The 531,643-nt window shown below is 60.3% G+C and overlaps 6 protein-coding genes across 9 annotated transcripts; 4 read left to right on the top strand and 2 right to left on the bottom strand.

The window, feature by feature from the left end:
• The first annotated feature begins 22,075 nt into the window (after positions 1-22,075).
• Positions 22,076-103,929, top strand: ABLIM2 (actin binding LIM protein family member 2). Its single transcript, XM_090267120.1, has 23 exons — positions 22,076-22,167; positions 31,590-31,733; positions 37,157-37,340; positions 41,523-41,638; positions 42,873-42,999; positions 45,362-45,455; positions 53,604-53,691; positions 56,618-56,676; positions 59,870-59,926; positions 61,194-61,271; positions 62,227-62,373; positions 63,665-63,697; positions 65,074-65,194; positions 67,127-67,225; positions 72,456-72,557; positions 72,969-73,022; positions 78,201-78,253; positions 78,809-78,950; positions 88,903-88,964; positions 93,370-93,424; positions 94,725-94,732; positions 94,933-95,013; positions 103,783-103,929. Exons 1-23 carry the CDS (start codon positions 22,143-22,145, stop codon positions 103,894-103,896), a joined length of 2,043 nt encoding a protein of 680 aa, XP_090123246.1. The 5' UTR covers positions 22,076-22,142; the 3' UTR covers positions 103,897-103,929.
• A 9,148-nt stretch (positions 103,930-113,077) lies between these two features.
• On the top strand, positions 113,078-209,524 carry AFAP1 (actin filament associated protein 1). Of its 4 annotated transcripts, XM_090267119.1 has the most exons (18): positions 113,078-113,293; positions 154,939-155,067; positions 157,644-157,741; positions 160,551-160,662; positions 165,040-165,251; positions 168,674-168,853; positions 175,020-175,115; positions 178,021-178,102; positions 181,279-181,428; positions 187,846-188,057; positions 190,700-190,845; positions 195,108-195,225; positions 198,760-199,005; positions 200,627-200,741; positions 203,808-203,972; positions 205,272-205,462; positions 208,353-208,514; positions 209,372-209,524. In XM_090267119.1, exons 2-18 carry the CDS (start codon positions 154,941-154,943, stop codon positions 209,396-209,398), a joined length of 2,439 nt encoding a protein of 812 aa, XP_090123245.1. In that variant the 5' UTR covers positions 113,078-113,293; positions 154,939-154,940; the 3' UTR covers positions 209,399-209,524. The 4 variants fall into 4 exon arrangements, with proteins under 4 accessions (XP_090123245.1, XP_090123242.1, XP_090123244.1 ...); XM_090267116.1 differs by lacking the exons at positions 198,760-199,005; positions 205,272-205,462; positions 208,353-208,514; positions 209,372-209,524 and having other exon boundaries at positions 200,624-200,741; positions 203,808-204,256; XM_090267117.1 differs by lacking the exons at positions 113,078-113,293; positions 198,760-199,005; positions 205,272-205,462; positions 208,353-208,514; positions 209,372-209,524 and adding an exon at positions 133,025-133,106 and having other exon boundaries at positions 200,624-200,741; positions 203,808-204,256.
• Positions 209,525-220,393: 10,869 nt separating this feature from the next.
• Positions 220,394-473,775, bottom strand: SORCS2 (sortilin related VPS10 domain containing receptor 2). The gene is made up of 27 exons (XM_090267115.1): positions 473,323-473,775; positions 338,555-338,622; positions 297,928-298,027; positions 268,986-269,150; positions 263,027-263,100; positions 259,785-259,849; positions 256,976-257,094; positions 256,064-256,153; positions 254,764-254,943; positions 251,837-251,983; positions 246,088-246,190; positions 244,622-244,698; positions 241,206-241,297; positions 240,183-240,290; positions 239,486-239,606; positions 238,459-238,592; positions 237,675-237,788; positions 235,069-235,240; positions 231,462-231,648; positions 230,070-230,203; positions 228,917-229,040; positions 225,498-225,610; positions 224,682-224,807; positions 224,204-224,303; positions 223,516-223,618; positions 222,825-222,970; positions 220,394-221,146 (listed from the first exon to the last, which is right to left on the bottom strand). The coding sequence occupies exons 1-27, from the start codon at positions 473,773-473,775 to the stop codon at positions 221,082-221,084; spliced, it is 3,480 nt and encodes a 1,159-aa protein (XP_090123241.1). The 3' UTR covers positions 220,394-221,081.
• PSAPL1 (prosaposin like 1) lies at positions 322,812-324,735 on the top strand. The gene has a single exon (XM_090267114.1). The coding sequence runs from the start codon at positions 322,849-322,851 to the stop codon at positions 324,424-324,426; it is 1,578 nt and encodes a 525-aa protein (XP_090123240.1). The 5' UTR covers positions 322,812-322,848; the 3' UTR covers positions 324,427-324,735.
• A 36,567-nt stretch (positions 473,776-510,342) lies between the features above and the next one.
• Positions 510,343-515,371, top strand: GRPEL1 (GrpE like 1, mitochondrial). Its single transcript, XM_090267112.1, has 4 exons — positions 510,343-510,458; positions 511,889-512,051; positions 513,245-513,326; positions 514,722-515,371. Exons 1-4 carry the CDS (start codon positions 510,358-510,360, stop codon positions 515,066-515,068), a joined length of 693 nt encoding a protein of 230 aa, XP_090123238.1. The 5' UTR covers positions 510,343-510,357; the 3' UTR covers positions 515,069-515,371.
• A 3,631-nt stretch (positions 515,372-519,002) lies between these two features.
• On the bottom strand, positions 519,003-531,487 carry TADA2B (transcriptional adaptor 2B). Its single transcript, XM_090267111.1, has 2 exons — positions 531,185-531,487; positions 519,003-520,021 (listed from the first exon to the last, which is right to left on the bottom strand). The coding sequence occupies exons 1-2, from the start codon at positions 531,452-531,454 to the stop codon at positions 519,029-519,031; spliced, it is 1,263 nt and encodes a 420-aa protein (XP_090123237.1). The 5' UTR covers positions 531,455-531,487; the 3' UTR covers positions 519,003-519,028.
• Between the last annotated feature and the right edge of the window lie 156 nt (positions 531,488-531,643).

Raw genomic sequence — 531,643 nt, 5'->3', positions numbered from 1 at the left:
CGTTGGAAGGAGCCTGCTCCGAGAGGCAGGCCAGGCTCCCGAGGGAGGCCTGGGTGGCTGAGCTCTGGGACCGGCCAGGAGCCAGGCCCCTCACGTCTACCCGCTGACTTGCAGGGACGCGGGAGCCCATCCACACCGTGGTGCCTCCCTCAGCAGTGGGTGTCAGTGGTCTCCTGCCGTCATTACCAGCCTGCACAGGGAGCCGTCCACCCCTAGGAGGCTCACGGAAGCCTTCGGAGACACAGAGGGGTGGATGCTTCTGCCAGGGAGGAAACGGGGCTGTCGGGGAGCTGGATGGAAAGCTGCCTAAAGAGGGTGAAAGGTGGCAGAGGTGCACCCACACTCCGCCCTTCCCTCCATGCTTCTCTCCCGTTAGGCAGCAGGTATTTGTGGAGTGACCCCCACGTACCAGGCCCAGTGCAAGGCACTGAGAATAACAATAAGAATAGCATATCTAAGACATTTATTGATCTCAGCTCATGCTGGAGCACAGCACACACGCTCACGTCACCCTCCGAACTAAACGGAGGGGCAGCCATCAGGCCCAGAGCTAGACCCCTCCCACGAGCAGGTGGAGAAGCCAGGCCCCCACGGGCGGCCGGACCCCAGGGTGCTCTGCTCCCACTGGCCTGCGTCTGCCCAGCCAGGACCAGCCACCCAAGTGTGATGCTCTCGGCCAACGGAGGGTCCTTCACGCGGCCACTTCCCAGACGGGGCCCTGAGGCCCAGAGGGGAAGGGACTTGCTGGAAGCTGCTTGCTGAGAGGGGTAGCTGCGTGGGGATCGGTCACTGCAGGGGGCCCGGGGTTGGGGTCGGGGAGGGGGACGCGCCTCCTCCCCTGCTGCAGCGCTCCAGGGACCTGGGGTGCGCGGCCCTAGACCTGGACTTGGGGGCCCTGCTCCGGCCTCGCCAGGGGGAGCGGGCAAACCCTGCCGTGCCCTGCCGCCGCCGGTCTCCCCTCCTGCAAACTGGGGAAGGAGAGGGGTGGCCCAAAAGATGTTCAGGGACCCTTGCAGCTCCACGAATCAGCTAGAGCTTTTCCCTCGGGCGTCCTCCTCGGCACTCCCGGGGTGTCAAGAGCTGGCGCCAGTCAGGCCGCCAGCCAGGGTGCCAGCCAGGCCACGGTGACAGCCCCGCAGAGACCTACGAGCGGCTGCGGGAGGCCTCAGCGGCACCGCCTGGTAGCGCATGCGCGGGGCGTGCGGCCTGCCGGGACTTGTAGTCCTTCCGCGAGGCGACTGGCGCGTGACGGCGGGATCGCGGGAGCGTGGAGCCTACATTTCCCAGAGTGCGCCCCGCCGCAGCGCGGTGGGGGCGAGGCGGGGCGGGGCAGGGCCGGCGGGGCGGGGCCGGCGGAGGCGGGGCCGATGGGCGGGGCTGGCGCACCGAGGGGCTGCGGCGGCTCTGCGGGCAGGCGCGGCTGTGAGCGGAGCCACCGACCTGCCGACCGGGGGACAGCGGCGCGGCCAGGCGCCGCAGCTGCGGGCAGGGGCGTCGGGCTGCAGCAGCGCCGGGAGCGTCCGCCGCTGAGCTGCCGCTGAGATGAGTGCAGGTGAGTGTGGGAACCGGAGGCCGGCGCGCTCTCGAGCTGTGGGAGCTGCACCTGCCGCGCGGAGGGAAATCGCCCCGCGGCTCCGCCCGACTTTCGCTCCGGGGTCTTGCGGTCCCGAGGGTCCGGCGCGCACCCCCTGTCCCTGAGCCCCGGGCTCGTAGCTCTGCCGTGCGGCTGGGCACCCCCTTCCCGCCGCACCGGCCGGGGCGGCTGTGCTCGGCTGTCTGGAGGGCGCCGCTCCTTCGCTCTCCCCGGCGTCCGAGGCCGCCGCAGCTGCAGGAGGCGGCCGGGGTCCGGGGAGCAGGATGCGGGGCGCCGCGGATCCTGCCGCGGAGCTGCGGTGCTGGTGGCACGGGGGCTTTGCGGCAGGGGGCGCCGCCCTCGCGCGGTTCCCACGCGCCTAGGTCCTGGGTCGGGGGCTTCGGGCAGCTCATCGGAACCCTGGGCTCGCCCGCGGAGGTTCTGGGGCACGGAGCCTGCAGGTGTGTGCGGCTCGCCCGTGTCTCTGCTCGGCGTCACCCCTGCGCATCCCCACTGCTGCCTCCCGCGCCGCACCCGCCGGCTCTCGCGGCCTCTGTGCGGCGCTGGAAAATCCCTCATCGCCACAAGCCAGCCGCGCCTAGTGGGCTTGGGGAAACCGAGACCTGGAGCCCGGAGGCCTTGGCGGATGAGCCTGCGGAGCAGCCGGAGAGCCCCGGGTTTGACAGTCTCCCGGCCCTGGGCGGGGGGCTTGTGCATACATTCCCCGGCAGGGAGGGGCCGTCACCCCATTTTTCAGGGTGGGACCGAGGCTCACCGGCTTGAGCCACTTGCTCAGCTCCCTCAGCGGGATGGGGACTCGAACCTGGTGCTTCCTGACTCCTGTGCTCTTTCCTCCGAGCCTGCCTCTCCGCAGACTGCAGCGTGGCCCTTGGCCTAGGTGTAAAACCCATGGGGACAGCTGTTTCTCGGGGGCGGGGGTGTGAATGGGGGAGGGAACGTGCATTCAGTGGGCTCTTACTGTGTGCTCTAGTCCTGGGGGGATTGTGTTTCCAGGAAACACCCCGAGGGAAAACAGTGCCCTCCCCCTTCCAGCCTAGGAAGGAAGGGGGGCACTGGCGTGGGTGCTGGGACAGCGGCTGAGAGCAAACGGCAGGCAGTGGGAGGCAGAATTCTCTGGAAGAGGATTTCTGAAATGACCAACCTGTTATTTGGAGGTGGCTCGGGAGCAGGGCACCCCCAGACTCGGCACGACCTCCAGACACATCTATCTGATGGGAGGCGGGGGTGATGGCAGGATGCACGCGGTGTAATTTGGGGCTTTCTGTGGCCATAATTGATACCTCCTGCGCTCCTGTAATGAGAGGGAGCCCTGCCCCTCCCCCGTCGTTGTTTGATCTGCGAGAAGTATGTGGGCACCTGGGGCCGTGGGGGTCACGGCTGGAAAGAGCGAGGGAACCGGGTTTGAGTCACAGTGTCCACCTGGTGGTCCTGGCCCCTTCCTGAGCATGGTATCCTGACACATAGGAGCAGTATTGCTGGTCACCGGGAGAGGAAAAGGGTCAGGCGAGAAACTCCACACTGGGTTGGCCCTTACTAGCTTGTGATGGACATGGCTAGATGGTCACGCTGGCCTCAGGCTCCTTGAGCTCAGCCAGCCCTTAGGAACCGGCAGGGAGTGTGCTCCCCTGTCCACCTGTGGCTCACGCCCCAGACCTGCCCGCAGCCCACTGTGCACAGCAGTAATTTTCACCGCACTTCCGGGGGCAGGGGAGCAGGGAGGTCCCCGTGCCTGGCCCTAGGCTCTAATGCCTGGCCTCTGCGCATGGCTGACAGGTCAGGGGCTTCCCTCAACAACCAGGGCAGGTCCCCTGATGGCCATCCCCACAGGAGGCTGGCATCGTTCCGGAGCTCGGCACCAGCCAGTGTGGCCACGCACCATGGGGTCTGGTCTCCAGCTGCCCAGATGGGCTGGCGGGCAGGGCCTGAGGCGACCTGCACAGCCCCCCCTTGCCTTCATGCCACTGGGGCTGCAGGAGTGTCCTCCCTCAGTCTGATGGCACAGACACCTTTGTGGCGGCTCCAGTGGCATCGGAGCCCCGTGCAGTCGTCTGCTTGTTGGTTTGTGTGCCAGGGAAGTGGTAGAGATGGCGTTCTGCACCCGTCAGATCCAATGGCAGCACACTAGCTGTGGGCTCCCTTGCCTCAGTTTCCCCATCGTGTGGCGGGAGTGCTCTGAGCTCAGAAGGGGATGACAAGTGTGGCGGTGGCTTCATAGCGTCGCAGCCCACGTGGTCACCAAGGGACAAAGTGGGGCAGAGGAAAGAGCTGAGCTGGGCAGGGCCCCTGTGCCAGCTCTGCCGCCCGTGGGCACCGGGCCCCTGGGCGAGACCCATGCTTTCTCTGAGCCTGCTGTCCTCCTGGGGGGCTGCAGGCCCCGGAGGCAGGATCGCCCAGGCGTCAGAGGCTCGTGGAGGGTTGTCCCAGTCTGCCAGGGCTGAAGGAAGACGGGGGGGCTAACACAATGGAAAGCTGCCTGCTCCCAGCCCCGGAGGCTGAAGTCCACGATCCAGGTGTGGGCAGGGCCATTCCTCCCGAGGCCTCTCTCCTTGGGGTGTAGGCCGTCTCCTCCCTGTGTCCTCACGTGGCTGTCCCTCTGTGAGTCTGTGTCCTCATCTCCTCTTATAAGGGCACCAGGCCTATGGGATGAGGGCCCACTCCGGTGACCTCATTTTAGCTTAATCACCTCTATAAGGTCCCCTCCAAATGCAGTCATATTCTGAGTCCTGCAGAGTTAGGACTTGAATGTGGGGGACCCAGTTCAGCCCAGAATAAGGGCACAGGGCCAGGCGAGAGCCTGGGTGGGTGGCTGGCTCCACCTCCTTCTGTTCCTATGGCAGCTGTGGCAGCATCGTGCAGCTGGAAGGGAGCTGGAGGGTGCCAGCCACCCGCACAGGGGTGACAGAGGCCTGGAGAAGTCAAACAGCGGTCGGGGCCCAGAAGGATGTGTGGCAGAGCCCGCGCCCGAGCCCTGGTCCCCTCCTCCAGCTGGCGCGGGTCCCTGGGACAGAGAGACACAGTTCTTCACCTAACTCAAGGCAGGCAATGACGTAACCCCAGACGTGTCCCCGTCAACATGACAAACAGCAGCAAGAAGTCAGAGCCCACCTGAATGTGGGGGAGCGACGGGCGGCATTGTGCCCGCCCTCCGTCAGTCAGTGCGTGTTCACTGACCGCCCCTGGGCCCCGGCCACGGACAAGAACCAACAAAAATCCCGTCCTCCTGAAACGTGCATTCTGGGGCAGGGGTCATTCTAGAACTGCATGGGGAGAGTCCTCCGTGTTCGAAGGAAATGCTGAAGAAAAGTTCTGTTTAGAAAACAGCTGGGGACACAGATTGCACGTCCTACATGACCTGTGCTCTCCAAAGCAGCGAAGGAGGAAAGACTGGAAGGAAATGCGCCAAGATGGCAGCAGAGGTGCTCCGCTACGGGGGCGGGGGCTGCCCCACCCGCGTCTCTGTCCCTCCTGTCGCCTCCCCACGCTCTCTTCATGGCTCATGGCGGGCGTGTCTCTTTCACAACCAGCGACCAGCGACAGCCAGAAAGCATTGCTTCTGGTCGGGGGCACGTGTGTCCTGGTTCAGAATCCACAACACAGAGAGCAGTCTGATCGATGCTACTCCTCCGGGGCCGCTGTCCTTTGTCCCTGAAAGGAGGGCTCCCAGGTGATGGCATCCTGGAGCGTGCCACAGGCCGCGGCTCTGGCGCCAGTTTCCCTGCGACGCCCTCTGGCTTGGGTGCAGCAGAAGACGCGTCACTCGACCCAGAAATTCGTCAGAAATCGCATTTGAAGAGGACGGCTATTGCCCAGGGGCCGGCTCAGCCTGGGCGTCGCTGGGCTCTGAGCTGGTGTCCCCACGTTCAGGCTCCCTCCCTGATGCCTCTCAGGCCCTCCGTCAGTGAGGTAGTTCGGGGTTGCCAACATGTTCTCTACCATCAAACCCGGAGTTTGAGGAAGTTGTGGGAAGTCTGGTCTCACTGTCCCGGGAAAGCGAGTGTGACCTTCCCTTACGGAGAAGCCACCTGTCTGACACCCTGACCCTCCAGAGCGTCACCTGGGTTGTGGGAGAGCCGTGAGCTGCCACCAGAAATGGGTGGTGACAGGAGGTGAAGGGAAGGGTCTGCCCCGCCGCTGGTCCTCAGGGCCAGGCCGGCCGTTGATGGCGGCAGCTGCCGGGGCTCTGGGCCGCTGGGAGAAGCTGGACCCCGGGCCCCTCCTCTGCACCGACGTGGGCTTCCCTGTGCCCCCCGCCTGCCCTGGGCTCACCAGAGCAACCCGAGTGCGGTGTCTCTGTTTACTCGGGATGTTTCCATTGCCGGGTCGGTCTCTAGGGTGTCAGCCGCAGCCTGCTTCAGTGTCAGGGCGGCCGTAGCCAGGCGCTCCTGAGACCTGATGGCCCTTCTCAGGGCCGCTGGGGTGTCCCCAGTGCAAACGGGGGCCTGAATGCCCGGGAGGGCCTGTGGGAGGGCCTGAGCTGCCTGCTGTCACACCACCCCCTTTGTCACCGAGAGTTGGGTTTGACCGTGGTGTGTGCAGACACGCGTCTCCCCGTCTGGGTGGGCACCGTCTGCCCCTGCCCCCCCTCGCATGCGTCAGCTGCTGCCGTGGCGACTTGCGGGCCTTCACGCTGTGAGGCTGTGTTTGGGATGGAGGAGGCTAGACCCGTCTGAGGCGCCGTAACAGCGCTTCTTAGCAACGGGGGGTTCCACGGCCCACCTTCCTCCCCGGGCCACGCAGCGTGGCCCCAGCCCCCAGGCGCCGCCTGCCTGCGCACAGCCGGGAAGGCAGAGCCTCTGCCTCTGCGCGGGTTCCAGCCGGCGGCCGTGGCACACCCCCGGGATCCACCCCAGACAGCGCGGCCCATGAGGCAGAGGAGCGCCACAGCAAGCCCGCGTACCTCCTTATGACCTCGGCCTTCCGGCCCTGGACTCCCAGCCCCACCCGCCCAGACTTCTGTGCGACCTCAGACGGCTGTCTTTCCCTCGGTGTTTCCGTCTGTAAAAATGGGGCCACTGCCCTTCTCACACGTGTGACCGCTTTCTCCTGACAGTGCTGTCCCCTCCGCTGTCCCCGGAGAGATCACCACTGGCCCAGGGAAACAGGCCGTGTCAGCCACGGGGCCGCCCACTGCCCTCCTCCGCCAGGCACTCCTCTCACGTGATGCGGTCACTTCGCCCTTTCGGCCGAGGGTCCTGGTCTTACGGGGGCTCCGCACAGCCTGGCAGGGAAGTGGAACTGGCCTGAGAGCGAGCTGGCGGAGCATCTGAGTCCTTTCGTGTCTTGGGGGGGCGGGCGGGGAGGGTGGAAGGTGTCCTTCAAACTCTTGTGACACTTTTCCTTGGATTCAGCCCACGGCAAGCCCTATGGGTGCCTCATGCCGTGGGTGGGCTTCTAGGCAGGCGGCAAGCCAGGCGCGTGCTGGCGGGTGCTGGGGACTGACGGTGTGTCCAGCCTCGGCGGGGTTCCAGGCACAAGGGGGCGGGCGCGATGACACGGAAAGTGCGCAGCTTCGGGGTCAGGCACGTCGGAGCTGCTGTCCCAGTAGTCACTCGCTCGTTGTGTTCCTGGAACTGGGTTGCTTGACTGCTCTCTGCCTCGGTCTCCCACCTACAAAGTGGAGACCGTGGCCCCTGCTTTTCGGGATTGCTCGCGGGCTGTGGGTGTTGGGGCCTGGGGCTCAGCGGGCCCGGGAGGCGGGTGGCGTGGTCTGCGTCCCAGCTGCACATACGGCCTCCGCGGCGGGGGGCGAACCTGACCTGGCGCCCTGGTGGGCCCCTGGGGCCTCAGCTCACACGGGGCCGTGGCTTGTCTTCCTTGGCCGCTGCGTCTGCTCCCTGCTCCGCCCGGCCTGCCCCAGTCCTGTTTGCAGGTCCTGCTCATCCCCCAGAGAGGCCCCGGCCCCCTAGGTTATGAGCGGCGGTTTCGTCCTCCCGCGCCTGGGTCCTAAGTCCAGCTCGGAGCGTCGCTACAGCACAGACTCTGGCGGTCCTTCATGCCACCTCCACCCACCCCCGCCACCAGCAGTGCCTACACTCCTCCTGCATGGAGCGCATGTGCTTCCTGAGGTTTTGGTTCCTTCATGTATGGGACAAGGGTCGGGAGAGATGATCTGGCAACATGATGCCAGCCGGCAGGACAGGAAACCGATGCCCGTGTCACTGCAGCGCACAGCCGGGGCCTGTCCCCGGGGCAGGGCTAGGCCTTTGACTTGCCCCCCTTGGTGGTCCACACAGAGGCTGCCCGGAGCAGGTGTCCTATGCACGTCTGTCCGGAGAAGGAGGACGACGCTCAGCCCCCTGGTCTGTTTGCCGTCCTTCTGGGGCACAGGCTCGCAGCCAGGCCTCTCTCGGACCCTCTGCTCCCCCGGGCCTTCGGCGGCCCCGGACCTCACAGGGGAACAGCATCTCCAAGGCCCCAGATGGCACTGCAGCTGGGCATGAAGTTCCAAGAGGGAAGAACTGCGAGGACCATCCCCAGTTTGGCAGCCAAGGCTCACAGGGTTGAAGATGAGCCCCCTCTTCATTCCCTGGCTCTTTCCCTTCAGGTTCCCTAGCAACTGGGGACTTGGGTGCAGGTGGTTTCCCTGGGAGGTGACCCCGGGGAGTGCTGGAGCGTGAGGAGGGCGAGAGGGGGGGCGGCCCCAGGGGGTGCTTCCTGGTGGGCGGCCCCTGCCTGTGAGATGCTCCTTGGTGCCCTCAGTTCCCGACGGACAGCGGCCCCTGCAGACTAGCTTCGTCCCGACCGCTCACCAAGTCAGGGATTCTGAGCCGGAGTGCACACCTCAGACCGGGAAGCGCCTGAACCCCGACGTCTGTGCTGTGTGGATCGTCCACACGCGCAGGGCCTGGAGGCATGCACTCTCTAGCCAGGGCAGCCTGGTCTCCCCGCAGGGTGTGGGCGCCCGGGTCCAGCGCGGTTTGATTTTTCCTGGGGCCGCAGGAGCGCGACGCTCCTCTGCTCAGACCCGGGCTGGCTCGGGGGCCTCGGGGGCCTCTGACGGGACTCTCACGGGCGGCTCTGATCTGGGGCTTCGCCTCCGGCTCTGAAACCGAGCCCCGTCTGCCAGTGCTGGGGGGGCACTGCGGGTGCAGAGTTACAGGCATCGGTTCCCTCCCCACATCCCTGAGCTCAGAAATCAGGAAACGCGATCTGTGTGCGAGGGGCCCGCCTCCAGCCAGGTGCCTCCCTGCCGAATGGGTACAGGAGTGGGGTGCAGTTCAGGGCAGGCGTAGGGTACAGTGTGGGCTTGGGGTACAGTGCATTGCAGGTGTGGGGTACAGTGTGAGCTTGGGGTACAATATAGGTTTAGGGTGCAATGCAGGGCAGGTATGGGGTACAGTGTGGACTTGGGGTACAGTGCAGGGCAGGGTTAGGGTACAGTGTGGGCTGAGGTACAGTGTGAGCTTGGGGTACAGTGCGGGCATGGGGTGAAGTGCAAGGCAGGTGTGGGGTACAGTTGGGCTTGGGGTACAGTGCAGGGTGGGTATGGGGTGCAGTGTGAGCTTAGGGTACAATATAGGCTTGGAGTTCAGCGTGGATTGGGGTACAGTGTGGGCTTGGGGTGCAGCAGGCTCTTGGTGTGCAGTGCAGGGCAGATGTGAGGTAAAGTGAGTTTGGGGCATGTGTGAGCTTGGGGTGTAGTGTGGGCTTGGGGTACAGCGTGAGCTTGAGGTGCAGTGCAGGGCAGGTGTGGGGTGCAGTGTGAGCTTGGGGTGCAGTGCTGGTGGGTGGTGGCTCCGACTGCTGAGGGACCGGGTGGCCTCTGGAATCTGATGAGGAGGACCCCCAGAACTCAGCGTGCCTTGATTGCCGCCCCCTGCCCGCCCTCTCTCCCCACCCGTGAGTTCCTTCTGCGGCCGAGCGGGGTGCCTGCGAGGCCCAGGGCTGGGGGCTGCCGAGGGAGAGCTTTGTCTGCCCCGACACTGCTCTTCCCCTCCTCCCTCGGCCCCCTCCTGCCACCCCACGTCCCTTCCGTGCTGGTGTCCTCATGGCAGCAGCTTGCTAGGGGCACAGCGGGAGGAGCCAGCCCGCAGCCGTTGAAGGAACCAAGAATGACTGTACCCGAGCCCCTCAGTGGATTGGGGCGGGGGGACTGGGGTGCTCTGAGGTGGCACATTGCAGCCTAATGCAAGAAGGTGTTCTCACAGGTGATGCCCTCGGAGGGGGGCGGGGTTGGGAAAGGAGGGGACCCGCCCCAACCCTGGAGGTGCCGCGCTCCTTAGCAGGCGGTTGAAATCAGGGCATCTGCACCACTCCGTTCCCTCCAGAGACTCTGGGGGTCTGGTCTCGGCCTCTCCCAGTTCTAGTGGCAGCCAGCAGTGCTTGGCTCATGGCCGCGTCACTCCTACCTTCAAGGCCAGCACCTCCGAATCTCCGCTCTCTCTCAACGTCACCTGTCCCTCTGTGTGTGTCCAGACTCTGCCTCCGTCCCATAAAGACATTTGTGGTGGCATTTAGGGCCACCTGGATAATCTACAAAGCCCCCACCTCAAGATCCTTAATTTAACCACAGTTGTGAAGTCCGACCCCCCTTTTTTAGAACATGTGAGGTCCCAGTCCCAGGTCCCAGGGACTAGAACGTGGATATTTCCTGGGGCGTTATCCAGGGGAGCGTTCTGTTCCTGGAACTGACAGCGTCCTCTCCCGGTGGGGCCCCTAGACTAGCTGAGGGTTTGAGAGGGTGACTTACCATGAGATAAAGACATGGCTCTCCACTAACTTGAAGATCCCAAACCCGACAGCTGGACTCGGCCACAGACTGCCGACAAGGCTCGTCCGTGTGCCCAAGCTCGAGGGAGCAGCGAGGCAGAGGCGCCGGGCCCTGTGTGCGTCCCTGCCCTCCGGCAGAACGCTGCTTCTGGAAGCATCTAAAGCGCGGGCAGGGATTCACGCCTGAACACCCGCTCGGGGCGGGGGCTGTGCGCTCCACACCGGGAGATGTCCAGAACAGACGTCCTCCAACGGTTAGGGCTGAGACCCCCCCGACTCACGCTGACGGAGGACCCCAAAGAGCTTTGGTTCAAATGGGCTGCGTTCATTGACATTCACAGCATTCGAAGTTAAAATGGAGAACATGCTAAGATGTTTGTGAGCCCATGGGTCAGAAGAATAGCCCTTTGTGTGTCAGCAGGAGAGTGTTTTTGGTGGACAGGCCGGCACTGCTGCGCAGCCTTACTGATGTCACCAGTGTCCGGTGTCACGGAGGGCGGCTGGGACCTCGTGGCTGGTCTGTGTTTGTTTGCTGTGACGCAGCCTCTGGACATGGACACAGGGAAGATAGCATCTTAATCTTCGTCTGAAAATGGTTTGGGCTCAGCCAAGCCCTGATTGGGTCTCGGGGATCTGCAGGGGTCCCTGGACCACCCCTGGAGACCTGCCGGCGGGGGATGGAGTGGCATGTGGCCGTCAGCGTGACCGTGAAGGGTCAGTAAGACGCACGTGTCTGAGCTCGTGGTCAGTGACGATGCGGGAGCCGGGATTTCAGACACAGTTTCTCCTCCAGGGGAATATGCAGGGGAAACGCAGCAGAAGAAGGAGCAGGAGGGCCCGGGTCCCTGTCCCTGGAGCCTGATGCTCTGCTGCTTTTTTTTTCTTGCTGATTTATTTTAAGGCCGGCAAGGGGCGGGGGTTTTCAGGAGGCTTGCTCAGAGCGCAGCTGTGCGACGCCCTGGCAGCGGCCGCGTGTGCTGAGGTCGCGGTGCTCCCTATTTTGGGAGGTGGCCTCACTGTGGAGCTGGCTGTGGGTGGCAGCGACGTCCTCCGCACGGGAATTTAGCCTGTGTGCATGTCCTCGTGTGAGAACTTAGTGTGCGGTCACAAACGCCAGGGCGCTCGGCTCTGGAGCAGATTCCAGGGTCGCCGACGGGGCGCTCGGAGCTGGTCTGGGATTGAGTGTCCTTGGCTGGCAGGCTGGAATGCCAGCACCCGGCAGAGCTCCAGCGGAGAGCTAAATATACCCCGGGGGGGTGCTGGCCACCTCGGAACCCCAGCCCCCAGCAACCGCCGCTGACCAGAGCCCAGGGGAGTGATTGATTTGCCTAATGGAAGCCAAGGTCTGCTGTTTACGGGGCATCTAGTAATGCGGGCATGGTGGCATGGTGGGGAGGCTGTGCAGGCTCCGGCTCCAACGCCCCAAAGCCCTGTGGGGCGGGGGCTGTTTCTTCCCATTTGCAGATGGCTAAGACAGGAGGAGGTGTGACTCGGCCAAGGCCACAGGGCTGGTGAGGGGGGTGGGGCTCGACCTGGCCTGGCCTGCCCTGCCCTGAGCACCCCCAGTGAGGGCTGGGACAATGTCATTGTCCGGGAGCCCCAGCTCCAAGGTGAGCACCCTGCATAGAACGTCTTCCTGGAAACTGATATCTTGAGGGTCATGTTTTCCCTCATGCTAGGGGTACGGGGGCTGCTCCCCCACTGATGCTCGGCCCTGAGCTTTGGTCCCCTGTCTTCCCCTGGCTCTGAGGGGTACCCCTGTGGCTCAGCACGAGACCCCGCAGTGGCCCTGCCCGGCCGTCCCAGTTTCAGAAAAGAGGGTTACTCTAGGAATAGAATCTTCCGTGTCCCACGGCACCGCCTGTCTGGGGGCTGTGGCCATTCAGAGAGCGACAGTACATGTGGCCGGGATCTCTGGCCTCAGGTGGGAATGTCCCTGGGCGTATACCTCCTCCTGGGACTGCTTCTTCAGTCTGTGTCTTGGACGATGGAGCCGCTCCAGCTCGGGCTGCGTGCTCGCGAGGCTGGACAGCCTGGCCCGGGAGTGTGGGCGAAAGGAGGGCCGACGCACAGCGCTGGGTGCACAGAGCACCTTGCTGCGGATTATCCCTTTACGCAAAGTTGCCCTCACAGAGGGGTCCCCTGTGCTCAGACCTACACACGGATCCGCTCCGAATACCCAGGACACCGTCGCCTGCCCTCCCCCAGCGAGGTCGGCAGCAGCCTGATGATTCAGACATCGATGACCCGACTGCAAGCAGACAGACCCGGATCGCATTAACGTTTGGCAAAGGCCGTTCCCTGGGTGAAGGAGATGAATTGCAGGCAAGCTCCGAACGAGGCCCCTGTGGCCCTGGTCTTGCCCGGGAGGAAGAGGGGCTGGCAGGCGGCTGCGGCCTGGCTGGGGCCTGCACGTGCGGGCCTGGCAGGTCTCACTGTCCTCAAGACGACAGCCTGCGTTTGCTCAGGGCCCTTGCTTCTCTGAGCACTCGGGTGTTTGTGACCTCCTTACAGTTTTCCCAGAACCCTCAGAAATACTCTGGGCTCTAGGGGTTGGGGGAGGGGACAGCCAAGGTCACGGCCAGAACGAGGCAAAGCTGCGGTTTGAGGCCAGGGCTGCCTATCCCTGTCCCAGGCCCTTCCCGCCACCCTGAGGTGTCTCAGGAGAAGGGGGATGGATATGCAGATTCTGAGGGGCTGGGACAGGGACCTGGCAAGGGAGCTGGAGAAGGTGACTGTCCTGACCTTGAGGAAGTGTCCCCAGGGAAGCAGGCTCTGACATCGGTTTTAATGAGAAAAAAGGCCTGATCTGCACTGAGTCGCGGTTCCCTGTTCTGTGAAAGCCCCTGCTGGCTGTCCCTGCGGCCACCCCAGCCCCCGCCCCGCCCCGCCCCCCCCCCCCCGGAGTGCCCTCTCCCTCCAACTCTGTCACCAGTTCTCCCCTCCCTTCCACACAGCCTGGTGCCACACTCCAGCCACTAAAGACCTTCCAGAGGGACACAGCCTTGTCTAGGGCCTCACGGTCCCTTGAGGGTTCGGGGTCGATTTTGTGGTTGTCACCATTATCAGCGGCCCTGGGAGCAGCAGCAGTCCTAGCAGCACAGAGGACTCAGCCCCTGCCTGCCGGAAGGAGGGGCAGAGAGGAAGGAGCAGAGTGGAAGGAGCCTGAGCTCCCCAGAGCAGGCCGCGGGCTGGGCCTGGGCCTGGGGCCGGCGCTTCCCCAGTGGCGATGCCCCTCAGCGCGCGTTCTCGGCGGGTCCGTCAGCCCTGTGCGTGGCTCTGCTGAGCAGGGTTTCGATGGTCGATTGGGCCACTTTCTCTTTCCGTCACTAAGTGGGGGGTATTTTTATTTACTTGTTTATTTTTGTTGTGGTTAAACACACAATGTAAAACCATCCTCACGATGAAGAGTCCTGCTTGGAGGCATTAAGTGTATCTGGAGCGTTGTGTGGCCGTCACCACCATCCTCTGCAGGACGTTTCCTCTTTCGAGGGGAGACTCTGTCCCCAGTAAGTAACCCCCCCATCACCCCGCCCCCGCCCCTGGCGCCCGCCGCTCTGCTTTCTGTCTTCATGGGTCCCACTGCTCCAGGGACCCCCTACGACTGCCATCGCGCGGGGTCTGCCTGTGCAGCCGGCTTATGTCCTGAGCGTGGTGTCCTCGGGGCCCGCCTGTGTCAGGCCGTGTTTCTCTTCGCGGCGGAATCCCCTGCCTCTGCCCGGAGGGAGCGCACTGTGTGTGTCCGGCCGGCCCCGGCCCCTGCGTTGCTCTCACCTCTGGCTGTTGTGAACGATGCTACCGTGAACATGGGGGTATAAATACCTGTCTGAGTCCCCGTTTTTGCTTCTTGTGGGTGTGTACCCCGAAATGATGGCCAGGCCAAGTGGTCTGGTTTGTTTCTTGCAGGGCCACCATCCCACCTCCATAGCGGCTGTGCCGTCTGACATTGGGTGGCAGGTGTTTGGAGGGCAGGGTCTGGCCAGGTTGGCCTCTGACCCCACTTCACCCAGCACAGACTCCCTGGCTTGGCCGACACCTGCTCCGTGGTCTGGCTCCCTGTGACCCCTGTCCCCACAGAGCCACGTACTCGTCCCTTGTCCAGGTGTACCTGTGCGCTCTCCATCTGTCTCCCTGCACTGGGGACTCCAGAGGGGACATCGAGTCCCAGGCTCAGAGTCCTCTGAACCGTTGAGCACCTGCTGGACCCTCAGGGTTGGTGGCCCAGGGCCACCGCTCCCAGGACTCTGAGAGCATGTCAGCCTGGGGCTCCGTGAGGCCTGTGCCCACACACGGCCACCCTCGGAAAGACCCAAGGCCACAGCGCAGGCGCTGCCTGGGCAGCAGGGTATAAACTTAGCCTTGCTGATTGGGAAATGGCTGGCACCTTCCTTCCTCCGCTTCCCTTTGCCCTGGGAACCTGAGTTAGAGGGAGGCCATTGTTGTAAGTCCCCCTCAGACCCCCCATTGTTTTGGGCCCAGGGATCCCAGTGGGCGACGGAGCCCTGATCTGGAAAGCAGACGCGGCAGGGTCAGCGGGCGAGGCCGCCCCACTCCCAGCTCCGCCAGACCCCCCTGCTCTGCTGTGGAGTTTTGCTGCCCGGGGCACAGATGGCATCTCTTGGCACCATTTATAAAATTGTGGTAAAATAAACACAACATAAATGTGCCCTCCTAACCGTGGTGAAATGTCCAGTTTGGTGGCATGAGGCACATTCGCGCTGCTGGGTGGCCATCACCACCGTCACCTCCAGGACCTTCCCTCTTCCCACATTGACACTCTGTCCCCATAAGACATGCCCTCCCCTCTCCCCCAGCCCCTGGCGCCCTTTCTGTGTCTGTGAGCCTGACCCCTCCGCCCCAGGGACCTCCCAGCAGTGGGACCACAGTGTCTGCCCTTGTGCGACTGGCCCGTGTCACTCACCACAGAGCCCCAGGCTCACCTGCGCTGCAGCAGGGCCAGGGGTCCCCTCCTTTTTACGGGAACACTACCCCACGGCATGGATGGCGTCACACTTTACTGACCCCTCTGTCCACCTGTGGGCGGGGGGTCGCGCCCGCCCTCGGCCTCGTGAGTGGCGCTGGGTGAGCAGGGTAAGCGGGCCCAAGCTCTGCTTTCAGCGGTCCCCTCGGCAGCTCTGTGGCAGGTGGCCTCACACCGTCCCGTGGTCCTGCCCCCAGCAGGGACCGGGCGTCGGGCCCGGCAGAGCAGCTGACGTGTGGATCTTCATCGACCCCTCGCTGCAGCCCTGGGAAGTGGGCGCTCCTGTGTCCCTGTGTCCAGATGAGGAAACTGAGGCCAGTGAGGAGGCACGACTTGCCCGCGACCCCAGCCTCTGGGCGAGGGCCTGGGCGCTGGGGGGTGGCGGGTGCTGCACACACACACCACGTCGTCACCTCCTGCAGAGCGTTCCGTCACTGGGGTGCCTCCACCCAGCCTCTTGGCTATGCATCACTCATCAAATGCTGAGTGGGTCCCCTGGGCCCCTTGCCCTGGGCTGAATGCGGTGCGCCGGGCTGGGTGCCACCTGCAGGGGCTGGCGGGACTCAAGACTGAGTCACACGGAGGCAGAGGATAGGCAGTCGACTGTCCAGGTCTGCCACAGGTGCCAAAGGGGTGTGTGTGCTCGCATGCACGCACACGTGCTTGTGCATGTGTGTGCATGTACAAGCACATGCATGCATGTATACATGTGTGCGTGCACCAATTCTGGCTACATGTAGGGAAGCAGGTGTAGGGGAGGAGGGGCTTCTCAGGGGCAAAGCCGGGTGTTCGGAGCCCAGGTGTGTCTCTGTCATTGCAGTTCATCTCCTGGGACCTTTAAAGGTGAAGCAGCAGGTCCTGCTCGGTCCTGCCCCAGTGGCATCGTTTCATCAGTTTCTCCCCCAGCGCTTTACTCTGAAAGCTTTTGGGCACGTAGAAACCTTGACAGAGCAGGGCCTGAACACCTTGCGGTCCTTCCGCCCGGGCACATCGAGCGTTGACATTCTGCCATGGGTCGCTTTCTCTCCCTTTTCTGAGCCATCCGAGAGTTTGTTGCATCCTGACACCTTGTCCTCCAGGTGGACGGTGCACATGGGGACCGGAATGCCACCCGCGTAAGCCCGAGTTCCCACGGCCCCTCCCCCCAGGCCTCCTTCCCAGATGCGTGTTTGCCTTTTCTCCTCAGGGATCCAGTCTAGGATCATGCCCTGCAGTTGGGTATTGTCTCCGTGCCTTTAGTGTCCTTCATTCTAGAATGTTCTTTCATGCTGCTGACTTGCAGAGGCCAGGCCTGCTGTGTTGTGAGTCGTCCCCCAAAGTGGGTTGGTCTGTTTCTTGGTGATAGGACTCAGGCTGAGCGCTTTTGGCAGGAGGCTGCCTTGGTGACTGTGTCCCCGTGTGACCAGGTCCCCCGTGCCCTCAGATTTTTGCACGCCCTGCGCACACAAGCAGCGGTGAGAATTCTTGCACGTTCACCTTGGCGCCGTGCGCAGAGAGGCCTGTAACAGCTATTCCGGGAGGTGGGATTGGCAAATCGGCTCCCCAGGGCCGCCCCATTTACAACTTTGGGGGGGCACAAGAGCCCCTCGTCCCTGTCCCTGCCCAGCCAAGCGCAGGACAGTGTCAGTCTTTCCATCCTTGCCAGACCGTTGGGAGAGGGCACCTCCCTGCTTTCCTTTGGGGCTGCTCATCCGTCTGGCTTGACTCAGGAGGCAGATGGGAGTGTCCTGGCCGGAGATGAATCCCTCCTGACCTGAGTGCGGGGAGGCTTTGCCGATGGGGCCTGCGAGGGGGTGGGAGTGCGCAGGTGTGTTGCTGGGCACAGAAGGCACGTGGTGGCAGAGAAGCTCCATCCCCTCCCTCCCTCCATCTTTCTCACAGGCTGCTTTCCCGGCTCACCCTGCTTTGGGGGCTGCCTGAGACCCCGCCAATGAAATAAGACAGAATGCCTTATCTCGGCAAGCGGGGACGCCCCAACCTGCCCCCTGCCCCCAGCCTCTCCACAGCCTCCTCTTGCTCTTAGCTCCTCCAGGCCTGGGGTCTTCATACCTGCCAACCATCTATCTGCTGGAGGGGACTCATTCTGTCCCCACCTTAGCTTTTTCTCAGTCTTCAAATGGCAGCGTCACTGCCACCTCCTCCGGGGGGCCCTCTGCTCACCTCCCACACCCCAGCCCGGCAGCTGCTGAGGCTGCTCCTCCATTTTCTCCCTTATCAAGCTGATGATGGTCCAACCTGCACGCTAACGTGTTTCCCTGGCCCTGTCGCCGCCAGCCTGTGTGCTCCACGTGGGACGAGACCCCAAGCACCTCGCAGCTGGCCTGGTGCTCAGCTCCAACCTGCCCTCAGCATGGGGCAGGATGCCCTGTGTTCATCCGCGCCCCTCCCTCTGTCGTTCCGACAGGACATCCGCCAACGAGCCCAATGCCTGATGGTTGGGGGGTTCCCGCTGCCACCAGCTCCCGGCAGCCCCGTTGGGGGGTCCCTGCTTGTCCTCTACCATGGGGGCCCTGGACTTGCTGCTGCAGCCCTAACCCTGGACCTCAGAATGTGGCCTTATTCAGAAATAGCGTCATTGTGGATGTAGCTGGTTTAGATGAAGTCACACTGGAGCAGAGTGGGCCCCAATCCCATGTGACAGGTGCCCTTCTAAGGAGAGGAGAGGAACAGACGCAGAGACACAGAGGTGGCCACATGATGACAGACACAGAGATGGGGGTGGCGCCGCCACCAGCCAGGCTGCGCCAGGATCTGGGAGCAGCTGAAAGGCCCCTCCTGCGGTTTCTGAGGGGGCACGGCCCTGCTGGCACCCGATGTAGGGCCGTTGGCCTCCAGGGCTGTTGATTAAAAGAGATTTCTGTTGCCCTGGCCTGCGTGGCTCAGCGGGCTGGGTGTCGTTCTGCAAAGTGAAAGGTTGCCAGTTCGATTCCCGGTCAGGGCACATACCTGGGTTGCAGGTTCGGTCCCTGGTCGGGGCGTGTGTGAGAGGCAACCAATTGATGTTTTTCTCTTGCATCGATGTCTCTCTCCCTCTCTTCCCCTCTCTCTAAAATAAATAAATAAAATCTTTTAAAAATGAGAGAGAGAGAGAGAGAGAGAGAGGGAGAGATTTTTGTTGATTAAGCCACCCAGTTTGTGGTCTGTTGTCACAGCAGCCAAGAAAATGAATACAGTCAAAATCTGAGAAGGAAGATGCTGGTTACCAGGTGCCCACCATGCATCGGGTGAGGGGCCAGGCACTTTTCCAAACACCATCTCACTTAGTCTCTCCGCAACCCAGTCAGTAGGCATTCCCATTCTACAGACAAGGAAACAGGCCCAGAGAAGTAAAGCCTCTCGGCCAAGGTCACACAGGTGCTGAGTGATGGCAGGTGGCAAACCCAAGTCTGCCTGAGTTGCAGAAGGGGACCCAGCTCAGGGAGGGTGTAGGTGTGTGACGTGTGGCACCGTTGGGGGTGGGGGTGAGAGAGGACTCAGCAAGCCAGGCATTCTCTTTTCCGAAGGTGCAGTGCCTGGGGGACTTCCTGGTGGAGGTGTCCAGCATGAAGCTGCCTCTGGGAGGCTGAGTACTCAGGAGAGTTCAGGGCTGGACCTTAGTAATCCTTGCCCAGGGACTGGATGTCTCAGATCCCTGCAGAGCTCATTCTGGATGTCCCTGAAAGAGTTTGGTGTCTTCCTGGCTTTAAAGTCACCTTGGAAATCGATCCGTCTGCCCCTACTCAAGCCCTTGCTCGCGTTTGTTTCTCATCTTTTAAGCAGCACTGGTAAAGGAATTGAGCAAGCATCATGACTGCCGCGTTGGAATGTGGAGCGGGGGCCCTGCCGGAAGGAGGGTGAGTCTGGGGTTCTCTGTGAGCTGGTGGGGCTCGCTGAAGCCCCGGAGCCACGAGGCCCCCAGACGCCCTCCCCCCAGCTCCCTTTCCTTTCTGGTCAGAGCCCCTTCCCCAGCCCCCCGTGAGCGCAGGGGGAGGACCGCCCGTGAAGCCAGGCAGCTGAGACGCCCTCCTTGGGCCGGGGGAGTCCCCCCGGGCACCTGCCAGCCCTGCCTCGGTGTGCAGAAAGAGCGCACTTTGGTCTTTTAAAAAATTCATCATGGTTTTGATCCGGGCCCCTGACCTGGCAGGGGTGCATGCAGGCTCAGGGTTAGGAGAGAAAAGTCTACGTTGGAGTTGGCGACCCGTTTATGGGCACGAATCAGGTTAGTGGGTCACACTTGGTACGGAAGGTGAGTTGAATAGAAAACCAGCAGAGCGCACCACCGGGAGCAAGGGTGTTGTCACAGATCTACGTACTGCATAGGCTGGTGCGGAGAAATGGCCCTCCCGAAATACATCTGGCCCTCCTCCAGGTCCCAGCGGCTGGCGCCTCATTGGGACAAAGAGCTGAGGATGCTGAGATGCGGAGATTATCCTGGATTATCCTGACTAGCCCTAAAAGCAGTCACGATTATCCTTAGAAGAGGGTGGGGGAGGGGGGCAGGGGAGGGACAGGGGGGCAGGGTACAGACAGACACACAGGAAAGAAGGTGGCGTGGCCACGGAGGCAGAGAGGGTGAGGCAGCCACATGCTGGCTTCCTCCTGAAGCTGGAAGACAAGGAGGAGGAGCTGCTGCGCAGCACCTGGGTTTAACCCCAGGAGGTCCGTTTTGGGCATCGGACCTCCAGCACTGGGAGAGAGTGAGCTTGTCTTGTTGTAAGGTCCCTGTGTGTGGAGCTCTGCCACAGCGGCCCCCGGGAAGCTGGCTCATGGGGGATCAGCAGTCAGCTGATCTCATTTGAAGCCGGGGTGCTGGCCCCATTCACACCCTCCTCCTGGGACCCGCAGCTGGCTGGAGTGTTCTCCTTGTACAAAGGCAGACACGTGTAGGTCAGGTGGTCACGTCTGAGGCCTAGACCTGGAACTGGCACCCTGTCACCTCCACCTTTGTGCCATTGGCCAAGGCCAGCCACGTGAGCAAACGCAGTCATGGGACGGGAAGCTACCCTGTGCCCCAGATGCTAGCGAGGGGCAGGGTGCAGCGGGAGTCAAACCCAGTCCAGCCCCAGAGGCGCACACCTGTGGGTAGGCCACCTCTGATCTGCATGTCCCTTTCCGTGTGCTGATGCCAGAACCAGGTAGTGCATGTCACCAGTGGCTTTGGTCCTGAAGTTCACGGGTTTCCAGGGCCCCAGCTGTGCTTCTCTGTGCCGCCTCCTGGCGGCTGGGAGGTTCTGGGTAGGGCAGGCTCAGAGCTGCGACCTGTCTTCTCACCCGCACGGGCTCCATCCACCTGTGGCTCCGTCCACCTGTCGCTGCTCAGGTTCCTCACTGGGAGAGCAGGGGTGTGAGCCCTGCCTCGGGCATGAAGCGGCCTACTGGACTGCTGAGTGCTCAGCAGGGGCTGTTGTCATTGTCACGGCTGAGCTGGGCACAGGGCCGCAGGGCATGGATAGCAGAATCAATGAAAGGGAGACTTCTCATTTGTAAGCACAAGGGGATGGAAGTCTCTGCCTTGGGTGCTTAATTTGCATCCACTTGTGGGTCCCCGGGCCGGGCTGATGCTCCAGGAGGCCTCTCCTGCTGGGATCTGCGGTCACCGTCCTGGTTCACTGGGCGTGACTCACAAAGGTCAGATCGGGCACTGGCTGCCCTCATGCACGGGGGATGGTGTCTCCTTCTGGGTGCTGTCGCGGACGCAAATTTCACACCTCCCAGAGCGGCTCTGCGTCCGAGGGGCGAGAAGTGTGACTTGTGAACAGTGGTGGTCTGAGGCCTCTCGGCTGTGGGGTCCTGTCCGGGTGGCCAACGGCCGGGTCTGCACAGGGCACGTGTGCCATTAACCGTGGTGGTGCCGGGGCTCACTGCGGCCACGTGCTGGGGCCACGGCAGTGCCGACCACTTACACTGTTGGCGGGTCAGAAAGTATTTCTACGTCCTGCGCCCTTGATGCTGAAACCAGCAGGGGAGGCCTTGGGGACCGTGGCGGAAGCCAGACTTGTGCAGGGACCCAGCACCGTCTTCCGTGCCCAGGGGCCTCCATCAGTCAGTCACCTGGGCTTCCTAAGCCTCAGTTCCCCTCGGGCCCACGGGGGCCTGTAGAATAAGTGAACAAAAAGTAGGGCTCCCCGAAATTTATGTCCACCCAGAACCTTAGCGTGTGACCTTATGTGGAGTAAGGGCCTTTGTAGATGTGACGAAGGTACGGACGGAGATGAGGTCATCCTGGGTTAGGGTGGGCCTGAATGCAATGGCTGGTGTCCTTACAAGGGACAGAAGAGGACACACAGACACAGGGAGAGGCCATGTAAAGACGGTGGCAGAGATTGGAGCAAGCTGGCCAGGCTGGAGCCACCAGGAGCAGGGAGAGGCAGGAAGGCCCCCCACCACTCAGAGCCTCAGAGGGAGTGCGGCCCTGGGACACCTTGAGGTCAGGCTCCGCCTTCCAGGACTGTGAGGGCAGAAACGCCCTTTGTGGAAGCCCCCACGTGTGGGGCTTGTAGGGCGGCCCCAGGCCACTGGCACGGGCTGGGCCTGTCCCCATGCCGAGTAGCTGGGCGGGCATGGGGTCTCTTGCTGCACTTGGCCCGCGCAGGCAGTCTGTGTTCCTGGCCCTCCCGGCCCCCCGCCCCACCCCCTTGGGTCTTTCCAAAGTTGCTTTCCCGGACGCCTGGGGAACAGGTGCCCCTGTGGAGCGTGGCTGGCGTCTATTTCAGTGTGCCGGGAGGGGCGGCTGCTCTCCTCGGGCAGAGGGTGCGGCTGCCGCGTGACCCTCGGGCGTGTCCATCGGAGCCAAGCCTGCGGCAGACGCTCCCCCGCCAGTCCAGCCGCTGCCTGCAGCCTCCACGGCGCCGGCCCTTCACGAGGAGGAGGCCGCGCTCCATGGGGATGCCCGGGGGAGAGACAGGTACGGCCCCACACTGCCCTCTGCCCGAGACCGCCCGGTTGGGGAGGCAGGTGCGTTTGTTTTTCTAACCGGAAGTCCTGAGCCCCAGGAATAAGCTTAGGGGGCCTGGTGGGAAAAGAGACGCTGTTGGCAAACCGAGTGAGGGCCCGTGCTGATGAGCGCCGACCGTATGTCAGGCTTGGGCACTTTCTCTGTGGACTCGTGATGGCAGCCCTGTGGGGTGGCCCCGTTTCACAGCTGAGTAAGCTGAGACTCAGGAGAGGGGAGGTGGGGGGCATGAGTGCGGGGGCAGGCTCCAGCGCCCTCTGACCCCACTGGGCCCATGGCCTCTCTGTCCCGGCCCCCTCCCTCCTCCTTCTGTCCCTTCTTCTTGTCCTTTAAGGGCCCATTTTGCTCCCCACTTGGCAATGTCTGGAGGCATCTCTGGTTGTCACTGTCAGGGAGGGAGCACTCCAGGCACCTGGGGGTGGAGGCCAGGAATGCTACTCAGCACCCACAGTGCATGGGACAGCCCCCGAGCGGAGATTTGTCCGGCCCAGAATGTCAGCTGAGCTGAGGTGGGGAAGGGGGGCCTGCTTGCTTTAAGGAACATCATAAAAATGCCAGTTCTCCTGGTGTTGACACAAGAAACAGGGATCAGCTGCTTAGATGAAAACAGTAAGTAGCGTCTGGTACCCTCAAGGCGGCCTGCGGGGAGGACTGCTGGAGGAGAAGACTCAGTCTCGGCTTGGGGAGAAGAGAGCGGGAGGAAAGTGGGGGAGGGGTGGGGGCGGGAGCCCGGACCCCAGCGGCATGGTGCACAGGGAGCTCCTCTGTGCCCCCAAGGTGTGCAGGGGCAGGGTCCATCCTAGCCTCCACCCCAAGACACCCCCACCCCGGGTCCTCAGGCCTCAGTCCCGGCACGACATTCAGTGCCCGGTGCGTGCCCCCTCTCCGGGCAGCTGGGACAGACCTTCCCCTCAATGGTGTCCTCCTCTCTGGCCCGTGGGGGCTGCCCAGTGGCAGCGGCCAGGATGCCTGCTCAGTGCCTCTCCTCCAGCGCCTCAAGCTCCAGGCTTTTATGGACGGCAGCGGCTCTCGGCTGCGCTAAGCCCTGACACTGGTCGGGCCTCTTTGTGCCCTGCTCAGGGCTCTTCGCCGCCCGGGCTTCACGGCCCCCACCTGTAAACGCAGTTGACAAGGCTTCCTCCCTCCCAGGGTGCTGTGAGCGAACACAGCAGACACCCCGTGTTTGATTCCCAAGGCCAGTGGCCGGGGCTCCCGCCGTGGGCCTGACTGCCCGTGCTGACATCTCGCTCCCGGCCTTTGAGCGCCGGCTGCCTGGGCTCAGGTAACATCCCCTGGCCTGGTCAGGGAGCTGGATTGTTCCGCAAACACCAGGGGGTTCCAAGGGCTGAGGCATGTGATGATGCCCGGTTCTCACTTGGAATTTCCATGCCGGACGTTGGGCGGGTCCCCGCGCAGCTGAGGACACAGCGTCCTCCACCCTGTGGCGTTGCCCCAGCTGATGGCCAGCGACGCCGACGGCGAAGAGCAGACCACAGGGATGTGAACAATGGCACAAACCCACTGACACAGGCACTCTTGTCCCCAATGCACAGATGAAGAAGTGGACTCTTGTGCCACAAATAGCCTCAAAGGAAACGTGGCTCATTTATGTAAAGTTACAGTGAGTACGGAAGCCGGAAACACTGGGAAGACGGGGACGTCTGTGCTCTTGGGTTGGGCGGTGGCTTGTGGAACAACGGCGAGAGCACGGCCCTGCAGGAAATGTAGATAAATCGGGTTTCATCACCATTCAACGCTGCTGCGCTGCCAGGGACATCATGAAGGAAACGAAAACACGACCCACCCCATGGGAGTCAGCAACTGCCAGTCGTATCTTTGATAAGGGAACTTGCGTCTGGAAAATATAAGCTTATAAGTCTATCGTAAAAAGACAACCAAGTTTAATGGGCAAAGGGTCTGAACAGACGCGTCGCCGAAGAAGGCGGACGGGTGGCCCAACAGGTGCGGGGAAGGTGCTCAGCGTCCTCTGCCGTCGGGCAGGTGCACGTCACACCCGCAGGATGGCTGTTGTCAAACAACAGGCAGCAAGCAGTGCGGACGAGGGTGTGGAGACCCTGCAGCCTCTCGCGCTGCTGCGCGCGGGAACGTCAGAGGGACCCGCAGCTCAGGAAACGGCTACCAGCCGACCGAGCAGGTCATGCCTACGTGTGTTCCCAGGACGGACGGAATCCTGTCCAGTCACGAGCGCTTCACAATAGTCCCAGAGTGGCAGCGAGCCTTTCCCCTGAGGGGTGGCCAGGGGTACAGTCACACAGCGGGACATGATTCAGCCAGACGGAGGAACGGCGCTGCGGCACTCACCGCAGCGTGGCGGAGCCTGGAGGACAGACACCCTGCACAGTGGAGGAAGCAACACCAAAGACCACTGGCTCTGTGGCTCCGTGTGCAGGACCGGCCAGGAGAGGCGAGTCGGTAGAGACAGGAAGTGGGTTAGCTGGTGCCAGGCTGGAGGCAAGGGATGGGGGTGATGGTGAAGGGACGGGGTTTCTTCTCAGGGCGCTGGAAATGTTCCAAAGTTGATCGTGATCTGCACATGGCTCTGAGCACACTGGAGCCCATGGGACTGTGCACCTTACACGGGTGAATGCTATGTCCCAAGAGATGCGCTTGCAGAGCTGGAAAGGGCTCAGGAAGGGTGGGTCCCATTGTGTGGACTGGAAGTGACAGGCATCTGGCATTCTGCAGACAGTGGCTGGTGTCCTCCCGAGAGACACAGGGTGGGAGAAGAGGTCGAGAGGGAGGGCTGTGTGACCTCTCGGACCCTCTGTGGACATCCAGGCTGGATTCAAAGCCAAGGACTTTTCCGGGTTGTTTGGACTTGTGGTATATTACTAAGGAGGGGCAGCGAGGACCCCCAACCAGGCAAGTGGTGCTTGGAGGTCAAGGCTGTAGCCCAGCCTCAAGGGCCTGGGCAGGAAGGGGCGGCTGTGACTTGGAGCTGGCTGGGGCACACGGCGGAGGGGGATGGTGTGGGCAGATCCTGCAGCCTGCTGACCTCCACGCTGGGGGTGCCCCGTGGCAGGTGGCCTGCGGGGTGGCCTGGGAGGGGCCTGGCGTATTAGCTCAGCCTCACAGGCCCTCTCCGTGGGAGCTGATGGTGGGTTTGGCAGCCCGCTGCCTGGGTGCAAACCCTGACAGTGCTCGGCCCGTTTCCAGCCAAGTGTGGTGCCCAGGCACAGGAACTGAAAGGTGGTAACGTCACAGAGGTTACTCGTTATCACCCCACTGGGACCCTGGGCAGGCTTGAGTCACCAAATGCGTTTCCTGTTTCCTATTAGATTTAAGGGACATTTATTGGGCATCTGCTGTGTGCTGAGCTCTGGACGTATGTTGTAGACCCAGATGAGGTCACATGCTGATCCAGGGGGCCACCCTGGCCAATGGCAGGCTGACACAGGGAGCAGTCATGGGCCTGGGAACCCGGAGCCCCCAGTCCTGGTCCTGGCCTGGCCACGGACTCGCCAGGCATTGGCAGTTTCCCTGTGTGGGGGATGGGCCAGATGCCCACTAAGCCCTGACCTTCCGGAATGCCACCCCTGAGAGCCTCAGATGCCTCTCCGGTCAGGAAGGGCTGCTCTTCCGGGGATGAAATGACACACCCTGGGGACGTGGGTGGCGAGGGCCAGCTGCTTGAGGCCTGAGGCTTCCAGAGTCCCGGGAATGGCCAGAAACCCGGCTGAAGTCTGCTGGCAGCCCCGTGCCAGCTGGGGCTTCCCAGGCTGCTCGTGGCCACGTTTCTCCCAGCTTCTGCATCTGGAAGGAGCCCCCCATGCACCCCAAAACACATACACCACATGCCAGCCCTGCCCCATTGCCATCCTCAAAGCAGGGGGACAAGTGCTGAGAAAGGCATCCAGGAGCAGAGGGCACATTGCAAATGGCTGAACCACGTGGATGCGGCTGAGACATGCCGCAGGGAGGGGGCCCAGACGCGTGTCCAAAAAGGCCACATGTCAGGGTGACACGTCCTCCAGCACCCACGAGGCGCCAGGCTCTGAGCCGGCTGCTGCACCCCAGGGGCCACAGGAGCTGCCAGGAGCGGAGCCCACGGCAGAAGGGGTTCAGTGCAGCGAGCAGAGGGGAGCTCGGCCTCCTGGCAGGGCCACCCCCCGGCAGGACGTGGCGGGTCAGAGCCCCAGAGGGGCTGATGGCGCAGGGGCAGGCGGCCAGTTCAGGGGTACAGCTGCTCCCCGGCTCATTGGATGAGGGGCCACCCGCTAATACGCTGTCAGTTGAAAACATCACACGTTGCAAACGCACTTAATCCGCCTGACCTGGCGCCGCCTGGTCGGTGCCTGCTGCACGCGCGTCACTGCTGCGCCGTCGCAAAGGCGGAAACCGTAGGTCGGACCATCGGTGAGCCCAGGACTGTCGGTGTGAGGCCTTCTCATGTACTCAGTTCCGTCTGCACACGCCTGTGCTCACGGCCACGCGCCAGTCTCAGACCCCAGGAGAGAGCAGACTTGATGTGTGACTGTGGGGAGTCGCAGTCTGACCTTGAGGCAGGTCAAGGGCTCAGGGGAGCACTGTCAGCTCTGCGGGAGAGACCACGCTTGGGGGAATGGGTAGAGGCCAGGTCACTGGGGCGGGTCACATCCAGGGCAGCAGGTCCCTTCTGGGTGACAGATCACATCCGGTGTGCAGGCCACGTCTGGGGGAGCATGTCATTTTCAAGGTGGTGAGTCATTCCCGGTGTATCATCAGGCCGCTTCCGGGAGGCAGCATTCTGGGTCACTTCCGGGGTAGCAGGTAGCAGGTCCCTGCAGCTGGATCACGGGATGAGTGAGGCAGGAGTCCGGGTCCTGGGAGCAATGTCCCTGTGCTGGCTTTGAGGCATCCATGTGGGGTCTCTGGGCGTGGGTGTTCCCAGGTCCGTCCCCACCTCCACCTTCCTGTGCCAGCCAGCCTCCCCCTGGGCCCCGCGCTGGCCAGAGCTCGGCAGGAGGGGTACTGAGCGCATCCTTGTGGGGCGGAGGACGTGCTGACGGTCAGACCGGATGGCCCTCCGGCCACTCGCTGGGCCAGGCTGCTGGCGGCCAGGGAGCAGCTCCCATGTTATAATTAGCAGTCGGCCCCCAAGTAGGTTCAGGGGCAAGTGCTCACGTGTGACTGGTGTGATTTCCAACACATGACGCTGGGGAGGGCAGGAGGGACCTGCCCCAGTCCCGAGGCAGACGAGACCTGTGAGGCTGGTTCTGAGGGCAGGGGCAGCCTGGGAGGGCACAGGAGAGTGCGGAGCGCGCCTGCCCTCTGTCCCGTGCCGCTGACTGCATGGCTGAGACCCTGGCCTGAGTAAGGCCCAGGCTCGAGGGTGCGCAAGCCACAGCGGCACTTATGGTCATGGGGTGTGCCATTGGGACAGAACTTGCAGCTGCGGTCTCCCCAGCGCCCTCAGCAGGAGACATGCTTAAGACCTGGCCGCTGGGCCTGGGCTTCAGTCCAGGGGCAGGCAGACAGGCCAGTGAAGACGGGCCACCAGCATGGTCGGTGCTGCGGTAGAGACGAGCACAGTGACATACATGTGCTTGCTGCTGTCCTGGGAGGTGTCTGCCTACTGCATGCCACCTCCTCCTGAGAGCCCTCCAAGACTGCACACGGAGCATCTCCCTGCCGCACCCCCCCCCCCCCACAGCCCTGGGCCTCCCTCCCTCATCATCCTCTGCTCACTGTCCCAGTTAGATGGCAGGGCCTGGGAGAGGGGCAAGAGCTGTATCCCTCCGTCATGAGCAGGAGACTTGGGTGTTGACAGATTCCCAGTGGGGGCTCCCAGTGCTGGGGTCTCGTTACCACGGGATGAGACAGTCGCGGCCCTGTGTGATTGAGCCTCATTACCACCTGAGTTTGTGTTCTGTGTTAGTATCTCAGTTAGGGACTCGGTACATCGAATGCGAGAGCCGGTCTGGAAATTACAGTAGAAGCAGCCTGTCCCCCTGGTGTGCAGGTTACTCACACCCTCAAAAAGTTTAACGGCTTTATTTCTTAGCGTAGTTTTCCGTTTACAGAAAAGGTGGCCAGAAAGCAGAGCGTTCCCAGCACGCCGCACCCCAGCCCCTGTTCCCCACTGTTAGCGTGCGGCGTGGCCGTGGCGCTTTGCTTACAGCTGGTGAGGCCGCCCTGATACATGGTCATGCCCTGAAGTTCACAGTCTCTCCCGCTGGTGTGCGTGCCGTGGGCTTGGACGAGCGTCCTCAGGACAACTGTCCGCCGTCACAGCATCACACGGAGCAGCGTCACTGCCCCGAACACCCGCTGAGCTCTGCCTGCTGGTCCCTCCTCCCCCAGCCCTGCAGCCGATCTTCCCACGGTCTCCATGGCGTCGCCTTCTCCAGCGTGGCGGGGAGCTGGAATCCCGCAGGGCGGGCCTTCTCAGATTGGCCGCTGTCACTTAGCAACATGGGTTTGTGGTCCCTCCACATGTTCTCACGGCTTGACAGCTCGTTTCTTCATAGCTCTCTTCTTTCTGTAACATTCACGCACCAGACAGGACTCGTGGCTGGAGCTGCCCTCTCCCTGCCTTGGAGCTGCTTGGAGAAAACACTGGGCAGGTCCTAATCCTTCTGGCCGTGGCTACAGACTGGCCGGGCCACCTCTCTCAGCAGCGGCAGCGACGGCACTTTCTTTGCCACCTGCCGGGAGGAGCGGTGCCCCTTGTGAAGGCCCCGTGGGCACGGCTGGACCCTCCTTGGCTGGGCAGCGGCAGGAGGAGTGAGTCCATCGTGGGCGGGGAGCCTGTGCCTCAAACCAACATGATTCACAGACATGGTCCCAGGGCCAAGCGGGCACATGGGCAGGGGAAGGCTGGCGAGGGACCACCTACCTGCCCAGGTGGTACCTGCATGAAGACGCGTCTGTTGTCATGGTGCTGTGTCTTCTTCCCACCACTAGAGGGAAGCACCGCGGTTCTCACCTCCACAAGAGGCTCCAGGTGGGTGGAACTGGTCCTCCCACAAAGCCATGTCTTAAAGCAGCTTCCCCCACAAAGCAAATATACCTCCAGTAACCAGGAAACGGGTGACTCAGGCCTTGAGAGCTTGAAAATGACAATAGCTGTTGTGCACTGAGCAGTTAGGGGTTGCTGGCACATTTTTGCCCACGGTCCTAGCATCTCCCGGACAGAGGATGTGAACGGACAGACGGGCGGAGGCCTGGGAACTCCAGGGGCAGCGTGTAGGGGCTGAGGCTCGGGCTGCACCCCAGCGCCTGACCCCGCAGGCTGCAGTGCCCGCAGGGCCCTGACAGTGCCCCCAGTGGGGGTGGCCCACCGGCTCCCTCACGCTGGCTCCAGGTCAGTCTTGGCAGGATAAAAGCGTGCCTGCGTCCTCATGGGGAGATGTCAGCGCGTTGTCCCTGCTGCGCCGGACAGATGAGGAGATGGCAGTGTGGACGATCTCTGCACCCCCGGCCCCGCAATCTCAACCTGACCTCGGACGTGGGGCCCCGACCCGAGCCCTTGGCAGCCCGGGCTGCGCTCCGTGTGAGCTGGGACTCACGGTCTCAGGGGTCAGACCTCGGCTGCAATGGCTCCTTCCGCTCGGCGAGTCTTGCACGCAAGCCCAGGGAAGCCTCGCTGCCTGCCTCCTCTCCTCTGTTTTATCACATGAGCAACGAGGCAGTTTTTGCAGTTATTCTGCAGGAGGAAGGAGCACGGGGCACTTAATGCTGCTGACATTTAACCCGGGGCCGGCAACGCCACCCCAGTTCTCAGACCGCAGGCCGCGTGCGCGGGCCCTCGCCGGCTCTGTGCCGGCCAGGCCGCTGTTCGCTGTGCTGGGTGCTTCGGAAGCTCGGGGCAGGCAGGACGCCGGCCAGGCAGTGCTCACCCCTCCCTGCGCCTGCTTCTCCAGGCACGTGGCTTCTCCTCCCCAGACGGCCGGCACCCCCTAGGCACGGGGTGCTCAGAACCCTCCTCCCGGGGAGGCCTGCTGTCCCCACCCGGGCCCGGCACCTCTGTGCTGCTGGCCAAGGGCGGGGACCGCAGAGATGAACAGGAGCCCTGCTCTGGCCCGATTGGGGCTGTTAGGAGGTGGGGTTCTGGGGGGAGGGGGCACGTTGGAAGTTGAGGGAGGAACGTCTTCCTCTGTCTGGGACCTATCTCCTCAGTTTTTACACCAGGATAAGAGCTTCCAGGCCGCGCTCCGTCGGTGCCAGGCTCACGTGCACACGTGCGTGTCCGCAGTGGTGACCAGCTCAGTACTGGCCTGCCTGGCTCTCGCCTTCCTTGCCGTGCCCCTCACTCCGTCCTACCTCCTGGGGGCCCCAGATACACACTGCACCTCGTCCTCATCTCAGCCTCAGGTCAGGGGACCCAGACTAGGACAGGAGAGTGGCACTGGCTGTGGAACTAAGCAAAGACCCGACATGAGAAGGCAAAAGCTCTTTATTCAGAACCGGCTGGAGCAGGGAGATGGCCGCCCTCATCTGCGTTTGGCTGAGACCCCAAGACAGGTGCAGGGGTCAACGCGCCCCTAGTGGGGGCAGGGGCTCAGGCCTGGGGAGGCTAGCAGGGGGGTATCCCAGGTGACAGATAGGGGGCAGGTGTGGCTTTCTCCAGTTGGTCCCATGTGGGAAGTGGGTGCCACCCGCTTGGGTCCCTGCGGGGGCTGCGCTCTCTGCCTGGCAGCCTCTGTGCCACCTGCAGCCCTGCCCTCTGAGCAGCTCCTCCTCGCGCTGCAAGGGACTCCGCTGTGAGCTGCCCCCGAGCCCGGCTCTGCCACTTGGGCTGTCACTGGGGCGCACCCGAGGGGCAGGCCTGTGGTGCCCCGTCCCGCACGCAGGCCTCTGGAGGTTCTTTTGGGGGGTGTGGGTGAGGAGCACACGGCCCTGCCCAGACCCCAGGACCCCCAACCTTCCACCCTGACCCGCCCCTTCGTGGGTTTCCAGCACCTCCATGCACATCAAGGCTGTGGCTGAGGGGCAGCACCAAAGTTCAGGCCACTGTCCCCGGCACCCAGGGAATCTGAAGGACACTCCCAGGAAGACTGTGGTCAGTCCTTGCCTCGGAAGAACCTGGGTCTCCTGGCTGCAGGGGTGCCGCCCAGGTCACCGGGGCAGCCGGTGCTCTGAGGCCCTGGAGGGCCAGGGTCGTGCGAAGTCCGGGCGGCAGGGGAGCTGCCACCCCTGGGGGGTAGTGACGCACATCACTGCCGGTGTGCACACAGGGATGGGGGGCAGGAGCCCGCCCTGCGGTTGCCCCCGATATCTGATCCCCACTGGCCCCCAGCGAGAGGACATGTCTGTGCCTGGTTCCCTGGGACGGTGCTGGCGGGTGTGGGCCCCCAGTCCCTGCACGCTGCTGGTCTGCTCACCCCGCGCCTGTCCGCCCGCCCGTTAACGTGGCTCCCTGTCCCCAACAGTGTCGGAGCCCCAGTCCACGCACGGCCCCCTGGAGAAGCCGCCCAGCACCGCGATCCTGTGCACCACCTGCGGCAACGTGTGCAGGGGGGAGGTGCTGCGGGTCCAGAACAAGTACTTCCACCTCAAGTGCTTCGTCTGCAAAGGTGAGTGCCGGCCCCGGTCCCTGCGGTCGGGCCACGGACTGCCTGTCGGGCCTGGGCTCCTGGGAACCCCGAGTGCAGAACCTTCACAGGACAGCGCCATCTTTTCAGTGGGGCATGTGCCACTGACGGGCGTGGGGCGGGCCAGAGGGCGGAGTCCAGTCCCAGGAGGGGCTTCACACAGCTGCACCCGCATCGGAGGACTCAGAGCCGGTGGCCATAGCAAAGGGGCCCCGGAGCCAGAGCCACATGGTCGGTGTTGAGGGCATGACATCAGTGTGGGGGCACAGGGCCTATGCCGGGCCACACGCAGGCCCCCACCGGGAGCAGGATGAGAACATTGCTGTTCATTCCAAGTGAAAATGGCCTTTATTTTCTCGGGCTGTACAAAGTAACACAGGTAATATACCAACTTCAGATAAGACCAAGGGGATGAGGCGGCGTCCCGCCATCGGAGCCCGCCTCCGCCGTGAGCTCCCGGCCGCTGCCTCCCTCCTTGTGCTGAAGTTAACATGCTTCCGTTGAGCAGGAGTAAGTCACACGGATTTTCATTTAGTTTCCTAAAAATATCCGAGCATTAGCGTTTGGGGGCAGAGGTGGGCAAATCACACCAACTTGGCACGGTCCGCAGTCTGAAGGGGCTTCCATGAAGGGCGTGAGGCACATCGTCCCCGTCTGCAAGAGCAGGGCTGGCACACCTGCTGTCCCAGGCACTCAGGGCTGCGTGTGACATCGGTCAGAACGGCCAGATGAACCTGGGAGCTGAGGGTTTGCTTCCAGGCGGGGGGTGGGGGTGGGGGTGGGGTGGGGGCAGATGCCACATACAGGTCACAGAGTGACGTGCATTTTATCAACTTTGCGCAGCCCCGTTTGGGCACCTCAGGCTGCATTCACCCCACACAGGGTCTCAGGAGGGCCCCTGGCTCTTGGACGGTGAGGTCGTGGGGGAGGTACACACACCAGCCGAGGGGTGTGGCATGGCTTTAAAGCTCGCTGTCGGTGTAGGACCAGTGCTGCAGGGAGACGTCCCGGTCTGCGGGAGCCAGGCTGGGCCAGGTGCCGTGGGCAGCCGGGGCCTGCGGGGAGGGGAGTCGGGCTTGCGTGCTGGGCGCGCGAAGGGGCGGGAGGGGGACGAGGCCGGGGTCTGGGTTCCTCCCTGGCCAGCAGCCCCATGAGGAGCCCGGGACTTCCACTTGGGTGGGGGAGCAGCTGAGACTAGAGACACAGCAGCTCACCCAGGGCTTGACTCCAGGCCCACGGGTAGCCCCTGAATGAGGGTGTCACGTGATCCACGGCAGCACCTCCTGGGGGGAGCAGGGCAGCAGGTGGGCCCCCCACCCCCAGAGGCCCTCTGCTGGCAGCCACTTGTCACTGTCGCAGGCTCTGGGTGCAGTCCTGCTGCCTCACGGGGGGGCGGGTCCCGAGAAGGCCCTGGTGCTGCCTGGCCCTGGAGGGGGTCCGGGTGTGATGAACAAGGCAGACCCTGGGCCTGTGACTTGGGGGGGACAATAAGGACCACCAGAGCTGCCCAGCCCTGGGGCCCCAACCCTGCCGGCCCCTCACAGGTGCTGCGGCTCCATCTATGGGCCTGGGTGGCTGTCGGGGTCGTCCTTGAGGGTCCCTCGATGCCCTGAATTTCCTGGACCCAGGGGTCCCCTGCACATTGACAGCCTGGCTCATCCCTGGTGAATTCTCCCCGCCGCACCTCCCAGGTACCCTGTTATCCTCTCCCTTCGTGAAGGCTGCTGGAGTCCTAGCATTGAGGTCACAGGCATCCCCGGACAGGGCTTGGGGGCTGTTTGGGGAGATGCAGAGGGGGACATGGCCCGGGCATGCCTGGGAAACCCACCGCCTCGGGCTCCAGAATTGAGGGAGACCGCTCCTTGGAGAAGGGGGCCCCTGCCCTGGATGGGGCCCCACCTTCCTGGAGTGTCCCTTCCCCTCGCCAGAGCCTCCCAGGCCACCGTGTGATCTGTCTGGCTCCACTTCTCTGCTCTCCATAAAGACCCATTTGCTGTGTTACTGAAAAGCAAAATCCATTAGGTTGCTCTTTTTAAAAGCTTATTTTTAAATACCAAGAGGAAGTGCCCGCTGTATTTAAAAGGGTTGTCCGTAAGTGCAGATCTTAGCAGCGCAACAAAAGGCTTAGCCTCCTGGAAGGAGTCCTGGTTTGGGAGGAGGTGGGGACTTACCTGGTGTTCCCCCCCACCCCCCGTGTCACTACGGTGGGTCACGTGGTCCTCCGAGGTGCCCCTCCGTCGGTGGCATCTCTGATGCACCTGCGGGACAGCGGTGCACAGCCGCTGAGGCTGCCGGCAGGCGTTGAAACAGGTGTGTCTGCTCACACGCGAGAACTGCAGGTCTGGGCTGGTCTTCCATCCTGTCTGTCGTGAACGTGCGACGCCAGTGAGTCATGGAGGACGCCTTGGGGTGAACGAGGAAGAGCGCCTGACCCCCAGCGCCCTACACAATGTGGCCGCTTGTCACCTTGATGTGAAGCCTGAGGGTGGCCCCTGACCCCCAGAGTCGGTTAATTTAATGGCTCAATAAGGTCATCAAAGACGCAGGTCCTTTCTCCTCTTCCCCACTCCCCACTGTCCCCCCGCCCCACCCCGCGGAAGTCAGCAGAGCCTCTCCTCGTGGCCCCACTGCGGCTGCTGCCGCTCCAGGCATCCGTCCTCCCAGGCGGCAGTCAGCCGCGGGGAGGTGCGGGGTGGGGGAGTCCCTCTCCCCGCACGGCGCTTTGTGGTCAGGGAGGAGAACCCTTTCGCCGAGGCCCCACAGACTTCCAGCATGAGGCACTGGCCGTAACAGGGTCCCCTGTGCACCCCCATGGGCAAAGCAGAGTGGGAGGGGGTGGCTGGCATCAGTCCCACCCGTCCCTGGAGGGCCCATTGCCAGTTGAGGCAAAGCATGTCTGGGAGCGCAGGGGACGGACGTCTGCTGCCATCTATCTGACTGATCCCAGAGGCCCCTGTGTGCTGGGTCCCTGCCACCTTGGCACTTGTTAGACATATCTCGGTTTACCTGGGAATCTCCATGAAAGAAATGACCTGGTTATCCCGCCCCAAGCTTGGGCCTTGATGCCTGGAGGTCTGGGTTCAAATCCCACCCCTGCTGCCCCCAACTGGGTTTCATTCAGCCACTACTTATCGGGCACCTACTAGGTGCAGGCATGCTCTGGGTGCCTGGGATGCATCCATGGACAAAGCAGACGTCCTTGACCCCATGGACAGTGTGTCCTAGAGCAGCAGACAGGCGGTCACACTGGACAGAATAAAGGAGGAGGTTTCATTGTGTGCTGGAAAGGGCGTGCCGGGGAGAGGAGAAGAGGAGCGGGGCCAAGGTGGGGCTGGGGTGTGGGGGAGCCGCTGTCTCAAAGTGGTGATCAGGGAGGGCTTCACGGAGGAGGGGCCTTTGCACGAGGACTTGAGGGAGGGATGGGAGAGTGCAGCAGCGGGACAGGCCCTCCAAGATACCAGGAGATAGGAGGGAGGGGAGGTTGCCTGTCAGGGAGGAGAGCCCACAGCCCTGACTGTAATTTGGTGACAGCGGGTGGGGTTGTCCACAGGGACACCTCTGTGGTAATACAGTGCCTGCTCACTGGCCCTTTGGGATGTTCCCGGGGCCTTTATGGGAGACCCACTGAGAACTTCCAGACAGAAGTGTGTCATCCCTGGCCCGGGGCACAGATCACTGTGCACAGCATGACCCATGGGGGGCGTGCCAGGAACCCGGGATCACATGGCTGAGCTGTGGGAAGTCGTGGCAGGAGGGACTCTCCAAGGTCACGGCCTGCTATTCCATGTGGAGAGTCCCAGGCAGAGGTCAGAGTAGTCCTAAGTCACCACAGCCCTGCCAGCCCTGCCCCCCAGTCCTCTGTGATGCCTTGGGTGGTAAAATCCCCACCTGCACAGCAGCAGCAGGGAGGGTGGAGCCACATGTCACCTGACCTCCGGGGACCCGCCCTGGTGGTGTCCTGGCTCACAGCCTGGCAGGCTGGCCTTGGTTCCAGACTTTTAATTGTGAAGTTCTGCTGTGTACACGTGTGGAGCCTGGATTACGTTGAGGCCCGAGGAACCCTGACTCCATCAGATAAGCCTGTCACCAACTGTTTCAGCACCTGCCTAAGGCCTCTAGACTCGGGGCCCACCTGGGCTTGGCTCTTTCTCCGCCGTCAGACATTTCCGCAGGTACCAGCTCAGCACTGGCTCATCAGTCCCCAAACCTCAGCTCTTTGATGGGCGTGGTTAACCCCATTTTACAGATGAGGACTCAGGTTCAGAGAGGTTAAGTGACTTGTCCAACGTCACACAGCTGGGGAGAGCAGGAGTGAGGACTCAGACCCGGCTGCCTGTCCCCGAGGCCCAGCGATCGGTGACCACAGGATCTATTTGTGACTCTGTGCCTGAAACCAGGACTAACCGTCTGCGGGTGTCCTGGTCATTTCCTCTGGAGAGAGTCCCAGGAGCGCGCTCGCCGGGTCAGCGGGTAGGAGAGCTTTTCACGCTCTTTAGAGTTGGTGCCAAATGGTGTTCCAGAAAGTGCCTTCCCACCACTGCCCGCCCCTCCTGAGCACTTCTCATAAATGACCACAGTGAGTTCCGAGGGCCGACACGGGGTCACCCACAGCTGCTCCATGACCCCTGTGAGTCTTGGCTGATCCAAGAGGCAAAAGAGAATGTAGTAACAATAGAGTGTCTTGATTAGGAGTTTTAAAATCATTAAGGAACTTGGACTGGCGTCTGTAGAGGCAGGGGTCTGGGTTCGTGCGTCTGGGCCTGGCCTCACTGAGCGCGGGCAGCAGCGTCCCCGGAGGAAGTGGCAGCAGCCTGGGCTGGCTCACAGGGCAGGTGTCGTGTGCTCAGTGATGGGACTCCCGTTTCAGGGGGACACATCTGTCCTCCAGGAAACAGACAGTGCCTTCCTACCCTTACCAGGGGACCAAACAGTTCACAGCCCAGTGTCCCCGCCTTGTCCCCCCCCGCAGGGCATCTGGACTTGTCCACATGGTAGGAGCAGTGGGGGAGGGTTAGGAAGCCTCCCCAGGGTCTGTGGTCAGCACACAGGATCTCCCCGCCCTGAACAGAGCCTAGCACATAGTAAGTGCCTCTGGGAGCCACTCTATTCCACCATGGGGACAGGATCCTGGAGCAGCGGGGGACTGGGGACGTCATTGTTTCTCCGTGGTGGGGTCCCGGAGGTCACTGCCCCTTTCTGGAAGCTTCCACAAGGAAGTCCACTCAACTCCAGGCTGCGGGGCCAGCGCTGGAGCCTGTGTCTGGCCCTGGCCCCCCAAGGTTCTTCAGCGAGCCCCCCGAGCCTGCAGCAGGTGGGGGGCTGTATGTGGTGAGTCCACGCGGGGCCCGTTGGGACCTGGGAGACCGTCCCCAAACCTGCTGACACTGGCCTCCCGTGTCCCCCAGCATGCGGCTGCGACCTGGCCGAGGGCGGCTTCTTCGTGCGCCAGGGCGAGTACATCTGCACGCTGGACTACCAGCGGCTGTACGGGACCCGCTGCTTCAGCTGCGACCAGTTCATCGAGGGCGAGGTGGTGTCCGCGCTGGGCAAGACCTACCACCCGGACTGCTTCGTGTGCGCCGTGTGCCGGTGAGCGGGGCCGCCAGCTCCCTGTGCCGGGCGGGGGCTGGGCCGGCTGTCCTCCCTCCCCCTGGGTCACAGCCGCAGAGGGCAGGTGGGCCTGGGCTGCCGCACACCCTCGCCCACAGCGCGGGACTGAGGCTTCCCTCCCGGGGAGCACGGAGACTGCGGGCCCGGGGCCTCCTTCGGCGTCTGGAAAGGTCTCTCTCTCCGTCCCCTCGTCGGCCCCTCAGCCAGCCCCACACCTTCTCTCTCCTGTTCACGCCTGGGGGCTCCATGCTTCAGCCCCTCCTTGCCCACCCGCGGCCGCTCCTCAGCTGTACTGGCACGTCCCGCCGGCATCTTCCCCAGTCCCTCCCTTTCCAGAATCCGCCCAGCCGCTGTCCTCACGCAGGCCTCAAAACCTGTCTGCCGGGCCCCCCACCCTGCCCGTCGCTGTCCACACTGCCCGTGGCCCCCAAGCTCCTTAGCCTGGCCGAGAGGAGCTTCACAGTCAGTTCCAGTTCATTTGCTCATTCATTCATTCAACCAGACTTTTCTAAGTCGGCCCCTGGCCCCTGGACACGCAACAGCGGAGAGCCCACGGGGCTCGGACCTGGAGACATGGCAGTGCGGCAGGAGGCACCCCCTCCCCCCAGAGCCTTTCCCTCTGGGAGCAGGCCCCCTTGCATCCCGTACTGCCGCTCACCTGCGCCCCAGCTTCCTGAGCAGCAGGCCCCTGGAGCGGCCTACGAGAGCCCCGTGCGGCCGGGGCTGGTCTGCTCCCTCTCTGGTCCGGCTGCCTGGCACAGGGCAGGAGCGCGGTGACTGAGGCTGGAGGAGAAACAAGGTCCCAAGCCTCGGCAGCGGGGCCACCAGGCTTCCCTCTCCGCCCTGCACCTGTGGGCGGTGGCAGCGAGACTGGCAGGGGCCTTCCACAGGGGCCCCTCCCTCCACTACAGGTGCACTGGTCCCAGGGGGATGCCCTGTTTCTGGAAAACAGAGACCGAAACCCCCAGAATGTATTTTGCTCCGTTCCCCCTGCCGCACCACACCCAGTTTGACAGGGACTCTGTGTTGTTCCCAGAGCTGCTGTCTGTGGGGACGGCCCGTGCACTGGACAGCAGCGGAAGCTCTGTCAGGGGCTGTCAAGAGAGCGGGAACGAGGGCACGGGACGTTTCTAACGCCAGTGCCACTGCGTGACGCCGCAGCATGGGTGGTCAGAGTCCCCCAGGGACTGTGTTGGGGCCGGACTTCAGAGCATGTTGCTTAGCGATGAGGGTGGACATCATCACGGTGGCTGTGAAAGGTCACCTCTGGGTACCCTGCTATTTTTAAAATGACAGCAGACAGCTCAGCCACGCTGGGACCGGACCTACCCACCCACTATAAACAGCTGGAAACTGGACGAAGACGCAGAGCAACTGTGTTCAGAGGCCGGGGCCCACACAGCTCAGGACTGGGAGAGGAGGACAGCGTCGTGGGGCCCTGTGACGGCCCGGCCGGCCGCCTGGCCCGTGGAGGGGACCCACTGGGGAACGGCACTCTCGCTCAGTCAGGAGTCAGAGCAGCATCCAGAGCTCCAGAGAGCTGCGCACGGGGGCCGCCGAGTCTTTGACTAATGCAGAGCTGGGCCAACGGGAGGAAATTGCGCAGGGCGAGGGGAAGAAGGACAAGATTGCTGTAAGCTAGCAGGTTCCAGGGCCGGGAGACATTGACTTCTGGCCAGGCGGACAGTCCTGGCTGAGTCCCCAGGCATGCAGTAGGGACACCACAAGGGCCATGCCTTATCAGTGGGACCAAAGGCAATGGCTACTGTAGAGCTGTGCTGACCAAGTGCAAGGAGAAAACCTCAGAAGATCAGGCTGATCTGTAAACGAGCTGACCGCCTGCCAAAGCAAAGTCCAACGCTCTATAGGAAAAAGGAAACCCAGCACTCAACAAGGTAAAACTGACAGCGTTTGACATTCCGTCAAACACTGCTGTTCGTGGAAGGAAACCCAACGCGGGGCGGGGCTGGAAGAAGAGTCAGCCATGACACTGGGCCCAGAAGCGAGGGCATCGTGCGCCCCTGACGGCGGCTTTGGAACGACTCCTGTCGACGTGTTCACGTGCTTAAAGGAAAACACGGATGTGAGGAGAAGTGTCACAGGAGACACTAAAAGCAACCAAATGGAATTTCTAGAAATGAAAATGGCAATTTCTGAAGTGAAAAGTTCCCAGGAAGGAATGAGCAGTAGATTAGGTTTTGCAGAGGAAAAGGTTGGTGACCTGGAAGACGTAACTATAGAAACTATGCATCTAAAGCAAAGATAAAAAAAAAAAAAAAAAAGACTGAAAACATAAAGGGAGACTCCGTGATCTGTGGCTATAGATCCATCTGTCTGTCCCTCTAGGTTGGGGGAGGAGGAGGAAACCCAGGAGATGGGAGAAGACTGAAAAAAATTTGAAGAAATAAAGGCTGAAAAACGCCCAAATTTGATGAAAGCTATAAACTCATGATTCCAAGAGTCTCCGTGAACCACAACAGAATAAACACAGCAAAAACCTGCCAAGTCCATCACCATCAAATTTCTGAGAAACACTGATAAGAAGAAAATCTTAAAAACAGCAAGAGGAAAAAAGCACATGATGTGCAATGGAGCAAAAGAAGGACTGTCCACTCCACTTCTGAGACTATGGGACCAGGAGACAATAGAATAACACCTTTAAAGGCTGAAAGAAAAAAAAAATCGAACAATTCTATATCAACCCTCCCCCCAAAAAAACCTTTCAAAAATGAAGGCAAGACTGGCAAAGGGTGTAGCGTTCTTTCAGGGGTGATAAAAATGTCCTCTGATGGGCTGTGGGGGTGGCTGCACAGCGCTGAGCCCAGGAACAGCCTCTGACAGGCATGTGAACGGTAGCGCGTATGTGAATGGAAGTGTCACTAGAGCCGTCGCGCACGAAGGGAAGGCCAAGCGAAGACCTCCGCCGACACAGGAGGGCCAGAAGACCGCGTTGCCAGCAGTCCTGAACCTACAACAGCATCAGGGGAACTTCTCAAGCTGAAGAAAAATGCCGGAAGATGTCAAGAAGATGCCAGAGCGGCCCATCAGCGGTCAATGATATGTTATCAGATGAAGGACTGGTACCCAACATGTATAAAGAGCTGCAAGTCACCACTAAGAAGACAAAAAGAGAAAACCCTCTTAAAAATAGGTGAAGGGTTTACCAGACGCCCCACAGAAGAATGCCGATGAAGGAGCAAGAAGCACGTGAAACAAGCTGAGCATCACTGGTCATCAGGGACACGCATCGGGCCCCTGTCACCAAAGGGGACGTCCTTGGCACTGCAGGGGGTGGGCCGGCTCCCTGCTGCCCTCAGCCAGCCTCGCCCAGGCAGCCCAGAGCTGGCCCCTCGCCTTGAACCAGACTGGGAGTGCATGCCGTGAGCAAGGCACTCACTTCGGAAGCGGAATTTAAGGGGATGCCAGTAATGAAGGTCAAATATACTTCAATGTGATAATGAAATTAATGCAAAAAATCCAAGCCGAGTGAAATGCCAAACTTTCCAAAAAAGACGGACCCACAGGACAGTGGCTTGGCGTGCACAGGCATGTTTTTGCTGCAGCGCCTTCTTAGAGGACCAGGTAGGCCACTGTGGAGCTTAGGAGCCAGACGGGTCTTGGTCTGATGCTGGTTCTGACGTGCATCGGCTGTGTGTCCTTGGAAGACTGAAGGACGCTCTCTGAACTTCAGTCTTGTCACCTATAGAGAAAAAATGAAGTGATCCCCAACTTGGACAGTGGTCCTAAAGTTACGAAATGAGGCCCACACGGAAGATGTCTACTGTTATTCAGCGGATACGGACAGAGCACCCTGGGGGGCAGGGGGGGCAGGACGAAGCCGGGAGGCCCGAGGTTAAGGCTGCCTGGGGCAGTGTCATGGGCCCGGCCCTGGGCTGGCCCTCGCTGCTCTACCTGTGGCACTGTCCGTCCGCCTGCTGGTGTGCGTGAGGAAACTGAGGTCCTGGGGTCAGCAACTAGCCTGAGATCAGACAGCGGGGACATGACAGCCCCCAGACAGAGAGACCCTGAGTCCTCAGCCTGTGGCGCCCGCCCATGAGGTCCCAGGGGAAGGTGCTCGTGTGTATCTTGGGTGAGGCTCCCCTCTTCCCCCAGAGAAGAGCAGCAGGTGGTCCTGGCTTGTAATTCACTGTCTTGTTTCAGGTTGCCTTTTCCTCCTGGGGACCGTGTGACCTTCAACGGGAAGGAATGCATGTGCCAGAAGTGCTCCCTGCCTCAGTCCGTGGGCGGCAGCACGCACCTGTCCCAGGGCCTCTGGAGTAAGTGGGCGCTGAGTGGCATGGGGGAGCTGGTGCTGAGCGGCGGTCGGGGGAACATGAGGAAGAGAACCAGGAGGGAAATCTCTGGTGCACTCATGCCACTGAGCCTTTGCACAGGCTGTGCCTGCTGCCCTGTATGGCACTCCTGCTTTTACATCCAACTCCCATTCTGCTTTTGGCCCAGCTCTGGTCTACCTCTTCCAGGAAGCCCTCCTGGCTTACTTCTCCTCCTTTCACTCTAGCTCACTGAGCTCCCCACAGTTAATTCTAGACCATCTAGGAGCCCTTTGGGAGAGCATTTAAAGAGCCTTGAACTCTGGGCTCCTGTGGTCAGAGGTTCCACATCCCAGGAGCCTGGCCAGGGTGTGTATGCAGTAGGTGCTCTCAGTACATGCTTCTTGCACGAAGACACAGGAGATGGTTCCTGAAAGCAGGAACACCAGCTGGAGTGTCACTGGCCTGTGGCTGTAAGGCAGAGTGAGGGCGAGGCGGGGGCAGGCGGGCACTGGCCTTTATCCAGCGTGGGTAGCTCTCCTGGGGCCAAGATGGATGTGGGGACTGGGCAGGGGCCCCTGTGCTCCAGGACATGCTGCTGCCAGGCTCCCCCTGCAGAAGTGGAGTTTTCAGAGCACCCCACCCTCACCCCCGCGTGTGAGGTCGCCATGGTGTCTCAGGGCCAGGGCCAGCCCCTCCCCCATGGTCGGTTCCTTCTCTGGCGTGGGCTCCTTCTCTGCCCCCTGGCTCCCACTTAGTGACGCACCACACACTCATTCTCCGTGCTGGGCTCTGCCGGCCTATGTGGACCCCGAGTCTTGGAGTCGGAGTCTTCTTCAGCCACTTTCCGCAGTAGCATGTACATTTGAACGGTGTGATCATTTGGGGAAGCCAGAGCTGGGCCAGCAGTTGTGGGCACAGTTCTGGCTCTTGCTGGAAGACGCACCTGCTGCCCGGGACGAGATGTGGAGCGTCTGGTGGCCGGGGCCTCTGGCTCCTGGCTCTGGCCCAGGCTCCACGCAGGCAGCGCTCAGCCACGCGGGAATGAACTGTGTGGTTTGTTTTCTGCACACTTGCACGGGCTGTGTAACAGGGTCCCACAAGCACACCCGTCGGACTGTCCTCTCTCCTCTCCCTGCGGCCCTCTGACTGCTTTAGGGGTATCTGAAGACCCAGTGGCGAGGCCCCCCACTCCTCTTGGCCCACGGCAATGTGGTCTGTGTCCTCATTTTCCCTCCAGGTTGCGGGGGCTGCGGCGCAGAAATAAAAAACGGCCAGTCCCTGGTGGCTTTGGACAAACACTGGCATTTGGGCTGTTTCAAGTGCAAGAGCTGCGGGAAGGAGCTGAACGCGGAATACATCAGCAAGTGAGTGGGGGCAGGGCGCCGGAGCCGCGGGGTCTGGGGCCTCCTCCTGTGTCCCCCAGTGCTGCCACCTCTGTGTTTCCCCCGTCCTCTTAGACAAGGAACCCTGGCAGGGACTGATGGGTTTGTCTCCATGGCCAGGCGCCCTCTCCCTCCAGCCTGGCCTCCCTCACATAGTTTGCAGACCCAGCTCCGTGTCGTTGATTGAAACAGATGTCATGCTCCCATCTTTGACACTGTGACTCACCTCCCTGGGCCCAACCCTGTGGGTCACCCTCCTGCGTAGTTCGCCCCCTTGCTGGCTCCACGCTCTCCTGCACATTGCAAAGGAAATGTCAGCTGGTGGCAGCAACAGAGTGAGGCTGACCAGTCTCAGTTGTCACAGATGTGACATCTCAGCCCAGCGCTCAGACTTCTCCAGTGCAGGCTCTCAGGCAGCGCCCACTGGCCCACACAGTTGGCCCCAGCGTGCAGTCAGGATGTGGCAGTGGCGGGCGTGGGGGAGGGAGCCTTCTGGGAGCACGTGGCCCTGCACCGGGGCAGCTGGTTTGCTGAGGGTGTGCATTTTAATCCCTGAGCTCAGGGAAGAGAGACGGGGGAGCCCCAGAGGCACAGAGAGGGATGAGTGAAGGGAGTGAAGGGCGCATGAGCTATCTCTCGGGGTCAGAGGGAGCTCCACTTAGGGGGTCTCTGGGCGACTGTCACGGATGCTGTGCTCACTCTGACGGGGAGAGAAAAGCTGTCACAGGAACTGATTGGGTTAGAAATAAAGTCCCGTGGCAAAGCTGCAGGGATGAAACACACACGCACGCAGTCACGCCGGCACCCCTGCACACACAGGCGTATGCTGGCACACGCACGCATGCACACATGCACACGTGTCAGCACACTCATGCACACACATGCACATGCACGGGAGTGCATGCCGCACTGGGGGACCCGACTCAGAGTGCTGGGTGGGCCCGCGTCACGTCCCTGGTCACCTTGTGCTCTAATTCTGCGAGGTCATACTGGCTCCCTGCGCTCTTCCTTTCTACTGCGTGTGGCGCTACACTGGCCTCAGCAGTGGGCCCTCCGTGCGGGCTGGATCGGGCTGGGCGGTCTCTGTCAGGCCTCACTGCTGGGAGCTGCTTGGCTGCTGCCCCAGGGAGGGGAGGGCCGGCTCGGAAGGCAGCCTGGTGGCCAGAGCGCCTGAGAAGCAAGGGAATGGCCCAGCCCCCAGGGCCCGCAGCAGCTCAGCTGAGCTGTTACCTAGCAGCCTCCAGCCTGCCCCAGAACTGACAGGAGGGCGTCCGTGTTGCCATGGAGACACTGCCTCTGAACCTCCTGGGTTTGCTGCGCGCACACGCATTGTGGGGGATGACAGGGGCCCTGAGGTCAGCGGCATGTGAAAGTGGCTCCTGGGGCCCTGTTTGCATCTCCCTGTCCTGTGAGGTGCTGTGTCCCCCCATGGCAGGCCCCCCCCCTCCTGCAGGCCCCCCTGCCTAGAGGGCCTTGGTCTGACAGTACTGGAGTGGCGTTTAAACGCGCTCCACGCGCGGCAATGCAGCGCCCGGCACTGCGCTGGCATGATGTTTCCGCCATGACGCTGCTCACTGGCTATTTTCCTTACGGCCCCCTCGGTGGGGGCTCGGCGTGTAAGCAACTTGCTGAGGCCGCCCAGATACCCAGGAGCAGCCCCCAAAATGACGCCTGGTCCATCTCTAACCTCCCAGTGCCCCCACCAGTGCCTGGCATGGTGTATATGGGTGTGGGGTGGGCGGACCGTCACCGTGTGGGCCTCTGCTGCCCCACCCGGCACAATGAGGCTTCCTCCCAGCTCACCACGTCTGCCACCAGCATTGTGACACCCCTCAGCCCGGTCCCCAACGCGGGCACCTTGGTCACATGCCCTTTCGGGCTCCCGTGTGTCCAGGGCGGCCAGAGCCCTTCAGGAAGGAGGAGCCAGGCTGTTTCCCACCCTGGATGGGGAACATGGGGCAGGGTGAACTGAAAGGAAGAGCCGCGTCTGTGGAACCGTCACGTATTTAGTTCCCAGACGCGGCTTTTATTCCCTCGGCTCGGCCTCGGGAGGCACCAGCAGCCCCTCACCCTGCCGCTGGGCTTCTGGCCCCAGCACTGTGCACCTCGGCTTCTCCACCCATGAACTGGGACCATCTGTGTGGTTTCTCATGGGGCTGGGGCGATGGCAGAGCGGCCATGCTCACGCCTGTGAGCCCCCAAGCAATGAGGGTGGTCCTGGGACCTGGAGGAGGAGGAGGGGGACTTGTCCCCCTTGGACAGGGCCCCTCTTCTGGGTGAGGGTTGTCAGGTCCTGCGGGTGTTGGGGTGACCCCGCCCGCCCTGACCTCCTGACTCGTTGCAGGGACGGGCTGCCCTACTGCGAGGCTGACTACCACGCCAAGTTCGGCATCCGCTGTGACGGCTGCGAGAAGTATATCACGGGGCATGTGCTGGAGGTAAGTCCGCTCCAGGTGTGCGCTGGGTTCCACCTGCCCTGTGAGGGTCAAAAGGGGCCTCGAGGTGACTGGCAGTCCTGTGTGTTGGTACAAGAAACTGTACCCCGAGCCTTTGCCACCTGGTCCTCCCAGCTCTGCCAGAGGACATCTGGGAGTGGGTGCCACCTCCTCCAGGAAGCCTTCCCAGTGACATGTTCTCTCCTGTGCCCTTTACAAGTTGATTAGAGCTGGAGAGGTGGGAAGGGCCTGAGATCCTGGGTGCAGCCCTTGGGGTCTAGATGGGGAGTCTGAAGCCCGAAGGGCTTAAAGTGAGTCCAGGAGGTGGGACTATGTCCCTGTGCGGGAGGAGCAGAGTGGTTATCCGGCAGGCCGGGTCACGGAGCACTTCCGGGGTGCGTTCTCCTGGGTGCTGCCTGTGTGCTTCTTGATCTGAGTATTAGTGACGTGGGCATCTCCCCTTGTGAAAATAGACTGTGTCATACACTTTTCTACGTTTGTGCAGTAAGCTAAGTCCCCTGGGATGACAGGGACCGAGCCCTGCCCACCCTATTCTCCCCCTTTTGCAACCCCTCCCCGGCTCCATGCTGGGGAAGTCTGGGGTCTGCCGTGGTCCCTGGGGGAGGGCACAGGTGACGGGAGGACCTCAGGGAAGGGCAAGGGGTTGAGCCCTGAGAGGGGAGGGGGCCCCGACCTGGCCCAGGTCCCAGGTGCAGCCCATGGGGGTGGGGACGGGTGGGGGCCACCTCGGATTTGCTTTGCCCTCCGGTCTGCTCCTACGATCAGTAACTCGGAGATGGGCATCTTGTTTTATTGCCTTTCCCGTTTTCCTTAAGATCAATTCACAGAACTACAGACACCGCGAGCTTTTGTAGGGCTCTGATGCTCGCAGGTGGCTCTCCAGAGTGAGGATTTACACTGTCAGCAGGGTACGAGAGTCCCCGTCTCCCACCAGGGGGTGGTCTTTATGAAATCTAGAGCCAGCTCCACAGGTGACAGCGGGCCTCACTTTAATTTACCTTCCTCCGTCCCTGGCGAGGCTCGGTCTTTCTGTCGTTCTTAACCAATCCCAGTCCCAGTACTTCAGTTATATTTCGTACGCTCTGCTTGTCTCTGCTCTGCGGTCTCCACGCTTCTCTGTCTGACTTGGGCGAGCGGGTCTCAAGACAAGATGGCTGGCACTTTGTCTTGTGGTTTCCTGGGTCATGTTTGCACTTAACTCTTATGCCCATGGCCTCTGAACGTGGGGGACCGCTGTGTCCTCCCCTGGCGCCCGCTGTGGCCGCTCCCCTGGCCCCTGCTCTCTCCAGGTGCCTCGCTCACCTCCCTCCTCGCCCAGCCCTGGCCAGGCCCAGCTCTGTGGGAGGCCACCCCCTGAGACAGCAGCCGTCACCCTGGAGGAGCCCCGCAGGGCCCCGCCTGCCCCACTGCCCTGCGGGGCGGCCCATTTCTCTCTGTTCCCCAGAGCACCATTCCAGACTTTGCACCCCCTCCCGGCTTCCACCCCACAACAGTGACCTCATCCTCCACTTGAGAGGAAGAAGAGGCCAGATGTCACTCATCATTGTCCTCCTGGGCTCACAGTCTGTGAGCTCCCTGTTACTACCCTACCCTCTCTGCCCTTTCTGCCGAAGGTGCCATCCCTCCTTCCCTCAGCCCCCACGTGTGCTCAGGTCTCTGCCCCTCCCCCAGCAGCCCCCCCACCTCCTCAGGAACCTGACCCTGCCATCTCTGTCCCTCCCTTGGGCACAGGCCTTCCCTCTCAAAGGCTTTGAAAGTAGCTCATCACCCCCATTCAAAAAAACAAAACTGCGGAACCTCACAAGGAGTCTGTCACCTCCCTTCAGAGCCAAGGGCCCCACACAGTGGCTGTCCTCTGGCTCCCATGCCTCTTGGCCAGCAGCCCCTCTCCTCAGCGCCCTGGGGCCGCTCTTCAGGGCAACACCTGCTCAAGAAAGACCCACCCCCTTTCCCAGGCACACACCTGTCTGCGGCCCTCCCCCGCCCCACCCCTCTCAGAGTGAGCAGTGCCGCCGGGTGCCCCACGCCTGGCACCTGGCAGCTGGCTGGACTCTGCCCACTGGGAGGCCATGTGCTGGGCCATCAGCCATGCCCAAGCAGGGGGCTGCCCAGGCCTTGGGGTCCACCCTCCGCCCGCAGCACGGCCTCTCCCAGGACAGGGATGGTGTTCGCATTTGGGTCCTAGCACAGCACCTCACTGTGACATGGGTCGGCCCCAAGTGGGGCGCCTCTCAGGCCTGGCCTGGCCCCACTTCCTGACAGCCGTGGGCAATGGCCCCTGCACCATGGGGTGGGGGCAGACCTGACCAAACCCTGCCACCTGCCCTGCCCCTTGGGGCCCTGAGCAGGTCCTGTGCTTGTAGCATCCTCAAAGACTCAAGGGGTGCCACCTGTGGGCTGTCCCCAGCCCAGCGCTGGCCTCGGGGTCTCTGATGGGGCGGGGGCAATCTGCGGGCCCCCCTTTGATGGATCAGGAAGCAAGGGATCAGGTGACCTGTCTGCAGAGTTAGCCTCCCTGATGTTTAATGCTGGGCCAAACTCAGCGCTGGGGGGCTCGGGGCCGTCCGGATCACGCGGGAAGCAGGTCTGGGGTTTTCCTCCTGGTCCGCAGTGGAGGGTGAGGGCCTCCGGGAAGATTGATGCTTTTGTTTTCGCCTCTGCAGGGAGCTGGGGCGCGGAGTCGCAGGCTCTGCAAAGCTCTGAGATCCTCCTCGGCAGCAGAACCGAGGCAGCCGCGGGTGGGCAGAGGCGCGCGGGCTCCGCAGAAGGGAGGGTGCAGCCGCCAGGGCGGCTCCCCCAGAGCCCGGCCCAGAGAGTGTGCCGGCGCCTGGCTGGGCGGCAGGGGCTCTTGGGGGCAGCGGGCAGGAGGTGGCAGGATCTGAAGGAGGAGGCGGAGGATCTGGACTGCTCACGGGCACACTGCCCGTCCAGCCGGCCTGTCCCGGGAGTGGGCCCTGGAGAGGGGCCGTGGGCCCGGCCAGTGGGACGGAGCTCTTGTGCCGCAGCCCCGCGCAGGTAGGGAGCCTGGCCGGTCACTTCTGAGGCCTGGCGGGGAGGCCTGGCGGGCTGGCAGGGAGCGGGCACAGACCAGCCAGGCATGGGAACCCCGGGCCCCTGTCACTCCCCCAACCGCCGATTCTGCCCCTCAGCTGCTTGCTGTTGCCCAGAGCTTTTCTCTCTGCGGAGCCGGAGTGGGACAGCAGCCTCCAATCTGTGTGTGGCAGGCGGGGTGCCATCTCAGCGCCGGGACCCCAGCCGTGCCACCCGCCTGCCACCCACCCATGAAGTGTGCGTGGGGGGGGGGGGCTTCCTCCTCCTTTCCAGTCTCTGAAACATGTGGCCTCCGGCACTGCGTGGGGCCTGGGTCCTGCCTGTCTTGGCTGCCCATCTTGATGAACCTGCTCCAAGCCGCGCGCAGGTGGAGGAGGGGCCTTCTGGGTCCCCTGGGTGCCCGGGAGGGCTCACAGCTGTGCCCGGGAGCAGAGGTGGAGGCCTGGGGCAGCCCCGCGACAGACAGGGCTGCTGGCTCCTGGGGTGGCGTCGCCCCCACGGAGAGAGCAGGAGTGGCTGGTGAGTCGTCAGGGACGGCAGGACAGCCAGACCTGTGTCGGGGGGGGAGCGTTGCTGAGAGGAGGGGACCCGGGCTCAGACCTCGCCCACCCAGCACCTGACCGGGCCGGGTGCCTGCGCCCTCAGGTCTGCTCTCCAGGGTGTGAGCCACAGGTGGCGGGGGTGGCTGCTCCTTGCTCAGCCTCACCCTCCGTTCAGGAGGGGCTGCTGCTGACTGAGCCCCACCCACCTCCTGCAGCCTGCCTGTCCCCATGGCAATGAGAAGGCCAGGTCCCTCGGGGACCACTAAACCCTCCCTCCCTCCCTCCTTCCCTCCGCCCTTCCTCTCTCCCTGCCTCAGCCGCCACTCACCCAGCAGATCCTTCCCGAACACTCACTGGGGCTCAGGGCTGCCTCCATGGAGATGGTAAGAGAGCCGCCTGCTTGCCCTGAGCGGACCTGGGGAAGAGGGGGCTGCCCAGCCCGCCCCCGCCCTGGGTCAGGCATCCGCGAAACGTTGCTTTATGTCTGATAAACCATCTCCTGCGACGCTGGGTCATTGGTCCATCAGCTTCCTTCCTTTGGCACCTCCCGCTCACAGCACAGGCTTTCCAGACAGATAAAAAGGACAGAGGCAAAGTCAACGTCCCCAGGCCTCAACTTCTTTCTTTTTTTAAAAAAATTAATGTGTTTATTTAAAGACCACACTCAGGAGAAATACTTGTTTATCATAGAATAAACCCCAAAAGCATCCATAATGGATGTGGTTCCCCACACTAACTGATGTCAGCCTTTAGCAGTCACCCTTTAGATTCTGCACAGGGACACACAGAGACACGCACAGAGACACGCACACGCACAGACACAGACACACACAGAGACACACATGCACAGAGACACACACAGGCACACACAGACACACACGCACAGAGACACGCACATGCACAGACATACACAGAGACACACACAGAGACACACGTACAGAGACACGCACACACACAGAGACACGCACATGCACAGAGATGTGCACACACACAGAGACACGCACACACACAGACACACACACGCACAGAGACGCACGCACACACACAGAGACACACACAGACACATGCACAGAGACGTGCACACACACAGAGACACACACAGACACACAGATGCACAGAGACGCACACACGCACAGAGACACACAGAGACGCACACACACAGAGACACGCACAGAGACACGCACAGACACACACGCACAGAGACGCGCAACACAAACATACAGACACACACGACACGGGGAGGGCTCAGAAAGGAGGCGCAGCCAGGTCAGCGGGGTCTAGGGAGGAAAGGGGGATGCTGTCACAGGCATGCGAGGTGCATAGCGACCAAGGGGTGACCCTCTGTGCTCTCTGCGGCCACAGCGGAAGGAGCGGCCGTCCTCTCTGCAGGGAGGACTGGGGCTTCCGGGACCCCGGGCACCGGGGCCGCCCTCTGCCCCCGACCTGTGAGGAACAGCACTCATTTGCGCTCCTGGAGGGTACGTTCCTGCCGTCCCTGCTCTGTCTCATACAGGATGACAGTCACTTGTCAGAAGGCACAAGACAGCTTTTTAAAGCCACACACTATACGACCACATGGGCATTTAACGTACTTTCAAATGGGAGCCATCTGGAGCTCCAGCTGGGCACGGGGCCGGGCAGCTGCCCTGGTGACACCCCCGGCGCTGATGTTCGAGGCCCTTTGTGGACAGTAACTGGGAGGAACAGGCCCTGAAAGACCTGGCATGCACAGTGTTCTGTGACGTGGGACACCCCGGTCACTGTGGCCAATGTGAGATGGCATGGGGCCATGGGGATTGACAGACGGAGCGACAGTACTTTCATTTTTGACTCTGTGAACCCGTCTTAGCTGGCTTTGTCTGCTGTGACAAACACTGTGGCCGTGTGGTGTAAACCACAGACTGTTACTTCTCCCGTCTCTGGAGGCCGGCAGCCCACAGTCACGGGCCCGGCCCACTCGGTTCCTGCCGTGTCCCCACATGGCAGAGATGAGCGTGGTGTCTCCTTGTGAGGACAGTAGTGTCCTTCTGAGACATCGAGGGGCCCCGCGGGCCAGGATTTCCTTCCTTTTCACGGCTGAGTAATATTCCATTGCGTGGACGGACCACATTTCTGTCTGCTTCCCCACTGACGGCCGCGTGGGTTGATTCCACTTTGTGGCGACCGAGAATAATGCTGCAGTGAGCCTCTGTGCACAGGTTTGTGTGCGCCTCCGTCCCCGTCCCTCTTGTCCTGCTCTCTTCATGTTCCCTGTGGAGTGGGACTGCTGGGTCACATGGGGACCTTATACTTTTTGAGGCTCTGACACACTTTTCCATGGCGCTGCCCCATGGTCCCTCCTCCCAGCGTGCGAGGCTCCCCGTCCCTCCACGTTCTCGCCAGCACATGCTATTTCCTGATTTTCTCATTGTGTTTTCTCCTCACCCAAGTGGGTGGGAAGCGGCACCTCTGGGGTTTGGATTGACACCTTAGTTCCGCTGACGTTGAAGGTATTCGATGTGCTTCTTGGCAGTTAGATGTCTTCTTTGGAAATGTCTGTTGAAGTCCTTTGCCCATTTCCCCCCCATATTTTTATTGTTCTATTACAGTTGTACCATTTTCCCCTATCGCTCTCCCCTGCTCTGCCCACCCCACCCCTTTCCCACAGTCAAGCCCCAGCCTGTGGTCCATGGCCATGGGTCATTCATACATGTTCCTTGACTGGACCCTTCCCCTTCTTCCCCCCCCCCCTCCCCCTCTCGTCACTGTTACTCTGTCCCTTGTTTCCATGCCTCTGGTTCTATTTTGCTCGTTTGTTTGTTTTCTTCATTCGGTGAGATCACATGGTATTAGTCTTCCGCTGCCTGGCTTATTTCACTTAGCATAATACTGTCCAGTTCCATCTGTGCTGTCGCAAAAGGCAGGAGTTCCTTCTTTCTTTCTGCTGCATAGTATTCCATTGTGTAGATGTACCACAGTTTTTTGATCCGCTCATCTACTGATGGGCACTTAGGCTGTTTCCAGCACTTGGCTATTGTAAACAGTGCTGCTATGGACATAAGGGTGCATAGGTTCTTTTGAATTGGGGTTTCAGGATTCTTTGGGTATAATCCTAGCAATGGAGTTGCTGGATCAAAAGGCAGTTCCCTCTTTAGTTTTTTGAGGAAATTCCATACCGTTTTCCACAGGGGCTGCACCAGTCGCCCGTTTTTTTTTTTTTTTCAGTTGGACTGCGTCTTTGTTCTTGGGCTGTAAGAACCCTTTACATATTCTCAATACTAAGCCCTTGGCAGGTCGGCGATTTGCAGCTATTTTTCCCCTGTTCTTTCCACTTTCTTGAGAATATCCTTTGTTGCACAAAAGTTCTTCGTTTAGAAAGTTCAATTTACCTGCTCTGTTCTTGCTGCCCGCGCTCCCGTGTCTGACCCGAGCGTCCACGGCCAAGCATGGGGTGCGAAGACACCGCTGAGCGTCCTCCTGAGGGCTTTGCACTTCTAGCGCGTACGTTAGGTCGCCGATCCGTGTTGTGGGGACAGAGGACTGCGCGAATCCCACAGGGGCAGCTTGACACATTTTCACAAGCTGGATGCCCACGTAACCAGCACTCAGATCAAGAAAGAACGTACCCAGCGTCCCAGATGCCCTGGGGGCCCCCAGGGGCGGCCACCACCCTGACTCTAACAACTTACCAGGTTTTGGGCTTTGTAAAGATGGAATCTGCTCTTTAGTGTCTGGCTTCTGTTCCAAACCTGGTCTGGATTCTTCTCCCCAACACATAGGGTCCCCTTTGGCCTGGTTTCCCCTGAAGGTGCCGTGGGTAAGGGAAAGAAAAGTGAGGCCCTTGTGAGGTGTTTTTACCCCATTGGTTACTTATTCTGGAAAGCGATCATTACTCACTCAGGTTTGGGGAGCGGCCACTGGCCCCTTCCCCTTTTAGGCAAGTGTGGGCGGGGGATCAGCGTCCAACATCAGAAACAAGCCGCAGCTCCCCTGCCCCGCCTCACCATGGGGTTAAGACATAGTCTCTCTAAAGTAATGCTGAATACAGTGTTATGGGGGTGATTTGGGGTTCTTTCGGCATCATGTGGCGCTAAGCCAAACCAGCAAATGTAATTTGTTTAGGTTATTCCAGTATTAATATTTTAATCTAATTTAATGGGTTTTAAGAATTGTAAGTAATAACTGCTAATTGAGAAAAAACAGTACAAATATACATATGAATATTGCTAATCCTTTCTCATTTTCCGCCTCACCTGTCCAGTCCCTCCACCTGGGAAATGATTTAGCTTTGCCCCTACCTCCCCCCATTTCAACCCCGGGACCGAGGTGAATGGGACCGGGCCCCTCTGCCTCCGGGGGAGGCCGGCCCACCGACCACTGAGCCAGGTCTCCGCTCCGAGCCAGCGCCCCCAGCGGGCAGAGCCGGCTCTCCCCCCCAGCACCCCAGGGCGCCCGCCGGGCCTGGGCTCTGGGGGCTCCCTGCTGCATAGCACCCACGCAGCGTCCTCTGAGCCCCCCGCGGCGCCTCCCCCGAAACGCCCGCGCTCTGTCCCCACAGGCGGGGGAGAAGCACTACCACCCCTTGTGTGCGCTCTGCGTCCGGTGTGGCCGGATGTTTGCCGAGGGCGAGGAGATGTACCTGCAAGGTAAGCCGGCGGCTGCTCAGCCCCCCAGAAAAGACCGGGCAACTCTTGGGCCCAGTGCCCGAGCGGGGTGGGGACGAGTGGGTCACGCGTGTCCTCTGGCTGCTTAGGAAGCCCCACACGAAGCAGGGGGTGGGGCCGGGCCTGAGCAGGCATGGGGGGGCAGCAGGCGGTGGGGGGACAGGGGTGATGGTGGGAGGCGGCGCCCGGGGCCTGGTGACGGCCCGGGTTGGGGGAGAGCGACCAGATGCTGCTCAGACCCTCCCAAGAGGCCCTGGGACGGTGGTTGATATAAGGACCCATCTCTTTGGCCACAGTTTCTTTTCAATGATTTCTCTGTCTCCGGTGACCAGGAGCAGGCCAGGAAGGTGGGAGGGGCCCCATGTTGTTTAATGACACCCTGTAGTGTTGTCTTGCGGCTGTGTGCCAGACAGGCCTCCCTTTCTGAGGCCGAACCTCATGGGGTGATGTCAGCCAGATGGCCCCGTCCCCAGTGTCCCCTTTTGTTCCTTGAGTCTTCGCTGCAGAACCCGTGAGAGGAGGTCATGGTGCCCCTTCCAGCAGAGCTGGGATGTTCGGCGGGGCGGGGGGCCGCGGCCTGAGGCACCCGGCCCCACTGTGAATAGTGCTGCCAGGCCCCCCTGACGCCGAGCACAGTGGTGCGGGGACGGCCGCGTGGGGACCTGTGCTCGCCATCACGGGGGATCCGGTTTCAGGGAACAAAGACATTCTTCATGGAGGTCTCGCCGTGACTTTCTGTGGGACGTTGCAGCCGGTCCCGCTTGCCCTCCCAGCCTCGGACTTCCTAAGAGTTAGACGAGGGGTCTGGCCAGGTCGGGGTGTTTGAGCTCTGAGCCACGGACCACAAGGGCCCCAGCCAGGGGTCTCTCTGGGCGCTCTGTCCCCTCCCTGCCTGGACACCCCTATTCCCTCTGCCTGGGCTGCCTGATGTTGGGGCCCCCTTCTGGTGTTATTTGCAGGTGACTCTTGTGTAGTAAAGCTCTGAAGAGCCGGGGTCCCCGTGAGTCCCACGGCCTCCGAGAATGAGGAGACAGGCGCCTCCACCCCACCCTGACCACGGGGTGACCTTCCCACCTGTAGACTCTCTCCAACAATCATCAGATTACAATGAAGAGCAGGTGCTATTTCCCCCGCTGGGGTGGTTTAAAGGAAAGGCAGGTCCGAATGTCACGAGCACTGGAGGAATGGGGCTCTGACCTGGCTGGTGGGGGCGAGAACTGGGGAATTGGTAATACGCATCACGAGCCTTAAAAATGCCCGGGGCCCAGGAAGTCCTCGGGGACCTGAGCTGCCAGCATGTGGCCAGTGGAGCCCCCCGCGTTCCTTAGACTCGGAGCGTGGGAGCCGCAGGGGAGAGCAGACAGGCCAGTTCCTGTCTGCGCGCGGCCCGTAATGTTACATTTTGGATACTCGGTTGCGTTGGGGAGTGTTCAGGGCACTTGAAAGCCAGAATCCCAGGCACGGCTGTGTGTGCAACCCGACCCCACTCTGTGAAGTGTTGGCACGCAGCCCAGGGCGCGGCCCAAACGGAGCGGGGAGGAGCTGGGAGGTGATCTTAATTTCCTCATTTATGCTTTGTTAGGTTTCTTCAATGTTTAATAAGGAACATGTATTGCCATTGTAGTCATAAGCCACTTTTTAAATAAATGCTTTACCCACACCTCTTCCTCCCCCCTCAATCGTGGCCTCTCTGGGAGCTCCGGTTTGGTGCAGGGATGTGCCGGGGGAGTCAGTAATGAGTTCGTTAACTCGCGTGGCCTGGGAGGCTTTGCAAGCCCACACGCTTCTGAGCCCTTGCTGTGTGCCAGGCCCTGTGTGGTTTGTTTGGGGATCTGAGAATGGGATGGACACAGCCCGCACCTTCACCGCGGGCACAGCACTGACGGGGCGTGAACCCAGCCACGGCCACAGGCAGGGGGACATGCGCAGAGTAGGGCTCAGTGGGGAGGGGTCAGGCAGAGGTTCAGGAGGCCCAGAGTGGGGACATAAGTGCTCTGGGCCTGAAGGAGGTGGGGGCAGGGGACTGACATGTCGTGATGATAAAACGTGTGCATGCAACGGCTCACAAGCCTCCTTCTGGCCCTACTTAATTTGATGAGACTCTCCTGCTGGCTGGGGGAGGTTGGCCCGTTACTGGGCCCCGTTAGCAGGTGGAGAAACCGGGTCCTCAGGGCGGTTAGCCTTGAATTAGAGACGAGCAGAGCTGCAGACACACACACGGCATTTGGTGACTTCAGTGGAGGCTGTTGGTGTGGGTGCCCGCGCGGAGCTGGCAGGTGAAGAAACTGAGGCAGGGAAGGCTCAGAGACCAAGTGAATTAGTGATGGGGTCAAGCCCAGCGTTGGGGCCTCATGCCTGGCCCCCAGTTCTCAGCCCCGGTCCTCACCCCAACCCCGAGGCTCCCCCTTCCCCGCCTCCGAGCCACGAGCCCAAAGCTCTGTCCCTGAGGCCGCTCCCCACCGCAGCTCCAGCCCAGCTGTGCCGTCGCGGGGCCTGGTGAGGAGCAGGGGAAGGTCCCGCTGGCAGCCTCGTCTCTCTCTCCTGCCTCTGAACTTGAAGCCCCGCCGCTGCCCCTGCTCTGAGCCACCTTGTCTGGCTGTCCCCTGGGCGGGCGAGGTGGCCTCCCAGCTTCTGAGGTGCCCTGTGCAGCCCCTGGGGGAGCTGAGCTCGTGGTGCCGTGATTCCCCATTAACGTCCTGTCCTCCAGTTGGGCTGTGAGTCCCCGGGGGCAGGGCCTGTACCCCGCTTGTCCCAGCCCAGCACTGAGTCCACACAGAGGGTGCCCAGGGCTCCTCGGAGGGGGGAGCGTGGACGTCCACCTGGGAGCCCCCGGCCCCTCCTCCGGACCCCAAGGCCCCTGCGTCCTGGTATGGCGCTAACCTCTTCCGCCTTGGGAATCTGTCCCCAGGTTCCTCCATCTGGCACCCGGCCTGTCGACAAGCAGCCAGAACTGAGGACAAAAACAAGGTCAGTGCAATCCACTGTTACTCGGCTGCGTTCTGCGCCGCTCGTGTGCGCCTGTCACACAGTGAAGGGGGCACCGGCCGGCTTCTGCAGGCTGTGGGACAGGTGGCACGGGGGCTGGGGCTTCAGGTATAACCAGGCAGCTCTGAGGGACGGGCCAGGTGGGCAGGGGTGTCCTGGGGCTCTGTCCTGGCCTCTGACCGCTTCGGCTGTGCAGTGGGTCCTGAAGGCTGTGTCATCTGGAGACAACTTCGAAGTTAGCGGGTCCCCAGGTGATCACCGCCGTTTTGGCGCAATTCCCAGAACTGTCACTAGAATCACAGACGCTGGGATTTGGGACAAGAGCAGCCCGCCCGCCTCCCCCGTCCACCTGCTGCCGCCTCTCCTAGGCCGGGCCCCGCCCCCACCGCCAGGGGCCCTCGAAACTGGGCGTTGCAGTCCCGGAGCCCAGGGCCTGGGACAAGGGGGAAGGCGAGAAAAGGGGGCAGAGCCACGTGACCACTGTCCTCGCGGCTCCAGGCCTGTGGGAAGAAGCTGGGGACGTACCCCCTTCCTGTGGCACTGTAACAAGTTACCCGCAGACGCGGGGCTTGGGAACCACAAGTGATTCCCTTGCAGAGCTGGGGCCAGAAGTTTAACCCGCCGGCAGGGCTGCGACCACCCGAGGCTCCCGGGAGGATCCATCCCTGGCCTTCCGGTCTCCAGACTGCTGTCCCCCCGGTTACATGGGGCCGCCTGAGAATCCAGGACAGCCTCCCCTCAGGCTCCTCCACCCCGTCTGCACAGCCCCTTTGGCCACACAGGGCCACAGTTGCAGGTTTGGGAGTTAGGACGTGGGCACGGTTGGGGACGCCGTGCCTCCCGCAGGTACAGCACCGACGGCCACAGTCTGTCACACACACGGCCGGCCTCACAGTGACTGGCTGCACCCCGTGACTGTCTTCCATCCTCTCCCGCGGCTAATTCACTCTACAAGCTACCCGTGCGTTGCCCAGGCCTCGGAGACGGGCCAGGGCCACAGTCCCTGACGCAGTGACCAGCGGGGCCTGGCTCTGGGGTGAGGACCCCCATCCCGACATGAGGCCAAGGCCTGCCGAGGGGAGAGGCCTCCAGACCCCAGGCATGTGTGGGCGTGTGCACGGGTCAGACTGGCCAGGTCCGCTCGGGGGTGGGCCAGGGGGGTCGGCACTGGCTCCTGGGTTCTGGACCTGGCTGGGACCTGGCCCCGGGCCTGCAGAGAGCCTGGCTCCAGTGGCCTCTGCTCCCAGACTAGGGGCCAGCCCGTGGTGACAAGGGCCGCTGGCCTCGCAGAAGGGGGGCTGTCTGAACACTGGAGGGTCAGCGAAGGAGGAAGGGGTCATGGCCCAGGGCTGCGCAGCCATGTGGCTTCCTGGGCTGTTCCTGAAGATGCTTTGGGAACATTTGGGGCAGAAGCCAGCGGCCTGAGCACAGCTGCCCCTCCATGCCCTGCTTGTCCCTAATTTCACCTTCCCGAGGTCCCAGCCGCACCCCAGCCCCTCAGAGCCTCTCCTGTCCTCCCCGGGAAATGAGAATAATCTCCAGGGTCTGGGCCAGCCAGGGTGGCGGGAGCAGGCCCGCGTGGTTCTTCCTGGCCACTCGGGTCCCTTGGAGACAGTTCCTCAGCTGGCTGGCCACAGTGGCCTGGGTGGCAGGAAGACAGCCCATTAATGACCATGAACCAGCCAGTACTGGTCAGCTCCGGTCAGCTCGGCGGGGGCTGGTACGAGTGCCAGAGGGCCATCAGCCCCTGAGACACACAGCAGAGGTGCCGCGGGCCCCATTCATTCTCTGAAGCCGGCTCCAGGCCAAGGGGGTGGCCTGTCACCTGGTGACTCGTGTGAGAACTAACTCGCCCCTCCTGGGGGTGTGCCTCTCTGTGTCAGGCCCTGGGGGAGTCTGGACCCTGGGGGCAAACTCCTTTCCTGCCGTTGGAGTCCAGCTGTGCCTCTGCCCAGCTGTGTGACCTTGGGCCACTCACTAGCCCTCTCTGAGCCTCCACCCCGCAGCTGTGATGTGGAGAGAAGTGGGTGGTGATAAGACTTGGATGTGACCACATGAGAATTGGGCGTCCCAGTCCCTATTCCAGATGGGGCTTCCTGGGGGCAAGGCTGAGCGGTGGGGCTGGGGTGAGGGGAGCTTCCCAGCCCCTCTTTCACGCTATGGGTGTGCACAAGGCCCGAGAACCCGGTCAGCATGGGGTTTAATGGTGAGGCTCCCCTCAGCGAACCGGAGTCGGGACTGAGAAAGTGAGAGAAGACCCAGCCTCCCGCTCCACAGGAGTGACCTCCCCTTGACATCTGGGCTCAGACCGGGGGCAGGCTCTGCCCCTGTCCCCTTGCCACAGGGCGGGGGACTGGGCGCTGAGGCTGCCAGCCTGGGTGCCCTAACGTGCTGGAGCAAACAGACCCCAGCTGCTGCCAACATGGCCCGAGCACCCTGGTCGCGGCCGTGCCCACGTAACCTGTGCCGGGGAAGACACCCTGGGGACGCAGGGGACAGCATGGTGCCTCCTCTGCTGCCTCAGCTCAGGGTACTTCCTCTAAACACCCCGTGTGAGCGGAGGGGCATCCTGTCGTGGGCCCCGCTTGGCGGAAACAAACACCGGGACGTCCTCAGAGCCCAGCTGCTCACGGGCTGCGTCTCTGAATCCTCAGGAAGGGCGTCTGCGGCAGGGCAGCGGGACGGGGGTGGGGGGCCTCGCTTACAAAGGGTGTTTTCAAATGTGTCCAATGTATGCGTACATCATCTGTGGCAGGTAAAATGGGCCACATGGCCACAGGGACAGCGAGAAAGACAGACCTGTGTTACCTGCCTTGGAGGGACACCGTCTTCTTTGCAAATAGCACTTGACACTATGTCTTACCTGGGGGTGGCCAGGGACTCGGGACTGCACTGTGTGTGGGTTCGGGCGGAGCTCCGCGGGGAGACCCCCGCCCCTGCCGGCCTTCAGAAGCCTGTGGTCTGAGGGGACAGGCAGACCCGAGACTGCTTTTGGTGCAGCATGCAGAGCCCAGTCAGGGGCCCGGGAAAGCAGAGCAGGCCTCCGGGAGGTGGCGGCCCCGAGCTTCGTCACATGAGAATCGGGCGTCCCAGTCCCAAGCATGGCCGGGGTGGCCCGGCTGCCCAGGCAGAGCTGGGCAGCACGCATCACACCCTCTCCCCTCTCTCCTTCTAGATGCAGAAGCAGGTTTGCCCTCAGGTTTGCCCGGGCACCGCCCCCTGTGCCTTCCAGGTTTGTGTGCCTGACGTCTGGTCCCGGTGCTGTCCCGTCCTCGCTGCCATCGTGCTGAGCGCAGGAGGAGTGGGGTGTCCTCCAGCAGGGAGGGGACGGCTCCAGGGCCTGGGTTAGTGTCCTGGGCCTCTCTAGCTGTACCCTAGACTGGGGCTTAAACAACAGAGACTTTTTCCTCCCAGTCTCGGAGGCTGACGTCCAAGGTCATGGTGCGGGCAGGGCTGGTTTCTCGGGAGGCCTCTCTCCTTGGCGCTGTGACAGCCGTCTTCTCCCTGTGCCCTCACAGGGTTGTCCCTCTGTGTGTGTCTGTGTCCCAGCCTCTTTTTAGAAGGACTCTGGTCAGCCTGGATCAGGGCGACCGGAAACCCCCATTTTAACTTAATTAGGCCTTTAAAGGCCTTGTCTCCAAATACAGTCATGTTTTGGGGCCTTGGGGTTAGGACTTCCACATGTGAGTTTGGGGGACACGTTTCAGCCCATAACGTGGTCCCTCCCAGGCTGCTGGCACCACAGTGGTGTGCGCCACTGACGGGGGCTGGACAGAATTGTGGGGGTGGGGAGGGGCCTGCTTAGGAAATGAGAGGGGAGGTAGCGGGGCGAAGGGGAGAGCGGGTCCCAGTTCTTGGCTGGGAGCCCCTTTGTGGAGACAGGCTCCATTTCTATGGGGTGTGTGGGAAAGCTGGGGGCGGGGCCCAGACAGGGGTGAAGCTCAGCCCGGTGAGTGGAGCTGCCAGGTCATGCCTGGGGTGCAGGCCCAGATGTGGGATCCTTGCCAGTGAAAGGCGTGTGGCAGGTGACAGGGACGTGGAGTCAGGCTGGAGACTGGTCTTTAGGGTCAAGAGACTGTCCCCGAGTCTGACCGCAGAGCCCGGGCTGGGGGACGGCACTGCCACAGATCCTGTGTCCCGGGCGGGAAATAGCGCCTCTGAGCAGCACAGTCCTGGGCCCCAGACAGCCTTTGCCGCTGGTGCTCGGAGTCCTGTGAAAACCCACCGCTTGCCCTCATCCTCTGGAAAACAGGTCACCGCTGCGCCCTGGGAGCTTGGTGACCATCGGTGCTGGGAGCGTCCCTGCTTTGCTTGTGGCCTGCGTCACTGCTCTGTCTGTCTGGTTAGCTTCCCAGTGGTCCGTGCGAGCTGCCTGTGTATTTTAAGAATCCTATGACCTGCCAGCCTTTCTGTTGCCGTGTGACCATCACCGTTGCCTCTGGAAGGGCCTTTGGGTGGATGTGTCGTTTTCAGTCTCTCCCTGTTTCCTCCTTTCCCAGGAGACCCGAACTTCCTCAGAGAGCATCATTTCCGTGCCGGCATCCAGCACCTCAGGGTCTCCCAGCCGCGTGATCTACGTGAGTCGGATTCTTTCTGTGAGCGTGGGGAGGGCGCGGGGCCCTGGCCATCACTGAGCGAGGCCTCCGGGGGCGGGGTGTCCATGCCAGGTGTTGGCACCACCCTCCCTGCTGCGGGGATTGGTGTGGCTCCAGGGATGTGTCAGACGTTTGCCCAGCCGCCCCCCAGGTCTGTGGTGAGGAGAGCACAGGAGGCGCTCACCCCCGCTGTAGCAGCCGGGGCCTGAAACACGCCCTCGGGCGCTGTGGGGCAGGGGGCGGTGTGAGCCCCATGCAGATTTTCCCGTGGGAAGCGTTCCTAGGGAAGCACGCTAAGAATAATATATATTATATATCCTGTTTTTGTTTAAGAGGAAGTGTGTATGTGTGTGAGTGTGTGCATGTGTGTGAGGCTGTGTGTATGGGTGAAGTCATGTGTGGTGTGTATGGACTCGTACATGTATGTGTGCATTCATGTGTATATGCACATGTGTATGGGTTTGCACATGTATCATTACTCATGTGTGTGTCTCTGTGTTCGTGCATGTGCACATGTACGTGTGCATTTGTGTTCATAGTGCTTATATTTGCACATGTGTGCATGTATGTATATGTGTTGCTACGTGCATGTGTGTCCATGCTGCAGCTTCCCTCCTCCATGTGTCTGTGCGCACATGTGTGCGCACATATGTGGTCGTATGTGCGCATGTGTTTGTATGCACACATAGGTGTCTGTAGGTATTTTAGGCCACGGACTGAGTGTCCCTGTCTGCTGGGCCCGTGTCAGGCGTATCACAGGCCTCATGTCTTTGAACCCGGAGCCACCCTGTGGGGCCACCTCTCTTACTTTGTAGGGAGGCCTTGGAGGCCCAGAGCAGGCGCTCCCTCAGGGCCCCGGTGGGGACCAGGCCCCCAGGGTCACGAGGCTCCTCTGCGCGTGGGTCCCTGAGCTGCCCTGCCCCTGCCCTCCCCGTAGGCGAAGCTTGGGGACGAGATCCTCGACTACAGAGACCTGGCCGCCCTCCCGAAAAGCAAGGCCATCTACAACATTGACCGCCCTGACATGATCTCCTACTCGCCCTACGTCAGCCACGCGACAGGGGACCGGCGGAGCGGCAGCGAGGTACGGCCCGCGGGGCAGGTGTCACGCCGCAGCGCGGGTCCCCTACTCGGTCCTCCCTGCTCTGCGTGACTCCAGGCTTTGCTCCCCACCCGAGATGAGCCTTGCGCCCACCTCTGAGGAGCCCCCAGTGTGCTCTGGCCCGGGCCTCCCCGGCAGACGGCACGCGGCACACAGAGCACCAGGCCTGGAAAAGCCCCGGGCGAGGGGTCGAGAGCAGGAAGCATGTTAGGAAAAGCATAGGCATGAAGGGAAAGCCCCTCTGGTGTTGCAGTGTGGGGCGATCTTCATAATGTGTGAAGTGTACAGTTTTCCTTTACCCAGAGCGTTCCGGGCCGTGCTCCGCCCTCACCGGCCATGCCTGTCCCTTGGTCCCCTGACTTCCTCGAGCCGGTTAAAGTCCAGTGGGCAGCGTCCTTTGCTGCTGGCCTCTCAGCCACAGCGGCCCTCCTCCATGTAATGCGGGTCTTGCTGTTGCTTTCCGGATTCCTTTTGATCGTTTTGAGACTTCTGTGTGACCGTGGGGCCTGCCAGCTGTCAACCAGAAAGTATATGCCGTTTGCATGTGTGTGGTGTGGCAGGAGGGCACTGTCCCTCCTCCGGTGTCCCTGGCCCCTCTGGTTTGAGTCTCCAGCAAAGGGCCTCATGGGAAATGAGGCAGGGGCTCCGGGCGCCACACTGAGGGGGTGGCACAGTGAGCTGAGCCTGGCCCTGCTGGTGGCCAGACCCCGGCTGCGGCCACAGTGCCAGGCACAGCTGCGGAGCTCAAGGGCAGGGCAGGGATGGTGAGGAGGGCACGGCTGCCCTTGCTCAGAGGCCAGCAGGTGCCCCTCCTGATGGGTTTCTGCCCCTGGGGACTTACAGGACCCCAGGGATCTGGGAGATCGGCTCCATGCAGTGAGGCCAGTGGGCGGGGTGGGAAGGGAGGGCCCTGACCTGCACCCGCCTGCCCCATGCTGAGCTGGGCACGGGCCTCCTCGTCCAGCGTCTGGCCTGCGCTCTAGTGGGAGGCCCTGGAAGAGGTCGGAGAGGCCAGGTGGCTTGGCCATCGTGCCCTGGAGCAGATGTCTGTGGGGCAGATGGCGCTCACCTGCTCTAGTGGCAGAGCGGGACCTCACCCCAAGCCCGCGGCCCCGGGAGCGCTCTCTTTCTCGGACCGCCATCGACCGTATCTGGAGCTCGTGGTGGGTCCCTTCGTCCTGTGGTGTGGGTGTCAGTGCCCCGTGCCACCTCCCCACACGCACGGCCGCCTGGCGTCCCGGGGCTAACAGGCTGCTCTGTGTTGTGCCCACAGTCACCGCAGGGGCTCCCACCAACACCGACGGAGGTAACCGCCGCCCCAGCCCGCGCGCATGGTGCCGCCCGCCATACAGATACCCCTGCCCCGCCCAGGAGGGCCACGTGGCTCTTGACCATGGGGCGCCCTCCTGGGCGCTGGTCATTTCTACACAATCATGTCTCACCCGCATGCCTCCCCCATGCGTCTGCTGGCCCTGCAAGGGCGGACCCCCGGGACAGGCCCCCACGGTCTGGGTCATGGCTCCCTCAGAGGGACAATCGGGAGCCTGGGGCAGCCGGGCCACCTCCTGCGCCTCCAAGGGGGACGTATGGGAAGTCCTTGCAAATAAACTTTCTGGAAGCATTTCTCTGTCAAATAGCATTTGTGGTTAGCAGCCAGCCAGACTCTAGGCTGCGTGGGCATCGCACCCTGGGCTCCAGGCATCTGACGACCTGGGAGCCCCGTGACAGGCTGGGTGAGGACACAGGCCAGCGGGGCTGTGCAGAGGAGGCCCAGACACAGGGACGAGACAGTGGGACTGTAGCTGCTGGGCACAGTGCCTGTCTCTGCGGCTGGGACAGGCCAGAGGACTCGGCACAGCACCGGTGGGACGGGCAGGTGCCGTACCTGCGCGAGGCCTGGCCTGAGCTGAGTGTGGGGGCGGGGCGCACAGGCCGGCTTTAGGGGCAGTGGCTCGGCCGGTTTGGCGGAAGAGGTGGGCCTAGGAGGTGGCAGGTAACTTGGGAAAGGCGTGGGGGCCGTGAGCACCAGACCCAGACCCCCGCCTTGCGCGTCCCCACGCTGGCCTTGAGGACCTGAGCAGCGGCGTCCCTCCCGCGGCAGGACACTGGGCTGGGCTGGGCGGTGACTCAGGGCACGTGCTGAGCCCCAAGCTGCGCGGGCCCAGCGGCCTGCGCCCCCACCCCGCACCGCGTGCCGCGCCATCTCACGCTGCCCGCCGCCCGCTCTCACCGCGCCCAACGGCTGCTCGTCCTGCTTGAACAGAGTCTGCGTTGTCGGTGCTGGGGTTCTGACTCAACGGGGCTTCGGGCCGGGAGGGGGTCCTTCCTGCCGCCCATGCCTGGGAGCCCCCACCGAGGCGGGCGGCTGCAGAACCTCACTGGCTCTCAAACTGCTCCAGGGAGCCTTGGGGGCTGCGACAGATTGGGCAGCGGCCTCCCCCGCTGGAGCGGGAGCTCAGCCCCACGAGGGGCAGTTGGAGGGGCGGGCGAGCCTGCCCCGCGGGACCTGCGGGAGTTTCAGCACCAAGGCCAGGCCCCATCTGGCTCTCAGCTGTGCCCCGCAGGTGCTGGGGTTAGTCCTGGGGCCGCGTTGAGTCAGGCTCTCAGGGCGGAGGGTGGATGGGTGGGAGGGGGCGGGCCAAGCCTCGGCTCCCACGTTCACGAAGCTGTCTCCCCTCCCAGGGGGACCAGGACGACCGCTCCTACAAGCTGTGCCGGACCTCCAGCCCGAGCTCCACCGGGTCGGTCAGCCTGGGGCGTTACACCCCGACCTCGCGGTCACCCCAGCACTACAGCCAGCCAGGTACTTGGCCCCACGGCTTCCTCTTCCCCCGAGGGAAGCTGGTTTCTTGTTGCTTTTTCTGTTATGAATCTGTCTCTTATGCAACAACTGGGAAAGTGATGGCCAGGGGCGAAGTGGCCAGAGTGTTCCGGGAACCCGTGCATTCAGTGACCGGAAGAAAAGGCCCTCTGTCCGGGTGGGAGGCCGACCACGGGGCGGCTGGTTTACCTGTGGATGGAGGAGCCATTCCGTGGGGCACAGGAGGCAGAACTGAGCACCTGGAGCCTGGCTCGTATAATTAGTGTTCCAGTGGCCGAGGTGTCAGGAGGGAAAAATCACATAAATGGGTGGAGACAAAGATCAGCTAGTTCCGAGTTCACGTGGGTCTGGGAAGGTTGAGGAAGGCAAAACCAGTGGCCAGGAAATGGAGCTGGTCTCTACAGACACTTCACCATAGCTGGGCTGGTGGTCCCAAGGACAGCAGACCCCTGGGAAAACTGGTGTGAGGCCACTGACAGGCTGCACCGAGCAGGGAGAAGCCCTGTGGAGGGTCCCTTTGCCCCATGCCACCCCGTTCCCTGCCTGGTGCCAGCTGTGTACTGCTGTCCCTTAGCTTGCAGAACTCCATGTGGTCCTCAGCGTGTCAAGGCCACAGGGATGCTCCACACACAAAAAGGACACTGCCTTTTTGAGGGATTTTTCCACACTGCTTCCTCCTCTGCCAGCTGTTGCATGACTTCATCTCACACTCACAGACTGCAGCTCTTTTGCAGGCTTTGTGGAAAAATCAAAGCTCATTCATTTGCAAAGTTATTTTTATTGGCTCCCTGCAATGTGCCTGGTACATCCTGCTCAAGGACAGAGGTCTGGAAAGTGGATGTGAGTGAGCAAGTGAGTGAGTGAGTGAATGAGTGAGTGAGTGAATCAATGAGTGAGTAAATGAGAGAGTGAATGAATAAATGAATGAATGAGTGAGTCAAGTGAATGAATGAGTGAATGAACTAGTGAGTGAATGAGAGAGGGAGTGAATGAGTGAGTCAATAAGTGAATGAATGAGTGAATGAGTGAGTGAATGAATGAGTGAGTGAATGAATGAGTGAATGAGAGAGTGAGTGAACGAGTGAGTCAAGTGAATGAATGAGTGAATGAACTAGTGAGTGAATGAGAGTGAATGAGTGAGTGACTTAGTGAAGGAATGAGTGAATGAGTGAATGAATGAGTGAATGAACTAGTGAGTGAATGAGAGAGTGAGTAAATGAGTGAGTGAATGAATGAATGAGTGAGTGAATGAATGAGTGAATGAACTAGTAAGTAAACTAGTGAGTGAATGAGTGAATGAACTAGTGAGTGAATAAGTGAATGAGAGAGTGAATGAACGAGTGAGTCAGTGAGTGAATGAATGAATGAGTGAGTGAGTGAATGAGTGAGTGAATGAGTGACTGAGTGAATGAGTGAATGACTGAATGAGTGAGCAGACAAGTGAGTCAGGGAGTAAAGGGCAACTGGCCTCTCCAAGGGCCCCTCTGCTGGCCCCTGACCACAGCACTTTGGGTCCCCTGGGCTGTGGATTGTTCCCAGCTGGGGGGTTACCCCAGAGAGCCAAGACATGAATATGAGCTGGCGAGGCCGTGTGATTGTCAGGTGACAGTCTGTACACCCCCCTCCCCACCTAGTCCGCTGCTCTCCACCTGGATCCCTGATCCCAAGGAGCCCCCAGTGGGGCGCCGGGCAGGACTCGGGGCCAGCAGCTCCCATCCCTCAGAGAGAACAGCTTCCTCGCTCCGGGCCTGGAGCAGGCTGGTGTATAGCGTACTTGGTGACTGCCCTTCAAAAGGTGTGCTTTCTTGGAAAGGGGACGCAGAAATGTTCCTAGCAGGTGGGGCCTAGGGATAGTTTGCAGCTCTGTGGCCTGCGAGCCAGGATGGACTCTGACTTGCTCTCTGTTGCCCGCAGCTGGTACTGTGAGTGTTGGTACCAGTAGCTGCCTGTCCCTGTCCCAACACCCAAGCCCTACCTCCGTGTTCAGACATCATTACATCCCCTACTTCCGAGGTAAGGCGCGCAGTGCTGCGGGCTGTGGGTGCTGCAGGGCGTCCGCCCCACGTGTGTGTCTCGTGTCTGTGTCGCCGCATGGCTTCCCCGAGCCCCGTGTCTCATGCCTGTGTACCTCGCTCTGTGTCATGAGTCCCGCTGTGTTTCTGTCGTGTGAACGTTTCCGGGAGGAACACATAGGCACCCAGTTGTGTAAAGGAGTGAGTTGAGGAGAGGGGTCGCGAGCTGCAGGACTCATCCGTCGCCTGCCCTTGGCCTGCGTCATATTTCGTTTCCCATGTGGCAACTCCTCAGGGCAAAGGGAGTGCCAGCAGCGGCTATCAGGACCCAAAGCTGAGGCCTGAGGGGGCAGTGACTTGTCCCCAGCCTGAGCCCAGGTGGCCTGGGCAGGATGCATGCCCTGCCTGGCTCCAACTCTCGCCTCTTCCCAGGGTGCAGACCCACTCACTGCCCACGTCCCTGTACGGAGGTGTGTGCACGCATCCCACTAGGAACATGGCCGAGCTCCTGTTTTCCCATGTGCTATGGACCTGATTGGTCCCCCAAAATTTTTATGTGGAAGCCCCAACCCCCAATGTGACTGCATTCAGAAAAGGGTCTTTAGGAGCTTATTAGGGTCACAGGAAGTCATAAAGGTGGGGCCCTAGTCCCATAGGATTGGTGGCCCTGTGGGCAGAGGACGATCTCTCAGTCATTCTGCATGCGCTCAGAGAAAAGGCTGCGTGAAGACAGAGTGGCTGTCTACACGCCAGGGAGGGAGCACCCCCCAGACACCGACCCTGCCAGACTTTCAGCCTCCAGAACTGTGGGAAGCACGTGTCTATTGTCTGAGCCCCTAGCCTGTGGCGTTCGTTACGCAGCCTGGCTGACTGATACACTCTCAGCATGAGCAGAAGCAGCAGTGATGTTCCTGCTGCTTCCCCAAGAGACAAAGTGAAGTACCCATTCCCTACGGTTGCCGAGGATGTCTCAGGAAGAGCCTCTGTCCCAAAGGGGCCAGGAGGCAGGCAGGCTCCGCTGCACGACGACTCCCTCACCTGATGGCTATCAGACAGGCTCCTTGGTCCTCACATATCTGTCATCATCACTTGCTTTTCGTGGTGCCTGGCCTCACTGGGTGTGCTGAGAAGAGAGCCTCCGATCCTGGGGACCTGTCCCCACTCCTCATGGTCTCTGCGGGATGTACTGACTCTTTTGAGAAGCAGCAAAGCCTGGATTGGCACATTTTGTGAATGGGAAGCGGCCCACTCTGCTGAGCATCGGCGTGGCCCAGGAGTCTGGTCTCCCCCAGAGACGCACAAAGGTCTAACCAGAGTGAACTTGACTGAGACGAGCTGTCTTTCACTTGAACACCAAAGGCCCCACACAGCGACCCCCCTCCCCCCGCCCCGCCCCTGACGTGGCCAGCTTTGGGTTGTTGCAGCTGGGGCCGTGGGATGCTCTGGCCTTGATCCCCAGCAGCCCCCATGAGCTGGGCTGCTGGCTCGGGAAGCCTTTTGGCCAAGCCCCGACTTGCTGGGCCCCGAGCCAGGGAGGCCGTGTTCTTCTGCTCCTCTGCCCCTCCCTGAGCTCCAGTCTCAAGTCCTTACCACTCCAGCATGAGGGAGGCCAGGATGGGACCTCAGCTGAGGGCAGGCCCCCTGGGCAGCGGACCAGTCCTGCAGCCCCCCCATCCTCAGCCACTCAGGAGAGGCCCGGGGAAGGAGGCAGAGGGAAAGGCAGTGTGGCAGGGCCCTCCTGCCTCCCCGTGGGAGGGAGACAGTGCAGACAGGTCCTCCCGTCCACAAAGTGCGGCTCAGAAACTGTCTGTGTTGTGACCGTTCAAGGGTGTCCCTAGGGGCAGGGGGCCCAGGGCCCGTGCCATCTGCTGGCGGGGTGCTGCTGCCCCCGATGCTGGTCTCTGCCTGTCCCCCTCCTGGCTGCGTTGGCTGCCCGTCCCCTTTGCTCAGAAATCAGACAGAGCCCCCACTGGCTTCGGTGGTGTAGGAGATGGCAGACCCGGCCCCCGTGGCTCTGTCCCCGCCTGACTTCCAGGGCTACCCCGCCCCTTTCCACAAGGCACCACAGAGGGGTCTCAGGCTCACAGAGACGTTGCTGGCCTGAGGCCCCAGAGCTCGGTGGGCAGAGCCCAGAACCGGGCCCTTGTTCCAGAACCGCGTCCCCTGGGTCCTGGGCCCACCTCTGAGCCCCACACACCCAGGGAGCCTGTGCTCTGCTCCCTGCTGCCTCCTTCAGCCCGTGGGCTCCGGCGCACGCCAGCCATTGGGCCCTCTGCCGGCCACTGCCGCCTCGCAGCCGGTCGGGCCCCGCATCCACCCGCTCTCGGGAAAAGCCTCCTCAGGTGTGAGCAGGTCCGCCCTGAGGGGATGACGTGGAAGGGCAAGGCCACCACCACGACCTCGGGCAGGGGCCGCGTCAGCGTCCCAGCAACAGGTCATGTGACAGCGTGGGGTGAGAAGGGCCCCTCTCTGTGGTCCTCCTCCCAAGAGCCATGAGCTCAGTCCAATCCCAAGCGAACAGCAGGTGAATCCCAACAGGGCCGTTTGACAAACAGCTGACAGGCCCCTCCCACCTGCCAAGGTCACAGAAACAAGGCGAGCCTGAGGCACTGGTGTGCCCAAGGGGGGCCTGAAGGAGGTGACAGATGAACGCAGCGTGGGCCCTGGGGGGTCTGAGGGCAGGAAATTTCATTCCGTGGAAACAGGTGAAATCTGGCAAAGGGCGGCCCTTACGTAACACCGTGGTGGTGCTGCACGTAGCAACGGATGAGGGGCACTGAGGCCCAGGGTGTGGGTACGCGGGGACCCTGTGTGGCCCACAGCTGCTCCAAAATAAGCCCTTTGCTTGAATTAAAAGAAGGTGGCTTCTCAAAGGCTGGGGTCCCCCATCCGCCAGCAGGCCTGCTCCCCAGCCTGCCTGCCTTCTCGCAGAAGGACACCCCTCCCCCGCAGACGGCAGAAGCAGCCTCAGTCCTGAACCTCCCCCGGCAGAAGCCACGAGCCTCATCGGAAGGGACTTCTGTGCCTTTTCAACGTCTGCGCACAGCCAGGCTCCTCTGGTTTTCTTGTATCCGTGGGTTTTTACTGCTAAGGCCCGTGGAGGAGGCTGGTCCCCGGATCAGTGACCAGAGGTTCCTGGGGACACTGGCCTTGGACCCTCCGGCCCTGTCCCTCCTGCAGAAGGCAGCCATGCTGCGTGCCCCATGGGGCTGTCGCGGACATTCTGAGACCCAACATGGCCACAGAGCCGCAGTGACCCCGTGTGCGGCCCGTGTTCACAGTGCATTTTATTGCAGTGAACGGGCAGAGCAGGGGACGGCCAGCGGCGGGCTGTGGCCCCCGGAGGCTTTGCGCCTGGCCCTGACCCAGGAGGGCTCTGGGCGGGTGGGGAGGGTTGCCAAGGGGCCTCTGGGTGGGGCTGGGAGGAAGGTGGAGATCGGGAGGGCAGGATGCAAGCAGGGTGGCATCTGGGGCGGCGGCCGCAAGCATTTGACGGCTGATGTGGAGGCCCCGCGACGGCAGGTGTGAGGCAGGCGTAATGGGCCAGCGGGGCCACCGTGCCGGTGTCACCAGCTGCCCCTGAGGTGTGGGGCCCCTGAGCCCCGGATGGAGGCTGTGGGACCCCCTTAGAGAAATGTGCGCACGCACACAGAATCCTGCTTGGACGTGGCAGGACACTGCGCTTTAGGCTTGGGGACTGGGGACAGGACCCCTGTGACCTGTTGAAGTCTGTGGCCGGGGCAGGATGGTGGGGGAGGGGCCGTGCCTTCTGGGCAGAGAGGAACGAGCCCTGTGAGCCCCTCAGAGTCAGCAGATGGTACCCAGGGCACGCCCAGCTCAGGGCACGCGGGCTGGGGGGTCCTCGCTCCGGGAGCAGGGGAACTTGTTAAAGCCCCTGGGGGTGAAGGAGGCACAGCTGCAGCTGTAGGGTGGGCCGGGGCCTGGAGTTGTGGTCTCCGAGGGGCTCCCACAGCCTGGCCCGGAGGCCCCTGTTCCCCAGGGTGGTGCAGGGGTCTGGGCAGCCAGAAGCTCTGGAAGGCTCCATGCTGTGCTGGAGGACGGCGGCTGAGGGACAGCAAGGTTCACCCCGGGAGGGTGACAGTCATCTACCCGGAGCCCCATCAGCGCCGACAGGTGCAAGGGGTGCCCAGGCGAGAGAGGGTGCTCGCAGCTCGTCAGCAACCCCCTTTGTGGCCTCAGCCTGGGGTGGGCTGCGGTTGTGGCCTGGTGGGCGTGAGTCCCCGCCCTCCCCTGCGAGCACCCCGGGTCCCCACGCACCCCATCGGGGCTTGAGCTCTCCCTGAGCCGGCCCCTTCTTCTTCAGCTGCCACGCGGACGCTGGCCGGGCACCTGCAGCCCCACCCACTGTCGAGGTGCGGCCTCGTCTCCTGGGGGTCCTTCGGCTTTGACCAGCCATGGCCCCAAGGGCGTGTTTGGAGTCACGAGCGACTCTTCCCTTTGCTGAGCTGCCGTGGGAGGCGGCAGGAGGTTTCCCAGGGCTCGGGGGAGAGGAGACGCGCTGTGCCTTAGGAACGCCTTCTGCCGCGAGCCGCACACTCGTCCCCCGGTGTCCGATGCCATGGCGTCTGTCTGTCCCATCAGTCCTTAAACACGGCGGGGCAGGGGCGGTCTACATGTGTGACTTGATAATCCAACCTTGTTCGCAAAGCAGAAATTACAAATCCAGATGGATTAAGAAATCGGAGCCAGAATCGGGATTCTTTCCATTTAATTTGCCAAAGAAAAAGAAAAAAAAAGCTTTATTTAGGAACGTGGTGGCTGATTGATACCAACTTTGTGTTCCTCCGCCGCAGCTAGTAAAATTCCACTCAGTGGCTTCTAAGGACACGTGTTGACGAATTCGAGCACTTGAATCCTACTTGAATGCTAACTAGTGGCTTCTCTGAGAAAACAAAAGCAGCACCTTGTTGTACAAGGGTCCTCAGGAAGGGGGGCCTTTCCCGGATTTCAGCACCAGCCACAGCAGAGCAGCGCACGCCGGGCACCCCAAGCGAGGCCCTGACCGGCTCCTTCACACGGGGCTGCTGGAAGGGGGTGGCTCAAGGTTGGATTAACAGGTCGGGGCCCGTGGTGGAAATGTCGGAGGGGCCGCATCCCCTTCCCCGGGCAGGGGCTTGGGCGCCCCGCAGGCAGGGACGCAGTTTTCACGCTTGAAATGCTGTTCTGCTCCCCCCACCCTCTGTCCGCTGTCTTCGCCCTTCCGCCTGGAGGCAGTGAAAGCGGCCGCAGCACCCCCAGCCTCTCCGTGCTGTCGGACAGCAAGCCTCCCCCCTCCACCTACCAGCAGGCTCCTCGCCATTTCCACATCCCAGGTAGGCACCGGGGCCTCAGCGGCGGTTGGGGGGTCCCAAGCCTCTGCGCTCCCCCCCAAATCCCGAGAGTCTTTGCAAATCAAGCACTTGTGTTCGCACACCCCCAAATGTCCATGGGCTTGTTCTTCCCCAAGCCCCGCAAACCCTGGGGGACCCCGGGACCCCGGGAACAGGCTGCAGAGCATGTCTGCCTGGGCTCTGTCCCTGCCCGCCCCCCCTCGGCCCCTTCACACCGGGGCTGACTTCCGAGCTGGGTGAGGCTTGGTCTGAGGTGTGGGGCCTGGGCGCCAGCCATTTGGGGGGTCCCAGATCCTGAATTGGGGTGGCTAGTGGGTGCTGACAGGAACTCTGGAGGCCGAAATCAGTGTGCTTGCTCACCCCACTCTCTTTCTCTTCTTTCTTCTTCCCCAGACACTGGCGTAAAAGATAACATCTATAGGAAGCCCCCCATCTACAAACAGCATGGTACTGTCGTCTCCTCTGCTGCCGAGTGGTCCCTGCATGCCTGTGGTCCCTGTGCCCCTCGGGCCTTGCTCTGTTGTGCTGACGCGTGGGGGGCGGGGGGGCCGGCCGCAGCCTGAGTGTGGAGTGCGGGCTCCCCTGCAGGGCGGGGAGGGCCCATGCGGAGGGTGGTCTGAGCAAGGACCCCTCTGTGTGCCGTGCGCCTGAGGCCGAGGGTGGCAGCTGGGCCTGGGCTGGGTGTTTATGCCACGAGCTGGCTTCGGTGGCTTGGTTTTGCTGCTTTGAGAGACGTGGCGAGACGAAGTGCAGCCACGGTGGGGAGAGACAGAGGCCTCTCAGACCAGCTGAGCCAGCCCGACCACACCGGAACCAGCCATTTATCCCTGCGTGGGATCTAAGTCCTGCGCTGTGGGAACTTCTGACGAGGAGTGGCCTGACCTCTGGGGAAAGGGATGCCTCGCCTCAGCAGAGGGACTGGAGGTGCTTAATGTTGGGAGTGTCCCTCTTGGAGGTGACCCCGCACTTCCACTCACTTGAGCCTGCTGGGACAGGTGCCCAGGGAGCCGGTGGCTGGACTGTAGAGCAGGAGGCCTAGGGTGTCCTCACGGGGCTTCTGGATGACTTGGGGCACCAGTACTCTGAGGCTCTGTTTCCTCGCCTGCACGATGGGACAGACCCCTCCACTGACCCTCCCCACAGGCTGCTTGTGGGGACGGGGCGTCTAACGGACGTGGAAACATGGGCTAAACACCGGAAGAGCCGTACGTGTGGTGGGGATCACTGTCAACTTGTTAGGGAGGCGGGAAGAGGCATCCCTGCACCTGAAGTTCCTCTTCAGATGCACCCAGAAAACAGCCACAGCCCTCCCTGGCACCCGGGTGCTCTCTGGGGCTCCCTGACAGACCCGTGGTCCCGTTACGCAAACAGCAGCGTTTTAGAGACCTCCCCCACTGCGGCCAGCCCGGTCCTCCATGTGCCTCCCTCCCGCTTCCCGAGAAAGGAGAACAGCGAATGAAAATACCTGGGTTCCCAGAAGGCGATGCCTTTACCGTTGCCTCCCACCCAGGGACGCGTAGAGCCCAGGCCTGCTGGAGGGTCCCAGCGGGGAAACTGAGGCCCAGCCGAAGGAGCCCTGTCCTTCCGTCGTGCACCCGAGGTCACATCCTGCCGGTGGGGCGCACACCTTGGCCTGTGGCAGCCTTAAATGTGTCCTTTGCACACAGTGTGGAGGGTGAGCCCCTCGCTGGGGAGAGGCAATGGGTCAGGTCACAAAGTCGCTCCTGCCTGTGTCCCGGCCAGGCCTAGGACGAAGGCCTGCGGACAGGAGCCCTCCCGGGGTGGGGGCGTGCCGGAAGCGGGTACAACTGCCAGGGGCCCCTCTGGGTCGCCGTGGTTGATCTGGAGAGAAGCACCTCTCCTACCCAAGGCGATGACCGACCCCTGAGCAATGGCTGCAGTCCTCTGAGCGTTCCAGAGTTCGGGCATGTTGATGCTTTCATGAGGTCAGTTTCACGGAGCACCTACCTGAGTGTCACTGGGGTTCAGTGTGTGGTCGGACGGACTCCCCTTATGCACCTTCCTGAGCTGACCCTCAGAAAGGAGCGACACATTGGGATGCGCAGGTTGCCAACACGCTGCAGATGGTTTGGGTTTACGCTGCAGTGTGTCCTGTGTGTGCGTGTGTGTGTGCATGACACCCGTGTGTGCGTGGGTGCCGCGTCCCCAGCTCCAGCCTCGGCAAACCCCAGGCGGTGATGCAGAGTCCCTGGGCCCTTGCATGAGTTTAAGGTGATGTGTTCATGAGCTACAAAATGGCACCTTTTCCCGCACGTGTCCCCTCTCCAGCTGTCCAGGAGCAGCTCCTCTGCGGTTTGTTCTTGTCATTAGCGTCTCTCTTCCCTGATGCCCTATCCTCAGGGCACGAGCCTCCAGCCGCGAGGGTGGCCAGGCCCAATGGGTGGGGAGACGGGGGAGGACGATGGTGTTGAGGACGAGGGGACCCGCATTCACGTGGCTGCCATGCACTGCGCACTCCGCACATGATAGTCCGTGTCCTTTTGACTCTCTGAGGTCAGCTTCATCATAGGGGAGGACACTGGGACTGGGCAATGCCTGATGAGTAAGGGGCCAAGCTGAGGTCCACACCCAGGTCTCCTGACCCCTGACCTCCGACCCCTGGCCCCACAGCACCTTCTTGTACAGTTCAAACTCTCCTTGGTTACGATTTAATGGCTTTTCAAATAAACGAATAAGGAAGAGAAGGACAGAAGCAAAAGGAAATGAACGGGAAATAGAAAGAAAGGGGCAGGACGGGAAGAAACGCCCCCGCCCCACCCCGGTGCCGTCAGGAGCAGATCAGGAGCAGGGCCAGCGGCAGGACAGGCGGGGGGTGCTGGGACGTTTCTGGAGTTTCCCTGAGTGCCGTCACTCGCGGTCACGTTGAGAGGCAGACATGACTCAGGGCACAGCCACCCCCTTCCATCCCATCCCCGTCCCCAAGCACAGCGCACAGCCCCTCACACCCCGGCTCCCTCCAGACAGTGGGGTCCAAAGCCACCGCCCTCGCTTTCCAGCCTGGAGGAGTTTTAAGTGAGGCCGCGCTGAATCTTAGCAGAGCGGGACTTCCGGTCGGCCAGCCCCTCCGCGCGGGGACGCTGGGCCCAGGGTCTGGACGTTGAAAGTGAATTCAGGAGGAACAGGGACGCCTCCCTGGTTTCGCAGGACATTGGCAGGACAGATACTTCCACGCTCTCTTTCCTTCGTCACCGGACATGAGCCGCAGAGGGCTGTGGGGCGGGGGCACCGGCCCGGGAGGTGGACGTGTGCCAATGCCTCCAGCTGCCCACTGGTGGGGGTGGGGTTTCAGAGCCGACCCCAGACCAGGCCGTAAAGGTGACCCCACGCAGCATGCCTCACGGCTGTTTCTTTGGCCCCTGGTTTAAAACGGAATGGCCCACGTACCCAGTGTCTAAGGTTCCTGGGTAGTGGGGCTGAGTCTCGTTTGGTGTTGGGGTCCCCTTAGGGTGGAAAACAAGGGAAGGCAGGCCCTTCATCCAGAAAGAAAATCAGAGACCCTGCTGTCGTCAGGGTGCAGCCACCCCGGGTCCCCAAGGGACACAAGGGTGTCAGCCTTTCCCGAGAGGGCTCCCGTGCGATTGGCCTCCAGGCTCAGAGGGGACGCCTTGTGCAGCAGGACAGACACCTGGGCCGCTCTGTCCCCCGCGTGGCCCTGCCCTTGCCTGGCCCTGAAGCCACGCGCCACAAATTCGCCTCCAAACGATGATTCCTGAGTTTTCAAACCTGAGCCCCCCCGTCCGTCACAACGTCCACGCTGTCCCACGTGGCCCTCACACCATGGAGGCGTGGGCGTCACCTGCCCACTTTACAGATCAGGAAACTGAGGCTCGGAGCTGTTACAGAGCAGGCGGCAGATAGCACCGTGTGCCGGGTGGGGGGTCTCCTGCCTTTCCCTGCCTGGCCCCCAGTTCCTGGGAGACCCTCGTGTGATTCGCAGGCTGGCGGCCCTGGGCTCTGAGGGGGCCTGGGTTTGAGCCCGGCTGAGAGCTGGCGCTGTCTGCAGAGGAAACGTGCGAACACTTGGTGGGACCCCTCTGTCAGACAGCGGGGCTGGGTCTGAGCCCTGTGTCTAGCATGTCTGGCCCAGCCTGCCATCCTCTGCTGTGGGAAGTCCTCAAACCCAGGGCCTGGGGCCTGGCCTCCAAGGGCGGGGGCTGGCATCCCACAGGGCCCCCAGCTGCCTTTGCACCTGCAAGTTACCCCAAGTGTGGTGATCCATTTGGGAGCCTTCGGGGATGTGGCTGTCACCTCTCAGGCTGGACAATAGCTGCCGGCTGGATGGTCCTCAGGGCTTGCTGGGCGGCCACCAAGAGTCTCGGCTGATGTGTGGCCAGGGCTCTTCCCTCGAGGGCCATTGTCTAGGCAACAGGAGAGCCCAGCTGATAGGCAGAGCGTTCATTTGCCTCCGGGAACGGAGGGGGCGGGGCTTTTTATTTTCATGTTGAAAATAACTGTCTCTCCTGGAAGAAGGAGGAACATGTAGCTGTCAGGAGTCACAAGGCATTAGCGCATCCAGAATGGTCTTCAACTGTGGCCTTATCTTGTCAAGGTCCTGTAGCCCAGTCCCCAGTGTCCCAGCTCTCGGGCCTGATGTCAGTCTTGTCCTTGGTGGCACGCGAGGCAGGGTGCTCCAAAAGTCTAGAAGGTCCAAGGTCTCTGCAGGCTGCAGGTAAGGAGCCCACCTGGCATGTCCTTGCGACGGCCGCGGTCTCTGGCGGGTGGGAAGGACCCGGTGGCTTTCCTCTCATTGCCCCGGGCACAGGTCCGTGTTTCCGTGTGGGACGCACGGGGTGGGTCGTCACAGACTGAACTGGGTGGTCACTTACTTGCTCAGACTTGTAGGCGAGCGTGTCCATTCAGCTGGGTGACACCCCCTCAAAAAGGCCAGTGGAGAACACAGACAATCTTGGGAAGTGACGTGCTGGCTCTGTCCTGCCGCGGGCGCCTCTGGGTGTACGTTGTACCTCGTCCCGGCCTTCGTGGACTGTTTCCAGTGGCATCACTCACTCACCAGTCTGTGATGTGTGGGCGGCTGGCAGAGGTGGGTGGGGAAGGAAGGACCCACCTGGGTCCGAGGTCAGCTCCTGCCAGCCGCTGACCCAGGACCTTGAACTTGGGGAAGGCACGGCAGCGCTCTGCGCCTCAGGCTTCTGATCTGTTTCGTGGGCTGTGTGAGGCCAGGCAGCCAAGTACACGAAGCACCAGCCCGGTCTGACAGGACAGGCTGGCCGGCTGAGACCTTTGCTTACTTTGAAGTTGAACTTGGGAGGTACAAAGTGTGTTCTTCAAAAAGCCAAGTGGCCGCAGCTACTAACAGGACCTGATCGGTGTGTGTGTTGGGGGTGGGGGGGTGTTGGCTGGAACCCTAACCAGGCACCACCTCACCCACCTGCTCTCGGCTTTAAGGACTGTCTTGTGCCAGGGCAGCGTCCCCGCGGGAGCTTCTCCCGTGTGCCTGGCTCCTCGGCCCTTAAAAGGTGCTCGTCCTGGCAGCCTTCGCTTCTGCTGTTTTCCATTTTCGAGCATGACCGTACGGTGGGAGCTGTGACGTGACGCCCAGACTAAATGGCGTGTCGCCTTGACAAACGGGGTTTTCTCTTCCAGCCTTGAGGCGCCTGGATGGGGAGGATGGAGGTTTCGACCAGGATACCAGGAAGGTAACGCGGGACCAGGGCCGCTTAGGAACAAGCTCGTGCAGAAAGAAGCGAGGTCCTGTGGGTGCTTGTCCAACCTGAAACCTCAGGCGCCTCCTCTCGGGCCCCGCTCCCTAGAAGCCCCCCAAGGCCACATGGAACAGGGGCCGCACTCGGGAGCTGGGGTGGGGTCCTTATCTGCAGCCCCCCTCCTACCTGTGGGACCAGCCCAGCCACGACCCAGATCCTCACGACACGCCCAGGCGGCGGCGAGGTCACGGTTCTGTAACCGAGAAGGTGTCCAAAACGAAAGGGAAAGTAAACCACAGCCAGGGGCCCCTGAGGCCGTTGCTCTAGAACAGGCTTAGCAGGCGCATACAGGAAAGGGCCGGAGTAAATGTCTCGGGCTTGGCCTTCCTGCCCCGGGAGCTACAACCCCCTCCAGCTGGCTCACCGGGCTCTCCCCGCGTGAAGCCATTTGGGCCCGGACTCCCCAAGCCTCAGTTTCCTCATCTGTAAAGTGGGTCAGGGCCATGTGCCAAGGACCTCGAAGCTCACGTGCCTTCTGATTTTTCTCAGCAGAAGACCAGCTGGCTGATCCTCAGGGGCAACACAGACACAAGGACGAACTCTCCAGACCTGGACAGCCGGTCTCTGTCCCACAGCAGTGGGGCCGACAGAGACGCTCTGCAAGCGGCTCCAGCAGACAACCTGTACTCACGTGAGTGGTTCTTTTGATCATGGCGCTGCTGATGTGGCACGAGACACCTCGCAGCCGAGGGGCCCCGCAACGTCACGCTGGTCCCCCAGACCTGAGCCTTGCTTGTTAAACAACGTAGGAGCACACAGACAGACCTCAGGGCGAGCCGGGCAGGGGGCAGGCCCTTTGTGCATGCCCGCTCCCCCGACAGACACGCGCCAGCTAGTGCTTGGCTCGTGGGCTCAGCCAGCCAGTCCCTGGGACCTTCCAGAGCCGGCAAGAGGGCAGAGGGCCAACTCCGGAGAAGGGCCTTGGGCTGCCAGGCCGGACGTGGGAGCTCCTTTCCCTCCAGAGCAGACACAAGCATGGTCCAGGCGGCGAGTCCAGACTCGGAGTCGATGACGGCCTTGTCCTGAGCAAGGGACCGGAGTTGGGACTTTAATCCTCAGGGCGTACAGGAGACAAAGATGATGTCGTGAACCCTGAGTTAGTTACGAGCCACCTTCAGAGGTAGGACGAACCCCAGGGAACGGTCCTTACTTCTAGAGGCTCTAGTCCCAGAGCAGCCGCAGGCCAGGTGCGCACAGGAGACCCCGGCACCATCTTCAGGGCCCAGCGGGCCGAGCGTGGTTTTCTGGGGCAAATGGAGGCGCAGCTTGGAAGCAGAGGCCTAGCGAGGACAGGTGTGGGCACGAGGACAGAGGAAAGATGCCGGCTTTGCCCGAGACCTGCCCAAGTTCAAATCCCTGCTCAGCACGACCACGTGGGACCGTGGCATCAGCCTGGCCAGTGGTTAGAGCCCCACAGCGGGTGACTCGGGTCCACAGCCGTGCTCTGCCTGGCCCGCAGCAGATGCTCCGCAAACAGACCGCTGGTCCTTCCTGTTCACCCTCCCCCTCGTGCTGCGGGGGACGTGCTCCGACGGGAGAGGAAGAGAGGCCGGGTCATGCTGGTGGGAAAGAAGAACTCAGACAAAGGGAAGCGTGGTGTTTGTGTGTGAGCTTTGTGAGCAGGGACCTGTGGCCTCCCTGTGGCCCCCCAGGCCTCCGTCCCTCCTGGGGTGCATCTCTCCAAGTGTTGGGCTCAGAGTCAGTGCACAGGGCTGGTGTCCCCATGGGCAGTTCACAGCAAAAACGTCCCCTGAGGGACTTGTCCAGGACGGAGGGTGCTTCTCCCGGAGCAGGTCTGAATGGGACAGGTCTGTCCTACCAGCAGGCAGGTCAAGGGGTGCAGGGCTGGTCACAGGAGAACCAGTGGGCAGACTCTGGGCCAGGCGGCGGCGGCAGCGGGTCCTGCAGCCCCTCTGCTCCCAGCGCCCAGGGCCCCAGGCCCCCAGGCCCCACTTTCTGCTTTGGGCTCCTTTTCCCTGACATGGCGCTTGGAAGGTGGGAGCACCCACGGCCCCAGCCCAGCTGCTTCGAGGAGACTCTCCCACTCCGGGGGCACTGAGATGTCAGCCCCCAGGGCCGAGCTCTCGAGAAGTTATCTGGGGACCCCAGGGTGCTCTTCTCCGCTTTCAGTCCATGCCTCCCAGGGTGGTGGGTGGTCTTCCTCTGCAAGGCTGGTGGCATGTCCCTCAGCCCCCCGACTCTCTACGGGGAGGCCAGCGGCTGCCCCAGTGGTTCCACTTGTGGGGGTGGCCCGCCTGGGGCTCGGCTGAGGGAGGAGGGGCACCTGCCGGAGCCGCTCCTCTGCACCGCGACCTGTGCGCATCGCCCGCACCGCCCTGCCTCCTCCCCCGCAAATGCCCCGGGTGCCCCGGGACTGTCCACGGTGTCCCACAGGGGGTAGACCCTTGAGGCCCCGAGGCCGTGCCAGCTGTTTCAGTTGGCCTGTCGCACACCTGCAAGGGCTTGTCGTTCCATTCCGCCCCTTGCCGCCTCGTCACCCCTGCACGTGCGAGCTCAGGTGCGAACGCGGCTGCTCCCCCTGCAGCGCGCGCCTGGCCTGCAGGGCTCACCTGCCTGCGCTCAGCCCGCGGTCTGCCTGGGCGGTTCCCGCAAAGAACGAGCGGGGTGTGTGTGTGTGTGTGTGTGTGTGTGTGTGTGTGTGTGGCGTGTCCTGTGTGTGTGGTGTGTCCCGTGTGTGCGTGCACGGTGTGTGTGTCTGTGTGCGTGCGTTGTGTGTCCCGTGTGTGTGGCATGTCCAGTGTGTGGTGTGTCCCATGCATGTGTGTGTGGTGTGTCCTGCGTGTGTGGCGTGTCCCATGTGTGACATGCCCATGTGTGTGGCATGTCCCGTGTGTGGCATGTCCCATGCATGTGTGGGTGATGTGTCCTGTGGGTGTGGTGTGTCCTGTGTGGGTGTGGAGTGTCCTGTGTGTGTATGGCATGTCCCATGTGTGGTGTGTCCCGTGCATGTGTGGGTGATGTGTTCTGTGTGTATGCGCGCGTGCTGTGTGTGTCTGTGGTATGTCCTGTGTGTGTGTGTGGTGTCTGTGGTGTGTTTGTGTCTGTGTGTGTTCATGTGTGTGGGTGTGTCTGTGTGTGTCCTGCACTAATGCTTGCTTACAATGACGGTGATCCTGATTCTGTGATACTCTCTCCTCCACCTGGTGTCCTGCATCGGGTCCTCTGAGAGATCAGGAGCCCCCTGTGTCCAGCCATTGCTGCTGTGACTTGGCTTCTGTCCTGGTGACTGGGCCTTGCTCCCTGGCGTGCATGAAGGCAGCGGCAAGGACGCAGCTGTTGGCTGCCTCGCTCAGGCATGCCCTGCTCTCTGCCAGCCTCTGGGGACATCTGGGCGGCAGGGGCAGCATTCATAGAGGGCTATCCACCTCTTTTTGGGGTTCCTCTGAGCCCCCAAATGTGAGTTCATCCACACCAGTTTCATCTGCTAACAACTGTTACTAAACAGAGCACTTGCCCGCAGCAAGGCCCACGCGCCTGCATCCCGGGGACATCTTCCTCAGTGTGCCTGAGAGAGGTGGGCTTGTGACGTTCAACACAGCGGGCGCTCAATAAATGTTTGTTGAATTGAGATGCATTAAATTCAACGGGTATTTATTGAGCACCCACTCTGTGCCAGACGCTGTGTGGGGCGCCCAGGGGAGACTGAGAAGACAAGGCAGCCCCTGTCCCAGAGAAGCGTGCCAGGAGCTGGGAGAGGCAGGGACACTGATGGGGGCCCACACACGTGCGCCCCCCGCTGCCTGCTGGGGCCTTCCGTGGGCTCCTGGGGACCGGTCACCACCTCATCCCACTTATGACCCCATCAGCACGTCTCACCGGGATTGAATCATCGTTCAGTCATTCCTCCATCTGTGCACCATACACTTACTGAGCACCTACTGTGTGCTGGGTGCGGTGCTGGGTATCGCAGAGGCGGTGGGGACGCGGCCCCGTCCCCAGCAGGGAAGCAGTCGCTTGAGCAGCGGTGACCGACCGGTGTGACATCCCGCTCCTCGGGGGCGGTGGTTCTCAGCCAGCGCTGCCGCCCCCTGCGGCGAGGGCCTCCTGTGGACTGTGGATGACCGGCTGCTGCTTGCTCTCCGTCACACCACTCGTGGGGCGCTCCCAGGCCCTCCTGGTCCCCGGCGGCATCACTGAGGAAGCTGGGCTCTGCACTGGAGGGGATGGAGCTGGTGTTTGGTTGCAAGAAGAGGGACTTGAGGCTTATGGGGTGAGACGCAGTGTCCCCAGTGGAATGTGAGGTGATGAGGCCCTGCCCCTGGCCTGCTGCTGCTCTGGCTCCTACCTTCCTGACCTTTCAGGTCTTGGCCTCTCTCTTAAGGTTCCCACGTTTCCCCCACTTGGGTGGTCAGAAGTGTGTCTGTGTTAGACAACACCCCCGGTCAGCTGGAGACCCTGCCCAGGGGATTCACTGATCCCTAGAGAGGGTGCCTGGCCTTTCCTCAAATCCCAGCACACGAGAGCGGGGTGGGGATCGGGGTGGCCCAGTGTGGGCGGCTGTGCCCCAGCCCTGCCTGTGGCTTTGGCATTGGGTCACCCTCTGTCTGCCCTCCCCCGCCATGGAGTCCCACATGTGATGGGACACGCTTGTGTCTGCTGCCCTGTTAGCAGGCAAGGATGAAGCATGCTTGAGGCTTGGTCAGAATGGCCTTTCTGCGGCTCCCCGTTATTCCTCTGGGGTTTCAGGGTGCGAAGAAGTTGTTCTCATGCTTCCTGGTGTGCAGTCGAGAGAGGGGGACACCTTGATTTGCTGCCCAGCTCATGCGAATATTGGGCGGGGCAGGCAATGTGCCTGGTCTGCGCATCGTGACCTGAGGCCCCAGGGCTGGAAGGACATCAGGGTCCTTTCCCCCTCGTACGACAGGCCAGTGCAGGGCCAGTGTGGGCAGGACCTGCCTGAGCTCCATGTACCACTCTGGGAGCGCCTCTGGATGTCACACCGTGTAGGTACCGGGGTGGAGCGGAGGCCAAAGCAAGTGTCCTGCCCCGAGGAGCAGACACTCCAGGGGGTGGGACAGACGCGTCCTAAAGCCGGGTGTCTCTGTGCCGTGCAGTTCGGGGGTAGGAGGCTCTGGGGAAGAAAGGCGACATCTGAGTCAGACCCAGGTGTGCAGGCTCAACCTGGGCAGACACCTGGCGAGGCGTTCCTCACAAGGTGGAAGCGGTGGAAGCACAGCTTGGTGTGTAGGGGGCGGGGGCGACACCTGGAGTGTGTGTGCGGGGCCACGGGGGGCTTTGCTGGCCCCAGGAGGACTCTAGCCTGGCCTCCTTGGAGTGAGGACAGTCCTAGCAGGTCCTAGCAGGCCCTCAGCGGAGCGCTGACCTCAGGACGCAGGTTGCAGCAGGACCGAGTAAGGGCAGAAGAGGCCGTCATCCAGGTTTCACTGACAAACTCCTACTGTGTTTGGCCCCCAGAGTGGTGGGTGCCCCAAACGTCAGGGAGAGGAGAAGCCCTTGGCCTAGGAGAAGCCGCTCTGGGCCCCTCTGCGGCAGAGGCCGTGCGCAGCCTGGGGGCGAGAGTGCAGCAGCCAAGCGGGGCTCGCTGTCCTTCGCGGGGGCTGGGCTGGCTCTTTAACTTTAGCAGAAGCCCCCGCTGTGCCCAGCGTGCTCGCCCACCAGCCCAGGGGCTGACGGTGTTTGGCCTCTGGTTCCGCGGGCAGGGACACAGCCATACGTGGGGTGTGAGTCCCTCGAGTGTTCACGGTAAGGAGCCAGCGTCCCCAGTCACACCTCTCGGGGTCTCCTCTGCCCTCTTCTACTCTGCATGGGGTCTGAGACACCCCACCCCGCTGGAATCTCTGTCCCCTCCCCCCGTCGGCTCCCGGGAAGCAGGGTCCAATGGGACCCTGCGCCGCCCCATCCTGCACGTTGCGGCTTCTCTGTGAGTGCTCGCCGGGCGGCGGACGGCCACCTTCTCTCCTTCGTGGGACTCGGCGCTGCCCCGGGGGCAGGTGGGGGGCTGCAGCTGACACAGGCGGTGACAGGGTCCACAAGATCACATGGGGGTCGCAGAAGCCACTCGAGCTGGGTGTTGCTCCTCTGGGGATGGAGCCCCAGCTCATCGCTTGCTGCATGCCCTTGGGCGTGACAGCAAACTTCTCTGCGTTTGAAATCACCTCATCTGTAAGAGTGGGGGTGATTTGGTCCTCCTGGACAGAAGCAGCTGAGCTTTGGGGTGCTGTGTGGGCACCCCAGCATCCTGCGGCCCGGCCCTGTGGGATGTCATTGGCAGAGCAGGTCCAGTCCACAGGCCTGGTTGCAGCGAGTCCTCAGTAGCCCCTTCACTTGCTGCTGAAGCCTGAAGCTTGGACCATCCAAGGGGCCTCCTGTTCAGGGTCAGGGGTGAAGGGGGTTCCAGTTCCTTCCTTTGTTAGATGGGGACACTGAGGCTCAGAGATGGGGCCCAAGCCTGCACAGGACCACCCAGCCGAGGGCCATGTCGATGAATCAGAGGACAGAAAACCGCTCATGGGTCTGGTGAAGCTGACGAAGACCTGCCCAGAGAGTGGCTCACTGATCAGTGGCCCACGAGTCCCCGGATGCGGTGGCGATGAGCCACACGTCCCAGCTGCCTCTGGGGCAGCCGCCCACCCGCACATCCTGACCTCGCCTGGCACAGCAGCAGGTCCCGCGACCTCTCCAAGCCAGCCCAGAAGAGGTGCAGCCCCAAGGAGACTGTGCGCAGGGTCCCAAGAGCAGTCCTGGCAGAAAGCCGAGGACGAGGTTGCCATAAGGAGGCTTCTGGGAGGAGGTGTCAGGGAAGCCTGGTCAGGCTGAGTTGGCCGTGGGGAGTGGGTGGGGTCCAGCACTTACAGGGGCTGATGTTACCCGGCTGCCACCTTGTCCAGACTCAGCACACGTGCTGCCTCCCGTGTGCCTCCTCTGTCTCCGGTGCGTGCACACTGGCGGGCAGGTCCCCAGCGGAGCCCTGCTCCTGCAAACCCACACGAGGGCAGAGCTGCCAGGAGAGAACAGGTTGCTTGCTGGCCCCGGAAGCCAGAAGCCGGAGCTGTAGTCTCATCCTCTTTGTGAGCGACCATCCGAGCGTGTACGGGTCACTTGATCTCATCAGGCCTCAGCGTCCTCACCGGTATAAGGGGCTCACGTGTAAGGCATGGGCTTGTGAGGGTCAAGTGAAATCTCTGAATGCATTGAAAGACTTAAAATCAATGGCTCTCCACCCTTGCTGTGTGTGGGCTCACTGGGACCTCTGAGATCTACTGATGGCTGGTCGCACCCGAAGAGCTGCTCATTTTAAAGGGTTTGAATAGCAACCCAGGGGATGAGGTGGTGGAGACTCCTTTCTCCTTGCTCTCCCCCACTGAGTACAATGGAAAAATCCAGAAACAATACAGCAGACAACCACAGAACTCTGGAGGGGGATGGAGGAAGGTGGGCTGGCTTGGGGACTTGAAAAATACAGGGCTCTGTGTCACCCACCTGCCATGCAGTGGCGCCAGGTGGCCAGTAGACACGTTCCTCCTCTGGCCACATGAGCAGCTGAGCGGGAGGCCTGCTTGCACCCGGCATCCTGGGGCACGGGCCCGGAGAGACACTCTCCACCTGCGGCCACTGTCACTGCCCCCCCCCCACCTTGGGGCACAGAGTGACCCAGGAAGTACCTCTCACCCCCGGGGGTGAGCACCAGCAACACCAGGGGGGCTCCGCAGACCAGAAGAGCACTTTGACACGCACGCTGAAGACTGAATGGGCATCAGAACCACAGCCCATAATAAGCCAGGCCCTACACGTTAGAGCTAAACCGGTGGCAGCCTGCCAAGTAGGAGACTGAGCCAGGCCCGGAGCGTCCCGAACAGCAGAGTTAGGCTTCACCCGAGGGCCACGAAGGTAACTATTTGAAGAGAAAAGACACCAGACACGTCACGGAGGAGAACCAGATGGTCCTTCCCTGACGAGGACCTTTAAGGCAACCATCCCCAAAATGCCTCAACAGTGACAGATCCTCTTGAAACAACTTAAAAGAAAAAAAGAAAATCTCACCAAAGAAATAGGATTATGTATTAGAAAGAACCAAATGGAAAGTATAGAACCAAAACATTAAAAGGACCAAATTAAAATTTTTTCTGCATGGGTTCAAGAACAGAATAGAGAATATGAGAGAGGAGAGACTCGGGACCTGAACAACAGGGAGAAAAGACCTCAGGGCCCGCGGGACCACGTTTGCGTCACGGGCGTCCCAGCAGAGGAGAGGAGAGTGGGGCTGAGGACGTCCTCGGAGAAGCAAGGCCTCCAAACTTACCAAAGCTGACAAAGGTGTAAACCTGCAGCTTCAAGACAAAGTGAACCGCAGATAGGATAAATCCAAAGGAATCCACTCCAAAAACACTCATAATTAAACTTCGAAACCCTAAAGACAGAAACAATTCCTGCCAAAGACGGCTTTCCTGCGGGGGCGCACCCATCCGCACGGCCGTGGATTTCTCGTCGGAAACCACGGAGGCCTGCGGGAAGTGGGAGCACAAAAAACTGCTGTGGATGAGCACTAACGGGGTGAAAACGGCCTTCCGGGATGGCCGGGAAACAAAGGCGTCCTCAGACAAAGGCGCGGTACGAGAACTTTTTTGCTCTCAGTCACGTTTGGCCAAAGGAAGTTCTCCAAACAGAAGGAGAGTACACAGTAACAGAAGAAGGCTCGGGACTTCAAAAGGGAAGGCTATCAGGTAAAAACGGGGGTGAATATTGCAGACGAACCTCCTTTTTTACCAGTTTCTTAAATCGCATGTGATGGCAGAAGCGGACGTTCCGGGGACGGGTGACGTGAGGGCCCAGGGTTGGGAGAAGGAACGCTTGCAGCTAAGAAGTCGGGAGCATGAAGGGGCCTGCATGCAAGGGGGGGCTCCGCACTTCGTGGGAGGGGGTGGCTCTGGGGGGACTTGAAAGCCGCCAGGTGGCTGCACCGCGAGCAGGTGAAGAGCCACAGGCTCGGAGCCGTGACGGGCAGAGCGGAGGGCATCGCTGTTCTCAAGACCGCGGGGCAATGGGTCCCCGCCTCCGTGGGCGTCAGAATGCCCGGGGGGCGGGGCTCGCGGAGACCCCGAGCCCTGGCCCAGCCCCAGGATTCGGGTGCAGGAGGTCTTGGTGGGGCTGAGGCTGCTGCTCCCGGGCACCCGCTCTGGGAGCCACCGCCCCAGCAGCTTTGGCGGCTGAGTTGCTCCTGCGTCTCGGGGAAGCAGCCCTCAGGTCCCGAGCCCGCCGGCCTCCATCCCCAGTGTGTGCGGCTCTGTGTGCACCTTCAGAAGCCGGGGTGTCCTGGAGGGGCCCCGACACCACGGCAGCCTGTGGGCGGAGTGACCTTGCACAGGCCCCTCTCAGTCTGGGCCCCATTGCCCTCGTGAGGTGGGCGGCGTCGGCCGGGTCACCTCCCTGGAGTGGCCTTGGGAGAGGCCGGGAGGTGCAGGGCGGCCTAGCAGGCCTGCCGCGGACCAGGTGCCCCTCTGCCTTCCGGCCCCACTTTCATCTGTCGTGGGTGTCAGAGTTCACGGGAGATTCCGTGTGACGAGAGGGTCTCTCTGCTAAAAGGAGGTTGAGAGCTCTGACCTTGATGTTGCAAAAGGCCCTTCCTGAGCCACTTCCAGAACCTTCCCACGGGCCACTGAGAGCAAACAAGTCCCCAGCAGATCCCCCGCTGAGCATTTCCTCCTCACGTGGCCGCACAGAGTTTTCTCTCTGTCCTCGCTGAGTTCGAGAGGAGCCCTCAGAACGAAAGGCACCGATCAGTCTCCTTTGCTCAGAGTGGGTGGGTGGGCCCTGTGTACAGCACCCACCTGGGGAGCACCGAGGGGACGTGGTCTGCCGGCGGCCCCCAGGCGCGGCGCTGGCCTCTGGCTCAGTGCGTCCTCGCCTGAGCAGCGGATCACCAGCAGGGCTGGGACCCTGCTCCTTACGGGCCCACGGGCTGTGGGAAGACAGGCCGCCTGGGACGTCTCCTGCAGGTGCTTCCTGGGAGGGGGGAGCCCTGCCTCACTCACGCCTGCGTGGAGGGTGGGCACTGCAGACAGCCCCCGCCCCGCGATGGGGGGTAGGGGTCCCAGACACAGCAGCATGGAGGGGCTGATGTCCCAGGCCCCGGCGGATGGGCAGCCAGGGGGTGCGCCCCGGCTGGAGCAGGGGTGGGCTTCCCACAGGGATCAGGGCCCTGCGCCTCAGACTTGGAGACAAGCTGGGAATTAGAGTTTTCATGTGAAATCTCTCCATTGCAAACAGCTCAGGATTTTTTAAAGAGTGACATGGTCTCCAGGCCCTTTGGTTAGTGGTGGGTGGGCCTCTGTTTGCTGCCCACCCCCCGCTGTCACAGGCCGCAGGTGTCCACCGGGGCGGGGGGGTCAGGCTCCACGGGGCTCCTGGTGTCCTGGGGGGGCTCAGGACATCCCCGCCCCCTGGCTTCTTCCTCAGCCGCTGGGAGCAGAGGTCATGACGGAGGCAGGCGTGGTCTTCAGGGGCCCTCCCGTGTCACCTGCCAGCCCTCCGCCCTGGCCTTCCTCCCTCGCTGGGCCGAGCCCGCCGCCTGCCTGCGTGACAGAGCTGTGCTGTGTCTGTTTCAGGGTTCCCCTATTCCAAATCTGACCCTCTCCCAGGACTCGGAAAGAATGGCTTGGACCACCGGGTAGGTACCTCCCTCGCTGGCACGCGGTGCGTTCGCGCCACTGTGAGTGTGAGCGGTTCCCTCAGCTTCTTCACCACACAGCCTGTGGAGACCCCAGGACCCCACCCGCCCGCCCACCTGTGTCTGCTGCTCCGCCAGGGCCCCCTACCCCCCATCGCTCCCCCGGCCAGGCGGACAGCCGGCAGCACCTCCCCTGCCCCCAGGGAGACCGTGTGTGAGAGCAGGGAGATGGGGCCACCATGTCCTTCTTCTGTGACCTAGAACCTAATAAGGACCTTAAACTGTGAGCCAAGGTCGGCCCCCACTGTCACCGCCATCACCTTGATCCCCGCAGCAGGTGGCATGGCACCTGCATTCACCGCGCAGAGTTGTGGTTACTGTGGCCACTCCCAGCGGAAGGCGGGTTGGACTCCCTCCCCTGGGCGTCCCCAATCTTGGGACATGCAGAGGACAGCCCAGATCTTGTGGTGCCTGACCTGCCTCCATGGTGGGGGGCAGGGGGGGCAGGGCAAGACCCTGATGAAGAGTTGCCCATTTCTGTCCCTCTCCCCAACGGTTCCCTGGGTCTCCAGTGAGGACCCCTCAGGCGGGGTGGGCATGATGATGCCAGAGCCCCCCACCCCCGGCCTCTCCCCATTGAGGTCCTTTGTTCATCAACCGAGGCAACTGCCTCAGCCATAGGTGTCACACAGGGCCTGCTCCTCCAGCCTCCCCCAGAAGGGTCTCAAAGCCAGGGGCCAGCCCCTGGGACGTGGCTAAGAACTGGGACTTGTCCCCAGAGCCGCAGGGGTCCTCTCGGCTTCTCCGCCCACCCCAGGCCCTGTGGGAGGAGCTGCTGCGTCTGTCCTGGGCCCAGGCGCCTCTGCGTGGTGGGACCCTCTGACCGCTTGTCCCAGAGTGAGCAGAGCTGGCCGTGAGTGTCACCAGCCTCTTCCAGTTTGCCTCTGTGGGATTGTCCACCCTCATGGCCACGTGGGGAGTGGGGATGAGGAAGCAGGACTGGTGTGTCCACTGGGTGCCCACGGCCACAGGAAGCGCAAGGTTAGGGTCCCAAGAGCTTGGGAGCAGCGGGTCCAGGTGCTGGGCAGGGACACTGTCCTCGTCCCCGCTCCAGAACAGAAGGCGGAAGCCGACCTTACAGAACTCAGAGCTCCCCCTCGGGGAGCGTCCTGTCAGCCTGAGGGTGGGAGCGGCGTGAGAGGAGGCCCAGGGGTCCTCCTGCGTGTGGGGGGGGGGGGGGCGGTCCAGAGGTGTCTCCTGTTTTGCTCTTTCTAAGAGTCTTACCTAATTCCCTGCCTGTTTCTCAGTGGGCGGGCCCGATCATCATCTTCCGATGAGGAGCCCTTCACCTGCTGGCCCCCGGGAGCGTGTCCACCTGCAGAGCTCCCAGCTGTTTCCTGGTTTGTTTTTACTTCCAGAAAGGGTTCTCGGTGGCCTAAAGTAAAAGCCCCGATGCAATGTGACCAAAAAGCCATTAACACAAAGTCACCAGGGAGGAGAGGAGGAAGCCGTAGCAGAAAATTGTATCAAAAACAAAGAACATTGTATCAGGAAGCAGAACCCGAGCTGGGAGCTTTCCAGGACCCCGTGTAGTTCGCCGGGCAGATGTGGGTGCTCCCCGTTCTTGCTTTGAGAGGGATTTGTTACAAGGGGCCCTCCTCGTTTGTCCCCAGCCCCTGGGAATGTCCCGCTCAGCAGCCTGCCACAGAGCCTGCCCCCAGCGCGTGTCACAGCTCTGTGGAGTGAGCAGAGAAGGAACCGCCCACTGTGGGCCCTTCCGGGCTCAGGGGCCGCCTGGCCCGCTTTTCAGAGAAGGGCCACTGGCCCCCGACAGATCCTAGGGGTCTCCCCTGGAAGGAGTCCCGTTTTGAAAGACCCTGATGCTAAATATGAACAGAGTGAATGCTCCTGCTAGAATGCAGAGTGTCAGATTAGAATGGCTGGTATAAAGCGGGGCACAATTTATGATATGAAGCAGCCAGAGCCCCCATAACTTCGCAGGCACCGAGCCTGATAAGAGGCAAGCGCGGTGGTTGCTGTCGCAGCAGGTGTGGTAGGTGATCTGAATACGATGCTTTTGAAACCAGACATGCGGCTGTGCTGAAAACGAATAAAGAGCAGGCACGGAGCCAGGGCCTAACGGGGCAGCAGATGTTGTCGGGCAGGTGTGTGGGAAGCACGTCTTCGGAATCCGGCTGTCCCTGTCCCCAAGCATGTATAAAGCTGTTCGTGCGCGTGGCACTGGAAAGAGCACCTGCATTCGCACCCGAAGGCCTTGAGTTCGAATCCCAGCCCTGCTGCTGATGGGATGGGGGGCAAGTTGCCCACATTTTCTGACTATTTTCTAGTCTTGATGACATTGTCCTTCCCTCTCAAGGTGATTGTGAGGACGGACGGCATCATGGCCGTGAAATCTCGTGAGCTCTACGGCGTGGTTCCCACTTGAGTAGTTATTGTAAAAGCAAGTTCCTGCCGCTTCTTCCGTCCAGATCAGGGCTTGCTGGGCGGCGTGAACTTCAGGGAGAAAGGCACGCGGCTGAGGGAAGGGCCACAACGCCGCTCCCACTGCTAGCAAGTCTAGCATAACGTTTGAAAAGACACACGAGGGAGATGTTTTTACAGTACCCTGTATCTGCTGTGTGACCGTGGGCAAGTTGCTTAACCTCTCTGAGCCTTGTTCATAAAACGGTGGTAATGATACCCACCTCCTAGGGTTGCAGCAGACATTAGTGAATGTGGCTGCAGAGCAGCTGGCACGTAACACAGTGTTCCTTCACGTACCACGAGCATTACGTTCTGGAGCCCCCCGGGAAGTAGGAACCTGACATTTATTCTACACTCTTAAACCTACGTAACTTCAACAACATATGTATACAGTGCCGCAAAATCCCACGATACAGCAAAAAACCCGCGATAAATAATTAAACATAATATTTTTAAAAATCCCGCGGTACAGTGAGTCCGCAATAAGTGAACCACGATATAGAGAGGGACGGCTGTCCCACCAAACAGATAGGAGAGGTAAGTCACGCATGGCTTTTACTTTCTGCTGAGAGCCTCAGGCGTCAGCCAGGGCGTCACCTGTTGTGCGGCCTCTGTGAGGTCCTGCCACCCACACGGACAGCGGCAGCCCAAGGCTGTCCTGCACCAGGGAGGTCTGGAAGGCCGCAGCCCCACTTGGCACCTAGAAGACAGGAGACCGCTCTGTCCCTGCCCTGGGCTGATCCTCCGCTTCCCCTCTCCATCTGGACCACGGCGCATCCTCCCTCCTGTGAGGCTCTGTCCTGTGCATCCTGTCTCAGAGCCTGGCGGAGCAGAAGACGCCCGTTTTGCCCCTAGGAAGTGGGTTTCCGGCTGCCCAGGATGGCCCGGCGGCCGGTTCGGACGGCCTGTGGTGGAGGACAGTGGTCACTAGGGGGCGGCATTTCCCTTCCGCATCAGACAGGTGGGCGGAGGCCGGTGGCAGGCAGGTTCTGGGTGCTCGTCAGTGACCTGAGAACATGTCTCAGAAAGAGGTTCTTGCCACTAGGGAGAATCATTTGGGCCCAGACGGCTGACTAGGGGCTCCAGGGCTGGGCCTAGGTCAGGCCGGGGAGGCACTTCCCAAGACTCAGGACTCAAGTTAAATAATGTTTTAATGCAATACATTTAAAAATCCAAACTAATGCAAACATATCCACAATGAACAAAGTATCAAACATTTAAGTAAAGACTGGCTCCAGCTCTGCACTTAATGTGCCAACCCCACACAGAGCCTCAGTTTCGCCAGCCCAGGGTGAAGGCCTTTGGCCCCACTGCTCTCTGCGGCCCTTCCGGCCCCACACGCCTGGGGGCCACGCTCCTCGCCCCCGCCCCTGCCGTGAGTTGCAGCTGAAAGCGCTGGTTCCTGTAACATGAGTGGAGGTGAGGCAGATCACTTCCCGTCACCTGCCGCGCTCTCTCCCTTGAAACTGAACCCCCGCACCCCGTGTGGGAAGTGCCGGCCGGGACCCCTGACCCCGTGTAGACCTTATCGGGTGCAGGATTTGGACAGCGGAGGGTGGATGGACCCTGGCAGGCTGTAGAGACACCAGCCGCGGAGCACCTGGGGACGGCAGGGTCCAGAGGGGAGCAGAGGCCCCCATGGGACAGCCGCCGTGCTGAGCCACCCACCGGGTTCATGCCAGCCACAGAGCCCAGGTACCTGGTACCAGGAGTATCTTTAAAGGTGATTCGGTAGGAGTTGCTGGGACCGGCAGGGTCAGCGTAGGCCAGGACGGAGCAGGAGGTGTGTGAGCAAACCTGCCAGGTGAAGGCGTCTGCCGGCGCTGTGGTCCGATCCCTCCTCACCCAGGCCACGAGGACCCCCCACCCGCCTGCCTGCCCCTGCGGCCTGCCTCCTGCCCCCCTTCTCTTTCTCTTCCAGAACGCCAATTTGGCCCCTGGCGGAGCAGACCCGGATGCCAGCTGGGGCACGCGAGGTACAAGGAGCGGGACCCCTGAGGTCTCTGGCTGGGGCAGGGGTCACTAGCACGCTTCCCCAGGGCCAGCTGGCTGCCAGCATCGGGGAGCGAGGGGAGCCTGGGGGTGCTCGTTTCCGCCTCTTTCCCAAGGATCAGTTCGCCTCCCGCTGACATTACCCAAGGTGCTCCCTCTCTCCCCCTCAGCTCCTGCCCTGACGAGTCTGTCACTTTGGTCACTTGGGGAGTGGGATCTGTGTGGGATTAGCTGTCCTCTGTCAGGGCACAGGCCAGCCCAGCCCCTAGTGACGTTCTGTGACAGTAAGAAAGGCAGAGTCTCGGTGAAAGGCCTCCAGAGTCTGAGCCCAACAAGAAAACTGGGGCAGAGGCACGCTCACTCGCCATGTGGACTTCAACCCGGAGGGCTGCCTGCCCGGAGGGCGGCAGGGACCCTGGTCATGGGGCAGGTGCCTGACAGCTCTGCCAGCTCTGGGCCGGCCGCGGGGGTAGGAGTGCTGCATCACAGGGTCCGGGCAACGCTCCCTCGTCCTGGCTCCCCAAGGGTGATGGGGTGGGGGTGGCTTGCTCTCATGGGCTGGTCTGCATAGCAGGGCAGAGCGTGGGTTGTCAAAGCCTGTCCCTCTAAGAGCCTCTCCAAGTCCCGGGCTCACTGCTGGCATGTCCAGAATCCTGCGTGTCACATTGAAGACTTCAGGGACCGGTCCCCCTTGCCTGGGCATCCTGCCAGGGACTCTCCCCTGAGACAGGCTTGCGGCCCAGGTTCTGGGTTTGTGCTCCTGTGGGTTCTGCGTGCTCACGGTGGCCTCTGTCCACACGAGTTTATTTTTTAGCAAGATGCTTCTAATCCAGAGAAAAAACCTTCACAACACTGTGTGCGGAGTTCAGTGATTTGAAAGGAGGACGAAAGGGCTAGGATCGTAAGAGAGAGGCTGGGGGCGTAGGCCCCAGTGAGGACGTGAGTCCCCACAACCCCCTCAGAGTGTCTGCCCAGACTGCCCACTCCACAGGGGGTAGACAGAGGCAGGCAGCCCGGGGACACCGTGCCAGGGACACTGCTGCGTCCAGCTCCCAGTCTGGCTCCAGCCTTCCGACCACCTCCTGCTCTGGGTTTCCCACCGAGTCCGGCAGAGCCCTCCTCCCCCTGCGGCTCCAGGGCAGCCGCTGGGGGACAGGGGACCAGTGAGGCCCAGCTGGCCGCCGGGGCTGGGGGACGGGGCCCCCAAGGGATTGCTTCCACCTTTCGGACCAGAGCTTGCGCCTTCTCAATGGCCACCTGTGGTCTCTGCTCTTTCTCTTACAGAGTACAAGGTAAGAGGGGCCACCGCCCGCGCTGACCTCTGACCTCTCCCTGCCGCGCCTGCCCAGGTTCAAGGTTCCTTTTGTTGTGCTTTTCCTATGACATGTGTGTCCCATGCAGACGCAAGTATGCACCTCCCCCGGCCCGGCCTGGGCTCTTCCTCCAGCGTGAGCCTGCTTCCGGGGTGAACCTGCCCCTGTCCCCCCCACAGGTCTATCCTTATGATGCCCTCATCGTGACAAACCGAATTCGCGTGAAGCTGCCCAAAGACGTGGACCGGACGAGACTGGAGGTACGGGGGGGCTCCCGGGGGCGGGTGGTCCTTCCGCTGAGCGGCTCTGCAGGCGCCTCGTCCACGGTGCCGACCCTCATGCCCCTGGGTGTCCCCGCTGGGGACGGTGCCGGCGCAGCGAAGTGCCCAGGACCCCCGCGGGGTCGGAGGCGGGAGAACGTGGTTGGGGGCTCGTGTGCCCAGCAGAGGCGGCCGCGCGAAGGGGCCCCAGCTGTTGTGGGTTCGGCAGGAGAGGCTCAGAGAGCACTTAGCCCAGTCACACTCGTCTCTCCCCCAAGTCCCAGCAGCGGAGAGTTGTCCCAGTTCACGCCTTCCCACGACCGAGGACTATACCCTGGTCTGTGGGGAGCAAACACAGTCGCCCTTGAAGAGCGTGGCGTGAGGGGCCCCAACCCCCAGCACAGTCAGAATCCGAGTGTAACTTCTGACTCCCCAAAACATAACGACAGCCATCCCTCGGTGTTCCGGGAGCCCCCCCCCCCCCCCGAGCAGTACATAAGTCCCTTACATACAACACGCAGTCAGCCTGCTGCAGCTGGGGGCACCCCGCGGGGGATCGAAAATAGTTCTGGATCGATCCGCGGTTGGTTGGATTTGAGGATGTGAAACTCGGGGGTACGGAGGGCCGAATGGATATTTAGTGAAAAAGTCCTCAGGGCAGTGGGCCCGCACCATTCCCACGCTTGTGCCCCGGGGTCCGCTGTGTTATGTTCAGAAGGCCCCGTAGGGTGTCAGCACAGAGCAGGGACGGGGACGATGCTGTTGCCTGGAAGAACTGACCTTGCTGAGCCCCTCCTATGAGCCAGGCCCACGTGCTGTGTAATCCTCACAGTCGCCCTACAAAGTGACCGACGTCCAGACAGCGGGGTTCCCCTCCTGAGCCGGGCCAGGAACGTTTTACTGCCTCTTAATGACGATTTCACTGGGCGTGAGGGCTTTGGAGGTCCCTGAAAGCCTGGGGCCATCCTGGCCTCTCTGTGCCCCATCTAGGCTGGGCACACAGTAGGTGCTGGGAGCATAGGAGGCCTACTGTGCACCCAGCCAGTGGCAGCCCCTGCCAGCCTGCCTGCCCAGGAGGTGACTCAGGAGGCTGCCGGGAGAGAAGCAGTGGGGCCGTGGATACAGCCACAGAGAGAGCTAAGGAACAAGCACTGAGCTGGCCCTTAGAGGAGGGACAGGCTTGTCACCAGCAGAGCAGGGGAGCACAGGAGGATCTTCCAGGCCAAGGGACTGGCGGGCGTGGGGCCCCAGCCTGTGCAGCACCTGGGACGGGGGGCACTCAGAGAGCAGCGTGCCCAGGGTGCGCCAGAACCCAGCAGGCCCCTCTCCTCTCGCTTAGGGGCACCCGCCCTGTGTCTTGTGCCCGGTCCCCTGCAGCGTCTGCCTGGGCCTCCCGTGTGACAATCCTGCTTTCTCTGCAGGGACGCACTTGGGCTCCGCTGAGGTTCAGTCCTTGCTCATTGAGCAGTTGTGTCCCCAGTACAAATGTCACCCTTGCGAAGTGGGTGGCTCCTTACTGGGCGGGTGCCTCCGGGGTCAGGAGCCGCCTAGAGGCTGCTATCTGCTGTGTGGCTCTGTCCCCTGATGGGGCCTGCCCTGTGGGCCAGTGCTCTCTCCACACAGGTGCGCTCAGTGAGCTGCCCCCACCCCAGTGCAGCAGTGGCCTTGGGGCCTGGGGTGCACTTTAAAGGACCCCCATCTGACCCCTCCTTCTTTTGCTATAGTACGGAATGAAAGTTGCGAAATACCTCGACGTAGTGAGTACCTGTCAATCTTTCTTTTAAAAACGACTGGGGAAGGGGTTAATCCTCCAGCTCCCCAAGCACGCACCCACAGGCGTGTCTGGCACCCCTCTTCCTCGGCCTCAGCCAGGCCAGGAGGCCTATCCGAGCTGTTACCTCCAGGGGGCCCTCCCCATATTCGTTCTTCAGGGCGTGGAGCTGGGGTGTGAGCCAGGAGGGGCTCAGGAGGGGCCGCGCCCCAGCAGGAGAGGAGGAACCCTGGTATTTTTATTTCCGAGGAGAGAGCTTTATTTTTAACAACTGAAACAGTTCATAGCACCGTAAAGCTCCAGAGGAAGACAAAGGAGAGCATACACTTCCTCAGAAGCCCCGGCCGGGTCGGACTCCGGCAGTTGGGGCCACTTCCTGCAGACACCCAGCAGCGTGGCTGGCTTTTGCGTAGGGATCATGCGGCTGTGCAGCTGGACACCTGCCTGTTTCTTTAAACTCACCGAGACCATGACCGGTTTCCACACCCGGCCGCGTGGAGCCGGCGCCTCTTTAAACAGCTGTGTAGTGGTCCCGTGTCCGTGTTCCCCACATGGGAGGGTCCCTAAGACCAGGCGCTGCTTCCTCTCATTCCCCACCGGCTGAGCTCGGTCCCAGGGCAAAGTCACGTGCAGGGCAGGCTGGGGCGGTGGTGTGTCCAGCGAGAGGAGAGTGAAGTCTGGGGGGACACGGGGGTGCCCACCACACCTCGGCAACATCAGGCCCCGGAAGGGGGGCTCCTCTGCCAAGTGGCTGAGGCCAGCCCTCCACCCTACTGCCAAGTGCTTGGCTGAGTCTGACACCCCTGGGTGTGAGGGACCTGGGGTGGGGGGAGCCCGCCCGCAGGAGCTCCATCCCTGCCGACCTGGTCTGACGCGAGACAAACGTCAATCTGCTGACGGCGCAGAGGAGTGCGCACGACTACACACCACATCAGGGCTCTAGAGGGGAGGAAGGTGGGCCTGGAAGTGGTTAAGAATGGGTGAAAGTCAGCCGGGTACGCAGCTAGTCTGCCTGCACGTGTCAGCGCAAGCTGAGGAACGGTGGTTTGCAAAGAGCTCCAGAACGAGTGACGGCCGTGCGTAGGCCCTGGGGCAGCAGGGAGTGCGGGCTGTTGGAGGAGGGACTGAGGAGGGACTGAGGCGGCTGTCTTTGAACTGGGTGACTCTGTGGCTGGGCCAGCCTCGCAGGGCCCTGGGCCATCTAAGCAGCTTGGTTTGGGCCTAGAAGCAGCGGCTTTAAAGTAGGAGATTCAGTGATTCAGTTTGTAATTTAAACCGACGCCGGGGGCTGCACAGTGAGGCCCGGGTTGGCCGTGTGGCTGCAGGGCACCTGTTCATGGAGGGCCAGGGCGTCTGAGCAAGAACCGGTGGGCGGCGTGCGCAGCGCCGAGGCAGGACGCGGTGGGCGGGCTCCGGGCGGCCTGCCTTGGTGGTGGCGGGCGCGCTGTGGAGAGCTGTGACTCCGGGCCATCGGGATCGGGTGGCAGGGGCAGGGGTCACTGGGTGGAGCCGGATGAGCCAGGACTCTGACGGTGATTGACCTGTGGCCCCGAGGCCCAGCCTGAGGATCCCTGGACACGCAGGCTGGGGGAGGGAAAGACACCTGGAGACACCTGGCAGCACCTAGTGGGTGCTGAGTGAGTGCCGGTGACTTACCGAGGAGGCATGACAGTCCTCTGCCACTCTGGAAGGGTCATCCGTGGGGAGTGGGCAGATGACTCACATGATTCCCACGGGCAGAGTGGGACCAGCAGGCCAGCTTCCAGGGCGCCCACAAGGCCCGGGACCCCGCGCTCTCAGTCCCTGAGGGCCTCGCGCCTGGGAGCACCTCAGACCTCCCTGTCCTGGGCGGTGGCCCTCTGAGAGGCTGCTGTGCCAGGAGCCCCCAGTTTGAGGGGAAGGAGCTGGCCTGTCCTCGGGAGGACTCAGGTGTCCGCTCGTCTGAGGCCACTCCCTGCCCACCTCTGCCTGGCGCTGGCCAGAACACGTCACCAGTGTGGTCATGCGGGGCGGCGTCCTGGTGGAAGGAGAGGTGCTGAGGGCCAGGATGACCGGGTGTGAACCCAGGCTCCATCATGTCTGGCCGTGTGACTGTGGGCAAGTGTCTTAGCCACTCTGAGCCTGACTCCTCCCCGTCCAGCGGCACTGCGCTGGCCACCTGCTGGGCGCTGTGAGCCTTCACTCAGCTGCTGAAACTGTCACTGGGCACCGACCCTGAGCAAGCCCAGGGGAGGGGGCGCCGTGGAGTGTGTGCCCAGTTCTGTTATTTGGTCCTTGTCATCCCCACTTTCCCAACCTGAGAGAGAACCACGCAGGTGACAATGGATTGGAGAAGGCGTTCCACAGGGACGGGGGATGGGATGGCCAAGCGCCACGCTTGCTGAGCACTTAATGAAAAGCCAGTTGGTCACGTTGAGTGGATGCAGTGACAGCCGCAAGGCTTGGCCACCTGGAGGAGGATGGGCTCCCACCTTGATACTCAACACTGGCCGCCAGTGGGACCCTGAGATGCTCTCAGGTCCGGTTTGGTGCACAGACACTTGTCCTGCCCCACAGCGGTGCTCCAGGCTGTTCCAAGCACTTGACACGTTGGCACATGTGGTTTTCACATGATGTCATGGCTACAGACGGGCCTGGGAGGCAGAGGGGCAGAAGACCTTCTTGGGTCCGCAGCTCCGAGAGGCAGAATGAGGACACCAGCTAAGGTGTCACTCAGGGCCACTGCACTGTGCTATCTCCCCAGATTAATGACACTCTGCAAAAGGAATGTCGGACACCCCACAGCACACGCATGCAGACATTCTGTTCCTTATGTGGGAAACTATTCCAGCTGGGGCTTCTGCAGAAATAGGACCAGCAGGAGGTAGGCAGGTGGGCGGGCGGGCAGACGAACAGAGAGATGCAGACAGACAGAGACCCGCACCGAGACCTTATTTAAGAAATTGGCTCATGGAACGGTGGCGGCAGGCTCACCTGAAATCAGGCCGGCCAGGGGCAACCAGGCAGGAGTGGGCGCTTGGAGGCAGAATTTCCCCTCCGGAAGCCTTGGCGGCTGGCCCGATTTACACAAAGTGACCAACCAGACCACAAAGGGTGCCGTGGGAAGGGGGCTTCCTGTCTGGCCTGGGCCAGGAGGCAATGTCCCTGGGAGTCACTCGGGGCCCTTGTTGAGTCAGCAGCCCAGACCTTTCTTTCTGAGCGCAGGGCAGCGCAGGGCTGACTGCAGGAGGTGGGGGACTCCTCACAGGGGCATCCAGGCCCCGAGGCCCAAGCAGCAAGAGCCCAAGTCCGGAATGTGCCCGAGAGGGAAGGGATCTCAGGGACAGGCGAAGCTGCTTTGTTTAAACCCATCCGACCGGTCCGATGAGAACCTGACCCACTCTGCTGATGGCACAGAGTCCCCCTGCATTGCGCTGCTGTGCAGCCATGTCTGAAAGATGGGTTGGCACCGGCACCCGCAGCTCTGAGGGCCCCAGTGGTCAGCAGTGATCAGCACTGAGGGACATGGCATGGCTCTAGGGCCTGAGTGGCTAGAGCAATTCAGGAGGGCCCCCTGGAGGAAGGGGCATTTGAGCTGGGACCTGGGGGATGAGGAGGAGCCATTGTGCATGGGGGAAAGAGCATTGCGGGCCCTGGGTGGCAAAGACCTGGAATGTTCCGGAAGCCGTAGATGACAGGGGGCTGGCGCGGCGCGGTGCATGCCCGTTGTTGGTCGTGGTGTTCCTTTGATGAGCTCTTGCTGGGAGCCTTTGGTGGCGCACTCATGCGCCCTGTTTCCAGGACCCTTTGGCACTTGGTCCAGGTCGCAAGGTGAAGTCGGAGATTCATTTCTCCAGGTCACAGGGCAGCTCCTCTGCAAAGCCTCCTGGGTCACCCCTGGTCCCTCAGCCCTCAGGTGGGCGCACCTGCTCTCTGACCTGCCTCTCCATCAGGTGCGAGAGCTCTGGCGGTGGGGGCCACCCGGTCTGGCTGATGTCAGTGTCCCGAGCCTGGCACCCACGGGCGACTGAAGGGGAGTCGGGAGCAAGAATCGGGCACGGCCCTCCTGTCCCCCCTGCAGGCACCCCCCCCCCCATGCTGCTTGCGTGCCTCTGAGCCCCCGTGCTGGTCCCCGGGCACAGGGCGCTCGGCACTGGTCACCAAGGGCACCGTGGCACAGCGCACAGTTCGGCAGCTGCTGGGGCTGCGGCCGCTGTTCAGTTGCAGGAAGTCTGAGGCTGGTGTTAATCCCAGCCGTGGCAGAAAAACAAATGCTACAAACTCAGGATGGAATCGATTCTATTGAAAGCAAAGGCGTGAGTACTCAAAGCTCGCCCGTCCCCTCTCCTCTCCATTCTTCACTGCTGGCAGCACTTCCAAGGTGACGCCTGCCGTGTCTGTGGTAGGGTGGCCACCTGCATTCAGGGGCTTCACGTTGGCAGCTGGAAGCTGGCCGTGACTTGGAGGGGTCCGGGGGCGCTGGGAGCCTGGGGAGGGTGCGGCAGCAGAAGGTCCCAGGAGCAGCGGGACCCCAGCCCAGGTCTGAGCAGGGAGCAGGAGTTGCCTGGGTGGACGCAGAGGGGCTGGCCCTCAGGCAGAGGAAGAACAGTCACAGCCCCAACCTGCTCCGTGACACAGACCTCCTCGTGGCTCACATGCCTCAGCGCGGTGGCACAGGGAGGGGCCCCGAACGGGATCTTGGGCTGTCCGGTCCCAGGCGGGAGGTCTTGGCAGGACATTGGCCTGGAGGGCCACCCGTGGGCAGACCCCAGGCAAAGGCTGTGACTCCGACCTGGAGCCAGTGTGCCTTGAATGCCAATTTCTCAGCTGCCACAAGCAGGGCCCCTCACCCCCCTCTCACCTAGGGGGCAGGGGGGACTCAGCCAGGTGAGGTGGGGTACCTGGAGCCAGCAGGTCATTCCTCACGGCTCTCCCCAGCTCAGAGTCCTCAGGCAGCCCCGCTCAGTTCTGCACGTCTGTGGACTGGGTGTGGATGCCTCAGCCACCAGGAACCCCATGCACATGGTTCATTTCTGGCGAGCCTCAGGATTCAACTCGCCCCTTGCAAGTTCAAGATCACAGCAGGCAGCTGATGGCCCCTTCCTGGCAGGGACTAGCTTAATGCGGGGAGGGGGAGCGAGGTATGTGTCTTTGGGACTCTGTGTGTGTCTGTGTATGTGTGCCTGTCACTGTGTGTGTATGCATGTGTGTCTCTGTATGAGCATGCGTATGTGTGTCTGTCACTCTGTGTGTCCCTGTGTCTGTGTGTCTGTGTGTCTCTCTGTGACTCTGTGTATGTGTGTGCATGTGTGTACATACGGAGGACTCTGGGCCCAGATTCAGATTCAGTTAGGAGGGTCTTCTGTGACTCAGCACGAGACCCGGAGGGCGGGGTCTCTGCGGTGCCCACCCCTCAGCAGCGGGGCGCAGAGCCCGAGGCCGGCCTCCCAGGTGGGGTGACTTCTGTAGAAGGCGGGAGCTGGTGCGCGAGGCTCGTGCTGCCTGGAGTTCATCACGTCTGCACCTTCTCCCTTCCCCACACCGGCCTTTGGCGCAGCGGTTTTGCTGTGAGCTCCAGGGAAGCACCTTTTTGTGCAAGAATTACTGTTTTAATTGTGAAATTGACACAAGCGAAGAGGCGTCATTTCAACCCCAGTGTAGCCCTCAATGGCAGCTAGCCCGCTCGCAGTGTTGCACAACCACCCCGGAGCTCGTTCCCCAACATTTTCACCTCCCCCAGAGGGGACCTGGCCCCTCTAAGCAGTTACTCCCGCCCCTCCCCCGCCCCTGGCAAGGGCTCGTCCTGTTTTGGTCCCTGTGGATCTACCTGTCCTGGCTGCTTCGTCCAGGCGGCCTGTGGGAAACAGGTGGCCTTTGTGCCTGGCTTCTTTCCCGTCGGCTTGTGTGTCCCGGTGTCCTCCCCCCTGTAGCGGGCGTCGGAACGTCCCTGCTTTCTGTGGCAGGAGGACAGTCCCCTGTGTGCTTCAGGCGCGCTTGGCTTACCCATTTGTCCCCCGCTGGGCCGCTGGGCCGTTCGACCTTTGTGACTCGCGCTGCCGTGAACACAGATGTGCAGGTATCCATCTCAGTCCCTGCCTTCCATTCTTCGGGACCTACTGGGGGGAGGAATTGTCAGCTGGGGCTCCTGCTAAACTGATGGAGGAACTTCTGGACCCTTTCCACACAGCTACACAGAGCCACGCGTTTTAAGCAGGGGCAGAAGGGGGGTTTGAACCAGGTCCTCTGGGGGCCAGAGCCCGACGCCTCCCGCCCCAGACCACCCCCGGCTTCCTTTCTGTCCTCCCGGCCCCTCCCAGGCAGAGCTGAGGGCGCTGGCGGGACGCCTCGCTCTCCCTGGGAAGCTTGACGGGGAGGTGCGCAGGCGCCCACGGGAGCCGCGGGGCGGGAGGACGTGAGGGAGGTTCTCAGAGCCTGTTGGCGAAGACAGGTGTGCGGGGCTGGGGGCAGACAGGGCGCGGCTGGGCCTTGGTGGCGGTGGCGGTGACGGTAGGGGACGCTTGCACAGGCTGCTCTAATGATCTCAGCGCTGACCCCGCTGGCCAGGGTCAGGCCTGAGTGCTCACTGCGTTGACATACTCATCCCCACAACTCCAGGAGGGGCACCGTGGGAACGCAGGCCGGCGCCCTGCCTGGCGCCTTTGCTCACTTCCCGCGCCTCAGCCTCCTTGTCTGTGAAATGGGCTGTAATGCCCATCCGCCCCCTCCTCCCGGGGGCACCATGGAAATTAAGTAGCATGGGCACGTAAGCAAACCCGCGGAGCCGCAGGGGTTTGTAGGCAGGTGGGGTCCTGGGCCCGGGACACCTATGACCAGTTCGCAGTGGGAGGCGCGTGTGTAGGCACCACCGGGGGCCCCCAACCGTGTCTCCCTCCTCCGGGCTCCGCTGGGCAGCCGCAGAGCGGGGCTGATGGGGACGCAGAGGAACCTGCCCCGGTGGCCCAGCCGCCTGTGGCTGAGTCGCTAACGGCTCCCCTCCGGTTTCCCCTTTTTCCCTGAAGAGACACTTGTCACCGGAGGAGTTTCAGGACGTGTTCGGGATGAGCATGGAAGAGTTCGACCGCCTGGCTCTCTGGAAGAGGAACGACCTCAAGAAGAAAGCGCTGTTGTTCTGATGGTGGCCGGGCTACGTGCGCTGGGGCAGGGCCGGGGCGCTGGTGCCGGCGGAACGCGCAGGCCCCTCCCACCGCCCCGGCTCTGGCTTCTCCGTGTCCACAGGGCGGGCAGGGCGCCTGGGGAGGGCGGGGTGGGGCCGGGGCAGGTCCCACCGCATGTGCACCGGCGACACTGCTGCGCGTAGTTTAGGGCCCAGACGCCTCGCTTTGCACCGACCCTCCCCCACTGTGCTTGGCACCAAGGAGACACTGTAGAGTGGCTGTCACAGGAGACGGAGGGACATTTAGACAACCACAGCCACCTTCCTAGGCCCTTGGGGCACAGAGGTGACTGGGACTTGAGATTTGAGGGACGGGCACTGGCACAATCACTGGTGGGGGCACAGGACTCCCTGTGTCCCTGGCCCCGCCCACCCCAACCCCCCAGCACCGGAAGCGCAGTCTCGCCGGCGGCCTGCAGCCCGGGGTGCCCAGGGCTGTGCCAAGCGTGGGGTGCACACGTTTTGCTGCCGTTGGTGACGGAGTCTCTTCTTAGGGACGAATGTCAGCCTGACAGGGTGCCTTCCTCCAGGACCCCGTGTGCGCAGCCTTGTTCTTTCACCTCATCCCCTAGATGCCTAAGTGATCCCTCTAAAGCAACACGAAGTTTTATTTTATTAAAAAGCATAGCCTACTTAGACAGGCGACGTATATGGAGAGTTTAGTTTTCCAGTCCCGCAAGGGAGCGCTTCCAGCCTTATTACCCACCGTTCGGAGCTGTGCGGTCGCGGTCCCGGGCGCACTCCGCGTGCACGGGACTCCTCGTCTGGCATCCGTTTGCTTTTTTTCTTCCATACCTGCCACACAGGGACCCTGAAAGGCAGCCCCTCCCCAGGGATGCAGTTTGTCCGTGTGTGTGGTGTACGGACCCACAGCTGCTTCCTCGCTGTCATTTTCCGGGTCTCAGAGAGGAAGAAGCTCCCTGCCAAAGCACCTGGACACAGGGTTTCCGGGTGCCCAGCCTCACACCCCACGTGGCTTTTGGTGATGTAACCAGTGTGCCCCTCCCCCCAGTAGAACACAAATATGTGGCCCCAGAAGCAGTGCCTTGTGGGTGGTTGGTCCTGAGACAGACACCGACACTTGGGGACAGAGGGTGGGACACTTGTCTGATCTGCCAGGTCCGCAGAGCGGCCCGACTGACGGGCGCCGGGTCTGCCATTAGGTGTGTGTTAGGGTACGGTGCCGTCACTGAGTGTTTGTGCAGTGCGTCTGGGCTCGTGAAAACCAGGAAGGTGTCCCCCACGTCTGTCCCCAGTGTTGTGTGCAGCTGTGTCTTGGTGTGTCCTGGACATCCCCGCCTGTGAGTCAGCGTTACTCAGCCTCCTCCCAGCCCTGTAACACGCCACGTCCTGTTGGGCCTCGGCTTGGCCAGGGAAGGGGAAACCTCACACCTACTGCGCTTCCTCCCACTTAGCAATCTGAGCCTGAGCAACTGGAAACCCCCGTCCCCTCGTTCGTGCGATGTCCTGTCGGGCCCAGGGGTGCCTGGAAATAAAGGACGATGTATTATAACTTGTGGAAGTACAAAGCCGCTTCTTGGAAACGCGCGTCCTTTCTAATGGGCTGGGCCCCCTTCTGCTGACGGTGTGTGGGGAGAGGGTCTGCCCAGAGAGGGGGCACTGGGCATGTGTGTGCACACAGGGGGGCGGTGCTCTTAGGGGCCAGACCTGGAGTTGGCATCAGAATGCCACAGGCCTGGGATCCCTGCTTGCTCGGGAGCATATCTCGGCCTGGCTCCAGGTGCCGATGGCAGAGCCATGTGTGAGAGCTGCCACCCGTCCCAGTCAGGCTGGGGGACTGAGCCGCCAACAATGACAGGACTGAATGATGCCCTGTGGAGGGGCCCGAAGGAGGCCCCCAATGCACCACAGAGCTCAAGGGAGGTTTTCGGAGAGGGAGCTGCCCAAACGAGTTCTGCACCTGCCACCTGCAGGCTGCCTGTGGGCCAGAACTAGTCCCACGGCCCCACCCACCTGCAAAGGAGTCTGGGAAAGACGGGCACCCACGTGTCAGGAGAGAAGGCCATCACTAGTGGTGAGCAGTCTTAATCCTGCAGCCGAGGCTCCGTCTAGTCCCCACGTTCAACTCCCAGAGCCTTCGGTGGCTCTTTGTAGGAATCATTTGGAGGCCCCAACCGCCCTGGTTACCCACCTCTGCAGGTGAGTTGCCCCCTGCACAGTGAGGGGACCAGGGGCAGCCCCTGAGCCCCCTGCAAGCGGACTCCATGAGAAACCCAGGCAATGGCTCTGCCCCCGGAGGGGCTTTGTTCGCGTGGAGGTCTCCACCTGAGCAGACACACATGGCGTCCACGGGGAGATGGGAAGGCCAGGGCAGCCAGCCAGCAGAGGTCCGCGCAGAGGGGGTGGGGAGGAGGGTGAAGCCCAGAGCACTTCAGACAAATTCAACGGCAAAGGAGACCGGTGCACCCTTGGGGACCACCAGAGGCTGCCAGGCTCTGATTGAGCTAGGTTTCCTAGATATATAGGAACTTCCTTTTCTCGACAGCCCAGTGAGAGTAACTGATTAATTCCACAAACAATTACTGAGTCTCTACTACGTGCCAAGCAGTCTTTTGGGATCTCGGGACATGACAGTGGATAAGACAGATGAAAATCTGGAAGTTATCTTCTTTTCGGGGGTGGGAGGAGCGTGTGTCAGGGAAGGGTCAACTCTCAGGAAAAAGCATTCAACAGGACAAGGGAAGAGAGTGACCACAGAGGGCACTGTTTTATACAGGTGCCAACTGAGTCGGTCCTGGGGGACGGGCAGTCCCTTCTTCCACGGTGACAGGAAGGAAGGAGACAAGGAGGCTGGGCGCTGCCCAGTTTGTGGCAGAAATACACTCAGCCTTAAAAGCAAGGTTGGACCGCTCATTTTAACGCTGGACTGTTTCCAGTGAGATAACAAGTATTCCTCAGGCCCGGACTGCGGAGCCAGGTACTGCGTGGGCGCCAGGAGCTGATATGAGCCCCACGTGCCCTGCCTGGAGGAGCTCACGGCGGCTCCGGAGAGACAGACCCGGAAGCCCAGGGGGATAGCACAGGTGTTAAGTATGGCAATACGGGGCAGCTGCTCAGGCCACAGGGACGTCGGGGAGGAAGCAAGGATGCCATCCCGGGAGCTGAGGCAGCTTCACCAAGGAGGTGACGTCTGGGCTGGGTCCTGAAGGATGAGCAGGAGTCTGCCAGCTGGAGTCTTGAGCAGGAAAGAGACATCTGCTCGGTGCCTCGGGCATGCTGGGCAACGGACGTGTGCTAAACGGACTCATTTAATTCTCAGAAACCCCCAGCGTGGTAAAGACGGCGGGCTTTCCTCTCAAACCCAGGCTTCCTCCAAGGCAGCACACAGACCCGTTGACCTGACAGACCAGGGTCTGCCAAGGGCCAAGCAGAGCAGAAGCGCGACGTGGCGGGGCGGGCTGGGAAGTGGCCCTTTCCCTGTCGGTCACAGGCACGGAGCAGACTGAAGACAGAGCCTGAAGTGGTGGGAGGCTTTGGAGGCAATGGACGGACAGTTTTTTTTTTCTTTCAACATTATAAGACTATTATCTCATTGTCTTTCGACTTCTGTTTTCTTCTGTTAAGAATTCATCTGTAATTCTTATTGTTATTTTCCTAGAATAAGATGTTTGTTGCCTATGGCTGCTTCTACATTAAAAAAAAAAAATCATTGGTTTTCAGTAGCGGTGGTGGGCTGGGGTCCCCTCCCCTTGAGTGTGGGTAAGAGTACTGACTTGCTTCTGGCAGAAGGCAGGGACAGGGATGGGATGTCACTTTCAGTACCGGGTTTCAAAAAGCTGCAGCTTCCCTTCCAGGGGCTCAGCACCCCCTTGCTCTGTTGTGAGTTGCCTCACGTAGACTTCACGTAGGGAGCAGCTGGTGGCCCACAGCCAATGCAGAGCTGTGGCCTGCAGACAGCCACACAAGGGAGTCTGGACACTGTGTGTCCCTGTCAAGCCTTCACAGGAGTCCCCAGCCCCCGCTGGCCGGCAGCCTTGAGAGACCTTGAACCAGAAGCACCCAGTTAAGCTGTGAGGCAATAAACATCAGTTGTTTTAAGCTGCTGGGCTTGGGGGTAATTTGTCACACAGCAATAGGTGACATCTGCAGCAGGCCTGTGGGCTGTCATTGCATTGGTGAGCTGGCGTCACATCCAAAACGGGGTCCAGGTCTCCTGTGGTGCCCCGTTTCCATGGATGATCTAAGCTCCCACTGGGCCCCAGAATCTAGGAAGGCTGCGTCAAAGGTGCTGTGGAAAGCAGCTTATAGTTCCTTTTTTCCCTCAGGAGGCATGTTACTGGAAGAATCTGGGAAGGTCTCGGGGTCACTAAGCCACCAACTTCCCCTTCATAGTATCAAACGAGGCCAGGAATTTCCACAAAGAGCATCAGCCCATCTCTTAGATCAATAAACCCTGATTTACTTTCCCATAGAACGAACACTGTGCATCCAAAGGGCTGTGGTGGCCAGGAGGGTCTGGACTTATTTTCTGAGGTTACACGAGGTCCCCAAATCTCACTTTCATAAAGAGAAACCCGTTCTGATCAGAGCTGTGGCACCGGGCCTGGGCTGGCTCCCTGGGTGTCACTCTTGTTAGTAGACGTGAGCCCAGATAGGATGACCGCTGATGAGGAGAACACTGTCAGGCTGCGTTTGCTCATTCACAAATATTTCTTGACTGTCTATGTACTCCAGTTAGGAACTCTGTAAGTCACAGAAAAATCGATGAACAGTGGCTTAAACAAATAAAGGATTTGTTTTTCTACCTCATAGAGAATCTGGTAGTAGCTGATTAGGGGTCCTGATTCAGTGGCTCAGGGGTGCAAGAGTCAGAACCTCCCCGATTCTGACTTTGCTCCTGGTGCTGATATGGCTGCACCAGCCCCGGTCATCACGTGCTGGGCAGAGCAGTATCAGCTGTGTCTACGCCCCTTCCCAGAGAGCAGGCGCTTCCCTGGAAGCCAGTGGCGTGCTGGTCAGTCTCCCATTCCTGGCTTCCTGGGGACGGGACGAGGGGGGCAAGTCCTGATTTGCAGCCGTGCCAATTGCTGTGGTATGAACTCTCCCCTGACGTCTGATTTCAAGCTACCAGCGTGGAGGCGCTGGCCGCGTGCATGGGAAGAGACCCAGTAGCGCACCATCTTCCAGCATTTCTCTCAGCCAGTTACAGCAGATGCAAAATTCTTGAAAGCGCAGGTAACTGTTAACTGTAGTAAAAAATTAGGAAGTAATTTTGAGTATTGTCTTTGTTTTTAATATAGTTTTTCATTGTAAGTTTATGTATCTTAATTGTTAAATAATGACTAACTGTATTTAACAACTGACGTGCCAAATTCCTGAACAATAAACATTTGGCTCTTGTGGTCTGGTCCAAATGGCTCCGCGACACCGCTGCCAGAAACCCTTCAGCCGGCTTCCACTGCGTCCCGCTGGCCAGGACGTCACGTGACCATCCCAGGCTCTATGGGAAGCTGGGAAGCAAGAAACTCCTTGGGTCCCCATAGTGGACAGGCCAGGGGAAGGGGCTGGGAAGGAGAGAGGGCCAGCCAACCAGCTGCCTGGTTGGTCTACCATCAACCAATGGCCCCAGAACAAAACTTTACGGGGGGTGGGGGGATTTGGAGGACAGCGATGAGCAAGACAGACACCATTTCTTTTCTCATGGGCTTTCATGCTAGGGGTGAGAGAGAGATTTAAAAAGATTTTTTTTTCCTTTATTGATTTTAGAGAGAGGGGAAGGGAGGGAGGAAGAGAGGGAGAGAAACCTCAGTTGGTTGCCTCTTGCAGGCTGAGCCACCCCTGCCAGGGCGGAGAGAGATTTTAAACAAGTAATGTGACGAATGCTAGAAAAAATAAAATCCATGGTGCTCTGAACGTGTGTACTGGGGTGGGGACCTAGGTCGTTGTGTTCATTTTTTATTTTTCCATAACAAACAATCACAAAGAGAGCAGCTGATAAAAAGACACACATTTCTTTTCTTTTCTTTTTTAAATCCCCACCAGAGGACATTTGTTCATTGATTTTTTAGAGGGAGGAAGAGAGAGAGAGAGAGAGAGAAACATCGACTGGTTGCTGCCTCCTGTGTGTGCCTTGCTGGGGATGGAATCTGCAACCTCTGGGTGTACAGGATGATGCTCCAAGCCACCAAGCCACCTGGCCAGGGCTGCACACAGAGGCAGATTTAACGGTGGGGGCACCGGGCGCACACCCTGGGCCCCGACTTCTGAAGGGCCCCACAAAACCCCAACCTGACACTGTTTTCTACTGACACCAAGTTTGGTTTCATACGTGCAGTTTTAATTACGTACAAGTTTACAGTCAGCGGTAAAGCCTGATAGTGTGTTTGTATTCGCTTATTTCCATTATTCCACGACCACGCTGCACACTAGACACGCGCTACGCTGCCCGGGCCCCACCTGTCGGAGCGACAGCACCGCATTTGCTCCTTCGCGCGCACCAAGGTTCTCCCGCAGCGCAGACCCACGGTGTCCGCAAACGCAAAGGGATGCAGATTAGTCTGCGGGTGTGTGCTTGTTTCATTGCGGTTTTAAAGACAGTTTTCTGTGCGTATCAATAAATATTCAGGGAAGCTGAAATCATATTAAAATAAAATTAATTCCTATTTTTGAAATTATATTAAGATAAAATTAATCCCTGTTGTTACATCAACGCCTGGATTTCGTAGTTTATGAATAATTTTTGAATTTTAATTAATCATTAATTTATTGGACTATAATGAAAAATCTCTTCTCTGGTATTCTACTCAAACTATTAAATTTTATATATTTCTTTTCATTGGTGGCTAGAAAAATGAAACTTTGTGATAACTATTATGCTATTATTAATTATATTATAAACGCATTATATTCAAATTTTATTGGAAATAAAACATTAATAGTACATAATAATTTTTATTTATTTAAAAATATGGTTAACATGTATTTTTATTTTCCCTGTCTCTCTTTTTTTAAAGGGGCCCAATATTTTCTGCTGCGGCCGGGGCCTCAACCGACCTTAGTCCGCCTACAGCTGCACACATTTCTTGACTCAGTTTCTGGGAGCTGGAGTTTGGCACATTTTAGGGGCGTCCTTGGCTCAGGGCACCCAGGTTCCACTTAACACGTCAGCAGCCTGCGCCCTCACCTGGAGCCTTGACTAGGGTTGAATCTACCTACATGCTCACTCAGGCTGATGCCAGAATTCATTCCCACGGGCCCCCGTGACTGGGGCCCTGCCCTTTGCTGGCTGTGGGCTGGGGGCTGCCCTTGGGTTCTACAGGCAGTCCACCGGGTGGGCTCCTCCCTGCCTGGCAGGCGACGCCTTCAAAGCCTGTAAGAAGAACCTCTCTGTCTAGTAGACGAACTCTTAGTAATGTTTCCTGACTGTGGGAGTGACATCCCATCAGCTCTGCCACCTGGTATTGGCTAGAAGCCATCACAGGTTCTGCCTGCACTCGTTCTGGGGGACCATGCAAGGGTGTGACTCATTGGGGTGGTCACCTTAGGATGTGTCTGCCACAGTTGTACTGGGCACAGGAAGGCCTGGGGACAGTGACATTTAGGGTGAGACTTGAAGGGCCAGTAAGAGTTGGCGGATGTGGAGAGAAAAGCATGTCAGGCAGAGGGTAGCACGTGAAGCCTGGAGCGAGGTCCTCGTAAGTGACGGCTTCACTCCCTGAGCTGTTTCCATGACCTCTGAGCACATCCCCAAACCACATTGGGACCCTGGCTGGAGGTGGGGGAGGGCGCGTCTTATGTTCATGCAGGAGTTTTCTTGGCAAATCCGATTGGAAGCCAGGTTTTCAGTGGTGTGTGTGTCTATGCACATATATGTGCATGTGTGTGTGGGGAGATGGGGATGGGGTCTGCTCCTGTCACTATCAAGACGTTATCCTCCTTCCTTCCTTCCTTCCTTCCTTCCTGTTCTGCACACTGAGAAGGGTCAGAGGAAGACCCCGCCTTGTCCTAGAGCAGTCACACTTCACTGGGAGTGGGGGTCCCTCAGACAGAGAGCTGCCGCCGCTGCTGAGACTGGGTGGCAAGGCATTCTGTGGGTATACAGAGAGAGCAGGGGGGTGGGGGTGAAGGAGAGGGCGCTCAGGATGATTTCAGATTTGAACCTGGCCAGCGGTGTGGAAGGAGGGGCCCCTGGCTGAGAGGGGAGGAATGTGGAGGAGCAGGTTGGGGGCGTTGAATAAAGCATTTGTTTGGGCCCTGGCGGTCTGAGATGCCTCCTGGATGTCCAGCTGGGGCTCCGGGAGGGGTCAGGACTGGGGATGAGGATCTGGCGGCACCACAGAGGGTGGTGTTTAAAGCCTGGGAGGGCATAAGATTTTCGGTAAGAGCGAATAGAGGGACATCTGGCCTGAGCCATGGGTCACCACAACACCCCAACACGCCGAGGTCAGGCAGAGAAGGGGGGATCCTGGAGACTCCGGGGGAGCTGCTGGGAAAGTAGGGAAAACCCAATGTGGGCTCACATGATGCCAAAAGAGCAAATATGACAACGAGGACGGATGTTAAAGATGATGGGTGGGGTTCGGGTGTATGGGGGACAGGCGAGGAAAGGAGGGCGTTCCCGGTGGGAAGAGAGGAACCACAAGGTGCCTGACTCGGGAAAGGGTCACAGCTGGGCTCCTGGCTCCTCCTTCAAGCGTAAAGTGGTCCTGCCTGAAGGAGCTCCTTAAGGGAGGGCGTGTCTGCCTCCACAGCTGAAGTACATCCTACGAGCTGCCGGGACGTTTGTTGAACGAATAAAAGGTGCACAAGGGAATGGGACTCTGTGACTCGGGGCGGCAGATGATCTCGTCTCTTGGGTCTCAGTTTCCCTGTATGTACGGCAGATCGAACCTACAAGCTTGAGTTCTGGGTTTGGGATGAGCATGGCCTCCCGAGCGGATTCCGACTGGACGTTAGGCTCAGCCTCCCGGGACGGGGTGGTGGCCAGGGCCGCTGCTCAGTCCGGCCTCTCCGCGGGACCCGCAGCCCCGCCCCCGCAGCCCCGCCCCACCTCCCTTTGTTTGCCTAGGCCCCGCCCACGCCGCGCACCTCTCTCCCCATTGGTCGGGGGGCGGGCCCTGAGCGCCGAGCGCCGCAGGGGGCGGGGCGGAGGGCGCGGGTGGGGCGAGTGCGCCTGCGCGGCGCCCGAGTCCGGCCGTAGCGTCCCGCCGGCTGCTGCTTAGCTGAGCCCGAGTCCGAGGAGCCTTAGACGGCGACGGGTAGAAGCGACGGTGGAGGCGACCCCGCCCCGGGGGTCCTTTGTTGCGGCGGCAGCGGCTCTGCTGGCTGCTCGGTTCCGCTCCACTCGGGCCGGGCGCCGGCGGCAGGAGCGGGCGCTGCCGAGACGGTGGCCTGAGGTGAGGCGGCGGGCGGCCGCGCGGCCGGAGCAGGGGTCCGGGGACCGGGCGGGGATTCCCGGGCGGGCGGCGGCTCCTGGGAAGGCACGGGTCACGGAGCGGGCGGGAGCGGGCGAGGCGCTCGGCCGGGCAGGGGTCCAGGGACCGAGCGAGGGTACCGGGGCCGGAAGGGGGTCTCGGCCGGGCAGGGGTCCCGGGCCGGGAGGGCGGGGGGCCCAGGTCCCTTGTGGGGCAGGGCTCACGGAGCCGGGCGGAGGTCCCGGGACGCGACGGGGGCCCAGGCGGCAGGGAACCCGGGCGGGGCGGGGGCCCCGGGCCTGGTGTGGCAGATCTGAGCGGGGCGCCGCGGGGTCGCTGCTCGAGGTGGCGGCCGCCGCCCTGCGGGTCAGCGGGGCCGGCCCAGGGACGGGGACCGGCCGGGCCGTCGCGAGCCCAGGCGCCCGTATTGTTTGGGCCCGGGGGGCACCGAGGGGGCTGCGACCCCGCGAGGACCGGCGCGCAGGGGTCCCGGGCGCCCTGACAGTCGGTGCACAGTCTCAGCCCCCGAGCCCCCCCCAAGGTGTGGCCGGTTCCGCGCTGCCCGTGTGTCACCGGGGGCGGCTCAGCGCGGGCCCTCGCGGGGAACCCGGACATCCTGAGGTCGGGAGGCTGCCCCCTCCTCCCCGGCCCCCACCCGCCAGGCCGTGACCGGCTCGCTGGGTCTCATGGAGGGTGACCGCGTGGCCCCTCGATCGCGGGGGCTCTGGCCACTCTGAGGGGGGCTCTTTCCTGTCCCCCTCACCGGTTCGCCGAGTGTGTGTCCCCGAGGGTGGCTTTGCGTGGACCCGCGCGCGGCGCCCCAGCCGTCCTGAGCCGGGGGCGCTGCCCGGCCCCTCCCACGTGACCCGCGGGAGTGTGAACCGGCCCTCCCCCGCCCACCCGTGTGCGCGCGCGCGCGCGCGGCGGGCGCGCTCCCTGTGCCGAGGGTCCTGCCGGGGGTCCCCCGGGGTCCCCGGGCCGTCGGGGGCGCCGTCGGCCGGGGCAAGACCGCCCTCCCGCCCTGGTAGTTTCTGTCTCGTTTGCCAAGTGAGCGGCGCCCGGCGGGCCGCACCTCCCGGGACCGGCCTCTCCGCGCGCCCGGGCGGCGGGGCGCGCTCCAGGCGTGGGTCCGCCGCAGCCCCCGCCGCGAGGCCGGACCGCGCTTCCGGGCGTCTGCCGTTGGGATGGGAGGCCAGCGGGCGAGCCAGGTTCCACCGCGGCGCGGCCCCGGAGGGAGGAAACCTCCCAGAATTTGGCGGGCTGGACGCGCGTCCGAAGGAGGAGGACCCACGCCCACGGAGGGAGGCCGGGCTGCCGGTGGGGGGGTCAGGCTTCCGAGCGGCTCGGCCTGCAGCCTGGGGTCGGGCGGCCGGCCCTGCAGGCCCTGAGCTCAGCCGCTGGAATCCGGCGGAGTCGCGCCTCCACCCCGTCGCCAGACCTGAAACACGCCTCCTCTGGCCCGGGACGGTTCGCGTCCCCGGGGGTGCCAAGTCCAAGACAGGAGCTCCCTTCGCGGAGCCGGAAGTCCGGGCCAGGAGCTCTGCGTCCGAACTGGAATTCTTTGTGAGAGGGATGCTGTGTGAATAACGGGGCCCCGGGGTGGGAACGCCCCGGCCGCAGCTGGAGCTGCTGCGAAGGCCAGTCTGAGCCTGCAGGCCCTTCCGGGGTCCCGGCTGTGCGCTTCTCCCAACCACCGTCCACCGCCCGCCCCCGCCCCTCCAGCCGCTTCTCCGTGGGGGACACCTTCTGTCTGGAGCCTTCCCCGCGCGGGGAGCTGTGGCCTTCGGGGACAGGTGCTGAGCCCTCCTGCAGCCTCGTAGGTGCTCTGACGGAGGCGGGCAGAGCGAAATGACGAGTCCTTTTTCCGTACCGCGCATTCAAGTACGGGGCGGGCCCGAAAGTCCGAGTCGTTTTTCCATAAAATAAAAGACACGTTTTTCATTTTCACCAGTAACTTTATTGATTTGGACATTTTGAGAATGCCAGCTGTCTCCCGCGTGGTGGAACGTTGACTGCTCTCAATCAATGTCTCGGTTTATCGCTGTCAGCTTCAGCTGGTCCACCCAGCTGTGGAGCGGCGTCCAGCGAGCAGTCTCCAGCCCGAGACTCCGCAAGCCACCTCTGACACGTTCCATCAGTCACAGCACCTTCCCCGCACACGGCACAGGCCTTTTTTAAATATTTCAGTTGCATTTTTACCTTTTCTGAAATCAGGGGTGGATTAAGGTCAGTTGAGGCCCCGGGAGCAGAAGAAAATATTGGTCCCTTAAAAAAAAAAGAGACAGGGAAAATAAAAATACACGTTAACCATATTTTTAAATAAATAAAAAATATTATGTTCTATTAATGTGTAATTTCCAATCAAATTTGAATATAATATATAATTTAAAGTAGCAAATGCGGTGCTGTCGCTCCGACGGGCGGGGCCCGGGCAGCGTAGCGCGTGTCTAGTGTGCAGCGTTGTCATGAAATAATGGAAATAAGCGAATACAAACACACTATCAGCCTTCACCGCCGCCTGTAAACTTGAATGTAATTAAAACTGCATGTATGAAACCAAACTTGGTGTCATTAGAAAAAAAGTGTCAAGTTGGGGTTTTGCGGGGCCCTTTAGAAGTCGGGGCCCAGGGTGTGCGCCCGGTGCCCCCACCGTTAAATCTGCCTCTCCTTGAAATAATAAAGCATGATATGCTGGAAATGTTACATATTTTCTTCCATCTTCAATATTAAAATGGTTGCGCAAAAACTCACCAATTTTGATTTTTTAAAAACATGCATGCTGATATGACAGCTGTTACAATACCATCTAACAAAATTGTTTTGAATGAAGTTAAAAGACAACTGAACGCTACTAGAGCCATCAACGTTTTGGCCAACCTAATAGTTTGTGTGATTTGGAATCTGTAGTTCCTCAACTCTCCAAAGGGCTTTTAGATTAATATTTGCCATTACTTCCTAGTGTTTGTTGGACAGTGTACTTGATTGGAATTTATTGGGTCTAATTGTAGCTCTTTAGTTAAGTTGCTCTGTTCCGGCAAAGCCACTGCTCCTGGCTTTCAGTTCCTCACTGTCAAAGGTCTTAAACTAGGTAAGAATCTCTCAGCCCTAAACCTTTAATTTTCCCCACTGAATACAGCAGAGGCAAGTTCTCTTAGTGGCAGTGGTCCGAATAGTGGAGATCTTTGAAAACGTCCATCCAAGGTGGACGTTGCTTTCCTTCTTCTCAAAGGGTCTGTGCCTTCTCTCCGAGTGAGGGACCCGAGTCTGCAGTTGGGGTGGAACTTTATGCAACACTTTTCTTTGTCTTGCATACCCTTCAAAGTTATGATTCGCTGGCAGCATCTGTACTGTGGCTAACAGGTTGGGAGACTTCCTTAATGAAGTTGTGCGGTGCAGAACTCTTCCGTGCCGTGTCTTATGAAGTCTGCCTTCTGTGGCTTCTGTATGTCCCGGTCTCTAACGGGGGCTTTAACATGGGGAGTCTGCAATACATGGAATTCAGGGAGCGCCTTGAGTTAGGGGCACGCCGTTTTGTGTAATGGTTTAAAACATAGTTTAAAATAATTACTTGCAAAAAATGCATCATGTGTTAAATGACTTATAAGAGAGATCCAACCGTAAGGAACGTGGTCATTAATCCTTAAGATATTAGTCTCCCTTCCAATGTATCTGTTTAGTAAGATGAGACTTTTCTTAGACCACGTCTGTGTCTCTGCCCTTCTTGTTTGGGTGATGACAGGGATGACAGATAGAGGATGGCTGTTTGGTCAGGTGGTGATGCCACCGAGTTACAGTTCTCCTTAACTCCATAGGGTTTTTGTTAGGGATCTATTTTAGGAGGGGTCTTTAGGAACAGCCGGATGTTCTTTGTGGTTTCCTTAGATTCTATTACTATAATGTTTTCACTGAAGCTTAATGAGGTAATACTTGTTGTGCGCCGAGAGTATATCTGATGGGTAGCAGGCCTGGTTTTTGTGTGGATTAAACGACAAGGGGTCTTTCATGGAAGGGGGTGCCCGCAGATAGGGCAGGGCGAGGTGAACCCTACATTCCGAGCTGTCCTCTTGTTCTTTACTGAAGGGAGAGAGCACACCCTTCTCTTCCCCAAGTGCCAGACAGAGAGCTGGATTCACCCGCTGTAAAGAACTGATGGTGTCTTTTCTTCTTTCTTTCTTTTATTTTTTTAAAGAATATGGTATTCTATAAATCCCCCTTTCCCTTTAAGTATTATTTGCCTGAGAATTAGAAGTTCAAAGATAACTTTTTCTTAAACTGTAAGTCAAAGTCTTCGTGTTAATCACCCTCCCTCACCTGGCCCACATCACCTACCAAATGGTTTTTTCTTCTCTCTTTTCCACTTTAAAGTCCTTATTATATGTGTGTCTGTTATTCAGCCTATCTCAAAATCTTTTGGGGTGTTGATAGGATGTAAATATACATGGTATAGTAAAGCTAACTTACGTTAGTTCTTTTGGACAGGAGACTTGGATTAGAGGTTGGGAGACTGGGCCCTAGTAAGGCTTTTGTTAAGTCCAAGTTCTGCTCTGAACTTCAGTTCGCTCATCTGTAAAGTAGAATTGTTAATAACATCTGTTCTATCTCGCTCAAGAGATTGTCCTGAGGGTAAAGCGAAATCATAAATATAGCGGAATTTTGTAAGTTCTAAAACACTTGTTGCCAAGGAGTTAAATGCTTCATTAACAATTTAATGAATCTGGGTTTTTCTTTAAAACTCCAGATATTTAATATACAGATCTTTAATTTGAGGTGTGTTAGGCAACTTCATTTATGATTGTTTTCTCTTTTTAATTGTTTGATATTTTAGTATTTTGGGGGAACATAAAATTCAGCTTTCAGTTCCTGTTCACCTTTTGTAAACAAGACAGTTGAATATGCACAGTGTAGCCTTTACCTGTCCCTTCAGTTATGTATAGGCCTGTGAACATTCCTTTAATGAAGTCTATTTGCCTGACATTTCAGTTCCTAAGTGACCTCTTCTGAGCTTGGGAAAGGCAGTAGGCAGTCTGAGGTCAGGGTCAGCGAAGCAGCCCTGGTCCCATTTGAAATTCCCAGCAGGCAGCCAGCATCCCTGTGACCTTGACTTTAGCACCGAGGCCTCCTCGGGCCTCCGCTCTGCTCCTCGCTGGGCCCTGTGATGCGGGGTTGTCTCCCATCCACCAGGCATCTGCTTGCTTTCTCTTCTTCGCCACCAGCTGCCACGGGCCTCTGCGCCGGCTCAGCTGTGGGAGGGACACAGAGGCTGAGGGCACAGGCATTGGCCCTCAAAGGATGTCCATGTTGTAGACAGGCCTTTCCATAGGTCATCTGTGACGTGCCCACATACCGGTGCTGTGGTCCGTGCCCTGGACACAGAGGGGGGACTCAGGTGAGGAGCTGGGGCTCACCGTCTGGTGGGAGAGGCCGACCCAGGTGTGACTTCAGTGCGGTGTCATGAGTGCCGCCACAGGCCCGCAGGGGCGCTCGGGGCCGGGCAGGCGCACCAGTCCAGCCTTCTTCATGCTGCGTAGGGTCTCCCAGGCGGCGTGGGCGTCGGCCGGGGGTAAGCTAAAGAGGGGCAGTGAATTACCTGGAACCTGAATTTTGTATGTAGGTGCTCCGGGTGATTTGGAATTCCCCAGGCCTGCGTGTATCAGGACGACTCTGTTCTGCTTTTTTTGGTGGAACATGGCCACCCTGCCTTCTGACCGAGGACGCCGGTTGCCTCTTGGCGAATGTTGACACTGGGACGGGTACTCCGTGGGGTATTTTCATGCATATATCACTGTATGTATTTCCTGTTGCTACTGTGACAAACTGCCACAAACTAGTGACTCAGAACATCACAGGCCTATCATCTCACAGCTCCGTAGGTAGAAGCCTGACTTGGGGCTCACTGGGCACGGGACAAGGTGCTGGCAGGGCCGACCACCGGAGCCGAACGTGGTCCTGGCAGTTGTAGAGGCCTGTCCCCTCACTGGCTGTCAGCGGGGGCCCCGCAGCTCCCACAGCCTCTCTGTGGTCCTTGCACGTAAGCCCCCAGCCCCAGGCCAAGCGAGGACCCTTGACCCTGCTCCTGCCTGCTCTCTGCCTTCCCCATCCGCCACACCTTCTGCTTGGAGAAAGCTCCCGCTCTTAGCAGCCCTTGTGACTAGACCGGGCCCACCTACACAGCCCAGGATGGTCCCCCTGCATAAGGCCTTCTTGCTATATGATGTGACGTAGTCACAGGGTCCAGGCATCAGGACGTGGACACCCAGGGGGCCATTTTCCTGCCTTTCACAGTCCCCAGTGACAACATCCAGTGGGGCTGTTATGGTTTCCCTCAGGTCACAAATACACCAGGGCACCCACCTTTCTGGCAATTTGGCAGCACCCTTAAGATCCCTATTAAATGGCAAAACTGTTCCTCTGACACACTCTGGAGCTGATGGTGGCAGTTCCAGCAGCGAGACTGGTCGGTCAGAAGCAGAGCTCAGCTTTGTGGTTTGGAGCATTCACGTCGTCTGCTCCGACGAGAGGAGCGTGGCCGAGAGGTCGTTCGCGTCGTTATTAGGACAAACACCGTGTGGGGAGTTCGGGAGCTCGCCTCTCCCAGGTGTGCGTGAAGGGCGCTTCCCGGGGTAAAGAGCACATGATTCCTCCGAGGGCGGGAACAGCTGGGCCAGCCCGCGGGACTCGTTCCTGAGTGCGAGAGGGACCGTTTCAAGGCCGAGGCAAAGCCCGATAAACGAAGTCTCCCCTCCGTCCACAGTGAGGGGCGAGGAGTCAGCTGGTGATGCTCAGCCAGCCTCGAAGACAAAGCGTGACCTCATGGGGCCGTGCAGATGTTTTAAGCTCTGATTTGAAATGAACTTCTTGTAAGAAACCCAAACCTACAACCCTAAGGCTTTTAACCTGGCCTCCGGGAATTCACCAGCCATCTGAACTCCTGTGCAAAGGCTTGTGCCTCTGTGCCCACGTGTGTTTGCCGGGAGAGCACGTGGAGCCCTGCCACCCCCCACCCCCCCTGCACCTTCCGAGTTTGGGCTCCAGGAAGTTGAAGAACACACCCCCTAATAGGATCGTCTTGTCAGTCAGGGATCAGGATTTTGTTTAAGAGTTAAATACACATTTTAACAAAGTTATACAGGTGCATTGTTTTAAGAGTCAGAAGTTCTACAGAGCTTAGAAGTGAAAAATGGCAACCACCTTCCCCTCCCCTCTCCACCCCGACTCCGGAGCCGGCCCTTTCCGGGGAGGTAGCCATTTCTCCCAGGTCTCGGGCTTGGGAGGCACCCGCTGTGGAAGAGGATGGCCAGGGCCTTAGCCCGCCCTCCCCCCACCCCCAGCTCCCCTGCCTCTCGGCAGAGTACAGTTAGGTTTTGGTTAGTCAGCAGCACTTATTATGATATGAAACTATTTTGATTGATTTCCTTTTTTAATACTTTTTCCTTTCTCCTGCTTTGTTTTCCTTGTATCTGTCATTTATTCACCCCCCACCCCCCCAAAAAAACATTAAATTTCTTCTCCATATGTTCACATGCATCCGGGAATCATCCATGTTGGCCTTTCCTTAGGCTCATTCTTTGGGAACCTCTCCTGCCCGCTTCTCTCCTGACCAGGTGCTTTCTGGGCCTGCTCACTCACACCTGTCCTCTCCAAGCTGCCCTGTCGCCCCGAGAATGCCCTTCACCCCTCCCTGGGTAAGAACCTCCTTTTCCAGGGGTCACCAGGACTTCCTAAGAAATCATTTTTTTCGAGATCATGTATAATGTTGGAATATCTTACTCTCACTTTTAGTAGCTACTTTGGCTGAGTATAGAGTTCTGGGTTAGAAATCATTTTCCTGCAGAATTTTGAACATAAAACGGGTCAGAAAGTGGAAGTTTGCATCCCTCCTTTTCTGGGGGTAACCACTGTCACAGTTCAGCACGTATTCCAACAACTTCTGTGCGTTATAAATACAGTGTGTGTACATCTACCTTTAATAATCTCTAAAATCAATTCGCTCATTCAAAACATTTCTGTGAAATGCCCCTCTGTGCCAACTCATGTACGTTGTAGAGCAGCCCTCCTGCTGTGACCGTCGTAGGTGAGGAAGCGGAGGCAGAGTTTGGGGGCCTTGTCCAATGTCACACGGGCAGGGAGTGTTGGGGTCGGGGCAGGGCCTGGGCAGTCTGGCTCGGAGCGCGCTCTGGTGACAGCCCATCGAACACTCATGACTGCCTCCCTCGTGGGGGCCTCGTCTGCCCGGAGCTCACTGCCGTTTGTCAGGGTGGCGGCATGAGCTTTCTTTACCCCTTTAAGCCCGACCCTAACTCTTGGGCTTGGGCCAGGCCCTGGGCAGGGCCTCTGGTGGTCCGAATGGGGCGGCTCTTCAGGCCAGCCTCGCTGCTTGGAAGGTAGATGTGGAATTGAGTCATTTTGCTAGAAAAAAAGACCGAGATGGCTGGCCTTGTTCCTCGGGGGTGGAAGAGGAAGAACGAGCCCTCTGTGCAGGCGGGGGCCCTGGACTGCAGGTGGGGGTCTGGGCCAGCAGTGTGCTGGTGGGCAGCCCGCCCCTGTCCCTCTCCCGGGGCCTGTGGGCTGGAGGCGTGCTCCCCACCGCCCTCCCTCCTGCGCGTTCTCACCCCTGGCCCAGATGGTCCCAGAACAACCTTTTTCTGTTTTTAACAAAAGTTCCATTTGACTCTTAAGCATATCTTATCTTTTCTGCTTCTAACAATGTTCCTTTGGGAAGAGGGTGTGAAGAGTGAGAGAATACACTTTTAACAATGTTGCAGATGGAAGCTGTGTTTTTGACTCAAGAGGACAGAAGAATGAGGCCCTGTGGCCGCCCAGCCAGTAAAACACAAGTGGGGGGCTAGCATGAAAAAGTCACCCCCAGGGACGGTCAGAAGGGCCTCAGAACCCCCTGGGGTTGGCCCCAGAGTCTGTAGATGCCCTGGGCGTGGCCCGTCCTGAGGTTAGAAAAGGGAAAGAGGTCTCAGGGTGTCAGTCTGGGCACCAGGTCACCTCTGAATGAAAGGTGACCAGGCCGGGTCCTCGCCCTTTTACTGCCTGCCCCGTATTTTCCCCTGGGGCCAGGCGGGGCCTGAGGAGGTGTTCACGGCTGTCGCGTGCCCAGTATTTGTCAGCTACTATACATACATAGAGAGGCCCTCTTAATACCATCTTACAGGGAAGTGTTTTTATTAAAGACGAAGGTAGGATCTTAGAGATGATTTTTTAAAAGTTGTTCCAGGTCACAAAATTATAGGGGGGAAATGAAATACTTAAACTAGGAATTTGACTTCAAAGTCCTTGATCTTTCCTGAACACTTGGTCCCTTCCCTGCACGGTGGGGGAGTGGCGAAGAACTCAAGTCAGTGGGTTTTGTGGGAAGAGGGCGTGGGGGGTGCGGGCAGGGAGGGGTGGTCTCTCCAGGCTTGGAATCTGCCTCGTGGAGCTTCTAAATTATGGACTGGCCACCTGGAGGGATGCGCCTGGTTTCAGACTTTTTCTCTGTGGGACTAGACAGACCGGCCACATGAGAAGGGCAAAAGCTGTTTATTCAGAGTTTAAGGTTTGGTGGAGACCCCAAGGCGGGCGGAGGAGTGGCAGAGCTTCCTCGTGGAGGACAGGGGCCCAGGGGCCCCCTGATGGCGCTCCTGGAAGGGGGCGTCCCAGGCGCCTGGCCAGGGGAGCAGGGTTGGCCTTCTTAGGTTGGTACTAAGTTGGAAGTGGGGCAGAGTCAGGGCGGCTGTCGGCTACTGACCCAGTCCTGGCCGACTGTCACAGAAGTGATTGTTCAGCTGCCTGGGTGTCGCTGGGGGCAGCAGGCTGGCTTCTCCCTCACGTCTGACTCGGGGCGGGCGGCTGGCTGCAGGCTGGGGGCCACAGCTCTGTCTTATGGGTGCTCTGGCCGTTGTCTGGCTGCAGACTCTGTCTCTCATCCCCCTGTTGTTGGTAAAAGTAATAAATTGCAAACTAGGTAAGTTGTGAATTATCTAGATGGTGTCTGTCCCCTGGGAGAAGTTTTCCACATTGATGTTAGGGTGTCAACGGCTGGTCCATTGACCCCGGAGATTTAAACCAGGACAGGGTCAGCGGGGTTGCCTGGTGTCGTGACGTTTTCGCCCGTCACGCACATCGGTTTCACGCACTGCCGGCTCTTCGTCACCCTGTCTGTGGTTGACCCGGGCGCCTGCACACCTCACCTTCTGCGCATTTCCCGGAGTGTGAGTCTAGCTGCCCCTGCAGTCAGCGAAGTGTGTTTTTGCCACCGTTGCTGGCGCTAAGGTATTGCCTGTGGGACTTGCACACGGGAAGGTCTCCAGAAGTCTGCTGCTCAGCCACGGGTTTGACAGACGACCGGGGACGCACAGAGGCGCTCTAGCTCTCTCCATGGCAAAGCCAGGAGTGAGGTCGGGGCCCTTTCCGCTGCAGCGTGGTCGAAGGAAAGGCGAAATGTGTGGTCTGAAATAAACTCTTTGATAACTGACTTATTTATCTGTGCTTCTGCCTCTTGCTATCACAGAAATTTAATATTGGCCTGTATCATACATGTGAAAAGTATTGATTTGTTTACATACAGGGTACATTTTTTCCTACTCATTCAGGTGTTGTTTCAACATGGTCAAAAGGTCCTAGTTATGGACTGAATTGTGTCCCCGTCCCCTCATTGTTCACACCCTCGCAGCTGCGGGTTGTCAGGGAGTAGCCTCCTCACCTCTCCTTTTCCTCTCAGTCTGTTTCTCTCTCCAGCTGAAATCCTGCTTTTAGCATTCCACGTCTGTTCAGACTCAGTGGTTTTCCATTGTTAAGATGTAGTGCAGGTTCCTTGGCTTGGCCTTCAAGGCCTTCATGATCAGTCTCCTCGTTTGGGTTTCCTTGTCTTATTGTTGTTAACCTCACATGCCGGCTCCTTCCTCAAGCCCCTCTGGGCCCGGCCTGGGAGCCGACTTAGAATCTGGCACTTCCCCATGAGCCTGTGGGGCTCTCCGTTGGAAATGCCATCACCCTGCCCCCGCCTCCTCAAGTCTAGCCGTCCTTCCAGGCTCGAGGGCGTCCCCTGCAGCCGGGACCCCTCCCCTGACACCCACCTTCCGGCAGTTTTCCTTCCCGTGGGCTTAGCACAGTGGTCCTGTGGGTTAGGTGTTATTAGCCGCCTTACGGCCTTTATAGCTGGGTCAGAATATTTACTTAGTCGTGCACTTTGAATGTAATTAAGCAACGGGGCACCAGTCCGAAGGCCCTAGAGCGGAAGGTCCCGCCCGTCGCTGGCCCTGCCCTGTGATGGCCGGGCCTGTCTCCGTTGAGCCTTTGCAGGGCGTTCTGTGCGTGGTCGCGCGTCCGCGGACACTCGTGTCCTTCTGGTCAGAGTGCGGTCGGCAGAGCGGGCACATTGTTCTCTGCGGGTTTCCTGCGCGGGCCCGCAGGGGTGCGCTGCTGGGGTGCCTGGAGGCGCAGCGGTTGGATCACAGGGAGCGCCCTCAAATCTGGACTGGCAGTGCGGGCTCCCTCCCGTGGGGGCGCTGGGTTCCCTCACTTTGAACGTGGAAGGGGCCTGTCTCCTTTCTGTTTGGTTCCTCGCCCTTGGGCAGGACGTGCTCACTGAGTTAGAGGGGACGGGAGGGAGGGGGAGAGAGGGGGTGTCAGCGTGAGAGAGAAACAGCGGCCGGTTGCCTCTGCTGGGCGCCCCACCCAGGGGCCGTCCTGGGACCCAGGCCTGTGCCGACTGGGAATCGAACCCGTGACCTTTTGGTTTGCGGGGTGACACTCCAACCAGCTGCGCCGCACCAGCCAGGGCGGTGGCCTATTTTCTACACCCGTGCCAGTGTAGTGTGTCCCTAAGTGTGGTGTTCTTCCCCAGCCTTACAGACGGGCTAAAGAATGCTCCTGCTGTAAAGACGAGGGAACTGAAGCTAAGAGAGACGAGGTAGGTTAGTTGCCTGGTCTCACAGTAGACGGTTAAGCTACAACCTGAACTCAGTCTTCTAATTTCAGAATTTGTTTTCTTCGGAGGCAAGCTGGTATAAAATATATATTGTCTCTGACAAGTTAATAATTAGGTACTACTTAGTTCCTCTCCTGGATTATAAGCCTTATTTTGTGTGTGTGGGAAGGAAGTTTGAGATTTAGAGAACTTTTTGCTGAGAGTCATTCTTGAAAAGGCAAGGCAGATATCTCTGCTTTTTAATCTTAAACTTATCTAAGCTCTCTCGACTTTTTAAACCTTTTGATACAGAGATTTAATTAAGGGGGGAGTGCAAGCACTTTGTCTTAGGATTGCAATTTTCTTGGTAAGGAAAGGGAGGGAATTTTGTTAGTAACCTTTTTAATTAGAGAAATTAAAATATAATTATAAGTAACTGTGTTTAGCTAATTATATTTTCTATATGATTTAGAAGATTGGTTGGGGAAGCAAGTATAGTTCAGAAATTAAATTTGCTTCCTTGTTAATTAAAACTATCTCTCCTTCTTTCCTTTACCCATTATAGTGACAGTATAAAAATGTGGATAAAGCCACTGGGTTTAGCTGTCATTTGGAGAAGGATGAGTCCCTAACATGAGATTGCCAAATTTAGTCCAAAAAGACTATGAACAGAAATTTGGATATTGTCAAGCTTCCCAGATCTATGAATTGAATGGTACAATTCATGTGTTAAGTGTGTCTATAAACTTATGACATGGGAATCAAATAGCACTGTAAGAAAACCTTCCCGACCCATTTCTGAGGGCCTTCTCCTTCCGCAGACGGGGACGTCCGGCATTCCCTCTGAAAGTGTGTGTGCACCCCCTGTCGCTCTGTGTTCGGTGACCGAGTCGGGTGCTGTGCCTCTACTTTGAACTTGCTCATCAGTCTTAGCCTTTCCACTCAGGCAGGTTTGGTTTCGTTTGGGACACTGGGCCAGCGATGCCCTGTGTGAGTTCCCCTTCCTCTGTCCACCAGGTTCGCTTCCTGATGGACGATCTTAATGTCTCCCTGGGCCCTGCTGTGTTCCTAACGGCGTGGGTTCCGGCCTCCGGGCGGGCGGCTCCGGGCGCGCTACCCTCAGCCCCTAGCAGTGCATATTTTCAAGGCAAGCAAAACACACCCCAGTTTTATGGGGCTGCATACCAGCATTCTTTGGGGAGTCAGGAGACCTGGCTCTGCCCTGCTTAGAGCAATAACTCGTGGAGCTACCCAGGCAGGCACGTCCGTTCCCCGGTCCAAGTAGAACAGTGGATGGGATGTTTTCTAAGCGGCCGTCCAGCCTGGTCATTCCCGGACCTGTTCTCTGCACGGGGCCAAGTGCGGTGGAGCCGACTAACGAAGGCGCATTCGCGCCCACCAGGGAATCCCAGTCCACACTCAGGCCGGAGGGCGGCTCACAGCCCGGGGCCGGTGTACAGGCCGGAAGAGCTGGTGGTTCCGCCTCCCCGGGGTGGCTGTGATCTGAGCCAGGAGGAGGGAGAAAGGCACGAGGCTGCTTAGAAAACTCCCAGTCGCTGAGCCTCAGGTTCCCACGGAGCGAGGACAGAGGGCTGGTGGTCTGTGTTTGCTGAACAGTGCTGTGGTTCACCTGTGCGCGCCCAGCCCACACTCAACCTTAGTTCATCCTGTTTAGCTTCTGTTTCTACCTTCCTGATGCACCTGCTTGTTTCTGCAGAGAAGCTGCAGGGAGGTCCTTTGAAACACTTGCCAGGGAGAATCGATGCTCACTGGGACCCGTTCCAGCGGTGCTGCAGACAGAAGGCTAAGGTGAGTGCTCCTGTCCTCTCTGCCCGTGCGGGAGCCATGATGAGTCTGGGCGTGTTTGCTTCCAGAGCTTTCCAAGTGCACTTACAAATCCGTATGTGTCCTTTGGGGGTATTTTTAAAAACAAAGTAGTGAGTACTTGACGGTTCCGTGTTCTCCCACCCTCGATGGGGTACCCCGTCACATGTTGCCTCAGGACCGCAGGGTGACGGCAGCTCACGCACATGCTCGTTCTCTGAGTGCATGCCGGGCCCTGGGGCAGAGCTCGGTATGTGAACTGGGTCTTAGGGTTTCCACCAAACCCATGGGCGAATACTGTTATTTTAACGCGTCCCAAATGATAAAACGGTGGTAGACAGAAGCTGAGCTACTTCCTCAAGCTCATGGCATTATTTCCGAAAGAGAAACGCATTAAAGAAAACTTGTTAAATTCAGGTCATTTGCATTCACTCATTTCAGGACATATTTCCTGGATGCACTCTGTGTGTTGGGTGCTGCCCCGGAGCTTTTCCTGAAAGTGTGTGTGGGATGGGGGTGAAGAAGGGATGGTCCACGGCCACTGATCCCCGCCCAACCTGGAGGTCGGACCTGGGGGAGACGGGGCCGGAGAGGGGGTCTCTGCACAGTACGGCCATCCATTTTCACTATAGTCTGGCCCTAGGTCCTGTTCCTGTAAACGCACTTTTCACAGACACTTGGCTTTGATTTTTATGATGGCACACCCGAGACTGACTGTTATGTCACACTGCCCGCGTCGTGGCCTGGAAGGTCAGTGCTGACGCCTGCTGTCACCCCCCACCCTGTGGGCGAGAGTCACCCTGGGACTGGAGCGCCTGGCCCACATGCAGCAAGGGGGCCCCTCATAGTAGGTGGGTTTGCTGCTGGTTGTGGGATGGGTCAGACTTTCCTGCCATTGCCCACTTGGACGAAACATTACCATGCATCTTTGGGTTTTGCTGGGGGATTTTGGGGGTTAGAGCAGGGCCTGGGAGTTTGTCGGTCGAGATGTGTGTTACACACGGACAGTCAGAGAACTTCATGACACGTGGGGAGAAATAGCGCGGAGTGTCGTGCGCCTGGGTGCTGGAGGGGCCCGTCACTGGGTCGTAAACATGGGACCCAGCACAACGCACTGGGTCTCTGCTACGTGCTTTCTCTGCCCTTCGGGCAAGTTTTATCTGGGTGTCTCCTGGACAGAAAGCATGACATCAGCTTTGCCACCAAGTATTTATAGCAGTGGTACTTCCTACGTGGGTCACTTTTGTGCTGTGGTTTCTTAGGAAAATTGTAGCTCTCCTGCCCAGAGCGCTCCACCCACTTCAAGGTGCAGGAGTGTGTGGGCACCTTCAGGGACCTTGAGCTAACGGGGTGGCAGCCGGTGGGAAGGGCGCTCTCTGTCCTGCATCAGATGGCCCTGGGTGCAGGGGGCCCCCCTGAGGGCTGGGCTGGCCTGGCCTGCGGGCTCTGCTGCTCTGCCTCCTCTTCCTCCTCCTCCTCCTCCTCCTCTTCACCCCCCTTTTAGGAACATTTCTTATTGAAAACTGAGCAAATATTTTGGGAACCGCTGCTCGTTAGTGGGGGGCCCCAGTGTGCTGAGGCCACTGGTGGCCCTCTCCGATGACTGATGAGGCCAAGTGGTGTGGGGACCTCCCAAAGTCGCACGGCTGGGCAGTGGCAGTGGCAGAGGAGAGCCCCGCACAGACCGTGGGAGTCGGCCAGACGTCTGGTTCCAGCCGGGCCCCTGACTCCTGAGGCTGCACACCACTCTGGGCTGGAAAGGCCCTCACGTGGCCACCTCTTCACATCTTTGTCTCGACCCTAGACGTTTGTTTGAATGAAACTATCCTGCCCTCCGCACATGTGAAGTCTTTGCACGTTTGAGTTTCAGTCTTGCATTTTATAATCACACGTGAGGCTTGCTTTAGAGAAAAACATTTGTCATCCTGCCCCAGGGACTGACAGCACTGACTTCCCCTACAGGAAGTAAAATCCCAATTAATAGATACACTTGCTAATTCTTTCTCTTATTGTACAGTTTAGTTGTCAGGCTTTGTTGAGAGCTGCATTTTCAGACTTTCTAGCTGGACGTCTATGTTGCCCAGTATGTGACTGGACTGGAAGGTCCCCAGAACAGGCTGGTGAGGCACTAGCACAGGTTTTGTCCCGTTCCCACGTGGAGCTGGGTCCCGGAGACGCTGGATAGCCACCACCCCCGGGCGCCCAGTGAACCGGCCTCACCTCCCACCCTACACACAAATGAGCTCAAGTGGACCGCGGGCCGGAATGCAGGGCTGTGAGGCGCTGAGATTTGGGGCAGACCAAGCATTCTTACTCACATTCAACACCGGAAGTGCGGTCCGTAAGAGGAAAAACTGAGCAATTGGACTTCATCAAAATTAAAAGCATTTGCTTTGCCGAAGACTCTGTTCAGAGGATGAAAAGCCAAGCTACAGACTGGGAGAAAACATTTACAGACCGTCGGCAGCCGTCCATCTCGAGAGACGATGGTGTAGCTTCTTAAGAGTCTATCTGCACCGCCGAGAATGGCTGTGCAGTCCGACTCGGGAGTGACACGGTATCTGTCTCCTCCCATGTTGGATCAACATCTTGCGATGACGCTGGAGTGTCCTCTCCAGTGAAGCTGAAGCTACAGAGCCTGGGCAGGGTGATATGGAGGGTCTGCTGTTGCCCATGCAGTGGACCCCCCCTCTCTTCACAGCTGAAGGATCCAAGGGAAAGACGGAGTCAATACAGCTTGGGTTCAGGTGCGCCGCAGGAGTTGCCGGTGTTGACTACAACGTCAAACCGCCTTAGGGACTCCGGCTCCGGATTTTCTGTCGGGGTTTACTCCCTTAGCCTTTCCCCTGAAGAGGTATGCCGCAAGGCAGCGGAGGTTTTTTGGAATCAGAGTTTTCCTTCTCTGATGTGCCCATATATTTGTGCCCATATATTTGACTGGTTATTTTGATCTCCTCTTTTGTAACTTATCTGATCAAGTTTTTTGCCCATATTTCTATTGGGTTGTTGCCTTTCCTTTTTAAAATTGATTTGTGAGAGTTCTTTGTATGTTTTGGACATGTGTTCAAAACATACAGCTCTCTGTTAACCTGCTCAGGCAGCCTTACTAGTTCAGATATCCTTCCTTTGATTTAATGGCCCTAGGGACTAAATTACTATGTTCTTATTGTAGTACCTCAACAAATATAAAAGGAGTGGAGGTATTATAGCTCTCTATTGTGAGAAGATAGGGAGGTATATGTATTTTATTCATGCATTTATTTATTCATTTTACAAAGCTTTTTGAACACATTTATTAAGCATTTAATTATTTACAGACCACAAATGTGAAAAAGGACTAGGATCTAAAATAAATGAAAAACTCTCAAAATTCAACAGTAAAGCCAACAACTGAGACTGAAAACGGGTGAGAGACTTGGAGAGACACCTCACTGAAGAGGAAGCACGGCGCTCAGCATGGTCGGCCGCTGGGGAAGCGCAAGTTCAACCACATGCCTATCAGGGTGGCTGAGTGGAAGATAGTGATGGCCCCAGTGCTGGCGGGGACACTGGGCCCCTCGTGCGGGGCTGGTGGGAATATTACCTGGAACAGCCACTCTGGAGAAGCTGGCAGTTTCTTAAAAACAACGAAACCTACAGCTCCCATAGGACGCAGGAGTGACCCTCCTGGGCGTCTGTCCCAGAGACACAAAGACCTATGTTCACACAGAAACCTGGGCATGAGCACTCCTAGCAGCTTTATTCCGAAGAGCCAGGCATTGGACACAGCCCAGATGTCCTCCAGGGGTGACTGATGCCACACCAGGGCCTACCCACCCTGGGAGCCCTGCCCCGCCATAGGAAGGGGCAGCCTGCTGGGACACGCCACACCTGGGAGCGCCTCCAGGGACCCGACCGAGGCCAGAGGTGCGGTGCGCAGCGCTGACACCGAGTCTGACTGCGTGCAGGACATTCCGCTTTTTCCTCTGGGCTGCAGGGCTTGTCGACATAGAAGCATGCAAACCCGTAGAGTTCCTGTAAGAGCCTGTCTGAGCCCACGCTGATGGTACAGCCAGGCACACAGGTAACTGCTGTAAAAGTCACCCCGACGCCCCGCTTCAGGTGTGAGCATAAGTGTGAAAGGGCAGCGCTTCCTTCAGCGCACGTTGGGTTGCTCCCCTGTCTGGGGACTGTCCTGGTGGTGATTACCCTCCTGTGACTTCGGGGAGCCCGAGCTCTGAGAAGCTGGGTGACTTGACTGAGGTCAAGGGCTGAACTGGTGGCCAGCACAGACCTGGCTGCTGGGCATGGGGACCCTCCTGACCCCTTGTCTGGAGCCAGCCCTGCCTCCTTTCCTTCCTGGTCCCTTGGAGGAGTGGTTCATTCTCAAAGTGTGAGTCAGGGCCAGCCTTTCGCTGTCGCAGGTTCGCTGTGGCTTTAACTCTGTGTTCAGATGAACCCTCGGGTCGGCTCTGTGGATGCTCTGCAGCCCGAGGCCACGTGCCTTCCCAGTGGTCGTGAGCGGGGACTGGCGCTCACTCGCTCACAGAAAACGCGGGGGCGCTTCAGCCGCCGCTCCCGCCGCTCCTTCCCCACTGATTCCGGCTGTGCTCCCGGGCTGCCCGGCCCGTGTTTAACGCGGCCTCTGGGCTCCGTTCTGAGCTCCGTGTTGCTTAGCGTGGCTCTGAGCGTTCAGCAGAGCTTCTTGCACGTCCAGGTGCTCGGATACTCGACTGGGTAAGGGAGGCAGTGAGCTACCTCGTGGGTGACCACCCGGCGTCTGTCCCAGGCCGGGGCCCCCGGCCGCGTCTGCCGAGTCAGCACTGCCCCCTTCCCCTCCTGTCGTCCACAACTGTCTCCTAAGTGCCTCGGGCCGCCGGAGCACTTCGGGGGCACGGCGCTGCCCCTGCAGCTCTGGGGACGGTCGCGGCCCTGGGGACCACCGGCCCGGTGCTGGTTCTAGGGTCAGAGGCCTGTGCCCCAGCTCCAGTGTTAGCTGGTGTCCTTGCTGAGGCCCCTCTCTGTGAGTTTTGGTCTCGTCCTCTGAGACGTGGGCACAACCAAGTGACTCAGCCCAGCACCGCGGCTGCCAGGAGGTGCCATGGGACAGACGTGTGGGGAAAGCTTCGTAAAGCCTCGCATGCGGGAGGGGTGACGCCGTCACAGGAGCAGCCTTTCTGGGGCTATTGTAGAAAACTCTTAAAACACACCTGCTGACCTGCATTGCCTCACCTGTGAGGGGGCAGGGGAGACCCAGCACGGTGCGGCTCCCAGATCTGTCAGAGTTTGAGATGCCCAGGAACAGCCCCTCCCCCACCCCTGAGCCTAGAAAGCAGGAGGCTCCTTCCTGTCCATATTTGGTGGCGTTGTCCCAGTGCTGTAGGGACGGGACTGCGCGTGAGCGGCGGCGGGGAGCGCAGGCCCCTGCTGACTGGGCAGTCCGTGTCCCACGGGAGGGAGGGTAGCGAGTCATTCCAGGGGAGCTTGCCAACGCCTTTCCTACCCCAGCTGCTCACACAAGTGACCAGCATACCAAGTAACAGATCTGCTAGACAGATGGACTAGATTTGTCCAGGACGTTTATGGCTTTTGTGGCCTCAAAACAGCCTGAGACAGAGCGGCCAGGGCGTCTAGCTTTCTGGGGGGTGCGGGTCAGCCAGGGGCTGGGGCTGGGCACAGGGGGTGTTCCTTCCCTGCTGTAGCCGGGGTCACCTCCCTCTGCGACAGAATGACCTGCAGCACCACGCTTCTCTGAGGAGTAGATGAGACGGTGTCACAGCTGATGTGGCAACTCAGGGGGCTGGGTTACGAACGCTGGAATCAGGGGCGGCGAGGGGCACTGACATCCAGAGGCCACTTCAGATACTTGCGGACGAGTGGGGGCAGGAAGGAAAGGAGGGAGGGAGGCTGGGAGGGAGCGAGTGTACTGTCCTGGCCTCCGCCGGGGCAGGGTGCTGGCGGAGCCCTCCGCTTTCACTTTTGATTCTTCATGGGAAAAGGGTTGAGGGCAGAAATTCCTTTTTCTCACTGTCAGAACCAGGAGCTGGAGGTAACCTGTCTTCCGGACTTGACCCTCTCATTGACCTGTTCGCCAAAGTAAGACCAGAGAGGAGGGCCTGGCCTCGGTGACCTTGCTCATTGGCAGCTCGGGGCAGGACTGGAGTCCCCAGAGCCTCGCCCCGCAGCAGAGCCCTGCTTTCTGGACTGGGCGGCTTTTCTATGTTCGTCCTTGATGCACAGGACACGTCAAAGGCGGCTGTGCACCCTTCAGCGAAGGGGGCTCTCGGGGTGGCAAGTGGGCCAGACCTGGGTGTTTTCCTCATGCAGCCCCATGGCTCAGAGCTAATCCCGGGCCTCTGACGGGGAGGCAAAGGAAGTCGTTTTGTATGTAAACTGCCAGAGTGGTTTTTCACCTGGGGGTGGTTTGGTTTGCACTGGAACGAAGGTCTGACGCTGGATCCTTGGTCCGGAAAGCAGAATGGTAAACACGTCACGGCGGGCAGGGCTGGCTTGTCTCCCTCAGCCTGCATCCCTCGTGCTCAGTTAGCATGTCAGCAAGTGTCTGGTGAGCGGAGCCCGCGTGGGAGCGTCGGGAACGGTGGTCTGGAGCCCTACTGCGCGGGGGGCTTTCCGAAAGCCCACATGCCCGCACCACGCCCCCGGCCCGGCTTCTCTGGGAAGGCAGTCTGGCCGTCAGCAGGGTGGGAAAGCACCCCAGTGACTGTGATGGGCGCGAAGGTGGGCGCGCGTGTCCACGGCGGGCGGGCAGCCCCAGGTGACGCAGTGTCTCCTGCTCTCGGCGCTGGGGCTGGGAGATGAGAGAGTAGGTGCAAAGACATGTGGGGGTGACATTAACGCCACATCCTGCTCACGTCCCCCGAGGGAATTTACGGGTTACTCAGCTAGTCTGCTTTTCCTTCACGGAACGCTGACGTCAGTTCATTAGGTAGGACTGCAGTTCGTCCAGGTTGGTCTGAGGTCTGACGTGCTCTGGACCCGTCCATACGCGGACCTCGTTCAGGGGCCGTGGGGTCGGGCCTGTCCGGGCTTTGCTGACTAGCTCTGTGAGTGTGGGCAAGTTTTAAAACTGGGCAAAGCTGACTCCATGTGTAAAACAGGACAACAGGCGCCATCATGGTCTCGCGATGGTTCTGAGGTTTAGGTGTCAATGCATCTAGAAGTGCTGAGCTTGGTGCCGGTGCCCCGCACATGGTGAGTGCTCCCCAGGGCGCCGTCACTGCGTCATAGTCATGAATTTTCATGGGAATGTGCAGAACTTTGGTACGTTTGCGGAAGAAGCTCCGTCGATAGCCCTTGAACCCGGATTTCTGTGGTTTGAGCCGGCAGGGTTGCTGCACCACTGAATACGGACCTCTTGAGCACCTCGACCTGCAAACGCAGGGAGCCGAGGGGCCCATCTTGTACCTAGAACCCTGCCCCTTAAAGCTGACTGGAGTCTGTGGGAGCGCACAGTCCTGGGGCTTTACTTGTTTCTGACCTTGGACCTTCTACGCGACTTCTGGCACCAGAGGCGCCAGCGTCCCTCGGGGGTGTGCGCTTACTCTGCGGGAGCTCCGAGGTGGCCTTCCCTGCCGGCTTCCCCTGGTTGCCGGGGCTTTTTCTCCTCAGTGCTCATGAGCCTAATGTATGTGTGTGTGTGTTTCCATCTGTTCCTCACGAGCTTCTGTCTGGACAAGGACTTGTTCTTGTCACCGCACTGCGAGGTCCTCTGCGCTTTGCAATATTGGTGCTCGCTCAGCACTCAGCAAATGGTACTCTAGCAGGACACGGGGTACACCCGCAATGAAGGTTTATGCGGCATCGGCCCAGTGTAGTAAGTCAGTTTGTTGGTGCAAGCTTAAAATGTTTTAGTGCTAACTTAGTTCCATGATTCTTTATTGAGTGTCTCATTGGCTAGGCACTGAGGACAGGAAGGTGGTATTCTGTGATCCCTGCCCTGCTGGACATGCAGCCTAGTGGGTGGACAGACATGTGGACACGTAGCCATACGTAACTGCTAAGTATCAAGAATAAAGCGGCACTCAGTACACCTGGAGCCTGGCGCAGGGATTGTGTTCGGTGACCACCGGCGACCACCGGCGACCGTCAGAGCATCACCAGAGTCACTGTTGACATAGCCCCGCTTGTGTGTTTCACAGGACGTGCCGCCTCTGAGCCAGGTGCCGCATTCACTCTGGAGCGCTTTCGTGTGGATCGGAGGGCATTGGCCTGGGCCTCAGTTTTCTCTTCTCCTTCTGGGAGCAGAGGTCGGTGAGGAGGCTTGGTTTTGGCTCTGTCACTAGTCTGGGCATGCGGTCTCTCGGCTGTCAAGGGCGCTGGGCCATCTGTGTGTGGAGGCCTCGCTGAGTGCTGACTTGAGACCCGTCATCTCCTCCCATCTTCCTTGGGGGCGGAGGAGGAACCCCGCTCGTAAGTGGGCCTGGTCTGCCTGCAGTTGCGGGGACGTGGCAGCTTCCTGGGGAAGGGTCATCTCTGGTGAGCCAGGGAGAGGTGTTGGCCGCGTGGTGCTCAGTGTGGGGCGCACACAGCCGTGTCTGCTCTCCTCGAAGGGGCCGGGGAGCTGGTGCACGCCGGCCACTGTGCACTTGTGTTTCGGAAAGTTGCAGTTAACGTGTCATTTAGTGGACGCTTGGTACCATTTGAATACTTCTGGGGGGTAGGGTTTAATGCCTCAGTTACTTGTGAATACCACCGCCATGAAATTTCCTGCGTTTGCTCAGAGGGAGATAGGACTGGTCCATGGAGAACTTTGCAAGCTCCCCACGTGCAGATCAGAGCCTTGTTAACATCGTCTCGTGGTACCTGGAGTTCAAGTCCTCATTTTACAGAAATTACCTCCACTGTTAAAGTCTCCCCTGTGGCCACACATGGGTCTGAGAACGCTATAGATATTAACTCGCTGAGTTCTCACTACAACCCCATGAGCATGCCCCCCTAGTCTCATGGTCCCCATCTGTCCAATAAGGAAACTGAGGCATAGAGAAGTTGGGAGACCCAGCCAAAGTCACAGACCTCGTGAGCGGGAGCTCTGGAGTGCCACCCAGCCTGTGTCCCGGGGCCAGTCCCTCAGCCCCCGCACCGTGTTTGCCGACTTCCTCCGGTGGCGGCGGCCCTCTGAGCCCTGCATGGTGGCATCTGCTGCGGCCTCCGCCGTGTCCCCAGCGCCTGGCATGGTGCCTAGCACGGAGTAAGCATGTGTTGGACGGTTCTGTGAGGATTCTTGAATTTTAATGTCTCATCTCTAAACACAATTCTTACACATCCATGTTCTCATCGGACTGGCAGCTGTGAGGGGTAGTCTGTTCTGTCCCTCTGGAGGTAAGGAAAGGTCACCAAACGAATGATGATGTAGGGCAGATTCATAGATCCAGCTCTGGGCTCTGTATCCCAAGTCCTGATAGTTCTGGTTCTTCTGCAGTTCTGTGCTTCAGTGAGGGGTCAGCAGAAGGGAGCGCAGGTGAGAAGGGTTTGTGACCCTCAGGTCCAGTGGGATTAAAAAAATTAAATTGTGTTGACACCTAGAATTATTAAGCTGTCAACTGGGGGTCCTCAGAGCAGAAATCTGTGTATTGAAACAAAACCTTCCCGCTCGTGACCATCTCAGAGGTCAAGTTTGACCATTTGTAATTGATTTGATAGGGGTTTGTTTTCTTGGGGGGACAGGATTGGGACTCTTAATGACACCAGCGGAGGCTTTGTCCATTCTTTTGCCCTTAGCTTGCCACCCCCACGGCTCCTCCGTCCCGGCAGGCTCTCCTGCTCTGCCCCTCGCGTCAGCTGGTGCCGCTCTCTGGGGCAGGTCTTCTTAAGTCGTCTCTGGACATCAGACAAGTTGCCATTTCCTCTATGTAATCGGAAAATTGATATCATATAGACAAAACAGTAAACAGGGCTTTCAGAAGAGTGTGGCATTTCTCCCTGATTAAAAAGGAAATGCATGTTCAGTTAGCACACTTGGAAATAAAAGAGGACGAAGAAGGAAGTCAGCATCACGCGCAAATACCCACTGTTAGCTTTTGGGCTTGTGCAGTGGGGTGTGGGCACAGCAGCCTGCCTGCCGCGCTCGGATGGCCCGCGGATGGGGCTGCCCTGGGCTGGAGCCTGGGAACTCGGGTGTCGGGAGGGGTCCCCACCTGGACTGACGAGAGCAGCTCACGGGGCCTGTGCTGTCTGTGCAGACAGTGGGGTTTATGCCTAAACACCTGCTTTCCGCCTGGGAGTCTGGAGTTCGGTACCTGCCAGGCAGAGGGAACCCGTGTGCCCGGCCCCCAGTCAGACTCCGGGCCCTGAGTCTCTAGTGGACGTCACTCCGCAAGTGTTGCCACAGCTCAGGGCTGGGGGCAGTAAGTGTGGCCCCCGCGACTTCCTGGGAGAGGACTCTGGAGGCTGGAGCCTGCTGTCCTGTGGCCTTCGCCCCACGTGCCTTTTCCCTTTGCTGATTCTGCTTTGTCCCTTTTCCCTGTAATACGTCATGGCTGTGCGTGGGCGTGGGGCCGGGTCCCGTGAGCCTCCCGGTGAGCTATGGAATCTGGGGGTGGTCTTGGGGCCCCCGACAAGGGCCTATTCCTTCTGTTTTTCTAAACATAAATAAATACATCGATATTCTTCATAAAATGGGTTTTATATCTTTCTGAGATCTCTTTCACTCAACAAATATCAGTATTTGTCCTATCAAATATTCTTTCAAAACATTCTTAAGTTTTTCACATTGTATCTCATGTTTATGAAACGCTGGATGTTTGAGTTGTACAGTTTGTGCTGCCGTTACAGGTGTTTGGAGGCGTGGTTGCACCTCCAATCATTTCTTCGGGTCGGGTGTTCTTGGGGTGAGGGGTGGAGAGGTCTGACCCGATGTGTGACCGCTCTGTCCCTCAGAGAGGGGGCTCCACTGATGCTCCTCAGCAACGCGTGGGCGTAGCCAGCTCACCAAATCCTCGCCAAGGCTAAGTGTGCTCATTTGAAGGAACTGTGTGTCGCGTTGGTAAGTGGTGGGGGTGTCGTTCTGCTTTGCCTTTCTGAGGACTGTGAGGTGGGTGATTTGGCGTGTGTTCCCCGGCCGTTTCTCCTTCCGAATTCGTGTTTTGCCTCCTGCCCCGTGTCTCACCCCTGCTCTGGGCTGGGGGCAGGCTCTGGGGTGTTGTGCTGCCTGCGGTGCCCGCCCAGACCTGACGTGGGCCGCGGCAGGTGCTCCCGCCGTGGGCGTGGGGCCGCGGGGCGGGGCGTCTGGGCGACAGCGTGCGTGTCTCCCTCAGGACGCTGCCGTGTGTTTCCCCTGGAACGGGAGGCCCCACAGCATGAAACCTTAGTGCGTGAATGAGCCTCCGTAACTCCAGAAGCAGCTGGGAGACGGCAGTGCGGACACAGGGGAGAACGGGGCCCCTGCAGGTGGGGCCTGGGGAGGCAGGTGTCGCTGCGCAGGGCAGGGCCGAGGTGGCCGGCGCTGCAGCCGCAGAGTGCCCACCTCCCTGTGTGCCGCTCGGGACACAGACCACCCAGCCAAGTGTCCACTTTCCCCCTTACAGGGGACAGGCGCCATGGGAAGGACAGTACCCCTCCGTCGCTGCCTGGCCTGAAGGAGCTGGCAGCGCAGTCTTGCTGGAAGGGCCACCGGGACACGTGTCTACCACACAGCACTCCCTGCCACTTCAGGTGCTGGCAGGAAGCGTGGCTGGACGCAGGGTCTACACGGGGACGGGCTGGCGAGGACTGCTGGAGCTAGGACCTGGGCTCTGAAGCTGCTCGTGTGACAAGGGACTCTGTGCTTGGACTGTTTATATGAGGTGGCATGGGGGTGTCTCATGGGTGATGGGGCCGTAGCAGCTCAAGTCCCCCAGGTCCCTTGGGTGGTACAGTAGTGACGTGCAGCGTTCATGGGTGTGCATGTGTGTACATGTGCACGTGTGCGCATGTGTGTACAGGTGCACATGTGCATGTGTATGTGGCAGTTATTTCTAATGTCTGGAAGAAGCCTGGGTGGGGAGGGGAGATTAGGCCTGGAGATTATAGTGAATGGAGAATCTCACTGTTTTGTATGAATTTTTATTATTCTTATTTTGTGTCAATTACTTCTAATAACAGTTGTAATTGAAGCAAGATTACTTTTGAAAATTTGAAGAAAACACTAAATAACCCGTGACCATGGACAAATTACTGAACCTTCTGTGGCTCAGTTTCCGCATCTATGAAATGGGAGGATAGGGGACTGATTTTTGAGGGTTGTAAGGAGAGCTAAGTGCATAATAGATGCTGTCATTACTTCACCATTTCATTTGGAAAGGGATTGTGGTTCATGGTATAAATATCGCCGGGCCGCTTGTCATGTTGGAAAGAACTTGAAGCTGATTCCACGTGAGCGTGTTGGAGAAGCGTCACGTGGGGCGTGGTGAGGCTCGGGCTGTGGGTGGGGCTCCTGGCTGCCTCCTGGGTCCCCTGCTCCTCGCCTCTAGTCTGTAGGAGGGGACCCTCACCCTCTCACGTTGCAGGACATGCAACACCCATGAAAACCACTTGAATACAACAGGAAAACATTGGGGAAGCAGTATTTACTGAAGAACCAAGCCCGGTCTGCCCCGTGCGGACAGGCAGCTGGCTCCTCTGTCCCTTGGCGGGCTGCGGGGCACCGAGTCAGGGTGTGGAGTCCACCCAGCCGCCCCATCTGCTCATGTTGTCCTTTGTTGTTATCACAGCAGCGGCAGCAGCTGAAGGGACAGCTTGCCTTGATTTGCATATTTGGGTGTTAATACTATTTATAAATAATTAGAAACGGCATGGAAGCCTGTTTATGGCAAGCTGACAAATTCAGCCAAATACGGACCAGTCTGTGAGCGCACTCTGCATGGGCGCCGGCACAGCGCATTCAGATGAGCACATTTTCCCATTTGTAACAGCCCCTCCTAAAAGAAGGCACTCGGCCGCTGGCCATGTGGTTCATGGACGTTCCCAAAGTGCCTGCGTCTGACCATCGCAGAGGGAAATCTGAAGCCATCCTGAAGCTCCGCGTGGCTTTTGTGCGACCCCTCCCCATTTTTCCATCAGGAGGACAGAGAATGGAGGGGTGTCAGTTACAAAGGCTCTTGATACAGTTAATCTGCCTCGTCCTTCCATAGGTGTCCCGGTCCCCATTCACGCTCCGCGATGGAGCGTTTCCGCACATCGGGAGAGAAAGCCTTCCTGCTCTCTCCCTGCTGCTGTTGCTCCGCAGCGTTTACCACGCGTGACGTATGTTGTGGTGTGTCTGTCTGCACCCACACTGCAGGCGCTCTCTGGAGGCCAAGGTTGTCCCGTCCTGTGTCCCCCTGCTCAGGCGGCAGTGCCTGGGGCACAGGGGAATGCATGCTTATAGTGAGTGGGCCAGAGCTCCTTATTTTGCTCCCCTCGACCGTGGTGTGGGAAGTGCTTTGGAAAGATCGGTGTGAATGGGGGGCGGATTGTAAGTGGTGCGCTTTCCCAGGTCGCTCTGGGTGGCTCTTCGTCCCAAACGCCTGCCCTGGGAAGGGCCCGGTGCTGGAGTGGATGCTACACGGCCGCAGCAGGAGGCGGCTCAGCATCCGGGCTGTGTGCCTCGGGGCGCGGTGCCGCCCGGTGTCTATAGGGCAGGAGCTGCTGTGACCCAGGGTCATCTGTGCACACAGAGTGACGCCTGAGGCCCGAGGTCCCTGAGATAGAGGCGGGGCCAGGATGTCCGTGGGAGCCTCACGCCTTTGTTACTGCTGCATCTGCCCTGACTCCAAATATGCACGGCAAGGGAGACAGTGTGCCCGGTGTCACGGCGTGGAGGGAGGACCCTGCCGCTTCACACACAGTCCACAAGTCTTGTGTCAGAAAGTGCTGACGTCCCCGAGACTGCATTCCACGGTGCCTTCCATTTCCTCACACAGCCTGAGACAAGGAAGACAACCAAGGAGTCTGGGAACAGCAACCTGAGAATAAAGAAAACAAAGCAGAGAATGACAGTTTCTCTTCTCGGTCTGGCGTGTAAGCTCTTAGACGTGCACCTGAGGCCCCGCTCAGACCCAACTGGGAGCCTTTGTGTGGCCGCGTCCCGTGATCTCAGAGCGGCAGATGCAGCACCAGCTCGGCCCCGGGAGCGGCCTCATTAACTTCTCATCTGAATGGCAGGAGAAGCAGATGGCGAGGGGGGTGACTGTTTAGATGTGCGGCCACTGAGCGCTTGCCCCTCGCACGTTACCGGGACGTGAGACCGGCTCGTCCCTCAGAGCGCTGGCTGATCTCTGTCTGTCTGCTCCCCAGCTGCTGGGCGACTCCATCCGGCTCCGAAGGGCGCTCCCGGTACCGTCAGTGAGGCAGACTGCTGACTGCTCGCCCCCACGGGCGTTTGTGTGCCTGCACCCAAATTCTGAAGCCCAGCCGTCAGAAGGTTATCTTCTGTTGCGTTTCAGATCTGGGGGGTGGGTTTAACGTCCCCTAAGCAAGCTAACGTCTTCTTTCATAGTTAATTGCACGTGTTACTGATGTGAATCGAGGTGTGTCCTGGGACTTTGTTCCCACAGGATGTGAGCCTTGACACGTGAGCTGGATTTTCCAGACCAGTATCTGGGAAGGCACTGAGCCCCAGGGAGGAGTGCTATCAGAGACCTGCCCCACTTGGTCGCCTGCGTTTGCGTGTCACGTCAGGGTTTAGGAAAGCTGCGGAGGAGCTGGGCCACCTCGGGAAGATCAGGACGGCCCGCAGGGAGGACATGTTCCTGCATCCTCCGGGCATCACGGGCTCTTCCCTGGCTGCGCACCTGTCCGCCCGTGCCGAGTGAGTGCCGGCCGTCCCCGCGGAGAGCCGCCCCGTGGGCCCAGCAGCCCGGCCCCGGCACCGCACCAGACGTCGGGCGCTGCAGGACCGGTGCCGTCGTGCTCACGGAGGCGCTGTCATCGGGGTGCCCCGAGCACGCGTTGTGCGCGGGAAAGTACGCGACACCCCAGGTTTGAAGTGGAGGCCAGGGCTGCGTGTGGAACGATGACGGGGCGCAGAGGGCGAGGCATCGCAGGTCTGCGTGCTGCACTGAAGGGGCTCTGTCCTCGCTCGTGGCTGGGCTCACACGGGCACATGGCCACGTTTGTCCTTGGAGAGTTTGCCTTGTGGTCAGACAGCGTGGGGTGCCGACGTTCCCCCTCGTGCGGTGGGCCTCCGAGCGCGCTCAGCACAGAACCTGCTCTTGCCGCGGAAGGTGTTTTGCACACACCAGGGGGGAGGCGAGCACTGAGACCCGGCCGGCAGCACGGAGGGCGGAGCGGCGCGCTTGCCCAAGCCCCCGGCTCCGGGGCCCTGTAGGCCAAGTTCTTGACCCGTTTGAACTGTACATCGTGCGTCCTCTGATTTCTGTGTGACTTTATCCCGTCAGTCACTGGTTTCGGTGAATGACCGCGTCGCTGTCGTGGAGCAGGCTGCAGAGTGGACAGGCGGCTGCGTTTGTCCGTCTCTGCGGCTCTCGGTTGTTCTTTTTTCCAAGTTGTGCTTATAGTTTCTTGTTGGTTGCAAGATACCGTTGCAGAAGCACGTTCGCTCTGTGTATTTACGTTTGTTTCCTTTTCAAGACTGGTTGGGTCAGAACTGACTTAGAGTGAGTGAGGCGGCATCAGGGACAGGGACGCGCCCCAGCAGCTGCCTGCTCCGAGGGCAGAAAGGAAGGCCTGTCTCCTGAAAGGTGACCGCCTCGCCATCCCACAGCCCCCACCCGGCCCCTGCCTCTGCGTTGGTTCCCCCGCACCCGTGCATTTCTGCTTTGTCGGGGGCTCCTTGTGCATCTCAGCGACAGGTCCAGGCAGGGGAGCGCGGCCGTTCTGGCACAGGGACGCACTCGCTGGGCAGGCTGCAGGTGAGGCCGAGGGGCGGCGTTTGTACAGCAGGGTGACCGCTTGGTCCCTTCCGGGGCAGGCGGGACGTGCCCCGTGGCCGTGCCCCCGTCCCTCACACTCCTCTCTGCAGCGCTCCAAGGTCAGGACGTCCAGTGGACAAGATGGTCGTCCACAGTGTCCTCCTTGCGGGCCTTAGTGAGTCAGGGTTCATCGTGTGTTAATTTGATAGCAGCAGCTCTGTTCCCGGCCAGACACGGCAGGGGGGTGCTCCTCCCTCGGGGTTGCCGGAGTGTTTGCTGTGGCTCAGACTTACGGGACATCGATGAGCTCGAATCTGTGTTAGCCACGAGTAACTGCGCCCAACTGGGGGCTTTTGGGGACCTCAGTTATTTATCAGCATTACACCTCTCAGGCAGACCTGGGGAGCTCTGAGTCCTACACACACACGCACACGTGACGCACGCGTGCACACACACACACACACACACACTCCTTTTTGCCATCTCTGGTTAAAATAACCCTCTGTCACAGTACCCATCACTTTATTTCGAAATTCTCTGCTTATGTATCTGTCCTTTCCATGAAACTGAGACCTCTCTCTGGACAGGCTGCAGGCTATGTGTCTGATTTTGTGGGTCCTCCCATTGCCAAGCACACTCAGACAAGAGATGGGCGAAGCCTCTTCAGTGTTCTGTGACAGGTCCCAGGTTGGCCACGGGGAAGGCAGGACGGGAGGTGGTACTTTGGGGGGTTTGTGTTTCAACTCTTTCGTCTGAAGGAAGTGAGCCGTAAGGGAAAGTAGTCCGCAGAGTTCCCGTGTGCCCCTCACCCAGATCCCCCGACGGTCCACGGCATCCGCACTCTCTGTGTGTAACTGTTTCCCTGAAATGCTTGAGAATAAAGGACAGGTTGTAGGGGTGGGTGAAGAGGTGGGAGAGGGGAGGGCTGCTGGGAGCCCCCCCCCAGTGGCCCGGGGGGGAGCAGGGTGGCCTGGCCTGGCAGAAGCGGTGAGGAGGGCTGCTGGCGTTGGGGTGCTGGCTATGTGAGGGGAGCCCCGTGAGACCGCTGATGCGCTGGTGACAGGACGGAGAAGGATGGCTTCCGGGCTTGCGGCCCCGGTGACTGAAAGAACAGCATGGCCATTGTTGAGATGGGGGCTCCGGTGGCAGGGGGTGGGGCTGCTTTGGGCAAAAGTGAGGTCCCAGTGCCAAGGCCAAGACACGTTGGGGGGGGGGGGGACCAGAGAGCAAGAACCCAGAGAGCAGGGCAGTTTGTGAAGGTGAGATTAGCTGCTTTCATCCTGAAGTGGCACAGGCGCTGTGCAGGCCTGGCGGCCTCAGCTGTGGGTGCTTCCCGCGGCTGTAGAGCTTGAACCCACGGCCCTTCTGCACGGCTTGCCGTGGGAGCACAGCGCGAGCCCTGCTGGCATCCTGCTGGTCACAGCGCGTCGTCGCTGTCCTCTGACAGTGCTGTCTCAGTTCTCTATCACTGCCTTGTCTTGCTTGCCCCCAAAATGTGTCCAGCATCTGGGAGCCGCCAGGGGGCAGGTAAGGGCAGGGTCCCCACGGAGCAGTCAGAAATAAGGGTTCAGAGTTGAGGGCAGGGGTCTAAACTGAAGGCGGAACCTTGGGGTCAGAGGGGTGGAAGAGGGCGAAGGGGAGAAAGTGGTGACACAGTCTGTTTGGCCGTGGGTCAGCCGTATTCGGGCTGACAAAGGCCGTTTCCTCTGTAGTAGTGGGCCCTCTGGGTTAGCTGCGAAGAGCAGCGCTTTTCCAGAGCACACACCTTATTCTATTTTATTTTTATTTTATGGCAATCTTTTAAGTCTTTTTTTAAAAAAGATTTTACTTATTTATTTTTAGAGAGAGGGGAAGGGAGGGAGAAAGAGAGGGAGAGACAACATCCATGTGTGGTTGCCTGTCATGCACCCCCAACCAGGGACCCAGCCAGCAACCCAGGCCTGTGCCCTGACTGGGAATTGACCCAGCGACCCTTTGGTTCACAGGCCGGTGCTCAGTCCACTGAGCCCCGCCAGCCAGGGCCACACTTCTACACATAAACGGCAAAGTGAGAGTATTGGCTGACCCTTGGCTAGAGCTGCTAATGTGGTTGAGAGGTTGCTGTGGATAATGAGAAGCTGCTGGTCTGTCACATGTGAGCTTTGTGTCCTTGGTAAGTTCCCTAGCCTTGCTGAGCGCCTGAGTTCCCACCTGTGAAACGATACTGGCTGCCCTGCGTGTTATGTTATTTAAAAGATCTTTGGTGACTTGTTTGGAAGCGTTTTCATAAACTACAGTTAGCCCTTGAACAATGCAGGATTTAGGGGCAGCAACCCCTGTGCAGCTGAAAATTCCCAAAACTTAACTACTAATAAACAGCCCACTGTTTACCAGATACCTTACCAGTTCCGTGAGTAGTTGGTTAGCATGTATGTACACAGGGTTGGGAAAAACAGGGTTACAGGTATATGTGAAACACAGGTTTTATTCTTGTAATGCATTATTTTCCATATGAACAACAGTGAAGCTAGTTTTATCCCACCCTGTATGTATTATATACTGTGTTCTTACAATAAAGTAAGCCAGAGAAGAGAAAAGATGATTAAGAAAATCAAAGGAAGAGAAAACACATTTACAATATTTACTGAAAAAAAATCTAAGTGTAAGTGAACTCATGCATTCAAGCCCATGTTTTTCAAGGGTCAGCTGTCATCTTTACAGTGGAGATTGTCCTTTAATTTTCTTTTCCAGATGATGATGATGATGTTGGTAATAGTCAGAATGTATTGAGGACTCCCTTTCTTCACAGACGGCGCCTCTGGAAGGCAGTGGGGTACAGTGTCCCCGCCCCCCACAGCAGACTGTGCACTTGCTATGTCAGACAGTGTGGTCGCCACACCTTATCGGACCCCGAATCTCATCCTCTCGACGAGCGCAGCAGCTCCCAGCCTTGAAAAGCCGTTGTGAGACCAGCCACCCTCTTTAATTGGCTTCCATTAGCACACTGACATATGTCCCCCAGCCTGCGGGGCCCGCCGCCCTCCCCCACACGCCGTGCGGGAGTGGGCTTCGCCTGCCTGCCAGGAGCTGGGCCAGCCAGACAGCCGCCTCTCAGAGGGGACTCGGCGCAGGTGGAGCGTGGTCTGGGCGCCCCAGGAGGACAGATGGTTGGGCCCCCCTTGGCCCGGACGCCCAGCCGCAGCCGTCTCCAGTGGGGGCTGAGCCACTCAGGGGTCTTGGGGGAAAGGGGGGCGGGCCAGGCTCCCATGAAGCCGGTCGGAGGTCGGCGGGCTCCCACAGAGATCTTGTGCACGCTGCCTCCCCACGACGTTGGCTCGCCTCCTCGGCAGGGGAAGCCTGGTATGTACGGAAAAGCTCAGGCCTCTGGTTTCGAGCCGAGGCCCCCACTGCTCCCGCGTTGGCCGGGTGGCTTTAAAGCAGAGTTGCCACCGCCTCTGCGCCACCTGGCCTGATGGCTCCGACGGGGTCGAGCTGTCTCCTGGGTCTGGGACGTCAGTTTCCCTGCACACCCGGGCAGAGGTGAATGAGCGCTGTCCAGGGAGCGCCCCCGCGTGACTCTCAGGGCTCTGGGCCTCTTTGGCAGCTGTTTTCCTCTGCTCTCGTGTCATGGGCGCGGTCGTGGGCAAGACGTGCGTGACCGGCCGTGGCCGTGGCCCAGTGACTTTGATAGACAAAAACGGGCTTTGGGCTGGCTTTGTGGTTTGCCCCCGACTCAGATGGAGGAGGACGTGGGTTAGCTAGTGCACAGAACTGACCCCTAACAGCCACCAGGTCATTTTGGATGGGGCTGAGCATGACCGTTGGGAGCACGTCCTCAGCCCCTCCTCTCCTGGTTGCTCTCTGGGGTGCAGATCCAGCTTCGGTGGGAGACCCTGGTGCTCACGGGGTGGTGGGTGGCAGGTGAGTGTGGACACTGGCATTTCCGGTTCTCCTCTGAGCAGCGGTGCTGCAGGTCCCTTCTGCGTGGGAAGCACACTGTCAGGTTCAGTGTGGCGAGGGCCCGGCTACTCAAAGAGGGACCGTGGGCCAGCCGCCTGGGGTCCCCTGGGAGCTGCCAGGACGTGCAGACTCCCAGGCCCCTCAGACCTGCGGGGGCAGGGTCTCCGCTCTAACCAGACCCCCACTGAGCTGTACCCAACAGAAGTTTGGGAAGCACTGGTTTAGGGCGTGGAGGGCAGAAAGGGGGCATTGCAGGCAGGAAGGGACTGGCAAGCAGTATTCAATGTGATGAAAAGCAACCTGCAACCAGGACTACTCTGTCCAGCAAAGCTCTCATTTAGATGGAAGGGCGGATGAAGTGCTTCCCAGACAAGGTGAAGCTGAAGGAGTTCCGCAGCCTCCCTCGTGCTGGCACCGAGGGATGTGGTACCTGCCACATAGCCTGCGGGGTGGGGTGGGGCTCGGAGCTTCAGTGACTCTCTCCACCAGGGGCAAAGGCAGGCTGTGCGGCTGAGACCACCCCCTGCCGCGGGGCCCGGAGCCTCGCTAGGGCTCCGGCACGGAGCCTGCTGTGCCTCAGAGTTCCGCCTGCCTTGCCTTGCCTTTGGCTTCCTCTCCGGCCTTTGATCGGGAGACGCCGTGCATGGACAGACAGGCGCGGCCTGAAGGCAGGAGGGGACTCAGCGGGCAGCGCTCCCTGGCCTTCTGTGCCTGCGCCGGGGACGCCGCTCCGGCCCCGTGGGAACAGAAGCAGCCCTGCGGAGCCACCGCGGCGCGCGTCTCCTGTTCGCTGCGGCTGTGCGGCCGGTCTTCTCTCCACATTCTGTTTGCCCAGGTCGGGCCTGGGGGCAGCTCCTCAGGACAGCCAGCCGTCGGGCACCGTGGGGAGCAGGAGAGCCCCCACCCGCGTGTCCTCCTCCTGGACCGAGGCGGGCTTTTCCTCTGACCCTCGGTTCTCCACTGCTGCTGGGCTGCCCTCCCGCTGGAGGCCCCGGCCAACCCCCAGGCCCACACAAACCCCAGCAGTGGCTGCCCACAGGACGCCTTTGTCGAGCGTCTGGCTTCTTTCACGTCGCTTTTTGTTTTACTCTCTGAGCTGTGCGTGTGGGTAGTTGTTTGGTGTGATCACTCGGCAGCGTTCCGTTGTACACACGTCACGGTGTGTTCTTCTGGGGGTGTGTTCGTGGTCACTCAGGCTGTGGGCGGCTCCGGGCTATTGGGCGTAGCGCTGCTAACGCCTGTGCGGACCCAGGCAGGGATTCCTCCCGAGTAAACGCTCACGGTGCCATTGCCGGGTCGCACGGGGAGCACCCGTTTAATTTGTGAGACTCTGCAGAACTGTTCTCTCAGGGACCATGCCACGCAGACCCCCAGCGGGGAGGCCGGGTCCCGCCTGCTCTGCCGCCTGCCGAGGCGTGGTGGGGGTGGTCTCCTGGCCGTGGCCAGAGCGCCCTCGGCCACCTGCGCCCGGACGCGTCGGCCTCCTCTCAGGCGCTGGCCGGTCACATGTCTTGTCTGTCGGAGCGTTTGTAGCCCCTTGGCCTGGAGTTTTTTGGTTCTTTGTGTGTGTTCTCAGTAGCCTGTGTTCTGGTGCGAGCGCTTTGCCACACACCGTCACATGTACTTTCTTCTTATCTTTTTAATGATTTCTTCCCACGAGTCCAGGTTAGTCCTTTTTGGTGTCCTAAGAAATCCTGGCCAACTCCAAAGTCATAAGTAACTCCCGTGTTTTCTTCTCGACGGTTTACTGTTCCCAGTTAGCCTGCGGGTCCACCGGAGGGACTTGTCTGGGGGGCGATGCAGTGGCGGAGCGCAGGCCGGCCCGCACCCGCGTCCCCTCGCCGGCACCGTGTGCGCCAGAGCCCGAGCCTCCCGACAGCCTTGGCACCCCGGTCCGAGCTCAGCGGGCCCTTCCCGTGTGGCTTTGTTTCAGACCCTTCTGTTTCACTGCCGTGCCCTGCGCTGGCGCCACGCCGGGCTGCTGTTGTAGCTCTGTAACAGGCCGTGCGCCTGCGTGATCGAGGCCCTCCCGTGCTGGTCTCCTTTCCCCGAGTGCTCAGCTGTTCTAGTTCGTTCGCTTTTTCTCCATTTCAGCATCAGCCCGTCCATTTGTCTCTGCAGACACAGCTGTCGGGATCTTCACTGGGGTCGCGTTGGGGGTGTGTGTTCACTGGGGGGAAGGGCAGCGTCTCGGCAGCATGGAGTCTTCCGGCCTGTGAGTGCCTCCCGGGTCCCCATCCAGTGTCCTCGGCACTGTCGCTGCCAGGGCACAGGCCTTCGTGTGTTTGTCAGACTTTTCCAAAGTGCCGTGTATTTCAATGCTGTCACAAATGGAACGACTTCCTTTTTGTTACTCTTCACTTGTCCCTCACTAGTAAGGAGCTTACTGTTTTATCGAGACATTGACAAGCAAGCACTGCTGAGGGCCTGAAGGGCAGACGGAAGGCACGCATCTCCGCGAGTGAGTGGTCTGGGAAGGCCGTGCAGGGCAGGTGGCCTTTGTGTCCCTAGCGCAGTCTGGGCTGGTGGAGCAGACGGGTGCCGGCGCAGGCATGTTTCAGAGAGCTTGAGCCAGGGGCAGAGGCAGGAGCACCAGGAATGTTCCAGAAGGAATGAGCTGGATCAGGCCACACTGAAACACGAGAGGTGGAGTGTGGGAGGCGGTGGGCGCGTGGGGACCAGGGGCCAGACTGGCAGGGGCCTCACTGCTGGGCAGGGTTGGCCCTGCATTCAGTGGGTGCTGGGGAGCCCTTGTGGGCCCGTGGGGTGCAGAAACGGAGCCACGCGCTGTGCATTGTTTAAGAACTGTAAGGTAACTAACTGTAACACCCGCGTGCCGCCTTCACCACTTCTCAGCGCCCGGGGCGGTGGCGCTATGTGCACGCCCACTGTCGTGCTGCCGGCGCCACCACCGTCTGCAGAGCCCTCTTCATCTCGCAGAACTGACACTCCGTCCCCATTCCACAGCTCCCGCCCCCTCCCCAGCCCCCGGCGCCCACCCCTGCACCTCCTGTGTCTGTGAACTTGACGCCTTGGGCCCTTCGTCTGAGTGGAATCACAGGGTAGCTGTCCCTTGGTGAGTGGACTGCTTCAGTCAGCGTAATGCCTTCAAGGGTCACCCATGGGGCGGTGCGTGTCAGAGTCACCTTCCTTCTGAAGGATGGACAGTGTCTCGTTGTCCAAAGGGACTGCAGTGTGTTCACCCGCCCGTCCTCTGTGGACACGTGGGCGCCCCAACCCTGCGGCTGCTGGGAATACAGAGCTTTCCCTCCTCCCTCCCTCCCTTCCTTTCTTTAAACATCCGTTTGCTGCTCCACTTCTCATGCGTCCACTGGCTGATGCTTGTACGCGCCCTGAGCAGGGATCGCACCCGCAACCGTGGTGTGTCCGGGTGATGCTCCACCCGACGGAGCTACCCGGCCAGGGCCCACAGAGTGTTCGCTAGGTCAGCGGACCTCAGGGATGAAGTGGGGCCTTGGGGCTAAGGGCTTGGACATAAACCTGTGGGCGGCGTGCCTTTCCACGGCACGCCTTCGTCTCCGGCTGCCTGCGTCTCTCACGTGAGGGCGGGAGAGCGGTTTGTTTTACTTGTCGCTGTGCGCCCGGCGCTCCGGTACCCAAACATTTGTGCAGTGAGTTTCTAAAGCCTGTGTTTAAACTCTGACAATAAATGCAGCATAAGTTTGCCTTTGTCGTTCCGTCTTCCTGTTGCTGCCGTGCTTCGTGCTCCCTCGCCCGAGCCTGCCTCCTTCCGCTCTCCCCTCTCCTAGCCCAGCGCGTCCTTAGCGCCGTTCCTGGAATTGTCTTTAAAAATGGAGATTCTTCAGGGCCCCTTGTGCTGAAGGCCTTCTGCGGCTCTCCCTCTCAGGGATGGTGGTCGGTGAGCCCAGATGGTTGTGTCTGCAGATTGTGGGGCCTGCCGTGCCAGGGGTCTGCCTTCAGATCCGAGCACAATGGCTTGAACATGGTTGGTGTTTAACAACTTATTATTGAGTTAAATTGACTGGATGTAGATGGGGTGCAAATACTGTGCTCTCAATATCGTGTTTAAACCGTTGTCAGGACCAGCTTGCTTCTTAGCCGGAGTCCTGTCCTGCCGGCCTGGGGTCAGGCTTCAGAATCCAGGGAGTGGCCCCGGCGGTGCTGTCGGGTTACACGTATCGTTAGCGAAAACGTGCGCGGGTCTGGGGTCCGTCCTTTGCTTTCCACAAAGCAACAGCAGGCTGTTTTCTGTTTGGGCTTGAATCACCCATCCACATAGGAATCTGACTTTTATGAATCATGACATCTTCCCCAAAGAATGTGCTCTGTGGACTTTTACAGCAATTCCGTGGGGACTCCTTGCTGGCTCTCACGATTCCGGAGAGGCAGCCTCAGAGCACACATGCACACAGACCCTTAGCTGCGACAAGTGTGTTAGAAGGGTCAGCTTTCAGTCAGTGCCGGCACTGAGCTTGCTGGCCACAGGTCCTGTCCAGTCGCAGGAGAGGGACAGGTACAGACCTTCCTTTCTCTTTTCACATCCGGATTAAACCGGCGTTGACTGATGATGGTCTCTGAGGTCAGAGGAGGCTCATCTTGCTGGGCACACACCTGTTGTCACCCCGCAGTCTAGACGAGGGCATGGGGACCGGCGCCGGGCAGGGGCGTGTCCTCAGCATCCCCCAGGCAGTCAGAGACAGTCTTCTGGGCTCCTTAGGGATTTTAGACGTGGCCTGGCTGTGGCAACCCTTCCCACCGGACAGCCGCTGAAACTGCGCTCCTTGTCCTGAGCTTCCTCAGGCCAGCCTCCGGGCGCCCACACAGACTGTGTGCGGGGGCCACGGAAGGTTCTGGGAGAGCCTGCTGGGAGAGCCTTCACTGTAGCCCTATAAGGGAAGCTATGCCGGTGCCTCGCTGGAGTGCAGCGGCCTGCTTCTGTGCCGCCGAGCTCTGTGTCCCTACCTAAGCACGCTTCTACGTACTGCGGCCCGGCGGCCGCGGTCCCAGCCAGGATGGGCTGGGCAGGTGGTGTCTGGGACAAGGAGCTTGTCAGTCAGTCTGGCACCACTTTTGGTGTGTACGTTCTAAGACTATCCCAGAGACGTAGCTCCTAGGAGGGGACAGTCCCTGGTATTTCCCTCTGCAACCTTTTCCCCAGACACACCTCCGGAATGTTGTCTGTTACGGACATCTACAGACAAACAGGCGAGTTCAGCAAACACACTGAGTCTGCTGTGTTCGAGCCTCCCTGTCAGGCGCTGTGCCAGGCGCCCCAGGTACAGAGAGAGGTCCCGCACGGTCCCTGACTTCAGGCTGCCTTCTGACGGGTGACAGACACATGCAGCCGTAATGACAGCATACTGCGAGACCCTGTTGCAGGCAGGCCGAGGCGGCGGTACTGGAGCTGAGTGATGAAGGCAGGTGCCTCAGAGGCAGCTGTAAAGAGGTGTGGTCAGACCGTGTGTGAGGGACCAGACGGGATGTGCAGGGTGGGGGCGCACCTGCCGAGAGCCGCACTGAGCACCAAGGTCGACGCCAGAGGCGGCCTGATGTTTGTGGGAGACGCACGCACGAGGCGGGGGAGGAGACCTGGGCCTGGAACAAGCAGCAGCACCGCTACGAACCTGACACAAGGTCAGGAGTCACAGAAGCGGGAGGGAGGGCACACGGCCGTTTTCTGGGAAGCGGGTTGGCCCTGAGGCCAGTTTCACAAACTGTTCCCTTTTTTCAAAAAATATTTTTTAAAAGATTTTATTTACTTATTTTTAGAGAGAAGGGAGAAGGAGGGAGAAGGAGAGGGAGAGAGACAGCAATGTATGAGAGAAAGGTTGCCTTTCACACGTCCCCATCTGGGGGCCTGGCCCACAACCCAGGCCTGTGTCCTGGCCGGGGACCGAACTGTTGGCTTTTTACTTTGCTGACTGGCACTCAGTCCACTGAGCCACACCAGACAGGGCACAAACTGTTTTCTTAATTGGAGCTTTGAGTGTGGCCCAGTGGTCGCCAGTGAGGGACAGGAGATGGGCTTTTATGAAGTGAGTCCCCAGTGCCCCACCACAGCCCGTGGGGACAGCGGGAAGAGAGCGTGGACGGACGGCAGGCAGGGAGGCAGCGGGGGTGCTGCTCCCCAAGGCCACGGGCAGCCCACAGGACGGAGGCCTGAGGCCCACCAGTCAGGCCTCGCTCCCTGGAGCTCCTGCTTTTACTTCTGTCTCGTCTGCTCTGCCTGTCCTTTCTGCATCTGATTCTGAGTCATAGTTGGAAGCCCCTTTCCCATGCCAAGGTTATAAAAGAACTCACCTACTATTTCTTTGAGGACTTGAAGGCTTTCACTTGTTAATATTTTGATTTTCACGTATCTCTATAGTTTTTTTTCTTGGTATCCGATGTAAGGTAAATATTTAGTTTTATGTTGTTGTGTATTTCCCAGTTGCTAAGAGTTGTCCTAACTCTGCTTATGAGGCCTGTGGTTTCCCCATTGACTGAGATGCTTCATTAATCAGGTGCTGTATCTATTGGTCATTGTAAAAGGCATCCTCAGGCAGGGCCTTTAAGTGGGGAGGGTGCTGTAGACTGCAGATCAGTATGTTTGGGAAGAATCCCACGTACCAGCAGTTCTCGAACTTCTGTGTTTGGAACTTTGTGGGCTCCAAAGAGCTTTCGTTTATGTGGGGTATCTGTAGCTATTTATCATACCAGAGTTTAAAACTGGCAGATGTGTGAGCTATTAACACACTTAAGAAGCAACGTAGTTGTGAGAAGTGACTGTACTTAGCATGCGAGAGGCCTCGTGCTGGCGCTCTGTCTGCTGTTTCGCAGGCAGGTTCCTGCAGGACCCGGCTGCACCCCGGCCGCTGGGCTCTCACCTGCTTCTGCGTTCTGGTGGCTACGGGGCCACCTTGTGTTGGTGGAAGTACATGAGAAAAGCCAGCCCCACACAGACATGTGGTTGGAAAACAGCATGGCAGTGCCTTTGCAGGAAAGCGTGACTCTTTTTCTTTGCCATACACCAGAACTAACGAGCGCTGGGTTCCTAAAGGTCAGCTGGACTCTGAGGCTATGTCAGACAGAGCACTTCCTTCTGTCCTGTCAGTGTTTCAGCCCGGATTGCACATTACGTGGCTCTTGCCCACGTGTGACCGTGTGACGTCGCGGCTCACTGAGTTGTGTGCATCCTCCAAATGTGGACACTGTGGGAAAGCAGAAAACGGCGCTTTCCATTGAGACAGCCGTCGGCCTCGGCCTGCAGCAGCGGCTCGCGCACACGTCCCGTTTCGTCCCGCAGTGTGTTAAAGAGGCTCTGATGGAAGCGATCGGACTGCTTCCTCAGCGCCATCGGGCCCTCCTCGGTGAAAGCCGCATTTGGATTTATTTCTGTGCTGCAGGTGTGTGCCGAGGCATATAGTGACCACGGCGTGGGTACGCACCATGCACGGGCACCGCTCGTGCACAGAAAGGCGAATAGTGTCTCAGTATCATGAAACTCGCTGGACCTTGAGGGCTCCCCGAAAGGCTCCCCGAAAGGCTCCCTGGGCCTGGCAGAGGTTAGCGGCACAATGTAGAAGGGCTGGCATCAGCCACGTGGTGCAGTCTTGCGCGCGTCGGGGGAAAGGCGGCTGCAGTCCTAGAAGGAAAGGACGTGGAGGGAGCCAGGGCCTGAGCGTGTAGTTGATGTCCTCCTCGGCCTCCAGTGTCCCTTGTCCCACCAGATACACATGTGCACACACTTCCTAGGGTGGAGCGCGCCCCACCAAAGCAAAGAGCTGGGTGTTGATTTCCCAAACCATGTCCTAGTGGGTATTTGAAAACTGTTCGGCATTTGAAACCACCGTCTTCTTGACACTGACATTTAATGTCGTGCAGCTGACCCCACCTGGTGATGGCGGGCCTCGGGGTCGTGACCCCGTCTGCTGGCGCCCTGGCCTGGGGCATCTCCCCGCTGAGCCCTGTTGCCTCCAAGCGAAAGTGACGGTAGCATGTTTGTGCAGAAGGTGACGCACCCGTCCGTCAGCGGCCTGCTCTCGGCGAGCTTGTTTCTCGTGCTGGAATACTGTATCCAGCCATCAAGCTGTAAATGACACACTTTGAGTAAAAGTTAGCGTTTATATGTTGACATTTGCAAACAGTGGTGTAATAGTCCCTTCCTCCTTCGTTTTCAGCTATGGAAGAGTTAATAGTGGAACTTCGCCTCTTTCTTGAACTTCTGGACCATGAATATCTGACATCCACGGTCCGAGAGAAGAAGGCGGTGATCACGGACATCCTGCTGAGGATCCAGTCGTCCAGAGGTGCGCTCGCTCAGCCCGCCGGTGTCTTCCAGGCTTGTTCTCCCTGAACCCCCTTCCGTCCCCCTACTTTCTAAAACATACACCTTTGTTTATTAACTTGTGAATTGATTTAGTCACAAGTCACCGCCTCACATTTTGCAATGTCCCAGGGACTGTGTCAGCCTCTCAGTATAGGAAGACAGCCTTCAGGAATCTCGTGGGACAGTGGGTGTGTCAGGGGCCCCAAGAGCACCCCAGCATTGGGAGGCTCACTAGAAGGACTCAGCATGTGGTTGTACTTTTTCACGCCCAGGATTTATTATGGGGTGGTGTGGGGACACAGCTGGGTTGTAGGGAGACACAGGTGTGGTCTGGGGGAATCTGTGTGCATCCTCCTCCTGCTGGCTGTCCCCAAGTGTCACATGAGCACATGCCTTCCTCAGCAGCAGGAATGCAGCAGCCTGCGTGCCACCGAAATGCCAGACTCTCAGGAGAGCAGGTTTGTTGGGCTTCTCCAGAGAGACGGAACCAATAGCGGGGAGAAAGAGAGGGAGAGAGCGAGGGTGGGGCAGAGACCGACCTCAGGGGCTGGCTCGTGTGCTTCCGGAGGCTGAGAAGTCCCGCAGTCTCCCTGCCAGAAGAGGAGCAGGAGGGCCGGTGGTGGAGTTCAGTCTCTGTCTGAAGGCCTAAGAGTTGGGGGCGCTGGTGGTGTAGGTCTTGGCCTGAGTCCGGGAGCTTGAGAGCCAGTGTCAGAAGGCAGGAGGCGGTGGGTGTCTCAGCTCCGAAAGAAGGCCACTTTGCTCTTCCTCCGCCTTTTTGTGCTACATGGGCCCTGACCTCATTGAATGAGACCCCCCCACTTTGGGGAGGGCCTCCCCCTTCACCCAGCTGACCAATTCAGAGGCCAGTCTCTTCCAGCAGCAGCTCCCAGACACACCTAGCAACGGTGTCCTCCTGGCTCTCTGCATCCCCCAGCCCGGTCAAGTTCACACAAAACTTAACACCGTGGCAGGTGTAGGGTGTGCACCACGTCATTTGCACAGACAGTCCGGGCACATTAGACTGTCCTTAGCGGTGCTTCTAAAACCCACATTCCCGGAGGCCCGTGGACACGTGTAGGGACAGCAGCCTGCAGGCCCGCTTTTGTGCACAGAGGGCGGGACAGAGACTGGTAGTGATGAGCCTGGTTAGTGTGTGCAGACAGCCCCGCGTGCAAGGAGAGCCCCGAGGAAGGGGCCCAGGTCGGCTCAGTGAGGGAGAGTGGGGAGGGGGCAGGCCTTGGAGGCGCCGATGTTAGATGCGGGAAACTGCAGGAGCTGTCTGGGCGGGGCGTGAGGACTGCTTTCAGCAGCTTTCCTGAGCGATGAGCATGTGCCACACTCCTTCCCATTTGAAGGGTACCGTTCCTGGTCGTCAGGGTGTGAAGCCAGGGTGTGAAACAACTAGGTTTGCATTCTGAACCCCAGGTTGGAGGATCTGGTGGCAGATGGAGGCGAGCCACGTGAGGCCACGGGTGGGTAGGGTGACCGGCCGCTGAGATAGGAGCACAGGGTGAGGACCAGTCCGGAGGCAAGTGTGGCCTGTTCCCTGTTGAAAGGCTGTTGTTGCCTCTGTGCCTGGACTCGTGTGTCAGCTCTGGCCCCACACAGGTACGTGGTTGGCGCCTTTTTGGATAATCGTGAATGTTCATCTGTGATGCTGCACCCCCCAACAAGCGGTGGTTTCTCCAAGGCCAGGGGCGATGCGGACTGACTGGTTTTGGTTCTTGGCTCTGCCTGTCACCGGGGGTGTGACCTTTCACAAGTCACTTAATCTCCTTATGCTTCGGTTTCCTCACCTGTGCCAAGGGCCGATGGGAGCTCCTACCCCAGGGCTGCTGTCAGGGCTGAACGGGATAGAAGACGGTATTTGCAGGCAGGGTCTGGCGCACAGAGACGCTCAGATGCCGTTTCTCTGCCACCTCGTCCCCTCTGCCTCGGCCTCCTCCCAGCCCTTCCAGGGCCTCTTGCCTCAGGAGTTGCTGCCCCCCCGCACCTCCCGCCCCATTTCCCTTTCTCTCATCCTCTGCCCAGTGAGTTCCAGCCCTCTGTTTCCTTATGCTTCGTCCTGATGTGTCTTCTGATATTTCCAATTCACGAATTCTCTCCCCCATTTGTTCTTTTTCTTTCTTTTCTTTTTTTACTGTTTCTTGTCCTCTGCCCATATTCTGTCTGTGTTGCAGCCCCTGGAGGTCAGGGACCTCATCTTTCCCTGTTTTTTCCTAGCCTGTCCCACTGTGCTTGACCCGTTGTAGGTGATCGTTGATACGTGATTGTTTTTCTAGGGTTCCCAGGTGAGCCTCTGACTTACAAATAATGCTGTGTCCCAATGGCGCTGGTTTCTCCCTCTCCCCTGCCTTCCCGCACAGCGCGCGCAGGGCCCTCTGAGAGGCGGCTGTATGTCCCCGTGCCTGAGGCCCCGGAGCTCTGAGCCGGGGTCGGTCCTGCCAGCAGTGAAGTGCGCCTGGGACAGCATCTGGGCTCAGGAGGGTGCTTGCGACAGCCTGCGGCAGCCATCCCCCGCCTCACCCAGCCTGTGGTTCCCGTTGGCGCCCGCAGGTGCAGACGTGAGAGACCGTACCCCAAAGCAGGAGAGCCCCAGCAGCCTGCCGGCCCCTCCCCAGATGCCCCTGCCGGAGATCCCGCAGCCGTGGCTGGTGAGTTAGTCCCTCCGTCGCCCCAAGTCCCTGGGGGCAGGTGGGGAAGGCCCAGCCCTGGCACACGGGAGGCCTCTGACCGGGTGACAGCTGGGTGGGAGGCTGCAAGGGTGGCCTTCTTCTTGGGAGGCTGCTGGTTCTTTTAAAGTCACTGCAGCTACACTATGGAAATCTGTCCTTAGATTAAAAAACAAATCAGAGGACTTAGCAGGCGAGACTGTGACGGCAAAGCCTGGGGCTTCTCTCTCTCTCTGGGTTAACTGAGTTTGAGCCTTAGTCTGGAACTTCTATATTCATTGTTATGCTGCTTCTGGGACTTAAAAAGACACAATTTTTTCCGAAGAAAGTATGTGCATGTTCTAGGAATGTGTATTTACCTGATCTTGTGCCCTGGGGACCGGTGCCGGTGCTCTTGTGCCCCCTTTGCCCTCTGGGTATGCTCCCACGTGCAGTTTCCCACACACGCTCGCCCTGCCGGCCCCGCTGGCGGCCCGCTTGCTTACTCAGCGAAATTGGACGGTCGTTCAAAATGGGAGCAAAGCCGGTTGCCTGGCAGCTCTTTCTGATGTTCACTTTCTCTGTGAATCTTCCAGTTATCTCTCTGCTGGGATAAGAGCCGCAGGAGAGCAGGACCGTGTCTCATTCATGTCTGTCCTGTGTGGGCCCCAGCAGCGCTGACGTCCAGAGGTGCCCCGCAGGGAGCATTTTAGAGGGCGACAGAGGACGCCAGCATTTGCTGGGTTCCTACCCTGTGTCATGCGTCATGCTGTGACTTTTTCACTTAGTTTATTTAATCCTGACAGCTTGACCTCAAGGAACCCCCAAATTAACTGTAAACATGTGAATAGTGTGGATGCTCATTACCCATAAAAGGACTTTGGGGTCCAGTGAAGAGAGGCGATTTGCCCAAGTCCTGGGCTGACTAGGGAAGGCCAGAGTCGTAACCTGCTCTGATCGCACACCCGGCCTGTTGTCAGCGGTTCCGCTTGGCAGGCGTGGCGGCCGTGCTGTCGCACGTCAGCAAACCACTGGGATTGGGACGTCGGACAGGGCGCCATTCTTTGGGCAGGGGTTCCACGTTGGATTCTGTGGGTCTTTTCTGCACAGTCTGCACCCATGGTGCACTGCTCACCCCACCCGGGTTTTGTTTCTTCTGAGCTGAAGGGCAGCCGTCTCCCCGATTCAGCCTCTGCTCTTCAGGGGGGCCGGGAACAGGCCCAGGACGCGCACGTGTAAGGAAACACGGCTGGGAAGAGCTGTGCTCCCCGCCAGATTCTCGTCGCTGCTGCACGCTGAGGGTTGTGTGCGCCACGCGGATTGTGCTCACGCGCAAGTGCGGAGAGCGCTGGACGATGGCCCTTCCCTGGGGCGGGTCCCGTTGGTGTGGACCTGGCTGCTGGGAGCCCTGCCCAGCTCGGAGGCCACCCTGCCCTGACCGGGCCTGATCCGGACAGTCGCTGATGGCGCCCCGTCCCGTCTTCTCCAGACAGGGTGTCCCAGGCCCTCCCGGCCCGGGGCTGCACGCGGTGGGCGGCTCTGGGGGCCGTGCCTTGTATGAGGCCCGGTCTCGGCACGTCCTGGAGTATCTGTACTCAGTGTTTCAACAGCAGGGCTGTGCTGGGCCTCAGTGGGCTAGAGGACAGTAGTGTCGCTCTTCGATGTTTCGTTCAGGGCCAGAGCCCTGCAGCTGTCAGCAGGTAACAATGCAGTTTCCTGTTGTACAGTATTTATAGCACACACTTCACCGTCATAACCATTGTGTGCTGTCCAGTTCCGTGGCCTTAGGCCTATCCACAGTGCTGGGCGGCCACCTCCACCTCCACCTCCAGGACCTCCCATCTCCCCACACTGACACTCTGTCCCCGTGAAACTGCCCACTCTCCCCCTGCCTGCTTTCTGTGTTTAGGAAACATAGAAGTGTTCTGTTTTTATTTTTGAAACACTGAAGTTTTGACACAGCCCTTACCGCCTGGTTTGCCGGCGGCTTCGGCCCTTCCTGCATATTGACACTCTCCCAACAGGCCGGCCGCCTCGGTGTGGCAGGTGGGTCTGCGAGTCCGGCAGGTGCAGGGAGGGCTGGTCGGTGCCCCGCTGCAGAGTCGGGCCAGAGCCCCAGCGTGAAGGCAGCAACACCGTTCGTTTCCCGGGGGACCTGCCGCGACCCTTGTGGTGGGCGTGACCCACCTTGTCCCTTTTTCCTTGTCTTCCGAGACGCTCTGAGTTCAGTCTCCTGTTTAACCCCCATGGCGTCTTTAACTCCGCCCTCGCTCTGTGGCTGCACACCCTGGAGACGCATGCTGCTTCTGTGCCTGTCTGGCGGCTCGGCCTGCCCTAGGGAAGCTGCCGCTGGTAGTGCAGGGAGGGACCACCACACGGCCCAGGCCTTCCATCTTCGCAGCGCAGCAGTGAAGCTAGAGGAAACCCCTCGGTGTGTGCGCGCTTCCCCCGGGGTCGCCCAGAGCGGGGTCACGGGAGGGCAGGCGGGCAGCCTTCGGGAGGGCATGCAAAGGACCCGGGGCTGCTAGTGCGGGACGGGGCTGGGCGGGAGGGCTCCCTGCCCTCGCGTGCAGGAAGGCACCGTGCCGAGGAGCCTAGCAACCCCCTTGCTCCGTCCGGCAAGAGGATGGGGTCGGCCGAGAGCGCGGTGGGTGCGAGTCGCCTTGGAGGGTGGCCTGAGCTGAACTGCAGAGCCTCTTCCTAGGGTGATGCTTTTTTTTGCCAGAGGCCAGAGAAGATTGGCAGCCGGCACCGGCTAGGTGGAAACGGGCGTTTTCTCCTAGTGACGCTCTGCTCTTTCCTTGGCCCACAGCCGCCTGACAGCGGGCCGCCGCCACCGCCGCCCACGTCCTCGCTCCCCGAAGGCTATTACGAGGAAGCTGTGCCGCTGAGCCCTGGGAAGGCCCCAGAGTACGTCACCTCAAGTGAGTGTCGGGACGCCCCCACGGTGGGCCTCGGGGTCGTGGGCCGGGGGAGCTGTTCCTTTTCTGGGCCCCTCAGGGACAGGGCGCCCCAAACACTGTGCAGATGTGGCACAGGGTCAGTTTTGAGCCCAGAGAGGTGAGTAAGGAGAGGGCTCGGAAAGCTGATGTCTTCCAAGTGCCTTTGGGGACTCAGGTGGCTGTGATTCAGCCTTAGTGACTCTCATTGCTGTGGAAGCATGTATCCTGGGGGAACGTGCTCCCCTTGGGCAGAGGGAAGTGACTTTCTGCCGCATGTCCTTATGGGCCTGTCCCCCTGGGCCGCGTTCTCTGGGCCGGGATGAGCATGTCCCCAGGGCCAAGAGTCATTGGGGACAAGGCGGCATCTCAGCAGGCATCTCCTTTTGTCCAGGCAAGTTTCACCAGGGTGTTCTTCCCTGATTTAAGTTCGTTGTCTTGGTAAGACTGCCATCACCGCCAGCGCGGGGTCTCAGAGGTAGCTCCCTCTTTGTTTATGCCCCGCTTTCCCGTGCGGCTCCAGGGTGACCTTTCCAGAACGGCCCCTGGGACGTACGCGTGCAGCACAGGCTCCCGTGCCCCTTTCAGCGGTGTGCGAGCAGCGTGCGGCCGCGTCTCATGAGGTGGGGGGTCTGAGCACGTGTCCCCCGGGGCCGCCAGCTGCAGCTGTGACAGAGGGAAAGGCTGCAGCACAGGGAGCACCCACAGGGGCCACCTGCCTCCCCGCCCTCCTGTGCGACCACTCCTCCAGGCCGGTGCTGTCTTCCAGACCTCTGTCCCGCATCTCTGCTCTTCCGCCCCAGCAGCAGCTCGCAGGCGACCGTGTGAGCCGAGCAGGGTCTCACCTGGTTGTTACGGCCCCCGCCCCCTGAGCCTGTTTTCCAGCCATAAAGAGAGATGTGCTGAATCGGCGCCAGGACCTTCCCTGGCTCCACCAGGCCTGTGTTCTCAGCTCCCGGGAGAGTCTGACCAGGACTCACCCCGCGCTCATGCATGTCTGCTCAGCTCTGGGGGATAACGGGCCATGCGGGGCAGCAGGTCAGGCAGTGTCGGCGCTGAGGTCTGTGAGTCACATCCTTCATCGTTCTGCTGCTGAAGAGCTATGTGGGAAACTGCATTCAAGACAGGACGTCGATTAGAAAACACACAGAACACCGAATGGCTTGAAGCAGTGAAGGCCTGCTGGATTCCTTTCTCTCTAATAGGAGCGAGTAGAGCAGCTTGTTTTGATGAGGGTACTTCCCAGCTTTTGGAACATTCGGTTCTAGCCTTTCTGGATTAGAAATGAACAGTAATTTGGCTGGACTTTTGGGGCTTTTGGTAACTTTCGGCGCGAGCAGCCCCATGCCCCGGTGTGTCCTGTTCCTCAGAGAAGCCGCTCCTTCGCTGCTGACCGTTGGACGCCCTTGTTGAGCTAACTCCAGAAGAAGGCGTGGCAGAGGGACTCACGCTCTGGGACAGTGAGTCAGGTGTGACAGCACCCTGAGGCTTCTCTGATCATTACCTGTGGTTAATGACCTGCCCTCCCTGCCCCCACCCCTCCCCCCAAGACCAGTGGCATCGAGCAGCCCCGCCCACAGGGGAGGCCCGGGCAGTGCTGCCTCTGCTCTGCCCTGCACCATCCTGCTGAACCCTGTGGCAGAGCTCGTGAGTGTCGTGGGTAAGTGTGTCCCTGTGGAGCGAGGCCCTGTGCTGTGCGGCGACCCGAGGAGGACCGTCGCAGGCTGGAGCGTGCCTGCTGGGGCCAGCTGTTGGGAAGGAAGGCTGGATAAGGACTGTGGGAGAGGAGCGACACATTGGAACCCACTGTCGTCTCTCACTCACTCCAAACACAGTGACATGGGTGGCCAGCAATCCCACGGAGCTGCATGCACCTGGCCCAGGACCTGGAAGAGACCCCACAGTGCTGCAGGCCCTGAGACTGCCCATGCCAGCACAGAGGGCCAGCCCTCAGTGGCCAGGATGCGCACCGCACCTGACACCCCATGTTGACCTTCATGACCCGTGGCAGCGGGCCCCTGCTGCCTTCTGCATGGCTGGAAGACATCTCTCACGGCCAGCCCGAGTCCACAGTCGTCTGAGAACGGGGATTCGGGAAACACCGCCCAGCCCCACCGAGCTGATACCGTGGGAGAGCTCCACCACCGTCTTCCACCAGCCTGGCGCTGTGCGCACGTGTCCTGAGCTGCGGCTTTCCCAGGGAAGACAACGGCTTGGTCGTGGTTCCACAGACTGGGACGCAGCTGCTGCTGTGTGACGGAAACTCCCTGTTGTCCCCAGGACACACGCGCCATCCTTCCGCTCTGGCCGAATTTCACTGCCCCCTCGGGAACCCATACCTTAAATACTGCGCCCCACAGTGAGCCGCAGTTAGCACTTGTATGCGAGGCGGCCAGGGCCTGGGCGCGGCGGAGGAAAGAATCCGTTTATCACACACGAATATGTGCCCATCGGAAGGGGCGGACAGACTCACAGCCAGTCCGGTCCTCACTCCTCCGGCCGTCACGGTCAGTGTCACGGCTGGTATTTATGACTTCCTCCTGCTCCCTCTGCAGGGCGGAAGGGCTGACGTGCCGCCGCACCAGGAACAGTCTGGACTGTTCTCGCTCTTTCCCTGTCCACAGTGACCTGGACCACAGTCCCTCTCCCACATTCCCCTTGGTGCCGGCTCGGCATCCTCGGCATCCTCAGCAGCAGTATTGCACGGGCCTCTTAACTGGGCTCCGTCTCTCGGTCACCCCAGCTCAGCCCCTTCTCAGTGCTGTCACCAAAGGCACCTCTCCAGTCACCTGCGTATCTGGCTCAAAATCCTTCACTTTTTCATGATTTAAAATTCCACTTCAACACCCAGTCTTTCCCTTACCCCTCTTAGCCATGGCTCTTTGCGGGGGGCGGAGGGGGTTAAAATGCGAGAGTGACTGCTCAGTACAAATTATAACTCGGTCTCCCGTGAGCGAAAGCGGGAATCCCGTCTGCGTACGGTCTGCTGCCCCCACAGCTTTTGCTCAGCTGCACGGCCCGTTGTCCCCGTGCAGGTTTCTCCTTACCTGCCATTCATCGTCGCTCCGCGCCCGCTCCTCAGGTGGGTGTGAGAGGCGAGTGCCTCCCAGGCGTGTCGCGGGCAGAGGGGCGGAGAGGAGTCAGGCCGGGCCTCCAGGGGCCCCTCGGCCCGCAGGGCGACCCTGCAGAGCAGCGCTGTCCGTCGCTGGTGCTCATTAAGCCCGGCTGTGCCGGCCGCCCTCCAGCTGCACAGGTAAACCCCAAGTGCATCTGACGCACCTGCCCCGTGCCAGGTACTTTGTACCTGCTGGGCGATCCTTTCCAACACGGAGGTCTCCCCTCCCGGGGGGCTCACAGCCTAGTGTGGAAGACAGGCAGACCGACGGCCGTGACAGTGCCGCGGGACAAGGTGCGTGTTGGGTGATGCACAGGCGCCCGAGGGGCGTCCCACCCGGGTCGGCTCGGCAGGCGCAGCGGCACACCGCTGACCGAGTGACTAACCACCGGGCTACCTGCGTGCTCACGGTTCGGAGCGGGAGGCTGAGACCGAGCGCAGCCGGGTCGAGTCTGGGAAGAGCGCTCTTTCTGCTCACGGAGGCCGCCTTCTCCCCATGTCCTCACAGGGCGGGGGGAGCTCGTGACCTCCCTCTCTGCTTTATCAGGGCGCCGAGCCTGTCAGAATAGGACCTACCGCTGTAACCGCATTTAACCTCCGTTACTTCGAAAAGCTCTTTCTCCAGGCAGTCATGTTGGGGCCAGGGCTTCCACACGTGGCTTTAGGTGGTCGTGCGGCCCAGAGCGAGAAGAGCAGGTGTAGGTGTCTCTGCGAGTCCTGCGGGCCGCCTGGAGGAGAGGGCTGGCCTTGGGCTGGGTCTCGAACGGCAGGAAGGGCTCATGCATGTGGCGATGCCGACCAGGAGTGGACATCGCAGCCCAGAAAGCACTTGGATGTGAAGGTGTGGGTGCAGGAGCGCAGGGGACCTCTGTGGGCAGGGTCCCGGCTGGTGGGGCCCACCGCAGAATGGGGGAATGCCTGCCCGGCAAGAATGTGGCAAGGATTCAACAGGGCAGGGTCTGCCAAGTGCCAGCCAGTACTGAACCGTCCAGAAATGGCTTTTCTCAGCCCGGAGCTTGTAGTCCCTGTAGCTAAAAGCTCTCCACTGAGCTTCCGTGGCCCGTGTCCAGGGGCTGTTTTTCCACGTTTGCCTTAATTAACGTTTCCTCAGCGCACTGCGTGCAGACGCTCTTCCACAGGACAGCGCGCCCTGAGCCCAGGTGAGGTTTTTGCAACGAGGTCTTTATTTACCTCTTTCCTTCTTCCTTCCCTCCCTCCCTCCCTCCCGCCTTCCTTCCTTTCGACAGATTATGACTCGGAGGCGATGAGTAGCTCTTATGAGTCGTATGACGAAGAGGAGGAGGATGGCAAGGGGAAGAAAATGAGGCACCAGTGGCCCTCGGAGGAGGCCTCCATGGACCTGGTGAAGGACGCCAAGATCTGTGCCTTCCTGCTGCGCAAGAAGCGCTTCGGACAGTGGACCAAGTTACTGTGCGTCATCAAGGACACCAAGCTGCTGGTAAAGCCTTGCAGACGCTGCGCTGGGTGCGGTGGCTGCGGTTTCCTAGGCAACCGCGCCTGGTGGGCTTTACACCCAGCAGCGCTCACATCGCGGGGGGCGGCGGGAGCACAGACCTCAGCACTTAGGGTGCGCTTGGGTGCCCCGCGCAGGCCCCCACAGGCGGCCTGTCAGCTGGTGCGGGCGGACGCGGCCAGGTCTGTAACTCGGAGGGCTCGCCAGCTCCCTAACGCGAGCAGCCGGCAAAGCCTCCCCTCCCGGCAGCGTCTGCGGTTTGTGTCAGTGGGAAGGCACCGCGCTTAACTTGCCAGACGTTGCAAGATGGATTTTCTCATTCGTGGTGCGTCAGTGGGTTCCTCACGCCAGGTTGGGGGGCGGGGTGCGGGGACTGCTGTTTGGAGGGGGCATGGCCAGGACAGGAAGTTCTGGAAAGCTCAAGTCCTGTTCTCTCCCTTCCTTTCTTATCTCTCTCTCTCTCTCTCACTTTCTCTGTCTCTCCCCTGCACTCCCCCCTTCTCCTTCTGTTTCTCCTTCCTTCCTGCCTTCCTTCCTCCCTTCTTTCCTCCTTCCTTCCTTCCTTCCTCCCTTCTTTCCTCCTTCCTTCCTTCCGAGAGGCCGAATGGGAAGATGGCGTGAGTTACAGAGAAGCAGGGGCCGGAGGCGGAGGCCCTTGGCTGTGGGTCTTGCTCCCCCGGGACTGTCTCCCTCCCTCCTTCCTGCCCAGCCTCAGAAACCCCGGCTCATCGTTAGAGTTATGAGTTTTAGAGTATGTTTTGGCTTTTGTTTTTCCTTCAAATTAACAAGTAAAAAAATCGCTCAGAACTCTATCATTAAAATAGAACACGTGCAGAGTTATGTTTCTATATATCACGCCTCAGTGGGGCAGGTAACTTTTTATAGATTCATCTGTGAACTATGGGAACCTTATTTTGCTAAATTCTCAAGGCATTGTATATTGCTTAATTAATGGTTTTGTTCAATTTTTTAAAAAACAGCAAGAGTACATGTTTTTTCCACATGTGTGGCCTGAAACCTCCCAGATTTAGATTATGCCAAAAATGATGCCACGGGGGAATTTTAAAATAAAGAATGAAAACAAAAAGATGAGGAGGATGAGTATGGTACTTATTAACCGTCTGACACAGCGGCAGAAAGATGTGGCTGGACTGCAGAGCTGTGTTAAGAACACGCAGGCGGCCCACGGAAGGGAGGTTCCGAACACGCGCAGCGCCTGCTGCACGCAGGGGTCGGGGCGCGGAGGTGCCGCGTCCTCGCGCTCATCCCTCTCCTGCTCTGTCTCCCCACCTCCCCTCCTTTTTCTTCACTTCTTCCATCTCCTGCCAGGCCTCCCGTCTTCACAGCCAGGACAGCCACACCCACCATGTAGAGTAGCTGTACCTATTTCAGAAGAAATGAATGGAAAACCACGTGAACGCACTATCTTTAATAAAGTGCAGGGTCAAAGTTAGTTATTTTTACTATGAAGTTTTTTGGTTCAAAATCGTCTGTGACCCAACTTCCCAGATGACCCTGCTGACACTGAAGAAAGGTGGGCAGTGGGAGCAGAACCCGTGCTCCCCGCGGCGAGGCAGTGCAGACACCGTGCATGGGAATACACGCACGCCCTTGCCTTCGGGCCCCTGGGCAACGGGCCCGGCACGCTGTTGCGCTCTCTGTGCTCCGGCGGCTCTGCCGTGGGCACTGCTGCGCCCGGAGCCCCTGTCCCCTTGCTTGCAGGAAGGGGCCTCGGCAGATAGCTCATCCAAGGCCAGGAGCCCCTTCCCAATGGGTCTGTGTTTGATACGAGGCCGGGACGTGAAGGCCGAGCCTCATGGGACAGCCTGGTGGCACATTCCAGTTCCAGAGCCCTGTGGGGTTTGGCCACTGAGGCCTTTCCAGGAATGGCCTTGCAGCTCCGCTCCTTCCTCAGGTGGCTGCTTCCTGTCCCTCTCCTACAGGGACCACCCTTACAGGCAGCCCGAGTAAACTTCCTATGTGCTGCTATCGGCTTCAGAGTCAGCTGCCCCTGGGAGCCCCCTGCATGGACCTCCCGATGGCAGTGGGTCAGGGCACTGATGACTTGGCCTTCATGAGGTGCTAGGCTGCAGGGAAAACCTAAGCTGTCCAGTCCTCGCTCTGCACGGTGAGTTTCCTTCTCCCTCACTCATAGAGTACGGAGCGCCTGGAGCACAGGAAACATCCATAGCAAGCTGAGGTCAGTCGTCTGGGTGTACCTTTATTCTGCCTTTTTAGACAGAGGAACCATCAGTTAAACTTTTTTAAAAAGTAGATCTATTCCATCCGTGTGCCCTTCAAGAGCCATGGTTTTGGAACTGCCGATCCCTATTTCTGGACACAGGTGCATGTGCGTTCATTCCTCCACCTGTGGACGGCGTCGCGTCGGGAGCGCAGGGCTCGCAGGCCTGGGGTGGGCGTCCCGTGTCTCCCGCTGGTTCTGTAGCGTGGCTTTGGCAAGTTTCCAAACCAAGGTTAGGTTGCTTACACAGTTGCTGAACTAGGTTAACTTAATCTGCACAAGAGACACGCGTGAGATCAGGGTGCCTGAGATACCTCGCCTGATGACGACACTCCAAACTTGGGAATAGACGCCATTGTTTCTGATAACGTGATTCAATAAAATAACAGTGCTCATTTTACAAATGAGGAAACAGGCCCAGTAAGCGTAAGAAACTTCCCCGACCCCAGATTAAACTAGCAACAGAGACAGGGCCTAGGCATCTGGCCTCCTTCGCGGGCCCGTGAATTCCCACAGAAAGGTGTGTCTGGTCCCCAGGAGTGCAGTGAGACCACAGGGGCAGGGCGTCTGCACAGATGTGTCCCAGGCCTACGGACCTGGAAAGCTGGGAACTGGGTCTCAGTCTCCCCACAGCAGTGAGGTCTGTGTTGTGGATGCAGGTGTGCCCATGGAGCGGCACGATGGGTCCTCCGCTCACCGGGAAAGCAAGCCTTAGCGGGCATTGTTGTGTATTGGGTGTTGATGTTTATACTCTTACCGACACCATTCCTTGTCTTTCAGAAAGGGGGCTGAGATGAGAGGGGCGGGGACTGGTGGCAGGTTTCAACCAATTAAAAAATTACATTCATGTAACTTACTGAGAAAGCTCCATGAGGACCTAGGTCCAGTGGCCTAGGCCTTTCTGCATCCTGCTGGGTCGTGTCATTGACGGTGGGTAGACGGGGCTGAGTTAATGAGCAGACATGTTTTCACGTGTGCAGAGGGAAGTGTGGGCATGGGGCGGTGGGGACACTGGGGAGTCCATTTTCTGGTCGCCGAGCGTCCCTGCTGTCGGGTCTGACCTCCAGGCGCCACGCGCGCGCTCCCGTCTTCATCATGCCCGGTTTTACCAGTGCTCCCGCCTGCACCCCCGCGTGCCCTGACGTGGCTCTCTCTTCGCACGCAGTGCTATAAGAGTTCCAAGGACCAGCAGCCGCAGATGGAGCTGCCTCTCCCAGGCTGCAGCATCACGTACATCCCGAAAGACAGCAAAAAGAAGAAGCACGAGCTGAAAATCACGCAGCAGGGCACAGACCCTCTTGTTCTTGCGGTCCAGAGCAGGGAGCAGGCTGAGCAGTGGCTCAAGGTAAGCCGTCGGGCTGTTTCCGAGGCCTGTGTGTCCTTCCATCGGTGCTTCCCAAGCATACGCAAACGTATGTTAACCTGAGTCTGGTCTTCGATCATAGGTTACTCTGATTACTTTCCGATGAATAACGTTAACGCTTCTTCAAAAGGCAGTCAGGTCTCCATTTGCAAGTGGCTTCTCTTACTTTGATTTTAGGTTCTTTTTATTTATTCTGCTTGGGATTCCTTAGGTTTCTGAAATCTGGGGCTTGTCATCTTCCTCAATTTCAAAAAAATTTTCAGCCATTTCTCTTAAAACATATCTTCATCTCCTTTCTTCCCTTCCCTCAACCACATTTAAATGTATGTTAGACTTTTTCAATATATTACACTTCTTATCTTCTCTTTGTATTCACTATCCCCCTTTAAAAAGTTGTAGTCTGATTAATTTTTTCCTGTTACTTCCCAGCTCACTGTCTCTCGCTTTCTGTGTTGATTTGCTGTCAGCCTTGTTTGTATTCGGTGTGCTCCTCAGTTCGGCGTGGTGGTGTGGGACTCTGGCGTCCCCAGTTGTTTCTTTCAGGGGTGCGTGCGCGGCGTCTGTCTCCCCCAGGAGCGCACAGCAAGCTCGGCTGCTTGGCCCGTGGTTGGGTGGCGCATCCCGGGCCTCTCCCTCGCCTGTCGCTGAGCTTGCTCTTGCCCGCGTCAGCCTGTTTCCCTGCGTCAGGTTATCTGATGGCCATGCCGGCCGTTCTCTTTGGGAAGAAATTATTTCAATCATGTTTTCTAACAGCTTTATTGAGGTGTCACTTACATACCATACAACTGATCCTGCTAAAGGGCGGCTTGTTAGTTTTTAGCATGTTCACAGTTGTGTAACCGACACAATTGTGTAATCTAATTTCAGGGCAGGTCATCACCCCGGTAGGAAACCTGTCCTCAGTGTGCTGACAGCTCCTGTCCCCACCCCAGCTCCAGGCAGCCACTCACCCGCTTCCTGTCCCGCAGACCTGCCTGTCCGCATGCAACCTGCCCTTGGCGATGGGCTTCTCTCCTTTGCTGCCGCGTCCTCCAGGCCGTGCCGCAGTGCCCCGAGCGTCAGTGTCCGTCCCTTCACACCGCCCCTGTGTCGTCGCTGAGGGCCTGTCGTGTAGCTCAAGGTCCTGAAGCTTTACGCCCAGAGGCGGGTTAAGGTCGGCTGAGGCCCCCGGTGCAGAAGAAAATAATTGGGCCCCTTAAAAAAAGAGAGACAAGGAAATAAAAATACATGTTAACCATATTTTATGCAGCATAGTCAGGAAACCAAACTTGGTGTCATCAGAAAAAAGTGTAATGTTGGGGTTTTGCGGGGCCCCTCAGAAGTCGGGGCTCAGGGCGCGTGCCTGGTGTGCCCGCTGTTAAATCCGCCCCTGTTTGTGCCTATGTTTTCTCCTAATAGCTTTCCATAGTCTCAGCTCTTAAATCCAGTCTGCGGTCCTCTTTTTATGAATGTAGACTGCTGTTACCCCCTATTGTCATAAATCGATCATCCAGGCATTCATATTTGAGATGCGGCTTCAGTGCGCCCATGAGGTGTCTCTGGAGTAAGGCGCACGCGCCCTCATCATGCCTGCACGCAGGGTACTGGTCCGCCCGGCACGGCTGAGTCACGCTTCTTCTCGGGTCGTGTCGGGTTTGTTTCTCTCCTTCTGCCTGCAGCTTCCATCACCAGCAGCCCTGGCCAAAAAGTAACTGACTATGCGTGTGTGCACGCGTGTGCATGTGCGTGCCTGTGTGCGCACGCATGTGCATGTGCATGCCTGTGTGTGCACGCGTGTGCATGTGCGTGCCTGTGTGCACGCGTGTGCACGTGCGTGCCTGTGTGTGTGTGTGTGTGTGCGTGCGCACTCGCACACAGATGCTAAGAACGTGAGCCGTGTTGCAGGGTCAGTCAGAAGACAAGCGCCAGCGTTCCCAGAAATGAAGTGGTCAGGTCTCCTTAAAAAATGTGCAGAGATTGTGTTTCTGGAGAGGAGGGTTCAAATGAAAAGCAAACAGAAATACCACAGGACATATAACAGTTTGTTTTTCAAAGGCTTTGTGATTCTGGATGTGGATTCCACTCTCCCAACTACGGATTGAACTTCTCACAGAACGTCGTTTTTCAGCGGTGCAGCTGGGGAACACGTGCGGGAGACGCGCCCTGCACTGCTCCCTGGGGAGCTCTGCGGCCGTGGCCGCACACAGAGGGCGGAGCTGAGAGGCGTTTGCTGGGAGCCCTTGGGACGCCCCGGCCGCTGGCCGGTGAGCTTCGTGGCAGCCAACCCCAACTTCTGCCGCTTGGTCTTTCCGCAGTGCCGCTCCCCGTACCTGGGGCACGGCTGTCGTTCAGTCTGGGGAAAGGGAGGTCGCCGTGTGATGCCAGAGGCACCCTGAGCGGCCCCTCGCCTGGCCGGGTGGGCCTGGGCCTGCTCTGGTCCCCTGAACACTGAGCGCTGTGGGGTCCACGGGACTGAGCTGTAATGGGGAGTGAAGGAGACCCAAGCTGTATAATTTAAGCAGACAGGCGACAGGGTCGGGCTTACCAGGAAAGGTGGCTTCGTCAGTGAGCTTCGATGGCTGAGGAAGCTCATCTGGTGACTTCAGGGACGGCTCAGGCCCCAAACCTTTGCTGGCCAATGGGACTTGATAGAAAGCAGGTGAGATCCCTGGGGACCATCTCGTGGCCAGGAGCGAGTGTGGTGCCTGCACAGTGACAGCCGGGGTGGGCTGCGTTGGTGCTATGGCCCCTCCCCACCCTTTTAAAAGTGTTCCCTGAGGATTCCAGAAATCTGTGCAGAGGACCGGGGAGGTTTGCCATGAGGGTTTATATCTCTATGTGATGGCCAGTTTTTTCTCCTGCTTTTCCATTCATTCTTTTTTTCCCGTAGAAAATTTCGAGTCTAATTTATTTCTTCATTCCCTTTCTTCCCCTTTAATTAAACTTTTTCAGGTTGTTTTTATGTGCTAGGCATTGGGAATACCCACATAAGAAAGCATGGTCCTTGTATGAAAATGAGCACAGCTTTATGGAAGGAACAGACCCGTAGATACCTGACACGCACGGGACCAGCATCTGATGGGGTCCCGTGGTTGGCTGTGGCCTGTGGAGAGGCAACCATGTCATCACCTGGCGTGGGAGGTCAGGGCAGATTTCCTGCTCATGTGAGACCTAGGCTGAGTCTCAGAGGACAAGTCCTGCTTAGCTAAAAGAACAAGCACATGCCCTCCAAAGCCGCCATTCCCAGGACAACGCCGGTGTCTGGTGGGAGTGATCGGCGTGTGGCCAGAGGGCTGTGTCTGTCCTTCCCCGACAAAGAGGACAGGAGGCAGCCTGGCTGCAGATAACGGGTCTCTGCGGGCTGTGTTTGTGGGTTCAGCCTTTCCGTGCAGAACAAAGAGCTCGTGAACTTCAGGTGGATTGTATAGTTAAACATTATCATTTATGTAATGCTATACTTGTGGGAAAGAGCTCAGGTCCTGGGAGGAGGACTTGGCTGGACACTTGACAGCTGCTCCATCATTGCATGTCGCAGTGACCCCGGGCCCTCTTGTGCATTTTCTGGAAGAGGGAGGTAAGGCTCACAGTGCCATGTATGGAGGAAGCGGTAGGGTTGGGGCTTCAGCCCCCGCTTTGTCTGACACACACCCAGGAGCTCCCGTTGTATTGTATGTATGCTCTTCTCCTGGAGTCTTCAGCTCAAATGAACGTTTGCCTTCTACACTACAGACCAGCCGAGCACATCGGGGAGGTGAGGGCGGGAACGCCTGCTGGGAAACACAGTGAGATCAGCACAAGACAGACAGAGAGACGCCCCTGGTGGGTGTCGCCCCTCTGCCTTGGCAGGGGCAGCAGCACTGTAGGAGCCGGCTGGGTTGCTTCTCTGTCTTTGTTCCTGTTTTGGCCTCAAATGTGGACATCGCTCCATTTTTTCATGAAACAGCTGAGCAGCAAGATGGCTGGAAACTCTCAGCTGGTGAGTCCCTGGCTCCAGTCCCAGCACAGTGCAGCCCGGTGAACTTGGATATGTCATGGAGGGCATGTTGCAAAATTACCGCAAATATCTGGACTTGGAAATTATTTTTTCTGCCCCAGAAGGCACTAGGGTTGACCTCAAATTGCAGCTTAGCTCCAAAAAGAAGAGAAGACATTCTGAAAGGTTTGTCTGCTCACTTCCCTGCTAGAAGAGTGTGAGTTGCACCAGCCCGGGGGCCTGGCTGTCTGATTTGCAGCGTATCCCCGGCCATCGGAGCCGCGCGCGGCTCACTGCCAGTGCTCGGGGACGGAGGCAGGGCAGCGGGTGGCCGCTGGGGTGGCTGGGAGCGCCAGTGGCACCGGTGGCCGACCCCCGTCTGCAGGTCCAGGTCAGGACCGCTGTCTGAGCTCTGCCCCCAGGTTACAGGACGCTCACCTAAGGCTGTGCGGGGACGCTTGTAGCCGGAGGCTGGCTTAGGCTCCTTGCAGATAGGCTCCCGCTGTCTCTTCCTTAAGCCGGAGTCAAGCAGCAAGGGGGTGACGTGGGCCCCCCTTCCTTTGCTCCTGAGGAGGCGGGGCTCAGAGAGGCTACGACCTCCGGCCAATAACCGGCGCTGTCGCCTCCCAGGCCCCCAGAAACCAGAACCGGGCCGGGGGGAGTGCCCCGACTCCCAGCGCCGAAGGCACGAGCCTCGCGGCCTCCCTGCCTCCTCTGGATGCCGTTCTGCCCGCCCTGCTCAGCTAGCTCACTCACTGCTCCCTGGGTGTCCCCTCCAGTGCCCGCCCGTGCCTCCCTCACACAGACACTTCTGGGAGGTCCCCCTGCTGGGCCGTGCCCCCAGCTCTGTCCCTCCTCCTGCCCTCTCCAAGGACGCGTGCTCTCTAGGTCCGCCTCCAGCCGCCTGTCCCTTCCTGCTGTCCCTTCCCGCACAGACTTCCACCAGCTCCGCCCCGCCAGCTGACTGGCTCGGGCCTTTCTCTGGGACCCTGGTCTCCTTGGCCTCACCCGTCCATCCAGGCCCTTTGCCGCCGACTCCCTGGTTTACTTCTAACTCCGACTAGATTTTCCTTCACCTCCAAACGTACGCACTTCACTCCTCTTCCACCCTGCCTGTCCCTCTCTGTCTTCTGCATCTGAGTGAGCCGAGTCCGGGCGCTGTCTCGGACTCGGCCCTTTCCCTCCTGCCCCAGGTCTAACCCACCAGCAGCGCCTGCTGAGTCTTCCTCCAGCACTGGCCCTGGATCCCCCCCCGCCGCCCCGGTCCCCCTGTGGCTCCAGCACTGGCCTCTCTCCCTCACTTTCCTGTACTTGTTCTTCTGACACCTCGTCATTCTTTGTTCCCACGATGAGGAGAGACCTCCTGCCACCTTGTAATACTTGCAAGTTCATTACAATTACACACCATCTCGCACTGTGTTCCGTAAGGGAGGGCTGTGGCGGCTGCACTTCGCAGGCGGGCAGACGGAAGCACGGTGCGGTTCCAGGCCCGCTCCGGGTGGAGGCTGCGTAAGCCCAGGCAGGACGGCTCTGGAGCCCACTCCTGACCCTGTGCGGCTGCTTCCCGGCACGGGGAGTGGCCCTGCTCTCCTGGAGCGCTCCCAGCCCTTCCCCGGCCCTCCCTGGGCCCGGGGGCACGACGTGGCCGGGCTCCTCCGGGCCTCTCCAGCCCCATTGCCTGCCCACGGCCCTGTGGGTTGTCCCTGAACACCATGCAGTGGCCACAGGCCATCACACCTGCTGTTCCTGGGGCCTAGAACCGTCCCCACCAGCTCTTCACAGGCCGGGTCCTGGCCATTCTGCGTGTGCCGGCCGCCCCAGCACGGCCGCTCCCGAGCGCCTTCTCTGACCCAGCACACCCGCTGGTAGGGCCGCCTCGTCCTCGGGGGCACCCCCTACTGTCTCACCCCACGTGTATCTCTGGGACACCCGCTGCTTATGATGGTGCCTCAGTGTCCCTGCAGTGGAGGCCCCGTGGGAGCAGGACCTCGCTCCCACACGTGTCCCCTCATGTCTCAGAGCCCATGTCAGCACTGGGAGCGGACAGGCGTTGGTGAATGGGGGACAGAGTGAGCCCGTGGGCGCCTGGAGTCCCCGGGCTCCCTGCCATGCCGTGCGCCTCTGTCTGCCTCAGGCTCCGGCCCTCGTGTGAGGGTCCGCCACCGGCCTCACTCAGAAATGTCGCCCTCCTTGCAGGTGATCAAGGAAGTCTACAGCGGCTGTGGCGGGCCCGCGGACCCAGAGTGCGCCCTGCCCCCGAGCGCGCCCGTGCACAAGGCCGAGCTGGAGAAGGTAAGGCGCGCTCCTGCAGGGCGGCGGCCTCCCTCGGGGCCCTCACGCCTCCGCGGGGAAGGAGTGCAGTCCTGCTGCCTGCATTCGGGGGCCCACTCCGGGCGAGGCTTGAGCGGCCACTTTCCAGACTGTGTGGTTGGTCTTGCTCTTCCAGCTATAGGCGAACAGATGGATTAAAGGGGTCAAGGGCGTCGTCCGGGGCCCCCTTGCTGTTCCGTGGCAGTGACACCTCTGCCCTGCAGGGCTGCAGCGAGCGCGGCCTGCGTGTGCCTCCCCAAGGGCTGCTCCCCGTAGGCCAGGCGGCGTGCCCTGTCCCTCTCTGCCCTGTGCCCAGTGAGGGCCCAGCAGTGGGGGGCAGGGGCTAGCCCTGCTTGTCAGAAGCGTATGTATCCGTCCCTGTCCCGCCACACGCCCAGCTCTCTCAGACTGTCTGTCCCCACACGGATCTCATTTCTGTGGAGACCCCTGGCTTCCTCCAAGCAGTGTTCATAGGTAGCCGAGTCCCAGGGACCCCCCAAGTCCTGCCTGAATAGCCCCTGCCAGGGACCAGATCCTTCTTGTCTGTTCTTGCTTTGGTCAAGGTTCTCCAAAGAAACGGAACCAACCAGCTGTGTGTATGCATGTGTGTACATGCATGTATGCATGTAAGTGTGTGTGTTTATATATGATTCCTATAGGGAATTTTTTATATAAGGTTTATATTGAGGGATTGGCTTCTGGGATGATGGAGGACGGCAAGTCCAGCTCTGCAGTGCGGTCGGCGGGTGAGGGCTGAGGGTCGTCTGCAGGAGGGCCCTCCCGGCTCAGCACGCTGGCCTTTTTGTTCTAGTCAGGCCTTCGCCTGATCGGGGGGGCACAGTCTGCCGGACTCAGCTCCCGGTTTAAGTGTCAGGCTCGTCCAGAACTCCCTCCCCGGGACCCTCCCCTGGGACTGTGGGCCTGTTTCTATCTTTATTTTTATTTTTGGTGATTACTAAACGAATACCTGCTTACTATAGAAAACCGAGAAAGCTCAGGGAAACACAAGTAGGAGGAACAGAGTCACGCATGAGCCCACCACTCCGAGGATGCAGCTCCTCTCCCACTGTGTGTTCTGAACCAGCTTCTCCTGTCCTGTGATTCTCTTACAATGTGTGTCATCTGGTGCATGAGAAGTTCATGCTGCCTTTTTCCCACTTACCTTTATATTATTGCCAATTTTCCAGGCTTTTGAGAACTCATAACAAGCAACACGTGTTTCTGCATTTTCAGCAGCTGAATAATATGAAATTCATGACTTTACTATCATATTACTCCACTCCCAAATTAAGCTGTTTTTATTTTCTTTTTGGCCATTTGCTTTATTATTTTTCTAATTGATTTGAGAGAGAGAGACAGATTGACAGACATTGATTTGTTGTTCCACTTATTGATGCATCATTGGTTGATTCTTGTATGTGCTCTGCCCAGGGATCGAACCTGCAACCTCAGTGTACTGGGATGATGTTCTGCTCCGCCAGCGCTCTTTTTTGGCCATTTAAAATAACCTGGCATCTTTTTGTAAGTCTTTGCTGCTTCTCTGTGTCCTGAGAGTAGACTCTGAGAAGCTGGGTTACCAGACCAAAGGATAGAATTGGTTTTTAAGATTTTGATTCTTGTTGCCAAGCCAATTGCTCTCTAAAAAGGTTGGTCCGATCTCCCGTTCTGTCCAGTTTCTCTTCACCCACACACGCGGGCCTGGGGGCCGTCCTTCCCTTATCTTGGTTTCTAAGGCTGTCCTGTTTCTGGCCAGACCTGTTGACCTGGTTCCCAGGAGCACTCCCCAGCCTGAGAGTGGGCAGCGCCGGCTCTCAGTCGTCTGTCCCTGGAACTTGGCACACACCAGGTTCCCAGAGAATGCCACTAACTCTTTCACGGCACTGTTCCCAGCACACCACGGGGTCGCCGAAGCCTGTCTGCCGTCCTCGGCCAGCATGACCAACCTCTCACTGCTTGGAGCCCGTGTGCTGCCCTGCACCCCGGTGTTCCTCTGTGGCACCGGGGTCAGTGCGGAGGGTCTGAGGGGATCTCTGGGGCTGTGCCCTGCACCCTGGTGTTTCTCTGTGGCATCGGGGGGCAATGCAGAGGGTCTAAGGGGTGTCTGGGGCCTGTGCCATCCGCTGTGACTCATGGGCGCTCTGCTTAGAGTGGAAGCATTCCAGCTGTCAATGGTGCCGCTTCTTCTTTTTAATTTTTATTGGCTTTATTGGGGTGACATTGGTTAATAAATTGTATAGGTTTCAGGTATACAGTTCTGTAGTACGTTCTCTGTGTGTCGTATTGTGTGTTCACAGCCCCAGAGCCAGGGCTCCGTCCATCACCATTCACCCCCGTTACCCTCTTCCACCTCCCCTGACAGCGCCCGTTCCTCAGACACCAGCCGATCGGGGTGAGCGACTACAGGCCTTCGGGGCCGCCGACGGTTCCGATGGTCGCTCGACTCTGTGTGTGTGTTCTAAGCACTTGCCACAGCAGGTGTGCGACGCTCGCCCGGTTATGCACGGGAGGGCAGTGAATGGGTGGCATGGCATTTACCTCTAGAAGCGCAGCGCGGCGTGGTTTGGTGAAGGGTGTACGCTTTGTAACCCGAATGTTTTTCCAAGTTATTTATGAGAAAAAGTGAACTGAGTGCCATAGGCATGGTGTGCAGCATGTGCTGGTGTGACCCCAGGGGGTTTGTCTTTGTCCTGCTGGTGTTCTTCAAGCTTCTGATAATGAGCCCCCACGAGCCCCTGTCACCAGCAAGCCCCCATGGTCCCTGCGTTGTTGTGACTGTGACCCACACTTCTTTCAGCTTTGAGATAAGCTTTGAGTAATCCATGACACAGGACATCACTTGGCCAGTGTGACTGTTGTGAGAATAACTTCATCCTTTTTATCGTCACAGAAACTGTCCTCAGAGAGACCGAGCTCGGATGGGGAGGGTGTCACAGAAAATGGAGTCGCTGTGTGTAACGGGAAGGAACAAGGTGAGCACTGCCCGTGCCAAAGGCACAGACTAAAGGCAGGAAACCAAAGCCCGGAACTCTGCAGCAGTGGTGTGACCTCCGCTGGCTGAACGCTCTCCTTGGGGACTCGGTGGTACAGAGGCCGAAGTCCTGTGTCACACGGATGGACAGCCGGAAGTCCCCTCTGTTTTCCCTCGGGTGTCCCAAGGGACCATGGCTCTGGTGTTTCCTGTGTCCTGACAGGTGCCCTGTGTGCGTTTAAACTGTGTTTCACAGCAGGTACCTCCTCCCCTGAGTTAGCACTGGGGCGGATTGGTGGTGGGCCCCTGGGCGTGGCGCTGGGACAGCTGGCTCTCACTGGGGACTTAGGGTGACGAGAAGGAGCCGCATGCCCACTCCATTGCTGCCTTGGCTTCTCCCGCTGGGCCCCGTTTTCCCTCTTTGATGTGCCTCAGTCTCCCCGTCTTTGAAACGGGAAGGCCAGACTCACAGATCTCTGAAGTCTTTTTTAAGAAAGATTTTCTGAAGATGTAGTTTACCTTCATTTAGAAAAATTAATTTAAATTGCAGTAAAATACACAACAAAAATTTACCATCTCAACCATGGTGAAGTGTCCAGTTCGGTGACATTAGGCACATTCACATTGCTGGACGGCCATCACCACCGTCACCTCCGTCACCTCCAGGACCTCCCCTCTTCCCACACTTGACACTCCATCCCCATGAGATGCACCTGCCCCCAGTCCCCCGCCCCTGGTGCCCACCACCTGCTTTCTGTGTCTGAACCTGACTCCTCTTGGGACCTCCCAGTGGTGGGACCACAGTGTCTGCCCTTGTGTGACTGGCCCGCGTCACTCACCACAGAGCCTCAGGCTCATCAGCGCTGCAGCAGGGCCAGGGGTTCCTTTCTCAGGCTCAGCAATAGTCACGTGTGGAGGGACCACATTTTATCATCATCCTCTGTGGACGGACACGTGGGCTGTTCCCTCCCTTTGGCTGTTGTGAACAACGCTGCTGTGAACATGGGTGTGCAAATACTGAGTTCTTCTCTGAAGTCGGCTTTCTGGAGGTGTGCATCACACACAGCGGAAGTCATCCTTTCACATGTAGTTCTTGAGGTTTTGGCAAAAACACTTGCTGGCGTGTAAGCATCCCCACAGTCAAGGCCTCGGACATCTCTTTGATGCCGAGCGTTCCCTGTGTCCATGTGTCCCTCTCCCTGCCGCTCCCCTGCCCGGCAGCTGCAGATCTGTTTCCTGCCCTTTGCCAGGATGTCCCATGAGTGGACGTAGCCTTTCCTTCGCTCCCTGCCTTGGTGTCCTGCGTCTGAGCTGCAGCAGCGCGCTCAGGAGTCCACGCAGGCTGTCCACGGGCGCAGCACGGTGGTGTGTCCATTCCCCCAGGGCGGGGCGGCAGCTGCTGGCAGCTCCGAGCCCCTGGGAGGGAGGCTGTGTGGACACCTGCAGGCAGGGTTTTGCCTGAGCACATTTTCAGTTCTCCCGATTGACACCGAGGAACGGGGTTCCTGGGTCATTGGCACCCTCCCCAGCATCAGGTTGTCCTTCTGTGTCGCTTGGCCATCTGAATAGCAATGTGGTGCCGTGTGATCGCGGCTTTGACTTGCATCTGCCCCGTGCCTGACACGGTGACCATGTGTAATGAGCTTGTTTGCCATCCAGGTATCCTTTTTGGTGAAATGTCAGTCACATCTTTACCCGTATTTTTATTGAGTTGTTTGTTCTTATTATTGACTTCTGAGAGTTCTTTATGTCTTCTGAATACAAGTTCTTTGAGAGGTGTAATTTGCATATAATTTCCTTCCCAGTGTGTTGACGAGGCTGAGAGGAGGGTGGGCTCTGTAGGGGGCAGGGAAGCCCCCCAGCAGCCTCTGTGCTTGACCCTGTGACCGTAGCTTCCTAGGTGAGCGTCTGTCCACCCCGCTCACCTGCGCCCTGTCGCGGGGGGCGGGGGAGAGGGTGCGTCCTAGCTCTAACGTGCAGTCACTTTAAACCACAAAGCAGCCCAGGCCGTTAAGAATCCTGGGACCCCAATAATCTGGGCTGTTGTGATAGTGCAAGGTTCATGCCAAAAGGTCATGGTCTCTGCTTTTGACCATGTGATTTTCTACTCACTCGAGTCTGAGTGCAAGTTCAGTCCTCTCCATCGGAAGTGACTCAGTAGGAGGGTATTATCTGCTGTCCGCAGGGCACAGTACTTGTCATCAAAGCCAGAAAAGCTGTCTTCAGGGTTTGCCCTGGAGAAGAAGAACATACACCCTCAGGGTCCCTGTCGGAGGTGGAGGCACAGCCGACACTGCAGGCGGTTAGTCTCTCGTTCGCTGTCTCCTCTCCCAGGGTTCCTGTAATATTAGGGTCTACGGAGTGGAAGGGTGTCTCAGGGTACAGGTGAGTGAGTATATCCAGATCTGAAATCCCCCTGGCTGGTGTTTTAGTTTATTTGTTTGTTTCAAAGAAGAGCAGTCTTCTATACGTTATAAAAGTGACCTTGGTTCGAACAACACTTTCCCCTGGCACGGTGCTTTGTATGTAGTAGACACTTAATAAACAGTTCCTGCAGGAAGTTAGTAGTTAAAGTGCACTCTGGCCTTCTCCCTTACCTTTCATTCTTGTGGCTCACTCTTATAATCTGCAGCTGAGAGATTTCAGGAAACACCCGTTTACCCAGCCATGTCGTGACCCAGACAAATTGCTGGCTATGCAGAGAAAATCCTAAACTCAGACAGCAACTTCTAAATGTTATCTCTGGAATGAACGTGGCAACCACCCAGACCCCACGTGGTCAGAGCCACAGGGCATGACTAAACTGCTGTTGCTGCTTTCGAGGTGAATGACAGACCCCGGTGTATAATAAACCAGGGCAATGGGACCTGGGGTGACATAGTAAATGTCCCACTGATTCTGCCGGTGATATGAGAGAAGGGAAGTGAGGTCTCGGCAGCACGCCACGCGGAGGCTTCGACAGTCCCCAGCGAGCAGGCCCGCGTGTCACAGTCACGGGTGTCCTGGCTGAGGAAATGCTCTGGTGCTGTGACCATGCCCCCAGGGGCTGGCATGGAGGCCACCAGTGCCCAGCAAGGATAGTCAGGTGGGAGAAAGGTGGCCGTGACGGACGCTCTGTCTGAGGGTTTTTCCCACTGAAGCTCTATAATGAAACTTTGTTGTTATTATTCTTGACAGTAAAGAGGAAAAAAAGTTCCAAAGCAGAGGGCAAGGGAACTGTATCTAAAGTCACTGGGAAAAAGATCACCAAGATCATCGGTCTGGGGAAGAAAAAGCCATCCACTGACGAGCAGACCTCGTCCGCCGAGGAGGACGTGCCCACCTGCGGTAAGACGGGCCCGCGCACGTCCGCTTCAGGGCCTTCCGTTGGGCTTTTGTGAGTTAGGCTTGTGATCATCTGAATTGGGGGAAACGCTTTACATTTTCACCGCTTATTAATTAAAAAACAAAACTAACTTAGCAGCGGTTTAAGATGATCTCTGAGGGTCTTTCAAGATGAAAAACAAAGTCTCTCTTTGATCCCATGAAGGGCTCTGGATCCTTCACGTGCTTTAGGCTGGGATGTGTGCGCGGGCGGCCGGCCTGCCAGGGAGGGGATGAAGTATGGCCTGACACCCGGGACTGAGGCTGGGTCCTTCCCTTGGCTGCAGTATGAAACTGAACTTTCTTATGATGCCCCGTGCCCCCAAATTAAGTTTCCAGCCCCGTCTAGCTGATTGACCGTTTCCCGATCAGCTTTCTGTCTGTTGAGTGTTTTCTGAGCGGCGGCTGTTTGTCAGGACTGTGTTAGCACGCACTGTGCAGTAGGGACTGAGCAGCCCTGCCCTCCAGCACCTCCAGTCTGCTGACAAAGGTGGGCCTGGAGCAAGTGCCGGCGGGTGCGAATCCGCGGGAACTAACTGGTCACCAGCCGAGGGGACACAGAGGAGACCATGAGGACATTGTGTATGTAATGTGTCCTCAGCAACCATGTTTAGAAGAACTAGGCCACTCTTTTAAGGGAGAAAATCTTTAGAAGTTGAATGACAGATATTTACCCTTTTTAAAAAATTATAGCTGGGCAGTAATTTTTCTCGTAGATGGCAACCGTCGTCGTCGTCATCGGCAGCCGTCCGTCTCGAGAGACGATGGTGTAGCTTCTTAAGAGTCTATCTGCACCGCCGAGAATGGCTGTGCAGTCAGTCCGACTCGGGAGTGACACGGTATCTGTCTCCTCCCGTGTTGAATCGACATCTTGCGATGACGCTGGAGTGTCCTCTCCAGTGAAGCTGAAGCTACAGAGCCTGGGCAGGGTGATATGGAGGGTCTGCTGTTGCCCATGCAGCAGACCCCCCCTCTCTTCGCAGCTGAAGGGTCCAAGGGAAAGACGGAGTCAATACAGCTTGGCTTCACGTGCGCCGCAGGAGTTGCCGGTGTTGACTACAGCGTCAAACCTCCTTAGGGACTCCGGCTCCGGATTTTCTGTCGGGGTTTACTCCCTTAGCCTTTCCCCTGAAGAGGTATGCCGCAAGGCAGCGGAGGTTTTTTGGAGTCAGAGTTTTCCTTCTCTGATGTGCCCTGACTGGAAGATCGAACCAGCGACACTTAGCTCGCAGGCCGACGCTCAATCCACTGAGCCAAACCAGCCAGGGCTAGTAGATGGCAACCACCTTGATGAAATCAAACCTGAAGGGACAGGGTGTGACCGGGGGCAGAGCGCAAGCCTGGGAGTGGGTCCCAGGGCCGTGTCTCCCAGCCGCTGCCTCGCGGAGCGGTGCAGCGTGGCAGCACAGGCCCTGTGGCTCTGTCCCCTTGCGCACTCGCCCTGCAGAGCAGGCCGCAGTTAGGGATTAAAAACAAAGAGGCAATGACCCACCAACAAGTGACAACATTTTCAGCTTTTGTTTTTTAAACTGCTATAGGTCAGCGGAGGAAATACAGCCCTTTTGGGAAAAACACAACTGAACAGTCACACAGAAGGCAACTTAGAGACTGGGGCCCAGACCCCGGTTTTACGAATGAGCGCACTGAGCTCCGCAAGGCGTGTGGCTGGCTGGAGCCCCACGGCCCGCTGGGGGCAAGGCCAGGCCCGCTGGCCCAAGTCAGTTGGTTTCCTGTGGCCCAGGCCTTCTCCATCTCCCTTACTGTCCTCCTAACTGCTACGAGCAGCCTCGCAGGTGTGGGTGAGCAGCCGCCGCGGTACACGCGGCCGTCGGGCACTCCCTGGACGTGCAGCTGCCCGCTCGGGGCGGGACGGGGTGCCCACAGCTCGCACGTACACTCTGCTGGGTTTCTGCCACATGCCCAGTGGATGTTTTCTGTCTTTACTGAGAGAACATTCTCTATCCTCAAGATTTTAAAATTGTCATTTCATTCTTTGCTGGGGCAAGGGGACAGGGAGGAGTCTGGAGGAATAAAGGGGGAAGTGACTATTTTCAATGACTTCAGTGCAGCTGCAGAGTTTCAGGCAGAAAAAGTAGCTGGATTAAGGCCCAAGACACTGATCCTGCCAAGTGAGGCCCTGCAGCTGCTCTCTGTGTGTGGGAGGGGCAGGGCGTGGGCGTGGGGGCGGAGGGGCAGGCAGCGCAGATCCAGCCCTTCTGTGAGATGTGGCCGGGGCAGCCGGGCCTCTGGGCGCATGATGACAGGGCTCATGGGTGGGGCAGAAGATGGCCCTCTGCAGTGCTCCCACAGGTGGGGGGGCGTGGACTGAGTGCCACTGGGCCGCCAGTCAGCCCAGCCAGCCCCGGTGCCACTGGCTGCTGCCCACGTCTCCTCTGTCCCCAAGGTCTGCAGAGTGACGTGTCCGGCACCAGCGGGTCAGCTCTGAGACTTGTACATGGACTCTTTCTTCCTCTGGGGCGTCCAAGGCCCAGAATCATTGTCACTTTATAACTCGGCCGCCATTATCAGCACGTGCCTTTCATGCTTCCACTTGTTCCCACCCCAGCGCCATCTGCTGTTAGTGCAGCACACAGTAGGGCGAGGCGGGGTGGAGTCAGGGTAACCCGGGCTCGTGTGCGAGACGACTGGGGGTCTCCAGGGCCGCTCTGGCTCTGGCGTGCCGTGGCTTTCTGGAGTCTTCAGCGGCAGGAGTCTAGTGGACGGGCAGGGCAGCTGCACGCCTCTCACTGTCCTACAGCCCACGAAAGGTCAGGAGCCCTGCAGCCTCGACGGAAGCAGCTTGGCATAAGGCGTCATGTCAGGGGTCCTGGCAGGTGTGCCTGTTGGAGGACACATGGAGAGGTGGGACGAGAGGAGCTTTGGGGTCCATAGGAGCAGGATTGGCTGGTGGCAGCATCTGGACACTTGGTCCCCCAGCCCCCTGCAGCCCCGCTGCTGTCACTCTGGGCCCTTCCCCAGGGCCGGTGCTCAGCTGATTCTAAACCAAGGCCTGCTAGGACCAACCCAACAATGGCAATGGGATGAAATCCTCTAAAAAGTGTGACCAAAGCACAGTGGCCTCTAGGCAGATGGCACTGTTTCCTGTCCTTGCGAGAAGAGACCCGCAGGCACTCGGCCCTGCTCCTGCCAGGTGCGGCCTGCCCTCCTGCAGCTGCTTGAGCTGGAGCGCTCCCGCCCTGCCCCAGACCCGAGCGGCCAGATGTCCCAGCAGCTGAGCGCAGGGCCGTGGGTGTCTTCCTCTCCTCCTGCAGTTTGGTCCTTTAGTCTCAGTCCTATAAAGTTAATTCTGTGCTTCTAATGAAAGAGAGCCTCATGTACTCTTGCCACGGTTTTGCAAGAAAACCAAGTTCTTTAGAATTTGGGGCAAAAATAATCTCAAAACATGAAACTGAAATTCCCAAACTGTTAAGAGAAGACTAACGCTGGAATGACCGGCCCGCGACACGAGCCGGCCTGCGTTCCTGCTGGAGGACCCAGCCCTGGGCTAGGCTGTGCGGAGGCTCTGCCTGGTGGTGGGTGCGTGGCGAGACCACCAGCCCCCTTCCACCAGCCCACCTACACACGAGGGATGCAGCAGGGGGACGCACCCTCTGACTCCGATTCCTCGGGTGGGGTCTTCTGCAGTCCCTGTGCGGCCTCCCCCACGCCGCTGCCTAGCACGCAGGGACGGCTGGCCGCCCACATGGGAGGAGCACAGCGGGCAGAGTGCTAAGCAGGGCAGGCCCCTGCCTCACGTGGGCAGTGGCCATGGAGTTGACTGTGAAGAAGCCCCAGGAAGGCATTGAAATGTGCTAATTTCATAGGAAGTCATGTTCCACATAGGTGGGAATCTGTCCAGGCGAAGCATTCCTTTTGTGACTTAAGTGTCAAGAGATTCATAGCATTTGGTAACGTGTGGCCAGATGGGTCAGGGAGGAAGGTACCATGAGAGAGCCCTTCCCAGTTCAGGAGAGCAGGGCCGTCCCCAGAAAATGCTGTGCCCTGAACTGAGGACACCGCGTGGTGAACTCCGGGGCTGTCACCTGGCAGACAGGTCACCTCAGGCCTCCTTTTGGAAGTCGTGCACGTCCCGTCGTAATTCCATCAGCTCTGTATCCATCGCTCTCCATCCAGGCTGTCACCACCATGACAGTCCGAGGTCATCTGTGCCCCAGTGCCTGGGCGTCACAAGGTTGGCTTCTCAGGCTCCCCTCCCCCACAGACGTCCATCCTTCCCCGGCTGACTGGGGGCGTCCCCGCCCCTCAAGGCCCCTGAGCCTGCCAGCCTCTCCGGCCAGGTTGCACGTGGGCTCGCTGCCTGCCTGACGGGAGCCATGCCCTCTGAGTCCACTTCCTCATGGCCTGTGTCCCGAGTGTTGGCCTCGTGCGCCCCGGCAGGCTCAGGTGCCAGCGAGCAGTTAGGTCTTCAGACCTCTTCTGTTAGCATCGCATCTGTCTCCCGGCCACTGTCATTCATGCTCACGGAGTGCTGACGGGGTCTGTGTGTGTGTGTGTGTGTGCAGTTGACGGTCATTTCACAAAACAGTGGGTTTTCAGCATGACCTGCTTCTCAGAGATGGTGCCACAGCCATGGTCATCGGCTAGTCTAATGGCCGTCACTCGATGCTCAGATATTAGAGTTGACTATGGCTTTTTAAGTAGAGCTTTCTTTTCAAGAATAAATGGATCAGAAGTATGTCATGTACAAGCAGTATTTTACAGAATAAAATCACAGTGTAAGGCCCACAGCTGTATTCAGGAGAGCAACTCTCTATCTGCCATCTTTAATGCTCAAGAGGACTCCAGGCCCGGCTCTGCAGGGGCCTGAACGCTAGGACACTCTCATAACAGGGATGACCCTCCTTCATGAAGCGCGCCCCTGCCCCCCGGCTTTAACACTGCCGCTGCAGCCTCTCTGCCCCTCCCTGGGGTCCCTCCTGAAGGTGCGACGTATGAGAACTCCGTCCCAGCGCCTGAGCTGACGCGCTTGCCTCCCGCCTTTCTCTGTATTTCACAGCACACGCCCCCGGAAACGGGACGCAGGCCCTGCGGCTGAGGGCGTACCGGTAGGGCTGACGCCACGAGCGCCCAGGTGAAAGTCTGGCCTTGCTACGTGTCCCCTGGCCGTTCGTTGAGCACAGCCGCATGCGGTGCATGGAGCGTCGTGCCGGGCCCTGGGACAGGCCTGTGTGCTTGGGGCTTCGCTTTGCTGCGGTTTTTTTCTTTGTAGCATTTATCCATTGCTAACAAAGCGGGTGAGACTGAGGACTTAAAAGAAGCAAAAACCATCTTCCAAAATCTTTTTGGGAAAGTGTTTTTTCAAACTCAGGCTTGGAAGGCACTTCATTTGTTTTGCTTTGAGCCCTGGGCGTGTGCACGCGTCTGCATGGGAATCGCAGGAGCAGCTGAGTGACGTGAGGGACCCTTGCTTCCTGCCTTCCTTCCTTCCTGACTGTCTCTGTGCTCCTCAGTTCACTTCCTGGACCGCAAAGGAAGGGGCAGGAAGTTACCACGTGATGGAGTGGTTAGCAGTCACAGCCACCCTGTGACACCTATTTTTCATGCCTGTTACTTCTAGAAAAATGCATTTTGTGTTTGTGACGAGTGAAAAATGATCAGCTTTTTGTATTGTAAGAGATTTTTAAAATTGGGATAATTCTTCCTATGGTTTCATTACTAGTGGAGATGTCTCTGTGTCTCCATCTCTGTAACATACTGAGGTTTTGTGCAGGTCAGAGGCCTGAACAGCACACTTTCCCACGCGTCTCAGCCTGAACCTTACAGACGGCATCTGGGCTGGCGCAGCGGACAGAACAGACCGGCCGCGGCCACGGGAGACGGGCCGCGCAGGACAGCTTGGTCTCTGGGTAGGGACCTCATGCTGAGGCCGTTCCATCATTTGCTGGAATTCTTCCAGTGCTGGAGAACTCGCCACCCCCATGGCCTCCCAGTTCTTGGAAAGCTTTCATTTTACAGACAGTGTTTTTCATGGGAAGCCGCGGTCTGCCCCCCCTCACCTTTGCTCTGCTGTACCGTGGGCGCTACTCAGAAGGAACCTAGACCCCTTTCTCTGGGTCCCTTCAGCTCTTTGAAGACGGCCATCATGTCCTCATTTCCAGACACTGATGGCCGTAGGTCCCGCAGAAGCATGAATCATCTGGGTCTGGCTCTTAGCACATGTCACACACTGTGTCCCATCAGGGCTCCCCCGCAGGGGGCCCGGAGCTGGTCCCCTGGCTGCGACGGCTCCCCTTGTGTGTGCGTTTGCGTCTGCAGCGGAGTGAGGGGTTTGTCTGTGCACAGCACCGTCCTGGCTCTTCCGCAGGACGACCCGCGGGTCCGGTGCATCTCCATCAGTCCCCATCCTCTGTGTCGCTGCAGGCCACCTGAGCGTGCTCTCCAACAGCCGCTGGCGGGAGCGCTGGTGCCGGGTCAAGGACAACAAGCTCATTCTGCACAAAGACAGGACCGACCTGAAGACCCACATTGTCTCCATCCCTCTCCGTGGCTGCGAGGTGATCCCGGGGCTGGACTCCAAGCACCCACTGACCTTCCGGCTGCTTCGCAACGGGCAGGAGGTGGCAGTGTTGGAGGTAGGACGCACCTCCCCCTCCTCTGTCAGAGCCCTGGGCCTGGTGACAGTGCCTGAGGTGGGCTCCTGTCCTCTCCCCTGCATGTGGCCTTCCGGCCGCTCCCCTCCCTCATGGCTGCCGCTGCCCGAGGGCGCTGAAGACCCAGCAGCACACGCCCCTTTCTAACGAGTTTAGTGCAAATCAGGCTTCTCTGCCAGATTACCTCCTGCCCCGCCCCCTACACGTGATGTGTGGCAGTTCAGTGCTGTCCCGCAGTGTGGGGTGCTTGCCGAAAGCAGCCAGAGCAGCCCCAGCGCCCCTGTCCTCCGGGCCGATGGTGGTCCGCCTGGAAACGGTGGTGGCAGGGACTGCGCAGGCAGGACCGCTGCTCTGACAGCGGTGGCCCGTGAGCCACGGCCGGGAACCCGACGACTTGGCCTGCGGGAGCCCTGGCCGTCTGGGTTCCGTTGGTCTGCTGGCTGCCTTCTAGACCGTGTCTGTGAGGCAGAAAAAGGCAGTCAGAGGGAACTTCTCAGCACCCTGGTTTTTCTTTTCATCTCTTGTATTACTTCCCACCCCATATTGACATGCTGCGTACCGGGGAGTTTAAATGCCTTTTAGAAATGATGAGAATTCTCGCCGCCCGTACGCAACGTGTTAATTCCGACCTTCGCTTTTGTCTCTTTCTCCGCTCGGCATTATCCTCACAGAGACACAGGCACACACAGACACGCGTGTCCGTGTCTGCAGTGGCACCAGGTTGCAGACTTCCCGCAGCACCCGCAGGCATGCTGATGCTCCGTCGTCCGTGACCGAGGGTCTGTTAGGGTCGTGGAATGGCCGACGTGTTCTAATTAATCACATCTAGGACCTAATTCTAAGTGACTGTAGTGATGCTGGTCAGTGGAGGTAATTGCCTGGGACCAAGAGGACAGGGACCCAGACAGGCCCCCTCGAAGGTGTTGGCAGGAGACGGGGCTTATTTCAGACACCGTTTTCACAGAACCGTGTTTTCGGTGGGGGCAAAGGAGGCGAGCAGTACAGCCCTTCCTCCCCCAGCACTCAGGGCCGGCAGCTGAGACGGCAGGTCCCGCGGTCTGACTGCAGCGACGGGTCAGCGTGAGGGCCGCGCCTTGGGGCCGGTGGTCTGGGTCCCAGGCCTGGGTCTGTCGCAGACTTTGATCAGAACCAAACCTTTTCTCCCCTCTCAGCGGCTTTATTTGCCTATTAAACATGTGTGGGGCTTGGGTCAGTGCGCTGGGTAAGCACCGGCGCGGGCTGAGCCCTGCAGGGTGGACGGCGGTGGAAGAGAGCCGAGCTCGCCGTGGGGAGCTGTGCTCTTGACGTGAAACCATGGGGGGCCTGGGCAGAGCCTGAGCAGCTGATCTGAGAGCCGCGTGAGGACAGCACAGGGGGGCCAGAACGGCCCACGCCGATGCCCAAGAGCGAGGCGGGCCGATGCCCAGGGAAGAGGGGCAAGAGGGGACGGAGGGGACGGCATGCTGAGGAAGCACCCTGTGCCGCTCCTGCTCTGAGCGCCGCAGGTGCAGGCCCGCGTCCCAGAGACAGTCGCATTCCAGTGCCCTCAGTAGTCCAGGCCCAACCTCAGACAGACAGACGGACGGAAAAGCCACCACAGCGTCCAGCGTCAGCAGAGTTCTGAACCTCTTGTTCTTTATGTTTACTTTTTCTCTGACAGTCGGTTAAGTCACACATGTGCTAGCTCAGTGTCCCCTAAACTTTAACATTATTTACGTATTTGATTAAACTTACGTAGACATTTTGTATACCATTCTAAATGTAATATAATTGATTCTCTAAATCGCAAAACAAGGATGACTTAAAGGTTTAATATATATCAAGACTTGCAAATTAACAAGATCCAATTCAGGGTTGGGAGCGTTTAAAAGACGTTTTTATTTAAAGATTTTATTTATTTTTAGAGAGGGGAAGGGAAGGAGAAAGAGAGGGAGAGAAGCATCAGTGTGTGGTTGCCTCTCGTGTTCCCCCAACTGTGACCTGGCCCATAAACCAGGCGTGTGCCCTGACCCTTTGGTTCGTAGGCCAGCATTTAGTCCACTGAGCTACACCAGCCAGGGCTAAAGGTATTAAAAAATAGCACACACAAGTAGCCCAGTGGCTGTGAAACATTATCACACGTATGTGAGCACAACTGATATGAAAGTAAGTAAATATTTTATGCCTTCTAACCAAGGGAAATAAAATGCTATTTCAGACCCATTTAGGAGGCAGACACCTGGGCTACTGGCCAGGCGAGAGTGAGACCCTCTGAGTGCACACTTGGGGTCCTTTCTGCATCGGGCCAGCACAGGCGCATGGGCTTCTGTTTGGGGACAAATTCTGGTGCCAATTAAGGAGGCTTTCTGACCAACTTTGTTTACTGCAATGCAACCAATCCCGTTAATTCCCCTGTCCTCCACCCTTGGGTCTGGTCATATCGTGACCTCCTGCCGCAAGGCCTGCTGGGAATGCAGCAGGGACGCAGGACTCAGCCAGCCGCTCACCTTCCTTCTCACTTCTACTCCACGCCGGCTTCAGGTGCCACTGCCTGTCCTGGGGTCTCTGTGGCGACACATTGTGAACGTGTTAAGACTCTTGACCATTAATGAAGTAAAAAGCCCTTCCCCTCTTCACCGCAACAGGCATCTTCATCTGAAGACATGGGCAGATGGATCGGGATCTTGCTGGCGGAGACGGGGTCCTCGGCAGACCCCGCGGCTTTGCACTACGACTACATAGACGTGGAGACGTCTGCAAACGTCATTCAGACGGCCAAGCAAACCTTCTGGTGAGACCCCGCTGTGCTTCCCCTGGCTGTTCACTTCTCACTGAGGGTGTGTCCCCAGGAGAGAAACCACTGCAGCCTCTGCCGGGTGTGCGTACTATGTTAACCCAGACGCTGGGGAGAGACTGGTCAGGTTAACCCTGTTTTCTGTTGGAAAGGGGTTGGCAGACTTCTGTTGAAGGCAAGACAGTAAATAGTCCTGGCTTTGTGGGCCCAGTGTTCCCTGTTGTCACCGCTCAGCCTCTGCCCTTGCAGCCACAGACAAGACGAAACGCATGGGCGTGGCCGCCTAGTAAGACTATTTGCGGACACAGGCAGGGCCCGACGCGGCCTCTGGGCTGCTGTTTGCTGCCCTGTGGGAGGGGACAGGGCGAGGAATCAGAAATGACTCTGTGGTGCTGTAGTGAGGGCTGAGCTTTCAAAGTCATTGATTTAAATCGTGATTTTTTTTTTTTAAACGCTGTCCCATACACAAGCGTTCTTTGAACCATGAACTTTTTTAACGGATTGATGGCAGAGATAGTTCTAGCTGCCGTTCTCCAAGTACCGTGCCCAGGCTCCTGGTGGGCACAAGACCCTTGCAGGGAGTCCGAGGGATCAGCAGCATCACCCCCTTTGCTGCGGTGCCATCTGCATTGGGAGGTGGGGGTGCGGATGCAGTGAGGGGCCGTGCAGCGTAATGGAGGGCAGGGCCCTGGTGTGGGGGGGTGCTCGGCCTGGCTGCGCAGGAGAGCCACCACTGTCACGCGGTGTTTGTCACTGCCACACCCTTGCAGTCGGAGAAAACGCTGGGCTCACTGAGACGCCCTCAGTGAAGCACTGGAATGATTAGTTTCTTTGTCAAAGTCGTGTGAACACTTATTTAATGCTCGGCCGGAATTTTCTGGGGCTAAGACACCCTCGGCCCGTGTTAGCAGCGGGGCCGCCTGCCGTGTTTCCCCCGCGGGGTGAGTGGCCTGGACAGAACGGGTCGGTCTGGAACCACTTGTCCGATGCTTCGGACGCTGCTGCTCTGTGCGAGGGCCGGGGGGCCCAGGCAGGGCCTGAGGGTCGGTTTATGTTCCTTGTTTTCCCGTGAGAACGTCCTGTCTTGTCAGCAAAGGGCAGGGCAGTGATGTTTCTCCCAGTCACTCACTCAGAAAAGCACCGTTGAAGTGCCTTTGGAAGAAGTGTGTGTCCGTAAATCGGTTTGGCCAAATCTGCACATCTCATGTGATGTCAAAGAAAAGCCTCAGTGGCTGTTGCCCGGTTGCTCGGAAGTCAGTCCGTTTCCAGATGCCTCTCCCTGCTCCACATGTGACTTCAGCTACAGTCAGGGCACTGATAACCACACCTCAGAGGGGCCCCAAATAACAGTTTCGCCCCTGGACCACACCTGGGCTCCACTTTCTAAATGACAGGGATATTCATCTAAACCAAGTAGGGGACACCTCATTTTTGAGAAAGACATGTAGGCTGCAGTATCGAAAAATTATTTATTAAAAATATGCATGCAGGAGCCTTTTCTACCTTGTTAACATCTATAAATGCCAGCAGTAAACCTTATTTTTATTTTCTAGGTTTATAGCTAAACATTGAGACAAGAGATTTAACAAGGAAACATTGTTCAAAACATAAAATGTGATAGCTTGCCAGTGTAATACAAATTCTAAGGTGAAATTAACTTCTTTTATGCAAATATCTGCCAGTTAGTGCATTTTTTCAGGGTTATCAGGGATGTGTCTGTGCCTGGGCTCTCTGAGGAGGAGGGGCAGTGATATATTTTGGAAAGAGACAGTAAAAGAAAAAATAGTCATTTAAATTCCACTAGGGAAAAAGTGGTGTATTTAGGAATCTTACTTAATATTGCTCAACTGTTGCAACATTTTCCTGAGGGCTGTTTTGAAGTGAGATCTATAGATTATATGACACAAAAGCAGTGTCCTGAAGTTTCCTCCTGAAACTCTTCTGAGCCCTGCTCAGCTGCAGACTCATGAGAGAGCTGGGAGGAGGAGGAGGAGCAGAGGGTCAGCGTGGACGGCGGGGGTGAGGCTGCTGTCTGGAGTCACCCGCTTATCTGAACTGCTGGGTGCCTGTGTGGGAACCTGCTTCCTTACACCATGGACGGGCCTGGGGACATGTGCTGCAGGCTGCTGCCCCCGGGGCTCCCAGAGCAGACAGGTCCTTGGGGACAGCAGGTAGAAGGGGCTGGGGGAGGGGGAGGGGGAGTCTCACGGGGACAGAGCGTCAGTGTGGAAGACAGAAGGCCCTGGAGGTGACGGTGGTGACGGCTGCACAGCAGTGCGAGTGTGCCTCATGCCACCGGACTGGGCCCCTCGCCCTGGTTATGAGAGCAGACTGTGGGTTGTATTTTGCCGCAGTCTGTGTGGCCCCAGCAGTGACTTATGTGTTGGGGTTTAGCAAGAGGCACGTGGTCTCTCATCTCGTTTCTACTTTTACAATGGAAGGAGCCCCGGGAAGAAGACAGACACCCGAGACATAGTCTGGCTCTGTCTCTGTGCTGGGGCCAGGCCCTCTGTCAGGTGAGGGGTGGATGGTGGCGGAGGGCTCTTCCAGCAGGGACAGCCTGTCTTTCGTCCTCGGGTCGGAAGTGCCCTGCCGGGCTCTCTTCCCTGTGGGTTAGCTTCTGCCCGCCCCCGGGTGGTCCTCACTCTCCCTGGTATCCGTGCACCAAGGTGAGTGCTTGGCCTAGTGCTACGGCCCGGAAATGCACACAAGGCCGTGCTGTGGGGGACGCCACCCACCGGGAGGGGCGACCCCAGCGGACCCGTGTGACGATGGAGGGAGTCCCTGTGTGGGGGCCGGGCCCCGGGCGGGACTGGTCAGCGCCCGGGTTTTCCCTCGTCCTGTTACTGCCTCTCATGACAAAGCGTATGCGTGGCACCTGACCCCCAACACCCGCAAGCAGGCGCTGACACTAGAAAGCCTTGAACGTGGGCTTACGAACCAGGCAGAGGTCTCCTGTGGTTGCCGGGCTCTCGGAGGTTTACGGTTTTCTCTTTCCTCCTTGTGATTTTTATTTTCCTACACATACTTCTATGCATCCCAAACGTAGGATAATCGCATACATTTTCCATCAGAAAAAAGCAGGAGTTATTTCCTACACTGGACAGGAGTGCGCTCGGCCCCGCGGGGCGCGCACCACCGCCTTCCGTCAGCAGAGGGCAGCAGCTGCGCACAGACCTAAGGCCGCTCCACCGTCCCGCCCCGCCCCACTTCCCTCACTTTCTCCTTTTTATTCGTCTGCGTACCGTGGAAATGTGAGAGAGAAAATGTGCAAACAGTCATTTTCTGAAACTCCAGACTGTTTCCATTAACCCAGTCGGGAGAAAATGCTCTTGAGGTTGTTTCTCCCCTGGGCGTCGCCTGTTCTCCCAAGGGTGACCTCATGGCAGACCCCCGCCTGCACCTCTCCCAGGGCTTACCTCCTTCTTGGGGGGCAGCAGACAGCGATCGCGTGTTCGGCGGTGACCAGGGGCAGGAGGAGGGGAGCCTGGAGGACAGGACGCAGTGGCGGCGGGCGTGGTTTATCTGGGTGCTCAGGGGGCTCTTCATGAAGTGGGGGCCCTGGGGGAGGGTTGCCAGGTGCAGGGGACGAGGCCCGGAGGCAGGAGGACTTTGCTGAGACAGCCGTCAGGGAGCCTGGCTGGGGACAGTTGGGGACATGAAGCAGCACCCAGAGCCCCACAGGCCACCGCAGCAGCCTGTCCTCTGAGCAGGGATGACGTGGCCGGCCAGGGTTCTCAGACGGTCCAGGTGCGGGGCACAGGGAGGGTGAGCTGTCCTCAGGTGGTGACGCTGCGCGGACACGGGGCCCGAGAAACGCTGATGAGGAAACTCCAAAGGGCTTAGGGCTGGACAGGAAGTGTCGGTCTTGCCGGCCGCACGGCCTCCGGCCCTGATGACAGAGCCCGAGGGAGGCCTGCCAGACTGGGACGCAGCCCCAGGCAGCACCCACACGAAGGGTCACGGCCGTGTCCCAATACAAGGCTATTTACAAAGGTAGGCGGTGGGCAGGAGGGCCTGCTGCGGATGGCTGGCCCCGAGCGCTGGGTGTGGCCCAGGCCTTGTGCCGTGTACCCAGCGGGCACTGCGGCCGGCCTTCGTCACATCCCGCAGGGCGGCGCTGTCCTGTTCTGTCGGTGGGGAGGGTGGCCTCTGGGCGCTGAGGCGTCCTCTCCGCCCCCGTGGCCTCTGACCTGGACCTGCGCGTCTGCTCAGAATTTTGGCCCGACGGGAGGGTTAACTCGCGCCCTGTCTTGCAGCTTCATGAACAGGCGTGTCATCTCCACTGACCCGTACCTCGGGGGCACCGCCAACGGCTACGCGCACCCCAGTGGGACGGCGCTGCACTATGACGACGTCCCCTGCATCAACGGCTTGGTGAGTGCACGGGCTCCGGCGCCCACGAGACGTTCTGGCTCATCTAGGACACTGGCTGGAGGGTGCCGCTTCATTTATTCTTAAAGGTTTTATTTATTTACTTTTAGAGAGAGGAGAAGGGAAGAAGAGAGGGAGAGAAACATCAATATGTGGCTGCCTCTCACTTGCTCCCCCAAATGGGGACCTGGCCTGCAGCCCAGGCCTGTGCCCTGACTGGGAATCGAACCTGCGACCTTTTGGTTCACAGGCCGGTGCTCAATCCACTGCGCCACGCCAGCCAGGGCCACAAGAGCACTTTAGAGTGCATAGCTTGGATCTATCAAAACATAATGCAGTGTGAGTTATCAGTGAATTGTTATTTCCCCGTGGGTAAAAATGATGAGCAATCACCATCAGAGGCCCATGTAGGAAAGAAGAAAGGAGGGAAGGAAGGAGATGTTCCGTGGAGTGTTGACTGTGTCTCAGGCTCACGACCTCCCCCCTCCCAGGGGCTTGGAGAACTGGGCGCGGTCCCGGCCACGTCTGTGCCCGTGCCCGTGAGTGACTCGTGGCGACAGCACTGCGTTTGGTACTGAAACTAACCTTCAGCGCCTGGGTGGCGTTAGGGGTCATCAGTTAGCATTGTTTTTACATGTTGCCACATCACGCTCCTTTCTCAGGGCTCGCGTACTTGCCGGCTCTCAGCTAGTTCCCTGTTCTCTGTTGTCATAAAGTGACACCTGCCAGGCAGGAGCTGGGGACCGCTGCCTTCCCGAGGGCAGTGCAAGGTCAGCGGTCTAAGCAGACGGAGGATCGGGGTGAGGGCGTGGGCCTTCCTCTGTCAGACCCCCTTTCCCCATCAGGCCTGCCTGGGGGCGCGATGCGGGGGGGCAGCCTGCCCACGGCTTCTTGCTGGACTCTTCACACAGCCTCCCCCACCCCCCGACTCTCACCTCGCCCTCCTCTCCCCCCCTCCCTCCTTCTCTCAGGATCTAGGCTCTATGCGAGGGACTGGAAACAAAATGCCCAGGACGCTGCCTTTGTCCTTAGGGCCGCCCAGTGGTGGGGGGGGAGAGGCGGGGGGAGGAGGAACCGAGTAGGGACCTGTCAAGTGCAGATGAGTGAGTGCCAGGCTCCACGGTGGACGTGGGCCCGAGGGCTGAGCGAGCCTTTGCGGTACCCCGGCCTGCTCGGACCGTCCACCCGACGCTGTCCTGCCTGAGTCAGGGGTCGCAGACGCGTCCCACAGTCAGAGAGCACCAGGTCCCTCCGGCCTCCTCCTTGCCCACCCACCTCCCATTGCCACCGCTACCTTCACTGGGGTGCCTCCAGGTTTGAGGGGCTCCCGGGGCCCACTCCCCACACCCCTGTGCAGAGCCCACCACGTGGGGAAGGCCCACGGCGACCCTTGCCCGCGTCCCTGTGCCGTCTCCGGCGGCCCAGCTCTCCTGGCCCCTTGTGCCTGCAGCCTCCAGCTTCTCGTGACAGCGCTCCTGCAGAGAATGAATGAAGGGTCTGCTGCTCTGAGCCCTTGGCCCCAGGGGAGCCTTTCTGGAAAGGCAGCACCCAAACTTGCCTCTGAATCTCCCCAGCAGAGGCCCTTTCGCAGCCCTTTTCTTCGGGGATTTCCCCAGAACCCACCACCACCTGGAAGTCAGAGAGGGAGCTGCAGGCCCCCAACACCCCCAGTCCCCGCCCCGTCCTGGTTCAGGCCGAGCCGCGGGGAGCTTTCTAGAGGCCGTTCACAGCCTCGTCTGCTCTGGAAACGGACGCCTGCTGCGCTCAAAGGGCCCTGCGTTTAGGAATCGTTCCGGGCATGTGTGGTTCAGCGGGCGATGGGAGCTTCTGGACATAATGTCCTGTGTGCAGCATCGCGGCTCCTTGCTTCCTAAGGGCTTCCTGGAGCTGCAGGCCTTTCTTTTCTTATCTTTCTTTTTCTTTCTTTCTTTCTTTTTTAAGCTTTTACTTATTTACTTTTGGGGGGGGGAGAAACATCAATGTGTGGCTGCCTCTTGCGTGCCCCCAACCGGGACCTGGCCCACAACCCAGGCCTGTGCCCTGACTGGGGATCAAACCGGCGACGTCCAACCCACTGGGCTGCACCGGCCAGGGCCTTTCTTTCCACTGTTTCTCTGCACGTCGGGCTCTGTTACCAGGCCTTTGCTCTTTTGAAGGGCTGCTTTTCTGTTTTAAAAAGTTCACACTTTTGACCCCAAACCTCACTTTTAGCAATGTTTCATTCAGTGTTGCCCCTGAGGCTTAATGCAAGATGGAGGTGAAGCTCAGAAAGGACCTTCTGACGTGCACACGTGCGCGTGGACATGCGTTTAATCTAGAAACGTTTACGCAGTTTCTAAGTCTGCCTTGTGACTCAGTCATTTTTATTTTAGGAAAATGATAGCCTGGTCTAGACCAGTTTAATGACATATCCGTGCTTGGTGGCCGTTTTGGAACTTCATTATTTTTATCTTGTAGATGGGTCCCCACATCCCCAAAATAGACATGCTGAAGTGATCGCAAAGGGGTGATATTAAACCTTTTCTGTTTTTATAGAAAGGCTGTAATTACAGTCTGGCAGAGAGAAACTCTGTAAGAAGGGCATAAAAATAGGGTAGAATGAGCATAACATAGGGATTTCTATTTCTCCGTTTTTGTAAATGCAAAGCAATTTATAGAGACCTTTAAAACTTGAAAGGCTCTGGCTGACATTTTAGTTTTGGGTTTAACGTGTCCTTGAGTGTCCGCATTTGGAGACGGCCTGTAGGTATTTTGGTCCTTTATGAGGAGGTTTTCCTCTACAATAATGCCATTGAGTCACTTACACTTGGAAACGTCCTATTTTCTGAGGTGACCTGATTTCTTTTCTCTTCACAGACGGTTTTGGTTATGGCCCTTTAATTAGCCATAAGCAGGTGTGGGGCACAGGGCCAGCTGCTGCCCCCGGGAAGCCCTCACTGATGCACTCAGGCTTGAGGATCTGAAACTGAGCCCCTCTGTCTGTCCCAGGCGGGGGAGGGGGGCAGTGGCGGTGCACAGAGGCGGTGTCCCGGCGTGAGGAGTGCTGCCTCTCCCAGACTGTGAGCTCTCTGCCTCAGTTCCCCTGCTCCACAGGCCTCCCGTGAGACTCAGAGTGGTCAGAATCTGTAAGGCGCTCAAAAAAAATGTCTGGAAGATGATGATTACCCTTAAATAAAACAAAGCGCCTCACCGGGGTCTCCGCATGGTCCCCATCCAGCATGCTTTCCCAGGTGGACTCCCAAAATCCGTTTGTTTCAAGAAAGAAATATGAGATCAGTTCTGTTTTTCAAAGCAGGAAAAAACAACAACTTGATAAGCCCATGACTCTGGGGAGGATTTAAGGAAAAAGGGACCCTTCCCTTAAGTCCCTGGAAGTTGAGGAGCTCCTCTGACTTAGTTCCCTGGTGGCCTGTGTGTGTGTGTCACTGCTGACCACGGCGCGCGGGGGGGCGTGGGGCGCTCGGGCCGTCCCCGCGCGCTGACGCCCGCGCCGCTGCCTGGGGCCGGGCACTAACCACGAGGCTGTGTGTGTTGCAGTGGGACCGCGCCGACGGCTGTCCTGCTCCCGGCGGAGGCCTGGGCGAAGAGGTGCTGTACGATAACTTGCCGTCTCCGAAAATCTTTGCGCGCTACCCGCCTGCCGACAGAAAGGCCGCTAGGCTGCCTCCTGACAAACTGTCCTGTAACCATTACAAACACCCCACGTCCTGCGGGCTGCCTTCCGCTCAGTCTGTCACTAACACCTCTTCTGTGGGGAGGGCGTCTCTCGGGCTCAGCTCCCAGGTACAGCATCGCGTTCTCGCGTGTTCTAGAATCCTCTGTGCGTCACGGTCCTCCTGCAGAGTGCTGCACTGATGTCAGCTGGTGGTGAGCGAGGCTCCCCAGGGGCAAGCGTGTGTAATTTGCAAACGCGATCCACGTTGGACTGCCCAGGAGGCGAGTCCATACCCCTCCCTGGTTCATCGCGTGGGCACCGCGCTTGCCCGTATCTGGTTCACTCTCCGCGCCTAGGCAGCTCCCCAGGGAATGTTTTGAATTGTGGCAACTGCAGGCAACAATTTAAAAAGGCACGGATGATAAAACTTTGCAGAAGATTCCTGAGCTGCAAGTCCTTTTAGTCTGTTTCCATTACAATGCCAGTGAGAAAAGGTGGGCCCCACAGGGTCACTGCTTGCTGATCTTGAAACATGAGACAGGATTATTCAGAGCATTAGTATTTACTGAATGGTAACTTGATATTGGACTGTGTTCATCTCCCACCTCCTACCTGTAGCAAAGGGTAACAAGTCAGTATAAATACTAATTTTGTGCTTCCAAGCATTTGCACCCTAAGCAGTTTTTCTGCTTTGAGTAAAGAGCTGCGCGCCTTACATCGGATGCTCTGTAAAGCAGGTGGGCACGCTTGGGAGCATGTATTTTCTCCTCCCTCTGCCTCTGGGCAGCCTGTACGGAACGGCGAATGCCAGGGAAGGCGCTGGAGTTTCAGGGAGTTTCGGGGCACAGGGGGCGCTGGCGCTCTTCCCAGCCGCGCGCTTTCATCAGAGCCGTGGGGCACTGTGTGTTTGTTTCTGATTTTTAACAACAGTTGCTCGGGGTTTATTCAGTCAGCCTGGGGGGTCAGGCGCAGGAGCCGCCGGCCTCTAGCTCGTTTGCATACTGATGTCAAAAGCCTGGTGGCTCACTGAGCGGAGGCCCCGGTGTCACGGACTGGCTACGTGATGCAGCCGGAGTGTGAGCTCGTCTGCCTGCCTCCCCAGACCCGGCCCCGCAGGGCAGGTGCACGTCAGGGCAGGGCGTGGGGCTGGTCACAGGATCGTCCGTCACTTCAGCAGATGCAGCATCTGCTGGCCTGCAGCCATCCAAGGAGTAGGGGTGCTGTTGAATTTTTAAAAACCCATGGTGGGTTCACATTTAGTCCAGACCAGGTCAGTATCACGCGTGTCCTGCTGCCTTCCTGAGACCCTGCCAGTGACCCAGGCGTAGTCGCTCATCCTACGGGGGGTCGGCACCGAGGCTCTGCACAGCCATGCTGCTGCCCGAAGAGCGCCCTGCGGAGGGGACTGCGCCCCTGCGGACACACTCCGGCCGCCCGGCCCGTCACTCTTGGTGCCCACCGCCCGCCCAGCATCCCCATCAGCACTCAGGGTCCCCCAGCAAGGTGCGCAGCTGCCACCACTTCCCTGCTGGGGACGTCCTAGGGCTCCTCAGCACGTGCGCCTCTCGGCCAGTCCCAGGCCCCAGCAGTCCTGCGTGGGGAGGCCAAGGGGTTTCCTTCTACCCCCGTGTTTTTCTGTCTGTGCCGGCAGCCACGTAAAGTCAGAGACGGGAGCACTGTGCTGCAAAACAACAACACACGTGTTTGGGATCATCTGTGTTTAATCTTCCCCTGTGTTTCTCTCAGCAGTGGAAGGGCAAGAAGCCCCCAGCGGCATCCAGTGGGGCTGCAGGAAGAGGCAAGGCTCCATGCAGTCAGCCGAGGAAGGCGGACCCGGCTGCGGGTGTCAAGCGCACGCCCTCCAGTGAGTGCCTCGCCCGCGTCAGTCTGGCTGTGGGGCTGGGTGGGCATCTGCCTCCTCCTGCTGGGGGACAGCTCCAGGCGTGGGGCCCATGGGGAGGGACCTGTAGGCTCACCGTTCTTTCTCATGTGCCAGCTGGGGGCACGGCACGGCCTCTGTGACTGCCGCTGCGGACACAGGAGAGACCAGCCGGCGGCCTGACTCCAGGACTGGTCATGCCCACTGAAGGCGAGGCAGCTGGAGGGCCGGGTGCAGTTGCAGGGACCGGCTTTGGGTCAGGGGACCTTGGTCTGTGTCCTGATCTGTTGGTGACTTAGTGACGTTGGTCACGTCACATGAACTCTCTAAACTTGGCTTCAGTATGTGGGATGCAGACGATGGGCTACTGCAGTTTCCATGATGACACAGTCCAGGTAATCACGGGCCTCCCCGCGATAGAGAGGCATGGGGTCATGCGGGGTTCCCGCCGCGCACAGCAGACCCTGTGTGTTTCTGCCCCTGCTCTCAGGGCCGCGCCCCCCCAGCCCCTCCCCCCGCGGGTGGGTACTGCCATCTGCCAGGGCCACATACGGAAGCATCCTGAGCGGGTCAGTGGCTCCTGGGCCCCCAGCTGGTGCATCGCAGAACCACAGTGAGGACCAGGTTTTCGTCCAGACAGCAAAGCCAGCAGGGGACGACCAAGCAGAGACGGGCCAGACTCGGGGGGGACACTCAGCTCGCTGGGTGCCTCTGTCACCACGGAGGCATGTGCTTCTTGGCCCTGGCGGTGCCGGGCGCCTCCGCACTGAGAATAGCAGCTGCCGAGGCGTTTGACCCAACCGGCCCGCACAGCAGATGGGCAGGGTCCAGGCTGTGGCACGGCCCCTCCTGAGTCGCGGGCCCTGGGCTGTCAGAAGGCTTCCAGTGGGGAGGGGAGCCAGTCTCCTGCCCTGTGAGGGTCGCTGTGGTTTTTCACTCTGGCTCCGCCGCATGGAGCGGGGAGACTGGTCTGCATGCGAGTGAAGAAAGGGTGTCCTCTGCCCCTGCGGCGGAGCCTGGTCTGCATGCGAGTGAAGAAAGGGTGTCCTCTGCCCCTGCCGGCAGGCACTGGGCCCGGGTGCGCTGTGAGGGAATTTCAGAGTCGGGGCATGCGGGTGGCAGTGCACGTGGACTGGCCTGGACCTGGGCCCAGGACACCCCTGTGGGCTTCACCTGAGCTGCCCCCTGCGCTCCCTGGTGAGTCGGTGTGCTCACAGTCACTCACAATGCCAGTGCTGCTCCCTGGGGGAGGGGCGGCGTGCTCTGCTGCGCGAGACCCAAGTCACAGGCGACTCTCTCCATCACAGGGCTGATTTTATTTCCTAGTGATTTATCCCTCTATTCCGTGAGGCCTTCTGGAGGGAATTTTTATTAACTGCGGTGACATCTAATGGTGACAGATGAGAAAAATAATTGCACCCTGTGTTTTTGCTGAGTGCAGCCAGCTGCACTGTAGATCGGATGGGGTTTGTGGCCTGGGGACCAGAAGATGGGGAGATTTATGGGTTTGTGGGGAAGTGTCTGAGTTTGGAAATCAGTGGCTCGAGTTTGGCCTTTGCTGTTTGCAGACCAGGCCCCGGCCCTGGGCCACGGCTAGTGACGTGTCCATCTCAGATGGTCAGCTGCATGGCTCGGTCCTCGCAGGCTGCAGCCCATCCTGTGTCATTGTGTACGCTGCTGTGTTTCTCAGCATGGGGCCACTGAGCGGGGCGAGTGACAGCGTGCTTACCTCCTTCAGGATGGTGGCCCGCCACAGCCGTCACAGCGCAGAGCCGGTGAATCTGGCACTCAGGTGCAACGCGAGACAGGGTTCACCTTTGTCTTTGAGTGGCCAGGGCTCCGGGATGCTGTTGTCGCTGACAGGGGTCAGAGCCACCAGGGACTGTCCACCACATCCCAGGTGTCACAAGGTTTTGTGAGATGGGCTTTAGGAACATGTATGCAATTTTTACAAAGCCCACAAGGTAGGCATTAGCCCATCTGCTTCACAGTGGGTGGGGCTGAGGCCCAGGGAGAGGCAGCCAGGCCCCTCCCAGGTCCACTGTCTTTATCACGAGCCATTGCAACCCCCCCCCCACACACACACCACCACCATGAAGCCCTTCCAGGTTAGCAGGGGTTGGAATGCAAGTGCACACTCCAGGTGCAGTGGGATGTGAGTAATGGGCTGCGTCAAGTCTGCCCGCTGTCCTCAGCACTGTCATTGGGTCTGAGCGGGTAAATGGGGGCAGTGGGCGCTTTGGACATGGTGGCCCTGGCCAGCCTCGGTGACCTCGCCGTTCCTTCTTCTCTGCGGTGTATGTTTCCAAAGAGACCTTTCCTGTGTCCCTGCTGTCAAAGGCCAACAGCATCAGCGGGAAAGAGCCTGGGGCGAGGGTGCAGATGGCTGCTAACTCGGGGTGACTCTGGCAAGTCCCCGAGTTTCCCTGAGACTGGTTTCCTGTTCATTCATGCACTCCCTCCCTCCCTCAATGAGCGTTCCTGTGGTGCTCATTTGTGTTTGTCTTGAGAGCTTTGTATGTATCAGCTCAGTTCTCAGGCCAGCCCCATGACTTACCCCGTTTCCCAGGTGAGACACTGAGGCGGGGAGGTTAGACACCTTGTCCAGGGCCCCGCAGCCGCGGGCGACAGCTGGGGCTCGGACCGAGCATCGGGCTGCAGAGCCCAGCCTGTGCTGCGTCTCCATTTTCTCCTCGTTCATTCATTCATCACCAGCCGGCATTACCATGTGCTCAGTCCACGTCAGGGGCATCTCGGTGCAGGGGACACAGCTGCCACCGGGGCAGCCACACTGCAGGACAGTGGGGCCACAGAGGCGCCCAGGTCCCTGCCTGGGAGCGGAAGCGGTTGGGGATTTCTCAGCAGCCTAGTTTCATGGTTAAAAGTTGTTTCAGAGAATACTGGGTAATGCTAGCCAGGTCAGGCCGGTGCCGCCCTTCGCCTTGTGAAGGAGCAAACGCTGGCCCGAGGCCATGTGGCCGAGCGGCCAGCCAAGCAGCTTCAGGAACTGCCCTCTGCCTGCGTGGCTAGCCCTGAGTTCCCTTTCCGCAGACGCTGAGCAGTACAAGTACGGCAAGAACCGGGTGGAGGCGGACGCCAGGCGGCTGCAGACCAAGGAGGAGGAGCTGCTGAAGCGGAAGGAAGCCCTGCGGGCCCGGCTGGCCCAGCTGCGGAAGGAGAGGAAGGACCTGCGGGCCGCCGTGGACACCAGCGCTGGTAGGAGAGGCGCCTGGCTGTCGGTCGGGGCCCCTGTCTGCCCGCAGGGCCTCGCTCACCGGGCTGTGGTCTTAGTAGGGCTGCGGCGTCCACCCCGAGCTCCACTTCTTGGATTCGGGACGCATCTTCGCTCCTTAGCTCAGGGCTGGTGCGCAGGTGCGTGGAGCTGTCCGGCCTCCGGTGCTGACGGCAGGCTCCAGAGCTGGGGTCCCCAACGGCCCTCCTCCCGTCTGTGGACACCACTTACATGAGGCCTGAGCTCCGCCTCCTGCCTCCCATTTCCACCTCCCTGGTCCGCGGAAAAATCGTCTTCCATGAAAGGGTCCCAGGTGCCAGAAAGGTTGGGGTGCTGGTCTGGAGCCTGGAGCCCGAGGGTGGGTGTCTGGGCCCCGGGGGCGATGAGGCACTTGGGTTTCTCAGCAGGACAGTCCCCAGGGGGGGTGGCATCAGACGCTCAGGTCAGGGTCTGTGTGTGGGTACAGGAGCCCTCCGCTCCCTGAGAAGGCACAGCAAGGCAGTGTCCAGTCCTTGGAAGGGATGGTGGGTCGGGGGAAAGGCCAGGTTAGTGGCAACAAGCCGTGAAGGTGGCCAGGGGACCCGGGCGGGGCCAGAGATGGGTCTCGGCCGGGTGCGCTTGTCCTCGCAGGCAAGAACTGCGGAACCATGTGCCTCAGGCCCAGGCTGGGTGTGACCCTGGGCCAGCAGTGACGCTAGGGGTTTGTGCCACTGGCCCAGGGCAGGGTGGGAGCCAGGAAGGCCCCAAGGGGAGGCGCTGTGTGCACAGACCAGGGCTGCGTGTGCATGTCAGCCAGTCCCTGGGAACTGGTTTTCTCATCAGTCCTGTGGGGTGTGCAGCCCCTGCCTCCCTGGGTCACGCTCACACCTTCCCACTGACATGAAGCGAAGGTGCCTGCAGCAGCGTGTGCCCTGCTCCGTCGGGTAAGCCACACCCAACTGCAGGGCCCGGTGCCCACAAACTGAACGTGAGGACACTCGAGACTCTGCAAGTGGGCGGCCCCTTGGGAAGCCACGCAGTTTATGGTCCACGTTTTTATGCGCACGTGGAGGCCCACCTGCAAGACTCGGGGTCTCCTGCTTCCTGGTCCCTGTCCTTCCTGCTGTGGCACAGGCACTGTGAGGAAAGGACTCTGTTCCTTTAAGGGGCAGCTGGGTGTGAGTTTCACAGAAGGGACTCCGGCCCGGGAGCTCGAGCCCCACGGCCGCCCAGAGCCCCGCAGGTGCGCCGAGGGTCTGCCCTGAGCCGGGGGCTGCAGCCACGGGCTTTCTCTGGGCCTCCAGGCAGGAAGACCCAGGCCGTCCTCGAGGAGCGGCTGAAAGCCCTGGAGGAGGAGTGCAGGCGGAAGGAGTCGGAGCGCGTCAGCCTGGAGCTGGAGCTGACCGAGGTCAAGGAGAGCCTCAAGAAGGCCTTGGCCGGCGGGATCACGCTGGGGCTGGCCATCGAGCCCCGGTCGGGGACCTCGAGTCCACAGGTAACGTCTGCCGCGGGCGACACCCCTAAGCAGCCGCATGGTCGCAGCACCCAGAGAACGCCCCAGTTCCCCTCTGAAGCGGCCGCTTCTCATACCCAGCCTCACCCAGCACACACATGCACGGCATGCGTGGGCGTCGGACCCTGCACTCGCTGCGGGTCCCGCTCACCCACATCGGGGGGGGGGGGGGGCTCCAGTCACTGTCTCGGAACTTCTTCAAAGGGGGTGGCACCTGCTCCGTGTTCCCCTCCTCTGCCAGGCCTGATCACGAGAGGGACAGGTCTGTGTGTCTCCTGAGCCACGTCCTCATTCGATGCCAGTTGTCCAGACAGAAACTGGACGCAGTGTAGCGGATTCTTCTTGTTGTTGTTTGGTGACAAAGGAAAAGAGTCTTTATTCAAAAATTCAGCTTCCCACCTGCACAAGTCACTTCAGCCTGTCAGTTCAGGCCAGACTCGTCAACTCTATAGTCACAGCTTTAATCACTTAACCCTATCAGTTAAGGCTAAACATTTTCACGCCTAAGTTCTATCAGCCTCCCTATTTTTAACTATCTGCATAGGGTTTGTTCACAAATTAAAACAACGTAAGATTCAAAAGCTACACAATTCCGGGAGAACAGCGGGCTTCTGCCTCAGAGCGCGTCCCTCGAGAACACCCAAAGCAGAATAACCTGGCCCCCCTCCGCCAGGCCAGCCCGACCCTGGGCAGCGTGCGGGCCCATGGGAAGGACATGCGGGTTCGCCCAGTCCTGCCACCTGGCTCCCCACGGCCCCGCAGCCCCGCCGCACCCCTCCCCCACAGAGACAGTCTCCAGACCTCCCCTTCTCGGGCTCCCCTCCTGCCCGGGGGCCACCCCCCCCCCCGCCAGAGTCACCTCCCCTCTCATCAGGGCTAGTTCTAGCAGCACAGCTGGCACCCCCGCCCTCCGGGCACCGCGTCTCTCAGCCGCAGCCGTGGGGTCACCAGGCCAGCATCTGAGGCTCCTCACCTTCTCGGAGCTGCGGTTTTCTCCTGTAAAACGGGGGCAGTACTACCACCTGCTGCTAGGATCGTTTACTTACAAGCTCTTGGCTCAGTAACAGACAGGTGCTGCGCTCCCCCGGGGCCTCGGGCGGCTCCGGGCGGAACAGATGGGAACTCCTGCTTTCACGGGGCTCACACTAGTGAGGGAGGAGGCCGGTGACGCGTTTACGCCGGACGTCGGTTTGTGCTGCGGCGAGCTGGTGGCAGGTGCGGGGGGAGTTAGCCAGAGCCTGGGAGTGGGTGGGCTTCCCGGTGTCTGATGTGGGCGGGGCCCGGGGCACAAGGAGGCCAGGTCCAAATGCAGATGGTGCTAAGGCTGTGCGTGCAGCCGGTGCGGGCAGGACCTTCCTCGGGGCGCGCGGACCCGAGTCCTCGAGGCCCTGGTCAGAGGTGGGCTGGAGGCAGGGCGGCACGTGGCCCTCGGAGCTCCCTGCAGCGGGCGGCGCAGACCCCGTCCTGCTCTGGCCTCTCAGGCGCTGCCCCGCCCTCTCCCCGTACCTTCAGCTCTCGGCTCAGTCCTCCCAAGCATCACAGGTCCGCCAGTTTTGTTCCGTGTAAAAGATGGCTCTGCCGTGGCCACCTTCTCCTCAGGCCCAGCCCTGTGTCTGCTACTGTCCCTTCCAGGCCGCACTCCTGGGAACAGCTGCCTGTGCTCAGGTGTCCCATTCAGCCTGCTCCCTTCTGCACCTCTGCAGCCAGCCTCTCCCTGAGCTGTGTGCATTGCGCCCTCCCTCCCGCTCCGATTCCAGAGGCTTCTGCGCAGCCAGCTGCTGTCCGTGCCTGCCCTGACCACACGTTCTTCCCTCTCCTTTCTTCCGGCCCGAGCAGCCAGGCTGCTCCTTCTGGAGGCTCAGCACCGCGGTGTCGGGGCTCCGCACTCCCAGACCCGTGCTCACTGCGCCCTCTCCTGGGAGGGCTTCTCCTCGGCCACAGCTGCCCACGTGGCAGCGCGCGGCATCATTCCCACCTGGACCACGGCCCCGGACTAGCCGCTTGTTAGACGGACACGTCCCGGGGCGGGGGTGGCACGTGCTGGACCAGCCTCGCCTCTCCCAGAGACAGACACGCCCACGCCTCCTTTACCTGCGACCCCTACCTGCCCACCCGCCTGGAGGTGCTTCTGCGTTTACCGGGACACAGTGCTGGGGGGAGGGGGCGCTGCTGGGGACCTGTGGGCAGCAGCCCCCACGGGATTCTCAGCCACCTACTTGGCCCTGGAAACACTGTTCCCTGAATGACGTGCAGTCTGGCCCCGCCAGTGCCCAGGCCACGCCCCCACAGTGCTCGCAGGGAGTGTCCTCAGAGGCCTGGGTCAGAGGGCAGCGCGGCGCCTCCCACGGAGGGGCCACAGGGCAGCCCTGGCGCCAGCACTTACGCTTTGTGCCGCTCTCAGTCTTGGGGAAGCGTCCTCCTCTGGCCACGTAAACTGCGGCAGACGTCTAGCGCCCTCAGGGTGACCCTGGGCCTGGCTCGTGCCAGGGGGCCCGCCCACGTGTGCGAGTCCACGCACTTATGCTGCTGTGGCGGAGGCTACCAGCCGCTGCCGCTGCCGGGTGGCAAGGCGGCTGCAGATGTAAGAGCTCCTGGGCAGTAGCACCAAGCCCAGGGGTCCCTCGCCGGGGCCCACCCGTGTGGGCTGGCAGGCTGGAGCGTCCCTCTGAGCCTCAGCCTTTCCATCTGAAATGGATGTTTAAAAGGTGCTCTTAGAACCAGGCATGAACCGTACCTACACCCACTGTCATCATTCTGATTGTCACTGCTTTTGCCTATTTCCAAACCCCATTTTTTTCTTACAAATAAACCATCCCCTCTGGGAAGCGGTGGTGGCCTGGGGCGCCTCACACGGGTCCCCCTCTGTTGACAGTCCCCGCTATGCAGGCACCGGCCGCTGGGGAGCTCACCCCTGTCCAGCTGCGAGACCAGCGATGCTGAGGGCCCGGTGCCCGTGAACAGCGCGGCCATCCTGAAGAAGAGCCAGCCAGCTGGCAGTGCCCCCTGCCGGGGGCACGTGCTCCAGAAGGCCAAGGTCAGTCCCCTCTGTGTGCTCTAAGGGTGCAGCCTGATGGGTGCAGACCCTCTGGCCTCAGGACCTTGTGGAAGGGAGGGCAGACCCCCCCCCCCCAGGAGCCCTCCTTTCCTGGGCATAGAGTGCCAGGCCTCGCCCCAAGGCCTCGCCACACAGTGTCGGGGAAGCCCTGACTGCTTCTCCGTCAGAAGGGGCAGGTGACCCAGGTCCCCACACACAGTCCTACCCAGCCCCCCCCACCTGCAGCCTGGTCAACCCGGTGTTCGAGGTGCAGTGGGAACGCCGGTGGTCCCTCCTGTCGGATCTTTGGACAGGATCAGCCGCTGAGAGTGTGATGTTAAACTTCAAAATCTCAGATGACATTAAAAACTAGTTTACCGGAGCAAACGGTTCTTGGCGGCAGTACCTGAAAGTGCGCCCCACGAACAGACGTCCTGGGCGCAATGGCATCAAGTCACCCAGATGACTTGAGTTTGCACTGACGAGCGTGGAGGTAGCGCCTTCTTCACGTCACGGGGCCTCTCACTGCCGCCATCGCCTGTTCTCTGGCAGCGCTGACCTGCCCTGAGCTGGTCAGGGGCGCGTGCGCTCCTGCGCGGCGGGGGCAGGTGTCACCACTGCGCATGTGCCCGGGAGGCCTGCTTCCCACATGTGGGTCCCCCGCGGCAGCGCACCTGCCTGGGGCCAGCCTGCATGATGGGGGCTCCACGCGGCTCTCTCCTCTGATCTCAGTGTAATGTCTTCAGGAACCGCCGCCCCCTGTCTCCCACCGCAGCCACGCGCCCACTTTAGGTCACAGGCCCTGGGCCCCGACCCTTTTCCTCTCCCCTGTCAGCTGTGCTCTGTTCCCTCGACAGGAGTGGGAGTTGAAGAATGGGACGTAAAGGAGCGTGGATGTCGCCAGAGCCGGACACGCTGCGCGGCTCCCGCAGCAGGACGCCAGCCGTGCCCCAGACCCTCACGAGTATCTTTCTACTGTATAACGGTGCCCTTTAAAGAAATTTACCTGCAGCCCTTGGTTTCCCACCTGATTTGTTAAAGACAGAAGGGAGGAGAGGTGATGTGAGACGCTCCTCTGACAAGTGGGGCGGTGACACTTTTGCCCACTTGAGTGCCAGGCTGCCAGCCGCAGGCCAGAGAGGAGAGGCTGGGCCCTGTCGGTCGGGGCCAGGGCTCGCACGGCCTCTGCGGCGGTATGGCCGTCTGCCGGGGGGCCCGGAGCTCTGTAGCCTCGATGTGACCGCGTATCTCTGCATCCCCTTCCCGCCAGTCCCCCATCCTTAGAGGGAAAGGCCTGAGAAATTGGGCTGTAATGCATTTTCTCCCCTTTTGCTTTTTCTGGGCAGTGCTGTGTTGCCAGGACACGCAAAGCTGCCCTTCTCTCTAAAGGGGCCACGTGTTCTCCACTGCGTTGTGCTCAGCTCTCGGGGTCTTTCAGCGTCCGTGCCCTGTTTTAGTCATTATTTGCGCTGCTCCAGAAGGTGGTACAGGGGCTCTGCTGCGTCACCCGTGCGTGTCCCCAGCACCCCGTTGCCGCACTCTGAGAGCTGACGGCCCTGCGGGGCTGTGGCTAGCCTGGCCTTCACAGCATGTTTGCTGGCGTATCTGTCCTATGAAAGGAGGCAGGTCTGGACGTCACAGTGACAGAGCCACCTCATCGCAGAGCCCGGCAGGACCTTCCAGAGCTTCTAGCCCCGCCCCCCCGCCTGCCGCCTCCAGTTTGCAGATTGAAGCCGTGCACACATCCCTGGACTTGGCACCTGCGCCTCGGGGGGCCTCTTCACCACCTGCCTTGTCTGCCTTCTGTGGTGCTTCTCGGGACGACCAAGCCCTAAAGCACGGGGGGGCAGAGAGAGCTGGCGTCTGCGCCGTGGGCCTCGGAACCAGACTCCTTCGTGTCCAGAGACCCTCAGGAGCTGTGAAGGTGCAGCTGCCAGGGACCCTCTGCAGACCAACGACAGGCACAGGGCTCACACGCACGAGGGCTCTCTCCACCCAGACAGGGAGCTGTGGGCGGCTGCAGGCCACACAGGCCTTTTCTGCCCCCAGAGGCGGCTCTTGTCCAGTGAGGGGACAGGCAGCAGTGACACAGTGTCCCGTGCCTGTCCCTGAGGCCCTCAGCACACATGCTGGGCCGAAGGGTCAGATCGGTGTCTGGGGTCATGGGTCGTCTTGAGGGTGGCTGGCTCGGGTGGGAGGCCGGCCTCTGGTGCGTGAGGCCATTTCACACGCTGGTTACCTGGACTCCACCTGAGACTTGACGTCGCCGCAAAGCCATCTGCCAGGAGTGCATGTGGGTCACGAGCCGGCATCACCCTCTGACCTCCTTCCTGCAGGGCAGCAGGCTGCAGGACGTGCCATCGGAGAGCCTGTGCGGGGCACGGGGGGTGCTGTCCCCTGTGGCCTGGGCCGCCGTGCATCATGCGCAGCTGCTCTTCTGTGAAGGGCAGGCTCCTGTTCCCTGCATCTTTGCTGCCGTCGGGCGGTCAGTTTCTCCAGTTAAGGCTTTTGCCTGCTGTGCTTGGCAGCCAGCTTTGCCCTAGAAGCTGCCAGGCCCCACTGATACTGGCCTGGAGGCCCCAGGCAGCCTGCGTTCTCGACCTTGGCCTGGCAATGTGGGCAGCGCCTCCACCATGTCCGTGGGCCGGCCCGAGGTCCGGGGCTACCGACTCCTGGAGATGCGTGTATATCTGAAAGCCCCGCTTTAAATTCACTTTTATAACCATGAGCCTTTAGGGTAAACTAAAATCCTTTTGGGCTCTGTGGAGCCATTTAAAATGGGTCCCGTGGGGCCAAGACTGCTGATGTTGCCCTGATATTGCTTCCCTCCATGTTCCAGATGTGATCAGAAAGTTAGTTTAAAGCTTTGCTTTTAAGTAAGTTATTTATTTGTATATGTTATAGTTCTTAATTTATATCTGTACATATTAGACATGCACTAGGCATCTTGCCAGAATTCTGACAGTGATCTTGTTATACGACCCTCCCAGGTGGGTCCCCAGAGGTGTACCCGCCCCTGGGGCAGCCGGTGGGTGGGGGCAAAGGTCATGCTCCCCTGGGAAAAGTCAGATTCCTTTGAAATGCCACCTGGTCTGCTGAAAGACAGTCATAATCACAGGGAGCTGGCCAAGCTTGAATGGGCTCCTGGCCGAAAACGAGCGGACTGTGGGGCCACGCGGAGGGGCTGGGCGAGGCTGCCCCTCCGTGGCCACAGGCCCTTCCTCCTGCTGGAACCAGAAGCCACGCTGTCAGCCTGTGTCCTGCTTCCGGCTTTATTTGATAAAGTGCTATCAGCCTTCAAAATCCCCCACTTTATGTGTTTATAGTGTTTTTAACTCACCCTTTTTCGTAGAAGCAGTGCTGGTGACGGGCTTTTGCTGTCCCCACCAGGGCACGGGATGGCGTGTGCACCCCCTCCACCCTGAGCCTGGAAGCGGTGGGCACGGCCTGTCTGTGTGGCTTTGGGACGGAGCTGGGGGGTGTCGCAGCTCTCTGGTGGCCTCAGGCCTGCCATAGGCGCAAAGCCAGCCCCGTCCTAAGCGTTGGTGCCCCATGTCCACCCCACTGTGGTTTTTGGCTATTTCTGAAGACCCCACACCACTCTAGTAGGGGAGGGATTTGCCACCTTCTGCAAAATCTGTTTCAAAATATGTGTGTCCCTGAAGGCCACCCCCGGAAGGGACTTCAGGCTTATTTGGTCAGGGCCACAGCTGGCACCTGTGTGCGGGTCTCCGAGAGGACAGCCGTGAGCAAGGCTTAACTCATTTGTGGTCACATCTTATCTTTCCAGAAGGGACTGTTCCCTGTCGATATGCTGTCTGGGGGGCCCTGTTCACCAGCCGCGGCTCTCTGTTTACTCACAGTTACGTGACAGGACCCTCCCCCCCCACGGGCAGCGGGTGGGCATGCGCCCAGGTAGGGCCTCTGGCCCCGGAGGAACTGGAGCCACACCTTCTGTGATGCCCGTGGCCGGCAGGCACTCTGCACCCTGCCCGTGTGGGTGCTGGGAACAGCCTGTCCCGGAACTCCGCCACCGGCGGCCCCTGGCAGGGCGCTCCTGCGTCCTCGGAGGATCACAGCAATGTGTGAACGCTCGCTCCTGCCTTCCTCTTTTTCTAAAATAACGTTGGGTGGGAAAAATGATTTCAAATCAGGGCATAGTTTTAAGAGGGTGATTGTTACTGTTTGGTTCCTGCTGTTTTTGCTCTTGTTATCGCACGATGGGCCGGGTGTGGCGTAAACTCAAAGGACTGAAACCTCCGTGTCATGCCCCCACGGCACGGCACAGACTCCCCAGAAGGGCAGAGCCACGCCCGCCCGGGACCCAGGGCCCTGGCAGCCCAGCGCGGCACCGGGCGGGGCCTCGGACCGTCTGCGCACCTGCGTTCTGTGAGCTGCTTCCCGGCCTGCTCGCCGGAGGCCCCGCCTGCGCCGGTGGCCCGTGGTCCTCCCGTCGCCGTGGAGGGGACTTCCAAATGGAATCGCCAGGCCATCGTTCTTGGGGACCAAGGGGTTTTTAATAAGATAATCTTTGTATCTGGTTTTTTAATGAGAAGTGGTTTAAATTTTAACATCAACTTTTAAATTACAGATTTCCAGCATGCTTGACCAGGGCCGTGCACTGTAAAATGTTTTCATACTAAGAATGTAATTATTTCCTTATTGTATTTTTTAAAAACAGAAGTCATATTTAAAACTCTGCAAGAAGCAGGCAGGAAACGGGAGATTTCTTTTTTAATCAGATACGGTGGTGGTGCCCATTTTTAATAATTGTCAATGCATTAATTAGCACTGCTTCTCGACGTGTTTAATTCATGAAGTGAAAGGTTTCGCCAGGAGAAACGCGCCGCGGAAGCGGCCCGCCCGCAGGGGCCTCCCTGCAGCGTCCGTGCGGCGGGGCTTCTCTGCCGCTTCCCGGGGCGGCCCGACGGGCGCCGGCCTGCGGCGCGACTCGTGCGCGCGTGACCAATAAAGCGGGACTCCTCCGACCGCCTCCGCGTCCTGAGCAGCTGGGCGTGGGGGCGCACGGGCGTCCTCGAGTCTCTCGGGGACCGGACGCCCGCCGGTGGGCGGGGCTGTGCGTGCAGCCGCGGGGCGGGGCGCTGTGGGTGCCCCACGCGCTGGGGATGTGCTTTGTTTCTATTCGTAAAGCGCTGTTGGGGGAAGGCCCGTCGTTTTGTGTGTTTTCTTTTTTAAGCGGCGTTTAGTCCCAGAGCCGAGTGTTCGATTCCAGAACCGTCTGTGCCCCTGCCGGGTGCCCGGCTCCAGGCCGGGGCGGGAACGGGAATGACTCGGGCGGGACGGGTCCTAGGGACAGATAACGCCCGTGCGGTCCGCGTGTGCAGGACTTCTGGGGCCCGCAGGAGGAGCCACCGCCTTTGGGGCAGTTGGGGCGGGTTTGCAGAGGGCGGGGTATTTGGGCAGGGTCCTGGGGTTTCAGCAGGAGTTCAGCGAGGAGCGAGGAGGCAGCAGGAGCCGAGGGCGCAGGGCGAGGCCCGGGAAGAAGGGGCAGCGAGCGTGGGTCCAGGGGAGCGGGTTGGAGCCAGACGGCAGGGCCCTTGTCCTGTGGAGAAGGGGGCACTCTGCGTCCAGGGCTTCTGCGGAAGGGACTTCCAGGTCTGTTTTTACACAGAGCGCACGTGGCAAGAATGAGCCGGCGCGGGGGTGGCGGGCATGTCGGGTCCCCAGGTGCACACGCCCAATCTGGCAGCTGATAAAGCAGGCGGAGGGCCCCCCAGGGGGCGGCCCTGCCCCCCAGAACTCACCTGGAGCTGGTCCCACTTCAAGCGCTCGCATAGGCCGGGTGCAGAGTGGCCGCGGCTGGGAGGCTTCCCGTGCTCCAAGCCTGTCTCCATCCTGCTGCCTTGACGCCTGGGGCCTCGCTGTGCCGGATGGCCTGTCCTTCCTGGCTGACCAGGCCCTAGAGACAGGCAGGAGCTCGTCTGCAAGCAACTTTTCACACGCAGACCAAGCCACCCAGAGCCAGCACCGCACCCCCGTGGGGCACCCCAGGGCACACACACTCAGCCACTGTCCCCTGCCCCCTCCCCCCAGGGCAGATGCCAGACGCCCAGCACAGTCCCCGTTCCCAGAGCCCCACCTCCCTGCGGAAACCACCAGAAAGGCTCCTGTTGAGGTCAGCCCTCCTGACACCCCACTACCTCCCTGTGTGGCCTGGTGTGGCCTGACGCAGTGTGCCCTCTCCTCTTGGGACATGTGACTGACAAACTTATCTTTTCAGCGGCCACCATACCCGGGCCCGCGGGCCTCCCCCCGCGGATAAGAAAACCACCTGGAAGCTCCCCAGGCTGTGCAAGGCCTCCGAGGACAGCCAGTCTCGTGGCTTGTCTTCTACTTCTTGCCCGTCAAGGCTCATTGTGAGAACTCGTGGGTGAGCGTGTAAAAGGTTCGGCACCCTCCGTCACCTGGTAGGTGCGCCGCAGAGTCAACCCCACCCCGGGGCTCTCACCCCTGTGCCCAAAGGCCACATGCAGAGAGCCCAGCATCCCGGTCTTCTGGTTCTCGGACCAGATCCTACAAAAGGCGATGTTGCCACGCGGTAGGAAAAAGAGGGGGCCAGGCAGCCTCCCATTTGCAGTGGGAAGACGGAGTGCCGCCCCCTGCCAGGTCTCACTGGGCCTGGAGCACAGGAGTGGATGAGACCCGCTCCCGAGCTGAGTCTGCTGCCCACAGTGACACCCAGGTGGACGGGCCCCAGCCATGCGCTCGACAGTCACGGTTCCTCCTCTGTGCCTGGCCTGTTCAGGCACTGGGCAGGGATGGCACCTGCTGCCACGTGCCCCTCTTCCGGAGGGCCACGGGGCAACGATAGCAAGAACAGGAATAAACAGGAAATACTCCTGCATCCAGACCATGAAGCACTGGGCACAGGCCCTGAGGCACAGACAGGAGAGGGGCAGAGGGTGGTCCGCATGAGGTGGGAGGGCAGGACACTTGGGCTGCAGGAAGGGGGGGGTTGGCACACGGGACTTGAAGCCAAAGGGAGGTGGTTGGTGAGGTGGTCTCAGCTGCAAGTGACAGAGACCCAATTCTGGTCTCCTGTGCATGCTGCCCGACAGCCCTCGGTCCCACCCAGCCCGGGGTGCCCCCCAACAAGCAGACCAGCGGCCAGCAGCTCCTTGACTGTCGGGGACCCAGGTCCTTCCCGTCTCCCTTCTGCCGCCCTCAAATCCCACTGGCTGGGCTGCAGCCACTGTCCAGCCTGGGGTCCAGGTCCTCCCGTGGGTCCCTCCCAGGCTGAGCGGACCTTTCCCAGAACCCTCGCTGACGTCTGTCATTGCTGGAGTCACACCCCCAAGGAATGGGGACATTGCCCACTGCCACCGTTGGGGGTCCTCCCGAGGCTGGCAGAGGCGGGCTCTGCTGGGCGGGGTGGGGTGGGGGCTGGGCTGGGCTGGGTGTGCGCAGGCCCCGGAGGCTTCTCAGGAGGAACTGCCATCTCCGGCAACACCGTGTGTGCGTGTGTGTGCGCACGCGCGTGTGTGCGTGTGAGAAACGGCTCTGACGGCGCCCTGGTGGGGGTTGAGGGAGCCAGCCCACTGTGCCCCGGGGACTGTAGTCACTGCCGCAGTGCCATCTGTGCTACCACCGCCCCATGTGTGCCCCACGCCACCGCTGCCCGGCGGGCTTCAGCACAGCCCTCGGCTGAGGAGAGGATATCTGAGTTTTTTATTTCTCAAAAGGGGCATAAATCTGCTTTTTCTGCTTCCTTTATCAGGAGGCTTCCTGGCACTGCTCCGTAGCATCCTTTCTCCCCTGTCCTCTGGCCTCGGAGCCACAGGCTGGCCGCAGCCCTGCCCATGTGTTCCCAGTTTATTCTGTCCAGAAGCTTGTGGGACTTTCTAATTTTCACCGTCCAAACGCAAACATTTTTTAAAATTATTTTTAGGCTTTTTATTTATTTACTTTTAGAGAGAGGGGAAAGGAGGGAGAAAGAGAGGGAGAGAAACACCAATGTATGGTTGCCTCTCACGCACCCCCAACTGGGGACCTGGCCCGCAACCCAGGCACGTGCCCTGACTGGGGATCGAACTGGTGACCGTTTGGTTTCCAGGCCGGCGCTCAATCCCCTGAGCCACACCAGCCAGGGCCAAACCCAAACATTTTTATTGGATCGACTTCCGCTTGTTACCCGTAGGCCTTCGATCTGCAAGCCTGGGCGTTCAGCCCAGTTTGCAACGCTCCAGTCCCAGGTGTGCCCACCTCTGAGGTTGGGCTCCCTCAGCCCTTCCTTCTGGAACTTTCTCTGTCCCTCCTCCTTTGTTACTTTTAGAACTAGTTATCTGTCCTCGGAGCGGTGACACCGTTTGGGATGCCCGCATTCTGCTCTGTCGCCTTTAATGCAAACGTGAACTTGGCTCGTGGTTTTCTCCCCGCATCTGACACCAGCGGACCCCCCGCCCCCACTCAGCTGTGGACTTTCCTGTCCTGTTTCAAAGGGGCATGTTTTCCTGCATTTCACATCAAGACACAATACATCGCATTTCCAGAACTTTCTCCGGCTTCCTTTCACGAGCTCTCGGCCACGGATGTGCCTGTTCCCCGACCCCGCGGGTCAGCCCTTCGCTGTGTCAGCGGGACCGCGTTCCCGGCCGCGGCTCACTGCTTTTCCCGTTACTTATCCTTGAAAGAGGGGCGCTCCCGGCACACCCACTGTCTTCTGGCCCACGCGCTGCCGCTGCCTCGCTGCCTTTGTTGCTGATGGAACCCTTTTCTACGTCCTCCCGCGGGCAGCAGGGGGCGCCCGCCCCGACAAGTCCCGGCCCCAGCAGGTCACGGGCGCGCACCTGCAGCAGCGAGGCAGGGTCCTCCCTGAGCCCATGGCCTGAGATGAAGGCTGCAGGCCAAGCCTTGACCTCTGCATCCTCTGCACCGTTCCGCGGCTGTGCTTCGTCCCCAGTGCAGGGACGCGGAGCGGCCACACCTTTGGCTCGAGGTGAGGGTGAGGGTGAGGAGCATGTGACTCAAGACTCACAGTGAGCTCCGGGGGTTCCTCCCGGGACGGGCACAGGACCTGATCAGAGCCTCTAGACTTTATGGAAAGAGGCTGCCAAGTCTGGAGCTGCTGCATGCAGCCTTTTTGTGCCCTGAGGGCGCCTGTGAGCCCCTGCACCTGAGCAGGGGGGTGTGGCCAGAGAAACAGCCTGACCAGAAGGCTCCCTGTGACTGCGACCCAGACCCCCTGCGGGGCCTCCGCACCTGCCGGCAATGCTGCTGATTTCCCCAGCCGGTGCTCTTTCTGACTCTCCCACAACAAGGCCACCCCGCTCCTGTCCCCCAGCCCCAGCTCCCTCCTCGCTCCAGGCTCCCCACCCAGGTGCTTCTGTGGCCTCCTGCTCCCCCCGTGAGCGGTCCCTGCTCGCCCTTGGGGCTCTGTCCTGTCACCTGCCCCTTGCAGCCCCGTCTCCTCCTTTCTTTGCTCATTCCCATCCCATACACACACCACCGTCTGCACGCGGCTGGCCCCAGCCTCACATTCACTCAGCTGCTGCCCTGATTCTCCGCTCGAGTCACAAGAACATTCTAGAAAGCATCACTAAACGCCCTGTCTAGTTCCTCATCTCCTGTGACCTTGACCCATTCCTGGTGGACATCAGTTCTCGCACTCCCATCTCAGCAGCCGCTCGGCTCCGCAGCGCCCCTCACCTCCCAGCCGGCACTGCACAGAGGCTCTGCAGCCGCGGGCCGGCAGCCTGGCCATGCAGAGATGTTCACCCCAATCCTGACTAGGATTCCTTTGCACCTTGCTACTCTCCGCTGGGGGACGGGGGGCGCAGGGGCACCTGCTTTGTGGGGTTGCTGTGACCAGCGCCCACCCTGCTGTGTGGGGGTCGCTAACAGAGCTCAGCACTGGGGCCATCATTATGCCAGCCACAAGCGACGCCAATGATCCCACCTGCTCAGCGTGGCACCAGGGCCTGCACCACGTGCCGGCACTTGAGCGCCGGGAGCCGGCAAGGCCGAGCTCACAGCCCTCAGAGGCCCACTGGGCCCGGCAGGCAGGTGGCGGCAGCAGATCAGCCCACCGAGCCCTCAACCCCTAGGTCCATGGGGGACAGCAGCGCGGACCATCATCCCAGCAGCCTGAAGCTCAAAGGACGTTTTGACACCTAACAATATCTGGGGTGCAGCTGCCAGAGACCCCCCCAGCACACAGGCATGGCAGGGCTTCTCTCCGTTCCTGGGAGCTGAGCTCGGGTGTGGGGGGGTTCTGCCGGCTGGTCACTGAGCAAGTCAGTGCCTGCCCCGTGCAGAGACCAGCCCCTCCCCCAGGGACAGGGGGTGCTGCTGGCGCCCCTGCTTGGACCCCAGGCCGACTCGGGGCTGGACAGTGGGTGTGGCCAGTGCTAATGCAGAGCACGTGCCACAGGGACCGGGACCGCGAGCCCGGTGCTTGTGCGCATGCCTGCCTGTAGGGGCATGTTAACAGGTTCATAAAAGGCAGACACTGATCGTATTGATGCATCTTTGTTAAAACATCACCAACGATTTATTGATTTTTTAAAAAGGACAAATTAGAAAGAATTTATCGCATCTTTTAGCCTGGTGCCAGTGTGTACGGGAACACCAGCTCTAAAGCATCTCAAATGTGTGCCCAGATGAACAGGCAGACGCCCATGTCCATCTGCGTGGGTGAGGGTGCAGGAGGGTAAGGTCACCGGGCTCCTGGGTCCTCACACCCAAAACACTCTTAAATGGAAATAATGACATAAAATTCAACAAAAGCATGACTCGGGGAAAACCCTACCCAAACAGCAGAGGGTGAGGGTGTCGTCAGGTCAGAGCAATGGTGCCCCAGGTGCTGGTGAGGAGGCAGGGGTGGGGGCAACGACTGTGTCCAGCCTCCATGCTGACCTTGACCTTGGGCCTGGAGGGGGCCTGACATCATGGGACAGGAAGCTGGGTGGATGGTGGGATACAGGGCCCCCTAAGGGATCTTTGGAGACCACACGTGGGCTGGGCAGGGAAGGGGCTTGTGGCCACGGTCCAGGGAACCCAGCCTCTTCTCACGTCGCCCTGGCCAGCTCCTGCCCTGGTCCTCCGGCCCAGCCCGTCTCCCCGGAGGGTCTTGCGGACCTCTGGGAAAGGCACCCAGGAGCTCCGGCTGGTGTGGGGAAAGGGGCCCACGGTGAGCCCTCCCTCCCTGTGGCCTCGGAGCCCCTACTGTGACAGAGGGTGCTGGGCTGGAGGGGACCCCACTCCATTGGGGCTGCTCTGGGTGTGAGGCTTCACCTCTGGGCCTCCCGCCCCCACAGGGGACAGGAGCTAATGTCCCACGGGCTTCCTCTGGCCTCACCCCAGCCAGGCCAGCAGGTGCCAGCCTGGGCTCTGTGCTCCCCAGGAAAGGCCCGGCTACCTGAGAGGGACCTGCCTGGGGGAGGGAGGGGACCCTGAGGAGAACAGGGGGCTGACTTCCAGCTTCAAGGCAAAAGGTGAGACCCCCCCACCCCCAGTCCCGTGCATAGCCTGAGGCAGGGTCCCTGATTCTGGGCAGTGGGGCCTGGGGAGCTGAGGGCTGGCTCCTGGGGCACCTCCGTACTGTGCGTGGTGTGGCCTCGGGGGCCACCCTTGCTGGGCCGCAGTCTCTCCGTTTCACATGAGGGCCCCACTTGTCCTCCAGTCCTAACCCTCTCTGGTTCCTGGGTCTCTGCGCGGGTCCCTGAAACTTCAAGGAAGCGCAGCAGACCGGGCGTCTCTGCGGGCTCTGCCACCCGGTGCTGGGAGGAGGGCGCCCCTGCTGGCCGGCTGTGGAGGGGCAGGCCCCGGGGCCCCTCTGCCCTCTGTCCAGGGGAGGGGTGCGGGAAAGGCAAGGTGCAGCCCTGGGTGTTCTGGGACAGCGGTTCCCCAGGACAGGGCCCTGTCAGCCCCCAGCTGGCCACAGAAACAGAAAGCAGAGCAAACCTCCAACAGCCACCGAGAGAGGCATTTCCATTACCTGCAGTTTGAAAAGAGGAGGGGCCTTAGGAGACAGGAGGGGTGGGGGGGCTGGGTCACAGGCTTGGAGGATCCAGGGGGCTGGACTCCCTGCAGGGAGGGCCAGCCGTGCAGGCAGGAGCTGCTGCCACCCCAGGGAGGAGTGAGAAGGACTTGGTGTCGGTGTGCAGGGACGGGGCAGTGACAGCAGGTCTGTGCTGTGGTTCTGGGAGGGCAGGCAGCCAGGCAGGCTCACTGCGCTGTCCCCAGGGGGACCACCTGGCCACCAGAAGCCAGGCCTCGGCTGGGACCATTGGATGTGGAGCAGCCAGGGCAGCGTCTCAGGGTCGAGCGGCAGAGATGTGCCCAGAGTCAGGTGGGGATGGGGGCGGCGCCAAGGGTCTGGTGTCCAGGGAGGGTGGCCGTCAGCAGGCCCCCTGTGCATCCCGTGAACTGAGCAGAGGCAGGGGTGTCTGTCGCCTTGCGTGGGCACAGCAGGAGGAGGCTGCTTTTCCGCGGTCTCCGAGGGGTCGCCAGTCCCAGCCCCGGCGCCAGCCGCACCTGCGGCTCTGTGCCCTCCACAGGGAGGGGGCCACGGAGGGGAGACGGCTCTGGGTGCAGCCTCCGCGCACATCAGCTCACCAGGTAGCTGTGCATTTCCCGGGAGTCGATGCTGAGGACCACGCCGGAGTGGTTGCCTAGGAAACAGAGATGCCCACCCATGAGCACAGGCCTATCAGCAGGAGGGGGCAGAGAGGGACAGGAGACAGGCTGTGCGGGACACAGGGCTGGCCTCAGCCTACACCACAGAGCCCATGAGTGGGGCCACCGCGGTCACTGTGGCCGGGTGGGCGGTCCCTGAACGCGATGCGGAGGTGGTGGGGCATCACGTTTCCTGGTGGCTGACTGAGTGGGTGCCGTCACAAGTAGTGAACCCCCCAGGCCTCCAGAGGTGAGGCCCAGGCCAGCCACCTCCTGCCTCACCCAGTGACCTGCAGCGGGGCCACCCCAGGTGTCGGCAGCAGGGGGTCTGGCGAGTATGGTATGGCCGGAGGGGACAGGAGGAGACGCAGTGATGTCAGGGACACAGGGGCCGTCCTGGGGGGCTGCATTAGGAGAGCAAGGGCAGCTGCGTGGCCTGCGGAAGAGCCGCTCCTGGTGAGCTGTCCCCGCCCCCAGCTCTGTGGCAGCAGCCAGGCCGCGTGGGGAGGGGTCGTGAGGTGAGGGTCCATCAGGGTCGCCCCTCACCACCTCGGTTTTGTCATCTGTACGGGGGCACAGTAACTGCACCTCCCTTAGAGGCGGGGGCTGCAAAGGAGAAGGCGTCTGAGGCTTCGGGCTCGCTGCTGGGGCTCAGGAAGCCCCAGGTCGCTGAAGGCCACCTGCCTGAAGGGGGGCCCGGGCTGCGTGGGAGGGAGTGTGGACCCCCTGCCCTGAGGGTCAGGGAACCTGGTGGAGGGTTTTGCAGGTGCGCAGGTGACCCCCTGGGGCTGCAGCGGGTGGGTAGGGGGGGTTGGCCACTGGCTTGGGAGCCACAGAGTTGGCTCCACCCCTTATCGGCCCAGTGACTTGGGGAGAGTGAGTGGCCTTTCTGAACCTCAGCTTTGTCATGTCAAACACACATCACCAGCTGTGGCCCCATGGGTAGCGAGCAAGCCCGGGAAGCCCTGAGCCAGCCTGGTGCCCAGCGAGGGCTGCGGATGTGGACTTATCACTGTGTCCCAGGAGACTGCAGACGCGTCACTGCGCGAGGAGCACATGAGGGACAAGGACGACTGGGGTGGGGGGCTGTCTCCATGATACGACGGACAGGTAGTAACTGTGGGGGGGGGGGGGGGCAGAGCACGGGCCTGAGTTCAGCCCCTGCCCACCAGCTGTGTGACCGGGACAGGAGTCTCTGCGGCTCAGTGCCTTCCGCTCGGTCAAGGTCCCGCCTCCTAGGGGTGCTGAAGTGATGGTACCCACAAAGTGCCCCGAGCCTCAGTCTCCCCACTGTGGAGAGACGGCACAGTCCCCAGGGTGTGGCGCTCTTAGGGCATTTGCAGGCAGCACGAACATGACCGGTGTTCTCCCCACGGGGCCCGGTCAGGAGTGAGGGAGATCACGCTAACAAAACCGCTGTCAGCTGTGAAGTGCTGGGCCCAGGTGGCTCCGTCCCCACGCGTGGCACCCAGGAAGGCACTGTTCTCGGGAGCAGCAGCGCTGGCGCGTTGAAGGAAATCAGCCCCCTCTGTCCTCTCCACGCCCTCTGGATGTTCAGGGGCTGCCAGGCATGGCGTCCCAGCACCTAGAGGCCTCACCACCTCGTTAGACGGAGGGGACACCTGTGCTGTTGGCAGGTGGGAACCCACAGGGGGCGGGGGGGGGGGGCATTACCTAGAGTCTGCGAGTCGAGATCATCATCTACAAACTCCTCACCCGGGACAGCACGCGGGGCGCCCTGGCTGTGGTTCATGGGGCTCGTCATCTCCTGCTCCTTGTCGTTGTGCATCTGCGCGTACACGGTCCTGCCAGGGCGCTTCCTGCAGGGCAGCACGGAGCTCAGGGCTCCACTCGGCCACCAGTCCCTCGTCGCGTCCAGCTGGGCCCCAACCACCCCTGCGCGTGGGGCAGACATGCTCCCAGGCCTCGTCTCCCACCGCATCTCTGCGCCCAGCCCCCTCCTCCAGGAAGCCCTCCGTGCTATGAGCTCAAGCAGCACACGGTGCTCACTGTCTGTTGGTGTCCCCGGTGACTGGGCTGAGGACAGGGTGAGGGTATTTCACTCTCTTGTTACCCCATTGCCAGCTGATGCTGGCAGAGCCACGCCCTGGGCTCTGGCTGGGTTGCTGGGGACACACGGTGCCCACCTGGCGCTGAGAGGTGCTGCTGAGCCCTGCCTGGGTTCTGCATCTGTGCTGCCCTCCCTTTCCCATCCCGTCCAGGGACACAGGGAGCGGCCAGCGTGGGCACTGGAGCGGGGGAAGAGCCGAGACACCCTCCGCCCGCAGCCCGTCCCTGGCACGGCAGACTCCCAGCCCGTCCAGCTCCGGCGGGCACCCCTGCCGCGGGAGGGCGGTGGCCTTGCCTTCTGCACTTGTAGAGGATGAAGGGTCCCGCTGCAAACATGCCGATGACAAGGAGGACGGCCATCAGCCAGTAGCTGCCGCTGTCTGCCAGTCTCAGAGAACCTGCAACAGGGCAGCTGTCAGCGGTTGCGTGGGCTGCGCCCGCCCCCTGTCCGACCTCCTTGGACGGGCAGATGGTGACCTGATTGGGCAGGTTCTCCCGAATGGCTGAGGGGAGGGCCACGCAGGAGGGGGCCTACCCAGGGCCCCAGGACCCTCCTGTGTAAGGGGGTGCCTGGCCTTTCTCTGTGGACATGGATGGAACCCCCTTGTCCATGTGTGCTATGCAGGGAGACCCGGCCGACTCCCCCACAGGCATGCCAGCTTTCTGGGGCACAGAGGAGCTCTCCAGCTTCTGAAAGATTCTTGCCCACAGTGAACAGGACATGCGGGACTAGAGAGAACAGTCCCACAGTGGAGTTGGGGAGCAGAGATCCTCGGGGACCCTTAGCATCAGAGACAGGAGCTCAGCCCCTGGGACCGACCCCATTTTTATTGGCGGCAACCACCCAGCCAGGAGTGGCCTGTGGGCAGCTGCGGGTCCCGTCCCCAGGTCCCCAGGAACAGGCGTCATCAGAGGGGCCTGGACACATCCCCCCCCCCCCCCCTCAGCAGGGGGCGTCCAGGCCGGGGGACTCCTGGCCTCACCTGAGTCCATCTCCCTCTCGGCCACCAGGACCCGGACGCCGGCCCGCAGGAGGAAGCTAATCTTCTGCGCGCTCAGCACCTGCTGGACGGCCGTGAGTGTCTGCAGAGAGAGGGGGCGGGTCAGGGGCCTCAGGGGCGGCGCCGCGGGCGGGGGGCCGGGCAGGGGTCCGCGTGGCCACGCAGGGGCTGTCTCTGCGCTGCGGGTGCCGGGGTGTGTGGGGAGGGACGCCTCCGCGCCACGGCCGTCCCTGAGGCTCCCCCTCCGCCTGGGAGGTGGTCCTGCCCTGGCGCCCCCACGCCCTGCTCTCCCCCCACAGTGACCTTGGGGACCGCCTGGGTCCCAGGGGGTCAGTGTAGACACAGGTGCAGGAGGGCCAACGCCCGACGTGACTGTGACTCCCGGGAAACGATGAGCCACTGAGCTGTCACCAAGCCCACATGGGGCGGGAGGACCCGGGTCGGCAGTCACAGCAGCTACCTGGTCGCGTGGGAGGCTCTGCTCCGGCGCGGGTGGGGGCGGGGCCGGCAGCACGTACACGTCGGCCGTGGTGGGCAGCCCGGGCCGCACCACGGTCAGCAGCAGGTCCTCGGCGACGCCCGCCTCCTGCGCGACAGACGAGGCGCTCTGACCCCCACGCCAGAGCCCTGGGAGCGCCCCTCCCCATGGCCTGTCCGGGCCGCTGCCTGCCCTGCACGCGGTCCCCGACCCCGCCCCGCCCCTCGGCCTGTGCCTCCCACACGGGCCTCCCCGCGGCCATGGGGCAAGGCCCCTCCCTGGCTCGGGGCCCCCAAACCCACCAAGCCCAGCTCACGGGGCCCCGCTGCTCCCTGGCAGCCCCTCCATCTGGCAAACCCCTGTGCACCCTCCAGGGCCCAGGACAACGTGCCCAATTCACGGGCTGAGAGGAGGCGAGGTCGGGGCGGCTTCTCTCTCACGGGGGCTAAGGGCCCGCCCCAGGCACTGCTTCTGTCTGCTCTGTGGGGGCTCCCCGAGGGCCGCCGTCACAAGGGGGTCTCTGCTCTGTCTCCAGGGCCTGGCCCAGGAGGGAAAATCACTTTAAAGAGAGGCTGGGCCGCTGGAGAACGGAACAGCAGCTGCGTCCTGTGCGCGCCCTGCAAGGTGACACCCAGCATCACGTCCGCCTGAGCCACGGCAGCCAGGCTGAAGGCTGGGTCAGCGTGACTGAGGGGCAGCCACACCCCTGCCGCACACGGGGGCCCCGGGGACGCCCCAGCTTCTCTGAGGCACCTGCAGGTGCCGGGAAAGCCGTGGCGGCGCTGGGGGGCGGGGCACCTTGGCGAGCAGCTGGGTGAGCAGCAGGCCGACCTCCTCTCTCCACTCGGGGGTGTTGGGGTTGTGGGCGTCCAGACTCTGGGAGAACCGCAGGGGCACGACCTGAAACTGATCTAGAAAGAGGCAGGGCGGGGGGCGGCGGTCAGTCCTGGGCGGCCGGGCTCTGCTCCTTCCGGGCGGCCACACACCCTGGACGGTCCGGCCGGCCCCGGGGTTCGGACGCCACGGCCCACTGTGAAAACTAAGACCCCCTCTTGTGCACCCAAAGCTGTCCCAGGCAGCACCCTTGTCACTGGCGGCCATTAAGAACAATAATCACAAGCGTGACAACGAGGACGAGGAGCGGGAGGAGGAGGAAGAGAAGGAGGAGGGAGAGGAGGAAGAAGGGGAGGAAGAGGAGGAGGAAGAGGAGGAAGAGGAGGAGGAGGAGGCAGCAGTAACCTGGGGGTGGGGGCCTGGCATGTGCCGAACCTGCCCCACGAGATTTGCCCCATTAACTCACAAGGACACACCCACCCACCAGGGTAGCCTCCTGTCCCCCAGGATCCGCGGACTTGAGCTGGGCTGGTGTCCTAAGGGCAGAGGCCCCGCCTCCTCCTTCTCTCCCATTCCGGGGTTCCCGACTCAGGCCACAGAGGGGTGGTGGGAAGAGCCGAGCACCGGGAGCCCCGGCCAATGCAGCCGAGCCTCGATTGCCTCCCCAGTGAAGCGGGGGGGGGGGGGGGGGGGCGCGGGGTGAGCAGCTCTTGTCCCTTCTGAGCTCAGCCCCTCACACTGGTCACCACGTGGGAAAGGAAGAATAAAATCTGCCATTTGCAGGTGACATGATATCACACAGAGAAAACGCGGAAGACTCCACCAAAGCTCGTTAGACCTAAGAAAAAAGTCCAGTAAAGCGGCAGGATACAAAGCCAACATACAGAGATCGGTTGCGTTTCTATATGCTAACCATGAACTATCAGAAAGAGAAATGAAGAAAACAATCCCATTTACTATTGCCTCAGAAAGAATAAACTACCTAGGAATGAATTTAACCAAGGAGGTAAAAGATCTACACACTGAAAACTATAAGACCTTAATGAAAGAAAATGAAGAAGACACAAATAAACAGAAAAATATTCTGTGCTCATGAAGTGGAAGCACTAATATTCTTAAAATGCCCACACGACCCAAAGCAACCTACAGACCCAATGTAATAGTATCAAAACGCCAGCGGTGCCCTGGCCCGGTGGCTCCGTGGCTTGGAGTGTTGTCCCCTACACCAAAGGTCGTGGGTTCAATCCCCGGTCAGGGCACAGACCTAGGCTGCAGATCTGACCCCTGGTCAGGGTGTGTAAGGGAGGCAATGGGCTGATGTTTCTCTCCCACCCACCCCCTTCCTCACTCTCTCAAATCAATAAGCAAGCCCTCAGGTGAGGATTAAGAAAAAAAAATTCCAATGACATTTCTTCACAGAAATAGAAAAAACAAGGGCATTTTTCACAGAAACAGAATAGTCCTAAACTTTGTATGAGACCACAGAAGGCCCTGAACAGCCAAAGCGACCGTGAGAAAGACGAACAGAGCTGGGCGTACGAGGCCGATTTCGGACGGTACCCCGAAGCCACAGCGGTCAGAGCAGCGCAGCGCTGGCGCGGACCCGATGCGAAGGCCCGTGGGGCGGAACGGAGCTCAGGAATAAACCCACGTCTCTTCGGTCAGGTTACCCGTGACAAAGGGGCCAAGAACATACAAGGGGGGAAGGACACGCCCCTCGGTACACGGTGTTGGGGACGCTGGACAGCCACGTGCGAGACCATGTCCTCACCCTCCCAAAATGCAACGCGAGTGGATTAGAGTTGAAGAAACTCTAGAAGGAAACAGGCCACTGGTACGCTGCTTGGCACTGGTCTTGGTGGTGAGTTTTTGGCTTTGACACCCAAGGCAAAGGCAACAAGAGCAAAAGCAAACACGGGGACCGCGTCCGACTGAAGCCTCTGCGGGGCCCAGGGAACCGTCCATGAAACGGCGACCTGCCAAATGCGGAAAATGTTACAAATCGTGTGTCTGATAAAGGGTTAACATCCAGATGTATGAAAACTCACACAACTCAATGGAAAAAAAAAAAGAGAGAGAGAAAGAAAAGAAAAAGAAAATCAGTCTGATTTAAAAAGTGGTCAGAGGACCAGCAGACATCTCCCCACAGAGGACACACAGACGGCCCCCAGGTGCACAGACAGGTGCTCAGTGTCACCAGGCACCAGCGAGCGACAGTGAGGTGCCACGTCCCACCTGTGAGCGTGGCCGTCGTCGAGAGCACAGGCGCCCGTAAGCGCGGGCGAGGCTGTGGGGAGGGGGGACTGCGTGCGCTCTTGGGGGGAGGGCAACCTGACGCAGCCACTGAGGGAAGCGGGGCGGGGTTCCTCCAAAAATGAAAAGTAGACCCGCCATGTGACCCAGCAATTCCACTTCTGGGTACTCCCGCGACCTGCACAGCTGTGGGCAGCCCCACGTCCGCCGCAGCGTCGGTCACACCGACGAGACGCGGAAGCACCCAGGCGTCTGCCGACAGACGCGCAATAAGGGGCGGCGCGTGCATCCAGCGGGTCACTACAGCCATGAGAAGAAGGGACTGCGCCGCTGGCGACAGCGTGTGTGGGCCTAGCGGGCATGTGCTACGCGCAATAAGCCGGCCAGGGAAGGACCAGCGTATGATGTCACCTCTGTGTGCAACGTCAGCCGACAACAAACGCCTAAGCTCCCAGATACTGAACAGGCGGGTGCTGCCCGGGGCGGGGGGCGGGGGGGCGGTCCAGAGGCAGGACCTGCGGGTGTGAAACGCAGGGGCCCGGGGACGTCACGCAGCGTGGAGACCGGAGTCAGCAGCGCTGGCGGCATGTTTGAAAGATGCTAAGGGTTGACCTTCAACGTTCTCTTCACAAGAATAAAACTGTCACCCCATGAGGTGAGGGGCATTAACTAGACTCAATGTGGCGATCATTTCGCAAGGTACGCAAATATCAAACGTTCTGCTGTGCACCTGAAGCCGCCACATGTCTGTCATTGTGTGTCAGTAAAGCACCAGCCCCTGTCCCCCCCGCAGCCCCCCCGGAAGCCCCGCCCGGGGCTGGCGTGCATTTGTGAGCGGCCGAGGGGGCGGCCAAGGGGGTGGCTGCCGTGCCCAGGGCAGGCTGCTCTTAAAGCAAAATGCGTCTTCATCGGGGAGATGGGGAGGGCCGCAGCGTGCGGCAGGGGTCCCTTCCCTTCCTAGGACACATTCTCTGTGGTCATGTCTACCATGAGGGTCCCCACTGAGCACCGACAAATGGGACACGAATTCGGAACGGGCGTCTTGGCGAAGTCTTCACCACAAGGCCGTGACCCCGAACCCACGCGTCCTGAGCTGCAGAAGGCGCGCGGCCTGGCCAGGAGGGACTCACCCAGCACACGGATGACCTTGGAGTCTTGCAGCACTGAGGTCCCGCAGGCAGCCTGCACGGTCACACGCACGTCCCCTGGGGCCGCAAACTGCGTCGTCACGGAGTTACGCAGCGACATCAGGGGCTGCGGGGACACAGCAGAGTCAGGGCCGGGCCAGGGCGGGGACACGGGAGAGCTGGCTGTGGGCTGCAGTGACAGCACTGTTCCCCGTTCTCAATAGGGAATGAGGCATGGGGAGGGCCCCCCAAGACACCTGCATGGACACACGGACTCTCTTGAGTCTCCTATGTGGACGTCAGAGCAGCTGTGACGAGGCCTCAGGCCTTTGCTGGCCCGCTCAGCTGTGGCCCCGCGCCCGGCCCGGCACCCGGCCTGTGCACCCATCAGGACCGGGGCCACGTCACCTTGCACCTTGCAGATGGGACACAGAGGCTCTGGGAGGTGCAGTCACCTGCCCGGGGAGCTCGGCTGGGAGAGGCTGAGCAGTGCTTCGGACCCAGAGCCCCAGCCTCTTCCTGACCCACCCCGCTCCCAGGAACAGCGTCAGGAGTGCACCCCTCCCTGCTTGGCCCCGTGTCTGGGTTCTCGGCTGCTGTTCAGGGGGTGCTCCGCTTGGGGGGCAGGGCTGCACTCAGATGATTGAGTGAAGAAGGCTTCTTCCTGGGTCTGGAGGAGCCCCTGGCCTGAGGATGGGCAGCCTGGCCCTGCAAAAGCCTCAGGACCTCCAGCAGGCATTCTGTCTGTGGGCTCTGAGTGAGGCTTCTGAGCTCTAGTCCAGCCTCAGTGACCCCCTCCTCCAAGAAGCCTTCCTTGACCACCCCTCCCCCAGACTAGAAATGGCCTTGCGTCCCCTGGGGCTCTCAGACACCTTCCCTCCCCCTCCTGGCATGCGAATCACACTTAACTTGGGTCACTTGCTCTGTTCACATTGCCCTCCCTGGGGGCTGGCGGGGTTGGGCCTGGCTCATCCGTGTCAACCACACTCACACACGGGTGCTCAGGGCGGGGGGAACAGGGTGTGTGTGTGCCTGTCTCAGCTCCACAGTGTCAGACTCTGTCCTTCTGCCCCACACCCAGGCAGCGCCCCCCTCCCTCTACCCCTGGGCAGGAGCCACAGGGGGCACGGCCCACAGCGGCCCAGGGTCAGCGTACCTGCAGGCTCTGGCCGAGCCACCAGTAGAAGACGGTGAAGTTGGGGTGCGGGGGCAGCAGCACAGCCGTGAGGTTCACCTCCTGGTTGATGCCAATGGCAGGAACCACTTCAAGGTAGAGGGCCTTCAGGCGGGCTGTGAGGTCCAGAAGAGGTCAGGGGTTAGAGGGCATCAGGGCACTTGGCTATTCAAACGCTGCTTATAGGCCACTGTCACCATAAAAGTCATTGTTACCACCCCACCACCATCACACCACCACCACCACCACCACCATCACCACCATCATCATCATCACCATCACCACCACCACCATCACCACCACCACCATCACCACCACCATCACACCACCATCACACCACCACCACCATCACCATCACACCACCACCACCACCACCATCACATCACCACCACCACCATCACCACCACCATCACATCACCACCACCACCACCATCACACCACCACCACCACCATCACACCACCATCACATCACCACCACCACCACCATCACACCACCACCATCACCATCACACCACCACCACCACCACCACCATCACCACCACCATCACATCACCATCACCACCATCACATCACCACCACCACCACCATCACACCACCACCACCACCACCACCACCACCACCACCACCATATCACCACCACCACCACCACCACCACCACCACCACCACCACCACATCACCATCACCACCACCACCATCACCATCACATCACCACCACCACCACCATCACACCACCATCACATCACCACCACCACCACCATCACACCACCACCACCATCACCACCACCATCACATCACCATCACCACCATCACATCACCATCACCACCATCACCACCACCATCACATCACCACCACCACCATCACCACCACCATCACATCACCACCACCACCACCACCACCACCACCACCACCACATCACCATCACCACCACCACCATCACCATCACACCACCACCACCATCATCACCACCACCACCACCATCACACCATCACCACCACCACCACCACCATCATCACCACCACCACCACCATCACACCACCACCATCACCATCACACCATCACCACCACCACCACCATCACACCACCACCACCACCACCACCACCACCATCATCATCACCACCACCACCACCACCATCATCACCACCACCAGCATCACCATCACCACCAGCATCACCACCACCACCACCACCATCACCAACCCAACTACTATGCAGACCACCAGGGTGTGCACATGAGCCCAGCCTGCCTGCCTCCCTGCCCTTGGCCTTGGGTGGCAGGACCTGCAGCCACCCTGAGGAACTCCCTCCATTTCCCCAGGACCTGCTTCTCTCTGTCACAGGCAGTGGCTCTTGGCCTCAAAGGGCAATGACTTACAGTTGACCTGGACAAAGAGCACTGCCTCGTCGCGCCCTGCCGAGTTCTCTGCTCTCACAGACACGCGGTAGACACCGGGAGTCTCGTAGGAGTGCCGGATGGGCTCCTTGGTCAGTGTGAGGTTCGTGTACGTGGCCTGGAAGCCGTCCCCGAGGTCCACATGGTACACGGTGGTCAGCACGTCTCCCTGCAGGAAGCACAGGAAGGCACTGGGGTCGACCCCAAAGCTCATTCACTCCACCATTCCCTCACTCCTATCCTCGAACCTGCGCCCGGGGCCCGGGGCCCGGGGCCCGGGGCACCAGACCCGGTCCTGCCCTCAGGGTCCCGCCCAGAGCGCTGCGCTGAGGCAGGCAGACCGGCCCGGAGTTCTAGAGACGCACAGGCCGGGCGTGCACTTTGGAGCGATCACCCAGCTGCAGAGAGGGAGGGGGTGGAGACGAGGCGGTGCTGGGGGTGGGCTGGGAACCAGGGGGTGACCAGGGGCCTTGTGCGTGCCGGGGCTTCAGGAGCAGGCCTGGGACTGTGCGCGAGTGGGAAGCCTCTAAGGCTCCCAGGGAGCAGTTTGCAGTCCTCCAGCCCCACAGGAGGGCCCGGCGCCCCCGCCAGCATTCAGGGCTGTCCCCACATCCCACCGCAGCCATTCTGGCCAGAGCGCGTGGGACCTCGGTGCGGCTTCCTGTGCGTTTCCTTGGCGGCCAACGGTGCTGGACATCTGGGTGTTTGCCATCGGCACCTCCTCTCGGGTGAGATGTCCCTTCCTGTCTTTTGCTCACTTTCTAATTGGGCTGTTTGTTCCCTACCATGGAGCCCACATGTTCTTCACGTGCGCCAGGCGAGCACCAGGCCGCGCTGCACACGTGTTGGAGATAGTCGCTGGGCAGCTCGCCCGTTCATAGTCTTAACAGGGTCTTTCAAAGCGAACTTCCTTCTTGGATGGGGTTTTGGGGGTCAGCTCCAGGACTCTTTGCCTAGCCCTAGACCCCCAATATTTCCCCCATCTCCTTTCTAATTTTTTCATGTTGCACGGAAGTCTGTGACCCACTGTGAGCCGACTCTGTGTCGGGTGTGAGGTTCCGGCTGAGGGTCGTTCTCATTGGCCGTTCATTTGCTGAAACCGCCCTCCCCCACGGAGACGGCCAAACGCCGGACGCGTCGGAGTGGGTCTGTGTCTGGGTTCTCTGTCAGCTCTCGCTCTTAATTCTGAGACAGTCCTGGAACTTGGGCCCTCAACCCAGCGCTTTCCACACCCAGCTTGGCCGCTGTGTGTGTGTGTGTGTGTGAGAGTCAGTGAGTGTGTGAGAGTGCATGCGTGTGTACAACCCCCCCCCCCCCCCGCCACCCACACTCCTCCCGGGCTTCCATGAGGAAGCCAGTGGCCTGTTCTGGGCAGCCGTGCGCACTGGGTGGGAGACCTCTCTCTCCTACGAGCGTCTTTCAGCGGCTCCGCTCACCCCCGCGGGCCCCAGCCCCATGCAACGAAGGGCCCTCTGGGGCAGTGGGCTGACAGGCTTGTCCCATCCTGTCCCGGCTGCAGTTCAGAGAATCCACAGATGCAACCGAGTGGCCGAGATTCCAGGCTCTAGGGGGCAGCAGAGGCCACTATTTCCTAGAAGTCTGTCCTGGAACTGGGGGGCTGGAGGGGGCAGGGCTAAGGCTGGGTCCACTCTGAGGTCCAGGGGGCCCCAAGCCAGGCTGGGGGCTTCACCCTCCGCCCACCCCAGAATTCCGCCCCAGGGCCACCTGAAGCCCGGAGCAAGAATCTCAGGCCCAGGGCCAGGGGCTGCCTGCCTGGGACCCCGAGCTGTCTCTGTGCTTGTCACTGTGAGGGCTCAGCGGTGACCGCGCTGTCTGACCTCGGCTTCCCAGCCATCAGGTGGGTTGACAGGAGCCCGGGGGCGGAGGGGCGGTGGGGCGGGGACGGTTTACGTGAAGCAGCCAGCCCGCCGGCGCACACACGTGCAGCTCCGCACCCTCCTCGGCCCCAGTCTCCGTATGCGCCAGCCCAGACGCCCTGCTTCCCGACATCGAGGCCTCTGCCGTCATCCCCAGCCACCCCTTGGCACCGTAACTCGAAGGACATCTAAGCAGCCGGCGCCTGGGGGGCCCGCTCCGGCCGAGGCAGCAGCTGACGTCTGCTTTGTGCTTTTCTGCCATTTCGAACCACCCGCGTGTCTGCGCGTTTTCCTAATCCCTGGTTTTGAATGTTCTGCAGCAAGCACGTGTGACTTGTATAACCTCCAGAAACATGGGCAGGCTACATGTTCACTTAAAAGGACTAGAAGGAGGAGCAAAAATTAACCAGTTACCGTGTGGGAACCAGAGTTTGGGCTACATTTATATTCTTGATATTTTTATGTGTTTTTCAAACGTTCTATAATGAGTATATATTACTTTTAAAATCCGAAGAGAATGTAACACGTGTACTAAATAAAGGAAAGTAAAGATTAGAAGACTGAGAGGAAACATACATACATTTGTGTGTGTGTGTGTACAACACGGTCTACCCGGCAAAGGTCCGGCCATTGTTAATGTAACGAGAACAGTTTGCGTGACATCAGTGTCACCTGGCAGCCAAGAGGGGTGGACTGGAACGCGCATGTGTGAGCAATGACCACTGCAACGTCACTGTACATGTCAGTGGGGGCGGTAGACGCTGACTGAGCATGCGTACTGTGTGGCCGTCGCATTCAAAATGACTGAGCGAGGAGAGCAATGAATCTGCGTCAACTTTTGCATTAAGTGTGAACTTTCCTCCTCGGAAACTATTCAGATGACTCAGGCCACAGCTGTGGGCACCTGGTGAGTGGCAGCTTCACCATGACAACGTCCCTGTTCATGCATCTCGTCTCATGCAGAGGTTTTTGGGGAAACATCAAGTCACCCAGGAGACTCAGCCCCCCCCCTACAGCCCAAGTCTGGGGCCCTGCAACTCCTGGCTTTTCCCCAAACTAAAGTCACCTTTGAAAGGGAAGAGATTTCAGACCATCTGTGAGACTCAGGAAGATACGACGGGGCAGCTGATGGCGACTGGGAGAGCTGGGTGAGGTCCCAAGTGCCCGCTTTGAAAGGGACTGAGGCGTCACTGTCACGTGTACAGTATTTTTTGTATCTTCTTCAATACACGTCTCTCTTTTTCATATTAGAGACATTAGATGGATGGGTGGTGGAGGGGTGGATGGCTGATGTCCTCTGGACAAAACGTGTGTGTACGCATGTGTGCATGTGTGTGCATGTGTGTGTGTGTGTGTGCGTGCGCGCACGCATGCGTGTTTCCATCTAGCTCCTCTTTACAGGATTTACCTTCGGCTCTGGGATTACAAGGAATCGTTTGTTTTTTAACTTTCTGCTTTTGCTAAGATTCCAGATGAACTAAATCAATGTGATTAGAGGCCGAAACCCCTCCCGCCACCCACAGGGGTGAGTCTTACGTCACCGGCCGTACACGCCCCTGCACGCATGTTGGCAGCTGCGCCCCCCTTTGCCCACGTTCCACTCTTCTCTCTCCATTTTTTACTTCGTTTTTTCACTGCTCATCGGGGGTCTGGGCCCGGGAAGGGGTTCCCAGCCCACGGGCGCCCCGCGGGGACAGCGCCAGGACGCTCACCTGCTCCTGCTGCACCTCGAACAGGATGTCATCCCAGGGCCGCACGGCCGCCACCTCGCCGCGGATGCGGACCTTCAGGCCCCGGGGCGGGCGCAGGGGGCACCGCAGCTGCTCCGGGCTCCGCTGCTGGTCCACGCCGCCCTCGCACACGTTGGACACCACCTTCCGGTACCTGCGGTCGGAGAGGAGGTCAGGGTCTGCACAGACAGGTGGGCGGGGGCGGGGACGGGCCCCGCAGCCGGGCAGGGACCTGCCTGTCGTCCAGGGGTGGCTCTTGGCCACGACCCCCATTCACCGGCTCCAGTCCTCCTCCCGACTCCCCAACTGCGACCTCTGCCCCATTTTAGAGGTGAGGAAACTGAGGCTCAGAGGAGGGGTGAGCAGCCAGGAACGGCAGGGTCTGCCTCAGAGCCTCCGAACGACGTTCCCTTGGTCTGACCAGATTAATGCTACTACTCAGCTGCTGCTGCTGCTGGGGCCCACTGAGGCAGCCAGGACGAATCTTGTGGCCTTGCTCAGAAATACGGTCCCCAGGAGGACAGCGAGCCGCTGTCACCTTGGTGGCTTCAGGCGGGCATGCCCCCCACCCCCCAGGCTTGGTTGCTCCTGGAGAGAGCTGCCCCGGATGGGACGGCACCTGACCCATCCACCCACTGGTGCGGCAGGGATTTACCAAGCATCTGCGTGCCAGGTACCGGGCTGCGGGGGGTCACACACAGCCCATGCCCTCACAGAGCGCGGGGACACACCTCAGCAAGCCATCCCACTTCAAGGTAAAATCATGATTGTGGTGAGCACCGGGAGGGGGCAGCTCCGGCCTCGGGGCCCCGAAAAGGGGGCCCTCAGCTGAGATCAGCAGGCTGAGCCAGAGAGGAAGCAGCACTGCAGGCAGTGGGACTGGCAGTGCAAAGGCCCTGTGGTGAGTGTGACGCATGGGGAGAGGCAGCTGAGCAAGGCTGGAGGGCAGAGCCCGCTGGGCTCAGGTCGATAAGCCTTTCAGGAGGCCACGGGAAAACTTCGGCCCGGGGGCACCACCTGACTTCCATGCAGGGCTCTCCCCCAGGCTGCACCAGGGCCCTGCAACTGGAAGGCTGGCATTGTGGCAACTCTGCCTGGGCCTGCTGCCCCCCACCCCCAGGTGCCGAGCTCCTCCTACCCCCGCGGCTCAGTGCTGGGTCAATGTTCGGAAGTTAACCTGCACCGACGCTTAGATTATCTGGAATAAAACACAGTCTCTAAGAGCTACGCCCCCACCCCCATCCCCCACCACCACATAGACAGCACCGTGGTCCCTAGAATGTACAGATGGTGCCCAGAATAAAACAAAACCCTATGCCTGATAGGGGTCCTGCCTCTGTCACTTCAGACAGAGGTCCCTGCTTGCCAGGCCCCTGGGGATGCACTGGAGTGGCTGCTGTGGCTGCCTAACCAAAGGGAGGGACAGAGGGATGGAATGAAGGAGGGATGGATGGAGGGAGGGAGGGAGAGGGGGAGGGATGGAGGGAGGGAGGGAGGGATGATGGATGGATGGTGGATAAATGGGTAGATGATGGGTTTTGTGCCCCTGAGGTTCAATCCTGCAAATTCGGGTCCTGCTTCCTGCCCCCCGTAGGGCTCTGCCCGGCCCCATCCTGGGGGCAGTAACAGGACTTCCTAATAAGCCCATTGGCTTTTTTTCTCCCTCTCAAGATTCCTCAAAGGGAAGAGGAACCTCTTTTCTTTTCTTTTTTTTTTTTTTTTTAAGGTAAACACAATGTTTATTGAATACCAGATGTAGAAATCATCTTTTTGGTGACTCCCTTTTTGAAGGGACTTATTCTTACAAGTTCTCACAAGTTGGAAGCAGGACTTTTAGATGGAGCAGTTCTGGGGCCTCCTAACGCTGTGGGTTCAGAGCTTTATAGACCTAATATTTCAACATGATGTTAATCCTTCATGAACAACACAATCAGCCTGTGGTGGAAGAAAAGTACTGTAGGTGCTCCCACTCGCTGATCACCTCGGCCTCGTGTGCGGCTCACATTCACCACCCTACACGCTGAAGGAACCCCTCCTCTGTGTCGTGGAGCTGAGAGCGGGGAGAATGACTGGCTAGGTGATGACAATAACCGCATGGTCTGTGACAGAGGTAAGCTTGGGCCTATGGCAGGTGGTCAGGGAAGGCTTCCTGGAGGAAGTGCCATTCAAGCTGAGCCCTAAAGGGAGTGGGAGCCCCTCTGGCCCAGCTCTGAGCTGCCTCACTTGCACTGGAAAATGGGGAAGGGGCCTGGCACTGCAGGGGTTCAGAAGGACCTGGGAGGCGGCGATTCTCTCCTGGGTGGGCTCCGCCCCTGCGTCAGGCTTGGACCTTCTCTGCCTGTTGTCTTTGCTCAGAGCCAGCTCAGTGCATGTCACTGTCTGCTGGCCCGCATGGGCTCAGACCAATTACCCTGGAGGGCCAGGGCCCAGGGAGCCCCTCAGAAGCCCAGGCAAACAGGACGTCTCAGCCCTGGCTTTTCGCTCCCCGACTCCGTGCAGGGAGCTGCGGGCACCCGGCGGGACGGCAGCTGGCGGTCACCATGGCCCGGCCCCTGCAGCCAGGCGGGGAGAGGCCCGAGGGTACTCACCCGAGACTCCTGGTGTAGTTCTGGCCCAGCACACAGTCGTCAGGCGGGGACAGGGGGTCAAACCAGAAGTTGGCCAAGCACTCGGAGAAAGGGGAGCGCTCAAACCCGTAGTCGCTGCGAGGAAGGAAGAACGGGCCATGGGGGGCACAGAGAGCCGGCCACACGGCCCCTGTACCCGCACGGGACACGGGCCTGGGAGCCCCAGTATGCGGCAGGAGGGGGGCAGAGGAAATGCTGGGAACTCACGGGGCCCGGCCTGGATGTCCTGGAAGGCTCCCCAAAGGACGCGCAGCGGAGCCAGCTAAGGACAGGAGAGGGCGCTGCAGGGGCCCAGGGGGCGGTGGCGGGGAGTGGCAACATGACAGCAAGGGGGAAGGGTGGCTGAGGCGGCTGGCGGTGGGCCAGAGGCCTCGTGAGCTGGGCTTGGAACGTGGCCCTTCTCCTGTGGGTGGTGGGTGCCACGGGAGGTTTACCCAGGGCGGGTGAGCCGGTGCCCGGACAGAGCAGAGGGGCTGGGTGGGCACAGCCGGCCCCCGCACGCCCTCTGCTGTCCTGGCTCCTCCCCCCACCCGTGAGCGGGCCGCCTGCACTGGCTTCACAAACAGGCCCGGGAAACTCTTTAACGGCCCTTCCTCGAGTGCGGGCTGGACCGAGTGACCCAGCTCTAGTGCTCAGAATAAGGCAGAAGGGACAGAGTGACGGAGACCAGGCCACAGCAGGTGTAGTGGCCCCTATCCTCCCCGCCTGGCCTGAGCCATGTCCCCGAGTGCCACACGGTCCTCACCAGTAGAAGTCGGAGTCCTGGCACGGGCACACGCGGGATGTGAGGGCCGACGTGAAGTTTCTGCCATTGATGCACAGCGATGTAGCCTTCCTCTTTCGGAAGCTCCTGCGCTGGCCCATGAGGCAGCGCTCGCCCTGCAGGGGCAGCATGAGGTGCAGTGTGTCCCTTTTCACAGATGGAAACCCGGGGCCCAGGAGGAAAGAGGCATGCCTGGGGGCAAGCCGGGGCAGGATCCCTCCCACCCCACCCACAAGCATTCATGGAGGTAAGCTCGGGGCCCAGGGCAGGTGGTCAGGGAAGGCTTCCTGGAGGAAGCACCATTCAAGCTCCATCTGGGCTCGAGGGGACACAGGGTTGCTGGAAATGGGGCCCCTTTAAGTTCCTCAGGCCCCAGGGATGCCTCCAGACCCTGTGCAGAAGCTGGGACAAGCCATGGCCTGGAGATCTCCTGTGGTCACACAGCGAGTCCTCAGCGGTCCCAAAACAGCCCCACCCATTCCCTGAAATAGGTGCTGTGGCAGTACCAGGCTCAGGGGGCCCATTCACGACCCCAGCCTCCCCACCACTCCTTTGGGAGCGGAGCCGGACCCGAACTGCAGGGAGGCCATCTCTGGTCCCCATTTGTTCCCTGAGGGTGAACATGACACCTTTGGCTATAGAAACAGCTGTGTGTTGAGATTATAAGAAGGGGACCGCCCCAGAGGTTCAGGGGCATTAGGCCACATACAACACGTGTGCCCTGTCACCTTCCTATGGTGGGGACAATCCTGAACCCCAAGCTTGTATTGCTCCACAGGTGGGCTGGGCCCTGAGGACCTGTGCCCCCCCAGTGTGACTGAGTGTGGAGCAGCCCAGCTGCCCAGACAGGGCCAGAACCCCCAGAAGAACTGGGTGTCTAAGGGCAGTAGGGATCTGGGAAGACTTCTTGGAAGAGGAGAGGCTTGCACGGCCTCATGGGGCAGGGACCCTGCCAGGCAGAGGTGGGCCTGTGGGTGCCCGCCCTGCCCAGCCTGCGCCCGGGCCGCACCTGCAGGTCGGTGAGCTCCCAGGAGCTGTAGTCTTCCTCGCGGCACATCCGGGAGAAGGAGGGTCGGAAGTCCACCTTGACCAGCTCCCACTCGGAGCGGTAGCTCATGTGGCCGAAGATGCTGGCGGGGGAAGGTGGGGTGGCCGCCTTATTGGGGCCTGTCCCCTCCCCCCTCAGGGCCTCAGTGCCACCCCCCTCCACCGTGCCACTCGGGGACTGGACTACGGCTCACTGCGGCCGCCAACCCCAGCCAGGCCCGGGGCCGGGGCCGCTGGCCGCTCAGTGCCGGGCTCACAGCCTGGCCCTGCCCTGCGCTGGCCTGTCTGGTCTCAGGTCCTCCTTGGGCAACGTGCCTGCAAGTCCTTCACAGGGACCCATAGCCAGTAATAAGAATAAGGGCAGTGATCACAGTAATAAAACTGTCAACTTGAGAGGTGGAATGGGCAGTGGCCCAGAGGCAGCCCTGACTCCTGGGTCCACCTCTCACGGCCAGGCAGTGTGGGCAGATAAGGGACAGCTCTGCATGGGGACAGGCTCGAGGCCGCCTTCCAGTGGCCGGGGCGGGAGGGACATGCCGCCGTCAGAGAGGAAGAGGAGGCGGTGAGGTGGGAGTGTGGGGGGCACAGGCGTGGTCAGTGTCCCCTGACCCCCGCAGGCCCACCCTGGGTGTCAGCCCCGCCCCACCACAGGCCCTCACGTGATGACCAGCGTCTCCTCCCCCGGCTCACTCAGCAGCCCGTCCACAAACATGGGGGTGCTGCTGAAGTTGTAGGTGCTCCAAGTGCGGCCATCGTCCATGCTGAACCTGCAGGGAGGAGTGTCACTGTCCACCAGGCAGGCAGGAGCACCCCCCGGGTCCAGGACAGGCTGCCCCATGGGACCCAGCCCTGCCCGGGACCCCGGGATCAGCACCATCCAGCAGAGGCGGCTGGGGGAACAGTGTGCTGGGGATGGCGTCTGTGCCCAGGGCCCACCCAGGGCTCAGCTGGACCCCTGACTTCGCTGTCTCCTAGGAGGCCACAGTGGCCACCTGCCTACACTAAGCCAAGGAGCCGTGGGTGTGCTGTGTGGGTGACTGGATGGCAGGCCCACCCAATGCCTGAGCCTGGCCCAGGGGTTGCCAGGCTACTGATAGCACCTGACTACCTCCCAATGCAGAGTACACGGTGCTGCTAGCTCTGAGTGTGGAAAGCTCTTTTTCAGACTAAAGTGATACTGGCTTCCCGGCATCTCCCCAAGTTTGCCTTCTGGATCCCAAGTTCATACCTGACCTCGGTTCCCCACAGCAGCTTTTCAGATGTCTGAAGCTGATAGCAAACCCTCTCTCCCCGGACACATGCTGTTCACTTCCTTGTCTGGCCCTACCTCCTCTACTTAAATAATTCCCATTGATGTTTAAAGTCACCTCCTCCAGGACACCCTCTTTGCGCCCCTAGACTATGGTGGGGGCCTCCTCTAGACCCCACAACCCAGGCCTCCCTTGGGCTCCCTCTGGCCTGTCATTCCTTGTTTCCTCATCTCCCCATGCCCATCCCAGAGCAGCTGCTGGGGAGGGTGTGCTGAGCTTGCCGTTACTCCTGTTGGTGGGGTTTAGAGCCATTGTCCTGGGGCCCCATGAAGAGGCCATTCTGAGGAGTGCTGTGAGGGGCTCCCAGGTGAAGAGAAGAAGCTCTGCCCACCCCACACCCCAGTGCTGCCCCCTCCCTCCCCCTGACGTTACTTGAGGATCTTCAAGGGGATGGAGCTGTCCTTGACGCCCACGATCACGCCGCCGTGGTCCAGGTAGAGGATGTGGTGTTCCTCCTCGAACACCTGCAGGAGAGAGGAGAGAGGGCGCGGCACCCTGAGGAGCGTCAGAGGTTGTTCACGGTCGGGGTCACTCGCTGGGAGCAGAACCGTCCACACGCTGGCTGGGGGTGTTGGCAAAGGCCAGGGCTGATTTGAGGGCTCCTGTGTCCCCAGGCAATCCCCACACTTTGCCACAGCACCCAGGCTCAGCACGCGTGGGATGGACGGATGATGGACGCCAATTTCTAGACCAGTGAGTGACGTGAGGAAGGGCGTGGCTAGGATGTACGGTGGCTGTCCTCTCTACGGGGAACACTCGCGCCCCAGAAAGACAAACAACACAACAGTGGGGCAGGAAGAGTGGAATTTAGAAAAGCACTTAGGACACACACCATCAGTAACAGCAGCCCCTATCTGACATTAAGGCTCAGCTCAAGTGCTGCCTCCTCCAGGAAGCCCTCCGTGGTGCCAGGGCACTAACTCGGGTTCTCCCCAGACCCACCCACGGTGCTCACGCCCTCCAACTCCACAGCCACAGCTACAGGGGATCAAGGCACTCAGTGTGCCTGGTGTCCCCCGTCCTAACTATGAGCTCAGGATAAGCATGCACCCCGAGGCTACATCAGTAGGCACAGAGCTTCCTGGGTGAGGGAGGTGGCAGCTGGTGCTTCGAGGGCACTGTGAAGAAGAAATTTTCACAATTCTCCCTACCCCATCCACCCACCCAACGGACCCCAAGCTCCAGGTCCTCTCTGAGTGCTGGGATCCAGACGCAGAAAGGAAGTCTGGTTCCCGAGGAATCCATAGCCCAGGGACAGACCCCCAAGGGGGCAGAGCACCTCACACAGTGACTCGCCCACTTGGACACTAGCAACGAGGAGCCCCAGCGACTCAACACCCAAGTCAGTGGGCACCCCAGGGAGGGGGAACAAGTGGCATTTGGGTTCGTCTCGGGAGGGGCCAGGGCAGGGGAACAGTGTGTGCAGGGCCTGGAGGTTACGGAGAACAGGGGGCCCAGGGACAAGAAATGCTGGGCCAGGCTGCATGGCCCAAGTCAGCGGTGGGTGAGGTCAGGGAGACACACCAAGTCCCATGGGGGACAGGGTGGGGTGGGGGGCGTGGCACACACAGATTTCCCTTTTAGAGCCTCCGGTGCTGGGGGAAGGGAATTCTGAAGCGGACGGCTTCTCCTCCAGGAAAGAGTGAGCTCCCCGTGTCAGGGGGTATGCAAGGAGAAGCGAGGCTGCCGGGCGGGTGGCAGGGGCCACGCTCAGCCCTGCAGTGTGGAACAAGAGGCACACGGCAGCAAACACGCCTCCTGTGCTGCAGGAGCTGCTTCTGATGCCCGAGGATCCGCAGAGGCCCCTGGCCACTCCCTCGTTCCCGCTCCCCGTGGCAGCTCCCCCAGGGGACCGGGGCTGCTGAGCAGCAGCCGAGGCACCGTGAGAGGACAGCCAGAGTGCGTTCTCAGAGCCTGACTGTCCCCAGGCGGGAGTCACCTCCAGGGACCACCCACCCGCTGGGCGCGGCGCCGAGTGGGCACAACCACCCTGAGCTCAGACTTGTGTCCTTGCCACCTGCCCCTCTCAAGGACAGGTGGGGGGCGTTCACTGTGCCCACCAGGAAGACGGGCACCTTCTAGACATCCCAGGGGATGCCCACAGACAGTCCCACTCTCATTAGCCAGGGACTCTGGAAAAGGGGCCTCCGGGGCTTCCCAACCCCACCAGCGGGGCCACAGGGGCCTTAACACCCACTGCTGTGGCTGGCTGTGCCCCAGCAGTGCCAGGCGGCAGGGCGGAGGGTAGGTGCACCCCCCCACACACCCCGAGGGGCCCTCTGAATGCATTCTGGCCCTTGTGTTGGGCACCCCAGGGCGCTCACGTTGGGAAAATGTATGTCCGTTAGCAGCACACACCCGGCATTTGTATTCACTTCCGGGAGCTCAGACCCATCTCAGGACAGGCCTGCCAGCCTGGCCGCAGCTCTGCAGTCACCTGGCCTTGCCCGTCCTCATCCCCTGCTCCCTGGCCTCCCCCAGCCCCAGTCAACTCCAAATCCAGCTCCAGCAGTTGTCCGTCCCCCGACACGCACATGCACTCACATGGGTGCCCCCCATCGTTTGGGAAGGGAGCAAGTTCCCTGAGGGCAGGCCCCGCCCTCAGCCCTTGGACAGTCTCCCCTTGAATTCTGAGGTCCCCACGTCTGAAACCTAAGCAGGAGGCCTGACAAAAGCAGCCACTGTGGCCGCCTTGCCACCGGCATCTGGGACACTAGGGATGGCGTCTGGGTGAGCCCAGGCTACCTGACCTGAGCCGCGCTTCTCTAGCGGACGGCCCAGCGGTGACCTTTCCGGAAGCCCAGACACGCTTCTCTGGTTTTGCGAAATGGAAACATTACACACAGCAAATCTCCTCTGCCCTTTTCAAAAGTCCGCGTTTCTTGCATATTATTAAAAAGAGCCAGGCCCTTCATCGGGGCTGCCGGCGAAGGTGGTGAGCTGGGGGTTGGCACACCTGCCCAGAGGGCCGCCTGGCAGGGGGCACGGCACAAACCGGAGCTCTCCCAGGGTCGGGAAGCGGCACACACCCCAAGGTTTGGTGCGCGTTCTTAAGCCTTTGACGCGGAGATTGTCGCACCGTGAAGATGGCGGGCCAGACGAGGCCTTTTTTTTTTCTGGAAAGAAGTGGCGTGTGCAGAGGGAGCCGGCCCCTCTTGGCCCAGCACCGGGGTGGGCTCCTGAGCGGCCGCCAGCCTCCCCTCCCCCAGCCGCCCTGTTTCCGTGTTGCCACTGTGACACCTGCCCGTCCCGTCCGAGAACGGGAGCCCCACGTGGGCGCTGCACAGAGCACAGGGGGGCCTCGCAGGGTCCCCGCGATGGGGACCACTTCTGCATGGCGTGCTCTGCCTTTCCTGTCTTTCTTCTCTCGGGCCATACCGCCCCATCGGCTGGTCACCCAGACGTCACCGAGGCTCATCCTGGCCCCAGGTTCGCTCTGGCCCCCCAATCTCCCTCTTCCCGTTCTCTTTGCCATGACTCTGCCTCCCACCCAGCAGCCTCCCCGCCAGGACCCGTGGGGTTGTGCTACCCCCAGTTCTTGGCCCCCAGGGGGCCCTCAGCCCAAGCCTCCCAGTCACCCCCACCCCGTTCCTGGCATTCACGCCCTTGGCTCTGACATTCACAGCAGCGTGTGTGCCGTGCGGAGCTGAGTCAGGTCTGTCACCCCCCAACAATGGCCGTCAGAATGGCTGGTGGCTGAAGGGAGCTGTGTGTCCACCACTCAGGTTGGGGGGAGGGGGGCACAGGACAGACACAGCCCCCGGGTCTCGGTGGGACGCGTCCCCTACCTGCCGCCAGGTCCTCCCGCAGTCGGACGTGATGTACATTTCCTCCTTGTTTTCCACCAGCTGGGAACCCAGGTTACCTGGCCCGGAAGGAAAGGGAGGGATCGCTCTAGGATCAGCCAGCTCCCCCCTACCCGGGTCTGAGCCAGAGAAGTCCCCAGACGGGGGGAGTGTGCCAGGCCTGCACCGCCCACCAGCAATGCCACCGAGGCGTGCCCTGTGGCGCTCGTCCGCTGATGCTGGGCCTGCTGTCACCGTTCTGCGTGGGCCCCGGGCCCAGGGGCAGGCAGCGCTCAGCGCTCCCGGGGACCCCCAGTGACGAGTGTGGCCCCGAATGACAAGTGTAGAATGGTGGTGGGACACGGGTTTGAGAGGATTGGGCCCGGTGGGCTTTCAGCTGGGGCAGGACCCCTTTGGAGGCGGCCCCGAGGGCCAGGTGCAGGGGAGACCAGAGGCGGGCCCGAGGCAGCCTGGCGCTGTCCAGGTGAGCAGCGGGAAGGCACGTGGTAGGTGTTCGTGAAATACCTGCCGAGTAGATTTTGGGGACACCCAGGAGGCTCCTCCTTGGGGTTCACATGAGTCCCTGTGCCGGGGCGGCTACGGGGCTCAGACTTAATCCTGGGGGATGCTAGAATGGGAAGAACCCCAAACCAGTATCCAAGCCAGTGCCGGCTCCCAGGTGAGGACACGGCCCGGACAGGCTGCGGCAGAAACCACAGCGGCCGCCTGAGCGCCTGCCCTCAGGGCGGTCACCGGGGCTCCTGGGCCGGGCCCCGCCTGCCCCGAGCGGCCTCCTGGGAGGGTCTGCTGAGCCGCATTTGTTGGGCCTTTGCTGCGCCGGGTGGTCCTGGCGGGGACCCGGGGTCGGGGCCCCGGGAAGATGGGGCCCCTGAGCCGAGGACGCTGAAGACCCCGGAGCCCCGGAGGCCCTGCCCTGGCGGCCTGCACGTGCAGAGCCGTGGTTACGCAGCGCTCTCAGAAGTGTCTCATCCAGAGCCAAGTTTAGACATCGCTGGGCAAGTCCGGAGGAGATGGATCGCCCTCACACAGGCAACGTGAGTTCCATGCAGAGCGACAGAGTCTGTGTGCCTGTCTTCTTTTCTGAAGACCCACAAAGCACCACTGCACGCATTGATCCCTCCTTCTCTCCATCCACCTGTCTGTCCATTATGCATCCATCCACATCTGTCCACATTCATCCGTCCGTCCGTCCATCCACCCGTCCGTCCGTCCGTCCATCCATCCGCCCATCCACCCACCTTCCCATTCAGCCGACACGGTCATGTACGCATACGGGCCACGCATTCACCCCTCTGTGTTGTCCACGACAGCTGGGCTCCAGGAGATGTCACCGCGCCTCAGCACGCACACCATTACCCAGGCCCATGGCAACAGGTGTCACCCTTGGGAACAGAGCGTCCCTCGCGCGTGGGCGGCTCCTGCCATCTACGATGATGGCAGCCTCCTACCTGCGCCCATGATGAGGCCCGGGGCGGTGTCCTTGGTGTGCACGGTGCCCGAGACGTAGGGGTTGTCTGGCCAGAGCAGGTGCAGGTGCAGGTGGCAGTCCGGCTGCGAGGAAGAGGACGAAGGCCACAGTCAGCACCTGGGTGGGACAGGTGTCCCTAGGGAGGGCAGGACTGAGGCCGAATTCGCCCCTGTGCGTCCGGGTGGGAAGGCAGGGGCAGGGGCACCTCTGAGGGGTGGGTGGAGGGTGGCGGGAGGCTCTGAGGCCAACCTCGAGGTGAAGGCCATCAGGGGAAGCCCAGGGTGGGTGCTGGCGGGGGGCGCCCGGCATGCAGCGCTGGGCCACGGACCGTGACTCCCGCCCCGGCACACCCCACACTCACGCCCATCCGTTCATCCACCTAGAGCCTCTCCTGGGGGCCGGGGACGGAACCCCGACAGCCCAGGCCTCAGAGAGTGGCCGCGGACACACTGTGACCCCCAAACCTCCGTGAAAGGCGGGGAGGTGGGGTGTGCGTGCCACAGCCGGTCCCCTCGCCGGCGTCTGGGCCCACCTCGCCGGCAGCCCCGCCGCACCCTGGCAGGAGGGGCAGGAACGCCAGGTGTAAGAATAATTTCAACAGCTGTTCACACTGATCAAGGGCCGCGTTGAGGCAATTTGCCCAAAGACAGTTGTTGGGGCTGGGACGACGACCAAGGACACCCGGACCCAATGTCCACGCCTGGAGCCCCGCAGGTGTCTGTCCCTGCGTGGGACGCACTGCCCAGCCACTCTGGGCCAGCAGCCTCCCGGAGTGAGGCTCACAGCAGCTTCCTGTCCCAGCCCAGGCAGACCCCTGTCTTCTCCTCAGCGGCCTGTGCCCAGCTCCCCCAGGGCGGCCTGGGTCCCAGGAGGACAGGCAAGCAGAGGAGGATGCGTCCTGTGTCCTCCCTGGGGGTCCCCAGGCCTCAGTCTTGCCTCCCCCTCATGTCACATACGCATTACAGACAAGGAAACTGAGCCTAAACAGGCTCCCACAGAAACAACAGAGACCACCTGAGAGCGTGCCTACAAAACCAAGGGACACTGGACGAGGTCCAAGGTCTCCGCACAGTTCCCTCCAGGACGCCAGCCACTGTACTGGGCGGTGACCCGTCAGCCACCAGCCAGGGCTGCCCACAGCGGCGGCGGGGTGGGGACGTAAGGGCCCCCGCACGCTGTTCCTTCTCTCCTTCCATCCGAAGCCTGAGAAGCAGAGTCTGGGTTCTGGCTGGCTGAGCCCAGCTTGACAATGTAGGAATTCCTGCCCTTTCCCCAGGCGAGAGACCCAGCGTGCCCACGAACACCAGGGTGACAAGTCTCAGGCCAGCTTTCTGTGCTCCCCAACTCAAGGGGTTTGTGTGGCCTGGAGTATGGGCAGGGTGGGGACACGGAAGAGGTAGGGCTTTGGATCCTTGTAGCCCCTCTCAATGCTGTGTGACTCTGGGGAAACTGCTTGGAGTCTCTGAGTCTCAGTGTCTCTTGGCAAAGGGGGCGGTAACCTCTGCTTCACAGGATTGCTGGGTGAACACAGCTCAGCTTCTGGAGAAAGTTGGGGGCGGGCCGTCCCCTGGCCAAGGCTCTGTCTAACTGTTCACCAATAAAAAAGGAATCATTTCCTTGGCCGTCTCTTTTATCTGAAAAAATCTCGTTTAGAAATACCACAGGGCTGAGCACCCAGAGATCTGAATCTGAACTTTGGAGGGACCGCTGATTTTTATGGGAACCTCGGGCCTCGGTTTCCTCATTTGTGAGTTGGAGACGGGGGTGGGGTGCTGTCACTCATGAGCCTTTCAGGGTGCGGGGAGCAGCAGAGCGCCGCCGGACCCCCCTTATCTTTACGATGCTGTACTGCCGACCAGATCTCTCTGAGAGACGTCTTTCCTCCTCGTTTTATGTTTCTATAGTGCTTCCTCCTGGGTCATGAACAGAGTCCATCTCAGACAGATTATCTTAAGTTAAAAATCAAACTTTCATAAATTGGATATTGATCCAGGTCAGACGGCGCCGGAGGGTGGCCCCAGGGTCTGATCCAGTTGGCGCCGAGATTTATCGTCTGTTCCTGGTTTTAAAAATGCATTGGCTGCACCACGAACGCTCCATCCACCCACGTGAGCTGTCAGAGCAGGGGGGCTGCGCACACGGAGGGCTGAGCGTGGCCTGGGGCTGGGGCAGGATGTGTCCGGGGAAGGGGTGCGGATGGGGGATGGGGAAGGGGTGTGGGTTTCCTATGGGGGCGATGCCAACACTCTCAGTGGACTGTGGTGACGGCCACAGCTCCGGAAAGGCACTAAAGCCACGGAGCTGTGCTCTTAAACTGGCTGAGTCACATGGGACGTGCGCTACAATTCAATACAGCTGCAAAGCCAAGAGAACAGACGGCAGCCAACTGCTGAAAGAAGGCCCCGCGCTGCCGCAGAGGCTCACGGGTGGGCTAGCGACCCTCTGTGGTGATGACGGCAGGTCCCCTGGCCAGACCCTGATCACTGCGTCCTCCGGGAAAGCCCCGTCCAGGAAACCTGTGGGGACAGTGTGGCATCGCTCCCCGGGGTTTCCTGAGGTCTCCTGAGTGCACAGCAGGCTGGGAGCCCACACCTCCGGTGAGACCATTCAGTCCTATGCCCCTGCCCACCCAGGGCCGGGCATGGGGTCCAGGGTGGGGACACACCTGCAACCCTGGTGGCAGGGCCAGCTGCCAGCGGCAGGCAGGCAGGAGCTCCCAGTCGGGAGAAAAGGAGCCTCACCAGGAGAGTGGCCCCAGGGCCCCTGACAGGCTCCTGGGCAGAGAAGGGCCCTCTACGGTGCCCCGGTTTCCTGGTGGGCCAGGAGGGGCGGCAGTGGCCAAGCTCCTGGGCGGGTCCCCTTGAGGCCTTGCGCACCTCACGTCACTGACTCTGGGCAGCAAGCAGGGCCAGGCGGGGAGCCGCTTCCCAGAACAAGGCGCTCCCCGTCCCCATCCCCCTGGTGGCCGTCTGTCCTAGCTGCCAGGCACCTGTTTGGGCCAGAAGCCACTCCTCAGGGTTCCCTGTGGTCAGTTGTGACCCACGGGTCACTGGCAGATGCAGGCAGAACTGATGTCCCCTTTGGTGCCACGGAGGGTTGCCCCAATGTCTCCTGGTGGCCCTGGAGCTGCTGGCTGTCCTGCCAGAGTCTGACAGCTGGAGACCAGGCTGGGCGGACGCCCTCCGAGCCGCGTCTGGGCCGAGCAGATGAAGGGCAGGGCAGGCCGGGCAGGCCGGGCAGACCCGGAGGGACCCTGCCAAGGTCACTGGACAGCTGTCCTGGGTGTGCACTGTCAGGGATGGAGGGGCCCTCTGGGCCACCCAGGGCGAGGGCGGAGAACGTTGAAGGCAGGCCAGGACCCCAGGTGTCGGGACGGAATGGCCCAGTCCTGAGGAGGTGGCCCGCGCCCCTGTGGGGCTCGGGCAGGTGTGCAGTGGGCCAGGCTGACGCCCACACTGCCCCAAATGCCCCTTCTCAGCCCCTCTGCCTGCAGGAGTGGCTGGTGCTCTAGAGAAGTGCCCCCTAAGTCACGAGAGACTCGATGGACAGAGGGCTGCACCCCCTGCCCGTGTGAGCGAGGAGTCCCGCCCGCCGGACACCCGCTTCCTGACTTGGCCCGAGTCTGAGAAGTAGCCGTGTGCTGCACATGGGCGGGTGTCACTGTGATGACAGATGTGCACAGACCCTAAGTCATCGCCCACATGTGACCTATCACCCTAAACCTATCTGCCCCCCCTCATCTGTCTGAAAGTTCCCGCCTCCCCCCCGTTGGCGAAGGGCACCTCCCCGCGGAGAGCCGGCGCCGGCCCCGGAGAGTATCCGTGCCGCAGAGGCAGGAGCAGGGGGAAGGCAGAGATATCGCGTGCCTGTCGCGACCCCAACAGCGGCTTTTTGGCCGGCACATAAGCTAAAACGTAAGGAAAAATGCCCGATGGCTATAATTTCTGGGTAACACGGCTGTCGCTCACCTTATCTCTCTTTTTCACACTTTTCTGTTTTTATCCAGAATTCTGCCATTAGCAGGAATCCCCTTTATGATGAGCAATGGACCCTCAGGTGTAGTGTGCCCTGCTCGCAGCAGGTACGCGTGGCTGGTGGGGACACCGTCGGAGGCCCCAGCCGGTGGCCGCGCTGGTCCCTGCGCCCCCAGCTCCTGGCCGCCTGGCCACACAGACGGTAGCGGGCCTCTGAGCCGCAGCTCTAATTTATGTTTCCACGGCCTGTCCTCTGCTCACAGGGGCCTCGCCAGCCTGCCTGGGCCGCCACCCGTGCGCGTGCCTTGCTCCTGCCCAGGTTATTTTAAGGCCGGGACGGAAACCTCACCCCGGGTGTCTCCCCACTGAGCCGCACCACTGACGCCCAGAATCTATTCTTAGCAAACACTGGCTTTGACGGATTAACGTGGCTCCACATTGCCAATGAGGACACAGATTCAGCCTGTCACAGCTGCTCTGGTCTCGGAAGCAGGTTGACAGGCGCTGTCACCCTCTGTCATCCACAGCAGGGGCCTTAGGCTGGGCCAGCTCAGCTCAGCAAGGGGCGCCCCTGCCCAGGCAGGGCTGCCACAGAGCCCCCACTGTGGTCCGGGGTCCCTGTCAGGATGAAGCAGGAGCTGATGCTGCCCGGACTGTACCCACACAATGGCCCTGAGCCCTGAAGAACAGGCACGGTTACTCTCTTTACAGAGAGGACGGGGTGGTGGGCTCTGGGGCCCCCAGCCCAGCCCAGCCTGTGACGGGCCTTGAGGTCAGAGAGAAGCAGACAGGGAAGTGAGTGTGCCCCGTGAGGGCCCCCCGTGGAGGGACATCTGGGCGGGGTTCGCAGGTGACAGCAGGAGTTTGCTCCGGGACAGCATGGGGACCGGGGCAGTCCCAACCCCTCCCTGCCTGCTCTGCGCCGGGGTCTCCGTGGGTGTCACGCCATTCACACCACATGCCCCAGGGGTTCCTTCCTTTTTCAGTGAAGCCTCAGGAGCGCCGACTGACGTGGCCAAAACCACACAGTCAGTGGGGACCAGAGGCCACTGCACGGCGCAGCCCCAACTCTGAGCCTGTCCTGCTCTGGGGGGCCCCCACTGGGGAAGGGCCAGGGTGCCAGTGGGGGTGAGCTCCCCCTTCAGCCTCTCCCCCCTCACACGGCGTGAGCCTGCGTGCCTCCCAGGCCTCCTGGGGCCCATGCAAGGACCCTAGGGAAAGCCAGCAGTCCGCACCCCCAGGGCAGCTGAGACACTGGGCAGTCTACATGCCTACTCATGAGGAGGGCACCCTGGAGGGGCGGCCTAGAACTCGTGACATCTGGGCTGGGGCAGAGCCCACTTCCTGGCCCTGGACACTGGCCAGTGGGATCTGAGGTGTCACGTGAGCAGGTCTGCCGTGAGCTTGCCTATTTCTGCCCCTCCCCCACCCTGCAATGGCCCTGAATGGGTCCCGGGAGCACAGGGGAGGATCCCGTCCTGGGTGTGTGAGCAAGGCACCCTGCCGAGCCCAGGCGCAGGTCTGAGAGCGGTGAGGGCTGCTGGGGTGCTTTGTCGCACAGCAGTGCTGTGACCAGAAGTCATGGATGCACTTTGCCCTCAACCTCCTGTTAACTCTTCTGGGAAACAAGGGGTCCCCGTGACCCTGTGCACCATGCCCTGAGACATCAGGGGTCCCTGCCTCTGACCCCCGGGGTCCCCTTAGCAATGCCATGCACCCCGCCCACAGCATGTATGACGAGGTGGGGACACTCACAGGCTCACAGCCGGTCGGCTTTCCGTTCATGTCCATGCTGGGCGGCCGCAGGCGGTCCCAGTCGCGGCCCTTGTTATAGGTGATCAGCGTGACAACCTTCCCGTCCTTCTTCTGGTTCGCCAGGAAGACACCTTTCACGCCATGGACCTGGGACAGAGTCAGAGGATCATACGAACCTGTCCGCAGCCGACCGTTGGCCGGGCTCACCACGCTTGGCCCCTCACCAAGAGCTCTGCGCCCATGGCCCGTGCACCCCGGCCACGGCCCGGCTGAGGCCGCCTCTGCGCTCTGGAGAGGAGCAGCTCGGGGACGAGAATCCCAGACTCTGACCGGAAGCCAGGCCTGTCGGACCCCAAAGCCCGATGCTTTTCACGACACTGAGCTGTCCTCCCAGAACGAGACACCGGCTGCCGGACGGTGGGCAGAGCCCCGGACCCGACAAGCCCATGCAGCGTGGTCACCCTGTCTCTGGGCAGAGCTGCTGCTTCAGCCCCCCTCTCCCTCCTCCCCCCACCCCCAGTGGACGCACAGGCCTTGACCAATGGAGTTGGTCTGGGCTTTCCTCCAAGACCCCCACAGCCCATCCCCAGACAAAAATCCCAAGTAGCAAGGACAGGGGTCCGTGTGCACCCCCACCTGCCCCGGACGGGGGCTCATTTTGCCTGCGTCACTCACGGCCAGCCTTGCCCCTGACCGGCCCAGGGCAGTGACCCAGACACGTCGGCTCGTGAGCAATGGCCCCATATCAGCAGTTTCCTATGGTTCGCCTCCCGGTCCCACAAGGATGACTCGTCCTGCAGGCGCCCCCGGCACGGCGGCCACAGACCCCGTCACCGAGAGCCACCGTGCAGCCGGAGCCCCGGGGCGTCTCCCCTGTGCCCGAGGCTTCGGGCTCCTCTCTGTGCAGGAGCCCACGGAGAGCCCGAGGAAACGGGGGCTTGGCAGTGACGGGGTGTGCCCAAGGCTCCGCAGCCGAGGGTCGGGTCAGGGTCGCAGTGCGACACCCGGTACCAGTGCCCTCCCCGTGGCTCGTGGGCAGATGGGAGCGTCCGGGGGTGAGCGCGCTGAGCGGCCGTGGCAGCGGGGGTCGGCACGGCCCTGTCCTCACGCACAGGCTGCCCAGTGCCTGGCACACGGGGGCACCCGTCCGTGACACGGGAAGGGGGGACCGAGGAGGGACCGGCGTCCAAGCTTCCCGTGGCTGCTGCCGCAGAGGAACACGGCCGAGTGGCTGCAGTCCACATCGGGTCACGCTGCGTCCGCGCAGGAGGTCAGAGGCTCTCCGGCCCCTCCGGGAGAATCCGTTTAGTCTCTTCCGGGTTCCGGAGGCGCCTGCGCCCTGCGCTCACGGCCCTCGCCCCTTGGCCCGCACCTCTCTGGAACATTCCTCCACACGCCCGTGCCTCTGGTCCCCTCCACCGCCACCCCCTTCAGCTTCTAATGGCCCGTGGCTCGGTGGGTCCCCACCCTGATAATCTGGGTAAACTTCAGATCTGCTGGTGGGCACCCCAATTCTGATCTTCAACCATCATCTGCACAGGAGGCTGTCTTGCAGCAGGGGTGTCCATCCTTCATGAAGTTTCACAGCTGGTCCTTCAGGGGAGGCAGCCCCCCAATGTGGGGGAACAACAACACCTCTCTCACACACACCGACTGCACTTCCCCACCACCTGGGACGGTCACGGCCCTCTCTCCTGTTCACCCGAGACATGGCCTGGGATGGGCGTCCGAGGTGACACCCAGCGCTGGGTCCAGGTGCCTCCTGTCCTAAGGGCACGCGCGCTGCCAACTCGCCCAGGGACGCTGTGCTTTGTTAGTCCTCACTCTTCTGTATCCCAACTGGTCTCCGTGGGAAGACCCCACGGCAAATAACAGGGACCCCCATGCCTGCCCCAGCGAGACCCGGCGTGGCCTGCTTGGTTCCTGGGGCGGCTGCGCTGGATCCCCAAGCGAGGGGCGGGGCCGTCAGAACGGCTCTCCCACAGGCCTGGAGGCCAGAGTCCAAAGTCAAGGTGTCGCTCTGCAGGCTCCACGGGGGTCCTTCCTGCGTCTCCCAGCTCCTGGTGGCTCCTGGCACTCCTGGGCTGTGGCCGCGTCTTCCGGTCTCTGCCTCCATCCTCACGCGGCCTCTCCCTGTGTCTGGGTCATCTCTTTGATCCTATAGGACACTTGTCACCAGATCTCATCTCAAGATCCTTCACTGAACAGCAGCTACAGGGATCCTTTTTCCAAATAAGGTCACCGTCACAGGTTCTGGGCTCTGAGGGGGCCACGTCTCCCTGGGTCTGCGTTCAGGCCACCACACGGCTAGGCCCCAGCTGCGGCTGGGAACTACGGCAACACGTGCTGGGAACCCCAGGCCCCCATGTAGGGAGAGGAAAGAGGAGCGAAGGGGCCGAGGGAGACAGGCAGAGTGGGGAAGAGCCGGACAGACAGCCGAGCGGGAGGGAGGGACAGACTGAGAGGGAGAAAGAGAGGCAGGAGCCTCAGAGGGCCGAGACAGAGTGGGGGCCACAGCCCCTGTCCCTCAGGCCAGACCCGGCCTCGGTGGGGCTTTCAGCAGGACGCGGGGGCCAGGGATGGCTTCCCGGATGGTCTCTGCAGGCCGGTCGATAATGGGAGCACTGACTCTGAACCCCAGTTCAGCAGCATGTCTCCTCCCCACCCCCGCGAACTTCGTTCTTCTCCTTAGCAGACCTGCGTTACAGAGCTCATCACATTCCAGGTTTTGTCCGAAAGAGCAAGTCTTCTCTCTTGTTCTGGAAGTGCCTGCGCAGCCTCCTCTGGGCCCACAAAGCCCCCAACAGTGAGCCCTTAGAGAAACCTGCGCACAGCCCTGTGACGGCGGGCTGAAGGCACGGTGGGCGGCGGGGGTGGGGTGGGAGGGGGGCTGGGCAGGTAGGGGGCGGGCACAGGCCCGGGCCCACCTCCAGGATGTCGATGATGGCTTCCGTCTCGGGCCGCTGGGAGCTGCGGATGTCCTCCAGCACCAGCGAGTAGGCCACGCCGCGCGGGTCCGACTGGTACAGGTTGTAGGTGTCAGTCTGGTACCACTCCTGCACCGCCACGAACACCTGGTTCTCGTCCGTGCTGATGACCAGCAGGTCCTGGGGATGCGGTGGGGGGCACCGGGTCAGAGGTGGCCGGCAGTGGAGGGGCCCCAGGGTGGGGCTGCCTCGGGCCCTGGGGCGTTGGTCACGGGCTCTCGGAGTCGGGCCGCCCTGAGACGTTCTCCTGGCTCCTCCCTCTCAGCTCTGGCCCTGGGCTCCGTTGTCCCACCCTATAGACGGGGTGGCAGTCTGACCCTCCACACTGGGCTGAGGAGGGACAACGGGCACTGGGTCCGGTGCGGTGGGGCCCCTCCTCCTGGTCAGGCTGCCTGCCAGCTGTCCCTCAGCAGGGAGGGGGACTCCCCCGTGCCCTGCCCCAGATGGTCAACTCTGGGAGACAGAAGTGGGGGTCCTTGCCAAGCCCCCTCCCCTCATCCCATGCTGCAGGCCAGGCAAGTCATCTGTCGGTTCATCATGAGGCTCACGTCCACTAGGTTCCCACTGTGAGCCAGGCACTGTCCGAGGTGTGGGGCCCAACTCAGACAGGTCACTCAGCCTCTCTGAACGTCAATCCCCTCCCTTGTAAAATGGGAGTAAATCAGCAGGGAGGGGCTGAGGAGTTTGGTCCTGAGGCAGGGCTGGGCATGGGGCCTGGGCAGCCCCGGGTCCCCCGTTTTTGCCTGCCCAGGCAAGGGGAAGGAATCACAAAGACTGAGTACCTACTGTGTGCCAGGCACCATCCCAGGCAGTCGGAAAGCAGAGGTTAATAAAACAGAAACTTGCCCCACCTCTTAAACTCTCGCTGAAAGCAGGAGAGCCACACAGGGGTCCCTACCACCCGGGGTGTCAGGAAGGAGGGTGTGGGGGATGTCAGCGGGAAATGGAGGCCTAGACCAGCCTGGAGGGTCACCGGTAAGTGACGTTTGTCCTGAAACATCTTGTGTGCGGGAGTTCCGGGGACAGATGGACTGGCAGATGGAAGGCACACCAGAGGCCCTAAGACAAGACGGAGCCGGGCCCACGTGACGCTGCAGCAGAGGTGGGAGAGGGGAGTCGCCGGAGGACACACTTGCTCTTGCCCGTCCTGATCAACAACCGCGAGAGTCCTCCCGCCCCATGAGCACGTGCCAGCTCAGGATGTGGCCCCTGGGCCGGGTGGGAGGGGGAAACCCCTTACCTTGGGCAGCGCGTACTTCGGGAGCTTCATCAGGACAAACTCATTGCGACGATAGGAGACGAAGAACTTGGTCCGGTTGTTTGAGGTGGCCTACCCAGAGGGAGAAGCGTGTGTTTGAATGAGGGACTAGGTTCCCTTTCAAGCCAGAGCCTCACAAATGAAAATCTACACTTTGTATTCAGCTCTGAAAAAATGCCCATTTACTTTGCGTAAACCTGCTCTGCCTGAAACAAACTCCTACCCATCCTTCAAAGCCCCATACCAAATGCTCCTCTTCTGAGAAGCTTCCTCCGCCTCCTTCATGAGGACTAACCTCTGTCCTCCTGCTCCATCAACATTTTATTCCCCTGCACCTGAATTATGGAGCACGGCGGAATAAACTTTCTAAGATTTGAGCCAACCAGGAGAGGGGTTAGGTTGTTTTGGAAGGGCTGAGTGCTTCGTCAGTAGAAGTAATCAAGAAGTGGTCTGACCAATTGCTGACTGGAGTTTCTCAACGGTCAGACCACATGGTTTCTGAGGGTGGTCCCAATTGCAACCCGAGTCCCCGTGGGTACGGGCAGCAGGGTCCTATGGACAGCTGGCGTCTGGCAGGGGCCAGAGACAGCCCTCTCGATGCCGAAGTCACCAACACCAGATGGAGCAAAACAGGGCCCTGAGCTGTGGGAGGCTGCTGGCGGGCTAAGGCAGGAGGGGCAGGAAGCGTCCAGAACCAGGGTCCCGGCTTGGCGGGGCCATTTAGAGGGTGCCTGCGGCCACGGCCGCAGGGGCGGAGGAAACTGTGAACTAGGCAACGCTCGAAAGCCACAGAGCCATTGCTTCTGCCTCCTGTCCGCGGCTCCACCCCCCGCAGGACGGCACTCGCGCCCCGGGACCTTACGCCAGCCCACGCGAGCCCAGAGGCAGCGGTACCGTAAAGAAGATGTAATCGTTCTCCACAAACAGTGAGTTGGGGTCAATGAGGCCTGAGAACGGAGACGCCGAGATCTTACGGGAGCAGTTGGAGGTGTGGTAGGTGAGGTACCGAAAACCTGCAGGGGAAGAGATCCGGCTACTGGGCGCCAAGATCCCGGCCATGCGGGGCCTTCCACGGCCCGTCTGCCTGGCAGCAGCGCTGCGGGGGATGGGGTGGGCGGGTTGGAATTTTAAGGGGTTTGCGCTGCGGTCACACCTGCTGCAACGTGAATGGCTCCGGGCCCCGGGCTCGTTAACCCTCAGGGAGCCACAGGTGGTCCCGCCCGACAGGTGCTGAGACCGGGGCTGGGAGAGGCTGGGCCCCTCTAAAGCGCACGGCTGCCGCCAGCCTTTCCCGGAGGAAGGTCACGCCTTCCGGACTGCCCGAGTGGCCTTGAGGCTCGGACCACGTGGCTCGCAAGTGGAAGAGTCACCAGCTGGCCCTGGACAGGAAATGTTTGCCAACCCGACCCGGGGCTGAAGCCCAGCGGCTGGGAGGCGGAGCAGGCGTGTGGGACTCTAACCACGACTGCCCGCTGCCCCGGGTGACGGGAGCGAATGCGCCTCGGCATGCCACTCGGGCCCACGGGCCCGTGTCTGCACAGGGACCTTACACTGACCCGAGGAGATTGGGCAGGAGGCGCCCACACGTCCCCATGCAAGCGGCCGGCCCCGGGCATGTGTGGTCACCCGCAAAGGGATGGCCCAGGGCCGCGGTGGGTACCCCAACGCCCACGCTGGCATGGACCCCTCCCGCCCTGCTGGAGTCCGTCCTGCCTGACCGGGGTGGCACTTGGTGCTCTTTCCTCCCCTGACGCCGGGCAGAGGCTTTCACCCCTTTCCAAACATTCACAGTGGAGCGAAATCGAACAGTGTGTGGCCAGGAGGCTGCTGTTTTCACTCCAGGCCCTGTTTCCTGAGGGGTGGGGGCCCCCCCAGCTGTATGGAGGGGCTGGAGCCCACGCGCTCCGGAGCTCTTCTTTCCAGCTTGTGGCGAAGGGGCAGGACTCACAGGGACCTGAGTGGGGCCCAGCCAGGGGGCCTGGCACCCTCAGCGCCTTCAGGGAGCATTCTGCCCATGACGCGGGTGGCCAGGCTGCGTGGAGCATGCGGAGGGGCCCGGGCTTGGCACCAGGCAGACCCACGCCCAAACTCGCTAGCAGGGCCGCCTCAGCCGCAGTTCCTCCACAGTACATGGGTCTGAACGTCCGCCTCGGGGAGTTCCGAGAGGTGCAGTGACAGCCGCCAGCTCAGGCACGCAGTCAGCCACACCCACGCCTTTGCCACGGTCTCGGAGCCGTGTCCTGTTTTCCTGGAAATAGTCTATTTCCTCCCGTGGCCGGCAATGAGCGTCCTGCCCAGGGCTCGCCTGGCTGGGCTGTGGTGGGGACCAGCTTAGGTCAGGCTGAGGGGTGGCAAGTCAGTCACTCACTCATTCACTCATTCACTCATTCACTCACTCACTCACTCATTCACTCATTCATTCACTCCCTCCCTCATTCATTCACTCACTCATTCACTCACTCACTCATTCACTCCCTCACTCATTCACTCCCTCATTCATTCACTCTCTCACTCAATTCACTCACTCACTCATTCACTCCCTCACTCATTCACTCCCTCATTCATTCACTCTCTCACTCATTCACTCACTCATTCATTCACTCACTCATTCACTCACTCACTCACTATGGTCAGACCCTTTGTGTTCCAGGCCAGGTGCCAACAAGACAGATGAAGGTCACCTCTCATGGTACTGGTGGGCTGTGCAGTGGGAATAAAGCCACGATTTATGGCACTTGCCAATCCCGTGCTGTGAACAGCTGCTGTGGCCATTCTCCAGCTGCCAGGACGGCGTTTCTGGCATGGAGCTGAGAAGGGGCACAGACATTTGGCTCTCAGGGATCAGCACCAGCTGCCGCTCTGGGGGGAAGCAAGCAAACTGATTGTCATGAATGCAGGGAAGAGCTGAGGGTCTGGAGATGGTGCCGGGATCCAGTAGCAGCTTAACTCCACTGAGCGCTCACTCATGACGTGCTGGGCTGAGCACTGCTGGGGGGCAGGGAGTGAGGGCGCCGGCCCAGGGCACGCGAGGAGCTGTCCTGTCACTGGCGCCTGTCCCAGCCAGGACTGTCACTGCCGGGCACCAGATCTGCCCTCCACAGAGCTCATCAGTCAGGGAAGGGCTGCCCACACACGTCAGCGCCCACTCTTCCATGTGAGCCTGCCGGGGTCTCCACTCCAAGAGAAACCGGCAGGAGGCAGCTTGGGGCCCAGGTGTCTGCAGGGGACTGTGGCCAGAGCAGGGACGGGCACCAGGGGGTGCCGCCTCCTTTCCCTTCCCCCCGCCGCACTCACATCCCACGGTCTGCACCACGGCCGACTGCGCCTGCTGTCCTTCACCAGGCAAGGGGCAGGGCTCTCTGGACCCCAGCAGGGCATGAGGCCCTTGCCCCGTGGAGGGGGAAGCCACTGGAGCCCGTCCCCCAGCACTCAGCAGGCGCTGGGATGGGGACTGGGTGAGCAGGAAATAGTGCTCAGGGGCCAGAACAAATTGTCATCTTAACAGGTCTTTCCACGGGAGCAGGGCCCCCTGCTTCAACTTACTTCCCACCAGAAAACAAGCACATTTAAAATTATGCCACGTCATAGCATGCAAGCTGGCTGTGAGGGCCTGCCACCGAGGACAAGCGACTGAGCCTGGCTGCAGGGCCCAGACACTCCGGGACAGCTGGCTATGCCCTCCCCCACCCGCGCCCCGGCTTACCTCCTCCAGGCTCATGGGCCTGCAGGTGCACCACGTCAGACTCGCTGTCCACTCCAGACACAGCCCTGGAACACAAAGCGCTCAGGCTGGCATCGGGAACGGAGTCCCCATGCCCCTCATGGTGCCTGTGTCAATGTCCCGCACCCCATGTAGCCACGTGGCCCCCGGGTCTGAGGCCACTCTCACTCTGTGGGCTGGAGACCACAGTCCCCAGGCCCCACGGCTCCTGGGAGGTGGCCGCGGTTTCTGTCTGGCAGGGCCTGGGGTTTGCTCCGCGTTCTTCTAGAAATAGTCCTTTTTACCTAAAGATTTTACTTACTATTTACTTTTAGAGAATGGGGAAGGGAGGGAGAAAAAGAGGGTGAGAAACATCAACTGGTTGCCTCTCGCAGGCCCCCAGCCGGGGACCAAACCCGCAACCCAGGCCTGTGCCCTGACTGGGGACCAAACTGGCAAACCAGCCCCTCCCGGAGGGTCATTAACCCCTGCAGCCTGCCGCCCCTGCCCCAGAGCGGCCGGAGTGTGGCTCAGGGCGCGGCGGTCACTTCCCGCGGGCACTCAGTGCCCAGAAGAGGCACGTGGACGTCCCTGCAGCCTGTCCCGTGGTATTCTCGCAGGTCAGGAGACCCCCGGGCAGAGCCCTCAATCTCTGGTGGCCCCCCCTGCATCACGGACCCCCACGCGAGTCAGTCCCTTTAGTGCTCAGCCTGCCTCCCAGGGGTTCCACCTCCTCCCGGGACCAGAGGCCCCAGTGGACAGGAAACCCGTAAGAGGTCTGAGCGCCCCGGGCCGGCAGGCGCTCCGTGCAAGGAGCAGGAGGGAGCTCCCCCGGCACGGACGGAACGGTGGGCCCAGCACCGGTCTCTCTGACCCTCCGTAGAGTCTCGATCGCAAGGCGAAGGGCTGACTTAGGCTTTTGTGAACAGACCATTTGTTAGCTCCCTGGAAGGTCTCAGCCTGTGTTTTACTCTCTTTTCTGAACAAAGACGGTCATTGTCCCTGTACCAGGGGCACTGACAGTCTGCAGCTGGGCGACAGGACCTGGGTCTGACAGTCTGTCATCTATAAAGTCTGGTAATGACACCAGCCTGTTCCCTGATGCACTCACTCACTCTTTCACCCATTCATTCATTCATTCACTCACTCTTTCATACATTCACTCACTCATTCACTCACTGACTCACTCATTCACCCGCCCGCTGACTCACTCATTCCCTCTCTGCCCACGCATCCCCTCAGCCTCTCACGCCCCCAGCACAGCATCTCCTGTGGCGACTTCCCGGCATGCCCACATCAGGGCTTGGACCTGGCCAGTGAGCACCACGGGCCTGAGGCCGGGTGCCTGTCCCTGAGACCCTCGCTCATGGGTTATCGCCCCGCACATCGAGCCTGGCTCCCTGCCGGAAACGACACGTGTACTTGACTCCGGCACCCTCCTGTCTCTAGGTCCCCAAAGGCGGTATTTGGGGAAGGTCCCAGGACTGGTCATGGAACACCGTGTAGAAATAGTCCCACGAGATGAACCACGAACAAGCAGATCCCGGGAGTCAAGTGCTTTGGGAGCTCAGAGAATTGACCTCTTCTCTTCTGGGCACTCAGGGCAGCTCTGCAGTGGTTCTGAGAAGCCCCCCAGGGCCCCGCAACGCAGTCTGGTGTGCGGTGGCCTCACTCTGCCACGGCAGAGGTCCTGCCGCTTGGCCATGCGGGGCAGCTCCGCAGCTGAGGAGGAGGAAGACTGAGGCCGAGTGGAGAAGCTGACCTGGGGGGGCCCTGGGGGAGAGCCGGCAGCCACACTGCCCCACAGAGACCCACTGCGTGGCCGCTGGCCACAGGCAGGGCAAACGCGGTCTCTCTGAGCCTCAGGTCCCCTCTCTGTCACCCGAGGGGAGACAATCAGGCTGTTGAATGAGTGGGTTCCCTCGATGGGGTCTTTAGACCCTGAAGCTGGAGCCTGCCGGACGGGCAGTGTTCACAACGCGGCAGCCGCTGGGCAGCGGTTACTATGATTTTGTCTGGGGCCCAGAGCATAGTAGGTACCCCCCACCCCGGGCTTCCCCCTGAGAGGCCCCCAAGCCCCCTCTAAGGAGCTCACTTGTTTAGCATCTCAAAGCAGTCACCAGCCCAAGTGTGAGGGAGGACGTGGTCTTTCCTGCTATCAGTTCACGGACAAAGAGCGCCCGGGCCATGCTGTCAAGCAGCAGCACTCACCGCTGCCAACGGGGGGCCCCGTCACCACTGTCCCCACGGGAACCAAGTGGCCAAGTGCCCGCAGTGAGGATCACTCACGCATAACAGCTCGGAGGAATTTCAGAAACTTGGGGGAAGAAACAGTGTGACTGGCCGGGATGGTAACAGGTCTGAATCAGGGCCAATGTGCCTTGGGGCCCGGCCTTGGCGGGGCTGGGACAGGGCCCACTGAGGCAGCTCTGCCCGCGCCCCAGGCCGTCTCTGCTCTGCTGGGAAATCCCACCGCCTCGCCCTCCCCACCTCCTGTCAGCCCTTGGGGCCCGCTGTTGACACCCGTTCAAGGCCCGTGATTGACAGCAGGGCTCCGGTTTCCGAGGAAGGAGCCGGCCCTCCCGTGGGCGGCCATGAGAGAGGAGGCCATCGTCCTGCCCCCAGTGAGAGGCCCGCACGCCGGGACAGACAAAGGTCCCTTCAGCCTGTGGCCCTCGGTCAGGAAACCAGCTCCCTGCCACGATTAGCGTGAACAGGCGTGTGGAGCAAGAGAGGGACGGGCGGCTGTGCCCCTGTGTGTGTGAGCGTGCGCACACACGTGCACACACGCGTGCACAAGAAAAGCGATTCGGTAGAAAGAAAGAACAACGTGAGCACCCCCGAGGCAGCTGCGCGGGATGGCGGCGCAGCCGGCAGGGGACCGCGGGTGCTGAGTCAGCTCGCTTCCTGCCCCGACGAACGACTCCCGAGCCCGGCTCGCCCGGCCAGCGCCCGGAGACTGGGATGTGGCGGAGAGCCCGCAGAGCGGCTCCCACGAGCACACAGACGAGGGGCTGGCCCGCCGCCTGAGCGACCTGCGCCCAGTGCCCGCGTGGCCCGAGGGACACCGGGCCCCTCGGTCTTCACCGTTTATCACCCAGCTGAGCAGAGTGGAAGGCACCCCTGGGAGGTCCCTGGGGGCGAGGAGGTGCCGGGCTGGGGACAGAGCAGGAGCAGGTGGGGAGCCCTGAGCAGGGGCCGCGGGGGCTGCGGGGCTCCCTCCCCTCCTCGGGGAGCGCTCTCACCAGAACACCTGCTCGTTGATCACACGCTCGTGCAGAAGCAGCCACTTCTTCCCCATGTCGCAGGTCACGTAGAGCTTTAGGGCGGAGAGAAGAGAAACAGCAGCGTGGTCAGGAATAAGCCTCTCCCGGGAGCCAGGCCTGGCCGAGGCCCTGCTGGTGGCTGGCCCTGCCCTCACGGCGGGTCCCGCCCCGCCCCCAAGAGGCTGGAGGTCGGGTGTGGGGGCTCCACAAAGAGCCATTCCTGACAGAGGCCAGCGGGCAGGAGCCGAGAGATCGGGCCGTGCACGGGAAGTCCGGGGCCGCCGCCCAGGGCATCTCCCTCACGGGGGCCCAGCCTGCCCGCCCATGACCCTGTCACCACGCCTCGCGCGGCCTATCGCTGCCGGGCGCGCTGAGTGAAAGCACACGGGACCCGAGGGCAGAGCTGCCAAACACTCCTGTAAAGAGCCCGAGTCCGCGTGTTCCGCTCTTCAGGCCTTGCGGTCTCTGTGGCGACGGCTCGTCCCTGCCCTGGAGGGAGAGCGCTGGGGACAGTGCACAGGGGGGCATGGCTGTGTGCCAATAAAACGTCATCCACACACCGGGGGCCGGCCGCTGTCTGCCAGCTCCTGCTCAGGGCACGGGACCAGAAGTGACCCCCGATCGTACGTAAAAGGGGCTTCTGGGAAGCTCCCCTCCCCCAGAACACCCGCCTCGGGAGGCCCGGGCGCTCGCTGCCCTACACGCACTGCTGACCGGCAATCTCATGCACCAGCTATCCGAGATCGCCGGCTACTTTTTCATGAAGGAATATGAGACTGAAACCATTCACGAACGTTGTTACAAAGCCCTGCGTCACTCGCAGTGTTAAGCACTGTATCAGCTCAGGCGAGGGCGAACACAATTAACTCGTCACCGGTCAACAGCGCTGGGGCCTGAAACACGCGTGTTCAGCGGGGGAAGTGGTGCCGGCACACGTAGCAGGCGCCCAGTGAACACCGGCCGGCGGTGCTGAGCCTGCGCGCGGGCCTCAGGGGGCGGGCGGCAGCGCTGCACTCCACACTCCAGAGTCCGATCCCCGGTTTGCGGGCACTGCCAGGCAGTGCGGGCTGCAGCAGGCGACTGCAGAGGCCTGGGTCTCCACAGCAGCTGCGTGTTCTTTTTCTTAAATTACATTTTATTGTTTATGCTATTACAGTTGTCCCAATGTTTCCCCCTTTGAACCCCTCCACCCAGCCCAACCCCCACTTTTTCAGGCAACCCCCACACCACTGTCCATGTGCCTGGGTCTTACATATATGTTCCTTGGCTACTCTAGTCCCTGTGCTATACTTACATACCCATGACTATTCTGTGACTACCTATTTCTACTTAACCCCTTCATCTTTTCACCCGTCCCCCCACGACCCACCCGTCCCCCCACAACCCTTCCCATCTGACAACCATCAAAATATTCTCCGTATCTATGATTGTGTTTCTGTTCTGCTTGTCTATTTTACTTTTTAGAATCAATTGTTGATATATATGTATTTATTGCCATTTTATTGTGCATATTTTTTATCTTCCTCTTAAAGAAGACACTTAAACATGTCATATAATAAGGGCTTGGGGATGATGAACTCTAGCTTTACCTTGTCTGGGAAGCACTTTATCTGCCCTCCCATCTAAATGAGAGCTTTGCTGGACAGAGTCATCTTGGTTGTAGGTCCTTGCTTTCATCACCTTGAACACTTCTTCTCAGTCCCTTCTTGCCTGCAAAGTGTCTTTTGAGAAATCAGCTGAGAGTCTTATAGGCACCCCTTTGTAGGGAACTCTCTGCTTTTCTCCTGCTGCTTTTAGGATTCTCTCTTTATCTTTCACCTTTGGCCTTTTAATGATGATGTGTCTTGGTGTGAGCCTCCTTGGGTCTAGCTTGTTTGAGACTCTCTGTGCTTCCTGGACTTGTACGTCTATTTTCTTTACCAAATTAGGGAAGTTTTCTCTCATTACTTTTTCAAATAGGTTTCCATTTCTTGCTCGCTCGCTCTCTCCTCCCAGCACCCCTGTGATGTGAATGTTGGAACACTTAACATTGCCCCGGAGGCTCCTTACACGATCCTTGCTTTTTTAGATTCTTTTTTCTTCTTGCTGTTTTGTTTTTTCCCTTATGTTCCAAATTCCTGATCTGATTCTCAGCTTCATCGACTCTACTGTTGTTTCCCTGTAAATTATTCTTTATTTCAGTTAGTGTGTCCTTTTGTTTCTGACTGGATTTTTCATTCTGCTGAGGTAGGTCCTCACTGAGTTCCTTGAGCGTCTGTATAACCAGTGTTTTGAACTCTGCATCTGATCGTTTGCTCATCTCTGTTTTGTTTAGCCCTTTGTCTGGAGTTTTGATCTGTCCTTTCATTTGGGCCAGGTTTCTTTGTCTCCATGCTTTGGCAGCCTCCCTGTGTGTGTTCCTGTGTATTAGGTAGAGCAGCTTTGACTCTGCTTCTTGGTCGTGTGGCCTAATGTAGTGTGTGTCCTTAGGGCCCAGTGGCACAGCCTCCCCTGTCGCCCAAGCTGGGGGCTCGTGTGGGCTGAGTACACCCTCCTCTTGTGGTTGAACCTTGACTGCTATTCACAGAGCTGTCCCGTTATTCAAGAAAAGCCCAATTCCTTCCTGATTCTGAAGTCTGAGGTCAGAGAGAGCAAAAGCGGCACTGAAGCTCAGAGCTCCTCTGTCCAGGTGTGTTCACATCAGCCGACCTGAAGTCCACACCTCTTCTCATGAGGACTCTTGGCTGCCTTCTCTCCCACATGCTGCCTTGGCAATGCCCAGCCTTTTCTGTGGCAGGGAGGAACAAGCCTTTCTACAGCGTGGAGGAATGCTGGCAGAGTTTTCCTTAGGCTGGAGGATGTGGGGGCTTGTTTTTCTTTCACTACTTGCTCAAAAACCTGTGTCATTCTGAAGTTGTATTAAAAAGTAAGCATACATCCTGACTCATTTTCTAAGCCCCAGCTCAAACCCCCTCCTCCAGGAAGGCCTCCCTGACTGGCCACCCGAGGTGTCTCTTCTCCCTTGCTAAGTTTCTGGAAGGCAGTCCCTGGCTCAGAGCAATTGCTCCCAGTGATGGGAGCAAGAAGGTTCTTGTTCGGGGCTGGAGAGTATGTAGCAGAAGCCTCTTGATGCTCTGGAGGTGAGTACCCAGGTCTCTGCCTGCCAGAAGGTCTGAGGCAGGGACACCAGGGAACAGGCTGGGCAGCGAGCCGGCATGGGCGGGACTGCTCCGCTCTCACCTCCTTTTGATCCCAGGAGCCTCGTGGCGTTTGATGAGCCTTTAAAGAAAGCCCAGCTGCTTCAGGCTCTCACCCAGGAGGCTGTCCAGGCTCCAAACGTAGTAGCCTCAGAGCACCCCAAACGCCAACGGCACAGTGAAGGAGGAAACTAAGAGTGGGGGACAGCAGTCTGAGGGTGGGCAGGCATGGCTGCTGCAGGAAGGGGCGGCATCGGGGAGGAAAACGAGGGTGGAGAAGAAAGGGCACTCGCTTTGGCATGGGGTGCGTTGTGGACAACGGTGTGAGGGGATGTGATGTGTTCGAGGTCAGAGCAGGCGTTCTGAGTGGTTTCCTCAGGCCAGGGACTCTGCCCTCCATCACGAGAGTGGCGTGCCCCCAAGCACCCACTGGCTCCAGAAAAGAGCCATGTGGAGGCCAGAGCCCTCCCGGTAGCTGGGAGCCACGTCTTGACAGTCCCAGGAGAAGCTGGCAGAACTCAGCCGGTCTCCAGACCCATGAACAAGACCAAGGCCGGCGACTGCGAGCCCGCGAGGCTGGGGCCATGCGCCACTCAGCGTCCAGCTGCAGACACTGGCCAAGGCCCCGGGGCCGCTGTCCCTCCACACCGCCCGCTGCTGGGGAGCAAGGAGAGCTTCCGAAACCACAGAGCCCGAAGGAAAAACACGGCCCTCCTGTTGTCGTTAGTAATTTCCTCAAATCCTGCGTCGCTTTTACAGCCATAACCAAGCCTTTTTCTCTGCTTGTCCTTTCCTTCTCGTCACAGCAAAGCGCCGAGGGCAACCCCGAGATTCAGATCCTTCCGTTTTTCCAGGCACCACGAGTTACTGAGCAGCAGCAGCGCACGCCGTTCCTGCTGGACAGACGTCGCTGGGACTGCGCTGTGGTCTAACCACAAGGGGCTGAGCAGCTGTTAACACCCAGAGGCACGTTCTGTCCCAGGGGAAGGCGCGGGGAGCAGAGAGGCAGCCTATGAGGGCAGGAAACTAGGGGGACACCAGGAGGCAAGGACCAGACCTGGCAAGGAGCCCTGGTCCTGCAGAGAGTCATGGCTCAGCCCACCCTAGGGGTCTTCATTTGAAGATTCCTGACCTGGGTGATCACTGTGGGCAGAAACACATCATCCCACCGTCCATCCATCCACATCCACCCACCCATCACCCATCATCCACCATCCACCCACCCATCCTCAATCCATCCACCCAGCAAATATTTTCACCCAGGAACTTGAGATAAAACAGTGAAAAGAAGACAGGCCCAGCCGCGGCCCAAAGGACTAACTGCAGGTGAACCTGTCAGGTGCAGGAAACAACCAAACAACAGCACGGACATTTAATTCCACATTGTGACCCGTCCTGGGAAAGCGAGGCGCTAAAATGTGGACGAGGGTGGGCGGGGGTGCCCAGCAGGCCTGGAGGCTGCGGGGCAGGGTGGGGGCTCCTGAGGCAGACGCTTCCATCTGCCTCCAGGTGCATCTCCGCCCTTCCCCACCCCTCTGCCCTGGAGCCCGGCGGGGGAGACGGCACCTGCAGGCTGCTCCCTCTGACTGCGGGCTGGATGTGGCCTGTGCAGGCCCCAGAAGGTCAGAGGGCTGGGAGGGAGAGGCTGGGGGAGGGGGGTCACTCCTGGACCCAGGGAAGTCCAGGGCCAGGACTCTCCCCTGGGTCCTTTCCTGAGACTGAGTGGCAGGCTGAAAACAAGCCCCCGAAGAAAGCCTTGTAATAACCCCTGGAACCTGTGGACGGGACCTTCCAGGTCATTCTGTGTTTAGATGAAAAGATTGTCCTGGATTACCTGGTAGGGCAGGGAGGGATCTCTCTCTCTCTCTCTCTCTCTCTCTCTCTCACGTGCACACACACACGCACACACACACAGACACACACACACACACACACACACACACGACACCGTGAAGATGGAGCAGACCGAGAGGTGAAGGGGCCATCAGTTTGCCCGCCACGGAATGCCAGAAGCCGGAAGGGGCACAGTGCGTTCCCCCTTGGAGCGCCCAGGGGGCATGAGGCCCTGCCCACACCTTGGTTTCAACCCAGTGAAACTACTTCAAACTCCTGGATTCCAAACCTGCGAGAGAATGAGTGTGTCATAAGCCACCAAGTCTGTGGCCATTTCCACCGTGGCTGCAGGGACACCTGCCTACGACGGGTGGCCGCTCCCCGGTGCCCTTCCTAGCCCTGGAACGGCCTCCCAGCCCTCAGGATGGGGTGGGCGGCTCTCCTGACCCCCGCTGGCCCTGGAAAGAGCCCTCCGCCACCAGGGTCTGCTCAGTCGCCCACGGAGGTGCCATTGGTGGATACAGGCCCAGAGGAGGGGATATTAACCCTTCCTGTCAGTGAAGGTGGAAGAACATTCCAGGCTGATAGCAAGGCCTGGCAAGCTGGCTGGGAGGATGCCAGGAATGTTCCAGAAGTGAGAGGGGAGGCAGAGGGGAGCAGTCCTAAGAATGGCCTACTCAGATTCCCCACTGTTGGTGCCAAGTGCACCCCCGCCTGCCCCCTGCTCACCTCTGACACACGGCAGCCCAGGGCTGCTCCCACCACTGGTGGCCCGACCACGCGGGCCTCGGGGAGAAGCTGATGGTGGGTCCGGCGCCCCCGCCCCCTCGGGCCCCTCCCCACCGGCCCAGGGCTCCCGTTCCCCAAGACTGCAAACATCCCCCGAGGAGCAGAGGCTGCCCACAGCCCCAGCCCCGCCACCAGCTCACCTTGCTGTCCTTGGTGGTGACCAGGACCTTGTCCTCCTCCTTGGGGTGGAAAATCAGCTTCTCTGCCGAGAAGGGGATGACCTGCTTCCGGAAGGAGCTGCCCTCGTCCGTGCTGAGGAACAGGATCTGCTTCCCGTCACTGAGCGACGAGCTCACCAGGATGATCTGAAACACGAAGACAGGGCGTGAGGGCCCTCGGACCACACGGCTCCGATTCCACGCCCGGGAGGCCCAGGCGGCTCACCACTGTCTGCGCCTCGGGTCCCTTGTCTGTGACGTGGGACGGGAGGCATCCCGGAGCCTGGGCCGAGTGAGCCAGCAGGGAAGACCTAGGAGGGGTGTGACCGGGCTGCAAGGCGACTCTCATTATGCTAGGATGCCCCTGTCTGGCAGGTGGGGAAACTGAGGCACAGAGAAGGGAAGCAAGTTGCCGAGGTCACATGCCAGGCAGGATGGAGCTGAGGTCAGGATCTGGGCGTGACTCCTGAGTGCCATCATTTCAGCAGGCCTGGAGCCGCGGGCGGGGTAGGCCTGGCCTGGCTGAGGGTGAGTGACTTTCCCTGGGCAGGTGTGGGGCCCTGACACTCCTTCTGCGCGGACGCTCCGTTGGGAAGCATTCCTCCCGAAGGCAGCTCCCCCTGAAGACAGTTACGCACTCTGGGCACAGGTCAATGAGCTACGCCGAGCTCCTGCCTTTATGTGAACACAGGATAACCCGATGCGTTCTCTCTGCCCAGGGAACCGTAATGCGCTCGCACGTACGTTGACTAGTCCCTGCGCGCCCCGGACCCTTCTCCCCTCAGCCAGCCATGGTCTGAAGGAGACCCACAGGGCACTGGCCTGGATCCTCAGCGACTTTGCCCCTGAGCAGCAGACAGAGAGAGACATGCTTGGAGATGCTCCAGAGGCTGCGGTTTATACGCAGGACAAATGGTGGGCATGGAGTACGCTTAAGGGAGCAAGAGGTCATCGAAGCACGTTTCCAGAGGTGTTTGATGGCAAGGGAGCCCCTGGGCTCACAACGAAAGCAGGGTTCAAATTAGAAGCCGGGGTAACCTCTGTACATACCACAGTGACCAAGTTATAAGGAAGTATCGTATCAGTTTGCCCATGGTCAGTGGATAAAAGTAAGTATAATTTCTTCAGTGGAAAATGCATAAAATAAGAACAAAAGGATTACTATGCAGCCATAATGAGGAAGAAAATCATTTCACAACATACACAAATATAGAATCATTATGTTGTACACCTGAAACTAATATCGTGTTGTGTGCCAATTATACCTCAATCTTTAAAAAAAAAAAAGGAAGGAAGGAAACGCAGGGCATATTAATAATGGTTGGCCTTCTTTCAATGTTTCTGAGCCCCAAATTCTGGGTAACTTCAACCAAGTTGAATGTTTCGCATTTATTTTGGGTGTCCCTGCTTAACCCACCCCCATTCCCACTGAGTTTAGCCTGTTTTTATGATAGAGATACCCTTCCCCTTGTTATCTGGTTGTCAAATCCTTCTTCATCTACCAAAGTGCATTTCAAAGGTCACCTCCTCCAGGAAGCCCTACGTGATACACAGTTATTCTAACCCCTCCCCTGCTCTTTTCCCAGCACCTTGTGCATTCATTTGGTCCAGCCCAACGTTCCTAGTGTTCTCTTTGTGAGTTTCTTTCCCTCCTGGCTGTGAGGCTGTGCAGCCTGGCAAGGCCCATGTTCTGTCTCGAGCCCAGCAGGTGCCACCTCCCAGTAAGCAGGCCTTGGTGCTATTCCCACACAGAGTAAGGGCCCTGGGTCCAGGGGTGCCTCCCCATCACAGCCCTCAGTTAGGACCACAGCCCCGACAACGGTGGCACCGCAGTGGGAGGGGAGAGACCCATCCTGGCTGGGTGCCCAGGGATCTGGATCAGGGGCTATTTTTGGCCCGAGCGGACGAGTACGCCAGGAAAGATGGGGAAGACAAGAGCGCTGACAAGGAAAGGAACCGTGGAGCAAGACAAACGAACGCGCAGCACGCCCGCCAGCGGGGCCAGCAGAGTGTTCTTCCAAACTGGGACCCAGACTATTTTCAACGGTGCTATTCTCACCGCGTGCTATTCTGGGGAAACACAGGGCCCTGCGGTGGGTTCTGGGGCCGGCGAGGCCGGGCGTTTTTAAATCAGAGGCTCCCCGCTGCAGGGAGGTGGTGGACTGGTGCACACGAAGCCCGAGTCTTCGGACCAGCAGCGTCCTCTGCGGGGCCCCGTACAAAACGCGATGCAAGGCTGCCTGTGCGGCGACAAGAGCTGGACATTTCAGGAGCGCTAAGCCAGGCCCAGGACCCTCCTGCGACGGCCAGAGTGAGCACCCCGAAGCCCCTGTTACCCCACAGCTCCCCCCTCAACCACCCCGGGGGCCAGCATCACTGGGCTCCACCCCGGCCAGCAGAACTGGTACTTCCCCAGGGGCCCAGCAGTCCTGAGCTCCCCCCAGTGGGACGGCTGCGTTAGGCCGCAGCTCCTGCTGGTTCTCAGCTCTGTGCGCGCCAGCTGTGCGACTCTGGCCTCTGCCCCCTCCCCTCCCCTCCCCCCGTCCCAGTGACAAAATGCAATAACCAGCGAGCATGGCCCCCACCAGGCCCTCAGAGTTCACTCCTCCCAGCTGCCCAAGGAGGACACACTGTCCCCACCCGTCTTATTTGTCAGTTGCAGACAGGAGGCCCGGGGGCTGTGTCTTGTGTCAAATACGGGAACTTAACTGGAATCTGGGGCTCTGGCGCCCGGCGCCCCACTCTCAGCCACTTGGATGGGGGCCTGCAGGATGGAGATAATGCCTCCAGGGTTGTCACGCTGCCTGGGCGAAGCGTAGTCCCCAACGTCAGCACAAGCAGACAGGCCAGGCTCTGGAGGCCCACGGAGCGCGGGCCCCTGTCCTCACTGGGCCCTGGGAGGCTCGCTGTGCAGCCCTGGGCACGTGCATTCCTGCCTCTGAGCCGCAGCTTGCTCACCCGTAAATGCAGACGGGGATCCCCACTGCAGGGGCCACGAGAAGGTTCGATGTGGAACAGTGGGCACAACGGACTGAGCACAGCCCCGGGCACACAGCCAACACCCTGTCCGTGACACCAGCTTTATTGTTGCAGTGTCTCTGCTTCTGCAAAAGGCTGGTTCCACGCAGTTCGGTGAGCATTCACCCCGCACCCCTGGGTCAGGGTCACGGAGCTGGGGCAGCTCCCGGGCGGCGGTGACAGGGACGGGAACAAACGGCCCCCTCGCACCAGGGTGGCTGTCTCCCTAACTGGGCACCCTAGGGCCTCACTTGCCTGGCCCTCAGGCTGGCCTGGGGCTGGGGGCTTCCCAGAGGAGGTGTTGCCTGAGCCAGGCCTCAAAGGGTGAGGAGCAGAAGCTCAGTGTGACTGACGGTGCATTCTGAAGGGGGGATGAAAGGGGGACCCCTCCTTTGTTGGAGGTGAGTCACACGCTTGGGTGTGTTTTAGTCGGAGACCACATTCTTGACACATGTGTGCACACGCTTTGCTGACTTCAAATCCAGCCTGGCCACATGGCCGGTCTGTGGGCGAGCCCTGACCCTCCCGTCAGAAGGCGATGCATCTTGGCAGGCAAAGGTAGGAATGGGCCGTGGAGGCCCTGCTGTGGGTGTGGTTCCTGCACGCCCTCACCCAGCAGGGACCTCGGGGTGTTCTCTCTGCCCCCGCCCATCATGCTCGCTGGCCCTACAGGGACTCCTGCCATCCTGTGACCTGCTGCCACATCTGTGGCCCCTGCAGGAACCACGTGGGGCTCCACGTTGCCCCTCTCAGCAGCCGCAGTCACTTTCCCGGGCTGGGGCTTCCGGCCTCTCCTCTGGAGAGCGGTGCCAACACGCCCGCTGGCCTCGTGGCCGAGCTCCCGCAAACGGTACCGTTGAGCGAATCAGGAAAGCGAACAGCACCCAGACACCGCCTCGCACCTCTGCTGGGAACGGGCTACTCAACAGACCTTCGGTTCCCATTCAGAGCTCTTCGTCGGGGAGAGGGTATTTTTAGTCTGCCACTTCCCAAGTATGGCCCCCAAAGGGTCCCCACCCAGCCTCCGGGATTGATGTCACCGCATTGTTTTTCTATTTAAACCCCATCGCCCGTCTATTCCTGGCCACACAGATGCACCCAGCTGGGGACACAGACACTTGGCTTTGATGCGGGGAGAGGCAGACCGAGGAGACAAGGGAGGCAGCCTCCGCCGCCAGCTCTCGAATTAGAATCTGTGCAGAGCATCTCCCGTGCCTGCGTGAGGCCCCAGGGGCAGCCGTGGCCTCCCAGCAGTGGCTCTGGGCTCTGGGAGCGAAGATCCCCGCCGGGAGAGTCAACACGTGCACAGGTCGGCGGCCCCCAGTTTCAGAAGGTCGCTCTGTGGAATGGTTTGGGTTTGGATAACTGTGAGTGCTGGAGGTCACAGGACCAGGTCTAACTGAGTGTGGCTTTGCCGTCTCCGTGGCCGGTGACCGCGGGTCAGTCAGTCCCCTCACATCGGAGACAGTCACCTTTCCCTTGCTGAGGCTCCAGAGGAGGCTCAGCACTTGAAACCCTTGCAGAAATAGAAGGCCTTTCTGCACTTTCTTAAGCCAGAGAGGTCTGTTCTTAGAGGAGCCTTGAATAATCTGAACTTAGGCAAATGCCAGCTGGGTCGTGTCCCCACTCGACACCTTCCGGGTCTCTCCAGCCTGTGTGCCTGAGTCTGGCATCGTGACTCTCTCCCATGACCGCAGCCTGCTGACCCTGCCAGCACGTGGCCCGAGTGCCGGCCATCGTGGATGGCTGCCAGCTCCCGAAGGCCTGCCGCCCCCTGACATTCTGCTTTGGAATAGCTCTCGCTCTGCCCGGACGCCCTCGCCCACCTTCTCTCCGACTACAGGGAGGGCAGGCCCTGGAGGGGGGCAGCCCAGAGGCCGGGCGGCCAGCAGGCGGTGCCACGCCAGTCCTGGTCTGCGTGAATGACACGCTTCTGCATCACGGGCACAGAGAATGGCACTGGTGAGAAAGTCTTCCTACGCGGCATTTACTGAGCACTTGCTACGTGCCAGGCACTGTGTCGAAGGCTTTATGCACATTTTCCACGACGCTCCGATGAGGCAGTTACTATGCTTGTCCCTGTTGGATGGTCCCAGACAGGGGGTGACCCCTGTCGGCGGGTGGGGAGCTGCGGCCAGGATCCAGCACGGCTGTCCGGCTCTGGCTCCCACACGGTGCTCGTGGTGGAGGGCACGCTCTGCTTGTCCCTCTTCACGCACGTGTTTGTGGGACTGATGTGCCCTGGTGCTGGGGACAGAGTGAGGGCGCCTGGCTGTCCCTGGGCTCACGGAGCACACAGTCTAGTGGTGAGATGGGCGATACCCACAGAAGCAGCCAGCGGCAGTTATCAGCGCTGCAGGGGCGCAGCCACTCCCAGTGGGGGTGTCTAGGAGGCACTTGGCCAGACCCCAGAGGCAGTGAGACGGCCAGATGGCCCATTCAGCAGGAAGAGGGCAAGGAAGACGTGGCCGTGGCCCTGGGGAGGGAGGGCTGCAAGAGATGTGAAGGCTGGACGGCCCCCGTCTCCTGCCTGGGGCGCCGGGAGGCCAGCAGGCCCTGGTGGCACGTGCAGCCTTTACGGGAGAAGAGGCCGAGGAGGAGGGACAGCGAGGACAGTGCCAGGGGACCGCAGGCCAGAGGCAGTGGATACAGGACAGATTCACGGAAGCCCACACATGGCAAGGACTGAGCAGAAGCCACGGACTATCCGAGGTAGGAACTGGCGTCCCGGGGAGGCGTGGCGTCAGAGACGGGGCCACCTCCCAACCCCCTCCCTGTCCTCTTACCCGTGTGCCCTCAGCCGCCACTGAGCCCCGTGGCGTCTACTCTCAGCGGCAGGCAATGGCCCCAGGCCTGGCAAGGGCCACGCCTGGAGCAGACGCCTCATCAGCACCGGGGGACTGGACAGCATGTGGCAGTAATGGGACAGATGAATAGGCTGCTTTGTCAATTTCTTCTCATCTTCTGACCGCAAATGAGTGATGATTTAATTAAAGTTCCTGGGGAAACAGCTCTGGAGATTTCCCGAGGGCGTCGGGCAACTGTACGAGGACAGAAGTGACAGCAGCTCTGGGCCAGTGTGAGAACTGTCCGTGACAGTGTCCCCTGACGGAGGAGCAGCGACATCCGCCTGCATGCAGGCTCCCAGGACGCGGCCCCCACAGCACAGACCGAAAGCAAGGTGGGTGAAGAGCTGGGGGTGAGGCAGGCCCAGCCCCCCGCCCCCCCGTCCCCGGAGACATGGTGACCCCAGGAATGGCAGGCAGGCCGTGCTGCCCGGCTGCTGAGCCCACTGGAGGGCCCACTGGAGCAGGGACGGGGGCATCCCTTCCTTGCTGACTACATGAATATTTCTCCCTAGAACAAGCTCGACCCTACAGGCACAGAAGACATGGCTTTGGAGTCCGGCAGATTGATGCTGAGTTCTGGCCGTGCTGCAGAGTGGTGGGCCACGAGTCGGGTCTCGGGCCCCGGGGGCCTCCACCCGCCCTTTGAGAAGGGGTGGGACTCCCTGCGCCCTCCTTGCTCCCCTCCTGGTCTCTTCCTTCTACCGAAGCCACAGGCGGAGGTGGGGGGGCGTGGGCAGTGGGAGGCGGGGCCCCTGGGGCTCCATGAGAACGGCTCAGGGGTGGCGCGGGGAGCCTGGCACAAGATCCAGCAGGCGGAGCCCTCCCTGCCAGAAATCACCTCCAAACCGCACTCCGAGGAAACGTCAGTTCCACATGGCTGGGTTTAAAACCCAGTAACTAAGTGGTTTTATAGTCAGTTTTTAAAGCAAACTCTTTAAGTTATGAGTACAAAGCGTGAGCCTGTAACAGCCGGCTGCTCTGCTTTGTGACGGCCGAGGCGGTGGGTTTTATAATTGGGCAGAAAGAAACACCCGGCCAGGACTGAGGCCACTTCCTGGGGCTCCTGCTTGCCCTGGCGGGACCTAAGCACCCCACAGGGAGGCGCCTTCCTCGGGGCCTGGCCCACACCAGGGCCTGCTGGGGGGGGGGGGGGCACGTGGAAATGAATCTCTGTGTTCCCGACATCCCAGCCCATCTCCCCCCAGGGCTCCTTCCGGTCCAGGAGGACTTTCTGTCCAGTGTCTTCCGTGGCCCTGGGAGAGGAGCCGGTGATCGTGGCTCCCTTCACAGCCTTTCACAAGCCCTTTCCGTCCCAAAGGTAGCAAATGACCGGAATGCCACTGCAGGGTCAGGGCACAGCAAGCGTGACTGCTTCAGCAATCAAACACCAGGCCCACCCGGAAGGAAAACTCCAGCATCATTTTCCGCAACATATTTAAATTCAAATTACGTCGGGTCAGACGGCTGAAGGAGGCCCGTTTCTGGCTGAATGTTTTTTCCCTAATAAGCAAGGCCGACACCCCGCAGGGTGGACGCGCCCCAACAGTGCAGCTCGAGCCTCCTCCTCTCGTTCTGCTCATGGCAAAGAGCGCGCCCTAGAAATGGCCACAACCAGACATTCCCACTGTGCTCTCTGCATCAGTGCCCGCGGCCCTTTCCCTCCGCACCCCCACTCCTCCCCGGGCAGCATCCGTCCACCTGCCCCCTCCAGTCCACACTCAGACACAGAGCCACCGAGTCTGTGCATCTGTCCCGGTCTGGGCTCCAATCCCCCCGCCACTTCCCAGCTATGTGGCGTTGGCCACAGTCCCCGGCTTCTCTGAGCCTCAGTGTCCCCATCTGTAGGAGGAGACAGCTCCTGCCCATGGCACTGGTCACCGTGAGTATTAATACCCGCAAGGTGCTTGGGTGTGTGTGTGGGGGCTGCCGATCGCAGCTGCCACCATCACCGCTCCTGTCGCCATTGCTAACACACCCAGCCACCAACGCCACCAGTCTCGCGCCCGAGGTCTCTCTCGATCTCTCCGTCCTTACTGCCAATTCCAATTCCACCTCCCACCAGCCTCCCGATGGAATTGTCAGGCTCCTGCCAGGAAGAGCCCAGACTCTTTGACACGGCATTCAGGACTCTCGGTCTCACCCTGCCTGCTGCTGGCTACGTCCCGCATCCCCGAGCACCAGCCTCACTGGAGGCTACCCATCTCCCAAACGGGCTGCTCCCTTTCAGTCCCCAGTGCCTTTGCACATGCTGTGCGCGGGGCCCACAATGCTTGTCACTTTGTGCTGAACTGCCAGCAACCCCTAGAGAACCACGCTGTTTCCCTGTCCTCTGAGTTAGCAGCCAGCTCCTCTGTGCTCAGAGAAAAAAAGAAACAGAACAAAACAGGAGCAAAAAATGCAGAACAATACAGAAGTCTTGCCCAGACTGTTATTTGAGTGTTTACCACCTGTATTGTAAATGGGTGGATGGAGGATGGATGGACGGAAGGAGGGATGGATGATGAATGGATGGAAGGATGGAAGGATGGAGGGATGACAGATGGATGATGGACGAGAGAATGGATGGATGGATGGATGGGTGGATGATGGATGGATGACGCATGGAGATGGATGTGTGGGTGGACGGGTGGATGGGTGGGCAGGTGTCAGTCTTCTCTACCAGCTTCTTTCCTCCCCCGAGGCAGGAGCCCCGACTAGTTTCTCCCTGAAGCCATGTCTAACACTAATTTTCCAAGAAAGAAATCAAATACCTTACAGGAACTTTTATACCTCAGCCACTGTCCTGTGTCCGCGCACAAGGCGAGCCCACGCCAAGTCCCCTGACATGCAGTCACAGGGGGGTCTTCGACCTCAGATGAACTCAGTCCTCCAAGTATCGTTCATCAGATTCCAAACTAGCGGCAAATCCACCCTGACCACTCTGGAAAGCTGGTTCCCGGGTCTCCCCCACCGTGCAGGGCCAGGGCGGCCCCCAGGGCCTGCCCCCTGAGCCCAGGGACCCCAGAAGACATGCACAGACTTCCACGCTCCAGAGGATCCCTGCTCAGAGTGAAGTTAGAGCCCAGCCTTCCTCCTGTGAAACCAACCAGCAGCTGCACGTGGACCGACCCCTCCCGTCTCAGTCCTGGGCCGGCTCCGGAGGACACCTGAGAAATGAGACCCCAGCGCGGAGGGGCTGCTGAAGGAAAGGGAACACCCGCCGCCCACAGCGGTTGGCTCTCAGCAGACAGCTCCCCACGTTAATGCCCATGATCTCCTCTCTCTGGGGACCCGGACGGAGGACAAAGGACACTGAGGGCTGTCAGCCTGGACAACTCTGTCCCTGAGGCTCCGACAAACCCTGCGGAGCCGCTTTTTTCCGTTAGAGAAATCAGTTCTGAAGGCCTGATAAAGTGCTCTCTGTTGTCACAGCAAAGCAATCCATCTTTTGTCATTGTTGCTGCTGAGATGACACATTGATTCCTGAGAAAAAAACCCTTGCTACGTGTCCCTGAGCAGCTGGTCCGGCAGTAAGATCATGGCTCTCTGCTCTGAGGAGCTCCAGGGGGTGGCCAGCTGAACCCGGGCCATCCTCACGGCCCTGCTGCAGGCAGGGGGCGGCAGGACAGTCTCCCTGAGGCCACTTCATAGAGCTGGACCCCAGCCTGCAGCTGCACCCCGTCCTCTGCTGCAGTGAGCCCCAGCCTGGGGGACGGTGGTGGGGGCTCCAGGCAGTCTGGGTCCTATAAAACCCCCCAGGGCATCTACCACACATCCCACTGACCAAACTCCTGCTCAGAGCCAGCGTTTGTCAGCCTCCATCCTGACAATGATATCCTTATAAATAGTGTCAACTTCTAAGAGGGAGGGGGGCTTATCTGGCCTGTCTCTGTGTTCCAGGACAGGGCCGGCACGTTGGTTTGTGGGGTGAATGAACGAACCAACCCAGCCACTTAGGTGCCATGGTTGTCAAAGGGGGAGACAGGCTGAGCCCAAAGGCACAGACACTGAGGAGGTGGCAGTGAGGCTTGGCCCAAATGTCACCTAAAGCCCCACAACCCTCCCTGTCTTCTAATCCAGACCAGCACCAAGATCTGGAAACCCCGCATCTGAGAGTTGGAGAGTGTCTGTCCTCTCGCCAGCCAAGGCTCCTCTCAGCGGTGCTCCTTTAAGTGCTGGTCTGGCCTGGGCTTGCACGCCTCTCCCGACAGGGAGCTCACTCCCTCACAGGCCAGCTCGGCCCATCTAGGAACAGTGTAGCTGCTAAGAGCCTGTTCTCTGCCCTAGACTCGGTGTCAGAGCCACACCTGGCCCATGATCCCTGTGCCCAGACACGCCCACACCAGCTCGGAAAATGATCAATGTCACCGTAATACAATACTAACCGTGGCGGGAATACAGGCAGCTGCCGAGCCCCTGACAGAATGAGGAGGGGTGGCCATGGGCGGCGAGCCTGAGAGTTGGAGCAAAGCGAGAGGGGGGTTCACCGGCAATTTGCCCTCTGACACGGAGCTGTCCCTGCTGGTCAGCCAGAGAGAGCAAGGTGCCTCCCACCGTCCGTCACCCCCTGGCTCCCCAGCCCAGGCCATTGGGACTGGGTGGCCATTCTGCCATTGTGGGGGCTGCTTAGATGTGGCCCCAGCACTCCCAGGACCCTCCTGTCACGCTGTCTCTCACTAAGCCTCCTCAGCCACGAGAGCTCTCCCTGAACGAGCCACAGGAGCTGGGGGGCCCTGGCGAGGGGCCTGCAGTGTCCAGCAGGCAGGAGGCAGGTGACGCCTGGGGGCAGGGCAGCTGGGGCTGCAAGTGTCCATGAACTCCCTCAGATCAGAGGGGGAGAGACAGGAGGTGCTGCTGCCCCACCAGGGCCGTGTGGGGAGGAAGAGGCCCAGAGCCCGCAGCAGTGGCCGGGGAACCTCAGGACCGGCGCCCCTCTCCGCTGCGGGTGACACTCTCCTTTGTCAGGGAGGCGGACGTAGGAAAACAGCAGCGGGAAGCACGTGGCAGAGTTGCAAGTAGCATAAAGCAGGGACTCTGCGTTCTGTGAGCAGGGCCCCCCTCCGCAACCCGAGGAGCGGAGCTGGGTTCCGTCTGGCGCCCTTGGCGGGACGCGAGGAGAGGGGCTCTCAGGGAGGGACGGGAGGTGCCCAGCAGGTGAAGAGCAGAATGCACACCATCCTGGGAGCCCGTGAAAGGGAAATTTTCCCAGAAATACTCGCAAAACGTGCCCAGAAAAGAACACGTCGGATCGATACGATGGACAGGAGGAGAATAAATGAACTTGAACGTGAGAGCGCAGGGATCCGTCCTCAAAACTGAGTGTTCCTGCAGAGGAACAGCCAGCCAGGTCACAGGGCCATCGTCCGAGACATCTGCAGGTCAAAGCTGCATGCCCGAGACAGAGCCGTGGAAGGATGTGAACCTGAGACCTTCCTAGCGAGGACCGTTAGCCACGAGGAGAGAGACAGTCAAACAAAATGCGAGAACAATGAACTTGGCCGAGGCACCTCTGTCACGTGGATACAGGCAGGGAGGGCGCCCCCTTCAGACGCTTGAGTGGAAGGGCAGGCTCAGCTGTCACTCATCTGCGGTGGAGCAAATGAAAGAAAACCGGGAAGGCGGCCAAGTCGCCTAATGGGACTAACCAGGCTGTGCCCCCATTTCTGTCACTGCGCCTTGTCACGCCCCCACACTCACGCTCAAACACAGCACGGGACATGCGCTCCGGACTTCTGGCTCGGTAGGGCCTGCTCTGAGGAGGCTGCCGTAACGGGGCAAACGCGACTCCGAAACAGCGAAATGCTGCCGTTAATTCTTGAGCACGGATCCAGCAGCCCCTCCCCCGTCCTCTGCGGTTCCCTTACCCGTGGTTTTTGTGACCCATGGTCCGAAAATATTAGGTGGAAAATTCCAGAAATAAACAATGCCCAAGTTTTAGATTGCGTGCTATTCTGAGTCACATAATGAAATCTCAGGTGTCCCACCCCACCCGGGACGTGAATCATCCCCCTTTGTCCAGCGGCTCCGCTCTGTGGACGCGCCTGCCTGTTACTCACTTGATAGCTGCGTAGTTATCAGACAAGTTATCAGAGAGAGAGAGACAACGTTTATTACAGGAGATTGTTATAACTTTCTATTTATCAGTAGTTACTGTTACTCTTACTGTGCCTAACTTATAAAGTAAGCTTTATCACAGGTATGTGTGTACAGGGAAAACAGTGTATGTGGGGTTCAGTACTATCCGCAGCTTCGGGCATCCACTGCGGGTCTTGGAAGGGGTCCCCCGCAGATAAGGGGGAACGACTGCATAAGATGAAAAGTAACAATTCAATGACCGTAATCTGTAAATTGCATCTGCAATATCCGGAGGTGGAAGAAATAGAACCTGGTCCCCTGATATTCCTGTCATTTGCTCTGGAGTGTCAGCCGTGCCGGGGACTTGGGGACACACAAAAATGTGGGAGGAATCTGCCTATCCGTGGGGCGGGCTGCCCCAGCCTCAGTGTGGCCTTCCTCCTCTGGCTGCCCCAGTGACCAGCGCGCCCGCCCGCATGCTGGTGCACGCCCTCCCTCTGAAGCTGATGACTGAGGTTCTGCTGCAGGAATACAGCCGCCTCTCTGGGGACCAGTCAGCCATACTCATTCTTCCTGAGACAGCTGCGCCCCACACCGGGAGCCGCGCCCCCCAACACCGGGAGCCACTCCCCCACACTGGGAACCACGCCCCACACACCAGGAGTCACGCCCCACCCCGGGAGCCACGCCCCCACACTGGGAACCACGCCCCACACACCAGGAGCCACGCCCCACCCGGGAGCCACGCCCGCACACTGGGAACCACGCCCACACCAGGAGCCACGCCCCACCCCTGGAGCCACGCCCCCACACTGGGAACCACGCCCCACACACCAGGAGCCACGCCCCACCCGGGAGCCACGCCCCCACACTGGGAACCACGCCCCACACACCAGGAGCCACGCCCCACCCCGGGAGCCACGCCCCCACACTGGGAGCCTCCACAGCCCACTACCTCCATTTTCAGCTGAAGGAAATACAGCCCAAAGGGGAAACTACAGTCTTCAGTTTCCATGCTTTTCCCAGATCGTTGCTTTCCTCTCTGCTTTCCATCCACCCAGCAAAGCAACTCTGAGAACCCAGTACCTACTGGATGAGAAAGACGTCACTCTGTCCTGCTTGGCGTGGGCACATCGGGAAACAAAGTGGCGTTGAGAGTCACAACACGGTGCTCACAGCGCAAGCTGCCCCGCCGTTGAGGTTGCCACGTCTGTCTGTGTGACATCCCCTCGCGCTGACCATCGGGGCCACAAACAGCCTGCGTGAGGAGGCTGATGACATCGACGTTCTCAGTTCCGCCGGGGACAGCGGCGTTTATCCCCCTGTGGAACTGTCACAGTCTGCTGAGAGCCGCAGAGAAGGGACACCCTGGAGGCGCCTGCACAGCCGCCCAGCTCCGCTTGCTCCCTGCCGCCCAGCTGGCTCCAGGTTCCACCCTGCTCTGGGGCGTGGGGTGGAGCCACGCACCATCTCCTGGGCACCCCTTGTAGGCACCTTAGAGCGGGAGTGGCAGGACTGCCTTGTCGCCCAGAGAAACCTGAACTGTCCCCATTTCTGTCACTGAGAGACCCTGGCACGTCCCTTACATTGTCCAGACCTTAGTTTAGCCTCCTGTAGGACGGAGGGTGCCAGCGGGAGTGTCTACGTCCCTGTGAGGACTAATGTCTAGTACACATGTCTCTGTCAGCCCGCCACGCACGGGAGCATCTTCTGTTTAAGTTCACTCAGTGTCCGAACCATGGCCATTGCAGGGCACAGACCCACACGTGGGTCTCCATTTCATCCAAGCTCTCCCGTGCCACGGGGTCCCCTCCCTTCCCTTCCAGTGATCTGCTGCTGTCAACCGTAACTGCTTATCTGCCTGGTGCTCAGGACTCCTGCTTGGCGGTGGGCACGCTGGTAGGAAATGAGGAAGGGGGGCCGTGGCTGGGAGAGAGAACATTCCTGCGTCACAGTCTGCAGGGCATGGCACAGAGGGTCCCGGTGCTAAGCACCCAGCCTCTGGAGCTGCTCTGATGAATCCTGAGTGTGTGGCTGTCTCAACGGGAGAGCGAAGAGTCACAGGAAAAAGACAAAGGAAATAGATGTGAGCGTCCCCAGCAGGTAGTGACAGGTGAGCGGCACTGCTTGGCCGTGTGCAGTCTTCTGTAAGGAGCAAGCGTGGCTGTTAGGGACAAGTCCAGGACTCCATTCAGACTGGGTGATGCAGATACAGCGGCGTTTGGCTGGGGCTCCCAAAGGCCCTCCCGAGCGGCCGGAGAGGCTTAGCTGGGCCAGCACCAAGGACAGCACCTGGGGGGCAGCCCGTGGCCCTCGTCTGTGCGGAGGCCCCTTTCCTGGGGGGCTTGCTGGGTCTCCGCTGACCAGGCTGCCCCACGCTGACAGCGGGCGCGCCTCCACCCCAGCTGCGCGCGGCCAGGAAGGGGGCGCGTGCCTTGTTATTGCTTTGCCACTGGCCCCATTGCAGTCTTGGATAGAAAGGGCCCTGACCTTGTCCTAACACTTGGCTTTCAATCGTCAGTAACACACGCCCAAAGGTGGAGAGGAGCACACACGGCCGAGTTCCTGGTTCCCCGCATGCTCCTAAGGCTCGCTGTCCTCATTATGCCGCTCTCGCAGCTTCTACGCCAAGGTAAGAAGCAGGAAGGACACCTAGTTGTTTGGTTTCCTTAAGAGGGAGGCTGATCATCTTTTCTGACGTTTATTAGAATTTTATGAAGATGTATTTCACTGTAATTGTTAGAAGGCATACGGGAAGCCTGGCCTGGGTCTTCCCTGCCCCGTGGCCCTGGGGGTGCTACACCCAGGCCACCAGAGAGGAGTGGCAGCCAGGAGGAAGTTGAAGGAGCCAAGCTTAGCGTCCTATCCCGGCTCTTCCACGGGCTACTTGTGCAGCAAAAACACGTTCTCTGGGTCTCCATTTGCTCAGCTGCATCCGAGGACAACAATGTCCACTTCCAAATGCCGTGAGCGGGGCCCGGACCCCAGCCGGCACGCCCCGCTCTGGGGCACCACACTCACTCTCAGCTGCGTCCGCCTTTAGATACGCTCCCCCCGGTGGAGGAACTGCACCCCCCCGAGCCTGCGACCGAAATGAAGAACACTTATCAGCCGGCTCTAGCTCAGCAGGACAAATTCACTGCAGGTAACTGTGAGGGATAATTCGGTCATAATTCACAGGGACAGATGCGAGCTGTTGGCCATTGCTAGAAAAACCTTCAAAGTACTTTAGGTCAAGGGCCTCTCTACCTGTCTGCCCGCCTGGCTTCACCAGCATGCCCATCTGATTTTACCTGTCTGCCCACCTGGCCCCATCTGTACGTTCCCCTGACTTCATCTGTAGGCCACCCAATCTCACCTGTATTCCCCCATAACCCCACCTTCACCTACGTGTCCCTCTTGCCCCACCTGCACACCCCCGGAGAGCTGACACCAGCAGACAGAAGGCACTGTCTCTGAGGCAGCCTGTCTTCCTCCTCACACCTGCCACCATCCACTCTGGATCAACACCACCATCTCTTACCTGGACCCCCGCCTCCCCGCCACAGTTTGCACCCTGACTTAAGCCTTGTCCCAGCTACAGTGACATCTCTTAGAGCAGTGGCCCTGCTGTGCCAGGCCTGTGCCTGAGTCCCCCTTGTGGAGCCCCAGCCGGCAGGCAGACAGGCGGCCAGAAGACCCCATCTGCCCCGGTGGGGTTTTAACGACCGTGCAACTCAGGTGCACATCTACAGCTCTCGCTGCCCTCGGGATCTCAGGAGACCGTGGCCCCCGGGCCCATCACGGGACCGTAACGAGCGAATACAGCTGTGGAGCTGCTCCCTCACCTGGGGCGGCCAGCTCTGGTGCCTCGCTTCCTGCCTGGCCCCTGGGGCCCTGTAGGCCCTCGAGTCCGCAGCCCCGTGGCAGAGTCTCCACCCTTCCCCTGGTGTCCCAGGCCGGTCCTCGCTGCCAGTAGCTCCACTTCCAGGTTCTGCCCTCTCTGCCCAGCCATCCACTTCCACACCTCACAAATGTGCCCCCGTCACCCTCTCCCCACGAATCAGGCCTGTGAACAGGAGATCTCCGGTCTTTTTCCAGCCAACTCCTATTCACCCCTCAACGCCCAGTGCAAACGTGCGCCCTGCAGTAAGACGCCGACCTCTGCAGTGCATCCATCCCCTTCTCGGCTGCACGGGGCTCAGCTCCCAGCAGGCACCTCTGGCTGTCCCCACCTGATCAGCGCTTGGCAGAACCAGCTTTTTTTAAAAGACCTTCAAGAACTGATTACTGGAAGTAAGCTCATATTTTTAGAATAAAACTACTCATTAACTGATCCTTTCTGACCTATGATGACATGTGGACAGCCACTCCCGCCCAGTGACTCGGGGGCCAGGACACAGGGTTTCCCGTCGCTCCGATGGCATTTTAGCCACGCGGCTGTGGTCCAGAGGAGCGCGTTGCTGGTGGGGAGCTTGTTCTGGTGCCGCTCCTCCTGCCTCCCGGGGAGGACGTCCTGCTGTGGACTCGTGCCTGTCCTTCCTGACTCGCCGCGTCCCAACGCCTGGCTGTGTGCCCGCTGTGGCAGTCCTGTCTGTTCACTGAGAGGTGATGCCTCCCCCGAGATGTGGCCACCTCAGCTTCATCAATTCACCAGCCAACAGAGCTTTTCAAAACACTGATTTCTTAAATGTGACGTCAGATCACTCGGCTGTCAGATTACTGACCAGAAACAGAGGCACGGGGTGAGTCACCGTCCTCGCCCCACGCAAACCCCGGCCGGCGGCACCTGGCCAGGCAGACGCGGGCTCCAGCTCGGAGGGGAAGGCCGCGGGCAGCCCACTCCCCTCGCCTACCGCAGCGTGTAAACACACCGGCCAGGCCCAAGGCCCTGGACCGTGGTGGCCTGCTGAGCACTCAAAACGTGGCTGATGTGACGAGGAACGGCAATTTAAAATCTTAAAAATGGGTATTTACTTCGGTTATTGGATAGTTGAAGTCATCTTGGAGTAACTTGGGTGTGTGAATCATTTTTTCAACTACAAATTCCATGAGCTGTAAACATAGATCAAGAACGTCCGGTGACGATTTAGTGGCTGAGCCGATGCGCTCTGAGAATAAAGTAGGAAGTGGATTTCAAAGCTTAGCAGAAAAAAGAACGTAAAGGATTTCAATGATGATCTTTACATTGATTATTTCTTGATATGATAACATTGCCTTAAATATACTGTAAAGATCAACCCCACCGTTTCTCCTTCCTTTTTGAATGGGGCTGTTAGAAAATTGGAAATTACGTGTGTGGGTCACGTGATTTTTCTGTGGACTGAGCCGGCGTAGAGCCGGGAAGGGAAAAGTCGGATAGAGAGCGTGTTGAGGAGCCTTCACTCCCCAAGAGACTCCGGAGACCAGCTCCCTCCCCGGTGGTCTCTGAAGGAGCCAGGTCCCACCTCCTGTCCCAGGACCTTCGGCTCCTGTCTCTACCTCACTGTCCCCTTCACTGGGAGGCCAGACTGTGGGGCTGTCACGTGTCATGCATGCTCGGTGGTCAGTCCCAGCCAGGGAGAGAGCTAGCCATAGTTGGGGGACAGCCATCGTCCCTGGGGGAGGGGGTGACCCAGGGCGAGAGGGACTGGGGGACGACGAAGCCTGCTGGGACCGGCTCACGCACTCAGACGTCCTCCAGGGTGGCCGCCCCGGTGGGGCGTGCACACCTTCCACAGGTGCATGGCCAGCTCCCGATCCAGCCAAGCAAGCCGCAGGGTCTCCGGCTGCCGTGGGCGGGCCTTTAAAGGCCCCGCCCTGGGGGAACAGCTGCACCCCCTCATAGGTGCCCACTCATGCTCATTCCCGCGCTCCCTCTCTCTCTCTGTCTCTCTCCCTCCTTTAATGAGACACTGTCCCACCTGCTGCCTGCCCTGCCCAGCATGTGGCATGAACCGCATGTCCCAGAAACAACAAGAACTGCCATGAGCAGCAGGGGGAGGGGGCCGAGGAACTTCATCTCACTCTGAGGACCTGAATACAAACAACTCCCTGTTCTCTGATAAAACTCGCCTTTGGCTCTATCACGCATGCTCCTGCCGCCGAGCCCTCGGTCCATCCCTGCCACGGGGAGCGGGCCACCAAGGTCAGCATGGGGAGGGGGCAGAGGAGCCAGGGCTTGAAGGAGCACAGGACAGAGCCCGACCACGGGGCTTACGCCCGAGCTGCAGGAAAACCAGCTGAGAACAAGGCAACCCACAAATAGGATCATTTCCCGACGTGAGGAGTACTTTGAAGAAAATAAAACAATGGAAAAGAGCTGGAGAAAAATGGGGGGGGGGTGCCCCTTCAGCCAGCTTCCTGAGAAGGTGAAGTTCAGGAAGAGACAGGAAGAGGGCCAAGGACCTTTGGGGCGGAAGGTGGGAAGCCAGGAGCGAGGGACAGCCAGGAGGCCGTGGGTACACGTGTGGGGGCCGTGGGTACACGTGTGGGAGCCGTGCGCTCTGGTCAGAAGCCTGAAGCCACCAGGCGACTGTGGACCCTGAAGGGACCGAGGACCGAGCAGTCCGCAGGGGCTCCAGTGCCCGGCCCCTCGCTCTGCAGGAGCCTTTGCTTCCTCCCATTCCTCGGAGTTGGTTCTACAACCAAAAAGGGGTAGAACTCTATCTATGCTTCTTATCTGATCTGAAAAACGAGGGAGAAACTGTCTTCACTCCATGACTGGATTGACCCCGGTGCCCCCCGCCCCCCCGCCCTCCACACTGCCTCGTCCGCCGGGCCTTCCCGCTGACACCTGATGACGTGTACTAGCCAAGGCTGCCCCCAGAGCTGTGAGTGTCACAGGTAGCACCCCTCGATGGAGGCTTCCGCAATCGTAGGGCCATGGAGACCTGGGGGACCTGCTGAAGGCAAATGCGTGTCACCTACGCAGGGCGCTTCCACACCCTGTTGAACTTGAGGACTGAACGATGTGTTTTTCTGTTACCAAACGGCGCAAGGTCCAGACAGGAACCGAAGGCAGGCTGTTATCACTCGCGTGTTGCCCGGCTGACATTTTCAAAAGCAATCGGCACGCGCCATGCACCATGCGCCCCTTCTATTCAAGAGCCGCTTTCACAACTGAGCACCCCCTTTCCAGAGCGACTGAGGCTGGGCCGGGCACGTAGCCTTGAACACGGCGGTTGGGCGACATTCCCAATGCTAGAAAATGACGTGTTTCGCTTACACAATCTCTGAAACGCAAACCTGGACATCTTGGAAACAAAAGTTTCTAGCCTGTTTAAAAATCTCTCAGGGGGGGTTCAGTGTATTTTTTAGCCCAGTTGTTAAAAATATCAAAACACACTGCCTTTCAGTGAGTTTGCTGTGCAGAGAAGGGGTGTCCACTTCCTGCTCCAGGGAACAGGAATCTGGGCTTTCCCTCCATGGGAGGATGACATGTCTCCCTCCGCCGGCTGCCAGCCCTCGGGGAGAATGCCCTGTCCCCTCTGCCATCTACCCGTTCAGCCCCCGGTGAACAGAAGAACATGGGGACACACTGTAACAGACCAACACAGGCCCTGATCATGGGAGCAGATAGGCTGGACACAGAAAGAGCTCCGTTGTGGGCACACAGGCTGGGACACAGGCTGGCCCATGGAGCACGCAGGGCCCTTCAAGGAAACCAGGCCTGAGCAGGCTCTGGAAGGCTGCCTGGAGGAAGTGGTTGGTTCCAGAAGAGATATGATGGGCATGAAGAGGAAGCTAAGAGAGGGGAGGATGCACAGCTCCAGGCCCAGGTATAGGCCTGATGGGCAAGGTCAATTGAAGAACAGAGGCTGGAGCTCAGGGCAGACGGGGAGGTGGGGGCTGAGGCTTCAGAGGTGGGGGCTTGAGGTTGGTTCTGGGGAGCAGTGGGGAGACAGACACTGCAGGGCTTCCGGCCCGAGTGTGACTTGCAATCGGACCGCACTTGAGCATGTGACACACACACACAGCTGAGTCCTTCCTGCAGGGCCACGTGGCACCCGGTGCCTGCCGATGACGGATGTGAGAAACCACCTCCCTCTCCCAGAGCCGCAAAGTGCCGGCTCCATCCCCGCACAGGGGTGGGCAGCTCCCAGGAAGCCAACTAGCTGGACTTGCTAACAGGATACATCCGCCCTTTCCCATGACGGACGGTAATCACCATTATTAACCCTGAGTGACGTTCATGATTTAAGGCTGTGACACCCTCTGGCTCAGAGGCTTTGATGGCCTGTCGTGGGGCCATCTTCCTCATGACGAGTCCCGCTGGCACGACGCCCCCGTCTCAGGGGACGCTTTCCTTTCTCAGCCCAGTCCCCTCCTGCAGCCTCCCGGCCCCTGCTTACTCACTCTGACCACCTCTTCCTACTCCCTGTCACCTCCTCCGAGGAGCCTTCCTTGACCCACCCCCTCTGTGCTTCCCTGCCCCCGTTGCTTCCTTTTCTCCTCCCACTCCAATAGACCTCAGTGTCCCCTGTCTCACCCAGCTTGGATGCCACTGTCCCCGTGCACACGAGGCCTGGCCCAGGGATACAACCAGCAAAGGCAGGTGGGACCAGCCATGGCCTGTCCCTCCTCTGTGCCTTTGCCTTTGCCACGCCAGCCACCTGGGACACCTTTGCTTCCTTCCCTACCTGGCACAAGTCTCCTTCTTGGTCCCAATTAAAGACCATCTTTTTATTTTCTCCAGCCAGCAAAGGCCTCCCTCTTGTCTGCCCCCGCCGCCTCCCGGCGGGGCCGCAGCACCAGCTCTGGGCCCAGAGCGGCGCACAGAGAGTGTTTGCCCAACGACCGAATGAGGCAGCATTGCAAAAGCTCTTGCCATTCTCTCTGCTTCCTCATCAAAGGCCGGTGATGTAAGGGATGTCTGGGGCTGGGGGCTGCAGGAACAGGATTCATTATTTTAATAAATACAGGATGCTCCGCTCCAGAGATGGGGACAGCGGGGACAGTGTGGCAAGATCCTCATTAAAGCTGCAGGTGCCTATTTCAAGGAAAAGTGGGCTGGCCTTGCCTCAGAAGTCCCCAGGCTGCCAGGGATAAAAATGACAGCCAGCAGCTCACTCTGCCAATCCTCCCAGGCAGCCCGACCACAACACAAATACACTGCATTGTTTTTTTTTAATTAATACCTGCCAGGAGCTTTGTTCCCCTCTAAATGCCCCGTGTCCCCCCATGTTTGAACTCTGGACCATGGCTTCCTGCACTGATGGAAACCTGCCCTCCTGGAAGAAAGCTGGGGCTTCCTGGAGACCATGCGGTTTGGTGCCACAGCAGGGCAGGTGCGGTCTGGCACAGAGGAGGGGGGACTATCACCTCCACCCCATATCCTGGGGTCCCAACCCCCTCCCCGTCCTCAGGAAAGGGGGTCTGGCCTGCAGGTGAGAGTGACGTGCGGAAGGGCCACTGGCTGTCTGGTGGTGGCCCCGACCTGCACAGGAGGGTGGGTCTGGAGGAGGGGACCCAACTTGACGGGTGACAAGTGGGCGCAGGAGCAGCCTGGGCAGGGGGCGTGGAAGGGTCCGCGTCTCAGACGCACCTGCAGTGCCTGTCCCCGGGACCCACCAGCCGCTGCTTTATGGGCCCATAAATCGGGCTCCGCAGAAGGCAGGCTGATTTCTAATCCATTACTCATGGCCGTCCTTCTGCAGCCTTTGAAGCCCAAACTAATGAATCTCCGCTCCCTCTGGCCGCTTTGTCAATAACCCCTTAAACCACGTAATTAGCATGGAGAGCCAGGGTCCGCCTCAAGGGCCGCTGGCCTCAGCAGCAACGGGTTGCGCGGTCCCTCCTAGAAACCAGCCGTTTGCCCTCGTCCCTGCCAGGAGAACAAAGGGCCACGTCCCCCGAGCGCCTGCCATCCATCGGCTGGGCTCGGGCGGTTCCAGAAAGGTGGCACCCACCCTGTGGCTGAGAAAGGACGGCACACTCGGGCTGAGGGCAGGCGGTCGGGGCCTGGCACGCAGCTCTTCCAAGATGCAGGGGAGCTGCCAACAGGCCTTAAACGTCCCCGGGGGGGGCGTGACCTTGTCCCGTGGGATGGCTGAGACTGGGGGTCATCCGTCACAGCAGCAGGTGCGAATGTCTCCCGCGCTGACCCTCTGTGCAGCCTCCGCAGTCTGATCCGTCTCCTCCTCAGTCCAGGGGCGGGGAAGTCAGGAGCGCCGGGGGGCGGGCAGTGGACGCTCCGTGAGGAGCTGTGGGGCCCACGGCCGCCTACGCCCTCCTCAGGCATCCCCTTCCTCTTCACTTTTGTCACTATCACCCTGGCCATCTTTGTGACCATTCTCACACCACCTCCTGCATCCTAATCCCCACAAACCCCTTCATTATCCTTGTCCCCGTGCCATCTTCATCACTGTCACCATTTTCATCATCATCACCATCACTGTATCATCTTCATGATCACAGTCTCTCATCACCATCACCATCATCACCACCACATCAGCTTCATCATCATCTTCATCAGTGTCATTGCACCTCCACCAGCGCTATGACCACACTGTCACCTCCATCACCAGTGTCATCCCCGTCCGATGAAGCAGCAGCCTGCACCCTTTGCCCCACAGGCAGGGCCACCTCCGTTCTCCGTGAGCCCCCGTCTCGGGCCGTCTAGTAGCTCTTCATTGCAAATCACGCCCCATTGATCCTCAGTCCGAGCAGACACAAGTGACCTGCGCCAGGGCAGCCCCCACAGAATCCGGCCCTGTCAGCAGCCCCCGCACGCCCCGCCCATGCGCACCCCGAGCTGGTGGCAGCTGATGAAGAAGCCGTCACAGGGACAGGAGGAGGCAGCGCATCAGAGGAGGGAAATTAATTCCAAGAGGCTGCCCGGACGCTAGGTCTCCTCAGAGCGAGCTGAGCGGCCGCCTCCGGGGGTCGCGCCACGATTAAGTGCGGGGACATGTGGACGTGCCGGTATCAGCAGCCCGGCAGCACCGGAGCCAGATGATGGCAGGGAATTGGGGGCCCTTTCTCTTCATTAGGGCAACCGCTTGCCTCTTCCTCCCAAGACACAGTATTTGTAACATTCAATCTAACAGTTAGCACGTGGTTCTGTCCTCATCCCTCGTCACCCTTGAGGTGCCCAGAGCAGGCAGGTGGCCCCGTGTGTGTGTCCTGTCCGACCCCCTGACCCCGGCTGCACAGCCAAAGGGCAGAGACACGATGCCGGTGCGCAGCCCCACGGCCCACCCTGTGTGGGGACACGGCCCGGCCACCCAGTCCCCAGAGATGCGAGGAGACACGGCTGAGAAGCATCCTCTGGGCCTAAGCTACCATCTGCTGCAGTCTCCCTGCCAGGCTCCCCGGTGCTACTGCAAAAACGCTCAGCTTAGAAAACACAAAACCACACCAAACAAGGAAAAGCATGTTATCAAATAAATTAACCTGACACGTTGCATTCCATAAAGTAATTTCCAGCAAGTACTTCTCCCCCGGAATCAGGGGGTTTGCATGTAAGCCCGAGCGTGCCCACTTGCATTGCTCAGCAAGCGTTGAAGCAGTGAGGTCCTTGGTATTGGCTGCAGTGAAAACGTGACTAGACTCTGTTGGGTCCTAGAACATGGACGTGCACGTCAGCTTCACAAGCGTGATTCTGCGCCTGTGTGGGGAGAGAGGAACGCATCCTGTGCAAACTAGCACCTATGGGGCTGAGCACCCCACCTGGCTGTGCGTTGCGTGTACCTTGGTGTCACATCTCAAACCCCCCTGACCTGGGCAGCATCTAAGGCTGCAGCTCAAACTGTCTTGGGCAACCTGGGAAGGCTTCAGGGAGGAGGTGATATTCACATTGCCCATGGCATGGGCTGGGAAAAAGGCTAGACACAGAATCAGAGAGCGTGGGTTCAAGGGAAGATACCCCCACCCCCCTACCACCCATTAACCAGGTCCTTAAAGTAAACACCCTCTCACTTCTGGGATCCACTAACTGGAAGGCTCCACTCCCATGTACTGGGAAAACTCCATTTGTCTGGCTATCGAAGTGGCATTTCAACCTGCATGGGCCTCTGTCAATAGGGAAATAAGTGTCTCACTTCCAGGGGTGACCACTGTGCTAATGGGGGCCTCATTATACACTCTCAAAAGGACTGATATCTAAAGAAGAAGGAAGTGCCGCACCGATATTTCTCTGCTCCCCTCTACGCCGCTTGCGGAAGACCGTGAGAGGCTGACGGCATGAGGGTCCTGGGAGCGGACCGGTTGCAGGTCCGCAGCCAGATTGCGCACCCAGAGCCCTCGTGGGGGCGGGGAGAGGCTGCCTTAGATCTCGCATGTGGGGTCTCTGGCTCCCCACGCCCAGCAGCTCGTGGGGAAAGCATTGTACCCTCCTTGATGGGGGCGGGGGGAGGCTTACATCACCTGGCCGGCCGGCGGTGGGAGCAGCCCCCTCTGTCCCACAGCCGTCTGTCCCCTGTGCATGAAGACCGCCCACCCCGCATGGTCTGCGGCAGCTTCTCAACGCCGGCCATACAGATGGAACCAGGGAAACGGAGCCATTTGGGGGGATGCAGCGACCGCATTTTCCCTGCACCTCCCGACTGCAAGGATGTGCTTACCCCAAAGGGGTCCTTCCAAGCCACCTGCGTATCTGAGATCCGAACTCCGCTTCCCAGCAGAGGCCTGAGCAGGACCCAGGGCTGGACGGCGCCTCTCCCGCTGTCTCCGCCTGCTGCCAATTGCGCGAGGGGTTCTGGGCCGCCCGTGGCCGCGAGGACGTGTGTGCGCGTTCCCTGAGCCTCCACACCTCGGCTGCCCAAGCGCTCAGCTCCTGCCCCGCCCAGCCCCTCACATCCAGGGCCCACCCTGGGCCTGCCCTGCCTGCGTCCCTTCGCGGGGCCAGCTCAGCCCGCGCTGCGCTTCTCCGAGACTCCGCGCTCCCCCAACGCTGCCCGTCTCCGCGTCCCACTTGACTTAGCTGCTGGGTCCCTTAGCGTGGACAGCGCCCTCCGTATCCACAGGCAGCGGGGCAGCCTTCACGCTCTTCCACCCCCTCAACAAAGCCCACGACGAGGCCATAAATTATTCCCCTGCTCTGTCTTCTCCGAGTTTTAGGGTCTAACATTCGTTTTACTATTTTGAACTTTAATACTGAAAACACGTGTGTCGTGGTCTGAGCTCTCTTCTCCTACAGGTAATGTTTCTCTTCTCCCTCACAAGCAAAGAAAAGGGCCGGAGGGTGAGGGCAGGCTGAGCGCGGCCTTTCCGCTTCGGGGTGCGCCCTCTCCCCGCCGCCTTTGCCCGCGGCTCCCAGAGGGCCGCCCTGCGCACTTGTTCGGATACGCGGGCGGGTCTCAGGGGGGCTCTTCTCTCCTTCCGGTCTGGCGCCTCCCGTCCTGTCGTCTTGTCCTCGTCCTTCTGTTGGCAGCGCCTTCAGCTGTGAGGACGTCTCAGTTCGCTGACCCTCTCCACGGGGTCCACCCTGTTCTCACAGGCGCCCCGAATGCCTTCGGCTGGGGCGCTGAGTTTCTGCTGTCTTTCCCCGTCTCGGCCAGCTCCCTGCCCATCTCTTCCTTCTCTCGGGAGCGCCTGTCCTTTCTCCTAAGCTTCCCGCGCCGCCCACACCAACCGCACTTCTGCGGGGACACACACGGCAGGGCACAACCTCCCAATGCCGTCCCCACACCTCACTTCCTGTCTGCTGCTCTTGAAACACGGAGGTCTGGGGCGTTGTGGGGGAGTCGGAGTGAGCGAAGGAAAAGCGAGCTGGCTGCCATGGGGGCCTTGCGTGTTTGCGGAGACCCTGGGCCAGGAAGGAGGGTTCCCCAGCCCCGTGCAGGTGGGCCGCGCCGCTGGGCCCCTGCGCTCTGCCGTGAGGTCTCTGTCCCTGCAGCTCCTGCGTGTGCCATCTTCACAGCAAGTGCAGGCAGAACCCGACGAAGCGTGCGGCCGGGGCTGACCCTTCTGCCCAGGAAAGCAGTGCCCTGTACTAGACGCCCCTGTCCCAGCAGCCTTCCTGTCCCCGCGCAGGTGCCGGGAGGTGTAAGCTCACCCTCTCTTCCTCAGGGGAGGCGGGGGTAGGGCAGAGGGCAGAGACACCCTCCTGGGAATCTTCACCTTCCACAGGACGGCCAGGAAGCCCCTGACCAGCCCAGGCCAGCTCCCCAGGCGGCGGCTGTGCAGTCCCTCCCCGCGCCACGGTGTGGTCACAGTCAAGTCAGAAACTGCTCCAGCCCAGGGCCCGGGAGGGACTTGCAGATGGGCACGGAGGGCCCAGGGGGTCTGTCTGGGGACTGACAGGCCCAGGGGCCCGGCTGTGCCATGGTGACAGGCGGACACTGCCCATGGGCACCAGGGCCAGGAGCTCCGATCATACTGCCAACGAGGCGAAAAGAAGAGGGAATTCGTTTCGCAAGGCAGGTTGTAAAGTGGTCTCTTAAGAAGCTATGAAGTGCAGCTTGGCCTGTATTGTTGCTTAAATGGAATCCTAATAGTATCAGCATCTTCCTGCAAAACCGATCCATTACCCGACAACAGGGGAGGCGGGGCGCCCACACCACCCTCCCACAGGCACCCCACAAATAAGGGCCTGCTCTTCCTTCCCTTCGGACTCAGCCCAGGATGCAGCCGCTCTGTAGGGCCAGCTCTGGCCCCCGCCTTACTGCTCCGGCAGAAACGCAGCAGGAGAGGTTTCGTGTTCAGGGTCCCCTCCACCCCCAAGCTTCTAGAAGGCTGGAGCTGTCTGTCCGGGGCCCAGCAAGGACCCCGCATAGGGGGCGCTTCATCCACACCTGACGTCTACAAGAGTGATGGGTTCTCTCCGCGCAGCAGCGAGCACGCAGCCTGGTGCACAGTAGGGCCTTGACCCGCACCCGCCGCGTGGTGCTGGGCTGAGAGCCGCCCTCTCACCGGGGAAAAAGCCCAGACACGCAGGAGACAGGGCGGGGTTCTGCCCACGGGCGGCTCACCCCCCAGCTGCCGCTCTTCTGCTGGGAGGACACCCGGGGTCAGGAATGCTCACGCAGGAAGGGGCTTCGGAGAACCTCCAGTGACACTGTGGACGGGGAAGCCGAGGCCTGGAGAGGAACGAGGATCTGCCCGGAGTTACAGAGCCCAGGGGTGCATCTGCCACACATCACAGGGCCACCGCCTTCCAGCCTCCAGCAGGGGGGCTGTGCTGTGCTTGAACAGACATGGGGAGCCCCATCTGCTGCCTAGGCTTTGCTGGGTATGCCCAAGGGTGCTCCGGAGGCCAGCAGACCCGGGTTCGAATCCCCGCTCAGTGCCAGGCACAGAGAGACACGCAGTATATTGACTGCACCGGTGAACGCCTCACTGCCTCCCAGCTGTGTGACCTCGGACAAACCTCCCGGCTTCCCTGTGCCTCTATTTTCTCATCTGGGTAATGCAAGTGAGGCTACAAACCCCCAAGTCAGGCCCCACCTTCCCCCAAATCATTGACCGTGATTGACATGGGGTCTGTCCCACGTGAACACGACCACCAGGGCGTGGCTTAGGAGCCCAGCCACTGAGCACAAGTGAGTGTATTCATGCGATGAGGACGGGAGACTGTGCTTCACAGTGAACGAAAATCCCTTTCTCTGAAGGGTGCCCCCCATCCCCAGCCCATGACAGGCGCATCTCCAGATACTGGCCGGGAGCTCGGGGCTGTGCGCGACCAGGAGACGGACGTAATAAAACCGGATAAAGCCCGGGGCCCACCGAGCAGGCTGCCCGGCTGCGCCCTGCTCCCAAGCCCCGCCCAGCATGAGCCTGAAGACCCGCCCGAGGCCCCTGGGGCTTCCCCGTCCCTTACTTGGCATGGTCTCACCTCATTTTTTTTCTGTAACAGTGACAGTGGCTTTTCTGCTCCTAAATGCATTTGAAACCAAACCAAAGCAAGCTCCACTCCCTCCCCACCCCGAGAGCAGGAGCAGCTGTGGGGACACAGCACCTGTTACGACCCTATCCACAGACGAGGAAACCGAGGCAGGAGAGCGAAGGTAGTTGCCCACAGCTGTCCTGCTCCTGAGCGCTGGGGGCTGGAGCTCAGGCCTCTGTCCACTCTCCCAGCGGCCGGTGCCCGGCCGCCTCCCACTTCCTGCCCTCCGGTCTGACCCACTCTGCGTCCAGAACCACTGCAGGGCCCCCTCGTGACAGAGGGGCCGCACCTGCCCCTCACTGCCCCCACGGCGGGCTTTCCAATGCTGTTCCTCAGGAAGCTTATACATCATCAAGGTCAAAGCAAGGGAGGAAAAGACCCGTTGTAGAAAGATGGCGTCTCATTAAAAAGGGCTGCGGAGACCCACGGACAGCCCCGTAGAGCGGCCGGGGCCGTGGTCTCTGCAGGACCCGCCACGGGCAGGCGCACACGACTCCTGAGCCGCGGATCTGCGTCCACATAACTACCAGACCCCGAGTGCCCGCGCGGGCCTGCCGCAGCCACGGTGCCCTTTCCGGGATGCCCGTAGGTGTGTGGGGCTTTCCCGGCTGCAGGCTGCCCCGACCGCTCCTTTCAGCCACCGTCAGGGCACCTGCCCACGCAAGGACGTGCCGCTCTGGGTTCTCATCCCGGAAGCCGTGACTCTGTGCAAACCCTGGGTGCCTCACAGCTCCCGTGCGGTCCCCAGGGGGCCATCGGGGATTTGCAAAGGGTCTCCTCAGGAACCCACAAAGTGTCCTTGCCCACGGCCAGCAGACATCAAAGTTGGGAGACACGCTCAGACCGTGAAAAACAGAACGCAAAGCTCGGCTGAAAAATCAAAGCCAAATCGAAACGCAACAAACAGAAAAGCCCACTGTTGATGGCTGCCCGTGAGGACCCCCACGCAGGACGACAGGCTGCTGCCCTCGCAGCCCCCGCACTCCTCCTGGCTTTGCCCCGGGCGCCGTCTCTAGGGCGGAGAAGTCGGCCTCCGATGAGCACACAGAGCCTCTCCCCAGAGGCCCCCCCAGTTGCTTAAAACTCACTGAGCAAAATGAACGAAGGCGGGGGACTGGGCGGGCTGCTGCGGGAGGAAGAGGCAGACGCTGGGGGCAGGCACTCGGCGTCCCCGAGTGGGACCAGCTGTGGGGGCGGCGCCGGGCGGAGCACCTACCTTCCTCTTGTTGGCCGGGGAAATGAAGAAGCTGTCGATGATGGTGGTGAAGCCAGGCTGGAGGGTGAGCTTGGTGTAGGTGGTCCCATAGTCTGACGACCTGGGGGAAGAGGAGCACAGGTGTCAGGGACTGGCCTCTCCAGGGCAGACGCACCAAGTCCACGTCGTACGCGACCAGGCCACGCACCATGTGGGCACCGCACACAGACACCCTCCGCATCGCCCTCCCTCCTCCCAGGGCAGCGGGAGATAGGCTCCCTCCGGGGCTGGGACCCGAGGTCAGTGACTGCCAGCCACTGCCCCTGTCGTCACGTCCCGGCCGCCCACAGTCTGTGCACAGTCTGCTCATTGTCACCCTCTATTACAGCTGCATCCTGCTGGCCACGAAGACACGTCTAGGTCCTCCTGCAAATGCTCTGACAGACGGTGTCTCTGTGACCACGGCTCAGTCACAGGAGGACCGGGTGGGGCCTCCAGGGGGCAGAGGCTCCGGTCCGAAGTCACTCGGCTTCGAGTGGCTGATGCAGCCACTCATCCGCGTGCCCCCGGCCATCTCTGGACGCTGAGTTCCCCCAGGACCCACGCCCTCCACCCCGACCGCGCGCCCACAGGACCCAGGACGGCAGGGGACCAGAGGACGCAGCGGGCACCGGGGCTCCAAGGCGGCTGGCACCAGGCCTGAGCCGGACGAGGCCAGCGGACCCCCCAGCCCAGAGTGTGGGCGGAGAGGAGTCGCCAGCACACACCTATACTTAGGAACGACGGACACACGGCAGGACGTGGAAGTGATTCCACATTGAAGCCGGTGACCCTGAAACCAATGGTCCTTAGCATCATCCCCCGAAAATGCACTGCGACCCAGGAGCTCACCCCCCCACCTCCGAGCCAGAGGGATGCCCTGATGCAGAAGCACGGGTTCCAGGACTCCAGAGCGTCCCCATCTCCTGACAGGGGAAGAACAGAACCCAAGGTGGGGACAAGGACAGGAGGGACAGGACTGGGAACCCCCCCAAACCACTTCCTGTCTCGTCACCGCTGAGACCTGCGTGAAGGCAGCAGAGCACCAGGCTGCGGGCCGAGCTCCCGGCTCACTGAGTGGGGTCGGCTGGAATCCAGGGGAGTCCTCAGACTCCAACACCCCGGGGGTCCCAAGCTTCTCAGACTTGCCCAGGGCTGCTGGGGCTCAGGGGCAGGCCTGGAGCTGCTTTAGGGTGAATGCCTCACCCCGCAGAGCAGAGCGGTTAGTTCTATCCCGTCATGCGCCCTCAGTGAGTCCTACGGGGACGCATTTCTTCCCTAAATCTTCAAGTGAAACAGCAGCTCCAGGAGGAAGGGCTGTATTTCCTGCCTTGGGACTCAGTGGCCCCCTGGCCCCAGAGGTCAGGTCCCCCCAAGGCCTCAGGGTCACAGGCTAACCTCCCAGGTCAGGATGGAGGTCAGCCCCCTACTCCCCCCCCCCCCCACAAGGGAGTCCCCAGGGACCAGCCCTCCCTGGGGCGGCAAGGAGAGGACCCACGGGACCGGCTGGAGAGAACAGAGAGGCCCCTGGGGTGTGCTTAGGGAAGCAATTACTCTTCAAACCTGGGAGGATTGATTTTCTTTGCGAGGGAGGGAGCCCAAGACCCATTAGCACCCGATCGATCCAGAGGCCCAGGAAATGCTAGAGCCCCAGAAACAAATGGCCACATTTACAGCTTGATGCATGGAAGCCACCTCTGGGTCTCCTGGTCCACCCCCATCCCCTGTCTCCCTCCCAACTGGACAAGCCATCTCCAGGACTGGCCGTTGATTCTGCCCCCCAACAGATTGACCCCCCACCCGCCCCGAGCCCCCAGCAGGACCCCCTGCCCACAGCTGGATGCCTCCACATGTGGGTGAGAGGTGTGCAGCGTGTCCAGCCAGCAGGTAGGTCTTGTCGTCGTGATGTTGTAGGGAGATGGCTGGGGGGCAGGTGACAGGACACACGCCTGGAGGTGGGACCTGTAGGACTTCGGGGGGGTGTTAGGTTGAGGGAGGACACAGAGGGTGACCCCAGATGACCAGAGGACAAGGCAGTGCTGCTGGGCTGGGGCGGGACCGCCCCTCGGTGAAGCGCGCGTGCCCGGCACCCCCCAAGCCCGTGGGACGAGGCAGGGCTCGCAGATGGGCCAGTCCAGAACAGCTGCTGGCCCCTGTGGGGGGGCCCCCAACCTGAGGAACCCCGGGCCCTGGGCGGTGGGGTCACTGTGAGTCAGGCTTGCTCGGAGCTCCGGGCCCACACCCCGCACTGCTCCTGATTTCCGAGGCTCCCTACTCACATTCAAGGTCTGGGCATCAGCTCCCCCTGAGGCATCAGAGGGTTGGAATCTGGGGTCTCTGGGGTCCGCATCAATAGAAAGGTCACGCCCTTCGCCAGCACCCTGCCTGTCACTTGGCCTCCCAGCATTCCCTGCGAGGCCTGCTCTCGGGGACACCCCTTGCCCAGACCTCGTTTTCCTGGTGGGCCCTCCAGGGTCTATACTTCACTCGTTACTTCTGCAGGCCGCCAGTTTCTCAAACAAATTCAGGTAAATAAGGCTGGCAGTGACGGTCTGTATTATGAAGATTTATTCCAGGACACGAAAAGGCCTGAGACCGACAATCAGTGTCAAATGGTCTCTGCCCCCCCGCAATGTGTGTCGGGGGTTTGAGGGTCACTGGAGACCAGCAACCCGCTCTTCAGAATGTGCGATGATTCCGCCGTGCCCCCGGGGTGAACGGGGATGTGCCAGACCCCGACGATGGCTGGTCTGCTCTCCCCAGAGCAGTCAGAGGAGCTGAACTGGTGCCAACAGGAGGCTCCCAGTCTGGGATTGTGGTCACAGAGACCGAGGGAGAGAGGCGGGGAGGGAGGGGACCCCGAAAATGGGCATGAGGAGAGAGAATGGGGATGGGTGTGCCCGGCATCGCGTCTTCCCACAGAAAGGACCCCCGGCAGCGGTGTGTCTCGGCGGACTGTCACCGCGCGCTCTGAAACTCCCTCCTCCCGGAGCCCCGAAAGTGCAGGCAGCGGGACTCAGCCAGGTGAGGCGATGCGGTCCAAGGAGGTGCGACAAGGCGAAGGAACCGAGGCGGACGGGGTGGGGGGCTGTGGGGGGCTAGCTTGGGTGCCCAGGGCTGCCGTTGCGCAGATGCCAACAGGCTTCAGGTAGCGGGAACCCGTCCTCTCGGAGTCCCGGAGGCCAGAAGCCTCAAATCGAGGTGTGGCAGGGCCGCTCCCTCCGGAAGTTCTGGCGGAGGGTTCCTGATGCCTCTTCCGGCTCCCGGTGGCTCCCAGCTTCCCGGACCGTGGCCACGTCCCCCCAGTCTCTGTCTCGGCCTCATGTGCCCCCCATACTGTGTGCCAAAATCTCTCTCCAGAGGAGCCCACCAGGAATCCGGAATGACTGTCCCTCAGTCCTTCCCGGTTACATCTGCAAAGACCCTCCATCCCCAAAGGGTCCCCTTCAGACCCCCGAACGCCCATGGATTTGGAGGGGACACTGTTGTACGCACGAGGGGCTGCTGCATTTACTAGACCAGGAGGACTCTGAATTAGACACCGTGCATTCCCGAGTCTTGTCCCAATCGCCCCACGGCTCCCAGGTGCCACCACCTCCTCCTGAAGCGCATACAGGTCCCCAGCTCACAGCAAGGACGGCGGTCACCAAGGCCAGCCATGAGTCCACAGCCAGCCAGCACTCAAAACGCTGGTCAGATACCCGTGGAGGCGCTGCCGGCACCAGGCCCGGAGGCCACGTGGCCTCAGGGAGCAGGCTGAAGTGTGGGCGCTGGGTTTGACTAGTCTAAGCACCAGCACGAAAAAGCGCCCCCTGAGCCTGCCTGCTGGGGAGAGACTCCCCCCTCGCCTGGGGACAGTGTCAGAATCCCTTTGAGAGCTCAGGCATCCAGAAGGAGGGAGGGAGGGGGAAGGGGGAAAGAGAGGGCGGATGGGGGGGAACTGTGGTCCCCGGGGCCTCGCTGTGACCCCCACCGTCCCTAGCACTTCGTACCCACGCCACCTCCGAGTTCCTCCAACTGCACCCGGCACTCCGGAAAGGGATCCGTCCGCTCTACACTTATTCAGACTTGAAAGAAGGAAACCGGACCGTAAAAGCAGGCGAAGAGAAGCCAGGACGGCAAGCTCCGCTGGAAAACCGCTGTTTGCAAACGGGCCGCTTAATCACTGAGTGTTTGCACATACTTGCTTTTTTAAAAATGAGCTAATTAAGCCATTTTGGTGCCCCATAGTTATTTCATTGGCAGGGACACGTGTTCGGCTCCCGCCCCTCCCCCCAGTGCAGGAGCCTGTCGCCCCCTGGCCACCTGGGAGAAGCACCCAGGTGGAGAAGGTGGGGCCCACCTCTGTGGCTGGTGCACCTGTAAGCGTGTCAGACTCGGTTTCTCCATCTGCACAGGTGTGACCGACACAGACCCCAGATGCTATGGTGGGATTGGAGACGGGGCGAGGAGAGCCGAGAGTTGGGGCGGGGGTGCTGTTTCAGGCGGAATGGCCTAGGGTGCTCTCCCAAGTAAGGTGACACTTGAACAGAGACTGGGATGCATCAGGGCTCAGTCCCTGCGGGTACCCGGGATCCAGAACAGCACGTGCCAAGGCCCTGCGGCGGGATGCCACACCCAGGCCACATTCCCAGGCACGCTGCCTGGAGAACGCTCCACGTCCTAGGGGGCATCTCTGATTTCCACTTCAGCCCTGCTGGCCAACCTGATGACTGAGTGGCAGGGCAGGGGCCTTCCCAGGGGACATCAGCAGGAGGAGCCATGCTCACAGGAGCTGCTGAGAGCTGCGGAGGGTGGGGACAGCCAGCCACCTGTCTCAGGGCCTCCAGCCAAAGGAGCCTCAGCCCCTTCATCTGTCCAACCCCCCACCCCCGGCATTGCCACACCATGGCGGGTCCTGCGACCCCGCAAACAGGGGAGGCCTCTGCATCCACGTCAGGGTCAATCAGGACACACCACTCAGACTGCTGGTCCAAACCCGCTTCCCAGGACACCTGCACACCCGTCAAACATCCCCTCACGCTAATAAGGCAAACGAACACGGCATTTACAGATCAGAAGCATGGCGGTTGCATCTACGATCTCAGGGCACCGTCCAGAGTGAAAGGGAAACCGGGACTGTGCTCGGTGTGGCAGCTGAAGGAAGGAAGGAGGACGGAAAGGAGCGTGGAGAGAGATGCAACTGTGCCTCCATGCGCAGCACTTTTTGAGCCCAAAGTTCCTGTTGGTGGATGGAGAGTCACGAGGGCTGGCTTTAAATTCTAGCTTCAGCACTTCCGGCCGTGTGGCCTTAGGCAAGTCACTCCCTTCTCTGCACCTTCTGCGAATCCCTGTCCTCAAGGTGTCACAGGCCAGAGGGAGACACTCATAAGTGGGAGTCATGGGGCACGGGGGTGGGGGAGGACGAGATGTCTGGGGGGCTGGGAGAGCAGGGGGACCACAGAGGCTGCCTGACTGCAGCCCCCAGACAGACCCATAGAGTCTACGGCGGGTCTTTTTAATCAACAGTTTGAGCCCCTGGGTTCCCACCCTGCACTTCCCACCCCTGCTTTTTGATGACCTTCCTTTGCAGTCGAGAATTATCCCTTTGAAACGGAGATCATGGCCCCGGGGCCCCGCCCTGAGCACAGCTCCCTCTCCCACTACGGAGGAGTCCGGTCTCAGGTGTAGGGCGAGGCAGGGGGGTCTGCTGAGCTGCCTGCCAGGCCCTGCTCCGGCCTCCCCGGGACGTGCTTCCCCGTCAGCCCCTGTGGTTCCCGCCCCGCACACCCCTTACTCAGGCTGATGAGCACCAGGTCTTGAGGGCCGGGACAGCCTGGAGGCCCCCACTCACTTCTGATGGCGTGGCCTGTGCGACGGGACCGTGGCAGCCACCCCAGCCGCTCCAGGGACACAGCAAGGATACACGCAGTGCACCTGGGCGAAGCGTCCGCCCGGGCCCGCAGACAGCGAGCCCCATCTCCGTGCCTCAGGCAGCCACGCTCGCGGCCGGAGCCCACGCCTGGCTCCTGGGAGGTCGGGGCGACGGTCCCCCGGGGTAATCACCGTGGAAATGAGGAAAGCTGACACCCTGCCATGCAGTGCACAGTCAGCCTGAGAAAGTCAATTGTGTCTTAGTGGGGGAGGACCTCCGTGGTCGAGACCCACTTTCAAAGGAGAGGGTGCGGGTCCCTTCCATCTCAGGGCACAGAGAGGCAGTAAGACCAACAAAAAGCTCAGCAATCGCAGGTTGTCTGTCCCACTGGCAGACGGGGGCGCCAGGTGGGAAGGAGCCGGCCGCCTTGCCCTGGGTCCGTGGTTGGCCTAGGCGCGGGGGGAGAGCACAAAAGCCACGGACCCACCAGCCACGTGCTGCAGCTCTCTCGTCACCACTCTGACCCTCAGGGTCCTCTTCTGCAGAGGCCATGTCCGCGCACAGCACCGCTGCTTAGAATCAGTCGGGTCACATAACAACAATAGAAGGCCCCTCTGTGTCCCTGTGCCAGCCTACCACGTGCTGGTGACAGCACAAACCCAGCCGCTGGGCGGGCGCTGGCCCTGGGGCACAGAGGCCGGCGTTACTCAGAGGGGCAGCTGGTGCCCCAGATGGGCTGAGCTGCGCTCGCAGCCACGGGACAGGAGGGTCACAGCCCTTGCCCTCCCGCACCCCCACCCCGGATCAGCAGGTCCTCTCCCTGCCCCTGGCTCCCCGGAAGGCCCCCACGCCCTTCCAGTCACAGCCTTTCCACTCACGCCCAGTTCCGCTCGGTGGCTTTGGCCTTTTCAAATGTGGCCCATGAATAATGGATCCTGGTTAGAAATTTAGAAAATGCCCTTCTCTCTGCGACCTGGCCTTTCTTTTTATTTTTCTCATACTGTTTTGTAAGAAAATGAACCCCTTGAAAACACATTTTTCCCTCAAAGGATTTCTTGACAAGCAAATTTTACAGCTCACTGCTTTGCGGGGGTGGGGGGTTAAAGAGGGGTGCCACTTTCCAGAAAGTTCTAATTCTGGGGGCCAGGGGTGTAGTGGGAAGGGAACGGGCCTAGGAGGCAGACCCAGGTGGTGAGCCTCACTGCCCTCCACCCGGGCAGCCTGGGCAAGAGCCTCCTGCTCCGGGCCTCAGGCCCCCCATCGGAGCACCAGGTGGGAGAGCCCCCCGTTCCTTGCTGCGTCCTGGGCGGGCTCTGTAGCATGAGGATGCGTGGCTGGGCGATGGTGCCCATGCCAGGACCAAGTGGCCCGTCCCGGGCTTCTGTCCCCTCCCTCGCTTCCTGAGCGGACCTCACGAGGCACCAGGAAGACCCTCAGGAACACTCTCAAGAGAGTTCCAAATTCCCTCCCCCGCCCACTCTCCTCTGCGAGACTTTGGAGCCGACCTGTGCCTCTGGGTCCCCACGTCTGGGCTCCCACCTCTCTGCCCAGGACTCAGCCCTCTCCCTTCCCAACACTTTGCTCTGCCAAACCCAGGCAGGTACCGAGGACAGAAGAGAACAGCAGACACAGGGCCGCCTTCCTGCAGCTTCTCAGTGCCATGGGGGTGGCGCCGTGGGACAACCAGTGAGGGCGCCCAGAAATCCACGGGACCCTGAGCTACAGAGGCCCCAGTCCACCCCCTTCACTGGCCTGTGCTCCCCATTCCTGCCGCAAGTCCCATCCTCGCCCGACTCTCCAGGTCAGCTTGAGGTCAGCCTCCTCCAGGAGCCCTTTCCTAGTGACGGACCCGCGTTCATGTAGGCCGCACCATCATCATGTCATCACCATCATCACCATCACTATTATCATCACCACCACCACCACCACCACCACCATCATCACCATCATCACCATCACCGTCATCACCATCACCACCGTCATCATCATCATCACCACCATCACCATCATCACCATCATCACCACCACCATCATCACCATCACCACCACCACCACCACCACCACCACCATCACCATCATCACCACCACCACCACCACCATCATCACCATCATCACCATCACCACCACCACCATCACCATCATCACCATCACCGTCATCACCATCACCACCGTCATCATCATCATCACCACCATCACCACCACCACCATCACCATCATCACCATCACCGTCATCACCATCACCACCGTCATCATCATCATCACCACCATCACCACCACCACCATCACCGTCATCACCACCATCACCATCATCATCATCACCGTCATCACCACCATCACCACCATTCCCACCATTGCCATCACTATTGTCATCACCATCACCACCACCATCACCATCATCGTCATCACCGTCATCACCACCATCATTACTACCATTATCATCACCACCGTCCTCACCATGTCCACCAACTATCGTCACACTCGGGGTTGCTCACGTCCGCCCTCACAACAAGGCTCCAGGAGGCTGCAACTGACTCTCCCTTGTTTACAGACGAACACACCGTAGCTCAGAGGCGAAGTGACGTGCTGAAGGTCACGGAGCCACCAGATGGAAAGCGGAGGTTCACACGCAGGTCGGCCTGACACCAGACTCGGTGCTTTTAACAGGAAGGGGAAGGCAGAACACAGCGTCCAAACCCAACCTCCCGAATGTCCTGGAACAGCCTTGCCTTTCCGTAACTGAGTCCCCCCAACATTGCTGCCAGTGAGAAGCTGCCAGGTAGAGGAGACGCTTAGAATCCAATACAACCACCTGGGCCCGGGGGGTGCAGTTCACCTGATCGGGGTGCAGTGGGGGAAAAGCGCGAGCTCCCGCCCCTGCGTCCCGTGAGCACAGGAGCGCTCATTCCCTCCTTCGCTCCCTGCGTTAGCGCACTCAGCAGGGCTTCCGCAGCGGGCCCCACCGTGTCCAGACCGGGGTGGGGGACAACTGCACCCTCCGCGCCGACGCCAACACCTTTCTCAGGCTTCCATCTCCCCAGCAAACTTGTATTCATCCCTCAACCTCCTGCACGAGACACCCAACCTACCCCTCCCAGCGAGCCCTGACTCCCTTCGCTAGTGAGCGGCTCACCCATGGGTGCTAGGGGCAGGTCCTGTGGGCTGCATCCCAGCACTATGACATCACATGACAGCAAAGCTGACTGGGTCCCTTTGCTCCTTTAAATGGGAAAGCTCTGGATGATAGGGATGTGTCCCATTCACTGTGGCTTCTCCAGCTCTTGCCTCACGTCTGAGGCTTCTTGAGTGAAGGACTGAATTCATTAACACTGGGGTCCAGTTGGTTCCAAGAGCCAAAAAGAAAGAAAGAAGATACTTTCGCTGTTTCTCAACCTGCGTCCCACAGCCCGCCAGTGTGGGCTCGGGGTTGCCTCTTGGAAGTCACCAGCTGCACGCATGCCGGTCTCTGCTGCCTTGTCGGGGCTCCCCAGGTGACAGCTGGGAGACCGCTTCGTGCCAGGCTGGCGCCCGCCCGTCACACTGGGGCTGAGCAGGGCTCCTGCTGAGAAGGTAATCAGGGCATCTGCATGCGCTCGGAGCCACAGAGGAGCCACACAGCCCCTCCCAAGCCCGGGCCTCCCTCCCCGCTGCTTCCACAGTCAGTGAGCAGAAATCACTGATCTAATTTTTCCCCCAAAGGAAACAACAAATTGCTTCGCCAGCCTCAACGTCTGTCATTTCAACGGGACACAGAGAAGAGCAAGGCCTTCTACAGTCTGGGGTGTTGGTCCCTGAGGCCTGTGAGCCAGGTCCCCCGTCCCTGGAGACCCAACAGGTGACACTCACAGCTCCACTGCAGGAAGGAAACGTTTATTAGGCACCTACTATGTGCTGGTGTCTTCTTTTAACATGAGGATACAAGTTGAGCTCCCGGAAAGCCAAGTAAACCATCTAGTCCTAAAACCGAGTCTCTCTGATGTTGGAGCCCATGACCTTTTTATTAGCAGACTGTGTGGCAAATCCTACTAACTTGACTAAATTCTTCAGAGCCCCCGTGTGCGGCCTGATCATTCGCTCAGAGAGGCTCCGAGCATGGGGCCCTGACGCCCAGGGTATGCACTGTTGGGGACTCAGTCTCCTCACCTGTACAATGGGGATGGAGATCGTGGGACGTACCCGGAGGGGGTTGTGCCCGGCACACAGAGCGCGCTCCGTCCATGCAGTGATTACCCAGCCACCCCACGATTACCCGCCTCTTCTATGTGCTGCGCAAAGTAGGCGCCAGGGAGCAGCCACCTCCCTGGGCTCACGCGCTCTTCCTCTGCGCCAGGGGTACCTCAGCCCCGTCCTTGGCCATGCTGAGCCGCAGAGGCCACTGTGGAGACAATCAGTCACATGCCTGCTGAGGACATGTGGCCTCATGGCGAGGCCCTTCTAGCTTCCCTTCCTTCCTGGCCTCTCCCCGGAGGCCCAGAGAGCAGAGCTCCTCAGGCAGAGACACAGGCAGAAAATGCAGCTGGTGCAGCATCGGGGGGGGGGGGGGGGGGCGGCACTGCCTCCCCAGCCCCGGCCCACATCTGTCAGAGTGCTGTGCCCACTGGGGCACGTGGCTTCCTGGCTGGAAGCCACTGGGGTCCAAGCTGCTGACGCTTCCCCACGGGAGGCTGGGCCTTGCCCCCAGCTCTGGCGGTGTCTTCTGTAATCAACTCGCTGGGTCTGAGGCTGGAATACAGGCCGGACGGACGGACGGGGTGCTCTGGAGGAGAGAAGGCCCTCAGGAGGGGCTGAGAGGGATGGGAAATCTCTCTGCAGGACGATTCCATTCTATTTGCTGAGCACCTACTGAGTGCCAGGCCCCACGGAAGGCCCAGGGGCACCGAGGAGCAGAGATGGGCAGGCAGGTCGGCAACCACCAGGGCTCGCACCCTCTGGGGCTCGGTCCTCCAATACTGATCTCTTTTCCACCTCCACAGCCCGGGGCATGCTCCTCTTTCAGGGAGCAAAATGGAGCGGGAGCAGGGAAGGGCCTTGCCATGGTCAGGAGTAATAAACGGCAGAGCACAGTGAGGTCTGCGGACCCCCCAAGCCCGGAGCTCCCCTGTGTGAGACACTGGTGGGGAGAGGAGAGCCCCCAGGTTCTGAAGTCTCCCCTTTACATGGCGAACCTCCAAGTGCTGGGGCGTGAAAGTCCATCCTGCTTCCCCCGCCATCCCAGGTGGGAACAAAGCCCCCGGTCCCAGGAACCGAATTCTTGGGGAAGAAATGCTCCCGGCCCCACCCCAGCTCCTGGCTCTGCCATGCAGCGCTCTCTCTTACCAAAGTTTCTACCCTCAAGAGGAGATCCCTCCCCAACATACACAAGCTTCCATGTGGGAAATGGGGTGGAAAAAAATGCTTATAAAGGAAGGTTTGCAACGTGGCTTGAATATGAAACCAGCTCTGGGGTGCACGCGAGGTCTCTGGGACAGGAAAGGGCTGTCTCATTTGCATAACCCCATGCTTTCGCGCACCTCCCAAATATCAGGGAGCACCAGTTTCGGGGCTACACTGCCCTCCCCCCGCCCCCAGAAACCCATCCACTTACGTCCTGAATCCCATCCCCTGGAAATGTAACTGTAACCAGAGATGGGGTCTTTGAAGAGGTGATTAAGGCGAAACGAGGTCACAGGGTGGGCCCCGATCCAGTCACACTGGTGACCTTATAAAACAAGGCCAGGACACAGACTCACACAGAGGGATGGCCACGTGAGGACACAGGAAGGTGACGGACATCCGCGCGCCAAGGAGAGGGGCCTCAGAAGGCAAGCCGGCCGCCTCCGTGACCTGGGACCGAGCCTCCAGGCAGGGAGGAAACAAGTTTCTGTGTGCTTGGTTACACGGGCCCTCGCCAACCCACGCGGCCCCCGGCGCTCCTTCGGTTGAGCCGGGCACCATGCCAGGCACTGCTCCGATCGCTGTACACGTTAAAGCGTTCCCCCTTCCCAGCGAGCCTGTCACGTCGGTCCCGTTAGGGACTCATTTTACGGAAGTAGAAACTGAGGCCCAGGGCAGGGAGGTCCCGGGTAGGCACCGGGGATAAAGGATGGCTATGACTTCGCCCTCGCCCTCAGGACCTGGCCATCTGGTCCAGGAGTCCGGCAGAGCCTCAGGGGCAGGGGCAGAAGTTGCAGGGTGCCCCCCGATGCCCCCCCTCCCGACACACACACCCTCAGGAGGAACCTGGGAGACAGCTTAGCTCTGGCAGGCAGACAGGAGAGATGCGGAAGCTTCCAGAAGGAGGCACAGCAGGGACCACCACTCAGCAGTGCCCAGAGTGTGCTGCTTAAGATGCAGGAGGAGCCCCACGAATAGAATCTTGGGGTCACCTGAGAGGGGTCTTCAATGTCTTGGCCAGTGGGCACCAAGAGCTTCAGGGACACCTTCCCTCTGGTCTGGGAGGAGGAAGGTGCTGCGATGTTCCCATGGGTGTGGGCTGAGGCCACGGGGCAGCAGTGGAGTCGGGGTGCCAGGGTCAGGACTGACTGGAGAACGAGGGGCCCCTCAGGGGTACCCAGGGCTCAAGCTGGCATCATGGTCCTCATGGGGGGAGAGGACACTGGTAGGTTCAGGAAGGGGGAGCAGATAGACTGTCAGAGCTCATGGAGCCTGCAGATCCTCAAGGGGAGGAGCGGGAGGCCCAGAGAGGCTGAGTCACTTGTGGGAGGTCACACAGCATTTGGTGGCAGGGCCTTCCCACCACTGCCTGAGCCTCAGAGAAAGAAATGAGAGACCTCAGCAGCTTGTACACTGATGGCCCTATGAGCCTGAAGTCCCTGCTCCCTGACACCCACCCCAATGCCCCCTCCAGACCCGGAATGTCCTCAATCCTGTGGGGAGAAGAAGTCAGCTCAGTGACGTGGCTGTCCTTGCTGCTATGCTGCTGGCTTCACAGGAGTCAAAGGAGGAGGTCCAGGTCAACCTGTGAGCAGCAGGAGTGGGCGTGGGATGAGGGGAAACCCAGACCCAGAGCCCTGTCTGCCCCTGGGGCACCTCCAAGTGCCAGGGACGTGCTGGGATGGAGAGCCATAAAGCCCCACCTGGGACAGCTCTGGCAGCAGGAGTTGAGGGGTGATGGGGTCCCTCAGAAGCTGTGTGCTTCAGGCCAACCAGGAAATGCTCACGAAGCCTGCGCCCCGTGGGAACCGGCCCCATGCCCCAAGTCCTGGCACTTCTGAGGAGACCGCACAAGGGACTGGATTAGCCCGACAGGGTCCAAGCCAGCGGGTCTGCGCCAGACTCTGGCCCGGCCCCAGGAGCACAGCTCCGGCCCAGACTGCCCATGTTGGGCGGCCCCTACCAGGCTCTGGTTCCCCACAGACCCCAGCCAGGAGCCCCCTCATCCCCATTTACAGGACAGGAAAGGGAGGCCCAGGGACAAAGGGCCTTGACTAAAACCCGAGGGCGGGAGCGGGAAAGAGGATGGAGAGGTGGCGAGTGAGCCGAGACCAGCTGGCAGGGCAGACGGCCAGGACCTCCCAGTCACCTCATCGTGCAGGTGAGCAGGGCCAGGGGGACACACCCAGGCCCGAGGGGGGCCTCACACGTCTGCCTTCTCCTCTGTCTCTCTGTGGCCGTCACATGGACATGCCCCCTCCCAGACGCCTTCCCGCCAGCGGGCCCACACAGACCACCCCAGCCCAGCCCGCAGCCTCCCCACCTCCCTGGCCCCCACTCGGCCTCAGCCCTCGCCCAGGCTCCCCGCCTGAGCCTGGCCCTCCCCCTCCCAGAGGACCTGCACGGTGGGGAGTGGCACTCACTGTGGCCCTGCTCTCAGCCCCGGCCTCCCAAGGCCTTGGAGACAAAGGCCGAGCCCCCAGGGTGGCTACCCAGGCTCTTCCTAACCCAGCCGGGCCCACGGGCAGCGGCGTGCACTGCTCAGCCATCCGGACCGCAGAGCTGGTCCTGCTCGGTGCACCCAGTGCACCGATGCCACCGGAACTCCCATGGGAGCTGAGGGCTGGGTCCCCTCGCTGGCCTGCCCTCTCAGGGGTGGGGACAAGCAGGCCCCACACGGGACTGGCACAGCAGTGTCTGACAGAGAGCAGTCAGAGACTGAGCGGGGGAACCTGGAAACTACCTCTCTCCTAGCGGGGGAATCTGAGGCACAGTTCGGACCGTGGACTGGATCACAGCTCCCAGCCGGTCTGCGGCAGGGCCCCCACCCACCAGGTCTGGCTGCCTCTCCTGCTGAAGGCCGCTCTGGGCCCCAGGCCACTTCCTTCACTCACTCACTCATCTACTCACTCACTCATTCACTCACTCACTCACTCATTCACTCACTCACTCATTCATTCATTCATTCATTCACTCATTCACTCACTCGCTCATTCATTCACTCACTCACTCACTCACTCACTCATTCACTCATTCACTCACTCACTCACTCACTCATTCACTCACTCACTCACTCATTCCCTCACTCACTCATTCATTCATTCACTCATTCACTCACTTGCTCATTCATTCACTCACTCACTCATTCATTCCTTCACTCACTCATTCATTCACTCACTCACTCATTCACTCACTCCCTTCCTCACTCACTCACTCATTCATTCATTCCCTCCCTCTCTCACTCACTCACTCACTCATTCCCTCACTCACTCATTCATTCACTAACTCACTCACTCATTCATTCCCTCCCTCCCTCATTCACTCACTCACTCATTCATTCATTCCCTCACTCACTCACTCACTCACTCATTCACTCACTCAGTCACTCATTCTGTGGCTGATTAACACATCCCATGTGCCAGGCCCCCTCCAGGTGCTGGACACAGACAGGAAAGGCCTGGATGCCTAGGGCACGTATGTGGTGGACGGAGCAGCCGAAGACTGAATCACTAAGCAAAGGGCGTACGTCTGTGGTGGGGCCCTCAGGTGGCATGTGACTGGGTGGGGGGAGACCTGGGTGTGCAGGATCGGCTCACCGGGCCACCCTGAGCAAGCATGGAGAGCAGAGGGTCTCATCCAAAGACTGGCCGTGAAGCCTGACCATGGCAGGACCCACAGGGTCCAGGAAAGACAGGGAGTGCGGGTGGAGATGACCCCTCCTGGTTCTCTAATTTCTGCCCTGGCTGGGGTGGCACCCACCAGTGGGACACTGGGTAAACCAGTATCACCAGGCAGACCTCAGGAGTCAGGAAAGACCCTCCAACCAGTCCCCCGGACACAGAGGAGGAAACTGGGGTCCAGGGAGGGGCTGCTACGCCCAAGGTCAAGGCCAGTCCACACAACGGGATCCATGGGGGACCACCCCCCATCACCGGAGAAACCCTCCCAGTAAACAGAAAGACCAGGCTGCCCTACACACCCCATCCCGTGGGCCCCCGTCTCTGGGTTGTTTAAGCAGAAAGGAGGGGGAGCAAGTGGTATTTGTTTAACTAATTTCAAGGATGAAGAAGTTCCAGATGTTTCCCTTGTTCCCACCCCTCCCCACCTGGCCCCGGTCCCTTCCTCATGAAAGCCCCTCTGGCGGGGAGGGGCGGCTCCCTCGGGGACCCTGCGTGAGGCGGAATGTCTGGCCGATGGAGCTCTGCGGGGAGGGGGCCATCGGCTGCCCAGGAAGCCAGAGCAGTTTTCCAGGCCAGAGGCTGCTGGAGACAACCCAGAGTCCACCTCCGAGAGGCTCGACCTCCGGGCCCAGCGGGGCACATGCGCGGGGAGGAGGGGGCCGCGGGGGCGGCTCCACGGGGTGCAGCCAGCCCGCCTGCCCACATGGCACTCAGGCTCAGGGACGAAGTCAGCACGTCAATGAACCAAGGACAACGCCGACCCTGACTGGGCCCCTGTCCGTGTCCCAGATGCATCACCCATCTGAGCAAAACCCCAGGTCACGGCAGCCCTGCCCAGTGGGAATCACCGCCCCAGCGTACAGGCAGGAGACGGAGGCAGCGTGCCACGCGGGAAGCTGCCCCAGGTCACCCGAAAGCTGGTGGCAGCATCAGGATTTACATCCTGGTCAGTCTGTGTGAATTCTACGCGGTGCTCACGGGAAGGTTCTGGGCGGGGAGGGCCCGAGGGGAGGGCAGCACTCTTCCTCTGAGTCCATGAAGCCCGATCTTTCTGTCTACCCGGCCCGCACGGGCCTGAGGACACGCCCGGGCCGCACCTCTCACTCAGGAGCTGCTCCACGCCCGACCAGAGGGCCACACGGAGACACGCGGTATCGCATGCACGTGCACGCGGGTGTCGGCTGTGATTCCGGCCACACCAGCGAAAAGGCGGGGGGACAAAGCCCAAAGCTCGCCTCTGAAGGGAAACCTAAACTGCGGGCCGTTCAGACGGCGGAGTCCCACCTCTCAACAGGGACCCGTTTGTAAACACGGTTCTGGGTGAAGCGGAAGCCGCGCACAGCCAGCTGAGAGCACAGGGCACCCCGGTTCCTTTGTTCGTGGACACGGCAGATGTGGGGGAACCGTGAAAACACAGAGGCGCATGGAACGCATCAGCATGGAACACATCAGTGGAGGTCACGTGGGCGGGGGGCGGGGCTCCCCTGTGTCTGCCATGTTTCACTTCTTTCAACAATCTGAAACATATTTGCAAAATAGTAACATCTGTCTAATATCCCAGGGCTGCAGGGGTCAGTTACATTGTTTCCAGAGGATGGGCCTGTTTCCTAATTGCGATGTGTTACTGTTAGGACCCATCTTTGATGGGCAGCAGCCTCCTGGTGGGTGTCCTCAGCGCAGCCAGGGTTCCGGTCCTGAGCTGACCCCCTGGCGGGGGAGCCTGGAGGACCCCAGATGCTGCTCCCTCTGAGGGCCACATTGTGAAGTCCGTATTCCCAATATCTGGAGGGACATATTGCATACTTGGGAACACTTTCCAGGCTGGGAGTAACAGAAAGAAATATACACACTGGCTTAACTGGGGGAAAGTGGTTCCGCCTCTCTGAACCTCAGTTTCCTCATCTGTGAAATGGGTGAGAAGGATATGGTGGTTCGTCCTCCTAAGGTTGTCCTGGAGAAGGAACGACCACAGTTACGGGGTGTGCAGTGAGCACCGGGCCCTGCGTGTGTTGGGTGACAATAAAGGGAGGACAAGCCACCGTGAGGTCCATCCCATGAGCCAGAGCCCGGTATCATCCGCCCCGCAGCCCCCCACCCACACCCCAAGGGCCTAGGACAGGGGCCCAGCCTGGTGCCTCTGTCGAGGCCCCTCGGGGCTTTCACGGACTCCCACCCTAGTCTTCTGAAATGAAGCCCGTGTTGTGCTGCTTCCCAGAAAGGTCTGGAACCTCAGCCCACTGGTCCACGTGGAGTGGAGTTCATCCGTCCGAGGACCAGTAGCTGGGTCAGTGTTCTGGCTCGGAGATCAGGACATGAGGACAGACGGCCGGGTGGGTCTGTCACTCTGCTGCTCCCTGGATCGCCCCCCGAGTCCCTGATGGCCCGATCCTCGGAACGCCGAGGGAGGCTCCGGAGGGGAAGCTCATCCCTGTACTGGGGGTGGCCAGGGGCGGGGGGTAAACACGCAGGAGCGGAGCCAGTCCCCACGGGGTGACCCTTCGTTACAGACCCCGAGCTGCTGCCTTCCCACCCGGCGTCATGGCCCCGCTGCTGCCAGTGTCTCCTTTGCCTCCCAGATACACCCCTTCCTCTCCGTGCCTTGTCTCGGGGGGACCTAACCTCGGGCTGTCCCCAAGCAGGTGCATGTGGACAGCCTTGCTGAGGGGCCAGGTTCAGCAGCATCAGAGCTGCTTGGGAGGCATCTTCTGGCCACGCACTGGTTCAGTGCCCCAGCAGCGCCAAGCGCGCCGCCCAGTCCTGCCACCAAGCTGCTGGCTCTGCAGCGCCTCCCAGGTCCTTCTGATGGAGGGAGGGGAATGTGACCCTGATGGCAAGAGGCGGGCCCGTGCTGGGAGCACCCACCCCAGCTTCCTCATCTGCAGAACAGGAAGCCATAAGCCTATCCCCTGGGCTGTCACGGGAATCCACGGGACGCAGCATGCGGAGAGATGTGAGGGGAATGAGGTGTCCCCAGGGAGCCCAGGTGACAGCGCGGGGACTCAGAGAGCAGCTGTCGGGTTCACACCCTGGCCCCAGCTGTCACCAGCTCCGTGCCTGGCAGCAAACCAGACTCACCTGCGAGTGACACAGGCACGGTGCCCCCCTCCAGGCTGGGGCGAGGACAAGTGGGCACACCCTCCACACACCTGCAGGGCGCGGACCAGTGTGGCCGCAGCCAGCGGAGAATCAAGATGCTCTCAGACCTGAGCCCTCTGTGTGCCCTGGGGGGATGGACCCCACCGTTCTTAGGAAGAGGAAAGAATGGGCCGGTGGGGGGCAGCTGTCTCTGCCAGACCGTGCCGCGATGGGCACCCTGGGCAGTCACTCACACCCAGCGCCGCAGGGTGCACCCTCGATGTTCGCACTCAGTGAGGATGACTGTGACGGGTTCAATATGTCCCCCCAGGGCCTCAGAACGTGGCCTGATCGGTGAGCAGGGTCGTTGCAGATGTACTTAGCTAAGATGAGGTCACACTGGGGCAGGGTGGGCCCCTAGCCCAGTATGACTGGTGTCCTTATAAAAAAGGGACTCAGGGACACAGACACACACAGGGAACATGCGATGAGAAGATGCAGAGACTGGGGTGATGCGTCTACACACCAAGGAATCTGAAGATGCCCACCGACCCCCCGCAGCTGGGAGAGCGGCCTGGGCCGGGTTCTCTCAGCCTCAGCAGAAGCAGGCCCCGCGGCAGCCCAGGCTCAGCCTTCCGGCCGCCAGGCCTGGGAGACAACACCTCTCTGCTGTTTGAGCACCCCCAGTCCCACAGGCTCGTGCCCTGGCCCCCTCCATCCCAAGGTCCCCACTTCCCCTTCCCCAGCCACCACTCTCCCCTTGGGCGGAGGGCTGCCCATCCCATCGTGCAAGCCTGGGCTTCCTTCGTCCCCTGCCCTGTCCCTCTCTCTCCACCCACGGCGACGGCCCGGTACTCAGTGTCCCTCCTCTATCCTTGGAGCCGCGTCCTGGGCAAAGCACCTGCCTCTCTCCTGGATGTCACAACGACAGCCCAACAGGTCTGCCTGCCCTAATCTCTCCTCCTCCATGCCGGCTTCCCACTCGCTCAGGTCAAACACCTGGCGTGTCCCCAGGCGTGTCCCTGGTTCCTCTCTCTCTCACATTCCTCACTCACACCAGCAGCAGGTCCTGCTGGCTCTGGCTTCCGACACATGCAGAACCTGCCACCCACCACTGCTACTCAGGCCCCGTCACCTCTCACCGGGGCCCCTGCAGCGGCCTCCGACTGTCCTGCCAGCTCTCCTGCTCCCCCAGCTTGGCTGCTGTTCCTGCAAGCACCTGCCTCAGGACCTTTGCACAGGCTGGTCCCTCTGCTTGGGGCACAGTCCTCCCAGACACCCACCTGGCTCTCCCCTACACCTTCCCTGAGTTTTCCCTCAAATACTGTGGAGCCACTGAGGCCTTCCCTGGCCACCCCGACTCCCGACACCTCCCCACCACCTCTGTGCTTCCTCTCCACCTCCCTCATCACCCTTTCCCATTTCATGACACATATTTATTATATTTGTTCATTTCTGCCCCTGTCACTACTTCCAGGATAGTGTGTGTGGGGGGGGGGGGGTGTCTGTATGTTTCATTAACTCAAATATTCCCAGTACCTAGGACAGTGCTCGAGAATGGGTCCACATTCATGCCTGAAAGCAACGTCAAGGAGAGGCAAGCATTTACTCTCAGGATCTTATCTTCCCTCTTCCAGCCGAGAGAGAACTCTGCCCACATCACGGGCTCCTCCCTGCGCCCCTGGGGATGAGAGGACCTCGCCTCTGCTGAGGCTCGGCCCGCCCGCACAGCCGCTTTCCCACAGGCAGCTCCCAGGGGTGGGAGGGCCGAGCGGGGCTTGTCCTGTGAGGGTGGCCCAGCGAGCCAGCACGCCCGGTGCCCAGCGCCCGGCGCCCAGCCGTGGGGAGGCGCCCGTGCGAGCTTTCGGACACGTGGGGAGGGTCCCAGGGCTCAGGACGGAGGCAGCACAGGAGGACCCCAGGGTGCAGGGCCCGTGGGAGACAAGCAATGTCGCTGGGCTGTGGAGGCCTGGGGCCCTCGCAGGGCTAAACACCAAAGCTCGGCTCCTCCGGTCTCGGCTTACACCCTGCCCACCCCGGGGCTCAACGGCATCACTGTCCTAAGACGGGGGTCCTTGGCGCCTGGGCTTGGAGACGGCTGTGCTGGGAAGACTCGGGGCCCTGGTCCACTGGGCAGTGTCTGTGTAAGAAGAGGTCAGTGTGAGGAGAGACGCAGACCCAGGGAGAAGGCCATGTGATGCTGGAGGCGGAGACTGGGGTGATGCAGGCACAAGGCCAGAAAGACAGGGTCACCTGTCCCCACCAAGGCCTACAGGGAGGAAGGAAGACCCTCCCCCAGCGCCCGGCGCCCACACCTCCATCTCAGACTCTGGCCCCCAGGGCTGGCGGGGCTGAGCGCACGGTTTCCTTCCTCTGTTGTCAGGGTGAGACACCAGGTCCAGCAGGAGTGAGAGACGGCGGGGGTTCCCCCAGGGAGAGAGGAGGACCCCATCTGCATCTCGCCCGGCGCCCCGCTGTACCGATCACCCTGGGGCCTCCGACTCCCTGCGGGAGCACCCATGTCTCGGCGAGAGGGGAGGCGGGCTGAGCTGGGCCGCCCGTGGGTGTGGGCAGAGAGCAGACTCGCCGGTCCAGCTCCCGTGTGGGGCTGGGTACTGAAGGCCAGCCCCACCAGCGCGTGCTCAGGAGATTCCGCCGTGGGGCGCTGCCCGCGGCCCCCGCCCCAGCCCTGCGCAGGAATCCCGCCGCCCCGCTCCGGCTCCGGCACTCGGCGCGCCTGCCCTGCGCCCGCACCTGACGGCCCGGCGTCCCGCTCAGCTCCCTGGCAGCCGCCTGGGCCCGGTGTCCCCAGGGCTCTCTCACAGGCTGGGGCTCCTCCTAGGACCCCACCGCACCAAGCACTGCTCACAGCGCTTTCCAGGGAGGCCACACAGGCTGCCGGCTCCAGGCACCCACTTCCCTGCCCCCCTCCTTTCTCTTACTCCACAGGACCCCCTGCCCCACTCGGCATTTGCTCTCCCGTGGTCTGTCCCCCACACTGGAATGCCTCCTCCTTGTCTGTCTTCTTTCCCGGCTCACCCCAGGGGCCACAAAAATCGTGTGAAATGAGTGTTTGTGTGAATCCTGTTCTTGGGCCCCAGCGTGGCCCGGCAGTGCAGGTGGGGCCTGGGCAGGGTCGGGGTGCCACCCAGAGAAGGGTGGAGAGGAACAGAGGCCGCCTGCACGTGGGCCGTGGACGGGGCTGGAGGGCGAGGAGCAGAGCTCTCTGCGGACAGACGGTCTGGAACACGGGTACGGGCCCCGCCGGGCTGGGACTGCCACCGGGTGTCCCTGAAACTGTACACAGGGCCAGCCGGCCCACGAGGAAGCCTTCCTGAGTCCCCACCTCCTCTGCTCCCCTCCCCCACCCAGGCTCCAGCTAAGGGTCCCTCAAACCCCGCCTCCTACCCCTTCAGGCCACTGTGACTAGGCTGGCCCGTAGGTGGGAACGAAAAGGAACTTCCAGGTGGCTTCCTCAAATGCAATCTGTAAAGCTTACGGCAAACGCTGGGGACATCGTGTCCCGTGCCTTCTGTAGGGCAGGAGTCACAGCGATGGAGTGACGCTGCGGTAACAGTGCCTGGTGCCCCCACTTCAGGAAAGCCTTTGGGGCGCCTGCTCAGCACATACAAACCCTGAGGCGCCCCCCCCCCCCCCCGACAGAAACACACGTTCTGTGCAGCGGATCCTGTCACCCAGGCTGTACAAGCAGCGACGTGTGAATAACACCCCCACCGGCTCCTCCCCTGCCGAGCCCACGTGGGCAGGAGACTATCCAGGGTCGCGCTTGGAACACTGCCCGGCGGTGACGGCACGCGGGCTGCGGGGGAGAGGACAGTATTGCATCGATGTCACTGTTCTAGAAATGACACACTGTGAGGATGTGAGGATGTCCTGGGCCCTAGGAGACTGGGTGAAAGGGATGATGTCCCCAACCTGCTCTCAACAGGTTAGGAAACAAGTATCTGGAAATACACGCGTGTGCGGGTAGAGGGACGGAGGAGAGGGAGCGCGGGCAGGGCAGGGGAGCCGCAGAGCAAACGGGCCGCTATCGCCAAGTGAAGGTCCCACAGGAAGTCCTTCGCTGTCTTGCAACCGCTTGCTAAGTTGTCAGGTGAAAATTAAACAAAGTAGATGCTGGGAGGGGGCGTCTTGCCCAGGCCGAGGGTGTCCGTCCGACACCTGTGCCCTGACCCCAGCACGTCCCCTCCACTCCTTGGTAAGTCCCAGTGCCTCCTGACGCGGGGAGAATCCATGCAGCCCCGGCGTGGAAATGCTCACGTGCCCATCGAGGGAAGAGCAGGAAAATAAACTGGGGGGTAAACACCCAATGGAATTCTCCGGAGAATGAGATGCCCGACGCACAACTCTACGCCGCAACACGGACGAACCTCACAGGCCTGGTGTTACAGCCAGGAAGTCAGACACCAGGTAGCTGGGGAGCAGTTCAAGGCAGGGGGGGGACTTGGGGGCGACGGGCAGCTGCGTTGGGGCTGCTGGGAATTGTCGCTCTCCTGCCTGGGTCCGGGTGCTGGCTCGGTTTCGGGGCCTACACTGAGCGGAACACCTCTCCCGGAACACACGAAATACGGGGTCGGCCGACGAAGTTCACTGGGTTTCCCCGTGCCCGGCTCTGGGCGCGCTGAGCTGTCCTCAACTTCGTCTGAAACGATTCTGCTAGATTCTGTTGTGACAGCTGCCCTGTCGGCGTGCACTGTTTGTGAAAAGTATCAAAATGGGTAAACTTTTGTGCAGCCATTTTAATATTGAAGATGGAAGAAAAGAGCAACATTTTCAGCGTATCACGCTTTATTATTTCAAGGAAGGTAAAAACGCAACTGAAACGCAAAAAAAGGCCTTGCCGTGTGCGGGGAAGGTGCTGTGACCGATGGAACGTGTCAGAGGTGGTTTGCGGAGTCTCGGGCTGGAGACTGCTCGCTGGACGCCGCTCCACAGCTGGGTGGACCAGCTGAAGCTGACAGCGATCAAACCGAGACATTAACTGAGAAAAGTGAGTGTTCTGCCACGTGGGAGATAGTCGACATACTCAGAATATCCAAGTCAATAAAGTTATTGGTGAAAATAAAAAATGTGTCTTTTACAGAAAAAACTAAATGGACATTTTGACCGACCCAATATTTCAATAAAAAGTTTTAAAAAATTAGAAAGTCCAAAAGAGAAGACTCCTATCTACTTTTTTAAAATGAAAAACAAATTCAGTGTTTCATCAGTGGGCACCAGGCCAGGGGGACGCGAAGATGCAGAGAAGGCTCCGGGCCCCTGGAGACTGTGGTATGTGTGGCAGGAGCCCGAGGCCGCGCCAGGGGCTGGGCAGGGAGGGCTGAGCGGGAGGTCGGGGCTGCGCGGCCCGGCCCTGCACGGCCGGCTCACACCGCGGGCCAGGGCTCGGAGGCCGACAGCGGGTGCCGTGGTATCAGGAGACGCACTGAACTGGCACATACAAAACCTGCTGACGTGACCCAACACCTGCCGCGCCAGGCACATCTAGATACATCTCCAGCCCCATCTCCGTGGACACAGAGTCCAGCAGCCGCCACCCCCACAGCTGAGAGAGCCCAGGCTCACTTTGTCCCTGAGGCCACCCCACTTCTGGTGCAAGGAGACGCAGTCCTTGGCAGCTGCGTGAGGAGCTGAGGAAACTCCACCTCCCGTACGCTGGCCCCAGCCCCGCACCCAGGTGGAGGCAGGTGAACAGCCCCGTCCACATTCCACCACTGGGACAGCTGCAATCTCAGGCCTGGATGCCCGGCCCACACAGCTGGGAGCTCCCCCTGCGCACTCGGAGCCCCGGAATCTGAGCCAGGGAGCCACATGAGAGGTTCACACCCACCAAGGGGTAAAGGCGGTCCCGGACAGGCCCTTACACATCAGGCCCCTGACCGCCCCGCCTCCCGGCAGGGCCCAGTGTAGGCAATGAGCCCCATGGAAATCAGGCCAAGGCTCCTTATGTACTTTTTTAAAATGAAAAACAAACTCAGTATTTCATCAGCGGGCACCAGACCATGGGGGCGCAAAGATGGGGAGAAGGTTCTGGCTCCAGAAGCCTGGCTCTGGAATTGTCCCTTTAATAAGCAGGACCCACCTGTGCACAGCTGCCTGGCACTGACCCTGTGACCTGCCAACTCTGTTAAAAACTAAGGAAGAAAAATACTAAGCAATGGCCCAGGAATGAAACAGTCCCTGCTCTGGGGGACACTCCCCATCAGCCCCTCAGACCCTCAGAGGACCAGTCCACACCAGGCCAGGTTTCCACACCAAGAACCTGACTGGGCCCAGGAGCCCATGTGGCCAGTGGCTTTCACAACCATCCATGGCTCGTCCTGGGAGGTCGGTGGGCACTCTCATCACGGATGAAGCCCTGAGACTCTACAAGACCACCTCCCCAAACCGCACGGCCAGCGAGCACCAGGGCCACGCACGCACTGAAGGCCGAGGGCAGAGAACAACAGCTCTAGCAGCTGGGTGTACGATGAAGCCACAGAATCTTCTAGCAAAAAGGGATGGAATGCTTTACGCACCTCCTGGCGGGGGGTGGGGGGGAGAAACTCCCCGGGTCTCACATTCTAGGAGGAGACCCAGCCACATGCCAACAAGTCAGGCAGGACTGAGCCCAGGAAGCTGCTCCGCCGGGAGGGGGCAGGCGGGCCTCCAGGGCAGAGGGTCTCTGAGCTGTGCTTCCTGGAACGCACACTGGTTCTGAGAGAGAACTCGAGTCTGCCCAGGGGAAGGAGGGACAGACGGCACGCCTGGCAGGGCACTCGGTAAGGAGGTCTGTGTGGGGAAGTCCAGGGATGAGTCAGGCTGTGGGAGGCAGCCCAGAGGGCGGGCCCCACACGGCTGCCCCGGGTTTATAGCAGCCGCCCGGGTGCCGGGCGCATTGGAGCTGCCCAGGCACTGAGCAGCATGCTCCCCGCACTGCTTCTCCTGCCCAGCCTCCTGGGGGCCGCGCTGGCCAGCCCTGTGCAGGGCCCCCGGGAGTGCGCTCGGGGCGCGGCGGTGTGGTGTCGGGACCTGCAGGCAGCGGCGCGGTGCGGGGCCGTGGCGCACTGCCGGAGTGCCGTCTGGAGCAAGCCCACCGCCAGGTCCCTGCCCTGCGACCTGTGCCTGGATGTGGTGGCCGCTGCCGGCAACGGGATGAACCCCAATGCCACGGACGCCGACATCCTGGCTTTGGTGACGAAGACCTGTGAGTGGCTGCCCAGCCAGAACTCCTCGGTCAAATGCAAGGAGATGGTGGCCACCCACAGTTCAGCCATCCTGGACATGGTGCAGGGGGGCCCAGCCAGCGCCCCGGCCGAGGTCTGCGCTGCGCTCACCCTCTGCCAGCCGTTGCAGAGGCTCCCGGCCACCCCGGGGCCACTCTCCGAGGAGGACGCCTCCCAGGTGGTGGCCCCATTCATGGCCAACGGGCCCCTCAGCTTCCACACCCCGAAGATTCCTGAGGACACTGTGTGCCAGGACTGCGTGCAGCTGGTCACCCGGCTCCAAGACGCCATTGGGCCCAACATGTCCAGCTTGGCGGAAGTGACCAGCCAGGAGCAGTGCAAGTCCCTGGAGCCAGGCCTGGCTCTCCTGTGCAAGAACTACGTCCTTCGCTACCTCGCCCCCGCTGAGCACATGCTGAAGCTCGTCCTGCCCGAGGAGACCTGTGAGAGGGGGGGCTTCTGCGAGGAGCTGCCAGGTCCCGCTGAGGACGCGGTCTCTGCCCTGGAGCCGCTGTCCCCGAGGGAGAGGAACAAGGTCCAGATGGCGGCGGGCCTGACCTGCGAGGTGTGTCTGCAAGTGATCCAGGAGCTGGACCAGTGGCTGGACTCCGACAGCACCGAGGCCCTGATCCGCCAGGCTCTGGAGCGCGTGTGCTCGGTGATGCCCGCGTCCGTCGTGTCTCAGTGCGTCACCATGGTGGACACCTACAGCCCCACCCTGGTGCAGTTCGTGTCCAAAGTGCCCCCAGAGAAGGTGTGCAAGGTCGTCCGGCTCTGCGGCACCCGGCGGCGGCGGGCCCGGGCGATCCGCGAGCCCTACAAAGCCACCACGCCCCCCATGCTGGACACAGAAAACCAGGGCCACTTCTGCAACGGCTGCAAGAGGCTGCTGGGCATGTCCTCCCAGAACCTGGAGCGCAAGACCACCAAGCGCAACATCCTGAGGGCCTTCAAGGGCGGCTGCAGCATCCTGCCGCTGCCCTACATGATACAGTGCCACCGCTTCGTGGACGAGTACGAGCCGGTGCTCATCGCGACCCTCAAGGAGGTGATGGACCCCACCGCCCTGTGCACGAAGGTGGGCGCCTGCCACGCCCCCCGAGCCCCGCTGCTGGGCACCGACCAGTGCGTCATGGGCCCGAGCTTCTGGTGTGCGAGCCAGGAGGCCGCCGAGATGTGTGATGCCATGGAGCACTGCCAGCGCCACATATGGCGGCTCATGCCCTTCCTCACCGGGGGCCCGAGTGACCGTGGCTGCCAGCAACCCAGTGCCTGACAGGGCCACCCCCCCACCGGGGGACCCCTCCGAGGTGGGTGCTGTCCCCATTCCCCCGACGCAGACGAGAACCGAGGCTCTGGGCAGGCGGGGCAGCTGCCAAGGAGCGGAGCTGAAGTTCCTGATCCGCATCTGAGCGGCGGCACCAGGCGGCTTTGCCCTTGTGAGCGTCCCCCCTGGACTGGAACCGACAGCAGGCACAGAGCCATTCGGGGCTGAACCCATCTTTTCACCTGCTGGAGCCTCAGTTTTCCCATCTGTAGAACAGGGTGATCAGACATGTCTCACAGGGACAGTGACACAATTCAAGGAGACGCCCGAGAGCTTCTCTCCCAGAGACTCCGTTCATCAGTCTGCTGGGACCAGCAACCCAGCTCAGGGTCCCGGAAGAATGTGGCTGTGCCCGTGCAGAATAAACCAGAGTCCCCAGTGCCGTCTGCTGCGTCCTCAATCTCGGGGCAGGCCAGCTCCATGAGCCGAGCAACCTGCCTTCCTTCTGCCTTGCCCCGGTGTCCCCTCCTGCAGGAAGTCTTCCTTGATGAGCTCTGCCTGGCTTACACACCCGCTGTTTCTCTCGTGTGGTGTTGTCATATTCAGTCTCCCCAGTACACCAGGAGCCCCCTGGGGACAGCACAGGGCGTGACCCCACTGTGTCTCGTGCCCAGAACAAGGCTGGCACACAGTAGGTGCTCAAGCGTGAGGCCTGGCCAGGCGAAGCCTAGCTGTTGCCTTCAGGTGAGCCCCATGGAAGGAGAGGAGAGGTGCCCAGGCTGGATGGGCAGAGACCTGAGTGGGTGCTGTTTCCTGAGAGGCCACACCTGAGCTCTTAGGTAAACGCCCGCGCCCCAAACATTGCCCCAGGACGACAGGTGTGCCTGGCCTGAGTTTCGGGCTCCCCAGTGCTGGTGCATGCTGGCTGGGTCAGGGCCCGCTGGTCCACCCTGTGAGGGTGGCAAAGGGCTGGTGGTCATGGGAAGGCAGCTCTGTAGCAGATCCCAGAACACAGGTGTCTAGGAACTGACAGGCTTGCAAACACGGGGACTGTGAACCCCCCACGGTGCCAGGACTGGCCCTAGAGGCTGCTGCTCTGCCAGCGGATACCCTCTCTCTGTGACAGGACGCACTTACAGCCACCTCGGGCCCGGAGGGACATCGGCTGACAGGAGTGTGATGGGTCATTTCCTGGGATGCCACTAGTCACACATGGCTGGTCTGTGAGAGGCCAGGAGGTGGGTGCCAGGTCTCACGAGTGACCCATCCATGTGGAGCTGAGGTGCTCTGCAGGCCCCCCAGGCCTGAGCTCACTCACCTGTCCCCAACCCAAGCTACCTGGGGAGGACAGGTGGGTGGGGTCCCCACATGCCCCTTCCCTCTGTCCACCCCACCCCAAGCCTGGGAACCAGCTGTGACTGCAGGTAGGTAAGCCCAGCCAATGCGCCCCCTGTGTCTGTCATCAGTGACCACTGGTCACCTACAGAGGGCTTTGCATGTGCCCCGTCTGGGCACTGCCCCAAGGACTTCACTCCTCGTCCTCCACAACCACCATGAGAACAACACCATCGTTATCCCATTTCAGAGGTAGAAACAGAGACCAGAGAGGTTCAGTAACACGCCCGAGCTCGCACAGCCAGCAGGCGACAGAGCCAGCAGTCCAGCCCTGTGCGCCTGGCCCTCACACCCGCCGCATCCAAGTGGCTGGAGTTCCATCCTGGCTCCACCACTCCCTGAGCGCTGCCTCTGTTTCCTCGTTCCTAAAATTCCTCCCAGGATCGTCCCCACCTCGGGGGTGGGGCAGGACCGTGAGGGCAGGGTCAGGGAGGGGGCTTTTCAAACCCCTCCTCCCGCTAGCTGCCTGCCTGTCTGTCCCTGTTCCTAGCCTGCCTTTTTACATGTTCCCGCTGTTTTCCTTTCGCGTGCCTCCCCTTCCCGTACACTGGGACTCGAGCAGGTCCGGCTGCTGCTGCCGCCACGTTCCCTCGTCAAGTCCCTTCTCGGTTCGGGAGCTGGGGGCGGGCGCGCTGGCTGACTGCTGGGGCCGAGGCCCTGAGAGGGGGTGCAGGAGCACCAGGACGCCAGGCTCCGGGAGCCCCGCCGAGGTCCCCACGGAGCAGCCCAGCAGGCGAGTGGGGGGCCTGCAGGCTGGGTGCCCATGAAGCAGGCAGGGCCACCGGGCTCCCTACCTGGCGAGGGGCCACCAGGCAGCCCGGGGTCCAGGTATTTGCTCGCCGACTCTGGGGAAAGGTGTGTCAGAGACACAGGCCTCGACCCACAGCCCCCTTCCCCGGATAAAGACAGGCCGGCCGGCTCGCGCGCCCTCCATGGCCCCCTGCGGTCTGCGGCCAACGCAGCGGCTGGGCAGGTTGCAAGCGGGACCCTTCCTGGGGGAGACCGCGCTGACGAGGAGCAAGCTGTAGAAGCTGGTAACCACACACTTTGGTAACCACACACTTTCCGTCTGTCCCTCCTGAGTCCCTCGGGGAAAAGATGGGAGGCCCAAGCTCGGGCCTGGCTCTCTGGGACTGGACCACTGTTCCTCTGTGCCTCAGTTTCCTTTCTGTATCCGAAGAGACTGAACTAGATGGGGACAGAGGACAGCCGCCGCCCCACCCCCACCCCCGCCACAGGAACCTGGGGGCTGGGGACAATGGCTGAACCTAGGCCCTTCTGGCCGGCACCCCGTCGGCCCAGCACAGCGGCCCTGGGAGGGTGTGGCTCACGGACGCCCTCCCCCCAGTTTCTCCCGGGTCTGAGCCCCAGGCTGCTTCTGGGAGGTCAAAATTCTTCAGTGCTGACGGTGCCATAACGCGATTATAAAGTCCTCTTCCAGCCAAACCAAACAGGCCTGGAGATTGGGCCTGGCCCATGGGCCACCAGCTGGTGACCTCGGCAGGCGGGAATGTCCTGCTGCACAGAATGCAATGTCCCCGTGGGCCTCCTGACAAACACCTGGCGGCTCAGGAGCCCTGGGCGGGGCTGCGATGGCTCCGGTGTCCTGTTCCGGTCAGGAGGGGCTGGGTACCAGGGTGCCCTTTATTTAGGACGGGGGAGTAAGGCTGGGGGAAAGTTCACCACGCCCAGACCGTCTCCCAGGCCGGCGCCCAGGGGAGGGGCCTGATTAGGAAATCACGGAGCCAGAGGAGGGAGAGAGGCCCCTCCCACAGGCCGGCTACTGATGTCACCGAGTCCATGGCCCACAGCCACTCAGGGCAGTCACTCCCCAGCCATCGAGGGGCAGGGCGCATCTGTCCCACCCTCCAGCCAGTCCTACACCCACCCAGGGAGGCAGAGCCCCCCAGCCAGCCCTGCAGGAAGAGAGGCGGGCAGGGAGCCCTGCGGAGCGCGGGCCTCACACCCTGGGTTTATCTTTTTCTTAAACTGACTTTTAAAAAAAGATTTTATTTGTTTGTTTTTAGAGCGGGGGAGAAGGGAAGGAAGAAGAGGGAGCGAGGAACATCAGCCGATTGCCTCTCACCCTTTCTATATGCCCGGGGGCCCCGTCGACCCCTCACCCCCAGCAGGGCTGGCTCAGGGCTCACCCCGCATTTGACTGGAAAGGGCTGTGCCCTCTCAGACACCCCCAGGACTGGCAGTGGCCTGAGGGCAGCGACACAGGGAGCAGAGGTCAGGAGTAGTGATGGAGGCCAAGGGCCACACCCTGGAAGAGTGGGTTCCTCCAAAATGCCCCCCACACCCCCGTAACTGCCTCCTCTCCTCGGCAGAGCCCAGGAGGAGACAGACACATTTTACAGGGGGCAAAGAGGCTCAGAAACAGCTCGTGCCCTGCCTAACGTCACTCAGCAACGGCCGAGCTGGGACCGACGGCTGAGTGAGGTGCCTATGGTTCTCCCACACTGGAACCATCCTCCGTTTGCACCCCCAAACAGGCTAGCACCCGCAGCACAATGCAGCCAGCTGCACGTCTGGGCCCCTCACTAAGCAGGTTTCCCAAGGCCGTGAGGCGCCGGCAGCTCCCTCTGCAGACGAGGGAACTGGGGCTCAGAGCAATGCACTGACTGTCCCTGTGCCAGCGAACACGGGGCAGCGCAGGGGACCCCCCCACCCCCCGCCACCCCCCGCCACTCAGCCGCCTGCACGGTCCCTGGGTTCTCCTCACTCGCAAGCAGGTTTATGGCCCCATCCTTCAAAGCACACTCCGGCGAGGTTTATTACACAGCAGAAAACAAAGACAGGTTTTTCATCTGCCTTCCACTCAGGGACTTTTATTAAAACACAGTAAATCTTCGGGGCAGAGCGTGACTTCAATGCAAAGGGCAGGAGACCACAGGGGAAGGCTGGGAGTGGGGGTGAGACTGCAGGGGAAGTCTTTGGGGGAGACCGCAGGGGAAGGCTGTGTGGGGGACACCACAGGGGAAGGCTGGGGGGAGACCACAGGGGAAGACTTGGGGGGGACACCACAGGGGAAGGCTGGGGGGGAGACCACAGGGGAAGACTTGGGGGGGGGAGACCACAGGGGAAGGTTGGGGTTGGGGGACCACAGGGCAAGCCGAGGGTATGGGGGAGACCACAGGGGAAGGCTGGGGGTGGGGGGAGACCACAGGGAAAGGCTGGGGGTGTGTGGAATAGGACTGGGGGAGCATGTGACATTCTGGGTTCCACGGCAGACTCAGCCCTTCTGGGGACCACAAGGAACAGGGCTCTGCACTCCACAGGGTCCTGGAGGGCCAGGGGGTGAGGCTGCGTGGTCCCGGCTCCTGGCCCAGGGCCCCCTGCCCCCCACGTCCCCGCAGCCAGCTGTCTGACCGTGCCCCCTCCTCCTGTGAGCGTGCCCTCACCGCACCTCCGAACGCAGCAGCACGGGACTGCTCTCGGCCACCCATGGGACCGAGCTCCACCCTCCTGGGCGGGCACGCGAAACCTCCCTGGCCCAGCGCCCCTGGCTCCCCAGCCCGGGCCCCCCCTTTGCAGTTCAGCTGCTCCGGACTCCTCAGGACCATCCCACCCCAGGCTCCTCCATGCGTCCGCGTCTCTGTCCTAAATGCCTTTCGGCCCTGCCTGCCTGGAAAACTCCTGTTCATCCTTCAAAGCCCGGTTCAGACATCCCCCCTCTGAAACGCCCACCCAGCCTCCCCCGTGGGCTCCTCCGCGCTCGCTGTTCGTCTCCCCCATCAGTCTGCTCCTCTCTCGCAAGGCCCCGCGGGGTCCTGTGCGCGGCCCGCCCTCCGACCCCGCCAAGTGCCGGGATGCTCAAGAAGTGTTCACAGAATTCAGTCACCTGAAATTGTGTCCTAACATCTCGGGCTCCACGGTGGTGTCCCCGGCAGGCCTTCCCTCGACCAGAGACGCAGAGACAGCCCAAGGCCACTGTCTCCGGACCCCTAACATGTCCGCGTCCTAAAGCCTGACGCCTGGGGATGGGTCACCTCGTGGGCCAAGGGGGCTCTGCTGACGTGATTAAGAGCTCTGAGATGGGGACATCTTCTCGCATTTTCCGAATGAACCCGAATGGTTCCTTACGAAGGAGAAGCTTCCGAGCTCTGGTCATAGAAAGAGGTGGGAAAGCAAAGGGGTCAGACAGGGTCAGCGCCGCCGGCTGTGAAGGTGGGGGTGGCCTGGGAGCCAAGGGATGCGGCGGGGGGGGCGCTAGAGGCTGGGAAAGGCAAGAGAACAGGTTTCCCCTCAGGTCTAGGGAAGGGATGCGCCCGTCAGCACCTTGATTCTAGCCGCTGAGACCCACGTGACACGTCCGCCTTACATGGGGACAAACCTGTGCTGATTTAAGCCACTCAGTTTATGGTGATTTGTTACGGCAGCAGAAGAAAATGCATGCGCCCCAGCTCCAGCCCGGCTATTTACCACAAGTCCCCTGCCCCCCGCAGCCTACCCCTCTCTGCCTGGGGAACTCCTATTCATCCTTCAGAACCCATTTCCAAGGCGCTGCTTTTCAGACCCTATCCCAGCATGCCCCGGGGTAGGCCTGGAGCCACATCCCTGACACGCAGCCGTGTCCCATGGCGCACATCATGGGGGCGCCCTCCTGGGCTCTCTGTTCTCCCCGGGTTGGGGTGCTCCTGGATGGTAGGCGCCCGGGCTCAGTTACCTCTGAATCTCACACCTAAAACAGTGCCTGACGCGTCGTGGGACGTCAGAAAGCAGCTGCTGGATGACTGGGGCTCAGGTGGTCAAGGTTAGGGGACCTGGAGACCAGCAGGCCGCCCGCCCCTTGCCTGGCTGCCCCAGCTGTGCCCTCGCTGGAGGTGCAGCTGCCCCAGGAAGGGACGCAGGTGCCCTCACCTTTATCTCAGCTCCTCCCACTACCTGCCTCCTTGAAAGTCCCCGCTCCCCAGCACCAAGGCTAACAGCCTCAGAGGCGAGCGCTCCATGCACCCCGCAGCCCCCACGCGGGGAAGAAAGTCCACGCTTCCCAGGTCGTCCTAGGAACACGACCAGAGGTGTGGGAGCAGCGTGAGGACAGGCCGCTCCCCACGGCTCTCTACACCCTTCCACGCGCGAGGCTGGGAAGGAGGCGGGGGCCTGAACATGAGGTTGGGCTCAGCAAAGGGTGCCGCTCTCAGCCCAGCATGCGCGGCCCAGCCCCTAAAAATAGCAGCTCTGCAAATACGCAGGAGCGCAGGGAAATGTTCCGTGCATAATATTAACGTGGGATTCAAAATGGATAACACTTGTATATATTTGCATCTTAAAAGGACTAGTGAGAAGAGACATCTCAAATAGTAACTGGGTTTCCATGAGGAGTTGTTTTTATACCTCATTTATTTTATAGCTTCCAAAGTTTCTATGAGGATCATGTAAATATTATATCTTTTAAAATCAGCTCTTTTTTTAGTGAGAATTTTCTGGAGAGGAAAATTTAGCAGCAGCCTTACCAAGAATCTCTGTAAAAGGGCAACCTCAGGGGCCACCTCTGGTTCCTGAGCGGCACTTTGGGGGTTTCTGTTCGCTCAGTGCCCCCCACCCCACCCCCGCCCCGGCTAACACCTGCTCCAGAGCCCCTGCTGCTGCTGAGACGCAGGAAAGCCCACCCGGAGGAGGGAGGAGCAGGGCGCTGGGACAGCCCAGAGCAGGTGCCTGGCCCAGGGGAGGGGCCTCCAAGCACAGTGGGGACGGGGCAGGGGGACAGGGGACGCTGCTGCCGAGGTCTGGAGGGTGGGGTGCAGAGGCCCGTGGGGAGGCCCCTCGCCAGGTGGGGTGGGGGGCAGAGAACCCCAGAGGAGAAGCCACAGTCTCAGGACTGTCTGAGACGAGGGTGTCAGAGAATCTCACCCAAGGAGACGGCGCTCGGCCAGATGCAGCCCGAGCAGCAGATCCTCGCAGGGGAGCCCACAGGCTGCCCGTCCCCACTGAGCACCTGTCCCCCATCCCTCAGAAAAGCATCTGAGACGATCGTTTGGAAGGGAAGCCAGGCTGTGGGCTCCAAATGGGCAGGCCACTGCGTGGGCCGGGTAGGCCGTCACTGCAGGACACCCGGGCCCCTGCCAACTGTCGGGAAGCCAGACTCAGAGCAGACACTGTGCTCAGGGCAGCAGCCCCAGGGCTGGGCTGAAGAGCCAGAACCTGCGTCCTTCTGCTCTGTCCACCTGCTCCCCGGCACCTCTTAGGGCTGGGGGTGGCCTTTCCGGCCTGTAGGGACGGGGCCAAGGAGGAGGGTGCAGGAGAAGCAGGGAGGAAACCACATGAGGTGCTCGCCTCCTGGGTGGGCCCAGGCAGGGTGGGCTGCACCCCTAGGGCAGGTCCCACGTGGGAAGCCAGGACCTGGGCCCGGCTAGCGCAGAGCCCGCCGGAAGGTTCCCATCACCTGCCGAGGCCAGCGGCGCACTTCCGTGATGCAGCCTCAGGTAAAGAAGGATCTGGGCACCTGCTGCATGTGCATTGGACAGCAGCTGGCAGGCGAGGATGAGCACACCTGAGAGCCCACCGTGGCCACGGCAACATGGAAGGCACTGGGTAGGGAGAGCTGCCCTGAAACAGAGGGAGAGTGTGGTGCTTGGGGACCAAAGATGGAGCTTCCTCCAGAAAGTCTTCCCTGATTACCACTTCCTCTACTCAACAGAGTGGGAATGTCTAGTGCTGCCCTGGTTCTCTTGGACCTATCACAGTGCAGATTACATGCCATCATCCTAGGCTGTTTGCTTCTCTATACCCCCGACTAAACTGTGAGTCTTGGGGGTCGTTCACTCAAACCCAGAGTCTGGATGCATGGATGGATGGATGGGGGAGGGAGGGATGAATGGATGTGGGATGGATGGAGGATGGATGGTGGATGGGTAGGTGGACAGATGGAAAGATAGATGGATGGATGGATGGATGGGGATGGTGGATGGATGCTGGATGGATGGTGGATGGACAGATGGCTGGATGAATGGAGGATGGATGAGTGGGGATGGATGGGAGGACAGAGGAAAGAGGGGAGGGGGAGGGGGAGGGAAGGTCCATAGGCAGAGAAGATAGTCAGCACTGGTGGCTGGAAGGGTCCTCAGAGCCTGGGACTGAGGGAGCCCGGGCCTGAAGAAGGGCAGGTACTGGAGTCAAGACAGAAGGAGAAGAAGCAGGAGGGCTGGGGACACTGAGGGATTTCCTGTGACCTCTCAGCTGCTCGGATCTTGTTCCAAAGCAGTTTACAGGCACCTCAAAGCCTCGGATGCTGACCTCATCAAACGTTAATTTAAATTGAACTATTTATTAAATAGACTCAAACCCTGGTAGCTTTTAGGTCAGCGGCTCTCCCAGTCCCTATCCGCTCGGGTCTCCGTGGTGATGTTAAAGCACACACACACAGGGCGGCGGCCAGGACTGAGACGCAGCTGGGGAGGAGCCACTGGACACTGGGAGGTATGGGCCGAGGGAGGAAGGCGACCTCTGACACCGCGCAGGGCCCGCGTTGGACACAGGCTGCCTGCGGTCACCGTCACCACCCTGTAAGTCTGCACCAGGTTCAGTGTGCAGACGAGGCCCGGGAGGTCACAAAGCCGGAACTGAAACCCAGAGCCACGGTCTGGGGCACAGACCACGGGGGACCCCAGGGCCCGCGTGTGAACCGACGGGGGACGTCACTACAGTCTAAGACTCTCTCTAACAGCCTCTGCTTTCTGGGCTCCCGGAGGGCAGAGGCGCTCCCTCACATTCTCCCGTCCAGAAACCGGCTGGGCGCTGGGCGTTGTCTGCTTAGGAGGCCCCTGTCAGCACAGCCAGCCAGTGTCCGCCCTGACGCCGGGGACCCGGAGACCCGCAAGACCACCCCCCAGCCGCCCTGCTCCAGGGGCTGCCTGCCCGCTGGCACAAAGCTCTGCTCCACACACAGCTCAGCTCGGTCCCTCTCACCCTCGGGACTGTGGAGCTGTGGGGACGTCCCCACCCACTGGCTGTCCCCACCTCGGCTTTGGTTTCACTGCTCAGATTCCTTAGGTAAGTCCCAAGGAAGGAGACCTGAACAGTCAATGAACAAAGGGAAGCACGTTCACTCTCACGAGGCACGGAACACGCAAACTAAGGAACACGCTGAACGACACGCCCACACCCACTTGAGTGCCGATGTTTAAAACTAGGTGATCCTGAGGCCCGGAACAGGATGCACTCCACAGACAGCCTGGTGACAGGGAGAGGAAGGGAAGCTGGGGACATAGCTGGATGGTCACGGAGCCCGGGAGGAGGAGCGCAGGCTCCCGCAGCGCAAGGAGGCCTAAATCAGCCGGCGGACGCGCGCTGCATGCGCGGATCTTCGCAGCCACGCTGGGAGGAGAGATCCAATCCCAAAGGCAGCAGGAGGCCATTTATATCCATTTCGAAAGCAGGCTAAACAGTCTAACACACTGATTGTGGACACGCGCACGTGTATTTAATGCATAAGCACACTTGGGGAAGACCTACGCCAATTTGAAGGCAGGGTGACTTCTGGGGAGGTGACATGGGTGGCGGGAAGGAGGAGGGAGCTGGGCCTGGTGAGAATCTGTAACGGTTATTTCTTTACGAGATGGAGATTCCAAACAGAAAGAAATCAGCGTCTATCAGAGCCAGGGAGGCGGCCCTGGGCGAGACTGGGCTCTGCCGTTGGCACCGCTGCAGACCTGCATTTCCCTGGCTTCGCGCTATCATTCCCAGCAGCAACCACTGGCCCAGACCAACCCCGTGACCCCAAAATAACTTTGAGAGAGGCCGCCGGGAAGGGGGGAAATGCTTAGATTATCTGGGGATCACTAGGGTCTCTGACGCGGGGGCATCCGGGCATCGGCCGGACTACATTCTGCACTTTCTGCCTATGTTACGGATTCCATGATTCAAGGGGAGACAGAAGGAAGAGAAACACCACTCCCACCCCAGCCCAAGGGATGGGGCTCAGCCAAGTCGCTCAAAACACCTGAGACCCACCCCCACCGCCAGCGCACCCTGGGTTGCCCTGGCTGATGGTGCTGCCAAGGTCAAGTGTGCGACACGCAAAGGCTTCCACGCCATCCTGGTGCAGGGAGGTGCACACAGGGTCCACGGCTTTGGGAGACCGGGGCTGTGCTTTCAGATCCGCTCCATGTGCGGTCCCAGATGGTCCCAGGCACAGCATCACGGCAGTGGGCTGAGGTCAGCTCCCAGACCCCCTGCTCTGTCGGACAGCATCAGAGCGCACTCTGCTCCTGGCCCCCACAGCACCCCCTAGGCTGGCCCCATACATGAGGGGGTCTTCTGGGTCCCCGCGGTGTTTCCCAAGAGCCCCATTGGAGCCAGCCATCTGCCCATCCGTCCGTCCGTCCATCTGTCCAGCCATCTGTCTGATGCCCAACATGCACCCCCCCGTGCCAGACCCTGCCAGGTACTGGGCCTGATGGGTCTCCCCCTACAAGGAGCTCGTGCTCTGGGGGCGGGGGGACGAAGCACACGCGAGAACGCCCACACTCAAGGAGAGCCGAGAAGAAGACGACCCAGGGCGACGCTACGCCGCGGGCGGGCGCCCCTCAGAGGAAGCGAGCTTTACGCCGAGGCTGAATGCTCTCAGGAGCGGGGACCTGAGGCCAGTGCCGGGTGCACTCCGGGCAGGCGGCCACAGTGGGCACAGGCCTGGGCAGGGCGAGCTGGGCACGGTCAAGTTTCCGCCAGCAGGCCGGTGGGGCTGGAGGCTGGGGCAGACGCGGGGAGAGGGGGAGGAACAGGATGGGGGTGGGGCAGGAGCACCGGGTGCAGGGTCTGTGCACGGGTGTGGCTTCGGTGTCACTCCAAGTGCCCTGGGAACCTGCTGCGGGCTGCTGAGCCTCGCTCCTGGCCGCTCGGCGTGGTCGCGGGCCCAGCAGCGCAGAGTCACGTGGGAGCCTGTCAGCGACGCGGACCGGGGCGTCCGACAAGCTGGGCTGCAGATCAGCCTGCCCGTGGCGGCTCCCCCCCAGGGACTGTCCCCACTGAGTCCACATCCTCTGAGGCAGGGCGAGAGCACAGCAGCAACGGTTTCTACGTGACCCCCGGCGGGATGAAGAGAGGGGACAGGAACAAGAGCCATTTAGGAAGTCAGACCCAGGTGGGAGCACTAGCGCTTGAGGGTGGGCTGGCTGGGTGGTGGGCTGCATGGCGGAGCCGAGGTGATCTGTCCCAGAGACTGTGCCATGACCTTCTTTGGAAAAGGGGTCTTTGCAGATTAACTAAGTGAGAGATCCCAAGGTGAGGTCATCCTGGGTGACCGGGGCGAGCCCTAAACCCAACGAGAAGTGTCCTCATCGGGAACCCACAGAGGGGAAGGCCGTGGGCAGATGCAGACAGACTGGGAGCCACCAGGAGGGCCTCCGGGGGGCGTCCTGCCCACACCTTGACTTGGGACCCATGGCCTCCAGGACGTTGAGAGAACCAAGTCCTGACGCCGTGGGCTCCAGCGACCCCGAGACACTCACAGACGGCACGGGCAGCTGAGTGGGGGTGTTGTTCTGCAGCCACCGTTAGTCCTGGGGCTGCAGAGGGGCTGGGGGCGAGGGAGGACCAGCTCGGGGCACTTCCAACTGCTGATGCCCACCAGCGGCAGGTCCGGTGGGAAAGGGGGGCATCTCCCTCCCACCCCACCTTTCACCGATTCAGAAGGGCCCAGAGTGTGAGTGAGGAACAACCCCTGAGACCCAGAAGAAGGAGCAGACCCTCGGATCCCCAAAGCCAGCCAGCTGGCAGGGGGCACTGCTGACCTGGCGCATGAATTGCAGGACAAGTAAGCATGCGCTTGGCTTAGATTTCAGAGAACCGCTTCCAGAATGTAAGTATCACACCTGTCATTGAAAATGTACTCTGATCACCCAGGAGATGCCCTGGGGGGCTCAGGGCGCGCTCAGTGAGTGTGTCTTTAATAACCCCACTCCACGCGTGTTCTCCCGGCACGGCACTGTTCACCTCCATCCACAAGGGCCTTAAACAGCAGACCGGGCAGGCAGCGTCCCGGCACAAAACCTGTGGCACTCACATAAGTCCCAAACAGGGAGGGGTAGGTGAGCAGGCAATGATCCCAAAAGAAAATGCTATGAGTGGTGAACACAGGGGCCTGCTCCCCCTCACCAGGAATCGGGGGGACACAAATGAACGTAACGCTGCCGTCCTCTGGGCCCTTGGAGGAGCGAGTGGATGGTGGCCAGACCCTGGGAGGAAGCCGCACCAGGCCCGCCGTAAATCAGCTCACAGGCGCCGGCTCGGGAACGAGACGCCCCAACATTCGTCCCAGGGAACAGAAGGAGAAGGCAGACAGCATGCCTACATTTTTTATGGTGGCATCACAGCTAAGCGTTGGAATGAATCAAGTCGAGGGGCCTGTCTACGGCCGTAAAACACGATGCTCCACGTGTTGGAGGAAGAAGGACGCGGACCTCCGTGCTGCGTCTAAACGCACAGACGTGGCAGCACAGAACAGACCAACCAAGGAAATCACTGCGCGCAGTGGGCAAACCTTGAAATGACTGATGCGTTGGCATCTATTTTTAATAAAGGAGAGGAAATGTCTGAATACAGAGGCAGTGATGAGAAAGGAACATGGGAAATTAGAATCCACTGATTTGCTCCGGCAAAAACTTAAATCAAGATGGTGCTCTGATCTAGGTTTCCCGTTCAGTCCTCACGAGCTCCCCTCGGGGATATTTTATCTCCATTCTCCACCATTTCCCAGGTAAGGAAACTGAGGCTCTCAGGGGAGGAGGAGCCCCCTAGAGTTTGGGTTGGGTTAGGCTCCCCCAGTGCGCTTCTGAAGAACTCCGAAGCCCGTAAACAAGGAGTCCCCGTACCCAGGCCGTCAGGCTGGCCAGGTCGATCCCCCTGGCCCAGGCCCCACGAGGACCTACAGCAAATTCTAACTACACCCAACAGCTCTGTGTACGCCCAGGGTGCACCAGGAAGGACCCCTCGCTCTTCAGACACCGTTTAAGCCAATCTCGTTTCCTGCCTCCCGCCGCACTGCGCGGGAGATGCCGCAGGGACCAGGTCTCCTGGATGGCTCAGCCAGACGCCCTCACATGCAGAAGTGGGGCCATGGAGCCAAAGAGGGCGCTCAGGGATCCTGCTAAGGGGGAGACAAGACTTGAGTGTCTCTGTCCACTCTGCAGCCAAGGAGACCCACCTCGGACCATCCACCTAGCAAGAGGGGCCCCTCCACAGGCCGGCTCTCCCCAGGAGCCCTCCCGTGAACCAAGCCCGGAACACAAAGGCGCAGGGAGCACTCACTGGACATGTGATGCTCATGCCACCGTCCCCTCCCATCCCAGCAACCAACGGCCTTCCCGGCACGGGCACTAAGCGGTGCCCTGAGAGTGGCCCCCTCCCTCCCTCCGTGGATGAGACGCTTCCAGCACAAGAAGAACATCAACCAGGACATAAAGGAATGGGGGGGGCGTCTGTCCTCTTTTCAGGACGGTGGCGCGGTCCCCTGAGGCTGGAGAGGGGACTGAGGAGCAGGCCGGCGAGCCTGGGCCCTGTCCCACGCGGAGGAGCCGAGCAGCCGCTGGGGCAGCACCGGGGTGCCGGGTAAGAAAGCTCAGGGCAGCGAGGAGCTCCGTCCCCGACCTCGGCCTCATGAGCGCCGCCCGACCGCACCAGCTGGCCCGAGGTGACGCCGGTCCTCACACAGCACAGAAAGGGCCCGGCTGGCGGCGCCGTTTCAGCCACTTCCCAAAGCCCACGGGACGCCCCACCGAGCACCAGCGCGGCACTGACTTACCGCCACAGAGAACTTTCCAGCACCTTCTCCGATTCCGCGTGGTAATACTTCGTCAGGATCAAGATCACCTGTGGCAGCAACAGAAAGAAAAAGGCAGAGGTCAGTGGGGTTCCAGGTCCTCGGAGAGGGATATAATGACACTCCCCCAGACCCCAGGCAGGATTTGGGGTCCCACTGGGCACTCTTGAGGGCCGCGGCCACCGTGCCCCACAGCACTCAGACGCGGGGCTTTGCTCCACCCCGAAAACTCACTCCTGCTCTTCAGAATGACTATGGGGGCATCTCAGGCTTAGGAGGTCGACCCAGGAGCGGTCACTCGGTGGGAATCATTCAAACGCAGCCCCGGACGCCCCCCAGCTGTGGCCCCAGGGCCGGGGCGGGGGTCCCAGGGCGAGTCCAGGACACACCCAGCCAGGTGCCCGGAGGCAGGGCTCTGTCCCAGGGACTCCTGGAGAACACCCTGATGCCAGCCAGACGCTGCTGCTGGGGCGCCCAGGCAGCTGTCCTGCCGACCCCCAACGGTGGCCGAGGGCAGAGCCCAGGACAGGGGTGGGGATGCCGAGCCAGCCGGAGCCGTCCGCCAACCAGCACCCACTCAGTTCTCATTGCTGTTAACCCCACCCCCCCAGACACACACTGGGCCCTACCTAACGAAGCCCTTCCCCAGCACGTCCGTGAAAAACCCATGTGCTGGAGAGCACCCCAAAGTTTTTCAAAGCAAATGCGTGAGCAACAAGGAAATGAAGGTTTGAGGGCTGCCAGAGCCCCCCCATTCCAGTTACTTCCCCAGACTCTGCATTTTCCTGGTCAAATGTCCTTTTCCTCACTGTCCCCAGGAGCCGCTCCTAACACTCCCATTGCCATGGGAACCCCGGGAGGTGAAGTGGGAGCCTCCCCCAGCCCCCGTTCCCCGCACTGCCGTGAGCCTGGTTAATCTTGGGGTCCCCGCACTGGCTGTTGCCGCGCTTGGCCCCATCCCAGGAGCAGAACTCTCTCTGCTCTCGGTGCCGCTGCTGCAGACCCGGCCGGGCCCATCTTTCTTCTGCTGGTGACTAAAGCAGGAAGACAGGAGAAGGGACATCAGCCGAGAGCAGATGGCGTGCGTCTCAGAGGCGGCGATGATTAAAGCTGTGCGGCCCTCCTTGCTGGGGAACAGAGCGGCCCTCTCCGGCCGGGCTCTCCCGAGGCCCAGGGAAGCTGGCACCTCCCAAGACAGAGGGCCACAGGCAGAATGACAGGGTCCGGACGCGCGGGACACAGGCGTCCTTCTAATCTAATGATTTATATTTTATAGTCGTGTTGTTCCCAGAGGGGATTTCAAGGAGCCCCGGTGCACAGCTGGAAGGAAGCTCAGAGTCCACGGAGAGTGAAATCCTCAGCTCAACGCCCTTATCGAGCACCAGACCCAGGGCTCCCTCGGCTCGCATGCCGCCGGGGTTGGGGAGCTCACCCCCTAACCTGGCACCGGTAACTTCTGCCCACATGAGCAAATCCCGCCACCGACCATCACCGTGCAGGCAGTCCCTCCCCTTTCCCCTCTGGGTGACGGTCTCCGCTCATGCCCGTCCCCTTCCTTCTAAGCTCCAGCCAGTCCAGGCCTTTGTGCAAGCTGGTCCTCCCCATCCCAGCCCGCACGCTAATTTCTCGGTTAATTCTTACACCACTCTCGGGCCTCTTCTGGCCAAGTCGGGCTTCTGTAGGTTCACTTTAACACCACCCCCCCGACTTCTCTGCAATGTGGCCTTCCAGACCCACATTGGCAGCTCCCCCGGGTCCAGCCCAGCTGCCCTCCACCCCGTGGGCCATCTCTGCAGAGCCTGCTGTCCGAGGGCCCAGTGCCGCCCCCTCAAATGTGCCAGCTCCGGACAGGCATGCCCACATCCTCTCCAGTTCAGGGCCCTGAGCCTTTTAAACAGCCAATGGGAGAGGATTCTGAAGCAGCCATACACCTGTTTGCCTTCCAAGGGCTCAAAAATAATTTAAAAAATCACACCTACTCAAGTCTGACTCAGCTGTCAATCAATAAACGTGTTACATACACAGAAGAAAAAAAGCAAGAACTCGGGGTTAACTGGGAATCTGAAATCAACTTCCCATTGGCAAGGCGGGGATGCTTGCATCACTGACGGCCCCAGGCCAAGAGAGACAGGGCCTGGCCCTGACGTGGTCTAGCCTGAGGCCTCGCTACTCACAGTGGGGTCTGGAACCAGCCAGGGGGGCTTCCCAGGAGCTCCTAAAATGCGGACCCTGGGTGAGCCCCCCCACACCTGCTGACTCTGTACCTGAACATGCACGTGTGACAAGCTGCGCTGGCAGGTCCTCATCCACAGGAAGGCCCGGGTCCCCGTCTGCTTGCCCCCAGGAGAAGCTGGGTCTCCTGTTATCACTGAAGAGGGCCCCCTCCTCTCCATCCTCCTGCCACTGGCCTGCTCCCACTGACCCGGCAGCAAGCACACACTCACCTTCAGGACTCTCAGTCACCCCAGGGCCTTTGCACATGCTGACCCCCCCCACCTGTGCTCACGGTGCTCTCCCTGCCCCTGGGCACTGCCTCCCCCCTCATTCTTAAAGCCACTTCCTCCTGGAAGCCTTCCCCAGCCAACGAAGGCTAGGAGCTCAAGGAAGGTAGGAAGCAAGCCCACCTGTCACTACTGTGCACTGTCTACCACCCCAGCCAGGCGCCAGCACATAGTGGGAACCAAATTAATAATCGCTGAGTGGATTAATCAGCTGCAATCTGGCTCCAAAAAGCCAAGAACAACTCCCGCTGTGACCTGTCTGCACCCCCACCCGACCTGTGCACTTGGAACACCAGAAGTCGCGGGTGAGGAGCCCACCTGAGCACTGAGGCCCAGGGAAGCCAAGGCTCCAGCCAGAATCACCTGGCAGATGTGGAACCTAGCGAAACCCCCTTCTCTGCACTGTGACGTGCTGCCCCCCACGGGAGAGACGCTGAGGGTGGAAGGAGACCAGAGGCCTCTCACCAAACCCTCAGTGAGGACAGTGACCACAGCAAATCCTACAGACCACCCAGGCCGCACGGCACATGCACTAGATGAGCAAACTGAGGAACACAAAGCCAAACAGCGGCTGCTCACGGGGCGGTGGGGGTGGGGCTGGGATGTGGGGACAAGTAAAACAAACCAGGAACCCAGTGTTGGGAAGAAAAAAAAGGAGGCCAGAAATGAAGGCAGAGAATCTGACGGTTTATGGTGAGTTTGAGTATTCAGTCAACAAACAGTCTGATCTCTCAACATGACAGGCACAAGGATCCTCAGAGAAGCAGCAGCCAGGGTCCCAGCCCCTGAGGCACCCACTGTGCCCGGGACCCATGGGTGCCAATGCGCCCTCTGCACATCCGCTGCCAGGGGCTCGGAAGGGCGCCACCAAGGGACAGGTCTCAGGTGCTGCACACAGGTGTGCAGGGGCTCAGGGCCTCCGCACACAACACAATGGGGAGACTGGAGTGCCCCCACCCACCGGGGATGCTCTCTATTCCCACCTGTCACCTAGGGCACCCTCCTGGGTCCCGATCCAGTCACGGCACCGCACATTCTGTTACAGAAAAGACAGGGTTCTCAGTGAGGCCACACGGCTCCCCCTGGGCCCCAGCAGGGGGCCCGCGTGGCTGTGGAAGGTCTTGGCATGTTCCGTCTGCCCCACCGCTGGTCATGCACCTGCGCCTGGGCAGCTTCTCCGGTCCCTCGGGACTCCGTTTTCTCATCGGCAGAATGGGAACGAAGTCCCTGCTCCAACCATGCTAACCTCACTCAAAGGTGACGGTGCACCAGAGTACGGATACCAAAGCACTTCCAACCTGTACCATGCCGTCCCCGATGCTGAGGGGAAGGGGCGCAGCCTGGGACCCGGCCCGACAGCAGTCCTTCCGTCTGGGTGGCGCTCTGGCACCCCTCCTCATCTGCAGCCCCGGTGGATGGTGACCACGTGTCCCCGCAGGGCCGGGTGATGAGGCGTGAGAGCGTGCGTGGAGTGCCTGGCACCTGGCCCGACGCCGAGGAGGGCTTGACAGGTGACTGCCCCCCCTGCTCAGGGGCCAGGCTGAGACAGGCTGAGGCTCTGGCTGCGTGCCACCCCCAGGGCCACGTGCTCTGAGTCACCCTGACCCCAAACGGGACCCCCTTCTCCCCACAACTCCGTGCCCTCACCCCGCCGGCAACCCAGCTCCAGGGACAGAAGTTGGGGCCGCCCAGCGAGTCCAGTTGGACGTGGTTCCGTCTCTCGGGCGGTGATGGCAGCCTCCTGCAGCCGCCCCCTGCACTCAGCAAAGGCAGGCGGCGGGGCGGGGGTGGGCAGGCTGCTGCTGCCCTCTGTAAATGCAGGAGTCACCCCTCAGTTCAGAACCTTTGCCAAGACAAGCACGTGATCCCAGGACGGCGATTCGGTGGCTTGAGGGGGGCGGGGAGGTGGGTTTCTGACAAGGGTGTGGGGGGTGGGGGCAGCTTGTACCTCTCTTCCCCGGAGGAGTGACGGAACGCACAGAAAAGACGGTGACCTAACCAGGCGGCCGGTCGTGTGGGTCTGAGCACCGGCGTTAACCCAAACGGAGCGTCCTCCACAAAGGGGTTCGCCCCCAGTTTCAGCTCCCACCGCACCCTGGGGCTCTGTGCAGCAGAGGCACAGGAGGGAGCTGGCTGGAGGGTGCCTGCGAATGCGCTATTTCGGGAACGTCTTGTTATTTGAAAGTAAAATGTTATCATAAAAAAGAGAGAGAGAGAGACTTGAGAGCCAGCAACCAGGTACAGAAAGAACGGTTGGAGACCATGCGCCCCGTCCTCACACCTCGGGACACGCCGCCCAGAGGCGCCCGGAGAGGCAGCCAGGCCTAGGCCGTGCTCGCACCTGCCCCGTGGACGGAGACCACGGCCCATCCCCAACACCTGTGAGTACAGCAGCCGTGGGGGGCTCCCTCCGCACCACTGGTAGGTCCCACGCAGGTGTCCCCAGTACATGGGGAGCAGAAACGGGCCAGGATGTAAGAAGTGAAAGAGGACTTAGGAAGCAAGAAGGAGGACAGATTCCATGAGTCACGGCCTTGAAACCATGACCCTGAGCACTAGCAGCCATGACCTTGGCTCCCTGGGAGGCCAGTGGGGTGCCGTGTCCCCAAAGGAGGGTCCCGGGGGTGGGGGCAGCCCGTGGCCCCTGCGGTATCCACACTAATAGGATGGGCGCATGTGTTCCCAAAAGCCCACACCGTTCACCCCGCTAGCCCAGCCTCCCCGGCGAGGCAGGTGTGGCTATGGAGCTGGTTCTGCCCACAGAAGGTACCGAACGTGGCAGGAACCGCGGGCGCCCACCACCTGCCTGAGCTGCGAAACCCCCTCTTCATCATCACAGTCCACTAACGTAATGACTGGCTTCAGTCTGCCCTGCGCCCCACACCAAGCACTTCCAGACATGATCTCATTTAGTCCTCCCAGCAGCCCTGGCCCCTGGGACCCCGCTTGCCCCCATTTTGCTGCTGAGGACAGCCAGGCACACAGAGGGAGGGGACCTGCCCCAGGTCACGCAGCTCAGATGTGGCAGGGCTGGGCCTCAGGCTCGGCGGCGGGACTCCAGGACCAGGCCTCTGGGGACAGGCGGGAGAAAGGAGGCCCTTCTAGCCGTGCACCCACGTTAGTGCGACAGAGTGGGAGCAGCCAGCAGCGTGTGGGCCCCAGCACACCCGCAGGACCGGCACCGGACGTGCGCAGAAGGGCCTTCCCAGGCCTGGGTGGGTCCCCCCGGGAGCCAGGCTGCGGGCGGGGCTGCCAGGGGCTGGCCGATGCAGCGCCCCTCCCCCACGCCCGCCCAGGAGCGTGCTGTGACAGCAAGGTCCCCGCAGGCCGTCCACCCGGCTTTCCGTAGGATGTTTTACATTCTGATTTCTGATCACGGGGTGGCCGTGCATCTCCAGTCCTCCGAGAGCCCTTGTGCATCCGGCAAACGACATCAGGAACGATTTACGGCTAAGGCCTTAGAGCCGCGCACAGACGGACGGACTCCTGGCCGCACCCAGAACTCTGCGGGCCCTGCGGCACCTCCGCAGCAGCACACGGCAGGGCTGGGAGCAAGCCCCGCGCGGGTACGCGGACGCGATGCCCCATCAGGCCCACAGACAGCTGCTCGCCGCGACAGGCCCCGCCCCTCACTCCTGTGCGCTTCACCTCTGCTCCCTCTGCCCCCCTCAGCCTCCCGTGGTCCCCCCTCCTGGGCACATCCCCCTCCTTCTCAGACTCGCCGCAGGCACGTCTGTCTGGGAAGGGTTCCAGAACCCTCCCCACCTCCGGTCAAGGTTGGGGACCCCCTGAGTCCCCACAGACCATAGATAGAGTGGGTTGAATGCATTCCCCCAAAGTATGTCCACCGGGAACCTGTGAATGACCTCATCTGGAAAAAGGCCTCAAGGACCTAATTAAGGGTCTGGTCCTGGAGTTCAGGAGATGGCCCCGAAGCCAATGACAAGGGTCCTCAGAAAGCACAGGAGAGACGAGGCACCGACTCGGGCAGAGACCAGGGGGTGCATGTACAGGCGAAGCACCCAGAGGTGCCGACCACCTCCAGAAGCAGGGCAGGCCGGGAGCCGAGGTCCCCGGGCGCGGAAGGCACCCGATCCCAGGCTCCTGCCTCGGGACTGGCACAGCACAGACCTCTGTTGCTCCATCCCCTCTGGGTGCTGCTTGGGGACGGCCGCCCCAGGAGGCAGTACCCTGACTGCTCACACGCGTGGCGCTCACCAGCTTTGCGCCGACAATGCCACTCCAAGGACATGGTCCCTGAAGGCGGGCCCGTGGGCGTCTGCAGCCCGGGCAGCAGGGTGGGCAGAGGGGGCTCTGGGGAGGGGCGAGTGACCCGCCATGTGGTTCCTGCTGAATGAAATGTCCTCCTGCCCCCCCACCCCCGACTCTGCCACGCCCACCTGCAGAACCCACCCGCACTTCCCGAGTCACCTCAGGGAGCACCGGGGACGGCGGTCAGACCACGCGCCTCTCTGTGTCCCCACAGGAGAGACCACCAGCATCCGTTCTTGTGAGGGGTGGCATCTCCCTCCCCCGCAAAGATGTGGAAGTCCTAATCCCCGGGCACTGTGAGCTTGTTCAAACATCGGGAAAGTGAAGTGGCATCCTTAGGGTGGCCGTGACCCAGGGACTGGCGTCCTTACAGAACGGGGGGTTCGGACGCAGAGACAGAGGGAGGACAGCATGAAGACGCAGGGAGGAGACAGCCACCTGCACGCCAAGGGGGCTGCCACGAGCCGGAGACTGGCCTGGCACAGATCCCTCGCGGCCTCAGAGGGACCCACCTGCCGCCGCGCTCTCGGGCTCGGGGGGCAGAGCCGTGAGGGGACACGTTCCTACGGACCGACCACGCTGCCCGTGCTGAGCTGCTGCGGCGGCCCCAGGACACGGCTGCAGACCCAGAGCCCAGCCAGTGGGAGGCGGCGCGGCTGGGAACCGGCCGGCACCCGGCACACGGCCCCTGGCGTCCCTCACTCTGAGCTGGCCCCACCCATGAGGGGTGCGGGGAGGCTCCCCAGCGGTCCCCCACTTCCTCCCTCCCCAAGGTCCACCTCAGGAAATTCTGGGGTCCCGCCCTGGGCCGGGACAGGTGACAGCCAGGCCGCCACCATCGGGTGCTTTGCGGAGGCTCAAAACCTGGTGTTCAGAAAGAGAGAGTTGAGAACCGAGCCCCGAAAGGGACCCCTATAAATCAAGAGCAGTCGGCAGAAACCGAAGCAGGAACGCGACTGATCTGGAAAATGGCATTTCTGCATCAGATCTGCGTCGGGGAGAGTGTGTACGGTAACAGGGGGGTCGGTAGACCTCTCCGCCCCCGCTGTCCTGTGAAAATGTTATTTACTCTCCACTCCTCAGAACCTGATTGAATTTAATTTCACCCATCCCTCCTCTTTAATAGTCGCCGTGAGTGAAGTTATTAATAAAATTACAAGGTGCTTTTCCTTCCTGCCACTGCCGCTCGGAATGACGCTCCAGTGTTTCCCCTGGAAAAGCTGGCGTTTCGAGATCTATTTATGGCAAGAAAGGGGACCGGAGAACCTGGGATGTTGTCACTGCCGCACAGCACACAACAAAGTGCCGGGGACCTCCTGCAGGGGCCGGGAATGGCTGACCCTGTTTTCAGAACAGAATTCCCTCCGCGGGCTGCAGGCCCCCCGCCGGCCCCCGCCACCCCCCGCTGGCCCCACGCCCCACACCTCCTGCTCCTGCCGTCCAAGAATTTCTCTTCAGAAGCAATGCTGTCACGTCAGTACAAGGCTCCGGGGGCCCGGCTCCCCCGAAGAGGCTGCAGACCAGTCAACGGGGGAGTAAACCACAACCCACGGCGAGTCCTGGAAGATTCCTTATTTTCACAGCTCGTCCCCACGAGAGCCGGCTCGTTCTCCGATGCGCCTCCTCCCAGCCCAGCACCCTTGTCCACCCTCCCAGGCACAGGGGCAGGGGCCACAGAATTCCACAAGAGCCACGCGCTCCTGCTTCCCACGAGTGTGGAGGACGTACCGACTGCCTCAGACCGGTGGGATCAGAGACCCACGGGGATCCGGTCAGAGGCTCCTTGTGCTGCCTGCCTGCCTCAGCCAAGGTCATCACCAACAACCATGTCCACGGTGGACCATGGGGCAAGAACAGGAACACGCCCCCTCCTCTCACGGACACCATCACAGTGCCCCCCGACCCCCAGGGGGGCAGGCCTGGCCTCATTCGAGGCTGCCAGGGACCTCTGAGTGGGGACGGGCCCGCGGGAACAGCCTGGGGGGGCCACGGGCCTGGCCTGGCTCACGGGTGTGCTCTCGGCAGCAGGGAAGGGAAGGCGCCCCACAAACACATCTGAAGAGACCCCCAAAATAAACTTCAGCCAGGAGAGAAGCCACAGAGCATTCCCACAGAGATGCCACTGTCACTGCCAACCCGTTCCATCATCGTCACATAAACAAACACGACCCTGGCTTCTCTAAATACTGGGTCGGCCAAAAAGTTCGTGTGGTTTTTTTTCCCCATAACATGGCTCTAGCAGCGCTTAGTTGTCTTCAATTTCCTTTGAAACAACTTTGTTAGATTGTACTGTGACAGCTGTCATATCAGCGTACATTTTTTTAAAAAACTTATCAACATTGGTGAACTTTTGGGCAGGCATTTTAATATTGAAGATGGAAAATTTTACACAACATTTTCGGCATATGATGCTTTATTACTTCAAGAAAGGTAAAAATGCAACTGAAATGCAAAAATAAAAAGGTCTGTGCCGTGTGTGGAGGAGGGGCTGTGACCGATGGAACGTGTCAGAGGTGGTTTGCGGAGTTTTGTTCTGGAGATTTCTCCCTGGATGATGCTCCACGGTCAGGTAGACCAGTTGAAGCTGCTAGCGATCAAATCGAGACATTGATTGAGAACAATCAGTGTTATACCACGTGGGAGATAGGCAACAAACTCAGAATATCCAAATCAAGAAAGTTATTGGTGAAAATAAAAAATGTGTCTTTTATATTACAGAAAAAAACTAAATGGACTTTTTGGCCAACCCAATATTTCAGGTTAGTCTAAAGAATTCTAGCTAACTGCAGAGAAAAAAACAGATACATGTCCTACGTCATGAAAACCGGGTGTACTGGTAACTGGTTTGGAGAGAAGATGGTGGAGGGCTGGGTTCCTGGACCCGAAAAATGAGCTCTCCACTTCTGACACCCAAACTCGGTGCTCTCCCAGGGTGCCGTCCCTGCCCCTTCCTCCAGAGGACAAGGAGAGGGACAATTCTGCTGGGACCCACGCGCATGGCTGAGTGGTTCCTTCTGGGTTTCAGACAGAATGCTGCCTTCACGGGGTGACTTGTTAGAAAACAGATCTGTCAAGTCAGGCTGCACGTGGGAACTTCCCGGGCCAATTCATCCAAGTCCCAAGCTTGGCGTTTCATCTTCGTGGACACAGGGGCCACCCGATGGTCCTGGGGAAGCAGTGCCCTGCTGCCATCGTGCCGGCGCTAAAAATAGAGTCATCTCCGTCAACTTGACAATGACAAACACCCTGAGCTAAGAGCCCTGAATGAAAGGCACGGTGACGGGGAGTTAATGACAGCGAATCTGGCAGGACTCTCTGAACACGCGTCCTGTCGAGGTCTTGGCTGTCAGAGGCGAGGCCGCAGCGAGTGGGGTGTCAGGATCCAGCTGGGACCGCGGCCGCACAGCCTTGTGAGGTCCCCCTCCCCCTGGAGTCAGAGCCACGGCAGAGGGCGTGACCTGTCACTCACCGCTGTCCCCAGTTCCGGGGCTGCTTGTCAACATTCAAAGCCCTGTCTCCACCACAGGCAAAACCCAGCTCAGCACGGATCCTAGGCCTGCACATAACCTCTAAACCTTATAAAACGGGGAAGAAACTCTGTGACTCTGGGTCAATCAGGAGACTCTTAGATAACACGTAAGAGCAGGAACCAAAAATATGTGTGTGTGTGGATAAACTCAGCTTCACCAATATTAAAAACTTAGGCTCGAATGACAGTGTTTAGAAGGGGAAGAGAGAAGCCACCACCTGGTAGGAAATGTTCACCAAATACACAGTTGGCAAAGGACTGGAGCCCAGAACACAGAAATACTACAAGTTCTATAATACAAACACAAACAGTACAATAAAAATGGCCCAAACAACTGAACACAAACTTTACCAAAGAAAAAATACAATGGCAAAGTAGCCCCTGGAAAGATGCTGGAGAGCTTTAGTTATGGGAGAAATGCAAATTAAATCACAAGGTATCCCTACCCGCTTCTTAGAGTGGCTAAGGTGTGAAAGCCGACCACGGCACGTGCTGACAGGGAGCTGGAGCAACCAGAACGCACCAGCTCAGTGGAGGGAATGCAAAGGGCGAGGCTCTTTTGGAAACAATTAGCTCAGAAAATTAAACATGCACTGATCACAGGACCCAGCCATCCCACCCCTAGGGAGGTGAACACGTGTCCCCCACACAGACCTGTGCACAGCATCCATCTGCCTGGGGCAATGGCAGACACACGGATGGCCACTGAGAGCACGCATGGCCGGGACGCAGGACGGAACGGCCGCACGGGGCAGCAGGCGGAGCCATCCACATGGTGGGCCCCAGAGGCCAGGGCAGTGCTTCTCAAATGGGGGCATCTGGCAACATCGGGGGGCTTTCCGAAGAGGCCAGGGGTGCTACTAAATAGCCTACAAGGCACAGGACGGCCCCGCAGGAACAAAAGCCAATGACCCGGCCCGCCATGTCCGCCAGGACCGAGAAACCCCAGCGAGGGTGCAGGACGACCTCTTACGGGAAAAGTGGGCGCTGAGTCAATCCAGAAGCCGGTGTCCTGTGTCACACACCTCTCTGTGGCTGCCCCAGGGCTGAGCTCAGCTGGCACCTTCTCCAGGCCTTTCCACAGCCCCGAAGGGCAGGCTGCGGCTCAGACACTGTCACTGCTGATGCGGCTGCTCCGTGACGCGCCGGGACGAGGGCCCACAGTGAGCTCGCAGCACCCCCACCTCCCGCGTCTCCCGGGGTCTGGGGGTGGGGGGCGGTGACCCTGGCAGCTCCGTTCCGCCACCAGTCATTAAATCTACAGTTCCGGCCCACGGTGCTCCACAGGGAACCCCAGGTCCGACACCGGCCTTTGATGGGGCACACAGCCATTGTCCCTGGTCCCCGGGGAGAAGGAAGCATCTAAGCCCCGACTCAGTTCATCTTTCCCCACCAGATAATAAATGAACAGAGTCCTACCAAGTCACCGAGATCTGGAGGCAGAGCGAGGCGGAGTGCCAGACCTAAGGATGAAATAATGAATTTATAATCCCCCTGAAAGAGCAGTCGGAATGGGAAACTGACATCGCCATGGAAACCAGGGAAGTGCCGGGAGGCTCTTAAGGAGGACAGAGTGGAGCCACTTCAGATGTGCTCCAGGCTGGACTGTTGAGTGATGGCCCTGCCCCCGGGCACGGGCAACCTGCCCGGATGGGCCTCGGAGGCCTCAGAATCTGGTTGGCATCGGCCTCCCGTGGTGGGGACTGGCAGCTTCTGCGCACGCCGGCCGGAGAGGCGCCGGGCCCTCAGCAAATGCGGTCGGCACACACGTGGCCACAAGCCCGCAAACCTCCCCGGAAGCGCAGCAGAGTGATCAGGGGACCCCGTGGACCCCGGACAGGCGGCCCGTGCCTGACTCTGTGCATGGAGCACCCCGCAGACACTCCACAAACACCCGGCTCACGCCAACCCTGTTGCCACAGCAAATGCCTCACACCCTCCAGGAGCCCTCGGAGGAGGGGGAGAGCGTGAGGGTTCTGCCCTGGGCCAGGAGGCCCCGCGGAGGCCCCCTGCTCACAGCAAGGCGGGGGGGCGGGGGGCAGGTCCCTGAGGGCTGAGACACCCCGGGCGAGGCTTGAAGCTGCAGCAGCTGCCACCCAAGGGGAAAGCTGAGGTGGGGGCGCGCCCAGCAGGTGGGCAAGGAGGAGCGCAAACAGCACCAGACGGCGGAAGAAGTGGCAGCTTCTGTGCGCCAGGCGGGGGCTCGCCAGGCGGGAAAGTGAGCAGGAAAGGAAGCGACCGGGGCTCAGCCAGGAGGGACTGGGCATAGGGAACACAGTCGGCTCCCCCCGAGCAACGCCACGCAGGACAGGCAGGAGGACTATTTCCGGGCTGGGGACAGGGGCGGTGGGAACCCAGCCGGCAGGAGAGGGCAGCCCCCTCCCTGGCAGCGTCTGCACATGGGCCGAATGAGAAGAGGAAACAGCCGCATGACGATGATGGGCCAACTCATTTCTTTTCCAAAAAGCTTGGATAGTGTTGATGTATAATTTTTCAACAAAAAAATCAGCCAAGCCCTGGCTGGTGTGGCTCCGCCAACTGAGCTCCAGCCTGAGAACCAAAAGGTCACCGGTTGGATTCCCAGGCAGGGCACAGGCCTGGGTTGCGGGCCAGGTCCCTGGTTGGTGGCGTGTGAGAGGCAACCAATGGATGTATCTCTCACATGTTGCTTTCTCCCTCCCTTCCCCTCTCTCTAAAAATAAATAAATAAAATCTTTAAAAAAAAATTTAGCCAAGCTGCCAAGGACCCTAATTTTAAACAGTGTTACTCGAGGTGTTAATTCTATTCTCAGCCTCATTACAACAAATTATCGGCGACTATAATGATGAGATCCCAGAGGGACCCGTCTGTGCTCTGAATACAAACTTCTCCCCGCCCGGTGCCCACCTGCAGCCTAGAGCAGGTACCTCAGGGGTGCAATGCCCGGTCAGCTCGGCCTGGTCCGCACATCGGAAGGGAAAGAACATGGCAGAATGCCCGCCCGTCTCTCTGCCCCACCGGTACCATGGGCTCAGCTCCGGCTGGAGGTCAGGGACTCACAGCTCAGCCCAAGGACTAGAAGCCGGTGCCCTGGAGGGAGGCTCATGCCCCCTCAGGCACGGCGGCCCCAGGCCCTTCCTGGGAAGCGAACGATCTGACCTGAGGGTCCCCCCCGTGGCGGGGCAGAGGCGCAGGCCGGCACACAGCATGCACGCGGCATCACCGAGTGGAACAGGGACCCGCTAGCATGGGTGGGCTGAGGCTCCGCACGCTGTCCCAGCGCTATTCTTGCTGCTGCTGCTGTTATCCCAGACCTACAGATGAGGAAGCTGCAGCTCAGAGAAGGGATCGCTTGCTGCCAGCCAATTTCTTTCCTTTCTTATTTTTTGCCAATTTCTTTCTTAAAAGCTGCTTCCAGGGACCAAGAGGGACATTATTTAAACCACAGGAGGGGGACATGTTGTGTTCCCATCCTTAACATCAAGGGTGGTCCTCAAGGAGCAGCCTTTCTAGGGGTGTACCCGGTGGGGGGGACAGGTACAACCCCTGCAGGTGAGTCTGAAATCTGCCCCAGAGGCCAGGCCCTGGCTTTTGAGAAGGCCCCTGCACGCCCCCCCACCTCCCCGCCAGGCCCTGGCTTTTGAGAAGGCCCCTGCACGCCCCCCCCCACACCCCCGTCACACGTGTGACCAGGGGACCTGGTATCTGGGACCAGCAGCGTGACTGCAGCAAGCCCTTTGCGGAAAGAAGGCTTCGCGGAGTGTAAGCTGCTCTCCGATCCCCCTAAGTCCTCCCGCAGCCGGAGTCGCGGATTCAGGGCCTCAGGAAGCTCAGCCGCTCAGACGCAGAGCTGAACATCCAGCTGACAGGCAGCTGGGGCAGCGTGGGAGCTGGCGGCCCCGCTGGGTGGGCGGGGGCCGTCTGTCACTGGCTTGCGCTCCGGAGCTGGGATTTGGGGTGAGGTTTTGGGCCCCTGCCAAAGCCCTCATTATGCCTAGAGAATGTTCTTTTCAAATTGTCTCTTTTTGTTTTCCCACTCCCCCAAATTTATTTAAAAATAATGTGCGTGAATTCAATGCACACTTTCACAGCCCGCTAATAAGCAATTTACTAGTGAGTGTCACGGCTCTGCTGAGTCCCGAGCAGGCGTGACGCCAGGGCCTGTCAGCAGCTCGCAGACACGGGGCCTGTCAACCAGCTCCCAGAGCCAGAGGCATAATCGGGGTACGCTCCAGGGACACGCCTGCGCAGTTGCTGTGTTAGCCAGCTCATCAGGGGTTATTTAGTTCTCCCCAACACCTCTGCAGCATAGAGAAGATCGTTCCCATTTCACAGATGAGGAATGTGAGGATCAGAGAGGCTGAGGAACTTTTCCAAGGTCACACAGCTTGTGGCAGAGCAGAGATTTGAGGCACTCTGTGCTTCGCGGCTGTGTTTGGGACTCTGACAGGTCCCCATTCTGGCCACTATATTCTGGACACACTGAAGACCATCACTGCCCTTCTTCAAAGGTGACCTCATTGAATAGTATTCAAAGTATGATCAGGTCATTGCAAAGTACAACAGACTTATCACCTCCTTCGCCACAGACCTGATACCCCCATCAGTGCATCCTGAGGTGGGGGTGACCTTGCTGGGGCTGTGTCCCCTGGCATCTTTGGGGGAGCTCATACGCCATGGAGACATTGGCTGCTATGAGGAATGGGACTGCCACCTGCTCCTGGACCGTCGGTTTGGGAACACTGAGGCACGAGGTACATCTGCCCCTATAAGACTGCTTCTAGGACTTTAAGTCCTTCCCTCCCTCCGGGGCCAGGCTCGGCCATGAACCTGCCCATGGACTTGAGCCAGCTCCTCCCGTCTCCAAATGACCTCGGCCACCATTTCCTCAGCCATGAAAGGGACTTGAGGGCTCAGCACTGGCTGCCCAGCCGTGGCAGCTCAGGAGTGGGTCTCGGCACTCGCTCGGGAGAACTGATGAACAAGGGGGTGAAGGAACGCTCGCATCCAACAGCCACACCCTGAGAGCCAGCGACGGACCCAGCTCCATGCTGCGAACACAGCAGGAGTAAGTCAGACAGCACCCTGCCCCCGCGGCTCTGGACAGCTTGGGGAAGGGGGCGAGCACAGACCACTGAGTACACGGCCCTCTGATGGGGACATGCTGTGGACGTGTCTGAGGAAAGACCAGAAGAGGAGGGGAGGGGACAGGAGAGAAGGGGAGGGGAGGGGGAGGGGAGGGGCAGAAGTGCGGAGGAAAAGAACAAAATGAAGCCCCCCTGCGCCCCCCCCTCCACAGAAGGACAGAGGACACCCAGGAGGGGGACGAGGTGCAGGTGTCGCAGGAGCACGCTGGGCCCTGCCTCTGCGTTTGTCTCTGCTTGTGTGTGCCGGGCTGGTGACAAAACAAGGAGGAGAGAGCCCGCTCCTGGTCCCTGCAGGTGACAAGCCACACTGCCCCAGGCTTATTGTATCCGCTGGAGGGGCGGGGGCGGGAGAGCCCAGCCCCAGCAGCAGCGTGGGGTCCCCGCCAAGAACGGAGGCCGGTGAAGGCTGTGCGTGTAGCCGGCGCTCTGTGAGGAAGGTGGCCAGCTTTCTCTGCTGGGGCGTCCTGGCCAACCGGGGCTCACACCGTCTGTCACCATTAGTGCGGCCGGGCAGCCAGCGGGCGGGACAAACAGCGGGGACACGGGGCTCCCGCAGGCACACAGCTGCCCCCACACAGCGGTCCGATCGCAGCCGCGCGCCCGGGTTGTGCGCGACACCCCGGAGCCAGGGCGGGCTGTTGGCTGGGGGCACGTGTCTCCCTCCACGCCCCCGGGGAGGCCGGCTGGTTGAGACCCTTCTGAAGACACAGTTACGGACCGTACGAACATGTGAGAGTCAGTGGCTCCATGTCCAAAACGGAAGCCCTGATGGTGCCAGAGGCCCCAACCAGCCCTGGTCCAGGTCCCCAACCCAGGCTGCACCCCAGCCATCCAGGGGCCCCAAACAAAACCTAGGCATCCTCTGTCACATGTCCTCCCCCACCTGCCCCCGGCCAGAGTCACTGCCAAGTCCCATCCATTCCTGACTCCCACACCCTCCCCTTCCCCCCAGCTCTGCTGACTGTCACTCCGTGGGAGCCTCTGTCCAGTCTCCCCTGGCCCCAGGCAGGTCTCCCTGCTCTCTCGGGGACACCTGGGCCCCTCCGTCGCTATCTGCACACAGCGCCCAGGGCACCCCCGCTGCTATTAGCATGGCAGGAGAGGCCCTGCCTGCCTGGGTCCCACCCCCCCCCACCTCTGCTGTGACGACTCAAATCACAGCTAACATCACTGAGTTTGAGTCACGTGTGTAAACCAACACGATGCGACCTCAGGGGCACGGAAGGATCATGAAGGCGCAGCTGGGCGGGGCCAGAACGGGGGTGCGGCCCCGGGGGACTGGCCCCAGACGGGCTCCCCCACACCCCTCTTGCACAAGAACTTGAAGGCAGCTGCTGTGAGTGCTTCTGAACACCACCTCCGTCACCCGCACAGGCCGGGACAGCAGGGAAGGTCCCTGAGCCCTCGGGCCTCTCTCCTGTGAAATGGAGCTGACAATGCCGGCCTCGGGGTCCCTCCCAGCCGGCCCGGCACACAGTAGGTGCTCCAGCGGGTGTGTCTCACCGCCTCCACCTTTCTTCTGCTTTGCAGAGACAGGTATCCCCGAGAATTCTTTCCCTCGCCCTGGCTCATTGCGGAACCCCTGTGCGCTGCCCTGACAGGAGAAGGCAGTCGGGAAATGGAGCACCCTGCAGCGTGGGCACCACCGGGGGCCCAACCCCACCTGGCGTGACTGTTGCCCCCTGGGAGCATGCCTTGTTGACAAGTCGTGATTCCCAGGGACTCTGGACCCAGCCCGAGAGAAACGTCAGTCACGATGCTTTCCGCACATTGTGAGAAACCAGAACCGAACGTCACCAGGAAGGCAGGTGCATTTCCCGTCAAAGGGACAGAAGATGTGCCCAGACAGCCTTGTAGGCCAGGCCGAGGCTCGGATGGCACAGGGGGGCAGCAGGGGGCCCACAGAGGGGGGCTGCTGTCAGCACCCACCCCCGCTGTGGGTGAGGGTGGCCTCCCCTTGGAGCTGCAGCTCCTCGGGCCTAGGTCTCTCCGGCGCCCGGGCCCCAGCCCCCAGCACAGACACGTTTGTCCCAGAAGCCGGGAGCCGGTCCACCGGTCGCGTACTCAGAACCAGCTCAGTGAGCTCCTCCTACCAGCTGATCCATTGTGAAAAGCCAGATAAAGCAAACAATCCAATGTCTGCTTTTCCAGGACCTGGGGCCAAGGTGTCCGACCTTCCAGCTGTCAGGCGAAATGACCTACCTGGGAGAGGTGTGAGGGGGAAGTGGGGTACAGGGTGGAAGGCCTCCAGCACGGGAGGACAGATGTCGCAGCCCATCTGTGACAGCGCCAGGACCGCTCACGCCCCGGGCAGGGATGAGCATTCAGAAGGACACGTAGCCGGCCGGCAGGCTCCAGCCTGTGGGACGTGAGCATGTGTCACCCAGCCCGCACCCTGCCTTCTGGTTCTCCCAGACTTCGCACAGGCTGTTCCTTCTGCCCTTCCACGCTCCGTCCCCGAGCCCGAGGCCACAGAGCCCATGCTGCGGGTAAGGACGTCAGCACCCAGAGAAGGCATGAGCGTGCCCGCCCGGGCCGGGCCCACGCCCCACCCTGGCCGTGCTCCAGGCCTGCCCTGCGGGGGGGCGGGGGGGGGGCCCTAGCAGTGCCCCTGGGCGCCTGGAGGGCTGGGTGTCTGTCAGCCTGGGCACAAGGCAAGATACCCCGTCATGAGCACTCAGCCCGCGGGCCTGCTTCTCCTCCCGCAGCCCGAGTGAAAGCCTCCCAGCTGCCAGCAGCGGCTCTCAGCGCCCCGACGTCCCCGACAGCCCTGCCTCCACATGGGTCCGTGTCCTATTGCTTTGGAGTCAGGCAAGCAGGTTCCTTTATAACATCATGTTATTCACAATCGCCGAGTCCCGGGATTACAATAACAGAGGGGCGATGTTGCTAGGACGTGGCCCAGCGGTGGCTCTGTGCCCCCACCCCCACCCCGTGGCTGCCCCGAGGGCCTGGCCGGCCCCAGGCTCTGCTCCCCGAGGCGCTGCGAATTTGGGCGACAGCTGTGGGCGTTTGCTTTCAAAGGACGACTGCCAACACGAAATCCCCCGCCGCGGTCTCTGCTTCCCGCCGAGGGTGCCGCGGATGGGGGACGCCACCCCCCGAGACACAGGCAGGCTCCCAAAGGCACCGTGCTGACGGTGCCCATGAGGAAACTCATGAGGGATCCCCATCTGTGAAATCCGCTCGGCGTCTCGGCGGTGGAATCAGGCGCCGTGACGTTACCTCCCAATGGCGTCTTCTGTTCTCGAAAATAAGGAAGCTACTGATGGGGACCAGTAGGTGGGGCAGGTGGGGGCGGGGCCCCCCTGCAGAGGCAGATGAAAGCAGCGAGGAAGCACCAGGGACCCCAGAGCTGCAGAGGGCACGGAGCCGCAGGCTGGCCCACGGGACAGAGGGCGGGGAAACAGAAGCCGGGCCCAGCTCTGTCTTCAAAGCCGAGTGAAGAGCCCCGAGAAGGGACAGACAGCAGGGCCCCCGACGCCCGGGCTTCGTCAGCCTGGCACCGGGTCACCCAGCCGGAGGGGGGAGGAAGGCGGAGCCGTGACTGTGGACGACCTTCAGCCTCTGGGGACGGAGGCCACGGGGAGCCCAGTGTGGGAAGAGGCAGATGAGGGGGGAGAACCGGCGCTCACGAGGTCTCGCTTCCCCAGACAGCCACCACCCCCTCACTGCTGTGAGCTCAGTGCCCACCCTCTGAGGTCAATGCTGCCGTACCCGCCCCACAGGTGGGGAAATTGAGTCTCGGGCGTTCGGACCAACGTCAGACTGCTGGAGGCGGCTCTGGGTCCCCTCCTGGGTCCAGCCGACTCTTTGGGCCACATCCCATGCTCCCAGCGAGGTTGGGGTGCTGCCACGGAGCCAGTGAGGGGTAAATGTCCCCATTTTTTAAAAAAAGAGGAAACATCTGAACCCAGAAGCAAGCCCAGTGAGCTTAGCACGAAACCCCAGCAAAATCACAGAGTCAAGTTAAAACACAGCTCCTGAGTTCTTAAAAAGAGACAGCCGGTGGGCACAGTACGGATTCACCAAGGACATCATCTCACACCCTCAGAAGGGACTTGGGGACCACGGGCTGGATGGCCATCAGCATCCACGAGTCAGAGATGCCAGCGGCCCTAGAACCACGCCTTCAGAACCCGCCTGCGGCCCACGCTGTGACCGTGTGGGCACAGATCCGTCTCCACGTCTCTGCCGTCCCTGTCCGTCTCGCGGCGCCTTGCATGGCACGGCTGTCCCACAACGGCCTGTAAAGCCAAGTGCGGCCTCAGAGGCAAGAAGCAGGAAGAGACCCCAGAAGACGGGAAGACGGAGCTCAGCATTCCCTGTGGACTCCTGCCCGCGGGGCAGGCCCCAAATAAGCGTGGCATGTGCTCCTGTGGAAGAGCTGTCCCACATCCCGGAGGCCCGTGTCCCCCGCTGAGGCAGCCACGGCGGAGGAGCAGTGCCCCTGCTGGGGGCCTGCGGGAGGGGACCTGGCAGGGGAAGGGGGACAGGACCTGGCAGGAGAAGGGGCACCACACAGGACCCCCAGCGGAGAGGGCGGGGGTTAATGTCAGGCAGGGCTGCGACCCTTGCCCTGACACTGTCCTCTGGTGACATTTGGACCATGTCACCTCACCTCTCTCAACCCCAGTCTCTTTATGAGTAAAAATGAAAATAACATTACTACAACAATATAATATAAAATTTCATAAACTAATGCAGAAAAAAGTGCCTTGCATTCTGTAAGGCAAACAGTGGTATTTAATATTCGATCAAATATTAAAAAGATAATTATCCACCTCGTGGGGCATTAGTTAAATAGTAAGTACTATGAGGATTAATTAAAAGGACGCCCGTAAGTGTCTTACCACACTGGCTGTTACCGGGTAAGTTCCTGCTACTCCGTTGTAACTATGGTTTTGCTGCTTTCCCAGTGACACGGACAAGAGCAGGCCCCTCTTGGCCCCCAGGTGGGCCCCTGCTCTGTCCATCCAACACCTCCTGCAGCAGGAGTCACTTGGGGGCACCATCTTGACCTCAGAAGAGCTGCCCCTGTCCGAGGCTGGCCCCTCAGTTTAAAGAGCGACTGTTTTCTCAGCCCGGTTGACCCGACTTTAGCCCCGGCTACAGGAACGAATGCCCACAGCCATCGCACGGAATCCACTCAGCGGAAACACAAACTCATTTTCACAGAAGGATGCTCCATGGCGGTCGGCAGAGGCCGAAGCCGGAACGCGTGTTCTGCCAGCTGTCGGAGCCTGCAGCACGGAGCTTCAGAAGCGCGGCGGTCTCGGGTGGGAGCGCGGATGAGGAACGCGGGCTTGGTACCTTTAGGTGCTGCCACGGGCCCTGCCTAATTAGACAAACAGCAGCGTCGCTGAGCACGTCTCCTGAGCGGTTCTTCCTAAAAATAAACGACCCGGCCCTGCAGACCCTGGCGTTCGTGAGTGCCGGCCATTGCTGCATAAACTGTCTCCGTGGAAAAGCTTCACCGTGCAGTTCTGTAAAAGGGGACTCTTCAGGGGGTGCCTGAGTCTGAGCTTGACCTGTCCCAGGGACAGGACACGCTATTATTATTCACGATAACAAGGATGGCCCGCTGCGTGCGGACCATGTTCTGTGCACCACCACCACACGCGTGGAGATTACATGACCCTGGTCCATGCAGCGAGGCAATGCCCACCAGGAGGTTCGGTGACCTACTTGAGGTCACTCAGTTGTGAGGTGGATCAGCTGGGATTCAAATCTAGATCTGTCGGCCCCCAGAGCCTGTCCCGAAGGCCAGGAACAGTGGTGCAGGGAGGCAGGAGGCCACCTCAGGGAGGGGACGGGGGCTCATGGCCAGCAACCACCGTGAGGTCATGCCCGACATGGGACAACTCCCCGGTGTTCAAGAGAATCTGAAGTCCAGACTCTGAAGGCACAGCCCCCACATCTTAAAGGTTGGTAACTGCAGGATGGGGCAAAAGTACCTTTGCAGTTGTTCATACGAAAAACAATAGACTAATTCGTAACATAATAATGCAAGAATAAACTGTGTTCCACGTACTCGCAACTGGGACCTACTTGTGCCCACCTCCGTATTATGGGTTGAACGGGGTCCCTCCCCAATCCACGCGTTGCTGTCCTGACCCCCCCAGGCCCTCAGCGTGTGCCTCACTGGGAAACGGGGGGCCGTAGGTGTAAGTAGTTCAGACGAGGGCACATGAGCGCAAGGTAGGCCCGGATCCTCCCTGAAGAGTGTCCTCGCACAAAGCCTGTCACGTGACGAGGAAGGGACACGCGGCCATGGTAGACAATGCTCAGAAACACAGAGACAGGACGGCCGTCTCCAGGCCAAGCACACGGACCTGGAAGAGGCCCCCCCCCCCCCCCGCCAGCTTCGGAGGACGCCCACGCTGCCAAACCCATGATGACAAGTCACCCTCTGGGGCCCCCAGTCTCCTCTACCCGGCGCCACCTGCCTTGCAGGATTGTGTCAGCAGGCCCGAACCAGAGACGTGTGCGTCGAGTTTTATTTTATGTACCTTTGTGCATTTTCTACGCCAGCACCAAGCCCATGTCTGGCACGAGGTGGACATGCGTGGTGCTGACGGCGTGGTTCACACGGAACGCACAGTTATAAGTATTCTGTCACCAGATAACAGCGTCAACATGCATTACACAGAAACAGGGGGGCCTTCTCGTTTCCTGGTCTCAGGTCTTGACAGATGAAGGAAAGAGAAAATGGGTAAGCACCCAAAAGACCTAAATCATATTATTAAAAACAGCGCTAACCTCTAACTGAGAGCTAATTAAACCATCTTTCCTACTGCCCATGGGAGACTCACAAAAATTGACCATATATTGAGCCAAGAAGAAAACCTGCATATTTCCCCAAAATTCATTATAGGAAAATTAGCTTCACTGTCTTGAAGCTCATCCCCCCGCTCAGCAGGCAGTCACAGGGGACCTGCACCTGTACCTTAGCAAATACAGGGGCCCCTTCCAGGGCGTGCGTCCACGCGGACGGATTTAAAGGCCACACATTGAAACACAAATAGCTTGAAACGAAACTGAGACTCGGTGTCATAGGGAAGGGGGAGCAGAGCCCCGGGAGCTCACCCCATCACCCTCTGCAGCTCAGGCTCCCCTTCTGTGCATTGCGAACAATTCTAACCACCCCAACAAAAACACCAGCCCCTTGGGATCACGGCCTCGGGGAAGGGGCCTCTCTGAGCCTCCGTGTCCTCGTCTGTAAAACGGGGTCCATGGTAATACTGACACAGCTGAGGGGCTACAATCCGGCCAAGAGGCCCTACAAACCCAGCACCTGGTATGCAGCGGGCGCTCCTTAAATGTGGGCCTGTGACCACACGTGTCCCCAGCCTCCTCACTCACGCTCACCGTCATGCCCTGCACGTTGGAAATCACACTTGTGTTGAGAAAACGCCCTCCCTGGGACGCTCCCGGAGAGAAGGCTCCTCGGCTGTTCTCCGACCTGCTCCGAGACCCGGGCCTGTCGCTGCCCCCCGTGGGGACAGGGGTACACAAGCATTTTCAGCCAGAAGCTTGCGTTGTGCAGAAACCCCAGGGGCCCTCCGTTACGTGGTTCCCAACCAGGGGACCCACATCCCTCCCTTCACCTCCATCTGAGCCCGAGGCTCCACGGTCCTCACGATGACGACAGAGAACACGGAACATAGAGGTCCCAGCCCACCCCCCGAAGGCGGGGGTGGGGGGGGCAGGGCGTGGGCCCAGGGGCCTCGGAGATTTCAGCAGGACACCCCCTTCCCCAGCCAGGCCGGGTTCACACCACAGTCAAACCTCTCCTTCCTTCCGAACCAAGACAGGCTTTGGGTTTCTCGACTTTCCCCAACAGAGCTCGCATTAGCGCATGTAATTCTTCCTAAAGACCCCAGCTTCTGCAAAGCTGTCACCTTGAAAGGACGAAATTATCACCCAATTAGCACTGCTGCAGGTTAGCAATTATTAACACGTCAAGGGTGCAATCAGCACCTCCTTCAGTTTGGGTCCTCAGCCAACGGTCCCGCCCAGACATGGTGCGAGCCAGCCGCGCGGAGTAACTAACTGGGGGACTCGGCAGCCACACCCGTCAGCAGACGGTTCAGATCAGTGTCAGGACACAGGAGCCTCCCGTCTGCCCTCGCCCTCGTTACGCACTCCAAACGGTCCGCCTGGGATGGGGAAACAACAGCCGGGCCTAGATGGTCACGTTTTATATTTTTAATGAGGCTTTTTTCCAGTGAAAGAGCTAAGCTGAGTGCACACCCCTCCCCCCCCCCCCAGGCCAGGGACGTGAAGGACTCTGAAGCTCAGGAGATGGCAGAGCTGCAAGGTGCAGGTGCCCCGGTCCCTGTGACACCGCTGGCCGGGAATCCGCCCCACCAGGACCACCCGGTTTGGCTGCTACGTGAACCATGAAATAAGCTTCTATCTGGGGGGGATTTTTGTTCCCCAGAAAGCCTCCCCTAATGGGTACAGAGTGTATGCAGGATTATTTGTGCGAAGATCTTCTAAGATTGTCCTAACCCAGAGGGATGTGTCCTGAGGCTGGGCGAGGGGTGGGGACACCATAAACTCAGAGGGGCATGAAGGAGTTAAGTGGAAAGTCAGATTGGGGGGCGGGGGTGAGGGAAGAGGCTCCTGGGACCCCCGCTCAGGGTTCCTCTAAATGAGCCCAGGATTTCTTCCACAGCTGCGGAATTAAGCAAACAAATAAAAACAGCATCACGGGTTGAGGGTTGTCACTAAAACACGGGGTTTTTGCCTGTGTGTTCGTGGTCCTCCATCTCTACATATTGTTTGGGAACAGACGTGACATTGGGATAAACAGAGCACCGGTAAAAGCCACAGCGAATTTTATACACAACAAGGTTATAAACCTCCCCTCTCGTGGAAAGCTGTAAGCCGATGCCTTGCTGATGAATGCAGCCCAATCTGGTTTTCGCCTACCTGTGACTTCTGGCCGTCCACACCGAGCCCTGGGGTCCACGCGCCGTGGGGTCCAGCCCTGGGTCCCTCATGCACTCGCTCACCCCGCTTTGCGACCACGTTGGGTGCACTTTCTCGTTTAACGGGTGTGTGTTTCCACCCTGCTCTGCTCTCTCAAAACGCCCTTGGGTGCCTCTGTGGAGACTGCCGGGGAATCGGGTCTTGCTTTCTCAGGGTGACATGCTCAGCGTCTGCCCTCCAACCGGAGTGTCCTCCGGCCGCCTCCCTTCCCCAGGAGGCCAGGCCCGCCCCTCTCTGCTGCCCAGCCCTGTCCAGGCCCACAGCAGTCAGGGCGAGAGGCCGGCCGGCCGTGCCCTCTGGGCCGGAGGGACCGTGGAAGAGCTGTGCAGGGACAGGAGGTCACTGAATGCCACCAGGGAGCCCGCACAGAGTCTAAAACAGACAAGAGGACCTTGACACCCACTAGTAACGGGGCACAAAGCCAGGGCCTAGAACCGCGTTGTCACCGGGAAAACGGAGACGCAGAACCTCCAGACAGGCTTCCTCTGAGTGACTCCAACTTTGTCATCCTTGCGAGAAAGCCGGCAGCGTGGGAGGCACAAGGTGCTTACAGGACACACGGCTAACGGCGTGTCATCTCCCCACAAATTCCAAAAGGGTGACCCGGGGACGTCCACAAGATGGCGCGTCTCCTGCGGGCTCCCCAGGCTCCTTGGAACCCTCAGCTCCACCTTTACGGCCGGCCGACCCGAGCAAATCGCTAGACACCTGCCGAGGTCCACCTCCCTTGGGTGTGTCAAAGCTGCAGCGGCCTCGGCCTGCTCCCTTCCTGGGATTCACAGAGTGGTGCTTTTGACCCGGCGTGGTCCGCGGGCATCATCATCACCAGTCTAGGAGCACGGACGCTGTAACAACAGATCAGCATTTCTGCCCTGTGATCAATCACATCCTGTATGATCTCATTCACTGTGTGATCACGTCCTGTATGATCTCATTCCTCATGTGATCACGTCCTGTATGATCTCATTCACTGTGTGATCACGTCCTGTATGATCTCATTCCTCATGTGATCACATCCTGTATGATCTCATTCACTGTGTGATCACGTCCTGTATGATCTCATTCCTCATGTGATCACATCCTGTATGATCTCATTCCTCGTGTGATCACGTCCTGTATGATCTCATTCACTGTGTGATCACGTCCTGTATGATCTCATTCCTCATGTGATCACGTCCTGTATGATCTCATTCACTGTGTGATCACGTCCTGTATGATCTCATTCCTCATGTGATCACATCCTGTATGATCTCATTCACTGTGTGATCACGTCCTGTATGATCTCATTCCTCATGTGATCACATCCTGTATGATCTCATTCCTCGTGTGATCACGTCCTGTATGATCTCATTCCTCGTGTGATCACGTCCTGTATGATCTCATTCCTCGTGTGATCACGTCCTGTATGATCTCATTCCTCGTGTGATCACGTCCTGTATGATCTCATTCCTCGTGTGATCACGTCCTGTATAATCTCATTCACTGTGTGATCACGTCCTGTATGATCTCATTCCTCATGTGATCACGTCCTGTATGATCTCATTCACTGTGTGATCACGTCCTGTATGATCTCATTCCTCATGTGATCACGTCTTGTATGATCTCATTCCTCATGTGATCACGTCCTGTATGATCTCATTCCTCATGTGATCACATCCTGTATGATCTCATTCCTCGTGTGATCACGTCCTGTATGATCTCATTCCTCGTGTGATCACGTCCTGTATGATCTCATTCCTCGTGTGATCACATCCTGTATAATCTCATTCACTGTGTGATCACGTCCTGTATGATCTCATTCCTCATGTGATCACGTCTTGTATGATCTCATTCCTCATGTGATCACATCCTGTATAATCTCATTCACTGTGTGATCACGTCCTGTATGATCTCATTCCTCATGTGATCACGTCCTGTATGATCTCATTCACTGTGTGATCACGTCCTGTATGATCTCATTCCTCATGTGATCACGTCTTGTATGATCTCATTCCTCATGTGATCACGTCCTGTATGATCTCATTCCTCATGTGATCACATCCTGTATGATCTCATTCCTCGTGTGATCACGTCCTGTATGATCTCATTCCTCGTGTGATCACGTCCTGTATGATCTCATTCCTCGTGTGATCACGTCTTGTATGATCTCATTCCTCGTGTGATCACGTCCTGTATGATCTCATTCCTCGTGTGATCACGTCCTCCTCGTGTAATCACGTCCTGTATGATCTCATTCCTCGTGTGATCACGTCCTGTATGATCTCATTCCTCGTGTGATCACGTCCTGTATGATCTCATTCCTCATGTGATCACGTCCTGTATGATCTCATTCCTCGTGTGATCACGTCCTGTATAATCTCATTCACTGTCTGATCACGTCCTGTATGATCTCATTCCTCGTGTGATCACGTCCTGTATAATCTCATTCACTGTCTGATCACGTTCTGTATGATCTCATTCCTCGTGTGATCATACCAGGTTTGACGGTCTCAATGCATTACCAAGGGAAATAATACAGTACATTAAAGATTGTACCGAGGTTAATTTGCCTTAAAATGGAATTGCGACTTGGTTTTTCATCTCCATGTTAGAGGCCGTGGCTTAAGCACACGGCGCCCTGAGCTGGAGGGAAGTGGCCACACAAGCCACAGACCTGAGGGGCGCTCCTCCGCTCTCGGGGGAGAAGGGAGGCGTGCAAATGAACGTGGGATCTGGAACCACTCGGGGGGCGGGGGGCGTCCAGCTCTGCGCTCAGGGCCGCGTGACCTTGGGCCAACTGCTCAGCCTCCTGAGCTTTGAGTTCCTCACCTGCAAAGGGCTATGGGGATCCCAGCCCCCCGGGTTGCTGTGAGGCCCCCCACAGTGCCTGGCACGCAGTAGGCGCTTTGCATGTGCGTTCACCGGTACACCCTGGGCGGCTGGCACAGGATGGCACATAGGAAGTGTGCCGTAAATGGCACTTCCGAGCAATTATAAGGCAGTGTGTTGAATTCTGTGATGAGGAGAACGTGAGCCACTGAAGGATCCCGTGGCAAGCGGGGAGACAAGGGCCCCCCAAAACCTGGGAAGAGCTCCCAGGAGAAGGGACGTTTAAGGAGGCTGAGCGGGGAGAAGGAGGTCAGCCCCTCAGGAAGATGTACCACGTACAAACGCATACGCACCTAACGACACAGCCCCAGGATGCCTACAGCAAACCTGGCAGGATTGAAAGGAGGAAGGATAATACAGCCGTTACAGATGGAGACTTCAATGCCCCACTCTCCGGGGTTAGAACCAGACAGAGGTCAGGGAGGATAAAGAAGACCAGAGCACCGTTATCAACCAAGTTGTCCAGATTCACATGTAGTCAGCCCTCCACCCAACAGCAGCAGAAAACCCATTCTCTTCCAGGGCACATGGAACATTCTCTAGGACAGAGCACATGCTGGGCTGTAAAATAAGTTTCCACAAGTAAAAAAGCATTGAAAAAAAATCATACAAAATATGTTCTCTGACCACAGCAGAACTAAATTAGAAATCACAAGAGAAAGAAACTTGCGAAACCCTCAAATAAGTAAAAAATAATCATAATAATAAACAACACATGTCCAAATAACCCATGGATCAAAGGAGAAGTCAGAAGGCAAATTACAAAACATCTTGAACTGAAGGAAAATGAAGCATGACATAGCATGATGTATGGGATGCGGCTAAAGCAGGATGAAGAGGGAAATGTATAACTTTAAATGCTTCTATTAGAAAGGAAGAATAATCTAAAATCAAACATCAAAGTTCGATCTCAAGAGGCTAGAAAAAGAAAGGCAAATCAAACCCAGAATTGGTTTAAGGAAGGAAAGAAGGATCATAGCAGAATTTTTTTTTAAATGACAGAAAAACAATAGCTAAAAGTCAATAAAACCAAAAGTGGTCTCTTAGAGAAAATCATCGAAAGGACGACTCTTTAACTAGACTGGCCGTGAGGAAAGAGAAGGAGGTGGCCGCAGACAAGACGGCAGAGGGGGACGAAAGTGTTCCCAGCAGAGGGACCAACCAGACCGAAAGCCCAGAGACAAGAGAGGACAAGGACAGGGAAAATGAAGCCCGGGGTGGGGACAGTGGCGGGAGGGCAGGCTGGGGCTGCCACCGGACGTGGGTCACCAAAGGCCTGTGGCTTTGTCACGAAGCTCGGGCTCTACCCCACGAGCAATAAGCCATCACTCAAAGGTCTTAAGCAGAAAAGAGCCTCTAAGGTCAGGGGGCTGTAGGGTCATCACAGATGGGACGCTGAGGCCTAGACAGGTCTTGGGACTTGCCTACAGTCACGTGCCCACTGGCAGCATTGCTGAGACACGCACTCCGCTGTTTCCATCAGATCTTCCAGGACAGGGTGCCGGAGGGGCAGGCAGGAGACCCCCAGTTACTACCCATTGCCGGGGCTGTCCTCAGTTGATGGGGCCGTGTGAAAACGTCCCTGCAGCCCCTTCCGACAACGGCATGTGTGACTCTGGGTACGGAGCCAAGCCCAGGCTCTCCTGCCGTCCGGAAACCGCATCTGATCTAGGGAAGGACGCTTGACATCGGTCTGGCAGGCACGAGGCACCTTCCCTAGGCCACACCGCACGGAGTTTTAAGGTTTTAAAACAGACACCAAGCAGAAATACACTCCCGTCCCCACTCCCTGGAACGTGCGTCTCAGCTCCAAACTTCTGCTTTGGAAACGAGGTCCCAGTGTGGTCTGAGTGACCTCCCACGGGTGCCATGTCCCCTTTCACCTCCTGCCCCCTGGACCGGGCTCACAGGTCAGAGGCCCGCTCTGCCCCACGCCACACTGTCCGCGGCTGCCCGTGGGGGGCAGGGAGCACCCAACTGCTCTGCCTCTGCCGGAGCAAGGAGAGCTGGGCCGCACCTCTCAGTTATGCCCCCTTCCATGTGGTCCTGCCCTGCGGGAGGGGCCGCTGCCACCGGTGTGTCCAACCAGAGCCGTCCGGCGGGCCCTGGTGTCTGTGGACAGGCCACCACTGTACAGAGCCGCTCGGTGGCCCTGACCCTCTTCCTGCCCGCAGGGGCAGTCAAGGCCCCGGGATGCTGGGCAGACCACTCTTTTCTGCTCCCTGTCAAGAAGGCTCCATGGGATAAGCGAGGTCTGCCACCCTGAGGGCCCCTCGTCCTAGAAGCTCAGTGTCTGCTCTGAGGGCCTGGTGACAGAATTCGGGAGAGAGGTCACTGAGACAGCAGATGGCAGGCCCCAGGGGCGTCAGGACCCCGACGGAGCCCGTGCTACATGCACGACCCCGACCCTCCAAGGCGGGCTGAGCACATGCGAATGGCTGCCCTGGGGGCTCACTGAACCCTCGCAGCCCCCCAGGAAGGATGCATCATGCAGTACTTCATGGGGGGGCCCCGGGAGGATCCTGGCTGCCACTTTCCGGCTGCAGGGACAGGACCAGTCGATGAACCTGGAAACCTCAAATGAGAACTGTCTGTTCCCCCGTGGGATGCCCGTGTAATGCGGCAGGTGTTTCACATGCGCAAGAAGCCTTTGGCCTGCATACTTAACGCTACGCGTCAACTCACGGCCTGCCCCAAACCACCCTTATTCTCCAGATGGGTAAACTGAGGCAGGCAGGCCCAGAAACACGCCCAGGTCCCACAGGTAGACACAGCCGTGCTGGGCTCTGCAGCTGCAGCCCTCGGCCACGGCGCTTTGCTGCCTCCCGCGTACACAGGTCAGGCCATTGTGCAGGGGGAGGCGGGAGGGGCTGGGGGGAAAGGGTCTCCAACGCCCTGCACAGGCGGGCCGGGGCGGCGCGGCCACTTCCTGCGACACCTGCCGGCCCCAGGCGTCGGGACTGTGACACCCATCTCACAGGTGAAGGGACCAAGACTCAGACACGTCCCCTGCTTCGTCTGTGTCACTCAGCTGAGAGAGTGGACCCGGAACCTGGCTGCCAAGTCCCAGGTGCTTTCTGCAGCACCTCCCCGCCCACCACCCAGGAGCTGCCGGCATCTGGGCCCCTGAGACCCATGCCGTGACCGCCCACCCCCAGAGCTCCTGGGAGCGCCCCGGCACGTCCACAGGGCGCCGTCACACCCGGTGCTATCATTTTAGCTGGTTGTCCTGGGCCAGACCCTCGGCTTTCTTGGGTCCCGTGCCACTTTGTCCCAATGTCACAGTCACTAGACCAGAAGAGCCTGAACAGAGGGCGGTGAGCACAGGACTGTCCAACGTCCTTCCGTCCCCACCCCCACCGTCCCCCCTCGCACACTGGTCTTAGCCGCTCAGCGTCCACCCCACGTCCTGAGCTCCGAAGCCCCCACAGGTCCTCAGCCAGGGTGGTGACCTCAGCTGGCGCCCAAGGAGGCAGGAGTCACCACCGGTGAGGCAACTGCCTATTTTTGCACCTTGGCAGCAACTGCAATTCACCCCTGAAGATGATATCAAACAAGGGCTGTGTCCTGCTCATAGCCCCACCAATATAATCACTGCTCACATCAGCGGCCAGTGACCCGACTCAGGCCCGTCTTAAAGTCATATGAAACGTCATAGGGGACACTCCACTGCCCTGGCTCCGGAAACCCTGAGGGGCAGCAGTCGGGGCAAGAGTGGACGGCAAGTCTTGCCGGGTCTGCTCTGGGTGTGCAGCTCGGGCAGGCCAAGCAGGCGGGGGCCCCAGGACCCCGGCACGCGCGCCTGCGCCCTCCTTCCAGACTGCTGTCTCCGAGGGCAACAGGACACAGTCCGGCCTGCGAGACGGCTGCCCCATGCGGCCCAGCTGCCCACGCCGCTCAGCTCTCGTTTACTGAATGAAGACGGAAGAAATGGAGGTCACGCCTCCCCAGGGGACCCGTCTGGAACCAGGGTCTAACTCTGGAGGCCACACGCAGAGTGAAATGCGGGGTTCCCTGTTCAGAAATGATTGAGAGTCAAGATGGCAACAGTAGCCGGAAACCAAATGGAGGGCTCCCCAGACCGCCCGGCACCCCTGAGCACCAGGGCCTGCGACCAGCAGCAGACAGAGCCACCCGCAATGGAACGGAAGCACGCCCCCGAGGCCGGGTCCCTGGAGCACCAAGCGCTGAGTCCTGATACTTTGGCCACAGACCACTGTTGCAAGACGATGGCCCGACCCTGTCCATCCCCAACCCAGAGAAAGCTTCTGGAACGTCATAGTGAGCAGTGCTCAGCAGCCCCCTGCAGGCCCAGAAGGCTTCCTGGAGGAGGGGCCGTGGAGTGCGGCTTCGGACAGGCAGAGAGGGAAGGACACTCCAGAGAGAAGGAACAGCCTGTGCAAAGGCCCAGAGGCTGGAGCAGAGCCGTTCATGCAGAAGGTTTCCCCGGCTTCCCACACACAGGCCCACTGACATGTTCCCATGCAGCAAACATATCCAGCGCACAGACCACGTGCCAGGCCAGGAGCGGGGGACAGCCACCCAGCAGTCGACAGGACCACCCTCCCAAGCTGCGCGTTCCTTTGCTTTGCAAGGGGCGGGGCCGCTTCTGCCTTGCCCCTCATGCTTCCGTGGCTGCTCGAGGCTGCGGCCTGCAGGCAGGGTTTGATCCAGCTGCTCCAGCTGTGCAGCAAGGACGGGGGTCAGGAGTGGGGAGGAGCGACTCCTTTGGCTGCAGACCTAAGACTGCACCCTCCCCCCAGGCACGCTTGCCAACAATAAAGCTGTCAGACTGCCCTGCGGGAGGCATGTTCACGGCAGAGACAGACAGCTCCTGGGGTGGGAGCCACGTGCCTTCGCAGGTGCCGCAGACACGGCACCTGGCCACGCTCCGCGCCTTCTGCACCCGGAACAGCAGCTTCGAGACACGCATGTGCGCTGGAGGCACCGTAACCAATTACGGCAGCTGTCTGGTGCCCCGCCGCTTGGGATTAATTAAATGCTTTCCAACTGTGATTGAGGCAGCACATAAAATATTTCTAAATTAATTTTTAAAGAATAAATGAGGGCATTAACATTTTATGTGCTCGCAGAGGGATGAGGACCACAGCGTGGGGGGCGGGGGGCAGGAGAGTGCCACAGGAAAAGCCCCTTGTGCAGCCCCGCCCGCCGCGGCCCTGCTGGGGGACTCTGGGCCTCAGTTTCCTCACCAGTGCAGTGGTCAGAGCAGGCAGGCCCACCCCCCACCCGGTCAGTGCCCCGTGTCACTGAACTACCTGCCACATACAATGTCACCTGCTGTCAGCGGACCCGGGCAGGGAATTTACACAAAGGTGGGCAGGGCTGCCTCATGTTCTAGTTTCTTCCCCCGGGAGGGGTGAGGAGGGGTGAGGCCATCCCCTCCTGGACAGGAGGGCCTTCAGCCGCAGAGGCTGGCTGTCTGCACCTTCCCACGACAGCACAGATCGGGACACAGAACCAGGCAACTGTCCTCTGTCTGAGACTCCAGGTGAAAAGTGAACGGCCCAGTGGAGGAGTCACCGCCGCGTACAGTGACCAAGGAGCCAGGCGCGCTCCCCAGCCCCAGCCAGCAGGGGGCAGAGCCGAGACATGAGCCTAAACCCCGGCCGCTGAGGTCCCCAGGCCGGCCTCGCGGCCTCTGCAGCGCCCACACACCAGGCACCCCTACTCACAGCACAAGAGCCCTGGCTGCACCTCCCAGCCGGGGACCGGGGCAAGTCCCCCCGCCGCTCTGAGCCTCAACCGCCTTGTGTGTGAAATGGGCTAACGGAGCCCAGAGTGGGGAGGGCTCCGACAGCCAGGGGTGGGGGTGCTTTGTGCGTTAGGGGAGATTCTTAGCCGCTGAGAAACCGTCCTGGAAGTCTGGCCTCGACAGACCCGGCTGCCACCCTGCAACAGCCGGCCTCCGGGGTGCAAGGAGAGGCACCAGGCAAGAGGAGAGCCGAGGGAGAAAGTGGAAGGGAGCCCCCACTCCCGGGGAAGCCCCAAACCCCCCGCAGGGAGCAATGGTCTGGAGCAGGCAGCTCCCAGCAGGTCGGGTCAGATGGAGCGCGGAGGAGGAATTCCTCTCTCACGTTTTGTTTCTCTGCAAAATGCTTGGGTTATCAAACATCGCCCCTCTCCACCCCTTAAGATTCCCTCACTCCCAAGGGAGGGCGCTGAACAAAAACAAGGTTCTGTTTTTTAATTTCCCAGACTAAGTGGAGACCCATACAAAGACCACTAAAAGCAAGACGTTTCTTGCTCTGTGGTTGCGACTTCAGGGACTGAAACTCAGAGTGTGGAGATGAGAATGAGGCAGGAGGTGGGGGCGTACCCTGGAGAAGAATTTCCAGGAATTTCAGAATGTCAAGCCTGAACTTGGATCTGACCTTGGCACTACGTACACCTGAGCTGGGGCCGGGAGATCAGAGCTGTAAAGCCCTCCATGGCTCCCCGCTGCCACCAAGATCAAGTCCAAAGTCCTCAGCCCAGCAGAAGGCACCTCATTTCACCACCTTTGCCTTCTCCCTCCCTGCCCACCCCCCGGCTCCTCACCCCCACCCACCCACAGAGCACTGCTCCCTGTTCCCAGAAAATGCCTGGTGCTCCCACCCCCGCCAGCCCCACCAGCCAACACCTACTCACCCTACGAGGCCTGCTCAACTGTCACCTCTTCCATGAAGCCTTCCTCAGGGTGGCCAGAAAACAGTCCCTCCATCTCTGTGCCCCAGGGCACTCCACCCAGGCCACCACCGCCACCCCATGACAGCAGGCCACACGGTCTGTCCCCACCCCACCTCCCACAATGGATGGTGAGCTGCAAGTGGACAGGCAGCCCTCTCGGCTCTGTGCCCCCATGGCTGTGGGCAAATCCCATGTTCTCAGACCTGTGACATGCGGTCTCCTGCAAGAGTTGACCTGCCTAAGCCCAGGACTCTTGTGCATCTGCAAAGGACTTCAAATCACTCATGAAGACTCGTCCATGAGACTGTCATTCACTCACCCACCCGCCCACCCAACCATCCATCCTCCTACCCACCCAGCCAACCAGCCAACCAACGAGTGAGTATCCCAGGTCTGGGGCACAGCAATAAACACACAGAGCACACAGTCAAGACTCTAAACAGAGAATTCCAGGTTTGACAGACACTAAACAAAGAATGCAAGACTCACAGGGGCACCAGGGGGTGGACGGGAGCTGTGGGGAGAGCCTGGTGCATCTGGGGACCAGCGCAGGAGTCATGACTGGCTAAGGGCCATGGGAAGAGGGGGCCCCAGAGGAAGGGTCACGAAAAGAGCCCCAGGTGGCTGCAGGGGACGGGCAGGAGAGTGAGGCAGCGTGGGCCCAGTGTCAGAGGAGGCCCCGCTCTCAGACGCCGTCCCTGAGTCAGGGCCCCCCGAGATTTTGTGCCCCAGACACCTCACCCTGGTCCAGCTCAGGGGACTTAAATAAGATGACGGGGGGGACAAACCTCAGTCCAAAGACAGAGGGAGCCATAGAACGTGCTAGGGCCAGGCCGGGTAGGGTCGCTCTGGGTTTAGGACGCTCCCGGGCCTGAGCGCAGCGGACAGGGCAGTCCTGTGGTCCCACGTCCACCTCTGGAGCGGCCCCTTCCGCGGAGTCTAGGCCAGGGAAGTGCCATCTCCTGGGCCCCTCCCCCAGCCCAGCTCCGCGAGGAGAAATGTTTTGACAGAAAGAAACACCGACCGCAAGACACAGCTTCATGTTAAAGGTATTTCATCCACACGCTGCTTCCTTATTACTTTCAGATGGTTAGAAATAAGTGCCTTGGAGCCCCAATGGGGAAACCTGGGCCGCTGGGCTGACAGGCGGGGGCTGGGGCTGGTCTCAGGGAAGGGCAGACCCAGGGGCAGGGTTGGGGCACGTGGGGCCCGGTCACCTCGTGGCTCCTCTCTGGGCCTCAGGGCCCCCACCTTTCACACGGAGGCCCCCAAGGTCAGGCGGTACCATGCACGTGCCAGGTCCTGCACAGCCCAGGGGGTGCCTCCACCCAGACACCCGGGGGCCCCGGCAGCCCCCAACAGAGCCGAGGAGGGCGCCCCACCCTGGGCAGGGTTTTGGAGGCCCTGGCAACTCAGGAAAGCTGGCGTCGCACGTCGGAGCTCAGCTCCCTCAGCGGCTGCGCGGGTAACGAGCGGGGCCCGCAGGCCAGGCGGGGTTCTTTGCTGTTGGGTTGAAGAACAAGCAGAGAGCAGTGGGGGAGCCCGGTATTAAATTAACTGCACCCCCACGGGGCAGAGGGGGCCGAGGCAGATATGGGCACGCGGGTGCTGGCCTAGCTGCTCCTTCTGAACCCAAAGCAAGGTACAAACAGGGGCCCCGGGGTGGGAGGGGTGCCCAGGGGGCTGGGTGGGGACGGGGGACAGGCAGCCCCCTGCGCCTGCTGGCGCGATGACCACAGTGACAAGGTGACACCCTGGACCGGTAAGAACTGCTTCCCAAGCCCCATCGTGCACGGGTGCTGTCTGCCCAGAGCCCGCCCTTGCGGCCCTCAGCGCCCCGTACGGCAAAGCACAGAGCTGAGACTTGAACCCAAAGCCCCTTCACTCTGTGCCTCCCCTACGCTCTCCCGTGTCTGGTGGCTTCTGTGCTCCACCGAAGGCAGAGGTTAGGACATTCACGGGCGACCTGGGAGGCCGAGAGCTTGGTGATGAGGTTCTGAGTTCAAGACATGGGAGGTTCTCTCATCTGCTCTGTCCAGCTAGGGCAGTGGGCGGGGCGCGGTCCTTCACACGGGGCTGTCCCCATGTCCGCGGTGCCACCATGCTTCCCGGGAAGCCGAGAGGCGCATGGGGTGTCTGAACAGCCACCAGGGCTGCTGCCACGTCCAGCAGGCACTTCTGGTCACCCTGAGCCTGGCTGGGAGATGCACCAGGTCAGCGTGACAGACCTTTCCTGAGTACCTACTATGTGCCAAGCATTGGAGGAGCCAAGATGTCATCCCTGTAACCAGGAGAAACGAGGTAACACAGGAAGGGCCTGGCACAGAGCAGGGGCTCCTTGAACACTCTCTCTCCCCTCGTCGCCTGAGCCGTGGCAAGCTGGGGACGGTCCTCCACTGAGAGGCTACACCCCCCAAGCTCCCCACCCCCGGAAAGCAGCCATGGCTGGGTGACCGGGGCAGGTCCCCGCCCACAGGACAGCCTGGTGCAGGGTGGCCACTGGAGGTGGGCCTGCCTTCAAGTCCCTGCCCTTCCTGCCAGATCATGGAGACTCGGCACCCCCGTCTGTCAGACGGGACTCCTGACAGTTGCCCCGCAGGGGTCTGAAGGGTCCCCGGAGGTGAAGGGTTTCAGCCACTGGACCCCCGCCTCTCACTCAGCCCCAGGCACCGGCTTCGCCTGTGACCCGGGAGCTGGTTAGGGACAGCGCCTGGCCTCGCCGGGACCCACTGACTCAGAACCCGCAGTTGACAAGGTGCCGGGGACCGCGGTTGAAGGGACACGTGAGAAGGACGGCTTCAGGGGACCACAGGGAGGCCCTTCCTGCCCACTCCCTGACTCACCCTGACTCACCCTGGCCCCCACGCCCTTTCCTCCCACCTGTGCTGGAAGAAGCGTCACTTCTACCAGGGTCCCTCAAAGGCCCCCGTCCCCACCTCCCTTACCTGGGGGCGCTGTCCCTCAGCAGCTTCTCAAAGGCGCACTGCGGGTTCCAACAGGCGGCCTGGCCCCTGGGCACCAGCCCCAGCCCCAGCCGCCGCCACCCTGCCAGCCCCGGGCCACAGCCCACCCTGTCCCACCCAAAGCACCTTCTCAAGCCAAGTCCTGGGATGTCACAGACTCACGTCACACGAGTCCCACCTGGAGCCCGGCATCAAGCTCAGCCAGCCTCGATTCCCCCAGGCAGGTGGCTTCGCCCTCAGAGCCTCGGTCTCCTTATCTGTGAGGTGGGGACGCCAGCACACCAAGGGGACACAAGGACACCAGAGTGAAAGTGTGTCAGAGGCCCAGGGTCACGCCGGCCGAGAAGGATGCCCCCGGTGAGGATGGGGAAGAGAGGAAGTCACCGAGGCTCTCACGGTGGAGTCCCCAACCTCAGGAGCCCACGGCCCAGAGGGGACGAGAGGAGCCTGGGGCCACCGCCAGCGAGGCGGGGTGCGGCCGGCAAGCCCAGAGCGGGCAGAGGGAGAGGTGGGAAGGAAGGGGCTTTGCAGAGGGAGCCGCCTTGAGGCCACACCTTGACGGGCGGAGGGTGCTGGGGCCCGTGGAAGAGAGCGCGCGTCCAGGGGAACGCGTGGACGAAGGTGTGGAGGAGGTGGAAGAAGCCGGAGGGCAGGGAGCTCTAGGGCAGGGGGCGCGCTGGCGCGGGGCCCCGGCCAGGACTCTGCCTGACGGTGGGAGCTCGGCGGGCTGAACGGAGTCCCCCACACCGCGGGCACATCCACCCGGGCCTCAAAACACGGCCTCGTGTGGCACAGGGCCTCGGCAGGTGTGGTCCAGCTAAGATGCGACCATACTGGATTAGACTGGACTCTGGGTCCAATGGCTAGTGTCTCATAAGAGAAAGGGGAGGGGACCCGGCACAGACACACTGGCAGTGATGCAGCCCCAGACAAGGCGGCCACAGACGCCAGGGCAGCAGGAGCGGAAAGGGGCCGTGACAGCTCTCTCCTAGGGCTGCAGAGAGCGCACAGGGTACCAACACCTGCGTCTACCACCACCTGGGTCTACCACACCTGGGTCTACCAACACCTGGGTCTACCAACAGCTGGGTCTACCACCACCTCTGTCTATCAATACCTGGGTCTACTAACACCTGCATCTACCAACACATGAATCTACCAACACCTGGCTCTACCACCACCTGCGTCTACCAACACCTGCGTCTACCAACACCTGTGTCTACTAACACCTGGATCTACCAATGCCTGGCTCTCAGGCTGTGGCCTCCAGAACTGGGAGAGAATAAGCCCTGGCATCTTAAGCCCCCAGTTGGGGCTCTTGGTTCTGCAGCCCTGGAAGTGCTTGCAGCACCTGGTTCCGCAGGCCACCCACTCTCCAGTGACCCAGGCCAGAGCAGCACAGCGAACTGCTGGCTCCGTGTCACGGTGTCACAGCCCTGGAAAAACTTGCCAAGCAGCTGTGAGCGGGATGGGGGCCAGCGGCCCCTCGGCCACAGGGCCCAGGAAACAGCAGCAGGCCGGGGCAACCCGCGCATGAATGAGCCCCTTCAGGAGGGTGTGTGGGCCCCCGCCAGCCCCTCCCTGTCCCGGAGCTGCCCTGACCTCCCACCTCCGCAGGCCAGGCGGGCGCTTCCTGCCCACAACACTGGACGGCGGAAGCTCAGCTGGCCTCTGGCCCGGATAAGTGGGACAGCACTGGGGCCTCCCTCCTGTCCCCGGCTGGGAGAGTAACGAGGAAGTGACCAGGGCCTCAGCCTGTCATCGCTGTGGGCTCTGGGCCCCACATGGCCACCAGCTGTGAGGCCTCGAAGTGTCTGGTGGGGAAAACAAATGAGGCCCAGGTCAGGCTGGGAATGGTGGAGTGGGGGGGGGGGGATCGCCCCAGCCGCGGGGCCCTGGACCTCAGTTTTCTGCCCTGTGGAATGGGAGAATAACGTCCCCGCAGGGTGTGCTGGGTTAGAGAGGCAGCATTCACACCGGGGCCTCCCGAGCTGCACGCAGGGGCCTTGCTTTCACCTCCAGCTGCCCCAGTTTCTTTATTTGTAAAACCCAAGCAGCGGTGGCTGGATGGTGGCTTTCAGCTCCAGAGACACAAACTCCATGCTCTGTGTAGCCACCTTCACCGTCTGTGTGCTGAGAACCTTGACTCTGTGTTTGGGGCAGAAACACCCACCACGACAGCCCAGTTCCCGCCACTCAGAGCATGGAGACTCAGCTGGGGGCCAGTCCTCGGGTCCAGCAAAGGACACAGAAGTCCCTGTGCCTCAGGCTCTGAGGAGGAAGCACAGCTGACCAAAGGGATGGACACGGGGGGCACTGTGGGCACCGGCTGCGGGCCGAACACTTCCGGGAGCCCCAGGGCCCGGCGTGGGGTCTGCGCTGGGTTCCTGAGCCCCTGCGCTGGAGGCAGCGGGGTTCTCTGTTCACACGCAGCCACAGGGTGGGTGTCTCAGAGCCGGGGATGCTGGGCTGGGCTGGGTGGTCCCTGTCTGCACCTGCTCCAGGTAGCAGGTCCCTCTGCTCCACAAGTGACGGACAGCAGCTTGAAAGTGACCCTGACAAAGAGATGCCCCGCTCCTCAGCTCATCGACGGGTTTGCGTAAGAAGAGAGACCTGTGCAAAGGTCAGCCTACGCTTCCGTCTGGGCAACGGTGATGTTTCCGGCTCAGGCACGGGGCGGGACGGCCCCCAGGACCCTGGCCCTGACTTTCCTGACTTCCCAGCTCCCACGGTTCATCCCGTGACTCGGCCCCGCCCCAAAGCTCCACAGCACCGTCCCTCACCGCCAGCTCTGAGCCGCTGCCAGTGCTGATCCCTCCACTCCACACGCCCTTCCCCGCATCCCCCTCCCACGACATCCACGCAGCTCTCAAAAACGCCTCCGCTGAGAAGCGCTCCCTGCTCACTGCCATGCCCTCCGGCCCCCAACCTGCCACCCCAGCAGGGAACCCGAGGGCCACGTCTGGCACACAGTCGGTGCTCAACAGATGCTCCAGGATGACGAGGGCGCCACACGGCACCAGCTGCATCTGCGCCTGCAGAACCGGGACGCGGCGGGTGAGCTGAGGCTGGAAGGAAGCTCGGCGCTCACTCCGTCCCCGACCTGAGAAGAAATGTGCCTGAAAGTACCCTGCCGAGCAGCCTTCTAGAGTCGTTTGCATGCACCCAGGGATGGTGAGCTCACTCCCTCTCCCGGAAAGCCCGGTCCATAGCCAGACAGCTGAAATTGGAAGCTCGTTGTTCGATGGAGCGGCCCCCCTCAGCCCTTCACAGCTCTCGGGGTGCCCAGCAGAGGCCCCCCTGCAGATGTGGGAGGCCATCAGGATTCCCGGGATTTCCGTTCCCAGATACAGATAACCGGTCACTTCCCCCCGCCGCTATTCCCACCGCTTTCACGCCCTCCCCTGTCGATCGTTGGTTAATCACTCGTTCACTTCCTGGCGACCAGGTGCCACGGGGAGGGTTTCCCCCACATCACTGGATTGAAGCCCCCTAACGGCCACAGGCCCCCTTCTGCAGGTAGAGGTACCGAGGTCTGGTGGGTGGGTGCCAGCGCCACCCCTGAGCTACCGGAGCCGCTCCCACCCCACCCCCAGCCACCCATTCTCCGTTCACCCACCAGCCTCGTGGCCTCTGTCCCCGGGACAGGACAGGACAGGGGCGGAAAGGCCCTCCACCAGGCCCCTGCCTCCTGTGCCCCTTCCTCTGCGGGTACAGCTAACACCTGCCCACCCGCTCCTCCGTGGGGGAGGAGCCCACCTGTCCTCTCTGCACCTTCAGGGAGGTATAGGGCTCCCCCCGGGGCAGGCAGCTCAGCAGAGCTGGGTTCGAAGCCAGGAGCAGGACGTCCGCGCAGCGCGCTGCCACCCACGGGGACACAGGCCTGCACCCAGGGGAGTGACCAGCCCCCCTTGCGTCTCAGAGGAAAACGACAGCTCTCGCTCCCGTCATTCATACGTGATGAGACCTGTGTCTTTCTTAACCCTCGGTTTCTCGCCCCACACCCCCACTTGGAGGCTGTCTTTAAAAGCCAATGAAACTCAAGACAAGTTATTTTGGGGGGACAGGGAGGAGGGGAGCTCCTGGCAACCAGCCAGTCGCCCCGCCTGGAATGCAGGGTCCCTCTCCTTCCTGTCCATCCTTCTTCCCTGTAATTACAATTTGCGGAGGAACATGGGGGGGCAGGCGGGGCGCTAGAGAAGGAGGTGAGACAAGACCCTGCTTGTCAAGGGCTGCCCCTGCAGCTCCCTCTGACATCCTCTCATGACAACGGGGGTGGTGACACTGGGGGACAGCCCCTCTCTCCCTCCCTCCCACCAGCCCTGTCTGAGCTGTGGGCACCAGCTGGGGGAGTGTTTCTGGGTTCTGCTCCGCTGCCCCGAGGTTCTGCGGCCCTGCCTTGGCTCCCTGCAGCCCAGCCTCACCCGAAAGGTGACAGGCTGTCATTGAGGTGACACCCGGGAGGGAGAGGAAGCACAGCAGCACCCAGAGCTGTCTCACCGGGGACGGCCAAGGAAGCCTGGCTTAGAGGAAAGGGAGCCGGGCCGCCTGGCTTGGGGCCACCTGCTGGGCTCCCTCCTCCTGTCGCCTGGCGCACCCGTCCAGAACACAGGAGACCCCACAGGACGGGGAGGGTCCTCAGGCAGTGTGGTCCTGGCCCCTCCTGCAGAGCGTGTGGTGTAGGCCTATGCCAAGAGTGTGGTCCTCAAACAGCAGCTTAAGCTGAAGGACACTCTTGGGGCTCCTCGAGCCTCAAGAACACGGTCCCACCTGGTCCTGCCGGCCATCCTGATAGAAGGTGGGGGCACTCGGGCAGAATGAACCGGAAAGGAGCAGAGCAGGACCGGACAGCAGGAGGAACAGGTGGAACTCCGCCTTCTGTGACTAAAGGGACTGAGTTGTTAACAAACTCACAGGAGCCTCCCCAGGTCCTCCCAGCCACCCTGACACTCTGCCTTCCTCGCCCGCCTTTGGGTCCACAGTCTGAACCAGCCCCCTCAAGGCCAAGGGCTACCTCTTAACCCCTTAGGCCAGCAGTGCATTCTGCGTGGTTGTACACCAAAGCCCCTTCAGGAGGCCCACAGGCTACATTTCACGCAATCTCAGCACCCAAAAAACAAGCATACTAACTTGCTTTCCCCGTGACCACCAGAGCTGTTGCAACCAATCCAGTTTCCCTTTTTGCTTTGGCTGCTAGGATGTTCATCTTACATTTGGTTTTGCTCATTTCCTACCACGATGTGCCCTTCAAACTAATTCCCTCAACTATTTGTTATTGTAGTTAAGGATAAGCAAATATATACTTTAATTAAGCCACCTAATGCCATTTGTGGAATTATGCAGTTATGATTATGTAAATAATATGCAATGTCACTGCTAAGTGATAACTGCATAAGACAAAAGTTTTAAAGACTTTTCCCATATGTTCCAACGCCCAGCAAATGCACGGTTCTGGAAGCTAGAACTACCAGAATATTGTAAAATGGCAGAGGGCTCCTCACGGCAGGTTTCAAGAGCAACGGAGCCTCTAGTGTGGAGCGGGGTGAGAGGCAGGCCCAAAGGGTGCGGGCTGACGGGACTGCTGGGCAGCGCCCGGGCGTCCTTGGCCTCCCTCCCTGGGAAACCAGTCTCTTTGCCCAGCTGTGCTTTCATGGAGGAGCGCAGACCGGGGAGGCGAGGGGCTGCGATTTCGGAGGCTGTGGGCGCGCCGCATGGGCTGTGGCTGCCTCTCCCCAGGGGGGCACCCTCTCCCCGCCCTTCCAACCTCCTTCCTGTTTGTCATTCAACAACAACCATGTGCCAGCCCACGAGGCACAAGGCCTGGGACCCCTGCAGAGCCGAGAGCCAGACAGGGGCCTCCTGGGGAAGCCAGCGCACGGCACAGTGGGGCACGCACCAGAGCTGTGAGGCTGAGGAAGGCGGGGCCAGGCCCGGACCACGCAGAGCGAGCGCAGCCAGGGGAAGGGAACACCTTGTGTTCTGAAGGAAAAGCGCTTGCAGGACCTAGGACCGGGGATGGGGGGTGCAGGGGCGGCGGGGCCAGGGCAGCAGGGAGAGGCATGTTGTTCTGGAAGTCACAGAGAGCCACACTGCAGGCAAATGCATGACGCAGTCAGAATCGCTCCCAGCTGCGTCCCATTACGAACAGGCGCGGCCTGCCGGGCACACTTCAAGGGCCCCCAGCTGTGCTCCCCAGGCCCCCACTGCACGGCCCATCACACCCGTCCATCCCTGACCCCGAGGACAAGTGGCGGGGCCCCAGGGCACCGGCCATCAGATCTCCCCGCCTGTGAACAAGCAGCCTCTGGCCTGTCCCCACCATGCGTGGGACAGCGTGCATGGAGCCCGGCCTGTCCGGCGGCAGAGGCCCCACGGGCCTCATAGCCCAGGGACGGGAGGCTGCTGCTTGGTGGGGCCTCACCAGGAAGGGGCCCAGCAGCCCCGATCACTTTATCACCTTTACCTGAGAGCAAACAAAGCTCAGCAGAGCCGCCCACGTGAGATGCACAGCAAACCACGCACTCCCCGCAGCCTCCTCCTGCGCGGGAAATAAAATCGAATGCTGCCTCCCCGCCGCCACCGCAGGCCCCATGTGATCAGAACCCTCCTCCTGCTCCTGCCCACCCCCACCTTCTCCCGGCACATGCCCCCCCCTCGGGCCTGTGCCCCGCTGCCCCCTACCTCCAGGCGGCGGCTGCTTCTCTTCTCCCAGGTCTGACCGCATGGGGGATCGGTCACCCTCAGCTCCTGGCTCTGGTCCACGGTCTCCGGGGCACTTACGTCCCTCCGAGGAGACCCTGTTACTGACTTCTCTATTTCCTGTTGTCCGCTTCCCCTGCTGGAGCACAGCCCGTGACGGCAGGGACCGTACGCTCGCCATCAGGCGAGGACAGTAAGTACCAGCACTTTCTTGACCAGCACGCAGGAGCTGAGCGATGTGAGGGGCAGACACGGGCCCAGCGCTCCCATCACTGCCCCCGCTCCACTTGGTCCTTTCCAACCTGCCACAGGCAAGCGACAGGGGCCAGACCCCGTCGCCACAGTGTTCACAGCCAACGTCACCCAGGAGTTACAAGGCCCTGCCCTTGTGTCTGGAAGCAGCGGCGGCCCCCCCAAACGTGTGGATGTGTCTGTGTTCCTAAATCCCCCGTGAGGAGCCGTCTGGCCAGCGTCCGCTGACGCTGCAGCCATCTGGCAGCTGACTCCGAAAGCTGTGTCTTCTCAACAAGCCGTCAGACGTGGCTCTTCCCGGCAGGTGATACCCCGCGCCAGGTGCAGGTGAAGGCACCCAGACTGTTCCATGCCTGTTCTTTCCAGACATCAAAGGCCACGCTTGGCTGGGGACCCGGGGTACCGCCCGAAACCCCTGCTCTGGATGGCAGAGGGCACAGGCCACCTCTGCGGTGCCCCAATCAGCCCGAAGGAACCTGAGGAAAGGCCAGTGTGGACAGACAGGCTGCCTGGGGTGAAGGTTTCTGAAAACCTCCAGCATAAAACTCTCTGACTGCTGCTTGAATTCCCCATCAGGGTGGACATCTACTCCTCAGCGATGCGTGTACTTCCCTATCTTTACAAAAAAGAGCACACGGAGTATCATTCAGTGTCTGACACCACGAGCCCCACCGTCTGTGAGGACCAGGCCTACGAAGGAGGCAGCAGATGGGTGGAGCGTTCGGGAGCGGGGGCGGGGAGCTGCCGCTGGGCTGAGAGCACAGGCCCCCCCCACGCCGAGGTGGGCAGCCCCTGCCCTGCACAAGCGGAGGCTGCGTGCGGACACAAGTGCTACCCAAACCTTCATGTTTCAAGAGAAGCCAGAATGCCAGACCTTTCTATGAAATTTCAGGCTTTTTAAATGATGGCAAATGCACGCAAGCCAGACCAGACAAACAGACGAGACACGTCGGAGGGGCCGACTCAAGCAATCAAACCCAGGGGGACAGAACCTTCCCCTAGCAGCCCGAGACAGGAGGACGGGGGCAGGTGCTGCTAGTCCCCTCTCGTCTTCACAGTGTCTAGTAGTCAACCAAAAATTACAAGACATGTTTAGAAAAAACTACAGACAACCCAACAGTGACTGGAAAAACGCAAACTCTGGTTCGACCATTCAACGGAATTCTGCCCAGCGATAAAAATGAACAAATGACTGATACGTGCATGACGCGGTGACTCTTATGTCACCGTGCTGGGGGGGGAGCAGACTCCATGGGCTGCGCACGGGGTCACACAAGCGACCACGTGTGCAGCATTCTGGACAAGGCGGAACTTTGGGAACAAGCCCAGCTGGTCATCGCCAGGGGCTGGAGTAAAGAAGAGAGGTGGTTGCAAAGGGACACAGGGAACTGGGGTGGTGGCAGAACGTTCTAGATCCTGATGGCAGGGGTGTCAATACGACCGAGTAAGTTTGCCAAGATCCACAGGGCTGCACACCTGAGCAGGTGTATTGCACGGTGGGTCAATTCCACCTCAATGAACGTTGGGGGGAAATGAGTGGCCAGGCCATGGATGGGGGCTCTGTGCGGGGGGCTGAGTCATTGTCCCCACTGAGCAAGAACTGGGCAGGGACCACGTAACCAGCTACAGCCACGTGCCGCACCACAGCATCTCGGCCAATGCCCACACCTACGACGTGGTCCCAAAGATGATGCAGATGCTGAACGGAGGGATCTGTGATTCAGGAGGCATTTTCTTCTCTGACAGGAGCAATGTCTGCAGGGATTGGCTACGGGTTCCCTCTCCCTCACTGCACCTCGATTCTGTGGGCACAGATTACGTCCCCATCGCTCAATCCCTGGCCTGGCTCAGCCCTGAGGAGCCATCCCCCAGCGCTACCCATTCAGAGGGCCCACAGCCCTCCCTGACCCAGCCCCCGGTCCTCAGAGCACAGTGCTGCACATTCCTGGGTGAGGACCCCAGTCCTGGGCCAGGACGCAGGGCCGCAGCAGCTGCCCTCAAAACCACTGAGGGCCACCGCGCAGGAGTGAGAGCTTTCTGTGGGCCTGTGAGCAGCCTGTCCCGCACTTGGAAACAGTGTCAGGTGGTAACGGTGTGACGCGCAGAAAAGTTTGCTTTCTTCCATCCATGCAGCGCCAGAGGGAGCCCTTCGGGCCGGACGGGGTCAACGGGATCCAAACCAAGTTTCCAAAGCCAGAGCAGTGAGTCCTCAGCTCTCCACGGTAGCAACCCTTTTTATAATGACTGTCGAGATGTGTCTCCACCCCTCGCTGCTCCCGCAGGCAGTAGCCAAATCCATGTTGCCGTGGCAACCCTGTGTCCCCCTTCATCTCCCCATCCTGATCTCTGATTCCTACCTGCCCTCAAGCCATCTCTCCCTCCCATCCTCCCTCCCTCCCGTCATTGTTATGGTGATTGACGTCTCCCCAGCCCCTTTCTCTGCATTTCCAATCACCCCAGCCCACAGCCCTGCTCAGGGCCACCGTTTTTATCTTTGTCCCGTGTGTCTATGGCCCCTTTTCCATACACATTACTGTGTATGTTTTCTACGTGTAGGGACACGAATGCTTACCCCTGCGTCACAGCTGCGCACGGGACTCAGCACAGGCACCCGCTGTGTGGGCGGGGGGCCCGGGCGCGGGGGCTGCCCTGTCCAGGTTTGCATGAGTCCTGCCGTGACGTGCGCAGGATGACAGTCGCCTAAGGACGTGACTGTACCGATGTATCACGCTGACCCGGTGACCACCTGCCTCCCCACCCCGCAGCAGCAGCTCCCCGAGCGCAGGGGCTTTCTGAGCGACTCCCTGCTGTGCCCAGAGCCCAGGAGCATCAGGCCCAGAGCAGGTGCTCCGTTCACCCTCGCTGAACGAATGGCCGTCCCCCAACTATTTGGACTCACTGGGTGTTTGTGCCGAACTGGGCTTCTGCGCTTTGTACAGACACAAAAATTCCAGGTGTTCGGGGGAGCTGAGGCGGAGAGAAGCCGCAGGACAGCGCCAGTCACGCTTGGTGCCCGTGACCTTTCAGCCTGCGCACAGCACCGCCGGCGTTCATTAGTCCGGACAGGCGAGCTGTGTGCATCTTGCACGTCTGCAGACTTGGAAATCACGACCCCCCAGCCCGGAGGGCCGAGGCTCCCGCCAGGCTGCTGCCACAGCACGTCGCCTCGTTCGGGGCCGGCGGGCAAGTGTGGCACCCGCCCCAGGTGTGCCAGGGAACCCCTTCTCCACCAGGCACCTGGGCCTCCCCCTCCGCCCAGCCGTGAGTTAGGGAGGTGTGAACCCCACCTGTGCCACTTACAGGTGGCCAGAAGCGCTGTCCGAAAGGCCAGAGGGCCTCCCGAGGGCAGCCTCACCGAGCGACCACCTGCAGGGCCCCGGCCCCGAACCAGGTACCGACGTTCTCCCCACACACCTGGGCGCCAGCTCAGCCTTCATCGCGGTCCCGGGCCCCCCACCCAAGTTCTCAGGTCTCTTGTTTGACAGCTGAACCATGCGGGGGTCCCATGGCCATGAGAGCCCCCTCTCACCTCTGGAACGGTGGCCCCAGGAACCCGGAAGGCACACGGAGGAGAGCCACATGCCACTGCCTCCAGCTGGCTCAGGACGGAGGGGAGGCTCGGGCTCCCCAGGTCTAACCTCGGGCCCAGAAAATGGGGGATGAAGAAGTCACAATCCCTATAGTGTGCTGGGGAGACAGACCCCAAGAGGCACCCCATGATCACAGGGCTGCGATGCCAGGGCCCATGGCTACCAGGCCAAGGGGTAAGTACCGGACGGTGCACGGGGGCCGCGTGGACACAGCGACACCCACTAGCAACTGAACCGTCGCCACCACCACCACCACGGGAAGCCTCTCCTGCTCTACCTGCCCCCTGCCACCTCCAACTCCCCCAGCACCCAGCCACCAGAGCTCAGCGTAGAGGTGCCGAGTTGTATAAGTTCTTTATGAAGTTCAGGAGACACTAACCCCCACTCAGACGTATCATTAGCAAATGTGTCCTCCCACACCCCGGGGTGTCTTTTCATTTTGTGGATGGTCCCCTTCGCTGTGCAAAAACTTTTTAGTTTGATGCAGGCCCACTTATCTGTATCGTCTTCGTTCCTTTTTCCGGTGCCACAACTTTCTGAGTCTTGGTCTTCAACATCCTTGGTTAAATCTCTTCCTGGGCATTTTATTTTTTTGATGCAATTGTAAATAGGATTGCTTTCTTAGTTTCCCTTTGTGATAGTTCATTATTGGTGTCTATAAATGCAACTGATTTCTGGGTATTTATTTGGTAGCCTGCTACTTTATTGAAGTCATTTATCAGGCCTAGGAGCTTTCCGGCGGAACCGTTCAGGTTCTATTACAGCATCATGTCATCTTTATTTCTTGCATGAACAGAATCTGTCAGCGCTTTCCCATAATTCACCCTGTCATCCTTAATAGCTAATAATAAGAGTTAACATTTTCTAAGCTAAGCACTTTATATCCGTTATCTCATTTAATCCATGTAAAGTTCTCAGGAAGGTCGAATGACTTGTCCAGAACTGCATTTCAAGTACTAATGAGGCCCATTCTTCAAGAGCAATTACTAGGCCCTGTCCTAAGCCTTCAGTTTATGGCCACACAGTTATCCCGGTCACTCCGTGCTTGGGGCTGGGCTACACTGGCCCATGGGAGGGGTCCAACGAGAGCTTACTGAGCGGTCCTTTCTGCATCTTTTCCTGGGCCCCGGTCACTTAGCCCTGAGGATGCTCAATACATGTGCGTTGTTTGGTGAATGAAGGGATGGAGGGGAGGAAGGAGGTAGGAAAAGGGGGGGAGAAAAGGGCGGAGAATGAAAGGACGACGGACGGCGGATGGATGGTGGAAGAAGGAAGGGTGAATGGATGGAAGGAAGGGTGAATGGATGGATGAAGTGACCGACAATGGACAGATGGGTGGATGGATGGATGGACTCCTGGGCTGCTCTCCTCCTCACAGCCGGGAAACACAGTGATAGGGAGAACAAAGTCCACAGCAAGGTGTCGGGGGGCAGAAGACAGAGCAGCTGAGGGAGCTAGGGGGTGAACAGCCAAAGGCCTTCAGGTGAGCGAGTCCTTCCCACTCAAGAAAAGAGGTTCATGGGAGACGGGCACGAGGGCCGCACCTCTTAAGCACCGTCATTTGGGGGCTAGGGCATCATCACTCATCACAGCTGTCAGCATAAACCTGGGGGACACAGCAGAGGCCCAGGTCGGTGGGGCAGGTGAGAGGTCAGAGACTGACATCCGGCTCGGGAGACGGGAGTGTGGAGAGGCGTGTGGACTCCTCACTGGGGACCTGAGGAGAGGACCCAGACATGTGGGAGCACCCGGATGCCCCGTAGCGGCAGTGACGCCGGAGCTGGGGCTGGGAGGACCCGCCGCTGCGTGCCGGGCTGGGGAGCAAAGGAAGGGGACCTGTGTCAAGGCAGGCATCTGGGGACAGTCGTGGGGGCCTGGTGCCTGGGAGGGGCTGCGGGGGAGACCTCTGGAAACCAGGACGGGCTTGGACCCTCCCACAGCACTGGGGAGCCACTGAAGGCTCGGGGTCACGGGAGTGACTTTGTCAGACGCACCTTTGGGAAGACCCACCTCTCCAGGACAGCGTGAATGTCAAGGGAGACTAGAGGCGGCAAAGCCCATGGGGAGGCCGTTCAGAATGACAGAAAGGACCACGCGAGGTTCTGGAAAGGAGGCCGAGTACAGGCCACTGCTCTCTGGTGCCCTTCTGTGACCCGCGGCCTGGGCCAAAGGGGTCTTCTTTGCATCTGTCACCAAGGCTCAGCCCTCTTCTCCTTCCTCCTTGCCTTCACCCAGCTGTCCCTCCTGCCTGGGGCACCCTCTCCCCAACCTCCACCCCAGGGGCACTCCAGGATCTCTGCTCCCCGATGCCTCAGCCTTGACCTTGTCTCCTGTGACAGAAAACCGGCAGCCTGGCATGTGAGCGCCGCCCCTTCTGGGCCTCCTCCCCCGCTAGGAAGGGGCAGGAAGCGCTGCGTCCCAGGGCCCAGCACACGGCAGGCGCCCACCATTTCCTAACCTCCTTGTGAGTGATGGATGAGCATCCCACCCAGATGACGGCACAGAGCACATGGACCTGAACCCATCACCCTGACACCCCCACTGTTTCCTGCGTGCTGGTGCCCCGTCAGTGCCCCAGAAATTGAGTCCGTCATCAAGGTGGCTCCTGGGCTGGAATGAAGCTGACCGTCCTGCCCTCCCCACCACGGTCCAGACCCTGCAGACAGTAGGGACCCACAAACATAGCACGGCCTGGCCCCAGCAGCAGCCTGGAAGCCAGGGCTGGGCCCTCAAACCCCGGGGGCCGCTGCCCAGCTGCACGTCCGTTCACGAGGCCAGGACAGCGCCGGCAGCCTGGGGCCCCGCTGGGCCCGAGGTTTGCTGGTCAGCTCAGGCTCCTCGCAGGCCCTGAACGAGGCCCAGGCGCGCAGGACACCTTCCCATTGCAGGAAAGGTCCGCTCAGAGGCCTGGGGCTTCCACCTGGCCTGCAGCCGAGCCAAGCAAGGCTTCAACTTTGCCCCTACGTGCCCCAGGCGGCCAGCAGCGTGCCCGGCGCACAGTAGGGTATCTGCCCACAGTATCTTTTCAGGTGAACAATCCTCGCCCCCCACTGACCCAGGGAAGTCCAAGGGGAGGTCCCCGGTGCTGGCCGCACACAGACTCCACGATCTGCCCGCATGAGGGTCACTGGATTCTTACAACTTCTGCGCAGAGTAGAAACCACAACCGGGTTTTAGAAAACCGAGGCTCACAAGCAGAAAGGCAGCTGCCCAGGGACACAGCCAGGAAGTGGCTGCTCCCAGCCTGGCTTTAGACGCTGCCTTAAGTGTCCTGGGGCTGCTACGCCCTGAACCAGGTGACTTAAAACAGCTGGAATGTCTTCCCACAGGTCAGACTCCAAAGTCAAGGTGCCGGCAGGACCGCGCTCCCTCTGAGGCCCCGCGGAGGGTATGTCCTGCCCCTCCCAGCGCCTGGTGGACGCCGGCGGTCCTGGCCATGTGGCCCGTCGCTGCCATCTCTGCCTGCACCGTCACAGGCCTCGGCCCGCGTCTGCGCCAAATCGCCCCCTTCCGCAAGCACACCGGCCACAGGGTCGGGCCCGCTCTGCTCCCCGCGGCTCACCGTGACTAAGCCCACCTGCAGAGGCCCTGCTTCTAAACAAGGCCCCGTTCCCAGGCTCCAGGGGGACGTGAATTTGGGGGCACACTGTTTGCCCCAGTTCAAGCCGCCTCCAAACAAACCCCACGGCGCCTCTTCCCGCACACACGGCTTCCCTGAACGGACGCTGTCCCCTCGCTGTGCCGCCAGCCCACAGACGCCACCCCGGCCCACCTTGCGCGCTCGTGAGGAACACAGAGGGGTCCCTACGGCCAGTGAGCCACTTCCTCACGCTGAGGGCCTCCGCACAGAGGCTCCGTGTCCCCCTCGCTCCTGCGCTCCGAGCCCTGGCCGCCCCCTTCCTGGAGGTCGCGTGGACTCACGGGGAGAGCGGCATCCATGTCTGCCAGAGTCCCGGCCCATGTGAACCTTCCAGGACACCTGGCGGGAGGTGCCTGGCGCAGGAGGAAGCCGCTCACACATCCGTCACCGTCCACGGGGGAGCTGACCTCATGGCGGCCAGTGGTCTGCGAGGTGGCGTGGGGTCCGAGCGGCGTCCGAGCGTGGGCTCTGGAGGACCTTTCGCAGCCCCCTCAGACAGGAAGGCTCCGGGGTCTCCCAAACGGGCCCAGGGCTTTGCTGGGTTGGGGAAGGGGGCCGAGCACACAGGACGTGACGTTCTTCTTGGGAAGGAGTGAAGGCAGGTGCTACATGGAGACGGGGAGACCCTGTCTGCCGAGGGGCTCCCTGAGGGGACAGACGGGGACCCTTTCTGCACAGCCTGGCTCCCCAAGCACCTGGTCTCATGCACAGCCAGGACGACAAGCTCTGGGCATGGCGGCCCATGCTGGGGAACGGGGTCCCAGAGGAAGGCAGCCTGGGTGTTGTTAACACCTGAGGCAGGTACAGACCAGAAACACCTGATGTGGGGGCGGGGCAGAGGCGGAGGGGCGGGGCCAGGGAGAGAAGAGAGGGGCAGAGAGGGAGCGGATGAAGAGCGCTCAGGGGTCATCCCTCCCCCAGCCCACGGGAAATCCACGGCACCCAGGTCAGCGGGACCCAAGTCAACAGGCGAGCGAGCGCTGGAAGGTCTCACATCTGCAGCTGAGCGCTGATCAGAGCCGGAGCCCGGGGACAAGGCTGTTCAGCCGGATCACCAGAGGCACGAGGCAGGCGGGAGAAGACTGGCCACCTGCACTTCATCAGAATTAAATACGTCTGCTCTTCGAAGACACTGACGAGGGTGGAAGAGACAAGCCGCTGGCTGGGAGGAAACACGGGCCCACCATCTATGATGAAGGGCTTGTGCCCTGCAGGTGGAAAGAACTCTCAAAACCCAGAAACAACAGAAGCGACACCTTAAAAATGGACCAGAGGAAACAGACGCAGGGCGGCAACGAAGCAGGAAAAGAAACGCGGATGGACGTCGTGGGGCTCGGGAACCGTCCACTGAGCCCAGGGACCCCCGCACACCCGTGGGCGTGGCTGAAGTTAGACGGACCGGCCAGGGCGGTGGGGGGCAGGGGCAGCTCGCATCTGTTTTCTTGGCTGCAGAAACGTGACATGGTCTGGCTCGGCGTTTTTTTCAGAAGTTAGCCATGACTCAGCCATTCTGCGCACACGTCCCACGGAGACGTACCAGGCAGTGTGCACGCACCTGGGACTGTCACAGCCAAACACGAGACCGATGGATGGCGGCCCGTCCCAGCAGCAGAGAGAAGAGAAGCGGTGGATCGTGCCCGTGACAACGGGGCGAAGCCTCGGGACAGCCGTGCTGAGCGGAGAGGGCGGAGAGCCGAGCGCGCTCTGCATGACCACACTCACGTCAAGGCGAGGCGGCACAGGACACTGAGGGACAGGAGCAGGGGTTGTCTGGGGAGCAGGCGGGGGTGATGGGAGGAGGGGCTGGCGGGGGCCAAGGAAACTCCGGGGTGACGAACATGTTCCTCTCCTGGGGACAGCTCCACAGGCAAACACGTCTGTCTGAAGTTATCACACTGCACTTCAACGACATCAGCCGAAGCTCAGCAGGAGCTGCTTCAAAGCCCTGCCCGAGGCTAGTGTAAGGCCGCTGTCAGCCCTGCTGGCCATCCTCGGCGTCACTGAGGGGCGCTACGGTCTGTTCCCGTCTTTGTGGACTCGCTGAGGTTGCCTGTCGCAAATCCATCTCTGCAGCCTACAATCTTCACAGAAGGGGCGGGTCAAGGCCTTGGAAGACCCACCCCTTCCGACCCCCCCAGCCTGTGTCTGTGCCCCTGACCTGGAGTGAACTTGCAGGAGGCCCAGGGGGCCTCAGGGGGCCACGTGTTTGGGTTTGCGTTTGGGATTGGAGCCTGAGGTGGGGGGAGGGCACTCACAGGCCTTCCAGGCCAGGAGCTCACAAACCATGTGCAGAACGGGATCTTCTGCAAAAGCCAATTCGTAAAGTGGACACGAGAGGTGTGCTCTATTAACACGCGAAGGTATTTAGTAATTTCCGCTCTGAAAGCCAATCAGTGTGTCTCAGGGGGGCTGCCCGAGGAGCATGCCCCTGGGACACCTGGGCTGGAGACGAAGCAGCATCACCTGCAGAACCCTCCCCGAGGGACGCACACAGAGGGATGCACACAGAGCGACACGTTCACAGGGCTCAGACCCATGCCGACGGCAGGAGGCGCTTTCCCTTGCGGTCCCTACAACGGCAAGGTAGCCTGCCAGCCAGGGCAGGTGTCCGGGCCCCAGAGCCTCAGGGCGCGCACATGCCTTCATTTCTGTTTAACAGTCAAATGACTTCTAAACTTGCGTGTAAAGTTTGTGGCAGCCCCGAAGTCCCACCCAGGGACCCCAAGCTTCAGAAGCCTCATCTTGTCGGCACGTCCCATTTTGTCAATGAGCAGCTGGGACCTGCAGGGACCTGCCCTCCCCAGGGACCTGCCCGAGGACTTGGCAGCGGAACAGGAACCTGGCCCTGCAGAGAAAGACGCCTGCGGCCCCTCCTTGGCGCTACCCACCCACTGCCTGCTCTCCAGCGGGCGAAAGAAGGGCTGCACACAGGGGCCAGCACCCACCCCCTCCCCAGCCTCCAGCCGAGCCCGCCCACCCACCTCATTCAGGCTCTAGAGCCAGGAGGCCAGGGTTCAAATCTCAGTCCCGCACTGAGCAGCTCTGTGAGCTCTGACAGCTGACTTAACCTCTCTGTGACTCGGTTTCCTCGTCTCTATAATGGGATGAGGCCAGCACGTACCTCCGTGAACTGTTGTGGAGGTTCAGCGTGACACTACAGGTTCGGGCCCAGCCAGGTGTGGCCGGTGCACTGTGAGCGCTTCCTGCTAAGACGCTTCGGGTCCTCCCTCCTCCTGCCCTCGTCCCTCCAACGCCTTTCTCCCCACTCCGAGCTCCCCAGACCGACCCCTCCTTAAGCCCTCTCGAAGGCTTCCCCGCTTCGTACAGTGAACAATCCACTCGTCTTGGATTCAGATGCCGTGATCTTGGTCACTGCGGCCGCCTCCCTGAAGCCTGTCCCCACCTCTGCCCACAGAGCGACACTCCTGGCTGGCAGAGCTGCCGCAGACAGAGAACATGGAACCCGCCTGCCCGCCACCCCAGAGCCATGGGTGCTGGCAGTGCTCACTGGACAAGCTGCTGTCTGACCAGTGACCCAGCAGCCCCTGTCCCCTGCACTGAGCCATACAAGGGCCGGGCTGATTCTCTGCCTCTCCCCGGAACCCAGCGCAGAGCAGAGGAGACAATACACCACAGATTGAATGAAATTCAGTTCCCACTGTTTTGCAACTCCAGACAGAGAAAGTAAATAGAGCGAAATGTCTTCGCAGCGGCCAGTCCCAGCACGCACCTGTGCGGAAGGCTCTGTCCAGGCCCCCGTTTCAGGGCGTCAGAAGCAGAACCCCGTGATTCTGCTCTTGGGAAGCCGGCGTGAAGCCAGACTGCCTCCTGACCTGGAAGAGGCCCCACCTTCCGCTGCCAGGCGGGTCAAAGCCCCTGCTGGGCCTCAGGAGCATAGAAAGTGCTCTTGCGTCAGGAGTCCCCCATTGCTAGGAAACAAGTCCAGAAGTCAGAGCCCGAAACACCTTCACCTGCGTAGCTGAGCCACCTGGGGCGAGTAACCCGGGCTCTCTGGGGCTGCCTCCACATTCACACACAGCAGAGAAAGAGACCCCCCAGTCCGAGGGAGGGCACGGCCACGCACCCAAGCCCCCGTGGTGCTAAAGTTAGACCTTGATCGGAGCCGTCAGGGGCCCCACAGGCTGGCAGGGTGCCACACTGGGGCACCCCCATCCAGCATGCACGTTCGGGTGGGGAACCCAGGTCAGAGGGAGGGAGGAGCCGCCCGGGGCTCCAGGAATGCTGCGTAAGGAGGGCGGCCCCGGGGGAGCCTGTGTATGGAGAGGGTCACGGTCACGTGAGCCGTGGGGCTGGACTCAGGAGGAGTCGGGCACGGGAGGCCTTGGCGCTGCCGGCACGCTGACGGCACGGTGCTGGAGCTGCTCTGCGCAGGCCTGGAAAGGAAGGCAGAAGCGCAGGGAGGGGGCGTTGGGTGGGGTCTGGGGGGCATAGGGAGAGCCATGCTAGGGGTGGGTGAGAGCCGGGGGGCTGCCAGAGTGGAGCTTAGGAACCAAGATGCCTCCAGCCCCCAAGGCTGCTGGCGTGCCTGCAATGTCACCCCAGCCACATGACCTCCTCAGTTAGTCACCAACCAGCACTGCAGACAGCAGGCCAGTCCCTGCTGTTCTAGAAACTCGAGCAGGGGGTGGGCTCCTCTGGTGCCCTGAGGATAGCAGGGGCCACCTGAATGCAGAGCCCAAGCCTGTGGGTCACAAGGGCCAGGTCACCGGGAGAAGCTGGTGCAGAGGGGACCCAGACGGGAGGGGCGAGGTGGGAGCATGGGTCCCACCACCATGAGGCCAGCCAGGCGTTCGCCTCTCTCCCGGGTGGGAGCTCGAGCCCAGTCAGGGGTTTTAAGCGGGGCCAGAGCTGATGAGGCACCCCAAGTAGAGGGGGTGAGAGGGGCCAGAGGGAAGACCCCTGACACCCTGACCTGGAGCAGGGTCCCAGGTCCTAACTACACCAGCTGCATGAGCGGGACTGGAAGGGAGACAAAATGGCTCGTGGAAAAGAACAGGTGGAGGCCCACACCCCACAGTGCACATGTATACACGCACAAACCTGCAGGACAGTGCACATGCAAAATCATACGTGCAACCACATGCGCACACATGCACGCGTGAGCACTGTGTGTGCGAACTTGTACCCACATGCACACACGAGCATGGATGCACACGCAAACACACGCCCACACCCCACACCCTGCCCCCGCAGCCAGGAAGGCTGCGTTCCCCTCCCCTGTGTTTACAGAGCAGCTGTCGGCCCCACCCCCAGGCGCTGCCCTCCCTGGAAAACGCAGAGAAGCACCGGCTCAGTGCAGAGGCACGGAGTCAGGCAAAGCAGGGGGGCCGGGCAGGTGCCCCCCATTCCTCCTCTGTGGCGTGAGGACGCGGCCCCGCCCTGGCTTTACCGCCGGAGCTGTCTGAGAACACACAGGAAGTTCTGCACGTCTAAGGGGCTGCTTTTCTTCTTTTCTGGATGAATTAGTTATGGAAAGAACTTCCAGGCTGCTTGGAAGTGAAGGAGAGGAGTCATGCATGGAATCTTCCGGAATCCCATCGTGGGGCCTTTGCACGTCCTTCGGGGCACAGCGCTGCCTTTGTCTGGCTCGGAGGGCGGTCAGGGAGGGGTGGGGGCCAAGGGGCTGCGGGCTGGCAGGGCCTCAGACTCAGTCCGCCCTCTTCTCTGCCCCTTCCTGGGGGATGTTTGGTCAGTCTCCCCAAAACATCGCAGGTCCCCAAGAACAGGATTGTCTCAGGGAACCCAGGAATTGGACAGAGCGACCTTCAGACTCTCCTAGGCAGCAAAGCAGGCAAGAAGGGGGGGAACCCCTGGGGGACAGGTTGGACAGACCCCTCCGTTGTCAAGGAACTAACTGTAGGTGCTGGGCTTTGGGAAGGTCCCCAGCCCAGCCCCCACCCCACCTCAGGGGCCCCTCCACGCTCTCCTGTCTGCCGGCACCTGAGCTTGCCGTCACGCCCGCACCCCTCCGGAGAGGAGGCCGCCCCGACTCCTGAGCAGCTCCGCATGGAGCATGGAGCAGAGCTCGGGTGGCAGGGACACGCCTGACTAGCCCCAGACCAGCACAGAACATGCTGACCCCCTCCCAGGACGAGCCCCCCGCGCACCCCAGCCCCGGGAGCAGGGGCTCTTGCCGTGTTTCTCAGGCATCAGTGCTGAGCAGCCCCTGCAGCACCCCGTGCTGGATCCGCCCTGCCCTACCCACACCACCCTCAGGACGGAAGCAGTGTCACGGCTCGTCCCAGCTCCCTGGACTCGGCAGGACCAAGTCCCCTCTCCTCTCCCCTTCTCCTGCTCCTGGCATGCTCTCCCTCAAAGCTGCCCTCACGACAGGAAGGGACTGAACTGGCCGTGGGAGGCCCCACGCTGGCCCCTCCGCTGTCCTACAACAGGGGACCAGCGGAGCATGCAGGTGATGGGGTCTCCCATCTCACACGTGCCATCGAACAGCCTCCAGCCCCCCGTCTTTGTACCCCGTGAGTGTACGTCCAGCACACTGAAGAGTCCACAGTCCCCACTGCTGCCCGAGGGTCCCTCCCAAAGGACAAATCTGACGGGAGCATCCTGCTAAAACTCAGTCCAGGCCCCCGTTGTCCCAGGGAGGTGACGAGGCCTGCAGCAGCGGACCCAGGGCTGGACCGGTCTGCGGGAGTGGCCATAGCAAAGCGTCACAGACCCGGCAGCTCCAATAGCCTGGAGGCTGGAAGTCCAAGGTCAAGGTGTGAGCAGGGGGTTCCTTCAGAGGCCTCGGTCCCTGGCTGTAGACACGTGTCCTCTCCCTGTGTCCCGCCGTGGTCGTCCCTCTGTGTCTGTGCCCCACTCTCTTCTTATAAAGTCCCCAGTCAGACTGGATCAGCACCACCCTGGAGACCTCATTTCACCTGAACCCCTTCTTTACAGACCCCGTGTCCAAGTGGAGTCACATTCTGAGGTGCTGGGGACTTAGGGTTTGAACACAGGGATTTGGGGAGACAGCTCCACCCGTCACAGCTCACAGAGCCTGCCCGCTCTCCACGCTGCTGTCCTGCGGCCAGACTTCCTGCTGTCCCCGGGGCCTCGCGTCCTCTCCCATCCTGAATCCGGGTCAGTGAGGGCCCTGGGGAACGGGGCAGCAGAAGCAGCCAGCACCCGCCAGAGGCCTGTTCCCCTTGCACAGGGTAGGGTTGCTACTGGGGGGCCGCATGGGGGGCTTGGTGAGGGGTGGGCTCGGGTCAGGCGACGGAACACAGGCCTGCCCTGGGAAGCATCCCCGTGATTCTGCAGACCTCGCCTCCGCGGCCACCAGCTGCTATCCCGAGGGACTCAGGCCCTGGGGGCGGATGGAGCCTGGGCCCTGCCCCACTGAACCCAGCTCTGGGCCGCTCACGGAGCAAGAAAGAAACGTCCATTGTGCTGAGGCTCCGGGAGGATGGGGTGCGTCACGGTTTCCCCAGCGCTGTCCAACCCCTGCTGTGACACTGTAGGGGACAGAGGAGGGCAGCTGAGTGCCTGCAGGCCTCGGGGCGGGACGGATGTCCGAGCGCCTGGCACCCCTCTGTTTTCAGAACTGGCCAGGCTCCCCTCCCTAGCAGGGCTCTGCTCCATCAGAAAAACGTGCTGAGGGAAAGAGAAGATCAAAGCGGAATCGGGACCATGAGAGCCCAGCAACCAAGGAAGACCCCTGGGCCGCGGGCAGGACGGCCTTGACCTGCACCCCACAGGAGCTCCCCGGGGCAGAGGCTCTGGGAAAACCCCGCCCAGGACACGGGAAGCCTCCCACTCTCGCTGTGGGGTTCTTCTTAAGGAGAGGAGCGAGCAGGAAGCAATGCGCTAGGTGTCTTTGGCAGTTGGGGACCTCCCCGTCCCCTGCATGCCCAGGCTCAGGCTGTGACACCCACCAGGAACCCCAGCCCTGCCATCCTCCGGGTTCTGCAGTCTACCCGGCCCAAGGCCCAGCTCTCTGAAGAAGAAAAGGAGGCTAAGTATTGCCCACTCAGGGTGGGTCACCAATCCCTCGGAGCCCACGGGATCCTGGAGGACAGGAGGCACACCCTAGCCCCTGTCACGCCCCACCCCGAGTGTCATGACCACATGGGGACAGGGGGAAGCTGCTGCACCCTTTCCCCATCCATTCCCCTCCCTCAGGCCGGGAAGACGTGCCACATGGAAGCCTGTGAACCGCCCCACGAAGCAAGAGAGGAGGGAAGACGGGGACGGGAGGGGGGACGGATGCCTTCCCTCGCAGCGTGGCGACCACAGCAGGCCCCCATCCTAACAAGAACGAGGGCTTGAGCCTGACAGACCCACCTGTCCAGCCGTCGGTTATTTCTTTAGCGCCTCTTGGTTTTTTATGTGTCCCCCCCACCCCAGACGAGAATACAAGGCCAAAGGAAAAAGTCAAGGGTGGGTCTTCTGCTCTCGGCTGCGGTCCCCAGCGCTGGGACCATGCGTGCCTGGCATGTGAGTGGCACTCGGTAAGTGTGTGGTGAAGGAAGGGATGAGTGAACAGAGGGAGGAGATGGGGTCTCTGAAAACAACCGGTGTCGGTTTTCCCTCTGTAAATGGGGGCTGACAACTGCTTTTACGTCCTAGAGTTCTTGGGGAGTCCCACAAAATAACGCGGTCCAGGGCCTGGCTAAGCAGGGGCACCCGGCCATGGTGGCCCCCTTTCCCCAGGACACTCTCAGGATGGGTCCCACAGGGGTGTCACCCTCACCCTGGGCAGTAAGCTCAGTGGCAGCGGGACAGCGTCCTGCTGAGGTCCGTGCCCGGTGCTCGGGCTGGTCCCAGACAACGTGTTCCCTCATCCACGGTCCCGCAAATGATCAGCGAGCGCCTGTGGGATGCTGGCCCCATTCGAGGCCGGAAAACAGGGAGCAGACGTGGGCAGCGGGTGACTGAAGAGACGCTCGGACTTCAGACCACAAAACCTCAGATCCCCACGGAGCTGGGGGGGTGCCGTGGCCGCGCTGAACACCGGAACGAACGCTCCCTCCGGGAAGTCTCGATCGACTGGATCAGGAAGAGGTGGCGCAGGTGTGCCATGGCGCGCGGCCCGGCCGTGAGAGACACCCTTGTCGTCTGTGACAGTGTGGACGGACCCAGAGGGCGCCACACGGAGCGCCATGCGTCAGAGAAGGACAAGTACCATGTGGTTTCACTTGGATGTAGAATCTAAAGAGCAAAATACACAAACCAAATAGAAACAGACTCACAGTCACAGAGAACAGACGGATGGTTGCCAGGTGGGCGGGGGGTTGGGTGAAAGAGGTGACGGGGCTGAGCAGCACAAACTGGGGTTCCAGAACAGTCACGGGGTGTACGTACAGCGCAGGGAACAGCCGATACTACCGCAGTGACTGCGTACGGCGCCAGGCGCGTGCTGGACTCACTGCGAGGTGTGCGCACACCTAACCACCGCACTGCACACCGGAAACTAACACAATATGGAATGTCAGCTGCCACTGAAAACGATTTTGATTAAAAATTAAACAGAACGTTAACAACCGTTTTTACAAGTCTCCCTGAACCTGGCAGCAAGGGGCTGTAGAGCCCCCAGACGAGACACAGGGGTGGCACCAGTGTGCACCTGACACCTGCCCAGACCCGGAGGGCGGGGAGCGGTGACGAAGCGAAGGACTCACAGGCACTGCCTTCTTTCTAGAAGACAAAGAACCGAGGAAGCAGAAAATAAAGCGGAAGAGACATCCCCAGCGAATAAGATCCATGAATATCTCCTGAAGCCCGAGTTCCCGGCACCGTTAAGAAGTTGCCTCCTGGAACCAGAGGGGGTTGGTGAGGCCTCACTGATTTGGGTTTGGCCTGTCCCTCGGGAACCCGCTTTCCCTTGACTCCATGCCTGCTCCGTTTGAGAAGGTCCTCGGGGGGCACTCACTTGGGAAAATCAAATGAGGTTTGCTTTTTATTAGCCTGGCTGAGCCCTGCTTTGTGCACACAGAGGAGGGACCCAGAGCGCCGGCTGCACTCACGTTCCTCCGTGAACACCGCGCTGTGAACGCAGCCCCCCAGGTTCCATGAACGTGGGGTCTGAAGGTGACATCAGCGTGGCTGGCCCCCACACAGCCAGGGGCACACAAACCTAAACCGCGGATGCATGACTAAAGACCCCCTGACATGCTAATTGGGGGGCCGTCTAATGTTGACTGATACCATAAACGCCCCCCAGTACCTTTAGTGTAGTTTATAAAGGGTACAGGCACGTGCGCACACACACACACAACACATCGGTCGATTGCTACCGTGTGCCAAACGCTGTTCTGGAAGCTGGGGACACAGCGCTGGACAGAACAGACAAGGTGAGCTTACGTGACAGGGAGACAGGCCGTGAACATACCCTTACGTCTGGCTACAGTGAACATCATGGATGACAACACAACCAAGCACACAACCCACGACCGCGGGTGCCTGTAGGTGCAAAGGCCCTGGGGCAGGAGTGTGCTCAGCGAGGAGGCTGGCGTGGGGAAGCAGGTTGTAACAGGAGCTCAGGCAGGCCCAAGGGGCAGGGGCGCTCTCGAGAGCCTGTCAGAAGCTGGAAGCCACGGCACGGAGAACAGGGGCTACGTTACCTGCCTCTCCTCCAGCAACATGATGGGTGGCCCACCCATCCACCCACTTCTTTGCTGCCTGCGGGTCTAGGTGGGCCCCAGGGGCCACAGCAGGATGGGGAGGCCGGCAATGGAAGGAGAGGGGAGGACATGGACCAGCCAAGCTGCTGAGGCTCCTGCACTCGCGCAAGAAAGAACCGGCGGGAAAAAGCATCCTAGGTGTTAACCACATCCTTCCAGTCCGCAAGAATGCAATCCAGAAACACATGCAGGATGAAAGCATTTGGGAGGTCAGCGCAGCTGACGGGAAAAGAACGGAAACGGCCCGTTTTGCCTCGTTTTGGTGGTTTCCGGAAGCGCACTCTCCTCCGGGGCCCCAAGGATTCACAGCAGTCAGAGCCGGTGGCGGAGGCAGCTGGGGGGGATTCTGGCTGCCCCAGGTCTCAGGGCACAGCAAGGACCAGTCTAGGGCTTTGCCCCGTGGGGGGAGGGGCCGTGTGCTCTGTCCACAGTGCTCCCCAGATCGGCATTATCGCTGACACAGCCTGGGACCACCACCCCAGGGTCACCCTAGCCTCCAGCCCTGGCTCGGTGCTCTGGTACGTAACGACCAGCTTCTGAAAGCTGCGGCGCATTCACGCAGGTAGGCTAGCAGCCTGGTCTCCTTAGGCGCGCGTCACCCCCCGGGCGTGGACTGAGGTGGTGTGTGTGGCTCTCACCCCGCCTCCCCCCCCAGAATGCAGGCTCCACGGGGGCGGGCCAGCCGGGGTCTGGATGTCCCCGTTTTCCGATAATAAGACAGCTAGGGCGAGCATCACCTTCCAGACCTAAGACCCCCCGGCGCCTTTCCCGTGTACCTTTAAGAAGAAAGCACAGCACCGATCAAGCACGTAGGAAATGCCCCAGGACCCAACGTGCTCTAACGTCACACAGACATGTGGGTGCTTCTGCCTTGTTTTAAAAGACAGGGGAGAGAGCTGTCTCCAGCTGTTGCTCGGTGTTCCAGACCAGATGGTCTCGGAGGACACGTGCAATGTGGAGCCATGCAATCCAGAGGGACAGCCACCTGCGGGGACATCTCTAAAGCCTGGGCCGCCCTTGCTGGCCCGTGTCTGACTGGCCGCTCTGATTTCCCTCTGGGGCACAGCCTGCCTGCCATCCAGACACACAGCCGGCCCCCACCTCGCCCAGCCTCCAGCTGCCCGGCAGCCGCCACACTCGGCCGGGCCACCCACGCTCTCTGCAAAGTGTCCCTGTTCATCGCCGCAAGCCGGCAGGGCGTCCCCACCGCACGGCTAATTCCTGCATCTCTCCCTTCTGCTTCTCTCTCCATCATTCAGCGCCATTCAGGGCTTTCGGTGCTAAGCAGGGGGGCTGGGGACCCGGGAGGGGTGGCAGGGGCCACGTGGTCCTCCCGCAAGGCCTCCCGCGAATGCCCCGCTGACCCGGCTGTTGCACATTCTGCTGTCCTGTGTCACCTGAATGATCTTCCCCTGGGCGCGTCCCAGAGGAGGAAAACACCCGTGTGCAGGGACTCAGCCATCAGAAGCCACATCAGAGGCGGGAGTCCTCGGTGCCTCCACGGCGGGTGCCAGATGCAGTGGGCATGTCCACACAGCGGGGGGCAAAGCCAGGGCCCAGGCCTCTCCAGCTCACAGGCACTGGCTCCTGGCCCTGTCCCGGCCTTCAGGTAATGAAGACATGGGCCCCCTTCCCTGTCACCCCCTCCCTCTTCCCCACGATGCCCACAGCATGGGGGACGCTAAAGCTGGACTCAGACTGGCCGGCTCTCTCCTTCGTCAGAGTCACAGTGACCTGCGACCTTTGGGACAGCCAGCGGCAGTCCACCAGGAACCCAGCTCCCAAGCCACGGGGACATCCCGGCCAGTCCTGCTGACCTTTGTCTCTTGCCTGAGTCTCTGACCTGTACGGAAACTGAAGAAGGTGCTGGCCACCCTCCCCAGAGAAGGCCCACTGTAGCCACAACTTCAGGGAAAGCATCCTGGCTTTGGAATTCATCCAAGAAGCCAGACTAAGACCCCAAGAGAGACCAGCCTGACCCTCTCACCTCCTAGGACATCCTTTCCAACATCAGAGCCCTCTCAGTCATCCCAGCTGGGGCCACTCCATCCCCAGAACTCACTCTGCCTCCCCCAAGCACGGCAGGGCCCAGGCTTTGAGTACCCGGCCTGGCCTGGCCCTGCGGGCCTTGCACGCACCTCCTGTTCTGGTCCCCCCAAGCCTCCCTCCCCACCTCGGTCAGCCCTCAGGCTTCGAGCGCATGCCAGCCACACACCCCCTTGGGGAGGAGACACCAGGACAGCAGGCTTCTCAGGCCCCGGAACAAGTGCAGACCACCTGGGCACAGAATCGCAGGGTCCTGGCACGAGGGGTGGGGGGGCTGAGTCTTTAGGGAAGAACACAGGGGAGCAGGGGCCCCCAGATGGTCACCGGCTCATGCACATCCAGCGTTGCCTTAGACACCAAGCCAGACATGTGGACTTTACCCAAGGGGGGCCCAGAAGTGGAGACACCCGTGCCCTGCCTGTCCCCAGCAGACAAGCCACTGAGCGCACACAGAGGGGCAGACAGGTTCCTGTCTAGAGTTGGCTCATTTCTGCTGCTGACCAGCAGGAGTCGGCCCGGCCCTGGGCTAGCAGCTGTGACCTCATTCACCCCCACCGCCCCCACAGCCAGGAGCAGGTGGCATCGATTCCGTTTCAAAGGTAGGAAAATTGATGCCCAGAGGGATCTGGTCAGCTGCCCAAGGCCCACGCCCAGTCAGTGCAGGGAGTCAGGAGCAAAGAGAGGGCCTCGTCCCGGGGCCGCCAGCAAGCCCGATCCTCGCCCAGTAACCCCAATAACCACACAAGTATGCCCGCCCTACCCTGGCTCGCTCCACCAGAGAGAGAAACATCGTTCTCCTGCGAGGTCAGGAGACGCCAGCTCCCAGCGGCTGCCAGCGCCGGGGTCAGCAGGGCTTTCCTGGGTGGCTGGGAGGACTGGACACCGAGAGGGAGCACCCCAAGGAGCCGGGGGAACACCGTTAGCCTGGGGCCGGCCAGCAGGTGTCACTGCAGCCGCAGGCTGGGCACTGGGTTCCAGTTTCCATCTGCAGATGCCAAAGGGCCGTTCCCACAGGCTTGGACGTGCTGCCCCCGGGGATGGTCGGGACCTGCCTCTCCATCTGCAGGCCGGGAGCTGCAGTGGCCGGGGAGGCTCCTCATCGCTGCCTTCAGAACCCACACTGAGTACCTGCCATGCACTAGACACCAGGCGCTGCCATCCCCGGGCCCCAACACAGCCCGGTGGGGACGTGCGAGGGTGCCCATTTGACGGGGGGGGCGGGGGGGGGGGGCGCACACGACTGAGGCTCGGTCCCAGGAAGTGCTCCCTTCAATGGAGTGTGTGCCACATCCAACATCAGACATGTCCCACCACCCCCACCGCCACCATCATAAATAAAGAGGAAGGACCCGTCCTGCCCACGCGAGGGCATCCAGCCCACTCCTCAACACCTCCCACCCACAGGTCCCTGGCCAAGGGCTCTGCCCGTCCTCACCACCCCCAGGCCAGGCATCTGGTGACACACTAGGCCGGCGCCACCCCTGCCCCCCACCCCCACTGCAGAGGCCACATGGCGCCCGGCCAGGGGCTCTTCATCCTCAGACAAAGCCCCAGAGCAAACCACCCGGCCGGCTGCCCAGGCTCAGGTTGCCGCCCGCCCGCAGGGCCCTGCATGGGAGCCTGATTATTCATGGAAATCAGGCCTCCACCATGTTCCTGGGCTGCAGTGGGGCTGGCTTCACAATCGCCTCTTTGTGTGGGTGGCCAAAGGGTGACTGCAGAGGGGGAGAGGAGCAGTGAGGGGCGGGGGGGGGGGGTGGAGAGGGAGGAAGAGTAGGCAGAGGTGGGGAAGGGAGGAGGGAGAGAAGGGGGAGAGGGGGGGAGGGGCACCGGAGGGGGAGGGGGAGGAGGAAGAGCTTTCCCGCTGGGAAGCACCAGCCGGGCCCACAGGCAGAGAAGACCCCCCTCCAGAGCTGCAGAGCCTGCGCCCCTCCACCACCAAGGTGGGGTGGCGGTGCTCCCTGGGAGCTGGAGGCACAGCTGCAGGCCACGCCCGCCCAGAGGGCCTCAGTGGTACATCCAGATCTCCACTGTCGGGGGGTGGGGGGCTCCCCGTCTGGCCTCACAGGGTTTCTGCGCAAACAGCATGGTCCAAGACGTGATGATTTAAAAACCAGAACAACTCCCAGTCACCCAGGGTCCACGAGCCGGGAGCCCCAGAGAGCCAGAGCGGTTCCACAGGGCCGTAACGGAGACACAGGGTTTGTTTTCTTAAATGAAATGAAACTGATGGGCGGCGAGTCACTGATAGCTTCTCTGACGTCTGTGGCAGAGCTCAGGGACATCTCTGTCCAGAAACCCCACGTGGCTCCCATTACCGACAGGACAGAAGAAGGCCCACAGCTCAGCGGGCACTCAGTCTCCAAGACCACCTGTCTCAGTTGCCACAGGTCAGCGACACACGTGCGCATGTGTGTACACTCATGCGTACACATGTTCGATGCTCAAACCCGCTCGGTGAGTGAGGTCACACTGACCACAGCCAACCGTACCCCGCGCTGCATCCGGCATGGAGTGTCTGAGCACACCAGTAAATAAACTGGGAATAGCAGCGCTGATTGGACATGCTGACTGGCCCTGGAAGGAGGACTGTCCTGGCGGCCAGGCCTGTCCAAGTCCTACCTGCTGGGCAAGGCCATGCCGCCCAAACCACGCGCGCCGAAGTGCCGCGGAGTGACGCCTGCTGGGACAGAGCCGACGCAGGTGTGTCTGCTGCCAAGGAACGCAGCCTGTGTGCGGCCATGGGCCACCCGCCACGGGCTCCCAGGTCGGATGTGGGGCTGGCCGCTGAGCACTGTGGGGGAGTGTGGGGAACCTGTGCGACGCAGAGCCACGTGGAAGTTAAGTCAGGACACACTTGCGTGCTCAGGAAAACCCCCACCACCATTTTAACATCAGGCCCCTAGAAGGAAAAAAGACAGAAAGGAAATTCACCGGCGACGGCCAGGCGGTGCTACCTGCATGCAGCCACCATGGGTGGCAGCCCCACCCCCACCCCCCACCTTTCGTGCTGTCCAGGGGGCACGCTCATCTGTCTGTAACCCGTGAGTGCCTTCTGGGGAAGACAGCGCAGCTCAGGGCAGACCCCACGGCCGGCAGTAAGCTCTACCCTGCCTCCGCCTTCACTCTCAGCACGGGGCAGGTTCTCTGGGAAGCAGGAGCCTGCCCGCCCCGCCTGTCTGGCCCACCTGATGGGACGCCTCTGGTCCCCAACCCCTTCATTAGCCCCCAGTCAGCACCCACGTTCCCCTCCCTTTTATGCCCTGCGCCCAGGTTAACAGAGGAAGTGCACAGGGAGAACCCTGAACACATGACTTTTTCTCCTGCAGACCCCGAATCCCTAGTCTGCGACCCCGACCCCAGTGAGTCTGTGGCTCTGGACTTTTCTTATGTCCCAGCACTTAGGGGCTGCAGTGACAGAAATGCCGAGAGAGGTGGCCTTGGAACCTTTCCTGCCAGGAGGGGACCCAGCTTGCTGGTCTCTGAGGGACAGGGTGGCCCCAGCACACACTGGGCACTGAGGTGGCTGAGTCCCAGGCCCCACTCAGCTGCAAGGCTGGTTGGGTCCCCAGGAAGTCCCGAGGGGCATCCTCCCAGACCACTCACGGGGTGGGGAACATCATCTCCCACGTGTCTCCTGCCCCTTCCTCAGCCCCGCAAGACCAGCGTGGAGGCAGTGAAGGGTGAGTGGCCTGTCCTGCTTGCACTATGTGACCTTGGACAAGCTGTGTGGGCTTCCGCTCTGTGCTTCAGCTTCCTCACCCGTAAGGTCGGAATGGAACGCTGCAGTGGTGGGAGTCACATGCAACGACGTGGGTCGGTGACGGGGACAGTGGACCTGTGGCACGTCCATTACCTCCCTTGCTCTCGCTCCTCGGAGACTAATGTGCCGGCCCGGGCACAGCCCCGACTCCTTCCCGGACGCGGCTCCCCGACCGCGATGCTCACACCGGGACGCTTCCGCTGCAGTAGGAGAAACGCCGCCCGCTCCCCAGACCCTCAAACTCCACGGGACTCCTCTCGCCCAGGACGGGGCCACGCGGCCAGCACCCGGCTGGAAGCCTGGAGTCCTTCTGGAGGCCCGCTCTCATCCTGCAGCCCACCAGCAGCCCGTGGGGTCTCCTGCTGGGTTCTCTACTGCGCCCCACCCCAGACCCCCAGCCTAGACCCGGGGCCGGCTCCCGCCCAGGTCCCCGGTCACCCACCGGCACCCACAGCCGGAGGGGTCTCAGGAAAAGCAAGCCTGACATGTGCTCGTCCAGCATCAAGACCCTCCCGCAGCGTCCTGCCAGCCGCCTCTGCCCCGAACAACCATGGCGTTCTCACCTCAGGGCCTTTGCACATGCCGCCCCCTCTGCCGGGAACATACCCCTCAGACAGGCCTTCCAGCCCCGGGGCAAAAGGCTGTCCCCACACCCGAGGCCCCTCCCAGGAGCTCTCACGGTGGTGTCACGGAGTCACTGACCGTGAGATCAGATCCCCGGCCACACAGCCCACGTCTGCCTGTCCCGCACTGTCTCCTCAGCGCCGCCACGCTCCGGTCAGGCCCTCGGCCACCACTCACTGGGCGAGCGAACAAGTGGCCGCCTCATCCAGTCACTTCAGTCGGGAAAGCAACTCTGAGGGCTGGGTCCCGCCCCGCACATGCATGTGCACACACAGACACATGTACATGCATAAATCTGCGTGCATGCACAAATGCACAGTACACACGCACATGCATGCATGCAGACACACGCACGCGTGCATGCACACACTGACATGTGCGCGCAGGCACATGCACAGACGTGTGCACAGACGTGTGCGCACACATGCATGCAGGCACGTGCACCCATGCACAGGTGCATGCACACAGACACATGCGCATACACACACACACATGCGCGCATGCATGCGACAGCGTGGGAATATCACTGACCTGGGAGCCCACCAGGGGTTCCGGTCTCCACCTTCCTGCTGAGTCACCATCATTCCCAGAAGCCCTTTTCCTTTCCAGACCCCAACGTCCCCATCTGGCCAGTGGGACTGGGGACCAGGAGACACCTCGGGGCCTCCCAGCAGTGAGCTTCCATCAACGACGCTAAGAAGTGGGGACCCCAGTGGCAGGGGGTGCCCCTCCCTGCCCAACAGTCACCACGGGGAGCAGGCACTAAGGGGTGACTCACATCCCGGCAGGACGGAGTGGGGTGGCAGGAGAGTTGTTCACGCAATTTAAAACTTACACACTGCTTATTTCTAGAATTTTCCATTCAATATTTATGGACCATGGTTGACCGCAGGTAACTGGAACCCGGGGAACAAACCACAGGTAAGGGGAGATGGCTGTCTGAGACCCCTGCTGGGTCCGGGGGCAGGGCTGAGTCGGTGCTTGCTCCCTCCAGCTGCGGCTCTGTGGTCCTGCTGGTCTCACGCCCAGGTTCCCAGTGACAGCTGGGACAGAGCCTTGTGAGACTGCCCGGCAATTCCCATCAAATCCCAGACAGCAGGGGCTGAGTGCCGGACCACAGGGGGTTGGCCCACCTCAACCGTCAGCATCCCACCAGCCTGGGGGACACACAGCTGCCTGCAGTTCCCCACCGGGGCCCTCAAGGAGGCAAAGGCGGACCCCACGCCCCTGGGGTGCCCTCCCCAGGCTCCCAGGAGTGTCAGGGCCCACCTCTGACAATCAGAGGGCACTCTCCTCCCTCCCCCGTGCAGGCCCGTGGCCCCAGGTGACAATGGCGATAAAGATTGTGTTAAGGGTCCTTGGTAGGCGTGAGCTCAGTGGCCCAGCGGGCTGACCACACCTAGGGAGGCAGGAAGGGCATGGGAGACTCCCTCCCTATTTGAGACGTGCAAATAGCCCGTGTTTGTCTCCCACACCCTCCACAGGGTCACAGCTTTTATCCTGGAAATGAGTCTGAAAAATGCTAATGATGGAGGAGAGTCCCTGCAGAGTCGGAATGAAAAGCTTTACATAAATTGTGATATTTTACTGATGTCCCAGGTCTGGGAGGGCTTTATTAACTATGCTCAGTCTCCCTGGCGTTGCTGCTGCTCTGCGGTGCCGACTTCAATGAATTCAATTCATCAAACATTTATTGAGTTCCCATTAGGTGTCGGGCGCTCTTCCAGGCCTGGGGGGAGGCTTCATTCCATCAACAAACAGTTATTGAGCACCCACTTGGAGGTAGGCACTGAACCACACGGTGATGAGAGCCAGCCCTTGTAGCAAGGCACTGAAGACAGCATGGTGAGCTCCGAGCCATGCACTCTGGAAGGCTTCCTGGAGGAGGAAACACCAGGCTGCATCCCAAGGAGAGATGGGCCAAAGAGAAGGGAAGGAGGCCATTGCAGGCAGAGAGACAAAGGCCCAGAGAGCATGAAGAACCACAGAATCAGAGGAGCTTAACAGCTAATCCCGAAAGCAGCCGAAATGTCCAGGAATAGCCCCTAAGCTACACCTGGGTTCCCAGGACAGCAGATGCTGGGGTGACTCCCCCACTGGATGGATGGTGTCTCCCCATTGTTAGCCCCCAGAGTCTAACCTTAGTGTCCAGCCCAGAGGGCAGAGGATTAATTGACCAATAAAGCCCAGGACAGCACAGGGCACCCTGGAAACCCAAAGGAGAGAAGGGAAGGCTTCCTGAAGGAGGCGGCACCTGGGCTGGACAGCAGATACTCAAGCAAGGACTCATGCAAATGACTCTGCTAGAGACTGAACTGTGTCCCCTCCAAGACGCACATGTTAAAGACTGAACCCCCACTGTGATTGTAGGAGGTCGTCAAGGTTAAATAAGGTCATTTGAGGGGGTCATAAACCAATAGGACTGTGGCCTGAGAAAAAGAGGGAGAGAGAAAGCTCTCTCTCTGCCACAAAGGCACACAGTGAGCAGGCCGCTGCCACACACCGGGAAGACAGCCCTCGCCAGCAACAGCATCGGCCGGCCCGCACCTTGACCTTGGACTTACAGCCCCTAGACCCGTGAGAAATACAAGCCTGCTGTTGAAGCCTGAGTCCACAGCATGCTGACTGAGACCCCTCATCCTCGCCTCACCCCCTCCTCCAAAACAACAGGGATCTTTCAGGGAGCTGGGATAAGGAGGCTAACCCCCCCCCCGGGGGGGTGACGCAGACCCCGGCGTGCGGGGGGAGGTGCTCCAGGCCCCAGGGCGGAGGTTCGGGTTCTCACGGCCCAGTTGGCCTTTTCCTTCAGGTGCTCATCCTGAGAACGTGGGTGGCTAATTCACTGAGCTTCTCCGCAGATTAGCTCGCTAATGAATATCCTGCGCATTTGAATTTCTAAGCGCTGCACCAGAGCCCCAGGGACCGCTGTCTGAAATCGGCAGATGGAGCTGAGAGGCGGCGTGGACTGACTTTCATAGCAGGCCCTGCCTCCCAGGGCTGGGTCAGGGAGCCCCCCAACCGCCGGCACGGCCGGGGCTGCTGGACACAGCCGCAGAGAAGGCTCCACACGGGGACCGGACCCCGCGTCTCTGCGGCAGTGTAAATACCTTCCTCCAAACGAGAAACCGCTTTTTAAAAACAGCGGAAGAAGCAGCCTTACCTTCCACGTGGGAACCACCTTAAATGAGGCCCCTGTGTCCTCTGTCTCTCAGCCCCTCGGACAGGGAGACCGCCACCCCCGCCCAGGCCAACACTCCTGAATTCCTAAGAAGTTATTTTTTTCTCCCTCAGTCAAGTGTCAAATTGAAGGCAGTCAATACTAGTATTGTAGTATCTTTCTTTAAAAAAAAAAAAGAAAGACAAATAATCTATTGAATGAACTCTAAACCTGTAAAATGAGATCCTCTCTCCAGGCTGGCAGAGGAGCCCCAGACCAGCCCGCATGTCCTCCTGCCAAAGGCAAGTGGACATGATTTAGGGGAACCCTGAAGGAAAAGAGGCTCATGTGTCCCCACCCATCCAAGGACAATGTGCCCTCTGTCCCCCACCTCCGGTCACCAGCCTAGGAGCCCACCGCAGAGCTTCCGCCAAGTGTCCAAGAAGGTCAAGGTCAGCTGCCCGGGAGACTCAGCCCCTCTTGGCTCTGTCCAGGGACCACAGTTGGCTGTCGGCAGCCTCTCGCATCCAGAACCTGCTCTTCTTCCCCGTGGATCCTTCTAGGACAGCGGCTCTCAACCTGTGGGTCACGACCCCTTTGGGGGTCGAACGACCCTTTCACAGGGGTCGCCTGAGACCATCGGAAGACACATATATAATTACGTATTGTTTTTGTGATTCATCACTATGCTTTAATTATGGTTGGGGGTCACCACAACATGAGGAGCTATATTAAAGGGTCGCGGCACTCGGAAGGTTGAGAACCACTGTTCTAGGAGGTCATTCATTAAGGAAACTTTGCAACTGCCTCTGGGCAAAGCCTGAGACCCCCGCCCCCACCCCCACCAGCCCCACCCTCAAGGAAACTTCACGGAAGGCTGGGACCCAGGACAGCAAAGGCAGCAGGAAACCCAGAGGAGAGAAGGGAAGGCTTCCTGGAGGAGGCATCTGCCAGGCTGGGCCACAGCCACCTCAGGCAAGGACTCGTGTGAAGGCCCAACTCCTTTCACTGGAGGCCCCCGCGTTCCACGGGACAGTGTCACCTCGATCAGGCTCCTTTTCACCCACCGCGTTCACCTTCCCAAAACTTGTTCAGAACACCTCCTCTCACAGCCTCCTAGGGCTCCCGGCGCCGGAGACCCAAGGCCCCCACCCCAGTCTGCCTAACGTAGCATCTGTTCTACCCTGACGGGCCCTGGTCACTGCAGGCCCACGAACACGTGCCAGGCTGGAAGGCGAGAGCCCCAAGTTAGAGACCCAGCTCTGTCTGGGATCTTTGTACCCATGAGCAAGCCCCTCTCTGAGCCTGTGTCCTCCAGGAGTACAACATGGGTGTCGGCCCGGGACCAGGCGATGGCTGTGTCCCTTGTGGCCCGGAACGTGCCCCAGCTGCAGCCCTGCCCCCCACCCCCGGCCGTTCCCTGCCTAGCCTGCGGCCCCCGGGGTGGGGGGAGAAGAAAGGAAGCCAGCTGGGGCAGACAGCACATCTCAAATGTCAGGTCCTCTCCTTCCTCCTGAACCCCTTCCTCTCTGTTCCCTGGTGGACTCACCTTCCTGGCCAGGCCCGGGGGCTGTGGGGAGGGGGTTGCCTGTCCTGTCCCCGGGCACCGGCTGGTTCTGCTCACACTATCCCCACAACCCACAGGAGTGAGGGTGTGAGTCAGGCAGGGAGGACAGACAGAGGCCTGGGGACATTGTTTACAAGCTCCTTGGGTTGGGGGAGGGGTACCAAGAGGACGGACAGGAGACGGGGGACAGGAGATGGGGGCAGAAGCACTCGCGGGGCACAGACAGGGCACCTGTTCAGGGTGACGACATGGGGCCAGTCCCAGCTCCAGGCCCCAGCCCACGCCCCCCGGCCCCTCCGTGGGGGCGGGATGCACATCCGAGAGTCAGCGCCTCAGCGGGAGGATCTTTAATTTGTTCTCAGCTTTGCATTGACAGCCAGTGGCCCATGTGTCCCCAGCCCCTTGGGACTCTGCAGGCTGAGCAAGACCAAAAGAAAAAGGGATCTGACGGGTTCGGAATGCTCTGGAAGGCTCTGCTGCCGATCCGGTCATCCCTCGAGGCAGGAAGGCCCGAGCCCCAGGGGACTGCCCGGCCCCCCACACACGTGGCCAGCTGTCACGGACATGGAGGGCGCGCTGCAGAACACACAGACAGCTTCAGGAAGGCAGGGCTCCGCAGAAATGGTGTTCTACACGGGAAATTCAAATCACCCGCCCACTCAGGCCAGGCCCTCCACAGAACCCTTGGAACGTGTATGGGATGACACGGAAGTGTGAGGGGCTGAATGGAGCCCCCGCACAAGCTGCGCCCACGTCCTGATACCCAGACCCTGTGAAGCGGCCTGACGTGGACAAAGGGCCTCTGCAGATGTTCAGTTGTTAGCTCAGGATCGGGGAGCAAGATCATCCTGGATAACCCAGGGGCCCTAAACCCTAGGACAAGTGTCCAAATAAGAGACACACTGGGAAGACGGAGGACGAGGAGGCAGAGATCGATCGGGGTGGTGCGGCCACCAGCCAAGGATGCCTCCCCGCTGGGGGCCGAAGGCCACAGACGCGACCGGCGCTGCCCCCAGACCAGCACCGCTGCCCTTCACCCCAGCTCTGCCCGGACTCCCCACGCGGGTAGTGGACGGGCTCAGGCTCGGTCAGGCGGCTCGCGGATCCCCTAACACACAGCCTTGTGCTCGCTCAGTCAAAATGGTTTAGGCCCCGAACGACCCAACAATCCGGGCTGCGTTCATCTACACCCTGTGACCCCAAGTTCTTTGCATTCAGGATTAACAAGGGGGTAGTGTAGGGCCCTATGCGTTCAAACCCTGATACTTCCCCCCAAATATCAGCAGGCAGTCTACTCCTTAAAGGGCTGGGGGGTTCCACATGTCCACGGTTCGGGCGAAGCCCTGAGCCCTCCGCAAAGGGCTGGAATCGCAGCGTGCTGGTGCTGAAACGTGCGTGAGGAAACGCCACACACACACACACACCCCACTGAGAGACCCAGGTACAGCAGCCACCTGCAGCGATAACACCTCCCTGCCAGCGACCACCTCCATCCCTGACCACAGAGCGGCTGGACCGGAACGACCTGTTGGGGGAGGGTGGGCCACACCCCGGAAGGCGCCCTATGGCCGCGCCCAGTCACAGGCGGTCCTCCCGCGTGGGCCCTTTGCACTCATTTTGCACTCACTTGTGGCAAGAAAAGCAACACGAGACAGCCAATGCCCAGCCCCCACCAGAGGACAGCCCCGAAACCTCCCAGGCCACCGCCGCGATTAGTTCATGAGGACTCATGCCAGAAGGGGAGGGACACGGATGAATTGGCACAGTTGTTCACAACGGAACAGCTCACCAGGGACCACCAGGCTGCCACCACCTGGGTCTGGCCACTCGCTGCCCACACCGGGGGCACAAGGGAGCCCATAGGTCCTCCGGGTTTGCAAGAGCCAGCGGCCTGACACGAGGGTGCCCAACAAGGGGTCCGGGAGAAGGGAGCGTGGCCCACCCACAGCCCCGCGGGGACCAGGACCCTCCAGACAAAGCCCCGTGCTGGGAGGCTGAGGGGAGAAGGCAGGGAGGGGACAGGAGGAAGGGACAAAGGCTTCCAGTGGGCACTGCTGAATTCAGACATACGTGAGTTAAATGACAGCAACACTCAGACGAGGGGCACAGGGACGTGAAGGAGCTTCGCGGACCTGTCAGTCGGCACCGCTGACAAGCAGGGACAGGCGGAGGACGGTCCGCCCGCAAGATAATGGCTTCTCGCCCAAAGAGCAGTCCCGTCTGGAGAACAGGGCTGTCACCAGGGCGCCCCTGCGCTCTGCTTCCCTCCATGAGGCTGACAGGTAAAAATAGTTCTGTGCGGCGTGCGGGACGCTGCAGGCCTCCGCTGTCCCTGCTGGGTTTCCTCACGCGTCCCCTCTCACGGGGCCGTGTCCCCGAAATGCAGAGACACGCTGGCCGGGGCACCCTGGGCAGGATGACTCCCATTTGGGGCGTGCAGAGACGCCCTGTTTTTCACTGATCCGATCAAGCTCTCGCCCAGGCTCCTCGGGAGATGCGGGAAAGGGTCACCGGCTAATTAATTATGTGGCCCTTGTCGGGTGCCCGCTGTGTGCCTGCTCATGAGGCCTCCTGAGCACTTCCAGGGTGCCAGGCGCCGGGCGGGGCGCTGCACTTCGGGGGAGTCATTCCTTCCTCACCACAGTGGTGCGTGGTCTGCATCTGACAAAGGGAAGACCGAGGCCCAGGCCCGAGAAGGAACTTTACCGAGTGGGGCTGGATCCCAGCACCTGCCTTCCTCACACAAGCAGAGAGGAGGGCCCTTGAACTGGCCGTCCTGGTTTCTGACAGCCCGCCCTAGTGGCCTGGGGGTTAAGGGACTTGGGAACAAAGCCCCCACATGCATTTTGAGCCATTCGAGGTGACAGCCAAATGAAAGTGGCCATTGCACTTCCCGCAAGGATATGGGGCCACCCCGAGAGCTGCCGGTATCACCGCTCGGTTCTGGGAAGCCCTCCCGCGCAGTCCACAGCATCTGGTCGTCCCCCCCTCTTTACGCTGGCCGCTGGGAAGCTCGGAGCCAGATCTGTGGCCCAGCGCTAGCAATGAAGCAAGTAATTCTGTGCTGAGCCTGGCCTTAGCTCCAGCTTATATCGCCCCTTATCGTCTTCCTTATCTTATTTTTATGTTGCTTTTATATCTTTGTAAACAACCAAAACCAAGGAGAGGGTCCTGCAGTAGTTACACAAAACAATGGCAGCACTTTTCCAGGACTCCCTTGCAGCTCAGGTGTAGCTGCCACGTCAGCTCTTTGAGCAAAACTTAATTTAGGGACTGAGTTGGGGTGCGGGGAGAGGTGGTGTGTGAGGTGGCTGTTTGCCGGGGTGTAGGGGGCCCCGCGAGGGGGGCTCTGTGGATAGGAGCTCGCCGACTGCTGGCTTCCCGTGCTGGCCTGGGCCGCGCTGGCTCACAGCCAATTGTGCAGAGTTTTCTGGGAGCTTGACCTTGGCAATCTTTGGATTTTGAGAGCAGGTAATTCCTGCATTAGACCTCCTCCCACACAAGCCAGCTACATGGGTCTCCTTTCTCTGCAGGCGCTTCCTGACTAATCCATTGTGAAAAGAGGGAGCCACTTATCACTAATAAGACAGCGAACTACACGTGCTGGCGAGGACGTGGAGAAAAGGCGACCCTCGTGCCCTGTGGATGGGAGTGCAGACGGGGGCGGCCGCTGTGGAGAACAGTGCGGAGATTCCTCAAAAAACTAAAAATAGAACCACCCAATGATCCAGCAATTCCACTTCGGGGTACGAATCCTAAGGAAACAAAAACACTAACTCAGAGTGACGCACGTACCCCCGCTCTCCCTGCAGCGCTACTCACAACAGCCAAGATATGGAAGCCGCACAGGGGCCGTCTCTAGACACACGGAGGAAGGAGATGGTGCGCACACAATGGAACGTTTCTCCGCCATAAATGAACTCTTGCCATTGCGAGAGCATCGATGGACCTCAAGAACATCAGGCTCAGTGGAATAATCAGACAGAGAAAGAAAAGTACCGTACGCGTCCACTTCTGTGGGATCCAGACAACAAATAAAGCAGAAAAAAGCCCACGGATCCTGAGAACAGGCTGGTGGCTGCCACAGGGGAGGGCATCGGGGGGTGGGCAGAACGGGAGCAGTGCAAGCTTCCGGGTCCCACGTGGTCCTGGGGGTGCGAAGTACAGAACAGGCACTAGAGCAGGGACATAACAAACATGCAGGAGAGACAGCGCTGAACCGTAAGGCACATGCGTGTCCCTGCACTATGCTGTCCGCCTGACACTGATGAAAGACTGTAGGCCACCGATGACTCAAAATAAAATTTTTAAATCTTAATTAAAAGAGGAGGCTTGGGTGGCAGACGGCAGCGCAGAGTGCCAGGTGCTCTCTGCTCCTAATGTGTCTGTCCTTGGTCCCCGTGAAGGCCAGCCCCGCAGCAGAGACTGAAGGAGGGGGGAGGGATGTCCCTGGGTCTATGGAGCTCATGTATTCTGGAACCTCAAACACCATAAGGCTGGCGCCCCCATGCCTCGCCCCGCTGAAGCATTATCCTGCAGACAGACCGGACCTGCGGGAAGGGGGCCAGGGGACCCCGGCTGGTTGGCGCCACTGGGAAACCGCCCGCCTTGTACGCAGCGTACTTGGGGCATCACAAGACGCCTGGCCTCTCCCACGCTTTCTGAGGATAGTGCAAAGCCGCATGAGGGCGTGTGGTTAGGAAGACGCCGCCATGTTCAGGCATTAATTCTAAACAGACAAATACTAGCCCTGACGAAGCACTTGAGCTGCAGGACGCTCAGGGGATGGAGGGTAGCGGGGCGGGGGGTGTGTGGTGGGAGCCCTCTCTGTGAGCGGTCCTGGGCTCCCACCCAGGGGAGCTGGAGCAGCACGCTGCCACTTCTGCGCAACCTGCAGCGACTTGCTGAGCTCCACTGAGCCTTGGTGCCTCCATCCGTCACGTGGGCATATGACAGGCCCACTGCCCGACCGTGAGAACTCAAAGAACTAACTGGAGCTGGGCTAGGAAGCACCCGGCCCCCCGCGGCCACCAGGGCCAGGAGGCACCCTGCTCTGCTCCAGGGGATGGCGGGGCGCAAAGCCAGCCTGCACCTTCCCAGAGCCCGGGCAGCCAGTCCCTCCAAGACGCTCATCCATCACCCCAGGGCGCTGGACTGAATTCTGAGCGGCAGTCAGCGCTCCGGCAGGGCAGTGCTTGGCGAAGGAGGCTGAGAACGCAGAGGCCGGTGGCCCTGAGCGCCGCATGCGGTCTCCTCACCTGGCAGAGGTGGTTGGGTGGCGACCCCAGGCCACAGTGAGAACAGAGGTGACCAAGGACCTGAGGGTTGCTACACAAAGTGCCACATACTTCCAGGAAGTTTCGAGAGCTGCCGTCGGGCACCGTGGTGTCCGGCTGCCTGCGGTCCCGTCCCGCCCTTAGCATTTACTTCCCGGTGACCCCGGGCAAGGCAGGTGGACATCCCAGGCCTCGGTTTCCTCATCTGCACAGCAGGATGGCACTAGGACCTGAGGGCGGGTGAGTGCTCACACACGCAGGATTCTCCGTGAGCAGAGGGAACCCCAGCGCATGCCCAGTCGAGCCCCCAGCACGACCGTCCGCAAGGAGAGACAGCTCAAGAACCAAACTGCTCCGGGACAGGTGTACGTCCTCCTGCCAGGAAGGCTGAGAGGCGCCGCAGGCAGGAGGACAGCTGGGGGGGTCTCCGCCAGGCCGCCCACACTGACGCCCTGGGCCTCAGCTCCGTCTGCCTGGCCGGCGGCGGGGGCTCCCTGGTGGGCGATCTGGGGGTGGGGAGGCCAGAACTTTCTTGTTCTAGAAGCTCAGCCCTGAGAGTGTCGGCCACGGGCTGGTGCGGTCCTCTAATTTAATCTAATGCTCTCTCCCTCAGCCGTTCAAGCAAATCAGTTTCCACGGGGGATAACGAGGCCCAGGGATTCCAAAGCCCAAAGGGCGTGTCAGATGCTCAAAGCTCCGGGTTCTCCTGGGACACCTGCTTACCTCTGCCTGCGTTTTCCTTATCTTTTCACGTAAAACCTGTATTGGGGGAATGGGCTGCCCCCACCTGCATCTCTGCCCCCACCTGCCAGCCCACCGCTGCGGGGGCAGAAGGCGGGGCAGGCCCCTCCACTTGTCAGCTGGGGCGAGGGCAGCACTTCCAGCCGGGGTTACACGGCAGCCTTTGGCTGGAAGGCTGCTTCCCCCGAGCAGAACGTCTGTATGTAAGAAAACATGGCCTCCTTCCTCTCTGCCTTCAGGCCCCGTCCTTTCTCACTGCAGCCAAGTTTAAGCCGAGCTTTTGGAAGCAAAAAAACCATCTCCCCCGACTACTATCTCCCCTCCCAACACCCTCACCCACCCTCCACCCAGCCGAGGGAGCCCCAGGGAGACCCTCATCAGGCCTCAGGGGACAGAGAAGGCTTTTCCTGGAAGAGGTGTCCGCTGAGCTGCTGACCTGAAGTGTTTCCAGTCCCAGAGCAGGGATCAGGCCCACAGTCAGCCCCATGTGGTCAGTACAGCCCGGGGTCACGGGGTCAGCGCTGCGTGGCCTCACTTCCAGTCCGGGCCACACCACACACAGGCTGGGCGACCTCGGGTGGGCCACCGCGCCTCCCGTGCCTCGGTGTCCCACAGGGGTCCTGAGGACAGCAGGCCTCCACACGTCAGCACTGAGAACAGTGTCCGGCACAGGGTGGGCGGGAGCTCTTCTCTGCAGGGGGCGGCTGGGAGAAAGGTGCAGAGGGGAAGCGGACGGAGCCGAAGTCGGCTCTGGCATGCCATCTCGGGGAGCCCGGACTTCATCCAGAAGTCGGGGGCTGGAAGGCCCCATGCAGGGCAGTGGTTTCAGAAGCTCCCCAGGGGCAGAGTAAGTCCCGAGGGTGAGGGCAGGCCACCAGCATCCCAGGTGCCGCTCGGGCACCTGCAGGGGGTGGGCCCCGGGGCAGGAGCACGCTCTAGGAAGTTCTCCCCGTGGCCTGCGGGGCCAAGACTTGCCTCTGGGGAGCAACAGAAACTGCCAGCAGCCCAGCAGCTGGAGGGGAACAACGTGGAGAGACCCAACACCCCCCACAGCAGGCAGACACGCCCCGTGGCGTGCGTGGCGGCGGTGAGCACAGGCCCCCAGCCTGGGCCTCCCATGCTGCAAACTGCAGGTGTGGGCACACGCTCAGGGGCCCCTGACCCTGCCTTCCTGTTTGGGGAGCCCAGCGCAGGGCTGACAGAGGAGAGAACACGTGAATAGGCAGACCCCAGAGAGAAGTGAGGTCACCGTCGCTGTCACAACATCCCACTGCGACGCTTACGCACCTTCCTCCCCAGCCCCGGCCTCGGTCCCTCCCTCAGAGCCCGGTGCCTCTTAGTTTGCCTAAAACACTACCCAGGTTGGCACACCAGGTTGCTAGACCGCAAGGGAGCCTCTGTGCCCAGCAGCCTCGCTGACAGCGTCACAGAGCAGAGACCGGTGACCGGGGCACACCCGGTCCAGTACTCTGCCTGACCTGCACAACATAGGACGGCCAATGAGTTGAGGTCCAACTGGATTTGGGGTGGTTTGATCAGAACGTGCCTGTGAGCGGGCCATCTGCGGAGCCCCCCTCCTGATAGCCGGGTCCTGGTGCCCTTGACCCGGAGCCGCGGAGCAACTCATGAGTCACCCCTTCTGCGCGTGTTTCCGCACCTGCTGGGTCCCGGCCACGCTGCCACCGGATGCTCCCAGCAGCCCGCACACTGGAGACCCTGCCCTGCGTTGCAGAGGAGGACGCAGCAACCCAATGAGGTGCCGTAACCGGGTGCGCTCGGCAATCGGGGAAAACGCTGTGAGGTGTTTGTGAAGGATCCTCTCAAAGGTCATTAAAGAAAAGAAGACATGTGGGCTCTGAAGGGTCACCCTTAGGTCACCGCTGGTCCCTGAGCACACCCTGCGTCAGGCATGTCCACGTCCGTCAGCCCACTTCAACACCCCAACCCCCCCCCCCCAGCACGTACGCTTCAGAGGAGGAAGCCGACGCTCGGAGAGGCAGGAGCAGGCGCTGAATGGGCAGCGGCGGCCAGCCCCGCCAGGCAGCCCGGCCCTCTGGCCACACGGGACACAGGCATGGCCATCCCAGAGCGCCCGGGGCAGGCTCCGCACACCGCGCTCTAGAACGAGCAAACGAATGAACGTACAACACATAACAAATGAATGAATGAAGAATGAACCGACAGATGAACAGATGAATGAATGAATGAATGAATAAACCGACAGATGAATGAATGATTGGATGGGCGAATGAAGGAGCAAACAGCTGAGCAAGCCCTCTCTCCCCCACGACAGCTGCGTGAAGTGGAACCCTATTCCAACGGCTCAGAACTCACGCTTCTCAAGTTCAATCTTTCCCAGCCACTGCCTCCGGGGAAAGGGCATCGAGTAATGAAGCTGTTTTCAGGCTGACTGGGCAGGGACTGGACGCCAGGAAGGGGGGTGGTGAAAGGTCACAGAGGGAAGGTTGTCACAGTAACAACACCCGGCCATGTGGAAACTCGGAGTGCCGGGTATCAGAACATGACGTCCGAGGCACAGGGGGCTGTTCTGCGGGGAGGGGTCTGTGGAGGCCAGGCCTGCGAGCGGTGGAGACCCGGGGCTCCCTCTGGTCCCTCTGCCCCCCCCCCACCCCCCGGCACCAAGATTACTGTGACCGAGCACCCAGGGGCACCGGACGCGTCCAGTGATCGCGAGCAGGCTGGGAAGGAGGCCCTGTGCCCGCGCTGTTTGCAGACAGGACCCCGGGCCGGGGGTCAGAGACACTGGGACGGCGCCCAACGTGGCAGCTTTAAATGACAGCCAGGTTTTTCCCTGGGTGTCCAGTTCCGAACTGCATTCTTAACCTTTTAATGACCTGCCACCTGCTCCTGTGGGCCCACCTACAAGCCCTGGGTGACCAGAGACTGCCCGACTCCCACGCGGATGACAGAGGGAACACGGTGGTGGGAGACCTTGGCCACCCCACCCCACCCCATGTCTCATTTGGTGACTTCCGAGATTCTCAGAGGCCTCCCACCTGGCCCCTCAACTGTGCACACAGCCCTGTTCTGCCCGGCAGCCCCCTGCAGCCTGGCACATGATGGGCAGCGAGACGGGCATCCGTGGGGGGCCAACACCCCCGTCCCAGGGGCGCAGCCCCCACCACCATGACAGAGCCCCTCCTGCCACTTCCCAGAGCGCAGTCACGGTCAGTATGGAACTTCATCTCCCCATTTCACGGACGGGGAAGCGGGGAGTCGGGGAAACCAGGCAGGCACCCGGCTGCTCAGTCACAGTCATACCCGTGTTCCCATGTTTGCAAACTATGACATCACTCGTAAGCAACATTTTACATGCACCCAAGTCTGCGCACCAGTTACACGCTTCTCGCCAGACACGCAAAGCCAGGAGGATGGGCACCTGGTATCCCCCAACTCAGATCCCCTTGGAACATGGGCAGTGCCCGCGTGTGTTCCACGCTGTCTCCTGGGGTCCTCAAAGGTGCCCACAGTGGGGACCAGCCTGACAGTGCTCCCTGCTGGCATGGTCCCAGCTGATTTCCCGCTCCCTGCCTCAGGGTCTGCTTCTGGGGGAACCAAACCCCGATGGGAGAGACAGGACTGTGCACAGGCCTCCTGCGTGGCCCCCATACGCTCCTCCTCTCCGTCCACCTGCCCCGCCTTTCCCTGCGAGGTTGTGTCTCCCTGCTCTGGGTGACGCCGTGGGTCCCTCTCACTGTCACTGTGAGCCTGTGTATCTGCTTTGTGTTCTCCTCCATCTCCCTAAGGGTGTGGGGACATGGCCTCCCAGAGGCCATTTGAAACAAGCCTCCTCTCCGCTCTGAAAACTCAGGTCCTGAAAGCCGGTTACAACGACCAGAGAACACCATAGTCCGGTGTCCCTGGGTGGAACCCTGGGGCCCCCGCTCCCCACGGCAGCCTCCACGTGCATTCTGCCACATCAGTCCAGGGCTCGCGCATGGGAATATCAGCCTCGGGGGTGAGTAGAAATGATTACAGAGAAGAGGAGTCTTGGAGAGCCTGCGCCATGGGGGAAGGTGGGCCAGAAACCCTCCAGAAACTTTGCAGGCTTCCGTGTGAACAAGCGCTCCTCCCGCCTCCCGGAGCTCGGCCCGCGCCCCGCAGGGTCCGGTCGCGTGATCTCAGTGGGCTCCCCTGCTGCAGGCGGCATTACTCCTGCACCTGCCCATCCCTGGAAATCCCCTGCCCCATCTCACCCTGGTGGGGTGCCCCACCTCCCCGGAATGCGCCAGAAGCTTTCACCTCCCAGGGAGCCTGCTTGTGCGTGTGCCCAGGGATTTACGGCTCGTCCTAGCTTGTTTCCCTCAGTGCCCCAGAACATAAATCGGACTGGATGCATTTACGGAGAGAGACGCGCAGGTGCTACCATGTCTCTGTATGTTACTGTACATCTGTTATTACCATATTTCCCTGACTCTGAGACTTGAGGTTACTGTTTGCACATTGTAACATCTTCCGCGTTGGAATGGGGCTTATCATCAGTGACAGTCTCCTTAGTGGCGAATAAAGTAACACAGCAGCTCAGAGCGCCTCTCGGAGACGTTTCAGACCGAGTGAAGGGCGGCACCTGAAATGCTGGCCCACAGCGAGGCAAAGACGGCAGTTCTTGTCTGCCAACACCCTGCCTCTCGTCCAATCAGCTCGCGGGAGCTTTTAATGCGATCTCGTGGCCATGGGGCTGAGTCCTTTAAAACGGACTTGCACTGGCCCTGGCTGGCGTGGCTCAGTTGGTTAGAGCCTCAGCCTGTAAACCAGGTCACAGGTTCGATTCCCGGTCAGGGCACATGCCTGGGTTACAGGTTCAGTCCCCAGTCAGGGTGCCTTTGAGAAGCAACTGATCCATGCTTCTCTCTCACTTCAATGTGTCTCTCCTTCTCTCTCCCTCCCTTCCCCTCTCTCTCAAATCCGTAAGCACGTCCTCGGGTGAGGATAAGTAATAAATAAAATAAAATGGCCTTGCGCTGGAGATGAGAAATGGTGCTTAATGGTTAATAAAAGGTAGCAAAGGTGATGCTGGTAAACCCGGGCGCCCTCCACGTTCACACACAGGCACACGTGTGCGCATGCGCGGGGGGCATGCTACTCTTGTTGCCTGCATGTTAAATACCCCAGGGACTTCCCTGCTGCTCCTGGGAAAGGCCGAGCCTCCTTGGCAAACATCCAGAGCCCACCGACCTCCTTGACCTGCCTCTGCACCCTCAGGCCCCCCCAGGGCCCACGGCTCCCTGTCCCCTGGACACGCACTCCCTCCTGGCTCAGCCCCTTTGCACAGGCTGCCCTCCCTGCTCTTCTCCCGCTGGGAGCTCACACTTACCCTTCTAGACCTCGGGTTACTCACCTTGCAATCAGCAGTTATTCAACATCTACTGAGGCGCCGAGGCGGGCCCAGCTAACATGCAGGCAAGGAGTCCGGCCTGGTGGAGCTGGCACTCTGAGCGGGAGCCACACAGTACACAGGGTGACCGAGGAAAGTACATCCCGTCTTAGATACACACGGGGCTCTGGAGCGGAGCCACCGGGAAGAAGCACGAGGAGGGCCTGGGGGTTGACATCTCAGGCCGCGTGGCCAGGGAGACCTCCCGTGAAGGTGACACTGGGGTACAGACGTGTCGGAGGTGGGGGCAGGGGAGGCACATGGCTGCCTTGGGAAGGGCATTGAGGCAGGAGAACGGCACGTGCAAAGGCCTGAGACCAGACTGCCGGCACCCAGAGAGGAGCCCAAAGGCGAATGGAGACCAGATCCTACAGGACCTTGTGGTCCACTAAGACCATGTGACTCTGCCTCTGAGAGAGCTAGAGAGCCGACCAGGACACGGAGGACAGAAGGGACATCCTCGAAGCAGAGGGTAATACGGTCACAGGATCCCTTCAGCGGCTGAGGGCAGCACAGACCGAAGGGGCCAGGGCAGGAGCAGGCCGGCCAGCAGGGGTCTGTGATAACACCGCCCGCCTCCAGGACTGCGCGTCCTGCGACAGCCTCACCCTGTGGGCTTTGGCCTGTTGTTGCCGTGGAAACACCCTATTCCCTTAGCCAGAACTGTGCTTCTTCACCCGTCGGGGTCTGCCCAGCGCCTACGCGGGGTCAGGCACAGGCGTGAGTGAACGAGCAGACGGATGAGTGAGTGAGTGAGTGGGTGCTGGGAAGGACACCATCACTACAAACAGCGGTTTGGCCCCTCTCGGCACCGGGGCCCGAGGCCCGTGCAGAGCGGCTGGGCTTCCAGCCGTGACCTTCACTCCCCGGGGGGGTGCACGGCACGTCTCTAACTAGAAAATAAAATCTTTTTTTCCTTGATGTCCATCAAGTCCTGAAATTCCTTCCTACTTATTTTGCATTTGGTAAAACGCTTCACAAAAAGAAAGACAAATCTCTACTCTGGTCTTCACCTCCTTGACAGTGACTGTGAAGAGAACGGGCAGGATCTTTTTTTAGTGGGAAGGCACATTTTAATTTTAGGTTAAGTGTTCCAGGCAACCACCTTCCTAGCAACCATTAGTCCTGATGTGACGTTAAACGCAGCCAACGAGTGCGAGATGGGGGCGCAACGGGACCTGCAAGTGAGTGGGCGGAACCCCCAAGCTCCGGGTCAGAGGGAGGGGGAGGGAGGGGTCCCGCGCTGGAGGGGACAGATGCCAGGCCACCCTGCAGCCACGGGCACCACGTGGTGCCAACAGAGGGGCTCGCACAGGTGGCTTCCAGCTCCTGCTGGGGTGTGAGCGCGCCGGAGGGCGCTGCGCTCTGCTCTGGCGCCGGCAGGTAGCGTCCCCAAGCTGCACGGGTATCTCTGGGTGAGACTCAGAGACTAAAAATCCCCATTCTATTAGCTTCTTAGGGCTGCCGCACAGATTGCCACAAAGTGGGTGGCTTAGGACGACAAAAATGTATTTTCCTTTGTCCTAGAGGCCAGAAGTCTGCGATCAGTGTCACTGGGTGATGCCCAGGTGAGGGCAGGTCGGCTCCTCCCGGAGCCGGGAGGGAGAATCCACCCAGGCCCCCCCTTGTTCCCCAGGATTCCCAGCAACCCTTGGGAATGCAGGGGCATCCCTCCAGTCTGCCTCTGTCTCCACGCGGCCTGCGCCCCTGGGTCCCCGATCTCAGAGCTCCCTCCCCACCCGCTAAGGACACCAGATCAGCCAGGGACCTCCCCCGCGGCTCCTTAGCCTAATCACCTCTGCAAAGGCCCTATATCCAAATCAACTCACACCCGCAGGCCCCAGGGGAGGACCGGAACACGTCTCTCTGGGGGATGCCAGTCAGCCCACGACACGCGCCATCCGGCCGGCACACCGTGCGCGGTGCCCGCGTGGGTCCCGTCAGCGCTCTGCAACACTGAGTCTCCGCTACGCACTCACTCACTCACTCACTCATCCGTCTGCTCGTTCACGCACGCCTGTGCCTGACCCCGCGTAGCCGCTGGGCAGACCCCGACGGGTGAAGAAGCACAGTTCTGGCTAAGGGAATAGGGTGTTTCCACGGCAACAACAGGCCAAAGCCCACAGGGTGAGGCTGTCGCAGGACGCGGTGTTATCACAGACCCCTGCTGGCCGGCCTGCTCCTGCCCTGGCCCCTTCGGTCTGTGCTGCCCTCAGCCGCTGAAGGGATCCTGTGACCGTATTACCCTCTGCTTCGAGGATGTCCCTTCTGTCCCCCGAGCCCCATTTGGCTGTCTAGCTCCCAGAGGAGGGGCCATCTGGGCTGGCCTTGCAGGTGTTGAGGAGCAGGCCTGGGTCCTCCCCACACCTGCAGAACGAGCAGGGGCCGGCACGCAGGTGTGCAGAAGTGCGTGCTAAGCGCGTGCGTGAGTGCATCCCAGCCGGTCCTGATGCTGTTGTGGGTGGGAATCTCCCTTCCTAAGGTACCTTTAGCCACACGCCACACTGAGACAGGTCAGGGCACAGGGTGCGGCACAAGGAAGGTGTCTCGCAAGTGTTTCTCGAAAGGGGGAGGGAGGATGCTCCAATCTCCCAATCATTCACAGCCATTCCCAAGGTCAAGGCCGGGTCTGAGGCAGAAAGACCCTCAGACTCTTTGGCGGAGGAGTCCAGGGCCTTCCCCGACTTCCGAGCCTGCGCGTGAGCCGCCCCACTAGGCCAGGCCACCAGCTGCTCCGCAGCCTGGGCGGTGGGGGGCTCGGCAGAGCTCAGCCTTTGGGGGAGCCAAGACCCAGCTCCTGGGTGGGAGAAAGCCCCGTCCCGGCCAGCTCTGCAGCATCAGGACCCTCAAGTGAGTGAGGGGCTCCAGAAAAGGGGAGAAACGCAGGGTGGTCCCCTGAGACTGTAGCCCTATTGGGGGCTGGAGGGGGGCAGTGGGAAGGAAAGAGTCTCTGCTTTTCCACAAACACCTGCAGCCTGGGCCCTGGCCCTGGGCAGAACTTGGGGAGAGCAAAGAGAGGGCACAACCAGCCCCCACCCTCGCAGAGGGAATGAGGCCCTGCGGTGGGCAAATGGCAGTTCCAGCACCTTCTGTCCACATCAAATACCCCGACCCTGCGACGTGACCTTCCTTGGAAAAAGAGTTTTGCAAATGTGATTACGTGAAGGCTCTCAAGATGAGATCATGCTGGGTCACCTGGGCGGGCCAGAAATTCAATGACCAGTGAAGAGACCAACGAGGAGAAGACAGAGAAAGCCATGTGCAGATGGAGGCAGAGATTGGGGTGATGTGGCCCCAAACCCGGGAGCTCCGGAGGCCACCAGGATGCTCCCCTTGAGCCTGGGACACCCTGACATCAGATTCTGGCCCCCAGAGCCACGAGAGCAGGACTCTGTCATCTAAGTCACCCAGCGCATGGCACTTTGTCACCCTGACTTGCTTCCTTAGCAAACCTATCCTGGCACAGACACCTGGGAATCCTAGCACAAGGCTTGAGGACGGAGACCTGTGTCTGTCTGTTATTCCTCTACCCCAGTGCTTAGACAGGGCCACAGGCGCAGGCCCTTGGTGCGCCGTGGAGGGGTGGGTGAGTGAATAAATGAACGAATAGGAGGGAGAGACAAAGGCAGCAGCAACATCTCCTGCCAGTCTTTGCAAAGAGAAACAAGGAAGGGCTGTATGGTTTCAAAAGGAAGAGAGGGAAATCAGGAAACCTTCCTGGAGGAGGTGGCCTTTGCGATATCCCCTCCAAGCTGAGCACAGACTGGTTGGGTGGGGTGGGGGAGATGCATCTGATCCTGCATTTCTGCTGGGGCCCTTTAGGGTTTTCATTGTCGCCATCCCACTGCATTTGATGACACTTCCCCACAGACACCCCCATGCCTGGGGCCCTATGTCTTGTTCCAATCTATTTTGTACACACATAAAATATATTTATCAATATTGTTTTTCTCCTGGAATGAATGCAATTTGCATTTCACACATAATACAAAGTCTCTAATCCACACAAGTCAAATGAAAAGGATCGTGGTTGCCTGGTTCCACGAGGTCAGAACAGCGAGGGCCACGCCTCAGGGACCCTGGCCTGGCCACAGTCCCTGCGCCCCTGCCCCTGCTGGGAAGGGCAGGTCAATGGATGTTTTCTTCCTTTCCTTAATGCTCACCCCAGTGGCTCAGGCAGTTTGCTGAGGAGCCTCATTCCCAACCTGCTGTAACTGAAGCCTCAATTCCCGCTTCCTTAATAACTGAACTTATTTAATGCAGAGTATGTACAGCTGATCATTCAAGGGACTAATTTGCAAGTCAGAGCCTTTGAGGGGTTGTTTAAAGAGAAGATCGTATGTTTCATAAATCTGGGATGTAGCAGGAGGAAGTAACAGCAAGACAGGGAAATAAATTCTCATGACGTGATTTGCATTCGATAAATATCATCTCCTGTCTGGGCCACGCTGGCCCCAGAGGATAAGTGGCATGCTCACTAACGAGGCTGCAGGGTCAGCCTAGGCCAGCGAGCCAGAGGTGGCACCTTTAGGGCCCCTCCCCCAGAGCCTGGCTACACTGCCTTGGGAGCCAGGTCCTTGCTTCTGAGGGAGCCCAGGCCAGGCATAGGCCTGCACACCCCACGTGGTTGCCTCCCACTATGCTCCAACCTCACTCCAGTGTCAGTTCCCACTGTCCCCTTCACAATGCACCCCTTCACAGGTCCCAACCAAACCAAGCTGCTTGTCACTCCCCACACTCGCCTTTGCTGTTGTTCTAGCAGGGCATGCAATACCATGCATCTTGAGCCTTCAAAGCCTTGCTGAAATGCCACCTCTTCCAGGAAGCCTTCTTGATTCCACCCTCCTCACTACCCTGTCCTCTCACTCTGACCTCCTCTTCCCCTCTTCTCCTAAACCCATCTCTCTCTTCTTTCTCTCTCTCTTTCTCTGCTTCCCTCTCTCTGCTTCTCTTAGGGGGGCAGGGTGTTTTTCTGCCTAGTTTAAGGGTACAATGTTGGGGCATCACCTCCAGAACAGCATCATAGCTCCCCATCTACCTGTTAATTCACTTATTCCACACACCTACTGAAAACCCGCTGGTGCCAGGCCCAGTGGGGAAAGCCAGCCAGGCACCATGTGACACTCTCTGCTCACATTGTCCTTCCATCCTCCCAGACCCTCAAGCAGGATCTGTGACGCCCTCCATGAAAGGGGACACTGAGGCTCAGAGAAGTGGGAGCCAGGGCTCCGACCCAGGATTCAGCAAGGTGAGTGGAATGTTTGTTGAGTGACTGCTGGACCAACCCATCAATCATCCCATTAATGGACAAATCAAGGCAATTGGTTAGAGTCTGGGGGCTGGGCCTGGAGCCTCAAAGGCACCAAAGGAGGAAGCAGGGGCCGGGAGATGGAGGAGCCCCTGTGGCCCTGTGTAACAGATCCTCTTAGAGCAGCCATGAGGGGGAGAGAGCCAGCCACCCCTGGGATGGTCAGCTGGGGGTCCTCGTGCACCCAGAGCGGCAGCCCTTCTCCCCACTCCTGCCTGCTCACCACCCCGTACTCGCAGGCAAAGGTAAGTTTCCACCGCCAGGCTCCCTGTGTGCTGAGTCCCGGAGGGAAAGGGCAGGAGGCTGCACCCACACTTCCCACGTGGGTTGGAGGGTGTGGGGGGTCAGCTAGCACAGATGCAGGGCCTTCTGTCTTCCCCCCCCAATACAGGTCAAGCCTGGCCATCAGGGGAATCCCTTGTCCCACACAAGGGTTGGATGGCCCAACAGGGGACACACTGGCTTTAGAGCCAGCCCCACCCAGGGGCACATCTCTGCTCCACCCTCGGGGATACAGGCAGCTGGGGGCTCTCGAGCCTAGGTCCTTGCCCGCACAACGGCGAAGGCACTTCCAACCCCCAGGGGGTGTGAAGGATGCAGAGCCGGTGATGAGGAGAGAGGCAGGAGGCCCGAGCCACTGCCCAGGTGCTCGGGACCCTGGGACCACACGCCGGGCCTCTACCTCAGAGGACAGACAGGCCGGGCGGGGCGTGAGAAGCAAGGACACAGAGCCACTGTGGCTGAGAGGAGGAGGACCCCTGTCTCTGGGCCGGCCGCTGCTCTCACGGGCCCAGCCAAAAACAGGCCACCTCTTCCCGAGCCCCTCCCATGCGGTGAGGTGCATACACCACCCCTCCCATGGACATGAACGTGGCTCAAGGGCATCCCGACCAGGGCGGCCTCAGTTCACATCTCCTGGACAAGCCATTAGCTCCCTGGACCTTGGTGCCCACTTCCACACAGGGGGCGATAAGGGCACTTTGGCACTGGGAAAAAGATGTCATGAAGGAGACATGAGGTAACATGTCTGTATCAGCCAGCCTGTGCAAGAAACCGCAGGCCCCGTAAAGGGTTCAAGAGAGAGGCTCCAAGGGAGAAGCTGGAGGCCGGAAGCCGTGCCCATCCCTCCCCCATGCCTCCTGGCGGCGAGGGTCCCAGGGAGCAAGCGCAGCCGCTGCCCGGGGCAGAAGCAGAGCGGAGGACGGGGAAGTGGGGGGAGCAACCCCCATACGGGTTCTGATCAGTGGGTCCCACCACCGGTGAGGCCCACCCGCGAGGCCACAGCCACGTGTAAAGGAACCGGGGGAGCCTTACATGGAGACGCCCTTCTGACCCCAACCAGCGGCCTGCCTCCAGGGCCAGCGGGCCAGTGGCCGAGGACTTGCACATTCTAATAATATCCTGCTGCCTCTCCTGCCCTGCAGGTCCCCAGATGTTAAAATATCGAAACTCACTCCATTCGAGGGCAGAGAACTTGGCTCCTCCAATCACCAGCAAATGCCCCAGAGGCACAAATTAATGACAGTGCCTGTGCTGGGGGACAGAGCGAGGCTGTCTCCATGACGCTGGCTGGCCGGAAGAGAGCCCCATAAGGCAGCACCTGCCCACAGCGACTGGGACCTCGGATCCCTTCAGGAAAGGCCACTGGGCCCAACCACGGCCTCCAGCACCAGACGGCTGGGGCTCAGCGCTCAGCTCAGCCACTTGCCAGCTGTGTGACCTGAGCGAGTTACTTAACCTCTCTGTGCCACAGATCCCCCACGGGTACGAGGCACACAGCAATCGCCGCGCCTGCCCACAGAAGGGGTGCGAGGGCAGGTCAGCGCCCATAAGGCCCGGCACAGAATATCGGCCCTAGGCGGCCCCTACCACCAAGGCCAGAGCCAGCCCGCCTGGTGTCCTTCTGGAACAAGAACCCGCAACGACACATGACAGACTCCTGACGGCGGCCCGTGGAGGGGCCGTCCTGCGCGTGGTGGGGTGTGAGCAGCAGCCCCGCCTCTCCCCATCAGATGCCAGGAGCTCCCCACCCAGGGAAGCAACCAGAAACTGCCCTTGAATGAGACCCCTCCCTGATCCCAATGCAGGGAGCCTGGAGGAGGGAGGGAGAGGGGAGAGCACCCCCAGGAGCCACGGTCCCATCCTGGGGACGTGCCTGGACCGAGCACGGAAGGGACCACCTGCAGTGATGTCCCGTGTTGTTCTAGGTTAGGACACTGAAGACCCACAGGGACGCGGCCAGGAGAGCAGAGACACCTGTGAACCCGGCTCCCCTGCGAACAGCGGGCGCCCTGTGGGGGTCATTACAGTTAAGGAGGCCAGACGCAGCGTTAGGATCTAAGTCCCACCTCTAGTCCCATTCCTTCCGGCTTTAATAACGTCTTCTCCTGCCCTCAGACCCCCCAGGGCCCACGCTGCGTTCATCTGTCACCTCCCTCAGGCCCCCCCTGGGCGTGCCAGTGCCTCAGGCTCGCCTTGTTTCCGTGACCTTGGCAGGTGGGAGGGGCCTGTCAGCTGTTTGTCAAACGGCCCCGTTGGGATTCACCTGCTGTTCGCTTGGGATTGGACTGAGCTCATGGCTCTTGGGAGGAGGACCACAGAGAGGGGCCCTTCTCACCCCACGCTGTCACATGACCTGTTGCTGGGACGCTGACGCGGCCCCTGCCCGAGGTCGTGGTGGTGGCCAGGTTTCTCCACTGTAGGGCTCCTCTCTTCGCCCTTCCACGCCATCCCCTCAAGGCGGACACCACCAAGCACAGCGCCCACCTGAGGAATCGGGGGTCAGCTCCCCTCCATGGGGGTGGGCTGTCTGGAGGTTTGTCTCCTCTCCGGTCTAGGGGTTCTGGGGTCTCTCAGGATGACCAGGCCCACCAGCATCAGCCCCCTGTGCCCAAACCCGTGACCACGAGTCCCTCCAGACCAGAAGCCAATCTCGGGGTGCCCAGGCCTCTGCAGCCCAGGGGGCCTGAGGAGGAAGGGGTGACCCCGGGCCGAACATTCAAACCCTTCCGCTGAGGGCAGCACGGCCTCCGGCCCCGGCCCCACGCCACGGAGGCGCTTGGACCCCAGTGGCCCCTCCCCCTCCCTCCCAACCACTCACCCCCCACCAGGAACCACACAGAAGTTCATTTCTCCAACACGACCTTGTTTCCTTCCCTCCAATTCAAACTGGCCTCGCCCGGGACCCTGCCTCGCCCACCTTCACCCCTTCAGCATTAAGCCCTCAGGACCACGAGGTGCTCATCAGCACCAATAATCTTGGGAACGAAGCCTCGGGCCCTTTGACTCCCGAGTGGGGAAAAGGGAAATTCCGGGGCCCCCGGGGGCTGGGGCTCCTGAACTGCTGTGTGGCGAGGCCCTGATGGGCGCGGACGGAAGACTGGGACCACAGGGATGGAGCGGGTTAGGGTCCCTGGGGGCTGACACAGCTTCGGGCCACAGCCCTCACGGACGGCCTCCCCCCACCTGACAGACCTGGGGGGGCTGGCCTCATGCCTCCCCGTCTGCGCGTCCTCTCGGCATCAGAACGGGAGACTCTGGAAGGTCTGTGCACCCTCCCGGGTCCATGGAACCGTTTGATAATGCCAGAAAGAGTTTGTGTTTCTCCCAACTGAAACCAGACATGCTGCTTGAAAGGATTTAATAACTTTTTGATCAGAAATCTGGACAAATTGGTCCTGGCTGCTGTGGTGCAGTGGACTGAGCAACGGCCTGTGAACCAAAGGGTCACTGGTTCGATTCCCAGTCAGGGCACAGGCCTGGGTTATGGGCCAGGTCCCCAGTTGGCGGCAGACGAGAGGCAACCACACACTGAAGTTTCTCTCCCTTTCTTTCTCCCTCCCTTCCCCTCTCTCTAAAAATAATTGAAATCTTAAGAAAAAAATTAAGAGGAGCTCTATTAAATTGGATTAAACAAATAAGCACTTATATGAGATTTCTCAAATATAACAGAAGCAAACCCAAATGCTTTTCAGACTCTCACGATCTGGGACACTATTTGATATTAAAGCTGGGTTCGGTTCGATGTGCGTACTTCAAGATTGCCAGCATTCAATAATACTCTTGTCCTACCTGGGCTTCTTAGGTACCAAAGTTCATGTTATCGCTGTTGCAAATTGTCAGCAAGAAAAATAACTTGGTGTGACCAAATGTTCACGTGTGATCTAAGCTGCAGTGACAGGAGCAAGTAGATTTAACAACGAAAATGGGGTCGAAAGTTTCTTTTAGGTTAACTGTTCAGCAATAATGATGTGGTACTTAAATGGTTTTATAAATCTCTTTGGTAACTACAAACTTTAAAGTTCTTGCCAGCTAAATTAGATAATGTATATCCGTTAAACGTCTAGACCATTTCTAAGTGAAATGAAATAATAAAACATTTACTGAACACAGGTTTATCTACTGTCTGCTTATTATAGAGAAACTGAAGCTATTTGGGTCCATTAGTACACATAGCTTATGCCTCATTAAAAATATTATGCTACGAGGAAATGTTTTTAGAAATTATTAAATGTGTTCATAAATATATCAACCTAAAGAATACTAATTGTTTACTTTTTACATTTAACTTAATTTTATTTTATTTTGTTTTATTTTTGGCGATAAAGGAAAGGAGTCTTTTATTCAAAAGCCTCACCCCTTTGGAATAGCAGCATCACACCTGCACGAGTCACGGCAGCCTGTCAATCAAGGCCAGACTCTGTAACTCCTTAGCTCCAGCTTTGGTCACTTGAAGCTATCGGTTAAGATTAAACTCTGAACACCTGGGCTCTCTTAGCACGCTGCTTCCCCCGGTTAGTTTTACTTACCCTATTTCTGCAGGGTTAGTTTACAAACTGACCCTGGCTGGTTTGGCTCAGTGGATTGAGCGTCGGCCTGCGAGCTAAGTGTCGCTGGTTCGATCTTCCAGTCAGGGCACATCAGAGAAGGAAAACTCTGACTCCAAAAAACCTCCGCTGCCTTGCGGCATACCTCTTCAGGGGAAAGGCTAAGGGAGTAAACCCCGACAGAAAATCCGGAGCCGGAGTCCCTAAGGCGGTTTGACGTTGTAGTCAACACCGGCAACTCCTGCGGCGCACCTGAAGCCAAGCTGTATTGACTCCGTCTTTCCCTTGGACCCTTCAGCTGCGAAGAGAGGGGGGGTCTGCTGCATGGGCAACAGCAGACCCTCCATATCACCCTGCCCAGGCTCTGTAGCTTCAGCTTCACTGGAGAGGACACTCCAGCATCATCGCAAGATGTCGATTCAACACGGGAGGAGACAGATACCGTGTCACTCCGAGTCGGACTGCACAGCCATTCTCGGCGGTGCAGATAGACTCTTGAGAAGCTACACCATCGTCTCTCGAGACGGACGGCTGCCGACGAGTTTACAAACTAAAACAATGTGATGCACAAAAGCTACACAGTTTTGGAAGAACAACCAGCTCCCGCCTCAGAGCCCGTTCCCTCTGTAGAGCACCCAGAGCACAGACCTGCCCCCTCGGCCAGGCCAGCCTGACCCTCGTCTGGGCCTGCAGTTCCTTCCCGTCCAAATCCCATCTGTTGGCAAACGCGGGCCGCTGCAGCGCCATCGTCCAGGCGTCCGCGAGGAAGAAGAGCCTGAGAGCCAGAGAGACCAACTGCTTACTTTTTAATTGGCAGTAGAAACTGAGGCTCCTGAGAGGTAAGGTAGTTCATTAAGATGGGAAGAAACTGTACATTTTCAGTAATAGAAGGTATAAAGTATGGAAACACATTTTTTAAGACATTAGAAGAATGAATAACGCTATCCAAGATCCCCAGAAGTAACGCTCTCTATCTCCTTGGAGACTTCAACGCAAGAGTAGGAGCCCACCACATGGCCTGGCCCACCTGCCTCGGAAACTTTGGGAGAGGAAAGATCAATGAGAATGGTCAGCGACTGCTTGAGCTTTCGTGTCACCACGGCCTGTGCGTGACAAACACATTCTTCAAGTGCAAAGAGATCCACCAGGTGTCATGGAGGCACCCCCGCTCCCGCCACTGGCACCAGCTTGACCTCGTCATCACCAGAAGAACGGATATTGGCAGCACCCTCCTCACCCGCAGCTACCACAGTGCAGACTGCGACACGGACCATGCCCTCGTGGTAAGCAAGGTGCGCATAACGTCGAAGAGGTTGCACCACTCCAAGATGAAGGGTCGCCCACGCATCAACACCAGTTGTGCCAGCAACCCAGTTAAGACCCAGCAATTCATCAACAGGATGGAAGATGCACTCGGCGAGGGAGTGGCGGCAGATGACATTATCGAATCCAATTGGCCACGTCTCCGCGACGCCATATACAACTCCGCCATTATTGCTTACGGGAAGAAAGAGCGGAAGAACGCTGACTGGTACGAGGCTCACTGGGAAGAAATGGAACCCGTGATCGAGGCTAAGAGGAAGGCCCTACTGGCTTACAAGGTCACGCCCACTCCCAGTACACTTCAAGCTCTACGGGCTGCCAGGAACAAAGTCCAGAAGACCGCCCGCCACTGTGCCAACACCTATTGGCTAAACCTGTGCAGAAGCATCCAGGAAGCCGCCGATATAGGCAACGCACGAGGAATGTATGAGGGTATCAAGAAGGCAACAGGCCCAATCCCCTCCAAGATCGCCCCCCTTAAGTCCAAGACAGGTGAGGTCATCACTGACCAGGAACAGCAAATGCGGCGGTGGACCGAGCACTACCTCGAGCTGTACGCAACGAAGAACACCGTAACAGACACTGCTCTTAACGCCATCCCAGACCTACCAGTCATGGAGGAGCTAGACACCCCACCTACTGCGGCAGAGCTCGGCAAAGCCATCGACCGCCTCGCTTGCGGGAAAGCACCAGGAAGCGACGGAATCCCTCCAGAAATCCTAAAGAGCGGGAAACCAGTCCTGCTACAGCCGCTCCACCATCTACTCTGTCTCTGCTGGAAGGAGGGTTACATCCCCCAGGATATGAGAGACGCCAACATTATCACCATGTACAAGAACAAAGGAGACCGCAGCGACTGCAACAACTACCGGGGCATCTCTCTCCTCAGCGTCGTCGGCAAAGTATTCGCCCGGGTCGCCCTTGCCCGCCTGCAGACCCTTGCTTCCCGCGTCTACCCAGAGTCCCAGTGTGGCTTCAGAGCTGGCCGATCAACAGTGGACATGATCTTCTCCCTACGCCAGCTGCAGGAGAAGTGTCACGAGCAGCATAAACCACTCTACCTCGCCTTTATCGACCTAACGAAGGCGTTTGATCTGGTCATTCGAAGCGGACTCTTCAGCTTGCTACGGAAGATTGGCTGTCCACCACATCTGCTTGCTGTGGTCATGTCCTTTCACGACAACATGCACGGCACGGTGTCCTACAACGGCGCAACCTCTGAGGCCTTCCCAGTCAGCAGCGGAGTAAAGCAGGGCTGCGTCCTCGCGCCTACGCTGTTCAGAATCTTCTTCTCCATGCTCCTCCAATACGCCTTTAAGGACTGCAGCGAGGGTGTCTTCATTCACACCAGATCCGATGGCAAGCTCTACAACCTGGCCCGTCTACGAGCCAAGACCAAAGTCAAAGAGGTGCTCATCCGTGAGATGCTCTTCGCCGACGACGCAGCTTTGACATCACACTCTGAAGAGGGACTCCAGCAGCTAGTCACTTGCCTTTCCCACGCATGCAAGGAGTTCGGACTAGCCATCAGCCTGACGAAGACGAATGTTATGGCTCAAGGCACGGGGACTCCCCCATGCATCACCATCGACGGATACACCCTGGAGGTTGTCAACGATTTCACTTACCTCGGGTCCACCATCTCGAGCTCTCTGTCAGTCGACTTGGAGGTCAACCGGAGAATCGCCAGGGCAGCCACAGTTATGGCCAAACTGAACCGGCGAGCGTGGAACAATTCCAGCCTCACTGAGAAAACCAGACTGCGCATCTACCAAGCCTGCGTACTCAGCACTCTCCTCTATGACAGCGAGACGTGGACCACCTACGCAAGGCACGAAAGGAAACTCAACAGCTTCCACATGAGGTGCCTGCGACGCGTCCTGCATGTCGCCTGGCAGGATAAGGTCCCCAACACCGAGGTGCTGAAGCGAGCCAACATGAGCAGTTTGCATGCAGTTCTTAGTGAGAGACGCCTCAGGTGGCTCGGCCATGTCAAAAGAATGGATGCAGGCCGTATCCCCAAAGACCTCCTCTACGGCGAGCTAGCAGAAGGCAAGAGGATGAGAGGGCGCCCAAAACTGCGGTTCAAAGACATCTGCAAAAAGGACATGACACAATGCTCCATCAATCTCAACACATGGGAAGTTCAAGCAGACGACCGCCTAGCCTGGAGGCTCGCGGTCAGACAAGGTACGTCACGCGCAGAGGCTGCGCGCAACGAGGAGGCGGCCCAGAAAAGATCGAGGCGGAAGCAGCGTCAGCAGCAGCAACAACGGCCATCTGCCTTCACCTGTAACAAGTGTGGCAGGGATTGTCACTCCCGAGTCGGACTGCACAGCCATTCTCGGCGGTGCAGATAGACTCTCAAGAAGCTACGCCATCGTCTCTCGAGATGGACGGCTGCCGACGACGAGAAGAATGAAGTTTGTCCTAAAACAATGGTGGTTATTCCTGAATGAGAAGAAGAGAGAGACTAAGAAAGTTGTGGAAGGGTCATGAAAACCGCATATATGGTTCAACTGAATTAAGATTGAAATTTAATTAAGTAAGTGAGTTTAAATATCAAAAGTAAGCTAATGAAGAAGACGAGTTTGGTTCTTTTCACTGTATTAAAAAGAAAAAAGCCTTTTTTGGTATTGATTCCACTCCAGATAAGATATCATAGAAAGTTTCCTACCCAGAAAGCAAAGATTCTATATTTTATTGAAATAGTTTTCTACTCTCTCTTTTTTTTTTTTTTTTTTTACAATTTTATTTATTTACTTATTTATCTGTTTTTAGAGAGAGGGGACAGGAGAGAGGGAGAGAAACATCACTGTGCGGTTGCCTCTCACTCACGCCCCCAACTGGGGACCTGACGTGCAACCTAGTCATGTGCCCTGACTGGGAATCGAACCAGCGACCCTGGGTTGATAGGCCGACACTCAATCCACTGAGACACAGCAGCCGAGCTCTACTCTCTTGATTAGGTCCTTGATTATTCAGAAAAAACTTTCTGAATCCTAAGAACTAAAGTTTTGCTACCCTCCCTTTATATTAGATACCTTTTTATTGTCACTTTAGGTAAATTAATAATTTAGTATTGTTTCATAGTGACATAGAATCTTTCTGGTCAAGGGGCGTTGGACCAACTTCCCGGGGCTCCAGTTTTAACAGAAGACCTTTTCCTTGGCCTAGAAATAGCTTTGGGTTGTTCAGATGGGCCCCTGGGACACTGCAAAGGACAGGTGTCCCCTCCTTGCAAGGGACAGGTTTCAAGCTCGAGACCTAGTCGGTATGTTTGAATCGCACAAAAAGCTCTGTCCACCAAGGAAACAGTTACGTTGTGTCTGTATGTGTATAATCTTGTCTTAAATGGACACTATGTAGCAGTAATTGTATAAAATCCCCAGGAGTCTCTGATGCAATATTCATTTGTAATTCTTATCTTAAAATACTATGTTACAACCAGGTCTGTTATAAGCAGGTCTGTAACCGGGTCACCTTAAGCTTTTTTGTCATGTACAATCATTGTTTTACTCTGATGCTTTCCGAGCGTGTTTCGTCTTCAGAAAGACCCGTGGAAAGAACTCTGACAAACTCGTATTCGAAAAGGCAGTTTTCTGAGAATGAACGTTCAGATCATACCTTTACACTGGTGAAGATTTATAAAGCTCAGAGGATACCTGGATTCATGGACTGTTGGCAAAGGACCAAGACAGACAGGCATTAACTACATGGGAACGGACTGAGGATGATTAAAATTTTTATAACTTTTTGCTGGAAATACTGCTAATGTTTAATCTTTTTGTTTTTCAGATATAAGGAAGCTTGTTTTCTCTTAAACTGCTCATGACTTGGAGCAATGTGGCAAATCATACCTTTGTAGGCAATATTGCAACATTTATGTTTTTCCCTCTACCTGGCTCCTCTAAAAGTTTGGAAACTCTTAAGGAGTGTTGTTATTTTCATGGCAATAGGTTCATTTGCAAAAATTCAATAAGAATCTGTTATTTTTATAAAAGGACACCATTGGAAATTGGTTTATTACCAAAACTTTGACTGGGATGTCATGTTTAAGAGACATGCATAGACTCAGGTATGGCCAGGAAGCTTTACAGAATTAAGATAGACTTTGGAAGCTGATAAAAGCCGCCCACGAGAACGGCATGATGGTTCATGGCAGCCTTCCCAGGTGAGGAACGAAGGTTGCTTTCCGGGGAGACGGCAAAAGAAGAACCTCCAGACATTTTGGGAGACCTGGAGAACCTGAGCAACCCACCCAGACCTGTGGTGTCGCAGGCCAACGCTGATGGCAGCTACGTGCCTGGGCTACATAGCCCTGGAGGCTAACGCTCATCTGGAGAGTCCTTACGAAACTCCAGCAAAGCAGACTTACAAAGAGCCTACGCAATCAATTACTATTCTTGTTGTATACGTAACACAAATACCGCCCAATTTATTGAAACTGGACTTACACAATAAACTAGCCTCAACTTGGCTATCGGATAAAATGAGGGTGATTTCAGGGAGAGAAATTGTTTCAATAGAAACCCTAATGATCAACTGTGGATACTAAATTCTAGTTTGGTTTATTGTCTTTAAAGCCTTGTTTTTCACCTGTGGACTGGACTGCATCCTGAATTTTCCTATGGAAGTGGTCGGCTGTGGCCCTCCTTGGCCTTGGAATTACTGAGCACTAAACCTGTTCTTTCCGAGCTTCACTATCGCAGACCCTAGCTAGTCAAGAGCACGTAGACTTCAGAGAAATCACCCTGACAAGGCGCACCTGGACGGCCTCGGGGATGCTGCGGAGGAGGAGCGTGCGGGAGCCCCCGGGGCTGGGACGTTGGACTGCGGGGAAGGGCGGGGCCTCTGTCCGGCTGACGCTGCCTTCGTTCACTCCAGCAGGAACGAAGCCCTGAGCCCCCCGCAGGCCTTCTCGGCGGGCAGTCTTAGAGACGCCCTCATGGCGAGCTCCGACTGACCGTCCCTGAAGGTCCAGGTAAGCTGTGCCGAGACCGCTCCCACACGCCCACCGAGGGCCAGGCAGACACCCCCCCCCCATGCTCCAACCATGGGGACCCCACCTGCTCTGCAGACTCCCCCTGGTGCTGAGTCCCCTCAGTGAGGCTGAGTCGGGATCTGCATGCTAACGGCCGCTCCCCTCCTGTTCACACGCCCTACAAGTGGCCGAGGCAGAAAGCAGTGCTGCTCCCCGAAACGGTTCTCCACTGCTGTTAACACTGATGTGTATGTTTCTTTAAAAAAAAAATTGCTTGTTCAATTCTCTAGGAAAATTTGATGACGACTCCTCACAGAACAAATTCCTTCACTCCAGAGAGCCCAGAGACACAGCAAGAGGAAAGGACGGAACTGAGGAGACACACCTGGAGCACCTGGATCAAGCTGTGCCTGAAGCTAACATTCTGCCCCTGGAATTTTCCATTATGCAAAGTCATGGGCGCCTCTCTCCTTCTTAAAATTCCAGTTTGACCTGGGCCCTGTCAACCGCAAATGAAAGACTATCACACAAATGCACCCATTTTACAGATGAAGATGCGGAGGTCCAACGTGCTCTCTTACCCTGAGGCACTCGGCCTTTTGGTGGCAAAGCGGGGCCAAGGCCGCTGTAACTCCTGCTCTGGGTCCCCACTAGTGGCTCTGGGCCCACTGCCCCCCCTCCCACCCTGGTGCCCCGGCGGTTCAGGACCTGTCTGCGTTGAAAGGCCTGGTCTTCTCACCACCATCAGCGACAGCCTCGAGCCCCTTCCCAGGCAGCAGAGCCAGAGGGAGCAGCTCCCAGCAGGCGGGCATCGGCTTTAAACCCCGACTGCAGCTGCGACAGCCCCGCTTGCCCAGATGTTTTCTGGCCCCGCTGCCTTGGTTCCTCGAGGACATGAAAGACCCCGGCCACCGTGCCACCGGCCGCATGTCATACAAAGGCCCTGGACCTCCGCCTCCCGGCCGGGGAGGCCCACGGAATATCAGGGCAGTTTGGAAGATCATTGTTCCACGGGACCCAAAGATGTGTCTCAGGGACATAAATCTTAGGACGTCTCCATGGAAACACACAAAAACGCAGGCTGTTCTTATTAATACTCCCAACGAAATGTCTCTGGAATAACCCGCTGGCTCTAAACCACACCAGAGAGCCGGCCTGGTTCCCGTTCAAGAGCGTCTGTGCGGTTTTTGAAGTTACGGACGCAGCAGCCTGCAGAGAAGAACCCTCAGAGTCAGGGAGGCCCAGGGCTGGGCTGGCGCTGGGGACGCAGCCCTTTGCCGTCTCCCGTCGGACTCGCCCTTGCTTACCCACCCCCAAGACCTGCGCAGGGGCCCCCCGGGACCTGCAGAGTGCACCTCGGGGTGAACCCCGGGCCTGTGGTCCCGGAGCTTTCCTGCTTTGCTCACGCATACCAGTACTGCAGGGGGGAGGGAGACCCGGGTTCAAATCTGACCCCTGCATCCCGCCTGTGAGGCCCCGAGCAGGCTCCTTCCCCTCTGCACCTGCACCTCCTCACCTGTGAAGGGGGGCTCCCCCAGCGCCCGTCTCCTAGGACACCTGGAGGCGTGAACGGGGCAGGAAGCCCTGCAAGGGGCACCGGGCACCAGGAAGCTCTAACAAGCAGTGGCTGCAGAAGACGAGAGGCTGCCACAAACTCTGACACCCTCCCCTCAAGAGGTGAAAGCGACGCCCCATCCCCCTGACCCTGGGCTGGCTCTGTGACGTCTCTGTCACAGAATACAGCTGAAGCGACCCGGTGCTTGGTGCCTGGTTCCCGGTCTCAAATCCGGCAGCTTCCTCCCTGGTCTTTGGTAACAGTCATGCTACGAGGAAGCCCAGGCCACGTGAAGAGGCAGCAGGGAGAGACAGGGCCACCAGGCCATCGCACCGCCCCAGCCCTGGTGAGCCTGTGGGGGGGCTCCAGCCCCATCGTCTGACCGCAGCCAAGCGGAAACCATGGAGGGGTCCAGGCAACCCACCTCCCCATCAATCATATGAAAAACAACTGTTTTAAGCCACGGAGATTTGGGGATGTTTGTTGGGGCAGCGTCATCGAGATACCCCGACTCCTCGTCCCGCCCGGCTCTGCCACACGGACTTGTCATACAATTAAAACTAAGGGGGCCGAGATGTCTCTGGAGACAAGGCCTAAAGCCCTGCCCACCTAACCCAGCAGCCCCGAGTCGCGTCCCCTCCAGCCCCAGACACACACTCTCAGGGTGCCCCCTGGCCTGGCCCAGAGCCCAGCCGCTCCCACGCAGACCATGAGTGGGGTTCTCCGTCTCGGCCACGTCCGCGGTGTCGGGCAAAGCCGCGATGAAAGCAGAGGGCTTCCGATATTATAAATACTGGAGAATAATCACACACCGGGAAGGAGGCATGGAGGTAAACAAAGGAGAGGGGCCTTTAAAGTTCCACTGCTCAGACCTGTCCCTTCACGCGTGAGGAAGCCAGGCGCAAGCCCGGGGCCCGTCCAAGCCAACACCCCTGTGATGAGACCACAGCCGCGTTTATGAAGCGCTGGCCTCGTGCCAGGCACCGCAGGGTGCGGAATGAGATGCGCGTAAGAAATCGCCGAGGAAGGACCACCATCCTCTTTTTCACAGAGGAGACGCTGAAGGCCCAGAGAGGGTGAGCAGCCTGCCCAAAGTCACACAGGAAGGCCACACACCTGGCATCGCAGTGACAAAGCCTGAGTGCCTCCCACTGCCCCACGTCGTCCCGTGCACTGCCAGACACGGCAGAGCACTCTCCAGCCTGCAAACCCCCTGCTCACCCCTCCACTCCTCTGTCCGGCCCCTCCGCGGCCTGCGTGGCCATGGCAGGCGGGCATCTTGGCCAGGGGGGCTCGGTCGCTGTGGCCACACACACCTGGCAGCCCTGTTCACAGAGCCTGTGGCCCTCCAGCTGGGCCTCCGCCCCAGGTCTCCTGACACCCCTGCCCAGCAGCACCCCCTTCCTCAGGAGTGAGGGGCTGGGGTCAAGATCGTACTCCCCTGCGGCTGGATTCCAGTTACGAGAATAAGCCGTCTGGAAGGGCTTACAAAGCACTCGCTCGCCCGCCCTGTGTGACCCCTGAACAGCCCTCCAGGCGGGTTTCCGGCTGACAGCACCGGCGTCTCCCGTTTTAAGATGAGGAGACCGAGGCCAGCAAAGGCGGACACTCACCCACCACCTGGGAGCCGCAGGTGGCACAGCCAGACCTCCCCCACCCTTCAGGCCCGGCCCCCACCCCACCCCCAGGCACCCCCCAGCACCCCCGGCCCCAGCACCCAGCCTTAGCTTTTCCATCTGTAAGGAGAGAGGGCTGCCTGGCCAGCCTCAGGCTCCTCTAACACTCCCCGGGGTTTATATCTCAAATCCTCCCGAGAAAATATGTGGGCGACGTCCCCGTGAAGACTAACAAACTTGCTCCTCCGTTTGCTTCAGGACGTCGTTCAGGGTTGGCCAAACAACCGAAACGCTGCAAGGGTGGAAGAAATGTTTTTCATTATATTTTAAAGGAATGTTCGGGTATAAATATGGCATTGTTTATTCATTCCAATAATTTTCTTCTCTAAATTTTCCACTGGAAAGATAATGGATTTCGTTACCCAGAAACATGAAAGCTTCCACTGCATGCAAAAAACAAAAGCCAGGGGTCCACGTACAGTGTGCGGTTCTTAGTCACCCAGGCCTCCCTGGAGAACCTGACTCTAGGACCTGCTGGCCCTGGGCCACCTCTAGGGACCCGCATGCCCAGACACCAGCGGGGAGCATGCACAGGCCGAATCGGCCCCACGGCACACCACTCCCCTCCCCAGGTGTCTCCGGCTCCCAGAGCGCCGAAGCCGCTGCTGCTTGCACGGCACTCGCTCCCTGAGCCCATGCTGAGAGTCCCGTGGAGAAGCCCGGAGAGGAGAGATCAGAGCAGACTCCCTGGAGGAGGAAGCAATGAGCAGAGCCTGGAAGGATGGGAGGGTCCTGCCTGTGGAGACAGTGGGTGCAGGTGGACAGCGCCGCTGGTGGGAAGGGACGGCAGGGTCACGGGGAAGGAGTGCTGACAATCCACAGTGACCATGTGGACAGTCAATGTGCCACCGCCACAAGCCCATGCAGCGTGTCCCGCAGGCAGGAAAGGGGTCCCGGGGTCTCGGAACAGCAGTCTCAGCTCACTTCCGTCCCCGGCCAGCCCTGGCCTGCCGCGGCCTGAGTGCCACCACCGCTCACCGCATGCAGAGCTGTCCCCAAACACCACTGCTTTGGCCTGGAGCCACTGACCGGGCCTGGGCGTCTGTGTCCTAACGACACCCTGGAGGGACCCAGAAGTAGCTGGTCAGCCTGCGAAGGAGAGCAGCAGAGAGCCAGGGGGCAGGGCCGTGCCACCTGACCTTCCGCCTCTGAGCCCTGGAATTACAATCAGACACGAGCACGCAGGTTCCGGTGAGGAAAAGAGGGCGAGGGGTGTGCAGGGCTGCCTGCATGGAGGTGTGACTACGGTCCCCACGTCACAGCGAAGGGACGAGGCGTGGGGAGGAGCCGGCCCGTGGGTGCTGACTGCTGCAGGGGACCCAGGCGTCGCTGAGTCTCAGCCCCGCGTCCTCTCCGAGGGAAATGACATGAAGCAGGGCAAACCTGCCCGTCCTGCCCCAGAAAGCCCGCACCAGGGCCAAAGCCGCCTCCCCCGCAGGCGGAGAAGAGCAGGGACACGTGCTGGGCACCTGGCCGGGCCAACTGCCCCCCGGGGAAGCGTTGCTAGGATTGCACCCATTTTCTAGTCAGGGAGACCCCGTCTGTGCAGGCCGTCAGCCGGTCAGGGAGAGGTGACAGCTGGGACAACTCGCTTCCAAGATCCTGCAGAATTCCAGAGGGGGCGGGAGAAGCAGCATGGCCCTCGGTCTCCCCGGAGCCGGGGCCACCATCCCGTCCACTCCTACGGGAGCCTGAGCCCGAGGCCCAAGCAGGCAGTCACCTTGGGCTCCCATGGCCACCTCCTGGCCCCCCGCTTCCCAACGACGCGTGGGCGGGTGAGGGGCACCCGGAAGCCACCTTCCTGCACTTGGGGTTGCTCCTGCGCGACGCGTTTGCTCCCAGCCCTCCGACTCCGAGCGCGGCTGCCGGCAGACGGCCGCCCGCCCCCCCCGCACACACCGGCTGGAAAGGGACGTAAGCTCAGATCCACAGCTGTCACGTCTGGGAACCCACTCTCGGTCACGAGTGTGCTCTTAAAGACGTTCTCCTTTAAGCAAAAAAGAAAGTTGGCCACAGAGGGGGCCAGGGCCTGGCCAGCGTCCCCGGCCTTGCTGACTTGCATATTAAGGCACGCGGGTTCCCTCCCCAGCGCTCTGGAGACCGTGGGCTCCGCCGAGCAATCTGGTCAGAGGCGCCCGCTCTGGCTGCAACTGACATTTCCTAACCGTCGAAAGGGGGTCTCCCCGAATTGTCTAAACAAGAGTCTGGGGTGGCAGGCGGGGTGGGGAGGGCACAGGTGGGGGTGCAGGGGCAGCCGACCAGAGGCAGGTATCCAGGGCTCGCAGGCTTCCCAAGGGGGTACAACAGGGCTCTGGGTGCTCAGAAGCGGGGTGTGGCGCCACGGCCCCGCCGCACCCCGCCCGTTTCCTGCTCCTCGTTGGCACTGAGAAGGCAGGGCCCTGAAAGCGGGCTGGGGGGCGGGCCGCACCCCGCCCTCAACACGCAGGGGCAGGCGGCCCAAGGGGCCAGCGACGGCCTGTCCTCTCCGGGAGGAGCGTGGCGTCACGCCCGCAGACGGCAGGAAGCCTTCCTGCTCAACTCTCCAAAACAGTCTGGAGATAAATCACCACGTGGGTTAGTGCCTGAGCCTAGACATTCACTCACCCCCCACACTTGTTCCAAGTGGAGGCGTCTCCACTGCGCTGCTGGGGTTCCAGCCAAGCGGGGCCTCCTCGGCCCCAGGACAGAGGCTTGGTGGGAGCTGGGAGAGGCCGGCGCCGGAGGGCAATGCCCCCGCCCCCACCTTCCGGGCACAGCTGCCCCTTCCAAAACGGGCCCCTCCTTCCCTCCCATGCAGGAATGGCGGGGTGACTCAGCGGGACAGGAAGCTGCTGAGTCGGCACAGAGAACGTGCGTTCCTCCCGGCCACGGGCCCCCGGGCCCCCATCCACACCCCGCTCTGTCAGAGTCCCACCAGGCGGGCAGGCCCACGTGCCGTGGAAGGGGCGCACCGGGGCAGGGAGAGCAGGTGTGAGGTCCGGCTCTGCTGCTGGGGGCGTTAGCAAGCCCCGGGAAGGAGGCCCGCCGAGGACTGGGGGGGCGCGGGGTTCCCCCGCCCTGATATAAGGGGGGCTCACGGACTGAGCTGTCTGTGCAGGCAGACAGCCGCCTCCCTCCTGGGGCGTGGAGTTGTGGAAGGTGCCAGGTCCGGGGCACCCGTGTGGCCAGCCCTGGTGGACAACACTGCACACGCGCCCAGGACGGGGGCCCTGGGAAGCCTGCAGCTGGTGTCTCCAGACTTAGCCCCAGGCACCCACCCCCTTTGCCCTGGATCCTTTGCCCCAACACGTCCTGGCCATGGGTGTGACCATGTGCCCGCTCCTGAGCATTCTGTGAGCTGCCAAACATGCGGCTGGCCTTGGGGACCCTTTTCTCTGACCCTCGGGTCTCCAGCTAGGCTTGGCAGGGGGGGGGGGGATGAATACGGTCTCCCCACCCTGGCCCAAATCCAAGACCTTCATCCAGACCACAGCCCCTGCAGCTTCGACAGCTCAGAGAGCCGCCCCGTGTTGGACAGGCCAGAACGTAGCCTGCGGTGCCCAACGGCCAAGAGTGTGGTCCCCAGGACTTAGAGGGGTGCTGGCAGGCTGAATCCAGGACTGGCACCGTGAGATGAAGTTCCTGGGGAGCAGACCCGGGCCCAGCCGGAGAGCCCAGCGGGCAAGGCCCCCAGAACCACCGGCACGGGCTGCGGCGCGGCCAGCCTGCTGCCAGGCTCCCTGGGAGCACCCGTTCGGCCAACGCTTTCCGGGCGCTGAGCCCTAGATGAGTGATATGGGGGTGACAGATGACAGACACACAGACACCGTCACAGCTACCTCTAGTACAAGGTCGCGTGCCAGCTCAAGTTCTGGGGAAATAACAGGCTCACGAAGGGCAGGGGGGCGGGGGGCAGGGGGGCACTTAGAGATGCGCGTGAGTCACACTGCCTCCCTGCGCCAGACCCCCCGCTGCCCTGCAGAGTGAGGCCAAGGAGCTATCACCCCCCGGCAGGACGCAGGGCGGATGCAAACACGGGACCCAGAGTCACATCTGGGTTTCTGATAAACAGCAGATAACTAGTTCTCCATGTGAGTATGACCCATACGGTACTTGAATCTGAAGTTCAGATGCACAAGGAATGCTTTTAATAGAAGTACATCCCAAATATTACACAGGATGTTCATGTACAGAAAAGGAATAATTTGCTGCTTATTTGAAACTGAAATGTAACTGAGCATCCTGGATTTTATCGAGCGGGTCCGGAACCCCAACTCCTGCCCCCAGGCTCCGTCTCTATGAGCGGCAGCCCGGGGCAGGGCTTCTCCTGGTCACCGGGTGGTCAGCCCACCGCCTCTCTCAAAAGAAGCCCGTCCCTCGCAGCTGCAGGATTCCAGCAGGACCCAGAGCTGAGAAGGTGAGGTCTCTAAAAAAGACGGTGTTTCGGTGACCAGCATGACCCAGCCCGGGACCAGAACAGACGGGCAGGCAGCAGAGCTCAGAGCAGGGCGCCGTGTCTCCAGTCTCTGCTAGCTCCGACCCGGAGAGCCCAGGACAGACAAGTGATCTGGCGGAAAGGGGAGCAGATAATCACGTCTAATCACCCTTCCCCCCACCCCCGCTGCTGAGCTCCCCGCCAATTAGAGCTCATCCTTCGCTCGCACGGACAGCATCACATCGCGCATCTGACATGTCCCGGGTCCCCAGGAAGGGATCCTCGCAGTCATCGGCTGGTAAAACATTCTTTACAGAAGGAAAACCCGATGAGAGGAAGCTCCCCGGTTCTCCCCTTCGCTGTTCTTCCCCCAGAACCAGTGACACATCAGAGCTGCTGTCGGGGGCCCGGCGCTGGGGACCACGCCTGTTCCCGGGGATGTGGAGGCTGCTTCTCACCCCAACCCATCCCCCGCCGCCAGGGAGGACCTGTCTTACATCCAGCTCCTGGATGCCACCCCTGCGGTGCCACGGCAACCCTGTGGCACTGGGATCCTGACCCCGGCCCAGAGCTGGAGGCTCGGAGAGGTCCGGCCACCCATCCAGGCCCCACCCTTTGGAGGGGCTGGAGCTCTAACCAGAGCCCACGTCCACACAGGGACCAGATTTCTGTCCGTGACCCCGCGGCAGCCCGTCCCCCACCACAGACGAGGGAACCGACATGGTGACCTTGGGTCCCACAATTCAAGGAACAGCATCCATCTTTCCAAAGCAGTTCAACAAGACGGATGAGGGCAGCATCCGCTTTTAGCTTCAAAGACCAATCAAAGAGCTGGTTCTTTTCTCTGTTATCGCCGAGAGGGCAGCATGGTCTCAGGCCCTCTCCCCCGGAGCCCGGCTGTCTGCCTCCCCGGGCAGGACACCCATAGACCGTGCCGTCATGGCCCCACTCTGGGAAGGGCCCTCCTACAGCCAGATGCGTCCTCTTTAAGTCCCTTCAGTGTCAGTGGCTGTGACCAGCCAAGTCACTGTGGGCTAGCCTGCAGGAGGACAGCAACCTGGGCCAACTTGCACCTGAGGGGGCAAAGGGGTCAGGAACAATCAAAATGGAAAACCAAAGCCCTCCAGGAGAGCAATCAGGAGGGAGACCAAAGAGAAGCGGGTCTGTGAGGGTCACTGGGGGCCGCTTGTTATGGGCCCTGCAAGTTCCAATTAGGCCTGTCTGTCAGCGGGGCAGCTATTCTTGGCAGAGAGTGACCCCTGGCAACGGAGGCCGGGGCACCTCACGGCCACAGCCTGGGCCCTGGTTCTTGTCCCTGGCTCTTGTCGCTGACCCCTGTCCCCTCTGCAGAAGCCCAGAGGCTGCCCGTGTCCCCATCAGGCCCCTGCCAGGGGTGCAGGGAAGGGATCCCAGAAACGGACTGCAGCAGGCCAGGCGCAAGCGTGCGGGACGGAGGACCAGCAGAAAAGAAGGGAAGGGGGACATGATGTCAAGAAAGTATCTTGAAAGCGAGGGCAAGGGCCGCTGGACCGGGGAGAGGACAGGAAGGACCCTGCCAGGAACAGCAGGGAGCTGCGGCCCCGCTCCCTGGGGAATCCCACGGGACCCGCAGAGCAAGGACGAGGGGCCAGGCACAGAAGGTCGCGGAGGCGGAAGGCCCCAGGGCCTAGCATCGGGCAAACTGGCAGAACTAGGGCCTGGCCCCCAGGGTGACCTTTCCAGTTTGGACCCCTGACCTTTCCTCCCTGGAGATAAGATCGAGGCCTCAGCTGGGCTGCAGCTCCAGGCCCAGAAAAGGAGCAAAACCAGGCAGGTGACACCATGGCTCCCTCAGGAGCAGCTGCCCTGACTCACGTCCCCCTGCCCCGGGGCCACCAGTCCTGGAGACCAGACCCTGAAGGGCACACCTGGAGAGCTGACGAAGGCCCCCTGAGGCTCCCGCCTGCAGGAGAGAGGTAATGCCCTCCTGACAAAGGACCCAGTGCTGCTCTGGGAGGGGGGCTGGTCCCACCCCTCCCCCCCTGCCTCCCCCTCCCCTCCCCCCAGGTGTGGAGCTCTTCTTAAACTCAAAGGGTCCCCACAAGGCTTACCACCAGGGGAGCAGCGGGCAGCCGCAGCTCCTCCGGGGCTGACCCCTGCACCTGTCCCCAAGGCCCATCCTCTCTGACTTCCCAGCGAGCTCAGGCAGCGCAGCCCGGGCACTCCTTTTGGGGAGCCTGTCATCATTTCACTGGGTGAATTTTCCTTCGCAAAGACCCGCACCAGAGCCTCGCCGTCTCGCCAGCACCAGACCTGACAGCGCACAAAGCTCCCCGCAGCGAGGGCTGGCGATCCCGCCGGGAGGAAGCCCAGGATGAGGAGGCCACGCCAGTGTGGGGCGGGGGGCGGAGCTGGAGAAAAAGAGGGGACTCGACCAGGAGGGACTCAGAGGGCCTGGCCTCCTCAGCTCCAACCCTGGGAGGCCCTGAGAGGCCAGGCCGGGGCAGAGGAGCCCCGCACGCGCTCCAGGAAGCGCGCAAGGAGGCAGCAGAAGCGCGACTCCCATGCACCCGCCACACCAGGACAGCAGAGGTCGCTGTCCTGACCACACCACGCCTTCACGCAGGTCAAGACACGCGCTCCTCCCCTGAGACTGAGCCAGGCCCTGCCTCCACCCTCCCCCACCCTCTGCGCACACCGTGATGCGCACCCACGCACACGCATGCACGCGTGCAGCCCCCCTCGTGCCAAACAGCAACCAAGCTGTTCTCGGCTGACAGCGCCACCCAGGGGCCCCCCGGAGAACTGTGGGGAGTGATGGGCCGGGGAAACCTAAGGGCAGCAGGGTGACTGGCCTTCCGTTGTTAGAAAAAGGTTCGACTCAGTCTGGATTCGGCCTTATCCACAGCGAAGAACCTCAGCGGCAACATCTGCAGGCTTCTGCGGCTCCCGGTCCCCGCCAGGCCCTTCACGGCGCCTGCCACCTCCACCACCCCTTCTAATCCAGCCTGCTTTCCCCCGGCACAGACGTCCGGAATTAATAAAATCATGACTTATTCTTTCAAGTGCACCTGGGTCACTGGCCAAGCCTGTTACTGTCACTTCATCTGGCCCTGGCGAACGGGACCTCCGCATTCCCGCCGCAGTTACACGGAGACAGGTCTCCTGCCGGCGCGCCAGGGGGACCTCGTTTCCAAAGAGACGCGTTTCACCTCTTGGATGGCGGACGTCCGACAACCCCTGGCTCCATGACCCACCAGCATCTTTCAAACCCCTGACCGCTCAACACCGTGCCCTCTCGCCTGTCTGCTCTCTTAACGCAGAAGCCAAGGAGACCCCAGAATCCCATTTCAGGAGGATGGCGGTGCCGTTCCCGGGGAACCCCTGCCCGGCAAAGCGTCCACGCTGGAGCGTGTAGGGAAACAGAGCACAGGCCCTCTCCCTCCCCAGCCGGCCCTCGGCCGCCTCTCACCAGCATCCTCGCTCACGGTCCAATGTGAGCTCCTGCAACTCCCCCGAGTGGGGTGTTGCCCTTCTGCAGCCGGGCAGGAGCGGCTCAGAGACTCAGGCCTCTCAGTGGCCACGCAGGCAGCCAGAATGGCCCCCGATGGCACTGGGCGCTCCCCTTGGCACTCACCACCACCCGCCCCAGGAACTGTCCCCCACGGGGCCTGGACACCCGAGCACTTCCCTCTTAGGGTCCCAGTGAGGGCTTCCCGTCTACCCGCCCTGGATGCACAGCAGAGACGCCCCTGTGGGCAGCGCAGAGCCAAGGCACAGGGTGACCTCAGACACATGCCCACACCTCTCTGAGCCTCGTGGCCTATTCTGCAGGGTGAGTTCCTGCCCCAGACTCAGCTCTGAGGTTATGTAAGAGCCTGCGTGGAAAGAAGAGGCCACCACAAGGACATGCCCCGTGTCTCCCTTCCGGCCGACGACACGGCACACGGAGGCCCGGGCTGGGCCTCAGGGGCAGGGTGGCACGGGCCATCTTTCCTGCTGGGAATCTGAGTCCTCACGCCCGTGCCCCCAGCACCAGTGGAAAGAGGCCCAGCGGAGGGGCGGTCCCTGGCCCCCAGCACTCCCTTCCCTGCGCCCAGGGCCAGGGTGCACAGGCCCGCCCACTCGGCACGCAGCCCACGCAGACTCTCCCACCTCTCGCCACCCTGCCCCTGAGGCCCAGCCACCTCACTTTACAGACGAGGAAACCGAGGCCTGAGAGGAACACAGGGCACTGTCTCACACTTTACCCGACGCGCCTCCTGCCCACCCTCTGGCAGAAGAAAGCTCTGCAGCAATGCCCACCGCCCCGTCTGAGGAGTGTCCACCACGCAGTGCCCCCAGCCTCCCTCCCGAGTCCTCCTCCAGGCCCCTGCCTGCGCACCCACCCCCACGGCAGCCGAGCCTGCTCACGGCCTGAACCCACTGGGGAGGGAGCCTCGCTGACACCCGGGGCCCTAGCCTGGGGTGTGGGTAAGAGAACAGCCCCATGGGGCTGCTGCAGAGGCTGCAGGGGTGCATTTAAGGTCTCTGTCTGCCATGGAGCGGGCGCTCAGCAATGACCTGTCACGGTCACCTCTGATATGCTCCGAGGACCCCTGTCCCCTGAACCTGCCCCTCCCAGCACATCCCCAGACCTGCCCCACATGGTTCCTATGCCCAGGGTGCCTCCTCTCCTGCAGGCGCTGGGGAACCCCCATCACCTCCCATTGGGACTGCACCTGTGTCTGACCTGTGCACCTCTGCCAGGAGGCTGTGACCTCAGACTCCTGGGTGCAGCCCCATCCCCCACCCCCCATCCCCTGCTCTCCAGACGGGTAAGCTCAGGCCCAGACCTAGCAGCCTCTCAGCTCCTCCGTGTCCCTCTCTGTAAAGAGGGGCGGTGGGGGGGGGGACAATAACAAGACTGCTGGCCTTATGAGACTGTCCAGAGGACCGACCTGTCCTATGGAAAACACCAGCGCAGTGCCTGGCAGAGCAGCAAGCTATGGTGGCAGTCACCACAGCCAGGCAGCAGGGTCCCCACGGGACCCAGCGCACCCCAGGGGCAGGGGTGTTCAGAGCCTCACCCAGCCTTGACTGGACACCCACTGCCTGGCTCCCCACTGGGGCTGACAGCGCTCCGTGTGCCCTGTCCGCAGACGGGGGCCCACGCTGCTCCCCAGCAGGACGGAGGGAGGCAGGTGCCTGCACAGAAATGGCAGCAGCTGGCGCGGCGGGAGCCCCACCGCCAAGGGCTTGATTGAAATGTCGGAGCAGAGCGGGAGTCTAAAGGTCACAGACCACGGGCCTCAGCGTGAAAGCAAATTAAGAGCCCAGGACCAGCCTCCTGGGGGACCGTGGAGATGATGATGAAGATAAACCCACCCTCCCGGCCGACGGGGAGTGACGCAGTAGGGCCCACACACAGAGGGTCCCTAACCAGAGCTCTGCAGTGTCCCAGCTGCGGGCCGGGGCCCCAGGCTCTGGGCGGCACCCAGAGGAGCTCCCTGGGACCAGGCACCGCACTGACTCCGACCTGAGCCGACAGGAGACCCGCTGGCCAGTGTCGAGGGTGTGTGCACAGGCAGGTGGGCCCGCTCATCCCAGCGCGGCCCCCGCCCACCGTGGACCCTCCGCCACACCCGGCGCCCTCAGTTCCAGTCCCACGGCAGTCAGGACACAGGACCGGAGGGAGTGTCATTCAGCAAGGACATTTGTGATCTTGGCAATAAGGAGACCCAGAGCAAGGAAATGAGAACAGGAAAAGCCCACGCCCTGGTGCTTCCTAGGGGTCCCTAAGACGTGGGGCGGTTGTGGCACCCCACTAGCACCTCCAGAGCAGGGCCTGGCCATAAAGTCTCCACAAGCAAGACCCCTCCCCCGACAGAGCCAGTGGGTCTCAGCCTGAGCGGTGACTCAGGCAAGAGGTGGCCTGTGAAGCGGGGACAGATAGCCATCTGGATTAGTGGGTTGTGGGGGAAGGGCCGCAGGCAGCTCCTCTTTATCCAGCGCGGCATGGGGCGGCAGCAGCTGGCGGGGCCTGCGGAGGCCCAGCCCTGAGGGATCAATGGCGGTCCATCTCCCGCTGGGGCACAGACAGTGGGCTTAACCCTTCAGCAAGCGGGACAGCGCCAGCCCCGAGCGATGGGGCGGGGGTGCATGCAGTTTGGCTCTGTCACCCCCTACCCTGGACCCCTCTGCAGGAGGGACTCATGGGGGCCGAGCCAGGCCAGGCTTGGGGTCAGGGGGCCCTGGGTTCGAATCCAGACTCTGCTCCGTGTGTTCTGTGACCTCGGGCCCTACGGAGGGGAGTGCAGACAGGCCCTGTGCACAGCGCCCGCGACGGGACGCACCCCATGCACAGGGGGCGGCTGGGCAGGTTGCTTTGGGGTCTCAGCAGCCACAGCCCGTCTCTCCGTGGTGGGGGTAAAAGCAGCCCCTGATGCTTTGAGTTTGCTGCCGCTGAGAGACAAGGCCCATGTTTCCCCCCGTCCCCCCGCCCCTGGACAGGCTTCTGACAGGTGGGCAGCGGCAGACCACGGAGCCTACACGTCCCTGCAGGAACCCCACACCGGAGCCCGGGACCCTCACATAAGCACCCCTCTGCTCGGAGGCCCCTGTGCCAGGGCGGGGGAGCAGGGAGCTCAAACCAGCACCAGGCACAGGCCACACGGAGGAGAAGCAGAGAGCACAGGCGTCCCCGCAGCTCCCAGTGGCCCGGCCCCACCCCCACCTGGTCACCACCACGTGCAGGAGCTCAGGCTAAAGCCATCCCCACTCTGGGCTTCCAGGGCCACAGAGGGGGCCAGGACACCGCATCCCGGCCCCTCCGCAGGACCGGACCCAGCACACACGCGGTCCCACGCTGCCTCCCACGCTGGGTCAAGCCCCTGGGAGGGGAGATGCTGGGGAAAGAGTTCAAGGAGGTGACGCCTGAGCCTTCCCGCCATGCTCAGAGCGGCCGAATGCCGCGGCCGGCACTTCTTCTACTTCAGCGGGCAGGGAGCGCGCCCTCTTCTGAGCCAAGAGCTGCGCCGCACCCAGAGGAGGCAGCCTGGCCCCTGCGTGCAGAGTTCTGGGTCCAGCAGAGAGCCCCAGGGGTGGCTTGCAGGGAAGCACCGGTGCAAGCGGCCCCTGTCTGCAGCGCTGCCCAGGGCAATCAGGAGAGGCCTCACGGAAGAGGCAGCGCCTCGTGAAGGCTTTGAAGGGTAAAGAGGAGTCTGCCAAGATACTTTGTGTGTTTGGATCACATTTTCCCTCGTCCCGCTCCGTAAAGCACTTCCTGAAGCAGTGTGTCTGCGTCACTCCCACAGGCTGAGGGAAGACTGGTCTGTTTGCCATCATTTAGAGGAAACACCAAAGCAAAGATGTCAAATGTCTTCCGCAAGATAGCGTCGCTGACGAAGACAATGCATCATGGAGCAGGGGTCCTGGATCAGTCCGTCTGGCCCCCAAAACAGGTGGCTGAGTGCCATAGCCTCAGGACTGTTCTGCAGGGGGCACAAAGGGCGGGCCAGCCCCTGCTGACTTCCTGCCCCACCCCCACCCCCACCCGACATCATCACCAGGTGCAGGCAGGAGAAGCTACAGACCTGAAGGCAGGAGCAACCGCCGCCTAGTTCCTGCTGAGAGAGAGCCCGGCCCTGTGCTCACAGCCCGCCTCCCACTCACCCCCTCCCAGCACCACCAGTCACTGAAAGGCATCCCACCTCCCTGGTTGGGAGCCCTCACTGTGCGTCCGCCCTCACCCACCAGCAGAGCCCGGCCAGAGGAGGCAGGTTTAGAGGAGGACATTTAACACCATCAGACCTGCCCTCGCAGCCACCTGGCCTGGCCCCCGCGCCTAAGCCCGGAGCTTCCCGCCTGCCCTGACGACCCAGGGACCGTGGCGCAGGCAGCAGCCACACTCTGCACATCTCTGTCCGTCTGCTGATACGGTTGTAACAATGAGATCAAACCGCCGCTGAGTGTGTACTCTGCGCCCAGTAGGTATCAGCTCTCTCACTGAACAGGTGAGAGACCAAGGCCCACCTCTCAGGGTGCGGCTACCGCGGGGCCCTGGGCCTTGGCCCCCCCCACTGGAAAATGGGGTGAACCAGCTTCCTCACGGGACTGTGGTGAGCCCCCCGGGGGTTCATTCAGGTAATGCCCCAGCTGAGCATGGGTCGGGGGGATGGTGGGGGAAGAGCCCCCAGCTCTGCTGGGTACCCTGTCACCCCTGGGGCCCTGGTCTGCCTCCGTCCTTGGGCCTCACCCCAGCCTGCAGCCCCAGACACCCACATTCCTGGCACCCCGTGAAGGGGCCGTCTGCCCCCCCCCCGGCCAGCACGTAGTTACAGAGGCTGGGACAGGGGCTCCCGTGTTCGCACCTACAACAGCCCGCCTCCTCTTACCGACCGTGAGATCGGGTGTAGTTAGCCATGAAAACCAGGGACCCACGCAGGGAACGCTTGGATCCCACACACCCACAGTCCTCCCAGGACACTGGAGTGACCCTTCCAGCTTGAGCCAGCAAGTGAGACACCACAGCCCTGTGCACGCAGGTGGCCCAGGTGGGCGCGCGAGTCCGGGGGCCCTGGGACCCTCAGCGGGCCAGGTGCTGACAGGCAGGTCATCCCGAGCTGAACCAGGCTGCCCCGCTGACCGGCACTCAGACAACTTCAAAGCCGCCAAGAATGGCGGTGGGAGGATCGGCTGTGCACGTCACAAAAGCCTTAATTACGCAAAAATCCCTGGATTTCTTTTTTAATCTTTCAATGACAGCGGTCACGATGAGATCACAGCAAAACACTTCTGAGCTGGCTTCATTTCCCAAAGAACACGTGCAGGCCATGGGCGCACAGCTCTGCCCGTGTGCGGGAAAGAGTGCACACATCCAGGCCACACCCATGTGAGGGGGCGGGGCAGGGAGAAGGGAGTGTCAGGTCCCCATCTGTCCGTCCCCTGGGAGACCACGCAGCTTTGGACCCTCGCCTTTGAACTCCCTGTCCTCCCGTGGCACATCGGGTGTCAGTGCTCCATCCCTTTTCACGGCCGAATAATACCCCGCTCACGGACAGACCTCATCACGTTCATCCATTCGCCCCCCCGTATGGCTGTCTGGGCCGCCGGGGGTCACGATGCCATGAACACGCACAGACACAGGGTTGTGGGCGGTGTGGACGCGGGTTTTCGTTTCCCTCGGTGATGCGCACACACAGAGCCAGGACTGAGGCTGCTGGGTCGCGTGGCACTGCCCTCTGGCCCCCGAGCATGTCACGCACATCCCCGGCCCGGCCCTTGGGGCCCTATCCCAGGCCCTGCGTGGCAGGCAGGTTCCTAGGTACCCCCAACACTCTGTCCCCTGCAGACCACTGTCTGTTTGAAATCCTCCACAGCCCTCACCGTCCGCTGAACTAATGTCCCTGCTTTTCCGCTCTGCGTCCCTCTGCCCTGCTGAAGTGCAAAGCCCACGAAGACAGGCACCTGGCTGACGCGGCTGCCACTGCATCACCACCACCCAGCATGGCTGGACACGCAACACGCAGGCGCTTAACTTAATGTAATGCTACTTGATCCCCGTTGGAGGGAAGCGCCTCCTCTTCCAGGAAGCCTGCCCTGGCGCTTGTGCAGAACAAGCTGCCCCAGCAGGTGTTTACGAGCCCGACTGCTCCCCGGGCTTCTCTGCGTGCCGCGTGCCTGGTGCACAGCAGGTGCTGGGTGGGACTGCCGGTCCCCTGGCGGCACTCCACCTGCTCTGCTCAGTGGCAGGTGCCTGGGGGTGATTCTCCCCTGCCCCCCAGTTCAGTCTATGCCCTCAAACACCTCGAAATGGAAGGGTACAGAGGGCGACCCCGGCCACCCAAGACGTCGCGACAGAGTCCTGTGGTGGCCGTGGTCACACCTGAGAAAGGACTGTGCACAGAGGTGCGGCCTGGTCCCTGGAGAGCGCGTTCCAAACGCAGGCGCCCACTGAGGACACGTGTGTCTGCCCAGCCAGCGCCCTCAGGAGACCCTAACACACACCAAGGTCTGGGGGAATGCCTCACGGACACCCGCCGGCAACGCAGGGAAGACCCAGAAACAAAGGAAGGGATGTTTGCCCACCAGAACTCGGGGACATCTGGTCGACCCCAGGGGCCGTGGCTGGCTCTGGATGAGGACATGCAAGGGATGGGATGCTTAATTGGGCGCTTCCCCCGAGCTGACGCCTGTGCCGCACAGGTAATTATGATTTATTAAACAGCACTCTGCTTATTAACGCTTTCTCCCCCTTCTCTGACAAATCACTGGGGATTACTGTGTTTTGAAAAATCAGTCCTTTTTTTAAAAAAAACTGTGTGGGTGTCACTTAATTAATCACTTACTTCCTTTGGCAACTTGGAAACACAGCAGAACGTAAGTGTGCAATGTGCTAAACAGCCCGTTGGAGATTTCACACAAACGCGCCCCCTCAATCCCGTCTCACGGCACAGTGACCGGGCGTGCACCTGGGGAGAAGCCTGGGAACAGAGCAACGTCCAGGCAACAGCCCGGGGCCACCGAGCGCCGGGCCAGGTCTCTGCACGGGACCCCTCCCCACTCGCCCTTCACCAGACAGCAGCACCCCACCCCCCGCCCCCAGGCCTGAATCCATCCCTCCCACCTACTGTACAGGAGCACCGAATAGACATTCCCAGAAGTCATGTCAAGGGACACCAAAGGCCTGCTCTGCCTGGGACAGCCCACGGCTCTGCTTGGATTCAGGAATTAGGAAAACAGGACTCGCGTCCTTTTCTCTCCGCCTCGCCTTCAGCCACCCATTCCTTTAATTATTTCCCGGGGCTCCGCAATGCAGTGCCCTTTACATCGGGGACCGGGGTGCAGAGCTGAGCAGACAAGGCCCCTGTCCCCAACACTGCACCCTCCGATGGCAGGCAGGCACGCGGGAGAGCGTGGCCCAGTCACCACCCGGCTCCGAGGGCTGGGAGTGGGTGGCCGCTGGCGGCTGGGCTGCTCCGGCCCCCATATCCCCAGCGGCCCTGAATTCCCAGCAAGCTCCCAACCCACCACCTCGGTTCTCAAACGTGGCTGCAGGTTAGCAGAAACCAGTGACACCAGACTCCCAGCCACCCAACCCCGAAGGGCAGAGACGCTAAAGCCAAGTCAGAGGAGGCGGGTCTGTGGGACTTCGGTCCCATGTGGCACCCCAAACTCAACCTGGCCCTGCCGCCCGACACCATCCCTGCCTTCAGAGAGTTGGGGTTTCTGATCGAGACCGACCACACCACACACAGACACAGAGTAAACAGCAGAAAGTTAAGTCAAATACAAACTACAAGATACAATCAAGGCAACAAGCAGGAGACACAGGTGGAGGGCAGAGGCCACATCCAAGGAGAGCGACCCAGGAAGGCTTTGCTGAGCAAGTCCCCAAAGCGAGAAGGAGTCCGGGGACATGGGCCCCAGGTGGGAAGGCCCAGGAGCCCTGGCAGCTGAGTGAACCTGGCACAGCGGGGGTCGGCAGCAGGGAGACGGCGCTAGGCTGGCGGACAAAGAGTCCGCCTTCCGCCCCAAGGGCAGCGGGAGGCCCGGGCTGGTGCCTGCGGGACACGGATGAAAACGGGGCTCGGTGGGTCTGGGAGGGAGACCAGACACAGCGCTCCTCTCGGCTTTAATCTTCACAGTATTAAAGGGCCGCCTTCTAGACCTTCATCATCAATGCCCACTGGCTTCAGAGACTTGTAAACACACACACAGGACAGGGTGGAACTGACCTTTCATTAAACACAGAAGAGGCATCACAGCATTTTAAATTCCCCAGCCTCACGTGTCCGCCCCACGCGCTGCGCAGATACAGAGGAAAAGAATACGCGTGTGTTTAACAAAGCACGGCATTTTCCGTGTCTTTAATCCCTTGAGAGAGGAATTATTGCAGTGGGCTGAGGCTGGTATCTATAATTAATATCTGTGAAAACTTGAACCCCCCACCCCCAAATATTTTTTCAGGGTAGAAATCCTCATGTGATTTCTAAGTAATTAACAGTTTGCTCTCCGCAGCGGTAAAAATAGGCTTCCACCTGAATCTCATTTCCTCTTTGGCTACTGAGGCTGTTCTCTGAGTGGCGGGGAAGCGAGCTCTGAAGGTCCGCGCGCGTGGGGAGGGGGCGCCTGCGGAGGGGAGAGGCGGCCAGGAGCACTCGGCGCGCAGGACCTCTTCGCCGTGGTTTCCTGTGGAATGCAACTGTCCGTTTCAGCCAGGTCCCTCCGAAGGCTCACGGACTCCGAGCTGACCTGCTGCTTCTGGAGGGGCCCCCTGGCTCCCAGCCACCCATTCCCAGGCACAAGGGGAAGCTGGGCCCAGGCAGCGGCGGTGACGTGCCCAGCATCACCCAGCGAACCAGCAGGGGAGGCAAGCCTGCGACCCTGGGCACCAGGACCCCGGCTCAGCCGGGCTGCCCCCTCTCTGGGGCTCTCAACCATCCCCCACACTGCTCCACCCTGGCCATCCCAAGACCACAGGCTTCCATCACAGCCCCCAGCAGCCCCAGGGGGCCCCACGGCTCCAGCAGGGGGGCCCTGCCCGCCCAGCAGGCCCTCCCCGCGGCTTCTCCTGCTCATCAGTTCACCGCTGGGTGTTTCTCCCTTTTCGTTCATGTATGCGTTGCCGTCACATACACCCCCACAGGCAGCAAGTGACGGAGAGCAGAAGCCACGGGCCTTGGGCACTTTTGTCCTGCGTGCGGAGGCCACGCTCCCCAGCCCCACCCCGGAGGGCCACCTCCCATTCATAGAGGCTCCGTCAATACCGGCGACTGGAGAGCCTTTGAAGTTGACCAAATTGTGCCTCCAAGTGGATTAAAGCCTTCGTCTTAAGTGAAAGCAGGTAGCTCAGCGCTCGTGAGGAAGATGGTCTACGCCATGGGACCCCCCACGCTGGGCTACAGCACGCGAGGGGCCTTCAGTGTGGGGGGACAGGGTAGGAGCAAGAGCCGGGGGCGGGCGGCTGGAGGTTTCGAGGCCGGGCTGGGAACGGACGGGCGGCGAGGGGCCGCAGAGCAGGGGAGGGCGGGACCTCAGCATAAAGGCCGGGGGTGGGGGGGGGGTGAGAGAGGAGGGTGGCGGCAGGGCTGACAACAGCCCCCCAGGGACGCCCACCTCCCAATGCCCGGAACCGAGCACATACTGCCTTCCATGACACCTTGCAGCTGGGATTCACTTAAGGGTCTTGAGATTGGGAGTCGACTGTGGACCCTCTGGGGGGGGGCTGGTGTGATCACGAGGGTCCTGCAGGGACCGCTGTGACGCAGGGGGAGCCGAGTGACAGTGGAGCAGAGGCTGGGGTCATGCACCCAAGAGCCAAGGGACGCGGGCACCCCCAGAAGCTGAAAAGAATGCAGCCCTGCCCCCACCCTGACGCTGTTTCGCCAGGGACAGTGACCTGACCTCCAGAACTGCACGAGAACAGACCTGTCTCGTTTTCAGCCCCCACAGGGGCTGTGACGGGAGGCGCAGACCCCGCGGCAGGTGGACCAGTCCTGAGCTGGGGCAGCACTCACCCTTCACATGGACAAGGAAGCCGACTGAAGCCAACCTCCCCCCTCACCTCTGCTGGCTACTGTTCGCCCTTGAACGGAGCCCCGCTGGGGCCCCTCGGCCGCACCCCCACTCTGCCTGAGGTTCGTGAGTGGAACCGACCCGCAGCCCAGACACCCAAGCAGCAAAGACAGGCCCTCTTGCGCCCGTCCCAGCGGCCAGCCCTGGGTGCTGCATCACCTGCTTTCCATCTCCTTGACTCCGTGCTGACCTCGTGCCCCGTGGGTGGGGTGGGGTGGGGGGTCTCAGTGCTGGGCCCTCCTGGGAAGCACCGGCGGCCTGCAGTTTCCTCGGCCCCAGCTTCTCTAAGGGCCCCGACCCGGGAAGGCTGCAGGAGGAAGACGCGGAGCCCGGACGGAGGCTGAGGAAGCACACCTGGGTCCCAGCCACACCTGGGGCCGCCCCAGACCCACGGGTTCCGTGAGCCTGTGAGTCCACCTTTTCACTTGGGCTAGTTGGAGTCGGGTCCTGTGACTTGTACCCAAGAGGCCTGCTTAAGCCGCCCACTCTGTGCACAGCATTACAGGACAGTCGACAAATAGGAAGTGGGGTCGCCCGCCCCACCCTCAAGCTGCCCTACACCTAACAGGCAAGATCTGAGCAATCGGCCAGAACAGAGCCAGGGGGGACACGAGGTGGATGGCCCTTCCCAGCAGGGGCTGGAGAGAGAGGAGGAAAGGCTTGCAGGGGGGCGGGGGGCAGGGGGCAGGGACAGGAGTCGGCGCCCAGGAAGCAAAGATCCCCAAATGGTAGCTCCCTGGAGCCCCCACACCCGGCCCCTTCTTTTCTCTCCACAAGAACTCCTCTCCCCCGCTGAAGGGGCGGGGCACCCACAGAGTCTCAGGCCACCGCAGGGGACTTATTAGCACAGGGGCCTGGGAACGCTTCTGATGGAATTACGCAGACACCCCAGAGCAGTCAGGACTGCGCGCACCGCCGTACGAAACCTGCCCTCATGCCTTCTTCCAGCTGCAGTGGGAGGAGAAGGCATTAAGGGTTCTCGAGGGTCTCAGCCCCGCCCCCACGCCCCTCTGCCCACTGCACCTGCTTCCCTCTCAATGGGCCGGCCAAGGGGTCTGGGCTTGGTGGCATCCCCAGGGGACAGTCCGCGTCATTAAGAAGGCGCCTTAACGAACGTTACGGATGGGACCGAGTTGCATCTGGCTCTGCCCATGAACCGGCCCTTCCAGGGTCTCCCTCTTGCCCCACAGGGTGGGAGGGACAGAGTCCTGCGAGGCGAGCAGCTGGCGGGGGGCCACGGGGGCCAGGAGGCAGCAGAACCGAGGGACCCCCATGCAGCGCGGAGGGGAAGAGCGAGTCTGGTCCGGAGGCGGGAGGCCCTCGGGGCAGGCGGGCTCAGGGCTGTCTCCCATGCGGAGGCGTCGGGAGCTAGCTGGGACCACCCCTGCGTGCTCTGCACTCCCCGAGCCGGGCGGGCTCACACCCAGTCAGCCTCAAGAGACCGCAGACCAGGGCAGGGCCCCAGGCCGACTCATGGGGCTAGAGCGTGGGCACCGACGCACAGGGGCAAGGGGTGGCTCATCCCAGAGAAAAGCTCCGCGGCCCCTGAGGTGGGCCCAGCACCCCACCCAGCCCAGACTGGGGTCACACGCACGCCATGCACACAACGGGTAGGGCTCCCAGCCCAGTCCAGGGACAGGGGCCTAGCGCACAGCGTGGGCAGCAGGCGGGGCTTCCTGCAGAGCCGAGTGGGTGCGCAGACTCCCTGGGGAAGGGAAGGCACAGTCTGGACACGGTCGGGCTCCGGCCAAGGCTGGAGTGGGCGGGGATGAGGGAGCAGGGGGCAGGCTCAGGCTAGAAGCTAGAACACCTCATCCCCAGGTGAGGGTTCTGAATATTCATAGATGCAAATGAGCCCTTTCCCAGAGCCCCTCCCCTCTTGTCACTGAGGTCCTAGCCGACCCCCATCCGGCTGAGGCGGGGGCATTGGGTGGTCTTTTTTGCTCTTCAGGCCCCCCTTACCACAGGCCCCGCACCTGAGAAAGTTTGGCACACACAGAGGGGGTTCAGGAAATGTGTCCCCAGAAGCGGGAAGAGGGACAGAGGGCAGAAGACAGCCCTGCCTCCAGCCCAGTCCCACCAACGCCCAGCCCTAACCAAACGCTGGAGTTTTTCGGTGAACTCGGAAGGCCTTGTGGAAACGTTCCGGAAAAAGGAACCTCACATGGCCTGGAGAACGGAGGGGTTTTGCCCCCTTCCCCAACACGCTACGCCACACCACGCCATGCCACGCCACGCGGGCAGCTCCCAGCCCCCACCCTTCTCCCAGCTCAGAGGCCCAGGTGGCCAAGTCACCCCTTCTCGCCCCACCCCAGGGGTCAGGTGACCCAGCCAGGCAGGGAAGGGCAAGGCCACCTCAGGGTGCAGGGCTGGCCTTCCCTGTGCAGGGAGGCCCCCGGGGACAGCTGGGGGCGGGGGACCGGCTGACTCCCCTCCCCAGGCCAAGAAGCCAACCCCAAAGCTCCTTTGGGGCGAGACCAGCCCCGGAGGCCACCGTTTCTGACTTCCCGGTGACTGCCCAGCCTCAGCCCAGCCTCCCGGGAGAGAGAAGGCAAGTCTAACGTGGCCTTTAAGAGGTGAGCGTTGCCGGCCATAATTCACATCAGGAAACCTGTGAAAAACCAGACGTCCATGAGAAAGACTTTAAAGGCGGCCCCGGGAGCCAAGCGCTGCAGGAAACACTGCTGGGCTTCGCTCCACTTCAGCAAGCTGTTCCGGACGCGGAGAAGACGAGGCCACACAGCATCCCTTCCGGAAAGGGGCACCTCTGACCGGCACGACCGCGGTCTTCCGGGGTGCCAGGAGCTGGCTCCAGGGATGTGCCCGGCCCTTGGAGCCCATGTGGGCCGCTCACTTTCCCCGCTTCCCGCTCGCTTGGATGGAGAGAGGCAGGGCCTGCCAGCCCCTTCAGGGGTGAGGACCCGAGGCCCAGAGGGCCGGGAGCGGCTCAGCAGAACCCCCCACCCCCAAGGAGCCCGGACACTCCTGCCAGGGTGGACACAGCACCTGGCACGGGAGGGGGCCCCGACCAGGCGCTCGCTGGGTGAGCTCCGGGCACCAGCTCAGCCCCTCAGCTCAGCCTGGGCCCTGGGGGGGAGCGTGGGGGCCCTGGGGCGGGGGCACAGCCCCCAGGACATGCCCCCTTTTACATCTTTGTAAAGGGACCATGTTGAGGACGGAGGTGACAGACAAGGCCGCTCTCGGGGGCAACCCCACCCCGGGGGCGATGCCAGCCCCTGCGACCCTCTGCGGACCTGCCCAGGACGGCGAGCAGACGCTGAGTGAGGGAGTGAGTGACGGGCTCTCAGGCGGCCCAGCTCCCCAGCCTCCCCCCAAACTCCCTCCGCCCAGGCTCCCACCCCCGCAGCCACGTTCAACTTTGTTGAAAAGCTGAGCAAAACCACCTCTGGCGGGTTTTGTTTTTGTAACTGAAATGAGGCTGGAACTGGGGATGCGTTTTAAAAGCCCCAGCGTCATTTTGGAACTGGTATTTCTCACCACCGAGCACCCCGGCTCCCGGCTGAGCCACCCAGAGCAGAGGCCAGGAGGCGGGGACCCCACGGGCCAGGCTTGCAAGGCCCCCGACCCCTCGCTGGGCAGGAAGCAGACCTCGCCATCTCCCTGGCAGGTGTGTCCTCTGCAGAGAAGGCGTCCGGAGCCTTTCTGCACTGTTTCGGCTTCAAAGAGCCGGCCGCTGGACAGGGAGCCCCCGCTCTGCCACCCATGGACAGGTGACCTACAGCACCCCACTTTGGCCTCTCCTCAGCAGGAAGGGAAGTGGGCTGGGCCCTTGAGCTCCGACGGCCCCTTGGGACCAACGATCACCTCCCACTACCCATCCGATAGGTTTACTGGGCATCTACTAAGCATCAGGCCCAGGCGACAGCAGAGGCCAGACAAACGCCCCGCCCTCCTGGACACCCCACCCTTAGGGGCTTGTGGGGACCAGGGAGGCACTAGGAGAGACAGGACCCAGGGGGCCGGGTCTGTCTGTCCCCTCCCCCATCCCACGGCCAGGCACATCCCACCTCAAGTGATCCTTATTCCTACACGCGTGTGACTCCTGCCGCCCGCTGCTGGTTCCCGAGGTCTTAGTAAGGAAATTCGTTTTAATGTTTTGATAATGTTATTGCCATAGAATTGGTTTCCTTTTAATCCTCCCTGTTTTGTTTTATGCTCATTATAAAAACGACACTCTGGCAAAGTTCCACGGGCTGCTTCAGCCTTGGGGTCCGGGCGGGTTCTCAGGCGCAGGAAGAACTAAGAACCCCTCTGCCAGGCCGAGGGGTCCCTGGAGCCAGGCCTGCCGCACAGCTGGACAGAGGACTGACTGATGCAGGAACCAGACCCAGGAGCCCCGCCCAAAGGTCAGGTGGCGAGTCACAAAATAGGCTCGGGTGGGGGTTCCGTGGGACTGATGCGAAGAAACTTAAAAAAGAGAGGATTTTTCCTGAGTGCTTTATTTTTACAGAGTGGCACATGAATTACTTACCTGGGCGCTGAGGCCGCACCGGGGAGACGCGCCTAAATGCGGGGAGAGGCGAAACACGCTGGGACTGGAAACACGGACCGCCACCCTTTAGGAAAGGAGGCGCTTGGGGCGGCTCCACCTCCACCCGGGCCAGGCGGCCTGCTGCTGACTTTCCAACGGTCCTGGGCGGCGGGCAAGAGTCCCCTCCCTCGAGTCACATGGAGCAGAACCCAGGAGACAGAAAAGAACGGAAACAGAGGCTAGATTCCCGCGCGGGCCAGTCTCACACTATGTCCAGTTGCGGCAGTGAGCGCCTCTAACGCTTGGACACTCCACCCCCAGCCCCCCGGACGGCAGCTTTCTCTGGGGATCACAACCCTGCAAACGAACAGGCAAGCAGGCAAAACTCACGGCCGATGGACAGTGACTTCTGCTGCAGCTAAGACCTCAGGGCCAATCAAAAACTTAACACGGAATTATTACAGGATCCAGCAATCCCGCTCCTGGGTACACAGCCAAAAGGACTGAAAGCAGGGACCTGAGCAAATACCCGAACACCAAGGTCACGCAGCGTCATTCAGAACAGCCGGGGGGCGGGGGGCAGCCCACGCGTCCACGGAGGGACAGGCAGGTCAACACCGGGCCCATCCACACAACAGAGTATGGTTCACCCTCAACAGGAAGAAGACCCCGACACCTGCTGCAGCGCGGGTGACTCCTGAGGACACCGCGGTGAGTGAGACAGGCCAGCACAAAGGACAGACACTGTATGGTCCCACTGATGTGAGGTCCTTAGGGGAGTCAGACTCACAGGCCCAGAAAGCGGGAGGCGAGCGCTGGGGTCTGGGGGAGGGGCGGGAGGGCGTGTCTCATGGGGACAGAGTGTCAGTGGGGGAAGACGGACGGTCCTGGAGGTGACAGTGGCGACGGCTGCCCAGCAATGCGGACGTGCCTCATGCCGCCGGGCTGGACACGTCACCATGGAAATTTGCTATGTGTATCTTCCCACCATTAAAACATAATAATAAAGAAAAAAGAAGAAAAATATTCCTTGCATTGGAAGAAAAAGCCCTTGGCTCAGGAGGGAAGGCATTCACACCACGTCTCCGCCCCTCCTTAGCTGTGGGACGCAGGCAAGTCTGGACTCCAGAGCTTTCCTGTTGTTATCGGTGAAGTGAGGATAAGCTCACCTATTCTGCAGGGCGGTTTCCAGGACTGACCGAGGCGACTATGCCTGACGCAGCCGTGGGCACGTGAACGGCACTGTGGACCTGAACTGCATTGGCAGGAATCCGGGCCACCGGGGAAGTGAACGAGAACTTGTTATTGTAAGAGAAAATGACGTCAGACGCTGCCTCAAGGTCCAGCCTGGGCGATGGTATCTCTGCTCCTGGCACTTCAGAAAAAACATGCCAGGGCAGAACCCTCGTAAACAGCCCTTTCTGAATGACAACCGATCTGAATAGCAGCAGCCTCCCGCGGCCGGGCCCCCGTCTTCAATCTGAGCCCCACTTATCTCTGCAGCGGCGGCGGCGCCCTGGGCCCTGCTGGAGTCGGGCGAGCTCCCCACTGCAAGAAACGATCTGCTTTTGCCAGAGGATGACTAAGGGGGGAGAGCACTGTTATTTTAAGATCTTCTAGCGAGTGTGAGAAGAAACTAATTAAACGATTGTAATTGTCTGGGCAAATACAGTGACTGACTGCTACAGAAACGCAAAACAGAGGGAGCTTCTCCACCTCAAAAGAACATCGGAGTTGGACATTTTTTTCATTTCTCCATGACAGCTCACATCCAAGTACCCTCATTAAAATTTTAGAACCACAAGCAGAGCTCAGTCGAGATGAAGATGATGAGCGTGACCTGTGCTCTGGGAAGTGTCTCGACCGTGGTGCTCAGCCAGGGAAGGCATCCCCGCTGCCCGCGGTGGGCTACCCATCACTCACCTGTCCCTGTCACCCTGCCACTGAGAATAGCGTGAAAGTGTGGTTTACAGGCAGAGCCCCCGAACAGGTCACGGGCTACACCTGTGCCAACCCGCTATGGACAGGCGGCAGTCCCCACAGGCCACCGGAGAACCCGGAAGAGCCCTGGGTCTGGAAAGTGTCCGTGTGCAAGCCCGAGGTCTCACACTTCGGGGACACCTGCCCTGCGAGCCTTCCATGTGCACCAGGCACCTCTTCCCAGCCGGAAGCCACGTCCACACCCAGGAGAGACTTCCAGCGGGTTCCCACAGCAAAAGCAGGTGGGGACACATTCACACCCGTGCTTCTACCTCCCAGACGCTATGGGTGAAGGCGTTGCCGTCCCCAGGGGAGAGCCAGGGTTCCCCGGCTCCCTGGGCTTCCGCACCTGGGGGAAGGGGCCGGAACCGCTAGGGGGTCCTCAGCACCCCACCTCCACTCCACAAAGCACCCAGGCAACCCAGGGACTGGCAAGGCAAGGGCGAACCTGGCCACTGGTAAGAGTCTATAAATAACTTGATCTCCAGAGGCTGAGAAAAAAACACAAAGGAGGCCCCCAAACGGAAGGCAATTTACAAGCTCCCCTGCCGTCTTCCTGAGGCAGAAAGGCCCAGGATACTCCACACGTTCTCGGCTCATTTCCTATCGCTCCCACTCTGCGCTCCCTGACGTCATCCTGGGGGCCTTGGCCTGCCTCCGACAAATTATAATAAAATAAAAATTAAAAATAACGGCCGCTCCTAAGAAGGCCTGTGCAAGCCCTGGGCTGCTTTCTAATCTGAAGGGCGTGTGGAAGAATGATGCTAATTTATGACCTCCTTAAAATCCTCTCAGGAGCCCTCATGCAACCACAAATTAAACAGCCACTTTATTCACATAAAAGGATGTTTCTGCAATGTGGCCGGGAGCTTTATTAACAGGCTATCTTTACGCCTCCGAGCCAGGCCCCCTGACTGGTGGCTGTATCCTTTCTCTGCCCATGCTGCTACAGATCCTCCCTCTCCCTTGGCCTTCGTCTTCCACCACCCCGACCTCCCACTCAGCCCAGGTAATGCAAACTCTACTTGTCCTTCAGGGTTGCTGGAGCATCACCTCCTCCAGGAAGCCCTCCCTGACTTCCCCAGTGCAGTCTCGCAGGACACCGGGCTCGTCTGTGATGAATTCCTGTCCAGACCACATGTCTCACCAGGACAGGGGCTCCAACTGATTATGCACATTGCCGCATCCCCAGCACCTAACAGACCCACAGAAAGGGGCCGGTCAAGGGCTACCGTGAGGCCTTTTCTCAGCTGGGGCTCTCAAGCGTCATGTGGTCTCTCCTGGCACAGGCAGAATGAAGAAGACCCTGGGTCACCCTGGCAGGCGTCCTCCTAAGGATGACACTGCCGGTTTCCACGCCAGGACTTTTCTGGACTCATCCACCCAGCTCACGTCGCCATTTACTGCCACCTGACCCACAGCACAGGCGTCCCTCACTCTCTCATCGTTCCTGACCCAGCCGCCAGGCCCAGGGTCCCCAAGGGGCTTGCTCAGTCAGCTTCCTGACAGCAAATATGACAGGTCCTCAGCCCTGGTCACCATGTCACATGACCTCTGTCTGCCCCTGACTCTTTCTAGGTGGCCACTGGTCACCCCGGGGGAAGGCTGCCATGCCAGAGAAGCCTCTGGGCAGATGGCCACCATGTACATACTGACCGGCCACAGCGCAGCCCCCGTGAACCTGCTCCGGCCCCAGAATGCCGCGGGGCCTGCCCCGGGAGAAAGGGCAGCAGACATCAGTGTCAGGCCCGGCACCACGGGCCCACCAAGGTCACCTCCGAGAGTGGCATGGAGCGGCCACCACGCACCCACAGCCATCAGGTGCAGGGCTACAGATCCACTTCGTCGCCGGGTTCAGACTTGTGCACTCGAGACCCTGAAGCGCTTTATAAGAAGCCTTCATGGGCTCCGTCAGTGGAAGCTGGCCCCGAGCCATAAAGCCAGGGCCACCTCCTGCCCACCCTCAGCCGGACACCGCTCGGACCCCCTCTTTTCACCCTTCAATCGCTCCAGGGCCTCACCTAGGCCACCGCTGTCCCCTTTCTGAGGTCTCAGTCCACGGCCCCGCTCCTTCCCAGCCAGGGGACCCTGGCCAACAGACTCCTGAGCTTTCCGGCCTCAGCGACCGTACCCAGGCCAGCAGGTTCTGCAGCTTAATAAGCGTCGATGACCAGCACCCCTCACGGCCTCCTTGGGCTCTCCAGCCTCACGTTTCAGATCCATGAGGAGCCGATTCACCTCGTATCCCAGCTGCTCACGTCCATCCCTTCTCTCCCCGCTGGGCTGCTCTGAGCTCCGCTGTGTTAGGTTCCCTGGACGCAGAGGTGACTAGACCCCTTCCCCGCTCTTAGGGGCAGAAATAACCGTATGTCCAAGTCCTGGCTCCAGTGTCAGAACGTGACTATTTAGAGACAGGACCTTTAAGGAGGGAACTGAGGTGAAATGAGATCACAGGGTGGGCCCTGATCCAACCTGACTGGTGTTCTTATAAGAAGAGATGAGGGCGCAGACTCGCACAGAGGGACGGCCACGCGAGGACACAGTGGGGAGACGCACATCTGCGTGCCAGGAGAGAGGCCTCGGGGGGAACTGCCCTGCCCACACCCGGATGGTGGACTTCAGCCTCCGGGGCTGGGAAAGAACGCGCTTCCTCTGTTCAAGCCCACGTTCCATGGCACTTCGTTAGGGCAGCCCTAGGAAGCCAGCACACCTGCCCGCATGGACCTGACCTGGGGCGGGTGTCATGACCCAATTCCCACCTTCAGAAGTTCCGTACTTCTGATTGGTGCTCCAGCTGTCTGGGTCCCCGAGACCCCGGAGCAGAGACCGTGGGTAACTAGCTCAGAATTCTCTCTGCCGACAGCTCCCCTCGACAACCGGACCCTGTAACACGGCACAGAGCAGACGTGGGAAGTGGGGGGCGGGGCGAGAGGGTGCGAACCTACTGATGAGCCCTGACAAAGCTGAACAAACAGGCTGGCTGCACGGTCACAAGAAGCTCACATTCAAACCCATCAACGTTAAAGTTCAAGTGCCACAAAGGTGGCGCGCAGGTGAGCCGTCCTTAAAATAAGCACAACGAGCACATGATTTCCCTGAAACTGAGGAACTGGGACGGGGCACAGCACAGTTCCATCGGCGTGCCGCGAGGCCGCGGCCCCAGAGGCAAAGACCAGCGCTCTGGATCACCTTCCAGCCCGCACCCCACCCGGCTTCCGAGGGCAGCGCAGGAGACAGAACCCAGCGCCGCCCCCCGCCCAGCCATCTGGATCCCGCAAAGGTAACGCTGGCTGGTTGCAATGAAACATTAATTTCACACCTAACTCTCTGTCTCTACAGCCAGACGTCAGACAGCAAGGCAGTGCTGGCTTCCAGGCAAGACCCCTGTGACATCCCCATGGAGGGGGGACACCCGGCCGCTGGCGGGAAATGCACACAGTCCCCCGCTGCAGCCGCGCAGCGCCTTTCCGGGAACCAGCCCGAGTCCCAATGCTCCTTTTGCGGGTGTTCTATAAAATACCGCCTCGGAAGTCCGCCCCTCCCGTCAAGTGCTTTTGTAAAATTCTGTGCAACAGCCGGCCCGGCAAAGCAAACCCTTCTTGGCTGACGTGGGCCCCGTCTGCAGGGCACCCCTTCCCGGGTCTCAACGCCTGGGCGGATGGGGTGCGACGACACTGTCAGGGGGTCCGCCCGGCACGTTGGCCTCATGTTGGTTTCTTTCCGGCTGTAGCTTCCAGAGACGGTGCTTTCCAGGGGAGGTGACCCCCCCGGGCAGAGCCCAGCCTAAAATCCGGCCCTGTGGCCGCCAGCTGAGCAGGGGGAAGCAAAGGGCGCGTCTCAGACACCTAACGGGCCACGGAAACAAGGCTGAGAAGCCACGGTCAGAAAAACGGCTTCACCGGGCGCTGGGTTCCAGCGCTCACAGCTGCTCTGAGTTTTGCCAACCAAGGGGAGGCCCTTACAGCACATCACTTCTCCCCGAAGGGCGCTCTGCCTTGCCAGGAGAGCTCCAGCGCCCCCCACCCCGGCTTGCCCTTCCAGGGGCGCAGAGTGCAAGCAGGAAGGTGTCCGGGGCTCTGAACCTCCTCGCTGACTGCCCTCCCTCACCCACAGACGCTGACGCTGCTCAGTGCTGGGCAATGCCCTGCTCTCCACGCGTCAGCCGCGCCGTTCCCCGGGGGCCAGGGGAGAGACCCATCTCCCGTTCTGGACTTCCTGCCCCCCAACGAGGAAAAGCCAGCATCCCCGCTCCCACCTCCCACACCTGGCATTCACCTGCCAGCAGCCCGGTGACCCAACCCAGCCACTGTCCCCCCCAAGGAGCAGAGCCAGGTGGCTCCTTTGACAGGACCCCCACTCCAGGCCCCCAGCTCCGCTGGTCTGAGCCCCTCCTCCGTCCCCAAGGAAGCCACTGGGTGCTCAGGCTCTGTGCTCAGAACGGGCGGGGGAGGGGTGCCAGTGAGTCCTGAGGCACTGGTCCCACTTTGGGGGCTGGTCGGCACCCCTCAGTCTTCTCCCCCCTTTGTCACCCCCACTTCCCTCCAAGAAGCTCAACTGACAAAGGGACTCGATGGAGGAGCTGCTGGACCAACAACCCCTAGCTCTCCGGCTCCACAGGGCCGGCTCTCCATGTTTGTTCGTTCCTTTGAGCTGCTGGCTCCCGGGTCCCTTTCACTCCATGAATTCCAGCGGACCACGTGGGACATGGTTTGTTCCTGAGTGTTGGGGCGCAGTGAAGGGCTGGGCCCAGCTGCACGTCTGCGGTCTGACCCTTTCTCAAGATGCAGACAGGGGAGGGCCCCCTTGGGCTCTTCCGGGAAAGGGGCACCTGCTACCCTCCGTGAAGCACCCCCTCAGCAGCCGGGTTGCCCCCTGCTGGCCAGGGGACCCATCAAATCAGCTCCACACCCACCTCCCCAAGGTTTCTAGGCCGGCTGGAAATTACCAGAAGCAATCAAGCCCATCAGGTGCTGCCCCCCCCAACATATTCACCCACCCACCCTCTCCCTCCTCCAGCAGGACCCTCACCAAGGAAGAGCCCAGTGGGCTGGAAAGAGGAGGGGGTGAAGGCATCTCTGCGCCCGGGGTTACACCCCTTTCCTGGCGAGGGGCGCACCCTGGCTCTCTCTCGCCTCCACTCCCAAAGCATGCCAGGGTCCTGACCCAGTGCTGTGTCCTCAGAACTTTGGGGAGCTGTGGGGGTTCAGCCACTGGGGAGATGCCCCGTGAACAGCGATGGAAAGGATTGAGCAGACTGCCCACTCCCCTCCCCACACAACCAGCACCCCCCCCACCCCACCCCACCACCCCCCGCCACACACACACACACACACACACACACACAGCTGCCGCTTCCTGCACCACCCCAGTCCTCAAATCCTGCTAACCCACTAGGGCCGCCTGCAGGCGACTCCAGCACGACCAACAGTCATGGGGGCGGGGGTGGGGGGCTGGCGCGCAGAGCAAGGCAGGACGCAGCCCCTGGGGGAGGAATATGAGGGTATCCCGGAGCCTAGAGGCGCACCACGGAAAACCAAGAGGCAGGATCCCGGTCAGGCAGAAACCCGGCGCTGGTGGAAGGAGGCACAGAGGGCCCTAATAGAAGTGGCCTTGCGGGAAAAGAGGCGTCGTGTTGAACTTCCAGCTGGAGCGAAGCCAAAGTGGCAGGGACGGCGGGGACTTGGGGGAGGGCAGGGAGTTTGCAGCCTCCGGTAGGGAGTTGGGGGGGCGCCCAACTCGGCAGGTAGACACAAATCCCGGGGCACCCAGGGGCATCAAGTAGCGGGACCTCAAGGCAGGTGCGGGTCACACGAGGGTAACTGGGGAGAGGGGAGCCCATGGAGGTGCCATATGCGGGGTCCCAGGTAGCCCGAGGTGGAGAGGGTCCCAAAGCCAAAATTCCTGGAACGCACCACTGAGCGGACATGGTGGATGCTGACAGCGGTCGAGGCGCAACACCGAGTTGAGGGACAACCGTAAAGGGCCTGGGGGCGCCCCAAGGTGGCCAGGGTCCCAAAGCCTCTGTAGACAACCCCGTCCCCCATAACCTGGGATCTGGAAGCCATTGGGGGCGCCCCCAGGTGGCTCAGGGTCCCGAAAATCTGTGGAAATGTCCCCGAGGTGAAGCAGGGTGCTCACGTATCTGGGGACCCCTCCCCAAGTAACCGGTAAACAGAGGCCAGCAGGGGGGTCCTACGACGCGACTCACGTCCCCAAGTAGCCGAGAAAGTCCGCGGTGATCGCCGGACGGGCCGGAAGTGGGGGACTCTGGGGTGTCCGGGCAGGGGTCCCGGGGCGCGCGGAGGTCACTTACGCTGCTGTTCTCGCCCGTCCAGTGCACCATCGCCTGGTTGTGCGTCGCGTCTCCCTTGAGCACGAACGACGAGCTAGTGAGCGCCGGCGAAGGCGCTCCGGCCACCGGCGCTGCCCGCGCCCAGCGCCCCTGGCCCTCGTTGAGGGCTCCGTCCTCGCCGGGACCCGGAGCGGGACCCGGGGCGCCGGGCTCCGCACCGCGCTCCTGCCCGTCCTCACCGCCACGGGGCAGCGCTCGCCCCGCGCGCGAGCTCGGCAGCGACCGGGCCACCTGGGCAAGGGGACCCAGGCGCCCGGGCTCGGGGGAGCGCCCCGCCGCCTCGGAGGCGCCGAGCAGCAGCAGCAACAGCAGGAACGGCCGCGAGCGCGGCGGCGGCGGCGGCGCTGGGGTGCTCGGAGCTCGGGCGGCGGGGCCGGGGCCCTTCGGGGCGCGCGGGGGTCCCCGGAGCGCCATGGTCGCTGAGGGGCGGCGGCGGGCGGCGCGGGCGAGGGAGACCGCGGCCGCGAGAGCAGGAGGGCGCTGGGGAGCGCGAGCGAGAGCGCAGAAAAAGGAGCGGGCGAGGGGAGGGAGCCGACGGGAGGAGGGGACTCGCCGCTCCGCCGCCGGCGCGCAGCCGAGGGCGCACCGCCACCTGCCGGCCGCCCGCCCGCGCCGGCGCCGACAGCTCCCGGCCGGCCAGAGGTCGTGGGGCGCGGCCCGCACCCCGCAAGGCCCCGGAGCCCTTTCCTCCCTTCCTCGTGCCCTCCCCGCTCCTCTCCGTCCCTCCCCTCCTCCTGCGCGCACCGAACACCCACTCTGGGCCCCCTGACCCGGGCACCGGGATATGAGGGGCACCGCCAGCCAGTTGCCAGGTCCTGAGGGAGACAGGCCACACCCAAGGGGAAGCGTTTATAGACAAAGTGACCCCAAGAACCCGGACTAGAACACTCTGTGTGTGTGTGTGCGCGCGCGCGCGAGCGCGTGTCGGGGGCAGGGGTCGTGATTTCTTCTGAAGGGGCCTCCCAAGGGCTGAGGGTGGGGAGAGAGCCTAGCGCCGTGAAGATCCAGGGAGGGACCTTCTGGGCAGCGGGAGGCGCTGCAAAGGCCCTGGGGCTGCCCGGGGAAGAACCCACTCCTCTGGCCACCGGTCCTGGGGCTCAGGCTTCAGGAGTTGCCAAGGGCGGTGGTTCTATGTCCGAACTCCAGGGGCCACCAAGGGGCAGCGCCAGAGCATAAGGACGGACACTGGGGAGAGGGAGTGTCCAGGGGAGAGGGTGGGATGTGGTCTCGCCCAGGGCAGAGCGGGGCAGGCCAAAGGGAAGGATGCGGAGGACCCCCCAAGCCCATGGACTGTTTAGACAAATTTCAGTAAAACTTCACGGGGCACCTACCACAGGCACCCTGTTGGCCTCAGGGAAGAAGAGAGGAGCCGGAGGTGTTTGTCCCCAACAGGGCCAGGGGCCACCCTGCCCCTCCCTCCCCGAGAGGCCCCTGCGTTAGATGAAGACCCTCAGGACTAGCGTCCCTGTCACAGCAGCCCCCCAGCACCGGAGAGCGCGCGAGGCCTAACGGGGCGGAGAGCACAGCCTGGAACATTTGTGGGGGAGAGGGCGGGGGTCCCTCTGGCCCACAAACACCTGAAGCAGCCCGGGCCCTTGCTTCTGCTCGTTCACCGCCAGCTCCTCTCAGCAGAAGTCACAGTAACGACACCAGGACTTGTTCTGTGCCCAGTGCAGGGGGCGGCGGGAGGGGCAGAGGGAGGTTTGGGGGAAGGCTAAGAGGGTCTCCTCCCCTGGAATGCACCCACCCCCCCAGTGTGAAGGTGTAAATTCCCAACCTGTCAGGTCCTAAATCTCCAGCCCAGGCCTGCAAAGGGGCGCCGCAGCTGTGGGAACACCTGGTCCGGCTCAGCAACAGAGGACCGAGGGGGGCTGGTGCAGGGCTGAGGGGAGGGGAGACAGCAAAGTGGGGAGCAGCCCGTGGCTGGCGGGAGGGGCTGCTGGGCCAGCTGAGAGCCGGGGCTGGCCCAGTGCAGCCAGGTCTCCCTCCAATCGACTCCATTGCCCCAGCACTGAGGTCAGAAGGGTCTCTCCTGGGATGTTTTGTTTTACTAAAGGAAGGCATCTAACTACTGTCCTCAAGAAAAGCTGATCGTGACAAATTATTGAGCACCTACTCCTATAAAGGAGGAAAGAGGAAGGACATCTCTAAAATCAGAGAAGGAAAACTCTGACTCCAAAAAAAAAAACCTCCGCTGCCTTGCGGCATACCTCTTTAGGGGAAAGGCTAAGGGAGTAAACCCCGACAGAAAATCCGGAGCCGGAGTCCCTAAGGCGGTTTGACGTTGTAGTCAACACCGGCAACTCCTGCGGCGCACCTGAAGCCAAGCTGTATTGACTTCGTCTTTCCCTTGGATCCTTCAGCTGCGAAGAGAGGGGGGGTCTGCTGCATGGGCAACAGCAGACCCTCCATATCACCCTGCCCAGGCTCTGTAGCTTCAGTTTCACTGGAGAGGACACTCCAGCGTCATCGCAAGATGTCGACTCAACACGGGAGGAGACAGATACCGGTTATAAGCTCATCCGATTGGCGAAGGAAACGAGCGCCAGAGGTCTCCTCTGACGGTGGGAGAGGTCATCGCACCTCACTGGACAGCTACCGCCCGCCTCAAGCTGGGCAGCCCCAGCCAATTAGGTGCCGTCTCGCCATGGCTCGCCTGCCCCACTGGGTGCGTGGGGATCAGAGAGGCGCCTCTCGAAAAGTGGGCCACAAAACACCCGCACCAGTTAATTCCAAGCGAACAACAAGAAAGAAGCCTCCAGCTCTTCGCCTCGCTAGCTGGAACATCAGGACCATGTGCCCCGGACTTACTGCAGACCTTCCGTGGATCAATGGTGCCAGGAAAACCGCTGTCATCGATAGGGAACTGGCACGACTAAACATCGACATTGCGGCTCTACAGGAGACCCGGTTGGCCGACAACGGAACTATCAGAGAAACCAACTACACCTTCTACTGGCAAGGGAAGTCTCCGGACCAACCAAGACAGCACGGTGTTGGGTTCGCTGTGAAGAACAGGCTTGTTAACTCCATAGAGCCACCCACAGGAGGCACAGAGAGATTACTTACCCTCCGATTGTCAACAACTTTCGGCCCAGTCAGCATTCTTAGCGCGTACGCCCCAACCCTCTGCGCCACCACCGAAGAGAAAGAACAGTTCTACCATGCACTGGACGAAGCGTTATCCAAGATCCCCAGAAGTAACGCTCTCTATCTCCTTGGAGACTTCAACGCAAGAGTAGGAGCCGACCACATGGCCTGGCCCACCTGCCTTGGAAACTTTGGGAGAGGAAAGATCAATGAGAATGGTCAGCGACTGCTTGAGCTTTCGTGTCACCACGGCCTGTGCGTGACAAACACATTCTTCAAGTGCAAAGAGATCCACCAGGTGTCATGGAGGCACCCCCGCTCCCGTCATTGGCACCAGCTTGACCTCGTCATCACCAGAAGAACGGATATTGGCAGCACCCTCCTCACCCGCAGCTACCACAGTGCAGACTGCGACACGGACCATGCCCTCGTGGTAAGCAAGGTGCGCATAATGCCGAAGAGGTTGCACCACTCCAAGATGAAGGGTCGCCCACGCATCAACACCAGTTGTGCCAGCAACCCAGTTAAGACCCAGCAATTCATCAACAAGATGGAAGATGCACTCGGCGAGGGAGTGGCGGCAGATGACATTATCGAATCTAATTGGCTACATCTCCGCGACACCATATACAACTCCGCCATTATTGCTTACGGGAAGAAAGAGCGGAAGAATGCTGACTGGTACGAGGCTCACTGGGAAGAAATGGAACCCGTGATCGAGGCTAAGAGGAAGGCCCTACTGGCTTACAAGGCCACGCCCACTCCCAGTACACTTCAAGCTCTACGGGCTGCCAGGAACAAAGTCCAGAAGACCGCCCGCCACTGTGCCAACACCTATTGGCTAAACCTGTGCAGAAGCATTCAGGAAGCCGCCGATATAGGCAACGCACGAGGAATGTATGAGGGTATCAAGAAGGCAACAGGCCCAATCCCCTCCAAGATCGCCCCCCTTAAGTCCAAGACAGGTGAGGTCATCACTGACCAGGAACAGCAAATGCAGCGGTGGACCGAGCACTACCTCGAGCTGTACGCAACGAAGAACACCGTAACAGACACTGCTCTTAACGCCATCCCAGACCTACCAGTCATGGAGGAGCTAGACACCCCACCTACTGCGGCAGAGCTCGGCAAAGCCATCGACCGCCTCGCTTGCGGGAAAGCACCAGGAAGCGACGGAATCCCTCCAGAAATCCTAAAGAGCGGGAAACCAGTCCTGCTACAGCCGCTCCACCATCTACTCTGTCTCTGCTGGAAGGAGGGTTACATGCCCCAGGATATGAGAGACGCCAACATTATCACCATGTACAAGAACAAAGGAGACCGCAGCGACTGCAACAACTACCGGGGCATCTCTCTCCTCAGCGTCGTCGGCAAAGTATTCGCCCGGGTCGCTCTTGCCCGCCTGCAGACCCTTGCTTCCCGCGTCTACCCAGAGTCCCAGTGTGGCTTCAGAGCTGGCCGATCAACAGTGGACATGATCTTCTCCCTACGCCAGCTGCAGGAGAAGTGTCACGAGCAGCATAAACCACTCTACCTCGCCTTTATCGACCTTACGAAGGCGTTCGATCTGGTCAGTCGAAGCGGTCTCTTCAGCTTGCTACGGAAGATTGGCTGTCCACCACATCTGCTTGCTGTGGTCATGTCCTTTCATGACAACATGCACAGCACGGTGTCCTACAACGGCGCAACCTCTGAGGCCTTCCCAGTCAGCAGCGGAGTAAAGCAGGGCTGCGTCCTCGCGCCTACGCTGTTTGGAATCTTCTTCTCCATGCTCCTCCAATACGCCTTTAAGGACTGCAGCGAGGGTGTCTTCATTCACACCAGATCCGATGGCAAGCTCTACAACCTGGCCCGTCTACGAGCCAAGACCAAAGTCAAAGAGGTGCTCATCCGTGAGATGCTCTTCGCCGACGACGCAGCCTTGACATCACACTCCGAAGAGGGACTCCAGCAGCTAGTCACTTGCCTTTCCCACGCATGCAAGGAGTTCGGACTAGCCATCAGCCTGACGAAGACGAATGTTATGGCTCAAGGCACGGGGACTCCCCCATGCATCACCATCGACGGATACACCCTGGAGGTTGTCAATGACTTCACTTACCTCGGGTCCACCATCTCGAGCTCTCTGTCAGTCGACTTGGAGGTCAACCGGAGAATCGCCAGGGCAGCCACAGTTATGGCCAGACTGAACCGGCGAGCGTGGAACAATTCCAGCCTCACTGAGAAAACCAGACTGCGCATCTACCAAGCCTGCGTACTCAGCACGCTCCTCTATGGCAGCGAGACGTGGACCACTTACGCAAGGCACGAAAGGAAACTCAACAGCTTCCACATGAGGTGCCTACGACGCGTCCTGCATGTCGCCTGGGAGGATAAGGTCCCCAACACCGAGGTGCTGAAGCGAGCCAATATGAGCAGTTTGCATGCAGTTCTTAGTGAGAGACGCCTCAGGTGGCTCGGCCATGTCAAAAGAATGGATGCAGGCCGTATCCCCAAAGACCTCCTCTACGGCGAGCTAGCAGAAGGCAAGAGGATGACAGGGCGCCCAAAACTGCGGTTCAAAGACATCTGCAAAAAGGACATGACACAATGCTCCATCAATCTCAACACATGGGAAGTTCAAGCAGACGACCGCCTAGCCTGGAGGCTCGCGGTCAGGCAAGGTACGTCAGGCGCAGAGGCTGCGCGCAACGAGGAGGCGGCCCAGAAAAGATCGAGGCGGAAGCAGCGTCAGCAGCAGCAACAACAGCCATCTGCCTTCACCTGTACCAAGTGTGCCAGGGATTGTCACTCCCGAATCGGACTGCACAGCCATTCTCGGCGGTGCAGATGGTCTCTCAGGAAGCTACGCCATCGTCTCTCGAGATGGACGGCTGCCGACGACGACGACGACGACGACGACGACTATGTGCTCAGCACTCTCTTAGGAGTTGGGAGTCTCCTGACAAAGAAAACGGGCCTCTGCTCTTCGGGAGGTGGGGGCGGCAGGTCACCGCATTTAATTCTCTGAACCACGCTGTGTGGTGGGTATGACTGTCCCATTTTACAGACAAGGAAATGGATTCTGAGAAGCAAGTACCCCAGCTCGTCGGCCAGGCATGTCAGGGAAGCAGGTGTGCAGGGACGTGCCTGGGGCCCTAAGGAACCAAGGGTGTGGTCAGGGGCTGGGGGAGGGGAGGCTGCCCGGAGGGGGATGCCTTAGCTGACCCTCCCAGGTGACACTAGCTGTAATCGAGATCAGCACTTGGGGGGCACCTACTCTGTGCCCGGCTGTTCTTGAGGGAAGAACTTCTTGACCCTCAGGACAGCTATACAGGGCAAGTACTTTCTCCCTCAGTTTAGATGTCAAGATGGGGAAGTCACACAGGGGTTCAGCAATGTACCCACAGGGTGCGAAGGCCCACGTCCCACATACCAGCTGTGAGTGCGCTCACAATAAATCACCGGGACACAGGACCTCAGCAGCAAAGCGAGGCGTTTGTTTATTCACGGGTCTGCAGAGCACGGCACAGCCAGCCGGGGGCATGCGCACCCGAAGTAGACAAAGAAAACTGGTTTTATACTCACGTGATTAGCTCCCCCTCCCTTACTGGATTAGCTCCCCCTCCCCTCTCCTTCTCCCCCGTTTCTCCTGACTGGTTAATCTGGGCTCACAATCTAACGTGATTAGCTACTTAACTCAGGGTGTGACTAACTAAGGGTAATCTAGTTATAGGTCTGTCTCCAACTTACTGTATTTGCCGAGTTATCCAGCTACACCTTCCCATTTCTCTGTGTTTGGTGATGACACTCTTCCTCCTTTTGATCCCAGAGATATGTGTGAGGAGCTGTGGAATGTCATTTCCTGGCCCCTTTTCCATGACTCATCTGTTCACTATCTCCTGCTGGTTTGAGAGTCACTGGCTCCTTTGTCCCTTACACAGCTGAGCGCCCTAAGTGGGACATTTCACCTTTCCGTCTCCTAGGTTCCCACGCTGCAGATGGGAGCGCCCTGCCCTGACCCAGCGGCCCTCAGCGCGCCGGCAGGACCAGCAGCAGCACTGAGAGCTGGGGCTAGCGCAGCAGGGTAGCCGGATTCACATCCACATGCGGGCCCTTAGGGAAAATACCAGGGCCCAGGCCCCAGTCCTGCCCTTTCGCTCTCTGGGTGGAACCCCATTACTGGCCGTCTCTAAACTACCCAGGGGGTCCAGACTTTCGGCCAGCCTTGGGCCCCTGCCCCATAGCACAGCTTTTTATAAGGATTCCCAGAGAATGGATGCCAAGGAACCAGTGCAGGGCTGGACCCCGATCCGTGGTGCCTTTCCGGAGAAGTAAGGGGGGCCCCTTGAGCCCCAGTTCGAACCTTTAGCTTCAAAATTCAGACTTGCCTCCCATCCCCCGACAAGACTCCTGATACAAAAAGAAGACTCCTTTGTCTCTCCCACTTCAATCAGACCACAGGGTTTTTTAAATGACTGAAGTGCTCTCTGCCCCTGCTGGTGTGGCTCGGTTGGGTCACCAGTTTGAGTTCTGGTCAGGGCACATGCCTGGGTTGCGGGTTTGGTCCCCAGTTGGGGCGCGTACATAAGGCGGCCAATCAAGGTTTCTCTCTCACATCGATGTTTCTCTCCCTCTCTTTCTCCCTCTGTTCCCCTCTCTCTAAACTCAAAAATAAAAATAAAATTAAAAAAAAAATGATTGAAGGTCATTAGTAATAACATCTTTATCTTCATAAATCTGGCAAAGCTCCACTGGGTAGCTCCCAGAGTGGCCCGCCTCAGAGACAGCCAAGGAGTCCATCAGTGGTCTTCTTGGGGATGCTGGGGACCCCAGCTGGAGGGACGCTATGGGCACAGGCTGTCAGGGCACCCTCAGCCGCCCTGGCCTGGCCTCCAGTGAGACAGAGAAGCTCTATCTGCTCGGGGACTGGAGGGCTGCAGTAACTTGCAGAGAAGTCACCTAATGACACTCAGCAGAGGACAGACAGGAGTCAGAGGGGTGGCTTGAGGCAAGGGACCAAGGCTACAATCCTGTTGTCTGGTTGTCAAGGGAAACAGAGCAGGGCTGTGGGGACAGCTGGTCAGGACGTGAACGAGGGCCCACTGCAGAAGTCTGGTATGGAGACTGCAGGGAGACGCGTCCGGGCCCCACCGGGAGGCTGACGTCGGGCTGGCCGCGGCAACCCGATGAGAACGGGGAGCCAGCATGAAGGCGCCGCCGTCCTGCGGTTGTGGGCACTCCTTGTGGCGGCAGGGGCTCCGTCCCCTGGAGACCACCGCTGCGGGCAGCCGTGCGAGAGGCCGGCCAAGGAGAAGGCCCGAGCTGGACTGAGACCAGGGTGGCGTTCAGCCATGTCCCGGCCGTCTGGGCTCTGCTTCGTCACAGACACTGCACAGTTAACACCGCGGTCAGATGGTTCCTGAGCACCTGCCATGTGCCGGGCATGGTTCTAGGCCCCAGGTGGGCGCCATCCTCACCTCCTCCCGGGAGAGAAAACTGAGGCACAGCACAGAGAGGCAGAGGGGCTCACCCAGGTCCCCACAGGCAGCAGGGTGACAGCAGCTCATGACCCCAGCTTCTGGCCCTTGCTTCCTGGGACACACGCGAGCTCCCGGAGGCGGGGGGGCGGAGGGGGGCCTCCCTCCCCTGCCAGGCACTCGGCCCCAGCAATCACGTGTGTGCTTGCTCCCCTGCCAGCTTCACAGACACGGGAGACTGAGGCCCCACATGCAGCATGAGAGAGGGACAGCGGGACTCCCACATCTCTGCAGGGGCAGGGAGCTGGGGAAGTGACCAGCTCCAGCAATGCTGGCTGCGGTGGCAGGGCTCTCCTCTCCCCACAGCACCCCTTTCTTACTGGGCCAGAGCATGGCTTAGAAGTCAGCCCTCAGCACCTCAGAGCATCACTGTACACCGTCACCTTCCGATGGGCACCCGAGGACGCCTGGGAAGTGGCCGCCGTGGGCTCAGGGAAGTGGGATCCCCCATTGGGCTGTCTGAGGCCACAGCCCAGTGGGCCAGGCAGGGGGCAGTGCGCTGAACTTAGGAGGCACACACGCCAATCAGAAACCATCTTCGGGGTTTCCTGAGGGCCTTGGGGAAGATGGCAGAGGCCAGGAGCATTGTCACCGAGGTCAAATGTCCAGTCCTGACATGCCTGCGAGGGGAGGGATGGAAAAGGGGACGAGGTGCTGGGGGAAGAGGAGGCACACAGCCATCCAGGGGGGCCCAGCCCTCACCTTGTCCTCCTGGCCCCCGCCTCTCCTCATGAACACACGGGGTGCAAGGTGCGTTGGGTTGGGGGAGGGACGGTACTTGCTGATTGCCCCCACCCCAGGGCACCCAATGCTCCAGTGCATAGTTGTACTGGCTTTAGAAACAAGGCATCCAAGGCCCAGAGAGGCCAAGTAAGTGGCCTTGGGTCACACCGCGGGAGGGGCAGGTTTTCAGGACAAGGCGCTGGTAAGAAGTGGTTGTGGGGGCACCAGACAGCCCTGCCCCCCAGGAGGCTGTCCTGCCTTTGAGAGCACCCCTCACAGCCGGCATGTAACCAAGGACTCGGGGAAACACGAGCCCTGGTGGTCCCTGGCTGGGTCACTGAATGCCTCTGGACCCCAGCCCGCCCCTGGGCTGATGGCAGTGGCTGCCACACCCGAGGCTGCCATCAGAGAAGCGAAGGTCTGTAATCACTCAGGAGAGCGGCTTGGGTGCGCTGGCTGTGGCGTGTGCAGAGACGAGGGACAATGACAGACCCACAGTGCGTCCCCTGCCACACACCCAGCCATGTGAGGAGGTGACGGGCCCGACAGTCCATTCTGAAGCCTTCAGTCCAGTCGCCCCGACATCCCAGCAGAGCGTCTTCACTCAGGGGCTGAGCGGTGTGCCCCACAGATGGGGGGTGGCAGCGGCCCCACCAGGAGGTGCCACCCCTGCCAGCAAGCACAGGGGGCTCCAGCAGTGCTGCTCTGCCAACCCTCTCACTGGCTGCTCACTGGCCGTGCGCGCAGGGCCTCAGTTTCCCCGTCTGTACAACGAGAGGGCGCACTGCTCAGGACTGGCACGGAACATGAGCCCTTTGGGGCCCCCCCGGGGAAGGGGTCTGTGGGTTGGAAAGGGCCGCTGACTCTGCCATCCCCCTCGGAGGGCCACGAGGTGCTTGCACGCTGAGGACTGCAAAGCTCTGCGTTTAACGATCTGTCTGCCTTTGATCGATCCAGTTCTCCTCCAGCTTTCTGACCCTGTGGTTCCTCACGGCTGCTGGCAGCACCGACGCCGGAGGACACGGGCGATTATGGAAAAGCATGCTGAGTGGAAGGAGGGCGCGTTCTGCCGGGGGCGTCGGAGTGGGAGAAAAAGCTGGGCACAGTGGAAGTGACGCGGGGCAGAGGGGTGAAGAGCACAGTCCACAGGGGTAGCCATCGGCCCTGTGCACAGGACAGGGCGGTGACCGAGGCCCAGGGGATACCGGTTCCCTGCTCCTGAGCGCAAGGAGAGTCCTGGAGGGCTTTCCAGAAAGGGAACAACATAGCCAGATGTGCGTTTCAGAAAGTTAATTCTGGCAGCTTCCGGAAGCTGGAGCTTGGAGGAGAGACAGGGAGACTCACTGGGGCAGGGGGTAACGTCGGTCCAGGTGAGCAAAGCGAGGTCGGAACAAGCGCAGTGGGGAGGGACTGGGAGGGGGAAGAGAGCTGGGTCCCCAGAACTTCTGGTTGTTCACTGAGAAAGAGGAGTCAAAAGAGACTGAAGTACCTGCGGGGCACGATGAGGCCACTTCCCCAGTCAGGGACCAGCTGTGAAAGAGAAGGGCTGTACAGCTCTGGACGGGTGGCCTCCGAGGTGTCTGGACATGGGGAGGCGGGAGGCAGGCTGGGCTGGGCCGCAGAGGCAGGTCAGCCCCAAACCCGGGGAGGGCGTGTTCCATTCCGTTGCAACGTCTGCTGCAGACCCAGTGCCCCCTCCACCCCGCAGCTCTGCCCTCGGGAGCACGCGGCCTGCTAACCACTGTGGCGGAGGAGGGAGCCGAGAACGACACGGGAGGTGCTGTCAGGGGGGGACCCAGCAGCCACCCCACTGCTCACAGCCCGTTGGCGGAGGGAGACCCACGCAGGAGGACACGTGGACATCTGGCCAGGCCGACTCATCACGGCCACGCTGGGAGGGAGCTCCGCAGGCCTTGGGACTGGTGACCAGGAGAGTATCAGCGCTTGGGACAGAGACGTGGGTGTGACCGCCGAATGTGACCACTCAGGGAAAAAACGCAGGAGGAAGCGGTGAAACCCGTGACCACACAAATTCCTCTGAGGGGGGAGGTATTGAGGAATCCCCGGAGGATGGCTCAGGAGCAAGTCTAAATCTCTTGTTTTCAAATACCCAGCTATCTGTTGTCATGTAGACGAGGCGTCCAGACTTCTCCCGGCTTTTCAGTTGCCATATGGTTCCTTGGCATCGCACAGGCCGCCGGAGGCAGTTGGCAAGGGTCTCGGCGCCTGCCTGCCACTCCCCCCACGCCGAGGGCCGCGGCCGTAGACGCGTCTGGAGAGAGGAGTCCGAAGCCTTCGAGCTGAATGAACACCGTGGAAGAGAACCCCCAGTGCTCTTGCCTTTAGGCCTCATTTCAGAAGTCAGAATTTTAACACCAAACCACTGAATGTGAAACAGGTTTTATATGTAAATGCTTTGTACACAATTTTTTATTTTTTCACAAATAAAACCTTGGTTGAAAATCATGGCTCTAGGGATTTCAGCTTGGAGGTTCGTTAAAGCTCACTGCTCTCCCTGGAAAGAGCTGCTGCCCTAAGCGGACCAGCAGAGCAGCTCGGGGTGGTTCTTCCAAATGGGCCTTGCGGGGGTCCTTGCCTGAGGCTCGTGTCCCTGCTCTGAGACTATGAGCGTCAGGACACTGGGCCTGTGTCACTTTTTGTCCTTCGCTTATTCTCAGAGCCCAGCACAGTTCCTGGCACACAGTCGGCACTGAACAATGATTGGGTGGGTGGGTGGGTGGGTGGGTGGAGACCTCCCCGAAGTCAGACTGTTGAAGAAAACAGCAACTCAGCGGAAGGGAGGCCCGTCCCAGCGTCCTTGCTCCACGGACCGCTTGGAGAGCTCGGGAACACCCCCTCCCCAGGGTCGCTGCCACGTTCCTCCTCTGCTGAGCGCGCCCTCACTCACCAGCCAGCCCTCCCAGACCCCCAGCCGCCCCTGCTCCCCGCCCCACCCTCCTGAGGAGCCTGAACTCAGCCCACGCCGGTGCCCACCGACAGCCACGCGGAGGGGCAGGCAAATCCTCTCTCCAAATATCAATGTTGAAACTGCACAGATCAACGAAAAACACCACTCCGTGCTCTGGGCATCACCCAAGAGCAGGCAACAATCTGAGAAGTGTCCGTGCCCGGACGCTGCTGGACCTAGGGTAGCAACAGCGGGATCTGCGGCGTTCTGCCTGGGGCAGCTCCCCAGCACGTCCCAGCAGGAGGGACTCGGGGATGCCACAGGGAAGGGCAGTCACAGCCTGGAACAGTGGTGACGCCCGTGGCCAGCAGCACTGTCCCTCGAAGCGATGTCTGGAGCTTGCGAAGGATGGCTGTGTGCCTCTGGAAAGGGCCTGAGCCAGCCACAGGATCCTAGCTGACCCAGGGTCATGTGTGTGCACGAGGGAACCGTGCAAGTCTAGCGAACAGGAAGAGCCAGGCAGACCTGAAAACACCTAAACGCTGAATGTGCTCCTCTACCCCCACACAGGTCTTCGACAGAGGACAGAGGCTCGGCTCGCTAGCTGAAGGTATTTAAGAATGACCTCTGATCGGGGGCTGGCTGACCTCTAAGCTAGGCAGGCACGGGGGCACAAAAGCCAGGCTTAAAAATAAAAACCAGAAATTAAAAAAAAAAAAAAAACACAGCAGTAGCAGCTGCACACAGCAAGGGAGACAGATTTCCCTTAATTTAGCCCAGGCAGGTTACAAAACAAAAAAATAAGTGAGCAAGCAAAAAACAGCAACAACTTTCTAGGAAAATCAATACAGATACACTATATAACCTAAAATGTCTGGTTTTCACCAAAAATTGTGTTATGAGAAATGCAAAGAAGTAGAAAAATGTGGCCCAAACTGCGGGGGAGGGGTGCGTGATGGAGAGGAGAGGAGCCCTTCCAGACTTCTAGAAGTGGGCCTGGTAGTGAAGGACTTCAAAGCAGCTATTATAAATACAATGGGAGAATTAAAGGGAAGCATGACAGCCGAAGTCAGCAAATACAGAGTCTCGATGAGGAGGAAGAAAGAACGTAGGAAAACGAAATGAAATATCTGGAGCTGCAGCATGCACTGATGAGGAAATTCACCAGCGAGGCTCAGTGGCAGACCTGAGGTGGCAGGAGAATCCTTGAGCTTAAGGACAGTGATGAAAATTATCCAACGTGAAGAGCAGAGAAGGGGGAAAAAAGAAAACATTAACAGAGCCTCGGAGACCTGCAGAACAGCATCAAGCACACCGACCTATTTGTAATGTGAGTCCCAGAGGAGAAGGGGGGCGGGGGGGGGGGGACCTGCAAAAATAATTGAGGAATAATGGCCAAAAAGTCTCTGAGGCTGATGAAGAGCTTTACTCTACACACCCAGGACACTCATCAGGCCCTAAGTAGGTGAAGTACAGAGAGAACCACACCTCGGCACGTCATAATCAACACGTTGAAAAAGCAAAGAGAAAATCACGAAAGAAGCAGGAGAAAAGAAAATTCCTCACATGTTGAGGAAACAATGATGGCTTTTCATCAGGAAAAAAAAATAATAAAAGAGGCCAGAAGGCAATAGAATGACATAATTAAAGTGCTGAATGGGAAAGTTCCCGAACCGAAAATTCTATATCCAGCAAAACTATCCTGCAAAACATGACAGTGAAATAAAGGTGAAAGACATTCCCTGATAAACAAAGACTGGAAGACGTCGTTGCTGGCAGACGTGCCTTACAGGAAATACCGAAGGAAGTCCCTCGGGCTCATAGGGAACGAGGCCCATCAAAGCCAAAGAGGAGGAAGGAGAGAAGCCACATCGCAGCAGACTTCCCACGTTTGATCGAAAGTAAGCGAGTGCTCATCTGAAGCAGATGGTGACAAGTTAAGATGTATTTTTTAGTCCCAAGAGCAATCCCTAAGAAGATAATTCAAAATATGTTTTTTTAAAGGAAATAACTGGGGCATTAAAAATATTTATCATGCCCTGGCTGGTGTGGCTCAGTGGACTGAGCACCAGCCTGTGAACCGAAAGGTCTCCGGTTCGACTCCCGGTCGGGGCACAGGCCTGGGTTTCAGGCCAGGTCCCCAGTTGGGGGCATGGGAAAGGCAACCTGTTAATGTCTCTCCCGCACACTGATGCTTCTCTCCCTGTCTTTCTCCCTCCCTTCCCCTCTCTCTAAAAGTAAATAAATAAAATATTCAACACAAAAGAAAGCAGAACCGAGGGACCAGGCAGCAACAGCCACCGAAAGCCCACCAGAGAAATAGAGCAGACAGCACAAAGGCCAACGTAACAAAATGTACACAGTACATTAAATGTGGGTGGTCTAAACACCCCAACCAAATGGCAGATATTATCTGACCGGATAAAGAATCAAGGTACAAATACATATATGCTATGTACAAGACACATCACTAACTTAGATTCAAAGTCACAAATAGTTTGAAAGCAAAAGAGTGGGAGAAAGATAGACCATAAAACAGTAACCGTAGGAGAGGAGGGAGTGATTATTTTAATGTCGAACAGAAGAAACTCGAGGACGAGAAATGTACGAGACACAGTGCTTTCCTCTCTAAGCTCAGGAGCCAAGCGAGGACGGCTGCTTGGGCCACGTCGATTCAACATTTTCCTGGAGGTTCGAACCAGGGCAGGGAGTCAAAGTAAATAATTGAAACCATCCGGATTCAAAATGAAGACATTAAACTATCTTTATTCACAGATGACATGACCCTTCATGTAGAAAATCCCCAGAGACCCATCAAAGCACCGCTGGAACGAACAAAGAAGCGGAGCGAGGCTGCCCCACACGAGATATAAATCATTGTCGGCAGACGAGCAACAAACAACCCAAAAACGAAATGAAGGAAACGATTCCATTCCCAAGGGCCACGAAAAGAATGAAATGCTTAGCAACACATCTCACAAAAGGAGTGCCAGGCCCGCACTGAAGTCTACCCAACGTCGCCGAGAGAAATCGGAGACGCTCTAAATAAATGGGGAAACGTTCCATGTTCGTGGACTGGGAGGCTCAGTATCATCAGGATGGTGAGCCCCACCACCTGATCTATGAATCCGATGCCATTCCTATCAAAACCTCACATTTAGATGTGTTTGTATAAATTCCTAAGCTGATCCTAAATTTTATATGCAAATGCAAAAGCCCTGGGACTGCCAAAACCATTTTGAAAAAAAACAAAGCTGGAGGGTCTCTGCTTCCTGATTTCAAACTTAACTTTTAAGCCTCAGTAATCAGGACAGTGCGTCGTTCATTGAAGAATGGATGTGTAGAGATCAATCGAACAGAATTAAGAGTCCAGACGTAAACTCCCGTGTCTATGGGTAATTGACTTTTGACAAAGGTGCCGAGACAGTTTAATTGGGGAAAGGAGAGACTTGTATCTAGAATATATAAAGAACTCTTACCCTGGCTGGGGTGGTCAGTGGACTGAGCACCAGCCTGAGAACCAAAGGGTCGCCGGTTTATTTCCCAGGCAGGGCACAGGCCTGAGTTGCGGGCCAGGTCCCCAGTTGGGGGCGTGCAAGAGGCAGCCACAAACTGATGTTTCTCTCTCTTTCTCCCTCCTGTCCCCTCTCTCTAAAAACAAATAAATAAAATCTTGAAAAAAAAAAAAAAAAGAACTCTTAAAACTAATAAAGCAAGTAAGTTAAACTCGGGCAAAACCATGGAATAGCCATCGCCCTGAAGATGTGCACACGGCTAACAGGCGAATAACAGGACGTTCTGTGTTCTCCGTCATCAGTGAAATGCCAATTAAAGCCACAGCGCGACGGGACTGCACACGCCCTAGAGAGAAGCCACTGCGAAAGGAAGACGTGGAAAAGACGTGGGACGCCAGGCCGAGGCCAGGGTGGGCGTGGACAAGGCGCAGCCGCTTGGGAAAGTTGGGAGTTTCTGAAAAGTGACCGTGAACTTTGTAGAGAACACCCTCAACGTCCGGGAGCCTTCCTGTCCTCCTCTGTAGGATGGGGGTGACCAGGGTGCCCGGCACTCGGGGGCGTGCGAGCCGGTCCCCTCTGAGAGCCCCCACCCCAGGGGGCGCATGGCCGCCCCCACTGGGTGACTGCTCAGGGCAGTTTCACCACTAACAGCCAGAACAGGAAACAACCCGACTCCCTGACCCAGGAGGGACAGGCCTGCGGACGCGGCGGCTGCCTACCGGGCGCGCGCCTGCAAAACACGGAGGAGCCTCCAAAGATCCTGCTGAGAGAAAGGCCACCAGGCCACCCCCGACAACTGGCCACTTCTGTGGATGTCAGAGGTGCAGGGGGCAGGTGGGTGGCTGTGGGGTGGGGAGGGGCTGGCACCCACACAGCAGCCCGCTGGGGCGATGGGCTGGGGGGGTGGGGCGCACAAACCCGTCACTGTGCTGAGGGTCACCAAGGATGTGCTGAGAATGGGTGGTTTGCGGTGGGAGAGTCGTCCCTCAGCGAAGCTCTTGTTAGAAAACGAAGGAGCAGGCCCTGGCTTCCCACAGTCACCGTTCTGCCCGCTCTGTGGAGGGCGTGTCCCTGATGGCTGCTGGGCCACCAGGAAGTGACAGTGCCAGTCCCTGGCCGCGACTGGAAGGTCGCGGTGTCGGCTGCTTTTGCTGCTCACCCTCCCCAGCCCTCACCACGCCCGTGAGGCGGGGCGCTGTAACGGCCGCCCCATTTTACAGACAGGAAAACAAGGCTCCCAGAGCACCAATGTGCCACTCAAAGTGACCCAACAGCTGTCAGAGCCGAGCAGGACGCCTGCAGCCCGCCACCAGCCCGCACCCCCCCTCCAAGGAGCGCGGGCTCTCCCGCAGTCCCTGCTCTGCCCCAGCTGCACCCCGCAGTGCCCGCCGCCAGAACTCGGCCCTGGGATCCGCCACACACACACACACACACACACCCGCGCAGGCGACAGGCCTCTGCCAGTTGCTTTGGACCTTTGCTCACACCCTCAGTCACCCTGACTGTCCCCCACATCTCTGCAGCTCCCATCCAGGCCCACGCTCCCTCCTCCACAAGAACACGGGGTGCCTTGGCCGGATTCTCGGGGTGCCTGCCTTCCATACCCCTGCCACACCCAAGGGCCTGTCTAGGTCTGTAGTGAGCTGATGTGTGTCCCCCAGAAAGATACGTCCAAGTCCGCACACTGGGACCCGTGGTGAACAGAACCTGCTTTGGAAATAGGGCCTCCGCAGATGTAACTGTCTTTTGTACAAAAGACGGATACCGTACGATTCCATTGCGTGAGGTCCCCGGAGTCATCGAAAGGCGCAGTGACAGAAGCTGCAACGGCGGGTGTCAGGGGCTGGGGGAGGGGAGGGTCGGAGTTGTTTAAAGGGGACAGTTTCGCTTTTGCAAGGTGAAGCGTCCCGGAGCTGATGGCGGTGGCTGTCGTAAGCGCTTCATGCGCGGAACTGGGCACTCACTGGCCAGAGACCAAGAAGGTAGGTTTTGTTATGCAGTGTTTTTAGAAAATGATCATAAATTACCGCCGCCGCCACCATGTCCTCTTCCTCCCCTCGTCCTCAGCCCCGCCATGGACTCATCCTGGGACACTGAGTTGCCACCTTGTGTGGCTCTGGTCCGGGGAAACATGTGCCTGGAGCCACCGTGAGGTCCAGGCTCCGTGGGAAACTGCCCAAGGGGCTGATTCGGGCTGCCGGGCGCGGAGGGGGGCTGGCGCGGAGCGGGCCCGGCCACCATGCACTTGGGTGTCTGTCCTGGTTTAAGGCGTTGGGCCTCCTGGGATATTTAACTCTTAACAGGAGGATTGAGAGCCACATGTTGAGAGGTGGACTTTCTAGCCACTCAGGGAGGGGCACGAGGAGGGTGAGGGGGCTTTCCTGGAGCCCCCACTAGACCCGGCAGCATGGGGGTGGTTCCCCATCCCACGCAGGGCCAGGACCGCCACGGAAGCCCCACCACCCGGCAGGACAGCGGCCCCGGCCCTGCGCAGAGCAGGCCCACGCGTCTGAGGGGGCGGCACCCGGAGGCCAGAGTGCTGAGAGGTGGCAGTACAATTGAGATACATTTGCACTAAAAATACTTTAAAAGCCCTTCTCTTGATTTATACCCAAAAGAAGATATCAGCAAGGAGAATGAGTTTTCAACTCAAGTAGCACTTATGCTGATCCGGCTAAATTAGCTCTTCGGAGTGGGTGACGGTGCTCTGCTGCCCATAATAAAAATAAAAATATTGTCCATGAGGGGGTGTTTTATCCTCCGCAAAGCATAGATCTTCCGCAGGTGCTGGGGAGCTGCAGGGGCACCGGCTGCCGGGGAGCCGAGGGCAGGAGCTCACAGCGGCTGGTCACATTGGGTAGAACCAGCGAACTTCACGCACAGGAGAAAGCTATTTCGTGAGACCTAGGGAGGCCGCAGCCAGAGGCCGGCCGCCTACAGAGCCGGGAAGGGACCCTCCCGGACCCGGGAGCCGCTGCCCCCGCACCCAGTCCCCCCTTGGTCTGTAAGGTTTTATTACGGGGGCCCCAGCTGAGACACTTTACTCCGAGGTTCCGGTCTGAGGCCCTTGCTCAGCCTGGTGGAGAGCCGTCTGGAGGTGAGGCTTCTTGCCCCCAGCCTGCGCTGCCTGTGAGTGGCTGCGAGCCACCCCCTCTCCAGGGAAGGGCGTCTCCCTCCCTCCAGACTGCCCATCCAGAAGTCAGAAGCCACAGGGGAAAAGGGGAGGACGTGCCCAGCACCAAAGCCCTCACAGTTCCCAGAGTCCCCACGTCCAGCCCAGCTCCCAGGGGAGACCTCTGCACACACTTCCCTGCCGATTCCTTCCTACTCACCTTTTGGAAGTGATGCTCATTCAACATCACCTCCTCCAAGAAGCCTGCCCTGACCACCACAGTTCAGGAGTGTGGTCATCCCATCTTCCGCATCTCCCTGCAGGCCCCAGGCAGGTCCTACCCCTCCTCGTCATCACTGCGTACATGTCAGCTTCCCCCACGGGGCCTGAGTTAGTCCTTTCATGTCCTAGCACCCAGCACTGAACAGGCTCAGCAGATGCCCCGTTTCAACATGGGACTCCCTGGTCACCCCCTGCCAGCTCCGTCCTTCACGGGCTCTGGGGACAGGTGAGCACAGACCGCCCCCAGATCTGGGAGGATTTGAGGAGCCGGAAGTCCATGCCAGGCAGCTTGGTGTTAGCTCACGGCCCAGCCTCCAATTCAAGGACACTACGATCATGACTTTGCCAAAGAAATGCCCACTGCACGTCTGCCCCCAGACAGGGACGGAAGTCCCGCTGTCCCCTGCAGACCAGCCTTGAGATCACCGACTCTGCAGTGAGTCCCACGTGCAGCCCAGGTGCCAGCTCTTTGCAAGGGTCACTTCCTTCGGGCTTCTGTGACAGGTATCATCCCCCACTTCACAGGTGAAGACACGGAGGCTCCTGGAGGGCTCTGCCCAGGCCTCCGTGCTGGCAGGGGGCCAAGCTGGGACTGGACCCCATGTCCACCTGACTCCAAGGCCAGAGGTCCTCACCACTGGGCCACCAGGATGGTGGCTGGGTCAGCGGCAAGAAGGGGGTGGGACTCGGGCCCCAGGACCAGCGAGGAAGCTCTCACTCACAAAGGGGTGAGACTCTCTTTTCATGCTGGACACCATTCTTTGTGCTGACACTATTTTAGTGGCAAGTGACAGCATCCCAGGCTCAGTGACAGGGGTGGGGACGACCTAACCAATTTCGGAAGCCATAAGTAATTTGTAAGTGCTGTGTAGCATGCAGGGGACCTGAAGAGCCGAGCTGGGCGGAGCTCCGAGTGGCTTCACACCCTATTCCACAGGCCACCGGGAGTCACTGTGGGGTCACGCCCCTGCTGCCCTTCAGGAAGCACCCCCTGCGGCCGCTCTGCGGACTGGCAGGCAACTCCCTCTCTCCAAGCGGAGGCCTGAGCTGATGGAGGAGTCACTGACCGCCGCCCACCGCCACAACGTCCTGGGACGCCAGGCCAGGACTCCGCACCCCTCCCCTGGGCTTCAAGCCTCTGCCCCACCTTCCTCGCTCCATCTGGTGACAGAGAAAACACAGGCTAGGGAAGGCCACAGGCCAGGACATGCAAGGGCGTTTGCCTTCATCGTAAAAGAGCAAACGCAGCCCCCAAAGCCAGGGGGCTCACGCTGAGAGTCTACCACCTCTCCCACGGAAAATGCTTTCACGCAAGGGCGTCAGGCCTCTTGGAAATCGTGAACGTGATTCCGGGAGTTGCCTGGTGCTCGGGGCGGACCTGCGGGGATCTGCATGGGGGCGGCAGTCCCAGGGGTGGTGAGGAGGGTCCCCCCGGGCTTTCACACCCACGCGAGCTGGGTCCAGGGACCCGCAGGGACGGGACCCAGGACCAGCAGCGGGTCAGGTCACCACTCTTAGGCCTGAAGGGGCCACAGAAGGGGCTGTCAGTGGGGACCGTGCAGCCTGCGGCAGGCCCACGGGACAGGAGCTCCGACTCGGGAGGCCTTCCAGCGCGTGTCCTGGCAGGTAGGGGGTGGAGGAGGAAATACACTGGCCTTTCTCTCGTCCAGTGCCCCCTGCGTGCCACCCCCGCCACCCCCAGGCCCCCCAGTGGCCAAACCCAACAGGAGGTCCGAGCCCAGTGTGGGGTGAGTACCAGGCAGGGCTCCTGCCAGGGCCGGGCCAGGGGGCACCCCACAGATTCTACAGCCATTTTATGGTTGGACGACTGCACCTTAAAGAGGCGAAGGACGTTGTGGGTGAGCCGTGTCCCTCCTAGGTCCACATGCTGGAGCCCTCACCCCGGGGACCTCAGCATGCGACTGTGGCTGGAGACGGGGTGCGTAGAGAGGCGACTGAGGGAAAAGGAGACCACTGGGGTGGCCCTGATCCAAGCGGACTGGGGTCCTTATCAGAAAACGAGACTGGAACACGGACACACACAGAGGGACGACCACATGAGGACAGACGCAGGGACAAGACGGCCATCCGCACGCCAGGGAGAGAGCCGAAAGCAGAGAACCCCGTCCACCCCTGATCTCTGACCTCCGGCCTGCAGGGCTGCGAGGAAATTCCTGTCGGTGTGGCCACCAAGTGTGCGGGCCTTTGTTGGGCGGCCCCGGGACAAACATGCGGAGGAACTTGCCAGAACTATGACAGCCAGCGGGGTGGGGGCCGGGTCTGGGTTACAGCCGGGCCCTTCTGCCTTGGGGTCCTGCAAGCCAGTGTCAGCTCAGTCCCCAGGTTGCCCCTCTGCCCAGGGCAAGGGATGCCCCAAACGATGCCCCCCACATGCTAACAGACCGTTTAGGGTTGCCTGGGGCTGCCACACCCTCCGTTAAGGGCCTGATGGGCTTCCTGCCAAACCCAGGCGCTGTGTTCCCACCCTTCCATAAAAGGTCCTTACTGGGAGGGACACCTACTCTCACACCTGGCGCAGTTAATGCTGATCAGACACCTGATTTCACTGGGGGGGGAGGGGACAACCTGGAACCAGGGGTCGCTGAGGAGGTTTCATGCTGAACTCCTCCAGGCCCTTTGGTGGGACAAAGGTCTCTCCAGGGCCTTGCCCACCAGAAGAAATGACAGAAAGAATCACCCTTGGAATTTGAGTTGGGGACATGGGTTCCATTGTCCAGCCCAATTCCCAGTGACCCCAGACCCAAGACTTGAATGCAAGGCTGGTTTTTCGTTTTGTTTTCTTCTGTTTAACGTTCCCATTCTGCCGTGTTTTCTGTAGCTTCCTGGGGCCGCCAACACGACGGGTTAAGTCACAGAAATGCCGCCTCGCAGTGCAGGGGCTGGAAGTCTGGGTGGAGGTGTCAGTGGGCTGGTCCTCCCGGGCGGAGGAAAAGGCAGAACTTATGAAAACCACATGCGTCACAACGTCGCTGACGCAGATCTCACTTGGGTGCACACACATGAAGTCACCAAAAGCCATGTGACTCTAGGCTTGAGAGCCCGAACCAGACGTAGCCCAGAAAGTGGAGGGGACAAGGGCGCCTTGGGGAGCCAGATGTTCCGTTTGTCGATCCGGGTGCTGACTGCACGGGTTAGTAACTGGGACCAAACACCCTTGTAGCCTTGCATGAATATGTATTCCTTCCTGCACGTGTTTCCCCACACGCATGTTATCCTCCAATTAAAGGTTCACTCGAAATCCAGGCCCAGAGAAGACCGATCGATGCGCACTCAGCACAGTGAAGACCCAGCATCAGACAGGAGTGCGGCTCACGGGGCAGAGGGGGCGAGTGGGTGAGCGGCGTGGAGAGGAACGTCTACGTCAACCGACGCCAGAGGCCTTGCAAGGAGGGACCAGTGGCCACTGGCCTGGGACTGAGGACTCAGGGCTGGGGGTAGGGCGGTCACCCCGCAGGAACAGCCTGGGGGGCCTCCCGGTGGCACCGTGTGCGCTGGGATTGATTGCCTCCGCTCCTCAGGCAGCAAGGGTTTGAAAAGCTGCCGACACTGGGGCCGTGCAGGTGAGGCGGCCCCTCATCGGCGGGCGTCTTGGGGATCTCCATCAAAGCTTCCGATACGGGAAGCTCTGACCGAGTGATTCCACTTCTAGAAAAATCCATGGTTGAAAGGCTCACAGGTGCCCTACCCTGGCTGAAGGCTCAGCTGGTTAGAGCACCATCCCAAGGGGCCAGGGTTGTGGGTTCGCTCGCCGCTCAGGACACATACAAGAAGCAATCAATCGTGCATCAATAAGTGGAACAACAAATCGATGTCTCTCTTTCTCTCTCCCAAATCAATGATTTTTTGAAAGACAGACAGGCAGGCACACAGGAGCACGCGCGCTGAGGCAGCTGCTGCAGCATTGAGGGGAACGGCCAGAAACCCGGAGAACAGGGCGGGTCTCTCACAGCAGACACGTGACATTGGCGGGGGACCGGCGTTCCCAGACGGTGGAGGCAGCTCCAGGCAAACTCCCCAGGACGAAGGCCCAGGACGGAGCAGCAAGAAGAGCGGGGGCGTAACAGGGCAGCGCAGACACCCCTACGTTCTCGGAAGCACAGACTTGTGTTTTCACGTATTCACGCGCTCACAGCCCACTCCACTGCAGGGTGGCGTAGGGCCCGGGCCGCCCGCCTGCCCAGCTGACGTTCACGTGCCTCCGACAGAGGCCACCGCTGCGGCAGCGTGTCCCCAATGACTGCCATCTGCTGGGGCGCGGTCAGGTGATCCCTGGTCCTTCCTGAGATGGGGCTGGAGTACATGCTTTCTGCCTCGGTGGTGCTTGTACATGCAGAGGAGACGTGGGCTGTGGGGCTGGCAGTGGGCAGGTGGGGTTTCCATCCGTCCGCTGGCCCCCTGTCCCCTCCGTGGGAACTTGACCCAGCCACACCCTCCCGGCCCTGGACGAGAGCATTCCCAGCTCCCCCTGCAGAACCGGTCCCAACACTTACCCGCCAAGCTCCCCTGCAGCCCAGCCAAGCAAAGCCCTGTGGCAGGCCATCGCCCCCGGAGGGGACAGTGATGGGTGAAGGAACCCTGCCCTGGGAGGACCCGACTCTTTGGTTTCCAGCATCTGGACTTGCCCGCAGTTCCCCTCTGGGTGCAAAACATCCCCCAGGCCAACCTCCTGCCCCTTTCTCCCTAGCGGACCCTCCTCTTCAGAGCTCAGCCAGATAGCACTGTGGGGAGGGACAGGGGTGGGGGCAGAGGGGAGGGAGCGAGGGGGTGCGGGGGGGGGGTGTGGCCCGCTGCCTCCCTAGACCCTCCCTGCAGCCCACATGCATCTGCTCGGGGTGGAGTTACTTGTTATGCCCAGTCTGAGGCCACCAAGACTGGCAGTGGTGTTGATTCATCTTTTATCCTGGTGCTCAGATGTGGTCACTGAAGGAAAAGAGGGAGGAGCAGGGAGGAGGGAGGGTCAGGGAGGTCACCTGGCTGGGAAGGGCGGTGACCGCTGGCACTGGCGGTTCTCACCCCCTTCACCCCCACTTCCCTCTGAGCCTTGCTGCTTAGTCCCCATTTGCCCCCTAGACTCCCCTTTCTGCCCTGTCCTGGGCGAGGTCTGGATTCCAGAGACTGGGAGACCCCGGTGGAGGCATAAGTGACCTTCCACTCCCTCACCTGCAGAGGGGCAGTGAGGACCCCCCCCGCGGGGTGCAGCAAGGCTGGTGGCTGCCCTTGGGGGGCCAGGGGGCCACAGCCTAGGGCTTCCTGCTGTGGAAGCACAGACCTGACCCATGGAGCACAGGTCAGTGTGTGGGGGACAGGAGGGCGGGGGAGGGCCCGCACCACTCCCCTGGGACCTGGGCGGCACTGGGGGTGGGGGCTGTGGGGGGGCCGTGCAAGGAAGCCAGAGGGTCTCCCTGAGCAGCGATGGCCCAGGGCTCCCCCACAAGAGGCCAGCACTGAGCACAGCAGAGCCGGGAGCAGGAGGGCTGGGGACTGGGGTGGGATCCAGGCAAACGGAGAAACTCCTGTGGGGCAGGCAGGTGGTCCGGGCCCCGGGTGGGGGCGGGGGGGGGCTCTCTCCCTGTTGCTGGCTCAGGCCCCGCCCTACTACCTATGTGGTGGGTGACCTTGGGCCAGTCATTGAACTCCTGGGGCCTCTGTGTCCTCCTCCGTCGGTGGGGACAACAGCAGCACTTTGCGTACCGATGTCGTGCGGCTCAAAGGAGACCAACGCAGGGACCCACTTAGAAAACACCCAGCTGGGACACGCTGCCCCCCCAACCCCCGTTACTCCCCATTACCGGGCTACCCCACGGCACAGCCTTTCCTTTCTCAAATTAGATCTAAAACATTTCTCTTTGGGAAACACCTAAACGAGGCTGTGACTGTCCCCAGGGGACACCTCCGTCACATGACTCTGAGAGTAACGCTCCCTTCCTTCTGCAGGTTTTTAATTCACATTTTTCCCACACGTATCATACCGTGGGAATGCTTTTGCCTTGCTTTTTTTTCACTTAAAATGTAACCATAAGCATTTTTTATATTATTACAATTTTTCATTACTGCCACTTTTATTAAAAGGATACAAAATTTTCTAGCATGTAAATCGATAACTCATTTATTATCCTTTACTGGATCCAAATGTTTACTATTGTAAATGATTCTGATACGCATCTTTTCACTTTCCTTTCTTTGTGCAAATTAGCTTCCCAGCCCGGAACTCCCAAACCCAGTGGGATCGCTGACAAGTCGCATCCCCCAGCCTCCCCTCACCCGGCGCCTGGAAGCGGGGCCCGCAGCGTGCATGCCGGGGCGCCCCGGGCCGGCCTCGTCTCCTCTCCCGGCCGCCCTGCGGAGTGGGGGCTGTGGAGTGGTGCCCCACGCAGACCCCGGCGCAGAGCTCACGGGGAGGCCGCTTTCTCCAGTGTAAGGGCGTTCTCACCGTCCTCGGTCTCGCCGTTGTCGCCTGAGATCACGTTATTATACGAAATAAAGCGTGGCGGTGCCCGCCCCTCCGCTCTCCTCCCAGGGCAGCGAGGGCGGCGCAGAAGGGACATAACTCCCCGCCCAGCGTCCCAGGGCAGCGGTGCCACCGCTCACTGGTTGTCCCTGAAGACAGGAAAACGCTGTCCTCTAGTAAGGGCTGAGCGAGGGACCGTGGCCACAGAGGACAGGACGGAAGGGACACCCACGTGCCCCTACGGGGTGGAAACGAGCGCAGGGTCGCAGGCACAGAGGAGCTGGCTGTCCAGTGGACAGCGGGGCCGCACCCATCCCATGGGTCTCGTCACCCCGGAGCCCCACAGCATGGCTGGGGGGGCAGCAGTCCCAAGGGCTCCCCCCGCTCAGCGGCAGTCCCCCTCCTCCCCACTGTTAACTGTGCGTCCCCGTCCCCCGTCAGCCCCCCAGGAGGGCAGGGGGTGTGAAGGGAGACGGCTGTAGGCATCGTATGAGCACTTACGGATGACGTAAACGGTTGGCGGAGCGAGGCCCCCACGGCAAATCTAAATTCTATCAAACGAGGTAATGGAGGGGAGCGAACCCGCGGCGGCAGCGGCAGAAACGGGATGACGCGGAGCCCCAGGGCCGGAGGAGGTGCTGGGGTGTGGCTGCCGCCGCCGGGGCTGCCTCTTGGCCTCGGTCCCCGGCTCCCGCCCTCCCCACGTGCGAACCAGGTGCCCTTGGGGGAAAGGGGGGCTCCAGGCCCCGCGCTCCCTGGGCCTCCGCACCAGGTCATTGGGGGCCCGGCCTGCCCTTCCCGCTGCCCTGGCCCCCGAAGAGCCCCAGAGGGCGAGGGGCGAGCCCTGCGCGCTGTTCCCAGCGGCCGGCGCGGAGAGGCAGGGCGCGCCTGCAGGGGGACGCGGTGTCGGGGGGATGGGCCCCCGCAGGCCCCCGCACTGGAGCCCCCACTCCCTCCTCCTGGGATGGCCGCCCCTCCACGCGTCAGCCCGTCGGCTCCTTGCTGCTCCCTCAGGACCTCACAGCGCTGCTGCGTGGTGACCGCCGACGCCTTTGCCTCCCCGACTAGACCGTGAGCACCTTCGAGGCAGGGGACAGCCGGGCAGCGGCCCCAGGCCCAGAGGCTACATGCGGGCACGAGGCTGGTCCCTGTTAAGTCTCAACAGAGGCGGCCTCAGGGAAATGACCACTGACTTCTTCATCCCTTCGTAATGAGCACCTACTATGTGCCTGGCACAGGCTGGGCAGGGGGCACGCAGTGGGGGGCAGACAGACCCTGGGTCTGGACCCTGCTTCATGGAGCCCACGCGGTACCGGGAAATGCTGCCCTCATGCTCACCTGAGGGACCTCAGATCAGTGATAAAGACACTGGCAGCCAGCCACGTGGCGGGCAAGGCTGGGAGACAGTCTCAGAGCCACGTCTGGCCCCTCCACACTGCGCCCAGGACACAGGTGACAGGGAGGGGCCACAGCCACGGTTCCCAGCCCAAATCCCGCTCTGGGGCTATGGATAGGCTCAGAAACACCCCGCCCTCAGTGGGTGGGTGCCCCCTGAAGTTGGGGTGGGGGGGCCGAGCCAGGCTGGAGGGGACAAACAGAGAGACTCGCCACACAGTGGTGGGGCCTCCAGCCCAGCCCCAAGCACCCCAAAGTCCAGTTCGGGCCAGGCTCTGTGCTCAGGAGCCTGTGGCCTGAGAGGCAGGCTGAGCACAGTGCTGGGTGGCTGTCCAGGGGCCGGGACACCCCTGGGAGAAAGAGCCCCTGAGCAGGTGCATGAAGGACGCACCAGGCTCATGGAGACCACAGGCAGGGAGCCCGGGAGGGGGAGCAGAGGTTGGAGGCCCTGCTGCCCAGAGTGGGAGGGGGCAGCCAGAGAGGGGGGCCCAGTCAGGCCTCACACTTGCTCCCCTGACCCTCAAACATTCCTGTGGCTGAGCCTCGATTTGCCCGTTTCCCCATTTACCTTCGCTGGGAGCGGTGGGGGCCAGCCCCCGCCCCTTGAGGTTCTGTTCTCTTGTTCACCTGCAGGTGACCCTCAGTCCCGAGAGTGTGGGGTCACAGGAGAGGGGACTTGGCAAGCAGGGGACAGTCCTGGCAGCAAGGACGGGAGCAGCCCCGCGCTGCAGGGTCTGTGAGGACAACACATCATGAAATTCAAATTCATTTCCTGTTTAGTCAGAATCTGAATTTCAAATTGGGCCCCATGTGGATGCAGCCTGACGGCAGCCCATCCCCCAGGGCCCGTTACCCAACGCCGGGTCCCCCCACGGTCCACCAGTCCCTGCAGCGCCCAAGCGGCCTTCTCCAGGGATCCCAGACGTGCGGGGGGCGCCCCAGACTCCACCTTCCCAGGCTGGGCTCTGCACCTCTCCCTGGTTTCCCACCCAGCCTTCCTTCCCCCCCAAATCCTCCCTGATGTGGGCTTTTCCCAGCTTGACTGAGGTGTAACGGACAGAACTGCGAAAGATCTAACGCGTGCCTCGTGGTGATGGGAAAGGTTCCCGCCTCTCTAGGTCATGACCACGCCCATCGCCTCACACAGCTGTTTTTTATGAGATCATTTAAATTCAAGTCTCCTAGCAAATGTCAACCACACAGCGGTGTCTCCAACTACGGCCCCCGTGGTGACCGTGAGAGCCTCGGACCCTGTTCCCCTTCCAGCTGAGAGTCTGGGCCCTTGACCCGCCTCTCCCTGTCCCTCCGCCGCCAGCCCCGGCCACCGCCCGCTGCTCTGTTTCTGTGAGTTCGGTTTTTATAGGCCCCATGTGGAAGCGCTGTCCTGCGGTGTTTGTCTTTCTGGGTCCGGCTAAACTCTCTCAGCGTCCCCGTCCATCCCTGTCATCGCGAACGTCCTTCCTTCTCACGGCCGAATACATTCTGATGGGGCTTTTCCCCGCTGGCTTTGCTGCACTTTGCCGCCTGCCACCACCTGTCTGTGGACAAACGGTGACAAGCCCGCGCGCTCACTGCCCCGCCCTGCGGCCCCGTTGGCTGGGGGCTCTGCCGACACCAAAGGCCCTGTTACCTTACAGCGCGACCTGCCCCAGCACCTCCTGCCCGCTCTTACCTCCGCGGGTGCCTGCTCTCCTGAGCCTCATTTCCTGCATCTGTGAAGGCGGCCGACGCCCCCACCCCCACTGCGGGGGCCTGGCTCACACCTGCTTGTCATCCAAGAAGCATCCCATTCCTTCAGCAACACTCAGCCAGTATTTACCAAGCGCTGCCCACGTGCCTTGGGGGATGCGGGACAGCAGGAGCGCACGCCACCGTGCGCAAAGCCCTCTCCCTGCTCCCAGAGCTGACCGAAGGGTGACAGAAGGACACTGGGGATGTCTGAAAACGATTTTGGTTTCCATGCCCTAGAGGTGGGGGCTCCTGGCATCAAGCAGACAGGGGGCGCGGCTCTCGGAGGCAGTCAGTGCACAGGACCCAGGGTGAAGCCCTGCTCTGGGGGAGACAGTGAGGAGCTCAGCACCGCAGGAGACTAAGCCACGCAGGAGTGAGGGCCCCCCTCCACCCTCCCCGGCTCCCCTGCTCAGGGAGAAAGCGCTCCTGCCTGAGACCAAAGAGAGGCTGCCTGCCTGGCACCGGACCAGCCCGAGGTGGCCCTCGGCAGCTGCCCGGGGGACGTGGAGCTGAATGGGGCCGGGTCCCTGTCCCCGGGCCCCAGTCCAGCAGGGAAACTCACACAGTGTGGTCCGAGGCTTTGGTCAGCTGCGGGCTGTGTGCTCCTGGGCAGGCGGCCCGGCCTCTCACTGAGCCTCAGTTCTCCCGGATGTCAGATGGGGACAGTGGTGGGACTCACCTTCCTCATGTGACTGTTTCGGGGTCAACTGGGACCTGGCCATGGGAGGTGCTCAGTCAAGGGTCGCTGGCACTACGCTTCAGTGGTGGAGGGACATGGAAGGTTCTGGAACACCGGGGGTGGGGGGGAATGGCGAGCATGCCGTTGGGAGGCAGAGGAGCTCAGAGACCCTGCATCAGGGACAGGACAGCCCCCAGGGTCTCGGGGCTGAAGTTCCCCGTGCGGATGTGGTCAGGAGGGAGGGCAAGGCAGAGGGCCCTGCTGGGAGGGTGTCGTGGGCCCGGGGTGTGTGAGGGGCGCTGAGGGGCGGCAGGAGCGGGGCCCGAAACGACGCTGGACACGGTGTGCCGGCCAGACGTCTGGCTCGGCTCCCACGGCGCCTCTGAGCGGCCCGGCCACCTGCTGTCGGCTCAGCAGCCGCGACCCCCTGACACCCAAAGGCAGGCCTGTTCCTCCTGTCCCTCACAGGCAGCACAGAAGCCACGTCCCTCCAAGACCCCACAGCCCTCACCGCCCGGACCTCGTCCTGAGGGCGCACCTGCTCCGGCCACACTGACCCCGTGCTGTTCCGGAAACACGGCTGGCTCGGCGCACCTACCGGCTGACCCTTCCCCGGGAGCCCACCCGCCGGCCAGGCAGAGGGTCCCGCAGGCCAGAGGCTGCCCAGGGTCTGGAAAAGATGAGTGTCCTTTGGTGTCCACGCTCTCTCCCTCGTCCACCGTGGGGAACGGCTGCCCAGCTCTGCAGCAAGTGCCCATGGGGACCCTCCTGGCTGCTTCTGTCTTTGCAGGGCGGTCTGGGAGGTGGGGGGGGGGGGGGCGGGATGTCCTCAGACCCTCCGTGGCTGGGCTGAGGGACGTCCCCAGGGTTGCTCCGGGCTCTGCAGTGTCCTGGCAGCTCTGTGCAGGCCCTGGAGACGCGCAGGGGGTTTTGTTAAGAATCTCTTACAGCTCTGGTAACAGCCAGACGGAGCGCGGAGCGGGAGGGGCGTCCTGAAGGCCGCCTTGGATCTGAGTCATCCCTCACAGCCACGGGGACAAGGACGAGCCTGGGGGTGGGACGACCGCAGACACTGAGAACGGCTGGGCAGGCCGCGCTCCGCCCCAGCTCGCTCGCAGGCGGCGTTTGTCGTGCGTCAGACTTTCCTGGCTGGGTTTCCGGTGAGTCTGTTTCCCGGTCCCCGTCCAGGGATGGAGAGGTCCTCCCTGTGCCCATGGAGCCGGGCTAGGGCCGCCAGGCCAGGGCCGATGGAGAGCCAGCTCCCTGTCACTGCAGGTGTGCCGGCCAGGATGCCACCGATGGAGCTGGGTCAAGGGGCCTCCGGCGTCCGTCCAGCTGCGGCTGCCTGAGTAACGTCCCACGGGGGCCCCGTGCTGGACCACCTGCCAGGGGAACGTGGCCAGGCGTGGACCCAGCTCTCCCACACAGCGCCTTGCACGGTTCTGGCTTTTTTTCTGGCCACTTACTGATCCGACCAGCACACAGGAGGGTGTCAAACCAATTAAACTCGCCTTAGATTCAAACTCTCTCTCATCTCCATGGGCTTTTTAAGGAGCTTTCCTTGGGCTTCAGGCAGTTCGCCGCCTCTCTTCTCCCTTCCCCGTCCTTAGCGAGCCGAGACCACCCTCACGCCACCACTGTGGCAGGACGTGACCATGCCCACGGCGGGCGCCAGGGCCACACCTGCACCCCAGCCGTCCTTCCGAGGCTCTCGGGGAGACAGCTGTGAGCTGCCACGGTTCCCAGGCAACCGATGAGGCTCTTGTGCAGTCGCCTCAGCCTGGCCCTCTCGGCCCCTTCCGGGGCGTTTTCTTTCTTTCTTTTTTTTTAATACGCTTTATTGATTATGCTGTTACAGTTGTCCCAATTTCTTTTCCCTTTGCTCCCCTCTGCCCAGTACCCCCTTCCCTCCAACAGTCCCCCCGCTTAGTCCATGCCCATTGGTTGTGCATATAGTTCTTCTCAGCATCTTCCTGTCGGCTCCACTCCCTCCTCCTGTGCTTCTTACTTCCTGCACCATCTCCCACCCTTTCCCCCCTCCCCCTCCCCGCTGACCTCCCCCCAATATGTTCCCCTGCCTATGATTCTTTCCCACTCTCGTTGCCTACTTAGTCTGCCTTTGTTTCGGTTCCCTAGCTTCTGTTGTTGGTTGTTGTGATAGTTTTCATTTTAATGTTCATAGTTTTGATCCTCTTTCTCCTAAACAGGTCCCTTTAACATTTCATATAACAGTGGTTTGGATCTGATGAGCTCCTTCTGTTTTACTTTGTCCTGGAAGCAGTTTCTCTGCCCTTCTATTCCGAATGACAGCTTCGCTGGACAGAGTCATCGTGGTTGTAGGTTTTTGCTTTTCATTACTTTGAATATTTCTTGCCAGTCCCTTCTTGCCTGCAGAGTTTCTTTTGAGAAATCAGCTGGTAGTCTTATTGGGAACTCTTTGTACGTAATTCTCTTCTTCTCTCTTGCTGCTTTTAAGAGTCTCTCTTTATCCTTAATTTTTGACATTTTGATTATAATGTGTCTTGGTGTGATTCTCCCTGGGTCCAGTTTTTTTTGGAACTCTCTGTGCTTCCTGGACCTGTAAGTCTATTTCCTTCCCCAAGTGAGGGAAGTTCTGCTTCATTAGTTTTTCACATAATTTTTCAGTTTCTAGATCTTCTCCTTCACCTCCTGGCAACCCTATGATTCAGATGTTGGCCTGCTTATAGTTGTCCCACAGGTGTCTGAGCCTCTCCTCATTTTCCTCACTTTTCGTTTCCTCTTTCTGCACTGGTTGACTGTTTGTTCCTTCCCTGTGTTCCGATGTGTTGATTTGATCCCTGGTTTTCTTTCCCTCACCACTAGTTTCGTATGTGTTTTCATTCATTTCAGCAGGACTAGCCTTCATTCCTTCCCCATCTTGTGTAAGATCTGCTGTCAGGTCTGTAAGCATTCATATGACCAAAGCTCTGAACTAAGCCTCAGAAAGGTTTCCTGTCTGCTGCTTCGTTAGATTAGATCTTTGCTGTCTGGTCAGCTGCGTCACCGGGATCTCTATCATGATCTGTGCCATCCTGACCGTTTTGTGTTTACCTTTGCTTCCTGGACAGTGTGTTTACCTTTACTTCCTGGACAGGGCTGTCACCCCTCCTACACTACAAGGGGCAGAGCCCCATGCACTCGTCACAACTGGGTGACCCGTCTCACCACACTGTGGCGTTTTCTGTGGGGGCAGGGGTCCAAGATGGATTCCTGCCGTTCACTCTCTGCTGAGAGACCGGGAGCCTCCTCCTCTGTCCACACCCCCTCTGGGCCTCACAGTCCGAGGCAATGGAGGCCTGCCTTCCCTGGCGTTGGAATCACAAGCTCACAGGTCTGGTCTGCAGCCAGGGGTGCTCCCCAGGTGCTTCTCACCTCCCTTTAAATACGGGTGTCTGTGCTCACTGCTGTCCTGCTGCTGCCACTGCTGCTGCCGCCAGCACAGCCTGACCTCTCCGCCCCGGCTTTGCCCCTCCTACCCGTCCAGACGAGCACCACTTCTGTATAACTTCATACGTTGGACTTCCATTTATTTTCTGGAACTTCTGGTTATTTCTGGTTTTGCGGTGGTTCTATCCTTCTTAGTTGTGGAGGGAGACAGAGCGTGTCAGTCTAGGCCGGAAGTCTCCTGTGTGTGTTTGCCTTCACATCCCAGGTAGAGCTGTCGCTCCCATTGCGTTGTAAGGGGCGGGGCCTTAGGGACTTGTCAGTGCAGGGTGACAGTTTCCCCATGCTGTGTGTGGGGGAGGGGTCTGAGAGGGAACAATGCCACTTGCTCAGCACTCACCCCTTTTCCAGGCCCCTCTCCCACTTCCGTACGGGCCTGGCACCTCTCTAGCTGCTGCCCTGGCCGTCGTTCCCAGAGTGGGTGGGTCTGCGGACGTTCTAGGACCGTGGGGGCCCTTTAAACAAGCGGACTCTGCTGAGAGACCCGCAGTTTCTGCCTCCGCCCCAACCCCCACTGGTCTGCACAGTCAGAAGCAATGAGGCTTGATTTTCCCTGGCGCTGGGACCGTGAGCTGTGCGGTCTGATCCGGTGCTGGGAGTGCTCCCCAGCTGTCCCTCCTGACTTTTTAAAATGTGTGACTGCGTTTTCCCCCGGCCTGCCGCTGCTGCCCCTACTGTTGACACCACCACACCGTGTCTTCTCAGCCCTGGCTCCGCCCCTCCTACCTGTCTGGGTGAGTATTTCTTCTTTATATCTTTGTCTGTTGGGCTTCCATGCAGCTCGATTTTCTGGAACTCCTGGTTGTCTCTAGTTCTGAGGTAGTTGTGTTCCTTCTTAGCTGTGGAGGGAGACACAGCGTGTCTGTCTAGGCCTCCATCTTGGCCAGAAGTCTGGTGGCACTCTCTTACTAAGAACATCCCTTTCAGTTGGAGCCCGTGTCTGGGGGGAGTGGCAGTGAGATCTTCCACTAGGCGGTCTGGTCCCTCTTCCCGGAGCCTCGGTGTCCTTGGGGTGGGGCAGGACGGGGGCAGGGGGTTCAAGGGTGTCCCCTGTAGCAGCAAAACAAAGGGGCCCAGATGAGGCACAGTGACCAGAATGGGCACCAGGTAGTGATTAATCCACCTGTGTTCTGAGACCCGAAATAATAAAATCCCACGGGGAACTGAGGTCATGCCCACCTCACGGGATGCTGCGCGGCCGAGCGCCCAGGCTGGGCTCTCCCGCGTGCCCCACGGAATGCAGGGGCCAGCCAGCCGGGCGCTGGTCTGCCGTCCTCATTCCTTGCTGGGGGCCCGCTGGGCGTCAGCGGAGGCCGCCCACACGCCTGCTCACAGCACGCCCCCACTGCAACCCAGCATCATAACCTGAGTCCTTCTCGAGCTTTGAGGCTCCCTGACCTCACCAGCTGGAGGAAGTTCTCTGCTTTCAAGGGGCTTGCCCAGGTCAAGCCCAGCAGGTAGTCTCCATTAAGGGCCAGGGCCACGGGACTCTCGTCATGCCTGCCGAGCCCTCACAGCGGCACCTCGAATCGTGTTTGACTGAACGGCCTGGGAGGGGGGGGGAACTACAGCCCCGCTCTAGTGCTCTGTCCACCACACCCGTCCTGCCCACCTCTGTCTTTTTAACTTGCTTATTTCAGAGTTTGATAAAGGATGGAAATCCACGCCCCTGTTGAGAGATAATAAGAATAATAACGCAGCTTGTGGCAGCAGATCGGCTCGGGTTCCGGCTCTAGCCCTGACAGTCACCGGGGAGCTAAGATCAGTTGGGAAAAATACACAAAAGCTCTTCCTTTTTCCACCTGCGTGACCCAGAGCAAGTCACCTAACTTGGTGACGGACGGCCGCACAGTGGGCGGATCCCGAGGGGCCATCAGCACCGAGCCCGGCACCGGCCGCTCAGCTCTCGGGAGCACCGCGCCCACGGCCGACGTGCAGCTGAGCCGTCTGCGCGGCCAGCTCCTGAGGACGCCCCGCCTTTTAAACGCCACGCCATCCTCGCTGCGGCCGCCACGTGCTGTCTGGCTTGGTCTTCACGTGCCCACTGGCCAGGCCACCCACCCTCTTTGCTGGAAGTGAGTCCCGCGGGCGGGTCCACGTAAGGAATCACGTATGGACTGTGTACGGGACACTCCCGTACCGGCAGCTTCATCTCCACGTGCAGACGCCTTGCACTGAGGTGACCCGGGTGTAGACTCAGGGCCCCCTACCTGAGCAGGCCCCCCAAGAGCAGAGGCAGCCCGACCCCATCTCCTTTAGGAGCAGCTCCCAGTGTGGCCACCAGACGGCAGCACAGGCGGGCCTCTGTTGGGAGAAATCCCAGTTTTGGGTAGGGATCCAGGGAGTGGCCTCGAGGCCCGCCTGGACTGGCCGAGGCTTCCGTGTGCCCAGCGTGGCACCGCCGCCCGGAGGCTGTCTGCCGCGGGACACAGCGGCTGTGACTTTCTGCGGACTCCCCACGCTGCACCACGGCTACTCGCAGCAGGGAGCCCCTCTGAGTTCCTCGGAGCGCCAAGAAAAACGAGGAAACGAGTACTTGCCTCTCCTTTGATCCTCACAATAAATAATACGATCCCAGCTTTACAAGTCAGCATATCAAGGCTGAAAGCAAGTGCCCACCAAGGTCACAGCCAACGAACATGACATATTGTTTTAAATTTTATTACAGAAAATTTCAAATATATACAAACTCCCACAGTACCCATCATCCATCCTGAACCACTGCCAACATTTTGCCCCTTGTGCTTCTCCCGTTCTCATTTCTTATTTTTACCGGAGGATTTATAAAGCACATCCCAGACACGGTGGCAATTCACTGTAAATACTCCCAGTTGCCCCTCCCGACGAACAGGACACTCCCCCCGACCCCCAGGGAACTGTCTCGCCGTGAAGAAGGCAGCCCTAACTCACTGTTATCTGTCTACAGTCGCATTCGCCCTGCCGGCTCACAAACGCCTTTTTCGGTTGGTTTGTGCGATCGGGGCCCAGATCCGGCCCGCACAGCCCCGTCGGCGGCCTTCAGGCCCTTCCATGCCCAGACAGCCCCAGTTCCTTTCATCCCGCCAGGCCCTCCCGTGATGAGCAAACAGGTCCTTGCCGACACTCCGGCCCTGGCTGTTCGCCTCCCGCAGGCGGCACGGGGCCCGCCGGGCACCCGCAGGTGCTTCTTCGGCATTATGAAGGCTTCGGAGGGAGCAAGGAAACAGGGGCGCGGGCCCCACAAATGTCGCAAGCAGGCAGCTCCACACTCGGGAGGCTGCGGCCCGCGCAGCACCGGGGCAGGAGCCAGGCCGGCGCTCCGGGCCCCCTGGGGGGACAGCGGCGCCCCGCTCCGGCACCTCGGCTTCTTCGCGGCACGTGCACAGGGCACTGACCTCTGTCAGGTCGGCGAACACGCTGGGTCCGTGAGCGTGCGCGGCCCCCCGGCGTCTCCCTGTCCTGGGCCCCGTGTTCTACTGAGGACGGAAGGCGACAGTGCACGGAAAACCAGCACAGGCCCGCCGTGCGACGTCGGCGCTGAGAACGTCCTGCGTCGCGCTTGCTTCCTGGCTGTTGTTTTCGCTTCCGTTTTCATAAAAGCCAGAGCGCGACCGAGCGCTCCCCCCGCGACCTGCCTCCTCCGCCCCCTGCCCCCGAGCGCCAGCGCGAGCGGGTGCGTGCGGAGCTGCTTCTGCCCGTAGCCCAACACGGGCGCTCTGGGCTCCGCACCGCGCGGGAGCCGGGCTGTCAGGGGACCAGGACTCGGGCCGCCCCGCCCCCAGCCGGCCCCGCAGTGCAAAGGGCGGCCTGACACGAGAACTGGGACGTTAGAACGTGAAGCCCAAACTGCGCACTTCCGGGCCCCTGCGCGCCCCCCCAGGCTCCCTCCCCATTGGTTCTTCCCTTAACCACGCCCCGCTCCCGGAGAGTCTCCTCCCACTGTTTTCTTCCACACTCACCTCCAGGGGCCGCAGGAACCCTCAGGCCCCGCCCGCCCACCGTGACCCACGATTATTTGGTTGCCTGTCCATCAGAGGGGGTGCGGTCTCGGATTGGCTGGAAGGAAGTGGCAGGCACTGTCTGCGCGAGCTGCTGGGCCCCTGAGGGGGCGGGCCGGCCGCATCCGCGCATGCCTGGTGCGTGCGCAGTGCCGGCGCGGGTGGCAGCCATGGCGGCTCGGTGCGTGAGGTTGGCGCGACGCAGCCTCCCGGTTTTGGCGTTGTCTCTTAGGTAAGGGGCGCCTGGCTGTCCTCGGCTGAAGGGCGCGGTTCTCAGTGCCACCCTGCCCGGGTCTGGCCCGGGATCGGGGCGTCGTGGGCCGCGGACGCCCACGCGGGCCTGGAGTGGAAGGGGCGGTGCGCCCCGCGTGCCCGGGGCCCGCGCTGACCCCGCACGCGTGTCTCCGGGCCGGTGGACAGGCCCCACGTGTGCGCGCGGGCACCGGCCGCCTCGGCCTCGGAGCCGCCGAAAGCGCGGGCCGCGCCGCCGCAGACCCAGGCGCGTGCGCCCGAGCAGCGCAGGGCTGGGTCTCCACGGGCGCTCGCCCGCAAAGCTGGTGGAACCCAGGCTCGGGCCCGCGGCAGACGGGCCTTTTCCACTCGGCCCGAGTTCCTGCTCCACCTGCGCGCTTTCCGCAGCCCGAGGTTAGAAGTGCAGCGGAGCCTGGCCCGCCGAGGGAGCGGGAGTTTATTTAGACCGGCGCAGGGGCCTCAGTGAGGGTCACAGCGCTGGGTCGAGCCGACCGGGCCTCCTCCCGCGCGGGGCTCACGCACGCGCATGGGCCGCCCAGGCGGGCGATTGAGGCGTGATTGCTGCCCTAATAGGTTATGTAAACAAAGCGGGGGCCCACCCGGGACGCCTGAGGAAAAGGATTCTTTGCTCGAGGAGTCCGTGGCTTTGTATCTGTAATAGCGGCCGGGAGAGAGATGAGTCGTCAGCATTCACTTCCACCTGTGGGAAGAGGTCGCACCTCTTAGGGCCGCTGACTCAGTTTCCCTCTGCATCCAGGACCCGGGGCGGCGGTGCCCCACCCAGGGGGCGGGAACAGCCAGAAAATAAAACAGGTCACAGAAATACAGACGCACTCCTCTCTGCCCGAGACCACGGGGTCTCAGTTGGCTTTCGCACAGATGGGGTCTGTTCTGTGCTGCGTGTCCTGCCCCGTGTTCGGGTCCCACCCCCACCCCACCTCCCCGCTCCCCTACTGATGAGCCTGGCGTTTCCAGCTCTTCCTGAAACTGGGCTACCGCGAACACCCTTGTCGGTCTGGGGGCCGATGGCTGTCCTGTTCGTCCCGGGTTTTCTCTAGCCTGGGAAGAAAGCCGAACGTAGTCTGTTTACAGGCTGGACTGCAGTGTAATTAAGAAGGCCGCACTGGGTCTGGTGGAGAAATCAGGGTTTTAAGACTCTCTGTCCTGTATTCATGGCTTTGTGACCTTGGGGAAACAGGAGGAAGCCAGCAGCGTAGCCTTGGGACCCTGACGGCCCAGTTCAGGCCTGTGTGGCAGAAGATTGTAAATAGCTTCTATACATCGTATACGATTTGCCTTTATTAGATCCAAGGGACATCCTTTCTCCCCCCAACAAGTCAATAGCAAATAGTCTTAAATTATCTCAAATTTCAAAAATCACCCCTCTGACCTGTGTGGCCTTTGACCCAGGCCCGCACCCCGGCTGCTGTGCACAGCTACAAAACAGAAGAACAACGGCCAGAACCTGGAAGAGGACGTGGGGCCGAGCGAGCAGAAGACAGAGCCTCCCTCTGCGGAGAAGACACTCACGGAGGAGAAGGCCAAGTTGGAGGAGCAGCTGAAGGAGGCGGTGGTAAGGGCGGCGGGCCCGTGTTGGGGGGGCCGTGGTTGGGCTAGCGGAGCGCCGGGCGGGGTCCGTCGTCTGTCCAGGACCTGCAGTCGGGCTGTGTAGCAAGTTCCTGCTACAGAAGGAACCAGAACCCAAGTCCTCTGGGGCCCTGGTTCTGTCGTGAAACTCATCTTGACATACTACGTAATTGCGTCTGAGTTAAGACTTCAAATGGTCTTTACACACAAGGACTGCTCAGCATGGCTGGAGTAAGCTTCCCCCGGCCACCTTGCAGCAGAGGACCCAGAAATTGGTGGAGGAGGCCAGGAGTGGGGAGGTCGGGGCTTTGTGAGCCGGGCAGACGGGAGTGTCGGCACTCCCTGTGAAAAAGCCCACGTGGCAGAAGTCACACTCGTTACGTGCGGACACTGCTCTAACGTCCTTATGTGTGTTAATGCTCACTCCAGCCCTGTGAGGTGACTGTCCCTGTCCCTGTCCCTAGATGAGGGAACAGGCACAGAAAGGCAGAGTAAGCTTCCCCCGGCCACCTAGCTGCCGAGCGCCAGGGTCTGAGCCCTGAGCCCTTGCTCTTAGCCACACAACAGGAGCCGCCTGAATGAAGACGAAACAGATGGGGTGTGGTCCGCTCCCCCCGTCACCTTGTCCGAGTCACACACTGAAATGCTCGGGAGATGAGCGCACATTAGGGAGAGGAGGCGGCGCTCCCGTAGCTCAGATGGTGGTTACACAACATGTGTTGGAGCCGAGCCACGTCGGGGCAACGGTGAAAACACCAGTTTCATTGCTGGGCGTTTCTGATGAGATAAGGGCCTCAACTGTCCGCCCAGGCTCGTGGTCCCCTAAACCTCCGCCAGCGATGGGAGCCGCAGTGGGTCAGCCCCAGCCAGGGTGCCAGGGTTCCCTGAAGTTGAACCCCGAGAAAGTCTTTTCTTGTTCTTTCCACAGCTGTCCACTGAGTAAGAATGGCCATGGGGGCCACATAAATATCTGTCACCTTGACACCTGCTGCCCGCTCGTTGGAAACAGTGACCCAGGTGTAACTTACCTCTAAGTTAAGCTGCACTGTCTGGAGCCCAGAATCTCAAACAGAGCACATGTTGTTTGTACTTGACTTGGAAGTTGTTACATCACGTTGGCTCCTATGAGTTTATTCCCTGCTCTATTTTCTTATAAGTTTCCTTCCTTTCTTTTTTTAGGAAAAGTATAAGCGAGCTTTGGCAGATACTGAGAACTTGCGGCAGAGGACCCAGAAATTGGTGGAGGAGGCAAAATTATATGGTAACTTGAAACATTAGGTGATACTGGACTGGAAAGGTGTGGGTATGGGAAGCCGGGTGGGGTGCACACGTGAGCATCTGACACAAGATCGACCAGCGTGGGGAGGTGCGGAGCCTGCTGCTCATACAGCCCCCTCCCCCGTTTTTTGTTTTCATCCTCACTGGGGGACATGCTTACTTATGTTAGAAAGGCGGGAAGTCAGGAATCGGGGCCAGAGAGACATCAGCTGGTTGCCTCTCACACGTGCCCAACTGGGGTCTGAACCCAAAATCCAGGCGCGTATCCTGACTGGGAATCGAACCCGTGACCTTTGGTTTGCAGAGCGACACTCCCACCATCTCAGCCACACCAGCCAGGGCACCCCCTCCCCCTTTTTAGGATGGGTCAGCAGTAAAGTCTGAGGAGCACAAGCTGGCGTTGTGACTGGCGTGTAGAATCGTACCCGTGATTCCTTCCACAGGGAGGGTACTCAATGCTCTTCCCCACGGAGACCTCAGCCTGCCCGGTGCCCATCTCCTTAGAGTTACCAGCGGTGACATGGATACCACTTACAGTCTCCTAAAGTGCTGTCTGCGTTGTCACCTTTGGATATTTGTCACTGTCCTTCCCATTTTACAGTTGAGATCATTGAGGCTTAAGTGACTGGCACTCATCACATGGCTAGTAAGCAGTGGCCCGGCGCTGCCGCTCCGGAAGCCACCGTGTGAGTGCTCGAGACGAGGAACTGCAGACACACGGACACTGGCGCGTCCTGCAGGGCCCTGGGGGAAGCAGGTGCCCGCTGAGAGCTCTCGTCATCCCCGCGTCGGAAGCGCTGTTTTGAAACCATGAACATTATGTAACACGCCGCCTTGAGTTTTGAGCGACTTTTCTAATGTTCTGTCTTCTGTTGGATTAAGGTGAAGGCGCAGGGGGTGTTGTGGTAACTGCGACCCCCCAGGGCCCGGCAGCTGCTCACTCACTGAGCACTTGCAGTGTCCCAGGTACCCGCAGCACGTAGGGCTCTGACTCCCCTAACGACGCGGTGGCAGGTGCCGTTGTCCCGCTTTGTAACCGGAGGAGCTGAGACCCAGGTTGACCACGACCACACAGCAGCTAAGGGACACACAGAGATGTGGCCCCGGCTCTGTGCTATTGGCCTGTCCCCCACGCTGCTGTCATGTGCAGGGAGGGGCTGCTCGGCCGGCCGGAGCCCGCAGCTCCGCGTGGTCTGGAGCAAGGCTGGCGGCCAGGTGGCGCTACAGATCCCCGCTGCCCGTCTCTGCCCCTGAGCAGCTCGTCGCAACTCGGGAGGGCTTTGTTTTCATGTTTGTCAGTCAAGCCGCTGAAATGCCCGTTTGAGTTGCCCACCGAGTTGCTCAGGATGGAATGCAAACGTTCTTTAACTCTGTTTAGGCATCCAGGCCTTCTGCAAGGACTTGTTAGAGGTCGCAGACATCCTGGAGAAGGCGACACAGTCCGTTCCTGAGGAAGAGCTCTCGGGGGCCAACCCCCACCTGAAGAACCTCTACGAGGGGCTCGTGATGACCGAGGCCCAGATCCAGAAGGTGTTCACCAAGCACGGCCTCCTCAGGCTGGACCCCGTGGGGGCCAAGTTCGACCCTTACGAGCACGAGGCCTTGTTCCACGCGCCGGTGGAGGGGAAGGAGCCGGGCACGGTGGCGCTGGTGAACAAAGTGGGCTACAAGCTGCACGGGCGCACCCTGCGGCCCGCCCTGGTGGGGGTGGTGAAGGGCGCCTAGGCCCTCCGGGCCCGCGGGCCCTGGCCATCGCTCGCTGTGAGGTTCGGAGGCGGCTCCTTCCGCCCTTCCCCACCCCGTTGGGAAGCCTCCGGACCCGGCGGTGGCATGGGAAGCAGGCCGGTGGCACGGGTGCGTCTCCGGACTTTATTTTGGGAGCCTGTTGGTTCATTTTCAATACGTTTAATATTCACGTGCTTACAGCACAGGCTGATGGGACACACTGGACCCTAGAGTATCACGAGTAACGTTGTATCTGCGCTGGTGACTTCCAAGTATTTCAAACGAATAAAAGGTCTTGGGGAATCCTGCTGTCTGGCTAGCGGGCCACGCCCGGCCGCCCCATGCGTCTTCCGCCTCTCGCCGTAGCAAACGCTCGGCCCACGCCCTTCCCGTGGGGAGGGAAAGCAGGAGTGTAAACACTGCTTGCTCAGAAAGGTGGCACGTCCTTGGTGGGAAACGTAGGTGAGCGCAGCATAATTATGACCTAGCTGCGAGAAAAGAGACGTCTGGCTCGGCGTTGGAGGCGATGTGAGCATGGGTACCCTGATGGTTCTCGCCACCTTCCTCCGCCAGTCACTGAATGGGACAGGCAGTTACTTTTGCTGTTTTGTTCATCTGCTGGTAGAAATGCTTGGCTCCTACATTCGGCCTCAGGGCTTCCTCCTAGTTAAGACGGACTTGCTCAGAATCTCAGGACTGCATGCTTGGTAAAATTTTAAACGTTAGGTTTTATTTAAAATTAAGAGGGTTAAAGCCCTAATGTTTATTTTCCTACTTTCCGGGAACTATTTTGCATACCTTGGTATGGACCCTTACTAAGGGAAGCAGGGCTTACCGTGTCCGTTCTCTGCTCACATGGCAGAGCTGTGTACTTGGCGCACACGCAGACGTGACAGGACACGTGCAGGCTGGCGTGACTGGCCTGGTCGGGCGGACGTGTGTGCCTAAGGACCGTGAAGGGGACCGCCAGCACTTGGGAGCTGCAGCAAGAACAGTGCAGAGGCTGGGTCCTGACTCGCCGCGGTCCCTCTGCATCTGTTACAAAGAACCTCCCACTGCCCTGCTTCTGAGGGCTGCTTCTAGGACCGAGCGTTAATACTGTTCAGTCCATTTGCATTAAAAATTTGGGGCACTCTTTACTTTGCTTATAATTTTGAAAAATGCCAGTAATGTTTCCATAATTAAAATTTCTGTTTATACAGTTCCAAAACACTTTTCTCCTTTCCTTTCAATTATCTGGTCAGAGACATCCCAGAACATGAGGCAGCCCTGCCTCACACGCGGAGGAAAGACAGGGGTCACAGTACATTTTCAGACCCCGCTGTGAGCGTGTGCAGTCCCCTCCCTCTTTAGCTGGGGCTACAGCTGCTGCACGGCCCTGACCAAGATGCGGGGTGGCTTCATGTGGGAAACCAGTTCTTCACTGTGAGGCTGTCATCGGTCACCACTCACAGGGAAACACTGGACCACACAGTACGTCCTCCCTGTGTCCCCAGATTCTGCAACTCAAGCGGAACCACATGTAATGGAACCAATGCTACCAGAAGCCCATTGACAGACACAAGAGTTGGGTTCGTACAGCCTCTCAACCACTAGTGACAAAATGACGTTACCTCAGGACCTGCTGTAGGTACCAGCACTGGCAGTTAGAGGTGTGGCCTCGATACACGTACAGGGCAGACCGCCAGGCCAGCACTTGGTCTGACGGCCCTTCGCAGCCCTGCCGGCGAGGGGACGCTGGGTGCATCTCAGGAGGACGACACGCTGGCCCGGAGGGTTCCTGCTGAACAGAGCAACGGAGGCGGCAGGCTCGACAAGCGCCGGCTGAGACGCGTTCCCGCCCCGCGCTTGGAAGCTGGCTCTGGAAAGCTAAGGCTCTTGGAGCCGGTGCTAAGAAGCAGTCAGTGACACTATTTTGTTCTCAACTTGTTTAATAAAAGGGCAGTAAAAATGGTAGAGTTTTGGTTTTAATACATTCTTGGGATGCTGGCCATCCAGAGTATTCAGAACAGCTGAATTATGGAGCTTGACTCAAAAGTTAAACTTTTGGAAATACCTATTTCTGTGGGCTTGTAACTAACTTACCACGAAAATTAAATACAGAAATGTCAAGGCTCTGAGCTAACAGCAAGGTTAAGGACTAAACGTGAGTCACAGCTAGGGTGGCCTGGGTAAAGGCAACCAATCCAAAAATTACTCTCACCTTAAAGTGTTAATACTTCAACATAAATTATACATTCATTATGGTGTTTTCAAACAGTCAAGCCTAAATAAATTCTTCATACCATCAGAAGGAACATCCTGAAAGCCATGGGCAGTTTCTCATCTGACAGCCCCTGGCCTGGACCCCCGTCACAGAGCCGTTCTGCTTCTCAAACGTAATGAAAGTCTGGCAATCATTTTATAGAAAAATAAGACTGAAACCTCACCAAACTAGGCATCTGGCATAGAAAACCCACAAGGGATGGCACCAGGGCGGCTAAGGGCAGCCGGTCCCAAGGTCAGTGGCACCGAGTCCCCGGGAGGCTGTACCAACAGCCCCGCAGGCCCCACACCCGGAGGCAGGCCTGGGCGGCCGAGCGCCTGCATTTCCGCAGGTTCCCAGGGAGGCGGTGCTGCTGGGCCAGGAACCCCGGGTGAGAACCACTGGCGAGGGAGCCTGTAAAACCTGGGCACGTCTCCTTCGCTGCTCGGTGGCAGACGCCATGAGCTGTGGAGGGGGCCCTGCAGAGTGACACCACCGCTCAGCACGTCTCTGCCAGTGCCGTGTACTTGACAACTGAAGCCATATACCATACATTTGAAATGTTTGTTTAATGCTGAAAAAGTTACCCTAGGGGACAGAAAGATGTAAAAAGAAAGGAAAAGGCACCGTAATCAAGTCGTCCTTGGAAATAATAAAGGTCTTTTTCTTTTTTCTTTCAAATGACTTCACTTTAACGTAACTTCAAGCCCAAACATTCCGGGAGGTAAACAGTCTGGGTAACCGCGGGCCAGAGAGGCAGGCCAAGTGCTGGGGGCAGTGGCGGGCGGGCTCCGCGGTCACGCACCCGCTCTTAAAGCAGGGTCCCGGACGCGGGAGCCCTGAGCGGCCCGGAAGACAAACAGCTAGCCCAAGTTCAAAGGAAGGTACCGTGTAAGGGGGCCCCTGAAAAACTTCTGAATAGAGCTGGGCGGAGCCATGACTGAGTCTGGCTCAAGACAGTGACCCAGAGAAGCAGCACACGGGCCTCGGGGCCCGACTGGCCCCGGAAGCCGCCCACCTCGCCGGCTGGTGTGCAGAGCGCGCACGGCCACCGCAAAGTGAGCTGCTTCGCCAGGCTGGTCAGGGCTCCGGTGACCAGGGCACCTGCCACTGTGGTGAACGTGCTGGAGGCGCTACGCCGGGACTCGGAGCCGTGAGCTTCCTAAACAAGGTCGTGCAAGCACAGGAGGGGGCGCTGCGCTCCTGCCGCCCCCACAGCGCCCGCCCTGCACCTAGGGGCGCTGCCGAGGGCGCGTCCGCGTTTGGGAGCGGCAGGCGGGCTCCAAGTCCGCCGCGGCCGCCAGGGGAGGGGAGGCGCATGTGGCCGCTGTGCTCACCACCAGCCGCCGCCTCCAGTTCCCAGGACACCTCCCGCCTCACCGCCCACCTGCCCTGCCCAGCGCCCATCTAAAGTGCCGCGTGCTGGGGCTGGGCTGGAGCCTGTGTCCCGGGGCCGGCGGGCCCGCACTCGTGGGTCCCAGCGGGAAGGGCTCGCAGGAGGCAATGACCCGTCTCATCAGGCTCCACACCCAGCAAAGGCAGGCGGTCCTCGCGGCGCAGGGACCATGTCCGTGGTCTGGTCTCGGGCCGCCACCGCTGCTTCCTGCAGGGGACCGGGAAAAGAGCCTGCACGCTCCAACCACAAGCCCGGCTCGCAGCGGCCCCCCCACGGGAGCAGCGGCCCTGCCCCGCCCCGCCCCGCCCCCCGCGCGGCCTCAGGACGCGTCCCGCGATATCCAGCCGCTCTCCGTGAGGAAGTTGAGAATCCTCTTCTTCAGGACCTTGTCCAGGTAGCCGGGCAGGCGGCTCTTGGAGGGGATGCCCTGCCGCTTCTGCAGGTGGTCCTTGATGATGATGGTCTTGGCCGTCACGTAGCGCGCGGGGCTCAGGCTGAGGGAGCTGCAGAGCGCCTTCTCGCGGTCCGACAGCAGCTCGAAGCCCGGCAGGTGCTCGATGGCGGCGAACTCGCCGTCCTTGGCGTCCTCGCGCCCGCGCTTGGCGCCCGCCGCGCCGCGGTTCTCCTTCCGCTTCTCGCGCTTGTGCCGCGCCGCCTCGTACTCGGCCGACTCCTCCATCTTGGTGATGCCGTTCCGCCGGTAGCGCTGCAGCTCCCGGATCTTGGCGCGCAGCATCTTCTCCTTGTGCATGTTCTCGAACAGGTCGTCGAACTCCTTGCAGGACATGAACTGGTAGAGCGGCCGCAGCTTCAGCCGCAGCTCGCGCTCCTCCTTGGTGACCTTGCGCTTGGCCGCCTTCTCCCGGTCCTTCTTGTCCTTGCCCAGGAAGGCCGGCACCAGGTTGTAGTCGCGCGCGATGTTCTTGCGCCGCTGCCGCTCCCGGAGCTTCCGCACGTACATGTCCACGTGCGCGCGCTTGAGCTCGACCTCCACGTCGTCGTCGTCGTAGTTGACCGAGAGCCCGCTGATGAGCGTCTCGGCGTCCTGGTCGTACTCAATCTCGTAGTCGTCGCGCAGCGGCATGTAGCCCAGCTGCTGCTGCTCGGCCACCGAGATGTCTAGGGGAGGCAAGGGGGTGGTGAGGCTGGGAGAGAGGGGCCCTCCACTGGGGCAGGTGTGGTCGGTCACCCGGTTGGGGATGGTGTCGGGGATGCAGGCCTTCCCCAGGTTGCCGTGGATGTACATGCTTACGTAATGCTCCATCACTTCCTGGGGAGTCCGGGAAGCTCCGACGTGAGCAGCCATGTCCTCCTACAAGGACAAAGGTCAGAGTCACTTCCAAGGTCAGAGGGTCAGGCTCGGGGTTCGCACAATTCCCTTAACATTTTCGCAAAGGCTGCCCGCACTACTCCCTATGGCCTTAGCCACCCTCCCAAAGTCAGGCCACTGCACCGTCTCCGGGGCTGGGCACAGCAGCTGACGAAAATGCTAGAAGGGACCCTCAGGCGTTCCGGGCAAGACCAAACGAAGACCCAGAGAGGTGCACCTTCGCCTGGGCCACGGCGCAGCTGGCGGCAGAGCTGAGACCACGGCCCACAGCTGTGACCTGGACTGACCTCCTGGTTCCCAAAGCAGGACTCGCAGGACCTGCCTGCACTGGCGTCCTGCCCCCACCTGACCCTAAGCCGGGGGTTGAGGGGAGCGCCCGTGAGTGCAACACGACAAGAGGCGGCAGGGCCGCACAGCCCCCGGGGGCTCCACTCCTCCCAGTCCAACGGTCCGTTCCCGGCCCAGGTCCCCTGATTACAGAAGGGACCCCATTCTACTGCGCTGCCTGCCTCCGGGGACAGGGAGGGCCACCCCGTCCCTCTCCCAGGTGGTGATGTAGGTGAGCACGTAAGCGCCTCTGAAAGCGGCTGGGGCTTCATTAATGACGGCCCCACGCTCCGGCAGCGCGCGGGAAACCTGCTCGGGGCTGCAGCGCGCGCTCCTGCAGGAAGGGAGCCGCGAACACCGGGGTTATTAATGGGAGGAAACTGTACAACTCCCTCAATCTCTTCCTTCTGCCGAGAGACCTCTTCCTTAAACTCAACCGCTAAAGCCACTTCAGAAGGTAGCTGCCCGGAATGCGCACTCATCACCCGGCAGCCACTCTGGCCCCCGCCCGCAGCGCCACTCACTGCTCTCACAACCCGAGCCACCCTCTGCCCAGCAGCGCTCACCGCTGCAAGAGCAGGGTAGTCAGCGCACCCCAAAAGGCCAAATGGGAACCCTTGGAACCAGCCACTCCCTGCAGGCAGGGCCGAGACAACGTGGGGCTGGAGTGGAGGGAAGTGCACATGGTGCAGTGACCAGACCCTGCACCGGGGCTCCTGGCAGGGCGCCCTGAGCCCTGCAGGCCCCCGCCCACCGGGTGCAGGGTGCTGAGGGCGCAGAAGGCACTGCTGGGACCACCGTGGGAAAAGGGAGGGTCAGAGCTAAAACTAGATCCTGGTCTCATGGGGAAGAACTGCTTACATGCCTTCTTTTTTAAAACAAAATCACTACAATCATCAAATCTGTTCATTACACTTTCCCAGGAAGCGTTTAGTCCAAAAAATAAAAATAAAACAAAACCAGGTCACAGGCATTCCCAGCACCTACGGCCCTCCGTGCGCTCGCTGAGCAAGTCCGTCAGCTCCTCCAGCTGCAGCTGCGACAGACTCAGGATCCAGGCTCCCGTCACCCGCCGGGCAAGGAGCTGGCTGCAAACCACCGCAGCATGGCCAGGAGGGCAGGCCACAGCCTCGCCCCCCCGCCTGGGCCAGTGAGGGGACCTGCCAACAAGTCCGCCATTCACCTTGACCTCAGCAATCTGCCTTTCCAAAATCTCCCATCAGTTGCTCAGAGCACATTTAGATAAAATGTAAACCCACAAAGAACAGAAGGATTCTGAGTAACAAAGTGGTATCTGACCGAATCAAGATTACGCGTTTGTATTTTTTTAGTTATTTCCATCAGCTTCAACACTCTGGGAACAGAGCAGAGAAGGGAGGCAGCAAGAAGGCCTCAGGGCAGGGGGCCAGCGCAGGTGGCCAGAGCAGGGCATGGGAGAGTCACGTGGTGACACCTCCATCCTCCCCCGCCAAGCGCCAAGCACCCTCTAGGGTACACAGCTGGCAGGTAGCTGGCCTGGGTGGGGCAGGGAGGTCAGCCGGCTGGGGGCCTGCCCAGTCCTTCTTAGGTCACAAAGAGAACTCTGCTCTCTGCTGGTGTTCATGAAGCCGCAAATCAGAGGGGCCTGTCGCCAGGACCCCAGGAGCTCCTGTGCCGACTGGCCTCAGGTCCTGCCTAAGGAGAGCCAAAAGGCCTCACTGGGAGCCAGGGTACCGGCCACTTCTGAAAGACAGCACTTTCATGATGAGTCAGAAGGCCCAGGAAAACACACAAGACTCTGATTTTCAAGACCTGTGAAATAGAGTGAGGGTCATCACGGGCCAGTCTAAACAAGAATGACGACACAGCTCTGATTCTTCAGGAACCCGCAGACTCAGGGAAGCTCAATCAGCAAGGAAGAACGGGCGCCAGCCGCCGCGCCCACCACACGCGGGGCAGGGCGCTCTGCCCATCAGGCAGTGAATGTTTTCTCCAGGATGTGCGGGCCCGCGGTCACACAGCAGCCACCTGCCCCTGCAGGGCAGGGTCCTGTCGCCGCATTACAGCACCACACGTGACAGCGGCCAGCGGACGGGGAGCTCTCTCCCTCAATGTCCCCAGGTCCAAGTTTGTGCTTGGTCTGGACACACGGACGGATGGGGAGGCAGAGCAGCACAAGTGTATTTGAGGGAAGGAGGTCTGGAGAGGAAGTTTACTCAAGCACAGCTGAAGCAGGGGACACGACTATGTGCCCAAGTGGGTGTCCCCCACCGAGCACGCAGCCCCAGCGGGTAAGCAGCCCAAAGCCCACGGAAGCAGGAGTCCAGGTCTGCTTCTTCCTTTGTGTTCTCTTAAAAAAAACAACTTCCCATCTTTGGAAAAAGGCAGACATGTATGCTGCTTCTTTAAAGTCCTCTGGGAAAAAAGGCAAAGGGCCCCTGAGCTCTACTTTCCAAGGTCACCTTGCTCAGGGCAGGACACTGCCTCTCCAGGAAGGGAAGGGCACCTCCCACTGACCAATGACCACACCAGGCCCTCTGGCCGGTCCGGCCTCCTACCGCCCCGGGGGCTCACTCGCCCTGGCCTCTGGCACCTGAGCAGGCAAGGACGAGAACAGTCCAGAGAAATCGGCGTCCGTGTGGGCCAGCTGGCCCCCACCAGCGGGGCTCGCTCAGCCAGGGCCACTCCACGAGTTCCGACCTGGCCGGCCCCACCCCGGGACTCAGCGGCGCCAACCATCCGAGGCCCCACCAGCGCCCGCCGCCTCTCACGCTGGCTTGCCCGTGATCAAGGGTGAGACTTAGGAACACAAGGATAATGTCTATTTCCGAAAGCTAAACTTGGCCATTTAAAAGACAGTCCTCATTCCAAGGTTACATACATCCTTACTGTTTGGGGCATATTAAGATAATCTTTCTTTTTATGAAATGGTGATAAATAATTGGACCTTTAAGAAAATTTTTAAACATCCTTAGTTGGCAAATGAAGTGAGCAACTCTGTGTTACTTTCTAAAATAAGCCCTTTCAACACGGATGGGCGGCACCTGTCCGCCAGGGTCAGCCACACTCGGTGCTTGTCAGGCCCTCTGGGACCTGGCCCTGGCCCGGCCGGACCCCACGTGCCCTGCAGTCCCCACTCCTGCTGGAAATGTCCTTCCCCCACGTGCACAGGCGCTGAGGCCAGCCTTCGGGGTTCCGACCCGGGCCCGCCCCCACGAGCTGAGCGACGGGGACGCGTTCCCCAGCCCCTCTGAGCCTCGGCCTCCGCACCTGCATGACGAAGGGACCTCACAGGTGCGGCGCGGCCGGTGCCGGGCAGTGCGCGCTCGCCGGCGCGGGCCGCGGCTGTTTTTATGAAACCAGTGTCGGCGGCACTTCCACAGCGGGTGCTGGCCCCTCAGGCCCAGGCCGGCCAGGAAGCACCGATGACCCCCGGGGCCGGGTTCGGGTTCCGCCTCAATTGCTTACACGTTGTGAGAACCTTCTCCTCCCAACCCCCCCTCCGCGACCGTGAGCCCCCGTCCCGAAAGGCTTTGTCAGGGTGGACATAGTCACATGACGCAACAGCTAACGCACGAGAGCCCCGCGGACAGGCCACGGGCGCCCAGACACACGCCTCACACAACAGGAGGGTACATCCAGGTTAAGCCGCTCCCGAGGGCGCCGGGCCGTCCGCACGGGCACACACGGTCTCACTGCGGGGCCCCGTCGCTGTCGCCACGCTGCCTCCGCACGGCAACGAGGAGGCCGTCCACCCCGAGGAGTCACGGAGACCAAACGTCCTGACATTTTCACCCCGCAGAGCGAGGTCCAAGCGGGGGCTGCCTCTGCGCAGCCAAGCCCCGCCCCGCGCGCCCCCACTTCCGCGGCCGCGCCCTCCCGCGCGCGCTTCCTGTGCAGGTGGGCGGCTCTGCTCGGGAGCCCGCCGAGTGCCTCTGCGACCGTCGGTCACATCCTTCCTCTGCTCGGGAGCATCCTGAGTGTCACTGCGACCGTCGGTCACATCCTTCCTCGACCTCAGCCCCAGGCCTGGACTGGGGGGCACCCGCAGAGGCCTCGAGGCTGGTTTTATTCCCCAAGGGCTCTGGAGCCAGGCATGGGGCTGAGGGTGGGGGACTTCCTTTTTCTTTAACTGAAGAAGCTTCAAAGCGGCAGAAGCAACCAGAAGGCCACCGCATGAAGCTGCGGCTCCAGGAAGCAGCTCCAAGGGCTGCAGGAAGCAGCCGCGGGGGCCGCGCGGCAGCCCTGCGGCCTCGGAGGGGGAGCAACCTCTCGGGGATGGGCGTGTCCTAAGGAGTGGGGGGCCCAAGCAGCTCACGGGGGCGCGAGGCCGGAGCCCCCTAGGTCGGGGCGTCTGTCCTGGGCAGCCTGCAGGGACAGGGCCGCCGTCAGCCTTGGCTCATGTCCACAGCGGCACTCGGGTGGTGTCTGGTGCCAGGACACTGGCCTGCCTCTCAAATTCTGCACGCACGACGCGGGCCAGCTGGGCTCAGGCCTGTCAGACCCGTCGCTGGCCTTGGCCACCTCGCAGGCTCGCTGTGTGAAGCAAGGGAGGGGTGTGTGAGCGGGGCCCCAGGGGGTCCTCCCAGGGTGGCACTGTGCCAGACCCCACACACACCTTAGTCACCCCTACACTCGTCCCCTCCCCCACCTGGCAGGCTCGGGATCCAGACACAGGCTCCCGCCCTCCCTCTCGGTCTGCGCTGCCATCCTGTCCCACTGGCCCCGGAAGCAACCACGGGGCCCAGGCTTCCCGTCTTCTGTCCCCCAGTGGACCCTCCCGGCAGCTAAGGACAATGCAGGCCTCAGAGGGCCCACCCAGGCTGGAACCCCAGCTCGGTCACACGGTGGGACCCTGGACACGGCCACTTTCATCCGGACTCACGGTCACCTTTAAAGGGATGAGAACAGCCCGCAGCCTGCCTGCCTCAAGCGGGCGCGACACCCATGGCCCGGGCCATGCCCTCGGACCCTTCTCCGTCTTCCCTGTCAATCCCCCCAGCAGCCCCGGCCCACCTCCCAGGGTGCACTGGTCATCGGTGCCCCCTCCAATGCCAGAGGCCGATGACCAACACTGGCCTTCTGTCTGCCCTTCCCGGCCACCAGCCTCTCCAGAGACCCGTCTCCCCCAGCCACCGCTCTGGCTCGCTGGCTTTTCCGATAGAGAGTTCAGCGAGCCTCAGGTCCAAGCTCTGCCCTCCCCTCTGCACCCCTTGGAGAATGCACCAGCCCACACAGCTGTGACTGGCCCTCAAAGGCAGTGCAAGCCATTCAGGTCAAACGAGAGCTCTAAAAGGTGGCGCACCTTGCCGTGTAAAAGAGCACGTGAGCCCTCAACAAACCACACAGACCGACCACGTGCCCCAGCAATCCCACCCCTAGGAGTTCACCCAGAACTGAAAGCAGGGACTCCAGCTGCACCCCTAAGTTCAGGGACATCTTCACAACAGCCCAAGTGGCAGCAACCCTAGTGTCCGTCAACGGGCGAATGGATAAGCGAAATGTGGCCCATCCGCAGGGAGATCTGGGTCATGCCGCCCCGGGACGGCCCCGGAGGACACCGTGCTCAGTGAGATAAGCTGGTCACAGCACGACAAACACTGTGATTCCACGGACACACCGTCCTGAGAGTCGGGCTCACGGACACGGACAGCGGCTGGGAGTTCCGGGGGGCTGGGGGCGGGCGTGTCTCATGGGGACAGAGTGTCAGTGTGGGAAGAGGGGAGGTCACCGATGGTGACGGCTGCACAGCAATGTGAGTGCACTTGATACCACTGAACTGTGCACTTAAAAAGTTACAATGGAAAATTCTACATTATGTAGATTTTACAACAAAAATAAATTTTTAAAAACAAAAAAAGGACAAATTTTAAAGCCGCAGGCTCTCCTCCGCACCACTGGTTCCTAAAAGGGGTCCCGAAGCCAGCAGCAGCAGCCCCGCCTGGGCTTCGTTAGAGGTGGCGCTTGCAGGCCCACCCAGACCTGCCGGCTCAGGACAGGCCCTCCAGGGGGCCGTGTGTGAGGCCTGCCAAAGGCCGGGAGCCCCTGCTCTGCACAGCCCTGTCCCTTCTGGCTGCTTTCTCCATCCAGGCTCTCCCCTCCTCCCCCCACCCTTGAGAGCAGTTCCTGAAAACCCCACTGTCACCTGCTCACGAGATGGGCTTGCCCAGCCCCACGGCTCAATGACCAGGGACCATCCTCATGGTTCCTAACCGTGGTCCCATGGACGCGCCGCGTCAGAACTCCCTGGGAATCTTCCTGTAACTATATTTCCAGACCTCCCCTACAGAGATGCCCATCAGGTTTGGGGTGGTCCCTGGAAATCTGGGGATCCTCAGATGATTCTGCTGTGCAGCTGGGGAGCCAACGAAACAGACGGTTCTAGGCAGAGTCAAGCCTGGCTCAAATTATTTCCCTGCCTACAGCTGCTCCCTCGTTTGTACATCAGGGACTAGGGGGCCGTGACCAGGGTCAGCGGCCCAGCTCCGAGGCTGGCGTTCAGCTTGCATTCAGCGAGAGCTCAGTCTGAACCAGCTTCAAAACCCCACTATGCCCCAGCGGCCTGACGCTCAAGGATTTTCAAAATGCGACCCCACACATCCTTACCTGTCCCCAACCGAAACCCTCCACTTTAGGCAGCCTGGCTTTCCCTGGCTCCTGAACACACCGGCCTCCTGGACTGTGGGAAGCCCCCCGTCCACTCTCCTTCCACCTGGAAAGCCTTCCGCTCCTCTCCACCAAGCGAGAGTCTGAGTTCACGCAACCAGACAGCCCCATTCAAGGTGACCCCGCTGTCTCCCTTCCGTCCGTGTTCCCACCACAAAGCCCAGGCTGGGGGACAGTCTGTGCCTCGCGCGCAGGCGCTGACACAGCAGTCCTGCTGAGCGCTCCACGACCAGGGGCAAACGCGCGCACGACGCGGGAGCGCCTCCTCCGCCGGCACCGGCCTCCGGGACCTGCGCGTCTCCTGGCGCTACAGCAGGAAAAGGCCCTTATCCACATGTCCCCAGTGGTAGCCGGAACGCATGCACACAGGCACAAAGCCCTGCCCAGTCCACTGAGAATTTCACATATTTAAATTTTTTTTTTTTTTACCATTTTGCAACTAAGCTGCAACCTCACGCAGCACCGCCTCCAGGTGACCCTACGTGACTTCCTCACCACCAAGGAAACCCCTACACAACCACAGTATCCCCCTCAAGATTGGAGAATTAGGAAGGTGCATTACCGCCTAAAGCTCTGTTCCCGCTGAAGTTCTGCCAGTCACCCTAACCACCCCGGGCACTGGTGAAAGACCCAGTTCAGAGCCACGCGCTGACTTCCCTCGCCTGCACGGGCTGCCGCCTTACTGTGGCCCGCCCCCCGCTGCACGTGTCCTCCCTGCCCACCGGCCCGTGACCTCTGCACTGACCGTCCCCCCAGCCACCACGCCCTTCTCACCCACCCCACACCAACACCCACGCCCGGCTGCCCTCACCACACCCCTCGCACCACCCCTGTGCGGAAACCCTGCGCCCCCCAGTCAGGCTCCGGCCTCACACGCCCCCCCCCCCAGGTCTCCCGCCACTGCGTGGCCGCCCCCCTGCCCAGGCTAGTGTGCACGTTTCTGGCTCCGCGGGCTGCAGGCTACAGAGAATGCCACGTGCGTTTTAAACTGAAATCTGGCTTCAAAGCCGGCCTGAACCCACTCCCCCCCGAAGCCCTACCCCGTGCCGCCTGCAGAGGAGCCCCGGCCCCGCTCACACTGCCCCCATCACGGAGAGCCTACAGCTCATCCACCAGAGCCCCGAACTGTCGTAAACCACCTCGGGAGCGTCTGCGTCTGGGTTCACGTTCCAGCAGGACCTGTACTTCTGTGAGTCACGCGCACAGCTGCCTCGAGGCTCCGATCAAAACCCCTGGTGAAGTGGCCATGGTCTTGCATTCGCAGGCCTGTCCCCACCTGCCCTCTCCGCCCGTCTCGTCAAACCCACGGGCACAGTGTGTCAGAGCCTGGCCGCAAGGCTCGTCCCCAACCCCTCCCCGGCCTCCGTTAGCATCCCTCAGCCACGCCTGTCCCCAGGACCAAGTGGGAGCAAATGGGGCCAGACCTCAGCAACAGCCTCTCCCTGGGGTCTCATGAAATCGCCCCATCCCCATGGACTCCGCATGACGCAGCACAGTCCTGAGGTCACAGGTCACACGCCATCTGAGGAATCAGGATGAACAGTCTCACCTTCCTCTGCGTCACTGTCCTTGCTGTGCACGCTGCCCTTCCCACACTCCACATCCAGCCCGTGGCCTGCGCCGCCAGGCCGCCTTCCTGGCACCGCACAGCAACCTCCCGCTGACCTGGGTCAAGACTTGGCTCCACTGAGAGCCCTTGCAGCCTCGCCGGACCCTCAGGCAGACGCACCGGTGAGCCCCCACTGTCCCACCCGCATGAGGTCACATCCTTGCCCTGAGGTTCGGGCCCGGACTTTGGACCAGCAGGCCTGCACCAAACCCTGGCCTCAGCACGTGAACAGCTGGGACGTCCTGGGCAAACACTGAAACCTCTCAGAGTCACTGTTTCTCCCCTGTACACCAAGAAGCCACCCCACGGCCGCTGTGCAGAGCAGGGACGCGTATGGAGGAGCCTGGCCCAGAACCCACCCGTGTTGAATATAGCACGCGTGGGACATGATGCTCATGGGCGCGTCTCTGCCGACCTGCTCAGAGGGAGCCACACACTCAGCGCTGCCCACGCGGTGTCGAGGGTGAAGCAGGGAACCCGGGAGAGCTCAGCCAGACACCAGGGCCCCGCTCAGTGCGGCCTGTCCGGGCAGAGCTCCAGCCTTCCCCTGGACCTGCTGGGGAGAGAGCCCGGGCCCCCGCCCCGCTCAGTGGTGTCTCTGCCAAGAGCCACCGAGTGGGAACGTGCATTTTACCCAGCTCCGCAGGTGACTCGTGTGCACATTAGAGTTTGAAAAGGGCTGCTTTAGCCCCGGCCCCCTTCCAGCTACATGCAGCCTCCAGCACCGCCCTGGGCTTGCTGTCCTGTGCTCCCCACAGGGCTGCGGGGGGCGCTGCGGGCAGCGCAGCCAGATGCACGGCTCTGGGGTCGAACTCCTCAGTTCATCTGCTGCGCAGGCTGCCACAAGGGTCCCCAGAGGCACCAATGGCACCTGGCACTCAGCCATAGCTGCCGCCCGCCCGAGAGCCACGTGCTGTACGGGTGACATGGGGAATGAGCGTCCCTCTGAGGCACTGAGATGGAAGTAGAAAGACCCGTCATGAAGCATAACTGGGGAGAAGTGACCTCTGAGCAGAGAAAATAAAATGACCAAGAGGTAGCAGCTGAGTCACCGCAGGTCAGCAGGCAGCGGAGGCCTCGGAGGCAGCGGAGTTTAATCTAAGTAGGCCTGGAAGCCACTCAAGGGATGCGATGTGACAAGCCTTCAAAGAGCACTCTGATTAGGACGTGTGAAGCGAGCTGCCAGGCTCAAGGTCACCGCAGGGAGACCACAGGCAGGCTCTAGGAGTGGCTGCGGCTGGAAGAGGCGCTGCGGTTCCGGAAGGGCTGCTGCTGGGCTGGGCCCGGCAGCGCAGCCGAGGACGGCTCTAGGTGCGAGCCACTCGGCGAGGTGAGGGGAGACCTGTCCGAGATGCCCCTGGTATAAGCTGGCGAGGACATCAAGCGGCCGTTTGACAGTGAAGGCTGGAACATGGGGACCAAGTGATTACAACGCGAGGACGAAGCCTTCCTTTTCCAGAACCTCCTGCTACTGCATCATGTATTCAATACACAGCAGCAGACAGCCCTTCAGGACAGTGACGGCAGTTTCTGGGGAGCAGCAGTCCCGATGCTGGCACTTGGTGAGAATTTGCAGAGCAGTGTCTAAGGAGCTGGGAGAGAACTCGCGTCCAGGGAGCAGAATGCGTATTGGTCCCTGAAGACGGCTCACTTTACGGAAAGGAAAGAAAAAAAAAGGAGGGGGAACAGGACAGGTCTGGGGACGAGGGGAGTCCAGCAGGATGGGAGTGCTTCTGGGGAAGGGGCAAGACGAAGTTCTGGTCCAGGGAAGAAGGGGCCCAACACGGAAGGTTCCAGAAAGGAGGGGCACAACTGGAGGTTTCCGGTTTCGAATCCGGACGGGCGCCTCTTCCTCCAGCGCGGGAAGAGCTCCCCGAGCCCACCCAGAGGAGCCCAGCAGGCCCCCCCGCTGGTGTGAGTGCGTCCGGGCCAGCTCTCACCCGGTCCTGGCAGGTCAAAGGCCCTCCAGAACCCTTCCGAGAGAGAACGGAACCCAGGCCAAGGGCCTCCCTGCCCACGCGCCTCTGTGCGGGTCCCACTGGAGGACCCAGGACACACAAGCCCCTGGCGAGGGGCGAGGGGCCCCTAACCCACAGACAGCGCACAGGGCAGGCGGGGCCCTGAGTGACAAGTGCATCGCGGGACGGCGACAGAAGCCCCAGGGCGTGTGAAGCCTGTCTGGCCGTCACCATCACCGCTCCAGGCGATGCCCGCGACGCCCGGAAGGTGGGCGCCCCTGCCCGTGCCCACCGGTACGGCGGCGCCGGGTCCTGCCCCAGGTCCGCCTCAGCAAACACCCACGAAGGATCTCCCTGAAGACCTGCAAAACCGCTCTGGCGCCAGAAAGCCCCGGTGCAGGCCCTGCCTCGCGAGCTCCTTCCGGGCTGTGTGACCTTGGGCAGGTGGCTGCCCCTCTCTGCGCCCCGCCTCCCCATGCGCGCGGCGCCGGCCGCCCCGGCCCTCCGCGCGGTGCACGCACCCGGCAGGTGCGCCTCGCGGCCGCGTGCCTGAGCCGGGAGGGGACGGACCCCCGCGCCCGCGCCCGCGCAGGGCCCGCCGCTCACCCAGTTTCCGAAGCCGAACTGCTCGATGGCATCCAGCAGCAGCTGCTCCTCGCGGCTGGTCCAGCCGCCCTCGGCCTCGGGCCCCCACAGCGTGAAGCGCCCGCCGTCCACCAGCTGGTAGCCGTGGTAGCGACGGTGGTGGCCGATCTCGGCGCCGGCCGAGAAGCACTCGGGGCACAGCTCGATGTCCTGGCACTCGGTGCAGCGGAAGCGCAGCGGGCTCACCTCGGCCAGGCAGTACACGCAGTACTTCTTACCGAGCTCCGCCATCTTCCCCCGCCCGCCGCCCGTGCCCGCCGCCGCCGCCGCTCCCGCCGCCCTCGGCGCTGCCCGGGCCGCCGCGGCGCTCCAGCAACCGCCGCCCGCCGCCGCTGTCGGACCCGCCGCAGGCGCTGCCACGCCGCCCCGCCCAGGTGCTGCCGGAGCCGGCCACCCGGACCGCGTCCCGACTCAGTACGC

This window comes from Furipterus horrens, unplaced genomic scaffold (genome assembly GCF_987537825.1).
Source record: "Furipterus horrens unplaced genomic scaffold, mFurHor1.1.pri manual_scaffold_2, whole genome shotgun sequence".
NCBI lineage: Eukaryota > Metazoa > Chordata > Mammalia > Chiroptera > Furipteridae > Furipterus > Furipterus horrens.
Note: the sequence above shows the minus strand (reverse complement) of the source record. Positions and strands in the feature narration are given on the sequence as shown.

Bases quoted from the DNA above. Each gene is read 5' to 3' on its own strand.
- ABLIM2 (XM_090267120.1), top strand. From the start codon at position 22,143: ATGGGGATGCCCGGGGGAGAGACAG. The intron at 67,226-72,455 runs GTAAGGCGCGCA...TTCCGCCTGGAG, and splicing joins TTACATCCCCTACTTCCGAG to GCAGTGAAAGCGGCCGCAGC. The intron at 88,965-93,369 runs GTAGGTACCTCC...TTTCTCTTCCAG, and splicing joins AGAATGGCTTGGACCACCGG to AACGCCAATTTGGCCCCTGG.
- AFAP1 (XM_090267119.1), top strand. From the start codon at position 154,941: ATGGAAGAGTTAATAGTGGAACTTCGCCTCTTTCTTGAACTTCTGGAC. The intron at 165,252-168,673 runs GTAAAGCCTTGC...CTTCGCACGCAG, and splicing joins TCAAGGACACCAAGCTGCTG to TGCTATAAGAGTTCCAAGGA. The intron at 181,429-187,845 runs GTAAGACGGGCC...GTGTCGCTGCAG, and splicing joins GGAGGACGTGCCCACCTGCG to GCCACCTGAGCGTGCTCTCC.
- PSAPL1 (XM_090267114.1), top strand. From the start codon at position 322,849: ATGCTCCCCGCACTGCTTCTCCTGCCCAGCCTCCTGGGGGCCGCGCTG.
- SORCS2 (XM_090267115.1), bottom strand. From the start codon at position 473,775: ATGGCGCTCCGGGGACCCCCGCGCGCCCCGAAGGGCCCCGGCCCCGCC. The intron at 298,028-338,554 runs GTAAGTCAGTGC...CTCTTCCCCCAG, and splicing joins CTGGAAAGTTCTCTGTGGCG to GTCGTCAGACTATGGGACCA. The intron at 259,850-263,026 runs GTGAGAGCGCTC...TTTGTGTTCCAG, and splicing joins ATCAACGAGCAGGTGTTCTG to GGCTGTGTCTGGAGTGGACA.
- GRPEL1 (XM_090267112.1), top strand. From the start codon at position 510,358: ATGCCTGGTGCGTGCGCAGTGCCGGCGCGGGTGGCAGCCATGGCGGCT. The intron at 510,459-511,888 runs GTAAGGGGCGCC...CCTTTGACCCAG, and splicing joins GTTTTGGCGTTGTCTCTTAG to GCCCGCACCCCGGCTGCTGT. The intron at 513,327-514,721 runs GTAACTTGAAAC...AACTCTGTTTAG, and splicing joins GGAGGAGGCAAAATTATATG to GCATCCAGGCCTTCTGCAAG.
- TADA2B (XM_090267111.1), bottom strand. From the start codon at position 531,454: ATGGCGGAGCTCGGTAAGAAGTACTGCGTGTACTGCCTGGCCGAGGTG. The intron at 520,022-531,184 runs GTGAGCGGCGGG...TTGTCCTTGTAG, and splicing joins AGTTCGGCTTCGGAAACTGG to GAGGACATGGCTGCTCACGT.